This window comes from Mauremys reevesii, linkage group 11, assembly GCF_016161935.1.
Source record: "Mauremys reevesii isolate NIE-2019 linkage group 11, ASM1616193v1, whole genome shotgun sequence".
Classification (NCBI taxonomy): Eukaryota; Metazoa; Chordata; order Testudines; family Geoemydidae; genus Mauremys; species Mauremys reevesii.
The window spans coordinates 21,341,547-21,918,262 of record NC_052633.1 but is presented as its reverse complement, the minus strand read 5'-3'; the positions used below and the strand labels follow the sequence as shown (position 1 = coordinate 21,918,262).

Below are 576,716 nucleotides of genomic sequence, written 5' to 3'. Positions count from 1 at the left end.
TGCAGGTGAAGGTGCAAGAAAGCCTGCAGTAGGCATTCCACTTTCACTCCACAACCACCCTTTTCTCCAGAAAGCTCCATCCCCTTGACGGCTCTTCCTCTTCCCCTCCGCCTTATCGGGCAACCACTCCAACTAACCTTGTCTCATTTCAAGCCATGAAATGCAGTTATAAGAATAGTGAGATGTTAGGAAAAAACTTGGACTGGGAAAAAAAATCAGGACAAGTTTCTTAACAATGGGCCAGAGTAACACCCTTAAGCACCTTGGGTAGCACAGGTAGTCCCATTCACTGCAGTGCTGCTCATTGTGGAGACTTTCATAGGGACAATCAGTCCCAGAGGCAGGGGCGGCTCTAGAAAGTAGGCTGCCCCAAGCAGCGCGGAGCGCTGCGCCGCCCTTCCCCGGTCCCGCGGCGAGTCCACTCTTCCCGCGGCTCCGGTTGAGCTCCCGCCGGCATGCCTGCGGCAGGTCCACCGGAGCCCGGGACCAGCGGACCTGGGCAGACGGGACCCGCCGCAGTCATGCCTGCAGCAGGTCCGCTCGTTCCGGGCTCCGGTGGACCTGCCGCAGGCATGCCGGCGGGAGCTCAACCGGAGCCAAATGCCGCCCCCCCGGGAAACGGCCGCCCCAAGCGCCTGCTTGGCGCGCTGGGGTCTAGAGCCGCCCCTGCCCAGAGGTCCGACTGGCTGTGAAACAATCTCCCAAGGGAAAGCTCCGCCCCCTTCCTATCAGGCTCTCTCTCTCTGTGTCCCCGAGTGTGCACATCTGTTTAGCCTACCGAATATCCCATGTACAATCCATATAAATAGACCCAAACAAAACACACTTTTTAATAAGCTGTGTTTACAAAAAGCCCAGTCCTTAGTAATAATGAACTTCAATTACAGACAGGCTTCAATTCCATCGCTCTTGTGGTCAATAGTTTATTTTTAATGTTCAGTGGGTGTCTGTTGCAGTTCAGGAATAATTGGATTCCCTCTGTAGAGCTTATTTAATACCTGTCATATCCAATGGGTAGTACCTACAGACTAGCTTGGGGCAGCAGTTCTCAGACTGTGGCCCATAGGCCATCAGCAGTCCATGGAGCCCCTCCAGGTGGCTGGCAGAATGAAATGTTTTGGGAACCAATCTAGGGGATTGGGTTGTTGGAGTGGATGTGGGTCCCTGATGCCTCCTTTATGAAGCACTCTGCAGAATGAAGAGGATGAAGAATCCTTGGCCTAATGTATTTCCTATTTCAAAATGTGCCAGCTCAATTTCAAGCCATTATATTTAGAGCTATTTATTGCACCTTCCGTCACCATTTTCCCATTCGGGTGGCCGGAGATCGGTTTTTACCACTTGTCTAAAACAAAACCAATGAGCCTGATTCTGCTCACTCTTGCACTGGTTTTACAACAGTATAACTCCCTTCACTCCCAATTTACACTGGTGAGGATCTCCAAGCCTGATGGGTCCAATTCTCCATGCCCTGTACCTTGTGCAGTTATTTACAGCAGTGCCACGTAGGCAAACGTTACCAGATCAGAACAACAGTTCAGCGCACCCACTTGGCACCAGTATGCAGTGACTTCACAAGGTGCAGGGCAATAGAAATTCAAGCGAATCTCTTTAAAGGTGCAGCTCTCCCCAGGGACTATTACAGACTCAGCAAGGTGTGGTTCTTGAAACTTGGAGGGAACCAGGTGTCCGTTAAAGGCTTATGAGATGTAAGGCATTCTGCACTGTCCCACAAATTAAATTTCCGTAATAATGTTATATAGCCCATCCTTGCCAACTATTTAAGAGGAGTGATGTTTAGAGACTATAAGACTGATTCTCTTCCACCAGGAGTTATACAAACCATCATAAGCGAGAGCAGAATCAGAGTCTGCGTGATCTTAAAATTCTTCACTGAACTGTGTAGAAATTCTGTCAGCAGCAAAACAACAATTAGTTCCACCTTACTCATGGAAGGTTCAGGGAAATGGAGACCAGGAGTCAAGAACAACCAATCATGTTAATTGGGTCAGAGTTTAGGAATACACACACTTGTTAGATCCTTTTAATTATAAAGTTATGTTTAGGAATAAAAGACAGGCTTGCAGCTGAGAAAACACATCTCACTTAAAGACTATGACTAGTTAGTGAATATTTCCCTATCTCCACATTCTCACTGAGAAAAACATTTATAAAGTGAAATGTTTTTGTGAAATACTATTAAAGTGAATCACTTTTTAAATTTTTGACTCGTGGAGCATTCTCTTCCTGTGAGCGTATGCTTGGTGTGAAATGTCATTTATTAAAAAAAAAAATTTTTTTAAAAATCATAATTCACTCGCAAAAAGCTGCATGTTCATAGGCTCTCCATTCAAGCAAAAATCAGCAAGGACTCACCATGCTTGCAGATTTAACTCAGCCAAAAACTTTGCGGTGAACCTCTCCTCAGTGACAAGACCTTTCCAAGTCCTATTAAGGACTGACCCAACTAAAACCTCAGATCTGCACAACCTCAAGCTTTGAGACAATGCACGGTCAACCTGTGGAACTCTTTGCCGGAGGATGTTGTGAAGGCCAACGCTATAACGGGTTCAAAAAAGAACTAGATAAATGCAGGGAGGATAGGTCCATCAATGGCTATTAGCCAAGATGGGCAGGGGTGGTGTCCCTAGCCTCTGTTTGCCAGAAGCTGGGAATGGACAACAGGGGATGGATCACTTGATGAATACCTCTGGGGCACCTTGCATGGGCCACTGTCAGAAGACACAATACTGGGCTAGATGGACCTTTAGTCTGACCCAGTATGGCTGTTCTTTGTTCTTATGAGATGGTTGAAATCCATATCTGGACTTTTCACCTTGGCCCATTTCTATGCACTCTGTTCATTCATGCCCTGCTCCAAAGCCCACTGAAGTCAATTAAGAAGCTTTCCATTTATATCAATGGGTATTGTATCCAGTCCTTATTTTCTTCCACTCGTTTTGAGGAAACTTGGGCCAAATTTTTGAGAATGGGTGCCTCAAATTAAAACACATGAATCCACATTGAGGGATCTAAAATAACTGCTCTGATTTTTAGGCTAAACGCTGCTGAAAAAAATCAAGACAACTATTTAGCCACCTACATTTCAGGTCTGCTTTGGTTTCATTGGTATCAAGGTATGCTAGTGAAGACTCACCTTCACCATGTGACCTGAACCAATGATCTTTGGGGTTCCCTAGGCAGAGATTCACAATGTTCAGCTTGCTCAAATCAGATGAAAGGGCTTCCAATAGCCCCTTCACTATGAGCCGTATTTGTGGACTTTTAGCAATTATTCCACCTGTGCACCATATGACAGCAGCTCCGTCCAGTACATGCATATACTGCAGTGTCGAGAGACTGGGCTGGTTCCTTTGAGACCAAAATATGCTCCTGCATTTCAGAGCCTTAGTTCTTTTTGTTTCAGTATAACCTCTTGGTCTCTGCCGCCCAGATTCTGCTCTCCCTTATACCAGGGGTTCTCAACCTTTTTCTTTCTGAGCCCCCCAAACATGCTAAAAAAATTTCCACAGCCCACCTGTGTCACCACAACTGTTTTTCTGCATATCCAGTAGATTAAAAGCCAGGGCCGGCGTTAGGTGGTAACAAGCAGGGCAGGACCCCACATCACAGGGGACCCCGTGAAGCTAAGTTGCTCTGGCTTCAACTTTCAGCCCTTGGTGGGGCTCGGGCTTTGGCTTTTTGCCCTAGGCCCCAGCAAGTCTAACTCTGGCCCTGCTCTCTGGTTTATTTTGGCAGACCCCCCTGAAACCTGCTCGCAGCCCCCCAGTGGGCCCAGGACCCCTGGTTGAGAGCTACTGCCTTATACCACTGTAAAACTCCTATCAATGTAAAACTAGTGGCAGGGAGAATCTACCCCCAGCCCAGTGTGTGAAACTGTTTTGATCGGTCTTTCTGTCCTCACAGTTTTGTAATTTTCAAGTCTGGCCTCAAGGGGGAGATGCCAGTGTTAAGGATCTTGGTTGAGCAGCATGTACACATTTTCATAGTTTTAAAATTCTGCTAATCCCAGATTATATTACTAAGAAAACCCAGTCCATCTATACTGGTTTGCCTGAGGCCCATCCTCACAGGTAGTTGATAGTGAGCTCATGCCCAATTGAAATCTGATCTTCAATCCTGCAAACCCCAACATAAGAGTAGCTTTATAACCATGAGTAGTCCCATTGAACTCATCATGTCTGATCCAAAACTAATTCAAGTCAACGCGAGTCTTTCGGTTTGGCTGAATGGGTTTTGGATCATCCCCAACTAGGCTACTCAAATGTGTAATTTTTTTGCAAGATCAAGTCCTTGCTTTGCATCACGTTACATATTTTCACACGCAGCTTTGGAAGAAAATTTTTCACTGATCTTCACCTGTCCCCAGCATGGATGCAAAGTCTGAACCGTCTCAGCTGAATCAGTTCAATCAATCCTAACATCCACTTCTCTGTGCAGCTGGCCATCCCACACAGCATTGGACTTCCTGTTACAGGCAAAGTTGTGTCTAATACACTCTATGCTACATATTCCACAGGGTGATTGATCTACATTATTTACATCAGAGCAGGTATAAGAGTGATGGACTCGCTATCCATGTCAGTAAGTGATCACTCAGCTATTCAGCACAAGGCCAAAGTGAAGACACTGATATAGACAGGAGGGAAAATTTTGATCCAGGATCAGTTTAACTGCAATGTCAAAAACCAGGGAGTTTACAAGCAGACATCAGACAAACTCACCAAAGCAGGGTTCACAGCAAGAACTGAACAATGCTCGGAGAAGATTATAACAGTGAAATTATGGTACTGAAAGTGCAAAGGAGTTCAGTGTCACGACTGTGGCTTCAGAGCAGAAAGGAAGACATGCCAGTTTGATGATTAAGTGGACTTAATTTACAGATATAAACAATGAAGCAAACCCTCACCCATACTCAGGAGCTCCAGTCTTTGACCTACAGAGAGCACCGGGGCAGTTACTGCAGAGATACAGATGAGAATGCATGAGAGACTAAGGAGGTAGGACTCCAGCAAGATCTGTGAAGATGGGGAGTGGGGGCGTTACTTTTCAGTACCTTGGCCTATCTTGTGAGAGGGAATTCGGAAGCAGGCATGAAAATTCCAAAAGTTTAAATTCAGTTTGGTTTGAGTTTTACCTCCTCTTATTTGTCACCCACTCTAAGAAATCAGGGTTGATACTGTGTGTGTGCGCTAAAGCATAACCCAGCCCCTCAAAACAGTGGCCAAATTCCACCCTCAATGCATGTGCAAGACCCTCATCGAAAGGAATGGGAGACCCCCTCATGCATCTGAAAGCAAGACTTGGCCCTGTAGATTTTCACTTACCTGAAGTTCCCTTCACTACCACTATATGGTTGTATAATACACCTGTATTGCCTCTCTACATTGTCTCTCCTGGTATCTAACTCTTGTTGCAGAATTAAAAACACAGGATGATGACGGCTGTAAGTAACACAGCCCCACCCATGAAAAGTTTTTGCGGGAACTTAGTCCTGTTTATTGTGCATCCAAGCTCCCACTGACTTTTAATCCATGGGCATTTTAGGTGCACAAAGGAATAAGAGATTGGGCCTTTCATGGGCGTGATCCAGCTCCCACCAAAGTCAATAGAAAGCCATCCATTGACCCCAATTGGAGCTGCATGAGACAGTGTACGAGTACTGAAGGCTGCAAGGGCAGAGGACACCAGCAAAGCAATGGCTGATTCGGTTTGAACAAAGCTGTCACTACAATAAATACAGAACTCTGCAAAACCCTAAACTCGCCTAAAGGCACAGAGAATTCACTTGAGAAAGTATCTCAAGTTATACTAGGAAACAGAGAAAATAAAATAAATTCCCCTAATGTGCCACAAATATCAACCACCACACACTACCTACAAACCATATGTTTTTCCCATCTGTTCTGTTATCTTCAACTAAATTTATAGTATTTGGGCTATCAGAAGAATTGTCAAGCCTGAGATGGGAGCATTATAAAGCCTAGGTGTTATTACACTTTAAAAGAAATTATCCCCTCATCTCCTCACCATGTACAAGACAGACGTTTCTTTTTCTGTTTCTTTGATTTGGTACTAACATAGAATACCACTCCTATTTCTAGTACTGGACGGTGATAGGACATCCCCAAACACCACAGCAAAGCACTGCACTCTATCACATGGATTCTTCTCTCTATCCACTTCCTCTTTAATTTTTTTTCACCCTTCTCTATACACAGGTCAAAGAGAACTGAGCTGTAGAACCAGATCCCCAGATATCAATTGACAGAGCTCTACTGAAGTGAGCGAAGCTCTTTCAATTCCCACCAGCCAAGGACTGGGCCTACCTTTCCACAGTCTCCATAGGGGTATTACAGTAGCTCAGGTTGAATTTCTCCAGCCTGAATATCCAGTTCAACATCAGCCAGTACTGAATGGGCCTGATTTTCAAATGTAGAGAACGTGAACCTGTACAAAAAGTGAATGCAAAGACGTGCATTCACAAGTGGAGGCTAAGCTGAGGTGCCATCAAGAATCAGGCCCCATAAACAACCATCATCATGATAGTGAGGGTGATGGCTTTTGTATGAACACACCCCTCTTTCCCCACTAGGCAATATTTTAGGAGTGCTTACCTAGCGTTCCAGTGAGCACAAGGATTGCTCCTGGCATTTGCCAACATCGGGCATCCATGCAGGGGCAGGCTGCAACCTATTCTCCTGGCTGTAGACTTGAAGAGCTCTGATATTCTCCTTCCTCTCACATTTAAATACAGCCTGGACAGCTGCAGTTCTCTCTTTACTAGTACTCTTGGGGCTGGATTTTCAACAGAGCTCAGCATGTTTGGTACTGAGCTCAGCTACACAACAATTTACAGATGAACCTTTTTGGCAAAAACACACACACACACACACACACACACACAGAGTTTTGGTGATACCAAAATGTTGTGCCTATTTGTGACGGATTCATCAAATTGGTTGTGTAAAAAGAAAAAAAAATATGAAGAGGAAACTTTTTTTGTTTTGAAAATGTCAAAATGAAAAGTTTTGATTTCTCAATTTGAAACAAATTTTCCTTTCAAAATTTCCTTAATTTGATTTTTTAATTTTTTTTTAAAAGTTGTACAAAGCTCATAATCAAAATGAAACATTTGGTTTAACTCAAAACAAGGGGTTTTGTTTTTGTTTGTTTAACGTGTCAGAACTGCCAGTGAACTGAAAACTCAGTTCTTCACCCTGCTGTAGTAGTGAGTTCTTCTGCAAATCTAGCCCTTGATCCGTTGTGCGCCAAATTTTCAAAATGTGCCTGTGCAGAACTAATACCTGCATATGCATGACACAATAGGTCACCTGCGTACACAGTGCCTGAAACACATTCATGGACAAATGGAGGCCACTTTGAAAACCTGGTCCTGACTAAGTCAAGTCATATAACACCACTGCACAATGAACACTGCTCCCTCTGTGGACAGGACTTTCCCCAGTATCTCCTGCAATATTTTTCTGCCTATAGACAACTTCGCCCTAGAAGCTCTGTAGCTCTTGTGGCTTGGAAATCCTCCAGGTAAGTACGAAAATAACACTGCTTGGAAAACTCTGGTTTGGTTTGTCATTTACGAAGGTATTTGCAGGCTGAAGTGTAACACTTTTCGGCACAGAAGGCCTTTGAAGAGTGTGCAGGATTCCAATAGTTGTCTAATTAATGTCAAGTCACAGAGCAAATGGTGATGCTTTCCTGCTGCTTTGTCCACCTGCTCACTGCCAAGTGGTGCTGTCCAGCGCGCTGCCAACCTGCTGACTGCCAGGAGATGCTCTCCTGCCGGGTAGCTGGGGCTGCCTTCAGCCTGTTCTCTACTAGCTCAAAGAGTGGATTCTGGAAATGCACTACATTTCAATATTGAATAGAGGGCAAGTCCTGCTTCTTCTTCACCCTTAGATACATGTGCCTATAGGACATGTTGGCAGCATGCCATGTCCCTCCTGCTTTCCAGGGTGAAGGGCAGGTTAGGATGTGATGTTGCTTCCAGTCCATCAGAAATCACAAGTTTCGCCTGTATTAATCAACAGTCATTTGAAACCGGCTAGCGTCACAGAGAAAGTAGATTAGTTCAGCGAGGTGCTGCTCTGTTCTGAAAAGTGACGTTGGACAAATGGCACCGCGGGGTTTCAGGTTTAATGCGTCTCTGTGGCTCCATATCAAAGGTGCTCACTGTACAAAGAATTCTTTTCTTGTAGCTGCAAGGCCAGCCAACTCGTCCTAGGCTGCGAGGGTCAATCTGGGTTCTTTCCTTCTTGTGCATTGTTACCCATAATAGAGAGCTGTCCAGCCATATTGTGTTTTCAGTACACCTGGACAATGGTAGGAATGAGGGCAGGCTTGCCCTCTCAGCTCTTCAATGCAGGTGATGATGTGCAAGAAGGGAAACACTCATTTTGACTTTTTGATCCCCGGGTAAGTTTGCAGGGCTGTCAGATAGAAAGTGCATCATAACATTTGTAAAATGAGCCAGTCTAATATGGAATTGGAGAGATTGAATCCTGGAACCTCATGATGCCATTTTCAGAGTCACTGGCAGACAGAGCAGCCCTTTAAAGCTCCCTGTGATGGGAGGAATCAAAGCTTTTATCTGATGGTTAATCTAGGATTTTTAAAGGTTTTTTTTTTAAATGTACGACATAAAAGAACAATGTGAAGAATAAACGAAGACATAGATCTTACACATTGACAAAGAACAGGCCTGCAACAGCAGGGCTCACAAGTGAGTTGTTAGATCTACAACTACTTTCATTCACATACACACCCTTCATTCTAAATCATCCTATGGCCGAGATAACTCTCCTTGTGTAAATCAGTAGAGTGCTGGTACAGTGAGACAGGATAGTGACTGTTTGTGATCAGCCAGCACGAACAACATCTGTGTAGGTGTACAGTCCTACCTTTCCCACATAAAACGGGGCATTAATTTCAAAGTCTATGATCCCTTAAATCTTTAACAATAATTAATAGGAGAAAAACAACTAATATTTGTGTTTGATCTCTAACTATAACGTAAAAACAAAAACAACCGAAGAAAGTGGCAAAGTCAACAGCATTAGTATTCCTGAATTTGTTTGGGTTAACTCAGATGTTAATGCTTTACTCAGACCTTGTGCTCCCAAATGGATTTATTCCTAGATCATGAGATGACTCTGCACAGACATGGTCCTATGGAGCTAATTAGAGCAGCCTGATGGCTGCTCTAATTTATGTTAGCAGCCAACGGTCATTAGGGCCACCAGGAATTGCCACAATACAGGAAAGCCCTGTCCTTGCACCATTTCCCCAGATCACACTTTCTGTGCCAGCTGTCTCTCCAAGCAGGGGGTGTTCTTCCTGCTATAGGGCTGCTTAGCACTGCAGAAAGGTGCAAAGGCCCTTAAGATAAGGGAAAAGCTGGCCCTTTCCCTTAGAATGTGTAACCCAAACCCCTGGAAGTGAAATCCTGCCTCTGTTGATGTCAATGGTAAAACTTAAATAGGTCAGGATTTCAACTCAGATCTAGAGATGTTTTGCTTTTCCCCATGCAGAAAAAGCAAAAAGGTTCTTTCAGCCCTGATTTAACTTGTGAATCTGTAAAATGGCCTTATGTGGCTCCATGTTCATCATGTCTCTGTGATTCTGACGTGCTCAGTTTAGAAGTAAAACTATGTGCTTCTCCACTGCCAGTCCAGCTAAGGCAACCCATGTCTGATGATGCACAAGGTGGAAGGAACCCATATTCACCACCAGCTGTAACAATGGCCCACTACCATCCAGGGGCTTGCACGGGACTAACAGATCGATGCTGAGCAAACAATTCTGTTGAGGCATAGAGAAGAACAGAATCCAGCACACACTTGAGTGTTAGCTGTGTTGGGCTCTGGCAAGGCTATTCGGAGTAAAAAAAAGTAAAAATGGATTGTTTTCACTAAACTGAGCAGCTGTCCCTGCAAATACACACAAAGAATAGATCAGTTGGGCAAGAAGGTGCCATTTCTACATAGTAATTTTTCTATTTTAGGTATTTATATGGCGCCACATTACCACAGTGTCCAAGCACCTCGCAGTCTTTAATGTATTTATCCTCACAACACGTCAGGGAGGTAGGGAAGAGCCGATATTGACATTTTCCACATGAGGACCTCAGGCGCAGACAAAACAACTGGCCCAAGGTCACGCAGGAAGTCTAATGCAGAGAAGGGAGTTGAATCCAAGTCTCCCAAATCCTGATCTAGAGCTCTAACCACCGGGCAACCCTTCCTCTTTTCAGAGTAGAACTTCACTTTAAGGGGAAAGCAGACAATATAAGAGGTCTCTGAGAAAGCGCACTCACCCTGTAACAGGCGTATCTGCCTCAGAAGCATTGCTCTGATACACAGGTTTGCTTTAACCTTTAAGATGCAATCCCACAGGACTAGACGGGTACCCAGAAAACAGCCTTACAGTTATGCAGCCAAGTGCATCAGAGAACACTCAGAAATGTGGGGCAAATCCAGATCAGCATCTGAACTTTGGCGCTCATATTTTGCTTATTATAGGGAAAGATTCAAGCTGTAAACTCAAATCCAAACCTGGGCCTTTTCACAGACCTCTCTCTGGCCACAAATATCTTTTGGAAAACATTTTATTTAGGACACCTAATTCAAGAAACAAGGATATTTTTCTAATGGACTTTCTAGCTCGCCTATGCCAATACCCTAGCACAGGTTACTGAAGCCTGAAGGCTGCTCTAATGTGTGTCAGATACCTATGGCCCTAAGGTATTACAACAGCTGTGGCACAGGGACATCTGGGCCACATGCCTTTTTTTCCTCACCCATGTCCTCTGCCACAGGGAAATAGGGTGGTGTGGGAACTATCAAGGCCACGTTACACCTACCAAAGCAACCCCAAAACAGTAGAGAATCTGGGCCAAACTCTGGGGCTCTGGATTAGACCACCCCATGTCCTGTTCATTAGAACAGTCTGCCATTGGACCACGTAACAGGGGTGAATAGGGAGGGGTGTGCCCCAGGGCACAGAAAACAGCAGATCAGGAGATCAGCATCAGGCCTGAATCTCAAAGATCTCAATTCCATTTCAAATTCTAGAGCCCAGGACTTTCTTTGTTAGTCTCTTCTTGTTTAAAGGGGGAGCTACTTAAGGCTGGAATTAAGAATTATTGACATAAATAGAGGGAAAGAAAAACCCCAGCAGATTTTGCCTGACCACTTTAGATTCTTAGAAATCCCAATAATACAACAAAATGGATTTTAAAACCTATGCCCCTTATTTCTAATAGAATTCACAGTCTGTTAGGCCCTGACCCAAAACCCTCTGGAGCCTTCAGTGGGCTTTGGATCTGGTCATTAATGCCTAACAAGATGCCTAGTCATTTTCATCTGTAGAAATGGGTGTGAGCGTCAACATTTAGATGGAGATCTGCACTTCCAAAACCCTGGATCTGAACACTCCAGGACATTGCAGGTGAGTGGCAGTGGAGACGTGACCTGCAGGTTCCTGAGGTTCTGTGCTATACTTCACAAGTAAAAGGGTAAAAAAAAAAATTGTTTTGTTTGCAAGAGATGGTCTGTACACTCTACCGCTGGTTCTAAGCAAAACCCACGGTGCAATCACGCTCTATAGCTCAGAATATAAGAACGGCCATACTGGGTCAGACCAATGGTCCATCTAGCCCAGTGTCTTGTTTTCCAACAGTGGCCAATGCCAGGTGCTTCAGAGGGAATGAATAGAACAGGGCAATTATCGAGTGATCTATCCCCTGTTGCCCATTCCAAGCTTCTGGCAGTCAGAGGTTTAAGGACACCCAGAGAATGAGGCTTGCACCCCTGACCATCTTGGCCCACAGCTAGGGCCCTACCAAATTCCCAGCCAGCGGAAACGCGTCATGGACCGTGAAATCAGATCTCCCCTGTGAAATCTAGCTTTGTAGGGAGTGGGAAGGGCAGGGCTGGGGGCTCCCACCATTCACCAGGCTCCAGCCACTAGTCCCAGTGGGGCTGGGAAGGAACAGGACTTCCTCTTCCCCTGCACAGCCATTCTCAGGGGAGTGGGAAAATCAGACCCACCTCTGGGAACTCCTTTGGCTGCAGGAAGCTCCACAGCCCAGAAAGGTGGGTGGCAATTACACGACCCTCCCTTACAACACCTTTGTAAATCTCTCTCCCCCCCACATTCCCCTTTTGGGTCAGGACCCCTCACAGTTACTCCACCATACAATTTCAGATGTAAATATCTGAAAAAGTGAAATTGACCATTTTTAAAATCCTATGACCGCAAAATTGACCATGACTTTGGTAGGGCCCTACTAATAGCTACTGATGGGCCTATCCTCCAGGAACGAATCTAATTCTTTAGTAACTCCAGCTATAACTTTGGCCTTCACAACATCCTCGGGCAAAGAGTTCCATAGGTTGACTCTGTGGTGTGAAGTAGTACTTCCTTCCATTGGTTTTAAGCCTCCTGTATTATTTTCATTGGGTGACCCATGGTTCTTGTGTTATGTTAAGTGGTAAACACTTCCTTATTCACTTTCTCCACACCATCCATGATTTGATAGACCTCTGTCATATCCCTCCTCACTCACCTCTTTTCTAAAATGAACAGTCCCAGTCTTTTTAATCTCTCTTCAGCTGGAAGCTGGTCCAGACCCCTAATAATTTTTGTTGGCCTTCTATGTACTTTTCCCAATTCTAATATTTCTTTTTTGAGATGGAGTGACCAGAATTGCATGCAGTATTCAAGGTGTGGGCATACCACGGATATATAGAGCGGCATTATGATATTTACGGTCTTATCTTTCCTAATGGTTCCTAATATTCCGTTAGCTTTTTTGACTGCACGATAATTCCAAGGTCTCTTTCCTGAGTGGTAACAGCTCATTTAGACACTGTCCTTTTGTATGTATAGTTGGGATTATGTTTTCCAGTGTGCATTACTTTGTATTCATCAACAATGAATTTCATCTGCCATTTTCTTGCCCAATCACAGAGTTTTGTGAGATCCCTTTGTAGATGCGGACTCAGACTTAGCACTACTATATCACAGGAATAATCTAGGTTTAAATTTTAGACCTGACCCAAACACTGATGTGCAGGAGAACAGACACTCTTGCCAACAAGTGGATAGTTTTTAGAGCCTGGGTATTTAGGAGCTTCCCTTGGCAAACTAAACTATGGAGAAGCCAACAAACAAAAACAAAAAAGCAAGCAACATTTTACAACAGGTCCCTGAGAGATCTGCCAGCTCTTCAAAATTCTCTTTTGGCCTGCCTCATGATACTTTTAGACCTGACTTGCCTGGATTTATGTTTCTTTCGAAGTACAGTATGGACACAATGCATCTTAGGAGAATCCTGAACCAGAGTCTTTGTATCATCTGACAACTTTGCCACCTCGCTGTTTACCCCTTTTCCAGATCATTTATGAATATGTTGAGCAGTACTGGTCCCAGTACAGATCACTGGGGACCCTGCTATTTCACTCTGTCCACTATGAAAACTGACCAGTTATTCCTACCTTTTAATCAGGTTCTGATCCACGAGAGGACCTTCCTTCTTATCCCACAACTATCTACTTTGCTTAAGATTCTTTGTTGGGGGACCTAGTCAATGGTTTTCTGAAAATCCAAGTGCACTGTGACCACTGGATCATCCTTGTCTGCATGCTTGTTGACCCCCCTCAAAGAATTCCAATAGATTTGTAAAGGGAAATCACGTCTCACCAAAGTTGCTTCTTTACTCCAACATATATTTATCTGATAATTCTGTTCTTTATCATAGTTTCAACCAGTTTGCCCAGTACTGAAGTTTTGCTTGCTAGGATCACCTCTGGAGACTTTTTTTTTTTAAATCAACATCACATTAGCTATCCTCCATGCATCTGGTAAAGACGCTGATTTGAGCAATAGGCTACATACCACAGTTAGCAGTTCTCCAATTTCATATCTGAGTTCCTGCAGAACTCTCGGGTGATACCATCTGCTCCTGGGGACTTATCACTGTTTAATTTTACCAGTTTGTTCCAAAATCTCCTCTATTGACAGCTCAATCTGGGAGAGTTCCTCAGATTTGTTACCATGCTCAAGTGTGGGAATCTTCCTCACATCCTCTGAAGTGAAGTCCGCTGCAAAGCATTCATTTAGCCCAGGGGTTCTCAAACTGGGGGTCAGGACCCCTCAGGGGGTTGTGAGGTTATTATGTGGGGGGTCGTGAGCTATCAGCTTTCATCACAAACCCTGCTTTGCCTGGAGCATTTATAATGGTATTAAATATATAAAAAGTGTTTTTAATTCATAAGGTGTGGGGGGGTCGCACTCAGTCTTGCTACATGAAAGGGGTCACCAGTACGAAAGTTTGAGAATCACTGATTAAGCCTCTCCGCAAAGACTTTTCTTCCTTGAGTGCTCCTTTAGCACCTCAATCATCCAGTGTCCCCACTGATTGTTTGGTAGGCTTCCTGCTTCTCATGTACTTAAAAATGGTTTTGCTGTTAGTTTTTGTGTCTGTTGCTAGTTGTTCTTCCAATTCTTTTTTGGCCTGCCTAATTATACTATACCACAAAGAGAGGAGCCAAACTACTGGAATTTAATAGCTGGCTTTCTGGCTCATGGATATGCATTATTTTCTCATTTGGTGCTAATTTACTTTACAAAAATCTTATTGTGACTAGTATTGCCACAAAGAGGTTTCTGTTTGGGGAGGGGAAGGAGAAGGGGGTGCTTTTCTCTCTCTATAAAACAAAGGTATAGTAAGGAGGAGGGGAAAGAAAGCTTAGTAATTAACCTCCATAGGGCTATGGCTATAGAAGAGGAATGTCTCAAATTATTTGCAGACTGTTTGATGTATTATCTGATAACTGGTCATATACAAATGGGATTAGTGCATCACAAGTGAAGTCAGGAGCTAAAGACAATGCAAGCAGCCCCAATGGCCAAAGCCTGGTCCTCAGCAAACTTCCATTTGCGCATGGGATCCTCATGGGGTCCCTGAGGAATTAAATCCTTTCCCACTGCACCACAGAGAACCAGGAAATTGCCACTACACCAGAAGGAGTGTAATGGCAACAGTTGGCTGTTGGGCAATGACCAACTGATCTGCGTAGTTGGGGACTGCCTCCACAGGCCATGCTTGTGCCCTCAGCTGGCCAATCCCTCCCTGCAAATCCCTCAGTGCACCAAAGCGTACAGAAGTTCAGAGTCCCACTGCTGGTCTCTCAAAACCTGGTCCTCCTTGTGCTGCCAATATGTTTCAGGCCTTGTATACCTGCAGACTTTCTTCTAAATTGGAGTCTTATTAGTAAGAAGTCTGAATTACCTCATCATCAGGACTACAGATGGCTGAAGGGACTGATATTGGACTGCAAAAGCTTTTCCTTTTTGCCTATCAAGTCACATCTGCTCCAGGCAAGTTAGAACTAAAAATGGGTTTCCATCTAACTGATGGATGGCCTCCATGAACTTTGGCAGGGGTCTCCCAAAATCTGTCCTAGGCATTTGTAAAACATCCAGTTAGTGTTATTGATAACCCGTCCTTCCCTAATAAAGAGGTGTCCCCATCACAAACTGATGTCTCAGCAGATGATCTTGCAGGTCAGGAATGGGACGGGACACAGGAATCTTGTTGGGCTGCTCCTGTTCTGTAGCTAATGGGCCCAATCCTGCACTCATGAGATGGGAAAACTCCTTCTATGTATCAGATTTACACTCATGTCGCACAGCAGAAGTTGGCCCACAAAGAAAGGATAGCAGACACCACTGCTGTCTGGTACCTTTCTTGAGCACTACATTCATTTAAATATACATATCCACTTTCCTCACTCAGCTCAGGGAGCCACTTCAGGGTATGATGTTTATTCATTTTTTATATCTGTTTTTCAGCCTTAATGGCAGATGTACCATCAAAGGTCTTTTGATCAGTGACAATAGCTCAGAAGCACTAAAAGCCTGTAGAGGAAACATTTGAAAGGTGGCCAGCAGGAGCTATTCCACAGCATTTATCTTAAGTGTCTGTCACACCTACCTCCCCTTTACCTTCCAGTAGACCTGAGGCACACACTGGCACACATCACAGTTGGGAGCATCCACAGTTCAAGTCTTTTGTCCCTGCATCCTCTCCTGATACCTTCCACCAGAGCACAGTCTGGGAGCCAGTCCCACAGTAACTGTTTCAAGAGTGCAGATGAATGGGATACATGGGAAGGAAGCTGGTAGTGAAACACAATCAGTTTCTCTGTCCATAGCATTTAAGGTCATTGTAAGACAGGGTGCAAAAACTGTAGCACATGAACCAACTCCCCATCCTTGATGGAGGGGAGGGATAGCTCAGTGGTTTGAGCATTGACCTGCTAAATCCACAGTCATGAGTTCAATCCTTGAGAGAGCCATTGAGGGATCTGGGATTAAAAACAAACAAACACACACAACACTGTCTGGGGATTTGTCCTGCTTTGAGCAAGGGGTTGGACTAGATGATCTCCTGTGGTCCCTTCCAACCCTGATATTCTATGGAGCATGTGCATGTCCTATTCTCCCCATTAACAAATGAGTTAGGCTGCAAGGACTGACTTCATCTGAACATCTTCACCACAACACAGGATTTCTGAATGCTCAGGCAGTGTGTTGTCTGCTGAGATTCACTTGTGGGGACAGGAAATCTCTGCTTCTTGCCCAGATGGATTAAAGAGGAAACACTGATCAGCAGTTCATATTCATTTCAAAATGTTCTCAAAGCCTGAGACGCTGCTGCTTTAAGAATTCCACACAGATGGCAAAATAGATTCAACTGAAGTTGCAGATTACCAAAAGCCTGCTGCCTCGTCAAGGGCACAGCCAGAATTTTGTCCGGGGTGTGGTTTTTGATTGAAAACGTCACCCCTTTCAAACAGTGCTGAGAAAAGTCAGTGCACCGTATGGTGGGCACACAGACCTAACAGCAATTCTTCCCTTGAACGCTGCTGTCCCTTGGGCAGTCCCTGCAGTCAATCAATGGGACACCCCTTCTTGACATGCTCCTAGTTTCTCCAGTGTCCTGTATGGTTCCTCCACTCAACCTGCCAGAATTGCAGGTGCTGACGTCTACTTCACACTGCACAGATGTTTCTCCCACGTTACTTCATGGTTACTTTTCAAGGGACTTCTTAGAGCAGCTGTTCCTGCGTGCATCCTCCTTCCCCTACCACACGAGCGCCAGGCTGCATTGCGGCTCGATTTTGGATTGAAAGAGAAATAAATTCCCACACCATGGAGGTTTTGCTTTTCCGTCTTCTTGGCAAGAGTGCACAGGGCTGCTCTGTCATCGTCCTCCCTCCCCTCAAAAACAGTGCTGCAGACAATACTCCCTCTGGGCCCTTGTACTTCCTTAGTCACTGCGTTTCCCTCTGCGATTTAATTCCTGGCACTGTGCTTTTGAACTTTGGTTTGTTGAGCCTCTGGAGCATCTGCCTGCTGTGACTGCAGCCATTACCCACACAACAGCTTCGTCGTCTATTTCCTCCACTGCCTGACAGCTGTTAGCGTAGGCAGAGGTGCGGATACCATTATGCAAAAAGCCTTTAGTGCAGGTGACTGCTCTCTCTTCGCCCCCCTCTCTGTGGTCAGCCTGTACCTGTTAAGTAGGGTGACCAGAGAGCAAGTGTGAAAAATCGGGACACGGTGGGAGGGGTGTAATAGGAGCCTATATAAGAAAAAGCCCCAAATATCAGGACTGTCCCGATTTTATGGGGACATCTGGTCAGCCTACTGTTAAGCCTTTTCATCACACTATGGCAGTTCACTGCAGCACTGCCACTCATTTGCACCTTGATTCCCTTGGTTAGTTTTGACCACAGTTTTATTCCTGCGGCAATAGGGTTGGCTAGTCTAGAGCGGAGAGAAAAGAGCAGATCCCTATCTGGCAAATGATCCTGATGGGCTCAGCCCTTCTAATTGTTTCTTTTACTAAGGGAAATTTAGAGGCTTATTATTTTACCGTCCTTTTTCTAGTCATTCACCCTTTTTTTTAAATGAAGGGATTGTATCGCCTTTCGCTGTTCATTTTGCAAGATCATTTCTCTCTCCTTTTCTTAGCATTCCCCGCTCACTCTTGCTCGCTCCGCAAGATGGAACTTTTAAATGTTGAAGGGTGGGGGTTGTTATAACTAGTAACCCCTATGTGCAGGGGAGCAGAGGGAAGCAAATGGAGGATCAGCTCACTTCCCTCCTTTGACATGGTTCTCTTGTTTGGAGAGGAATCATGCCAATTGTCAGCCAGATTCTGAGCCTGTCACTCACACTGAACAGTGCCTTGCTCCAGGAGTGAAAACAATGGGATCGTGTGTGGAGTAAGGTGCTACTCAGCGGAGTAAAGGAATGAGAACCTAGCCACCATCTAACTGACCTCAAACCACATTAGTGAATTTCAGCCACCCCAACCAGTCCCAGTGCCACTCCAGACAACTTCTGTCGCCATTCACTGATGTTTTTCACCCTTTCAGAAAACATGTCCAGTCACATTTTGCGGCTTTCCCTTGATGTGTGAAGTTTCACACCCACACTTGAGATGGTTGGATTGTCCATCTGCTCACTGATATTTCTAACTCCCATTGGATCCAAAATCCAGTGCTAGTAGTGGGCCCACTCCAACCCCCATTCAGTCAAGGAGAAACTTTTCTTTAAGAATTTCATTCAGTTTCAGTGAAGGAAAGTTTCCCCAGTGCTGCTATCAACAATGGTGGGAGACTGCTTTGATGTATATCAGTCTGCAAAAGTTGGAGGAGTGAAAGCCCCAGATCACCCAAAGTTTGAAGACGCAGTTCCCCCCTGATGTTTGCATCTTGGCTCCTTGTCTGAGAGATGCAACCTTGCATTTCACTACATTTTTGTGGCTGCTCTGACCTGGGTTAGAGTGGACCAGTGATTCAGATGCTAGCTGGAGAGCTGGGTGCCATTCCCCTACTCCTCCACACACTTCCTGTATGACCTTTGGTAAGTCGCTTCGCCTTTCCGTGGGTCAGTTCCCTATGGGTAAAGATTCCCATATGATAGCAGATCTTCCCTATCTCAAGGGGTGCGGAGGATAAGTACACTAAAGCTTGTGAGGTCATGGGGGTCATGTAAGTACCACAGACAGCATTAACTTTTGTTGAAAGCTAACAATTGAGGCCACCATTCTTATTTATAGGAGCACAACACTCATATTGTGTAACTCTTATTTAACTGCCTATGCTATGCCAAATGGGAGTTCTTGTCAAGACAGATTTGATAGCAAAGTAAAATTGAATCTTGGGCCATTTAATGATCTGTTGGGTGGGGGGACAGATAATTATTTTACAATTATGTGAATAGTCATGTGTTAGATTTTTAAATCAAGGCACTGTGTTAAGAGGCAGCTTGACCTACTTGGCTATTCCACATCAAGTACAAAACGTTCTAGTTAATTAGTCACTTAATACCGCAAAAAGAATCACCGAAGCTTCTTGGAAGTGTAGCCATTTACATTCACGCAGAAAGCTGAGAGTCAATAGTAGTTAAGGGTGGTTTTACATCAAATGTGAAATGCGTTGCAGACCAAGCCAGAGATGCTGGGCCACACTGGAATGGTTCCTTGACACTGTTTATTTTTAATCCCGACATACATTTGCTTCCTCCCTCTGTGTTCTAGAATTCCATCAAACTAACCCTGCATCTAGGAATTAATACCACTCACATCAGAACAGTAGGTTATGATAAAACTCAGTGGCATCCCCCTAAACACTTCAACGTTCACTGTATGTCCGTTGGCTTTCAAAAATCCATTAGGATTGGACAATTTTTCTTCTCGTTTTTTGGAATAGGATATTGCTGGAGCCAGGGAACTCATAGGGTTATATTAATATGAGATAGAAGGTGAGTTAGCCAGGATGTAACGCAGGATTCCTTTGGATCAAAGGGCAATTAGTTGGCACCACAAAGAGCTTGGATGGACTTTAACATTTTTGGAGTATTTCAAAGATTGAAAATTAACTTTCATGTTAATTTTCCTTCAGGTTGCTTAAGTCTATTAAATGGGAGTATGCAGTAAGTCAAACAGTTCTCTATGGATGGCACACAGCATTAGCATCTTAATGTTAGATAAGGGACCGACAAACCCACAGCTGTAGCACGAAGGTTCTGATTTCTTTTATATATTGTGTTAAATTGTAGAATACACTTTTTTAAAAAAACAACACATCCCCATTAAGAAATCGGCTCACAGAATATTAAATTGCACAGATAGCCCAGTAATAAATGAGAAATTTGGCCAATATATAGAGCGAATATTGTTCATGAATGTATTGTTTTATCCAAAAAGGCACTATTGGCTTAAATAGGCATCTTACATGAAGTATCTCAAGAATATGCAAGGCAGACCAAAAGTAATTGACCAAATAACAAACCAAGTACTGGAGTGGTTTTAGTGCAGTAGCTGTGGAGAAGTTTTCCCAGACAATAGTGACCAAAATAAATGTATTTAGACATACAAAGGACTAACAGTGTCCTTTTAAAAATATTTCATCAGACTGCACCCTATGATTGAATTTTTATAGTTATTGTACTGTGTGTAAAGCGCATTACATAGTATATATTCTTAGACACACTTAGATGGCATGTGTACACACACAGTAATACATGTTAAATAATTATTTGGTGACTATATGGGGAGTTTAAATATGGGAAGCGTCCCATTCAATAGTAATCTCTCTCCCTATGGAAAGTTTCTATGGCTTGGTCTACCCAGTTTTTGTACTGCTATAACTATATTGGTTGGCAATGCTTTTAAACCAAAATAGTTATACCAGTACAAGCCCCAGTATTGATGCAAGTTGTACTGGTATAAAGGTGACTTATACTGGGAGAGCTTATTCTCCTTTCCATATGAGGATAAGCTACAGTGGTAAGCACCTTTATGCCAGTATAACAGTATAAAGTGAGGGTTATACCATTTTATCTAAGCCTGCTGGAATGGTTCCAAAGATAAAATCCTACCTGGAGCGTTATTACAGCTCACTCAGCTGTTTGGAACGAGTGGAGGCTCAGACTTGGGTGAATGTCATTGTGTCTGCATAGATCACATTCTGCCATAGGGAGTAAAAAAGGAGCCATCGATAGTGGGCAATTGTTTTCAATTCACGCCGTATTACTACTACTACTACTACTAAAACTAAAACTGGCGTTGGGGTGAATCAAAGTGCTAGTCCACTTTGGGGGGAAAAAAGGGTTATGGGACCTATTCACATGAGGAACAATTTAATGTTAACAAACATTTAATAATGCACTGTTCAATCGAGCAGAGAAAGGTATAACGCAATCCAACGGCTGGAAGCTGAAGTGGACAAATTCAGAGTGGAAATAATGTGAACATTTTTGATAGCGAGGGGAACAATTTACCGAGGGTTATGGTGGATTCTCCACCACTAACAATGTTTCAAATCAAGATTGGCTGTTTCTCGAAAAGCTCTGCTCTAGGAATTATTGTGGGGTAGTTCTATGGCCTGTGTTAGACAGGCAGTCACACTACATGACCACAATGGTCCCTTCTGGCCTGGGAATCTATGAATCTTACTCAACAGACCTGTTCCCTGATAATGAAATTCACCCTACTGCAGAGCCGCAGCAAAAGGTATATGCCACACTTACATCCCTCTTGAGCCCAGCTTGGTTTGTGTTGGCTATCTGGACAGGGATGAATTTCACCCTTTCTAGTTTGGTGAAAAAAGTCTTTGTACTCCTCTTAGCCCTGTGGAGACAGCACAGCTAAGAGCGTGAGCCGGATTCGGTTTCGTTTTGTAGATTAGCAACCAGTTTTGTTGACAAACTCCAATTACAGGGGTAATCTGTTACCATTGGCAAATCCATTTGAGACAATGGGTTTGAGCAGGTGCCAATAAGGGCGTCATCTGAATATGGGGAGGCTGCCCAGGTGTAACTGACAGCAGAATTAGGTCTGCAGAACCTTAGTACCAGTGATGACGTTGCAAGAAAAGAACCAGGTTGCTATGACACCCCCAACCTGAGTTTCCCAGATTGATCGTTGGAAAGAAAAAATATTTTTTACTTCTAAAGTTCTTGCATTTAATCTGGAAGTTATTATTATTTAGAGACAATAAACATGAAACCCCACCATGCCATTTTTGCAGAGTCCCTTTTCAGAGCCAAACCACACTTTAATGTATACTCCATTGGTATTAAATCTGACACCACTCATTAAAAGTAAAATAAACTCCAGCACTGATGGCAAATGTGTTGATTAAATCTCTTTGCATGCTCATAATTGTAAATAAAGCATTGACATATTCACGGACCCAATTCTTCTTCCATCACTGTAAATCAGGATTAATTCCATGGAAATCAATGACAAGAAGAGAATCAGGCCTGTAACTTTAAATTTGATGCATGGGGATTGCAGACAAGCATCAAAAGGGGCTAAGGAAGCAACCAGGGATACTGGAGAGGCCCTTGGTCAGTGATGGGTGAACATACTGGGCCAGATCCATGCAGCTATGTTGATTTACATCAGCTGAATGTTTGGCCCATTTATTTTTGTTTTGTAAATTCTCCCCTATAGTGACTGATGATTTTATGGAGAATTCAAGTATTTACTCAAATCTCATTGTTTAGACCATAGAAGAATTCCTCCCCCACCCCCCACCAAAGTAATTGTCTTGAGTGGAATTAGATCTGAACACATTTGCCCCAAATGAAGAGTCACAGAACTAGGATGATCTCTATGACAACAAGCAGAGAGAGCATCATGTGTCCAAGTTTGCAAAGATTCTGAACATCCACAATGTTTGGGGTTGTTTAGATCAGAGGTTTTGGTTCAGGCTCCTATTTATATCATCTGAGGGAAAAAATTGACTCTACTTGTGAAAAACAAGAAGCAAAAAAAAAAACAACCACACCTGATTTTTCTCAGTCCAAAGGTTTTCACATAGCCCTGTCAGGGAGGAAGCATTATAAATGTTTGGGTTATTGCCTAGAAGAGTATGTCAGTGCTAGAACTGGGGAAGAAGGGAGAGGGGTCACTGGATTATAGCCCTGCTTCTCACCACAGCTTGTTTATAAAAGGGGGGAAAGGCAGCAGATCATCACTTCTGGGGGGCCCACTGGTACCTTCAGGGTTTTTTTCCTTCCTTCAATTCTAGCACTAAAGGAAGGAACTGAAAGGAGAATTAAGAGGGCAATGGTGCATCAGGCAATAAAATATTCCCCAAACGCACAGAAAACCCAACCACAAATATTTCAACTTTTGACTTATCCAGCTTTTGCGAGTCCCCATGCAGCATTTTAAACACCTTCCTTCCGCTTACCACTGTTTTCGGCTGAGGTGAGCAAACCTCTGTGAAAGGGCTAGACACTGAAGTGAATAATGGGTTCTGAGCTGAATGGAAAGCCCTTTTCTGACCAGGGGCAGCTCTAGCTTTTTTGCCGCCCCAAGCACGGCAGTCAGGCAGCCTTCGGCAGCGCACCTGCGGGAGGTCCACCGGTCCCATAGCTTCAGCGTACCCGCCGCTGAACTGCTGCTGAATCCGCCGGACCGGCGGACCTCCTGCAGGCACACCACCGAAGGCTGCCTGACTGCTGCCCTCGCAGGGACCGGCAGGGCGCCCCCTGCGGCTTGCCGCCCCAGGCACCCACTTGGAGCGCTGGTGCCTGGAGCCGCCACTGTTTCTGACAGCACGTATGGACAGTCTATGCTGCTCTGGCTGTGTGCATGCTCCACAATGGCCTCTGGGTCTGCTCCTCAGATGTGCGGGACACCCACAACTTCCACGCATTACAATGGGAAAGGCAGGTGGGTTTTTGTTTAAGCATATTCATTATTATTGTTCTTTAACATTTATATTACAAGAGCACTGAGAAGCCACAACCCAGATCAGGCCACTACTGAGAGAGAATTCTTGCTCCAAGGAATACGGAAGATAAGATGCTCCGTCATTTTCAGCATAATGTAGAATGTATTTAATACCTGAATGGATTATTCCAAATGAAGTCACCTTGTTTTAGAGGAGACCTTTTAGCATTCAAGCCAGATTGAAATCAACAGGAGTTAGGCACAAAAGTACCTTTGAGGATCTGGACCAAGGTCAATAAAACTTTTTTGGAGAGCCAGATGTTCCCATCTGCTTAGAGACCCCTCAGATTTTTCTTTAGAACAAACTTTTAAACATTATCCAGGTCAGTATCAGGTAAATTCCATAGGAGCGTCTGTCTCAGAAGTAGAGATTATTACAAATTAACTCATCCCTGGCTGAAATATCATACAGCCTGGTTTCTATTGGGGTAAGTTACATTTTAGTGCTCTGATAAAACCACACCCTTTATTTATGTTACTGATTTTGCCAAGTTTCCCCCTAAGAATCTTTAGCTAATGCTGCAATATTCCTAGTCTCCCAGCTATAATGTAATTTAATCTGACTTCACTGGTTAATCAGTGGAGCATTTATTTTCCTACATTCATTTCTTTTCAAATATCCCCTGAAGAAGGATTAAAGGCTGGAGGTGTTTTGTTTATATTTCCCCTCCGCTACCACAGAATTGGTAAGCTCTTTAGGACAGGAATGGTCTCTTACTATGCGTTCGTACAGCGCCTGGCACAAGGAGACCAGATCTCAGCTGGGGCCCTTGTGCAAATAATTTGTATCATTTTAAGAGTTCTTAAATTTCATGATAGAAAGAGTTTTTTCCTTCGTTTAATGGTTCCAAACTATTTTTTAAAAAGCACTGAAAGGCTCTGTTAAAACCACGTCTGTGGGACAGCTGGGCTTCTCTCTTCCCATAGAACGGGAAATGTCCCCTCACACCTGCTATTGCTTCCCAGAACATGCTCGCAAGCTTTTTAAGAGAAGTAAATCATACATGTTTTATCTGAAAGTAGACTGTGGTTGGCAGTCCAGTATCCAAACCCAATAGGTAAGCTTAGGAGGAAGGGATAGCTCAGTGGTTTGAGCATTGGCCTGTTAAACCCAGGGTTATGAATTCAATCCTTGAGGGGGCAATTTAGGGATCTGGGGCAAAAATCTGTCTGAGGATTGGTCCTGCTTTGAGCAGGGGGTTGGACTAGATAACCTCCTGAGGTCCCTTCCAACCCTGATAGTCTATAATTTGAAATGAATGGGGGGGCTGATAGAGCACCAAAAGCAGGAAACAGTTTGTTATCCCTTAAAATGAAGTGTTTTCCCTCAGCCCATTCACTGCCATCACTGAGACGTATGGTGGGCCTGCGTGGAAAAAGGACAGGAATTTATAGCCCTTCTGGCAGCCACCCAAACACACGCTTCATCTGAGAATCACCAGTCAGGTTGCAGAATCCCTGAAGTGACTTTAGAAGCTGAAATAAGCAGCTTCATTTTTGCTTGGGGGTGGGGAGGAGGAAAAAAAACGTTTCTGAAACTTTAAACACAAGTTGATCGTGTAAAGCTTGCAAAGGGGCCAGGGCCGCCCAGAGGATTCAGGCGGCCTGGGGTCTTCGGTGGCAGGTCCCACGGAAGGACCCCCTGCCGCGGGTCTTCGGGGCACTTCGGCGGCAGGTCCCGGAGTGGAAGGACCCCACGCCGCTGAATTGCCACCGAAGACCCGGAGCGGAAGAAGCTCTGGGGGCCCAGGCCCCGCGAGAGTTTTCCGGGGCCCCCGGAGTGAGTGAAGGACCCCGTTCCAGGGGCCCTGAAAAACTCTGGGGGCCCCTGTGGGGCCCAGGGCCTGGGGCAAATTGCGCCACTTGCCCCTCCCTCTGGGTGACCCTGAAAGGGGCGGCATGGAATCTCTCCTTGAAACTAAGGTGGAAGTTGCCTGCAGGACAAGCAGGACTTGTCGAAGCTGGAACGCCAGCATCCCATTGGCAGGATAGTATCTAACATGCTTTCTGTACTCTTCAGCATCTTTTAAACCTGGGCCCACATCCTCAGCATCATTCTGGGTGCTTTGCTGTGCCAAGACAAAGCTGCCCTGAAGGGGCAGCTGAGGATGTATAAAGTTCTGTGTCACTCATTCTCTTTACCCCAGAGCTGCACAGAGAGTGTAGAGGAGTCAAGGCAATGTGGCTGATCCTGGGATAAGACAGTTCCTAGGCAACTGCTCCAGCTAGCAACAACAGAACAGCCCTGCAAGGAGCAAAGGTGCCTTTCCCCTACTTCAGTGCAGACGAGGATTTGGCCATTAAATTTTAACTCTTCACTTTCGCGGATCTTTACAAATTTATTGTAACTGACTTCAGTATTTGAAAAGCTGCTAGTAAGAGAGACAAATCTAGAAGCAGGACCCCAAGTTTAACTTGGCTTGTTGTTCATCGTTAAAACAGTACAACTGCGACACCCAGTACTATCATATTTTCACCGCTCCTTATTCCATTACACCTGTGTCATCCTAGCAGTCCAACTGCAGTACGGGAGACTTGGTTGGGATTTTTAAAGGAAAGAGGGAGTTAGGAACCCAACTAACTGAAATGCAATTGGAGTTGGGCACCTAATTATCTTGGGTACCAATTCAGGAAAGCCCTTAAGTGCATGGTAAACTTTAAGTTTAAGTCAATGGGACTTAAGCATGTGCTTAGGTGTTTTCTTGAATAGGGATGTATTCAGCATGTGTTTCCCTGATCAGGCCCTTAAACTCCCAGCTTCAGGACCAGAGCATCTAACTTACTACTCAGTAAAATAATCCAATATAAAAAATACAAATTCATTTAGATGGATGTAGATTCAAATAATTCTATTCAACTTTTCACTATGTCCTAAGAGCAACAAATGAATTAAAAAAAAAAAGAGACAGATGACAACTTTCCTAGCTTAATTTAAGACAGCTATGACAACATAGGATTTAACTGCAATTCAGTTAATGATTCCAATAAAACAATCCCACTAGTTGTTCACATGTTTGGTTTTCAGATTTTTCCAGCCTCCTTTAGAGGTCTATATGATTGGTCAAGTTAACACTTAATAAGAGCAGATTAATATATAACAATGAGTTGGTGCATTACAGACTCTTGCTTTCTTTAGCAAGTTCTTTTAATTTCTGCCTTTCCCTAACAGGGTCTAAAAAGGCCAAAATAAATAAATCACCTTTTAAACATGAACATCTTAAATGCAAGTTAATGGGAGCACTTCGTTGGTGTATACTTTTCCTTCGTTTATTGGAACTTAATTCAAAACTACACACATTAGGGCCAATGCACTCTACCAAATGGGAGATCAGAGTTTTCCCTCCCGAATGAGCCAATAGGGGTTGGAAACCCAGTGGTACATACAGTCTGGCCATAATGCTCTCCCAGCCAATAAACTTCTGAGCTAGCCTAGGGAAGACATTAGAAAGTTGGTCTCACCCTGGTGAAAGAGTCTAACACATATTGAAAATGGACAGTTGATTTTTGGAGCTTCTTTTTGCAAATCTTCGTTTTTTTGAAGAACGTGGATATATGAGCTCATTTACATAAGGCACTGTTTATATTGTGGAATCTCCATCTCTGGAGATATTTAAGAGTAGGTTAGATAAATGTCTATCAGGGATGGTCTAGGGGACTGGACTCGATGACCTCTTGAGGTCCCTTCCAGTCCTAGAATCTATGAATATGAACCTATATTATAGCCATAACCAGGTCCCATGGATTGGCTTATAAAAGGACTATAAGCTGGGGTATGGATGGGACCTAATCAGACTAAAGGCTTCAGCTGTCGATGGTTTTAACCTAACCACTTCCATGTAATCTGGTTATGTTCTCCATCTTTGAACCATCTACGTTCCTTATATGGCCCTGTAGCGGGGTGGACCCCCCGCTCCTGCCCTGAAGGGGTAAAAACAGCCCTGGGAGGGGGGTGTGGCTGGAGAAAGCAGCTTTTAGGCGGGTTGATTGGGGGAAGTGGCTGCAGCTGGGGCCACACCCCAGACAGACTCAGCTGGCCCATAAAGGCAGAGAAGCCAGGGACAGACAGACGTCCCTCTCTGTTTGTAGAGGGAGATGGGCTTGGCTGCAGGGACCTGAGCAGAGTACCTGAGGGAAGCAGGGCTGGGGACAGGATGAGGAGCTGGGGAGCTCTAGCCTGGAAAGCCCCAGGCTGCGGCCTAGCAGAAGGTCAAAAGGTACTAGGGATTGCAGAGGGCAGCCCCGGGGTAGGCCAAGGCAGCAGGTCCAAACCCAACCTTGCCAGTGATGAGCAGGCTGATACTGCAGTCTGCCCCAGGGCGCAGGGGCTAGACAATGACTGGCAGTAGCCATATACTGAGGCGAGGTGTGGATAGAGGGTGGGGGTTTCCCTGGGGAGGGGAGACCCTGAGAGAAAGGGGTTACTGCCAGGGGGCAGCACCCCATGTAAAAGGGCACCGGGTCCAGGGAGGGACACAGGGGCCAGAGGACAGGAGGATCAATGGCCTGCAGAGGGTGCTCCAGAGCTGGAATGAGCTAATTCCCAGAAGTCACCAGCAGGAGGCGCCGCAGGGGTGAGTCCGCTCATCTACAGGCCCCCATTACCAGACTATCTGAGCACCTCACAATCACTAGTATATCGATCCTCAACCCACCTATGAGGTGAGAGTACCTGGTTATCACCATTTTCCATGGGGACCTGAGGCACGGAGAAACTAGATAACTTGTTTAAGGTCTCATAGAAAATCTGAGTCAGACCAAGGAATTGCACTAATGTCTGCCATGTTCCAGGCAACCACTGGACCACCCAGCCTGTCTTCAGGCATGTTGTAGCCAAGTAGAATGACAACCTTGTTCTACTTGAGTTGAGCTATTGCCATAGGTCAGCAGAGATATTGGGCCAAATTTCTAGGGTCTCTAACTTTGGGTGCCCTGGACTTTGGGTACCCAGATTTATACACCTAGGGCCAGATTTTCAGAGCTGCTAAGAACCCAGCAACCACAATGGAAGTCCACTGAGAGCTGTTTTTCCACAATCAAATTGCTACATGCTACACTATTTTACCAGTTAAATCCATTTTCCAACCCGCTGTATGCAATTTATACCATTATTTTAATCACAGCTGAACTTGACCCACAGACTTCCAAGGGAATTGTGTCCCATAAGCCAAATTGTATCTCTTTTCAATATATGCAAGTCTTTTGGCTCCATGCTGTCTTTTGATTTTCGCTTCTCTGTCACTTCCTAGCTGTTTTTATTATACCCTGTCACAAGTTGCATTCACACTTTACTGTATTGAAAACTAGTATTTTTAAACCAACCAGCCGTAACCCAAGATGAGTCCATGAACACAAAGGAGAGGGATCCAGTGAAATGCTCCAATATCTAGATACAAAAAGATGCAATATATTTGTCCTATTTTGAATAAAGTATAGAAAATTCTACAAGATAGTCATAAAAAAGTCATATGCACATCTCTTAAGTGCCTCTAACCATGGATAAAACAAGAGTTGGCAAGAGCCAAAGGGTCTCACACTGACTTTAAAAAAAAAACCCACAACATTAAAAATGCCCTGGATACAGATCAACTTTCTTGTGCTCAATATTTATTATTGTTTCACCTGCCTTGAAGTGGGGACTGACAGCACTTTGATAAATGGACTGAAAGCTTGTCTAGTTTCACTAAGTACCTTCGCATCCTTTATTGAAATGCAGAGTTGTGAATCTGCAGCAAATCATAAGACATATCCCTACACCTCATAGGAGGCCTATTTTAATATATCATTGGGAGAAACCACTGTCCATGCTATAGTCAGGCTTTAGCCCTTTTTTATAGGGATGCTAACAGATTCAGCACAGAGTACAACCTTAACAAGCACTCCCAGCCTTTCACTATATTGGGAAGTTCCCAAAATAAGTTTTTCTCAAACCTGAACTTTCAAAGAACAGAGTTATTGTGAGCACTGTGGTGACAGACAGCCAGACACTGTAGGGTGGTGTCGATCCCAGATCGTGTCGATTTTAACTGGAATACATAGTCACAATGGGTGGCTCTTAGCATTGGCCAATATCTGCTCTCATTGAAGTTGAAGAGTGTTATACCATTGACTTAAATGGGACAATACTCCTTGGCCTTAAGAGGAGCAGAGTCAGGTCATTACTGAGCACCTCTGAAACTCTTCCTCATCTAGGAACCCATATAACTCCCTTGGATGCAATGGGTGCGATTTGCACAGGCAAAAAGGGCCATTAGGTGCCAATAATGGGATTTAGACACTTAAGTTTGATTTGTGCCTTAAAAAACAACAACAACCACCACAACCACATACACGTTTATCACATCCCCATCTATTTTGTGATAGGAGGCTCAGGTGGCCTAGTAGTTAGTGCACCAGATCTCCAACTCTGTGTCTCACTGTCAGGGAAGGGGTAGCTCTGTCATGTCCCTGCCTCCAGGCCAGGAGCGTTTGGGCCTCCTCCCCACTGCGTATGGGGTCTTTGCCCTTATGGGGGGTGGGGGAGGGGTGTCCCAGCCCAGGGCCCTGTGGAAAGTCACACTGGCAGGTTTCTCCCCAGAGAGCCTAAGTCTGCCACCCTGGACTATTTCCTACTTATGTGCCCCTTCAGTATGGGGCATGGCTCCTGTAGTCCAAAGAGTCAATAGCTTCACAAAGTCCCAGATGAGCAGGGCCCTGCAAGACCTGCTGGCTGCTTCTTGACGTGCTGGGTGGCTGGGGAAGGTGGTGCAGGGGGTCTTACCTGCTATGTGGTCCCCTTTCAGGTTTCACCATCAGTCTGGCTTCCTTGGAGAAGGAGGCTTCTCTCCTGCAGCCAGTCCACCACCCCTTGCCTGAGTTTCTGAGTTCCTTTTAACCTGCTCCGTCAGGTGGAGCATGCTCAGCAGGCCTGAAGGGGCAGGGCTCTCTGGTCCCAGCATTGCCTTTTAGTCCCTTCAAGCCCAGTGCGAGATTTGTATATCCCATCACAATTGTGTACATGCCACATATCTTTACAGGGAAAAAATATTATATAAATGTCTTAGAGAACATTAGTTGTATTCAACTATTTTTCCTATCAGTCCAGATTTAAAAATATCCCAAAATGTGTTTACAGTATTGCTATTATTTTTTAAAAGCATGAAACAAACCTAATCATAGGTTTAAAAATCTGTTTCACAAACAATCATAATTGTAACCAAAAAACAGCAAGCAAGAGAGAGAGGAAGAAGCTAGTGGTTCTTGGTAATAGCTTGCATTATCCCTGAAATAAAAATACAGGAGAACTGTGAAGAATGAAGAAGTTACAAATATGTCAGGGTTCCAATCAGAGTAGAAACTATTTGAACTTCAAGGAATTCTGGTGACATTGTGGTAATCTCAAGTGATGAGCTAGCCTCATCGCTTATAGTCACTTCCATAATGTTACAGAGTTGGGCCCACACAGCATAGCTTGGATCCAAACTCCTTCAAAGATTAGGGATGTTCAGAACAGGGGGGGATTGAGGTGGTGATTGCCTTTAGCTCTTCTCTCTGTAGTAAAGTTCAGGTCCAGATCCAAATTTCCCACAATATTTAGGCATATTCAACATAGGATTTTAGTTCAGGCTTGTCTCAAAATATACACACACATTTTTACCAGTTGTTCAAAGTATAATGTAATAAATTACAGCAATTCAGCTGCAATTGAGCATGCATTTATACACAATTCCTAATAAACTCAAATGAAAGAGATAATTTCCTGATGCCTCTTTTCTTTCTAAATCTGTAGCATATTCCAAAGACATTTTAAATGCAATGTATTATTGCAGTTTAAATATTGCTAGGAGGTTTCTCTTCATGAGGTCCAACAGTGTTCATAGAATTATTATAAAATATCAAGTGCATTTAAAGGTGTTCCAACACAAGCTACACAGATTACAATAGCACAGCAGACAGTGGGCCTGATTCTCCATTGCCTTGTATATTCATTTATACCCATGCAAAATGATAAAATGGTATTCTAGTTTGTTAGGATATTACCTGTAAACCCAGTCTGCGGAAGATACAACACAGTAGAGAATCAGGACCTATGCTTTTATGTTGTTGTGTGATTATGTGTTGTACCCTGTGTTGGTTCTGTTTGGTGGACTGCGAAAAGAAGTAGATCAACTAAGTATCACTAAAAGAAATGGCTAAAGGATCATGCTTCTCTCTCTGTGGGGGGGGAGAGAGAGGGGGAGGGAATCTTGTATCATCTTCAATATTCTTATCCAAGCACTCAATCTTATTCAATATTCACGTGCCACCAAAGTCAATGGGGGAAAAAGACTCCCCTTAATTTCACTGGGAACTGGATCAAGCAATTTAAATAATCTGAAGAAAAAGGAAATTCAGGAAATTTGACAAAGATTCAATGAGTCTTGATCTGGTGTTTCACCTGCCAGATCACATTTAGAAAGAGAACAATAAGCCAGATTCACTCCTGCTGGTGCAGCGAGGCACAAATTGCATATTTCTGCCAGCCTGGCCAACTGCCCCCTATGGAGGGCAGGTGGCAATACTGCTGCTGGTACCTTGTGCCACCACTGCTCACCACTGGGTAGCCTCCTTACCCTAGGAGTCCCCTGCTGCAAGGTTACATGCCAGCTTGTGCAATATGGCAGCAGCTGCCACCCTCCGAAAACCCCTTCCAGAAAACAGATTCAACACTTGGACAATTGAAAAAGAGCAGCAACATCTTTTTGACGGCCACGTCCTGCTATTAGAGCAGGAAGAGACATGCCCTGGAAGCGTGAGGCCTTCCCCCTAGCCCCGGGGCCAACTTCTGCTCTCAGGGACACCAGAATAAACCCACTGATGTCAGAGAGAAATTTCAGTTTACACTAGTGAAAACAAAGGCACAATTTGGCCTAAAACAGTAGATTAGAACTGTGTGCCTGTTGGTCACTCTCACACTTGGTTGTAATCATTAGAGCTGCTCCAAAATTTGGTTGTTTTGCTTCCCTTCCCACCAGGAACATTTTCAGAAGAAAATCCTCTTTTCATTCATAAATTCACTTCTCCCCTCCCCCCCTTTTGGGGGCAAAAAACCAAACACAAAACAAAAAACACTCATTCTTATGATCCTCTACTCTGACCTCCTGTAGAACACAGGCCACAGAACTTAACCTCCATGAATTATTTTAGGGAAGTCCATTAATGGCTATTAGCCAGGACAGGTAAGGAATGGAGTTCCTAGCCTCTGTTTGTCAGAGGGTGGTGATGGATGGAAGGAGAGAGGTCACTTGATCATTGCCTGTTAGGTTCACTTCCCCCGGGGGCACCTGGCATTGGCCATTGTTGGCAGACAGGATACTGGGCTGGATGGACCTTTGATCTGACCCAGGATGGCCAGTCTTATGTTCTTATTTTTCCAGCAGTGGGTGGAGAAGGGAATTCTTTCTTAAAGAAGAGGCAAAATGAGACTTTCCCCTCCAATTAGAAAGGAACAATTTTAAGAATTTTAAGAAATATAAAATTTAAAAAAAAATTGTTTGGTGAAGACAAAGTTGTTTTGACAATACCCCACTTGTCAGTAAAAACATTTTGTTGGGGAAAATGTCAACCATAGTAATTACATTACGTTGACTCAGTGGAATTACATGCGATTCATTCAGGTGAGAGGCAGAATCTGGTTCCATAAGCACACTGCTCTTTCTCTAGTATGGCAAATATTTTCCAGCGCACATTTAAGAAACCTATGACTGACTCAGACTGTGATCCCTCCCGAAGTGGCTAAGGGCCAGGTGCCATTCAGTTCTCCAAGTTCAGTGCACATCAAAAGAATCCTCTGCCTGAGAGGCTGCTCTGACGTCCCCATTTGGAGTTTAAAGATCCCTTCTCTCCTTTCAGAAGATGGCAGTACAAACCACCTACATTCCCTCCAGGAATGGGGCTTTGTGAGGGGTGGGGCGCAAGGCTTAGACTTTGCAAAGCCATTACGCATGTCAGTAACATTTTAAATAGCAGCGCTGCATATTTAATAAGAGCAGATTATATATATTTTTTTAAATGTCTGTCTATAATATTCAACACAGTGTGTATCACCTGGCTGTTAAACCACAAGGGCATTTCATAATCCATTGGTGTTCCATATTATACTATCCGTCTTAGAAAAATCTCCGTCAAATGACTAATTGGGAACTTGAGTTGAAGGGCTACCCACAGGGCCATAAAACTGGAAGGACAAAGGGCTTGCTTCATCTGTAAAGAGCGATGTATCACCCTATTGCCCACCGATATGCGGACAAGCGGCTGTCAGATGTTAATTACAGATCTTGTGCAACAGCACACTGGCCAATTTTCCAAACTGATATCTCCACTCCAAGCAGAGCCAACACTCAGCATATCAGAATACTGTCTATTAACCTCTTCACTGCTAGAGACACTGCCACACTTAAGCAGCAAGAAGTTCAGGGGTTGGGGGCTATGATATTTTAAACTACAAGTTACTTGATAAGCCAAAGTTAAGAAACCTCAATGAAGTGATCTGTTCCTCCTAGATGCAAGTGTACAAATCTTGTTCTTTCTATGCAACAGAAGGTGAGGGTAACCTGCCTCCATAGTACCCTTAGATAACCCACACATACCATCCCCATTCTCAGACCCCTGGAGAGCTAGCTACAGGTCATCACATGGGAAGTTTGAAACTGGGAGTTATCGTCTTTGGTGGCATAGCCTTGGGGAGGCACTTCAGCTCCCTCTGCCTCTCAGCCATAAAGCCACTAAAAAGTTAGTGCAGCTGGCGGTTGCCAGTGCATGGCAGATGCAGAAGGGGAGGAGAAGAAACGGGATCTTGGAGTGGCTGCAGCACCCAATGATTGGAGCAGTCACTGCATTCCCTTACTCACCCCTACAGGGCTATGGATGCGAAGATCCAGATATGAATGATTCCTCCCAACTCACCCACCCTTCTTCCCCTGGTCCCCTTCTGGCTCACACACGGTCATGGGGAAGACCCTGATCAACTATGGCTCCAAAGTGGGCATGGGTTGGACATCCACTGTGCCCCTGCAAAAAACTACTTCCCATCCCATAGCAGTTCCACTCCCTTGGTACCCTCTGGGTCCATACGGGATGGGAGAGGGTTGGGATTTACCCCTTAGATTTAATTATAGATTTTCCCTGCACTTGCTGTCAGTTTTGCTATACTTTCATGATGGATAATTTAATTTCTCCCCTACCCTTGATTTCTCTGGGACACCAAAGAGCAAGCTCTGGTTGGGCTATGTCCCTTTACATGAATCGCTGCCGTTCAACCACCTTTTCCCATCAAAACTGCCACTTAAAGCTTCCCATCCACCAGCACAGCTGCTATTTAAGGACAGCCAGGGGCTGTCTGGGGCCAAGTGCCCACTATGGCTCCTTCTGAAACATCTAGTATTGGTAACTGATGGAGACAGGATACTGGACTAGCCTAGCCACTGCTCTGATCCAATATGGTAGGTCCCATGTTCTATAAGCACGAACTTTTGCTTTGTATTTTATGTGCATTCTTACACATCTTCAGACTATTTTCCCCGGACTTTGAATTTGTCAGGCACCCAATGTGAAGCAGGTACAATTTTCCTATCCCTCCCGCCTCCGCACACACACTATTTTTTGCCATGTTATTGTGATTTAACACCTAAACTGGGGTGCATGAAGTTGTTTCTAGCAGCTGCTGATTCTCTAGCGCTGAAGCAAGGCAACAGGACAGTGAATAAATTCACAAGTTGTGCATTGGCTCTGCACCCAAACACACTGTGCACTCCACCTTTGGGTCAGCTGATCAATTACCAGCTTATCTGGATGGGTCTGTGCCCTGTTTTGAACTCTGATTCTTTTGAGCTCTAGGTTTTGTATTTTGGGATTTCACAAATGGTCTTTTTTCAGGAGTTCAGCTCAGCCAAAGTTCTTCGGATTTGGCATTACAGGTTGTGAAACAGACTTCATCCTGACATGTGAGACAAGTTACATGTCTACTGTACATTACTTTGACAGTGGAACTTTGGGAATAGCGTAGCTGAAGTTGAAGTATCTTATTCCGACTTACCTCGCGTCCTCACGAAGTGGGATCGACATCCGCGGCTCCCCCGTCGACTCCACTACGGCCGCTCGCTCCGGTGGATTTCCGGAGTCGACGGGGAGCGCGTTTGGGGATCGATATATTGCGTCTAGATGAGACGTGATATGTCGATCCCTGATAAATCGATCGCTACCCGCCGATACGGCGGTTAGTCTGGACGTACCCTTTTATACACCTATCAGTACCCAGCGATGCACTTGTATCTGAATCCAACACATCTCTATTGACAATGAAGGAAGCTGTGATTTGATAACAAAAGCTCTGACTCATGGTCCTTATGCACCCCAAAAACTCATCATTACTATATGGAAGCACTGCAAGGCCCAAGGGGGATCCCATGTGAAGCCACTGAATTTATGTGGAGACATAAGGTATGTGGTATTGGGATCCAACCAGTTGCTGAATACAGATACTCACAATCTGGTGCTAGAAAATGAATAGGAAAGGCACCAAGTTTACATGAGAAATTCTTCACATGACTAGATTACTATTAGATGAGTCTTCCCAGAATATTTTCCAGCATAAATATTTATCACAATAAAAGTACTGGTGTCTTTGTTCACTGAAACATCAATTTAAGCATGAAAGGCTAGCAATGCAGCCATATCCCAGAATATATTCCACGACCCAGACAAATATGAAGTGGTACAAACCAACAGTGGGAGGATCATTTATACTTAGTGACTAGCTTGTCAGTGTGAAAACCTCAAGTGGGTTGTAAGTGCAGGGTTGACTGTCTTTGGTTTTTTATATTTGCTGATTCAGCTCTGACAATCAAGGGATTTTTGTTGTTGTTCAATTTGACTAAGCAGACTAAATCAAATGATTTCATGTTTATTCTCAGTTTTGTTTGCCTTATCGCAGCTCAACTCCATTAAATGCTCAATTTTGGCTGGTAACTGGGCTTGGTAAGAAACCTTGGCATTTGCTTTAAATGCCAGCTCCTTTGAAGATGTTCCCATTGCCCTTTAACGGCCCCAAAGCCAGACATTTACATAGCAACAAGCAAACAACAAAAACCTATTCTGTCCCTTAAAAAAACAAAAACTCTACGTCATGAAAAGCCAGCACTGGCGTCCATCTGAGGGGTTTGTAATTCTGGCAACGCATCTTTCTGATTAATGCTAACAGATCATCTTCTTAAAATTGCCCATTAAATGACCAAAAAAACCTTACATCTAAAACCATGTTTTCCCTCAACCCTTGTTGTAATTTGAATGCATCTTTTTCATGGTCCTTAATCATTACTCAAAGGAGGCAATGCCACACACACAGCTGCTAAATGTTACTTGTGCAGTTTTAAACAGGTCCATCAGAAAAATGCTACCTTCAAAGTTTATAAGCAACTAATAATGACACTCACACTCTCTCTCACACACACCCTACATAAGTGCCTATGCACAAATGGTGGGATTTTCAAAAGTGGTAAAACTTCCATTGACTTCAGTGGGAACTGAATTTGGGATTTTCAAAAAAAAGAGTTCAAATTCAGTTCCCACCAAAGTCAATGGAAGTTTTACCATTTTTGAAAATCCCAACCAGAGGAGCATAGTTAACTAATCAGACCAAAACGGAGAAGCCTTTTGTGTTTCAGAATTAAAAGCAAACAGATCTCTCAGAAGTATTCCTCTCCATATTAATTGCCAGCATTTCTTAGCCTACTTAGATGGTATCTGCTTTCTAGTAACAACCAATAGCTTTCTACCCTAAGACTATCTCCCAGGCTGACAAACACCCCATCTCAGCCCTCAAGCATTCCTTGTGCTCCCTCACCTTCCGATACAGTATGAAAAAAATAATAAGGCCCTGTTTTGATAGGGACAAAATGGTTGTTCAAATAGTTCTGCTAATTTCATAAAGATGCATGATAATGTTTTACATATGGTCCTATGCTTTTTAATAAAAAAAATTGAACACACATTTTGAGACAAGTTTGGTTGATATGCTGCTGATAGCACAGGATAACCGAACGCCTTTTGGTTTTAATTATAAAGACAGCCTAGGGATCATTTACCCAGAGCTAATGGGTTTATGGGTTCTTTAAGGAGCCAGATAAGCCCACAGATGTGACAGTGAACAGCATGTAGGTCAGAGCTACTGCAGGGGCTTGAATTCTGGGGGACTGAGGTCATTTATGCCACAACCTGAGTGCTGACACCATTAGTCTGTGTTCTTTAGTGCAACTAAGATGTGTGTGTAGAATACGCTACACACTGTGAGGAATGTTCCATCTTATGAGGCCATAGCAGGCCAGCCCCTCAGCTGGTGTAAAAGGGTGTCTCTCTACTGAAGAGAATGAAGCACTGCTCATTTTCACTAGCTGTGGGTCCGGCCCAGTTCATTTAGGTTCACTAACCAAAAATGTCCCACTTAGCCAGGTGAGAAATTTGTGAATATTCCTGAAAACTAAGGGGATATGAAGAGGGGGAGGGAGGAAACGTGCTCATCACTAGTCCGCATGGCTAAACTGGCAACACTCACCTTTAAGCCAATAGGTGTAAGGTACCGTACCAGGATTTGGACTCAGACAGTGACAAAACCTGTACTGCCAGCAAAACTGGTTGGTTATGTGCTGAGCACCAAGACCACAGACAGGAGAGAGAGTCCTTACACCTCAGAGAGCTGACAGTCTAGTTCAAATACAATCTATTCTAATCTGCTTTTGCTTGTATCAAACTCATTGGTTTTAAAAGCACTTTTGGGTGCTTTAAGACCAACTCTGATCTCACGTAGGCTGATGTAGCACAAGTGGATGGCGTTATTACAGATTTATATTGGTATAGGGCTGATCAGAGTCAGGATCCTTGAGTACAAGAGTTAAGGTATATTAAAAAACATTCTATTCTACAATATATCTATCGATCTCTCTATTGATTTATTCAGACACAACTGTTAAGTAGATTATACTAAAGATTGGAAATCTTTTAATGATGGAATATAACCCTCCTACAAACCGTGCTCTGGAGAAAGAAAATTGTGTCAGGGGAATGCCAAGGAAAGGCAGAGAACCCTAGTGAAACTTGGAAGCACTATGGAGACAGAGGTGACAGTGTATTACGTTTCAGAGAGTTATAATTAAGGTTTGCCAGTCAGATTTCCCCCAAGTGGATCCAGAAGGTTAAAACGCAAGGCTTGATTCTGCTTGCACTGGTGAAAAAGTCAGGGCACATGAGGGGAGAATCAGGCCTACTGACCTCAAAGGCATTACTTGTGATTTACATGGGTGGGAAGCGCGAGGGAATCGGACCCACAGAGTTCCAGCTCCCTACATTAGAAGTTTTTCTTCTAGGCAAAAGACGCTATCAATTTTGCAGAGGTTTTCAGCCCATTATCACACGACAGGTAGACAGTTGTCATAAAGCATTAGCTCTAAACGAGGTTGACAGCATAACTGTGAGCTAGCCCCAGGCTTGGCAGTCTGTGCAGCACCTGCAGCTCGCGGCACTGCAGCCATAGGGCAAGATGGTGTTCCATCAAGAGACAGGCTGGCATCATCTGCTGTGAATCACTTTGAATTGTTGCCCTTAATTGACAGTATACTCAAGACCAGCCTGCCTTTAAAACACAACACACGGACCGCTGCCAGGAGCCTGCTCGGCCCCACATAGCAACAGTTTAAAACCCAGCATTTTTGTCAAGAGTGGTGTTCCACCTTTCGATCCCATCGTTCATTAGTGCTGATTCCCCCCAGCAATAGTGATCAGAAACAAAAACAAAAAAAAAAGTTTCTCCTTAGGTTTGTTCAAGACACCGTGTTTCCTGGGAGGCCTGCTCAACACAGTCACGAGACAGTAGAAAGAGAGAAGGGAGTTCTGTCTATACAGCGCTGAAAAGGCCATTGAAATCACCAGCCCTAGAGAACTAGGGGGCACCAGAAAAACATGTGAGCGTTGTCAGGTGGCTACCGGTTCCCACTTGATTCCCCAAGAAATGGCAGTGTGGTAATCAACTTACACAGCAACGGCTTCCAGGATCACACTGCTAATTTTAGTTCCCTCAGCACTGAGCCCCTGCTGCCGGAGAACAAAGATGAAAGACCACATGGAAAAGATACAGATAGGAAAGATTTTAAAAAGCAGTGATCATGGTCATCTCACTTGCCTGCTCAGCTCCCACTGAGAGACTCTAGAGTGAGTGAGCATAGTGAGTGATTTTAACAGGAAGGCCCGGACCATGTGGAGAAGATGCTGGGTGTTTCTGTGTTGAGAAGTGGATGAAGGCAGAAGGTTCTCTGAGTAGGAAGTGTAAATTGGTCTAGGCGAAGCTTAAGGATGGACAGGAATTTGAGAGAGTCCCAGGGGACATTATTCTGTTTGCTTATTTGGCTTATATCCTTTGTCTGTATGATGCCCATGTAGACTGTAAGCTCTTTGGGACTGTGGCCAGTCCAGCCATTCTCTGTAAAGCAAGCAGAACAATTTTGGGTGCTATGTTCATAATGATACTATTTTGCCTTTGCGGATTATCCAATACATTTTCTGTGCTCTGCTATATTATTCTGAGGAACTTGGAAGCTTTTGTGTGAGTTGCTTATAAATGAAATGGGTTCTTTAAATCTATTGCATCTTTTTGAAGGGCAGTCACAAGGAAACACTATAAAACCTAAAGAATATTACACTATATAGTGTAATCTATGTACAAATACAGTGTTATTAATAGCTTAGAAAAAAACCCCTACGATAATTGATAGAGAAGGTTGAGATGGTGGTAAAGGAGGGAGGTTGCCTGGACGACAGCTACGTACAAAGGGCCTGATGCTGAACACCTTACAAAAAGTGCTGAGTGGTCTCAAGCTCCAGAGGAAGTCAATGGAGCTGAACATCATGACTGTTACACTGAGCACCCATGACTTCCACTGACTGCCTGAAAATCTCATTTAAAACATCTGAGAGCACAATTCAGGTCTATATAAGCACCTTCTGAATGGCTCTCTGCTCAGCAGTGCAGGAAAGTGCTTCTCTGTTCTCCCATTTGGTAGAAGGAAAGCTACAGGTGGCTAACGCACTGGACTGGAACTCAGGAAACCTGGTTCTATTCCTGGCTCTGACACTAGTCTGCTGGGCAATTTCAAACAAGTCACTTCGCTCCTCTCTGCACCTCAATTTCCCCCATCTGTAAAATGGGGATCATGCTACTGGCCTCCTTTGTAAAGTGTTTTGCACACTACTGGTGAAGAGTGCAATCAGGGGCAGCTCTATAAATTACGGCGCCCAAAGCAGCACCGCCCTTCCCCGGTCCCGCAGCCGGGGCAGAAGTGTCTGCGGCGGGTGCGCTGGTTCGCGGCTCCGGTGGAGCATCCGCAGGCATGCCTGCGGGAGCTCCGTCCGAGCCGCGGAACCAGCGCGCCCGCCGCAGTCATGCCTGCAGGAGCTCAAGCGGAGCCGCGGGAAGAGGGGACCTTCCGCAGTCATGTTTGCGGCAGGTCCGCTCGTCCCAGGCTCTGGTGGACCTCCCGCAGGCATGACTGTGGAAGGTCCGCCGGAGCCAAATGCCACCCTGCCCCGACAATGCCGCCCCACGCGCCTGCTTGGCGCGCTGGGGTCTGGAGCCGGCCCTGAGTGCAATATAAGAGCGAGGTCCTACTATTATTAGTTGTCCCTAAAGCAGGCAGAAAGACTTGAGGGCCAGACGGTTTGTGAGTCAGATATCCCAGCACAGAAAAATTCCATGCTCCTATGAATGAGAGAGGCCTAGCCCTAGAGAATAGGGATAATATTGCCTTTAGGGCAGGCCCTGTTTCTTTGCTATAGGATTTACAGCCCCAAGCTTAATGGGGCCCTTAGCTGTGGGTACTATCATAATATAGATAATTGACTATGAGGGATGTACATCTTCTTAGCATATCCACAACATGCCTCAAGTGGCATGTGACCAGAATTAATCAGCAAATTGGGTCCGCTGGTTGCATCATTAGCTTCTCCAGCCCAAGCCAGGTACTGACAGGGAGCGTGGCATGAACACTGACCCATGCCCCTCAGGGATTTACTGGCTGATCTAGTCAGGCTTTTTTCTAGCTCTCATTTATTTTGTATACTTGTAAAAGTAAAATGCATTAAAATGGCAAACTCGATTGGGTTGCAAACCAAGGTATAATGTACCTTAGGGTCCCACATTTCTGTGTAATACTATCGACAGCACCACCTTCAAACAAGGAAAGACATCCAGAGACAACTGGGCCCAGGTCTGTATGGTTAATCCAACGTAAAGCTGAAGTAATTCCACTGACTGACTTTGGATTCATAATGGTGTCAATGAATGCAGAATCTCGTCCAATGAGTCTACATTAAACAAACCTACATCCCTTCTTCTGTCCTCCAAAAGCAGCCTCCTAGGGAGAGCTTGCAACATGAATGACCGTTCTTCTCTTGTCCCCATCCCGTACCATATACAAATCTTCATCCCAAAAACTAAGTGCCTGATTCTCATTCACAGCGACACCTTTACACTGTTTTGGTAGTGTCAAGAGGCCTTGAAGTGGATGTGAATTAAATTCACAGCCCCCTGACAATCAAAGTGATGAAAAAAGGCCACAGTGTAAATGAGTATCAGGCCCTAATAACTTAGATACATTTTTGTGAATTTATAGAGTACACAAGGGTTGGTTTTGTTTATTTTAAATAAAAGCTTTTAAGAAAGATTCGGCGAATTTTTAAAGTACAGAAGGGTTGGTGGGTTATTTTTCCTCGCTCCTGCTGGTTTGTTTGATCCCTTCTCTGCCACAGATGCAGTATCGTTTGTTTCCTAATGAGACGCTGTAAAAAGATCATGTGACTGCAGGAGCGGTTTTCCATGACCAGACAAACCCTCTTCTTTATTCTGTTAATCTCCTCAAGGCCTGGTTCAACCAGACAGTCCAAACTACTGTACCTGACCAAGCAATGCATGTCCTACCCATGGGTGAGCAATTAACCCCAATCTTGCGCTCTCACACCTCCCACACACAACTATCTCCAAACTCTTCAGAGCTTGCTCATCCCATATTTACATTTCAAGAGCTAGTTTGTAAAGGGACCACCAGCAACAAATGTCAGCTCTGGGTTTAGGGTTTGGTTCGAAGGCATTTAGATAGAAGAATAATTGCACAGGGATGTGGTTTGCTCTGAAGAAATAAAGACTGTGTTTAAATGTCTGAAATTCCTGGTGACGCTAATAATTGCAACCTCCGCCTCAATAAAATGCACCAATAATGTTATTGAAACGTTTCCAATCAAAAGGTATTATTTTTGGTTTAAAACAGATGCAGCAGTCAGTATTTAAAAGGAAGACGTCTGGGTGGGTTTACCTCTATTTCAAGGGAATACAAAACTCTGGAACTTTGGTCAAATCCCTCTCTCTCTATTTTTATAGCCTTTTTATTACAATGTGAAAGGCTTAATACAGATCTTGTGCTGACTTTTCTAAACAACCAGAAAAGTTCCACTCTCCAGTCATCTGCTGAAGATGTTTTAACTGAGACACATTGAATTAAGACGTGTTAGAGAACAGCCTGATACTGGGACTCTGCTGAGCTTCTCTCGAAAAGTACTGAGCACACAACTCCCACTAACCTTAGTGGGAATTGAGGAGTTTTAGCACCTCACAGGATCAGACCTTTAACCCAGCTGTAGGCATCGATCCTGCAAACACTAAGGGCAATGGTTTCACAAGTGCCCATGTGATTTAGGAGCCTCAATCTCATTTTCAAACGGGACAGTCATTTGGAACTTAAGTATCATTGAGGATTTAGGTCCTGATACTCAAAAGATATTTAGGCACCTCACTCCTATTGAGTGTGAAGCTCCTGAATACCTTTGAAAATCTGGATCTTAGGAGCTTAAGTCCCAGAATTTCCAAAGGTATTTAGACACCTAAAGAAATCTTCAAGAGTACCCAAGCAGGACCACTAATTCCAGGAGTTAGGCACCCAACCTGCTTAGGTGCTTTTGAAAATCCCACGAGGCACCTAACTTTATCTTTTTGTCCCTATACAACCTTTGAAAATATGGCCCCAAGACACTTTTGAAAATGGGACTTAGGAACTTTTAAAATTTTACTCTTTTTGCTTCACTTTGTTTATGTGAGTCATCCCATTGAAGTCTATGGCATTACTCTCATGAGTAAAGTTAAGCATGTCCATAAGCGTTGGCAGGTCATAATAATTAGTAGACCTATAGCATAGTTATTGTTTTACTTGAAGATACCATTCATTATAATTATCTCCTATACATGCACTCAGTAGATACAATGTCAACACATATGGAAGACATTTATTGCTATAAATACTCAGGCACTTTTTATTATTATCCAAAAAAAGAATATCAGGTTAATCTTTCTATTGTACAATCATCTGAGACAGATTTGAACCCAGGTTTTTCTGGCTCAATTTCAGCTTTTATATACATGATCATTTCTGCCAGCTGGCAACCCTAAATTCTTAGAGTATAGTAGTTCTTCTGTAATCTAACATATCTACACAGTAATGTTACACAACTAAGCTTTTTACATGCAATATATTACAAAAAGATTCTTTCCAATTGTTTAGAACTATGAAAAATTAGATAGTATAGGTAAAAATTGCTTCTCTTTTTTAAGTTAATCATTAACATTACTCCAGGAAATAACTGAGACTATTGTCTTATTTACAAAGGTTGTCCTGGGGCAAGCAAAAAAGCTAATTTCATTAGACATCATACATATTACAAGGGTAGCTATGCAATCACTGCATGCATATGTATACAATCATTTTAAAAAGCCCTCTGAAAAGGAAGTCTTAAAGAATACTACAAGATGCCCAACAGAATGAAGGTACAGAAAAATAAACACACTGGGTCGTATTGTACCACTGGGATTTAAGCAAAAGTTCTCAGTGATGTCAATGGGAGTTCTGCATAAAGCTCAGTAGGACAACCTGGTCTCCCGCCACTATACATGGAGATAATGCATGAAAACTTTCTTGTGCTGATTAAAAGTGAGCGACTAGCCATTTTACAATCCACATGTCCCGTGTATCAGAGGAGAAAAGACATGCTATGCAATTGGCAAGTCTCATCGGTTTGACTTGAGACTGCAATCCTGGGCCTTAGACCTTTGGATGACAAGGCTATTAACACATTTTGTACCTGACCCTGCACTGTGGAAGTCAATGGACCCTTTACTATTGCCTTCAACAGACAGAGGATCAAGACCTTTGACAATGACAATAAGTACAGGGCTGTTCTCAGTTACATCGTTGACTTCAGTGGAGTTCATCTGCATTGGCACCGGTGTCAATGAGTGCCACGCACCACCCATAGAGTACAGGCAGATTAGCGTTCAAGTAACTAGGAAGCTAATGATAGCTGAATAAAAAGGCAACTGCAGAAATGGACAGCAACCAGTAGTTAAAAATGAAATAAAATGACTTGTATGTACCTCTGGGAACTGGATGAAATTCCACAGGGCTATGAAGAGTAGCCTGAGTGTTGTGTTTATTTCTAAAGTGAATTTAATGCTTTTATGGAGAACTGCTGGATCCACAGCACTGGCACAGCATGGGTCAACTCCCCCATACCTCAGACACATTCACACTTAATGTAAGGGTTGAGGTTAAATGGAACTCCAGCCTCAACTCCTGCTCAGTAACGTATGAAATCCCCCCTTACACAGAAGGCCAGCACAAAGCCCGTGCACCACTTAAGAGGGTCTTGTGCAGCCTCTCCACACGGGGGAGGAATTTGACCAAATACAAGCTGAGAATGTATTTGCAGACCCACAAAGTTCCTGCAATCTGCCTGCCCCTTCTTCCCCCGCTGCCATAACCTCCCTCCCAAAGCAGCCCCACGAAGCGCTAAGATCCTGCTTACCACAGCTGTCTTCAGGATGGGTTTATTGCCTACTCCCCTCTTTCCACTCTATCCTGTAGTTTCTTCTCTCTGGGCCTCCAAGAGGTGTTGTAGAGCCATTTTCTCCCCTCCTACGGCCTGCCCAGTAAAGGCCACCATCTGCCTGACAAGCTATAACGTTTCTTATCTATGAGTCTAGCATAAGCCAATCCTTCTATTCAACCACACATTGCAAAGAGAGCAGGGAAAACACTTCTCCTCTCTCAAATAGAGGTCTCTCCTGGAGCTTTGCTAGCACCCACATGCTAGGGATTTTTCAGATAGAGGTCCCCAAGCATCACCTACATACAATTTGTCCCCTGATGCTGAAATGGCTCCTGTGTATTTAAGTAGATGGCCACACCCCAGGCCCACGCGCTGAGCATTGCCTTTGTTTGGGCATGCAATGAGTCTTGTGCCCCTTTTACCACTGAAAATATAGTTACATGATTATTCATTGTTGAACATTTTCAACGGTTGGCCCCGCAACACTTTTGCTCCTCTGAAAAAGAGTTAACTCAGCCACATGTTACATTATTTTCCTTTCCTCCTTCCCTTGCTAAGTACAAACCTTAGCACCTTACTCTGCTATGAGTGTACACCATTAGCTAGACAACATGTGTAACACTAGCAAGTTAGCACTGCCAAGGCACTAAATTTCCGGACTTTGCAGGGCTTTGACCTTACCATCTTAATGCTGCATTGCTAGATTATTTTGGGGGGGGCTGGGGGGAGGAGGGTGTATTTCATTGTGAATCTGTTTTTACAATGCAATACATTTTATTTGTCTATGGAACTTTAATACCCTCTGCAAAGTGTTTTATGATGCAATGTGTGAGTGTTGGTTAATCGTAAGCTAAAGGGGAAAGGAAAATGTAAGTGAGATATAAAGGGTGGAAGTGAGTGACTCAGTAGGTTGGAGGGAAGGGACAAGAGTTCCAGACAGATGGGACATGAATAACTTTTCCATCTCTTTTCTCTCTCAAGTCATGCAGGAACTGCTGTGTTTAAATAGTCAGTCATTCACTTTTTGATGGGGTTTTAAAGCCTGAATTGAATTCTCTGAACATGACCAACTATCATTACAGGGTCTGCATCACTGCACTGCAAGTGTTGGAACCCTTTAGCAAGCGAGAGCCTTGAATGCAGTATTGAGAGCTTGCTGTTCCACATCAGGAAAAGCCACCAAACCAAGTCAGTTCAGTTTCAGATCCATCTAGGACTGGATGATGCTTCAAGAATCACAGTGGCAATGGTTAGCAGTTGGGCAGAGGATTTGCTACCAGGCAACGCTTTATTTTGTCCAGGGGTGTAGAAAGCAATAGAAGTTAAATGGGGTTAGGCTTACAGGGAATGGCAACTGATCCGTCTGGTTGCGAAATAGACTCCAATGTGAGTACAGCTAAGGTTCTGCTGAACTAATATGCCAGTGGTGGTTTTGTCTAAGGAACTGACTGTGATCCACCTCAAAATCCCTCACTTTGGCTCCTCACATGGGTGGACCCTTCCATTCTTACAATATCCTACTAACTTCAGTAGGACTCTTCACAGATGCCAGGGTCCACCTGACCAAATCAGATTGCAGGATTCAGGCTTTAAAAAAAAAAATAGCACTGACCGACCAGCCGAACTCAAAGCACAGCATGGGGAACAGTCCTGCAGCCCTTACACACAAACAATAAATTCAGAATTTCCCTTCTTAGACACCAAAGGCTAATTGACCAGACGAGGGGCTGCTGAATTTGACAGAACGGGGGTGGATATAATCACTCAATAGAGCCAATAAGCAATTAACTGAATGGATTCGACTGTTTAGAGGTCTCTGTTTATTAACTATACCATTAGAGGTCAATTTCTTAATATCCATTATTCCTTCCTTGGATTATTGTTTAGAATGGCATCAGTATTTTACACAATGCAAGAGTCAGAAGAGAGCAGAAATTGCACATCTGGAGGTAGGGAACATGAGTGGACAAAGTCTGAAGCCAAAGAAAACCATAAGAAAACAAGAAGGATGGTCTTGTTCTTACAGCACTGGAGGCAGGGGTGGGGAAAAATCAGGAGAGTTGGGCTCTGTCGCAGACTTCCCATGTGCGGACCTTGGCAAAGTGGCTTAGGTGCCCAGATGTGTGCGAGGATCTGAGCCTAACTCCCAGCCATGGCAAAGGAAGTTAGGAACCTAAATACAGTTGAGGGTCTGTGCCTCTGAGCTTCAAATTCCCTTTCTCTAGAACAGTGGTTCTCAACCAGGGATCTGGGGGCCCCTAGGGGGATGCCAGCAGGTTTCAGGGGGTCCGCCAAGCCCCACCACCCTGCAGCTGAAGCCCAGGGCTCCAAACCCTGCCACCCGGGGCTGAAGCCAAAGCAACTTAGCTTCGCAGGGCCCTGCTTGCTACCCCCTAATGCTGGGCCTGGCTTTTATATACAGAAAAAATTGTTGTGGCATATGTGGGCTGTGGAGTTTTTACAGCATGTTGGGGGTGGGAAAGACCACAAAGAAAAATCTGGAGAAAGGGGTAAACAGTGAGTTGGCAAAGTTTGCAGATGATACTAAACTGCTCAAGATAGTTAAGACCAAAGCAGATTGTGAAGAACTTCAAAAAGATCTCACAAAACTAAGGGATTGGGCAACAAAATGGCAAATGAAATTTAATGTGGATAAATGTAAAGTAATGCACATTGGAAAAAATAACCCCAACTATACATACAACATGATGGGGGCTAATTTAGCAACAACGAGTCAGGAAAAAGATCTTGGAGTCATCGTGGATAGTTCTCTGAAGATGTCCACGCAGTGTGCAGAGGCGGTCAAAAAAGCAAACAGCATGTTAGGAATCATTAAAAAGGGGATAGAGAATAAGACTGAGAATATATTATTGCCCTTATATAAATCCATGGTACGCCCACATCTCGAATACTGTGTACAGATGTGGTCTCCTCACCTCAAAAAAGATATTCTAGCACTAGAAAAGGTTCAGAAAAGAGCAACTAAAATGATTAGGGGTTTAGAGAGGGTCCCATATGAGGAAAGATTAAAGAGGCTAGGACTCTTCAGCTTGGAAAAGAGAAGACTAAGCGGGGATATGATAGAGGTATACAAAATCATGAGTGATGTTGAGAAAGTGGATAAGGAAAAGTTATTTACTTCTTCCCATAATACAAGAACTAGGGGTCACCAAATGAAATTAATAGGCAGCAGGTTTAAAACAAATACAAGGAAGTTCTTCTTCACGCAGCGCACAGTCAACTTGTGGAACTCCTTACCTGAGGAGGTTGTGAAGGCTAGGACTATAACAATGTTTAAAAGGGACTGGATAAATTCATGGTGGCTAAGTCCATAAATGGCTATTAGCTAGGATGGGTAAAAATGGTGTCCCTAGCCTCTGTTCGTCAGAGGATGGAGATGGATGGCAGGAGAGAGATGACTTGATCATTGCCTGTTAGGTTCACTCCGTCTGGGGCACCTGGTATTGGCCACTGTCGGTAGACAGATACTGGGCTAGATGGACCTTTGGTCTGACCCGTTACGGCCATTCTTATGTTCTTATGTTCTTAACCCCTACTCTAGAAGTTAATCCTGTACCTCCTTTTCCTGATCCTTTTCCTTTTGTCTATTCAGTTCTATGGGACAGAGACTGTCTCTAACGATGTATTTGTCAAACACCTACCACAATGGGGTCCAAACGTCTCTAGATGGGGCATCCTGGTGCTACTGTAATGCAAATATTCTACAAGAAAAACTGGAATCTAGTTAAAAATCCGTGATCTTTGAGGCACCATTACTTTGAGTAATTCTTCCTGATCCCCTAAAAGGGCCACCAACAATATGCTCAACAGAATCATCTTGTAGGATGACCAGACAGCAAGTGTGAAAAATCGGGACAGGAGGTGGAGGGTAACAGGAGCTTCTATAAGAAAGAGACCCAAAAAATCAGGACTGTCCCTATAAAATCGGGACATCTGGTCACCCTACCATCTTGTCATACAGCATGGCCCCATTTTTCATGCCTCGCTATACAATGGATCATGCAGAATTTAACATTATTTCTGTCTCTTGCATTTTGTGGTGCAGGTTGCACACAAGGTGCAGTACGGTGGGAGTCACATTGTATATTATATCAATCATTATTTAAGAAGGCAGTATCATAGAATCACAGACTTTAAGGTCAGAGGGGACCATTATGATCATCTAGTCTGACCTCCTGCACAATGCAGGCCACAGAATCTCACCTACCCACTCCTGAATCAAACCTGTGTCTGAGCCACTGAAGTCCTCAAATCATGATTTAAAGACTTGAAGGTGCAGAGAACCTTCCAGCAAGTTACCCGTGCCCCACGCTACAGGAGAAGGCGAAAAAACCCCAGGGCTTCTGCCAATCTGCCCTGGAGGAAAATTCCTTCCCGACCCCAAATATGGCAATCAGTTAAACCCTGAGCATGTGGGCAAGACTCGCCAGCCAGACACCCAGGAAAGAATTCTCTGTAGTAACTCAGATCTCACCCCTCTAACATCTCATCACAAGCCATTGGGCATATTTACCCCTAGTAGTCAAAGACGAATTAATTGCCAAAATTAGGCTATCACATTATACCATCCCCTCCATAAACTTATCAAGTTTAGTCTTGAAGCCAGATGTATCTTTTGCTCCCACTACTCCCCTTGAAAGACTGTTCCAGAACTTCACTCCTCTGATAGTTAGAAACCTTCATCTAATTTCAAGTCTAAACTTCCTGATAGCCAGTTTATATCCATTTGTTCTTGTGTCCACACTGGTACTGAGCTTAAATAATTCCTCTCCCTCCCTGGTATTTATTCCTCTGATATATTTATAAAAAGCAATCATATCTCCCCTCAGCCTTCTTTTGGTTAGGCTAAACAAGCCAAGCTCTTTGAGTCTCCTTTCATGTGACAGGTTTTCCATTCCTCGGGTCATCCTAGTAGCCCTTCTCTGAACCTGTTCCAGTTTGAATTCATCCTTCTTAAACATGGGAGACCAGAACTGCACACAGTATTCCAGATGTGGTCTCACCAGTGCCTTGTAGAACAGTACTAACACCTCCTTATCTCTACTGGAAATACCTCACCTGATGCATCCCAAGACCACATTAGCTTTTTTAACAGCCATATCACATTGGCGGCTCATAGTCATCCTGTGATCAACCAGTACTCTGAGGTCCTTCTCCTCCTCTATTACTTCCAACTGATGCCTTCCCAGCTTATAACAATAGTTTGTTATTAATCCCTAAATGCATGACCTTGAACTTTTCACTAATAAATTTCATCCTCTTACTATTACTCCAGTTTACAAGGTCATCCAGATCTTCCTGTATGATATCCCAGTCCTTCTCTGTATTAGCAATACCTCCCAGCTTTGTGTCATCTGCAAATTTATTAGCACATTCCCACTTTTTGTGCCAAGGTCAGTAATAAAAAGATTAAATAAGATTGGTCCCAAAACCGATCCCTGAGGAACTCCTCTAGTAACCTCCCTCCAGCCTGACAATTCACCTTTCAGGATGACCCATTGTAGTCTCCCCTTTAACCAGTTCCTTATCCACCTTTCAATTTTCATATTGATCCCCATCTTTTCCAATTTAGCTAATAATTCCCCATGTGGAACCATATCAAATGCCTAACTGAAATCGAGGTAAATTAGATCCACTGCATTTCCTTTGTCTAAAAAATCTGTTACCTTCTCAAAGAAGGAGATCAGGTTGTTCTGGCACGATCTACCTTTTGTAAAACCATGTTGTATTTTGTCCCAATTACCATTGACCTCAATGTCCTTAACTACTTTCTCCTTCAAATTTTTTTCCAAGACCTTACATACTACAGATGTCAAACTAACAGGCCTATAGTTACTCAGATCACTTTTTTTCCCCTTTCCTAAAGATAGGAACTATGTTAGCAATTCTCCAGTCATACAGTACAACCCCTGAGTTTACAGATTCATTAAAAATTCTTGCTAATGGGCTTGCAATTTCATGTGCCAGTTCCTTTAATATTCTTGGCTGAAGATTATCTGGGACCCCTGATTTAGTCCTATTAAGCTGTTCAAGTTTGGCTTCTACCTCGGATGTGGCAATATCTACCTCCATATCCTCATTCCCATTTGTCATCCTACCATTATCCCTAAACTCCTCATTAGCCTCATTAAAGATGAGGCAAAGTATTTGTTTAGATATTGGGCCATGCCTAAATTATCCTTAACCTCCACTCCATCCTCTTTGTTTAGCAGTCCCACTTCTTCTTTCTTTGTTTTCTTATTTATATGGCTATAGAACCTTTTACTATTGGTTTTAATTCCCTTTGCAAGGTCCAACTCTACATGGCTTTTGGCCTTTCTCACTTTATCCCTACATGTTCTGACCTCAAAAAGGTCAGAACACTTGCTGATCACTCCCATCTTCCACTCCTTCTAGGCTTTCTGCTTTTTCTTAATCACCTCTCTGAGGTGCTTGCTCATCCAGCTTGGTCTACAACTCCTGCCTATGATTTTTTTCCCCTTTCTTGGGATGCAGGCTTCTGATAGTTTCTGCAACTTTGACTTGAAGTAATTCCAGGCCTCCTCCGCCTTTAGATCCCCAAGTTCTTCAGTCCAATCCACTTCCCTAACAGATTTCCTTAATTCTTTAAATTAGCCCTTTTGAAATAAAAAATCCTAATCAGAACTATTTTTGTTTATCCTTCCATTTAGTTTAAACTGAATTAGCTCATGGTCACTCGAACCAAGGTTGTCCCCTTCAACCATTTCTTCTATGAGGTCCTCACTACTGACCAAAATCAAATCTAAAATGGCATCCCCTCGTGTTGGTTCAGCAACTACTTGGTGAAGGAATTCATCAGCTATCGCACCTAGGAAAATCTGAGCCTATTATTATTATTAGCACTTGTCCTCCAGTCTATATCTGGGAAGTTAAAGTCTCCCATGATCACACAATTCCCATTAGTATTTACTTCATTAAAAACATTGAAAAGGTCTCTATCCATATCCAAATCAGATCCCAGCTGTTATAGCACACCCCAAGCACTAGCTCAGGGGAGGCTCCAGTAGCTTTCTTCCCCAATATGATTTTTGCCCAGACAGACTCTGTCTTATCCATTCCATCCCTTCTTATTTCTTTACAGTTAACCTCATCATTGACATACAATGCTACTCCACCTCCTTTGCCTTTATGTCTGTCTTTCCTAAACAGCACATAGCCTTCAACAGAATTACAGCAGGACTGCGAATTTGGTTCCTGCAGCCTAACTGCACAGGAGCATTAGGGGGTAATGTCAAAATGAGCAGAGGAAAGATTCAATCCGAGCTGATTTAAAACTATTTCTGAGGCAACGGGGCTGGAGATATTGCAAAGGGTAGTACACCCAATGAGAGCTGGTTTGCAGGGCTGGAGACCCCCTCCAAGCACTGCACCGGTGTGTCCCCATTCAGGGGACCATGCCTCCCATGTGCAGTCAGTGGTAGCAGGGCTGAGCTCCCTGTGCACGGAGCTGCAGGGACCCTGAGCCATCAGAAAATGGTCTGGGAACTTCAGAAGCAGTCAGGAGCATGCACATTTGGGACTATGCTGTTGATTCACACAGCTGGTGCGATGGTCCTAGCATGACAAGACACAAGCCATTGCTTAGATGGCTGTAAAATGCTATGTGCATCTATGGAGCTATGCGAGAAGACAAGCCCTTTCCCAACATTGTATAATCTGCATCAAACGAATTATATGCAAACAGATGACCAGGTGTAAAAGTGAGAGCCAACAGCACCAGAGGGGAGATCGGTTCTGGAAGGATGAGCAAAGAAAAAGGTTTTAGTAGAGAGGTTGCTCAGCATATAGGACAGAGCATTGTGGGCAGGCTAGAAAGAGGCATAAGAGTGAGAGGCTGAGCATCAGAAAAGCAGCGGTTGGTTAGAAGGTGAACGTGCCTTCCCAAAGGGCAAAGACAGCTCTGTGGCTAGGCACAGGACCACGACTCAGGAGATCTAGGGTGAGACCCCCGAGCCTCACCGAGGTCAATGGCAAAACTCTACTTATTTCACCCCAAGTCCTAGTCCTGGCTTTGCCACCTTAGACAAGTTTGGCCTTACACAAGTCATGCATTTTTTTTTTAAAGTACCTGAGGGATTTAGGAGCACAAGTCCAATTCTTTCACTTTCGATGGTGACTGAGCTCCTAAATCCTTCTGGAAAAATCAATTCCTTAATGTCTCGGTGACTCAGTCTCCCTGCTTGTAAATAGGGATATAGTAATCCCTCAGAAGTGAGGCTTGAAACTTGTGTTTGGGTCACATGCGGAAAGTGCTGTGTGGTTCCTTCCACTGAGGGCCTCAAAAATGTACAGGATTGTTACAGGGAGAGTATATATCCCTATGCACATTTAATACACAGCATACATTTGAGTGGGAATTGAAAGGCAGGTATCCAAATGGCATGGAAGCCTGACAAACAATGCTACAGGAGGTCCAGCATCTGATCCTGCTTATAAATATACACAAACATGAATGAAAGAAGAATTAAAAAAACAGCAAAAACCTCATTCTTAGATGGCACTTTTCATCCATAGTTCTCAGAGTGTTTTAGAATTAGGGCCCAACCAGATCCAAAGCCATGAAAAATGCATCACGGACCCTGAAATCTGGTCTCACCCTGTGAAATCTGGTCTTTTGTTCCCATATGCTATACAGATTTCACAGGGGAGACTAGTGTTTTTCAAATTGGGGGTCCTGAACCAAAAGGGACTTGCAGGGGGGGTCACTAGGTTTTTTGCGGGGGGCGGGAATCATGGTATTGCCACCCCTATTTCAGCACTGCCTTTAGAGCTGGGTGGCCGGAGAGTGGCAGTTGCTGACTGACAGCTCAGCTCTGCAGGCAGAAGCCCGGAAGTAAGGGTGGCAATACCATATCATGCCATCCTTACTCTGCGCTGCTGCTGGTGGCGGTTCTGCCTTCAGAGCTGGGATCCTGGCCAGCAGCCGCCACTCTCCAGCTGCCCAGCTCTGAAGGCAGCTGCCGCCTGCAGCAGAGCAGAAGTAAGGGTAGCAGTACCACAACCCCTCCCCCATTATAACCTTGCGACACCCCCTCCCCCAACACCTTTTTGAATAAGGACCCCTACAATCACAACACCGTGAAGTTTCAGATTTAAATAGCTGAAATCATGAAATTTACTATTTTAAAAATCCTCTGACTGTGAAATCAACCAAAACGGACCTTGAATTTGGTAGGGCCCTATTTATACTGCTACCCACCTCCTTTGTAAAGGATACGGGACAGGATGGGATGTTATTTGACACATGAAAACACTTTTCAGTGTTTGGAAGAGTTTTGAAAAAGGACATTTTTGCAATGTGCTGGGATTTAGAGGCACTAGGTTTCAGAGAGGGGGTGGGGCTTTGCATACATTCTGTTAAGTTTTAAGAATATGTAGCACTGGACAACCCAGAACTAGATTGTCCCAAGCCCTCCAAAGCCGGTAAATGTTATTGACATTTTTACAGATGCTATCTACACAGCAGCGGTCAAAGGAGGCTACCAGTGCTTTACTAGCTATTAGGAAAGGGATGGAAAAGAAGAGAATATCATAATGCTACCCTATTAATTCATGGTAGGCCCACACCTTGAATACTGTGTGCAGTTCTGGTCACCCTATCGCAAAAAAAGATAGTGGAATTGGAAAAGGTTCAGAGAAGGGCCACCAGAGATAGTCAAGAGTATGGAACAGCTTCTCTACAAGGAGAGACTAAAAAGATTAGGGTTGTTCAGCTTAGAAAAGAGATGACAAGGTGGGATATGATAGAGATCTATAAAATCATGAACAATGTGAAGAAAAAAGGGTTATTTTCCCTTTCCCACAATACAAAAGTCAGGGGTCACCCAATAAATTAATAGGCAACAGGTTTAATAGAAACAAGGGGATGTACTTCTTCACACAATGCACAAGTAACCAGTGGAACTCATCGCTGGGGGATGGCCAAAAATATAACTGGATTCAAAAAAGAATTAGATAAGTTCATGCAGGATAGGCCTGTTAGTGGCTATTAGCCAAGTCAATCAGGGACAGAGCCTCATGAGCAGAGCGACCCTAAGCCTCTGAGTACCAGAAGCAGGAGTGGAAGACCGGGGTGGATCACTCCATCATTGTCTGTTATGTACGCTCCCCCTGAAACTCTGGTACAGCTCACTGTCAGAGACAGGATACTGGGCAGGATGGACCCTGGTCTGACCCAGTGTAGCTGCAGAGGAGTGAAGGCCCCAACGTTCAAGTGAGGGTGTATCAAGTTAAACACACCCTTCCGCTGGATTAAAGCACCCAGGTTTAGGTCACCAATTTTGAGAACTTTTGCTCTAGTGAGGGGGTGTCAGGGAGCTGTCAGCAGCCATAGCTTGGGCACTGCCCCATACAGTTATCATTCGTGGGCTTCCTTAAATTCAAGAGGTCCCAGGCCATTGCTATTCCTAGCCCCAGAGCCCAGGCCTGGTGGGGGAAGATCAGCAGGGAGCTCCCAGCCCCAATGATCACTTTCTGTGGGTTTCTATTCCCAAGAGCTAGACGTGTACTGTTTTTAGTCACTGAAAGCAGAGATTTCCCTTTACTTTTCCTACAAACAGGGGGGTTTGGGCCACAGACATGGGCTGTGTAGGGCTGCCTATCGCTGTCCAGATGGACCAAGAACTTATTCCTTTAAGTCCTGGTGGTGTGATGCCATGCAAGAGCCGCCAATTCCCCTAGCATGCTCCCTCTTCCACCTCACAGCCTGTCTCTCTTCAGATACGTGGTTTGTCCAAATGAAAAGTCCATTTCCCTTGTCAAAAAGTTACTAAAGGTCCCTTGCTGTCCAGTATTGCTGTAAATTACGAGGTTAAGGAACAAGGCACTGTACAACTCTCCCCCACTCCCCGAACCACTTTGTTTCTTCACGGGTGAGATCATTATCTCAAACCAGGCAATCCACATTTTTCATCTGTTCCCACATCTAGACTGTCACGTTCTAGCAGGCAGCCTTCTAGGGAAAGTAGAGGTTTCCCTTTTGGAAACATGACCCTGAACAGAACTTGAAATGCCCCTTCCATTACAGCAATGTTATGATTCTGCTCAGTTCCCTCTCGTGTGTTTCAGTAGCAGGCGTTCTGTCAGTGTACCCAGCAAGTGGGACGCCGCAAAGGAGCTCTTTGAAGGGGGAACTGAAGAGCCTGTGGAAGGGGATGATATTTCCAAATAGTTTGTAGGAGTTATAGCTGAAAATTGTCCAAGGCATAGGCTGCATTGTTGACTATCTTACAGCAAAATGCAGGACTTTCGCCTGTAACTAAACATTTACTTCTTTCAATATGATGAACAGCAATGCAAGAATAGTCATCTCTTAATGCAAATTGATCCAGCACAGAGGAGTGTTTAGATCAATGTGTGATGTCCCGACTGGAATTAAGTCTATTTCCATAAAGACAACAAGCACAGAGATTATTTATATGACAAAATGTCGTTTTAAAAGACTGAGTCCATCAAATATGAATCCACCCTTCCCCAAATGCCAGCTTCCTGCTTCTAAAGGCATCCAGTATCCTGGCAAGGAGAAAAGGGCCTCAAGTTTTGGAAATAAAATATACAAAGCTCAGTTAGAGGACCAAATCCAGGTACTATTGAAGACAATGTGTTTTGTAATTGCTTCAGGATTCAGCCCTGGGATTTTAAAGAGGTGGCAGAGCAACCCACCTGAAAAACTCTCAGGGCCAAACTCCCCGCAGCTATAAATTGATTTTGCTTAATTGAAGTCACTGGAGTAGCACTAAGTTACACAAGCCTGAAAATGCGTTCCTTGATTTCTAATGCTGCCACGAGGGAGAGACTGAGGGGCCAATCTCAGAGGTGATGTGAAAGGTGGGGTAAATTGCATAGAATTAGAAACCCATAGACCAGTTTACAGAGTCATTGATGTGCTCTTGTAAGAGAATCTACGTTAGTGTAACACACTCTCTGCACACATTGGGATGGGATGCTGAGGAACTAAAGCTGGGAGACAGCAGGGTCCCAAAAATTAGGGTATTGGACTGAGATTTAGGAGACCTATATTCTAATCCCATCTTGCCACTGAGCATCTGCCAGCCTCTGCCTCTGCGAGCTTCTGTTTCTCCCTTCAACCTGTTACCTGTCTTGTCTACCAGTAACAGCACCAGGCATGACGGGACCCTCATTTCTGTTGGAGCCACGACCATACAAAAAAACTAAATCACTTTCTCCATGTTAGCCTCCCCTTTGAACGTGGCTCATGGGGGTTGGTTCTCTTTTCTTTGAGAGGAGTTATCATGCCTTAGAAATTTAATATCACATTCAGTGAGTTGCCATCTTAGTCCTTGCTATAGTGCTTCTATCCTTGGAGGGATTCAGCTGGTCACATGGCAGAGTTTAAATGTCACTCACCCCTGGAGATTCGCACTCAGCTCCTCAGGGCTCTCTCCAGACTGAGTCCGTGCCGAGTTTAGGGAGGATGGTGTAGAGCACTTTGATTTGGTTTGCCCTCAGCCACCTTGTTCAGCCTTCCTTGTTTGGTGACGTGTGAGGCATCGTGTTGTATGAAGACTATTGTTGATTTGTTTGATCTACAGCTCTGAATGTGGTGGCACTAGAGGCCACCCTCTGGCCTTCTAGCTAAGGTATTTGGTGCCAGCGGCAAAGCAGGCCCCAAGAATGCTGCTTATCTGCCCACCTTATACTGAGTTTGTTGGACTTGGAAAGCAGCCTGCTGTATGGGATAATTGTTTTATCATTTGTGTCCTGTCTATTGACAACCCATGTTTTTTCATCTCTATGCATTTAAGTTAATAACTCCAGCTACCTTTCAAGTTAGTCATGATTAAAAAGGGTGTTTCCTGTTACTCACTGTGAGCTTTCAATACCTCACTTCCAGGGTGCAGTTTGTTTTCTTCCTTCCATGCTGAAAAGGCTTTTTAAGGGCTATAGCATGAGATGGCCCTTGCACAGTTTGGCATTACAACCAAAGGAGCTGCTGCATGCAGATATATTCCCTAATGTTGTGGGGAGGGGCAGCTACTTGAAGTGCGGCTCCTGCTGCATTCAGAATGGAAGTTTCTCATACTGAATATGGAAAGTCAATAGAGAAAGGCAAACAATATACCAGGAGTCCAACCTACAGCATCAAGGTGAAGGATGTAAATCCACAAAAGCAAGGAAAGGCAGAACGAATGCTATGAGCACAGGTCCCCCCTTTGGCCTTAACTCGCGCTGCTGTACGCTGCAGCCTGTTTGGAGAACATGACTGCTGGGCTGGATTTACAGCCTTAAATCTGACTTTGCATGGGATTAATTGAGACCCCTAGGGCTCACGTTTTAATAATTCATCAGTTGTGCTGAGCTCAGGGCTCCATGGAGCTAGCCCCATAACACGTGCATAGCATGGGAGACTCCGCCCCAAAAGAGCTTCCTGTTAGACAGGACAGAAAAAGGATGGGAGAAAATGAAGGTGCTATTATCCCCATTTTACAGATTGGGAACTGAGGCACAGAGAGACTGACTTGCCTGAGGTCAGACAGGAAGTCTGCAGCAGGCAGGGAATTAAACCTATATTTCCCAGAGTCCTGTCCAGTGCTTTAATCCCATACCATTCGGCCACTGTGCTATAGGGGATTGTGTGGGCACTGCACATTTGAATGCTGCTGGGAAGATAATACAGAACTAGCTTCTACACTTCCTACTTGGAGGTGCAATGTGAGCACAGAGCTTAGACTGGGCCTACTACCGTACCTTTGGGGTTCCTCGTGTCATTGGCAGTGCTACGGCTTCCCCAGTGGGCTTTCAGAAAGCACAGAGCACCCAAAGTCTGGCTGCCTGCTGTCCAGCTGAACAAAGGAGAGTAGATTGCGCCTTCCACCCTCTCCTCAACGCTCACATCTGTGTAGAAGGGGAGCCAGAATGGAGCCCTTGGAACAAAAACCACCACCAATGTGGACTGCTGATCTTATGCATCCTTCAAATTAAAAGGCACTTGAAATGCCAAAGCCCGATCCCATTGAAAGATATGGCCAAACTCCCTTTGATTTCTGTGGGACCGGGATTTGGCCCAGAGCACATCAATAAAACCAGACTCTACATGCGAAGTTAGGTGAGTAATTCCCTGCCCACTTGACTGTTCTCATACACAGTCCAAGGAAATCTGGTTGCTGAGCTCTGTGCCTTTATCCTCACACACAACTATTTCAAATTTGATGACAATATATATCTCCAGATCAGTGGCACCGCTATGGGCACCCACATGGCCCCACAATATGCCAATATTTTTATGGCTGACCTGGAACAACGCTTCCTCAGCTCCCGTCCACTCACGCCCCTTCTCTACCTACGCTACATTGATGACATCTTCATCATCTGGACCCATGGGAAGGAGACTCTGGAAAAATTCCACCACGATTTCAACAGCTTCCACCCCACCATCAACCTCAGCCTGGACCAATCTACACGGGAGGTCCACTTCCTAGACACTACGGTGCTAATAATTGATGGTCACATTAACACCACCCTATACCGAAAACCTACCGACCGCTATGCCTACCTTCATGCCTCCAGCTTCCATCCCGGGCACACCACAAGATCCATTGTCTACAGCCAAGCACTGAGGTACAACCGCATCTGCTCTAACCCCACAGACAGAGACCAACACCTACAAAATCTCCACCAAGCATTCTCAAAACTACAGTACCCGCACGAGGAAATAAGGAAACAGATCAACAGAGCCAGACGTGTACCCAGAAGCCTCCTACTGCAAGACAAACCCAAGAAAGAAACCAACAGGACTCCACTGGCCATCACATACAGTCCCCAGCTAAAACCCCTCCAGCGCATCATCAGGGATCTACAACCCATCCTGGACAATGATCCCACACTTTCACAGGCCTTGGGTGGCAGGCCAGTCCTCGCCCACAGACAACCTGCCAACCTGAAGCATATTCTCACCAGTAACTGCACACCGCACCATAGTAACTCTAACTCAGGAACCAATCCATGCAACAAACCTCGATGCCAACTCTGCCCGCAAATCTACACCAGCGACACCATCACAGGACCTAACCAGATCAGCCACACCATCACCGGTTCATTCACCTGCATGTCCACCAATGTTATATATGCCATCATATGCCAGCAATGCCCCTCTGCTATGTACATCGGCCAAACTGGACAGTCTCTAAGGAAAAGGATAAATGGACACAAATCAGATATTAGGAATGGCAATATACAAAAACCTGTAGGAGAACACTTCAACCTCCCTGGCCACACAATAGCAGAGCTTAAGGTGGCCATCCTGCAGCAAAAAAACTTCAGGACCAGACTTCAAAGAGAAACTGCTGAGCTCCAGTTCATCTGCAAATTTGACACCATCAGCTCAGGATTAAACAAAGACTGTGAATGGCTTGCCAACTACAGAACCAGTTTCTCCTCTCTTGGTTTTCACTCAACTGCTAGAACAGGGCCTCATCCTCCCTGATTGAACTAACCTCGTTATCTCTAGCTTGCTTCTTGCTTGCATATATAAACCTGCCCCTGGAAATTTCCACTACTTGCATCCGAAGAAGTGGGTATTCACCCACGAAAACTCATGCTGCAAAACGTCTGTTAGTCTATAAGGTGCCACAGGATTCTTTGCTGCTTCTACAGAACCAGACTAACACGGCTACCCCTCTGATACAAGGAAATCTTTGTTATAGACAGTTCTGAAAGTGCCCTTTTTAACATATACTTCATAATGCTAGCACCTAGCAATGATTCTTACCCTGGGTGAAGGGTGTCCCCTTTGACAGAAATGGAACATAGTAGTGAATTAAATAATTGAAAGCAAGAGAGTCTTATCAAAAACCAGCCCCAGATACCTAAATATCAGACATTAAAAGCAGTACAGCCTAGGTTAGCTAACTGTTGTGGTCACACTGAATTTAGATACTTGAGGTTTCAGGTAATCAAGAGAATTTTAGCTGGAAATAAGAGCTATCCAGGAACATGTTCTGGCTAACCAGAAGTTTTGGATAACAGAAGTTGTACTATACATGGACAGCATTTCCTTAGCTTCCCAGAAGTTTTTATTTCTAAGATCTGGAGTAAGGGGACACTTTCTCCATTCTAACTAAGGTCTTAAAGGAATGTCTCAAGAACGCAAATCTAGCTATATCTTGGCAATGAGATATTGGACTTCTCAACTCTAGGTGTTAAATTAAAATGCAATCCAGGTGAGTAGAAGCTGAAAGTTCAGATCTGATGGCTGTTGGGTCGCCTATTGCAAATGAGTTTGATGGTCTTTCAATCCAATTCCCCAAGGGACAATGTCCACATCTCAAAAGCCACCACCAAGCCAATTGACTAACTGGTGGTAATAAATAAATGGCAGTAGTAGTAGTAGTAATATCTAGCTCTTCTATAGCTGCTTTCATCAGTATATCTCAAATACTTTACAAAGATGATGTATCATTATCCCCCTTTTACAAATAGGGAAACTGAGGCACAGAGTGGGGAAGTTACTTGTCCCAGGTCACCCAGCAGGTCAGTGGCCGAACTGGAAACAGATCTCCCAAGTCCCAGTCCAGTGCTCTATCCACTAGAGCTGGTCAAAAGTTTTCCGACAGAACAGTTTTTTTTCCAGAAAATGCTGATTCCACAAAATTGAAACATTTCACAGGAACTCCCCCCCCACACACACACACACACACAATTTTTGTGGGATGTCATCATTTTAACAAGGTCAAAATGTTTCATTTGGACTTTATAGTTTCAACTTACGCTGTATTACAGTATCAAAGTTAAAACAGAAAGGTCAAAACAAATTACCTTTGAAATGTTTCATTTTCCAACATTCTCAGATTTGAACTTTTTGTCCTGTGTCAGAACTAAACCAAATTTCAGAATTTCCCATGGGATGGAAATTCCAGATTTCAACCAGCTCTGCTATTGACAATCTTGCCAGCAGTTTCAGCAGATTCCAGTGATCACATAGACATGGCGACTGAATTACCCTCTCCCTCCTACTGGTGCTCCCTGGTGAGACACACTGGGAAAGCAGTGGAGAGGGAGCGGATATGACACTGCTCAGGAACTACGTATTCTACTGTCTGGTAGAGGATTTCACTCCCCAGAGCTGACAGTTGGGTACCTTTGGTGAGCCCTGAATTCACACACAACTTTTTTAGAAGTTGGTTTAAAAAGCTAAATATTTTCCTAGTAGCCCTTAGAGGGAAAATTAGTCCTTCCTCACTAGCACATGACTGCACAATCACTCCACACTGCCCTGCTGTGGTACCTCAGAAATGAGGGTTGAATGGAACCAACTCTGCTAGTGGAGGGCAATTTATTTGCCACAGCCAATCACTGCATAGCCTCTGGGGAGAGCCTGCTAACCATGAGGCCAGCCAGTGCCATGGGGTGGCAGTGCTGGACAGAACGGATTTAAAAAGCAGCCTATGCCCCTCAATAGCACAATTGGGCACACCATGCCAATGTTTTCTCACCAAATCTTCAGCTTATCAAATTCAGCCTTATTTTAAAATGACAACGGTGCCTTTGCTTTGCATAATGGAGAGGCGTAACATAAAAAGCAACAACACTAAGCAAACAACACAAGGCATAGCCTACTTTAACACATACCCTCCTGAGAGCTGCTTTTCCTGCTAGCCCTCAGGGCCACCTCTAGCCCCATGCTGGGGGAGTTACAGACCAGCCTGGCCACGTGTTTCCCTTTGAAAGCCCCAGTAAGCAGTTCTACTCACCACCACAGTATCCCTGGTGGCAGGGCAAAGGTGTTGCAGGGATTCTTCTCTCGAGTGCTTCCTTTTCTCAGCCATCGTGCTTCATCCACAGTCGTCTTCTTGGAGACATAGTGATCCAGCCAGCTCACGTTTAAATATCAGTCTCCATCCTGGGTAACAAAAGTCCAGTTTAAACCCCCAAACAAACTATCTAAAATCCACCCAAAGTTGGTTCTCACTTTCTTGGGCCTCACAAATTCTCCCCATCTTGCCTCCCCTCAGGAAACTCCAGCAGCTTCGCTCAGGGACCTCCCTATTTCTTAAAGGCCCCATCTCAGAGCCTCCTACAGGAGTCTACACTACTCCCTATGGTTCCTATCACAGTGTCTTCTTACTGCTGTCTCTTAAGCCTTTACATCATAAGGCCCAGGTGTTTGCCATAGTAACACATGACCCCATTAGTCCCACCCCCCTCAGACTGAGAGGCAGTTAATTACTGCACTGCTGGCTGAATAGGGCTGGGCTAGCCACTCTGGGCAGACCAGCCTGTTAGAGTCCCCCGTCCCCCCTCCCCCCCCCCCATAAAGCTGTGGTATGGTATGGTAAAGGCAGCACCTATTTTCATCTCCTTGGCTAAGTGGGACCCCATCGAGAATTAAAGACACCCGTCCTTGTGAGCCCTGGGGAACTCCTTGCCAAGATGTAAAGCCAAAAAAGGACCCAGTTCTGCTCCCACTGGTGTCCAGGGCAAAACCAGAGACAGTTTGTAACTTAAGTCTCCAATTGTAAAGAATGTGTGGGTGGAATTTTGCCTAGGTTATCTACTGCAGATTCATTTCAATATAACTCTCTGGTTTTCTGAGCATTCCCCTTATTGTAACACTACGACAATTGTTATTTTTACTTCTTTAAAAAAAAACAACTGGAAGTGGCACACTGTACTTTTATTTCCCGTTTGCAACTGTTGCTTATTTTGTGCAAAGACAGGTCAGATCAGTTTCATGTGCGAAGTGGGAGGGAGAGGCATTGATTATAGCACTATTTCAAGCTATTTCAGTAGTCCTGCGGCATAAAGAGAAGTATGATCTATGAAAAAGAGTGAGCGCTGGAAATCAAAGGGACTGAAATAGGAAACAGCTTTTACCAAAGCTCTTACAGGTCTTTTTGGCCCTTATTTAGCTTTATACTTAACAGTCCTGCCATACCAATCCTCCCAACATTATGCGTGTCCATTAAAATGTCAGTTTTCTAGACAAGCAGCACACATGTTAAAGCAAAAAGCAGCCGCAGACATGCTGACAGCAGTTTAACAGAGTTGAGACTAATGTATTCCTTTTAAGGATTTCACACAGGGAACAGTATGTTTTGCCGCTTGTTTCGTCCCTGATGGTTTGTTTGCTGTGTGTGGCAATAGACTATTTTACATTTGTATAAGCCCTTTCATCCTGAAGGAACCCACGGGGTTGTACAAACCCGGGTGCCGGCTCACAGGCAAACAGGCCCCAGGGCCTCACAGCGCAGAGAAGTGGAATTAGTTTGCAGGAGAGAAGGGTAAAAGATTCAAACTGTTGTCATTATAAAAATTGGCGTGGAACTTTTACTGACCACACACACAACAGACATGACCCCACTTTGTAAGGTCTCTTGTGAAAGATCGGTACTGGGTCTTGGATTCAATGGGCCAAATTCATTCATTCATAATTTCACTGGACCAGATTTTGCTCTCACACTGGCATGTGAGAAGTCGGTGGAATTAAAACCAGGATAAGAAAGATCAGAAGCAGACCTGTGGATTCCATAGTTAAATTACCCAAATGCATTGTGAATGTATCTACTGCAGAAGGCTGAATCAATTCTGCTGGAATTTGAACCATGGGTCTAGGAAGCTTAGGGGCCCAATTGTGATCTCTCATTAATTTTACACTAATGTGATTTCCACTGACCTCGTCAGAGCGACTCCTGATTTACACCACAGTCATGAGATCAGAATCAGGCCCTAGCTGTTTCACATCCGAAGGAGCGACCCCTGAGGCAGTCCAAGCAGATAGCATCCCATTGACTGCAGTGGGCTCCCTGACAATGCAGGGGGCTCCCTGACAATGCAGGGGGTCTGCCCACCCAGAGCTCATTACAGGACTGGGGCTCAAATTACCCTCCGGCCATGAAACTTCAGTTTATGTCACCCATCATTTACAAGCACACCACCTGCTGCTGGCTAGCCACTTACATTTAGATTATAAGCTCTGCTAATTTTTAATGGGTTTGTATGATGCTTAGTACAATGGGACCCCACTTAGGACCATAGGGCATTACCATAATAATATATACAATTAAGCTAATAATTAAATAGCCAGATATCACCAATATGTTTTGTTTGCAGAACATATTTGGTATCTGCCTTTATCAATAAAATTCCAATGCTGCTAAGCATTTTCAGACATTGCCCAAGAAATGAAAATGCTTTTCTATTACTTTTTATTGGCTATGAACAGTTAGTGCAAGAAACAGAGGGGAAATAGCCTCCTTGGATCTGCTTTCCCCAATAGCTTACCTGGCTCTGGGTCTCTATAAATACTCTGCTCCACGCTGAGGATCAGAGAAGATCATTTTATCTCTATAGGAATAGATACAGAGAAAATTTCCACCTCAACACTGTCTTTTCACATATATTCTGCCAATTCTGGCACCCAGCACATTTGATGCTGATGTATTCTGGTGCTACAACCTCAGTCCAGTCCTAGGATACAGAATGAGTTATCTGTCTTCCACAGTTCTCCCTCTATGTCTGCATCTACCATGAGTTCTCTAGATACCCCCACATACCTTTCTTACTCTTCCATATGAAACTATTAGTTATGGCTGGTCAAAAAATGGGAAATCTTTTCTAAAAATTTCAAAGGAAACGGAATATCTTTGTTTCATTCAAAGTCCCCCTCTTCCCCTCCTCCCCCCCCAAAAATAATTTTCTGGGGTTTTTCTAAATGAAATGATTTGAAACAAAAATGTCATTTCAGATATATTCTTTTTAAAAAGCCATACGAATAATAGGAAATAGCCAGGAACACCTTACCGTTCTCATTGGCCAGAATCTTAAAAAATACCTTCTCCACCCGCTTCCCCTAAAAATGTTTACAGAAATATCGCGTATCTCCATTATGACCCTGAAACATAACCCAGGGAGGAGAAGGCCTGGCTCATAAGTAAATAAAAAATGAATTTTCCTTAAAATAGCAACAAAAAATTTGACTTGTTCATGAAAGCCCCAGTTCAGGGCAGCATCTCTGTTCAGGACTGTACCTTCATGGGGTGAAAATACCAGGTACAGAAGGACTCTAATCTAGCAAAGAAAAGTGTAACAAGAACTAATGGCTTACGGTTAAAGCCAGACAAATTCAAATTTGAAACATAACACAAATTGTTAGCAGTGAGAGTGACTAACCTTTCAAACAAACTATCAAGGGAAGGGGTGGATTTTCCATCTCTTGATGTCTTCAGATCTAGCATGGATGCCTTTCTAAAAGACATGCTTCAGTTAAACACAAGTGATTTGGCTCAATGCAGGAGTTACAATGAAATTCTGTGGCTTCTGATATATACGTTGGACTGGATGATTTAATGGTCTGTTCTGGCCTTAAAATCTATATGCACTTAAGTATCTGTCTTGAATATGGATGAACTTAAGCATGTGTTTAAGTGTTTTCCAGAAACGAGGCCCCTGGGCCCCATCCTGCATAGGAGTAACGTGTGCATAAGGTCTACAGGACTGGAAAAAAGGCAGATATACCTTGGTTCAGGGATTGTCTTTTTGTTCTGTTTATATGGTGGCTAGTGCAATGGGATCCTGGTCTGTGATTAGGACCCATCTGTACTATGGTAATATGAATACTACTACTACTGGATACCTGGTATGAGAGAAGCTGTTCAACAGCATGTGCACAGGAAGCCTTTCATATGGCCAAAGCCAGACAGGAGACGGACAACCAGCAGAGCAACTGGCCCTTCATTTTACAGGTGCAGGGCCTGATTCTGACCTCACATGCCGTATAACCCCACTTCCTTCAACAAGCTGCTCCTCCCGATGATTCCTATGTAACTGAGATCAGAATCTGGCCACCAACGAGCACAGAATTCAAAAGCAATCAAGGAGAAAAGCTATTTAAATCATTATTTGGACCAATGCCTCTACCCCCTTACAATCCTTCACACATACCGTGTCTGGCAAGTTTCCTGAGATCTGCACCACAGCCAAGGAGCGAGAACGCATGCTTCATGTAAATTGAATGAGAATGAGCTGCAACACCTTTCACGCTGTTTGTGGATAAATAAGAGAAAGATCTCAGATAGGGAGCACAAAAAGTCAGCACTCCCACACTCCTAATGTACCATGTCAATTGCACCTCTCCCCATGGTGCATTGTTTATTACTAGCTTCCAGTGATGTTGCTAAAGGTTTCAAGGATTTAAGGTTTCTACATGTTCTGCCTCACACTGGCCTTGTTTCACTTCCTATTCTCTAATATTCAGCCCGCCAGCACTTCTCCGTTGGTTGACTTAGTTTGTGTTAAAACAGGTATGTTTTTTTAATGGGTATAAATAAATTAAAGCTGCATCTTTAATTAATCAGTGCACTTTATATTGTAAATGGAGATTTTTTTGTAATGACTTCTTTATGATTTTAAGATGACATTTTGCACATTTTCCAACTTATCTTGGGTGCTGTAGCTTTTACTCCTGCATGTCCAACAGGTCCAGCTTGTCAAGAGAACATTGATCAATCAGGGACGCTAATCATCTAATCGAAGGAGATTCATTGGTTTCTGGATACAAAGGAGGAGATGGGGCATATACTTATACTTGAATGATGATGAATTGTAGGGAACAGACAGTATGTTGTACACAATTTTAAAAAAATCTTAAATGTTTATTTTTTCAGTTACATAGGTTTTTAAATGGAAATACATATGTCTGGAAGACTAAAACATGCCTAACAGACAGCAGCAGCAGGTAAAGTGTGGAAAAATAGAAGCATTATTAATAGAAATATTTCTACCATAGCAGCTATTAAATGATTGTTTTTAAGGGTTTGGAAGAAGTATCCATATGTTTGTAAGATTTTTTTTTTTTTCAAATTAAAAAAAATACAGTGTACGTATAAAGAGGTCTAGAGGATAGACGGAAACATTAATGCTGCTATTTCTTTGATTGCCTGCTACAAGGTGCTAAGCACCCATTGGTTTAAATGGGGATAAAAGCACTCAGCACCTTGCAGGATCTTCAAAATGGCCCAAATCAGGAAATGGAGGGAAATTATGAAATATTTTCTGTATTTTGTTGACATTTTATTTCAATGGAAAATTTAAAACCAGCTCTAAGAACTTCATTACCTTAGACCACCAAGTTCCCACTTCGGCAAAGAACTCAAGCACGTGCTTAAATCCCACTGATCCTTTGCTGAATAAGGATACACTTCAGTACGCATTTAAGTGCTTTGCTGAATCAGGTCCAAAAGGCCACTGAAGTCAGCAGAAGCCCCAAGGCCTGGTCCAGCAGCTGCTATGCATGAGGCCTTCACTGGTAGTTCAGAGCAGTGATCAGTCCCTAATGCTGGGCTGAAGACTGCCTGACTGAGGCATCTTTTCAGGTACTAAGTAAGCTGTGGCTTTGACATGGAAGAGGCTTGGTTAGTGGTGGTGTTGTCTGTCAATAGGTACAGTATTGCTTCCATTGTAGAGAGAAAAAGGCCCCAGGGTTCATTCAAAGGTAAGTGGCATAAAGTGAAAAGTAGCAATTATGCGTGCCAGAAAAACAAAACATAACCAAATGGCGCTTGTGTGAGTAGCTTCCAAGTGCAGCAGCATTAATTTAACATACAGTTGTTTTTACTCGGTCTCTGGTGAAATTCCAAAATTCAACTGACAAGCAGGTGGTTGGGTACCGTAAGACACAGTTATCTATTGTCTTTTTTTTTTAAACAAGGAATTCTGCCGATGTTTCATGTGGAATGTAAATGAGTCGTTAAGGGAAGAACTGCTGCGTCCTAGCCATAGAATTAAGATGGGGGTGGGGAAAATGACAATACCTAAAGCAAGCGAGGACTGTTAAGTCTGGAGTTCAATATAAATTCTGTCTGCTAGGACGGAATCCAGGCACTCGCTACTTTGTTAGCTTAAGAATTTTGAGCAATTTTTTCCATTTATCTGCATTCCCTCAAAAAAATCATTTTCGCACATTTCCACAGATACATCAATCCTTGAGGCATTCCCCTAGACACTCAGTAGGATGCCCTGCCATAAATATAATAAAAGCCTTTTTTTATGTCCATTAACCATGGACATGTGTGTTCCAAAAGTTTCATGACACGCAGTCATTTGTGGCTTTTTAATTATAAACAGAAATATCCATCAGTGAAATACGGGAGCGGGCTAACAAATATCTTTATACATTTGAGTTCATTTTGCATACCGTGATCCAATTGGTTGAAAGGCAATGCATCTATGCCCCTCCCTTCCCATCCTGTCACAGATGATATGTGTATGTGTGTACACACACACAGTAAAAATCCAGTAACATAATGCATCAGATTCTCAGCTGCTCTAATTCACTAAAGCTCCACTGACTTCAAGGGCCTATATGGATTTAGCAAACATCTGTAATGACTGGTAATGCTGTTCTGATCAAATCTTATTTCCAAAATAAGAACACTTATTTTTCCCTTATTTCATAGGCCTGGTTCACTTAATCTCAGAGAGAAAGAAAATAAGGCCCAGTGAATTACTTGACAAATGAAGTCATATTTATTGAATGCGTTTTATTTCAACAACCAAAAAATTCTAACAGCCTAACAATGCACATAAGTTAAAAATTAATTATCACTTAGTGATAACAAAGATAAAGTTGATTTACATGGAAAAAAGAACATTTACAATATGTTAATCCTTATTCACATTGTTGATACCGCAATAAAACACAATTTGTTTTTTGATTTTTTTGATTTTTTATTTCACAAAAAAGGCGGAAAATTGTGCTTTGTTAAGAGGCACTACAAGAAAAGTTTCTTTTTCCAAATAGATATTATATGATGGATACTGAATAAATAGACATATATGCATTGTAATTCGCAAAGTTCTGGCAAGACCACAGGCTAAAATGCCCACAGATTCACTTAGAACCACTGCAAAATTGGCAGTGAAATTAAAAATAAAAGGCAAGACTCAGCATTGAAAAAATACCTAATAAAATTTTTGGTTGAAGTGTAAAAGATACCAAATGTTGATGCCATCAACCGATGAACAATCTTGCAAGGGCAAAAATCAGTTTCCTTTTACACCGATGGAGTTATTTCAGTAACAGCAAAAGAAGACAGTTTTGAAAGAGTAACTCTTCAAAGAACATAAAGCAGCAACCATTGAACTTCGGATTAAAGCTGCAGCATACTACAGAAATAAAGAAGGAGGAGCAAGAAGGGCTTAATTAAGCAAACCACCATAATTTTGCAAAGGTACATAAAATTAATGCAGAGCTACTGTTATGTTTCAAAACATTATTTGAAAAAGTCCCTTTAAAAACTCCAGAGGTTACTGAGCAGCTAGAATTAGCTTGTATTGCAACATGTCTTCTCCCTGTATATTGTACGTTCTGAGTAAATATCAACACAGAGGTTTGTTTTTTGTTTTTACTCCTACTTTTATACCTTTCAAATATATAAATAGTATTAACAGTTATATTACAATGCCTGGTGTGGTAAACAGAAAATAACTTTCAAAGCGATATTGCATGAGGTCTTTGTCAAGGTTACATAAAAGCACAACACGTACAGAAAAGAAACCCTGCAGATACGGTTCTGACTGCAGTTTAGAAGGAGTCTGCAGTAAGTCCAGCTGCAATAGTAGTGAAGGTGAGGTCTTCTCTTGGAAATCATTACATGGAAGTGAGAAGTAATGCTACCTGGTGTGGCTCCCAACAAGATGCCTCAAACAGTTGGAAACTATAGTAGATTGCAGCTTTAGTGCTCATACCATTGAAGAGTCAGTCAGCATAAGTTCTGCTTTATGTAATGTAATTGCTAGGTTAGGTGTCTGGGAAAATGTTTCAATTTATGACAAGAAGGTGACTACACAGATATCGCCGCTCATTCTTATTACCTAGAGCTGCTAGGCTGCAGGAAGATTGAAAAAATGTGTTCGCATCAGGGCTGCCATGCACTGAATGTGGGCTGCAGCTTGTGAGACCAGTGGCTGAGAGCGCTTAGTACCACTGAAATAATGTGCATGAAACAAAGGAAGCCCAAGTTTAATAGACATAAAAGGGGAAAGGAAAAGGGAAGCCAAGAGTGGGAGACCCCCTTTATCAATCCATTTAACTGGACAGTTTTCTACCCATGTGGGTTTTGACGTTCTAGTTTCCTAACTTGACTTTATGTTGAATCAAAAAATAATAATAAAAACTAAAAGCAACAAAAAATAAAAGGTATAAATGTCTAAATTTTAAGAACTGAAACAGAGAACAAGTAAATAAACTCCACAGTAAAACGTGGTTCATAGTATGAATTCCATACATCAAATCCCAAAATGCTATTTTTTTTAATCAAGACCTCATTAACGGACAAGTCTTCTATGCACTGAATTTCAGTTTTACTCATTTTGAATTCCATGAAAATTCATCTGTTCGCTACAGAAAGGGCAGTCTGAATAATGGAACGTGCTGTATCACTTTACGTATGCACTGTGGTTTAAAGTACTTTAACATAGTAGTTGGTTTTAAGGTGCCCTGATTTTTTTTCCCCCATTTTCTCTCTTTTCTTTTTTTGGCAGTGTTGATTTATGTCTTTAAATACATACCTCAAAAATTACCCATCAAGTTGCCAGATAGGAAGCCATATAATAACAATAATAAAAAAAATCAGGGATAAACATAGAAAATAAATAGGAATTCAAAAATAGTCACCACACCCTGAGAGCAGGCGGCAGTTATCAAAAAGCCAAAGCAACTCATTGTGAAGTGGTTTTAATACATAAACAAGTTTCATCTTTAAAGAACTCATTTCACAGTCTATACTTTCGGATTGTAAAGTTCTGTCCCATGCAATTTTTATATATATAAAATTTTATGTGTGTATATACACACACGCACACACACACACGCGCGCACACACACACACACAGCTGTAAATTTTCCTTCATTGATTTCATAGGTCTTTTTCTTCCTGTTTACTTGCTAGATGTCCCTTTCATAAGTGCAAGATTAAAACAGGCATAATCCTATGTGATTACAACTATTATCTCAGTCAAACGTAAAAGTGTAACACTCAAGTGTCTATGTCAAGGCGATGTTTTAATTGGACAATGCTGAATTCATTCAGTTTTCACACGGATCGTGTGCAACAGAAACAACAACAAACAACAACAAATGCAAAAAGAGAAAAAAACAAATTAATGAAAACAAACAGAAAATCCTTGGATCAATGTATTGCTTTCTGTATCATGGGCTCACATTATCTCTGATCAATTTCTGAAGGAGTTGCCTTGCTTTTGTCAGGATTCTCCTCTTCGGGTTCCACTTTGTACATTTCCTCAGAGCCTTCTTCACTGTCATTCTCCTCCGATTCAGTCAGCAGCTCCTCATCCTTGTACTCTGCCACATCAACCACTGTTCCCAAATGCTCTTTTAGCTTCCCGTGGTGCTTTACGTGGTAACGCTGGTTCTGGAAGAATTTGATGATCGTGTGTTTGGGCAGATCCAGCTGAGCAGACAGAGTGTGAATGGCCTCCTGGTCAGGATACAGGCCTACATCATGGATAAAACTTTGAAGGATGCCTAACGCTTCCAAGGATATCTTGGTGCGGGATCTTGGCTTTTTGGCACAACTGTCCTCAGCAGGTGGAGGTGGGGCCTCTTCTCTTGGAGGTGTGTTTTCCTTTGCAGGCTGGGACTGCTGTCTATGCAGGACCTATATAATTAAACATATACACATATTCAATGTACTTTCTGCACAATTCGAAAATGTGGCCAGCCCTCTAGTTAAAAAGGCCACTTGAGATATGCAGCAGTTGGACAGAATTTAGACAAGGTTTTATTTCACCCTTTAGTACACAGATGTACTTGTGAATTTTTATTCTCCAATCCCTTTCTTCTCCACACAGCAACTGCACCGTAAATGCAGATTCAGAAGGACAAAATATGAAAGGCCAAGTAAAATGGCCAGAGCTAGATATTAAGTTGGGGGGTATTGTAGACCAGTGGACATGGGAGTCCACTGGGATTCAGGATAGCTTGGTTCTATCCCCAGCAGATTAAATTCCACCTCTGCCACAGATGGTCTGTGTGACCTTGGGCAAGTCACTTCACCCCTTTGTATCCTGGGACAGGGACTGTCTCTCAGTATGTGTTTGTACAGTGCCTATCACAAGGGGATCTGATCTTGGTTTACATGCTATCGCATAACAAACTATATGATTTGGTTTAAAACCTATGAGAACTGCTTTTAGACAAAGACTTATATAATGACATTTTTCAGATAGACGTGGCAGTATTTTCCTTTTTTAAATGTAGTGAAACTTGTCTTAATCCAGTGATGCTCAGATTGAAGCTCGTAAGCCGCAAGTGATGCTTTAATGGATCTCCTGCGGCTCTTTGCAGCACATGATATTAAAACACTGATTTCATTATTAACCAGTCTAAGTTATTAACCAATCAGGATGCTTTTACTATGTTATTATTTTATCAACTACAGATGGTGGTTAATACTTGGTCAGTCATTTTGCTGTGAGAATTTTATATCTATATCTATATATCCATGTGGATATATATACAGAGAGAGAGAGAGAGAGAGAGAAAATGAAACAGTGAATTCACTCTACTGTGGCTCTTTGGGGTAATGATGATCGCTAATTTGGCTCCTGAACCACTGAGGTCTGAGTATCACTGTCTTAAACAATCACTCAAGGGACAGACAAACTTCAGCTGCTTAAAAGAGATGGCCTTGTAGTGAAGGAGGCATTGGCGCCGACTCCGTGGGTGCTCTGGGGCATGCTCTGCACCCAACGGCAGCCAAGCTCCCCTCCTCCCCCTCCCCTGAGTGTGCTGCGTCCCCGCTCTTCCACCTACCTCCCAGCATTTCCCGCTGCCAAACAGCCATTTGGCGGCACTCGGGACTTTCCAGGAGGGAGCGGGGAGGAGCGGGGACGTGGCATGCTCAGGGGAGGAGGCGGCGAAGAGGTGGGGCAGGGGAGGGGACTTGGGGGAAGGGGGTGGAATGGGGCAGGAAGGGCTGGAATGGGGGTGGGGCGAGGGTGGTGCAGAGGTGAGGTCAAGCACCCACCGGGAACAGTGGAAAGTTGGTGCCTATGGAAGGAGGGGTAGTGTTGTAACCAGAATGGCTAGGGCAGAAGTTCTCAAACTGTGGTCCGCAAGCTCCATTCAGGTGGTTCACGGATAGTTCTCTCTAAGGTGGACACCTGGTGGCCACACACAAGAGAATAGGGGTCACCCACCTAATTAGTGCAGCTGCACAGGTGTGGCTCCCCTAATTAGGTGCCTGGACCCTGGAGAAGACGCACATGTAAGGTGAGGTGGTGGCCTTGGGGAGAACAGGGGGTAGGTAGGTGAGAGGGGGCAGTGGGGTGAGAAGAGGGGTGGGAGGAATTTGAGACATGCAGGGCTGCGGCAGCCAGAGAAAGAGGTGACTTTCCCCAGCTCCAGGGCTGAGCTGCTGGGGAGAGACGGCCCTCCTTCCTAGCCCCAGCTTGGGGGCTGCTGCAATAGGGTAGAGAGGGCACATCCATCGCATTAGAAAGGTAAGACTACTGATATTAAAATATGAGTTGTGTGCTTTTATTTGTAGAACAAAAATTTTTTAATTATTATTAAGGTTTTTTTATATAGAGCTTTTATCCAAAGGTCTTAACAATACTTAGCTAATGGTACAAACAACATTTGGAAAGATCATTAAGTGGTCTGCTGAGACACTGAGCAATTTTCAAGTGGTTTGAGAAAAAGAAGTTTGAGAACCACTGGGTTAGGGGATACTTTGGGGAAAGTCTCTGAAGATAAGAATCTGCCTTATGAAAGGTGTCCTTTGAACAGGTTTCACTGCACTACGTCTGTATTCATTTTGTTAACTTAGTAGCCTTGAGTTCAAATAATTAATTTTCCTGCATTCTAAGGAAGCCTCTGGACAGACACAGTCTTTGACCCTCTAAAGAGTTTTCACCACTATTATATCATATACTTTTTGGAGGCAGGTTTAAAGAAAGCATCTGTAATTCCTATAGAATCCTAACAGCCATTTATAATCACTCAGAAAGGGCCTTACTCAGCCATTACCTCAGGTGAAACTTCCATTGAATTGTTAGAACTATATCGGAGTTACCAATGCTTTCTTTAAAGCAAAGTCCATAAAGCAGATATTACTGGCACACAAAAAAAAATCCCACAGGATTGAAGGCTGCCTTTGTCCAGAGGTTTCTTCAGAATGCAGGGAAATACCAATCAGAACTCAAAGCTACCGAGCTAACAAAATCAATACGGACCTGATATTTCACAAAAAAAAGGAGGAAATCTTGTTTCCCCACTTGAAAAGTATCCTTCAAGTCTTTGCTTTAAATATTCAAACATCTTGCATGTAAATTATTGTTAAAATCAACCCTACATTAAAATTGTTTAGAAGAACTAAAACATAGGCAACCTATGGCACGCGCGCTGAAGGCGGCACGCGAGATGATTTTCAGTGGCACACACACTGCTCTGGTTCTGGCCTCCAGTCCAGGGAGCTCTGCATTTTAATTAAATTTTAAATAAGCTTCTTAAACATTTTTAAAACCTTATTTACTTTACATAGAACAATAGTTTAATTATATATTATAGACTTATAGAAAGAGACCTTCTAAAAACATTAAAATGTATTACTGGCACACGAAACCTTAAATTAGAGTTTATAAATGAAGACTCGGCACACCACTTCTGAAAGGTTGCTGACCCCTGAACTAAAATGATAGATATTAGTTGAGAGCTCAGACTGAATTTTATATAAAGGTAGCTATTCTCCCCGAGAAAGCCAAGATATAACACATACACACACACACACACACTGAGCAGAACCTTGCTAATTCAAACTAATACTGGAAGAGACGGCTCCATTGTGGATTGCCAAATTGAGCATACAAGAAAACAAATATTAAGGTATCTGCATCAGAGTGACTTTTATTCATTGTCCATCCATGCCAGAAGAAAGACAGGAGGCCATGGATATGGTTTAATTAGGCTACAAATTTATTCCCGTATAATATCTGGGAGTACTCGGCAACAAATTGGACAACACAGGAAGGAGCGGGTTGGCTCCCTTCTGTTCAAGATGTAGGTGCCCTAAACCCTCTTCCTCAGCCCCCCTTAAAGGGACCAGGAGAAGGAAGTGGGGTCAGCTCCCCATTGACAAGACATAGGAGCCTCAAGCTCCCCTGCTCAGCTCCCATAAAGGATGATTTCCTTTAAATCCTTTTCCAATCCATTTTATCAGATAACTGTATCCCTTCCATACTGAGTATCTGCACTGGACATCCACCACATATACGCCTACATAGAAGAATCATAGAAGATTATGGTTGGAAGAGACCTCAGGAGGTCATCTAGTCCAACCCCCTGCTCAAAGCAGGACCAATACCAACTAAATCATCCCAGCCAGGGCTTTGTCAAGCCGGGCCTTAAAAACCTCGAAGGATGGAGATTCCACCATCTCCCTAGGTAACCCATTCCAGTGTTTCACCACCCTCCTAGTGAAAGAGTGTTTCCTAATATCCAACCTAGTCCTCCCCCACTGCAACTAGACCTCCCCCATTGCTCCTTGTTCTGTCATCTGCCTTCACGTAGTTGAAGGCTGCTATCAAATTCCCCTTCACTCTTCTCTTCTGCAGACTAAACAAGCCCAGTTCCCTCAGCCGCTCCTTGTAAGTCATGTGCCTTAGCCCCCTGATCATTTTCGTTGCCCTCCGCTAGACACTCTCCAAATCTGTCCACATCCTTTCTGTACTGGGGGCCCCCAAACTGGACGTAACAGTCCAGATGTGGCCTCACTAGTGCCGAATAGAGGGGAATAATCACTTCCCTCGATCTGCTGGCAATGCTCCTACTAATGCAGCCCAATATGCTGTGAGCCTTCTTGGCAATGAGAGCACACTGCTGACTCATATCCAGCTTCTCATCCACAGTAATCCCCAGGTCCTTTTCTGCAGAACTGCTGCTTAGCCAGTTGGTCCCCAGCCTGTAGCGGTGCATGGGATTCTTCCATCCTAAGTGCAGTTCTCTGCACTTGTCCTTGTTGAACCTCATCAGATTTCTTTTGGCCCAATCCTCCAATTTGTCTAGGTCACTCTGGACCCTATTCCTACCGTCCAGCGTATCTACTTCTGCCCCCGCCCCTCCCAAGCTTAGTGTCATCTGCAAACTTGCTGAGGGTGCAATCTATCCCATCATCCAGATCGTTAAAGACGTTGAACAAAACCGGCCCCATGACAGACCCCTGGGGCACTCTGCTTGATACCAGCTAGACATGGAGCCATTGATCACTACCAGTTGAGCCCGACAATCTAGCCAGCTTTCTATCCACCTTATAGAAGGCCATATCAAAAGCTTTGCTAAAGTCAAGATATATCACGTCCATTGCTTTCCCAAGATCCACAGAGCCAGTTATCTCACCATAGTAGGCAATCAGGTTGGTCAGGCATGACTTGCCCTTGGTGAATCCAAGTTGACTGTTCCTAATCACCTTCCTCTCCTCCAAGTGTTTCAAAATGGTTTCCTTGAGGACCTGCTCCATGATTTTTCCAGGGACTGTGGTGAGGCTGACTGGTCTGTAGTTCCCTGGGTTCTCCTTCTTCCCTTTTTTAAAGATGGGAACTATATTTTCCTTTTTCCAGTTGTCCGGGATCTCCCCAGATTGCCATGAGTTTTCAAAGATAATGGCCAATGGCGCTGCAATCACATCAGCCAATTCCTTCAGCACCCTCAGATGCATTAGATCTGGATCCATGGACTTGTGCATGTCCAGCTTTTCTAAATAATTCTTAGCCTGTTCTTTTACTACTGAGGGCTGCTCACCTCCTCCCCATACTGTGTTGCCCAGGACAGCAGTGTGGGAGCTGACCTGGTCTGTGAAGGCCAAGGCAAAAAAAGCATTGAGTACGTCAGCTTTTTCCACATCATCTGTCACTAGGTTGTCTCCCCCCTTCATTAAAGGTCCCACACTTTCCCTGAAAGTTGTAACATTATAATCCCCCTACTGCCTGCCAGCTCGATCCAGGTAAAGAGGGTCTTTACAGGGCTACATGGGGATAAATACACCCCACTCTTCTGGTCAGCAGGAAGGGCAACACAGTGTTCTTGTTCTAACCTGGCCTCAACTGCTTCCTGCCCATCCCTGTAAACTTTTCCCCTTCTTCTCATTTGCTGTAAGGGAGACCTTTAAGGGGCAATGCCCCTTTTCTTCCAGCTAGCCGGACAAAGACCGGTTTCCATGGGCATATTTATTTGGCCAAATGTCATTTTACTTATCCTAACTCTTCACACTGCACTAATAAATGTACTGTAACACATTTTGTAAAAGTAATGCTGTCTCAGTAATAAGACACCTCACAGAAATGTGCTGCTATTAAACTATTGCTGAAAAGTGAGTTGAGATTGACACTTTCACATTTAGGGAAAGATTATGTTACCTTTACTCATGTTACTCCACGACTTGTCCCACTGAAATCAACTGGGCTACTTGACAACTAAGGTACTACTCACTGTGACTCAAGGAGGCAGAATCTGGTGCTGAATTAGATTGGTTCTACTCTACCCACACAGTCATGTGTGTGTTTGTTTGAACAGACAGACAATCTGTACAGAGATTAAAAATCCATATGATACCAACTATCAGCCCAGAAGATGCAAAAATCACATCTGTAATGATACAGTAACTGCTGGTGGTGGTGAACTCTAATGCATTGAGCAATAAAATAGTGGTAAGACCTAAATAACGTCGACCAATTAAAATGAATGTTCCTGGCACTCTCGCTTCACCACTTTCAAATAACAGAAAGTTCGTGTGGTCCATTGTGGCATGCGAGCATCAGCAGAAAAGTGAGAACTACAGTACTTCAACATCCTAATTGCATTAGGCATAAAAACACTAGCCTTGCCCATGGCAGGGCTGCCCTCCGCAGTTAAAAGACAGATGTCAGCACTGGTGAAATGCAGGTTGGTACAATTCTGACAGGACCCATCTACAAGGAGGGGTGTTCATTGAATGAACACAGTCAATGTCAATGGATCAGAGTTCCATTTCTGTACATACAAACACAGGGGGTATCAGAGAAGTTGCACTAGTTAAAAAAAAAAAAAAAGACAAAACCAAAATGAAAAGCTGCGTTTTCTGTTATGCCTGTCTCCTGCAATAAAATAAGCATAATGTTCCAGCTAACTGAATAATTAGACTATTCTCTGGAGGTTTTATTTTGTCCATGGATTTGTTTCTAAGAGATTTTCAGTCATATTTTTAGATAATAATGATCTGGCCCAGTGTATGTCCTCTCACAGACCATTCCTGAACAATCTCCAATGGTTGTGTACCTTGGCATTCTAAAACACAGAGCCGTCAACAACAAGAAATTTAACTACATGAACAAACTGATGGTATGAACTTCAGAAAGCTGCATACTAGAAGCCTCAAGAAATACTGCTTATCACAACTTGGGCAGCAGCTATTATAGGTACAAAAGCATCCAGAAAGAGTATGAGTTACTCCGCTTGTTCGTGTTGGAATTGGAAGTGACTTTTTTTTTTCATTCAATAAACAGCATGAGAAGTGATCCATCTGAAAAATGTTACAAGACTTCCAATCAAATATAATGATGAAAAAAAACCAACAATACAGGATCAGCAGCAGTAAAAGGTTTAATTTGAAGGAAATGAAGGGATGCCTACAGCATCTTCAAAGCAATCAAATCAAAGAGAGGACTGTGCAAAAAAAAGATAAATACAGCGTAATTTTTTTTAACCCTTTCTGAGATGGAGCAACCTTCCTACCCTTCCCAGAAGGGAATATGCTGACCATGGCTGCTTAGTACAATATATTGGAAAAAGGTTGGGTTTTCTCTGAATTAATAACTTCTTTAAAAACACAATCTTAATTTTACTTTCAGTTACACCATTGTAAATCTACAATAACCTCATTGACTTCAGTGGCATTACTCTGAATTTAGACTGGTGTTAACAGCAACTCCTTTGGACAAGCGTCATAAAATGCACTAGTTGATTTCTGCTGTTCGATTATTTCATTTACTCTTCTGCACACTACATCATCACAAAGGAAACTATATAGTTTATTGTAGTTCCAGTTCTAGAATTTAGGGTCATCATTTTTCTGATTTCTATGCAAAATTCCTATGGACGTTAATGGGTGTTCTGCACACCACATTATGTACTCGTGGATTTTTGGTTAATGCTGTTCTGGCTCACTTACAGAATAGAAGCATCACTGCAGATTCTCTTTATCGCTAAAGGATGGGGTATGTGCATGTGTGTCTACTCTATACACATGTACAGGTAGCAAGTTATAATCGGTGACCGGTCAAAGAAGAATATGCATGAAGTGTCTGCTGGACTGTGGAGGAAGGGTACAGAGAAGAAAGACATATGCAGCAAACACATTTTTCCAAAATAAAACTGGTTATCTGCTTGATGGCAAGAGACACACACGTACTATACAGAGTCTGTTCCCACACACCTCTCTTCCCTGTCCCAGGAGCATGACCATGCCTCCCCATTACTTAGACATCTCCGTGGCCCCCTAATGACTGAAGGATTCCGTTCAAATTTGCCCCCTTTGTTTCTAAAACTCTCCACTGACTTGCTCTATGCTTGGCTCACAGGTCTCCTTTCCCCACTCTCCTCCTGCTCCTTTAGCACGGCTCTCTTCTGTCCCTACACACCAATGGTGGATGACATTGTTTAAGAGCCTCCTTCTCTGCATCTTCCGGCCTCTGGAGCAGACTTCCTGTCTCCTTGCCTCACTACTTCTCCACCTACTTTCAAATCTAATTTGAAGATATATATCTCACCCCTTACCCATACGATTTGCTTTTCTGTCTGTCCAATAGATTTAATTTTCGAGCTGTAAAAGCAGTATTACATTCTAAGCCATTTTAGAAGGGACGTTGTCCGAAAGATGCTGTATGAAATAGAGCTTTATTCCCATGTACTCTAAACACACACAAACATTCACTTTTCATATATGAGCCACCGCCGACAGAAAACGTACAAAAAGCTAATACGATGGAAGTTGACTTAAAAAGACAGAGTGACTAGTCTTAAATCGCACAGTATTGAAATATGTTTTGAAGGCCACAATGAAAACCAGCTGGGAGCCATGTGTAAAATATAATGGTACATGCCTGCAGGGAAGGAAGTAAGATATTGAATGATTAAGTTTAGGAAAGTATATAATGTAGTATATCATTACGGGAGTGAGCTGGATTACTTGTCATAAGCTAAGGTTTCGTGCTCTTTTTAAAATCTAAAGCAAAGAAATATTGGGGTGGGGGAAGGGGCCACTGCTCCGTTTTACAGGTAGCTGCTCCCCATCTCCAGTAAGATGATTTTGGATGAGAAAACAGGCTTCAGGCGAAGACTACCAGATGTAGGTCCCACAGAAACAAACCAAACTGGACAAACTCCATTTAACTACAGTTCTTCATCAGCACAGTATTCAATGTTGGCTAGATTCATTAACATTCGTTTCCACCCCACTCTCTCCCCATCTAGAACTAAAGATGAAGACATGGCCGGTCATTAAGGGAACATGTACTCTCCCACCCCCCAATAAGACAATCGAATAAATATATGTATGTGTTGCATTGTGCATTGAATGTCTGCCAGCTAGCTAAAGGTTAACAAAGCTTACTTTGTGAAAAACAGGTTTTGTTGCCTATATAACTGTCACAACTGATTAGAAACAGGAACCACATTTCTACATGATTTGTGTCATCAAAACCCCAAATTCTTTGTTTTACAATGTGGTTCAATTGTTTCCTTCTTAGCAAAGAGAATTAGTCTGTGAGATCATTACTTCTAACACATTCTCTCAGAAATTGCTGAAGTTATTATTACGTGTCCCCCCTCATCCTCATAGCCATCCCTGTCACTGGGTCATAAGATTACCTTCCCAAAGGAGAAGACAGTACATTTTCTAAGTACAAGCTCTCTCTCTGCAGGGATTGTATTGCCAGAAGTGACTCAAAGCGCTGGAGGCTCTGAGGATGGCTTACCCTGGGCAATATCAGTTCCCATAAAGCTACTGTAACATGAAGTCAGAGGCAGCAAAGATTCAGTAGATCTTCCTTTCTCTTTTCTGAGAGGAAAGAATGCCCCCCTCGGCAAGAGCCTACACTCCCTGGGCCACCAAATGAAATTAATAGGCAGCAGGTTTAAAACAAATAAAAGGAAGTTCTTCTTCAAGCAGCGCACAGTCAACTTGTGGAACTCCTTACCCGAGGAGGTTGTGAAGGCTAGGACTATACAGTGTTTAAAAGAGAACTGGATAAATTCATGGTGGTTAAGTCCATAAATGGCTATTAGCCAGGATGGGTAAAGAATGGTGTCCCTAGCTCTGTTCGTCAGAGGATGGAGATGGAGGGCAGGAGAGAGATCACTTGATCATTGCCTGTTAGGTTCACTCCCTCTGGGGCACCTGGCATTGGCCACTGTCGGTAGACAGTTACTGGGCTAGATGGACCTTTGGTCTGACCCGGTACGGCCGTTCTTATGTTCTTAGGAAACAACCCGCACTCGGAATTTATAATATTATCCTAGACAACCAAAAATTGCAGTTGCAACAAGAACTCTTACGATGCCGATTATGGGGAGTTTCAGTCTACTTGGGCCCATGAAACCCTAATGCTAGACAGATACAAGAGATTACCAGAGCTTTACAAAACAGTGGTACACACACACTTAGACCAGTTACATACTGCATCCATTACAGACATTTGGTCCCGATCCTACTCCCATTAAAGTCAATGAGATTTGTCACCAACTTCACTGAGAAAAGGACCAGGTCCTTCATGGGACTTTCAATTCACAATTTAACACATTAAGCATCCACTTCAGAACAGTTACTTTCCTTGGCTCTAATTCAAAGTTCACTGAAGTCAATGGAAAGACTCCCATTGAGTTCTGTGGGCTTTGGATTAGACTCATAATCACCATTTGCAAGACTTAACTTTGCAATCAAAGGGTTCCCATGCTGCTCTGTCAGTGGCTACATACCCTCACACCTCACAAGCAGGGTATCCCACTCCAAGATTTGGATTAACCCTTAGCATGCTATTATTTACTATAACCAGCCAGCCAAAAGTCATGCCTAGGAAGATGTACTACCTAGCTATATTATATTAATCCACTGGAGACATATACAGATGTACACACACACACACACACACACACACAGCTCTGTATTTACGTATCTTGCCCACAGACTGCAAAGAGTTAGCTTAATACATTGTGTTGTACAAGAACAGACCAGAACAAGACACTGCAGTAAACAAACCTACACACAAACAGGATTTCCAATCTGGGTCACACTGGCAAAAAGCATTAATTAGACAGAATTCCTGTGCTGAGACACTTTACAGGCTTTTAGGAATGTCTGCATGAGAAACTGTAATAGAAGTTACAATTTGCACCTGTGCTCATTTTTCCTTTTAAAGAAGTGGTGTGAGACTTTTTTTTTTGCGCCTTGCAAAATATACTCATTTAGATAAATATTGCAGCACAAGTTACAGCCCCAAATGAAGTATTTTCTTTGGGTTCATTCACATGTCTATGATTTTACATCTTGACACCACAAAGCTGTGTTAAAGACTGTGGTTTAGTTCCGTTGCTTTTCTTGGATTATACAGTATCCTAAGGTCAAAAGTCAGGAAAATCCAAACTGTTATTAAAAAAGAAAAAGTATCTATGAAGTGATGACAAATTGCAGACTACAGGTGTTAGATTACATTTTGACTTCAGGCAGGTTTAATATACTTTAGTTTCCTTTTACAATTGCTCCTAGCAGGTACTGTTATGGGTAAGGGATTTTAAAAAAAATGTGGTGTTCAATAAAAGAAGACCATGTCAAAAGAAATCAATATGAGCGTGCAAAATGGTAGGAAGTCTGACATGGATATATATGTTCACTTTCATCTAGTTTTAGTCTGAGCTTCCTTTAATATTGTAACCAAAATGCTAGTGGCATTTCTCGTGTATTGTTTTTTTTTTAAATGCAGTTTAATAATTGCTTCACAAGAGTAAACACCAGCACCAAAGATAATCATACAATTTGTGATATATAATGCAACTCCTTTTATCAGGGCCCAAATAAATCTTTATGGGTTAGTTGGTTAAAATGATCTTTAAACCAACAGCCCTAATTCTTCTTTGCAGCTGCAAAGAGACAGCAGCTAATTTGAAAAATAAATAAATAACATAGCCACACAAGCGAGATAGAAGGGCTTTCATCTGCAACATATTAATTCTCTGAGCTAGGTGGATAGGGGAAAAGGTTCCACAAGGAACCCAAACTCAAGTACAAGCCCAGTTTCTAAATGGGAATGAGGAACTAGTTGAGTGCAATTCATTTCACCAGCTTCCCAGCATACATTCCATACGCTTCCTCTTGCTTTATGGCAGTCATGTTGCTTAAGGGCAAGAAATAAACAGTGATCAAAAAAAAATGGCAAGAGACAGAACAAACACAGAGCTTCTGAAACAAGGGATCGATCCTGCATTCATTGTGCACCCAACAGTTTGCAGAGGACTAGAAATGAAGGACTGAGCTATCGTGGTATTCTTAATTTTTTTTTTATTAGAGCAGCAACAAACTTTAATTGCATTTCTAGATAAGGGAGACAAAGGAGTGAACTGTTACATTCTCCTTAAAAAAATATGAGTTGGAAAAAAGTCCAGTAGTGTACAGCATTTGCCATCACATCAGAAGTGATAAGTGTAAAGTGTTAGCAAAATTCAATTAATCTTGTTGACTTAAAAAAAAAAAAAAAAAAAGGTGTACTCTTCCCTCCTAGCACACATTGCTCCCATTAATGCTAATAGGGGCTTAGCATGCATCAAAGAGCAAATACACCACAAAACATTTTTAAAAGCTATCATCACTGGAGATAAAATATAAATTACAGCCTGATTACACTGTGCTGCTAAGAGGCTACATGTGTGATATGACTCACAGCGACAACTGGGGATGACCAGATAACATTTGGACAGGTCTATGGTTACTATAAAAAACATCTGGGCATGGGAATTTTTTTAAAACATAGAATTACAGTCTTCACAGTTGTTTGAAGAATGTTTACAAATCAGTCTTAAAAAAAAGAAAAAACTTTCTTCCATTACTTTACCAAAATCATGACCTTATTTTCCAGTAATGCGTGGCTTATTTCCCCTTCCTGATCTAGGTTAATAGACAGCACGTGGCTGCACAAGAGTTACTATTTTGCCAGTATAATGTTTAAAAAATTTACAACCCTGAACATGCAAAGTAATTCATGAGTGTCTGGATGGGGTGACTTTTCCTAACACTAACTAAACTCTTCACACAAAAACACAGAGAAAGCTTTCATCGTCGTGCAGTGCATGGGAACTACCTGATTTTACAGTAGAACGTAAATGAGCTCAAGCCAACGATCACTGGATTAGCTCTGAATTTCCCATCTCTTTCTGGTTTAAGCCAGATCCTTAGGTTTATTGTATCGTAGTTTTATGTGGAAGAGAATACACTCCTCTCCAGTATCTATCTGCACTATGAGAATTTTATAAACAACATTGTTTACCCAACAGGTGGAGCCATCACATACCTACTGTGTGGATACGTTCTATGTGGAAAACAGGCCAGATTCACTCCAGCTTCTGCTGGTGAAAACCAGGCTGCAGGGTCTCTGATGGCAGACAGGCCTTATTATAGATGTGGGTTGTAGCACAGGGTGGCTGCAATCTCTCATTTTAAAGAGGGTGAAGGAATCAGCCCAAAAAGTGGGCAGCACAGGCAGGGGATTTGGTATGGCCATTGCAGCTGGTGGATGCGCTTTGTTCTCTGCACGTGTCTCAGCCAGCAGGGCTCTAATGGCTCCCTGGTGCAGCAAAGGCAGTCCTCTCCCTATTGTAACTCGTGAGGGGATTTAAAGGTGAAAACTCTGCCTTACTCAGCCATCAGTAATGAGTCATCCTCAAAGTGCAGTGGCCACCACCAGCACATGGAGATACACATGGTCATTTGCCACCAGCTGGAGTGACAGGCCCAAGAGATGAGCACTCTAAATACCTAAGCCTCTTGAGTCTGAGAACTTGGCCTGGAAACCTCTGAGGTGACAGCTTTCTATCAAGATTTCTGGCATTTCCTGCTTCAGATTAGATTGCAAATACTGTGAGAACAGCCTGGCAGGGCCTACACGTAAAGTGGTGAGAAGAACTGAGAAGCAATTGGGGGAGGAGAGCATCACAGCTCTCTTCTCTCCGTCTCGGGTATCTCTGGGGTGCCCATCATCACAGCATCTAAACTGCCACCAATGTCAGGCTTGGATTCCTTCTGATCTCTGGTACAGCAGGACTTCCACAATAAAGGGCCCTTTGCTGAGAATGGCCCATCTCTGGCTCTTGGGGGCTGCATACTGGGCACTATTGACTGCCAACTAATGCAAGAGGAGGTGCCAAATGAAGAGGCTGCCTCAGAGGCATCCAGACACCATCTCATTGAGGGCCATAACAATTCTATACAAAGGCCTTGAACAGGCTCCACAAGCTAACAGGAAGTCACTAGAGAATGCAAAACATGAGTAGGGTGCTTCTGGGTATGTCTTCCTGCTCAAGAGGCAAGCTGCTGCATTCTGTATAAGCTGTAGCATCTGTGCCGACCCACCCTCAGACACAGAGAGAGGGAGCTGCAATAGTCGAGTCTGAAGGTGAGAAATGCTTGGATTGCTGGAGCCAGAACCTCCTTCGAGAGGAAGGATCGATGTTTCCTGCATTGCTGGAGGTGGGCGATGGCATTTTGGGGCACTACTGTACTTAGACTCCTTCCATCTGAATTTGGTTAGGGTGCGGTTCAAGTTTTTGGCAAAGACTTGGGTTGGTTCTTATTTTATCCAAAGCAATTCGCCCATCCCTAATTGAAAGCTGGCAAAACCATCATATTGAATAATAGAGCCACTTTTTCAGTCAAAGTCATCCAAAAATGCATCTAAACTTTTGACATATTTTTGGTACTTTCTGTATCTCATAAAGTTACCACTCCATGCATTTTCTTCTTTATTCCACACAACATAAAGGATTTGCCGTTAGCCTGCGGGAGATATGTCCTGCCAAATTCCAGCCTAGAGCAAAGTTTAAGGTCAAGTTATAAACCCCATAACTATGGTGGCACAAATGGCGCCACTATAATCATGCAGTTTTCCAGCTACTTAGATTAAGAAGAGGGTTTTGAATTATTTAAAGGGAGGATATGTTTGGATTAGACATTTTATTCTGGCGGGTAATTATTTGTCCCATCAAACTGTTTCAGTCCTCACACATGGCTATTTGGGGTTCCAAGAATATCCAACTGTTCTGTTAATTTTTACAATGGGGCACTCAGAAGTCAGAAGAACCTGCCTGTTATGGTTAGTGAAAATAGTAGATTTGTGCTGATAAAACACTATTCAGCATGTTTTTTGCTTTCTAGACGTAACCACCAGTGCACTTAATAACAGGACTTGAGCAAACTGTACTGTGTGAATCAAACACATAAAAGTATAAATATTCCTTTTTTTAGAACGCAAGTCTTAAACACCGCATTATAATCAACTGCCATGGTAAAAGGCAAAATAGCCAGCATTTTTACCACACACACAACTGGCATAATATGCTTTATTATACCCTTAGCTTAAAATTGGGTAAATAAAGTCAAATGATCAAAGTGCTGAGTTCTCCAGGGACTATGAGACAGAAGACAGTAGATTTTGGGGAATTATAACCAAGATCCTTTGTCTTTGCGTTTCACTCTTGAAAAGGTATGGAAGTCTTGAAAACACTGGACGATTATCTCATTTTGCTAGTCTTGTTTCAATTGCCATTTTTCACTAGACACTAATTATGACCAGTACCAGTTTTCCTATATTAGATGACGGATGTTGTAACTTGCAGGCTGTAAGGAAAGGTTTCCTACATTGTTTGCACTTGTGCAATACTGGCAATACAGATGTTTTCTGTTCAGAAAACTAGGCAAAAATGCAACTGAAAAATAAAATGTACTTCATTCTTTTTTATTAAAAAACGGAAACAATTCAGTGTAGACATGGATGGCTGATGCAAAGGCAGGGAAAGTATTCAAAGGCAGTGTAAGTACAACGATAACAGTCTTGTGGTTAAAGCACTGAACTGGGACTCATGAAATTTGGATTCACTTCCCAGAATTCCCAAACACTTCCCTGGGCAAGTCACTTGGTCTGTGGGCTTCTGTTCCCAATGGAGCTACTAATTCCTTCAAACAGGAATTAATTCAGGGAAGGCCTGTGTCATACAGCAGGTCAGACTAGATTATCACAATGCTCCCTTCTGGCCTCATAATCTAAGGAATTACTAGTGGTTTGAACAAGCGACTGGGAGTCGTGACTTCCGAGTTCTAGTCCAGCTCTGTCACTGACTCGTTTGGGGAAGACGACTGACCATTCTGTGCCCCAGTTTACTTACTACATGTGATCTTACCTACATTACAGGGATACAGTGAGGCTTAAAGGAGGCTTGCAGAGATCCCTGTAAGAGGAGATTTAGATTTGCACTATAAGTGCAAGATCCTTTATTTACATAATTTTGTACCACCAAGAAATGGAAGACTAGATCCTCTTGCTATAAACTTCCATTGTGCTACTCCTATAACTCCTGTTGGCATGTATAAGGCCTGTGTGCCTGCACAAATGGAAGAACTGACCCAAAAAAATAAGAAGCAATGTAGTTTATAAAAGAAACTTAATATATACGTCTTCCATGTGGGAGTCCTTCAGTTCATGCAGCACTGATAATCAGTTTGCTGAGAAGTACTGATGAAACTAGGAAGTTACTTAAAACATCTTCAGACCAGCAACTTCTCAGAGTTAAATACATATATGTTGCTATTACTTACCCAAGGGCAACGCATGTATCTTGGAACCTGTACACTGACTCTGTGGCATTTCACCATGGTTTTGTTCCATCTCCCACTAAAATCAGTTAGAGCATAAATCAAAACTACCATAATCAGTTGCAACACTCCAGGAAAGGGGTCATAATCTTCCATTATTTTCCCTTACCCCTCTTATAAGCCTGAAACCAGGAAATTTACAACCTTTTACAACCCACGCATTTATAGGCAGCACCCAAGAGAACCTTTCTATAGAGAGCTATGGGTCCTAATTCTGATCTCACTTACACCAGGGTAAATCAGGAGCAACTCCTCTTAAGTCAGTGGTGTTTCACTAGTGTAAAGCAGGGCTGCCCAGAGGATTCAGGGGGCCTGGGGCAAAACAATTTCGGGGGCTCCTTCCATAAGAAAAAGTTGCAATACTATAGAATACTATATTCTCGTGAGGGCCCCTGCAGGGCCCAGGGCAAATTGCCCCACTTGCTCCCCCGCCCCTCTGGGCGGCCCTGGTGTAAAGCCAGTGTGAGAACAGAATCCAGCCTCTAGAGTGGCATCAAGAGGTTTTCTCTAAGCAAATGGGCAAAGAAGCCAGCCAAAGGAATGAATCAAAACCAAGGGAAAATTATAGTTTAAAAACAATAGTACTCCTTTCAGCAAAGGAAAAGCTTGACGTGCACGAGAAGTGGCTAAAGACATAATCACTGCAAGATCTAGAGACAAAAAAAAGTCTCTTGACTGAATGAAATGTAAATTAACCTGGCCCTGCTACAAAAGCTTCCAGGGGAGACTAGAGTAGTCATTGTCACAAAGAGACCCAAACCAGTATGCCTCAAACCAGGACTGCAGCCGTTCACTTACAAGTGATCGCACTTGAGGAACGCACACGCTTTGGAAGTCAAAAGTTGGAGAAAAAAACATTGCAGAGTTTCCAACCGAGTTTTCCATGCAGCCTTCCTCCCCAAATGAGCAGATGGTTTACAGTTCGTCAGGGTCAGAAATGCCCTTGTGGCTTGCTTCCTGCCTGCCTGCCTTTGTAGCTCATCTAGATCTTATCAAGATACACAGTCGAAAAAAATTAGAGAAGCTAAGTACAGAAATTAGAGAAACTAAATACAAACCAAGACCTGCTTTGCACTTGTAAAGACCAGCACACACATCAGTGTTCAATGCTCACCTGTAAAACACATGGGGTATGATTCTGAGAGGTGCTGAGTGACCTTTTATTGAAATCATTGGGAGCTGTGTTGCTTAGCACCTCGGGAAGGCAGGCCAATTATTTTTAATATGCTCATGTACAGAGGTGCCAGAACAATGCCTAATTTATGTAATGTGCTTTGAAGAAATCTGACCCTGGTTAGACTCTGTTTTCTTTAACTCTCTTGACTCCAAACGGCTACTTTACCTTGCTTATCAAATAAACGAAAGGCCGAATTCTGTAGTCCTTACTCCTTATTAACTCATGAAACGCTTCCACTGAAATCAATGGGAGTTTTGCCTGAGTAAGGAATGCAGGATCTAGCCCTAAGCCCCTTAATGACCAGTCTTGTAATAATAGAACCTTTTTCACATCTGCAATACCCGGCTACAGAAGAGCGCACTCAAAAGGGTCCCAAGTGTGCAAAACATTGTTCAAAAAGCTTCAGGTGAAAGAAAATTATTAGTATAGTTCCAATGCCCCATAGTGGAGCAATGCAAAAAACCATTGTCCAAGCCAACATAAGAAAAAGGATCATGAGATCAAAATCTGAAAACCATATTGGTTCTTCTAGTTCTAAAGAAAAGACAGTACTTCCTACAGGAAATCTCTGAGGTCAACCAGCAATTAACTGAAAGGTTCTGATTGAATATGCTATTGACTGCTCTCACATCAGACAGCTTCCTGTTTATTATACCTTATGGGCTGTCTAGGTGCCAAGACATTAAACTGTCAATAATCTATTAATACTGAACTACTCCCTCCCTTCTCCTCCCATGCAAATGCTCTCAGGCTAAAGAACTGTCCTAAAAATATGCACATTTTAAAACTATAATGAAAATTAGTTCTTTAGGTTATTTCTTTATTTTGTTCCGGCTTAAATGTATAGCAATGATCATAAACAATATGAAATACAGTCTATAGCTACACAGAAAAATGTATTTAAAAAAAAAAATCACAGACATGATTGGGACCATATCCTGAAATCTGGCTTTCCTTTCCCAGCCATTTTAAACAGTCTAAGTTAAATTTAATTAACAATTTACAATGAGGAGACAGAAGTTATTTAAAGAGAGGCCTACAGGTCCTTAACATTCAGTGTCTGGGAAACAGTTGTATGCAAAAAAAGTTTTAATGAATTTAATAGAGAAAAGCACTTTAATTAAATGCTGTCAAAGAGGATTGTATTAATGACTGCACACAAAGGAATTTAAAGCAAGCCAAGTATATTTAGCAAATAGGAACTGGGCTTTTGAAGGCTGTAACTATTTATGTTTCTGCAGTTGCAATGCATCTAGAAGATCGCAGTGCCAAGTGAAACCAGTTATGTTATTATATATGATTTTATTTATTATGGATTATTAAAATTTCAAATGCCACAGGGAAAACATTTATTTCACTTCCAAAATGAAACACCAGAAATATTTCCTGTTTCTTCAGTATGAGGAAAATAGGCGAGGAAGTAAATAATAAATAGTAATAATAACTTAGCACTTAACTAGTGAAGGGCTGTCCATACACATCTTTTAAGGGATGCATTAAATCTTGGAATTTGAGCATGTCAGCTTCTTTCTTATACAATTGGATAGATTCACAGTTCTTCTAACTGTAGTATCTCAAAATGCAAAGGAAGTAGAGTAGCTAATTCATTCCCTTTTACAGCCATATTGCCATTATATTAACAAAGTGGATTTTTGTAATATGTTTAATATCTGAAAGCCAAAACTGTAGCAAATAGGTACCAGGTTTTCCTGAAAGCACGAAGGCAACCAGGCTGCCATATTTTTCTACATCTGAAACAAGGTCAGGAAGGTTGAAATTTTCAAACCCAACTAGGAGATTTAGCCACCCAACTCCCAATAAAATCAATGACAGCTGTGGCTAAATCACCTATTTAAGTTAGTTCAATTTCAGACTACTTCTGCAGAATGCCCCACAGTGTGGATGAAATTTGAGGCATAGATGAAGGAGTTCTGTCTCCTCCTGCTAGCCCCTTAAACGCTGGATGCAAGAGAAGAACATAATATGGGCAAGGTTTCATTAAGCAGATACACAAGAAAAAGCAGAGCCCCAATGCAGAAAACAGAGACAGACACAACCAGAAACCCCAGTGGGTATCAAAATGATTTTCTACCATGTTGGTACAAAGGTAATTATCAAAGATACAGTCCTGGGGTTATTTACAATAAACCATTAGAAACTTGGGGTTGTCTTTTGGTCTTAATTATATCTATGAAACCCAACCAAATGTGATGATTTTCTACATCTTTCTTGCCGAGAGAGAGAGAGAGAGAGAGAGAGATGGGCTGGTCTACACTAAGGGGGAAAATCGATATAAGATACGCAACTTCAGCTACGTGAATAACGTAGCTGAAATTGAAGTATCTTATATCGATCACTTACCCGTCCTCACGGCGCGGGATCGATGTCCGGGGCTCTCCATGTCGACTCCGCCACCGCCGTTCGCAGTGGTGGAGTTCTGGAATCGACAGGAGCGCGTTCGGGGATCGATATATCGCGTCTAGATGAGACGCGATATATTGATCCCTGAAAAATCGATCGCTACCCGCCGATACGGCGGGTAGTGAAGACGTAGGCAGAGTGTGTGTGTGTGTGTGTGTGTGTTTTCCCAGAAATGGCAAGTGATTTTGGATACTCACATTTTTGGGTGCCCAACCCGAGACACCTTGTAGAGGTTTGGGGTTTTTTTGGAAGGTGGGTGTTCAGCTTTTCCTGACAGTCACGAGGTGTCTCAAAACCCAAAAACTTAGGCACTCCAAATCGAGTCACTTTCAAAAATGTAGGCCACATAATATTTCTACACATACACACACAGAGGTCACATTATATGTATACACACACACACACACACACACACACACACAAGCTTATAATTCAAAACATGAGGAAGAGGGAGGGAAAGCATTTAAAAGAGGCAGAAGCTGGGCACCTACTTCCTTTCAGGATAAGAATGATCAGAAATGGAGACTTTCAGCTTTCTAAATAAATTAACTAATTATTTTTAAAGTCTTTTATTAAAGTCATGTGTTTGATCTGGGTTTATAATGTAGCCTTTGTTGTTCTGCAGCTAGGGATCTATCAGGCAGCTTCACTCTCCTGTTTGTGCTAAGATATTTTGGAATATTCTTTGAAATACTGCAAGTGTAGATGAATGTGAGAAAAAAATATGTGCTACTTACTTCTATAGGTAGTCTATGTAAGAATTGTGTACGTACAAAAAACAGTTCCCATTTTGATATGTACATATACAAAAACAAGCTATACAAACACATTGTATACATCAGCAGAAAGTCTCCCCCTGCAATGTGTGTATATTTGTGTATGAGCCACTATCAAGGAAGTAGGAGCCTTAATCAATGGAGAGGAAGAATGGCCCAGTGGTTAGAGCATCGGCCTGGGACTCTGGAAACCTAGGTTTAATTCTCTGCTGCATCACAGACTTCCTACGTGATCTTGATCATCTCACTGTGCCTCAGTTCCCCATCTACAAAATTGGGATGATAGCACTTCCCTACCTCCCCAGGCGGTGCTGTGAGGAGAAATACTATGAAATGCTCAGATACTGGATACCCAGCATTAGACAGATACTCGAACAAGAGTGAGGCTTCTGTGGCTGCATGAGGAAGAGGCTGGGCAAAGCTGCAGTTGCTACCACCAGACATCTGACCACACTTCAGAAATTCTGCTAACTGATGAAGTTCAATATGGACCTGCCTCAATCAGATGGGATCTGTTTCGTATCAGTAGAGGTGATGGGTGTCCTTTTTTTCTATTCCCCAATGTCTATAATTTCCCTGCCCACACTAATGTGCATATCTTTACATTGCAGAAGAGGCCAGCTGCACTGGGATTGACAAAGGGAGCCTTACTCTCAAGAGGGGTCCCCACTTGAAAGGTCAGGTTAATAAGGGCAGTGTCCTGGAAGTATCCACCACACAGATCTGCCTGGCTCTAAAGCCAGCTATTTTATAACTTCTGGGAGAGGGTAAGAGAGACCACTTAGGGATCACTAATAGGAAATGAAAAAGAGATTTTTTTAAAACTACTACTAGAATTTTAGGCGTTTAAGTGGGGCAGCAGGTCCAACAGCTCTTCACCCTCACCCTTGCGTCTTGTCCTGCTGAGTAAGTTCACACGTTAAGAGTGAACTTAATGGTCATGCTTGTGGCCATGTTCACACATCCTCCAACCACTGCATCATTCAGAATAAAGTGACCATCTGAGTTGATGGGAGCCCCAGGACTGGGAAAAAGAGGGTTAAAGGTAATTCAGATGGAAGCGTATTGGCCAAGTTGCGTGAGGGCGGGGCCTATGGCTGAGATGGTGCAGTGTAGAACAGACATGAACTGAGCAGAGCAGTTTTCAGGGAACATGCCCTTTGGACCAGTGCGGTCAATCTCTTGTCTCTCTGAGAATTAAATTAATCTACAAACAGGTTTTAATTGTGCTTATTTTGCTTGTATCCTGTATATTGTTTAGCAGCATAACCATGAAGACCAGGTGATATAAAATGCTGATACTGACCTCCCAGCTTTCTCCCCTGCTTACAAGTGCCACCTCAATTCACCTTCACTGGCCCCCGTTCTCCTACACTGATGTGCAACTGACTGAAAACTCCCACCCACCAGCGGCCATAGAGCTGGCTTTACAATTTAAGTAGATCAATTAGAAATCTAAAGGTACAAGGGAATTTGGCTAGGTGAGCATTGCTTCTAGGGAGACCACTTGCAAGAGACTGAACTTGCAACCTCAGAAATGACAAAACTATCCAGCCTCGTTGCTCTTCCCCTTCTAGGGTTAAATAAAATAAATTAATTTCAGAACTAAGGCAGTTTCCCTTTAATTGCAAGAGTGCTTTTACTATCATTATAAGGGTAGCTGCAGACTTCAACTTAATAAAAATCAGCAGCACTTTTCAGCCACATTAGATATCCACACTAAACAGAAACAGCTGAGAAGGCGCAGTAGGTAGGTTTGGCTAGAACAGTAAAAACTCAGTGGCTTTCCACTGCAATTGTAATAACTATCAATCATAGGAAATTCTATCGGATACCTCAGAGTCTAATATAAGGGGCTCATTGTCTGTTATGTGTTGCTTGTTGGCTTTGTCAAAACGCATGCAAGCCTCACTGGGGCAATGTTTCTGAGCTACTGTAGACTGTCAGAAAAATGTTCTAATGGTGCTCATCAAAAGGTGAAGTGGACAAACATTCATTAAGATGTAAAACCACAGTGCACAGCCACAATTCTTTTCCAAGTAGGGAGGTTGTGATTCTTGAAGAGTTGAGTAACAGAGCTGCATAAGAACTCCAGAGAGAATGCAGTAAAGAGAAACAACAGTACTGTTAGAGGGCTCCAAGCTTTCCAACCAGCCTTTTTACACACACACACACACACACACACACACACACACACACACACACACACACACACACACACAGACACACAGACACACAGACCCCGCTTTCCACATCAACAAGGCCAAAACGTCTAAAGCAGTCACCTCGTTTTCAGGGCAAACAGTTTTACATGCCAAGGTGCCCAAAAACATAAATTTGGGTGTTGCAGGAGCAGGGATTTTTGCTGCACTGCTGCCTCTTGCCACAAGGGGCCATTGTGCAGAACGGGCGGCAGACCTGCCCAGTCTCTGGAAAACTTGAGTCCAAACCTCACTGGCTTTTGCCAGAATTTTTTGAAACTTCTGTGCCGCTGAGACGGATCCCAGGGGAGTTACTGTACACAGAGGGTACAGTCTGAGGGATACATGGCCGGCTCCCTCTCCCCACAATATGGCGTTTAGCCAGAATGGAAAGAAGCCAAGATGATGGTGCAATCTCCCACTCTCGCACTGCAGCAGCAGCTCTTCTAAAGCAGCTAGGTATTGCCAATATGGGGAAAGCAGCAGTTATTCTGTTCCGTATTCACTTTGATGGAGGATTTGGTTTCATGCCAGGAGGAAGAAATGAACCAATTTCTCAAAGACACCACACACGCTGGGGCAGTGGGAACAAAGAGGGACTCAGTAGTGCATGGGGACACACACAGGGGGATGCTACAGGTCGGAGAAAACCCTAACCCTCCCCAACTGCCAGGGGAGAAACAAACATATTAAGATATATTAGCATTTGCAAATGCTAATGGGCTGACTTTTTCTGATTTTAACTGTATCATTTTAACACTGCAGTGATACAAACTTGTCTTTATTTACCATATAGTTTGATATTTTTCAAGTGTTTTTCAATTTTTTAGGTTGAAAAGCAATACAGAAAAAGCACACACACACACACACACACACGCACGCAACTCCAGGTAACATTCGGTGGTTAGATACTCTGTTTCCAAACCTGACAGATTAAGATTTGACACATTTTTCCCAATAGCTCAAGGTCAAACAGCACATAAATACACCAAGTACTCAACATAAATGTGCCAGCTCAAATAAAGGTCCTAAGCTTTCTGAGACTGGTTCAAATACAGCTACACTGCAGATGCAGTACAACCTGCTCAAGTACACCCAGGCTTGTAGAGCCTGTTTTATCTGTCTGGCCTCATTTACATTTTGAGCAAGGATTGACAGAGATTAGAGGGTGACGTTTCTGGTATGTTTTGGGGAGCTACGATGAAGGAAGAGGCTGAAGCGAACACAGGAACAAGAGGGTATGATCATGCAGAAGAGTGGAGTAGAACTGGAATGCAACACAAAATGTCTGGGGAAATTCATAAGCACAAGTCACACAAAAAGTTAGTTTGGGATGGGAAAGTGGCTTTTGTCTAAGTTGTCAAGTATGTGAAGACAGCTGCCCTTCCCAGATCCATCTGTGGACAAAATGAGTGTGCAGATCATGGTGCAGCGTACTCTGCATGCTCTTTTCCTTGAAGGAACAATATTGCCATGGTTTTCCTCCTACTTACTGTTGGCTAAGAGTTACTAATTAGTATTATTTTTAAGTGGAGGAATTTTACAGCGGTTACCCCTTTTTCTTCTAACCTGCATATCGTATGTATTGATTGACCTGTGTAGTCTAGCGTTAGTGCCATTTCAAATCCGTTATTTCATTAGGCTGCATTATTGTGGTGCTCATTCCCTTCTTTATTATTTCTATAAAGAGAATACGAGATTAGGGTTTCAGGGACTGCCACCTCCCTTGCCTTGACCCACTTTTACAGGTGACTCATGTCCTGATGTTTTATATTCCATTGTAATTTCCAAAGCATTTGTCCTGTGGCATCTCCCACAAAATGGTAAAATGATCTCCTTTATTTTTGTGATGCATTTTTCCTGGGTCTTTAAAAAGACACTGATATTTTCAGTGCTCCAAACAACAGACCAGTACAAAAACACCTTCCTGAAGGACAGCTTTCCACTATTTACTACCATTCCCCCAAGATGTATGATCTGAAATATTATAAATTGCCAGATTTGTCTGAATCAAAGCTCCTGGAGAAGAGAAGAGACAAAATAATTTGACAAAAGTAGCAGTGTATCAGGAAGCACGTGACATACATTCCTGTTTCTTCCTTAAAGTCAATGTTTGACTACACTTAAAGCAATATGTATCTATGAGCTTGAGCAGATCTGTCTGACAGCTTATACAAACAATGAAATGCAAGGTTGCCTTGCTCTTTGTATAGCAGGTGCTTTGCTGCAGCAGTGGCTCATTACTCTAGAGAACTAGCTTCTCCATTCTGACACCCTAGAGACAACCGCTTGATTCATCAGTCTCCCAACTGAATCAGGTTTCTCTACCCCAGCCCTGTATTAAAGCACCAGGCAAGGAAGTTGCTCTCTGGAATGGTCACCTTGGGGGAGGGCAGAAAGGAGAGAAATGTGAATTACTCTGTCCCAGTAGTGAACCCCCAAATTTCAGCATGGGCAAGCTTCTCTAGTGACTCGTTAGCTTGAATGTTATGGAAAGGAAGCTGTGTGTGCTTCTATAGGGCAGAGATTAGCCTAGGCCCCATAGTTTCAAAGGCTTATGGGGTCTAAGTGAAAGATGGAGCTGGAGGAATAATTCCCCTCAACCCAGAGGCACAGCAAGCAGAACACCTAGGCAGCCACTACATGGCCCTGATAATTGCAGTGACCAGTCACAAAAATGGTCACTATGCATGTAATTTATCCAGTAGATCTATGTAGTTAAGGTCTTCCTGGCCTTTTCCATGAACTCTATGCTGCCAGAGAATGCAGCCATACCGCAGGGCTCCACGGGGCCCAGGGTTTATCGGCTCTTTGGTATAAAAATGCTTCCTACTACATTAAGCTTGTTAGTGAAAATTTCTTTGGCAGTAAATTCCACCCTTGAACAGTTCACTCGAGGAATAGGAAAGCACTCCATTAAATGCCTTAATATATAGGTGTCAGGGAGAATCCAATGGAAGAGAGAAAAGGAGGAATAAAACAAAGTTACACACTCATAGCATGCAGAATAGAAATGTCAACTGTCTCCCTGATGGTCAGGGACTGCTGCAGCCTCCCCAAAGGAGCTAATGTAGCTAACTGCAGCAATAATCCTTTTAAACGATCAAGAACCAAATTCTCCTCTCAGTGACTCCACTGTAGAGCTGGAGTAACACAATCCAGTGGATTTAAATTGATACTGCAGAGCAGAAGTCAGCCACCAGTGATCACTGGCATTCAATCCCTGACATCCGACAAAGTGGGTATTCACCCACGAAAGCTCATGCTCCAATATGTCTGTTAGTCTATAAGGTGCCACAGGACTCTTTGCTACTTTTACAGATCCAGACTAACACGACTACCCCTCTGATACTTGAATCCCTGAACTGTAGAGGAGTTTCAAAATTATGAACTCAACATGTAAAGGAGACAGAACTCAGTGCAAAGGAACCTTCACAGTCTCCAATTTACTCCCAAGTAGCCAAGTAACTGAATTTAAAGGGTTGCTTTTTCAAAAAAACTTCTCTGTGTATTGACTTCTGCCCTGATTTCTGTCCCCTAGCAGGGTTGCACTGCATAGGGGCACAAACTCCATGAAGAGAAACTTCACCCTATTTAATCAGAGGAGGTATAGTTTGCCCTCACCCTGCTATCCCAAGAAAGCAGCAGAGGGATCAATCCAGAAGCCACAGATGCAGGGGAATCTGCTGGAAGCCAGAAGGCATGAAGGCCCTGTTACTGGGTGGAAGGGAAATGCTGGCCAATGACAGGAGGCATTTCTTCCTCAGGCTCCTTTTAGTTTGGCTCTCAGCTTGGGAAGTAAGGGACCAAGCCCAATCTCAAACTCCGATTGCCACGTGGCAATGCTATTGCTAGAACAATTGCACCGTATCTCAGTTCTTGAACATGAATGACTGACACACAACAAAACCTTTTTTTTTTTTTAAAAGGAAGATGGAAGAAAAATGAAACAAACTAGAGATGCACGAATGACTACCTACCGCCTTCCTTTGGGAGCCTTGTAAGCACTTAAGGTTTTTATCATTTTGCATGTCTTACATTTACAACGCTGTCACTTGTTCTGGCCTTTAACGACCATCGCCTTGGCATCAAGGCTGAGTGGTAACTACATACATTTATATAGCACCTTTCACCTCGAAGGCCTGCAAAGCAGACTAATTCTGTGGCAGTAGATATAGGATTGTTTCACCCACTGCTAAAATGCAGCCAGCTCAGAACTGAAATGTAGCAGGCATTCTGCACCAGAAACTGCTTCTAGGAGGAAGTGAGACTACTTTTCCAACTGATACCGGAGAGGGAATTTTAGATAGGCAGAAGTAATTACTCCAGCTGGAGTCTGGCCAGGATTCCTGGGCCTAGGACCCCTACCCTTATGTAAAGTGTCACAGAACTTCCAATGACTGCAAGTGTGAGGACCTCAGCTTTACATCTCTGATACTAGCCGTCATTGATTCTTCAAAGCTAATTGCCGATGAACGACCCACACAGCAAAGCCAAAATCAAACCTGGCTGTTGAAAATAACTTCAGTCACAGAGACTGAAAATATGATTTAAAATAAACCAAAAAAAATCACTCGGTCCAGAGTTTCTTTTGACACTAGGGGACAGGTGGAGGTCTGTGTCTTGTACTGGTACCATGCCATTCAAAAAACAACTGGGAATTTCGGATGGGCAAACAAAGTCCTTTAAAATGCAGCACCCCCAAAACACAAACCTAATGTATCAACCATATCCCAGAGTCTCCAGAGTTTTGCTCTATGCAGTTGCCAGCTGGTTCCATTTATTTTTCTTCATTTTTCATATTTTGACTAATAAATAATTAATCCATGGCTTTGTAACTTGCTGACAATACAAACGCATCGTATTGCAATGCAGTGTAACATGTCACTCAGATGAGACACCGTGCACTATGCAAAAAAGTGATGTGCAGAAGAGTTTTGAAAGTAGGCTAAATTATCAAGGTCACTGGTTAAAGCTAGAGACAATTCAGGGAAAATTATCTTGAACTGTCCCTTTCAGGTCCTTAAATCTGGTGTTAGTTCCAGGGCTGGGTTTCTCCAATTCTAACAGTTTCCTTTGTGTGTCTAACACAGTTAAGAGCTACAAGAAGCTGGTAGCCTTCTGGCACAACTGTTTGGTTGTTTTTTTTGGGGGGGGGGGGTTAAAGAGAGAATACTCTGCTAAATACAAATGCATCTAGCTTTACTGAGTATTGTTATTTATACAGTGCCAGAAGTGAACTTGGTCCTTTACAAATATGTAAGACGACAGTTTATTGCCCCAGACAGTTTACAATCTGAGAGGAATGGGGTGCCAATGAACCCTGGCCCTCTGATGCTGGTAAAAATGTTGGTAAAAACGTTTCCCTTTTGTTCTTATCTATATTTTGAAGAGAGGAAGATGGAAGCTGGGTATAGGTTTTAAGGAGAAAGTCAGAAGTTGAAAAGCTATATGTGGCTGGATAGGGCAAAAACTGACCAGGGAGAAGTGAAATTGTTTGGAAAGAAAAGAGAGCAGAATTCAAAGAAGAGGGAATGAACTGAAAGGGGGGACAGTCTCAGAACTGCCTGAAGAGGTGCTCAAAAGCACAGCAACAGGAATGGAAGTAGAGAACATGGACTGAGTGGAGAGGCGGGGGATTAGAGTGATGAACAAAGCAGTTTTAGAAAAGAGCAGAGAATCCAGTAACAGAACAGAGGGTAAAGCTGAAAGTAGAAACCATGAAGCTGAAAGGCAGGAGCAAAGTCAGGGAAAGGAACATCAGAAAAACGAGAGACTGGAAATCAGAAAAGGAATTACAAGGTGGACTTGAATGAATGATGAACTCTTAATAATCAGCAGTCAGAGAGGAAATTCAGAGATAAAAAATCAGTAAGCTCTTCGGTGATGACTAGACCTAGAAAGTGACCAAGATGGTGTGCAGGAAATCAAGCAAAAGAAGTAAATGAGATGACTCAAGAGGCAGCAGAATCAGAAAAACTGAAGTGGAAATTCAAGTTGCCCAGGATAAAAAGTAACAGACTGGGCTGAGAAGAAGAAAGAGCAAACCATCAACATCAGGTAAAATGGGGGAAGGGGCGGCTGCAACAATAGACTATTCCACTTACAGGGAGATGATGAAGTGAAGAGCGGGATGGCGTAGACTTTAATGGAGGCAAAGGAACAGCAAGTGAAGGGCTGCAACCCACCAGAGGTTGAAAGGTTTTGGTTGACAATACCACCTCCTCCCTTTCACATAAACTCATGACCTGGTGGTTATCTTGGACTCTGCCTGGTTCCCTCACATTCAGACTAGGCCAAAGCTTGTAACTTCTTCCTCCACAATTTCTAAGATGCGATCCTTCCTTTTGGTACAATCAGTAAGAATTCACAGACAAGCCGCACCTTGGCCACTGTAACCACCTCCTCTCTGGTTCACCTGAGGTAACCACCTCCTCTAATCCACACAAAAGGCATGTGCCAAGATCATCTTCCTAGTCTGCTGATCTACACAACATCACCTACTCTTTCAATCTTCCCATTGGACCTCCTTGCATCAAGTCCAAGCTTCTTCTCATCAGCTTCAGGGGTTTTGGCAAATCTGACCCTCCCTACTTAACTGCTTCTTGTCATCCCTTCTATCCTACTTTTCCAGGAATACTAGCTTTGAATGGCCATTGTCCACTACCCCGCGAAAACTGACTCCAAACCAATCTGTAAGGCCTCTCTTCTTTTGATGACTTCCTCAAGACCTACTTCTGCTTTGATCCCCAAAAGAATGAAGGCTAGATTGAGAGGTGATGTGGAGAAATGATCGTTATTCTTTAAAAAAATTAAAAAAAAAAGCTTTCAACATGATTTAGAGTCATCAAACTGTGTACATAGGTAGCCTCTATGATTCTTTCTACTGTTCCTCCCTCCACCAACAACCTACACTGCTAGCATTTTAGCCTCATTTGCAACATCATATCTTAAATCAGATTTAAGATCTCTGCGGTGGGAGGGAGTGTTATTTTTTCCTGTTTTTTTTTTTTTTTAATAAACCAGCACCTAGTACAATGGTCCCTGATACTCACTGATCCTGCTGGGCTTTGGACACAACTGCAGTACAAATAATACCACCTCCCTCCCCCAGTGTTGGCTCATACTATAGGACAGTGAAGCACTGGTTTGAATTTACCTGTGCTAATGGTGTGCATGAGAAGTGCAGGGTGGGAGAGTACTCTATAATTCTTTCCAGTTCTCATTTCCCATTAGTCCTGATCTGCTACATGTTGCTGTCTCAGTTCTGAGCCTCTCTTGATGGCCAGATGACTCTTGGTTTTGTGATGTGTATAAATATCTGCTACTCATTTTCATTTATGTTTTGAAGCAAGGACCTCAGCCCCCTTCTTTTTCTGTGCATGTGTGCGTCTATTTACCAGTAGAACATCTTCTCATTTCACTAAGAACAACTGAGACAAGGCTAATATAAAGTTGCAAAGAACCAAAATCTAGGGCATGAGTCAAGAATGGAGCCTACAAACATGCAGATATCACTGAGGAGGGTTCTGAAATGAAGTTCTGCTTTCAAGGAAATGTTCACCCTGCTCAGTTTTAGAACACATCAACTTTCAGCGAAAACACATATAGCAGATATTTCCAAAGCAGAGCTTCTCCAAATGTTTTACTTTTTAGACCACTTCACACGGGACACACCCACTCATGGACCACCTCTCCTCCCAATACTCCCTATTTTCTGTGGTATTATCTGTCTCTTTCTAATGATGGATGCTACAAGCAGTTTTGGATAGTGGAGCATAGTTTGAGAATCCCTGTCAGAAGCTGTGAGAACTTTGTGGGGTGAGTGCATCTACTCAAGTTCCTGGTTCACTTTCCAGCTATATATATATATATATATATATATATATATATATATATATATATATATATATATATATATATATACACACACACACACACACACACACACACACACACACACACACACACACTCTCTCTCTCTGAAATTTGTTTTCAATTTCTGGAGGAACATACTTTGGATTATAACTCAGAGCCATAATACTAAATCACAACAATTTGGATTTGGTTGGCCCCCCAAATACCACCAGCTCTTCTTCCTATTGAGTATTACCCTCACTTATTGCCAGCGTAAGTAGTTTGTTTTGAACTCTTCTTTGGTAACCTAACAAACACACACATACACACACTCAACCTGCAAGCCCCATAGAAGCTGGAACCAGTTGGTCTTTTCTACCTCGGACAGCTGTTGCAACACAAAGAACCATTGCAAGGGAGGTTAGTGCTCTGACCTGCACAGGTTCAGGAGTGAGCTGGACTACGTGCTGCATGCGCTCGCTGTGGTGATGCCTGGACTCTTCCTCGTAGATCACATCCCTCTCGTGCTGGGGAAGGTTCAGGAAGCGGCGGATGGTGCAGAGGTTTTCCCAGAGGGTGCGGTTTTCCGGGCTTGGGTTCTCTTTCCAGCGGAGCAGCTCACACAGCCATCCCTGCACCAAAAGGGTTAGAGTAGTTAACTTGCCAAGCACTGATGAAGCAGATGTGAAATGAACTTCAGCTATATTGCAGGCTTTGCTGATGCTCTGTCTCAAGTTTTGCTGCCTTGATCTGACATGGAAGCCCCTCTGATTTCCACAGATTTAACTGGGTTTAACTGTGGCAAACCAGTGCTGCAATAAATCAGTGGTGCTCAACCTTTTCCAGACCACAGCACCCCTCCCACTTAGCAATACACAGCAAGGGGAGTGGTGTCGTGGTCTGGAAAAGGTTGAGAACCACTGATTTATTGCAACACTTAGCAATACAGCAAGGGGAAGGTGGTTGTGGCCCCTGACATCTGCTAGTGACCAACTCAGAAGTTTTGTCCCCGCACGATAAATGAAAACTTTTGATAAAAAATACCAACAGGTAAAAACCCTTTGATTTAGCTCTTCTTATGTAACATCCACTCCTCCAATTCAGATCCCAAAATAAAACTTGACCAGGTGTAAATAATCAAATGTCTGTTTTATAAAGGAAGATTAAGCCTTATGGAAAAATCCTATCAAATTTAATAAGAATGAGAAATAGGGCTCTGTAGGAATTACTCTAAAAATCTATGCACAGTGATATCTGTGGAAGAGATTTCTAAACCAACCCATAGAGTGTAATACTGGATAATGATATCCCTGCTATATACTTCTATAGGTTAGCTTGAAATTCTATAGAAAAGTTAGAACTCTGTTAAATACTGTAGGACTTCTCCACAAGGGCCAAGAAGCAAAGGTTCCCAGAGAGTGAGAAGTGTGCACTCCAAGAAAGGCACTGGCTGTAAAACAAAGAATACTACAGGGCAGAACAACAAGGCCTATTAATGGCATTCACACACCTGGCCCCATGCGTGCACTGAGCATGGCTGTCTGTGACCTTCGGCCCTGCGCAGGTTAACTATAACTGCACCTGCAAGGGTCTGAAAGTTGGCTCAGTTCACACCTGCAGGCAGATGTCTCCTACTTAGCACTGAGGATATGATTTCTTTCTTGTGCCTGCGCAAGAGAAGATGCAATGCAAATGATGGAGTACATGAAAATAAAGCCGAGGATGCTGTCAACACGACTTACTTACTCTTGTCAAAATATTTTACCTAGTAGCTTTATAACCTAATCATTTCCAAGCTACAACTCGGCATTTAGACACCATTTTGACAGGCACCTTAAAATACCTAAAAGATAGACAGCTAAATTGATGTTAAACGCAGAGAACAGGAAGTAGCCCAGGTTGCATATTTCCAAGCTGTAACCAAAGAAAACTTAATAGGCAGGTTCATTAAAGGCCCATACAGTCCTTCCTTAAAAAGGAAAGATTTTTATATAACAACTTGTAAGCCAGTGATGACTCCTAATGTGCATTATAAAACCCCCATATAATATCATAAGTGTTGTTTGTCTAACTCTCCACTGTGTCTTCTGCCTTCACCCCCCCTCCCAAAAAAGGAAGATTTGATTATCTCCGCTGCATCAGCCAAGACAGCAACACCAGCTGTTCTCATTGTGCAGCCTCTTCCTCACGGCCTACATGTTAATAACCTGATCATTCCATTTTCTCCTTCAACTGCCGGCTGCAGCACAGCGAAGAGACAAAAACCCAGGCCCATCTGCAGCAGCTGTAGGCACTGAACTGTGAAGCCACTGGGGATTTATAAACTAATCTGTAACACAACACTGCCTTGTTTTTACAAGTGAGAGGCCACATTTGTGCAGACCTGATCTTTTCTTGCAATAAACTGGGAGGGGGGGGGGATGAAAACAAGATCTCTAATCATTTGCTTTAAAAAATATATATATATATATTACTTGGTATTTAGCTAAGCTCAGAGTCAGGTGATGACTGAATTTCTAATACAGTTCCCCTCCATCCAAAATAACACCCAAAACTTTATGTCTTAAAAAAGAAAAAAAAATCTTCCAGACCCAAAGTATTTTCTCAGGGGTTTCTTTGTACAAAGGAAACAACTTTTGAAATGGAAAATAAACCATCTGTGGAAAAAATAAGCTCCTATTTTTCCATCCTTTTTCCTGATCTGAATAAGTCTCCAACTGGACTCTTTCAAATGTTTCAAGCAGGTATGTTTAACATCTCCCGAGGGATGCTGTAGCATGAAGACCAATCATTAAACAGAAAATAAAAACAAAAATCTACATCTGTTAAAAGACAGAGTTCTGAGAGATACAGACCTTAAGGACGAGAACACCTGCTGTTCTGATGGAGGCAGGAGTTGCATTGTGGGAAGCCCCAATTTGAAATGAGACAGGTGACAGCTGAGTGGTACCATCGCTACGGATGAAACTTGGAATGTCTAGCACAACATTCATTGCTGCATTTTGATTTATAGGCACCGTTATAATCCGCGCTCATTACAATCACTTAGAACAATGCTACAGGCCTCATTATGGACTGCATGCTCTCTGCCATTAGTCTTTAAGAAGTATAGGGCTCAATTTGCCCAGCAACATGCGAGGTCCTGACCTTGGAGCTATTAGGGAGAGGATTAGACTGCAGTGTGACCATGTGTGCAGACATGAGCAAACCAAATTAATTTCTGGCCAAGGGAGGCACCAGGCAAAGACCCTGTCCTTAGGACACCTGAGAACTTCTCAATTCCCCAATGGAGATACGCTAATGGCATGTTTAAGGGAGCCCAGTTCTGAAGGTAAAGCACATTCATGGTATTTAGAGGAATATTAATCCAGTTTCCCACAAAGTATTTGCTTGGCTGATCAGATTAAGGGATCTAGCCTTCAACAGCACCCCCCCACCACAGCAGGCCCCAAGAAATCTGTGATACTTCACAGCCTCAGACATATTGCACCATGTGTACCCAGCTGCTACAATAATTAGCTTATGAATGTATCAGCTGGTTCTGTGATTTTTATAAATAATAACTAACCTACAGAGCAGAAAGATTTTCATGAGCCTAATATTAGCAAGAAATTGCAAGGTGCTCCTAACTCTGATTTGTCATTGTGCTAAATGCCCTGTTTACGCTCACGTTTTATACTACTGGATTTCCCTCTGATGCCATTTATAAATATTTATTTTGCATCAGCAATGGCAATTTATTTGTGTCAGCTTTCTTCACAACAGCCATTATTTCTTTCCCCCTCCCCTTCACCCTCTAATGCATTTGTAGACTTATCTACATCAAAACTATTCTTTCACTTGCTCTTCTTCAATCCCGCTATCTATTTATTCAAGCATTCATTCACTCGCCTATCTATTTGGGGTTATCTATCCATCAACAGGATCTGTTATTAGGTAGTTGCATGGCTAATATCAGAAAATACTAAGCCATTACCACACACACACACATACACACACACTCGCCCCTTTACCATTGCAAGTAAACCCTCTCTGGGTAAAGATGAGGAGTCTGCACTGGGGTTTTGGATTTTTTTCATTTGAACAATCTTAGCCTGCCATCCAAGGAAGTTTTGCAGTACCAGGCAAAAAGAAAAAAAAAAGTGTAAATGTCAAATAAAACAGTGACAGATGACAGTATTCTCTATTGAATAGCACCGTTTCTTCGTGCATGTTCAATGAGAACTCATGAATTATTAATAAACAAATCTCCTTTTTCTGTTAAAATCTCAAATTGGGTGTTTGGTGGGTTTCGTCGTCGTTGTTGGGTTTTTTTTGAGGGGGCGGGGGGTTGTGGTGGTTGTGTAGTTCTGTGTATGTTACATGGAGCTTTCCAGGAGAATTATTTTCATTTAAGAAATGCTGATGCAGGCATTCACAAGATACAGCAGTTCATACTGATTTTCATCTGTGGTTTGATTTACTGGGGGTGGGTGACAAAAAATTAGAAAAACCAAAAGGGAGATTCTACCCCATCCTCATTTACCTCACTCACCCAGAATGTCTGAGCTACTTTTTAGTGTGCTTACAAGTGAAGCCAGCTTAAACGAACCTGCTGAGAGACTGAACAATTACATACTCTTCCCAGAGATTTCTCATCCCCAAGCTCCTGATGCTGCTGCCCATGCACATGTTGAGTGGTACTCTACTATGCAAGCAGACCCACTGATTTCAGTGGTGTTACCAAGAGAGTTTGCTACTAGTCAAGGTGAATAAGGATGGCAGAATCTGGCCTTTAGTGTCTGCTTCTGAAGTTCTCACACAGGGCAATGACTTCTATTAAAAATAAGAGGAGGAAAAACACCACAATTAAAGGATGCGTTTGGCTCTAAATTCAGGCATACCCAGTACTTGTGGTTACCAAGGAATTCTGCTAACAACTTTCTTACGTTCACCCCAAAACCTGCACTTGCATTTAGAACTCTGCCCAATTTATCTTATTGAAAGGAACTGTAGAGAAGAGCTGGCCTCTATTTTTGCTGTTGTTCCAATCAGAAAGGATGAAGATTTTCTAGGCATTTTATTAGATAAAACAAATAATATCATACTAATGTCCTATTTTTACTCTCTCTCTCTCTCTCCCCTAATCAAATACATTTCCCATAGCAAAACAAAAAAACCCTGCAGGCAGCCAGCCTTTCCCACTGTGTTTTTGTGCTGTTAAAGGAACAGTCCACTTGCTACACTAAAGCATTTAGGCTTGGTGCACTCGGAATCCCCTCGAGGGATGGGTTAGTTGGTTCAACAAATGTAAGCCCTATTCGCTGTCACTTATCATTGATCCCTTTTTAGCGGCTTGACCCTTTTACTTTTGTAATACTTAACATAGCACGGGGGAGGGAGGAGGAGGTTAAGCAAAATGGAAACCAGAGGCAGATAAGACTAGGTTTAAAAAGCTTTAAGAGGGTGCACACAAAGACCCCCATGTTCTATGCAGGCAGAGCCCCACTTGTAGTCAATATAAGAGCTAAGAGAGCTTCGGTGAAAAGTCCAGACTTAGACATATTGGTCTTGAAGCCAGTGGCTACATTCATAGAAGTACGTCTGCTGATGTCCACAACAGAAACAGGCAGCCGGCTGCCCAGCGTAACTTATTAAGACAAAGCATAGATGCATGCACAGGATACTGACATGCTTTCAGCACTGATAAGGCCTTATTGCAGGCATGTAATTAAACTGATTCTGTGCTTGCGTTCCGTTAAAAAAAAAAATTTAGAATTTTCTACACTGACATTTTCAAGGGATTCCTGTGAATGCATGAGTAGGCAAATGAAGAGTTTTTAGTGAGAGTGATTCAAGATTCCTCTCAAAATAAATGTAAAAGGCCATTTCCTCACCCACATTATCAGTGCAGAAAATGTCAACATATGTGACAAAAAAAAAAGCAACATTTGATGTATGTCATGAAAGATTTTTTTTTTTAAGTTACGCTATTAGCCACAGAAAGATCACTTTCTACAGGGAATCGCATGAAGTCCCTGGTGCAAACTTTCAGAGGCGCAGAAAGCAGTCTTCTCTTCTTGGCTAGGACTCTTCCGCAGTGCGAAATGAGCTAGATAATATTCAGCTCTTGTTCCTTAGTCGCCAAACTCTCTTTCCATGAATCCAATAAGTGTCTATTAAAATAAATAAACCCCCTAATGATTCAAGATAACCTAATCAAGAAAGCTGAAATGGATAAAAGACTAACTAGAATGGAGAGTTCTGTCATGGGCTTCAGTGAATTCTTGATGAGGAGGTCAACTGAACCTTAAAAACTTTACACAGCGCATTTTGTTACAGTTCAAGGTTAATCGTTTTATACCTTGAATTTACTAACAAAAACTGATCAGTATTTTTCCCTCTTCCAACATTTCAGATTAAACACTAAACCTTTGGCTTTATGTAGTAACTTCAAATCCGGGCATATTCCTAGATTAACAGAAATGAAGTTTTGTGCAGTTCCTGGTACTATATTCCTGAATAAAAGAGACATTGAAAGATTCTGTGTATTTAGGTTCCCAGAGTTCAAAAGAGCACAACACCGAGGATATCTCCTGTAGGAGCAAGACTAGTCAGTGGTTAAGACAATGGACTGGAACTCACGTGATTTGGGTTCCCACCTTTACCAGAGATTTTTTGAGTGACTTTGGGCAAATCAGTTAATCTGTGCACCTCAGTTGTAAAATCGGGATAATATTTCCCTACCTCACAGAGTTGTTGTGAGGATAAATTCATTATGTCTGTGAGGTACTCAGTTACTATGTGTAATGGGGACCATATAAGTGTCTAAACAGATTGTAGAGAAGACACTGGTGTCTAAGGGCTTGTCTATACTAGGGCTAAATCGTCACTTCTGCGATTGACACAGCAGCGGAGATTTAGCAGGTCTAATGAAGACATCTCTCCTCGACACAGTGCGGTATAGACACCGCTGTAAATCAATCTAAGTTACAGTAACTGAGGTCAAGTATCGGAGGGGTAGCCGGGTTAGTCTGGATCTGTAAAAACGGCAAAGAGTTCTGTGGCACCTTATAAACTAACAAATGTATTGGAGCATGAGCTTTCATTGGTGCATTCGACGAAGTGGATATTCACCCATGAAAGCTTATGCTCCAATACGTTTGTTAGTCTATAAGGTGCCACAGAACTCTTTGCCGCAGTAACTGAGATAGTGTAACTTAGGTCCACTTACAGCTTTAGTGTAGACCAGCCCTAAAGGTACACAGAGAATTCAAGATCACTGGCTCAGGGGCTTATCTTTTTATGTTTGCCATGTGACCTTATGCTACTGTAAAAGAATAATACCAAACTATGAATCAAATGGGTGTGCATCAGACACAGATTCATAAGCACCATAAAGGTTCTCTGGAACTACAGTGATGGGGACTAACACACACACACACAGAGTAGTAATTTCCTTGCATTTCATCTCAACATCACTAGCATAGTTTTTTGTACTTAATTTGCCCGGGTTTTATTTATGTTTTTAAAACAGTGTAAGAATATAAACATATTGGGCCTGATTCTGCTCTTAGCTACACTGGTGTAAATCAGAGATGCTCAGCTGCGTTACTCCTGATTTACACAGGTGTGAGTGAAAGCAGGTACTGGTCTCCTACGTCAGAAAATCAGGCCATAAATGCCTGTATTTAAATTGCAAAGGATCAAACTTTAGATAAAAATATACACATAATGAACATAAATGGTTGTTAAGTAGAAAGTCCGAGATTAATGGTCTCAGAACTGAGTTACAGGGGTTAAATCCCTTACAGAAGACTGTCACCACATTATCTTTGCACCTTTCCCTGTTTGAAGCCCCTGGGCCTTTCATTTACCCTGATTTCCAAAGTCCTCACTCCTCTAGCTGCTAAACCTAATCTGCAAAGGCATTTAAGAACAGAGATGGATGGGTATTAAATTATAGGCCAATTCATTCCACCAGTGGATAATCCCAATTACAGTAGCCACTTTCACTGGGTACCAACTCTTCCTCCAGGAAGAGGGCAAAAGAAACGGGCCCCGCTGGCTCTTGGCTGTGTAAGAGGCAGCTCAACATTAAGGATTTTTTTTTAAATGTCAGAACATCCTTGTCTGATACTTGCTGTCAGTTAACACTGTGAAGATCTCAGAGTCATAGGTATTGCTGCTGAAAGAACAAGAGCAACTGCCTTACTAGCGAACGGGACTGATCCCAGTGGTCAGAGTTGGAGAAGAGGGAAAACAACAGGGGAAGCTTATGCAACACTGCAAAGCAAGCCTGACCTGGGGAGAACAGCAAAGGACTGAACCTTGGAGAAGAGTGCAATCAGACTCTCCTTTAATATTCTCTCTCTTTCTTTCTTCTCTCTTTCAAACATTATTCCCCCTGCAAATATAGGGATTTTCCAGAGCACTGTGAGTGGCATTACTCCCATGGAAAGCAATGGTAACACTCAAGTCATTCCACGAGAGCAGAGTTAGGCTTCACAGAGTGAAATCCATTGCTGGTTCTTAAACGAACGAAATGTAAGGTTATGGGCTGAGAGTCCCACAGTGCGTGAGGGGAGAGGGGAGGGAACATCCCACACAAATGAACCAATAATTTGCTTTCCTTTTTTTCCTAGTCCCTCGAATTCAGGCCAACTTGTGTTCAATGTCACCCCCACAGCAGGCGCTGACATCACATTAGCTACTGGAGCACACAGCTAGTCTATGGGTGTGGTCAGTAAAGGGTCTTCAGGAAAAGAGGAGGTGCAGCACACTTCTATTTCAGGGACAATCACTTATTCGTCCCCACCACTCAGTGCTCCGCATAAGCCAGTTCCACACTCCAGCAGCGTGTGATGGTAGCTAGGACCTCTCAGCATGGTGAATGCTGAAGCACTACAGGGAGTCAGCAATGCTGCCCTGGCAGGGGTGTGAAACAAAACAAACACCAGCTCAGAATCCCTTCTGAACTGGCTGCTGTGGGGGACGTTCAACACAACCTTACATTTAGTTCATTCCAGACAAGAGCATTCCTGGGTCCTCTTTTCAACCTTCTGCTTCACGCTTTCTAACTTTGTGTCTTTTTTTTTTTCTTTTTCAAGTGGGACAGGAATGGGCTTATTTTTATTTCAGGAGAACGGCTGGTGTTCGGTTCTGCCAGGGGAGGGCTCAGTTGCTGTTCACTTTAAGTATTTGAACTGGCACAGACTGACGCTGGTGAGCCACCCGAATTATTTTTGGGTGGTTCGGTGCCTCTATTTCAAGATTCCTCTCGGTAAAATGACAGGAAGTTTGCAGGCAATTTTGAGCCAAACCTCAGAGAGGCTGGCTTTCAGTCTGTGCTAAAAACTCCTTATTAAAACTGGCCTGTCCGGACTGTGTGTGTAACTTTGATATTTGCATGAATCAAAGAATAAGGGGCACGTTTGCAAAATCAATTGTGCAGTTTTTATATTTACTGCACATTTACCACATATGTCATTTATTACACAGTGGAAAACCGTTAAATGCACAGTAGTTGTGCCAAGTGGCATTATGCTTTTAACAGCTTTATTCGTTTAACAGCTCCAGTTCTCATTATATTTTGCCATGTGGTATATGAGATTTTTATGCATTTAACAGTTTAAAAGGGTTCCATGGTATTTTCCTTTTATGTATTTCATATTGTGCCTGTATGTGTGTTGGGGTTTGGGGGGGATTGTGAGCTGTAACCCAAGCACCTCCACATAAGAGGGAAATAACAATTAAGAGGGGAAAGAGAAAATGAAGAAAGGGGAAAGGAATCAGCCTATGCCAGGATATAAATACATATAAGAGTAAGGCTCTTGGAACGGTATTGATGGCTATTAATGCCTTGTTTAGATGCCTTTCAACATTTTCATCAGATTTATTTTACTTCGATTTCAATAGTATTGTTTCCTTGCCTGAAGGAAAGGAAAATATATATACACACACTAGCAGAGAGAGTGTTCATGAGTAACCCCGCTCCCCCACACCCACACCCACACAGATACCATCTCATAACAATACTGCCCCTTTCACCCAGACTTAAACATATCCTTCTTAATGGTCACCAACATACTCACTGTCTGCCCTATGCCAAACTCTGTCCCCCACTGTCTCCATAAAACTGTTCTGGCTGATTTTTTTTTTTTTTTTTTTTGTAAACAGCTGGATAAAATTTCCATTTCATTGATTCCTGCAAGACTTTTAGCCCCACTTTGAGTTCCCCAGTATGTATTTCTTGCATCGAAGGTGAGAGCAAGTCCATGTGAACTAAGCGTTAGCCCTACTCCCCCAACCCCTCCTTGTACAATGGCAAGGATGGACAGTGAATTATTTAAAAGGCAATACTGTACACAGTATATACTGCATATAAAACAAAAAAGATCTGCCTCAGCTGTGGTTTCCCACTGGTTTCCCAGAGTTAAGCAATTAAGAAAAATAAAGCATGTATCTCTCAAATGAGGCAGAATTTTGAAGAGTCCTTGTTCCACTACCAGAAATGTTAGGTTACATACCACAGTGGGGAGGGAGGTGTGGGCATCTGAGTGAGAGGGCCCCAATATGTACAAAACCAAAACCAACTACATGGGATTATGAGCTGGTCCCTTTTCCATCCTATTTTAAAAGGAAAAGAAAACCAGCCGGGAGGCAAGAGACGAAACATGACAGGTTCCCCAGAGATTATTATTATTGCAGGAACAGATGTATTTTTATTGGTGGGAGGGAGAAGGAGAAGGGTCTAATCCCAGCCCCAGAATTTTCTCTTTTAAAAAAACCACTCACCTGACTTTTATTGGCAGCCACTTTGGCAAACAGGGCCTGAGACACCTTGGCCCTTTTCATCTCCTGTTGGATCTCGTCATAAATGGCAGCTGTGATGTTGACGTTGGCGCCGTCCACCTTAATGGGGAGGTCTGTTGTCGGTGTTGAGGTTTTGGCCTACCAAGAGACCATGAAAATAATAATTAAAAAAGTGCTGCTTTCAGCCCAGCCATCTGTGCAGAAATTATCAAAGGATTTCAGTCAGCTGATGCCAAACTGCATTAGCTACAGAGGGACACTTCCTGTCCATTATTCTAATCAGGTTAATTGTGATTGGAAATAATTGCAATGCATTCCTATAGGACGTGCAGGGCCCTGTCAACCCCCTCTCTCTCTCTCAGCATGTTTATTGAACAGCTCCAAGATGGGATAGGTAGCTGGGGCTATAAGCTGCAGGCAGACAACTAAGTTTGTTCTGCTGGCCTGCAAATGCAGCATATATATGGGGCAATGCCTTTTTCTTTTTTGTTGTTCTAAAAATGGCATACCTTGGAGGAAGAGCCAATTCTCCCAGAAAAAATGAGTAAATGGGTAGAGGTCTCTAAATAATAAATTATTACTCAATTTAATGCACTCCCTCAAGTCTCCCTCATTCTTTATTAAAGCTATATGTATGTCATTTGAGTACGTATGGTTTCCCATCATTATCATCATTATGCTAGCCAGACAGTCACCTAATTTCACCTAGGAAATCAGTGGAAATGAAAAAAAAAATCATTTAATAAAGCCAGGCTTTGGCATGCCTTTGATGTGCCGCCCTCATTCTCCTTAACTCATATTGCGATTTTGTGTATTCTGCTGCACTCCTTTTAATTGAATGATTTCCCATCAGCTTCTGTGACAAATGAAGGACAATAACGGAGGATGCCAGCCCTTCCCCAGGCTGGGCTAACCCTAAAAGGTTTGTACCAATGCAATCCACCAGGCTGCTGCAAGATTTTTATTTGACCTCCTCAGCAGCACTAAGGCTTTACTGACGAGTAACAGGCCGAGAGCGACGACACGCCCTTCCACTGGTGCTTTTACAGTAGGACGCTCAGTAATCTGTGTCAGCAGCATCAGCGCCTCAGAATGCCAGATTCCATTCGTTTTCCAGAGGCTAAATAGCAGAGCTATTAGAGCTGATCTAAACTAGGCTTTAACTCCGAAGCAGCTCACCCTGAAATCCCTGCCCCAGAGAGGAAGAGCCCTTAACGAAAGGATGAACGTCACAAGTATAAATTGTCTGTTTGCAACTGAGGTGCAAAGGGCTTGAGAAATAAATGAGCCCAAGTGGCAAAGCTCACAGCACATTCCAGATCCAAACCGTCCCAAAAGCTCGGAGTGTGTGTTCCGTTCCCAGATTTTGGTTTGGCCCCTTGTAAACCTTTGCAGCTGGTCCCTGCAATTCCCCAGAGTTTGGGGTAGTTATGCCGGGGTTTTGATTCAGGCTCATTTCTAGTGTCAATTCTTAGCTGGACACAACTGCCCAAATGTCTGCATGTTAACAGAAAGGTTACCTAGGTCAATCAGAACGTTCTGAGCTCTCCCTTCTCTTCCTCCTAGCTCTTCCCACCCCAAATCCTTTCCTCACCGTGGAAATCTTCATTGATGGCTCCATCCAAAGCCTACTGAAGCCAAAGATCTAAAGACACCCACTAGTTCCAATGGACTTCTTTGGATGACACCTTAAATCTTGAGGATGTTAGGTGCCTAACTTTCGACCCCCAGGTTTGAAAACTGTCCTGATGCTAACGTGAAGTTGGCCATTACTGGAATCTCTCAGTGCAAAAGAAGATAAGTGGGCAGCAACAATGTAAGAGCTCTTAAGTCCTGTCAGTTACTGCTGCATCCCTTACCCTTTTGTAAAACAGCCTGGAGAGAGCTGGCCAAATGTACGCAACAACCTCTTAAACTCTCCGAATTTGTTTTCAAAGCACTCAGATCCCTTTGCTGAGTTAATCTGGTACTCTGCTCCTCACGCTGGTCCTGAACAATACCAGAACATACCAAGGAAACACCCCAGGTGGGGATTTCATCACCAGCACAGAATAACAGACGGGTGGTTATCTCCCCAGCCCCATTATATCAACCCCCCACTACCCTTATTCCATATTAATAGTAGCTGACGATACCCTCTCGTTTAACCCTCCACACTGAAAAATCATTCCCAGAACTACTGCCTCAGGAGACTGGTATCTATGGAAACGATGTTTCAAAATGCCATTAAATCAACTTCTCTAGCACTGTAGCATAATTCCTAGAAGGACAATACAATTCCTCCCATCTAGCTCCCTTTGCTATGTCCAAGGCCCCTCTTCTTGCTATTCAGAACATCTCGTCTGGGAAGCTGCACTTGCAGGAATCACTGTACAGGAGATCAAGAGGATACTGGCCTCACCCAGGCTAATACGATGTATATGGGAAACAAAGTAAAATGTGCTGCCTACGGGCTGGTCAGCAACCTTGTTTTCAGGGGTGCCCAGGTCTTCCCAGCAGTGCCTACAGCATGCCTTGCCATTGGCGAGTGCTGAAGTGGGATTTCACTGGTGGCCTGACACTGTGCGGTGAGGAGCTGCTCCCAGTGTGCTCAGCAAAAGACAAGCACTGAGGGCACAAAGCTCTATGTATCACTGTTGCTCATCAATAAAACAAATATGTAAAAAAAAAAAAAACCTGCTGCCTCATTCAAGTCAAAAAGTAAGTGAGCCTGGGGTGCTTCTGACTCACCTTAGGCCTGAAGAAGACCTGTGTGCAAGCTCAACAGCTCCTCTCTCCCCCACAGAAGTGAGTCCAACAAGAGATATTACCTCCCCCGCCTTGTCTCTTTAAACTTTTATAATCAGATTTTCTAACAATGCTGAGCTCTTAAATGGGAAGGTGTTACCCATTAATCCTCATTTTACAGATGGTGGAAAGGAGGAAACGAGGTGAAGTGGCATCACCAGCAGGTTGGGGGAAGAGACATGATCAGAACTCTGGTTTTCCAACTCCCGCGATCCACTGAACTGCACTGAACCCTACCCCCAGAGCCAGAGTGCCTCATATGAACTCTAGTTGTGGAATTAATTCTACCTGAACATTTGGGTGAATGAGCAAATCCTTTAATATAATAATTAATGCAGAAACATGTGTGGTTATGATGTTTTAAAGTATCAGATAGAACAGTTGTCTTGACAAATCCTTACTTTCATGAAATGGAAACTGGGAAGATAACAGTTAGTTAGGCCAATGACCTGAGTTTGCAACACAAAATTCATTTTTAAATTTGTGTGAGTAGAGTATGCTAGAAAATTACCTGCAATTAACAATTCATTTACGTAATGTGTAGGTATTAAAATGACAGGATATATTTGAATGACATCAATTGTTTGTACAGAAACAAAATCCTGTCTTTATAACTAATCAGTCTGTGCTACGCTACTGCCAATGACAAGATTGAGAGCTACAGATCTCAGATATGAAAAGGACCCAGTAATAAGACTATAAGCACAGATAACGTGTACACAGGAATACAACTCAGATGCTTTACAGACTTCAAAATACTACAGTTACTAAAGCAGGATGATGCTACATGCCCATTCACTAGTAAAGTTTTGAATCAAGTTAAATGTTAGAACTGAGCTGGCTTAGCTCTGCGGTGAGGAATTTCAAATTAAAGCTATGCAAATGTTGTGATGACAAAGGAAATTTGCTGTAATCACAATCTCCTTCTAAGCACACACCCCTTTTCAGAAGCCTGAATGTTTGTGAGGTTATTTTCAGTCAGGGAGTAGGGGAAAATACACTGCAGTCTGTGTGCCCACGTTCTCTTTTTCTAGTGGCAGATGAGCATCTGATATGGGGAGTTAGGAAAGTGGGTGGTAAAACAGCAGCGATAAAAGCGTACAGAAATCTGAAGCTACGTCAATCAGACAATAGTTGGTGGCAAATAGCAAGCAGTGATCTTCTGTTTCAACACTCCACCCACCTGACATCTCCATACTTGTAAGTGATTACCAATGTAAGCCTCTAAAATAAGGACTCTGACAAGGCAGACTATTGAGCAAACTTATTTCAATGAGATTCTCATTCACTGGGAGCCATGTATTCTATCAGCCACACACTCTTATTCACTGAAAATCACACATGAACCCAGGTCCAACTCTTCTCTCTGCCCTGCCCACTGAAATAGACACTAACAATGTAAGACGTAAGTTAGAAACATGGCTCTTTCTCTAATCCATCATGTAGTAGCTATATAGTGGACATGCACCATTAATCTGTATGCACAGCACATGTATCCTCTCTCGTGTACTAAAATACCTCTTTGTATTTATGCCATGGGTCATAGCTAAAGTTATGACAGTGCCTTGCTGACAGCCAATAAACACCTCTTAACAGCAACTCCAAAACCCTACAGAAAAAATTTCCAAGACACATCTAGGTACGAGGAACAACAGACAGGAAAATACTGAGAAGCCCCCTCTCCAAGATATGTGCAGGATCTCAAGCCAAAGAAAAACAGTTAAAGAGGGGTTGCACCTTACCTGGGGGGTTCTGGAAGAACTCGGACTGCTGGCTGCCGAAGACACCATGCTCACATTGGGGTTCATACTTCTCTCTCTCTCGTCCTGATATATACGATCCCGCTCTGTGTCAGGCAGGTTGAGGAAATTCTGCATTGCCCTCAAGTTTACCAGGAGGGATTGGGAAGCTGTCCTAGGGTCTTCTTCTTTACGCAGGATCTCTGACAGCAATCCCTGGTTCAAAAAATTAAAAAAAAAAAAGCCAAGTCATGTGTTGATTTTTTTTTTTTAATTTGTTTGGTGTAACCATGCGGGTTGCAATGCTGAGAACCTACATCAGTTTCTTAAGGGTTCCCCAGAAGGGACGCTTGTAGGAAGGTGTTTGTCTTCTGGGAGCTCTGGTTTATTTTGGGAATGTCCTATTCTAATGCTCTAATAACAATCTGAGCACAGAGATGCTGGATAGAAAGGTAGATGCCTGGGCAGAACAGCAAAACTGCAATTACCACCAGGTGCCTCCTGAAAATATTTTAGGAACGGTTAGATCTTTCCCTCTCCCTGCTTGAAGCTGGGAACACTTGGCAGTCCTGTTCATCTTTACAAATCTGCCAAGTTTGGTAAATTTAGTTCCGACATTTAAACAGCACAGGAGGTTTATTAAAAAAAAAAAAAAAAAGCATTTGGCTGGGTTTTGATGTTACAGTCCATTCACTTCAGTCTGGACAATTTTTTCTCAGAGGAGAGAATGCAGCAAATATGAAAGCTTTAGAAACTATCTCCAGGGACTGGTTACTTTAACCCTTTATTTGCTGCATCATTTAAATCATCATGGACCTCACAATGCCGACATTTTTTTTAACAACATTCCTCCAGTGTTTACAAACACTTTCATGCCAGCAGGTAGCCAGTATAGCAGAGGTCCCTCAATTTAGGAGGATTTAGGGACAAAAACATGTTATTTAATAAGGCCCTAAAATCAACAAGAGCACTTAAGCCCATGTATAACTGAAGGCACTACCTAGAAGTCAATTTCACTATGCACAGACCTAAGTGCATTGCAGGATCAGGGCCTAAGACAAGAGGCAATTTATTAGATCATACAAGATGTACCACTGTCCTCTACAGGGCCATATTATATCTGCCACCGGCTTATTGATGTGTGTTTCACTTCCACAAGGTAATACTATGGTAACTTCCTTCAGCATCTGTGTTTAGGTTTATTCACGTACAAGCAAGAAGCAGAGAAGGATTAGACTCACAGGGAGAAGAGGTATAATTCAGTACTGAGCATGCCAGTCAAGAGGCTCAGAGTTGGAGATTTCAAAGTATTAAAAAGGCTGCTCTGTCCCACAACATTCATACACCCTGCCCACCTAGCAGTCTATCAAACTGAAGCATTACTCCCAGAAATACTGCCGAGAGAAAAAGCTTTACTGCTGAGAATTCCATTACATAGCTAATGAAGCTTACCTAAAGCCATCACCGTTAAAGGGTCAATATTTACCAACCAAATACTGGGGGAAACTGGAGTACCTCAGAAAAACAACTGTGTGGAAACCGTTGTCAAAAATACACCTCACTGTTACTTTACAGTCACGGCCCAGTGAAATCACATTACAGTTACAGTCAATCTTACTTCAGTGCTCTTGTCATGCAGCCACATACTAGAAAACCTGAAGTATTTACTCTTGGCTTATTTTCTCCCCTCACATCAAATAGTCCCCAATACCCTTGTTGGACATTTCCAAGACAGCTGACCAGTGACCAAAAGCCAATATTTTCCAGTGTTTATTGGCCTTATTCACTACACTTATTGACAAAACCAACAGTCTAGAAAAAAACACCCCTATGTCTGCTTACATCTGCTCACACGCTGCCAGAACATACACAGAAGAGGTATGCTTGAACCATGATCTGTTATGGCAGAAACCGCAAAACTGTTGTCCACAGACCACTGGTGGTCCCCAAAGAGCTGACTGGTCAATGTCTCTCCTTAAAAGAAGCTAAAAATACATTTTCCTAATATTACGTTAGTATGTAAGCCACTGTGGTAGCTGCCACAGAAGTGCAACGGCGTTGCAAATGGGAGAGGATTGGGGCCGTGCGATGAGAAGTGGAAGATGGTCTGTGAGGCAACCGGTCTGTTGAGATGAGATCCACACTATGGAAAAATTCACAGGTCCTTTGGTGTTATGGTAATGGCTCTTGCTTCAGTTACCCGCTGAAATCATTGACAGTATCATGTATCGTGTAGTTGGTATAGCTGTAACAATTTATTAGAGACCGTACAGTTTGGGGACATTCAAAGTGCTTTTCAAGTTTTCCAGACTAACAAGCCCAGGGAGAGATTAACTGAAAGAGGGGTGGATGTCCTAGAGGTCTAAACTGTGAGGTTTGACCTCAGCCCTTTGCCCTTCCAAGGTAGATATAGCCAGTACCTGCAGTTTTCCATTAGAGTCAATGGAAAACTCTCCAAATGGGATAAAAAAATGAATAACCATTTTTACAAGTTCCCTAACTCTTGATTCTCTGGCTGTTTTGGGGATATACCAGAAACAAATTAAAAAAAAAAAGAAACCACACCCCAGAGCTTCCAAAATATTGTGTGATTTAAGGCTTTTTACTTATGCTCCCCTTTCTTCTCCTCCCCAGCACCAGGCTGATTTGAAAAAGAAACTTGTGAGCAATGGGCATGTACTCTGAGACAGGGGTTCTCAACCTTTTTCTTCCAGAGCCCCCACCCCTCCCAACATGCTATAAAAACTCCCCAGCACACGTGTACCACAACAACTGTTTTTCTGCATATAAAAGCCAGGACAGGCATGAGGGGGTAGCAAGCAGGGCAACTAGGGGCCCCATGAAGCTAATTGCTCAGGCTTCGGCTTCAGGCCCATATGGCAGGGTTTGGCTTTCTATCGTGGGCCCCAGAAAGTCTAATGCCAGCCCTGCTTCGCAGACCCCCTGAAACTCCCAAGGGGCCCCGAACCCCTGGTTGAAAACCACTACTCTAAGACAGCTTGCACTGCTTCCTCCTTCCCACTCCCTCCCCCACCCCCAGCATGTCTGAATTTAGGGTAGAATTGTAAAACAATGAAGATTGGACACATACACAAAAGTGCACCAGCAATTCCTTACAAGTGCAGTCACTGACTCCACACTAAATCAGGTATTTGCAAGTGCAAGTAGCTCTCCCGGTGCCTAAACTTTGGAACGCATATTTCCAGACGTGTGCCAGCAATCGAGGTAACTGCACATCATCTGACACAGCTCCAACTTTGAGGAGTTGAGCTCTCTTTATTTACACTGATTCCCAATCACATTTGTGCATGTGGGAAATTTGGCTGCACAAATGTTATACTGAGGCTCAGTCCGTCTCGAAAGATGAGGGTGGATGTTTGGTAGCCTTATGAGCTACGTGAATAGCAGGATAGATGAGAAAAGACTAACTCAGAGGGAAAAATCCCATTTCCTTCTAAGATTGAAGAGAATGCTGTGATGCAAAGCACCAGTAAACAATGCCAGATAGATCGCAAAGTGACAGAAAAGACAATACAATAAAATATCTTGAGAGCAATAACATTTACATTAATATAATTCTAAGCTACCAGAGTATACACAAAGTAACCAGCCAGCAACATTATAAAAAATAAAGTGATACTAAATAATCTGTTCAGCCTTTTTGTCACCTGCAAAAAATTAGGCTTTCAGTATGCAAAACATCTTCCTTCCAGAAAAACAAATGATCGTGATTTCACTTAATTGTAATTTAATGAGGCATAATTTATTTTTTAAAATGATATACACCAGGTGTGTGGTGAGGAAAGCAGCCCAGCCAGACAAACCCTGGTGTTTCTATTTTTGAGAAAAGCCTAAAGCTAGCCAAAGACTGTTTTCATTTCTGCAAATTATGTTTCTGCTAGAGGGGGCTACGGAGGGAAACCCACAGCATTCATACATTTGTTATAAAATTCCGATGGCTAAATTAGCTCATTCCAACATACATTTCCCATATAAAAAAATACACACACACTTGGCAATTTGCAGAGTAACTAGCTATGCAAACTTAAAGGGACACTCCAAGGCCTGTCTAGTCTATCTAAATTGAACTTACATGAATAAACGGATATTCTTCCAAACAGAATCCTTAAGACACTTTTAAAAAGTGGGTATTATGACAGGAATTGTGCTTCTTTTTCCACCATAACGCTTATTGGTTTAAAACCAGCTCAAGTGATGAGTGATTAAAACAGATGTAACAGTAAATTTAGGCCCTGCTCATAAACACCATTGTGCACATTCTCGGAGACCAGGTATCATATGTATGCACAGCCTGGCTTACATTTGGGGCTTATAGCAGGCACTGTATTTTATTTTTTAGTTACACACTGTGTCAATAACTGACTATAAAAAACAAACACAGAGGTAGAAAAAGCAGCATATTTCCAATCAAATATAAAGCTTTGCAGGTATTTAAGTCTAGAATAATTTTGTCATTATCTTTTTATGCTAGTCGAGAATTAGTTCACACAACTTTACTACTGGCGTCAAAAAACGAGGCAGTTAATATTTTGCACAAGTCCTACGGAGCCTTGTTTGTGATTTTATTTTATTTTGGTTTGGTTTTGCTACCAACAGAATCTCCACACTGAAAACCGGAACCTCAAAAGGAAGTTCTGTAATCAACTGTGGACAAGCAAATGGCAAACTGCTGTGCAGCTCCTAAGAGAGGATGTCCATAGGAGAGCCAACAGGAGCTATGGGTGCTCCACACCTAGGGGATTGGGCCCATGTGAACCAAGGTGGTACTGGAAAGGGTGGTGATTTAGGTCTGCCTGGCTCAGTCAATAGAGGCTGACTGTAACCTCTAATTGCCAGGCAACCTACGGACTTAATCCAATGCTGAAGTGAATAGGAATCTTTCTGCAGTCTTCCCAATGGACTCTGGATCAGGACCTATAGCTGATAAAGGACTCAATGGAAAGAATGATTCTATTGTCACTGGCGGGGGTGGGGGGCACTAGTTTTTTTTAAGCAAAGCATTTAAAAAGCAGTTTGTGTGGAAGGTGGAAATCAAATTGCTGTGTGGGCCAAATCAATGCATAAGGCCACAGGAGCAAACAGAATAGTCTAATGCTAAAAGGTTCAAACAAGGCTCAGGACAACCAAAGCCTCTCCCTCTTGCACCACAGTGGAGTTGAATAGTGTGAGCAAAACATGAACAAATCCCCAACCTGTTTTTTTGAGACAGGGTTTTCACGCTACTTTTTCTTTTTTCTGCCCCTCTGCCCTTCCTCGCTTTGGACAACAGCAACATGGAAAGTGCTGAAATAATGGAGGGTATGTCTACACAGCAAAGAAAAACCTGCCGCTGGCCAGTGCCAGCTGACTCGAGCTCGCGAGGCTGTTTCACTGCCGTGTAGACTTCCAGGCTCGGGCTGGAGCTTGGGCTCGACAACCCGGTGGGATGGGAGCGTCCCAGAGCTTGAGCTCCAGCCCAAGCCAGGAAGTCTATACAGCAATGAAACAACCCAGCAGCCAGAGCTCCGCAAGCCCAAGTCGGCTGGCAAGGGGCCAGGCAAGGGTGGCTAGTTGCTGTGTAGACATACCCTAAAAGACTTGCTGTCATGGCATTTCAAGCCCAGTCAGAACCATGTAACACACCTCTACCCCGATATGACGCTGTCCTCGGGAGCCAAAAAATCTTACCGCGTTATTGGTGAAACCGCGTTATAGCGAACTTGCTTTGATCCACCGGAGTGTGCAGCCCCGCCCCACCGGAGCACTGCTTTACTGCGTTATATCCACATTCACATTATATCAGGTTGCGTTATATCGGGGTAAAGGTGTACCTGGAAATCTCATGAGAAAGCCAGCTCCACTTCCCAGCAGGTCTGGATAAGATTCAGATAAGTATCAGAAGCTTTGGTGCTTATTCAAATTCAGCCTCTGAACCTCACGGATTAGCGACGGTGACGCTTCCACACTTGGGGGGAGAAGAATCTTCACGCAGGAGGGCAGGCACTGAGACACGCCACTCCCATTTTTATGAATGAGAACTCTGAACTCATCCCTAGTGGGTGATACTGAAACTTTACCCCCATAGTATCCAGCAGTGAAATCTAATTTTACCGTACTAAAATGACCGATTTTAGATATAAACTATTACTACCTGTAATCAAAAGATAGAAAAGGAATGTTGCAAGGTGCACTGTCCTTCTGTAACCTCTCACAAGTCATTTTTATCAGCCCTCAGGCTTATAAAGGAATTTCATATTCTGTATACTTCATGTCAAGACAAGTCTTTGCCATGACATTTCTCCAACGGCAACACTTATATTATTGGCAGCTGTGCCGAACAGACCATTAACAAGGGTGTTATATTAATGGTTTTTAAAAGACCATTCCTAGCCTACAAGCATCCAACAAATGACAAAAATATCTGTGCAATAGTGTGTACTGAAGATGTTCCTTATGGATTATCAGGATTCTGAGGACCTAAGGCGATTTTCATTATTTTCCTTTTTTGGCATCTCTGTACCCTGGCAATTTTTCCAGTTCAATTTTGCAGATCAAAGAAGTTTGGATAGCCAATGGAAGTTTTGAGCGCCTCTGAAAACCAAGCAGCACAAAGGTTCATCCATTCATAGCTGAGAATATGCAATGTTACATTTATACCCTGCTGCTTGAACAATTCTTCTAACTTCCAAGGGGACAAATTCTGATCTCACACCTTTGTAAATCCAAATAAACTGAACCCATTGCTGCAAAGAAATTACTCTGGATTTATACCAATGTAACTGAGAGCACAGTTGGATCCTGACCTACCAGAGCAGTGGAAAACATCCCATCAGCTCCTCTTTTTTTTTTAATCTTGATTCCCAGATTCACTACCTATACTCCTGATACAAGCCTGATTCTTAGAACTCATTTAACTAATGCTATAAATACATACATCTCGAGAGATAGCTGCTTAGGCATGAAGCAACGGCATTTAGTCTGATTTGAATAAAACACATTCAGGGTGCAACAATGTCAATTTGATTTTTATTATTAAAAATGAAATGTTTAAATTCTCAAGAAAATGGTGTTATTGCATTAGTTTAATAAAGCCTCTTTTTTATTATGGTATCTCTTTTTATTAGGGAAGACAGTGTGTGCATGTGGATCTGCATGTTGAAGCTGGGGAGAAAAGAGGCAGGAAAAAAAAAAAGAGAGAATACCTGCAAATGCCATGCCATTTATATGACATACAAGAAAAAATCCCAGAAAGGGAGCAAGACATACAGCACACGCTTTGTATATCTCTGCATTTGTTTCCAAGGATCAGAAATCCTGTGTATCAGCTGAGTAGCCAGGAGCAGCCTCCTGCAGAACACATTCTGAAAGCCTGACTCACATACTACTTAAGATCTTTTCATCCAGCCTATTGAATACAATTAAGTTAATTGAAACTGAAATTTTGGGTACTGCAAAACCCACTGTTGGAACAAATATCCCATGTACCAAAAATCTGCAATTTATTAATTTAAGCATTTCCCTTACAGACTGCCTTCTTTCCTGTGCATACAACAAAACGCCGCTTGTGCCACATTACACACAAGACTAAAACAAGCAGGCAGCATGAAAAGGTTTCAGGCAAGGAGAGAGAGTTTTCTTTGCAAACAAACAAAACCAGACCCTTCCTAATTGAAAGTCTATGTAGAATGGTGCAGACACCACAGTGAGGAGTATGGTATGAACGTCTAAACAGATAGCAGCTAGAGGATTAAACGCTGCTAGTCTTTCTCCCACTTAAGTCAAGGTGAAGACACTCACAAGAGGAAGCGGACAGGGATTTGGCTCACAGTCAGATATACACGGAAGTTATTTTGACAAAACGTATTTCAAACCAGAGAGCCTAATTCTGCTGCCATTTAAGTCAATGGGAATTTTGCCAATTCAGTCCAATGAGAACAGAATTGGACCCATACTGATGCTATTTTTTCCTTTCAAAGCTTGTCAATATAAATGGAGATTTGGTATAACTGGAACTTTCTTACCTTATGCACCCAACACTGTAGTATCTCAGCTCCTCAGAGAGGGGAATAATATATCTTCCTGACCCCTGTGAGGTAGCTTCATTTTCCAGATAGGCAAACAAGGCAGAGAGATTGGGACTTGCCCAAGGTCACACAAGGAGTCTGTTGCACAGCCAGGAACTGACCCCGGGCCTCTGAGTCTCAACCCAATGCCCTAATCACTTTCCACTCTGCACAATGCAATGCACTGAAACTACCTGGGACTTTTCCTTTTATTTCATTCCAAATGGAGTTTCATGACACTCAAGTTCAATTAAATGGAATTCCACTCCCTCTATACTCTAGACCCCTTTTGCCCAAAACTATCTTCAGGCAACAGCCAATCAGCTACTAGCAGAGCTAGGCAAGTCAAATCTTCAAACTAGAAAGCTGATTATTCCCATTCACAGCTAAAGAGTTTCAGAAAGAAACAGGGGGCGAGGTTGTTCTTTGGGAAGAGAGAGTCATAAGTGGCCTCTTCAGCACTGAAGATGCTTGCTTTTTTTTTTTTTTTTTTTTGCCAGCTCTCTTTGTATCTGACACCATGACTGTTTCATTCAAAAAGTCTCAGGTTCACTGATATTCCCAGTTTCTGCAGGTGTTCAGTAAAACAAGCACTGGCCACTCGCCCAAAAATTTTACTAGCTTTGGCTACTATGTCAAAACATTGGCAAAAAAGATGCCTTAAAAAAAAAAACACACCCTAAAACAGAATACATTTGTTTGGTCTATAGGCTTTTCAGTCCATCGGGGGTCCCTTGAGCAAAGAGAACAACAGTTCACTAGTCTGCTAATTGAGTCTGCTGGATCCTGTAATATGAAGCTGATCTCTTGTTTACAGCACCAGCAGCTTTCCCGGTTGGAACTCCAGGTTCTCCATCATGCCTTTGCTGCACAGAAAGGGAAATTAAAGAAGGGGGATGTATTGTGTTTATTCTGCTTATGCTGACCATACAGATCTCAGTTCTGGAGTCAAGCTGCCTGTTGGTCATCTGGGGCTCCCTCGCCAGTGAAATTCTAACCATTAGGGATCACTGCAGCAAAACTGAAATTGTCAGGAAACTTTCCAGAGAGTGAAAGGATAATTTATTCATCCGAAAGCGTCTGACGAAGTGGGTATTCACCCACGAAAGCTTATGCTCCAATACGTCCGTTAGTCTATAAGGTGCCACAGGACTCTGTTGTCTTTTTAAAGGATCTCCCTCTCACAATTGTTACCTCCTCTGCCGGTACATTTCTAAATGCATTATCAGCCTGATAAACCAGGTCCTGGCAAAACATTCTGACTGAGATTTGAATACCAAGTTTGCAGAAACTTCAGACTGAGTGAATATGCATGAATTAGCAATGAGGGCGAAGGAAGAAGATGCAAGGAACTCCCTGCCCTGAAGAGAGCCAGAATCTAAGCGTGCTCCTTACACACAAGGTATGAGGTCACAGCATCACCAGTGGGGCTACACATCTCAAAAGGAGAGTGGTTGGCCATGGCTCAGCCTCACCTTCCACAACAGCTGGCAACCTGAGGCCAGCCCTGAAGGGAGCTCACCCACCTGTTTTAAGGCATGTCTCCACCTGACAGCTATTCCAGATAAAGGTAGGATGCAAATTTGAAGTGGCATAGATCTTCTGGAATAACTCCTTGTATATACCCTTATTCCGGAATAAGAATACCTTTGACTGGGGTTTCTATAGTGCCCATCATCATCCTTTCTAAGTCTTTGCTCTCCCAGCGCATTCCAAGGGGCATTCTGCCCTTCTGTCTTCTGCAGAAAGCCTTTTAAAGCCTCTCGTTCACCTTTCACCCTTTAGAAGGCTATGGCTTCACACACACACACACACACACACACACACACCCCTCCAACTATGTGTATGAGTGGCATCTGCCCCACATTTAACAATTTCATTCATGGCAGCAGCTTAACCTGGTGCCCATTTGAACCCAGGTCTCCAAGAAGTAAAGAAATGGTGGATTTGCACCATTTATCAACCCTTCCTTGTTTATTTTCCAAAGGATTTCCATGGCTGTAAATAAACACCAAAAATCTGAAATACTGAAGTCTTTTAAAACAAGCAAGGAAAAAATGCAAGAGCTACCACGAATGCCTATTTTTATAGCAACTTTCTACTTACAGTTTGGTTTAACATAAACATGCTTATTCATATGCTTTCCCTATTTTAAAATACAGATATTTGGGTTGCCTGCATTGCTTGGGGTTGGCGATGGGACACGGCGAGCCTTTCGCCCTTTGGGCACTGATTTGAATGAATTAGTATGCACCACATACACAGCTTTTAAGATGTAAAGCACTATAGGCCAGACTGGAACATGTGACTCAAAGCAGTAGTCCCACTGAAGTCCCCAAGACCACTCCTGTGAACAACAGGTAGTGAAGACAGTGTCTGCACATTCCTAACTCCCAGGTCTCTGGGCCAGCTAGCTAAGCCGACAGCAGTGCTCTGAAAGGGAACTCAGGCCAGGGATTCCAGGGAGCTGAGTGGAAGGGTGATTATTCCTCACTGAGCTAACCTGTAGCCCTGTCTATACCAGGCCTGGCAGAATAGCACAGCAAGGAACAGTACGGCCCTTACCTGGTGGGAATAGCCACACTAAGCAGAATGCTATCTGTTTAGATACATAGAGGGGCCCCATTTCTGTAGTATCCAAGCAATTAACAAACTGTACTTCACACCCACCTGGTGAGGTAGAGCAGTCCTATTATCCCCATTTTACAGATGGAAAACCTGAGTCACAGAGAGACTAAGTGACCTACCCAGGATGTCTATAGTACAGCCAGGAACTGAACTCATGTCTCCTGAATCACAGTCCAGTGACTTAACAGCAAGAATACCTTTTCTCCACAGCCTAGATCCTCCCTCTACTTATCCTGTGTTGCCCCTTGGGCATGTGGATATTTTGCTGAGGGGATAGGAGGCAGGGGGCGGGGGGAAGGTAGCTAAGTGCAGAAGTATAGGGACCCGTTGTGGTTTCTCATCTCTGTGCATGCCTGAAACTTCCAGCCATGCTAATGAGAGTTATTGCATATAGACCCCAATGTCTGCAACCTAAAACAAAGTCATATTATGTACCCACAGTCCTTTGCTAAAATGAATCTCTCAGGGTACATTTATACTGCAAAGGGAGCCCTGCGGCAGCGAGACTTGTGCTACGAGGCTAAATATTGCAGTGCAGATGTTCCAACTTGGGCTGGAACCCAGGCTCTGAGACCTCCCACCCCACCAAGTTTCAGAGCCGGAGCTCAAGCCCAAGCAGGAACATCTGCACTGCTATTTTTAGCACTGTAGCACAAGCCTGAATCAGTTGACCCAGGCTCTAAGATTTGCTGCTGCAGGGTTTTTTTTGCAGCATAAACATACCCTCAACTTTAGTGTGGGTACTGAACAATAAGATCTCATCACGGTCCACACCTGTAGTTATGAACAGGGCCCTACCAAATTCACGGTCCAGTTTGGTCAATTTCACGGCCATATGATTTTAAAAATCATAAATTTCATTATTTCAGCTATTTAAATCTGAAATTTCATGGTGTTGTACTTGTAGGGGGTCCTGACCCAAAAAGGAGTTGTGGGGGCAGGGTCACAAGGTTATTCTAGGGGGGTTGTGGTACTGCTACCCTTACTTCTGCACTGCTGCTAGCAGCAGCGCTGTCTTCAGAGCTGGGCAGCTGGAGAGCAGCGGCAGCTGGCTGGGAGTCTAGTTCTAAACGCAGAGCCACCACCAGCAGCAGCGCAGAAGTAAGGATGGCCTGGTATGGTATTGCCACCCTTACTTCTCTGCTGCTGCCGCCTGCAGAGCTGGGCCCTCAGTCAGCAGCCGCCACTCTCCAGCTGCTCCAGCTGCCCAGCAGTGAGGGTGGCAATACAGTAACCACCTAAAATAACCTTGAGACCTCCCAGCAACTCCCTTTTGGGTCAGGACCCACAATTTGAGAAACACTGGTCTCCCCTCTGAAATCTGTGTAGTATAGGGTAAAAGTACACAAAAGACCAAATTTCACAGGTGGAGACGAGATGTCACGGTCCGTGACGCATTTTTCATGGCCGTGAATTTGGTAGGGCCCTAGTTATGAACTACAATACCAGCAGCATTCTCAGAGAAGACTACGACTGTGTACATTCTTGGGTGAGGGGGCGGGGGGGAATCTCTTCCCAATGTTCACCCAGAGCTCCCATCACAGCTAACTGGTTCTGAAGTAAAAAGGACTTTGAAAAACACTGTTTTGCGCACAACCAAATTAAGTATTTTGAAGCTTATGCAGGAACTCCCGACTTGCTGGAATTCTAGACTATAATTAAAACTAGTAATAATTATTATTTTCTCCCTGTGGGCCTCAGAACACCATCCTGGTTCTAGTGCGTACTCGATAATGAGCCTCAGAATGATATAATAAGGTGTGTTCAAACTACTACTCAGATTCAATAAAGATAAAACAAAAGAATACACAATTAGCCCAAGGAATTAACCAGAAATCAGAGCAAGTTACACTTTCCGAGGGTATCTGATGCATGTTGTTTCAGAATAAACTTGCTAAATACACTAATTTCAGATCTTTCAATCCAATTAAAAATTATTCCCCCTCATGAGCAACGTAGAATGAACAAATTGCCGCTGCTAAATACTCACTGCAGATTTCTTAGCCACAGTATGGATAACTATTGCTTATTCTGCACGTCGTCACATTCAAAACTTTCACCGACCTCAGTGGGTGTTCTGGACGCTCAGACAAATGCAGAATTTGCAATAAAGATCTGTGGTGCGGGTTGCAGAGGAGTGTTCTGCCTGGTACGCAGATTATAACATAGCCAGAGGCTTAAGCAAATAGTGCTGTCTCAAACAAGCTACGAACTTTAAAATTTTAGGAGAAGCCTCAGAAGTTACTTGAATCACGTGACTTTACCTCTGACTTCCTTTTCTGACCTTCTCCCTCCCACACACACATACGTGTCAGGCATTTGTTCCAATGGATTTAGCCTAGTTTGGATCAAAGCTTCCTCTACTTCATTTAACAGATTTGCTCAGATGGAAGGTCTCAGGGGAGAAATAACGTTAGTAAGAGGGGTTTTTCAGCATCTGACTATGTAGGTCATTGGACTTTAAAATAAATTGGAGAATGGTTTATCTATTAAACAAGCTTCACAGTACATATTTTATGAAGCTATCCTTAATTGTAGGTTAATGTACAGCACATAACCACCCTGTAGAAAGATTACACACTGGGCCATGATTTGGTGATTAATACAGTTATTAGCTAGTTGGTACAAGGATTTTAATGCACACAGAAAAATTGCTACAACAAACCTTTAGTTTTTAAGGTCATGGGTCCTTGTAAAATGTAACAAATCTGAACACTTCACTGTTTGACATGCCAGTGGACTGGGTCTGCTCTGCCTTAGCACACAAGCCTTGGGAGGTTCAGTGGGCGGCAGGGTGACAGGAGGTGAGGACCCAGCCTCTGTCTTATTTTCTTTTTGTGATTTTTTTGAGCCTTTGAGAATGTCCATGGATGTGTCTTGTGCACCACTAGTGAGTCTGCTCATATCTGAACCTCTCTCCTTCCTTTTCACCTGGTGGCTGAGTATTACTCGAGCCATTGGTCTCTGGCCAATGGGAAAATAAAAGGACAGAGCTAAGAAGTTTTGATTTGGAATTAAAAGCAAAGGACAGAGAGGCATCAAAATGTGGCAAGAGACTCCTGTTAAGATAACATGCCCTAGGGTATGTCTACACAGACTGAGGAAACCTGTGACCATGAGCCTGTGAGCCCAGGTCAACAGACTCAGGCTTGCAGGGTTCACGCTACAATGCTAAAAAGCAGCTGCACAGATAACGCTTTTAAGCTGTGGCTTGGGCTGGAGCTCGGGCTCCGAAGCCCAGTCCACCTTGCCCCGCCCGCCGGGTGCCAGAGCCAGGGGCGGCTCTGGCAATTTCGCCGCCCCAAGCACAGCGGCACGCTGCGGGGGGCGCTCTGCCGGTTGCCGGTCCCGCGGCTCCGGTGGATCTCCCGCAGACGTCCCTGCGAAGGGTCCGCTGGTCCCGCGGCTCCGGTGGACCTCCCGCAGACGTCCCTGCGGAGGGTCCGCTGGTCCCGCGGCTCCGGTGGACCTCCCGCAGGCACGCCTGCGGATGCTCCACCAAAGCCACGGGACCAGCGGACCCTCCGCAGGGACGCCTGCGGGAGGTCCACCGGAGCTGCCTGCCGCCCTCCCGGCGACTGGCAGAGCACCCCCCTCGGCATGCCGCCCCAAGCACGCGCTTGGCGTTCTGGGGCCTGGAGCCGCCCCTGGCCAGAGCTCAAGCTGCAACGTCTTCACAGCTATTTTTAGGGCCGTAGCGTGACCTCTGTGAACCTGAGTGTGTTGAGCTGGACTGGGAGGTTCACTGCTACAGGCTATGTAGGCATACCCTAGTGATCTGTTGCACTAATTCCAATGCTTTTTAATGTTAAGGTCCTGAACTCTAACGGACACTCAAGCTGAAATTATATTAGGTTTTTTTATGGATGTTAAAGACTTGCCTCTTTTGGGATGGTTGTTATGGATGTGTAACACATGATGTTAGCATCCGGGTGACTATAAGTCAAGCATGAAATTTAATTTTTCTGTATGCCAAATGTACCGTTTGTATAATATCCATCTGTGAGTTCATCTGAGGAAGAAAGACGTTTAAAACAAAAAGTCTCAAAATGCTAGTGTGACCTGAAAACAGACGTCAACGGGAGCTGAGCACACACGTCTAAGTGTGACAGGACAGGATATGTCTGCATCAAATTACGAACTCCATTTTATATTATGTGCTAACAACAAACTGAAACTTGCCTGAGGGCAGCATATCATACAACATTCCAGACAGAGCCCTGCCAGGGAAAGGTGGTTGATGCCTCCTTGGAAGAGTATTACAGGGAAGCCATCAAGACTGTAATCTGGAGCCATCAACTCTGATTGTCTCTCATCTGCTGTTATGATCCCATGGAACAGTTTTTTTCTACACAAGAGTCTGCAGGTGGGGCATGCATGAGACTGAATCCCCATGGAGCACAGGGCAACAAAACAAACTCCACTTAAGAGTCTCAGACACGGGGGGTTGGAAGAGAAGGGTGGGTTGAGGGCATCTGGGTGCTAACACATCTCCCAAAGAATGGTTCCAGACAAGAGGTCCAAGCCTGGGACCGTGCCCTATAGAGTCCCAGATCTAAAAACAATGACTAGACTTGGTTGGCTTGGAAGCACATGGGAACCAGCAATTGGTCCGCATGCAACAAAATGGTGACCATACCCAACAGCAGTAGGCCAGGTTGTAACTATGAGAACAAACTGACCCTACCATCAGGCTAGTTTTTCATACAGATGCAAAGTGACATATAAGAGGAGAACTGTCATAACATTATTCTATCCAGTACCCTCTGAGGTGCTCAACATTTAATATCTTTTATCATTAGCTGGATATTTAAAAGGCAAGTATTTTCTTTTCACTCATTACAATAATTTTGGAGATGTTTTCCATAACCCAAGCAAAAGGTGTGGCTTTAGCTGCCACTTTTTTTGTTTTGTTTCATACTGGAATGCAGAGATGCATGGTCAGATTTGAAGGGTGGCATCTGGTTTGAACGATAGACATGCATGGAGACATTGCACTCACAAGATATTAGTTGTTATGCTTTTTTTTTTAATAAGGAAAAAAGACAGTAAAAATATACTAAGTAGAATCTAAAATAACTTGGAAGTCAATGAGATTTGGGGTCCAAAGTTACTTAGACGCTTTAGAAAATGTTAACAGATGTGACTTCCCAACATCACACAACAGGTTGGCAATCAAGCTGGGTCTTCAATCCAAGTCTCCCAGTTCCCAGTCCAGTGTCTTAAATCCACTGGACCTATCCCAGGTCACCATAAGAAAGTGAAGAAATGTTCTGCAGGTGAATTGCTCCAGATTTCAAATGATTCCACAGGAAACTGTGGTAGGATCTCCACCACAGATGTTAATAGATGATATGGGCCCTTCTGATGCTGTTCTGGATATCTGACATTGCAGCGCTCCACAGATGACACATATGCATAGCTCAGGATTTTGACAATGTCAAAATCTGGTCACTCTTTTCATGATGTAGCAAAATGGCCAATTTAATCTAAAAATTCCCCAAGAGCCTTTACATTTTGGGAATCAGGTTTTGGTTTACTACAGAGTATTCATTCAGCTTCAACAATCTTGCTAAAACACAGCCTCACATTCAGTGACAGTCATAGAATCAGCAAAGGCAGTATTACTGCTGACCTCTTGTTCAAGTTCAAAACATGTCATTCTGTCAATACCATCTACCTTAATTATACTGAGCTTTATATACAACAGGTTATGATCCCAGAACGATGAAAAGCTTTTCCAAATTAAAAGCAGCATTTTGAAAGGGAAATACTCAGACATTCCTATGTAGTTTTCATTTGATATCCTCAAGGCTAATCCCAGAACTCAAAGTCATGTTGACTGAAAGTGCATGTTTTGCTGGGTGTAGCCATCTTATGAATTTACTGGCAGAAGGGAAGTAATAAAAACGTGCTCCATACTTTAATTAGTTCCCTCATAACATGGTATTTCCAAAATGGCTGTGCCAAAGAAAATCATTACTCCAGGAGAATAGACAAAGGCACTATGCAGTGTGTGGCACAGACCTCCAAGAGACAGAGGGGTGAATACACACAAATACACACGCTTGTCCACGTTTTGTCTTGTTTGCAAAGCTGAACAAGAGCTTCACACGGGCTATTTGGATAAAGTTTGTGCTGTATTTTTAAACATGAAATCCTTTCATCACTACACTCCTTCAGTTTTGTTACAAAATAATACAGGTTGAAGATCCATGTTTTGTATGGGAATGGCAATTGGCATGGAATAAATGTACATGGAGGCCCATCATGGACATGTATGTATTTGGGTATTCCAGGTGCTAGCATAAAGGTGAGAAGGTTTTCTGCACTCACGTGATACCATCTTGTCATTATTTGCGCATTAATGAAAGAGACCATTAATGTGATGCTATCAAAGATTGTCTACTGCAAATGGCAGACGGCTCTCCAAAGCCAGCTTTGAGAGTTCTGTCAGACTCCCCCCCTGCCCCCCAAACACCACAATATCAGTATCAGTGGCAGATGCTACAGCAAGGAAATGAGGTCTGACGCCAGCCCAAAGACTCCTCCAGCTCCCACAACAAGAAGGCTGATGGCAGAAGAGGGTAGGGGGCATAACGTCCCTCTTCCTGCCAGTCAGGCAGGGGCAGCTGTGGAAGGTTTCAAAAATGAAGAAGAGTTCATGGAAGAGACAAGGGAGGCAGATTTGAGGGATGAGAGATAAGAAGCTAGGGAAGCTCTAGGAGGGACAAAAACAATTAACTGGCAAGGCAGGAACCGAGAGAAAGATCAAAATACAGGGATACTATGCTAAACACTGGCTGGCTGTGGAGGAAACAGCGCTAAAGAATTGTGCCTCAGAGAAAGACCGTTCCCTTTCATTGTACATATGGCCCAAGGCCAGGGCCTCAAGCACTTTGTTCCCTGCCTAGAGCAATATTTTACTGATTCACCTCCTTTGCAACTAGTCAATATTTGTAATCTATACACACACTGATTACTATAAATACCATGCATATCATGAAATAGCCTATGCGCACATGCACACACACACACTCCAACCACGTGGGGCAGCTTATAGGGAGCCATGCTCCCGACACCAGCTACAAGCAGAGACAAGGCATAGGAGCTGCTATGCTGGCCTGACACCACCAGGGGATCCCCTGCACTGGCATGGATTCTTCCTATGGCTGACTAACCTAGCTTTGCACCCAGAATTAACAAGAGATACAGTCAAACGGGGTCATATCACCACTGGTGCCCACAGTCGTGCGCACACTATGCACAGTGCATACCACGGGCAGTGGCAAGGAGCAGCAACCTTGGCTACCCCACTGCCCACTCAGGTTATGCCTTGTGGCCCTCTGTCATGACAAGGGTGACAGGGCCAAAACTGAGTGAGTGGCATTGTGACCTGGTGTACGGGGCTTCCAGCATTGCTCAGGTTAGGCCCCACGACCCCTCTGTCATGATGGACGGGCCACAGGGCCAAAACTGAGTGAGTGGCACTGTGATCTGGTGTGTGGGGGTTACAATGCTGTTCAAGGTAGGCCCCACGGCCCCTCCGTTGTGATGGAGGTGCCACGAGGTCAAAACTGATCGAGTGCCATTGTAACCTGATGCATGAGGGCCGCAGCACCACTCAGGGAGAGGCTGTGGGGCGACCCCCATGCACCACGTGGCAACACTACTCAGTCAGTGGAGGGGCTCCTCCTCACCACTGCTGTGGGGCTGGCTCTGGCACCGGCTTCCCCTCCCACCCAGAAACCTCTGCACATATCCCCCTCCTAAGGGCAGGTAGTGATGGGGACAGGTCAGGCTGGAAAGCAGGGCCTGAACATGGCACAGACTAGGTCAGGCAGTGGGGCAAGCAGCTGCAGAGGGGATGGCTCCACCGGGATTGACGGTGAGAACCATGGGGAAAATTTCTGGGGGCACTCCTGCATATAGCAGCAGAGAAACAGGCCCACAGAATTATTTTATCATGAAGTGGTATCCTAGCAGTGAGGGTTGACACTCCCCATCTGCTAGTGAAATTCATATTACTTTACACAGAATATATGCTGCACCCTTCAATAATTTTAATAGCACCCAAGACTGACCATCTAACCTAGCTTGAAAATTTTGAAAGATTTATAACTGTGATGACAATAAGATAAGATTAGCAAAAGCGAAGCTGATATTTCCTTGGTATGTTTCTTGTCATGACCTGCAACAACCATGCAACCTTGTAAAGTTATGACCTTTTCCCTCCGCTCTTTTTATTTAATAGAATAAAAATTGATACCTGGGTACGGTTGAATGCCACTCTCGCAAAGACAGCTTGGGACACACTGGCTCTCTTCAGCTCATCCCTGACTTGCTGGTAAATATCTGGAGAGACTTCCACTGATGAATTCGTTGGCTCTGGTTTGACAGCTCTAGGGATGGGTGGATGATTCAAGAACTGTTGGTTGATAGCTTGTGGGTGTTGGTGAGCCAATAGCCGGCTTACAGCAATCTGTTGGTTTATCAGGTGGGCCATTGCTATCTGCTGCCTTACCAGTTGTGGACTGAGCTGAGGCGACAGGAGACCAGGGCTCATGATTGGCTGCAATGTTGGCACTTGATTTCGGATTGGAGTACTGTGGTGAATTTGGCCGTGAGGAGATTGTTCATTAGTTTTTCCCAAGGTTGCCAGTTGGTTGATATTTGGTAAGTGCATGGGACGCTGACCCAGAACACAATAGTCTGATAGGTTTTCTCTTTCCACTCTTTCCACTGTTAAAAGATAAAATGAGTTCACTGTGATTTTGATTTGCACTTACAGCAGGATTGTTAATATAACAGTTATTACAATTGACTGTATTTTTAGTACATATAATAAAAGTCAGTTAATGCTACAGCTAATGTATCAGACAGTGAAATTATTAACTCTCACCTCTACAAGCTTTACTTCCAGAAACATTAGGATTCCAGGAAAGACATGCAGGCAAATACATCACCAAAAAGAACAATCACAAAAATAATTTTTTTTCAATGTTTCAAAGTTTCACCCACTGCTTACATTAGCCTCCCTATAAAACTGCCAGCAGCTACCCTTTAAAAAATAATAATAATAATTTGCAATTATTAAGAAATGAAGGACAGTGTCCCACCACAAGGACTCTAGCTGCAAATGAAAGTCTTGTACTACACACAAATAATATGACCAGTGATTATATGCATTCATGTAGAGATACCAGGCCATAGTTTTACACTAGCTCAGGGGTAACTACGTTTTCAATAAACTTAGCTATAGCCAGTCTGGATGCATATATATATATATATATATATATATATATATATATATATATATATATATATATATATATATATGATGTGATTAAAAGTGTTCCGGGGCCTAATATCACATACCTAGAAATTATTGACTCATCGTAGGAATGTTTTCCGCAAACAATGAGCCAAGATTTATCTCATGGATGTCACAATAATATTATAACTTGTGTAATCAATAATGTTTGCACAAAGCTTTGAAGATTTTTTGTTTATCTTATATAAGGCTTTGAAGCTTTAGATAGTTAATATTCAGGTAGACAGTTTATTGGGGATCTTGCCTGTTCTTCTCTGAATCAAACATATAACATTATTGATTCTTGGGGAATCAACAATCCCTCCACCCCTAGAGCTAATCCCTCATGAACAGGGTTGTGGTCACACCAGTGAGATACTGTTGTAAAGTTCTGAGCATACACAGAGGATTTCATACTCTAGAGATCTCAGTCCAGCACCTCTTAGGAGTACTAAATACTAGAGCTGCATGAACAATGTCATTTATTTTTGTGGGAAATGTCTTGCATTTTTATTTAATCTTTCCATGAAAAACCAAAACCTGAAAGATTTTCAGGTTAAAAAAATCAGTTTCTGAATAACAAACAAACAATTCTTTTATCAAAAACTAAATAATTTTACTGGAATGTTTTGGGTTTCCAGTGTTTCAAAAAATTCCATTTCAACCAAAGCGAGAATTGTGTGTGAAATTTTTCATTGTGATTGAAAATCAACATTTCAATGAAAAAATTTCAACCCACTCCACTCAAAATATATATATATATTTTGAAAATAAAACCACAATCTTTTTTACAGTAATTGTAGCATATTGCACAGACACTTAGTTATTTGATTCTTTTCAATAATCTAGTCTATGGATCTAGTCTATGGAGTAATTTACCTCAGTTTCAAGAGGGCTGAATTCAGCTCTAAGAACACCCAAAACTTAAAGGTAACCAAGTATTTTTGAAAATTTAGTAACAAATAAAATTCACTTTCCTGGGCTGAACCTTACTTGCCAAGTTTCCACCCAGACCTGGTTTAAGTGCCAAGCTATAAACCCCGTTAAAAGTAAAGTTTAACATGAAAATGCTGCCTGCCTGTTAACCTTTGCAGTGCTAGCTGGTATTACAAGAATACAAATATATCATTTGACTCATTTCCTTGGGTGTATTTTTCCCCTTATTATCAGTTTCCTTTTTCCATCATTTTATGCTGTATAGTAATACACATGTCCCCCATAAACAAACCAGATTCTAGTCACTTTAGCTGCCTTAATAATAAAAACAAGTCACCATTAACAATCACGTTGCATGGAAAAAATGTGGATTACCCAATTCTCTCTACATTGTAGTCTTAGACTACTACCCATATTGTCTGCCCTGTTGCTCTGACAGGGTCATAGACCCAGAAGGGACCACCAGATCATCTAGTTTGACCTCCTTATCACAAGCCATCAACTCCACCCAGCACCTGTCCACTAAACCCAACTGAAATTAGAGCGAAGTATTACAATGCCCAGCAGGCTAGAGTACTATATGCCACAGGCTGAGAATAGAAGACACCAAGGAGCACCAGTCCTGAGGTCCCTGCAATGGCAGGGAAATGACTAAGGCCTGGTCTACATTAGGGCGGGGGATCGATCTAAGTTACGCAACTTCAGCTACGCGAATAACGTAGCTGAAGTTGACGTACTTAGAGCTACTTACCGTGGTGTCTTCACTGTGGTAAGTCAATGTCCGACACTCCCCCGTTTGACTCCGCCTGCGCTTCTCGCACAGGTGGAGTATTGGAGGCGACGGGAGAGCACTTGGCAGTCAATTTATCGTGTCTAGACTAGACGTGATAAATCGACCTGCGCCAAATCAATCGCTGACCGTCGATCCAGCCGGTAATGTAGACATGCCCTTAGTGAGATATACACAGATAATCCTGGCAAGTGACCTGCACCCACATGCTGCAGAGGAAGGTGAAAAAAGTCACTGCCAATCTGACCGGAGGAAAATTCTTTGCGATCCCCACGTAGGGTGATCCATTAGACACTGAATATGTGAGCAACAACCAACCAGTTAAGCACCTGAGAAAGAGAATGCTCGGTCCCACCTCAGAGACCTTCCTCCCCGCCCAGTGTCACATCTCAAGCCGTGGCCAGTAGGGGCACTGTAGGGCCAACCCAGGCAGTGAAGCCAATGTGAGAATGCTGAAATGGTGGCATGGTATTACCCTCAGACAAAGAGCATCCCCATAGCAATTTATGAGAAAAAGAAGGCAATATACAGAGAGCACAACATGTGAGTAATGAAGCTGGATACCCTCGCACTACCATATCAATATACAGCCTCATGTTTTTTATAGGTAAGTGGTACCCTCCATTTGCACTGTCTGATTTCCACATGTTCCCGACACAGTCTTACCCTACATGTGTTTGTCCTTTTCATATTGCCTTGTAACTGTGTCCTTTGTCCCCATATCATATTGGCTATTTAAATAAGCAGGTATGAATATCAGCTATAAAGCTCATTACCCTAAAGAGTCCTTATAAATAAAAATGCAATACTTTTTGGCCTACACCTTTCCAATTTTATTACACCAGTTGGCCAGATTCAAGGTTTCTGCAACCAGGAGGCTGTAAGGTGCATTTCCAGAGCTTGGAAAGCAGCTCACATAGCACTCCAGGAAAGTCTTCGTTAGGGGTGGTCAGAAAACAATGATTCAGTTGCACGAAAAATGCATTTGACTTTTGTTTTTGTTCTGGAACGGGATGAAACCAAGACTTTTTTTAAAAAATGTTATTATTGCCACCGCAGTGGACTCGTTGCTTCAAATCAAATCTGAACCTGGGTCATCCCAGATGAGTGCCCTAAGCACTGAGTTACTGGCTATTCTGGGGTGCGGAGGCCTCTCTCTCAATCCTGGACCTGAGGAAAGTTTCATCAAAACAGATAAGTTTCTGCAAAAAGTTTAAATTTCAACAAATCAGTATTTTCTGGTGAAAAAACAGTTGGTCAAAAAACTCCTGACCAACCAAGAAATGACCATAAGGTCATTTCTTATGACCTAAAAAGTCACCAAACACCAAAAACAATCACAGATCAACATGATCCCCTAACTGAGGGCAGCAAACTGTCCATTTTCTATGCTCCTTTCTCCTGTTATAAATGATTACTGTGTGTGTCTCAAAGTATTACAGCTTCACTAGGAAGATGCCTGGATGCAGAGGATGAGCAAACCAAAACACATCTCTCCGTATCATCTACCTGAATCCATCTTGGATACTCTAAGACAGGGGTTCTCAAACTGGGAGTCAGGACCCCTCAGGGGGTCACAAGGTTCTTATATGGGGGGGTCATGAGCTGTCAGCCTCCACCCCAAACTCTGCTTTGCCTCCAGCATTTATAATGGTGTTAAATTTATAACAAGTGTTTTCAATTTATAAGGTGGGGTCACACTCAAAGGCTTTCCATGTGAAAGGGGTCACCAGTACAAAAGTTTGAGAACCACTGGTCTAAGAGCTGATGCAGACAATAGCATGAAAAAGGACTTTCCATAAAAATGAAAAAAGATAAATTGATTTATATCAAATGCTTTTAGGTGGAAGAGCGAGAGGGTTCTGTCTTTTTTCCCCCCATTTTATTTTTGTTTGGTTGTCAACAAAAGCATTCTCACAAACAGCCTGTAGTGCATTTAGGGCTTATGAATGACACTGGAATTGACTGCCAGCTCTAGATACCAAATTTCTCAATTCATTCGCAGTATTGGTACAGTGCAGAGAGCAAGAGGGCAAGCTTAACATGCTTCCCCACCAACACACTACAACCTTGACACTGGGTAAGCCTCCTTTAAGGAGGAAATGGTAGGCCATCTTCCAAGGCCCATTCAGTCCTTGGCCTTTCCATTCCAGGGGATTACAAACTCTTTGTCTGAGAACTTCGACAAACAGCCACTGTAATGGAGGAGGAGGCGGTTGTGAAAAAGAATAGACAGAACTGCTTTATTTCAATTGTGATTTTAACTCACCATCACAGGATAGCAGGTGCCATGTTGCTGTTTTTCAGTGGAACCATTTCAGAGTTTTGGTGGTTTTCTTCTTCATTCTATTTTTTAATTTAAAACCTGATTCAATTTGATGATCATAAAAGTAAAAAAGATTCTGACCCTCGTGACAGCCAACTATAGATTGCACTAGGCCATTTTCCACACACTGCTCCACATTAAGCCCTGCAATACTTCTGAACCATAAAAGGTCAGTCATGTCATTATTACAGTCACAGTCATGCAGGTTTAGGCATCACCAAACACTGAATCAGGATCTGAACCCATGACTCTACTATTGGGAGGCCAACACATTAAGCCACAGAACCACCCTCTGTCTAGAGGAGCCAGTGCTGCCGTGGCACATCCAGAGGGTACCCAGCTGCTTTCTCTTCATAATTACAAGCCAACTCTTTGGAAATAACAGAACGATTCCAGAACACGGGAGGTGCCTTTAAAGTGGTAACGTCATATCTTTTCATCTATAATTACTGTAATTACTTATTTCTTTTAATCACCGCCCACTTAGCCACTTCAGTACAGGGGACTAGCTTGAGGAGCCTCATTTTCATTCAACATCTAATCTTCAGTGTCTACCAAAGCCCTTCATTTACCGTCTGCGTTCTGGCCCGGCCACTTGCTCTTGCAGGATTGGGATAGACAGGCTCGGAGAAAAGCAGATTACCAGAATGACCCAGCCTTCATAATATGTTTTAACTCTTACAATCTCTCTCTGCCTCCACTCTCATAACATGCAAATGACCCAACAACAATTATATAACAAATATGTAATAGTGGGGGGTGGGGCACAGGGAGAGGCAGTAAGGTTACTCTCTGTCCTAGGCTAATGGAAATACCAAACAGAGAACACGTTTGTCTGTTCTTGACTGTGTTTAGTTCTCTCTCTCATGCACCCCCACTTCATTATTTGTGTATCTGAATTAACACCAGGCTTCTGTGCAACTAGCACCCAAGGTGAATTGGGCACATGGTGAACTAAAGTTATTGACCAACCCACCACAGCCAAGCCTTCGTATGGTATTCATTTCTGAGCTCCACCTGCATCAGCACATTTACAAAAGACGCTGAGACTCTACCTCCTCTCTCTCTCACTAAGGGCTTGATCCAACTGGAATAATGGAAAGTCTCCCATAGATTTCACAGTGTATTGGATAAGGCTCTTTGTTTCTTTTAATTCTGTTTAAACATACGAGGCCAAATTTCCACCCTATAATTGTACAACCTAAGGAATCCCACTGGTTATCCCAGAGTGTTTTATTTTTTCATCTCTCTTTCGCACCATTCTACAAGTTAAATAGGACACACTGCCGTTCGAATCCAGTATTTATAACTATGTGCAGTCTAGTTCACAGGCAGGATATGCTAACTGTAAGTTCATATGATACAGAGAGGAGCTTTACATGCCAGTCAGCCTGAATAAAAATGAAGACGAAGAAAAATAAACGTTGTCAGAATAATTTTACAGAAACACAGAAACTGTTAATCTAGATGGACCATTGTTCTTGTCCCATATAGAAATGCCTATGACTGGGTAAACTGTCCTGGTAGTTACGCATCTTCCCCATAGTTAGGCAGTGATCGACCATGGATGATGCACCTCCCAAACCATACCTGACCAATTGTGCAATGTGTGCTGTGGGTGGAAATCACTTTCTGAGTCCCATTGCTAGCAATCATCAGGGGGAATGGCTCACCCATGTAATTTATTAAGAGACACCTCTAAAAACATCAGATAACTGGAGTGCTGAATAAATATAATTCAATGACAGAAATACATTTTGTATAATCTGCAATTCAAATGATCAGGATACACCAGTGCTGCACTTTTTGTCCCAGCAATAGATATGGGTATTCTCAAACTTAGTCTAGAGTTCCTTTTCCATTCTCATTTTCACCTGATGCTAACTTTCTCAAAAATTCTCCTTTGGGGATGAAATTTCCTTAACTGGCCTGAGACTGGAAGTTGGGCTTTGTTTTGTTGTTAAGTGCGTGAAAAATCCATTCAACCATTTTTAAATTATTTGTGACCAAAAGAGTTTTAAGCTTGAATTTTTTTAATTTTAAAGGGGGGGAACTGCACATAGTTATAAATACTGGATTTGAATGGTAGTGTGTCCTATTTAACCTGCAGAATGGCGCAAAAGGGATCTGAAAAAATAAGACACTCTGGGATAACCAGTGTCGGGGAGGGGAGGAAGAAAGTCTTTTTACTTTGCTCCCCAATAATTCAAAAATGGCTGAGCAAAACTCCAGTCTTGGCATGTGACTGCTCCACAGTGAGAAAGTATCTTTTAGCTAATTTGGAAAATAAAAAGTTTTTAAAACAAAAAAGGTAAAAAAAATTGACAACTCACTTCTGAGCATGCTTAGTGAGAATCTAACATTTTTAAGCAGACACCTAGCAGTGACAACACACTGGGAGCTGTAAGGACTTCCCATTCTCTCTAGAGCAGTCAAAAAATAGGAATAAAATTCTGCAAAGTTGAAATTCCCACACATGCCTTTTTCATCAAAATTCAAATTTCAGAATAGTTCAGCCAGTTCTAATTCTCTCCATCCTGCTTAGCAGCCACAAGGGCCACAGCTTATGGGCTTCTGGAATCCAATGCATTGGGCAGGTTGTGTCTCATTGAACCGCATACAACACAGACCTTAAAAATAAAAAATCTCATAACATCAGGGACAGGAGAAAAAGAAATGTGGGTTTGAAAAGGTGTAGACAATTTTCAGATATCTATAATGGTTGCTGTATCCTGCCTGTTCTGTCAATTCTATACTCTGATTTACAAAAAAATTAAGACTCCATCTTTTTCCATTGTAAAGATACAGCAGTCTCAATTAGGGCCGGCTCCAGACCCCAGTGCGCCAAGCGCGTGCTTGGGGCGGCATGCCGCGGGAGGGCGGCAGGCGGCTCCGGTGGACCTCCCGCAGACATGCCTGCGGAGGGTCCGTTGGTCCCACGGCTTCGGTGGAGCATCCGCAGGCGTGCCTGCGGGAGGTCCACCGGAGCCGCGGGACCAGCAGACCCTCCACAGGCACGTCTGCAGGAGGTCCACCGGAGCCGCGGGACCGGCGACTGCCAGAGCGCCCCCCCGCGGCGTGCCGCCCTGCTTGGGGCGGCGCAATTCCTAGAGCCACCCCTGGTCTCAATGTAAACCAATGCCCTACTGTCCCATCAAAGCAGCATAGCCGAAAATAGTCTATAGCTTAACAGCATTAAAGATGTGAGCTCATCCCTCAATGAGCTGTGACCTTTCAAAGCCTCCGTGGGCCATCGAAATGCTAACAATATCAAGACCGATAGTTTCTTTATTTTCTTTCATTTTCTTTTAAAAAAAAAAAGAATGAAAAAACCCTATTGAATTCAATTTCAGCATTGAAGGTACAAAAGTAAATAAAAGAAAAGGTTCAGATTTTCAAAGCAGGAGGAAGAGCCGTCAGCTGAACTGAAAGGCCTTGTTTTGGCTTAGCTCCAGATCAACAACTAAAGTACAACCAAAAAAACCCCAAGAAACTGCAAATTCTTAAATCAGTTATTTAAGTATCTAAATTGATAATGAGTGTAACTAGCCATCTGAAATGTCGAAGCCCAAAGAAAACATTAGTACATAGGGCAATTTAAAGGAAAAATCTTGGATGGAAAAGAACTGCCATCTTTCTAAGAAGCAACACCTGCTTCAGACGAACAATTCAAAATACTTCTTAAAGAAAGTAATAGGAATTTTCAGTGTGTTCCCTCGGCAGTTGCTGCCTTGAATGGGAAACTGAGTTCTGTCAGCCTGAGAGCAGAAAAGCTGGAAACTCATGCACATGCTGCTGCTTCTAAACTCTCTAATCCTGCAACTGCTACTAAGGCCTATGGTCAAAAAACAAATTCTCTGTCCCTCTGTCTGAGGCTGTAAACAAGTTTTCAAAAAATAACAGAGCCTACAACAATATCTGAAAACCACAGAGGATCCAAAAAAGATAAGACAACATAGATTATCCTCAGTTTAAGGAAGATATGTATCCTCTTTCCTGCAAGGGCTAGCTCCTGATAGTCTCTGATCTTAGGGATAAAGATGACTCTTATTACCTGGTTTCAGAGTAGCAGCCGTGTTAGTCTGTATCCACAAAAAGAACAGGAGTACTTGTGGCACCTTAAAGACTAACAAATTTATTTCAGCATGAGCTTTCGTAAGCTACAGCTCACTTCTTCGGATGCATAGAATGGAACACACAGACAGGAGATATTTATACATACAGAGAACATGAAAAGGTGGAAGTATGCATAACAGGAAAAGTCTAATCAATTGTTATGCATACTTCCACCTTTTCATGTTCTCTGTATGTATAAATATCTCCTGTCTGTGTGTTCCATTCTATGCATCTGAAGAAGTGAGCTGTAGCTCACGAAAGCTCATGCTGAAATAAATTTGTTAGTCTTTAAGGTGCCACAAGTACTCCTGTTCTTATTACCTGGACCAATAAAAGATGTTTATAGCTTGTTTTAAGGTCACATCATATTTGTTGCTCCCCTCTCTCCCCCCAGCCTGAGCCCAAATTCTCAAGCAAAGAGAAAATATTCACAGTACTAAAAAAAAAAAAAAAACTTCAGTAGTGAAGGAGTGATTGTCTTTCCTATAAAACTACCCTTGGGAAGGGAATATACCTTTTAAAAACAGAGAGCTGAAAGACCATTAGCAAAAATTACCAAAAATGACACTGGACAATGAACTATTTCTATGAATTTCATTCCTTGGAAATGCTTTTGATTGCTTTGAAATATTGTTGTCTCTTTACACACACACATACAGTTTTTTATGTATGTATTCTTTAATTTTTACAGAGAATCCAAGTAAGTCTGTGTTAAATGCTGTAGAATCATGCACAAAACAAAGCAAATAACGCAAATGCAATTATTTCTGCTTTAACTCATTGCAGATAATTGCTTTTGCCTTTCAATGCATTTGAACAAATTTTATGTTTTATTTACATATGGACTGGAAGAAAACATTTTTGCTGGATTTTGAAACACAAACAGAGAAGACTGAAAGAAGATCTCATCACTTTTGGACCAAAGACTGGGCTTCATTCATATTACATTCTGCTAAGAAATATTAAACTAATTATTCAGATCCTAAATTTCAAAGGGTCTGAACATCCATAGCTTCCATAAACTTCCATAGGAGATGTTTGTGTTCAGTCCACAGTCAACTTGTGGAACTCCTTACCTGAGGAGGTTGTGAAGGCTAGGACTATAACAATGTTTAAAAGGGGACTGGATAAATTCATGGTGGCTAAGTCCAAAATGCTATTAGGCCATGATGGGTAAGAGAATGGTCCCTCTAGCTCTGTGTTCGTCAGTCAGAGGATGGAGATGGATGAGAGAGAGATCATTTGATCATTGCCTGTTAGGTTCACTCCTCCCCTGGGCACCTGCATTGGCTGTCGACAGATGATACTGGGGCTGATGGGTGGTTTTGGACTGACCGTCTTAGTACCTCCGAAGACTAGGTCATCGCTGTCTGATTTACATGCAGTCCTCCTTAAAAACTGTAGGCCTGATTCTCATGTACATGAGGCCCTTTTCTTCTGCTCTGGGAATGCAAAGGGCCTTGTGGGGTCATTTTACATCCACTTCAAGGCCTCTTTCCACTTTTAGGGTAGTGCAAAGGGCCTCAGTGTAAATGAGGAAGTAGTCCTGTAATCTTAAAAAAGTGAAAATTTAACATCAAAAGTTAAATAAAAGATGCATGTAGCAGCATTAACTCACTCCATCTTGCATATCCTGTGTATAGTTTTGATCGGTAATTAAACTGCCAAATGTTATATCTAAATTATTACATATGTGCTGTGTGGCAAAGAGAAAGTTACTGAGAACCTTAACTTTCTAATTTCCCAACTTTTAAAGTTAGAACTGTATTAATATAAACCCTCTTCCCCCAATTACATACACCAGAGGTTCTCAACCTTTTTCTTTCTGAGCGCCCCGCCCCCACCTCAACATGCTATAAAAACTCCATGGCCCACCTGTGCCACAACTAGTGTTCTGCATATAAAAGCCAGGACTGGCATCAGGGGGTAGCAAGCAGTGTAACTGTCTCGGACCCCATGCCACAGGGGCCCCCAGGAAGCTAAGCTGCTCAGGCTTCAGCTTCAATCCCAGGTGGAAGTTCTCAGGGCCCCGGGCTTTGGCCCCTGCGGTGGGACATCAGCTTTCTACCCGGTGCCCCAGCGAGTCTAACACTGGCCCTGCTTGGTGGCCCCCCTGAAACCTGCTCACAGCCTCCCAGGGGGCCCCTAATTGAGAACCACTGACATACACAGTATATATCATACTTATACACCAAACAGGTTAGAAAGATTTTTCCTGATCTTTTCCATCCTACTGTTCCATTCACCCATGCCCAAACACACATACAGAGTGCTAGACCAACAGCCGGGAAAAGATGGAAAAATCTCCATTCTTACACTAGTAAATTCCAGTTATCAGTATGTATACTAACTCTTGTGCTACTGAGTAAACTGTTAATTTCTTCAAACTTTAAAGGGGCTGGTAGACGGGGGTAGGAGAGTCAAGCCAGAACCTTATTCTATCGTGGCCTTGACACAAGAGAAAATTAACATTCTGAGCTGAACTAACTGAAAACTGTTCAAAATTATAAGCATAAATAATTTAGCCGTATTTTCAGTAAGCTCAACAGAATGCACACTAAGAATGTTTACTTCAAATTTCATACAATTCCATTTGTATATAGTTTTGACATCTGTTGCTAATGATATCAAATTATTGATTGTTTTGTATATTTATTTAAACATTAACTATATACTCTGCAATCTGATGCTTTTCTTCTTTTTATTCCAGAGGACTTTTTTATTTCTGCATTGCTTTAGTCATATTTACTTTGATCTTCCAGAGTGTATAATTATTTTACTGTTTATTTATTTCTACGAGAAAGGAAAAAAGTTTGACCTAGGAGATCTATCTATATGTGGCAATTTGTAACAGAATCACATAGCTTATGTTTAGGAAATCATGGTTTTGATTAAGAAGCAACCATTTAGTTCCCACTGTTTTATTAAAACAGACATTAGCAGATAATAGGAAACATATTTAAATACCATTGACTGCATTTAGTTTGCGATGTCAATAGTAATTTAGAAGCCCCCTTCTATTTTGCATTTACTGCAGTGCATGTGATTTTTTTTTTGCTTGTTTGGTTTTTGTTTTGTTTTGTTTTAAATTCTATTAACCAAATCTGGCCTTGGATGTGCGTGTACTGGTCCCAATGCCTCACAGTGATATCCAAGGGCAAAACTTGATCCTAAATGCTAACTGTTCCTTATATCCAGTTTTTTAAAAAACAAAACTTTTTACTTTTTATTAAAAGGGATGTGTGGAGATTTATATTTACAAACTCACTAATTTCACATATGAAATGAGTTCTACTGTACAAACCACTAACTGTGAAGTAGAAATGAAATCATAACAAAGTAATGGAGATGTGAAATTAAAAGCACCAAACTAAGTGCAGAAATCTTCCCTTTCAGAGAGTGCTATAGATTATTGCAATGAAGTTACATAGCTATTTATTCTCCATATCCAACTGTACCTGTCATGGATCTTTGTTTTCCCTCCCACTCGTTTGGTTGATGAATCAACACCACTTGAACTGTTTTACAGCAGCTTGTGTTTACTTCACACATACCTTAACCTTCTCTTTTCTCCTCCTCCTAACACACACATATTCTTCCAAACAGCAACGACTAGTTGAATCTCTTTAAATAGTGCACATACACAGTTATCTGGCAAACTCTTCAGGTTTGGATCCTTGACCTCTTGATTGAAATCAAGGTCTCACTCTGCTTTTACTGCACTTAACGATCTAACTGTGCACTTACTAACTAAAAAAAAGAAAGAGCTTGAAGAATTGAATGCTAAGGAAGAAAGTGGAAGATGCGGTGTGCTAGAAACACTTGGGAGTCTGAAGTGGCAACATTGAGAACCACTACAGTTAAGGGTTTCCAGTGCCTTTGGAGCTGGCATTACACCCTAGCCTGATGAAATAGCAAGCCCATAGCTTTTCTCCTGCAACAGCGAGTAAAAGCGATCTACTAAATGACCTTGAAGCTGTTTGATTCCTTTGATTTGTTTCAGCCAAGAGCACTTAAAAAAAAATCTTTTTACTAAGTGTCATTTAGAGAAAAGAAAACACTTCTGAGTCACAGGATGGTGATTTAGAGTGAGAAGGAACTATTCAATTCATCCTGCACAATGGTAAATATTAACAACATAGTAAATGTCTAAATCAAAATTTGCAGATCACCCCCGTGTAATTTTACAAGATGAAAAGATGTATCTTAATTTTCTTACATACTTAATTCACACTTTTAATTAAGCTATTTTAATCTCCTTCACAGACATTTTTAACCTAAAACATAAATCGCTCTTGCTAGGGCAAATATAATGGCTGCACACAATTGAGCTCTGATTTTTATAGGTGTGTCTTCCGTACTCCATGCACACATGTAACCACACTACAGTTAATGGGAAATAGACACATAGATCCCTCAGTGTTTACCCTGATATCTTATGCAAGATACAAATATTCTCAATTCTAAAAGAAACTTCCTTATTACATTACTATGATGGGTTTATATTTTGCCTTAAATGAATTAATGAGCAGCCTTCCACATCCTATATGCTCTACTTTTTAAGAGAAAAAAACTGCAGACACTTTTTTAAACATTTGAGTTTCATGAATAAGTGTAAATTTGGTATATTCACTTCTCAAGAAATTATGGGCACCATAATGGAGTACCAACCCAAGATTTGTGAATCTGACACATGCCTTTATGGCTGGTGAAAAAAAGTCTTGAGCTTCTGGTGCAAGTCATACCTGAGATAGCCAACGCATTCCAATTCAGGGAAGGAATCTTCTCTTCCAGAGATCGACACTGAAGAAACCCTCCCTCTTTGATACATTGGTTCACGCCAACTACTGCTCGGTGTCAAACGTTCCGTTTCTAAGAAAGCTCACAGAGAATCTAGCCACAGGTCAATTACAAACATCTAATTTAAAATAATATCCTAGTCCCCAAAATCTGGATTCAGGCCAGGCCAGGATCAGAAACAGCTTTAGTGCCACCGATGATCTCCTGCAATAAATGGATGGTGAGCAGACATCCATTCTCACCTTCTTTGACCTGTCTGCAACATTTGACACTGTTGACTATGAGATACTGCTGTCTCGAGAGATGGCAGAGGTCCACTGAAATGTCCTAAAATAGTTAAAGTCCTTCCTGGAGGGACATGTCCAAACCATATTGATGGGAAACTATGCCTCCACCACTAGACCCCTCATTTGTTGAGTCCCACAAGGATCAATTCTTTCTCCATCCCTTTTCAACATCTACATGCAGCCAGTAGGTGAAATGAACACATGATACAGACTTAAGTGTGAGAAATATATAATGACATAGAGCTTTATCTTTCCTATACAAAATTTGAACATAAGAATGACCAATGCATTGGCTGTCAGACTAATGATCCATCAAGCCACATATCCTGTTTTCCAATAGTGACCAGTACCAAATGCTTCAGAGGGAATGAAGAGAACATGATCCATCGAGTGATCTATCCCCTGTCATCCACTCCCAGCTTCTTGCAGATGGAGGTTCAGGGACACACAAAGCATGGAGTTGAGTCATTGACCGTCTTGGCTAATAGACATTGGACCTATCCTCCATGCACTTATCTAATCCTTTTGTGAACCCAGTTATACTTTTGGCCTTTTCAACATTCCTGGCAACAAGTCCCACAGATTGACTGTGCATTGTGTGAAGAAGTTCTTATATATGTTTGTTTTAAACCTGCTGCCTATTAATTTCATTGGGTGATCCCTAGTTCTTGTGAAGGAGTAAATAACACTTCCTTATTCACTTTCTCCACACCATTCATGATTTTACACACCTCTAACATATCCCCGCTTAGTCATATCTTTTCTAAACTGAACACTGTTTTTGACCTCTCCTCGTACAGAAGTTGTTCCATACTCCAATCATTTGTGTTGTCCTCTGAACCTTTTCCAATTCCAATGGATCTTTTTTGAGGTGGGATGACCAGAACTGCATGCAGTATTCAACGTGTGGGCATACAATGAATTTATATAGTGGCATTGTGATATTTTCTGTCGTATTACCTATCCCTTCCCAAAGGGTTCCTAACATTGTTAGGTTTTTTTTGACTGCTGCTGCACACTGAGCAGATGTTTTTAGAGAACTATCCATGGACTCTAAGGTCTCTTTCCTGCATGGTAACAGCAAATTTAGATTCCACTATTTTGTATGTATAGTGAGGATGATTTTTTCCCCAATATGCAATACTTTGAATTCATCAGCACTGAATTTCATCTGCCATTTTGTCACCCACTCAATTTAGTGAGATTCCTTGGTAACTCTTCACAGTCAGTTTTGGATTTAAATATCTTGAATAATTCTGCATTGTCTGCAAACTTTGTCACCTCACTATTCGCCCCCTTTTCCAGATCATTTATGAATACGTTGAATGGCACAATTTCCAGTACAGACCCTTGGAGGATCCCATTATTTACCTCTCTCCGTTATGAAAACTGACCATTTATTCCTACCCTTTGCTTCCTATCTTTTAACCAGTTACTGATCCACGAGAGGCCCTCACCCACCATCTAGACTAAAATAATATGATATACTGGGCAGGAAGCCATCAGTCCTTAAGAAACTCCAACTAAAACAAAACACTGCAATGCATCTTCTTAGCAACCTCAAGCTACCATGAGCACGCACATCAAACCAGTCCTCTGCTCTCTCCACTGGCTTCCCAAAGAATATCAAGTCAAATTTAAGATCTAAGATCTTATCTTCATGGTGCTCAATGGCCTGAACCCAGCACATCTAAAAGAGACTCAAGTTCTGAGATGAAGACTCTAGCCAACAACTCCACTCTTCAGGCAAACTAGAACTTTCTACCATAACGGCAAATCTCGTCTGTGCAGAAGACAGCGTACTCAGGGTCGGTCCGAGACTGCGGAACAAAGAACCATCACAAACCTCACCACCTCCCCCTTCAAATACAAGGTGCACTTCTTCAGCCATACTTTGTCTAACACAAATACATAGCAGCATGCGTATTTAAAACAGAACTCTACCAAAACAAAACAGCATTGTACACACAATCCTCCCCTTGAGGAAAGGACAAGAGAAAGAACAAATTACACATGACAGATGTTAGTAACGTCACTTAACGCGCTGCTGGAAGACACTCAGGCATTATGGCAACGAGGGCATTATAAGAACCTACCTAGAATAACGTTCCTGTATAAGACATTAGTATTTCACCAACTAACACAATTCCATTCCATATAATAAAAATAATGGGCCATTTTCATTTTGGTACAAGTGGGAATAGTTGGGATGAAATTAGCCCAGTGCCTCCAAGCAACTTGGTCTCAAATGCACTGCTGCTACCTAAATTCCAAATGATGTGACATGGCAGGAATGCCAATATACTTAACCGTATTTAAAAGAAAGCGAGGATATATTTAACTTAGGAAGACAGGTTTTTAGTTTTCATAAATAAAATATGATGAAGGTGATTTACTTAGCAATTTAACTTTTCAATCCAGATCTTCTATAGCAGATTTTTCCCCCCAAGATGTTTTAGTTTTCTTACACACACAGTTGATCCTTTCAATGCAATAACAATCTAAAATGTGATGTAACTAGCATGTTTTCTTTAAAAATCTTTTCTTTCACACCATCCTTGTTCATAAGGCATTGGATTTAATTTCCAGTGTGCTACAACTGTGCCCTCTTTGCAGACAAAATCAGTAATATTATTAAGGCTTATCATCACCCTTACTTAAAACAAAATTTCAAACAGTCAAACACAGTTCATTGGCTTGGAAATTAACAATAACTGAAGTTAATTTACCTTTAATCTTCTTGTACTTTTTATACCATCTCCCAAACTCCTGGCACTTGGTTGCTGATACATTGGCATAGTATGTGCTATTTACAATGGATGAAATCATACTCTGGAAGTAAAGGAAGACAGAAAGTGTGTTGAAAAAAACAATGAAAACTCTTTTCCAGAGATCATCAATGACATGCAAGCTCACATGGATCACCCAAACCTGCCTTCAAAACCTAACCTGTGAAGGACTCAAAATTGACTGTATTTCCCACTCTACATCCCCAGACATGATTACTCTGGTTCACTAATAATGCAAAAAAGATGCTGTGTGAACCAAGACTCCTGTCTCCAGCTCCCACTGACTTGTCACTTTAATTTATGCTTGTGATGTCACAGAATCTTCATACTAAAAACATAACTGCAGGCAGTGACATGTTGGGGGACACACACATTAGAACTGTGATTTAGGAACCAGATTCTAAAGGTAAGATTAGCATGCATAATCCAAATAATGCTTTTCAGATGCTTCTGATCTGCTTTCAACTGCAACAAGACCACACAGCCAAGAACTGGAGAACATCCGTGCTACTCGCTGCAGAACAACAGTTAGGCAAATAAGTTAAATTAATATAATTTATAGAAACGTGCGATTAGCTCTTGTGTGAAAAATCACTCAACAGAAAAATTAACAGTGCTCTTCAGAGCGGATTAAACTAAATACAGTACAGCTGAAAGATTCAGAGTGCTTCACCACCATCCCCACTCTTTGCAGGTATCCTCTGGCAACTACCGCTACAAAACAACTGGAAGAAGACAGTAGGTAGAGTTGCTCTGCCGCACCTGACACACACACAAATATTTTACAGTTGGGGCACTTTTGGCCATATGGTGGAAAATAGTTTTTGTTACTGGTAGTTATCTCAATTTTAGAGAGTAAATAATTGTTGATAACTTTTAAACTCTTCCAGAGCTGAATCATTGCATTATGTGTATATCTACATTTATATAAATATACATAGATCTATACCAGAGATTGGCAACTACTGGCATGCGGCTCGGCAGGGTAAGAGCGGTCAGCACATCCCTCGGCACACACCGCTTCCCGCAGCCCCCATTGGCCTGGAACGGTGAACCACAGCCAGTGGGAGCCGCGATCAGCCGAACCTGCAGACGCAGCAGTTAAACAAACCGGCCCGGCCCACCAGGGTGTTTACCCTGGTGAGCCGCATGCCCAAGGTTGCTGATCCCTAATCTATAAACACACATTCACTCTAAAACCCAAGAAGTTTAACAAGATGTGTGAGCCAAAGCATCCTTTCTTGAAATCACATTTTTTATTCCTACAGTCATGCCAGGGTTCAGAGAAATGTTGGCACCTGTTATGACACTTCTGCACAGTAGAAGAGATTAAGGAGATCGCATGACCTCAAAGCAATTGCAAGCTATTTACCACGGGTTCCAACTCTGGCACATAGGCCCCTCTAGGCTCATGTGTGAAATGGGGTGTGATCCATAGCTGTTAACCTACTAGCTAGGCTCACTTCTGGTTTACTCCACTTTTATGCTGCTTTTATATAAAATAAAATAAAATAAAAAGCCACCCCATTCAAGATCAATTATGCATTTATTCAGCCCAGTCTGCTACTCTGTTGGAACCTCAAAACACGCCAATTTTCCTGACCCCTTGAGTTTTGGGGGTTTTAGGAGGCTGAGAAGAATTTACTGTAGAGAGTCTTAAGGACGACTGGACTGTACAGATTAGTTTCAGTCTTTGAGGCATGAATTCACTTTAAACACACAGGATCCTCTTCCCTTTCACTTTCACATTTCCACGTGAATGCCACTAAGCTGCAGTACGGGAGACTCAACGTAGCTGTGAAATAAGGGCTGGGATTTTTTTTTTTAAATGGATGTTCTAATCGCCAAAACTCAGCTCCAATTTTCTAATTAAAATTCATATTTTGAGACCTACACCTAGTACCATAACAGTCAGCAGCACCTCCTTCCCTATGAATCCTTGCTTGTTCTAAAGTGTGCCCTGAGGAAACAGGAGCATTTTGAAGGCATAACAGAGTGGAAACTTCAAGCTGGAAGAAGCAGCTCTAAACAGCTTATTTTTCCAGCAGGTTTTTGTTTAAGCTCTCACAGCTCTACAATAAATGGGCATTACTAAGATTATAGCTGTGGTGGTTCTGAGGAAGAAAAATGGGGCAGAAATTAGTCTTCCTACCCCCAGTGGGTGGACAATTTCATCACAACCACATGGAAAGAAAGCTGGCATCTGTCTGATAACGTATCCTAGAACTAGCAGAGGATTCATATAAACAAGATATAATGTCGTAAGTTAAAACAAAAGGCGAAAGCTATGGGACGAAAACAAAAACCACCAACCCACAACAAGGAAATGAAGTTTATACAAGTATGCAAAATACATGAACAATACTGGAATGATTAGCACAACACACTTGGAAGACAGAGGTCTCAATGCAAAGATGGATGTGAAGAAATAATTGGATTTCCTTTCCCACCACCCCCACCCCCAATGCCCTGCCTTGGTTAACTGGGATTTATTTGCTTGAACAGCAGCCTTATGCTAAGGGCGGCTAAGCTGCAGATACATAATACACCTAGCAGGAAAAACAGAACAATTGTAAATCAAAGCGAAAGATTACATTGCCCATCAGTGGCAATCAGAATCTCCATCTGGGCTGCAAGAAGAGCTCATGTACCAAGAACAAGAGCTGGAGCATAGTCACTGAGAAAAAAGAAAGCTCCCTGTGCTGCCCCTTTCCACTTCTGTACAGAGGGAAACTCGATGCACTGTGAACACATTAATAAACAGCAGCATTTACGCCGCAGTTTGACTCCTAGGAGACAGCTCTGTAATTTGCTGCTGTCAATAATATATTAACCACAAGGGGGTTGTAATGACATTTCACATTTGGTGCGGTGTTTTTTTAAAACTGATTTGGGAAAAGGAATTGTATTCAAGGCAAATTCAGATAATGGCAATAGACAGCTCCTATGCAACCTTCCACTGTATCTTTTACATTTTGGGAGCCACGACAACAGAGGTTACAACTTTTTGTGGCTCTAACGCAAGAAGTGCATTCATTGTGGTCCAGCCTCCATTGCCATTGGAGTCCATTGCCATTTAGCAAATCACTTACGCACATGCGTAAAGGTAAGCGTGTGCAAATGCTTTGCTGAATGAGAACCCACAAAAGCGTGTCTCTATACCTTTATTCTCTGCATAATCACCAGGATAGAGATTATTTCTCCTACAGTTCTGCCATCAGTGATCTTGTTAATGTATGTCAGGATGAGTTTATAGAGAGGTAAGCCAACTGCCACATTCCCATACGGAAACTGATGGAAAACATCCCTAAACAGTGAATGAATGCCACCACGTAACATGGCTCACCATTCAGTTATACTGGACAGTGGTACAGGTCAGGTGCACTGGGACACACAGGATTGAAAACCAGTCTTCCTCCACCTGAGAGTTGCAGGTATCTCATCTAATTTCACTTCTTGAAATGTAAATTTATACGCTAGTTTTGCTACCATCTGCCAAAGAGCCCCAACCTACATGCTGGAACCCTTATTAGCCAATCAGATTTCTCCTTTTGCAGTTCCCATTCTATATATAAAGGCAAAAACACAAAGTGTTGTTCTACTCTGTAAAAGTAACACCTTATTCAACACATCCACTCCTGTATTCAGAGTCACTTCAGTAAGTAATGTGTGTTACACTGCTTTTCTACTCCTGTTAGCTCTGCAACTATGGGAAGCTGAGAGAGATTCTATTGTGGACAGTACCAGCTGCAGGACTTAATTCTGACCTGTATCTTTTTGGGGTGGCATAGATCTAATGGAGGACCAAATTTGGCCTACTAACTATCACTAGTTATGACATATCATCATCAAAGATCCTTGATTTATGAATCCAGGGTTGAGTTTGTGGTGTTCATAGCTAAAAATAATATTTTTTTTAATTTATAAGTTAGCAAATTTGATATGGACACTCTAAAGACCTAATAACCACAAGATCATTTTTACTATCTACTTTAATCAGACTCCTGACTAGATATAAAATGCAAAAGCTGGTGTGGGTTACATCATTCTATTGTACAACAGAACACCTTCATGTTGGAATGTGTATACTCATGTTTGTTTTGCTTGGCTGTTTCTAACCTGTATGTTGAAGGTAGGCAGCAACAGGAGGACAACATTCAGATTGGTGTTAGCAAATGAACAGAGTTTTTAGCATTTAAGGATTGTTCATTTATTGTTTGGAGGGAAGGGGGAAGAGGTTAACTATAAAAGATACGTTTTCATATTTTTAAAAGACAATATAAAGCACTATATTAACAGCTCTACTTCTGTTCTAATGAAGTTTTTTGTCAGGTAATATGAATCACTGGATGTTGGCTGTTTTAGTGATACAGAGGGGTGCTCAGCTAACCTTGCCAACTTCATACAAGTCTTTATGTAAGAAATTTGATCAAGAGCTCAGTTTCATTAGGAGTCTGAACTATGGTTGTGTCTTCACTGCAAGTGACAAAGTTATACTGAATAAAGTTTCTCTCTCTATTTACACACACAAACACACTTTTGTTATATCTTCCTAGAAACTGGCACCACACTGATGAGAGTTATATACATTTCTTTGTCATCAGAGATTGATGAAAACTGTGTGTGTCCCTAATGTATGCTGCAGGCTTCTACCAGTGAAGATAAGCGGCTGTTGCAATTAGGGTGACAAGATGTCCTGATTTTATAGAGAGAGTCCCAATTTTGGGGTCTTTTTCTTATATAGGCTCCTATTACCCCCACCCCCATCCCGATTTTTCACACTTGCTGTCTGGTCACTCTAGTTGCAATACAGGGTATTGAGTGGTAGTACAAAATTTGGTGATGATATATATGGAGAAATCGGGGTCCCTTTGAAGTTTAGGTCACAAACCAGCTCATCTCCTTCCAACAACACATTACTCTTTAATTGTGGTGCACTATTTGTAAAGAGATAATTTTCCCAAGTGGATTGGAATTTCTCCTTTTTAATTAAAACAAAGATTAAACATTTCTGGAATTTTCTCTTGCAAACACCTTGCTAAACAGTTACTGGCTTTGGATTTTATAAAGCAGATTCCTCTAGGACAGGTAAAAGCACTGACCTGGGAGAGAGGGCATTCTTTGGCTAATGTGCTCTGATTCATCTCTTTAAGCAGTTCCTTTAAGGCATTGCGGACTGTGGCATGGTTCCACTGCTCTGCTGGCAAGTCTTCCAACTTTGAACAACTGTAAAAACAGAAAGCAGAAAAATCAGATGGAAACGTCACCAGCAAGCAAACCTGCTCTCTTCATGCAACCATAAATCTTTGTGAAGACATCCCCACTTTACAGTCCTGTTTCCAGACCTTTCTTTAAAGTGCATCCTTTTTTTATATCCCTATTCCCCCCAACAAGACATGTGCTGCAACTAAGAGAATTACAGCACACGCCAGAAATCCTAGCTAAGCCTCCGTAAGTGATGTAACATGTGTGCCTAGCCATTTCCTTTGGGGCCTGAAGCAGTGCAAAGTGCTCTGCTTAATGCAGGCCACACAAATGACTGGGAAAGGCAGCCTCTCAGGCACAAATAGATGCTCCTGCTGGAATAGAAAAAAAATTACAAAACACGGTTAAGTAGTGAGAGACGCCCTCATTCTGGAGGGCCAAGGCTTTGGTCTAAAACAGAATTCTGTTCTACATTGGTACATATCCTGCCCTCACCACCATAGTATCTGAGCACCTTCCAGCAGTGCATTACCCAATGTGACTAAGGTCTGTCACAGATGGGTCACTCTCATTCTCTCCACTTGTGGTGAACTGCATGTGTTTTCATATCGTTCTGTTTTGGGAAGGTTTCATTTCAGGTGCACTTGATTGTTATAAGGTTGTTTGATTTTTTTTAAGTATGCATGCTCTGTGTTTGTATTAGAGTAGGCAAGGTCAAAGAAGTGTGCCTTGCAATCAGTGAGGAAGACGGAGAGGTTTGTGACAATTCTTTGTTCCTGGGGGACTTTGTTTCAGTCTCAGACTGATCCATGAAACCGTTCTGTCTCCTACACAGATCAGCTTTACCTTTATGCTAGAAAGTGCTTTTGTGCCTAAGGAAGGGAGCTGCTGACCAGAGTCTTCATCTCAGAATTTGAGGCTCTTTCAGACATGCTGGGCCCAGGCCATTGACCACACTGGTGATAAGGACCAAGACCTTACATTTGATTTAATAATCTTTGGGAGGCCAGTGCAGAGAGCAGAGGGTGGGTATGATGCTCCCACAGTAGCCTGTGTTGCACTGGAGATGCACTACAGCATTCTGTACTAGCTGGAATTTCCCAAGGGCTGATGACTTCCTGCCCAGGTATATCACATTACTGTAGTCCAGGCAAGAGGTGACATAGGCGTGAGAAATTAAGGCCAGGTCTTTATCCACCAGGAGGGAAAAGAGGCAACTGGAGATGACAGAGCGTTATTCAGAAAAGTTGCTATGTGAGAGGTTGGTGTTGGCAAAGAATCCAAGAGTGCTCCTAAACTACAGACTGAATTGACCAATTGTGGGCACATGACTTCAGTCAAGGAGACTTAGTTGGAGACACTTTCCTCTGCCTATCAGCACACCTCTGCCTTGCTCAGGTTCAGTTTCAGCATGCTATTCTTCATCCATGAGCTGATCTCCTCCAAGCATTGGGGAATCCTGGTAGTCGTAGTGTGATTGTATGTGGTGAAGGACAGACTTCACTGTGTCTCAGCTGCATACTGTTGGTACCTGAATCCATGCTTGTAACATTATTCACAGTGCTATCTGACCATTTCACCTAGCTGCTGCATGTAGATGTTGAAAAGGACTGGAGAGAGAACTGATCTTTGTGGGACTCCACAGATGAAGGGTTTAGTGGTAGAGGTGCAGTTTCCCATCACTACTCATTGGCTGTGTTCCTCCAGAAAATATTTTAACACATTACCCAGGACTCCTGCCACCTCTCTCAGGAAAGACAGCAGTATCTTATGGTCAACAGTGTCAAATTTTGCAGAGAGGTCAAGGAGGAGGAGAACGGATGTTTGCCCCATTGAGAGCAGTGCCATCAGTGGCACTAAAGCTGTTTCCATACCATGTCCTGGCCTGAATCCAGATTATGCCTGGTCTAGTATATTAGCTTCAATTAGAAGAGTTTGTGGTCAGCCTGTGGCTAGCTTCTCTGTGAGTTTGCTTGGTAACAAAAGATTTTATACTGAGCAATAGTTGGTCAGAACTGAGCTATTAAGAGGGAAGATTTCTTCAGTGTCAGTCTCAGTGTATGTTTGAATCAGGAAGACAAAGTTCCTTCCCTGAATTAAGTGTTGGCTATTTCAGTGGTTAAGTGAACCAGTTGCTCATGGACTTTTTTTCCTCAGCCAAGAAGGGCATGTGTCAGATTCAGAGTTCTGGGGTGGATATTCATTTAGGGTGTTTAGTGCTTCTTAAGGGGAGAAAAATAATCACCATTGATGAAGTAAGCAAGGTGGAAAGTATGCAGTGCCATAAGTTTCAAAGTACTCAGCAGCCCTGGTGTAATGCATAGAGTCAACCCAACCATGCAGTGCCGATTTCATACATGCACACCAAGTGCAGCAAGACCTTCTGTTGTTTTGCAGGAGGTTTTTTCAATGGGATTTAATTGATGGTGCTCGGATACGACAGCCATGAGACTCCTAGTTATGATAAAGTTAGAATGAACCTTTTCGTATGGGCAAGTTATTTCACAATAATCCACTATTTCTTACTCCTTCCTCTAAAGCATCCTGATCACTGGACTATGGCAGATGGGCCAACTGTCTGATCTAGTGAGGTACATCCTAGGGTTAAACTGAGTTTCTTAAGAATTGGGTGGGCGCTTTGCTAAGGCCATCTGGAGAATTCTCCACCCTTTTCAGTGAACAGCCCAGTAGTCTCCATCTTCTTTAAATGGCCAGGAGGGAGAAAGAGAAAAAATAAAAAGTGTGCGCAGAATTGTCAGACAGCAGCTACCACTCCACCCATCAGATGTTCTAGAGTAGGAAACAGTTTAAATTACCAGATGGAGCAGTAGAGGCAGGCTCTCCCCACCCTGCTAGGATTGGCCACTGGAGACAAAAGAGAAGGCAACAAGCTCTCTGGGCCATTCTGTCTGAGCCACAGTTAGCAGAAAGTCTAGACCCTCATAACCCGAATCCTGGAAACAGATGAGGTGTTTATTTTTCATACACAACATGCTAAGCATTTAATCGGGCCTGGAGGACCCATTAAATTAAGAGTTGTGGAAAGTTTCCCTTTAAAGGCTTCATATCCCTCATGATTGATGGAGTCCCCCCACCCACCCGCCCCACTCCTGCCCCCACCACACCACCGTGGCTTTACTGCTTCAGAAAATAAAATGTAAAAACAGTTGGAAGGTTCACTGAGAAAGCTGCATCGTGAAGCACCCTTCCCTTCATTTTCCTTTTCATTTCATCAAAAGCCCAGAAATTAATGAAGACAGGATGTGCTAATCTCTGTAGTAATGCTGTGATCAACAGAGCAGCTCAGAGAATAGAGGAGGACAGATGTTCAGAAACACCCACCTTTGTAATTGGATTTTCAATGTCACAACATGATAGACATCTTGTAGCATGTCGGCTACTGTCGCATCTGGTGCATCGGTCACGTAACTGAGGGGGAGAGGGTTCCACCTCCCAAGTTTGATTATTCCTGGAAAGAAAAATATAACACACGTCTATCAGCTGTTTATGAAACCTTTTGGTTATTTGGTTGGTCAGGGTGTTCAGAACCCGCCCTGAGATTTATTGCAATTCTGAACACAAAGCTATTTCTTTCTGACAATTGAGCCTAACTAAGTGGAGGGGAAGGAATATATTTTGAATTGTAAACCGAGAGCTGTTTACATCTTCGTGTTTCTTGAATTATGACAGAGAAGCAAAGGATGCATCCCCCCACACAGCATCACCTTTCCTCATCCCACTAAAGCCTGCACTTTCTAAGTTAAGACAAGCTTTAAATACCCTGTGCTCCTGATTTCAAAGCCTGCACAACCCTTAAGTAAATAAAAGATCTGGTTTTGAATTGAACAAGAAAATTCCTGTGTGTGGGCTCAGCACACAGTTACATCCTGACTGTGGTGTGATTCCCAGTACAAATAGCATTTGAAATCGATGAAGTAGTTAGAGTTCACTCCCAGATATGCGTTTCACCAGGCAGATGGTTGCTTTCTTTGGCAAAAAGCAACAGCGCTGTACTTGACCACAGATTGAAAATAGCACAACTGTCTTCCAGGTCCTGTTTATACCTCTGCTCCTTCAGTAACAGCAGCAACACCCTTTCTAGATAGGCTTGTTGCAAGAGACTGTGAGTTCGCAAGTGATAGTGTAAACTCTTTAAAAGAAGGGAAGGTTTCTGCACTAAATGTTTATATAGTGCCTAGCACACCCTGGGCGCTACCAGAAACAATTACTAATTATTAGAAAGGATGGACTTCCAGGGAAGCACAGAAAACAGAGAGACTCTAGGAATATAATGAGGCACAGTGCTGCCTTGTATGGGTACACAGCATAGTGGGCAGATGTCTGCTGTTCTGCTTCACTCCATCTCCTCAGCTGTGTTACTAGCTTCCTCTTTGTTTAATCTGCTTATCATCTCTGAGCCCAGTCCTTCAAGGTACCAAACACCTTGTTCCTACTTAAATTGACAGTGCTCAGGACCTGGTCTTTGGCCCATTCATACACATTCAAGGCTCCAGAAGAGATCAACAGGGCAGTCTGCGGACATTGTCAAAAGCAACACAGAGATGACTGTTCACAGCGCTGTTACCTGGTGACACCACACTATTGCATATCTATCTGTAAGCTCTCATAATAATCGAGCACCGGTGTTTCTAAATGGAAAGCAACAGCTCATGACAACCCAGCCTATCAAGAAAACTCATCAGAAATCGGCTGAGGTGATATCATGATGCTAAAATTAACGCGGTTCCCCACATGCACCATTTTACCAACACCGACAATAGCCAAATCTAAACTTTGAGTTGCATCTAGACTTATCAAAGCTTCTGTAAAGGTGGTTATGAGACGGCAAATCAATGGCTTTGTGAAAATGGTAGCACAATGGTCTCCGTTACTGCATGAGATATTTAGCACAGTGCTAATACTATGATAATATTTTCTCTGTTTCTGCGTAACACTGGTAGGATAATTTTGGTACTCTCCCCACTTGTAGCATTTCAATACGTGCATATAGATTTCTTGGGAAATAGATCTTCCATTGGTTCACAGCGTATTCCATTACTATGTACAATCCCTGAGAGGGAAACTGGAGTAGACCATTACCTTTGCTAGTCTGAAGTCTCAATGTGATACTCTGGTATAGACTCAGTAACATTTCAAGAGTAGGTTATGAAGCTTTTGGTAAGGGTAGAATCTTATCCAAGACAAACAAAGTTAATAATTGTTGCTTGACATCCAATGCTTGAAAGTGGGGCATACACAGAACAAAAACATTTAAATGATGCACTGTTTCAGTATTAAGATTTAACAATCTGGTGCTGAATATGCTGCAGTATAAATAGTGCCTGGACTCGGATCCAGTGAAGTAACACACAGCACTCATTCACAGTATCATATGTCTCCAGAGCTGGCTCCTCGAGCCATATTCCACTTGCCAAGAAAAGCTGTTTTTCTGAAGGGGATAGTTTACTTAATGTTATCTCTGGTGACAATGAGACGTGCACACAGTGCAGCACACATTAGTCGTGAAATGAGCATCAAGGGTCCACAGATTGAAACACATGCTAGTGAAACAGTTTAGCTGCCAACGTCCCTTGCCCCTTCTAATACTATGTAATAATATAATACAAAGTCACCTGAAAAATCCAGAAATCTATATCAGCTTCGCAGAACACTAGGCTTCCTATTTTTAATCACTTCAAGTTTCCATATAACTGAAAAAATAAGCATCATATGTGCTCTATAAGTCACATCTACATTGGTCACATTTTACAAGAGGCTTTATTCTTCATTCAGTGATAGGAACCTCTGTGAGAGAACACCGTCGCCAAGTGTTTAGTGCTGACAGCGCTGGAGAGAGACAAAGAGGCAGCAGAGGTCACTGGAGTTAGCAAGCTGTCCCAACCTGGGAAAGTTCAAAGCAAAACCACAGGCCAAAGCATCATGGGAAATACTATATAAGTCGCTTTACAGGAAATGTCTGCTACTACTGGTAGTTAGGTAGATTTTCTATCCTTCTCTACAGTTGGAAAGGAAACTGTTTTGGCTGGAATTAGACAAACACAGGTGTTACCATAATGCTTGGGCACGTTAACACCTACTGTGAGTCCTTTACACCTTGTTACAGCACCGCTGATGCAAGCTATTTTTTTAGCCGGTGTGATGTGACGGGTGAAATTAAAAAAATAAATAAATTGAGTTAGTCCGTAGACTAGCCAGAAGCCATGATTTCCATGCTGCGCTTCAGCATGCTCCACAGGGGGGTTTGTTCATGGCACTGTAGCTGCATTTAAGGCACCTGTTGTGCTGCAGATAGGATGTTGATGCCGGCTTGTTTAAGCATGCCAGTTCTCTTTCCCCCAAATAACTTTCCATCAGGATTTGAGCAGTACATACAGCCATAGTTTGGCTAGCGGGTCCCTTCTCATTGTTACCACTCTCAAGGTGTTTTTAATGCGACATTCGTGATAGGTGAACGCCAGAATAGCGAGGCATCATCTTCCTAGATACACACATTAATGGCCTAATTTCCAATTTTTAAGGTTGTGGTCTTTAATTATGCAACTCCGCTTGTATTGTATAGTGTTTTTATCTTGTATTCAGCCCGAAGGGTATGTCTACCCTGCAATTAAACCCTTGCAGCTGGCCTGGGTCAGCTGACTCCGGCTCATGGGCTCAGGCTCCAAGGCTGTAAAACTGCAGTGTAGATGTTTGGGCCTAGGCTGGAGACCGAGCTCTGGGATCCCACAAAAGAGGAGGGTCCCAGAGCCCGGGCTCCAGCCTGAGCCTGAACGTCTACCCTGCAATTTTACAGTCCCGCAGCGTGAATCCTGTCAGTTGACAAGGACCAGCCAAGAGTGTGTTTAATTGCAGTGGAGACACCCTACCAGACTTGGAGAGAGTGTGAGAATCAGTGAGGCACTTTATAAATGATTACTGAACAAATACTCTATTTTAAACAGGAACAACATTCCTCCTTCCTTAATACTGTTTGAGGACGAGATGCAGCAGGACTCTCAAGAAATCTGTAGGCAGATCCTTTTACGACTTCACAACCTTTTTCCATTAACTAATTCAATCACTCATTCACAAACCAATGACCCCTGTGGGGCTCTTTTTGTGGAGATTGGCAAACACTGCACAAACGCTAATTGCCAGGAGTTTATTCACTAAGTTACTAGGTCAAGCTGAGGCGATTTTGAGGCCTTGTCTACACAGAGGAACCACCTGTGTGTCGGAACAGCCTTCAAAAACTGATCTTTAAATGGTTTGATGTGAAACAGCCTGTGGGGGGGCCAGGGGGGGCAAAAATATATCTTTTAAATGGCTTTGTTTGGAGTATCAGAGGAGTAGCCGTGTTAGTCTGGATCTGTAAAAGCAGCAAAGAGTTTTGTGGCACCTTAGAGACTAACAGACGTTTGGGAGCATGAGCTTTCGTGGGTGAATGCCCACTTCGTCGGATGCATGTAGTGGAAATGAAGGACTGACTCAATGCTATTAGGATTTGAACTTGTGAATGTGTCTAGACATTCCAAACTGCATCTTAAATCACTAAGCCACCTTACTAGCTATGGCTTTTCTAGGCCATTTACACAATTAGGGCCAGATCCTGCAACCCTCACTTACATGAATAGTCCTTACTCATGTAAGTACTATCATTGAAATTAATAGAGCTACTCATGCAAGCCAGGATTACTTAGATACGAGTTGCAGGATCAAACCTTTAAAACTGGACCACTTCCAAATTTCATTCACAACCAAACAGAATGTACAGGCACCATACAACAGAACATCCCTCATGCTATTGTTAATAGTTTCCTTCACATCTACCACATTTATTCCCAATTTCCACCTTTTCCAGACTGTGAATATACCTGAACAATATTTTTAAAGCATATTTGTAGTAAGTTTGCAAGGGACTAATGTAAATTTAAAGCACTTTACAGAGCTTAAGTCATATGGGTCAAATTAAGAAGGTCATATACATTCCCACACACACCGAAATTTTGCACGTACACAATGAAAAGTCAACAATATTTTTTTAAAAGTGGAGAGAGGAAAAGAATTCAGTATTCCTTGGTTAAAATAAAATAAAACATTTGCTCAGAAAGAAGAATCCTGGTTAATGAACACTGTAAAGGAGTGTATTTATCAATACAAACCATGCAGGTTAGCTGGTGCACAATACCAAACTCTTTTATTTTCTTCAGCATAAACAAATGCGTCCCACAGAGACACGTAAGGAGTGGAGGTGTTAACAAAGATGGTCACTCCCCTCATGGACTGAGACACTGGAGAATCACCAGTTCCTTGCTTATACACTGACTATATCTCACATAGACCTTTGCTTCCGAGGATGTGAGGTTCAGGGAATAACAACAGCATCACTTGCTGTAGTGCTATAAGTCTAATCAAACAAATAGTTTCTCTTTTAAACAAGGTACTTCTTAACCCTTTTTCTTACCAGCACAATGTAAACTCAAGGGAAACTAGACATTAGCATTAATATCCAAATACTTTTAAAATATATATATTTTTTATAACTCCCAGTTAAAGGCCATGAAACACTGTCAATAAAACCCGGGGTCCTAGAATGATTAAGCCATAGAGTTGTTTGCAGTATTGATGTAGCCATGTTGGTCCCAGGATATTAGAGAGACAAGGTTGGTGAGGTAATATCTTTTATTGGACCAATCTCTGTTGGTGAGAGACAAGCTTTTGAGCTAAACAGAGCTCTCCTTTCCCCAGCCTGAGGAAAAGCACTGCGTAGCTCGAAAGTTGGTCCAATAAAAGATATTACCTCACCCACCTTGTCCTCAACCTATTTACCACTGTGGGCCACATATGCGGCTTTCTATGTGTTATATAGGCCACATCCACACTATATGCTACCTGAGGCTGTCACATGGGCCACAGCCGTGTGCTGACAGGGCTGTAAGTGGCCCATGGGTTGCAGGTTAAGAACCACTGCTCTAAGCCATGGAGTCTCTGTTCACAGCATTACTTCTATTGCTGAAGAGACTGGTAAATTCTTGTGACACTGAGTGCATCTGTTTACCTGCTTCAGAGCGGTCTTGTCCCTATGCTATAGCAGGTAATTTACTGTTATTCAGATGTACTTTCTTAAAGAAATTAGAAACTGCCTGTCCTATATAACAAGTACATAGAATTATTTATCCATAAATTAGTTCACGGGAAATCACTATTCTGCAGCATATAATAACTCAGCCTGCCTTTCTAACCCATGGCCTGCTTGTAGTACATCATCAGCGCATAGCAGCATAAAGGCTACTTTAGTGACTATTGTTAAACCACTGCAGGGAATGACTTTTTAAGTAGAAAGCGACCAATGGGGCACATTTTTTTAAACTGATTCCATTGTATTAATTTTTTTACTATATTACAGAGCTGCTTCTTCAAACTTTTATACCAATTGGACAGATTTTGTACTGCTTTTGGAGTCTGTTATATGGGGCCTACATTTTTCTATTGAATTTGAATCAGTGACATATTGGGGTGAGACTAGATGGAAAAAATAATCAGCATAATTCTCCTTTGCACTTCCAAAACACCTTTCAGCTGAGGATCCCAAAGCACTTTATAAAACATTAATTAATTAAACCTCATAAGGCTTAATTGTCCCTATGAAGCAAGCAGCATTATCCCTTTGACATACTGGTGATTTAGTGATTGAAAGCACACAATAAACATAATCCTATGTTTATGCCAATACAAAAGAAACCCCCCTTACTTCAGACCATAATAAATAATTCAGTGAGAGAACAGGAATAAACTCTGCGATTATGTTGTGATGTACACATCCACAAATCAACAGGAACACCCACACCTCTTGAATGATTAACACTCCATCTCACTTGACTAGACGTGTACAACTTTAGGTTGCGAACAAAAAGGTGACCTTCATTTGAAAGGCATGTGTTTGACACTAACTTTACCTGCAGCTCTGGGGGCGAGAGTGTGCTTTTTAAAACTACGCACATAACAACATATATATGTGTAAGTAGAATTCTACAGTGAAAATAGCATGCATCAGTTTAGATGATCATACTGGTCCTTTCCGGCCTTAAGAATCTATACTAATGTGGCTATTTTACATAGATGCAATTATATAAAATGATATATAATTGTAGAAAAGACTGTCAATAGAAGATCACTAGTGTTATACAGTTCAATTACTGAACTTTAGACTGCTTTCAGGGATGAAAAATAGCTTTGCTATATGGTCCTCTGCTAGGACTTAATTTTTTGAGTGCTAGTTTTCCTCATTCCCCTCCTTCTCAGTACATTGTATTGAAGTATTTGACTTGAATAACATACACTGAACAGTCTGATGCCTTGTAATTATACAACAACATATAAAGCCCATATATAGAGAGGTTTTGTCTCATGTAATAGATGCTGCTTCACATTTGGGAAACGTTATGTTAGAACCCTGACTTTTATTAGATTAATTTAATATAGTCACTAAGTAACTAGACTAAATTAATAAAGACTCTATTGAAAGAAAAAGAACAGAATTATTCTGCAAATTCAATAAAACTTTCTAAAACTGGTTATTTTAGAAGCCTTTATTTAATTTTCAAAACTCCTCATTCTGTTTGAAAAACTGCCAATATATTGGTCAGGATATGGAAAAAAACATGTCTGATGTTCAGTTATTTATTTCATGAGATTGTTATTTAAACTGTTATACAAGGGAACATAAATGGTGATGGGGATTGGATTGCTGAAATATCTGTTCAGATTTTTTTTGTATGTCAATTTCTCCTGTACATAAGAGTACTTGCCTGGCATAATATTTTCCTTTTATCATTCCTGAGATAAATTTGCCCTTAGCTTGGACAAAGGTGAAGGACTGCAAGAATGAGAAAGAAATGCCTCTCTCTCTCTCTCTCATTTCTTTTGTGTGACATAGAGAAAACCTTTCCTCTAAAGCACTGTGTCAAAGGCATGAAACTAAGATCTTGTGAATAATCAAAGAGCATGAATGACAATCTATTGTCATCATATTATACTGGTATTAGCAGATGCCTTTGATAACTCACATTAGCTCAGTGCCTCAACTTCCTTCCCAAGGGAAGGAACTACACTCAATGACAGCCTAAAAAATAGGCTTGCCTCTCATACCTTGCCATGGAACAAGACTTGTTTCCACCAATACTTTTCAGTTCCTCAGTGTCAGGCCCAGATTGCCGCGCTAGTGTAATACCCATTAAGTACAATGTGCTGCATCTTCCTCAGTTTCACAGCTGTCTTTTGGGCACTCTCTGTTTTCTACATTTAGGGTCTTTCAGGCCTGGTTCCAGGATGGGCTGAGTTCCCTTAACTCTGACTAATGGGAGCAACAGATGTACAGCACCTCTTGGAGTCAGGCCCTCATGGGAGCAGTGACCATTAGCATCCAAATTCATCATATCTTTTGTTCAGGGAACTTTCTTTACAGACTGTCATGTGCAGAGAATCAGGCTGCCATTTAATAATAGTTCCTGATGGTCTTGCTTTGGAGCATTTCAATCAGTCAACACATTCCTGGGACGCTATGTTGGTTTCTTCCCCTTCGTATTGTACAAAAGCAGATTCTTTAATAGCAACTTGTCAGCTGCATGATGCCCAGAAGGTCCCATGTTATATAGCTCTACATCAGGGGTCAGCAACCTTTCAGAAGTGGTGTGCCAAGTCTTTCTTTATTCATTCTATTCTAAGGTTTCACGTGCCAGTAATATTTTAACGTTTTTAGAAGGTCTCTTTCTAGAAGTCTATAATATATAACTAAACTATTGTTGTATGTAAAGTAAATAAGGTTTTTAAAATGTTTAATATGCTTCATTTAAAATTAAATTAAAATGCAGAGTCCCCCAGACCGGTGGCCAGGACCTGGACAGTGTGAGTGCCCCTGAAAATCAGCTCACAAGACACCTTTGGCACGCGTGTCATAGGTTGCCTACCCCTGCTCTACATTCTGCCCTCAATGATAACCAGGCAAACCTACTGACCTGCAAGGAGCTGCCTGGGGGTAAATGAAGGCAGAATTGCCCTGGCGTTTTTATTTTAATCTTCAACTGTTTACTGTCAACAAGATGCAGAATTCAGCTACCTCTCCCTCTTACATTCAGGAGAACGTGGGATCCTGAATGTACAATCTTTGAGATCTTCACAGGTCCTAGCACTCAAAACCTCGGAAAAGTCCTTTTTTAGATTTTACAATTAATTTGTGGTTCCAGAAGGGGAGAGGCAGCAGAGAATTTTCCTCCTCCCTTTTTTTTTTGGGGGGGGAGGGGAAGAGGATTGTTTTTTCACTGGGGAAGAAGAAATTCTTGATTAAAAAAAATTCTAGATGTTTTCGAAGAGCTCCAAACAATTCCCTCATCTGTACTTCCCGATGCAATGTTACACCCAAAAATCTCATGTAGAAGAGATATCCACTGAGCAGTAAAATGCACTAACATTGCAGCTTAATATTATTAAACACATTTTAAATGTTATAAACAAGCATTATTAATAGGCATTGTGGAGGTGAATCGGTCTAAAACTGACTCCACTGACATTGTTTTGACTCCTTTAGGAGAGCAATACTCCTATGAATCCAAATAGCCTGCCTGTTCGCAACAATAGAACTATCTGGAGGGAAGAAAGCAAGGCCAAGATTGCAGAGATAAAATACTAGAATGTCTTTCTGTAGAGGCAGCCAGAAGTATAACTAAGAATTCAACCGCCATCAGTTCTTCAGAATAAGATGACATACGGGGTCAGGAAGAAGCAGTGTAAAAGAAAACCTACTTTTAGAGACTGGTGAAAATTTAGGCCGATGTAGCTTGATGGAGTCCCTTTAAAAGCAAAATGCAAAGAGGGGGGCAGGAGCAAAGGGGGAATTTGTGTGTGGCCACCCCTTTTTTTCTGCTTCTTCATGATGTAAAAATTTAGTCTAAAGGTTTTTAACAAAATTACTTTTTTCCCTTGCTTCCTCCCTACCCTGTACCCCCATCTTTAAAAAAAAAACACATTAGAAATTCAGCTCTTGTCTTCCCTATTTCTTCTGGGAAGTGGTATGAATGACTGAAGAATTGGTAGGCTGATGTCATAAGCACCAAGGAAGGAATATGAACAACTGAGTGTGGAAGGATGTTGTGGGGTTTTGGTTTTTTGTCTTTGCCTGACTGCTTAGAATTATGACGGTTTCCACTTATTTAACTCAAACGCCTGACACACAGCTGGCGAAAAGTTCTCTTGCTAATGATATAATACCGCAACCCCTTCAATTAAAGGTCTGAATCCACTATGAAACCTTTCATGAATTTGAGAAAACAATGTACCTAATATTTGCAGTTAAAATCAAAACAAAAACAAGCAGGATTTATTATTATTTTTTTTAAGTCTTCAGGTCTTCCTCAGACCTCGCAGAGTAGCAAAAACAAAGGGCATAATCCACTTTTCCTTTGCAGATTGATTAGTATTAGAGAAGTACACAGAATCAAACCCTTAAAATATGCAGTATTTCTTTTCAAAATATCGTTAAATTGATCCTGTTGCCAGAACTCCAGTTTGTCCCCAATTTGAAAGTATTTTGAGCTTTCAGAAATGTGACAATAAGTTCAATATTGACTTTATGGGCTAATTTTTCCTTCACTAAATCCCACTTTAAAAAGGGCTCATACTCAGATTCCTCCCCTCCCCAATTTTCTTCCAAGGAATTGCAAAATACTTCCAAATTTAGGATAACTGTAAATACATTTCTGCTGGTTATTGGGCTCAACTACATTGGGTTTCATATTAAGCAATAACAAAGAGAAAAAGGTTGCGGATCACTGCCAGAGATGATGACTTAATGCAACCAGTAATTGTACCTAGCATCAAAAAAAGCAGCTCCAGTTATATTGCGGGTGCACTCCCACGACACTGGCCCATTTTCTCCCAGCACTACCTTATCTTCTTGGCAATATTCATACTGCCAACTTCGTGTTAAAAAATCATGAGTCAGGCCACTAAAAATGATGAATTGACTTTAAAAAAAAATCATGGTTATGTTTGGGGGGTTTTTACATGATAAATTTGAGGTCATCTTTATTTACCGTTAGGTCTTTGAGCCTTTAGATTACACTCGGGTCATGTTTTTTAAGCTTTTCTCCACAACTATGAGGGCTGGAAATTTACTGTTGTGTTTCTTTAAATGAAAACTCAGAGTCTCATGTAATCACAGGATTCCAGGAGCTGGGGCTTTATGAAAAACAATAAATATTGCAAGACTCCCAGTAAGATTAAAAGCATTGGCAGCACTGCATGTCCCTTGTGCAATGGTGGAGGGCACTATTTCTTCATGGGGATTCAAGGCACCTACCTGAAACCCTTGGAGCTGCCAGCCAGAACAATGGTACTCTCAGGCCCCCTTAGCTTTTGACAAAATGGGCACTTTAGGTACCATGTGTCAGAGGAACCTCAACAGTGGTTTTGTGGAGAAGCTTTCCAGGTAAGACAACACTGACAGTATCAATATTATCTTACAAGGTATATTTGTACAACAGCTTCCCTCCCTCCCTTCCTCTCCCCTTCTGCCCAAACTCAGGGGAAGGGGGGGTATCCTCTTGGCATTGACCCTTCTTTCCCACACCACTTCCCACCCCGAATGCACAGAGCCACAAACCCCATGAATACACTTCAGGGAAAAGAGGCAGAGGAGGTCAAATTGCCATTTCCAATCATCTCCCCACATCCCTTCCAATTTTAGCCTATGCTTGCCCAGTTTCTGGCTCCTCTGTATGTGGAAGGAAAGCAGATGGCGTGGCCCAGTGTTGGTGGGTCACGCCATGCTAAGATGTCCAGAAGATACCTTACTCAGAAATGTGGCACCATCACAGTAAGACCCGCAGGATCTAATAAAGATCTCATTTTACTGTGAGGTCCAATGTCTGTTGTTGCAAATGATTCCCATGGCATCCTACACTGGTAATAACTGACTGAGGCTTACAGGTGTTACCAAATTAATAAATACTACTACGAAAGGTGCTACCACAGTATATATAATAAATAGTAAGTCTTTTTGATGGTACCTGTTTCCACAGACCTATTGGGTGGAACGGGGGACAATGGCTGTCTAGGCTGCATGTTTCCCAGAAAGTACATACAAACAAGCATAAAGTAGGTTCAGTCACCTAAACAGACCCCTTTTCCTTGACCACACAAGAACCAGAGCAAACCTTTGCACCAATGAGGCACCACACATGACAAACCAAAATACAAAGAGGAAGGCTCGGTTACTTTGCTAGTGTTCACAGCCTGATCGATTTTAAAGGTCAATCAGATTTATGCTCACGTTGAGACTTCCGATAGCTATTCTCTGCACTTGGCACCACTGCACTGAGGTGGAGGGCCACATGGTGCACCGGGGGTATCTGTATGTTAATTTGAGGCTTTACTATAGTGCCCCAAAGTCTCTTGAATGTTAGGTGACTAAATGTTAATGGCTCCTTCACAGCAGTAGAGTCACAAAAGGCAGCTGCAAACCGCAGACAAGAGATTTTTGAGAAGCTCTCACATTGGAAAGATGCCCCACAATACCGCTTGAGACACACACAATAATTATTCAAAGACTAGGTAGAATCGTTCTTGTATTGTTTCTAAGAAATGTTTCTTCAAGAAAACCAAAAGAAGGGAAAGGCAACAATCTGCATACATAAAGGCTACCCAATAACAATTCCAAAGTCAAGAAGACCTTGAATTATCTCCCACTTGAGAGATGGTTGCAACAGTTTAAACTGCCAGAGCACCTTTAATGCAAACCCTCCTCCCAGAGATCTTCCAACTTTGCTTCGTCTCACTCTCATTTGAGGCAGCTTTTACTCTATCCTGCTTTTGTTTCCTTTTTGATTGGCAGCATGCATCAATGGTAAGTACCAAGCACACACATCTTAATATCTGGTTACATTTGTGGCTGGGTCTCATAGAAATTCCACCACTACTTTCCACTTAACAGCTGGTTTTATAGGAGATGAAAATCCAATGAGATTATCACTGATATAAAACAAAACAACTCTTGTTTTCCACATTGCAAATGCTCTGGAGAAGGGTCATCATTTGCTATGTTTGTACAAGGCCTCGCCCAATGAAGCCCCAGCCCGGGTGGTCTTTTGATACAATGACAATAAATACAGAAGACCTCCACCCAAAGAGATGGCAAAAGTGCTAACTAAAATGAGTTAGTTACGGGTGAGTCAATAAGAATCAATGGCAAATGCTGCTGTTTTCTAGGTACCACTGGGTTTAGGTGGGCATTTCACGATGAAACTTCACAAGCTGTTCAATGGCAGTTTGTTAAAAAGGCATGTCTACGATGCAACTAAAAACCCACGGCTGGCCCATGTCAACTGGCGCAGGCTCACGATGCTCAGGCTAAGGGGCTGTTTCATTGTGGTGTAGATGTTCAGGCTCGGGCTGGAGCCCAGGCTCTAGAACCCTGCCAGATGGGAGGGTCCCAGAGCTTGAGCTCCAACTCAAGCCCAAATGTCTACACTGCAATTAAACAGCCCCTTAGCCCAAGTCAGCTGGCACAGGCACATCGCAGGTGTCTAAATGCAGCATAGACATACCCAAAGAAACTGAAGCCCTGTTTAAACTTTACAGTATGGGCAGCGGGCTACTTTCTTCCTCTGTTATTCTTAGTGGGCCAACAATGCTGGCTTCTCTTTCATCTCCTTTACTTGTTCTGTAGTTAAATTCATTTCATTGCTTGTATAAAAACAACAGATTGACAGTCTGGGAGGCTGAATCCCTTTATTTGTCAGCTAAACTGGTGCAGAATGGGCAATGGCAGGGGAAACTTCTCCACGCATCCCTGCTCGTATGTCTCCAATACCTCCTGGGAATACCTCCTCTAGGGCTAAGAGGGTAGCTTGGCCTCTCTGTTGAGAATGCCCATCAAGGCTGCCAGTTAGTGCCAAATGAAGCAGGCCCAGGCCCAACGTTTATTAAAATAGAGGATTACAGTAATATATGGCAGACAAAGCCACACAAAGGAACTGGTGAGAGGCGGCTACAAAATGTGATTCCCCTGGACCCTCTTCCGGTACAAAGCAAAAAATCTTCTTTTCATATCTAGCTTCTTAGAAATAAATGAACACATTTTTCTGCTCCCAAGATGGAGTGCAGAGAAGATACATCAGAGTTTGGATAAACTTGCACAATCCCGGATGAGAACTCACTCTCCTCTTACTGTGGAAGAGTCATTCTGCCACTGGTCAGATCCTATTCACCCACCAATCATGTGCCACATAATTTTCAGCTTCCTTTTCCCTTCCCACCCACCCACACCAAACTTCTTTTGTCTCATAATTCTGGCCAGCCACCTCCAAAAAGCACAACAACAATAATCCCCAAACCTCAAACCTCAAACACCTCCTCCTCCCACCCCAAAGGCAAAGAATTATACTCTATTAGAGTGAGTCACAACTTTTCTTCCCATCCTGCTACTGGGCACATTGTCCTGAAAGTAACAATTTAAATCCAGGACAAACAGACGGCCAGACCTCAATGTGTCTAACCTATTCGGATCAGCGAGGGAGCTTTCACTTCACCACAGCTGCCTCTTAAAATAATAGCCGTGATTTATCTGTGACACAGGTGACCAAATCTGCCAAACAGAGGGGTGAAAAGGCAAATTGCCAAGAGCCTGAGAGCGTCACTTAATTTGTGCAAAATAGAGCAGTCTGTATAATAGGGCTATACAGCCCACTGAGACTACCAATCCCAGTATGCAGCAAAGCTGCCCTCTGGGATGAAAGTAGAATATTGCATGCTGGTATATGAAGTCTCCACAGGGCAAATCTGCACATTAAAGTTACATGCCATGTTGGAGAAATCTACAGGCCATATTTAACCTACAGGCTGCACTTGGCCTACCCAAAATTACCAAGTAATTAACATTTCATTTTTCCATCAACACAGTCCATTTTGATTTGCATATCTTTTAAATACAATTTCCTGGGGTCAGATTTTATATATATAATTAACTGTTCGAAGGAATAAATATTTTACATAACATTTGTACTGTCTTTAGTGGCTGCAAATATACACACACATATATAAAGAGGTCAGGAAGGGCTGTTTCACTTACACGTTCTCCAGTATTTGCACAATGACATACTAAGGTAGCAAACACTGTACAGAAGTTGATATATTAAAATAAAAGCTGAATTTAAATTAGGAGGAAAAACAGTACACTTATTTTAAGGTTTTGTAAAACCCTTTTTCCTCCCCCACCAAACCTACATTTTTATCTTACCAACTGGACAGTTTCCCCATTAATATACATCTACATTTTGCAGGATAATGGTATCACTATTCTCTTTCTATTTTTATATATAAATAAACCCTTCAATGCCTTTATGCACACAGACAGTGAAACTCTACGTGAGTACATCATTAGGATGAGTGACGTCAAATGTAAATCAAAAACCTAAATGCTGAACGTTACATTCCATTTTTTTTCAGTTCTTTCTCCTATAATATTGTACGGTTTCCTTAGTGACACCAATAAGGAATTTTATTCAGACATTTATTTTAATCCTAACAGTCTCCTATTGATGCCGGTTCAGATTAGATGTATTCTCCTGCATGAAGAAGATGAACTCATTACTTCTGCTATGGGAAATGATCTTTTATCCCATTCGGAGCCTTCCTCAAGCCATCACCACTGTCCACAAGAATGATACTCTTTCTGGATAGCTTTGGTAGCGCAGGCCAGTTCCCTCAAGTGACTAGAAATGCTGAGTCTAAATGGGATGACTAAGATTCCAAATATAATCATCAGCCACACTGCTAATGAGACAAGCAGAGCCCAACACCAGGTTCATTGTAATAAGCAATAATCTAAATTAAACTGTCTGACATTCAAATCTAATCTCGGGAATCTATTTGCCCGTTCAGTACTGGATTCAAACTTTTTAAAAAAATCCTGCCTCTTCCCCTCCAAGGAACCAAAGTAATTATTTTGAATAGAGTGGCATATGTTAGACAAAAATACCGAGGGAGGCGGGGGCTTCATTCCACTCAAAGCCCCTGTGCACTTTTTGCTTGTACGATCATACATCTGAGCTTGGATCCTATTACAACCAAAGTTTTATTTGAAATCATGGCTATTAGTTGATGAGAAATCCTTTACTGGACAAGCCTGAAACAGTAGCAGCACGGGGGACCTTGCAGCAGTAAGAAGTACAGCTGAAGTGATATTACAAAGAAAAAGTTCACAAGTGCTAGAGAGATGGCTCAAGAGGAGTTAAAGATCACTTGGCTTTGGTTCTATTTTGGGGACACAGCAGTCCCAGCATAGCAAAAGAAATGCAAGCTACTGTCTTCTTCCTGATGCTTGTCCACATGAAATACTTACTTTCCGCTGCTATGATAATGACCCGTCTGCTGTGATGCGACTAGGGTTCCCATCACAGACTGCCTTAGAAATGATTATTATATCGTTAATTGTGAGAAGAAAAGAATTTAAGTGGCAACTCAAACTGACATAACCAATAGCTCCAAGGTAATTGTTACTTGCTTTAATTAAAACAGTGCACATTATTTAGAGAAAGGTTTAAAAATACCACCGGGGAGACCAGTTCAGGATATAATTCCACATGGGGGAATCTGTATAATTTTGGTTGTAACCACAGAGGAAAAATGTATAATTTAAGACAGAAATTATTCACTTACCATGCACAGCTAGTATAAAAAAAAGTGTATTCATTTAATACGAATGAATGCTGTGGGTGTACTTACAGCGTTTTATATGTCTGCTTATCCAAAAAGAAAGAATGCAACGTTTATGGAAAAACGTTTCTCTACTCAATGAACCTTTTCTTATTTTTAAATCATTTTGATTCTTTGTGATTTCTAGGCTAAAGATAAGTCACGTTGTTGGTAAGAGAACAGATAACCACATTTTAAAGCATTCAATCCTCCTCCTTTCCAAAGCTCAGTACTAGGGGACAGATAGAATATGTGGGCACTCAAAACTCCTAAGTTTAACCACGAACATGAGCTGTGTTTAACAGAGATGATACAGTGAAAAAATTCTCAACTAAATAATGTTAAATGAAACAAAAAAAATCACTATAGCAAATAATATGAATGCTGATACTGTCAAATAAGAACTATGAAACAGCAGAAATCTTGGCTCTGCCTTTAATGAGATTCTACAAAAAGTGTTCTTCCATGCGTGACTCAATGAGCGGAAACTAGTGAATAACTATAAATGCCTTAGTCTGAATGGTAACTGGCAAATATCGTACCACAGAAAGCATCTTCAACCAGGGTTGGCCCAGTTCTAGTTGACTATGCTGACCTGACTAGTTCTAGTAGACTATGCTGACTAGTCTGAAAAATGTTTTTTATTTTTGAGAACTTCTCATCAGCTCTACTCTACTGATTTTTCAGAGTCAGCGCATGAGTACCTGCAAAGCCCTCACATTTGCGCCTGCTAAACTGAATGATGGCACATGCACATGGCTAATGTGGGAAGTAACCCAACTCATGCACAAATGACCATTTGAACATGCTAATATCAGTTTTACAAACCAGCTGGATGAACGGAAATACTTCTGATTTGCAGGCATGACCCTCTGAGCCCAGTTTAGAAAAGCTGGTCCCTAAAAGCCCACAAATTCATCTTTGGAGCTGATGCCAACACACTCAAAATGCCTCCGGAGATGCCGAGGAGACGCACCAGAAAGGCAGTTCCACTGACCTCCAATGGACTGCAGCATTCACTCTCCTTCCCTTCCCCTCTCTTCCCCTGTGACAGCTCAGCTTGCTGCCCAACATGGAAGGAGCAGCAGCCATGGCCTTGTCCTTACGCTGCTCTATTCACTCTTAGGAGTCTACTGCCTATGGCTGCAGAGAGCGCAAGGACTGGGTCTGTAACTGACCCCAGCACAGAAGGGTGGAGGACCCTTGTGCACCCGTAATAGACCAGCAACACTAACCACCGGTGACTTGCCGAAGACACACAGCAAGTCAGAGGCAGAGCTGGGAATGGGACCCGGGTCTCCTGACTACCTGTCTTGTGCTCTAGCCATTAGACCAGCTATTGCTGTGCTCTTGTTGTGCATTTTTCATTTACAGATGGACAGGAGGAGGAGAATGTTCCATTCCCAACATCAGCAGCATCCAAAGCATGGCTCACCATCAGTCACTGACCAAAAGTAGATGCACATCTAAGGGACTCCAAGGATCTGTCCCATCCAGACTAGGGACTCTACATAGTAGGTCAAATGAGTCAAATGCTATCCTGGGCCATTACTTTTCACTTTAACACCACATCTATCCATACATCATGGCTTTGAGCTCTCTCTTTCCATTTCTAAGCATCCCCTTCATGTGTAGGAGAAAGGAACTTTAGTCTTCACGCCCATATATCATATCTTACCATTGCTTTTTTGTAAAGTGATATTATTTTATATAAAACACACACACAGAGACATATATATTTAAGCACTTATAGCTCCCCAATTTTGAACATTAAAAGAAAATTGTTCTGAGCAGCTCTTCTTATTGGATTATAAATACGCTGTTTAGCCTTTTGCTGGAGACCAGATGGAAGGCTGGATAGCAGTAAGACTATAGCTTCAAGTATAAGTGGTTAAAGTAGGTGTGAAATTGCGGAGTCCCAATAAGACAAGCAATATAAAGGAACTTTGGGTTCACTTTTCTTCTTTAAAGTAACTTAAATCACTAAGGAAGTCCTCTACATACCTAACACTTTGCACCACCAACAGCCAATAAGCAAAACCCGCACCTGATAGCTGACCATACCATTTTTATTTGGGAAAAGCACAATTTTGCTTGAAATAAAGGAACAGTTACTTAGAGAAAATGCATCAAAATCTATAGTCCCAATCAGGCAATTACCAAAAACCTACTCTGCCTGATTCAAATAGGAGTTTAGTTATTTATTTCAATTTATGAGCAAATTCTCTGAGCACTCTAACAATTAAAACTCAGAGGAAGCTCAAGCACCTTGCGGGGTTGAGCTCCTATTGACCTAAACTTTATTACTTAAAAGTAAATAAAAGTAGAAAGACAGATGTTGATCATTCACAAAAGCTAAAGCACTTTCAAAGAACCACACTCAACACTGTAATAGTCTAAGTCTTAACACTGTAATAGACTCCCTTAGGAATAGCTATTTCCATGGCAAGACAGTGCAATAATGCAATTATCACTAAATTAACTTATGCTCTCGAACTCTGTCTCCCTCTAATTTCTAAACATCTCGCTTTAACCTCAAAATGGGATTTTCTGCCCCATCTTGCCATAGCAACACCTGCAACAAATCTTAGTGTCTGAACAAAAGGGGGACTCTCTGCTTGAGCATGAATGCATTGTTTGACGTCACCTGTCCCAGTGCAATGGTAGCTTTCTATCCCGTGAGGTATAACAGTAAGAAGCTTAACTTCCTGGTTGCCAAACTAATCTCGATAATGTAACGATACTTCTGCTAAAACTGGATTTAATTAGAAGTCTGCAAAGAATCTCTGTGAAAGTTTGTTTCATCTTCCTTCCTTCATGGTACATATTTTGTGCCATAGTGCTACGAGTATCTTGTTTAAGTATTGTACATAAGACTGTTAATGTTGCCTTTAATTTTTTGGGGTCAGTACAGTAGTTAAGACTATTTTAAGTGATATGAAGCACTAAAGAGCGAGACCTTTATCTGCCTCTGTCGCAGGCAGACTCCCTTTCCTTCCTCCCAAACCCCAAGCAAAAGCTTAACCAAGAATCCTTGACCTTTGGCCTGAAACGGACACTTAGACCTACTAAATGTAATCCAGTCTCCTTGCTCATTCAGTTTCATGATCCGTTTGAAGCAATCATTACTGACTCAGCTACATTTTGTGGTCACATTATAAAATGAATCATTATTCAACAGTCCAAGATTGCTAAACTCATTTTCTCTGTGGTTTAGAGCAGTCATTGGTCACTCAGTCTCCCAAGATCTGTATTCTCTCCCATTTAGTCACACCAGGCAAAACTGACTCCAGATTTACACTGGTGTAAACACAGTAGAACTTGGCCTTAGTATTTGTTCTTACAAGTTCCCCAGAACTAAACAGTATTTCTCAGTCACTCATTTTTGAAGAGATTGTACAGTTCCAACACAAGGAACTCTGGGAATTTGAATATATATGACGCCCGTAGTACAGACTACGATTACAGCTTCAAAAGGGCAGCTTTGCACTACATGTTCCCATACGCCACATTTTCTATTTTAAGAGAGTCCATGGAATATTTTATGCTGCAACTTGGTATGAATGAATGAATGAATGCTCCATTATTCAACCTGGTGGTACAGGGTGGTCGCTCTGAAGTTTTACAATTCGGTGTATTGCTGTAATGACATCATATGACATCATAAACCCCGCATGACTTCTAAAGCCTATGATTAATTTTCCTACTATAATCATCCTGTTAATAAATGAAAAATAACTGAATGAAAGAAGTTGATCATTTATGGGCCATTTAAAAACCTACACTCAAGCAATGAACACCTTGAGGTTAAAATAAAATAAATAAAAGCCCAAAACTAAATTTTGGCCCCAAACTACATACTGTCCCTAAAGATGTTTTTGTGATGTGCAGTTTGCCATTCAGGGCATATCTTCCCATCCGCTCCTCTGATCTGCTTCAAGAGCTCTTCAGAACAGCGTTCAGTAAAAGCACTGGGTTTTTTCAAGGTTTTGAGCATGCTCTCCCACCTAAGCTCTTTCCAGCACCAGCTTCTGTGGATCCCTTAAGGGTCACTGACTGAATTGCAAGATATTGTGTGCAACTTCGGGGAAATATCTGCTGTATTACAAGTTCAAATTGCTGATAGGAGTGCACAGGATAATAAGTTGTTAGTGCTGAAGTCCTCCTTCTCTAGGCAGGATCACAAAACATGCCAATTGTCCTATAATATCAGAGAATTGTTCAGTGGTTTACTGAGTATGCCCATTGGCCAGGCACATGCCAGGGTCTACATAAGCCTTATAACTTAAAAACATGCTGAGGTTTCTACTACTGGGTCTTCAAATCTAGATTTTGCTGGAGATGAAATCCAGACCAGTAAGGGATTGTGTCACTTCTTACCCTGTAACCCGAGTGCCTCACAATTCTTTGCTATTGTAGCTCCCAGCCTGGGAGGCTCAGGGTATGTATTCAACCCATGGCCGGCCCATGCCAGCTGACTTGGGCTAAGGGGCTGTTTAGCTGCGGTGTAGCCATTCAGGCTCGGGCTGAAGCCCAAGCTCTGTGACTTTTCCACTCACCCTCCAGCCCGAGCCCGAAAGACTACACCACAATCAAAACAGCCCCTTAATTGGTTAGAGTCAGCAACAGGCATGCAGGTCGCGCCCTGGGTCTGTGTGCTATGCAGCCAGCCTTGGCTCAGCAACTCCAACCCCAACAGCCTGTCTACAATCTCCCAGCCCCACTCTGGCTTCCACTAGCCTTGGTTACAACCAGCAAGGTGACCTCAACACACTCCCAGTCCCAAATCTGTGTGTTCTGTAATGCCCAGCCCTCCCCCTGGACAGGTCAGGGAAATAATAAGGTTTGTTCCTTTAAAGAGACAAAAGCACATCACAGCTTATCAACTTAACTGGGGTAAATACACCATTCCCTACAAACACAGCACTGAGTTGGGTTATAGTTAAATAAAACACATTTATTAACAACAGGACATAGGTTAGGTGATGCCAAGTAAAAGGAATAAAGTTAGAATGGGTTACAAGCAACGAAGCAGCAAAGACACGCATTTAAACGTCTAAAACTACTTCTAGCAAGGTACAGGCTTTGTTCAAGACTGGTTTCTCTCACCAGTCGGTCATTCTTCTTCCCAGCCATGGCGGACTTTCCCTTAGTCAGAATCTTCTACAGAAGTACAAGATGCTGGTTTCCCTGGTCTCCCTACGTGAAAGATCTTTGCCTAAGGCTTTTGTCTACACTACCAAGTTTTGTGAACTACACTTATATTGACACCCAAAAGTCAACTTAATAAAAATTGGAAAAGCCTGTACACACTAGCCCCCTCTGGCGACAGATCACGTCCACATTGTGGGCACCATCATCGACAGTGTGAGCAATGCACTGTGGGTATGTATCCCACAGTGCAGGGCGACACCTTCTGTCGCTAGGTGTTGTGGGAAGGCGGACCCGATCATGGTGCATCTTGGAACCGTGCCAAAGGTCCCGTCATGCATTGCTTTGTGTCCTAGCCCTCCACTTGCTTCCGGCTTTCTTTTGCGTCATTTTTTCAATGGCCATTTTTTGCTGTGCACCCCAGCATCTGTAGTGAGAAGGAACAGATCCCGCACTTCACGCCTATGCTCTGTTAAGTGTCATGAGGACATTGCGCATGGCAGTGCACTTAATCATGAAATTACTGACAGAGGAAGACTCGCAGGCACCCGACATTGTGCATGATATGGATAGCAGCAATTTTACATTGCTTTTGGCATTCACAGAGCAACTGCCTAGGGTAGACCATCGCTTTCGGGCTAGGGAAAGCAGCACTGAATGGTGGAATCACATCGTCATGCAGATCTGGGATGAAGAGCAGTGGCTACAGAACTTTTGGATGCATAAAGCCACCTTCCTGGAACTGTGTGCTGAGCTGGCCCCAGACCTGTGGTGCAAGGACACCAGAATGGGAGCTGCCCTCTCAGTAGAGAAGCGCGTGGCAAATGTTGTCTGGAAGCTGGCAACTCCAGACTGCTACCGGTCGCAAATCAATTTGGAGTGGGGAAGTCTACCATTGGTGCTGCATTAATTCAAGTGTGCCGGGCAATAAATCGCATCCTACTATGAAGGACTGTGACTCTGGGAAATGTGCATGAAATAGTGGACCGCTTTGCAGAGATGGGTTTCCCTAACTGTGGAGGGATGACAGATGGCACACATATTCCAATTTTTGCACCAGACCACCTTGCAACAGAATACATCAATAGGAAGGGGTACTTCTCCATGGTGTTGCAGGCACTTGTGGATCTCCATGGGCATTTCACAGACATCAGCACAGAGTGGTCTGGAAAGGTGCATGATGCACACATCTTCAGGAACACTGGCCTGTACAGAAAGCTGCAAGCGAGGACTTTCTTTCCAGACCACAAGATTACAGTGGAGGATGCGGAAATGCCCATAGTGATCCTGGGAGACCCAACTTACCCCTTACAGCCCTGGCTCATGAAACCTTACACGGGACACCTGGACACAGTAAGGTGCAGTTCAACAACAGGCTGAGTAGGTGCCGGATGACAGTTGAATGTGCCTTTAGCAGATTAAAGGCATGCTGGCATTGCCTTTATGGCAGGTTAAACCTTAATGAGGAGAATATTCCCATGGTCACAGCCGCATGCTGCACTTTATGTAATCTCTGTGAATCTAAGGGTGAAATGTTTGCTCAGGGGTGGAGCGCTGAGGCAGAGTGCTTGGCTGCTGAGTTTGAGTAGCCAGATACCAGGGCTATCAGAGGAGCCCAGACGGCAGCAATTGAAATCAGGGAGGCTTTGAGGAAGCACTTTGACAATGAGCAGCGGCAGCGTATAGCCTTAGAATAACTTCCATGGTGCATTCCATGTTTTTTTCCTAGGAGGCTATGTTAACATTTGGGGCTGCATATCCCAATAAGAAAATGATTAAAATGCCTGTACATGTACTCGTCGTGATTGCAATGCAAGTGTGAAGAAAACAAAATAAAGATGATTTACCATTATAAAACTGTGCTTTTATTGATCAAGAAAAAGCAGTGACACTCACAAAACCACAGATGCTTGCTGGAAAAGGAAGGATTGGGAAAGGGCAGACCCTCACAACTGTGTGTAGGTCCAGCTGTCATTGTGAAAGCTGTAGGAGTGGGTGGAGTGATGGGGAAACTGAGGAGTCCCAGACAATGGAAAGGAATGTGCGGGCAGAGTGGCAGGAGCGGGCTGGTAAAGAATTGTGCATGTGCTGCAGAGGAGGTCGAGCCTGGACCTGCTCACTCCGCAGCATTATTAAAGACTTGAGCATCTCTGTTTGCTCCTCCATTACTTTAATCATCCGCTCAGTTGCGTCTCTAGCGGACGCTTGATTCTCTTTTCTGTCCTGCCTTTTGACTTCCCAGAAGTCCTTTCGCCGTTCCTTTTTCTCTGTACTGGAGCACTGCAGTATCTCCTGGAATGTCTTCTTTGATGCGTCTTGGCCTCTTTCATATCTGGCAGAGACGGCTGGGCAGGGGTGCGAGGGGTATTCCTGAAGACCACATCTGGTGAAGCACAGGGGACAATGCACAGAAACGGGATTGTTAAATTCAAGCACAGCATTGAAACATTTAACTTATATGCACCTTTTGCAACATATCAATCACTCTCTCACTGACCCTTGCCAGGAACACATCTCTGCAAGCACCCAAAACATGGTGAGTTTTAGGAGGAGGGGGGCGCTGCACCTGGACAGAAAAACATAGTGTCTTTGCAGGGGTTGCAGTGCAGCTTTACTGGGAAATAATTCTAAAATTATCCCACACTTTTCCACAGGCAGGGATCATTCTAGCAGACATCTCACTGCTGAGGGTAAGCAGGAAAACCAGGGTACTGCATGCTTGTGGCTTCTGCCGTGCTCTATATGCAGCTCACTTGTGTGACGCTTCGGTCCCTACACAAGTGATTGCTGAATGGCACAGGAAAGTTTCCTACAATGGGGGAAGGAACAAAGCTGCACTGCCACGCAACCTGCGGCAGAGGATTACCGAGTACCTCCAGGAAAGTTTCCTGAAGATATCTCTGGAGGTTTCCCATGAGATCTCGACATGCATCAACAACCTGTTCCACCATACCGATTAGCTACACGGGGCAATGTCCAGCACACAGAAACCCAGATAGCCTTCCACATTTCTATGCCCTGAACCCACCTCCTCACCAGGGCCGCCCAGAGGGGGGGGCAAGAGGGGCAATTTGCCCCAGGCCCCGAGCCCCACAGGGCCCCCCACCAGAGTTTTTCGGGGGCCCCGGAGCGGGGTCCTTCACTCCCTCCGGGGGCCCCGGAAAACTCTTGCGGGGCCGGGCGCAGGAGCTTCTTCGCTCCCGGTCTTCGCCGGCGGGGGGTCCTTCCGCTCCGGGGCGGAAGGACCCCCCGCCGGCGAATTACCGCAGAAGACTGAGCGGGACCCGCCGCTGAAGTTCAGCCCGGTCTTCGGCGGTAATTCGGCGGCAGGGGGCCCTTCCCTTCCGGGACCCGCCGCCGAAGTGCCCTGAAGACCCGCGGCGGGGGCCCCCCTCCGCCGAATTACCGCCGAAGACCGGGCTGAACTTCGGCGGCGGGTCCCACTTCGGCGGTAATTCGGCGGCGCGGGGGGTCCGCCGCGGGTCTTCGGGGCACTTCGGCAGTGGGTCCCGGAACGGAAGGGCCCCCCGCCGCCGAAGACCCCGGGCCTCCGGAATCCTCTGGGCGGCCCTGCTCCGCACTACACAAGCCACAACCACTTACCAGGCGTCTCATCTCCTGCTTCTTGCTCACCGGAGAACAACTGCTGAGACTGGCTAGGCACCTCAGGAGTGGAGAAAAGTTCCTGGCTGCCTGCCCCACCAGTCGACCCCGCTGGGAGATCCACATCCTCATCTAGCTCCACCTCTTCATCAATAACTTCATCCTCTGGGTTAGGTCCTCTTTCCGCCGCTTCTGTTCCTCTGAAGTATCCACGGGGCTCTTGGCAATGGAGGTGGGGTCACCACCAAGGAGACCGTCCAGCTCCTTATAGAAACGGCAGGTCTGATGTGCAGCCCCGGAGCGACGGTTTGCTTCCCTCACCTCAGCTCCTTTATCTTCACTCTGCACTACAGCATGTCCTGATCATAGTCCTTTTTGCACAAGCCTCGGAAAATGTGCCCATGGATATCCTAATTCCTATGGGTCAAACGCAGCTGGGACTGCGCAGACTCCTCTCCCCATATACTGATCAGATCCAACAGCTCCGCTGTGGCCCAGGCAGGAGAGCATTTGGTGCGATAGCCAGCCATGGTCACCTGGGAAGACGCAATGAGACCTCCCCATGCCGAGCCAGCAAGCAGGAAATGGAATTTAAAATTCCCGGGGCTTGCAAGGGGGAGGTGCAGATTGTTGTTTACCTGGCTGCAGTGCAGTGGAGTTCTAACTGATGACCAGAGTAGCCAGGATGGGCATTGTGGGACACTTCCTGGAGGCCAAATAAAGTGATTAAAGCATGTGTGGTGTCTACACTGGTTCTTTGTAAATAATAAAGGGAAAGGAAAAGAAAAAAAAAGTCTCTCATAGACAAAATAATTTCACCTCAACAAAACTGGGCATTTTTCCCCAACAAAAGTCACATTGCAGTGTGCATGCACTCACTGTTTTGTCGCCAAAGCCAGTTTTTGGCAACAAAACTTGGTAGTGCAGACAAAGCCTGTGCCACTTTCTCACCTATATTCAGTTTCCAGAGACTTCAACCCCTCCTTGGCTGAAGGACCCATCTTTCTCAGTTTGCAAGAGCTCTGTTCCCTTGTGTCTGTCTAGTGATCGATGCCACAAATGGCGTCTGTCTTCACTTATATCTTCCCAAGTTCAATTACTTGCTTTCAAGAGGCAGGATGACCTCATGCTGTTTTTCCCTTTCTGTGGGCTTCCTATCCCCCTTTATATAAATGGGGCTGCCATTGTTTTGATTCCACCGTACTTAATTTACATAGCAGACAGGTAAATCACTGCCTTCTTCCTGTCTGGGAAGGAACCTGTTTCTCCCTGTTTGGCCACAGCCCTCAAAGCATACTATCATTTAGTATCCACATTTCACAATGATATCAATCACCAATGTGTCATTAGCTTTCAGAAAAGACCTCACTCTACGTACTTCCATAATATAGTAATATTGTATACAATCAGTTGATTCAATTGCTTATCACTTGAGGTTCAGCCCCCCGGTCGTTATAGATCAGTAAACCAGTGCAATTTACTAGAATTTACTATTCTTTGAAAAGTAAAACCCAGACCAAGCTTCTCTCTGCTGCTGGGACACAGACACCATCCTGTCTCTTCCTCCAACTTGTTGGCTTGATAGCTTTGTTTACCTGATATGTAAAACTCGACCATCATTTTCTTTGCCTGAAGACTGGGCTGCTCAAAAAATCAAACACACATTCCTTTGTATAAGGCAGATTGTGCTTATGCATTGCTGGCCAAACACATTTTAAGACTATAATTCTAATGCATATAAGTTTTTGTACACATCCTGTGCATACATCATGCAAGGATATTAATGAGTAGTGAGCTATTAGTTTTCCCATGATATGTTACTATAATCTGTATCTAAAATGTGGCATGTAACAGTGAGTTAGGTGTAGTGAATATGTCAGGCCTGACAAGAGCTGCTGACACAGTAGTGAATCACATATGGGCCACCATGTCCACACCCTACTCCTCCAAATTCTCCAAGTTCTGATGCCCAGAGGTCAAAACAGAACAAAGTGGCAGCAGTGAGTTCCCCATGATATTTGGGGTCAATGCAATGAGTTTGCACACACACACAAGTATTAAAAATTATCTATTTCTCTGTCGCGCACACACAAGGTACAATATGTTTCAGATACCCATACTCCTCTTTTCTTTTCTTTTTTTTTTTAAATTAAAAGCTGAGATCTTTCATCTAGTCACATGTCCTGGGCTTTAAGAAAAACACCAGAAATTGGCAACACGAGTTCTTGCAACACTAATTATTCTTTTATGTAACATTCTTTTCATGTAAAATACGTTACTTACAAACATGGGGATAACGCGGTCTCATACTCCAGGCTGTAAACTCATCACTGCATGCCTCTAGAAGGATTTGGGGCAGGGTAGGGATTGTAATCGGCCTTGTGCTGAAAGCAGGCACTGGCTGCTGCTGGAGGCACAAGACCTAGCTAAGACGAACCCAATGGTCTGAACTCTAATTAGAGCATATTAATTGTTCCTATATGTATATCTAGTATTACACACAGCAACTGCTAATATAAATAATTCCATAGTTTCATATAAGGGCAGATGCTTTACAGAAATAGAAGTGATTCAGTCATAAGCCAATTACTTTTATATTTAAAATACATGGAATACGGATCGCCTATCTGCTATAGGCAAGCATGCTATAGCTACAGTACTAACAAAGCAAATTTAACTACATATCTTGCCACACATCAGATAAGGTGGTTTTGGTAGAACTGAATACAGTACATATATTAAAAGTTTTCATCTGCATGTTGTTTCTGGACATGCGGACAGATAGAAATTTAGACAAATGCTAAGTGCTCTAAAGGAAAACAAAGCACATACAGTGTATTATTTAGTACAGTGATTATGTAATCCTCAGAGGAAAAAAGAAAATTCCTTTAAAAAAAAAAAGTTATTTATTGCTATCAGTTGGAGCCATTTATTTAAAATAGAGTTGCACAATTTCCAGACAACTGGATCTGTGAAGTAAGTTTTATGGATTTATGTCAGTTCTTTCAACATTATCCTGGAGCAAAGGCTAAACTAATTTTATCCTAGTGTTATTCTCGATTGATTAAATATCAAGACAGTGTGGAACTTCATTCCCTTCCCTTCTGTTCACCGCCCCCTCTCCAACTTATGCACCAAAGCAGAATTACAACACATGTTCAGAGGGATGCTTAGGAAGCCATGGAGATCACCCTCTGCAGCCATAAAACTCGCAGAGTGGCCTGCTGCACAGATCCTAGGCTTTAGCAGGCGATACCTTGCATCTGTGCCAGCTCCTAGACCCCTGTCCAAATTTTGGCTTCAGATGGAAGGACTTTGACTCCCTTCCCCTGGAGCAGCAAAAATTGACATACATCTGAGCGGCGCGATCTGGACTTTCATTACATTGCCAAAAATCAAACTATCACCTTTAACAGGAGTATAAAATCACTGGCACAGAGAGTTTAAACAAACTGCGCTGGCAGTATATATATATATATATATATATATATATATATATATATATATATATATATTTTTTTTTTTTTTTTAATATTGCAACATCTTTTTTACTCTGCTTCTCAATACAGAACGCCATCCCCAGAACCCAAGTATTCTCCTGCTTACGTAGTGAGGCATCTATAAAACTAGATTTTACAACAAAGTTAAAAGGACACAGACAAGATAAAAATACCACACCGGGTATTAAAATAAAAACATTGCCTACCCCCATTTATCAGAACACCTTAGTTTATTAGGCATGAAAGTATTTTAAAATCTAATTCACGTTTCACCATTCATGCTGCGTTATTCTTCTTCTATCACTCAATGTGGACTCTGAACGCACTGTAATTAAAAAAACCAACTAAACGTTTTCTCCTATTAGGCTTTATAAACAGCCTCTACTCCTGCTGAGCCCTCTTTTTAAATAAATAAATAAATCTGGAGGTTTAACCGATCTGACACTTTTTTTTTTTTTTTTTTTTTTTTTTAATATCTGGAGGCAACAATCTGCCTACTAGAAGCAGCTTCACACTGGCAAACCTCTTAATAAAAAAAAAATACACTTTGTAAGAACAGCACACATGATTATACCAAGTGCCAAATTCATCCCTGGGATAACTTTGTTAGCTTCACTGAAGTTGAATTCACAAAAGGAAGAATTTGGCCCTTCCTGTAATAATATACTTACGGCAAAATCTGGGAGAATTTAATACAGATTGATCCAACAGGCTTAACTAGAAACTGAATAGTGATCTACAGGAATTACTGTAAACATCTATACAGGTTAACAGAAAACAATAATGTTACTGGACCATATTTTAAACATTCATTTCTGTAGCAGGGATAACATTGCCTATAGAACTGTTTAGAGGAAAAAAAAGAAAAAAACTTATATAAAGATAATAATTTCCTGTTCAATTTTAAGACTTTGCCATCAGCACTTACAGAATGTAGCACTTTTTATCCGTAGAATTCTGTCCAAAGAGGGTAAATACTATTGTCTGTATTTTAGGTGGAGAACAGAAGTAGAAAGCGTTTCAGTGACTTGTCTACCTTAACAAGGCAAATCACTGGCATGGGCAGGGAACAGAGCCCAGGTTTCTGGCCTGGCAACAGTGTCCTTTATACTGGACCTAGCCACCACCCAAGTAAAGCCACGTTTACACTACATCCCCCGAGCGACATAAGTTACACCAACAGAAGCGCCAGTGTGGGCAGCCTCATGTCAGCAGAACAGCGTCTCCCGCCAACATAGCCACCACTGCTCATGGAGGTGGTATTATTATGTTGCTGGGAGAGCTCTCTCCTGTCGGCATAGAGTGGCTACACGAGCGATCATACAGCGGTGTAGCTGCACTGGTACAGCTGTGCGGCTGGACGCTCGCTACTGTAGACATGGCCTCCATAAGAACATAAGAACGGCCGTACCGGATCAGACCAAAGGTCCATCTAGCCCAGTATCTGTCTACCGACAGTGGCCAATGCCAGGTGCCCCAGAGGGAGTGAACCTAACAGGCAATGATCAAGTGATCTCTCTCCTGCCATCCATTTCCATCCTCTGACGAACAGAGGCTAGGGACACCATTCCTTACCCATCCTGGCTAATAGCCATTTATGGACTTAGCCACCATGAATTTATCCAGTCCCCTTTTAAACATTGTTATAGTCCTAGCCTTCACAACCTCCTCAGGTAAGGAGTTCCACAAGTTGACTGTGCACTGCGTGAAGAAGAACTTCCTTTTATTTGTTTTAAACCTGCTGCCTATTAATTTCATTTGGTGACCCCTAGTTCTTGTATTATGGGAAGAAGTAAATAACTTTTCCTTATCCACTTTCTCGACATCACTCATGATTTTATATACCTCTATCATATCCCCCCTTAGTCTTCTCTTTTCCAAGCTGAAGAGTCCTAGTCTCTTTAATCTTTCCTCGTATGGGACCCTCTCCAAACCCCTAATCATTTTAGTTGCCCTTTTCTGAACCTTTTCTAGTGCTAGAATATCTTTTTTGAGGTGAGGAGACCACATCTGTACACAGTATTCGAGGTGTGGGCGTACCATGGATTTATATAAGGGCAATAATATATTCTCAGTCTTATTTTCTATCCCCTTTTTAATGATTCCTAACATCCTGTTTGCTTTTTTGACCACCTCTGCACACTGCGTGGACATCTTCAGAGAACTATCCACGATGACTCCAAGATCTTTTTCCTGACTCGTTGTAGCTAAATTAGCCCCCCCATCATGTTGTATGTATAGTTGGGGTTATTTTTTCCAATGTGCATTACTTTACATTTATCCACATTCAATTTCATTTGCCATCTAATGAGAAGCACGGCTTCTGCCGATTCAAATACATTCTCAAATTTAAGCTGTGACATTACTCAGACTTGGGCCTGACCCCACAGTCTTCACTGCCAGGGGAGTGGGGGCAGGGCAGGAAAAATTGTACTGAAGTCAACCAGCCTTTCCCAGAACAGAAAGTGCAGAATCAAGCTCCTAATTTGCTCCAAAAGGCAGCTTTCACAACTTTTAAGACTGGGTGTAAGACATATTTGCGTTTTAATGGCTTAGCCAGTTCAAGGGGTTTTGCTTTATGGGTTTGTTTTGTGCCTTTTTTTCTTTTTCCATAATGAGTTGTAAATCACCTTAAGATGCACTGCATGAATGGCTGCACTATAGAAGAGCAGTTTGTATCGTATTGTAAAATTTTCAGACATTCACCACACACAAATGGCGTTTGTAATGAAAATACTGCCATATCTCTTAATTTGTACTAGAACAAATCAGTTTTATTTGTTCATTCTGTGACTTAGTGTCATAGGTCTTTTAGAAAAGACAATTTATAATTCCTTATGCAATTAGATATGAAATTAAGTCATCTCACTTCTTCAGAAGAATTTATAATAGAGCATCAAACTCTTCCAGGTTAAACCAGTTCCACTGATAATATTTTGATAGTGTCAAAAAAAGACGACATAAAACTCTTTAGTGTAACAAATTAACACATGCCTTTTGGATAAATTACTGTACATGCTGTTACTTTTAATTAGGTTCTCAATTTCACATACACATTAATGAGGGGGTGTTAGCGATCAAAAAATGCAAAAAAAATGGTGTTGATATGGTCTTTAGTAAGATGTCAGAAAGAAAAAACTGGCATATGTAATTTTTGTTTTAAAAGTTGCCTGATAATACTAAAACTGCTGCAAATATTATTTAAAAAAAAACCCACCTCAGTTCTGCACTTTTTTTTTTTTTAAATGAATAGTCTTTAAGATAGAAAAGGAAGAGACTGTTCTCCATGCTCATCGCTCAGAAAAAGATTTGGGGGCTAAAAGAAATACCACCCATATTCACGTTTAATTTATTAGAACAACAATCCTTTGTTTTGCATAGCTATATAATGTTTGTTACGTAAAGAGCTGGTTAGCTTTAAAAAAAAAAAAAAAAGAATATGTTTGCAATGCACGTATTGTTTGCATACGCACACATCCTGCATATATAATAGAGATATCTGTTTATATAGCATCAATCTATATTAATAGTGGTAACTGAAACACTTACTATATGGTAATGTTTCACAAAATGATAGTTTTCTCGTGAAGCTATAATCCTGCCTGAGCATTTCTCTCCATCTTAAAATGATTTTTATATCTACAGTTCATTATTTGATACATTCTCTTCCTCAGTCGTCTGTTCTCAGTCAGTTTTAGCACAAGATAAACATTTTTTCCTCAGTGTTCTCCCCACAGACTCTTCCACAGAATCTTCACACAGTGCTGAAAAGAACAGACTCTGAGAAGCAGACAAACTGCCATCAGTTAACGATCCCTGTGCCAAGGGACATTTTAGCATGGAATTGTCATTGTGAAAGTAGGAACTATCTACTAGCTATCCCACATAATGGGTTTTATTAGAAAAAGGAAGAGGGCCAAAATGTGGCTAAGCAGCAAATATATTATAAAAACAAAGTATGAAAGCAATTTAGCAAAGAATCCTGAATGGCACACACATTCTCTCTTAAGCTTACTCTAATTAAACTCTTATTTGGAAATTTTAGGAATATCCAAGTGAGAATGGGAAACAACTGAAAACTACTGTACATACAGAACTGGCTGGGGGTGAGGTGTTGACACTGTTCTCTACAATTAGTATGGCTTTATAATTCAGTTAGCACTTACTTCATTCAAAAAGTGATCATTTGTGTTGGAATAAGCATGCAAGGGATATTGTCCATTAGTATCAAGAAAAGGAAGCCATTGTCTCAAACACTTTCCTGCTCCCATGTAACTGTGAAGCAAAAGCTATTAAGGACAAATTCTACCGTAAGATATAGCATCACAGAGGGTAGGGCTGGAAGGGAACTTAAGAGGTTATCTAGTCCATCCCACCCCACGGCAGAATTAAGTACACTTTCAGTGAAAAGTGCAAACACACAGAGTTTGGTCTTGTGGCCCCAGGATTACTCATTGGTCTTGTCTATGTTGGGAAAATGGAGTGTTTTAGCAAAGGGACTGAGCTAGAACATGTTAACACATTGTTAAACGCCACTTGGCAACTAGGGTAGACAAAGGATCTATCTAAACTTGGGTTAGCCTTCACTGCAGAAAAGGAGTGTGTTTTCTTGAGCTCACTATGTCAAGTTAGTTAAATTCCTAGAGGAGACAAGGTGCTGTAATTTTTACCTCAATGCACCTGGTTGGAGTAAACGCCAGTTTGAGTTTATAGGGTTGACCCTAACTAGCTCCATCAAAGTAAAAAAAACTATTTATGCCTTGCCTCAGCTACCTTGATGTGAAACTTGAATGGATTTTAATTAAACAACCACCACACACCTTTTTCTGAAACAAAGACATAACCTTGGCTATGATATGTTTGGAATAAGCCATGTTTTAACATGTTAGCTGGTCAGGGTGAGCCTTACTGAGAGCCTAGGGACCTCCCCTGTCTACGCTAGAATTTTAAAAGAGGTTTGCTTTTTAAGAATGCACCTCTTATCGTAGTCTACACAGACCATGGTTAAAAAATGTGATCAGCCCTGGAGAGGGGAGGAGTTTGGTGTTTCAAACACCATTGTCTTGGCCAACACTACCTGCTAAGTGATGTTTTAAAATTTGTTATTAACACATTAGCTATCATATCTACTAAACACACCTCATTTTCCTATCCTGGACTGGGGAGGCAACCTAATCTAGCCTATTATGTTCCCTTTTTTAGGAAATACTGCTGCTTTTAAACCAATATTTAGGCCCTCATTAGAGAAATGAAATGATGGCTAAACATAAATGTTCAATAAAAACTACCATGCACCATTTCCCAACATTCCTCAAAGATACCAGAGGTTCCTGTGGGCGGGGAGAAGTGGACCAAAAATAATCTGAATTTATTAAAAGCTGGTCTGAGCTTTTAATCAAGCACACACAGTCCTTTTGGAGTGAACTTTTGCTTATTTTCCCTCAAATACTGCTGTGAGGGTTACCAGGCCATAGCCCCTTTTCTGTCAAAACAACTTCAGTATCTTGTTCATGGGTTTACAGAACAGACCAAAAGAATATGTGACAATATTTCTCTGAAGAGGGTGAAGCTGTGGGACACAAGTTTTATCTATTTGCATATAGCCTGCAGCACAAAGAGTGGAAAGCTTTAAGGAATACAACCTTGTAAAACAGCAGAGCAGATTTGCTATTATGTTCTGCTGTTATTTCTCAGAAACAGGAGGGAAAAAAAAAAAACAGAAATATCTTTAATGTTTTCTCTCAGTGACGTATTCAGAATTTTACCAATTACTGGTATGGAACAAACAAATGATACACACTCCACTGAAACACAATTCAGGATTCATTAGAGTCCTCAAACCAGTCATCAAAATATGGTGTATTTCAAAGCACTTGGTTTAAAATTCTCATCATGGACATGCAAAAGCTCACAGGCGTATAGGAAACGAAGCAGGGGTATTCTACTGTGTCCAAAGTGTGCTCTGGCCCTCAGCTCGCTCTTCTTTTCATCCCTGCCTCCTCTTCTGCTTGTGAACGCCATGGTATTTTGCTCAGTCACAAACCGCATAGGAGATGGAAAGCAGCCATCAGAAGTGCTGAGCTATTCAGGGCTCCGTTTGGTTACTCTCCTTTAAGCTGTTCAAACACTAATAAATTACCCATTTACTTATACTACCCAGATGTTTGCCATCTAGAAAAACAGATTATTTGTGGAAGTTTTTGTTCCATCACAAAAATCCTGCGAATAATAAATGGGGAGCAGAGAGCCAATGCCAAAAGCAACTTGCACATAGATCAGCATTTTGACGAAGAAAAAAACAAAAACAAAAAACAAAAAAAAAACCCACTTGACCACTGTTTTAAAGTTAAGAATTTCTGTAATGAGCAAAGTAAAGAATGTAGTGGCCAATATGTTCATAAGGTAGTGACATGGGACGTATTTGAACAACAGCAAAATGACTCTACCAAAAAAAGGTAACATTCACAGATGAGATTTAAAGGCAACCTGCAACATTTTTTTAAATTGGATTTGGACCCTTCCTGCTTCTTTAGGACATGTAAAGAAAGCTTGAAATGTATTTTTTTCCCAAAAAAATAAGGTTCTTCGTGGTTATCAGAAGTCTTAAGTATGGTCTTCCATGATTTTGATGGAAGACTCTCAGTGATATTTGCTGGGAGCATCCATGCCTTATGGGAAAGGCTTTGGATGTTGAATCTTTAACAGAGATGTCACTTCATCCAAGTGCTCACTAGGTGTTAGAATTAAATACATGTAAACAAAAAAGCAAAACACATTTTGAACAGGCTGAGTAAAATTCCTTGCCCTTTGCACTTGCTTGATTTTCACTCTCAACTGTTGGGATACAGTTCTGTGCTCCACTTGCCATGAAGCATTCCAAGGTAGACAAGAGATGAACTTTTAAGGTCTTTGTAGCAGAGACCATGATTTTGTTCTGTGATTGTACAGTACCTAGCACAATGGGGTCCTGCCCCATGACTGGAACTCGTAGGTACTATGGTAATACAAAGTATTAATTATTATTAATAATAATAAAAATAAATTTTAAAAAATCAAACACAGGAAAAACCCAAACCTGAGAAAAATCTTTCAGGCCTTCTTTATAGAACATAAGGAAGCAAAAATGGGAACACACCCAAAACTACAAAACCCAGAGAATTTAGGGAGGAGGGAAGGCATTCAGAAGGAAACTTTTCTTCTGGACCCCTTCAGATCATTGCCAGAATTCAGATCTCTTTACAATTCGTTTCAAGGCTATCATTACTATTACTCTAGAGCTCATTGCAAAATGCCCAGTATAAGCGCATCAGGCAGACACGCCACACTGCTGAGTGCTTTAGTCCAGTCCCCCACCACCCTGCCCCCAATATTAGAAAGCATTGAGAAGGGAGTGAGAGAGGAGAGTTAGGGATGAGAACACAGACTCCCCAGGAGAAGTGAGGAAGGCAAAAGGGGGTTACCACTTCTAACTTAACCAGATATAGTTTTTAATCAAAGATCAGGATAAGATTCTGCTGCCGGGAGGGGCCAGAAAGGAGGGGTATTTTGTTTGTTTATTTTTAAATAAAAGAGAGGTGTTACATTATCAGGGCATCCATATTTGGCAACCACCAAGTTAAGGTTATGGGGACATTACCAATCTGCCTAGAACCTAAGGGCACAAATACAGGAGAACTGCACTGATCACTGGGAGACCCCGTCGCATATTAATGAACTTCACAAGATTAGGGAGCAACTTAGATTGCAAACTTTTTGGAATTGGGGCCATGTTTTTGTCCTGGGTTTGTACAGCACCTAGCATCATGGGATCGTGGTCCATGACCAGGGCTCTTGGGCACTACCGCATACAAAGAAGAAGAAGAGAACAATGTGAGGGCAAGGAAACCATCAGAAAAAGCATTTTGTTCATTTGATAACTGTCACCGAGTTTCATTTATAGCATCTGAATTTTACCAGTAAATCAAGTGTTTATTTTGTAAACACAAAAAAAAGTCTTGGCAGTACAAAACCAGACTAGACCACCCTGTTATTTATTATTATCTGTGCTTTGATCACACAAACTTGAGACCCAGCCCTGCACACACAGCTCTGAGCAGTACTAGCCAATGGTCTTTGCTGAGGAGTAGGAAGAGACAATTTACAGGTGTAGTGATCACACAGCTCTTCAAAGTAGACCCATTTCTCCTCTCGCATCAGCTGTACATGAGTGCAGTTGTTCCTCTTACTTATACTAGCTGTAGTCAGAAAGAAACCCCTTCTCTTCCTATCTGTCAGTAAAAGCAACAAAGAATCCTGTGGCACCTTATAGACTAACAGACGTTTTGCAGCATGAGCTTTCGTGGGTGAATACCCACTTCTTCTTCTTGCATCCGAAGAAGTGGGTATTCACCCACGAAAGCTCATGCTGCAAAACGTCTGTTAGTCTATAAGGTGCCACAGGATTCTTTGTTGCTTTTACAGATCCAGACTAACACAGCTACCCCTCTGATATCTGTCAGTAGTGTACATAGTACACTATTGCTACTGTACAAGCAGTAACATGCATAGATTACCGGGGTCCTACTATAGTTTCATGATCTTGTTTTATCTTTCTTGATAAGTGGAATATTAAAATGATTCTTGTGTACGCTCAATGGCAACAAACACCAGCAGCTGATCTGTTTGCCTTCACCCTGCAGTTACACAGTCTATGCTGATGTTACTCCGCAATCCAACAGATCTCACGGTTGGGAAATGTTTCCTGATATTTTGCCCAAATTATCTTTCACTCAGTTTCCTCTGATTACCCCTAGCCCTACCCTCTTGGAGGTCCTAGGCAATTCCACTCCCTTCTTGGTATTTACACCCTTCAAATATTTGTAGACTGTTATAGTCCCACAAACAGCAACAAGGTTGTAATGATCATCACACAATGCAACTAAAGCAGGAGCCAAGTACTCAGGCTGACATAGGTTCACACATTTGGTGGACTGGGTTTTAGAGGCTGGTTGTTTTCTAAATGGTAAAATACCCAAAGTGACTGCACGCTCTCTCTCTCGCTAGTATTTAAGTGTATCCATGTTCAGAGACTTCATTTGCCCCCCTTTTTCCAAGTGAAAAGCTGATTTGTGGTTAAGACACCAGGAGTTCTGGGTTTCATTCCTGGCTTTGGCACATTTGCTATGGATCCTGGGCAAGTTTTTTTAATATATGTGCCTCAGTTTCCCAGTTGTCCAGTTGGGATAATGACATTTTCCTACCTCTCAGTCATACTGCAAGGACAAAAATCCTCCATGTTTGTGAAGTGCTCAGACTCTAGAGTGCCAGAGGCAAGCCTGAAGTCACCCACTTCTTTCTCTCCCTTAGATCTCCTGTCACTTTGTTTCCTTCCACTCCACCTGGCAGCCTCCTACCCTCTTTCCTTCCCTTCGGTCTCCCCATTTCACTTTTCTCCCTATCACTACCCCCCTCTTTCCTCCCCATCCCCATGCAGCTGCCTCCTGTCCTCCTGGCTTCTTGCTACTTGGTTTTGCTTCTGGTAATAGGATTCCAGAACAGTTGAGCATTTTCTGAATGGGTAACGTCATGCAGCACAACTCCTCCTAAAGCCACGGCAGCCCCTCCTGAAATTTATTTATCTAATTTATGGCTAAAACTGCCACTCTGCCCTGGAAACTTTCATTCACAACACAGGTATGAGATGAGCATCAACAGTGGAAGATATTGCACATTGCCCGGCGAACCCATCTTGACCCTGACCTAGCCGAACCATTTTCAGGAAATGGAAGTGCAGTTCCATCTTCATGGTCCAGTCATTCTTTGGCTTCTCTGCAGAGCCTATGATCAGAGCTAACTAGCAGAGCTGGTCAAAATACAGAAGAAAAACCTCACTTAATTTTTTTCCTCTGGTTTCTCTGAGAATTGCGAAATTTGCCAAAGTTTCCAACTAGCTCTACTAAATTAGTATCCATTGTGGTAAGAAGTCTACTTTCACAGCTAATCCAACAGCTGTACGTTTGCATGCAAAATGGAGCAGATTGTAGCTACTTTTATTTTTAGTATGGAGGGGCAGCCCGTGGAGACCTCTGGTCCCAGCATTCAGTCCTGTATCTTCATGGAGCACTGGCTGCTGAGACACACAGAGACTATGGGCATGGGCTACCTCTTCTTATTACAAAGATCAGGTGCAGGTCACAATGTAGAACTCTAGCGGGCACTCAAAACTGAAGGCTCCAGTTTGGCCACACATGCTCCAGATGAATTATTCTCTTTCTGGGACCCCACCCCAATAAATAAAATTATTAGAAGCAGAGTGTTTTAGATTTGGGATATTAATGTTATTAAATTCTGCATAGGAAAACATCCTTGTTAAGAAGAGCTCTGTGCTATCACATTCTATTCATAAAGAAATAGGTAGCAGGTTTTCTAATTTCAGGAGTAGACTCAAATGATGAAAGAAAATACATAAATGTTTACTAAACTTTTATGGATTTCACACAACCAACTTCCCCACCTTAGTGCCAGGCTGGTAATAATCCCTATCTGGTTACAGAACCTTGTTTGCAGATTTTGTTGAAGAACTGAAGTTTCATGAGGCCAATGTTAGCTGGAAAAGGTTCCACGGAAAAATGCTTGTAAGCAACAGCTTACAGGATAAAAATGCTCTCCCCAGTTAACTCAGGACAGGCAGGGATGATGAAACAAAAAGCTTTCTTCAATAAGGTATGGTCCACCTTCAGAAATCCTTTATCAGTACATCCTACTATATATTTGTCTCAAGACTGTTTATTCTTCTTCAGTAAACTACAGGGCAAACAGCAATGGAAACTGATGCAAGTAGTCTCACACCTGTTGCACAAAAAACAAGTGATATTTTTCCCCAATTGGACCTCCAATGACAGACACATACCAAGGGCCAGTGATCCTACTGGGGGCGGTTCTAAAAGCAAGCAGAAGTTTTCATAAGATCAAATGAAACTTGCCAGTCACACGCTGGAACCAGACAGCAACAAGAAAAATTAACAATGTACATTTTTCCACCTAATAAATTACAATATCTGGAATTCTTATCCCACAGCTGGATTACTGATCAGTGCACAGACTGGTTAATGCTTCATTATTGTAAAGGCAGTTAATGTTTACTTCGCCACTAGAATGTGTCAGGATAGCTCTTCACATCAGTATCCTAGTCGGTTTTCTACAGCGCAAGTTGTTCAAAGTTTTATTGCATTTAGAAAAGCATCAGAGAATGCTGAGCTTCTCACATTGGTCTTAAAAATTAGCTGTTTTCCTGTTCATCGAACACTGGTAAAGAGAACTAAAATAATGATTGTTTATCAATGCATCATTTAAAAAGAAATCAATGCCAATAGTCACAATTGTTGACTAAGTTACTGGCAGCAGGTCATTATTGGAGAAGGAGGGGCTGGTCTCTCCTGATGCAGAGCAGCTGAGATAGTCTCAAAGAGGGAAAAACAAACAGATGTACTATCATTTTTTATAAGCGAATACTAAAACAAATCTTCCCATCACCACCTAGGAGCCCCCCTTGTTTCAACCCTAATACTGATTACAAACCAAACCAATATCCTGCCATTTTCATCATGAATCTAAACTGTCTTGGTGATCAACTAGTTTATGTCCACACCTCTGTCACGTCTCACAGCTTGCACACAAATCTGTTCTATAGCAGACTTCATACCAAAAAAATCAACCTCAAATGCTGGAACACCGAGTGTTCCTTCACTATTTGTATGGCGTGTTGGTACAATTTCAGACTGGCTTTTCAGAGTGAGGTAATAAGAGCAATACATAAATAAGAGATCTAGGAGCTGATCAAGCTTTATGGTAATTTCTTCCACTTTTAAGTACAATTTCATGTGTGAGGTTTAACAGTACAAAGGAACTGGTGGGCACTAACACTTTGCATGAGTAAAAGCAGCAAAGAGTCCTGTGGCACCTTATAGACTAACAGACATATTGTCAGGCTGCACATGCCTCCGATGAAGTGGGTATTCACCCATGAAAGCTCATGCTACAATACATCTGTTAGGGTAGGTCCATACTTACCCGCCGGGTCGACACGGCGAGTCCGACTTCTCGGAGTTCGAACTATCGCGTCTAATCTAGACGCGATAGTTCGAACTCCAAACGCGCTCCCGTCGACTCCGGAACTCCATCACCGCGAACGGCGGTGGCGGAGTCGACGGGGGAGCCACACAGCTCGATCCCGTGGCGTCTGGACAGGTAGGAAATTCGAACTAAGGTAGTTCGCGTAGCTGAAGTCGCGTACCTTAGTTCGACCCCCCCCGCCCCCATAGTGTAGACCAGGCCTTAGTCTATAAGGTGCCACAGGACTCTTCGCTGCTTTTACAGATCCAGATTAACACGGCTACCCCTCTGATACGTGACACTTTGTATGAGAAAAGTGCTAACCAAAGAGAGGCCATTTCTTAACTAATGAAATCAATTTGATATGTGAGGTTTGAATGCCAGCCCTTTAAAACACAAATACACAAGCCAACAACAGATTATTACCTGCTCATTTTCCAAGACCACAGTGCAAAAAAAAATGCAACAGCCACTGCACAGGGGGAAGCGTCTAATGGCCTATCTGAGTCCCTCTCCAGCCATCAGCAGAAAGGTACTGCAAGAGAGAGGTTTCTCCAAGCAAGGTGCTCCGCCGGTGTGGGTCACTGCATGCACTGGCACGCCTCCTTGGAGCGGCTTCCCAGTGAAGCCCCTTTCCTCGATAGATGCCAAAAATCAAATCTTGGCTACTTAACGCAGCGTGTTCCACATGTTAGCTCCCAACATGTTGAGCAACCGTGTTAACGGAGATGGATAGTGCTGTCAAGCAGGAAGCTGGCTCACCAGGATGGAACCAGTGGGATACAGTGACCTTTACATTCAGAGAAAAGTGTCCCTGAATGGCATGAAATGTTTTGAAAGAAACCTGAACTTCTTTGCTTGCTTTTATTGTTGTGTTTTGTAACAAAACTCAGTGTCACTGTGCTGGAGTTTTGCTTGGACTCAAATCCTGGACCTCTCTCAGCAAGCAGACTAGCTGACAGAGGAAATGAATCATTATCAGACTGCTTTGAAAGAAGTTTTCTTTAGGAGCTCTACATTATTATATCCTAGTTTCCAGGACACTTAGTTTCAAACACCGCTGCTGCTCACACTGAATGCAGCCGAAACCTCCTGGCTGCCTTTTATTTCAAATTTTTTAATAAGGAAATACTGACTAAAGCAGCTAAAAAGCCAAATTTCCAAGTAAAACCATTCGTAGATTAGTCTAATTGTGCATCGGTTTTTAAAAAATCATGTCAAGATTGAGCTGAAAGTTACGGATTTCGCTTCCAAAAAAATAAGCATTACCATCTAGTCAATACAAGCCATTCACTTGGAATGCAGAGCAAATCATTTCAACAGGATCTTGGTTTTCAATTTTTTTCCTCAAGAGGTTTTTTGGTTTTTTTTAACCTCTTCTCCACTGCTGAACAATCATCTACACAACTATAGGGTGACCTTCAGCTTCCCAAGAGGCTTTGTAGCACTATGGTAGGGATGCCAAAATAGATATTGGTCTAATATTAAATAGTCAGAGTAAGCTATCAGTCATAAAGGGAATCCTATATATATTTATTGTAGTGACAAAGTATGGTGCGGCACAACCATTTTTAAACACATAACCTGGTGTTCATGCGTCATGGCCCTGAAGCGAAGGGGACAGGATAGCTTGCACATATTGTACAATGTCATGCAGTTATACACACAGGTATACTACATGGCTCCTCTGAATAATGTTCTTCGAGGCAGCAAGCTTGGAGCCTTACAGTAAAGAACAAAGCGAGACATAATATTTTCTCTAACTGATCAATACCAGTCTTTCATACATCAGTAGGATTTATCAAATGCTCTCTAGACCAGGTAGAGAGTCTGGCGCTGATACAAGCCCAGTGGTAAGAAATACTACTGATTTAACTGCTTGTTAGGTTTGCCACTAATTCTCTTGCACAGTGACCTCAGGAGCTATGAAAAAGCTGTTTTCTTATGCCAATGAGCATGAAAAAGAATGCAGTGGAATACCTTGTGCCTGAGCTGCAGAACTGTGGGAATACCCCAGAGCCAGGAGCGCCGTCTCCACCAGCTGGCTAAAGAGGACATCTTTGCGAACCAGAACGAACTCTGCATGCTCCTCTCGATTATCATATTCAAGGGAGGTGTCCAACTGCTCCACCACACAAAAGACAGGAATCATCAAACCTAAGTGAGAAAAGTTTTTAAAAGAATCATCAGTAATAGAGGAACAGGAACAAATAAGTAATTCATTTCTGATTGACAATGTCAGATTAATACACCTCCTGGAAGGCTCATGTTAGCAGAGATCTGCCTTTTTCCCCAGTTTTCATTAGACTGCAGAATAGTCTTTAAAGAGAAATAGTGGGTGCCTCCTCACTTGACTCATTTAAAACCACAGTAGAAAACAGACCAGAGAATACAATGCAAGAACCAAACCCTAATTGGCATGGGGATAAACAGGATGCCCTAATAAGCCTTTCCAGTTCTAGCTTGCTAGGATTCCATATATTTCCCTATACACAGCCATACATGAACTCTGCATTTAAATGTTATTCCCTCTCCTCCCCACACAATGAACACTGCAGGAGCATTAAAAGACCAAGGCTGTCTCCATGCATGGTTATGTGCTCCAGAGGGATGGGGTGTGCTCATTAATTCATGTGTAGACTAAAGCCACTCAGCCTTTTGTCATATTAAGAGCTACAGAAACACACAGTAACAGGCTCACATTGTTCATGGGAAAACCCACCCTGTTATCTGGTGCTGGTCCTGCAGAATCACTGAGGCAGATGGTTCATTAGCTCACCGTGGTATAAGACATGAGGGGGGCATGGTCTAGTGAGGATCTAGGTATGGACTAAGCAGTCCTGGGAGAGGACCTTTAGAAGCAGCCCAGACTTGGGAGAAGGTTTAGGCAGGATTGTTTAATTTTGTTTTATTGCAAGTTCCTTTCATGACTCCTGGAAGGTTTGCATCTGCTACAAATTGTGTGGCCTGTGTTTGAAGCAGACTACGGAAGCTACCTCTCACATAACATTACCTGTAACAATGTTACCATCCTTCCTTTCCAAACTGCTGATTAGCTCTGCTACCAGAAGTTTATTAATTGGCTACATATACTTGTGAGTCACTGAACATGCTGGAAATCATTGTGAGACTGGAGATGTCTCTCAGCCTAAAATGGTTTAACTAGTTCCTACCTATACAGTCTAATGAAAGGAGTTCCTTTAGGTCTATTATTGTTGGGGGGAAGCTCATTCTAAAGAACAGCAGTATGGCCCTCTCGCTAATGGCAAAGAAAAGAAAACCAACTGACTATTTTTAGGTTATGTTAAGGAGAACAATCATTGTGCTACTGTATTGCACGTTCAAGCAAAATACCGGGAACCCTGCATTTCAAGAAGTCAACTCTCCTTTCTTAAGAACCCAATTAAAACCTCTTCGAGGTATCCACTCCAGTTCGGTTCAAGCTTTAGTTAAAGATCACTCCTATACATTGACTGAGGTTTGCTGGGTCTTTAGGCATTTGCCTGGGGAAAAGCTACATTCCATTTTAGAGTCACAGCCCTACATCAGACAGCGAAGTCAATGACAACTATAGGAGGCAAAACTAATGGACTCAAATCCTTATCATCTGTTGGTGCAAGAGACGAAACTCGTTTAAAAATAAAATGTTAAGTATACAACTCTCAATCGTTACATTAGACACTGATCAGGTTCCCTTTGACGAGTACAAGGGTGTTGTTTGCAATAGTAACAAGCACCGGGAATGAACCTCTCAATATCAGATTGCTGTGTTTCATTCTGTTTTAATTAAAACATGTTTAACTGAAATAGTTTGCAGTTCTGCTAATGCAACATCCATATAGTCATATTGCTCCTTGTCTTATTTCTTAACTCTTGGATTCTGGTAGATGGCCAAGGGTTTTGCAAGTTGAAGTAGTACTGTTTAGTCTTAATGTACTCAAGAACATGTACCATAAAGCCATCTGTGGGCTTCTTTGCCGGAAAGATGTTGTGGAGTTGATCCAGCTCCCACTGAAGCCAGTGACAAAATTCCTATTAACTTCTATGACCCCAGGATTGAATCCTAGTTGCCTGTAAATCACACAACTAGTTCAAACAAAATTCAGTCTCTCTGTAAGTGAAAAATCTTCTGTTTCTATTCAGATATGGTTTGTCATAGTACTTTCGATGCCCAATTTATCATTAGTAATGCCAACAATCTGTGGTGTAACTATTAATATGTTGTGAGACAAGTTTATAACGATTGTAGTAACGAGTGGCCAAATTCAGATGCAATGCTAATGGCTGCATAAATTACACTTTGGTAAATTAGCACAAGTGGGTGAATGCAAGCTTATGAGAGAGAGGGGTGCTGTTGCATCTTTTATCCTCTGACTGGGTGCTTTTCTTGCTACAACCCTGTCTATCCGCCCCCTTGACATATAGGTTCTATCGATTCCCCATGCAATTTAATCTATCATTTACGTCATCTCTGCAGAAGAAGCTCTCAATTGCTGGAAGTAGAATTGCTCACAGTTTAATTTTGGGATCGTAGGATGAACCCACAGTATTATTGAAGATCCTCTGTAATGCTCCCAAATACCGGCTTTTAAAATGGTCCTTTCCCACACTGCTTGCTGGCAGCTCTGCTACAGAGATGGGGTTTCCAAGGACAGCATCTCTGAGCTTTGTGGCCCAGCAGAAATGACAATAAGCTGCTAACAGTACATTAAAAAGAATGTGGGGCAAAGGGAAAATTACCATATCCTCAACTGCTAATGGGTTTTGGTGCCTGTGGCTACAACCCCTAGAACTTTAACACCAATCCTACGTTACTAAAGACTGATGGTAAATCCAACTCTCCCCAGAAAATCTCATTCCAAGGAAGTACCACCTGCTTTGCCCTTTATTTAGCATTGGGCAGAATAAAGCTATCGTTTTTCCACAGATTTATTACCTCAGAGTTCCCTGTTTCCTGACAGTCAGAGAATAAATTAACATTCTTTACTGTACATTAAAAATGAGAGAAGAAAACATTTTCGGCTGGAAGCCAATTCCACTCTCACAGACTGATCTACACAACTTCTCACACCTAGGTACGTATATTACGCCTTTCTCATACTCAACCCTAATACAATAGATTTAAAGGACAGCTGTGTAAATTAGTCAATGCTCTGCAACAGCCCCAGTCAGAGAATTTATAGCAATACTTACAAAGCTGGGAGCGTGAGTTTAGACATGAAGCTTTGGAGGTACTGATGGAGTAAGGCAAAATGAGCCTTTAACATTGCTTGGTTCTCTTCCCACTCCTGATCATCCAGAAATTACCACACACAACAGAAAACCTCTGGTCCTAAAATTGTGTGTATTTGGTTTTCCAGATTTACAAAGGTGCTTTAGCGGTTTTCCAGATTTACAAAGGTGCTTTATAGCTCACGGTACAGAACCATAAAACTATATGATTTTCACATACAGATTTTACAAGAGGTGGACTGGAGGCAAGAGGGAATATTTTTTCTTTCTGAAAAGGATAAATGCAATGCCAGAATGTACAAAGCCATTCATATTCAGCTGCTTCATTTTTTTTGTTAATTTATTTAAATACAGCAACTTAGTTGCTTTTCTACATAAATTCAGAGGGTGCTTTGACCCTGAACACACAGCATTAGTTGAAACAAATAAGGAAAAAACAAGATCCTAGAAAACAGCAAAAAGCTTTCATGACAGCGTTGGTACATAAACGCCACTCTCCACACTCTGAGGAAGAGGCCAGATCACAGTCCAGTATATAACAATTGTGCACAAACTGCTTTGACTATGACTGTTTATGACTGTTTATGCCTGTGTACATTTTCCAAACCTGGGTGGTTTAAACTTCACGATTCCCTTTCCAGTCACAGGGAGTTGTAAAGCTAAGGCTTTGCACATGGTTTTCCTTACTTCTTAGGCAAACTAGTCAATTTCTTTTCTGAGCCTGGCCTAAGGTGCAGAGAGAGACTAGAAAGAAAGCACCACTGAAATCATGTACCTGACATTTGTATTTTACTGTACATTTTCTCCTGCTCCTCAGGGTCATTCTGTGTGAACAGAAATAAAATACATCCATAAAAATTAGAGAGAGTGGGCATTAAAAACCGAAGGTATTTGTCAGAGTTGTCTTCGTTCAAGAAGTAGCTTTTGGCTATATCAGTGTACAAACTCATCAGTTTAACTAAAAGTTGAGTCATTTAAAAAAAAAAGTATTGAACTAAATCAATACAGAGTTCTAAACCAATTTAAGAATGTCTACACGGGTTTCCACCAGTTTAATTACAAATATTTTTAGGTTTCAGAGTATTTTTAGTTAAACCGGTGCAACTTGTATGTGTATGGACCAGCCCCTTTGTGTTCCTTTCAAATGACTATTTCAAGGCACAGTATGGTGCTGAGTCTTTCACTGGTTTTTTCGATAAGTTTCAAGTGTTATCTAGTCCATTGTGTGCTCAAAGTGAGTAATATGGTAAATTGCACTCTGTGGTCACTGGACTCACACATGTTGTCCATTTGCATGCTAACACCATATTGGGGGGAGAAAGGATATGGAGAGCTGGTGATAATGTTAAACAAAAATGCTATTTTATATTATATATATATATATATATAGATACACACACACACACACACACACACAATTCTATCCCCACTGAATGGGAAGCTCCATTTATCCTAATAAATATAAAATAGATCAGCCAATAAGAGGAGAATGCAATAAAATGTGTCTTTTCAAATTAAAATTTGTTTTCATCAGGCAAAATGTTGAACTCTGTCTAGGTGTTATTTAATTTAATCTAATTTGAACAATTTCCAAACATCAGCTTGATTAATTTCAACAGCATGATGTTATGGAAAAATTTACTGTACTGGGGTTCTCTAGAAGAGAATTAATAAAGGAGCCAAGTTCTCAGCTCTGAGTAACACAAGGTTTTAAGACTTCCCAGATTTCTAGTGGGAATACTTCATAGCACAAGCATGTTTTCTTTTGGGAGTTAAACCCACCAAAATTATTAAAAATTGAGATCAAATGGTGGTGTAAAACCCAAAGGAAATCATACGATAGTGGAGAGATTTTTATCAAATGAAAAAAAGTAGAAAATAAAGTTTTTACAGCACACGCACACAAGGTAATCTCCCTCACAGACAGAAAAAGCTAACATCTATGATTTGATGTTCAGAAACCAGAGCATTTATTGACACTTAATAGACTACAGAAAACCCTCCATTATTGCATAAGAAAGCAGGTTTTGCCTAGTAGAGATTCTAAACAAAGGCCACACAATAAGCAAGCCTCTCTCAAACACAGGGTGCCAAATTCCAATGACTTCAACGGAGCTGAGCCTGATTACACCAGGACTGAATCTGGCCCAGAGTATGACTACATACCTTTCCTAAATCCAGTGTACAAAAAAAGATAGTATCAGATCTGCAGAGGAAGCCAAAATTAACTACACCACCACCTCCCAAATACCCTGGTGAGAGACTGCAACTCCATTTTTCAATACAACACATGTCTTATGGAGGGACCAATCCTGCAAGCCTTCCAGATGCAGAACTGTCATTGACTTCAATGGGACCTCTGCACAAGATGGTTTTCATGACTGGGCCCCCATTTCAATACAATTCCATCTGCAACACAGAGTTTATCTGGACAATTCCCTCTGCCGAAGGTCATACAGTATATTTAACAAAAAAATTGTTCTCCCCTCTGATACTACCATCATTCTAGATGAGCAAAACTGAAAGACTTCTTAAATCTGATTTGGTTTCCACCAATCATGTACTTTTCATGCTAGAGGGGCATTTTGTGTAACATGGACCATGAAGAGGAATTTTGAGTCAGTCACTTTCACAATCTCAGGCACTAGGAGAAAGCTGAATTTAAACAAAATTTTATTATATATTATCCAATTCCCCCATACTTTCTTTTAAACAAATGCTGATTCTGACAGTATCCCTTCAAGAACTTCATATCAGAATTCACATAGCAAAAAGAGCTTTTCTTCTGTTCTCTTCCTCATTAAAATCCACTGCCTAGTCCCACTAATTAAAGTGGTAGGAACCTCTAGAATTTAACCGTTCCCAGTTCTTTAGAGCTACCTGAATTTCAGCATTGAGGAGCTCCATCCCACATTCCCATGGAAACAAAGTGATAGCCATATTTGCCTAGTCCCCTGTGTAACTGTATAATTTCCACTCTTGAAAATCATATTGTGCAACACCAAACAACAAGATAAGCTCAGCAGCAACGCTGCCATAGCTCCAAAATGGTATCATCTGAAGACCCTGCAACAATTCTGAGAAATAAACATCTCACACAAATACTAATAAACAGGAAAGACTTCTATTTGAGCTTCACTAGCTGAACCAGTTCATAATTACGCGGCTATTCTAAAGTGTGCCAAACAGCTTTTTGAGAAGAGAGAGGCCATTGAGTATTAGAAAAGACAGTTCACTATTCTTATCTTCACCCCACTTTTATTGAAAGCAGTGCTCAGCTCTAGCTGGGAGGTGATGGGAGATCTTACACATAAAATCCTACAGATTCCAATTAAAGATTTAATATTTAGGACACATGATAGACTGAATAGATGCAAAGATACTGTTTCTAAAGTGCAGCATACCTATCACTGTGTGTGTTTAAGAGCAATCTCTCTCTAGAAACAGGCTCAGGTCATAGCAATACAGCACAGTGGAGTGGTTGAAGAAACAGCTCAAAAACTTCAGCAGGTATTAGTCATGTTCCCTCAGAATCACTTTCAAGCGATCCATAAATCTTAAATATAATTACATTTGACAGAATATAAGCTGTTGGCAGTTAGCCTGTTTACAATAAAAACTTGGTTTAGGTAAATGGACTGTACTTCAGTCTTTTAAATAACAAACACAAACCTACAACAGTCCTGTTATGAGGTAGAAAATTCTTTCACTGTAAATCTTTTTACTGAGGACCGGGGGAATTACTTTGCAGCTTGTTTTCCACTAACCACTTGGAACCATGTGAAAACCGCTACATGTATCCAGGAACAAGGCTAACTGGAATTCTATACATTAGAATTAGAGATTATATTAAGATCATCACAACAGTATGGTGCTGCCTGAATATAAAAATTAGCTCAGCAGGGCAAAAACTTCATCTTTCCACAATCACAACGCTTGCCTATACGGCACTCCAGCTTTTTTCAAGTTACTTGTGAGCTAATGGACATTTGTACTAGGACTGGCAGAACTTCACTGGTTAACTCCTGTTCTTTAGGGGTTTATATACCAGTTGCAAAAATTTGCTCCGGATTGAAATTTGGCCAAGAAGAAGATCTCAGTCTCCAGATTTATTTTTTCAAATACTATAGCATGGCTCCCTTTTTGGGAGGGCTGAGGGGACAGAGTACAGACATTACCTTTCTCCACCTTTTCCCCCCTCCAATTCTCAGTATTCAATACAACCATAGTCAGGAAATATTCTTCTACATATTGTGTTGTAGCCAATGGTGATGGGAAACCACAGAATACTGTTTACATCATTCTGCAGCTTCCAGTCCTTCTGAGGCATCAGTCTCCCTACCAGCGCCACTCTCCCTGCTCTCTAGAATTTTCACAAATAAATCACCAGCATAACCGCAAATTTCCCCCAGTTCCGACAGTTTAACCAGCCCAAGGATTCTTTTTCTAAGTGAAACACAGCTACACTGTTTAACAGGAAATGCTCTAGGCCACTCGGCCATGACACAAACCTATTACCGAACTCAGAACATGATTTGATAATACTCCAGTTTTACATAAGACTATATAAATAAAATGCACTTAACTGGCACGTTTAGACTAAAAAGAAACATAAAAATAGATATAATGCTGAATCTCCACGCTCCTCTCACCCTACTGCCTCCCCAATAGGAAGTTGTAGCTCATGGGACACACAATCACCCTATATCCCAAATATGAGAATCTCAGCTGCCTCTGATAACCAAGCACAAAAGGTTGCCATGCATCTGACGAAGTGGGTATTCACCCACGAAAGCTCATGCTCCAAAACGTCTGCTAGTCTATAAGGTGCCACAGGATTCTTTGCTGCTTTTACAGATCCAGACTAACACGGCTACCCCTCTGATCCTTGACACAAAAGGATGGGAATTCAGAGTGTGTCATCTCCTCCGGTTTAAGCAGGCACCTCCCCACCCTATGTTTTAGCATAGGAGTTTTGTGTCTGCATTTTCTTCACTACCTAAGACATGCCCATAGGCTAGTATGTCTCCACTTCTCCACCGTTAAGGCAAAGATGATAATGCATACCACAAAGTTGTGTTGTGAGGTTCTGAGAGTCTTGGATGACAGGCAGCATACAAATGCAAATGATCATTGCCATTATTCTAACCTAAAACTCTACTCCCCCGCCCCTCTTCTCTCCCACAAAAAAAGCCAACAGAAAACACTGATGTCCATGAAAGTTGTATGCATGTGTCAAGAGCAATATATGGCCTTAAAATAGATATTAAAAAGCAAACATAAATCCATTATAGTACCTTCCTAAATAAAACAGCTAAGTTGTTTTCAATTTCCTTTTTAAAAATACCCCGCAGCACTACTTTACAATATGAATTAATGGAAAATGTACTAAGATTTCAGTTAAAAATAGTGAAGGAAGCCCTTTTGGCATTAAATTGGTATTTTTTAAAAAAAAGCACCTTAAGCTGTTACGTGATATTTGCTTTTGGCTCCTAGAACTTAAAAAACAAGGCTGGAGTTTTGGGGTTTGTATGTTTTCTTTTAATTAAGCAACTAAAGTTTTTTTAGGGGCTAAGATTCTTTAATTCTGGGTGGAACTTGGCATAATTTTAGAGACCATGTTATAAAGTCCTTAAAATTAGAATAGACCTGTGACTTTGGCAGCGCTAGCAGCTGCCACCATATTGTATACATTTTAGAGTAAAAACCCTTCTAGCAGAAACATTTTAATGAAGGTTCTGTTACATAGTCTCCAAGCAGCGGAATGCATCTCTTGGAATGTAACAGCACAGCTTTCTTACTTGCTTTAGATTTCATTTCTGAAGAAGTAACACACTCCGACTGGTTTTGGCATCTTCACCCTAGACTCACTATTAAAGCTCTCTCCCTCCTTAATCCCCAGCCCTCTGTGCACCATCCCAACAGCAAAGTAAGGGAACAGGAGAAAAGGAAGAATCAGTCCTCCCCTTACCAGAGAAGTAGCTGACAGAGGGACTGAGGGAACTGCTAACGGTTAGGCTGCTGCATTCGAGTCCAGTTCCAGACTCCAGCAACATAGAAAAGAGGGGACTGATCTGTAATCCTCACCTTCGCGTCCTCTTCCCTATTGCCATTTAGACTATGTCTACAGTAGAAAAACTGCTCATTTCTGAGACTGGGTGTCAACCATGGATGCAGCCAAACTGGTGCCAGGCACAGTTTAGCAGGAAACATGGAGAAGAGCAAGCCACACAGTCAATCCATTGTTAACAACTCGGGTCCAAGCACGGTTACTGAAACAGTCCTGAACACAGGATGACTTTGTCTACACTTTCAGCAGCAGTTCAGCTGCTCCCATTGCTGAAATCCATTGTCAGCAAGAGAGAGTTTTTCAAGCACAGACAGAACCATCGAGACCTTTCTACAGACAACACCGAGCAAACGTGAAGGAAGGAAGGAAGGAATCCACACCCTAGCGAGGAGGGACGCTGCTGCGTTCTTTCTGTCCCTTTTAGGAAGCAGCTGATCTGCTCCATTCACATTCTCTGTCAGCACACTGCCTGCAAAAAGCCTTCCGGGGGAGTGGGCATGGGGCACAAGCACATCAGAAATTATGAGTCAGCATTTTGAACTGAGGGTCCAGCCACAGTCTGGTTTGTCTCGCATGGAGGGTACCGGTGCTTTGATCTGTGTTAACTGGAGGAAGGAAAGCGAGGGCTGCAGAGGAAACCTCATACCTTTGCTGCAGAAGGAGCAGTACCATCGCTCTGTTTAAAATTTAGCCCCCCTTTTAGTAATGCTCTCCTAAGAGCTGGTACCGTACATTTACCATGCGCTTTTTAGCGGTAGCCACGCCTTTACCAAACAGGTCACAAGGGAAAGGAATTCCATTTAACAGCCACCAGAGCTTCACAGCTACATAGTTATTTTGTTCAACCAGCGCACTACATTTGGCCACAACGTCCAGAGGGCAAAAGGATCTGCTGGGGCAGCCCTACTATGTGGATTTGGAGGCGTCAACTACCCATGCTTTGGGGACTCCCACGAAAGCTCATGCTCCAAAACGTCTGTTAGTCTATAAGGTGCCACAGGACTCTTTGCTGCTGTTATTGGAAGGACTGGCACCTCATCTAGTGCAGAAGGCAACTGCTTGCTTACTTAGAGGCCGTTCCTTCTCCCTTTCGCCTAAGATCTCCTAAGTTTACATGGGTGGCATGTGATAATGACCATCTCTAATCATATTGAGTAAGAAAAGGGAGAATTAAACAAGTGACAGGAAAAAATATTTTATGATTAAATCAACCATGGTTACAGAGATAACGCCTAACCTTAGCTTTAGCATCATAGTAGTATCCAGTTACTATGCGTTCATCCATCTGCCCTCGTGAAGAGCCCAAGTCAAAGATCTTCTACCATAATAAATATAAACATCAGCTAACAAACAAGATGAAATAAAACTAAAAAACATTGCTGTTCCTCTGCATTTTCTCCAAGTCTAAAAATTGGTAGCGTGTATGACAGGTCCACCTCATTTTTCTTAATGATGTTTTTATTATTCTTTCACTCAATTAAAGCAGAAATGGATATTGCATCTTCTGACTGTATAATTGTTATTGTAATCTGTTTTCGATCACTGCTTGGGAAATGGGTCCAAAACAACATAAACTATCCACAGCCTCAGAATACAAGTCATTTTCTTTTACTACGATACTTAGAGACATCTATCATGTTGCTCTGCTCGCATGTTTGTATTATGGCAACAAAGTTATTTGTAAGTTCGGAAAAGACATTACAAAAAAATCACCTTTTACTCCAAAGTAATGTATAATACATAATTTATAACTTCATTCCTTAGTAGCCATTCACAATATCAAGCCTGAAAACTATGCACATTTAAATTTTAATATATAAAGAGAGGACATTTATATAAACTAAAAATATAGCACAAAATAGGAATTTATATTATTTTGGCTATATGGTCTAGTTATGGTTTGGAAAATAACTTGCTTCATTTCCAATATATGCCTATCAGTGATATTTATGAGAAAAGAACTCTCCATGAGTTTATATTAGTAGGATATATGGTATTTTACGTAAGTTTGCCCACTTATTTGAAGCTTCAGTCCAAATGAGCAGTAAGTGAAATGAACAAATTGTGGGTGATATTCAGGGACAGATGAAGTAGTACATTTGCTTTCACATAAGATGCTAATATAATAAGTAAAGCATCTTGAAAAAGAGTAACCTGGTGGCTAATGCAAGATGAAAAGCAAGGTTTTGGTATGAAGAATTTCCACAAACAGTCCTTGCCCAATCTAGTTCTTTTGAAAACGCTTGCACATCTTAAAAGTAAAAAATAAGAAAGAAAAACACACATAGGCAAAGGAGGACACTGGAGTGGGAGCAGTTTATATTTCACTTTGAAAATGCAATGTGCACATGGCCAAAGTGCAGGATGCATCAATTTAATAGGAAAAGTAGTTGGATGGTAGGGTTGGGTTGGTTTAAGGCTTCCACTTAACCTTCTTACCTTTGCTGGCATTACTGCAGACAAATTTATTTCATTATTCTGACTACTTAATATGACATGTCCTGTAACCTACCCGCTGAAAAAAGAAGTGTTGGTTTGACCTCAGGGACAGCAGCATGACTAACAAGGCACAAACTGGAACCCATGTAAACAAGACATGTACTTAACTCCTATCCACAACTACCTGTCCCTCTTTTTCATTCTCTCTCTATCCCTCACAGAATTTCATACAGCTGATACACGTTATAGTGCTACTTTTTTTCTTAACAAAACTGAGCATAGCAGCTACTAACAATTTAGCATTTGACACAAGGTTTAAAATCTCTAGTGCAGACACGCATTCTCCCCTCCGGCATGCAAATGAAAATAGAACTCTATGGCTCACACTGCACCACTTTTACATTTACAATCATTTGACACTGCTGTAACTCATCCTTGCAGCTTTGTGTCAGGCAGAAAAATTCACGAGTGCATAAGCCCTGATCTGTTAGCAACACTGATTTTCACATTTACTCTAAATGTAGACTTTAAAAAAAAACCCAGAAGAATCTTACAAACTTATTGTAAGTTCTTATCGCATTAGTGGTCTCTAAAATACTTTGCTCGCTAACAGTTACAACTTTTCATAACTTTTTGGGGGAGAAAGATGGGAATAATGTTATTTTCGGCCCGGTTTAAAATAAGCATATTTATCAACTATTTCAATCTTTAAGGGAAGGTATCTGAACCTTTTCAGATGGTATTATAGTGACAAGCCATTATTAAAACTATCATTCTCTAATCTGAGAGAAGTACAACTCTAAATACCTAATTCAATATTTTCCCTCAGTACAAAGACTAGACCAATTACCCACAACAAAGTGTTTGCTTCAAATAATTAGCTTGTATGAGAAGTTACTGTAGCCATAGCCACTTTTAAAGTAGATTTTGTAAGAACTCAATTTCAAATCTGCAACAATGCCAACACGGTTGTCATTTAATGCAAAGAAGGGTTGTTGTTTTTTTTAAATATAATGTATAAATGCAGTAAAAACTTTGTGAATGAACTGAAGAACCTAACACAGGCAGGCTAATGATAGCATTTTTAATTGTGATAAAAGTGTAGTTTCTGCACTTTGTACCACTAACAAATTTAAATTAGTTTTTAGGTAACATAGCAAAATGTATATGTTTTAACTGACTAGCATTCAGCAACACACACCAAGTTAAAATACGCCGGGGGAGGGGGGGGCTAGGAAAAATTAAATTTTTATTGGTTGATAAACATCAATTTCACAATACATACACAAACCAATTAAAAATATTTCCTTCTATAATAGGAAAAATTTACAGATAGGCAAAGTAAGAAAAATGTTGCTTGAGAACTTATTAGAGTGTGATTTAAGGATATTTACTTTGTATATTTTGACATATGTAGTTGACAGTTTGTGTTTTAATAATATTAAAGATTTAACTTTTTGAATATTAGCATTAATTGTCATTAAATAGTAACTGTCTGCCCTTCCATAATTTCATCCAACTGTGAAATTTTAAATTAATAAAAATTGTGAGGTGGGGATATGCAGAAAACCCATGATTTTGAGCAACTATGAAAACTGAAAGAGACAAAAAATGCTTTAAAAATTATCTGTCACAATCATTTAAAAAAATTGAATTCTGCCAAGCCTAAATAAAGGAGGGAACATATTTAGCATGGCTAGAGGCTATCAAATATTTTTCTCTGAAGCCATCAAATCCTCAACTGGCTTTAGTTCGTAACTCAGTTTCACTTATAGAACAATGTGAAAATGCATCAGTTGCAGTATAGCTGATAAATGATGAACCAAGCTTTGGTTCCTACTCTCTCTCTCAAAAACTATGCATCTTTAACACATTCTGCTACGTTCAAAACGTCTGTTTTGTGTTGCCAAAGGAGAACACTCATCTGATAGCTACACACAAAGAGCCTAAATCAGACACTGATTGAGCTAAGTGCTGAGCAACTTCTGTGTTGTGCAAAGCACCCGCAATTCACAACAATCCAAGAGGAGTTGATAATACTTAATGCCTTGCAGGATTGGGCCTTTAATCTTGAAATACATTAAGTGTTACCAACAGGCAGGAAAAAATCCTGTAAAATGTGAGTTAGACAAAATAAATTATCCAATTTAAGCTCATTATGCATAGAAAGATAGTAAATGAAGAGCAAACTTGACCAATTATAACTTTTGCAATAGAGATAAAGCTTTCCTAGTTTTAACTACTTTCAGTTATTTCAAAAGGACTTTCTACTTTAAAAAGACCACAGTGAGTTCAAAACAACAATTTGTCAATTCGAACACTTTACACTACACATCACCAAAAGATTCTTAAATGGCCTGATAACTGTTCGTTCATAAAGTCAAGATTTCTCTTATTTAGGACACACAACAATTTTGTGGACGTGAACTACATACTGCAGCAAATGGTCTCAATTTTATAACAGCATAGATGTCAATTTACATTGCCATTCACTGTGTCATTTTCAGTGACAAAATATGTTACATGTGCCAGCTTCCTCTTTACATAAGGTCCAAAATATCACTGTGCCCCTTCTTGCTCATGCAGAAGGCATTAAAAATTAGTGGGTTTGTACTTTTGTAACGTCATAAAAAAGTATTCAAACTATAATCTCAGTTGAAAATGAAGGGTTGTGTATTAAGGTATTGGATAATATGTGGGAGTCTGGAATACAGATTAGAAATATGAAGTGTGACATTTACTGATCACAGAAAGCTTATGACTACTTTATTACAAACAATTACCTGAAAAACTAGTTTTCGCCTACTATTAAACCTTGCTAAAATATTTCAGATAGCAAAATAATTTCATTAGGAATAGGAAAACCATCATTTAGCTTCACCTTTAGGAGTTTAATCCATAACAGTAAAGTTTAATATTGTTTTCCTTCTTCAGATGATGTCTAAGCTCTTTGTTTAAATTTGGTTGTGAAAATGTAGCTATTTAATTTTCTGCAGCAAAAGTTCCCCGCTGTTCTATACTGCAGCTATTTTGGCATGGACCTACCACCCTTCCATTGCATCAAACCAATTCTATTCTACGGGTCGCTGTCTGTTAGAATCACACTGACAGCACTTCTCTCAAAGAAATGTCCTGTAAATAATTGACAGTAAATCTGTTCTGTCCTATAAGTACAGCAAAAGCACTGTTTACAGAGAGAAAGACGAATTAACATTTAATTCCTCAAAGATGTTGGTCCCTTTTCTTTTCTTTGGTTCATAATGAAGATAATGCCATCTAGCAATTTACTGTGAGGAGGGGGGAAAAAAAAGATGCCTATAGCTACTGCTGAACAGTTGGGGGGGGGGAATCTTATTACAGCTAATCTTCAAGTCTCAAATACATAATGGTCAGTGGCTTTCTCTACATGGAACTTAGAGTTCCAAAATTACACGAAACATCAAATTTTGCCTAGGTCACCGAATGGGTGGATACCGTATGTTCTGTCTAATGCATATGTTCAATTGCATATATATTTTAACCAACTGTATCTTTAGTTTAATAACAGACCACGTATTGAAAACGCAGAGAAGGGCTATTTTTCTACCTCAGCAAAAATACAGATGATACACTAGATGACCCCAGAAGAGTGACTGTTACATTTATCCTCTTAAAGAGATCAGCTATGATCAGGAAAGAAAAATAATCTTTTTCAACACAAAAAGTAGCTCATTTCTAACAATTAATCAGTCTACATCTGCATTACAAGGAGATACCAGTGTCCCCTTTTCCTTATTTAAATTAGATAAGGGTTTTTTTCCTAGTGATATACTATTAATGCATAAAACTAAGAATCTGCTTTCTATTTTAATTGATACTGAATTAAAGCAAAAGAAAATGTAGGGTTTTCCAACTATATTGTATACATGGTATAAGATAGACTACAGTGCATTGCCAACTCCCAAGCTAATAAGGCTTTGCGGCTTTCATAACTTCAATACCTAGGCATGCTCGGCCCTTTCAAATAGCAAAAATACCTTTTTCAGACAGTATATTCTTCACCTAGATTTTAACAACATCTAAAACCTATTCCTTTATTTTACCTGATCTATTTATAAGGAACGTTCTCTATGCAGACAATTAAAACATGTTAACAGTTATTGTAGGTAAAATTCAGCTCTAAATGATAGCCTAACAATTTAGAATATAATATCAAATGTGCTCAATCTGCATGCATGAGTCTGTATAATAATGGATTCCCCCCACCCCCGTAACAAAGTATATTCTTGAAACAGATATAGGATAGCAAAAATTAACTGGTATTCTTTTGTAAAACTAGCTGTAAGACACTGATTTTGATAGACAGTACTTTTACCACACTTGATTGGCATTTCTCTCTGTTGAGAGAGATATTAAAACAGATTTCTGAAATGTACCTATGAAGATCAAAATATGTTTAAGCTTTAATGTTAAAAAGCTGAGAACAATCAGCAGTATAAAATTATCAGGAACACCCATAGAAGAATGCACTGCATCAAGAAGATTTTTGATATTTGTAGCTTCCTATAAGCATTTAAACCATATGGTAGATTTAAGTACTGCTCATGTAATTTAGTTACAACTGCTTGAAAGTTCTCTTTCAGACAGATATTATAAAATTAAATTGCATGTTTTAACAGTTAAATGAAGAAAAAAATATTAAACTGGTCTCAAACTCATTTAAGAAGCAAATATTACACAATTGCTTCCTGCCTAAAAGTTGATTGTGATATTTGGGTTCTACATTTAATTCTTCTATACTGAAGCATTAAACAGCACATTTACAATATTAATATTTTAAGTTACACTCGGACTCTGAACTCATTGTCTGTCTTCTTAGAAATAAAATACACAGATACAAATACAGCTCCATTTACAGACAGGTTTGCAAGCTTAATCAACAATTTTGCAAATCTGAATTTCCTAGCTATTAATCATTCTTTTTTCAAAATCCTTATGGAGTGAATTACTAACTGAGAGGGGACGCCAATTCTAGTAAGTGAATGTTACCCAACAGGAATATAAAGCTGTCAACACCATAGTTCTCCTGCACACTCTAAATTCTCTCCCAGACTTCATATGTTTTTTAAAGATATATTAGCCTTTTTTCCCAAGGACCCTCTATAAAACCTGCCAGTCACGAACATCTGAGCACTTGTGTTTTATTACATACATGCTTTAAAACAGACTGGTTAGATAACTGGTGAAATATTTTGGAAAGTGTTGGACTAGCCAGAGCAAAACAAAACTGGACTCTAACACCTTCAGCTGAAGCGAACACCATTGTAAACAGTACAGAAACTTTAAAATCCCCTATTAAAAACAGCCTTGTTTATCTTTTTGTGACCTACACGAGTTTACTACAGCTGCCATAATGGCCCTTTGAATTATGTACATTCAGCTACAAAAGAAGTCAGAAGGCAAAATTTCTCTCTAGCAGAGCTGATATACTGTTTGCTGCACTTTATGTAAAATACTCTCACTGAAAAATTCAGTGAGAAAAGTGGAACATCCGTGCACTTAATATTTCTCTCTTTCTCTGGGAAGTCACTGTAAAAAAATGTAATAAACACTAAAAGTTATAAAACTTGTTACCACAGGTCTTCAGTCCCGCCATAGCTTTAGATCATTTAAATTAAATTTCTCCATTTTTAATGAAAATGTACAGGAATACTTATTCTTGTGATTTAACTAAGTGGGCATAATAGGAAAAAAAAAATCAGCATTTACCTACATAGAACAAATGAAGGGAAAATAAGAGTAATCAAAATGTGATTTGTTAGCACCTTATTGCTCTGGGGTTCAAATCTTAAAACACTTTCTCCAGAACTGAAAAAAGATTGTAATAACATTGTCTCTAAATAGAAAAACATTGAAAATATTTTGCTTTTTGAAAAGTACAAGTTTTTTCTAAAACGTTTTAAACTTACAAATAAAAATCAAACTAAGAGCACATCAACTAAAGTCTTGGAAGTCATTTCACTATGCAACATTTCAATATAGTTTGCTTTTACTGAAGAGTCTTCATCTATGACTAGCACTGGAAAAGGGGTTTATTAACTTATTTTTATAGACACCAAGTTTTGTACATGAAAAGATACTATTTTCTAAAACTCTAATATATTTAAAAAAATACTCTTCAAATGCCAACATTTGAGTGTCACAATTAAAGTGACAAAATTATTACCATTTCAGTGTATATTTGGAGCGATATGAACTTCTGAAACCGACAGACTCAGTTACTTGCATTCAAAATACATTACTTGGAAACAAAGTCAAAGTAATGTGTTCATAAACACCAAATCTTAAAAAGAAAATGGGAAACTCTCTCTGGAAAATAGATACGCTGGTTTATCCTGAAAGCTTTTCTAAAAAATAAAAATCAATCTTATACAGTGCCATTATCTTATAAAAAAAATCCCCCTTAACTACTTTAGCATTGAATATTATAGATCCTAGATCAGTACTCAGACAAAAATAATTTTATTCTTGCTTTCAATATGAAGAACTTATGAATAAGCAGTATTATGGTACTCAAACTATGAGACACTCAGGCAAGCGGTCTAAAAAACACAAGGGGAAAAAAAAAATCACCAGGATTCCCCTACATTTTAAACACTCCAGTCTACATCAAGCTTATAACAAACCAGACAGCAGTGAATGAAAATGTAACCTCTTAAAAGTTTGTCTTCAGAAAGGAAAGTCTTCATGTTAAACTGAATGAAACGCTCTGCACTTCAACAGGCCAGAGTCAATCTGAACCACCAATATAATCACAGAATCCTGTAAACTTCCTTTGGCAAAGCACAGTTGCAATTAGAAAGCAACATATATATTCCAAAATGTTTGAAGTCATCCTTTTTTTAAGTGTATTTTAATAGATCTCCAAAACTTTAGTTCCAAGTTCTAATCCTTTCTTTAAAATGAAGCCACAGTCCTTCAGTCTTCTAAAAGGCACCTACGGCTATCATACTTACTTTCTAGCATTTTCAGACAAAACTAGTTAGTTGGATCCCACTGTTAGCCAATGAATTATTTTCCTATTAATTTCTAATTGGTATAATACAACAAGCCTTTAACTCTAAAATTATTTCTCCCTTTGCATACTTTAAAAGAACAAAAATAAGAAGAGGTTCAATAAATGGAGATGATTCATCAAAAGCACAAGAAACTGCTGAACTTTTATACCCTTCATTAAGTAAATATACAGATCACTATGATTCAAAAAATACAAGCTGCAGCCTGTCAACAAACTTCAGCAATTAGAAAGCCTACTGAGAAAAGATGTTTAAATCAACCATATAAATGACAAAACTGTTAAATTAAGTACACAGTCATGTGATGACAATATTAAAGTATCTTTTCCAAATGTCCTTAATACTGACCCTTTCTATTATGAACAGATTAGATTTTTGTATCCATCATGGACTAGATTTAAAAAACAAAAAAAAAACCCACAAACATACGTTAAAGCATTAAATAATTACATTTCTTACTAAATATAAAGATGCCCACAGCCTGCTTTGAAATATTTTTCTCTCTTACTACCTGATCTGCTACAAAAGTTTAAAAAGATAGTTTTCTAAATGTAATGTTACATTATATCAATCTTGTCAACATCAAAATTAAGAGGAAAAAGCGGGACATTTAAGAGGTCATCGGAGAGTTTAGCTTGAGTAAGTAGTTGCTTGAAAAAAAGCAGCCACTTGTGTCACTGAAACATGCCATAAACACAAAATTGAATAGCAACTAGGGAGCAGGGCAACTATGAAATTGAAAGCTCTACAGAGAGTAACTGTGCCAAAGCTACAAAATTAATCTGTAATAATTATGTTAAACAAACAGATCCTAACCATGTGTTTATATCTTGCTATGTCCTCTGCATAACGGGTTAATTTTATAACCGTTCATATAAGTTCCATAAAGCATATACACTCTACAAGTAATATGTGTTGTAATTCAATAGAGCAGGGTTTTTTTTCCCCATTTAAGAGAATTCATTCATAAAACCATTAGGGTATTATTATTATTATTTATAAATGTCCTAATATATTTTAAGTCACTAGTAAGATCATGTTAACTATAGTTAAGTGTTCTCCAATGCTCTCTTTCGCTAATAATTATCTACTGATGCATGAGTAAAACTGTATTTTCCCCTCTAAAAATAAGGTTGTCATGCAATACACATTGTAATGTGATCTTTCACGGTCAGTTTATAATTACGTGTATTCAACAAACGAATTCCTATTCAGAAAGCTTGGAGTACTTGGTCCCAATCCTGTTCCCATTTTTCCTCAGTAGGGGTAGGCTCAGGCCTTTTGTGAGTTGGCGTAGATATAGTGATGGATTAACTGTGGTGCTACAAAGGCCTTTTAATAACTATTCGGTGAAAAGAGTCGATATGAAATGAAGCCCTTACATGCACCCTTTTAGCACTGGGATAGAGTTTAACAGCTAAAAGCTTTCCAGTAAAAGCTAGAAACTGCTAGCTGTGACATAAACCTGCCAACACCTCGCACAGAGTGGCAACGTGCCCAACAAAATGCCACCTTCTGGATAAACCACTTTTCTATTGAACAGTAAACGAGGCTGGTGGTTACCGATGAGGGGCAAGTAGGGTATGGACAATTTGCAATCCACTTCCTGTAATCCTACACCCAGACAGAGAGCTTAATCAGCGTGAACCCTGACACGATGCCATTGTAATTCAGCTGCCAGCCTGTTATGTATACATTAATACTACTGGATGGTTACCTCCCACTGATTTGGTCACAGAGCCATTGGGCCTCCCTCGGGTTCCCATAGGACTGCCATTCTGCTCCAGCCTGGCCACCTTCACTGGGGGAGGACCTTTGACATCAGGGCTGCCACTCCCTCTGTCTGGACTATCCCTTAGACAGGGACTCTCACTTCTCCGCTCCATGCTACTTTGACTTGGAGACAAAGTTCCCACAGGCAGATCACAGTAAAATGAACAAGGACCTAGAGAGAAAAACATACACAGTTCAGAGGTTTGTAAAGAGAGCATAACCAGGGAGTTCAAGAGATAGTAATCATCATTGTCGGCTCACTTTATCCAAATTAAGCAATCAAAACCCGGCTTTCAGAATGAAATACATTCTCTATAGTATGCAAGCGCTAAACTGCTTGAAACCCAGGTATTTGCACCAGAGTTGTTAATGCATTACCTACATTGATCGAAGAACAGGTAACTAACAAGTACTGACACACAACAGCTCACCAGCGTTGATCGCTCCTTTGAAATGTGGCACAAACCATGTTATTACCGGAGCCATTTACACCTTACATTTCCGTCTCGTGGGTCAGTTTAGAAAGTTGGGTACTTTGAAAAAGGCAGGTGTTTTAAGTAACTCCTGCACAGAATTACCCCGATTCACGTGGACACAACATAATGTGAAGACCCGATTGTGGATTAATACAGCGATATACGGAGACATCATCTCTCTTCGGAAGATCACTCTAAAAACTAATAGTGCACAAACACCGCAAGGGTAACAACCGGATCTAAAAATGCTCTGGGCTCCGTGCAAATGCGACCTGGTACATATGTTAGCAAACGGGCATTAAAGTCGGCACGTTTTTTCAAAATAACATGCGACAGGTATCTCGATTACACGTCTCCGATCAAAGCGCCGTTAACACATGCCGGGTCAAGCCGCGTCTTAGTTCATTGATACTCTGAGCCACATCAAACTCAAGTTCAAATTCACTCTAAAACCTCCCCCTACCCACCTCCGCTCTGCAGACCTCCCGTTCTAGCGCTAGTGTTTGCAAGGCAGGTCAGTGTTGCTAGTTAAAGGAGATCGGGTTTGCAGGTTTGACTACACAGCGCAGTACAAACCAAGCCAGAAAACCCCCAAGAACTGCGTGCCCCGATCCTGCTAGCCGGGTTCCTGGGAACGGGCCCCCGGACACACCGGAACCAGGGACAGGGCATTGCTGCAGCCAGGGCTGGTTCTCTCACAATTAACACCGCCGCCGTCATTATTTCCTGGACATCGTACATAATAAAACCAGCCGGCTCCTCGCGACAAAGGCTGCTGCGAGCGGCTCACCCACGCGGGGCTCGTGGGCGCGCTCCTGCCGTACTTACTGCTTATAGTCTGTCTGTAAGTTGGCTGAGTTGGGCTCTGTCCATGGATCAAAAGTAGAGAATCCAGGGTGGAAAGTTTTCTTGTTTCCTCCTTTTACGTTCGTGTTTTCTTCCTTTCTACTTCCTTCCCCCCTCCCCACCCAGCTGCCCCCCTTTTCCTTCTCCTCCAGTCCGAGCTTTAAGGTCCCGGGTCAGGGGGTCTTCTTGGGCAGAGCCCCTTCCACACAGGGCAGCCGGGGGAGTGGACGGGGCCGGGGGGGGACGAGGTGAGGCGACTGGCTCCGACGGGGGAGAGAGAGAGGCCCCACTTCTCACACCTTCGGCGGAGAAAATCAATCGCGGGGCAGAGAGGGGGTGGCGAGGGGGCGGGAGGCCGCGCCTGAAGGGCCCGCTATCCCGGGCAGCGGGAGGAGAAGCGGCAGCAGGAGGAGCCGGGAAGCGGGCGCTTGTGATCGCGGTGAAGAGGCGGCAGCCCCCGATGTGTCACTTTCAATCGCTCCCTCCTCTGCCAGCAGCAGCAGCAGGAGGAGCAGGAGGGACTCGCCACAGCGAGAGGAGAGAAATGATTATTAGTTGCGTTGAGTCATCAAGGCAAAGTGAGTCCTTTTTGGGGTTGTCCTTGGTTTCAGTGTCTGTATGTGTGCGTGTCTGTGCGTGTGCGGTTTCCCGTCCCCAGATCTTTGCATCCAAAATAGCAACCACCTCCCGCCCCTGCTTTCCTCCCCTCCCCCAATAAATAAAAGTCTCTGGATAAGCTCAGGTCAGGTACAGCGCGGAGAGAAGCAGCCCACCTGCCCCCGCACCCACCCACCCTCCAAGCCAAGGCTGCCGCTGCTCCAGCCAGCCCCGCTGCCTGCAGAGGGGTGGGGAAGCAGGGAGGGAGGGAGACCCGCCTGGCAGGAAATTAAACACCAACAAATAAATAATGACGGTCCCCCCGGAGCGCGCACACAGGCAGGAGAGCCGGGCGCTGCGCCGGGGGGTGGGGAGGCAGGGTTGGGGCAGGGGGAGGCGGCCAGCCCGGGGGAGGCGGAGCCGGAGCCGGGCGCTCTGCCCGTCTGTCCGCGGCTCCGGGCTGCGAGCCAGGGGCTGGGGGCGAGCGGGGCCCGGCCATTGACAGCGGGAGCAGCCGGCCCGCGGCGCGGCGCAGCCTGCGCTGGAAGTTGCGCCCTGCGCCCGCTCCAGCCCCAGCCCCGGGGCAGCGGGACACGTGCAGCCCGGGGGCAGACAGAGGAGCGCCCCCCCCCCCCGCCTGCAAGGTGCAGCCGCAGCCCCGACCGTCCACCAGCTCCGGGGCCGGGGCCAGCGCGCCGGGCCCCTCCAGCCCAGCCCGGCGGCAGCCCCCCGGGGCCCGGGCCTGCAGGGGTGGGGGAGCCGGCCCGGCCCGGCCCGCTCAGACCGCCCGGCCTCGCCGCTGCCTGGGCCGGGGATGGGGGGGGGGCTCTGCCCGCAGACACCGATCCCCGCCGCCAGCTCCCCTGCCCCGCCCGGGAACAGCTCGGGGCCGCCCCGCAGCAGCCGAGGCGGCGGCGGCAGCACCAGCTCCGCTTTAAGGTGGACCGAAGAAATTCCAGCCCCCTCCAGCGGGGCGTCCCCGCCGCTCGCGGGCCGGGAGCCCCATGCCCAGCTCACGCTCCGACAGGCACCAACCGACTCGCCCGCCCGCTCAACGGTTCCTATTGCGGCCGGCCGAGCCCCCTTAAGGGGGCCTGCTTTTACGGTGGCGCCGGAGGGTCAAAAAGGGGGGTAGAAACGCGTTAAAGGGGGCCACACTGGAGACCTGAGGCTTGTGGGGAGGGGGCTTTCCGTGGATGCCTGCGGCTGGCAGTGGGAGAGGAAAGGAGCCCAGCTAGCTGCGGGGGCAGCGAGAACAGAACACACCCGCTGCCCTGGCTCTGGCCTGGCACAGACCCTTTGGGGAGAGGGGTTCACTGACTGCCTGCGGGACAGGGAAGAAGAACCAAGAATAGCAACAGGTCTTGGCTCCTGGCAACCCCCCGTCCCCTGTGGCCAGCCCTGATGAGCAGAGGGTTGCAGGAAAGAATAAGCAGCAGCGCCTGTTCCCCAATAATAGCCCCTGGAGCAAAAGGAGAGCGCGAGACCTAGCGCTAGTAACTCCTTTCCTTCCTCCACCCCGCACGCCCTACACGTGCACAGCACAATCTCGGCGGGCTGTGTAGAAAAAGCAGAAGCAGCAAGAACAGCAGCAACTTCCAACCCCGCCACCAATGTTGCAATCCCTTGTGGGGGCGGGAGGGTCACATTATTTGGCGGTAAGAATAAGAACGAGCAGCACTAATAGCTTCACACCCATCCTATTATCTTAACTTGGTAGAAAGAAGCAATAACAGCAGCTCCTAGCCCCATCGCCACCATATTTGCAGTCCCCGCCGGTAGTCTACGTATTAACACCATTTGGAAGTAGAGCAGCAGCAGTGCAGTTTCTTTGGGGATTTGGGCTGCATGGTAGCTGAGCGGCTGCTGCTATTGCTTCTCCTCCTTTCCTCCAGACGATGTTAATAGGTTGCAGAGTGGTCGTGTTTCTCTAAGGGCTTTGGGACGTACAAGGAAGTGGGGCTGGGAGCCTGTGAGACGCGGCGGAGCTCTGGCCAGGGTAAGACAGAAACTCGCTTCACTCCAGATCAATCCCACTCTCAACCCTGGTGCAGCAGCAGGATTCTGCCACCCCGGAAAAGGCAGCAGCTGCTCGGCTCCCAGAAGGACGGGTTCCTTCCCCATGTAGGGGAGGGGGTGGAACAGCGATCTCCCGCCGCGTGGCTACGAGGCGTCTCGACAGGGTGTAATCTCTGCCCCCGGGGCAGGAAGAAATGGAATGGAAGGGGTGGGGGCAGGGGTCGTAACTCCGCTTGAACTTTGCGGGACCCAGAACTAGAGGCTCCTGCCAGCAAAAGGTAGGGACGGTAGCGTGGGGCGAGAAGGAGCAACGACCCGCTCGGGCAATTTGTATGAGTTGTTTGAGAAGGATTGAAAGCCAAAAATGCAGACTTTGGAGGAGTTTAATGCAAAGTAGCAAAGTATGTCAGCCAGATTTTGTATTTGAAAGATTACAGGTTTGAAAGAAAAAGAAAAGAATCCTGGAAGTTTGAAGAGCAAACTTTTTTCAATAACCTAGTGTAACTTGACAAAATAAAATGCGTAAAATGCTGTTGTGGGTTATATATGGAAGTTCGTATTTTTTACCAGCTATTGAATAATAAATAATGTTGATTTATTCTTACCTTTGATGTTGAACTACGAATTCCTTCGGATCAATGGCCAGAAAGTTAGAAGAATTGGTGATTTAAGACTTCAGTACTTCTGGAAAAAAATACCAATGATTTAGCCAGGATCTTCCCTGTCTGATTCGTCACTATTATTATATCTGATGATGTGGATGGACAGAGTCAATCCAAGCTCATTAATGAGCTATTTTATAAACACCACTGTCTGAAGATCTTCATTTACATGTTGTCAATGATCCTTTCGTTAACATCAGAGACGTGTGTCAGCAGCATGATTACAGGATTCTAGTAAAGCTCCTATAAAAGAGTACAACTGGCTTGTTAATCGATTAATATTTTATTATTTGTAAATATTTTATAACGTTTTTAGGGAAACTATTGACTCTAAATTATTAAACTACTCAGTGGGGGAGCTGAATAATACATCCAATTAAATATACACGTTGCAATTGCTTTATTTTCAATTAATCCATTGCACCTCTTTTCTTCTCTGGGTTTGGGGTTTTGGTTTGGGGGACGGAGGGGCGGTTGGTGGTTTTTATTATTATTTATTTTTTGCATTTGTGCGTTAAATGGAGAGCAAGAGTTGCAAACTTGTTTTCTATATTGCATTACTGAATGGTAATCATTGTGATATGAAAACTGAGAGGATTATTAAAGACACGCAAAACTGAACCGACTACTTAAATTCTGATTAGTAATTTCTGTTTCTTAAACTTTATTTTATTCAAACAGATTTATAGGAGATTTTGAGATACATTATGTTTATTTTTCTTTTACAGAATATTTCCCAATAAAGGCCTTTTCTGTTTCAAATATGCTTTTTCCAGTACAAATTTTTCATGTCTTTATTTCAACTGGGGGGGGGGAAGCGATTACTTTCCAGCGCATTTTAATATAAAAAAGCTGGTTTCTATTTTTATTAATAACTTCTGCTTTTTCGTCATTTGGAACAAATTGAAATGCCAGGGTTTTCTGTTTGGACCTATTCTGATTAATGCAAAATGGATGCGCTTATTAGCGTGTGACAATCTTCCTTATTTTAGTTTTTTAAATCCTCGGGTGGTGTATTGCCAAATAATTTTCTGAATACAAATCTCGGTGGAAAGGTTTGTTTTTAATTAACTGTCACGTTTCCAGCCAACACGGGATTTCAAGTTCCAGCGTTGTCCAACCTTCAAAAAGCGCAAAGAGCCAAAGGCGGCGGTGGTTTTGCAGTTTTTCCGGCACCAAGATTGCGCTTCCTTTCGCTGCTGTTCATCTGCTGAGCTCCGCTGCGCGGAGTTTGCGACATTTGAAATGTTGTCTCCGTCTGGGACCAGAGCGGGACATAGTCCTGCTCTTCACAAATCCGCGGCCCCGCAATCGAATGACAAATTACTCCTAGACAATAGGAGTGGGAGCTGCCTACGTCTCTCGGTATCTAGCGCTTTTCCTCACCTTCCCTGGTTTTCTTTTTCTTCGTAGAGGCCCCTGCTGCCCTGACCCTGCCTTGTGCCCCCATCTCCCCCCTGGCTTCCCGTGGGTGCTGTGAGCTCGGAGTCCTCTAACGCCTGCTACCGGACTTGGACGCGCCGGGCTCCCTGCAGCCCGCGGCCAGGCTGCAAGCAACAGGGGGTAGCCCTGCCTGGACAAGCAGCGGGTATTTCGTTTTCTATTTACTCCGCCGCTTGAGTGCCGGAAGCCAGGGCCTGTCTCTGCGGCTCAGCGGCGCTCCCGGGGCCAAGGGGCTGTGCAGAAGGGTGGCCAACAGCGCTTGAAATGCACCGGCTGTTGCTGGGGTGGAAAGGGGAGCGGTTAGTTTATTTCCCGGTGGCTAAATCAGCGGAGGGCAAAAGGCCCGGAGAGGCCCAAACCTCCACCCGCAAAAGGAAACCACTAGCGGAGCGGAGCGCAAGGAAAGGCCACGAAGCCAGCGAGGCTAATCGTGCCCATGAACTGTTCATGCTCAGCGCACCTAGGGAGGTCGCTCCGCGTCGCCTTCGGGGCTGAGAGCCTGGGGCGAGGGGGAGAGTCCGGGGCGGCTACATTGGACTCCGCTAGGGGTAATGGCAGGCTGCAAGCCCCGGCCGAAACCTTGCCAGGGGCTGGAGAACAAAGCGGGGAAGCAAGAAACCCCGGAGCGCGAGAGAACGAATGTGCTTAAAACTCATTCGCTGGTGCCAACAGTTAAGGCAAAAATGCGAACCTCGCAAGTTAAGGGAAACAAAGCTCGCCTCGCCTCTGGGGCTGTAGGGCGCTTCCCTCTCGCTCCTTTATCTCAATCTGGAGGCAATTTGGGGACTGGAAAAGTCTGGTGCGGGAATTGGGCAGTGAGGGCCCGGAACACGAGGTAGGGAAGCTGGCAAAAGAGAGGGGGGTCGGGGAAGGGGGTAACGGACTGGGCCTGCGGACGGGGGAAGTGCGGATGGAGGAGCGTGAGCAGGGAAGGACGGGAACAGAAGAGCAGGGGGACGTGGGGTAGGAAATGAGAGTGAGAGAAGTGGGGTGATCCCGGTGAGTCGCCTGGGGAAAAGGAGGTCGGGGCCGAGATGTGGCGGGGCAGGCGCTCAGGTTCTGGGGTGGGATCTGAGGGATGCCTGGGGTTTGGACTCTCGCTGGGCCCACCTGGCCTGACGGGGATTGAATGCAGGAAAGCAATGCGGGTGTGACTGACCGGCCTGCAGCCAGGCCCCCTCTGGACCAGAAACAAAACCAGGAAGCTCGGGGCTCCTGGCGCCTCACCTTTCCCTTCTTGCCCCAGAGGACCAGCGGTGCCAGCATGTGCAGCTGACCCCCAGAGAAGGGGAGGGGTGGCCTATGGCCGGGGGAGGGGGGTGGAGAGGCTGCCTCGGCAGCACAGTGACACAGCTGCCTCTGCCCCAGGCTCCGCCCGCTGCTCCGGCTCTGCAGCAGCCCGCGCCGCGGCCCAGGAGCGTCCCCGGCCCCAGGGAGGCTCCTGCTTCCGTCGCCGGCCCAGCTAAACGCCCGGGACCACCTAGGCCCCGCGCTCAGCGCCGCCGCTCCCGGCCCCCACGCGGAGCAGCCCCGAGGCTGCTTCAAACAGCGCCACCGCGCGGGCCGCGGGGGGAACTCAGGGCCGGGAGCCGGGCGCCTCGCGCTGCCAGGGGACTGACGCCCCGGAGGGCGGCCAGCCTCAGCCCCCCTCCCCCCCCCGGGGAGTCAGTGCTGTGGAGACGCCCGGGGGGGCTGCCCCGAGCTCGAGTGACCCCGGCGCGATCGGACCTGAGATCCAGTGACCCCCCCCCCGGTGCTGCTTGTTTCCCCGCTCCGCGTCTGTCCCAAGGGCAGAGTCCATCCAGCGCGCCCCCCCGGGGCACCTCGCGGGTAAGAGCGCAGCCAGGGCTGGGGCTGGTGACCCCACCGCCCGTTGGAATGGCTGGAGAGTGCAGTCAGGTGGCCACCCGCCCTCCCCTTCTTGGAGCGCCGGGGAGAAGGGAAACGTTGCCAGAGGTGTCAGGGAGTGGGGGGCGGGGGAAGGTAGGAAGGAGCCTGGGGCATGACTGTATTTTTCTCCCCTACCATTCCTGCCTGATTCTCAGGAGCAAGCCCTCAACCCCCTTGAACCTTGCCCATTTCCAGAGCTGGTCCCTGGCACTCGGCAATCCCCAGTACTACAAAGCGATCGCTCACACGGCCGGCGGGGTTAACCAGTGGAGACGGAACAACACGCACCGCAAGCTAGCACGGCCGGAAGAGGGGTGAAGTAATACAGCCCCAAGGTTTCCCTCCCCTTCGAGTAACTCTTACTCTTCCCAGTTGTGGGATCAGCGCCGAGCTAGAAACTGCTTCGCGCACAGACCACAGCACTGATGGCGGGAGCAGATTGAAAGAGCAACTCTGCCTTCAGCCTCCTTTCACTCCTAGCTGCTCAAGAAGGGACAATCTCACTTGCAGGATTTTCTAGCCAACTATATTCACTGAGCCTTTACATTCAATGTACCAGCACAAACCATTAATCCCGCAGTCAGGCGAAACAGAGACAGGCATTGACAGCCGCTTCTGGGAGCACTGAATATGCTTATTTAGCACTAAAGATCAAAACTACAGGGCCTCTTAGACCTGGCTAAAATGCTGGGTAGAAAGGTGATCCTCCGCCTTTGGCCTTGTCCAGCTATATAAACTGGTTGCTGAGATGCTGGCCGGCTGTTCTGCATTACAGAATGCAAATACCAACATTCAAGGCTACTTTCCTATGGACGGAATTTGTACCGCGAGGATTTTAAAAAGACCTAAAGACCCTTAAAGGCGTTAGGTCTTTAAACAGATCATTTTCATGAAGGCCTTTTCTCAGCAAATGCTGCCCCCAATCCTCCACATTCCGCCTCCTGAGGACTTTATTATAAAAAAAAATGTGCTGCTAACCTTAATTGCATGGAGCGGGAACTGTGGATTTGTACTTTACAACTGGAACAAATGTATTATACAGCTGGATCTACTGATGCAAATACAATTTTACCCAAAACAAATGCATACGAAAAAACTGGCCAGGGATTTTATAAGTAGAAATAACATAGTTCGTAGCAACGCTCGCTAAAACGCTACTTGAAAAAAACAACAACGTGATTTTGTAGATAGGCAACATGCGACTTTCCAGGCCCGAGTCTGCTCCGGTTCAATCAATAACAGAACTACTTTGGCATGTCAGTTATTTAAAAAAAAAAGTAATCTGTCACAATGTTCACGTGCTGGTGGATTCTCAGTAATTTAACAGCAAAAACACAAACGTGTTTGAACAGCCAAGTTTCGTTTCGCTTTAAAATATAAATATTATTTAGTAATAAGTGTATTGTATAAGAGTCGACTGGGAAAAGTAACGATTTACATTTTCTGAGATAGCTATACTTTACATTGTACAAAGATTAAATGTGTTTAAACTGTTTCGTTTTTCATTACTATTAAGAATTATTTTCTATTACTCTATTATATATATTTAAATGTTATTTACACTTTTAAATAGCGTGCCTATTTCCGAAATATTAATATTTGCTTTATGATATTTTCATGCTAGTCAATTTTTTTATCAATGATATCTTTAGGAAGCTCGTCTTCATTAGTGTGTCAGATCTGGCTTCTTTTATAAATGTGTGTGGGTTTAAAATGATAAAAATGGATAATAAAGCAGCGATGTTTCTCATTTAAGGTGACAGATAGTATATATCATTTCATGACAAGTTGCACTGTTTTTATTTTGTTTAAGGAAAAATCATTTCATGCGATCAAATAAAAGTTATGTAACCAGTACTCGTGACAAATGCAATCGAAACACCACATCTTTTAAACTCCCTGCTACTAAACCACGGGAATTCAAATGAAATTCATCTAGCTATAATAGGAGATGCGAAGAGCTGCCGTTTCGAATGTAAACTACATCGACACAACGAAATGAATATCATTTCTCTATCACATGACCATGATCTATAGCTAACAGATACCGTAAGGAATCGCAAAACAAAAATACGTACATGAACGCAGAAGTGAGCCTCAGACCCGCATTTTGTTACCCCAAACGCGTTTACAAGGGTGATGATTTCACAGTGGAGAATTCTGTTCTTTACTAGTTCTCTCACGTGACTGTTATATTTATTCGGCGAGGAGGTTAGACACTAAAGTCTCAGCGAGACATGTTAAATGTTCAGTGCTGAGCACTTGAACCCCAGAGGCATTGCTCATTTTAATGGCTGCTCTCTGTATTTTATCTTTCTGTAATGATCTGCGTAAAACAAGTGAGCGGTTGTTGTTTTTTTCTCTCTCTGTGTTCCTACAGTAAAGGGAAGATCATTTTCAACCCACGTGGAAAGCAGCACTTTCTCAAAGTTTCTCAAAGCTGCTTCAGTAGCCAAAGACCAAATTTACATGGAAAACATACAGCGATTGAGAAGACAAGCCCGTCATCAAAACAGCGTCCCCATAACCTTCAAAAATAGCATTAATCTCTCTCTCCCACTTCTATCCCCTCCTCCGCACCCAAGCGCGTCCCAGCTCAAAAGCGGCTTCTTGCAGCGGGCGAATTTAATTATCAATTCAAACTATGGAGTAAAAAAAGAAACATTCGCCTTCCTGCAGGATGCGGTTTCCGCTTTTCGTCTAGACGCAAGTTTTCCCTTCCCCTACAAACAAACAAACAAACAAAAACACTCCGATCCTTCCATAAACCCCTCAACAAATAAAACAACCAGAAAAGCATCCTCCGGATCCTTCAGTTTTATAACAATCGGCAGCAATTAGACCTGAACTCCCCTTAGTTCCTAGCGATTCCTTCATAAACACGGACAATATTGCTAGAAAACCGAGGGATCTGAACAATAAGGAGAAATTAGAAACTTAAAATGCAGCTTCAAACGTAGATTTCGACCCCCAAAGATCTCAATTAAATCCAAAGGGAGTTCACCCTGGGGCAGGCTTGCAGAATTCAACGCAGAGGGAGTTTGGGGTGCCCAGAGACAGAAGGATCCAGCCGTGTATTTGTATATTTCCATGCAAATGGCTAACCTTGCAAACCTGAATATACCCAGAAGGCTTGTTAGGGAATTTCAAGTTAAGGTAAATATTAGAGGGTTTCATTGAACTGTAAGACTGAAAAACAATCTCCCTTGTTGGTGGATAGCTTAATAGTTCCAGGGAACAGGACTCGATTGCACTTCTGTACAACCCAGGCAAGTTTTAGACAACTAAAATTAAAATACCACAACCACACAATAACACAAATCATGGTTCCACTCCATTGCCGTGTTGCATGTTTTCCCTTACAGGTACAATACCAGAGAAGTTATAGAAGAAGGGTTCGTTAATGCTCAATACAAACGTTCAGATACTAAAGATACTGACTGCGGAGAACATGCTGATTGTCTGTATTTAACAAGAATGGGCTAACTGCGGCCCTCCTCTGTCCTGCAAAATACACCGCGCTCCAACGTACTGTACTTTCATTTGGATTTAGACAGGTTTGGGTTCTGGTTATTTTTCTCCTCGTCTCCTAGGTCTCAGGGCTGCCCATGGCCAGAGAAGGGAGCCCCACCAGAGTCCTGGTTTGTGGTGCGAGATGTGATTTGTCTGTTTACAGCAGGTTCAATTAAAGCAGTTATATCTCCTGCAAGGGTTTGGGCCCAATCAAGGCACTTCCATTTAGAAAGTCAAACAGAATCAGCGCTTACACACGGCTGGTCCCGGAGACCGACGCTCCCTATTGATAACAAGCCTAATGAGACTTGAAGCGTGGTGGAACCCTTGATTGCTCTGCCATTGAGCTGACCAGGTAAATTGCCGCTTTTAGAGAAGTAGGTGTCTAGCGAAATGAACTTTGCTTTGTGTCACACAAAGAGAGAGGCCTCGAGAGGAAATCTGTTTGGGTGAGAGGATGTGGTAACGCGGAGAACGCCTGCTTCTCCTTTTCAATAAGCCGTGCTTCAGAGAATCGGGCTTTTCATGCTCCTGTCTCCTGGATCAACACTCCACAGTGCAAGAAACATTCAGTTCTTCACACCCAGGGATCGCATTAGATGAGAAATATTCAGCTCTCTCGACAGTTTTTCTTTTTCCTTATCCCACCCGGCCCTGCAGTCTGCTTCCCATCTCCGCCCCCCCCCCCTTTTAAATTATTTTAAACAGAACTGTGTTTCCAATTTGTCATTATAAGAAACCCTAGACAAGTGCAGCGTGAAACGTTCAGGGTTTCCATTCAGCAACGTGACGCCAGGAGCAAGGAGGCACATGCAGGCGAGAAGCTCATCAAATAAACATTCTCATTTGCCCTGAATGTCCAAACATTTCCTCGAGCCCCATGGTCGAGTCTCGGGTGTCGCGGTGTATCACGAGAACCCGGACTTGGAAACAGCGCAAAGTTTCCAGGTGAACCTGAAGAAGCGAGGCGTCCAAGCCGCCCTCCAGAGACGGGGTCAGATCTTGCTGGCATTATTGCAAGCCGTGGTGGGAGTAAAGCAGGCAAGATCTGATCCCGAGGTATTGAAATCTGAAGCTGAGGTGATTTCAAACGAGGGCTGGGCACCCTCCTGCAAATCTCCGCGGCTGGACCATGAACTCATGTTCTGCCCGGGCTAGGCATGGCGAAATTGCCGTGTTTTCCCCACTCAGCGGACCTGCCTCCGATTAGGGTTTACAGGGAGCAGGAGCGGGGAGTTCGTTGAGGCAGTTCCAGCTTCCCCTGAGCAGAGGTCACTTGGATCCCTCGATAGTTTGGGGCACTACTAGTGTTATTCAATTGAACGGTAAAGTCTGGGAGCCTAAGGGTCAGTTTCCTTCTCGTCCACTAACCTGAAACCTCGCATTGGCTCCTGGTTTGTGTGGTTGCATTGGGGTTTTTATAGATAATGGCTTATGTGTGTGTCCGTATACACACGCCTTTAGTGTCATGTACTGTGTGCACACACACGGAGAGAGACCCCGTAGGATGGTGGGACAGAATCCCCTATCGTACTAGACAGACTGTGATCCGGATTAGGCTCCCTTCGGACCCGCCGCCCGTTTTTCACTTTCCTTTGGAGGAGGAGGATCATTCTCAAAACAGCCAGCGAGCTTTCGCCCAATTTCAGATTCTAAAACGTGCCGTGTAGCGCTATTAGTCACTTGCCGAACACTTCAAGACCCAGGTCAACCGCGGGCTTGGTCTGTTTCACCTCGGGGAATCGATGCCCTCACCCGCTAGCTCCTCTCACTGACGTACGCAGGCAGGAACTGTAGCGCTCTCTACAACTCGCTGCTATTCCACATAGGTTTCTGCAGCGCAACTTGCGGCTCAGCCTTTCCATCTCATCCCTGTCTGAGCTGGGCTTCTGCTGGAGCAAAAGGGAAGAATCCATCCTACGCCCGAGCTGCTGTTTGCTGCTCCGCTGCAGCGCTGAGGGCGTCCCGTGCCCAGAGGAGGGGAGGGTCCCATGGAGCTCCAGAGGCGAAACTCTGCAGGATCTCTGCGCTTTGTCAGAAACCGGAGCATTTGACATTCACAATTATCTGTAAATACTCCGATAGTTTTGTGTATTAAACACTTTTTTAGCCTTAAGTTTGGAATCTGATCAGTTTTATCCAAGGGCGGGGGCTTATTGGAGGAGCTCTGAAAATTAAGTGCTGAGCGCTCAGTTATTAATAACGCCCCATCTCCCCACCCCAGGATTAGAATTCAGAGAGACGCCCTGTAATGAGCATCTCGACCTTCTCCCCTAACGTCCCTAAACAGCCAATACCCAACTGCTTGGTTTTTTAAAAAAAGTAGTGAAGTTAATGAACGATTTAATCCTATTAACAGAGAAAGATAGAGGAAAGCGGATGCGGATCGATAGAACTGATTAAAAGAACATTATATCACAGCGACAAATCAATTCACCCCTGGGTAGATTAGGTGACAGCTTTCCAGTCGTCACAGCTGCTAGAATATATCCAGCCACATTTACAAAATTAATGAGATCTTAATTGGTCGTTCGGAGCTAAACTCCGCATTCAGTCACTCTCTGTTTCCTCCAGCCTTTCAGGCTCCTCAGCTTTCCCTGCCCATCACATCATAACAATTAGCAGCATGGAATTACCTGTCTGCTCCTTTGTGCCTCCTTCAAAGCAAAGAAGGTAACAGTCACCTCACCTATTAGCTCGTATAAGTGATAAAGAGGTGGTAACTTGGAGCTACCACATTTTGAGATTGTGTGTCACATGCTTTAGCATAAATAAGGATGTTATGGCCCTATTGACTGACTGGATCAATTCATCTGTGTAACAATCTGTGGCTTCTACAGGTCTTTGCACGTATTATTCTCTCCCTGGGCACGCACTGAGTCTTGCCATTGCCAGATGTAAACAACAACAGCCCCCGTATTTTCATAGCGCCTCAGTCACTTCACAACGAAGATAGACTTCTTTTTATTTATCAGCTGGTTTGTCCAGAGATGTCAGCCTATTTCTAATCAGATTCACCCTTTCTCTTCAGAGGAATCGGAGCGTATTTCAACGTCCCAGCTCTCCAAAAAAAGGCAACACCCAGGATGTTACACTTTTTAAATTGCTTGCTAGTGACTCCACTTCAATCAGCTGGCTGGGATCGTTAGTAAGTGTAGTGGGCAGGTTCAAAAAATACACGCAGACAATATTATGTAGGTGATACAACTTTCTTTGTAAAAGTTTGGCAGTGCCTCGTTACACTCTTCGGAGGTAGTCCGGTGTATTGGTTGGAGACTAGAACAACGCCAAAAGATTTTTACATAAATGTTTAATTCCGTTTCAACGCATCATGCGTTTGATAACTCCTTATGCCTTATATTGATATAAATGTAATACACAAAACTAAACATATTACACGTAACGCGACACAATGGAGACGGTGACACCGAGTGACCAAAAAGGCGCGGTTCTAAACTGAAGGTACAGTTCCATTGCCCCTGGAAAGGTTTAGAGGAGTCAGTGTGTCATTCATTTCCTGGCTGGGGTGCTCCGATCCTGCTCTCCTTATCCAGACCAAACTCCAACCGGAATTCAGGACCTTGTCTGCCCTTGGTCAGTTTGTATCAGCGTTCAGGACCTGAGCTATGCTACTATGCTGGAACATAGGAAACGCTGCAGTCAGAGCCAGGTTGCGCGCGGAAGGGACACTGGTGCTAACTTATTCACACGTTCTGCGTTGATACTGAAATCAACACAGACCCACGAAGGACAGCACACGTGCTCCTCTAACAAATCCATACTTCAGATATCACTGCCTCTACTCAGCCAAAGAAAGATTTTGAAGCCCAAATCATGGGACCCGATCCTGCTCATAAAGTCCGCGCGATGTTTGCCACTGATTTCTATGGGGGTAGGATAGGGGGCAGCTACACAGACATGTCCTGGGACCAATTCTCCTTTCACAGCAGTTTTACCCTGGTGAGACTCTGTTGCCCTCACACCAGCGTGACAGCAGAATCAGGACTTTAAAAATTCCAGTTTTCCATTCGAAATGTGCAGCCAAGAGCGCCAGGCATGGGTCTGAAAAAAGCACACCCACGTCATGGATTGCCGAACGCCCCTGGCTTGGCTTCCGGTGCTTCAGCGCAACTCACACCTGGGCCGGACAGCAAAGTTGTAAGGGACACATTTTGGGGCGCCAGTATCTGCACAGGTCATTATAGTCATTGTAAGGGCTCGGAACCTGCCCGCCAAGACAGATGCTGCATCGTAGTGATCGCAAACAGAGCAGGGCAGCCTGAACAACAGGGAGAGGCAACAACACTGCGTGTGCCCGTGCTGTGTACTACAGTGAATCAGACCCTGGCTGGCTGCGCCCCACGCCCAGAGGCCGTTCGTTTCTATCAGCCCCATCCTGCAGTCTTTGTTCAGGCAAGAGACTCTGCTTGACTGAGTCTGCAGCGGGACGGGTCGGGTCTTAGCTATGGATTTTCAGCCATTGACTGTGGGTGAGTTACCCCAGCTCTCTTTTAGCAGAGTTTCCCAATGCTCAGATTTTAATACTCGGACTTCGTTAAAGGGGCCGGAATCCCCGCGGGCCAGAGGAGCCAGGCTCCAGTTCATGTCACCCGGCCTCGCCTTTGTTATCACTGCTTTTGACCCCAGATGCCTTTCAAAGGACAGGACTTCGCAGGCGTTCAGGAGTGACAAGCCGGCCGCCCCACCCAGTAAGTCAAAACGCCCTCTCCCTGCGGAGGAGTAAGCGCCCAGGGCCATGTCCCCCCGAGTGGTTTCAAGGCCAGTTGCAGAGAATCGTAAAACGAGTCCGTCAGAACGGCCCGGACAACTAGCGAGTGGCCCAGTTTGACACGTATTCGCCGGGATTAAAGATACCCCGTCGGTGCAGGAGGCAATTGTGGCCTGGGGAGTGTCTGGCCGCTGGCACTGGGCTGGTCGCAGGGCATCAGCGAGACCTGTTCGCCTCGCTGGAGGAAAACAGGTTTGTGCTGAAGTCTGATGCTTTGCTGGGATTTCCACAGCGGCGCCCAGGGCCCAGCGGGGCAGGACTAGGAATGAGGAGGGCCGAGAGCTCTCTGCCAGCCCGCAGCTCCCACCTCAGGGACCACTCCTGGCAGCCTCAGCTAGGGCCCAGTGCCAGCCCCCTGCGCTAACCGGCGGCCACCTCCCCAGCACGGCTGCCATCCCCACCTCCACTGCCAGGCTCGGAGAGGGGGATCTACGCCCTGCTGCCTATGCCTAGCCGGGCCGTGGGGACCTGCCCCGCTTGCACCCCGCGGAGAGAGGGCGGCGGTGCCATCACACAGGGTGCTGATTCCACAGGAGCTCCTGCCTCGCTGGATCAAAGGGGATTTTGCTAGTGACTTCAAGGGGAGCCGGAATCTCTCCCCTCACCACAGTTACCCCACTCCCCCCTGCGGGGGCCCACGCTGTTCAATGCCGTCACGTCCTTTGTTCACTCACTCAGAGCCTATAGCAAATCCAGCCCGCAGCGGGTCACCTCTGGCGAAATGCAGCTGCGCGTCTGGAGTGTGCGCTGCGCCCGCCCCCACCCGGAGCAGGTGATGAGGCCACGAGGGCTACCGAAGTGCTAGCCTGGGCGGGGCAGCTCGCCCGTGGGGCTGCTACGCTCCGCACCGTGCAGGACTCCCCACGCCGGGGTCCGCTCTCTTGGCTGCCCCCGCTGTGCTCCAGCAAAGGGGGGGCTGGACTCTAGTCTCGTGGGGAGCTACGTGCGATGTGTTTCCACGTGCCTGGAGCCGCCCACCCCACTCCTCGCTGCTCTGACCCCGGGCGTTGGCCTCCCACACGCCTCGTCCCGCTTTTCAGCCGTGGGCCTCTCCGAAGCCCCTGCAGTTTGCCAGCTTTCCCTGGGCCCAGTTCTCTGCAACTAGCCCGGGCAACCTGACCCGATCCTGTAACACCAACACGGGCCCAGCGGCGCCGGCTTCTTTCCGAGCCCAGCCCGAGTTCTCCGCCTGCGGCACAGTCGCACCGCTCCCAGCCGGAGGCGGCTCCTCTCCGCCCCGCCAGCGGGGTAGCGCGGTGACTGGGGGGCGTGTGTGGGTGTCCGCTTTGCTGGCGGGCAGACGGGCGGTTTGCATGTGCTCGGAAAGGCCTGGCAGCGCCTCCCCCCGGAGGAGGGAACCTGGCAGCTCCCCGGGTCCCTCGCCGTTGGCAGGCCCCTAAAGTCAAGCCGGAGCCCCCCGGCAGTGGAAGCTTCTCCCCCTGCCCCTAGCAGGAATTAGCTACCAGCAGACTGCGGGGCAGGGAGCAGGCGGCTAGTGGGTGGTGACCAAGTGCCCAGCGAGCCCGGCAGGCTCGGCCCCCGGCAGCCGAGAGCTGGGCACGCACCGGCGAGCCCACGTGCCGGGGGGAGTCAGAGATCTCTGAGCGCGGAGCTGCCCGGGCCTGCACCAGCTGCCTTGCGCATTAGCGCCTACAAATAAATATTTGCAAACCAGTCGCAAGTGTACCCCTAAAAATAGATCGCCGACTTCCTCTCCTCCCCTCCCCGCAAGGCTCCCTGTGCCTGCACGACGGGGAGCCAGCCATCGTGTGGATCCCCCCCCCCCCCAGCGCTAGCACGGTGCCTGTCCGCTCTGCAGTGCACCCAGGCAGCTCTGGGGCTGCGGGGCTCCGCGCTTGATCTTCTGGCCCCTTGCCTGGTGCCCTTCCCAGTTCCCAAGTCTCCACTTCCTCCCAGCACCTCTGTTTGCCCTGGACTCAAACACAGCAGCTCACTGCAAAGCAATGTAGAACCCCAGCTTGGAAAGCGGAGTGGGAGGGGGAGGGGGAGGGGGACAGAGGAAGGCAACCAAATGTGTCATTTTGTCAATTTCCCCTCTTGATTATATGGGCCTGCTTTTATGAGCCTGTCCTGCAGCCTGTGCACACACATATTTAAACCGCTTTTGAAATACTCTGACAGTAAAATATCAACGAACTTCCAGCCCCCGTTCACTCCCCTAAAGCAAACACAATGGAGCGTCTCTCCTATTTGAAATAATAGTGTCAGATACATAACACCCGGCAAAGGCCAGCAAACCTGTGGCCCCAGGTGAAGAATACCGGACTGTGCCAAGCTGATTGCCTCATGGCACCCTAAAGATGAAGAGTAAAAAGCCTTGTTCTGTTCTCCCCTCCCTTCCCCAGCCTATAAACAGCCCTTGGTTTTATTATGGCCTTGGATCTTTTCAGTTTGGAAAAAGAAAGAAAGGAGAGGAAGTCTGAGGTCTATTTTTATTCATATATTTTCGATTAAGACAATTAAGTAACCCGCATAATGTAGCAGCTACTCCCTTTTAACAGTTTCCTTATTTCTGTAAAGACAGTTTACTAACTGTGGCTCAAACAGGCTTCCTGCTCCCTTAAAGAAATTAGAAACAACAGCTAATAAAGAAGCTAAATATGAGGTAGGCTGCATGGGAAACTATGTAATTGCCAGCCTCAGATTTCTCTTTCATTTGTTTATGAGTCAGGGATAATACACAACTCATTTCCCCCAAATCTTAAGGTTTGGGGCCTGATACCACAGTCCTGACTTAAGCAAAAATGGGTATTAGCTTGGAAAGGCTAGCAGGAAGAAGCCCTTAGCCGGCGGCAGTCTAACTACTGTCAGCCCTGGTCCAGAGCCCTTCCTGGAGCGCCTGCAGGAGCGAGGGCCTTCTCATTAAGGTTATTGGACTGGGACTCAGGAGCTCTAGGTCCAACTCCCCACTCTGTGGGGGGCTTCCCGTACCATTTTGATTAAGTCTCTTAGGGCATGTTCATACTGCAATGGAAGGTGTGATGGCAGCACGGGTTGGCATACCTGCCCTGAATTCAATGTAGCTAGCAATGCTGAAAACAGACTCGGTAGCATGGACATCAGCACTGGCTGTGCAAGTAGATTGTGACCCTGGGTATGTATTTGCATTGCTAGTCCACGCTGAAGTCTCTGCTGCCACATTTTCACTGGTATTTTTAGCCATGCTAGCTGGATTGGAGCTAGCTTGGGTGTGCCAGGCATCATACTGAATCCCACTTTTCACTGATGCGTAGACATGACCTTACTCTCTCTGTGCCTCAAATCTCCATCTGTGAAATGGGTAGAGAGTAAACATTAAGTGACACACTGCTTTGAAATAGTCGGTGAATCACAACTGTACAGCACTTAGGTTATCTATGTAGAGCTAATACTGGTAAGCCAGTTAGCAGCACTTTCCCCCTTTGAGATAATTTAATATCCATGCCACTGAATGGGGCTAGTGGCCAGGGTGCTGCTGGAGGTGCTCTCCCCCCCCCTTTCTCTTTTTCAACACTAAGATGTAAAACTGAGGCCCTGATAACATGTGATCATAACAGGTACCACTGGATTGTCCATAAGTATAATAGTGTTTAATCCAAGTGTCCTAGCTGAATTCCATCCTGGCTAGTTACCATTTCTACATTCTGCATAACTAAATTCCCCATACAGTTTCAGTGGGAAAAGGGTATTATTCCCTCACTGCAGTATGGTGCTACTGGGCATGTTAAACAGTTGCCAAATTTCACCTCAGCTGCTGCCTGCATTTCAGTGGTAGATGAATTGGCCACTATGTATAATTTGTTTTTCAGTCTCAGGTCACAATTCTGGAGCCAGGCTGCACACAGAGTTCCCAGGGAATTCTGTGCGTGGAGCAGGTAAGGCAGGGGTCAGCAGCCTTTCAGAAGTGCTGTGCCAAGGCTTCATTTATTCACTCTGATTTAAGGTTTCACGTGCCAGTAATACATTTTAATGTTTTTAGAAGGTCTCTTTCTATAAGTCTATAATATATAACTAAACTATTGTTGTATGTAAAGTAAATAAGGTTTTAAAAATGTTTTAAAAGCTTCATTTAAAATTAAATTAAAATGCAAATCCCCCTAGACAGGTGGCCAGGACCCGGGCAGTGTGAGTGCCACTGAAAATCAGCTCGCATGCCGCCTTTGGCACGTGTGCCATAGGTTGCCTACCCCTGAGATAAGGGTTCATATGCCACCCATTTGTAAAGCAGTTTCGGAGTTAGGGGTGAAAGGTCAATGTAAGACAATTATTAAGAGACTGTGTACAGTTTAGTCTTGTATATAGGTTAAAAAGATGAGTGATTGTCAACATGGCCTGCTGGTCTCTAGCTAGTCACGTGATGTTACTGTAAGAAATGGTGCCAGTATTTTCCAAAGGTTCTTGGTAGCTAATTCATTTGATACAGCTTCTATTGAGTACTTTCTTTGCTCCTGGAAAAGTGGAGTGGTTTTCATTATTGATTTTATAAAGATTTTTTTAAATGACAAATAGTTTGTCCTTTAAAGAGAGCATCTTTTCAAACCCCAAAATGAGAAGTGTGTGTGGGGAGGAACAGACTCAAAGAAAAGTGACTTTGGATAAGTTTCGAATTTCAAACACAATCTTTGTTTACATCTGGCTGACAAAATGCCTCTCACATATTCTCTGAAAGGTGATTACATTAGTCAGTGGGCCATTTTAGCAGTTTCACATTTCATAGCACCATAATAGCACCAAATGTATTCAGGGATATGTGTCTATCCACTTCCCTCACCGTGGTATTAATTTCCAGGGCTTTTACTCTGCTACCATTAGCATTCATGAATCTCCTTCACCCCCCTCCCCCAAAAATAAAAGAAAAGTTCCCTACACTATCAAGTGCTTTTCTGGGACTTAAGCTGGGCTGCAGAATCACTTTTTACCTGTAGAAGTTTTTTTGAGCCCTTACTCAGTAAAGTACTTAAGCACGTGTAAGTGGTTGCATTAACTTCAAAGAAGTCAATAGGAATACTGATGTGCTTAAAGTTATACACATGCTTAAGTACCTTACTGAAGTGGGACATTATTGCTAAGGTTAATGCAGATCTGAGCTGAAGTAGCACGGACATTTTCTTTAGGCTCCAAAGCTGTGCTTGAAAGGCTTTTTTTAAAAAAAAAAAACCAACCATACTTCTCTAAACATTTCACTACCTGTAAAAGTTGCTGGCTCGACAGCCATGGAATTTGCAGCCCTTTTTATCCACCAAAACCACATTCAACATGGGCATCAGAAATGCAAGCTTCCTCCCCTTGCTTTTGGTATTGTCCCTCAACCCTGAATCACAGGCACCACATGAGAAGGCAGTTCAGTTTCTACACTCAGTGACCTTTCTGCAAAAAAAACTCACGTTGTCCGGATATGCTCAACTGTCTTTAAAGGATCAGACCCACGGTGGTGCCTTACCTCAGTGAAAGAGCTCTCTCTGGTGGCAAGCAGACCCAAATTAGGAACATGCAGTTTATTAAAATGCATCATATTCCCTTTGGTGATGGATAGCTTGCTTGACTCTGGTTCCTCAAAACAGGGAGGTCCCAATGGAATCAGCAGGATAGTTTCAGTTGTCAATGGTGCTCATGGCTTTTAGGTAGTGGTAGTACAGATGACAGGAGCAGAACTCAGTATAGCATAAAGAATAGTATGAAAAACTTTAGGGTGTTATGTAGTCAAGGACTGCCTTGGATCTCAGCCATTGGTCTACCTCAGAGGTAGAAATTCTCTAATAAAGTAATGTTAAGAGCTCACTCGAAGACCTCCCTTGTCTTTGCTATAATATCTGTATTGTGCCTGAGGGGCTGTAAGGAATTTTGATACTCAGTGGATCAAATTCTGTGCCAACTTCCAGCTTGTCAATCAGGGGCGCCCCAAGCATGGCAGCAGTCGTGCGGCTTCGGCGGCGTTTCTGTGGGTGATCTGCCAGTCCCGCAGGCGTGTCGCTGAACGCTGCCTGACTGAATTTAGTTCTGTATTGATTCAGTTCTCCATCTCTGCACAGCATCATCGCCTACTGAAGTATAACAAACATGTCAAGACAGGGTCTACATTTTGGTTGCTTTTACAATATTTTAGGGGAAAGCTTATCTTATAATATTTCCGTAACATTTGATTACCAGTTTCAAATTGATATTCTATACCCAAGAAGATTCCCCTTCCCTCCTGCTGTTAAATGGTGAAATCCTAGCCCCAAAATGCCTATTGTCTTTCTTCAGTAGTGTCAGGATTTCACTCTAGCTATTTAGGGCCAGATCCTAAGGTACTGTAAGCTATTCAAGTCAATGGAGCTGCGGCAGTTTGTATGTGCTGATGATCTGGCATTTTGTTATAGAAAATACAGGGCTTGCCCCATCTCCCTAACACAGTGCAAATCAGAAGCAAATTCCATTGATTGCAATGGAGTTAAAACATTTTAGAACGGGTGCAAGTGAAATCAGGACCATAATGAAAAGGAAGGATTGTCAAGGAGGAAAAAAAGAGGAACAAAAAGACTTTGGCATCACCACTGCTATTGAACAGGGAGCTCAGAGCTGGAAATACATCTGACCTGACATCTACTTTTGAATCCTGATCATGTTAGCCATACTGAGAGGGGGGCAAAGGAGTCTTGCCTCTTTGCCTCAGCTTTTACTCTCTGTCTTGTTTTAACTGATCACAGTAAGTCGGTGCATGTACACAGCAGCAGGAAGGAATGAAGAGGGAGGAGGAGAGAGAGTTAGGATGACGGATGACGTAGTGTGTTAAAGTGTACCAGGGGAAAAAGAAAAATGTGTTGATGACAGGTGACATTTGTGCCGTGAGTGGAAGGCAGAGTTTGCTGATTGCACTTCCAAATGCGAAAATCAAATGAGAGTACAATGAAAAACACACCTTTGTGTGCCTATCCAAGGACTGATCCCAAATGCAGAATGGACTTTGCACTAAGCCATCATCAGATTCTATAAAGTGTCGGTAACCTGTACTAATGAACTCCTCTTCGTGTTTACTGGGGCAGCATTGGGAAACTTTTTTGTGCTAATATTTAAAACAAATATTTAAAAGGAGAGGAAAATGATTTGCAAAGAACTGAACATAAAAAGTAAAGGCAAAGTATTAGTTACAAGACATGCCTTTTCTTCAACTGTTGTGAAAGCAAGTAAAACTCACACTGTACATTTACATGTTTACCATGAGCCAGATCCTCAGCTGCTGTACTCCAGCTGAGGAGCTGGCTCTATATTTTCAAGAGGGAACCCAGTCTCAGAGGTAAAGAGTTGTGCCAGCGACACAGACCCTGCTTAGACTGGGTCCAACAATGGGTGTGGACTCAATAGGGTTGCAGCTGTGTAACAGAAAACAGAATTTGGCCTATGGGGTATAGTGTTGACGTTTGCTGTTAAACAGTTTCCACATGAGCAGTCATTTATTATAATTAATTAATATCCTGTGGAGCGGGAGACTGTATAGCTCATGCCTTAAAGAGACAGAGTGCTCTAACGGTTAGAGCATAGGCCTGCCAAGTGAGAGACCTGGGTCACAGGCAAGCTTCTTGAGTGAGATTTTCAACAGAGCCTAAATGACTTAGGAACACAAGTGTGAATGACTTTCAGTGGGATTTTTTTTTCTAAGTTATTTAGGGACTTTTGAAAACCTTAACTTAACTTCTGTCTCAGTTTCTGCATCTGTCAGAAGAATCCGACCTGACCTCAGAGATGTAAGGGATACACTTGTCTATAGCTGTGAAGTGCTTTAACATTAAAGTTGCTAAGAAATTTATTCTGAAGGGCAGATCCTGTCTCTTCCTCTCTGAGTGAGGAGGGCTCCCGAGGCAGTAGAACCAATAGAGTTCCAATGTGAAGGGGGTCAGAATACAGGCAGATTGCACAAGGGATCCCCCTCGCCCTTACCCATGCAACACCCTTCAGTACATTTCCCCATTTTGCAGATGGGGAAAGTGAGTAAAAAAGCTGAAGTGATTTTCCCAAGGCTACACAGCCAGTCATTGGCAGATTCCCCAGCTATTCCCAATTCCCAGTTCTGTGCATTCTTCCAGACCATGCTGCCCCCCAATCTGGGAAAACATTTAAAAAATGCAAGGCAGAATTCAAGCTCTCAGATATTAATTTGGTTTTGGATTCATCCACAAACTTTCCATATTTAGAATAGTTTTGAATTGTTTAATGGAACACAAATATTTGGATTAGACATATTGCAGGCCTTTTCAGAGTGACACTGAGAAATTTGCTAGGAAAAAAATAGCAATTTGATCTCTCGAATTCAGGGCAGTTGAAAAATTATTTAGCTCATCACCGGTTTGCATTAATAATCAATCATGTCTGCAGATGAAGCGCCAAAAAACAGGGCCCAATCCTGCTTCTGTTGAAGTCTGTGGAAAAACTCCCATTGATTTCAGTAGCTTCAGAATCAGGTTGTTGTCTTGTGCTGTGCATTTAATCCTTTGAATTTCAGACATCAGTAAGTACCTTTTAATGACCAGCTTACTAAAGGTTTATCCATCATACATGTGGTCTTATTGTTTTTTAAGGGCATAATGCACTAGCAATTGATATGTTATAGAGTTTCCAACAGTGAATTAAACTGTGAATTAAACCCCTCCTTTCCTACTCTGATTTCAGAATTGTATTGGCTGTATCCATTCAAATATTACTCCAGAGTGGAAATTTATTAATCTTCTGGGATTTGGTTTTATTAAAAAATAAATCAATAATGAGATACTGTAAAGTTCAACTCAAATCTTTTCTCCCTGTCTGGCTACTTCGAGGGTTCCTCCCTCAGGACTGCTCAGCTCACACCCTGAATTCACTTTCTTTCTCACTTTGTCCTTCCCCACATTCCCCCCGGAAAGCTACTTCCACTTCCCTTACACCCAGAGAGTTAATATGCTCCAGCCTAAGTGCATCAACAGAACCTTTCTCTGTGGACTGAATTTATATCTACCTATGGGGTTGGAAGAATAGGTTTCAGGTAGACACTGTCAGCCAGTTAAATCTCTCTCACCTTGGTTGCATTTCTTCCCACCTCCTGATCATAAGCTGCAGAAATCACAAATAAGGAGATAACGTTGTTGAAATGAAAATTAATTACCATCGTCACTGTATACCGGTCAGACTCAAATAAAAAATCAGAAAAATGTGTGGGCCTAACCAGTGAAGAAACTCAGCCTTGCTCCTCAGAGTATATGGTAACCTGCATACAGTTCAGTTGTGAATACATTCCAGAACCTGTCCTAGGGGACAGGTTAAGAGCCAAGACTGATATCCAGTGATTTAGGATAGCTCCACGCAACTTTTGGTTGAGGAAGAAATAAGACCTACAAAGTGTTGATCCTCTGATGGACTTGGAGAATTCTGCAATGCCAGGGCAACCCAAGCAGGGAATAAATGAGACTTCATCTCCAACAACCCATGTTAGAGATGACTGCATGAGATATCTGTCCTGATGGAATCATCCATTATCATTTATCTGCAACAGGACAAACATCATTTGCTGCGTTCCCTCTTATGCAGTTTCATCCTGACTGCGTAGAGGCTCTATTGTTTATGGCGTGTTGTTCTTTTGCAAATCCTGCTGCCTTAGGGTGTAGAGACTTTCAGTTTAAACAGGTGGCTATAGTTAATTATTCAAAATGATTGTCAGGAATTTGGATTTTTTTTGTTTTGTTTTACTGACAGTGTACAAGTAATAAGCATTGTACAAAAATAAGACGATTGCATGCTGTTTGGGGTATTTCTGATTAAAAAAACATGGCTTCGGCTTATTGTGGAGTTTCTGCAGGCTGGCATTCTTCGTGAGAACTTCATTTGTTGAAACTGTTTTGGATTCTTGTTGGTTGTGTATTTAAAGAACGATGTCAGCTTAAATGGTTTCATATGAAAAGTGGAAGCCTCCTTACCTCGAGGAAAGTGAAACCATAAGTGTCTTTAATTTCTAATTTCATACAAATTCATGAACCATTCACCACACTCGTACCTCACACCTCCCCCTCAATCTCTAGGACCCCTGGCCTCAGCGATACCACAGCCGAGACTTGGCTGCTAGTGGAGAAAGTTCAGATGTTCTCACCCAACAGACTTGTGTCAGTCACCGTAACTCAATGGTGGGCAAAAGATGAGGAACCTGCCAGTTAATGCAGCCACAGGAATGAGCAGGAACAGGATTGGAACAAAGATATCAGGGAACTATTTCAGTAGCTATGATATATTGGCTTATTTAACTCACAAGCAAGAATAGTGAATGTGAGATTTAGTTAGAGAACAATGATCATGAATTTCCTGACAAATCCAGAATGTGAGCTAGGTTCTGAATGCAAATTGCCAGCAGAAAATTCCTGATATGAAGCTGGGGGAAGTAGGTCCTGCACCAGCTGTCTGGCCTCTCCCCACTCCTCCAGCCCCCTCTTTTCTTTTGGAACAGGGAGTGTTTAGGGGCAAGGGGGAGCAGCACCAGGAGCTGTAGCTGGCTCCACCTGCTCAGCCATAGGGAATAATCTGTCCCAGTGTCTGTAGAAAAGTGTAAGGAGTAAAATGAAGAATGAGCATTACTGTATTCTGCGGGTAACCCTTGTATTCTGCAAGTCACTCCAGTGTCAATGTGTGGCCTTCATACAGGTGAGATCCAGTGTGCACACCCTGAAACTGGAGTTACATAGACTTGTTCAGAAGGAAGGACTGCTATATCGCCCAGCCCCACCCAGAATGGGTTATAAATCAACCCCAAATGTAGCCTTAGGTACTGAGGGCACATAAGCTTCAAAATATTCAGAATAGTGACACACACAACTTGTACGACTACAGGGGGAGTGACTCAAGACACCTAGCTAGCCTCACTCTGCCTTTCACTAACACACCCTCATGGTCTTACTGAAAATGTGGGGTGAAATCCTAGCCCCACTGAAGTCAATGGGAGACAGCAAACTGCAGCCATTACAGTATATGTTCTTCTACTCCAGAGGCGAAAGCTCACAGGAACAAGACCTGCATGGCAGATGTATTATTATTTATTCATAAATACATATTCACACAGACACTTTAATCTCAAATGGTCTCAGAGCATTGCAACTCTAATAACTCTATTTACAAGGATCTTTCCAAATGCCCCCAAAATTCAGCCCTTTCCTGAGTGAAATATGTCAGCTATTTAACATTAAGCAACCACACTACACAATGGCTTGAACGGAAAGAGAAGAATGCTACACTCAACTGAAACTGGAGAGTATCCTGTTATTTCACTTCTTGCAATATCCCTGATACTTGGGTACAGAACAAGGATGGAGTAACAATGAGAGGTCACTATGACCCTACCAAATATAATCAGGCTAAACACGGAAAGTCCCTGAAATGCCTGTCAGTTATTAAGACTGACAGCTTAGTTATTGCTAATAAGTAGATAAACACGTTACACAACCTAGTGTGTGATGTGAAATCTTACATTTGGTCATAGATATTGTTAATTATTATTATGTAATCAACCGAGAAGATGGGTGTTGATAGATAGTAGGGTGTCATCTTGGGTATAAAAGAGTTTATGGAGACTTAAGTCTTTGCCTTTGTTTGCGTTCAGCCTTGTCTGTATATACTTAGCCAGATCGTTGGCCGGTCATACCTCAACTGATCACTGGGGTATAGCACTCTGTATCTATGCTGAAATAAACCTGATCCCTGGCTCTGAACTCAGAGTTAGCCGCAGTTTTGTCTGTTATAGTGACCAGTGGTTGTCTACTTTGCTAGGTTCATCAGGTAACCTGTGGACCTGCTTGGTGGTCCCAAAAACATCCTTACACAAAGATGTGTACTAATTTGTCTCTCACAATATTCCTTTACATTAGTGAAGCCACAGAATATTGAAAAGACACCCCCAGAAAGAAAGAAAAAGAAAGAAAGAACATACCAGTATGGCTGCTGGTGAAACGTTTCTGACAGGATCATGGTTATGGTAGGGTAGGTCCATTTTAGCCGTAAAAATCTTGACAGTGTCCTTTAAAAAAAGTGACCCAAATGCATACCAAGCTACAAATGGTAGAATATGTTCATTGTTATAATACAAACCAAATCCTGCAATTATAAATACCAAGTCTGTACAAGTAACATCTTATTCTCTTTCCCAACAAGTTGTTTATTGGCTTTTTAAAAAAAGAAACACCCAACATTCTGAAAGACCCAAATAAAAATGTAAGAATACACCATGAGAAGCTGTCCCATCTAATAATGCAGTGTTACATGACTTAAGAACCATGGGGTAATCATAAAAGCCAAATATGTCAAGGTTACATAGAAATAGTTAATTCACTGTTAAAATTACTTGGAAAACATAACCCAACCTTCATATCCCTTTACGTATGACTTAGTGGACAGTCAGATTGTAGGCTTTGTCCCTCAAGGCCTTCAGGACAGTTGACCACTTTTTAATGGTATTATCAGTATCTAAATGAGCACATCTGCCTTTTAAAGAAATATTATGGCCACAGATGGACAATTTGCTTGCTTGCACTTGTATTTCTGAGAAAGAAAATCCAGCTTTTACAGAAGTTCTAAGAGAAGAAAATCCCTCTGCTGGAAAGAACAATTTTGGGAAATGACTGTTCTTAACGATTCTACTCATTTTAGAGAGTAGCTGAATTCCCTTTTTTATAGCCATACGGGTACCCCACAGTTCTTACATGCAAATTCCATTGACATCCATGTCCTCTAGAGTACAGATATAATCAGAATTAGAAAGTCATAGAAGCAGATGCCTTTTCCAGCCTTCTGTTAACAATTTTTTGTTATCATCATTGGTTCTCCCATCCGTACACACACACACACACACACACACACACACACACACACACACACACACACACACACACACACACACACACACACACACACACACACACACACACACACACACACACACACACACACACACACGCCACTCCCTCTAGTGGGAATTATGTGCCCTTATTTCTGAGTGGGATAGAGAAGATGCCCTTCTTCAGAGAAAGAGTTGTTGCCTCAGTGCTCTGAGAACCAAGGACTTGTGGCTTCTAGGGCCAGATCCTCTGTTGCTCTAAAGCTTCTTTACCCCACGGCGGCAGTGCAAAGCAGATCAACAGCTGGCTAAGCTGGCGACTGCAGGAAGACTCCTTCATAGGTAAAGAGATGGATGGATCATGACAGATCGAAGCCCGTAGTTTGAGAAGCATCTTTGGATTCTTCAGAGTTACAATATATCACATATACTGGAGGGGTGGGGGCGGACAGCATAATGGGAATAATCAGCTTTAAAATGTTAATTAGGAGAAACATCCTGAGGAAGGTAATGCTACCTTTTGTTTTGCAAGAGCTATTTTTAAACACTGTATTAAGTCAACAAGAATTAAGATCCTGGTATTCACAGTTGTGGTTATAATCATTGGGATGAGTAAAATTAATACAAATCTAGCCTAAGGTTTAGATTTAATAGACACAATAAAAAAACCCAATAGCCATATTCCTGTATTTCACTTGATATGATATTGTGTCTTCTAGTACATTACTTCTGAATCAGAGTTAATTACCAGGCATTATCCTGTTCACTCCAGGAACTGCATAACGCACAAACAAACGGATTTATCTTTTCATCTCAACTAGAGTGGGGCCTCTGCCCACTAGTGATGATATACTGAATAGCAGTGTCCCTGACTGAATTATAAATCTGGGTTTTAGAGCTCACACAACCTTTTGCTCCTGTTGAAATTTGCCATGCAACAAAAATCAGTGGGGCCATTTCTAAGTGGGAAGGATTTGTGTAGAGACAGAGACCCACAAAGCCTGGGGCCTTAAAAACCTCTCAAATACTTTCTATCTGTGAAGGGGGTGTGTGTTTTGAAATTCTCCTAGGTATTATAGCGTTGTCGATGAACACCTTTGTATACATTGGAGAGAGAAAACAATGACCATTCTATCCCTTTATTCAACAGCAGGTCACGGTTAGAGTCTTTCATCTCGAAGGGATCTATTCAAATCCAGCCTAGTTTTCCAGTGGCCCAAAAGCTGTTACAATGTGATGTCCTATGTGTGAGATGAGTTTGGCAATCTCAGTCCAGTTCCAATGGAAGTGTTTGCACCCGAAACAATGACACTAACATTCACCACCTCCAGTCCCAGCAAAGAGGCCCAGGGTTTAATGGGCCTGGGCCGTGAGGGATGGGCATATCCCTGAAGGCAGTTACTGCATGCTAGCATATAAAGGCACACTGGCGGGGCAGTGAAAGGGTGCTTGCACAGCTGTACCTGTTCAGTGGGCAGAGAGGAGTTCATCTTCCAGGGCATTTAAACCAGCCCATTTCACAGGCACGGCATTAAATATAGATACAATAGCCATTCACTGCACACACTCATCTTTTTCCAGGACGAGTTTGTAAGGGTTGTTAGCACCGGGATTTAGGGGCTGTTGAACTATCCCTGGAAGCAGAATTAGGTCATGCTGCTACACAGAGGAGTGAGTGCTGGATCTCTGGGGGCTGCATAGGTCATGAATCTACTCTCCTGTGTAGTGTGTAGCATGGGCTAGGGGGTCTGTCACTATGTAAATCCTTTGGTCCCCTGGGGTGGGGACATGAGACATGTTTAGCCACTGGACAGAAGCAGTATTTATGGCACAACTCTATAATTGCGCTCCATCCTCGGAAGAAAAATTCCATCCCTCTAAGCCCACCATGGAGATACTAGGTGAAACCTTGGCCCCAAAAATGCCATTGACTTCAGTGGGACTAGGATTTCAACCACTCAGTCAGCTGCTTGGACTGGATGTGGTCTCTGAGTCTGGGCCTAATTCCAACATACCCCATAGAATATCAGGGATGCTGGAACAATTTTTATAGTGAGGGTGCTGATGATGGAAACCATGTATTTGGTGTTTGTTGTCACTACTTCAAGTCTGGGGGTGCAGCAGTGCCCCCAGCACCTGTAGTTCCAGAACCACTGTATAATATTGGGGCTTTAATAGCCCATCAATTAAACAACATTTATTTTTAACCCCAACTCCCATAATTCCAGAGAGCTTGTTTTCCTACTAAATGAACATTAAAAAACAAAAATGGATGGGCTCTCACAAACAACATTCAGAATTAAGGCTAACTCTTTATGCTCTGTTGTGCACGCAGCTTTTCATTTCAGGTCCTCAAGTAAGGGTCTTGTGCTCTGCAGGAGATGCAAGATTGAGGCAAAATGCAATGAATTAAGGACCCAGTTTTACCTTAGGGTGTGCATGATGTGTGCAAGAGATTTCACAATGAGGCAAAGGTGTCGAGGGGGCTGGGAGGAGAAGTGCTTTCATGCAAAAAGAAGTGTATCTGGCCAGGATTCTTGCATGTCCCCTTTGCTCTTATTAAAGTGACGTGTTTTATTAACAGCTCAAAGCCTTCAGTTACAGTATCTCATATCCTCCCTATGTAATTCTACAATAAAATCATAATCCAGCATTTACAACACCTGTTACCAAAGAAATGAAAGGGGTGTCATATTCAGGAGCAGGTCTCCACTGCAGGATCATAGTGAAGTATGAGACGGGCTGGAAAGAAACATGCCCTTTCTTTAAACACCAGTGGCAATCAGCAAACATACAAAGAAAAAATTGTGACAAGTAAGTGAAAGGTAAACAGCTGTAAGTTCTAGTTCTACTAACCAGAGGAGGAGAACATTTGCCACCCAAGGCCAATCTACACTGGGGAAAGTGCCCTGCAATTGATCACCAGTTTGAAAACTGGTTCAACAAAACTGGTTTTTAAAGTTAGTAAGATTTAAAACAAACAAACAAAAAAACCCAATAAGCTTTATAATGTGCTGCAGCAGTGAGTTCCCTGAGTTCATTCCAGTTGCATTAAGGCTATTTTCTACATTTCAAATGTGTTTTCAACTCCACTGATTGTTCCCTTGTTCTTATATTATGCAACGGGATAAAGAAATCACATAAATAATCTGCATTTTTTTTTTTTTTTTGGATTCAGTGTTATGAAACTTGGTGTAGGTCAGGGGAAAAAACAACCCCACTGAACAATTGTTTTGATTGAAAATACTTCCATGATGGCTGTGATGCAACTCGACATTTTACATGACAATGGAAATGATGTACTCTAAAACAAAAGATTCTTTAGAGGCTGCTGTTGACTTTGCCCTGAACGGCTGAGTGTAGCAGAGCAAACAATTGCCCTGAGGGGATTTTCCCACTGCTCATAAAAAATGTCACAGCATAATCTTGTCCCATCTGTACTGTGCTTTCTCAGGGCAACTTGGAGAAGGCTATATTGTAAGTAAAGCTGTTTGAAACATTGCACTGAACAGTAGCAAGTTTTTAAGTTTAGAATGTTAAGAAGTGGATACAATTAAAAATATTGTCCAGTTACCTGCAGCAGAGTAGCAGGGCTGATACTGTGACATACCCAGGTTTTCATGTTTACATACAATAAACTGGGAAGACTATATGCTCCTTCTCCAATAGCTTAGGGAAATGTTGCATTTCCCAGAAAGCCGTGTGGCTATTTAGTGGGAGGTGGTGTTCCCAAAACTGTTTGTTGTTGTTGTTGTTGTAATATGGGATCACTGTGTGGAAGAGGTTGAGTCTATAACACACTAGCTAGGTGCATCAGAGGAGAAACTTACATGGAGTACTGCCATTAGCTTCAGCACCGGGGGTAGAGGCCTGTGCTTTTGTCGCTGAAGACTGCATGTTCTAGCTCCACTGACAACTCTTGCTGGTGTCATTAGATTAGCAAAATATTTCATCTGAATAGGCCACAAACTGAAATGACCGATTTTGCAGCAGTGTGTGGTGAGGAGGGTCTCTCTAGTAGCAGTTCTCAAACTGTGGGTTGGGACCCCAAAGCGGGTCATGACCCTGTTTTAATGGGGTTGCCAGAGCTGGCGTTAGACTTGCTGGGGCCTGGGGCTGATGCCGAAGCCAGAGGGCCTCAGCCCTGGGTGGGGGGGCTCAGGTTATAGGTCCTCCGCCCAAGGCTAAAGCCCTGGGGCTTCAGGTTTGGCCCCCCGACCCAGGACGGTGGGGCTCAGGCTTTGACCTCCTCCACTTGGGGCAGCGGGGCTTGGGTGTGCTCAGGCTTCAGTCCCCCGCTCCTGGGGTTGTGCAGTAATTTGCATTGTCAGGAAGGGGTTGTGGTGAAATGAAGTTTGAGAACTGCTAAGTCTTTCCCAGAGCATCCTGATGAGGCTACTTGTATTGGGATCTGCACCCAGCTGCAAACTTTAATAAATGTTTTCCAAGTGATAATTATTCAGTTAAGCTTGGAGGCTGCTAGATCCCTAGACAAGGAGTTGTAGGTGCACTCAGGTGATTTTTTAAAATGTATTTATCTTCTAACCAACATTAACCATCTAACTATCACAACCACTCCTGTTAGATAAGCTGGAATAGTAATAATCCCCTTACAGACAAGTGAATTAAAGGAGAAAGCTACTTTTGAGTTGTTCTGCTTTTCAGAGGTGCTGAGCACCCACAGCTCCCATTGACTGGTCCAAAGTGTCTCTTGTTGAGCATGGAAAAATTGACCACTCCAGAATCAGAGATCACTTTTGAAAAAAAATCGGGCCTTGGAGCAGTTATAACAGGGAGCCAGGGAGTAGTCGTGGACCAGAGCTAATGTGGATGGCCAGGGCCTCTGTATGGATCCTTGATCTTCCAAGTTTGTGGACAGACCTTGTGCGTTTTTCCACTGGGCGGGGAAGCACACTCACCCAGTAGGATGACATGGAGAACCTATGGAGAGTTCTTCCCCAAAGGCCACTGGCCCCACCCCCCATGGCTAGGATAGGTGTGAAGGCTCTGGTCTTTAGGATTTTTAAAAAGATTTTTTTCATAAAAATCAAACCTTTCAGCTGCTACTCCGTTTTAATGTTTCTTCTCTGATTTCCCTCCCATTTGTCAACATCATTCTGCTGTTGATGGTACTCACTATCTCATTGTTAATTTGTTGCCTTTTGATTGTCACCATTTTGTCTGATTTATTTATTTCAGTTTTTAAAAGGCCCCTGACTATCCTTCAGGTGCTTGTACGTTTTTCTAAATACATACAAGTTAATTGGATCAAATCTCCACAAGAAGAAAATCTCCCCGCCCATTACATATAAGATCTCTTTTTAATCCACACATTCAGCCTGCCTCAGAGAGAGACTGGGAAACCAGAGGCATTTTATAACAAGTCTTTTAGGTCAAGGCATCTGATCGCTGTAAGACTGACTAAAGCAGGGAGCAGGCTTCAGAGTCAAGGACCCCTTACTGAAGACACCCTGAATACCAGCTCCTGCCCATTTAAACCAGGAGGGTGTGGGTTCAAGAACCTCATTAGATCACAACTGCTGTGAGATCCCATGAGAAGACAGAGGGAGTTTCTGGGAGTAAGATAAACTGGATTGGCTTGTCTGTACCATTCACTGTTTTATACACCTCTATATCCTACCTCCTTTAACCCTTCTTCTTTCCATACAAAGCAATCCTGTCCTACCCACCATCACACCTCTAATCACGTCTGCTGCCCTTCTTCGAACCCTGCCCACTTGGAGAGGAGGTGACTGAAACTGAATGAAGGTGAGGTTGTAAGATAGACACCCTGCTCTGTGTTCAGATGAGAGATCGCGCTCAAACCTCTCTCTGTAATGGGGGCAAGTCTGAACACCTGGAACTTTGGGATGGTCAAGATTCTGATCCAGATTTTGAATTCACAAGTTACAACATTGCAAACCAGCATTTTGTTTTTGTTCATTAGACACACACGAAGTCAAGATCTAGGTGAATCCAAATGCCACCACATACACATTATTCCTAAGCCCCATCTTATATAGGCGAACATCTATATTCCTCTGTCAGCATCTACAGAACAGGATAACACTCTGTGTAATAATAGAAAATAGACAAACTGGAAATAATGGACACTGGCAAACAAACTATCATTTTAGGTACATTATGTTCAGGGTACTAAATTGGTAGGAGCCCTTTATTTTTAATTTCTGCTCATCTGTTCATTAATAAATGAGCTCACAAATCAGAGGAGATTGAAGAGTGAGGGAGGGTAATTATACACTTTAGGAGAAGATATTTTTCATGATGGTATTAGAATAGCACCAAGATAACAACCTATTCAAAAGGCAGAGAGAGAGAGAGAGAGAGAATTAATATCCGTGTATTTCAATATAACCGTGCTGCTGCCCTCAGATAGTAGACTTCATTTTAAAAAGAAAAATCTTTCTGCTTCTCATTTTGTTATTTAACTAAGAGAAAAACTATACACTTTGCCTTTAATAATAGCAGTTGCTTAACAGTTAATGCCTTTAGATTATGTAACTGATTTTGTCAGTTCCGCATTTAAAAATATTTGTGATGCTATTCAATAATCGAAACAACTTTGAACTGTTCTTGTAGGGGATTTTTTATTTGTTTATTTGAAATTTGTAAGTATAAGAATTTGTCTGTGTTTGCTGTCAGGTTGTCCTGCGTGTTTTAGTGGGATCTAAAACCAAAAAGTTCAGTTGATCATATTTTCCAAGCACTGACGGCAGTATTATATGTATCTAGTACAGGGCTTCTCAGCTGAAAGGCTGCAAAGAGATGTAAGCAGGTTAAAACCAAGCTGCCTTCCCCATATTGCTAAACGGGAGGAGGTTCCGAGTAAATGGGAAGGATGTTCCAGTCTGGGACAGAATCAGTAACCGCTGATTTAACAGAACATCACCATTCTTGGTCCTGTCCAGTGAAGTCCCTCTAGTGAGCTAGATGTGCTCACCTGCCCACCCAGGTTCAGTTGTGGGTTCTCCTTTCACATGCAGAGCAAAGTTCCATTCCTCAGCAGCAATCATACAATTCCATGCACCTACAGAGGATTAGCATCTAGTTATTGGGTTATCTCAGTCTTTTCTTCTGTGGGTTGGATCATAGCTCACCACCACCAGAAAAGCTCTGTGGCTACAGCACCACAAAGCACTTTCAACAATGTGTCTCATTCTGAGCCTAGAAAAATCCACCCCAGCTGTATAGAATGCCCAGTCCAGGTGCTAATTTAAGTTGATATCATGAAGCACTGTCCTAGTGCAGAGCCTCTTGGTTCAGACACATCATAGGACTCCATCTTATATCTCAAAACTAAGTAGCTAAGACTTTGTCATTAGCAATAGTCTTAAAAGGTACCAGAGACCAGACAGGAAATTGTACATGTCCAGCTTGCAAAAGATATTCACAGAGTCTGACGTCTGGTATTTATCTTCGGTTTCTGTAGGTCTAAAAGGCTAGTGCCATGATTTGGACGATAATGTCCATGATGATTTTGTCAGCCACGAGAGCATTTTATGAATTTTCTTAAATTAGATGTCAAAAATTGGAACATTTCCAGATCTGAGAGGGATGTTGACCAGGGTGTGTGTGTGTGTATATACATTCAGTCAAGCTGTGTAATCCCATTTTTAGAGGGAGGTCAAAAGGATTGTGGTTTTGGTCTTTCCCTTTCTTGCTAGTCGACTGCAAAGAATAGTTCATCTTTTCCTATCGCTACATCTTCAGAACTCCATAACCCAACCTGATACTGGTGGCAAACTAATTTAATTAGATGGTACATATGGATTTCTGGCTCAAGATAAAGGAAAACACTAAAAGCATTTATTGTGTTGAAATTTTCAATGCCAATTTTCTGCTAAAAAGGAGGGATTCGAGAGGTCAGGGCTCTTGCAAGCACAGAGTTAGTGGCAGATTAGTTACAGTAGTTCAGCCTGAAAATTCCAGCAGAAATAAATACAATGGAATGCCATGAATTATCGGAGACCACAACTTTAATCAGCTTTTGGGAAAAGAAAAACATGTATTTGGTTATTGACAGTTGATAAACTGAATTATGACATTTGGAAAAACTAGAACAAAAGAAGAGTTCTAGGGGTTTTAAAAGTAAACTAACTTTTTTTTCCCCTTTATTTTCTTTTCTGGTCATAGGGAATTTTTTTTCTTATTTATTATAGCAATATGTTTTTCAAAATTATTACCCCTGTTGCTGGCACTTGGGTTTTCCAGATACTCACTGCACTGTAAGTGTGGACAAGAAAACTGGGAAAAGCGTGTCTCTAAACAATGTATTAAAAAGGGGCAGAGATCCTGAAAAGATTGTGATTAACTCTCTTCACTTGTACAATAAACCAGTGGCAGACACAGCAGGGCTTTTAAATATACTTTAGCAGTCTGACAGAAACCAGTAAGAGCCAGCACGTTCAGAGTAAAGGGTAAATGTTGTTATAAACCTGCTTATTGTGTCTATTTCTAGGGGCCAGTGTATTTTACAGTTCTGCAGCCCTCATGGAAATAGCTGCAAACTCCACCCCGTCCCTCTTGGTGCAAAATTCCATTCCAGAATTTAAGATTTTCTTCAAAAGTTGTTTATTGCCCAAAAGGTTCCCCTCCCAACTCCCACCCCCCAAAAACAACAACCTTGGGACCATGAATGGTGTGTCAGCTGATACAGTAGTGCCTTTGAGCCTGCAAACAGCTTTAAACAATTGTTCCATTCATGTTCATGGATTGTTCACCCTGAAGCCTAAAGATGACCGGTTAATGCTACATTTAATTGTTGCAGATTTTATCAGATACATCCAGCTAAAGTGCTTATCCCACACACTTAAACTGTCTCCGACTTCTCCCAAGTCCAAAAACCTCAACTGTCCCCACCCAGCAGACCATACCTCAATGCCAATGAGGCATAACTGCACTGTAGTACTACACTCTCTGTAGCATATTGAGAAATGAAAATGTGAGATCTCATATCCAAATTACACACACCAGGGCTGCCATGCTGATGGTATTATTCATCTTCATGTCTAATCCGTTACCAATTCTCCATTGTGCGAAGTAAGTCACACTATTACAGAATTCCCTGCCTGCCGCAACAAAGAACTGCAGAGTGCAGCCTGCTGAGAAGTCCACAATACTTTGCCTATTTCTATAGGGTCTCTGTGATCTTATGCTCCAATCCCCTAAAACAACAGATGATGAGTGCAGAGGTACATCATTACATCCGAGTTCCCAAACTGTGATTTTTTTCCAAGTTGGAAACTTAGTGAGAAGAGAACATTGCCTGGGTGTTTAGCCACATGATTCACCTCCAAACTGCTGTGCATTGTTGGGTTACCTATGACAGAGTCAACCTATCAGAAAGGGGTGATCAACTGCACAAGCAAATTCGGCATTTAGGTGAGCATTGCAAATAGGCATGTGTGACGTTATTGATATAAATTGGGACCATATAGAACATGGGTTGCAACCAAGGTCCTGCAGTGGCACCAAATCTTAGATAAAGGGGATCATCTAAGGTGTCTAAGACCAGATTATGGGTTGATGGTTATAATTATGCTGTCTGTATGTCTGTATCATTTTTAGTTGAAGTTATGAATGTTGGCTCTGTACTGTCTGTATTTCAAGTTTGTGCTGTGCTTCTGGGGGAAGCCTCCCAGACAAGCTGGTGTTAGCTCTGCCTAGCCTGTTTGATGGCCCATTAAGGACCATCAGCTACACAACTGACCCATGGAGAGAAGGCAGACACGCCTTGTGACTCAGCAAGGTATGCAGAGACTTGTCCATGTGACTGCAGACTCCATTTTGCTGTGATTTTCCACAGTGAGAACAAAGAGATTCTTACACCTGGAAAAGCCTATATAAGGCTGATGCTTCATCTCCATCTTGTCTTCAATCCTGCTTCTGACCTCTGGAGGGACTTTGCTACAAACTGAAGCTCTGCACAAAGGACTGAACGACCCATCCCAGCGGGGGATGTTCCAGAGACTTGATTTGAACCTGCAGTTTACTCCAGCACTGCTGCAAGCCTGAACTAAGAACTTTGCCATTACTGTATGTAATTGATTCCATTTAACCAATTCTACCTCTCATTTCTACCTTTTTCCCTTTGTAAATAAACCTTTAGATTTTAGATTCTAAAGGATTGGCAACAGCGTGATTTGTGGGTAAGATCTGATGTGTATATTGACCTGGGTCTGGGGCTTGGTCCTTTGGGATCGAGAGAACCTTTTTCTTTTATTGGGGTGTTGGTTTTCATAACCATTCATCCCCAGGACGAGTGCACTGGTGGTGATGCTGGGAGACTGGAGTGTCTAAGGAAATTGCTTGTGTGACTTGTGGTTAGCCAGTGGGGTGAGACCAAAGTCCTTTTTGTCTGGCTGGTTTGGTTTGCCTTAGAGGTGGAAAAACCCCAGCCTAGGGCTGTGACTGCCCTGTTTAAGCAATTGGTCCTGATTTGGCACTCTCAGTTGGGTCCCGCCAGAATCGCTCCGTCACAGCATGCAAAGGTGCAACATGGGTAACTGGTGCCTAAATGCCCATGCAAATGAGCTCCAAAATAGAGCTGTATGACGGCACCATAGACTCCACATGCAAACAAGTACTCAGGGACAAGCAGAAGAGGCAGCTCGGACTCTGCAACATCCACAACCAATATTAACTATTTTGAAGAGGTTTCAATTAATTTCTCTCTCTCATACACACACACAGGTCCCTCTTCATGGGTTACCACTGGCCCCATGTAGAAAAGCTCCCCCAGACTCTGCGTGAGAAAGAGCAGGTTCCCAGGATCAACAGACACCCACTGAGAAGTAGTGGGAGCTCATATGCATGAGCTAAAGCACCTGTTTTCCACACAGCCTGAAACCAGCACTGGAAACCTACATATAGCAGCATCATTCTAGTTATGAGAGCCAGAAAGTGAAACCAGTGAGGAACACTATGAAAACTGACGGATCTAGCCTCTCTCCCCAGTTAAATGCAAAAATTAAGCAAAGAGCACAAATGTTGAAAAGAAAATTCAGATTTCACGTGGTCAGTCTGAACAATCTCAGGGGCTGTGTGTCACATAGGGAGGATTTTTTTATTTTAAATATGATTTTTTTCCTCAACACTAGCTTGCAAAATATTACAAGCCATGAGCCAGTTTTTATTCTCATAAGTGAAACTACCATGGTTTCTCATCAACAAATTTCCTTCAAAATCAGGTACTAGAATAATAGAGGACAAACACTTTTTGATGTGCTCTAGTAGTGTCAGATGTTAAAGAAATCAGTGCTCCAGAGACTCTTAAACATGTCATTGTCATAATATAAAAACTGACTTACTAACTTAAATTATTTGGAGAGTTAAGTGCTTGTGTTATTGCAAATTAAACTAATTAGTATCATTTCCTGACAGCTGCAGTGAGCGATTGGATTTTTCTTCAGCCGCTCAGATGGGATGAAGAGAGTGGAGACAGCTTTGTGATTTAATGGAATGGAATCAGTTTATCATAGTAAGGGCACATCATTCCGTTCTTAGCTCAGCACTGCTGCCTCCTTTGCTCCCTCTCAATTCATCAGCCATTATTGCACTCTTAACGTATTACATAGGAAGCCGTGCATAGACAGATGTGAGTTGTCGGTAACTTTACAAATATCCAGAGAAGAAGCCATGCTGGAATATGTGATACGTCCCCCTTTTGGAAATGTTGTGGATTATGCTGTCCAACCTTTTAACCAACATTGTAGCTGGCAGTAGAAGATACAGGAACTTATTTCCATACCGCAAATGGTTTAATTGGTGTAAGGCAGCTTTGCAAACTAGCACTGATTGAAATCTCCAGCTTCCATGACTAGATGCACGAAGTGGAAAGTTTCAGTATATAATCCTCAGGCATTTAGGAAACGAGACACATTTATTGAGTGTGGAAAATGTGTCCCTAGAATGGTGGTAAAACCAAGTTGCTGACTTGTGCTGAGAATTTCCATTAGGTTATACGAAGAGCAACAATAGCGGGCAGTCCCTACATACAGTTTATAAAATGTCATATTGAAAACTTACAGTAATCAGATCACTAGGGAAAAGTCTAGGATTTCTTTAGATGAGCCAGAATGAAATAAAAACTCTTGTCCACCTTCCACTTCACAGAAGCCCACACAAATGGATGAAATTACTTGGAATTCAATTATTCTGGAATTCTAATTTTCTAGAGACCATTGGGTGGTGCTTGAACTGTCTTATTAGATGTTCAGTTTGGTCAATTTTTTCTCTACTTGTATTACTGAACTGGCTCCAAAGGTTTGCTGTATCTTGGAGCCATTGGGATAGATGGTAGTTTTGTGGTCAACAGAATGGATTAATGGTTTTGATTGTAATTAATTGCTGATCGCCAACATCTCTACATGGAAATTGAATTACCTCTAATTGTATTAAAAATAATTTTATGCTGCCCTCCTCTGTAGTCACTATGCTTGGAGTAGCCTTGATTGAAAGAAATGTATATTTCTATAGAGCCAAACATATCAGTGCACAGCCTGAGAGTTTGCAAAAAGCTTGGGGAGGAGGAATCCTCTCACAGTTGCCCTGCAGTGGCTCCTGCCTATAAGCCATCCAAGGCATTTAACTGGCCTCTATTACCATAGTATCCAGGCACCTCACTATCTTTAATGGGTCTATCCTCAAAACACCTCGGTAAGATAGGGAATTGCTACGCTTTGTTATTATCTGTAGAATGGAGGGCTGAGGCAGACAGACAGACTCGACTCAGTCTACACTACAAAGGTTTGCCAGCACAGCTACCTGGGCTAGCAGTGTGGAAAAAAACCCAAAACCCTCACCTCCCAGCCGCCATTGTCAGAATGCTTCTGTCGGTATAGCAGTGTTGTGCGGCAAGGTGGTTTGGCTAGGCCAGCAGGAGAACTCCTGTTGTGTACACTGCATCTCTAGTAGAGGGCTCTGCTGGCATACCCTTACCAGCCAAGGTTCTGAAGTGCAGACAAGCCCACAGTGACTTGTCCAAGGTAACACAGGAAGTCAGGAGTGGAGCAGGAAATGAAACCTGGGCCTTCCACGTCCCAGCTAGTGCCCTAATTACTAGACTGTCATTAATCTTGGAGCCCTATAATGAAGGATACAGTAGACTTGTCTCTCCATCCTCAGGGGAAAAATAGCCAGTGGATCTGCAGAATCATTGATCCACTATCCCAGTCCCTCCATGCTGGTCAGCCCTCATGGGGTACTGCAGAGTGTCTTATGGGGGTTTTCATGCGGTAACAACGGGACGGGGTTAAAATAAGGCAGGACAAAACTGCGTTCCATCTTCCCCTGCACTGAACATGAAGGCTCATACAGGCGTCTGGGATATAGACTGTGGCCCTATGCAAGCTAATTATTTGATAGAGACAATGAAGCCTGTCTCCAAAAATTAAAAAAATTAAAAGAAAAAATAAATTCAACAAGTAGAGGTTAGTCTTCAGCTAAAGGTTAAATGAACAATCAAAAATGTATATTCCTGTACAGAGAAAGCCTGCCCTATACTTTGCCTGATACAATAATCAGCTCCAGGAATCAGCCTCTCGGGAAACCAGAAGTTAAACTTAGAGACAGGTGAACCTCTTGGCGTTTGAGGTTTTGTGGAGCATTCAAACTATTTTGGGGCTTGCCAGATTAACTAGAATAGGATTCTTTTCCTGTAATTTGGGGCATTTTGGGTGCAAAAAATGGATTGCTCTTCAAACTGTGCCTTTTAATAGCAAAATAAAAGTCTGTGCTAGACTAGAACCACCTTCAAAGCTAAATTGACCTTGTGGGTACCCTTTATCCTCTACCTACAGTTAATATCCAGTAGAAAATCTCGCCATCTCTGCTTCTTTTTCGCACACTATTTGCCCCACTCTGTCCCTTCTCTACTCCATTTTACTCTCTCCTTTCACACTGGCATTTTTCCCCACTCTGGTCTTCCTATAGTCTTTGCTTTTATTCGACTATTTTCCACTCTCTGCCCACCCTACCCGTCCCCCACCAGTGTCTTCAATGAAATCAAGACTCGAGTACAAGTCGAATGTTCAAACCAATGCTGTCTGAGTGTGTTTGAATTTAAGCCAAACGAGTTTGCCCATCCCTTGATATGACTGTCCTAGCAATAGTACAGCAGTACTAATGGAAGTTGTTTCCAGCGGGTGTTTTGTATGATAAAGTTGTATAATTTTATACAAAAACCCTTCCAATGCATATGTGAAATAGAGCAGTGTCTAATGATCCCACTCCGTTTTCAGTAGAACATGCACGATTCTTCTTGAGTTTTGTTTGTAGAGAACTTATACTGTGGCTTCAGCTTTCGTCACAGGATCTAGTACAAGAGGGGGACTTCACTCATCCCTTACTTTAGCAGCAGCTGTGAGTGAGATACTATTTTACTCTTGAAATTCAGAGCACTATCCATGGGTATAAAGGGCTTGGTATATCACGTCGCAGTGATATACCACAATTCTTCAGAGTGGACCCAGGAAATCAAAAGGTCTGCCTACAATAAGGAGAGCATATGCTAAGATATTTTTGTCCAGATTGCCTACTGATGCTTCCACTGCCAGCGGTAGCAGTGCCAGGGTAGTCTGGGCTCCAGGCAGGTGCTAGCATTTTAAGGTCCTTGTCTTCTAACCTTAATCAAGGCAAGCCTACATGACAGAGTGCTTAAAACATTGGCAGCCACCAGTGCTTTGCCTTCACTAGCACGCCCACTGATACCAAGGTGAAATGGGGGTGGCAGTAGCCACAGATAATTTTAGCAAGAATTTCCTAATGAGTACAGGCAAAGCCCAGTGAGTTAAGTATTTTACTCTGTATCTCCTGACGGATCCCTGGGCCTAGCTGTGCACACTTGATCTTTCCCACTGCTATGCTAGTGAAATTCCAGCAGTGGTTATAACAGAGCCATCCTGGGCACCTGTTAGCATGCTTAGTGGATTTCACTCATGTTTCTGTAGAGAGCAGACTGGAAGTTAACACTGAAGTCAACTGAGTTACACCAGGGATTAGTTTGGCCCAGAAGGTTTGCACCAGAAAATCAGAAGTTTAATTGCAAATTTCAATCTGCCCTTTCTGGGAAGGAGAAAAGAGCACCCAACATATTGTACTGTAGGTTAAAGTCACCTTTGGCCACAGATCAGCTCTAGCCTGGATTTCTTTTTACCCCTTCTTCCCCTGCTATAAAACTAATTCTGACTACACCTCTACAACTGGAGATGTCGGTGCTTGAAAAGAAGGAGGAATTGGATCAACAGCTGTCTTGATCTGTCATGAGCTTTCAATTAGAGAAGATAAACATGGGTGCCGAGATTTTTCAGAAATGACTGGTGATTTTTGGTGTCCAACCTGGCACATCTTAAAGGCGTCTGGTTTTCAGAAAGTGTTAGGCACCCAACATCCAAAAATCAGGACCTTTTAAGAAGCCTCAAGTTGGGCATCCAAAATCACTAGTTGCTTTGAAAAAATTAATCTTACAAAACTACTTGGCTTTCTCTGGGAGAGGAGAGAGTCTCAAGATGTTTCAAGAAATCACCTCTGGACAAACAAAATGTTTCTTTCCCCAATGGGAAAAATATATAGAATTTAGTTCCTTACCAGCAAAGCGTGACCATTTTTGCATTGTAAGTTAATTGCTTAAACCAAGGAAGCCAACTCGGACTTCTCGGGTTACAACAGCGACCACAATAATGAACTGATGCTCCCAGTCCTGATCTCTTCCAGAGGTTATAGCCAATTCTGTCTGGAAGAATAGCCACAGCAGGGACTTGCATTTGGGTTCTGCTCCTTATAAGTTATTACTTTTCAGCGCTTGCCATGATTAGATGGCAGAAATCCCTCAGACAGATATCTCCCTTGTGACAGACATTGTTTAGTATTCAATTAACGCATTCTTAGGCTGAGGAGACAAAAGATGCTCTTGGCAACAGGCTTTTGCATCATGTAGTTAAACAGATAAAATAGCTGCTTTTCTGTCACACAAAAATACTTAGAGAGTCAGGAAGAAAAGTTTACACATTCCTGCCTGACTAAAGGCTTCTCTGCATTGGTGGTTTAGACACTGCAGTAGCTGCAGCCATGTAACCGGGCTGGTGCTGGACCAGGGCAAATGCTTACTGTAGATGCACTGCACAGGTTGGGAAAGCAACTTGCAATGGCATGGTGTGACTTCTGCAGGCATCTGCACTGATGCAGATACACCAATGCAAACATCCCAGGGCAGAGAAACCCTAAGAAACATCAAACTACAAATGGACAGCTACAGGGAAAACCATCATCTACCCATCATCAGCTTTACAATGGGCATTATGCTTCACATTTTCAAGGGGTAAGTGGTCTTCTGCCACACAGCTACCATTAACCTGAAGGGAAGTTCTGCGCTAAAGCCCAGTAACTCTGACAGGTTTGGAATTACCTTCCTGGTCTTCCCCTTTGAGTCCGTATTGCCACAACTTAAGCAAACCTTAATGGATGAGCCTTTGGAGCTACATGTCATCACTATTAGCTTAAAGCCAAGCCATCCTAAAGCAGACTAAAAATGCATGTGAAAATTAGAAGAAAGTCACAATAGTGAGGCTGTGACCTGTCAGTTGCCCCAGTCAGCAATTTAGAAACAATAAGACCGCACTTGACTCAGGGGCGGCTCTAGGCACCAGCAAAACAAGCTGGTGCCTAGGGCGGCAAAATGTAGGGGGCGTCCCCTGCCGCCGGGGAGGGCGGGAGGCTGGGCCGGCGGACCTGCCGCCATCATGGCTGCGGCAGGTCGACCGGAGCCCGGGACGAGTGGACCTGCCGCAGGCATGACTGCGGAGGGGGCGCTCGTCCCGCGGCTCGGCTGGACCTCCCGCAGTCATGCCTGCGGCAGGTCCACTCGTCCCGGGCTCCGGTCGACCTGCCGCAGCGGGAGCTCAACCGGAGCCGCGGGAAGAAGGGACCCGCCGCAGGACCGGGGAAGGGCGGCGCAGCGCACCGCGCTGCTTGGGGCAGCGTGATTTCTAGAGCCGCCCCTGACTTGACTGAAGAATTACAGTCGAATTTCTGATGCTCAGCAAGCATCCCATTATCACAGCTTCTCTTATAGTCAGAGAATTGCTGAATGTCCTCAAAATCCCTCCTAGGATGTGTACATTTCTCTCATGGGCCAGATAAGTCTGTCTCTCTGAAGGAACTTCATTTCACCTCCTTGATGATGTTCTAGTACATGCACTTCTCACCCCCGCCCCATCTCTTTTTCTTCCCTTATTTACGCTGTCAAAAATGGGACCCATAATTCCTAACTAGCACTGTTTTGCTGGGGGTAGCAATCGTGGAAGCTGTACTGTAGGTAGGACATATATTTTTGCCATGTGGTGTCCAAATTTGCAGATTTTTTTCCCATTTTGTCTGAATGGGGTTACCCATCTCTAATTGTCAAGTTTTTAAAATGAGAGCATTTCATATCTAGCTCACATACGTCTAATTAACACAACTGGACAAGGGTCTCTAAAGTTATACACCTCCTACTACATTTTACATCCATGTGCTTTGATTTGTGCTTGAATCTGAAACAAAGCACTGAGAGTGGAGATCTTGTTTTGTCCTTGTTGCTTTCAATAACCTATCCAAGGAAATAGACTGGCTGGGTGTGCAAGAGTGAATGATATTATCCCCTTGCAGGTGGCCCAGAGAGAATAAGAAACCTGGCACAGCTCCCTGCTATAGAAATGCTCCTTTAATTCAAGCAGTAGTAGAAGGATGGTTATAGGGAATGGAGGGAATCACAGTTTCAACCCCCGTTCCCAAGATCAGTAAGGACTGTGTTTGGAAAACAAGTTAGGCATACAACCTGACAGACAGACATCTTATCCATTTGTGTTAACTAGACATATGTTAGCTAGATATGAAACGCTCTCATTTCAAAAACTTGACAATTAGAGATGAGTAACCCCGTTCAGACAAAATAGGACACAAATCTGCAAATTTGGACACCACATGGTAAAATATATGTCCCTACCTACAGTACAGCTTCCACTATTGCTACTACCAGCAAAGCATACCACAGCAGATGGCTTTCACTATTATTAAACAGAATCGTTTGTACTATAGCATCACAAAAATTGTTTCCATGTCATTAATCTATAATGTGAGTCCATTGCTTTAACTAGCTTCCAATAAACCCAAAGAGAACAGTTAACCTAACAGTAAGTTGTTCAGTAAATTGATTTTTGGAAATAGTGTCCAGAGGTAAAGAGGAATATTCTATATTTTGGGCTTTTTGTAAGCTTGCTGTCATATACAGAATGGTTGTGCATACACACCACACTGATGAATGATAATTCCCCTAAGCATGCATTGACATTCACTGGGATCATGTCTGGTCAAGAGTCCATAGATTTAGAACTCCTGGATTTCATATAAACTAAATGGATTATAGCCATTCTGAACGAGCGGGGAAAAGAGGCAAAAATCTTAATTTTAAGGGTCTCTCATCTCAAACACTGAGGCACCAATGATCTCAAGAACAGATTTTTTATTGCACTCATTCTTCCCCCATATAAAAAGTGATTAACACATAAGCCAATTCCTAAATGCCTTCCTTCCTCCACACTCACTCCCATTTTCTTTTCACACAGGAGGGAGAGAGCCCTGTGTGTGTTTGGGGTAGAGGGGATGGAAAGAGAAAGGTGACATCAGCTGATGGTGAGGTGACCAGACAGCAAGTGTGAAAAAAATCGGGCCATGGGGTGGGGGTTAATAGGCACCTATATAAGACAATGTCCCAAATATAAGGACTGTCCCTATAAAATCGGGACATCTGGTCACCCTAGCTGATGGACAGGTTTTTCCATTTCCCTTTGGAGGCAAACATGGGTATTGGAGAGTCACTGGCTCTCTGGATCAATATTAAAGTAATGCCCCAGCAGGCTGCTCTTGGGAGTGCTGTCTTTCAGCGGAAATTAAAAAACCGAGAACAAGGGCCACGTGTTATTTCTGTGTTTCACAATGCCTTGACTCTAGCACAATGAGGCCCCAAACTTGATCCAGGCTTCTGGGTGCTACTGTAATATAAAGAAAGGTTATGAAACATTCCATGATACATCGCCTCTTGCCACAGAATAAGTTGTTAACTAGAGCTGGTGGAAATGTTCCTGACTGAACAGTTTTCCACAGGAAAATGCTGATGCAATGACATCAAGACGTCTTGTGGGAATGGCTCCATTTCGTCCAAATTTTCAATGAAATATTATTGGAACATTTTGTTTCAATAGACTCAACAGGCTTTATTTTGTCTTTATCATTTCAACTTTTTTACTATGTAAATATGGAATACAGACAGATTACATATAAATACAATACATTATATAGATCGCCCAAACAAATATTTTCATAAGTTTTGTTTTGTGGAGAATTTCAAAATTTAGATTCTTCATCCCAATTTGTGAGAAAGGGTTGGAATTTCCCAAGGAATGAAAATTCTGAGTTTTAACCAACTCCAGTATTCCTGCGGATGGCCTGGCCAAGTTCTAGCTGGCTAGTTACATGCTGCCTTCCTTAATTCCTCCTGCAGCTCATGCGCTCTTTCTGCCCTAAACAGCTGTGTGGTGTATCTAATCTGTACAGCATTTTGGGATGAAAGACACTGTCTATATCTGCTTATTCTAGACTGTAACCCCCCTTGTAGATTGTAAGTTCTTTGAGACAGGGTCTGTCATTTACTATGGATTTAGATTGTGCCTAGCACAATGCAGTTCTAACCTGGTTGAGACATTTTGGTGCGACCATATCATGAATGTTGTATAATAATTGCATATAATACTATTTAATAGCTTGGACTGAAAGCATGATCTGATCTGCGGCTTGTCTACACACACACAGTTACTCTGGTTCTTTTGGTTTAAACCAGGCTTTGTTTCAGTTTAGTAATAGGTTTAAGCTAAACTGAAATGAAGCCACTCAAACCAAAAATAGAGTGTCCACACCGGGGGTCAACTAAACCAATGCCAATGTGTGCAAACAAACCCTTGAAATGCAATGCAATGGAAACTGCACCCTAACCAATCTATTTTTACTTGCTGTAGACCCTTGATGCCTGCCTTATGATTATGTGCTGCATACACATTTTCAGAGTGATTTTCTTTTCTATGTAAATTCCAATAGTTATCCTAGAGATTTCTCTGCGACATTATCAAATATGTTCTTCAGAACAGGAAAATAAGTCAGCCATAAAATCAACCTATATCCCGCAAAAAACAAAATCAGTGTGTGTTAAAAATGTTAGTTTCATGGAAATGTTATTAGTGATTAGTTTCAAGGCTGTGTCACTATTTATTTGTATTGTGGTAGCACCTAGAGATGTCGGTCCAAATGTGCTAGGTGCTGTACAAACATGGAACAAAGATATCCCTTGGCCTCAAGAGCTTAGCATTGAAAGACTCTGCTTTCAGTGCCACCGTCTGCATCTTTACCAGGACCCCTCTCAGTCAGGTGATTATGGTGATTTTTGCTCTTCCTGTTTTTATAACAGCAAAGGCCTTGGAAAGTGGGATGGAGATAGGAGAAGGGGAGCAGGTTTGGTTGTCTTGTGGCACCTCTCACCCTACGCACACCACTATCTTTGGTCAGGCAGCAGTTGTGAGAGCACCCAAGCCAGCAGTGGTTACCTCCACAGTGCTTCAGGAGTTTGGGAATAGGAGCAGCGGTTCCTGGGGTGCTCTGGTGGAGGAAAACTGAATTTTATTTGTGAGTGTTAACTAAAAGATACCTTATCTGCCCTATCTACCTCACTAATGCTTGTATAAAAGTCATGCTGTTAATGAAATAGCTGATTTAAACAAAGGCAGAGTAGTTTTAGAACAATAAAAAACCCTATTCATATCTAATTATGCAAACTGTGAACAAGAAGATGCTTGTCTTGCATTAGTTGAGACTGACTCCTGTTGTAATTTGCTCTTTTTTTGCTGCAGAAAGCATTTCTTTTTGTAGCTTATTGCTTCAGTACAGCTCTAAGCCATAGGCAAATACACTCCAGGTCAGCGAGGAGTGTTTCTGCTGCGGTGGTATGCTGGAGTTAGGTAGTGCAGCAGAATAATGTATTCTAATGCAGATTACTGTGATTTGCTGCTGTGTGATTCACAGATATGATTGCATCCAATTTCAGAAATAAGTGGAACCGTCTGCTCCTTTGTATTCATTCAAAAAGCCGTTCAGTGGCACTCAAACGATTGCCATCTTTGCCACCTAAAACATGAAAGGAAGCCAGTCCATGTCTCAGCAGTAACTTTCTTCATTGTGCCCTTAAATTCAGTAGCACACATGCTCTGGAGAGAAGTTGAACAGCAGCCCCTTTATCCTCCCACAGGGGTTGGGGGTTTTGTTTTGTTTTTGATAGACATACCTATGCTTTCCCATTCAGATTGGTCAGTTCTGGATTCTCATTCTCTCCCTCCTGCCAGTTCTGTAACAATACACCTCCTGGTAAATTGTAACTACTTATGAGTCAACTTGAAAAAGCTCTGAGTTTGTAGTCTAACTTGATATTTTTGGTATGTTAATGATACCTGTGGAATATAATTAGCCTATTATTTATTACTTCTATTATGTGATACCTAGGTGGTCCAGCAGAGGTCAATATCTCACCCTTCTGGACTCTACATAAATACAGGAAGTCAGAGTCCTTGTCTTAGGGCTTGTCTTCACTACTGGGGTAAGTCAACCTGTTACGCTACTCCAGTTATGTGAATAACGTAGCTGGAGTTGACGCAGTTTAGGTCTATTTACCGCGGTGTCTTCACTGCACTGCGTCGATGGGAGATTCTCTCCGGTTAACTTCCCTAACTTGTCTCAGAGAGCTGGAGTACCGAGGTCGACTGGAGAGCACTCTGCCATCTATTTAGCGGGTCTTCACTAGACCTGCTAAATCAATCCCTGTTGCATCGATTGCAGCAGTGTCAATCTCCCCATAGTGAAGACCAGCCCTTAGAGAGTTTACAATCTGAAGGAGTAAGACAGACAAAGGAATTATCGTTATCCCTGTTTACAGAGGGGGAACGAAGAGGTTAAATGATTTACCCAAGATCCCACAGGAATTCTGCAGTAGATCCAAGAACCAAACACTGTCTCATTGGAAAGGCACTGAACTGGGACTCAGGAGACCTATCTTTCCCCTCTGGTAAACTGTGTGAAAAATGGATTTCTTGGGTTGCTGGTGATTCAAAAATATATTTTGTAAATTTTGGGTTGAAACAAAAATGAAAATTTCTAAGTTTTCAGCAAATCAAAAAAGTAAAAAAAAAAATCTGGGGTCGAACAAACTATTTTGTTTACATTTTAACAATTTAAAGCAAAATTTAAATAAAATTAAGGAAAATGTTTAAACAGTCATTTCAAAGCAAAGCATAGAAACATTTCATTTTTTTCTGATTCTTTGGGAGGGGGAGGTGTTTATAACTGAAACAATTTGGCAAAAATCAACACAAATCTGCAATACATTTTGGTGTTACCAAATCTGCATTTTGTGCTGGAAAAAGTTTCAGACAATTTTTTTTTGCTAGCTCTATCTGTTTGCAACTGTCCTAGCACTTAAGTGAGCACTTTTTCTTCTAGTTATTATTCAGACCAGTGGAAATGGTTATATAAATGTGTGGATTTTCTGGCATGACTATGGCTGAAGCTGCATTTTTGAATGTTGAAATGGGTAGTCACAGCCTGCTCCCTTGGGCTGAAAACCAGAGTAGGCCCGGGTCACTCAGAATGCTCCACTGTAGACATTCCATCAGACTGTTCTGAGGAGCGGCAGGATTGGCCTCTCTCTGGAATGGCGTGGGGTTCAGCCCCAAGGTTGCATGGATCTTGGCTGATCCATTGAAGGTCAAGTCGATGGGGTCCTCATGTCGCAGTCCCCTGCAGCTCCCCTCCCACCCCATCAACACAGCCCTAGCTGCAGGGCCGGCTTTAAGCCGATTCCCCCGATTCCCCGGAATCGGGCCCCGTGCCTGCGCCTAAGAGGGCCCCGTGACTTAGGCGTCTTTTAAAATTTTTTTTATTACTATTATTTTTACTCACCCGGTGGCAGGGGCGAGGGGGTCCCGCTCCAGGTCTTCGGCGGCATTTCGGCGGCGGAGGGGGGGTCCACTCCGGGGCTTCGGCAGCATTTCGGCAGCGGGGGGTCCTTCAGTGCTGCGGAAGACCTGGAGTGGACCCCCCGCCGCCGAACTGCCGCTAAAGCCCCGGACCGCCGCCGGGTATTCAAATCAGGCCCCGCCCTTCATAAAGCCGGCCCTGCCTAGCAGTGCCTCAAGCTCTCTTAGCAGTGGCACCAACAGCCACCCCCCAACAGCTTTTAAACATTGGCCCTCTATTGAGTCAGGATGGCTGCTGCAGTCAGTTGCAATGCCACTGCCATGACCTGACCAGCTTTCCATACAGACAGAGGAGTAGCTGGGCCAAATGTCAGCGTGTGGCATTGTGACCTGGAGCACAGTTGTTCAGACACAATTGTTCAGACACCAGCTGCCCCTCTGCCCAGATAGAGACGCGGCTGGGCCAAACAGCATTGTGACGTGGCGCACAGGGAGTCTATTCTCTATGGGGGAGCACAGGGGAGTCCGCGGAGAACTCGACTTCTGGAGTCACCAGCTCATGCCTGGTGTGGGTAACCTAGGGTTAGGGTTCTGTGATAAACTCAGGACAGACAGTTGCCAGAGGGGGGGGAGGAGTCAGTCCCAGAGGGTTAAAAGGCCCTCCTCCTTATCAACTGAAGCAACCACAGGTCAAGCAGGTTCAGCTGAGAAAGCGTTACCCAGGTAGCAAATTAGAATCAGCTGAAGAGAGAAGGAGCCTGGCTACCAGGAGTATTGAAGCAAAGCCTTCCCAGGCAGGACAGACTTCCCTGAGTCCCTAGGGGGACTGCATTATAGCCAGTCCATCCACTGTCATCTTCCCATCTGCACCCTGGTAGCTTCTTGCTGAGCACATGGCCTAGGTGATGGCGGGGTGGTCCCCAAACCCCCTACCCAGTCTCTCAGGGGAGAGACTTCCCCAGGTTGGCAGTCCTCAATAGTTAGCAACCCCCAGCCTTCCAAGAATTTGCCCAGGACTTATTTCTCCCCTGGAAAACCAAGTTTGGGCAACTTGGAACTTCACTAGAGATTTTTGACAGATCAGGCCAATGATCCCAGTATACCAGAACATTCGCAAGTAGTAGTAGTGGGTGAATTGTACCGTGTTGTCCGTATCCAAGAGCAAGTCGTGGAACAGCTCCTAGTACCACAGAAACATCAGAGGGATGGAGGGAGAGCTCACTCACAGCCATTTGTTCGGGGACTAGGGGGGATAAAACCCCTGGACCGATTCTTCTTTTTTTTTTTTTTTTGGCCTATATGCAGGACCTAGTAGGGCCATTAGAAGATCAGCCCGGGGCCGAATACCCAAAGAGATCCTGACAGATCAGGGAACCCTTTGTGTCACATGGAGAGAGCACAAGGGCAGGTGGGAGATCGGGTGATGGTACTCGTACCCACAGCAGAGAGCTCTGCTCGGATCATGTGAACCTGTTGAAACCTTGCAAAGACAGAGAAGCGTGGTGGTCACTATAGGGTCACCTCCCGAGAGCAACCTGCCTGGCCCCAGGAATATCCCCCGAATTGACCTCTGACCAACGAGCGGAGGTGATCCACATGATTAGATCAAGTCAGAAGTCAGGAAAATGTTGAAGCTAGGGGTCATTGAGAGTCTCATAGCCAAATGGTCAAGCCCAGTGGTCCTAGTACCCTCCCGGATGGGCAGTATGGGGTTTGCATGACGCTAATTGACCGACTGGGGAAAGCCGATTTTTTTGTCCACCCTTGACTGACTAGGGTTTGTTGCAAATTGACAAACTGTTACGCCCACATGGCAGGTTGCAGCTGCCTATCTCTTGATGACGTCATATATACATAGTCCGGATGAGACGACTTGGGGGGGAAGGTGGAAGTCCTCCTGACACAGGGAAGGGAGGGCTGAAATACCTTGGATATATAGTGGGGAGGTGTGTGGTAAAGCCCAACAAAAACAAGAAGGAGGCAATACAGAATTGGCGACCCTGTCGAAAAAACAGGTCAGAGAGATTCTGGGGGGGGTGGGGGGTACTACAGGCGGTTCATCCCCACTTCGCCCACGGCATGGGCCTTTCAAGGGTACACTGTTTTGCCGGACAAAGCCCCCAACCCTGTAGTGTTGAGCAGGGGATGTGTGATAAACTCAGGACAGAGACCAGAGGGGGGAGGAGAGGAGTCCCAGAGGTTTAAGGGCCCTCCCTCCTCCTCAACAACAAGCAACCACAGGTCAGGCAGGTTCAGCAGCTGAGAAAGCTGCTAGCAAGGCAAGAATCAGCTGAGGGGAGCTACCTGAGGGTAATAGGGTGGAGCTGGTTACACTTGGAGCTGCTGAGCTGCTTTAAAACTTTTTCCTGCCTGGCTACCAGGAGTATTGAGCAGCAGCCTTCCCAGGGGCAGAGCAGCAGGACTCTCCTCAAGACAGAAAAAAAAATACTTTAATTAAGACTGGAAGACAGGACAGACACACCTGAGTCCTAAGGGGGACTGCATTACCCTAGCCAGTCTCACCAGAGCTAAAAACAGCAGAGGCTGGGGAGACTGAGACGGGACTTTGCCACAGTTCATAAAGGTAGGCTCCCCACCCCATGGCTAGGGATCCTATGGGTAGGGCTCCCTTTCCTAGAGTTAAGGTTCCTATGGGTGGAGCTCCACAACCTCAGGTTAGGGTTTCTATGGGTAGGATACTTGGAGCTAGGGTTAGAGATCCTTTTGGTAGGACTCCCTGCCCTAGGGTTAGGGTTCTCTGGCAGAGGAAGAACTTTGGGGGAGGGAACGAGCGGGGACTGGAAGGGGATCCCTCTCCCCCACACCCTCAGAAATATCTGAATTGACGCCGCTGCTAACAGATTATTGGAAAGGGGAAGGGGTGCACGGGCCTGCTCACATCTCATATGTAAGTGCCTCACCCCCAGCAGACTCTCCATTGGGGTGGGAGGAGAGTCCCCCGGAGTACAGAACAACAGCACAGCCATTCTAATGGACCTATTTAAACACAGCTGCATTTGAAACAATTAAAGCAGGCAGTTGAACAATCGCCACTAGTTTCTTTCTCCCAGAGCACCCTTCCCTGGGGATAACAAGTAGCTGGAATCACTGTGGCAGCTCTGCAGTGTGATGAATAGGCAGTGCTAGCAATTGTCATTGTTCATGTGCTACAACAGCTCATCCCTTACATTTGTGACCCTAAGCAGCCCCAGTGGCAGCTAGCGAGGGGTTCACTGTTCTGTAACAGTAATTCCTGACACGCCTGACAAACTCGCTACAGCTAGCGTACTGCTCTCATGCTATTTATCCATAAACGAGGTCATGTAAGATCTTAAATGAAAGCCAGGATCACATTGATCATAGAATCATAGAAATGTAGGGCTGGAAGGGCTGTTAAGAAGTGATCATGTCTAGCTCCCTGCGCTGAGGCAGGACCAAGTAAACCTAGACCATCCTTAACAGGTGTTTGTCCAACCTGTTCTTAAAAACCTCTAGTGAAGGGGATTCCACAACTTCCCTTGAAAGCCTATTCCAGAGCTTAACTACCCTTCTAGTGAGAAAGTTTTCCCTAATTTCCATTTCTGCAGATTAAGCCCATTACTTCTTGTCCTACCTTCAGTGGATATGGAGAACAATTGATCACCAGCCTCTTTATAAACAGCCCTTAATGTGTTTGAAGACTGTTATCAGGCTCCCACTCAGTCTCCTTTTGTCAAGACTGAACAGCCCAGTTTTTCTAACCTTTCCTCACAGGTCAGATTTTCTAAACCTTTTATCACTTTTGTTGTTCTCCTCTGGATTCTCTCCAGTTTGACCATATCTTTCCTAAAGTGTGGTGCCCAGAATGGGACACATTACTACAGCTAAGGCCTTACCAGTGCCAAATAGAGCAGAAAAGTTACCCGCCCATGTCTTACGTACAACACTCCTGTTAGTAACCCCAGAACGGTATTAGCCTTTTTTGAAGCTGCAACATATTGTTGGCTCATACTCAATTTGTGATCCCCTAAAATCCCCAGATCCTTTTCAGCAGTACTACCACCTAGCCCATTATTCCCCATTTGTAGCTGGGCATTTGATTTTTTCCTTCCTAAGTGAAGTACTTTGCAGTTGTCTTCATCAAATTTCATCTTGTTAAGGTCATTTGAAATTCTAATCCTGTCCTCTTAAGTGATTGCAACCTCTCCCAGTTTGGTGTGATCTGCACATTTTATATGCATATGCCCCACTCCATTATCCAAGTCATTTAATGAAAATATTGACTAATACTGGACCCAGGATGGACCTCTGTGGGACCCCACTAGAAACACCCTCCCAGTTTTACAGTGAACCATTGATAATTACTTTTTGAGTATAGTCATTAAATCAGTTGTGCACCTACTTTATAGTAATTTAATCTACACCACATTTCCCTAGTTTGCTTAGGGAGAATGTCATGTGGGATTGTGTCAAAAGACTTACTCAACTCAAGATATCTCACATCTACTGCTTCCCCCTAATCCACTAGGCCAGTAACCCTGTCAAAGAAGGAAATTAGGCTGGTTGGCATGATTTGTTCTTGACAAATCCATGCTGGATATTCCTTATAACTAAGGTTAAGATTTTTGTCATGGTTAGTTATAGTAAAAATCATGGACAGGTTATGGGCAATAAACTAAAATTCACAGAAGCCCGCAACACGTCCCTGACTTTTACTAAAAAAAATGGGGGGGAGAGATGACTGCTCCAGCCCCCGCTGGAGCCACTGCCACGGGGAGCTGAAGCCAAAAGAAGTCAGGGAGGTTCGTTAAAGTCACAGCATCCATGACTAAATCGTATCCTTACTTACAACCATATTATGCTCCAGGGGCTTACAAATTGATTATTTAATAATTTGTTCCAGCATCTTTCCAGGTATCACAGTTAGGCTAATGGGTCTATAACTCCCTGGCTCCTCTTGGTCCCCCTTTTTAAAGAAGGTACTATCCTTGCCCTTCTCCAGTCTTCTGGGACCTACTCCATCCTCCGAGAGTTCTCAAAGATCATTGCTAGTAGTTCCAAGATTGTTTCAGCTAGAGCCTTAAGTACCCTAGGATGAATTTCACCAGGCCTGCCCGCTTGAATACATCTAATATCTAAATATTCTTTAACCTATTCTTTCCCTATTTTGGCCTGCATTCCTTCACCCTTGTCACTAATATTAATTGTGTTGAGTATCTGGTCGCCATTAGCCTTTTTAGTAATGTCTGATGCAAAATAGGCTCTCCTCAGCTTTCTTCATGTCATCAGTTATTAGCATTCCTCCACTAAGTAGAGGATCAACACTTTCCTTTGTCTTTCTCTTGCTCCTAATGTATTTAAAGGAACTTCTTATTGCCTTTTATATCCCTTGCTAGGTGTAACTCATTTTATGCCTTAGCCTTTCTGATTTTGTTCCTACATGCTTGTGTTATCCCTTTGTACTCCTCCTTAGCAATCTGTCCAAGTTTCCACTTTTTGTATGATTCCTTTTTGATTTTCTGGTCATTAAAGAGCTCCTGGTGGATCATTAATATTGCTGTGAAATATATGTGGTGAAAATATGTTCCTAAGTCTGAATCCAGGCAATGTTGACAAACAGGTTTCTGCCAGACAAAGGATGTCTATTTACCTGTCTGCCTCAGTTCATATATAAATTAAGCATTGTTAGTCAACACACTGTGAGCCCCGTTTGTTTATGAAGTCAGCACTCCAGGGAGTAAATCCCAGAGGGTCCTCCTGACTCTGGAGACCAACAATGAGATTTGGGGGATATCACAAGAAGGCAAAAGGACACCTCTTTATCCTGCCCCTGAGGAATTAATTGAGCAGTACAATTACATTCATGAAAACAAGATCCCAAAACAGTACAAGACGATTTTGAGTGAGATTAGACTGTGTTTAGTGAGGTAGTTAGCCTGTTAGAGTTAAGTTTAATCTCTAGAAAGTGTGTATTGGTTTTGTTTTATATGTAACCTGTTTCCATCATTAACCTTACTGACTATCACTTAAATCTTAATCTTTGAGAATAAACTATTGTTTTCACTATAAAGCTATCTCAGTGCTATGATGATTCAACTGAGGATCAGTTCAAACAAGCTGGTGTGTACCCTGTCCCCTTGGTGATAGCAAACCTGGTATTTCTGTGAGAAGCCAGTGACGGGGCAGGATATCACAGTGAACACCTCAAAGAGGCTCAGGGACTGGGTTGCACCTATTGTTAACCTGCAAAGCATAGTGAGGGTTAGCATTGCCCTGGTGGTGTCAGGGAGCTGACACGCAGTTAAGCACAAGCAACTCTCTCTCTATCTGGAGGCAGGGAGGTGGAGGGTAACAAGGTTACTCTCAGTCCTAGGTACCCCAGGAAAGCATCACATCATTTTACAATAAACATCCCACCTCAATAACAAACAAACAAACTAGACAGACCAAAGCCATTTCATAATATCTACTGCATGGCATGGGGAAATTTCACCCATGAAGAAAAGCAGATCCACTCTCAATTGTCACTAGACCTACTGCCTAATGGCATGGACAGCACTCTAGTCCCACTTGGGAAATCAGTCCTGCCAAGTATGGGATATGGTCATGGAAAAATTAGCAGAAGGACAATAGCAGAAGGACAACCAGTATAGTATAATTTGATTTCTTAATTTCCAGTTACCCAGGGGGCCAAACATACCCTGGTTTGGATGTTCTGCCCAATTTTCCCTGACATCTTGATCCCTCTGTAATAATTTGAGCCTTTGTGCCATGGCTAGGATTACAAACAATTCCATGATAGTGTTTGTGGCTTGTGGCCCTGAGTCAGTAAAGCACTTAAGCATAGCTATAGAATTAAGCCCTCACTTAAGTGCTTGCTCAGGGCAGGACTCAAGTTTGTGTTTAAAATTTAGCACATACTTATGGGCTTTCCTGGATTGGGCCTATATCTGCAACTACACATCCTACTTTGATTTTTCTGCTTGTGATTCTAAGGTCTATTCCACACTGTAGTGGGGCGGCTGCCTCACTCCTGAGGAGCGGGGATTAAAAGCACCCCTGGAGAGGGCTGCAGCAGTGAAGAAAGCCTCGGCTGACTGGGGAACCAGCCACAGATGCAGCCACACCCCAAACAGGGCCCAGCTGGCCCTTATAAGAGGGCAGTGGGCCAGGAGCATACAGAGTATCTCTCTCTCTCTCTAGATGTGGAAAGGGATGGGCCTGGCTGCTAGGAGCTAAGCAGGGTACCAAGACTGGAGCAGGACTGGGGGAAGGCCAGAGGAGCTGGGGAGCTCCAGCCTAGAAACCCCCCAGGCTGCAGGCCTTGGTAAAGACCAAAGAAAGGTACTGTGGGGCAGGGCTGGGGGGAGTCCAGAGGAGCTGGGGAGCTCTGGCCTAGAAACCCCCCAGGCTGCAGGCCTTGTTAAAGGCCAGAAAGGGTACTGGGGTTGCAGAGGGGCAGCCCAAGGGTAGTCCGAGGCAGCAGGTTCAAATCCCCCTTGCCGGTGATGAGTGGCACTTACACTGCAGTCTGACCCAGGGAACGGGGGCTAGATCGAGACTGGCAGTAGCCATAGTCTGAGGCGAGGTGGGGATAGAGGGTGGGGGTTCCCCAGGGAGGAAAGACCCAGATCTGGGGGGGATACTTCCATGGGGCAGAACCTGACCTGAAAGGGGCACTGGGATCCAGGAGGGACTCAGGCCCAGCAGCAAGCAGGACACCAGCCTGCAGAGGGTGCTCTGGAGGCTGGAAATGCTAATTCCCTGGACGACCAGCAGGAGGCGCCGCAGGGGTAAGTCACGTCCCACACACCTAAAACTTAGGTCAAACTACCTACATCACTCAGGGCTGGTGGGAAAATTGTGCCCTGTGTGATGTAGTTAGGTCAACTAAACCCCCAGTGTAGATGCAGTTAGGTCAACAGAAAAAATTCTTCTATCAGCCTAGCTTAAAAACTCCTGCATTGATGGAGGGATCATCTACACTACAGTGGCACAGCTGACATGCCAGAGCTGTGCTGCTGTAGCCATTCTAGTGCAGACCTACTCTAAAATAAAATCTAAAATAAATCAAGGTAGAACAGGTCAAGCCAAACGGACTGAATTCGGCCCCCAGTTGCTGTGCTGTAACTCATGGGTTCCTATGCGTAACTGGTCCGATAGCTGTAAAAACAGTCACTGTAGAAAATGTATTGGTCCCAGGGTATTAGAGAGACATGGCAGGTGAGGCAATATCTTTTATTGGACCAACTTCTGTTAGTGAGAGAGACAAGCTCGGTGTCAACTCGAAAGCTTGTCTTGCTCACCAACAGAAGTTGGTCCAGTAAAAGCTATTACTGCACTCCCTTGTCAGTGTAGGAAATGGTTAGTCACATTTAACTTGCCTTTTAACCACATGTGCAGTGTTGGAGATAGAATTCAACATTATTAACCCCTAAAAGTGCCACTTCAGGACTGGCAATCTAAATGAACAGCGCCACTAGATAAGGATGATTATTATCACCAGAATTTGTTCAGCACCAACAGAGGGCTAGGTAGTTTGAAGCAGTGGTTCTCAACTAAGGGTACCTGTACCCCTAGGGATACTCAGAGGTCCTCTGGGGGTACATCAACTCATCTAGATATTTGCCTAGTTTTACAATAGGCTACATAAAAAGCACTAGCAAAGTCACTACAAACTAAAAGTTCATAGATAATGACTTGTTTATATTGCCTATATACTATACACTGAAATGTAAGTATAATATTTATATTCCAGTTGATTTATTTTATGATTATATGGTAAAAATGAGAAAGCAAGCAATTTGTCAGTCACGGTGTGCTGTGACACTTTTGTATTTTTATGTCTGATTGTGTAAGTTTTTAACTTGGGGTTACGCAAGACAAATCAGACTCCTGAAAGGGGTACAGTAGTCTGGAAAGGTTGAGAGCCGCTGGTTTAGAGGAAGGTATGAAGATAAGGTCCCTGCCCCCAAAGAGTTTACAGTTTAGATAATCTAGTAGAAGGAAATGGTAAACACGTGAGCAGGCCCAAAATTCCATCTAGTAGAGTGTGAAAGTAACTCTCTTGCTCTCTCTCACACCCACATGAAATAGTGTGATGACTACAATTTAAAGATGTACATACTGATTTGTGTCCACTGAATACTGTCCCTCTATCCCAGTAACCTGGTTGTTAGAACTCTCATTACTTTTTGTCCATTACCAGAAGTCAACAATCCCTAGCTTTTCTAATTAACAGAAAACTAGTTGCCTCTCTACCTCAAGGAGCTATATAATGATAGGCAACAAATTACCTCAGTACTAATAAAAAAAACACCAAAAACCCCACCACGCTCCATTACACAAGCTGCAGATATTTTGGTCTCACCTGTCAAACAAGTTGAGTTTTGACACAGACTGCTTAAGTTTCCACTGACCTGGCAACCCACGTCCCTTTCTCACAAGCTTCTTAACATCCTAAAAACTTCACAGCGGAGCACTTCGAGAGGATTTGATGGAGGAGGCGGGGGGGGGGGGATTAATTGAGCGCACATCTCTTTTTATGGGAATAAAGGAACTAAAACCATTTTAAGATGAAGGCCTTTGCATGTTTTTCTTCTGAAAGAATCTTTGCATCAACTGCAATGAATTCAACAGTGTGTCTAAGCAGCTATTCTCTGCCACCAGTGAGGGCTTTGCAATGTGGCAGTGAATTACATAAAACTTGCAGCAAGCTGTCAGGACCATTTAATGTGATGCTAAGCATGTTTCCTGCAATGGAAAGAGACATTTTCGAGGCGTTACAGCCCTTTCAATATCACTGAATTGGTTTTGCCGCAGTGGGCTGCATTTTCAGAAGGAGGCTGCACAACCTGCAACCAGGGAAATTGATGCAAGTTTTTTGGTGTTTTCCATAGCCCTTGTATTCATCTAATGGCTCTAACACAACCCATTAGCTCAGAGGCACATTAGATGCTAGGAGCGCATTGCCATTCTTCCCAGACTGCAACTGGGAAACTGTGAGGACCGCTAAGGGCAATTTAAAACTTTCCAGAAACCCACAGAAGTTTGTCTTTTTCCTGCAGTCTCTTGGCTGCCTGGGAAGGCGTCTGAAACTCCTCCTTGTGTCAGTTCTAAAACAGTGCTATCCCTGTGCCCTGTGAGGAATGTGCTGAAACCCTGAGAATACCACAACTCACATGCAGGCCATGTGGGCTGGCGGCAGCGGGCTCCGCTCAATTAAGATATTTTAATTTGTCATTCTCAAAGCAGATGTGTCTGAGCTGGAAAACTTGGGAGGTGACCACACTGATCTCCCTCAGGGCCCATGGCACAAGGAACTTGGCGAGTGACTGTATTTCTGCCAAAGCACAGGACAGATGTTTTCTCACTTCTTCACAGTCACCATATCAGTCACCGGTCAGGTAGCCTCGTGAAAGTTGGTTCTGTTTGCTTTTGTAATATGATTAACTGAAGAGGATTCTCTAAGGAATAGGATGATGCTCTTCTGTGGCTTTGGATTCTACCTACAATAACAATGAGATGGTACTTATAAAAATAGTGCTAATAAAACTTTGCTCGTCTATTGCATTCTTCATTCCAAAGCACTTTAACAAAGTTCTATATATTTGTGCCCAGATATCATGGTGATGAGAGTATTAAAAATGGCATTACATCCTAGTTTCTAGATTATGCACATATCACATGATTGAAAAGCAGTCACTTCTTGTTCAGGGAGCAGTAGCAAACCAGGCCCCTGATGTCAAAGGACATGTGTCCGTGGGCACTTGGGTAAATACATGCTCTTACAAGAAGCAACAGGGACAGAGCCTCCATGCAAAGAGACAGGACAAAACCTGGGTACGTTTTTTCAGTTCTCTGGCAATTCTGAAAAAAAAAAATTAAGAATAGTTTCAGGTGAAACTGAAAACAATGTCTTTTGTAAATTTTTTGGCATGTCAAAAAGTTGGAAAAAGTTCCATTTGGAATCAAACAATGCTTTGTTCAAAACAAAAAAAACTTTGTTTCAATAAGCATTGTTTTAACATGGTGAAAAAAAATAACTGGAAGGAAATTTCAAAACGAGAAGCTTTTTCAACCCAAAAAAACCTCAACGCTTTTTAATTTGTTTCCGGAGTTTTTTGGTTTTGCTTTTAATGAACAATTCTGCCAAACTGACATGAATTCACAAAATGTTGCAGTGTCACCAAATCCGTGTTTTTAGCCAAAAAAGTTTTGGCCAAAAATTGTGCCCAGCTGTAGACTAGAAAAAAACCTCCGGTCTCAAGGTCTCATCTTAAAGGTCCACACACAGTAAATGGGCTTGGATTGAAGTTCTCTTGCTCAGAAGGATGAAAGGCTGAAATGCTGCTGCTGAGATTCAACCCTCTTGTTTTAGTGAATCTAGGTATTCATACTTGACACTAACTGTAAGACACATCCCCATAAATATAAAATATTTCATTTTTAGGTCTAAAATAAGTTCATTATGATTTTTTTTTATTCATTGATTGGATTCACTACAATGTTTATAGGCTTACAAATTACATTTGGGTGCATACGCCTTTAAGAGTTCAGCAGCAGCCGAAATAGCCAGAGGTTAAGACCAAAATAGTCACAGATGGCTTCCAATTTCGGGTGCCCAAATGATGACATTTGATTTCAGAGGCATGGGAACCCACAGTAAAGCTGAAGTTAGGGAGGATCCATGCATCTACCCACATGGCTCTTGTATGGGGTGGCAGGAGGGGAGAGAATCAGGACCTTAAATCTATCGTTCTGAAAATGGAGGTATTCAAGTGCTACGTTAGTTATGCACCAAGTAGTAAGAGAAATGTTATTGAGTTTTTACAAAAATACTGCAAATTCCCAGAGTGAAGAAATCTGTACAGTTGGAGTATTAGAGCCACCTAAAAAACAGCCAGAAAAAAAAAAAGATTGTGACAAAAGCATGTTTTTGTCCTCAAATGCATCTTTAAATCAGAAGAGGATCAGGGTACATCAGGGTTACTTTGGCCAGTCAGGAACCTAAGAATGACAGAAAACTGGGAGTAGGCCCTGATCCTGTACATACTCAATGCACATACTTCACTTTAAATACTTAGTCAATGGGCCTACTCATGTGCTTAGCTTTAAGCATGTTGGGGCCATTCTTACTAAAATAAATTGTTATGGAGCTATAACAACATACACCAGTTGAGCATCTGAGCCAGAGAGTCTTTAATACACCATACTTTATGAAGGGTTAACTAATTCTCAACTTAGCAGAATACAGGAATATAATCTTAACATTTACAAATACATTTTTAAACGAAAACACTGGAAAAATCAGCTCCTCCTTCACTGAGCTGCCAAGACCCAAGTTCAGGATTCTGGGTTTCTCCAGCTAGACAGGGTCCCTAACAATAAATCCACTCCCTGAGCTGTGTTAAGCATGGATCACATCATGAACGGTAGCAGGAGATACCCAGAGGTATTTGCAGCTAAAAGTCTTTTAGTTCATCTCATCCCCCAATGCAGGTGGCCCCTCTCAGCATCATTCTTCCCTCTCTTTCTTGCCCCTCCCCACCACGAGGGGTGTCTCAGAGGGGGTCGGTAGGGCCGTGCCTGGGCTAGTCTATGCTGGGTGGTTCTATGGCAACAGGCAGAACTGACAGCACAGCCTTCCATGATGGTGAAATGAATCCCTGTGCAGAGAGCCAGTGCAGGGCCCACGACCCCACTTCAGCACCAGCCCATCTCCGCAGCATCCTTCTGGGGCTAAGTGACAAAGCTGTGGGTGTAGTGAAGGGAGTTTCCAAGTTTTAACAGTCTTGCATCACGGTAGCCCTTCTGTGTCCTTTTTAGTGCTGCCACGTCACCTCTAGGAGGCAGAGGATGACAGTTATAACTATGCACACAGGACTGTAAATCCTTTTAGCGCTTTAAATGTATTCAGTATAGATTCATGGACCCAAGCACATACAGACTTTTGAACCCCCCCAAAGGACACATTCTTTCATATCTAGCGTTTGGGGTTGGACCTATCTCTACTGATCATGCAGCCCCAGAAAATAAAGGTGCACACGTGGTGTTCTAGAGTCTGACAATGTCTCTGTAAGCTTTCTAGGTAGCAATCTTTGTAGAGTTTATGTATTCCAGTCAGTAATCTCAAGTCCCAGCTCCTGCTCAAATGTGCTGCTGATGTTTGGCCAAGCCTTAAAAGCCTCATCATTTTCTAAACAAGGCACAAACAACCCTTCATCATCGTTTCTATGGATGTAACATTGGGTTTTCTTTCCTGTAGATCTTGACCATTAAAGGAAATGGGAGAGGAACTGTGTGGGGGGCATCCAAGAGGGCAAACTGTAATTAGGCTTAATAGGATAAAAAAAATGTACAGAGTAGAATTTAAGCTGGATATCAGAAAATATTCATACTCATGAATATTATTAGACTGTGGAATATCCCCCAGGGGCCATGGAGTAAGCCCCATGACTGAGTCACTTAAAACCAGCCTGAACAGACTCCTTGAGAAAACACTGTAGAGAACAATCCAGTGTCATGTCCTGGGAGAGAGACAAGAGGATCTCATTTTAGGATCTCGTGAAGCATAAATTGGGTTGGATTGTTGGAAGCTGTTCTCGTCCTTGAAAAAGCAGGATTTGGGCAACGGGGGGGAGGGTGTCCAGAATTTTGCTTGACACTTTACATAGTTTTGAGTATGAGCTTGTGTACCAGGCCCCTAACCTTTCCCAGAGAGGGATTGCTGCTGTGATATCAGTTAGGTACGTGTTGGTTAACTGACGCTGATACTTGAGGAGTAACTGGTATACAAGTGGGACATTTCATAACGCAACTGTGTGCTTGTTGCTCCCCTCCCCCGTACCTGTTGACTGTTCACTTGTCTCTCTTTCAGCTGTGAGCTCTCCAGAGCAAGGATGGGGCCTTTCGTGCTTGGAAAGCCTACCTCGGGCGCGGCCAGACCTTTATTTAAGAGGCCTGAGGTTCCAGAGTCACCATTAACTATGTCAAAACCGAGCCTTCCTAGACCAAGAAATATCTCTAGACCTAAATTTTTGGAAGTCACTAGTGATTTGTGGGGTGCTTCAATTTTTGGGTCTCCAGCTCGAGATGCCATAAAGGAGCCTTATTTTCAGAGCTTTCCAAAAAAATAAAAAAAACAACCAGCCCCTTTTAAGGTATTTTGAGTTAGGTCTTTAAAACACGAGGCACACAAAATCACTAGTCACTTGATTCCTCTTGTGGGAATAAAAATGAGCCCCACCAAGTTCTGGCATCTGGATTCCAGCACAGGATAAGACAGGGAAGCAAATTATTTCAAATATTCAATTTTAAAATGATATGTCAACGTGAACATTTCTAACGGAGTAGTCAGTAATAGAAGGCAACCAGCCACAACAGAAGGATAGAGAGAGAGAGCCATTTATATGACTACAACCAGTTATCCCTCTAAGCACATATTTGGCTGGCCGTCTGGAAAATGCCGGGGTTAAATGCCAATACTTGTGCAACCACTTGAAACTACACTATAAGCTCAGCACAAATCCTTTAACATGACACCAATGTTGAGTCAGAATCCTACATTGTTAAAGATACTAATGCTTAAAAACAGATGTCAGCAATTTTTCTACGAAACAGAAATTGAGTTACTGGGGTTTTATAGAAGCAGATGAGTTATGTGAAAGTGTTCATTGGAGTCATTTTTAAATTCGGAGTTTAAAGATGCACTTTTGTGAAGAGGCAGAGGTGAAAGTAAGCCGGTACGGTCCGGTACCGGCAAGAGCCAGTACACTGTGCCGGACTGGACCAGCTTCCCCAGGCTGGCGATTTAAAGGGCCCGGGGCTCCCTGCAGCAGCCAGAGCCCCAGGCCCTTTAAATCACCGCCCAAGCCCGGCTGCCAGTGCCCCAGGGTAGCGGCAGCAGGGCTCTGTCGGTGATTTAAAGGGCCCGGAGCTCCGCTGTGGTAGTGGCAGCCGGAGCCCGGGGCCCTTTAAATCACCCCTGAATCCCGGGGCTCTCAGCTGCCTCTGCAGGTGGTAGCTCTGGAGGTGATTTAAAGGCCCCAGGGCTCCCAGCCGCAGCCCCTGGGCCTTTAAATCTTGATTTAAAGGGCCTGGTATGTAAAGGTCCTGCCTCTTCTGACTTAGGCCACACCTTTTCTGACTGAGGCCACACACCCTGCCCAGGACTCCAGCATACCGGTAAATCCTTTAAGTTACTTTCACTCCTGTGAAGAGGTGGCCTTTCAAACTCTCAAAACTATTTACTTTTGTGTTATTTCCCTTATCACACAACTATTGAGAATATTTGTGCTGAAACAAAGATTTGCTTCTTCAGTGCACAAGTTAGAAGTAGAGCAAGTCAGAAAATGGTAAATATTTTTCATGATTTTGACTGATATTTTACTTTTTTTTTAAAATGAAAACCTGAATGAAAAATGTTTGGTTTTAGGTTAAAAGTACACTTTTTGGATGAGAACAAAAATTAATGACCAAACTTTTTCCACCAAAAAACAAATTTAACTGAATCTGAAATTTTAGGTTAAAAAAAAAAGTCATTTTTTGTTGGAAAACCCTGCCCTACCCCCACAACTGCTGACAGGGAATTATCAACCAGCTCTACTCAGAAGCTTCTTAGCCTTTTGACAATGATCAATTCACCCTCTTGGAAGTCTGTGGAAAGACTGTGGTGTGCATGATAAGTATAAAAGGATAAATCACCCCCCACCTCTCAGCAGTCACCGTGGCCTCGGGATCAGTTATCCCCCAGTGCCACGTTGTTCCAATGATGTAATGATTCTATTTTTTATTCTTCCTCAGCTTACTGTGGGGAGAGTTACATGGGTGCAGCCCTAGACTCAACCAGAAGACTTCAGCTTTCCTTTATTTGTGTGTGTAGTTTAATTTAGTTCTTAATAAGAACAGTTTTCCCAATTCAATTCCAGAGACAACATCCTTCATTGAGAAGGAGACTATCTTTTCCACCTGTATCTTCTCTAGTCATTTAACATCTCTTTTATCCTATTATTGAATTTGTGACATCAAGAGTTTCCCTTGCAAGCAACCATGATGTCAAACACAGGCCTAGGACGGTCACTGCCTGACTTTCACTTTTCTCAGATCAAAATAGACATTGAGAGGGAGTCAATACTTATTCAAAATGAAAACACACTCACTGCAACAGGGATTTAGGAAAAAAAATGGCTGGCCATGTGTATTATTTTTATATAAATGTTCCCACCACCTCAGGAACGCGTGCCAAACTTAACCGCTTTAAACCAAATTAAAACATCCTCACTGGATGGCATGATTCTTTGGTGGTTTTAATATCCAGCCACAGAAAAATTAAGTTATGTGCCTTTCAGTCAGAAAGTCTTGTTTCAGGTTCAGCACAACTGGGAAGTGATTAATCCGCCCCTAAAATATTCCAGATGAGAGTTGCCAACACCACTACCACTTAAAAAAAAAAAAAAAGTAAAACGACCAGCCCAAGCGGTTATCCGACAGTGAGCTCGCTCACTGTACAATTGGGTTGGAACTATTCATGCGTATATGTAAAGCAGCCACATTTTTTAGCATTAATAAGGTAAAGGAGGAAAGAGGTTCAAACATGCCAGTGAATGGTAGCCTGGATCCTGGAGATAAGGTAGAGGCAGAATCTTGGTACTTTATTGGACTCCTTGAAAGGCTTTTTGCATAGGAAATACCTACATAGCTCAGGTGCTATAGATAGTTCTATGACGTTGCTCTCCATATGATTTTATGAAAATATGGTAATAAGTGTGAATATAATGTAACTGGAACATGCTTCATGCAAAAGGTCTCTTGTAAGGTATTACAAAGCTTATAATCTACTGAATGTGGTCATCCTCTTTGTATAAATGTACCACTCTTGTAGCTGAAACTAGAAATATGAAATATAACTCTGAGGACCTATTGTAATTATGCAAAGTGTGGGCCATTAATGGTGGTTTGGAATCTCGATGGCTCCCATCAACTAGGACAATTGGTTGTAAATGGCTCTGTTTACTTGCAAGCTTCCTATGAGTCAGGCCAGGAAGAATGGAGGCTTGGGGGGGTCTCACAGGACATGTGACCATGTCACCTGGTCCTGGAATCCATCTTAAACCTGGGGCTTTTCCATTTAGAAGGAGGGGTGGGGACCCAGAGAGACAAAAGATTCCCACCTTGTGCCAAAGCTATATAAGGGGGTGGAACAGAACAAAGGGGCTGCAGTCATAAGAAATCCCCTATCTGCCATCTGAGCTGGAACAAGGATGGTACCAGGGGAAAGGATTGGGCCCAGACTAGAAAGGAGTCGAAAGAAGCTTATTGGAACATCTCTGAGTGTGAAATTTATCTGTAATCAGTTTCTTAGTGTATTAAGCTTAGACTTGCATGCTTTTGTTTTATTTTGCTTGGTAACTTACTTTGTTCTGTCTGTTATTACTTGGAACCACTTAAAATCGTACTTTTTATATTTAATAAAATCACTTTTGCTTATTATTGAACCCAGAGTTAGTGATTAATACCTGGGGGAGCAAACAGCTGTGCATCTCTCTCTATCAGTGTTATAGAGGGCAGACAATTTATGAGTTTACCCTGTATAAGCTTTATACAGAGTAAAACTGATTTATTTGGGGTTGGATCCCATTGGGAGCTGGGTCTCTGGGTGCTGGAGACAGGAGCACTTCTTAAGCTGTTTTCTGTTAAGTTTGCAGCTTTGGGGGGATGTGGTTCAGACCCGGGTCTGTGTTGTAGCAGGCTAGCGGGTCTGGCTCAACAAGGTAGGATACTGGAGTCCCAAGCTGGCCGGGAAAACGGGCTCAGAGGTAATCTCAGCACGTCAGGTGACAGTCCCAAGGGGGTTTCTGTGACCCAACCCGTCACAAGTACCTGGGAGGCAGACAGGCCATGAATACACAGAACCATGGTCAGGAGCACTGTGTAAAGGAGAATTGTTGGGGAAGTCTCCTCCCATAGTGCAGTCCAATGGTGGGACCACTAGTGTAGAAAGGACGCAGGCATTTCTACCAGAATTTCCTCTTTTGTTTCAATTAGCGATACAGGAGGCAGGCAGTGTTGTAGGAAAGATCTTGTTGATCATCCACAAAGGCCAGAGTTAAATGCTGAGAGTACACAGTGTTACATGTGTTTGTATCTAGCAGTCCAGCCACAAGCTTGCATTCTTGAACACCAGGTGTCAAACCAAACTAGGTCCCATCTGAAACCTCACCCCCTTTCTCCAGTCCCACTCATCATTTTATACTTGCTACCCCGAACAGAGATACAATGGTGGTAGTCTTTGCCATGTCCTCTGGTTGTTTTCCTCAACCTGTCATCATCACCCCAGTGCTCTCTTCCCTGAGCTAGCTCCCATCCATGGTCCAGCCACTGCCAGACTTTGAGAAACAGACTCAGCCAACATGGTCAGACAAAATGGAGATAGAATGCTGGGTGCCAGCAGTATGTTTTAAAACATTCCAACCCAGGCCTTCCCGCGGCCTTCCCAACGGCCCCATATACACATTTTGCAGGAGGGAGTGAGAAGAATGAGAAAACAGACCAAATTTAATGGAAAGAAAAGGCTCAATAACTTAGTTTTAGTGTGGATGTGTAGAGTAGATTCTAACCTTTAAAAAAAAAAAAAACCAAAAGGAACCTCCTGAATTAAAAAGAAAACACTAGTTTGTGTTCAATGCTTTGATATTCTTTTGGCAACACCCTCCCTTCTGCTGCATTTAATGATATCGCCACAAAGAAACGCAGTTACTGTCTTATGTGGGGAGGCATATTTGTGGCTGACAAAGTGCTGCAAATATTGCAAAGAAAGCTTTGATAATTTTAAACCTCAACACGTTCGCCCCAGTTTTTACAGCCAAGTCATTTGGTAGACAGTCGTGTTTTCTGCTTCTTATTTTCCATTTCATATCCTCTGATTTTTATTGATTCAGTTCTGGGCTGAGTATCATTTCATGTGATGAATAGGTACCAGAGACACAACTAAGGTTTGAATACTGCATTAAGTGTAATTACTTCAGTGTTTTCTGTGCAAGGGATCTAGGATCAAACACTAATTAGATTCTACTTCTTTGACACTAGAACCTCAGTGCTCTTCTAACCTGTATCCTAGTTACATCTATTTCACTAGAGAGAATTGCTTTGATCACAGGCCCAGCCTTCCAACAGCACGTCAGAATCCTCTCGCTAATATGCACTTTAAGAAAACTTATTTTCAGAAGCTGGTAAGGTCTGACGACTTACCAACCCTTTGTCTCAACCCTGGGCATTCCTCACTGTGACTCCAGGCGCCCCTGCAGGCACACCCTACACACTACTGCAATAACATTTGTACAAAATATGCCTTGTGAGTTACCATATGAAAGCTACCACCACACTGGTTATTAATGTCATTGTAAAATGAATGTGTCAACCTTTTATGTGAAGCTGTGAATTCCCGCTTTGTGATATTACTGGAAGATGTTTAAGACAAGACAGCTTAGCCTAGGTACAAGAAATAAACTGGTGAGTCCTAGACAAAGGAATGTAGGTTTACCTCAATTTCCATATTAGCAGTAAACTAAGCTATCAAGCTAAACCAGCAAGGGTTATCCTGTTCCTGAACCCCAGAGAAAGAAAATTAACATGAGTCCTGCACCTCAGAGAGGCACAGGAGACTGAATCCCCAACAAACCTTCCTGACTTGTAAGACAAAGACATCCCTTGGAGAATATAAAGAACAAAGAGATTCATCTTTATTCTTCACCTAGGAGACAAATAAACCAAGCGATTTGATCTCTGTGATAGGCCCTGGCCAGGCCAGCGAGTAAAAACCTGGAAAGGAGACTGTGGGTAAAAAATAAGGCATCTTGAACAAAGACTGAAGACCAGCCCTTGATCTACCAAGATACACAAATATCGCTACAGCGTTAGTGAAGATGCTACTACACCTAGAGGAGAGCTTCTTCTGTCGGAGTAGTTAATCCAGCTCCACAAGATGGGGTAGCTATTGACATAGCGCTGTCAACAGTGGCAGGTAGGTCAGTTTAATTACATCGCTCAGGGGGTGTGGATTTTTCACAACCCTGATTAATATAGTTATCAGGGGTGGCTCTAGCTTTTTTGCCGCCCCAAGCACAGCAGGCAGGCCGCCTTCGGCGGCGCGCTTGCAGGAGGTCCCCGGGCCCGCAGATTCGGCAGCTTGCCTGTGGGAGGTCCACCGGTCCCAGTCCCTCGGCTTCAGCATACCCGCTGCCCAATTGCCGCCGAATCTGTGCAACCGGTGGACCTCCCACAGGCATGCTGCCGAAGGCAGCCTGACTGCCGCCCTCGCTTGGAGCGCTGGTGCCTGGAGCCATCACTGGTAGTTAATATAAGTCTGTAGTGGAGACATGGCCTAAATTTCAGACTTCTTGATGCATTTTCATTTTTCTTTGCCTGTAACTATCTCTACCTTTATCTCTTGGTATCACTTAAATCGAGGCTCTTTTGTTAATAAGCTTGTTTTACTATAAACCTAGTCAGTGCTGTGTTTGAAAGGAAGGGTGTATTTACCCCAGTTAAATCAATAAGCTGTGATGCACTGACTCTTTAACAGAGCAGCAAACTTAATATCTTCTGTGAATGCACCATGGCAGGGACTGTGCATTGCAGAGAAACATCTCAAAGAAGCTCAGGGCTGAAGTTCACTGACTGTTACCCGCTAGGTGAGGTTTGGGTTGGGAGAGCCTTGAGGAGTTCGCTGCTGAGAAAGACAGGGCTGGTGTGGCAGAAAACTGACACGCAGAGTAATCACCAGCAAAACTCACTCTTGCTGACGTAGAGGGCTAACAGAGTGGCTCAAAGCTCTGTGTATCCCCAGTAGCACGTTACACTAACCCTAGACACTCAGCTATAGGAACAAACCATCGAAAATACCTTCACTTAAACCCTCACACATGCCCTGCCATCCTCCCAAAAGGGAGTGCATTGTAGAGAGGAGACTCAGACAGAGCTCTCTCTGCTGCAGTCGACTCCTTTTGGACAGATTTTTCCTTTTTCAATTATTTGTTAAGACTAAAGGTGGCAGAAGGAAGATCTCTCTATTAAACCCAAGCTCAAGTCTTGACATGGGGGAGAGTGCCACTACGCACTGCTGCTCTGATCCAAAGTCCATTGCAGTCACTGGGAATCTTTCCATTTATTCCAATACGCATCAGATCCGGTCATATAACAGGTTAGTGACACCCACAGACCAGAATTTGTACCAACCTCCATGATTTATTCTGCTCAGGGGAGACTGATCCCCCTAAAGATGTAGGCCCAAATGACTCCACGGAGCTAAACCAGGGCATGACTCCAAACTCCCAGATCTTAACTCCCTGAAAGTTAGGGAGGAAGGCTGAAAAGCTAGACGTGAATGTCGTGGTTCATGCCTCATTTCTAACGTCATTGGGTTTTAGCAAAATATCCCCTTGATTTCAAGATCACCAACTCTGGTCTTCCCTGTGATAGGAGTTAAATAGGCATTAGAAAACAAACCATGAGCTGTAAACAGCCTGTTAAAAATCCTTTCCCCTGTCAAGTGGTCAACTTTCACTCTTAGCTTCTGTGATGCCATTTCAGCAGTTCCACAATCATAGAATCTCCCAGGGTACGTAAGACCTGCATTGCTAGTGTTAAAAAATAAAAAACAAACACACACCAGAAACTCCTCCCTCCAGTATGTTTCTTAAAAAACAACCACCACCACCCATGCCCCTTTCCAGCCCTTGTGTACTCATCATAAAGCATCAAGAAAAGGGACAAGCCCCAGTTTTTCCCCTGCTGTGTAGGTTACCTTTATGTCATCCTCTGACTGCCAATCAGATGAGAGGCATCCCCCCTCCGTCCTGGTACTATGAGAGAGTACTGGGTGTGCACCTCCAGCTCTGGGGTCTGAATGTCAGTCAGCAGTACTCAGGGGCCCGTTCTCAGGGCCCTGCCACACAAGCACTAGAGAGCCACCCCCAGGCAGGGCCCTGTTGCCTTCAGCATCTGCGTAAGCATCTGTGTATGCTGAGCACAGCCAGGCCGCGGAGGGGTGTCTGGCTGCCAGGCCGCGGAGGCTCCAAGGCAACGATTTGTCCCTTAGAACAGCGAGGTGATTGGGGCAGCTTCTCAGAGGCGTCTATGAAGTGGTAGGATGTGGCAAGTTGTTGAGCTAGTACAGTCACAGTCTCTGAGGCATCTGGTCACACTAATGATTTGTAAGGAGACCTCAGGGTCCATGTCCAGTATTCCTCTACATCTTGGTTATTGTATAGGATCCTTGGTGTTTCACAGACTACTCCTGTTCCCATAAATTATGGATGGGCACAGCTTGCCAATCACCAGAAGTGACCTGTCCTTAATTTGTAAGCACACAGCCATACATCAGGGTCCCAAACATTTATTCTCCCATTGTCCCAAGCCCAGGCACACTTTCTTGCTATGATTATAAAGGATTGTGGGATGGTGGTGGGGTCACATGGAGAAACAGCGCTTTGGGTGGGTTGGTCCTGAGATGCTAAGTGCTGGGTTGAGAGTTCGGAGAGGGGATTTCTGGGTTGTGTAAGTGGGCCAAGAAGGTTGCTGTGTGGGGGGTTGGAGGAGGCAGGAGGTCAGAAGGAAAGAAATATTTGCTTCTTCCTCTGGCTGCTATCTCGCCTCCTAGCTGTCTCTCATTTCAAACCCTCAGTGGGGAATCTTGGTCAGGGGACCATAGCTACCACTGATAATGACCCTCCCCTCTCTCCCAAGATTGAGTGCTGCTGGCAGAAGCCAAGCTATCTGCAATGGGAGGGGGAGGAAAGTGAGCTAGGCAGATAATGGCTGGCCTAAGGAGAGAGGAGACTGGAGTCGTCTCTCCTGTTATGTGTAGAGCCCTGTTAAAATTATCTGTTTACTTTCTTTGTTTGTTTGGCTCAACCCCGAACCGCATTTCTTGTCTCAGTTAAGTGGAAACTGATGGCACAGAAATCCAGTTTGGAAGAGTTCCTCTAAACCCCTTCAGCGACGTACCCTTTCCACTTGCACACAGTGTAAAAAGCATATGGCCCTTTCTCCAGGAAGGGGTAAAGCCAGTTCAACATCAAGCACTGTTGTTCTTCGAGTCATTTTTTCTGGGGTATTAGGAACTAAAGTTCCATCTCTTATTTCTCTGGCATCAGGAGCTGCTACTAAGCACTGTACTTCTCAACATCCGTACTGAGTATATTGACCAACATTGTATTTCTTGTGTGTTTCTTTGGCTGGGCTTCAAGGGGGCTATGCTGGTGAATGGGAGGAGAAAGAGGGATAAGTGCGTGCGCCCATTTAATATCACAGGATTGCTGTGTTTCACTTCTATATACACACACAGAGTTAATTTGGGCAGAAGAGTACTGGGGATGGAACCCCAATACCTAACCTGCAATGTCTCCGCCTGCAGATTCCGGGAGGTCGCACTGCACTGGTCAACATTCAGAAAGTCTGTCATGGCAGCAGGGAGATGAACTTGAGTTCTGTCATCATTTATTAAACCTTGTGCAGAAACTAATTGTTGTGTATTTGGTTGTCATGGCAATAGAATCTCGTGTTGCTATGGCAACTGAGTTAGATTATTAGGGGTTAGCCCAGCAGTTTTGGCTGGCTGTTGGTTAGTTCTGTGTGTAGCTATAAATGGCTGCTCCAAGGTTTACAGCTCTCTGTGTCTCCAATGATTCTTCCTAAAACTGTTGCCCCCAAGGATATAACACTAATGGGCCCATGAGAAAAGCATGACCCCAAAGCAGCCATTCAACCAGACACCTTGTTGGCAAGAAGAGCCTCATATGCTATAGTTTCACTAGCAAAGTAGACAGCATTCCCTTACCTCCCTCAAGATCTTCTGGGGACTACACTGAGAGGCTGGGGTTGCCACGGGATATATTTTAATATCAAATCACTGCAGCATGATCCACAGGATGATTAGCGCAGTTCAGCCTCAGTTGGGATATTATGACTTATTTTATTCCTATTAGTTTCCAACTGATCTTGGAACACAAGCATTACATCTGATTCTAATGAAACTTTAGACTTTGTTTTTTTCAGTCAGCTAATGAAATAGTTGAACCTTCCCAGGACTCGCTGTAATTATAACAAAGGCCATGCATTATCACGAACAATGTTAACTTCTTTATGAGATGTTACTTTAAATCCTTCAGGACTTGCACACTGCTACGTTTGGAAATGCACATTTAGGAGTGAAAAGCAATCCAACAACGCCCTGTTGAAATGTGACCTTACCTGGCAGAGATGCTTTCACACAGTAACTCTTGGTTCGGTCTCTTGGTTATGTTAACAGGAAAAGCCACTTTAAAAATCTCTTTTGCTCATGAAAGCCTCAAGCGTACATAGAGATCATTCACATTTCGAATGTCAGTTTAAAGACTTGTGAATAAATGGAAGCACAAAGCTTCAAGTGCAGAGATCGACACAAACCTGCACAAGTTTCTCAGTCTGAGCACACGCCAGAAAGTTTAGGTTCGCACCGGCTTTTCCAAGCGGTTTGGCAAGTGGCAGCACGTTCAGGACTGAAAGTCGTTTCCATTTGCTGGGCTGTTTGCCGGCCTGCATGAAACAAGTTGGTGGTCTCAGTCCAATTCCGATGCTTACCACAGAAAAGCCACCATCATAATTGGAATTAATTGTCATCCTTGTTGGCAGCCTCAGCTGAGAAACCAAAAAATAAATAGATGGTGGTAGCTGAGCTACACTTCACCCCTAGATGCTGCTACAGGTCAGGGCTGAGGTATATTGAGTGTGGGGCGGGGGGAAAGCAGGTGTTCATGGGGGAGGGGGAGAAAATGGGTGAGAAACATGTGCTGTTGCTACAATCCCTCCTACAGACAAGTCTAGTTCTCTAGCATCTTGACAGACCAGTTAGTGAATCAGTGACCGTAAAGCAATCAGAAGATTCAGTGCACCATCATAGCCTCTTTGGCGAGACAGTCTCATGCACTGAACAGAGACTCAGGAGATCTGGGTTTTATTCCCAACTCTGCCGCTGGCCTGCTGGGTGACCTTGTATGAATCATGTCTCTCCATGCCTCAGTTTTCCCACCTGAAAAAGGGGATCTATGTCTTCTTTGCAAACACTTTGAGATCCACAAATGGAAAGTGATCTATAAAAACTACAAATAAATAATAATAAGTATTTGTTTAAGAAAAAGACATGTCTAACAATGAGATTTAGCAATAGGTGCAGCTGAACCAGCAATCAACACAGTTGGTCTTTGTCTATGCTTCCGCTGTAGCACGTTCAACTGTGCCACTAGCTAGCACACATTGCCAATAGAGGTCTTTTACTGAGCAAACCCTAAACTAGGTAGCCACCGAATTTTCCTTGAACTATTTTTAAAAAAAAAGTGACATTCCACTGAGAAGCAGGTAGAGGTCAGGAATAACTACGTACTCTCTGACATGCCAAAAGAACATACAAACATGCTACTTGAACTTCAGACAGACTGCGGCTGCCTTAGGAGTGTGAGTTTCTTTTGAACACGTTCCCCTTTAACCATCGTTTTGAGAAAACTGTAGGAATTTTTCTTTAAAATTCCCTGGCTGACCTGACTCAAAGGGTAACAGAGCATAGTGCGAGCTCATAGGATAGTCATTTTTCTTTGTAAAGGAAAGCTAGTGAAATTCTGTACGCTCTCCCCAACTTTTATACACCTGACAGAAATCCATTTCTTTAAATCATGGTCCTCTTAGGGATTTATGTCCTTTCCACCAATTAAATTGAACACTCTCCACTGAAGCACTCTCCATGGCACTTTTCCCTCAGACAATACAAGCTTTGGCACAGATAACGACCTCTCACGAGTTGACCAGGAGGGGGTGCTGAGAAAGTGGAGCAATTTCTCATTGATTGCGCTCTTGGAAATCCTGTTTACAAAAGCCTGGAAATGACAAGTGTTGTGAGAAAAAGAGATAGTGTGGTGGCATTAGACTGTGAGAACGAATAACTATCAATGGACATACCTGTGTCTCTTTTCATCCGTTTTCACATCTCGGCCTCATACGTACTTTCTAGTGGGGATTTCTTTTACCAACCCTCTCTAGGCACATGTCATTGTGCTTGGTACATCTACAGGTTGGCTCAAAGCCAGCAAATAACTTCTAAAATGCTGCTCAATAGTCTCCCTCCCCCAGGTAAGAGAGGGAAGATTCACCTTCCAGCATTGAAGGTCATCAAATTTAGTCTTTGCTCCACTGGCAAGGAAAGAGAGCACATTTCAGAGCTAAGCACCATTCACCAAGAATGCCTCGATAGCAGTATTTGCTGTACATTAACAGACAAACAGGAGTTTTTCTCTCTCTCTTCCTTCTCAGAAAGAACAGGACCATTTTTTGCTCAAACTTTCCATATAAACTCACCTTTGGGCAGAGGCCAGGTATGGAAAATTTCAGCCCGAAAGGTGGAAGTTTCATGAAGTTATACAGAACTGAAGAGAGGGTTTTATAACACAAAGGCTGGGGCAATCTTAACTACAGCTGTCACAACAGTTCCAACCCTTACAACGTAGCAATGAACATGTCATTTGCTTTTAAGAAACCTCCAGATGACAGCACTAAAAACACTTTTAAATTGACATCATAGCGCTGCTGAACTACACTGCGAGTTAAAACGGCTCCAACTTAAACTAACACAGCTTGCCTAAAACCTGAACATTCATTATAACAGTTTCCCTCTCCAAACCAATGTGGTGTATATAGGATATGTAATGTGCTGCAGTGGAATAACAACTTTATGGAAATACTAATGGTGAAATATAAATAACTTATTCATGGCTTGGCCATTCATGAGACAAACTTGTTTCCCTCATCAGGATTAGAGATTCCACCCTCTCTTCCCCCTTCCTACCCGCTTTTTGATTATAAATCATGCTAAATAAAAGCTACTGATAAAACACGGATTTAAAAAAGAGGAAATACATTTATTCCATGAGATTGGTAACACAGTCAAAGGTCACCGTAAGTGCATGTACTCACCTCTAGGGCACCCCCTCAACTTGGACATCCCCTCATCTCCAGTGGCCCCGCTGGGCTCTCTCTCAGACTTGCACCTTCTCTCAACTCTGTAGCTTCACCCTCTGGCCGGGTCACATAAAAGTCTAAACCCAGGGGAGCAGGAACAAGTCTGAATAAAAGTCCAAACAAGCCTGCACATCAATAGGTCTCCCACCCCTCTCATCTTCAATGTAGTTCCTTTCTTGGAACTACTTCAGGGCCTGCCCTGCAGGAGCCTAACCTGGTCCTGGTGTTCCTCCTCTGTTGTTGTCCATTAAACCCAATCCCAGGGCTTTTCTCCACCAGAGGAACCACTCTCCTCTACAGCTGAGCTCCCTCAATCTATTTATAAGGCCTTGCGCCACTCCCTCTGGCCAGGAGGCAATTAGTTACTCTCCCCCCTCTCACACCAGGTGCAGAGCATGACAAATTGGGTTCTTTCCCTTGCCTTGCAGATGATGGGGCTTAAGCCCCATCACAGTCACACAACCTGCTGCAGTGCTAGTCAAATAACCTGTGGTTATAGTTATTTACATTGTAAGTTCTTTAGGACAAGGACCATCTCTTATTCTGTGTTTGTACAGCTTAGCACAGTGGGGCCCTGTAGCAGGGTGGACCCTGCTCCGGGGTTTTAAGGCGTTAAAAGTGGCCTGACAGAGCTGGGCTGATTGGGAAAGTGGCTGCAGCTGGAGGCCACGCCCCAAACTGAAGCCCTGGGGCTTATAAGAAGCAGGGAAGCCAGAGCCCAGACGGAGTCTCTCTCTGGCTCTAGAGAGAGATGGGCCTGGCTGCTTAGGGCTTAAGACAAGGTACCTGAGGGAAGCAGTGCTGGGGAATAGGCTGAGGAGCCGGGGAGCTCCAGCCTAGAAAGCCCCAGGCTGCGGCCTAGCAGTGGGCCAACAGGTATTGAGGGGTTGCAGAGGGCAACCTAGGGGTAGGACGAAGCAGCAGGTCCAAACCCCCTTTGCCTGTGATGAGTGGGCTGATACTGCAGTCTGCCCCAGGGTGTGGGGCTAGACCATGACTGACAGTAGCCACTACTGAGGCAAGGCGGGGATAGTAGCGTGGGGTTCCCCTGGGAGGGGGAGACCCAATTATAGATAGCGGGCACCGGGTCCAGGGAGGGACGCCGGGGCCAGAGAACAGGTGGGTCACCAGCCTGCTGAGGGCGCTCCAGGGCTGGACCGAGGGACATTCCGGGACCGACCAGCAGGAGGCGCGGCAGGGGTGAGTACCGACCCTGTTACAGTGGCACCTGACCAGGGACCGTTTGAACCGCCCCTGATACAAAGGGCCTGGGCAAGAACTGGGGGACAGTTGCCCAGAGGACGGTGGACTATTGCCTGGACTTTGAGACTTGAGAGACTGGAGAAAATGAAGAACCGAGACTATTATTGGAGAGCCTGTGTGGCCCGGCTCACCGAGCAGCAAGCAGGGCTGCTTCAGCTGCTGCGGGGGAGGGCACAAGGACTAGGCACCTGGGGCAGGAGGCTGGTGCCAAGGCCAAGGAACTGTTGGACCTGTGGAGAACCAGGACACTTGAAAAGGGAGTGCCCCCATGGAACTCGCAGGGCCCAGGCAAGCCCTGAAGGAAGGGCTATGCCAAAAATGGACCATGGACAGACTCGAGTGCCCCCTGTGAAGCCAACAGGGGGGCTCAAAATGTGTTGGGCCTGTGGGGAACCTGGGCACAAGAAAAGGGAATGCCCTCAGGGGACTCACAGGGCCCAAACTAGCCCTGAGGTGGTCAGGGGTGGGCACTGGATGTGCTGCTTCTGCCACAAGGGGCACAAGAAGCCTAGTCCCCAGAGAAGTTGGGGGAAACCGGAGGACCAGGCCAGGTCCAAGATTGCCCCAAAGGAGGGGGTTGTGACGGCCAAGACCCCAAAGAGGGGCCTGGCAGGGGCAGAGAGGCCCCAGACAAACTGGGGATCCCATGGAGGAGCTGAAAAGGCTACCATGGGAACCCAAACCCTGGAGGAAGGAAGCAGGCTGCTCCAAACGCTGGAGAGCCTGCGAGAAGAAAGAGATTCTCTGCGGGCCCAGTTAAGGAGAAAGCTGGGCCGGTAGAGCACCCCACCTGCCCCCCGGTGGAGGGGTTCTTGAGGTAGGGGGTGTGTAGCAGGGTGGACCCTGCTCCGGGGTTTTAAGGCGTTAAAAGTGGCCTGACAGAGCTGGGCTGATTGGGAAAGTGGCTGCAGCTGGAGGCCACGCCCCAAACTGAAGCCCTGGGGCTTATAAGAAGCAGGGAAGCCAGAGCCCAGACGGAGTCTCTCTCTGGCTCTAGAGAGAGATGGGCCTGGCTGCTTAGGGCTTAAGACAAGGTACCTGAGGGAAGCAGTGCTGGGGAATAGGCTGAGGAGCCGGGGAGCTCCAGCCTAGAAAGCCCCAGGCTGCGGCCTAGCAGTGGGCCAACAGGTATTGAGGGGTTGCAGAGGGCAACCTAGGGGTAGGACGAAGCAGCAGGTCCAAACCCCCTTTGCCTGTGATGAGTGGGCTGATACTGCAGTCTGCCCCAGGGTGTGGGGCTAGACCATGACTGACAGTAGCCACTACTGAGGCAAGGCGGGGATAGTAGCGTGGGGTTCCCCTGGGAGGGGGAGACCCAATTATAGATAGCGGGCACCGGGTCCAGGGAGGGACGCCGGGGCCAGAGAACAGGTGGGTCACCAGCCTGCTGAGGGCGCTCCAGGGCCGGACCGAGGGACATTCCGGGACCGACCAGCAGGAGGCGCGGCAGGGGTGAGTACCGACCCTGTTACAGGCCCCCGTCTCCATGGCCCTTTAGGCACTACCATAATAAATATGATACATAATAATTATTAGAAAGAATAAGCACCAAGAAAAGAACCTTTTACCAAGAGAACAATATGAGATGGTGAGCACAGGACAGCAATAACCGTCCTGCATGTTATTGGAGGGTATGGATCAGCAGACTGGCTTAGGGACACTACTCTAGGCTGTCATGTGAAAGACTCCTCTGTTCTGGCTTCTCGCTCTATAGTCTGGCCAGGGCTGGTCCAACAGAAACCCTTCCTCTCCACCACAGAGCAGTGCTGCTGATGGGGAGAGTCCCATGAGGGCAGGGGACTGGACTCGATGACCTCTCGAGGTCCCTTCCAGTCCTAGAATCTATGAATCTATGAAACGCTTCTGTGGCTAGTAAGGAAGCAAGTGGGGATCCAACAGAAAGGGAAGAAAAATTGCTTTAAGCAAATTATCACTGCCCCTAGTGGAGCCTCAGAGCTGGGGGCATGAAAACAAGCCTTTTAATTTTTAGTGTGGTGTAAATAGCATCTTAGGATGGATGTGTAAGTCAGGAAATAGACCCAAGATCTTGAACCACATTCTGTTTCCCAACTTCAAGCGAGCTAACCATTTCCTTACTCTTCACAGCAAGCCAAGATACAGCATTCTGATGGTTAGAGCAGAGGGACTGGGAATCTGTAGATCTGTGCTCTATTCCCAGCTGACACTAACTCACTTGAACTCTATGCTTTTGAAAAGTGTTTTGTGATCCTTCAGCTACAACAATCCTCAGTCACATGTGTCAGCCACACACACTAATTCACAGCAGACCAGGAAGTTCTTTTCAAACTAACACCACACTCCAAAAACTACTGAATGTGCCAATTAAATATATAATATGCATTATTATCAGATTATACAAAATTACACAGAGAAAATTACACTTCATTAGTTAACTCAGCAGAAATGATTCAAAGCTTTTCAGAAAAGATAATATCCAACCACAGCTGTGATTTGTAGAGTCCTCAAAATCATTGCAGCCAGTTCAAGCAAATGTCAAAATAAAAAACAAAAAGTTTTCCCTACCATACAAGCTAAAGTTTTTTCACATCCAATACTATAATTAAAGAGGCTGATTTTAGAGTTAATATTAAATTATGCAACCCAGAGAGAGATGATATTCAATGCATTGAACTATATATTATTCTTTTGTGAATTGTGAAGTGTTTGCTTATGAAACACTATGAGAGATGGAAAGCTACTATTTACCATGGGTGTCCTATTCTCATTGTTGGAAGTATGGCCTCCAGCTGGAGCTTTTTATAACTGGGAAAGTAATTTGAACTTTGCCCTTTGGTCCCAGGTCTGCTGGGAAATGTAGTTGAGTACCAAGTGGCCTCTTTGCTAGACACATCTTTGTGAGTGATCAGTTTAAAGAATGTGGTTTTAATAAGGGACTGTTTGTGTGGTTGGCCCATTCTGACACTAGCACCCCAACCTTTCAGGTCAGCTTCCCAGTGGAGGAGAAATTCGTGATTCAGAATCTGAGTTTATTCAAAGTGTAATTTGTTTTATTTACACCTGTACACCAGTCCTACAAAAAAAGTGATCAATCAGCATGCAGGCAAGAAGCTCATCTCAGCAACAATGTCCAGTTCCTAGGAGCAACTCTGCCTCAAGAACTCTCTCTCTGAGATCAAAGCAAACAGAAAACTCTCCTGCTGCCTGCATAGCTCCCTCTACACAGAGCCCACTTCTCCCACGTGTTGGGGTAGCTTCTGAGACCGTATCCACTCAGTTCCCAAGAGTTCAGCTTGACTTCCAATTTGTCACAGAGGTTTCTTTATTGGCATGTATTCAAACTACACTTGAGTTGATCAGACTCAAGAGAAGAGTGGATACAGGGCATACCACACATCCAGAGTTACACAGCAAAACCTCTTCCTTTATATACATTTACAAATTACACTGCATTTACTATACGTTGCCTCACATATTTTGAGACTGACTTGGTCACTTTGCAAGAACCAATTTCTGTACAACATGCTCTGTCCACACACTGGCCACGTATGACTTACTCTTTAACTCATTTTACGTTCCAAGTTTATCTTATCCACTGTTAATTTTATCCATTGTAAATGATTCCTTGAGGTATTCCCCCTTATTTTAGCTAGTACAGACATTCTGTTTCCATCTTGCTGATCTCCCTAATCCTGTCTCCCAAGAAATGAGGCCTCACCCATGTCCAATTACTCAAGCCAGGCCTACACCACAATTTCCCATAATCCAGATTAACAGCAATATGGCATGTTTTCCGAGCACTGAACACTTGTTTGAACACTCAGAAAAAAAACTTGGAAGACTATCTGTAACATCCCACCACTAGTGAAATCTGCCATAACAGTATCAAATGGAGCTACCGAGATACTTGGTCTGTTTGTGGCATCATCTGTACATTCATTTGGGTTATTTTGCATGGAGAAGGTGGTTTTAAGTGCTTACAGTTGTGAATTATGGATAGTTTCTCTGATGAGAAGAGTTCAGATGAATAGTCCGAGGAGTCTCTAATTAGATATAGGTACTGCTAGAAGATATAGAGACTTACAAACAAAGCCAATGCTAGCAGGAAGCTTTAGGCCATCTATTAGTGTTTGCCTGTGCTGCAAATGTACAGATAACTTCCTTAAACTGAGCAATAGTTTATTTTTGTATCTTGCCCCTCTTTTTTCTTTGTTTCATTTTTTAAATAAAGACATTTGTACCTAATCTTTTCCTGGTCCTTCAAGGCCATTCCCATCTCTCACTGTGCATGTAGTTTGCAAATTGGTTTAGAAAACGTTGGCTTTATATAAATTAAAGAGTTGATAAGAATTACTGGGAAGGATTTGGAAGACCAGTTCCAATGGGCACCTCCCCCTGTCACCAGGGAGCACTATGGAGTAAATTTCCTTTGCTTTAAGGAAATTGTAACCTTAGGCTACAGTTTTAAAAGTGCACCCTGAAATGGGATAGGTTTGGAATTCTCCAGCGCCATCTGGTTAAAAGTTTGTATAACAAACTTAAGTGATTCAGACCTGATCCTGAAGTGACATCTGTGTGAGTGGACCCCTGCCCAGTGCAATTGGTGCTTTAGAGAGTCTTTTCTATGGACTGCAAGAACTGTACAAAAGGACTAGAGAATGTGAGAGGACTTACAACCAGTCAGACTCACCAGCTAAACATCCCTTCCTGCGGTGGGAGAAATATAAAGCATCTATCGTGGGAGTTTGAAAAGATGGTTCTGAACCTGAGAGATCCTGTAGAAAGATGGAGGGTGAAAGAGCTATCAAGGGAATTAAGGAAACTCTTAACCAGAGGGGAACTGACACAAGAAGGGATCGTCTGAGTTGGCATCAGAGAATTAACAACTGATCCTTTTCTAAAACTCTCCAGCTGGAATTAGAACTCCGAGTCAAGAGGAAGGCTTGCTTATGCCATCATCCAAGTTAGAGAGTTCATTCTACCTGCACAAGCCCTGAGGTATATACTGCAGCATGAATGGACTGCTGAGAACACCATCTTCAACCCTCCGTCTGCAAATGATTATTCTGGATTATTACTTGTGCCTAACTCAGCATGAGCTAGGCACATCAGAATTATAAAGATAAGGATCCCACCTCAAGGAGATCACACTTGAAAAGCCCAATCCTGCAAATCCACACTGCTGTGACTAGACCCATTGACTTCGCCATGCTAAGCACAATGGCTCGTGGTAAGTGTTCGTAGGACAAAAAAGCGAATGAGGTTTAGTATATGTCTTGTCAGTTCCAGATTATATATGTGCAGAATCTGGCCCTGAGGATAAAGAGGAGTCAGACAGCAAATGGCCTTCTATCAGGTCATACAAAGGAGTGTCTGTCTCTGTAAGTACTAAGTTGCTGCTGTGTTTAATATTAAAAAATAAATTGGTGACATATTCTGGAAAAACTCCCTGGACCAGCTCCTCAGCTGGTGTAAATCAGTGAAGCTCCATTCATGTCATTGGAGCAAAGCCAATTTACATCAGCTGAAGAGCTGGCCCCATAAGTCAGGAGGAGTTCTGCCTGAATAAGGAGTGCAGAATGAAGTTCCTTACATCATACCTATATTAACATCCCACCAATTCCGAGATCCCCATCAATATGTAATTCTGCCACAATAGACAAGTCCTGATTCTAATGGGAAACTAACCAAAACTAAATCCAGAATAGGAGCAGGAATCAAATGTTAACATAATATACAGTGAGTGGTTTGTTTCTCACAATGAGAGAAAACAACCATTGTTGAAACTCCCACATTTTGCAGCTCACAAACAAATTAAGGGGCTCGGCGTATTGTCTACACCAGGGGTCGGCAACCTTTCAGAAGTGGTGTGCCGAGACTTCATTCATTCACTCTAATTTAAGGTTTCACGTGCCAGTAATACGTTTTAATGTTTTTAGAAGGTCTATTTCTATGTCTATAATATATAACTAAACTATTGTTGTATGTAAGGTAAATAAGGTTTTTAAAATGTTTAAGAAGCTTAATTTAAAGTTAAATAAAATGCAGAGCCCCCCGGACCAGGCACTGTGAGTGCCACTGAAAATCAGCTCACGTGCCGCCTTCCGCACCTGTGCCATAGGTCTACACTGAGAAATCCATTCAGGCGTTATCCCAGTAGAGCTGAATGAACCAAAGAGTTCAATATCTTCTTGTTTATAAAGTTTCAGTTTTAAGACCATTGGGTTACACAGATGGAATAAACAAGGTTTTCTACTTTGCCCATTGTGGTTATGAATTAAAGAACACTTGGATTCTGCTATGGTTCCTGGTGCTCCTCTTGCAGGCTCGGCCAGACAAACAGACCCAAAGCAGTTCAGCCACAGTGCTATCCAACTATATCAACCATTTAGTCTAATTGGGTTGACATCTGGCCTTTCGGTAAGATGCTGTGTTCATGTTCTACAATAAATTCCCCCACAAATGCAAAAAATAAAAATAATTAAAAAAAAATCCTACCTTGAGTTATTGAAACTGTGAGGAGAGAAAACAGTGATTGTGGAAAAATAACAGCTGAAGACGGAATGTGTTACATGGCCCATCCTGGAGAATACAGGATGGCACAACAGCCCCCATTAAAGGCCAGGTTGTGCCCCCTTGCATGTGTGTAACACACACTGGTCAGTGGCTTACACATGTCCATTGTCCTGCCCCATCCTCAGAGAATGTGAGTCTGTTACAGCCCCAAGCAACAGAGTTAGCTCACGCTGTATAGACACATGCTTCTGGTCCAGGAAGTCCTTCACTCAATCCCTCGCGTTCACCAAGATAGCAGTGGTCAGAAGAGGGAAAGAACTTTTTCCTCTTTGCCTGCCTGTGCAGGGGCCAAGCACAAATGTAGCCTCCTCAGTTAGAGCATTTGGGATCAACTACTCCAAAAGCTGAAGAGAGAGGTTGAGTAATGCTGGCATTGAGAGATGGCCCTGTCCATTGCCACAAGGAGGTCATCCATTAGGGCCATCTCCGCGCATGATGTCAGAAGATGCTGCATATTGTTGGAGCCACTTGTCATACTGTCAAGGATTGTGTCTACGAATGGGAGACTGGAGATGGGGCAATAGCTAGAGAAGTTTTCGGCATCAAATATTGGCTTTTTGGAGCACACAATCAAGGCTGGCAGATTTGCTTCCTTGAAGCAGGCAAGGATTTTCCCCCGTTAGCAGTGGGAACAATTGTTCTTCGCTGTCTTTCATCTGCCAGGAGGGAAAACAGCTCAGATGGTGGCTCAAATACTTCTCAGGAGTTCTTGAGCTTATCCGGGATGGCGGGATGGTTAATGCTAACTGCTGCAGTTGGGAGTTTTTTGCCCAGGTGAGTTCCTTTTGTAGGAGATTGATCTTCTCTGTAAAGATATTTTTCCTCAGACATTTATATAATCTTCTGTCAAGATCTAGGGTTTCATTTAAAACAAATATTTCAAGGCCTTTCCACTGTAAACACACAATATCCCTCAGATCCATCATTTACCCTGGTGACCCAGCCTTTCTCCACCTAAATAATGGACTTTCTAGGGCATTTCTCAGCCCCTGAGGGCTCTGAAGGGCAACTGCATGGCATAAGAACATAAGATCGGCCATACCGGGTCAGACCAAAGGTCCATCTAGCCCAGTATCTGTCTACCGACAGTGGCCAATGCCAGGTGCCCCAGTGGGAGTGAACGTAACAAGCAATGATCAAGTAATCTCTCTCCTGCCATCCATCTCCATCCTCTGACAAACAGAGGCTAGGGACACCATTCCTTACCCATCCTGGCTAATAGCCATTTATGGACTTAACCACCATGAATTTATCCAGTTCTCTTTTAAACGCTGTTATAGTCCTAGCCTTCACAACCTCCTCAGGTAAGGAGTTCCACAAGTTGACTGTGCGCTGCGTGAAGACGAACTTCCTTTTATTTGTTTTAAACCTGCTGCCTATTTAACCTGCAGCCACAGGCCCATAAGAAGTCTCCTATTTCTGCAGGGTGGGAAGTGAGATAGGCAGGCAAATTCTTACACAGGATTTGACATCTGTGTGTATATGGGCATGGGAGTGGGGCAAGTTATGCGGACTCGTCTAGCCAGGTACTGCAGAAGCAGGATGCAGTGAGTGGGTCAGTTTTCCCACCACTTGAAGCAATCATTGTTAATCATTCACCGTTGTTCATATGAACGTCAGAGCTTTTAGACCTAATAGACTGTGACCCTAAGAACCTCTCAGTGGCAACTGCAAAGGGTTCATGTTCTACAGCAGTATCCCTGACAGGGCTGACAAACTCACTGCACCCAACACATTGCTGTCATGGAACTGACTCATAGAGAATGTCAGACGAGATATTCAGTGAAAGCCAGGATCACACTGATCCTCATAATCATTGTGTGAGGTGCGTATGGATGATATTTAAGCAGTTGCGTATCTGTACTAAACATGTCTACATCAAGGCACGGCGGAGAAACAGGTTCTGAGTCAGGCAAAGGATGTTGATTCACCTGTCTCAGTGTCAGCTATGTAAATGAAGCACTGTAAGTCAGCACAATAGAAGCCAAATCTGCATACAGAGCAAACGGGGGGAATGGGAAAACATCGGCGCCTAAACTGCAGTGGGTTATACTGACTCTGGGGACAAAACAATGAACTTTGGGAATAGAGGAAGAAAAAAAAATGACACATCTTTGTCCATCACTGAAGGAGTAGAAGGGACAGCATTTTTTCCAGCCATGAAAGGTGGATTCCAGACACATTGATTGGTGATGTTGAGAGATTGCTTTAGGTAAGGAACTACTTTAGAGAAGGATTTTAGCCTGCTAAAGTTAAGTATCGATTCTAAGAAGCCTTTTATTCCTTGTGTTTTCTATGTAACCATTTCTGTTTCCGTCACAATCCTCACTGAGTGTCTTGATCTTCGATAATAAACTTCAGATGGTTTTCACTATAACTATGTCTCAGTGCTGTGATGTTATAAAGGACCTGATCCTGAGTTGTACCTGTCAAGCTGTGTGTACATGTTCCATTGGGGACAGCAATTTGAGTGTTCATTGACGGGCTGGATACCAAGGGGAATGCTTTCAGAGAGGCTTGGGGACTGGGGTGCAGCTACTGTTATCTGCAAGGCAGTATGAAGGCTGGCAGAGCCCTGGGGAGATTGTTTGGGTGGTGAACAGACTGGTGGTGGCAGGGAGCTGACATCCAGTTAAGCACAAGCAAATCTTCCTCTTGCTGAGGCAAAGGGTAACAAGATGACACTCAGTTCTGGACACACCAAGAAAGTGTCACAGGCTTCAGCCCAGAGATTTGCAGAGGGATTTTCCCTCAGCTCCAGCCCCAAAGAGCACAAGAAGGCATACCCATTTCTTCGCTTCCATGCACCCACTCATATGCACTTCCTGTTTCTAGGTATAGTCCCTCGTGGAAGAAGAGGAGTTTTTTCACATTCCTCCATTCCGACCTCGTTTCTGTACCTGTTCTTGCTGATCAGCTGCAGGCAGCCTGACAGTCATGTCAGACTATTCCATTACAATCCCACAGTTTTTGTAGTGGCATGTGGCTTTTAGGGCAGTATTTTAACCCCATCTCTTCCAAACCCTGAGTGAGATTCCTTCATCTCATCACAAATATGTAGCCTCCTTTTCCTGTGTGACTGCTTGACATGCTGAAGACTTGATTGATGACATAGTGGTAGAATAAGAAAGCCTTTGGCCCCATTCAGGAAAGCACTTAAGCATGTTAAACATGTGCTTAGATCCTTGACTTCAATGGGACTTACATAGCTACTTAAAGTTAAGCATGAGCATAAGTGCTTTAGGGATGCTTTCCTTAATCAAGGTCTTAGCTATTTATATCCTGCCATGACACCAAGAGAATTCTGATGACCTGGGGCAAGCAGAGGAGAACTCTGCAGCAGAAGAATTTTTCATCCTGGAACAGACCGATGGCCCATCTACTTGAGCATTCCATCTCCGACAGCAACCAATGCAACTTTCTAGAAAAGTAACAAAATCCCTCAGAGCTCCTACTTTTACAGCAGTACAGCACAGAACATGGGAGCAACTTTCTTCTTGGCCCCAGCTAAGGAATAGATTACGTCCTGATGCGGGAGAATTAATCATCCTCCTAACTTTGACCCTAGCCAGAATAGCTGCTCATCTTGCTCTAGATTCTCAATGGAACTACACTGATTTACATCAGCTGAGGGCCTGGCCTGCTCTGTTTATTCATATAACTTGTTGCAGGAGCAGATTAGATTGTATCTGCCTGCTGAGGGTTTTTGTATAGAAGCAGTGGGATGTTCTCTTACCTGTTTGTTAGAATATATCTCCTATTTTATAACAATAGTTTGCTTACATTTAATCTAGGAATGTATTTAAGTTTCAGAATTGTCAGCTAGTAGCCTTTGCTTTCAGATTTGATCTCAGATCTGGGAAGACACCAGGGGTTTGTAACATCACCCCACAGCTGCTATTCAACTTCGGATGACGTGCTCAGTGCACAGAATCACAGCTTCACTTGTATTCACTTTAAACTATCTCCCTTTACAGTAGATATAAATTCCACCAAAGAATGTCCCTGCCACTGCCGAGATGATGTAACTTGGCAGCACATCACAAACCATAACTGATTAAAGTGTGACCCAAACACACAGACTAGTTGACAAACATCCCTTTATCAAAGCTTCACAACTACAGCACGAGACCAACACAAGTCATAAAACACAGACGGTTGAAATGGATTAGGCCTATTACATCATGCAGTCCATCTTCTTCCAATGCAAGATGTGTTCCATTCTATTGCATAGTGTCTTCTGCCCTCTCTGCTTGTATATGCTTATTTGAATGTATACAAATAAAATAGCTATTCTCCCCCCCCACACACACAAACCCTGTGCCCTGGGTGCCTATCCTATAAATCAGAAAAGGGAAATTCAAAAGGACTGTTCATTAATACAAACATCCCAACTTAGCCCACCTTGCTCCTCAGTAACCGGAGATAAGAGATGGACTTTGTAGTGTGCTCAGAAATTTAACAAATCTGGCTGCAGTGGATCCAATCGGGGGGAGTGAATTTCAAAACTGAAAGGCCCCCCAGAGAACTCTCTACCAGGGGCTCCAGGGCTTTGGCTGATTTCACCTCTGGCACATAGAAGGAAGAGATCTTTTAAGAATCCAAAGCACAGCATTCCAACTATTTCACTTGGAGACTAATACATAGTGTAATACAGCTCATGGTCAGAAAGGAAGAAAGTAGACTGACTTGCTTCATTTTATCCTTTTACTCTGTCTCCTAGTGATTCTTTTATTACACTAATTTCTCTTGTCTCTTTAGTACTTGCCCCCTTAAAAGATTTGTCTCCCCAACACACTTAATTGTCACTTCGGATGCTTATTACATAATTGTTAAGTCTCAATATGTTTCCACTAGTCGGTTGGTATTTAATTATATAGAAACCGCTGAAATAAATCTAGCTCTGTAAATTAAACAAACAGCTACTCTAAATAAATAACACTTGAATATTCAGTGTAGATATATATATAAAAGCTGGAATATTCACAACTAGACAAGAGATGCTATCTGTTTCAGAGCTGTTAAGTCTTATTGTGTATTGTTCTAGCAATCACTTATTTTATTAGAAATACAATAACTGTCTTATTAAATCATGAAGTTTCGAGTGTTGGTTCAGGACAGGAACTGGGTGATTAACTGCTGATTGTAGCAAGTATTGTGTCTTTAAGCAGAGTGGGTGTTCTAACTGCCAGCGCCATGGACTAAGGGAACTGGTGTTATAGAATGATCATTTGGGGTTAATGTATGATATTTTGAACATCTGAAACCTGTTATTTTTTCTAGCTGAGGTTTATCCTGCAGCTTCATAAACTTTCCATTTTAAATTACAGAGCTTCCTTTTTAACTATAATAAACTTTTATCTTAAAAATGGTGTGTGCCTTTTAATCATCTCAAAGTATTTGCTTTAATTAAGTTTTAAAAACTTTACAGAAGACAGCACTGTTCTTAATTTTGGCCGTGAGAGTTTGCTCTGTGTTCAGCGAGCAGCAGTTCCTAACACCCCTGCTGAACGTCAGCCAAACGGAGCATTTCAGGCAACGCAAAATGGAATGAATTCAAAAAAGAAGATTTGTTTTCATGAAAACATTGATCCAATTTCACAGAGCTATCTGTAATCCATTGGTTTTAGTAGAAGAAAAGAACTCATATCCTTCTATTTCCCTACAGACGTGCAACATATGGAACTCCTGGGAGTGTTAATATTCTGGTTTGGAGGATAAGCCCTTTTCCATGCAGCACTCTGGGCCTGCTTTTCGAAGATGCTGAGCATCCACAACTCCAGCAGAAGTGATGGGGAGCTGCAGGTGCTTAGACCTTCTGAAAAAATCAAGCTCTTAATGGAATTTAAGAGCCTAAATGTTTGGGGTGCATCAGAGTGTACTGGTGGATATGGGACTAAGTGTCTTGAACCCCACAAAGTGCTATCCCCAGTCCCAATTCTGATGCTGGTTCGTGACAGGAGAAGTAGTCTGGGTTGAGCCTGTTCTTTTATGTAACCTCCTTCCTCCATGTACCTGTGGCTCATGACAACACAACTGTCCTTCAGCAAGAAGAGTCCCCATTCAGAACTTTATGCTGCCCTGAGGAAGTGGTGTTGTGATTGATGGTGGTGAAGAGAGCAAGGGTAACTTTCCCAAGCAGTCAGGTGATAAGTGTTGTTTACTTTTTCTCATAACACAAGAACTAGGGGTCACCAAATGAAATTAATAGGAAACAAGTTTAAAACAAACAAAGGAAGTATTTTTTCACACAATGCACAGTCAATCTGTGCAGCTCTTTGCCAGAGGATGTTGTGAAGGCCAAGACTATAACAGGATTCAAAAAAGAACTAGATAACTTCATGGAGGGTAGGTCCATCAATGGCTCTTAGCCAGGATGGGCAGGGATGGTGTCCCTAGCCTCTGTTTGCCAGAAGCTGGGAATGGATGACGCGATGGATCACTTGATGATTACCTGTTCTGTTCATTCCCTCTGGGGCACCTGGCATTGCCCATTGTTGGAAGACAGGATACTGGGCTAGATAGACCTTTAGTCTGACCCAGTCTGGCCATTCTTATGTTCTAAGAGAGATGATCCTTGTATGATCAGGAACTGGTTACAAGATAAGAAACAAGGGGTAGGAATAAATGGTCAGTGAGTGAACAGTGGGGTAGTAAAGTTTGTAGAGGATACTAAATTATTCACAGTACTTAGGTCCAAAGCTGGCTGCACAGAGTTACAAAGGGATCTCACAAAACTGGGTTACTGGGTGACAAGGGGCAGATGAAATTTAATGTTGATATGTGTAAAGTAATGCATGTTGGAAAAAATAATCCCAAAATGATAGGCTCTAAATTAGCTGTTAGCACTCAAGAAAGAGATCTTGGAGGCATTGTGGATAGTTCTTAAAAACATCTTCTCAATGTGCAGCAGCAGTCAAAAAAGCTAACAGAATATTAGGAACCATTAGGAAAGGAATAGATAATAGAACATAAAATATCATAATGCCGCTATATAAATCCATGCTATTCCCACACCTTCAATACTGCATGTTGTTCTGAATGCCCATTAAACAAGATATTAAAATTGGAAAAGGTACAGAGAAGGGCGACAAAAATGATTAGGGGTATGAAACAGCTTCCATATGAGAAGAGATTAAAAAGACTGGGACTGCTCAGCTTAGAAAAGAGATAACTAAGGGGAGGAGGATATGATAGAGGTCTATAAAATCATGAATGGTGTGGAGAAAGTGAAATAGGGACCGGTTATTTACCCTTTCACATACCACAAGAACTGAGCTCACCCAATGAAATTAATAGGCAGCAGGTTTAAACATAAGGAAGTACTTCTTCACACAATGCACAGTCAACCTGTGGAACTCATTGACAGAGGATGTTGTGAAGGCCAAAAGTGTTACTGGATTCAAAAAAGAATTGGGGAAGGGGTCCAATGGGGCAGGGAGGGGGCAGAGTTGGGGCAGGGACTGTGGGGAAGGGGTTGGAATGGGGGCGGGGCAAGGGCAGGGAAAGGGTGGAGTCAGGGCGGGGCCGGTGGGGGCGTGAGTTCCCACCAGTGCAGGGAAAGTTGGCGCCTATAGCGAGGGTCTCAGAGCCCAGGCTCCAGCATGACCCCGAATGTCTACCCTGCTATTTTTAGCCCGGCGAACCTGAGTCAGCTGACCTGGGCTCTCAGACATGATGCTACAGGGTTTTTTATTGCAGTGTAGACATACATTCCAATTCTCATTTACACTAAGGCCCCTTTATGCCACTCTGGCAGTGTGAAGGAGGCTTAAAGTAACTTCAGTGACTTCATTTACAAAGTCGGCACCATGATAATACAATACATAATGATACCTAATTCCAGCTGACATGCAAACTACATGTTAAAATGACTTTGTTTCTAGCCAACAGCCTTTCCTAACTATTCTAATTTATATCAACCATGCAAAATGACAGTAATCTTCCCCATTTGTTCCCTTCTCCCCCAGCATTCACTTTACAAGCGTATTGCAGTCATGTGGCCTTTCATTTTACTTAACAGATTTTGCTTGCAAAGCTTAGTGCCAGTGCTCAAAGTTTGAGTGGCAAGGAGTTGCAGACCTGGCAATTTTTTTTAAAAACCCAGCTGGGTAACCAAGGGGTGCATTTTAAGCACCATCTTACCAAAGTTGCTGCTCCTAGACACTCCCCTTCCCCAGCACACACACATTTCTTTCAGAGTACTTAAGCAATGTTTAGGGAAGCCCTAAGTTAAACACACTGCACAAGGAAAACAAAGGGGAAAATTAACACCACACAGAAGAGCTACTGAGAAGAGTTCTTTGTTTTCGCTCTAGCCATACAATTCCAGATTTTCTGTGAAGGTCCTCAGTTCTAAAACTAATGTCTTCTCCTCCTGATTGGTTAAATGGAGCCTTTAAAGGCCTTTCTCCTTTACTAGCCTTTCCCTGAAATTGAAATTAGAGCTGGCTGTATACTGGAGGGGAGGGTGAGAGCATCATTTGCAAATATTTGGATGACTGAAACTGAACTTGCTTCAATGGTCTTTGCACCCCCTTTCATTTGCCTTTCACAAACATTTATAAGAGCAAAATTTTGTCCACAAGAACGTTTGTGGAAAGGGAAAACATGAATATTCATGCAGATATCTTGAAAGCTCTAAGAGTTTGGTGGGCATCTAATAGGAGTGTGGAAACTGTCCCTTATGACTGAAGTGACCAGTCGCACTGCACAAAGAACAAATATTCACGGCAGTAGTTACAGCGCATAATTCATGAGCAACTCATATGATGAAATTCAGCTGCATCCGCAATTCATCAAAGAATTTGGAACAAACAACTTAGTAAAAACTGAAGCCTGCTCATGGATAATTCGTGAGCAAACTCATTGAATAAATTGTGTGTTGGGATAGTTTGTGAAACTCTACTAATAAACAAACAACACCACCACACTCCTCTAGTTGAAGTGGGGAGATGAGGAGATTCAGGTGAAGGAATTCTATTTGCAGCATTCTTGGGTCAGGTCTTTGGCTACTGTAGATTGTCATAGCTCCATTGACTTTGGCAAGCCAAACAAATCATCTTGGCTTCCATGGCACTGTGCTGATTCAGACCAACTCATCATCTGGCCTTATGTAGTTCTTGATTCATTAATTTTTGTTGTGCTTTTATGAATAATGAATAAGCATCTTTGGCGGCAGATAGGCAGCATGTGTTACATTGAAATAAATACAAATAAATTAAAGCAATTAAGTACTTGTTCTTTTAGTACTGAGTTCATATAATTATCGCTCATCAGGAAATTCTAAGAGAAGCAATTTGAAACAAATGTTGCTTATACTAATGTTTAATATTTAGACTGCTGGGTCAACAGAAAGTTACAAAAGTCATTTACAATGGCCTAATTGAAGCCTCTGAAAAACATATTTATACTCAATGGTGCGCCTCTTTTTCATCTAATGGTCTCACTGATATATAGATTTCCTATTTGATCAGTGCATCTGGCCCCAGAGGCTTCATGATTTGCAAATCACAACCTACTAATAAGCACCCTGCAGCTTGTTTGTTAAACAGATCAGTGCTGGCAGGCACCCAAAAACTCTAGCCTTAGAAACTTAGAGCTCTTTAACTTACCCAGCCTATTGTGTGGCAAGAAAGACAATAAACTATGAATCTCATAAATGCTGAGCAATTAAATGTAACTTAGTAATACAGCTGTGGTAACAGACTGCTTAATTCAATCTAACAGATATCTCATTTCTCCTTTGTCATCTTTTGCTAAAAAACCAATCAAACAACCGTAAGCAGTTTGTGTACATACTAATGGTGGAAATTTCCTTGTAAACAAAATGGTGGCTGCCTACTAAGAGAAATCCATCACCTAAGTGGCAGCAGGCTTTTGCTTTTATGGTCAGCAACCAAAGCATCCATGTAGGCTTGGGTTTTTTATTTGGCACATTGAGATGATTTTTTTCCTTGACAGAAGCTCACTGTTGTGATTGGAACCCTGCATTGTGATGCTATAAACACAGAGTTGCTGGCTTCAGGGAATTCATCTTCAGAGGAGGCAGTTTTCCATTGAAAATAGAGAGCCGTAAAATCACTTTGGCTAGCCGGACACCGTAACTTTATATTAGAGAAATGATGCTGTCGCTAGGTTTGTAGTATGTTCCTAGGCCCACTGGACCAGACAGCCTTGGTAGCACATGGGCTACAATGGAAGTGAAGCAGTCCTGTCCCTACAAGATCCCTATAGAAGATGGTCCCTATTACTACTGTGGAAGCCAGGGTGGACAATCTATGGGAGCAAGAGGCTCATGAGACCATGTAGAGGTTTGAGAAGAGGGAGACTTTTTTTCATTGTGGATGGTCAGTTTGGTGTTTCCATTTGAAAGTTACTTTAGAGAAAGAGAAGATTGATGCTGAAAGATGAGGAAATGAGACACATACAGAGAATAGTAAAGCCCAGAGAGACTTGCATCCTTCCACCACACAAGTCCAGCCCATTAACATCCACAAAAAACATGAATACCCAACTCTTAAACTGCCTGGCTGCTGCGTACCTAAGGAACAAAAAGTATGTTCTAAAGTCTAAAAAAGGAAGCCCATTTTAAGGACCAAGCACTGGCTATTATTATGGACAAGTAAGTAAACATGTTACTCCTGCAGGAGCCAGCTCTGCATTGGATGGAGGTCCCATGGAGAAGGGATGCAAAAAAGGCTTTGCAGACATGGGTGGCAAGTTTGTAGAAATTTTGGTGGTGCCCAGAACCCGCCCCCCAACTCCACCCCCCAAACTCCGCCCCCACCTGCCTAAGGCTCTGGGAGGGGGCTCGGCGGGGGGGGGTCTAGGGTGCAGATCCTGGGCTGGGGATTAGGGTGCAGGAGAGGTGCAGGGTTCAGGCTTTGGGATGGAGTTTGGGTGCTGGGTGCAGGCTCTGGGCTGGGGCAGGGGGTGGGTGTGCAGGAGGGGGTGAAGGGTGCAGGCTTTGGGATGGAGTTTGGGGTTGGGAAGGGGTGTATGGGAAGGGGTGCACCTTCTGGGGAGGGAGTTTGGGGATAGGAGGGAGTACAGGGGTGAGGGCTGTGGGGCTGAGGATGAGGGATTCATGATGCAGGAGAGGGCTCAGGGCTGGGGCAGAGGATTAGGGTGCAGGGGGCTGAGGGCTCTGGCTGGTGCTGAGGTGTTCATGATGCAGGAGGGGGCTCAGGGCAGAGGGTTGGGGTGTGGGGTGAGGGCTGTGGGGCTGAGGATGAGGGGTTCATGAAGTGCGGGGGCTAAGGGCTGGGGCAGAGGATTAGGGTGCAGGGGGATGAGGGGTTCATGATGCGGGGGCGCTCAGGGCTGGGGCTGAGGATTAGGGTGTGGGGGGATGAGGGCTCTGGCTGGGGCTGAGGATTAGGGTGCAGGGGGATGAGGGGTTCATGTTGCGTGGGGGACTCAGGGCTGGGGCAGAGGATTAAGGTGCAGGGGGATGAGGGCTCTGGCTGGGGCAGAGGATCAGGGTGTGGGGGGGTGAGGACTCTGGCTGGGGCTGAGGGGTTTGGGGCGTTGGGGAGGCTGAGGGCAAGGGCGGAAGGGCAGGGTAAGGACAGCCTGCCTTGCCATTAGTGAATGGCAGGCGCTAGGACCCTGCGGCAGCAGACAGCAGTTCTGCCAGGAGCCGATCTCCGGCAGCACAGAGCAGGCAGGGGAGAGGCGCCGCGCTGCTTTTTGTCAGGCAGGGACGTGGCGCGGTGGGGGGTGGGGGACACGCAGAGGGGGGTGTGGCAGGCGGGGGCTGGGACCTGCTCCAGGCAGGGACGCAGCGGGGCGGTTATATACACCTACGGTGCCCGATCCAGGCAGGGCCGGGGGAGAGACCCAGCTCCAAATATTGCTGGAGCAGGGCCCCCAGCCCTGAATATTCCTGGAGCCTGGGCACCGTAGGTGTATATAACCTGCCGCCTATGTTTGCAGATGCTCCACAGATGTCAAGCTGCTTTGGGGGAGGACTCCTGGAAGAGATGAGCTTTGTCTCCCACCCATCCTGCTGTGCTCACATCTCCATGCAGGGCCCATTAGAGTTAACCCCTCCTGGGTTTCCTTCCCTCCCTCTCTACCACCCAGAAAGCCACTACAAGCTACCTTCCTGGCATTAGATTAGCCCTGCCTGTTCCTCCTCAGTTGGGCTCTAGCCTCAGTCTGCCTTTCAAGCCTTAGTGTTCCCCTTCCCGCCCCCCCCCCCCATGCAGCCTATCAGGTTAATTGACCTAATTTAATCTGCTCTGCATTGTGTGGGGGTGGACACTCCAAAGTAGGGCTTTCAGAGAACTGTTGTGGAAAAGAGAAAGGGCAGAGACAGGAAGTGGAACTGGCCTTGCACTCCACATCTACCTAAGACATTGGGGTGGAAAGGAGAAGCTAAGGAATGTAGGGGTTGTCTCTTCTCCAGCCTATCATGTGGGAGGCCTCCCACAACTCCATTTCAAAAGGAGGGTGGGTGGGAGGGAGGGCGATAGGAAAAAAATCTAGCTCAAAACTAACATGCGTCTCTGTGCCTCTGGGACCCATGATGGATGCTCTAACAACGATCGTGGAGGAATGGTAGGGATGTGCTAAGTGCCAGCTCTATTTTGAGAGTGATTTATCATTGTTAACAAAGTCGCTTTCCAGACTGGGTTAGCATTCTGCTGGTTGTTTGGTCAGGATTTGCATGATGGACTCTTTGCAGAGAAGCAACTGTGTTGTTTTCAGCCAGTATGAAGATAGAGCCTTCCACTGCTATACAGCTCTGTATTGGAAAGGAGAAGGGGAAAATTAAATGGTTATCCATATTCACATGAACTACCCAGGCTACATTTTACACTAGATCATCAAAATAATTGCAGTGTCTGTTTCAAGATTTAGGCTATGAAACAGTGCACTATTGTACCTAATCTTAACACAGACAATTACAAGAGACATTTATTTTTCATGCCAGATCCCAGAATGCTTATATAGAAACCTATAAACACATATACATGGTATTTCTATTCATGCCTCTTGGTTTGTATTGTATTGGTCTTTATGGGAAGAGTAGACACATTATTTCATTAATCCTATGTTTTGGGGGGAACTAGGTACTGTTGTATCTTAGGTCACTAGCATTCCTTCCTCTGGAGATCTAAGCTGAAATTCTCATTAGGTCACAAGTTAACATTTCAGTCTGAATCTCTGGATGTTTGTATGCATCAAAAAAACAGACAACCCACTAACACCACTGGCAATTTCTGTTCAAGAATTTCCAGGACTGAAACAAGGACGGTGAAGCATTGGTAGAACCCTCCAGGGTACTTACTTTGTATTCACACACTGCTCCACCACTTTATTTCAAATCCTGACCTCGAGAAGGACCAGGTAGCTGAAGTTCCATGTTCATTTAGTCCTCACCTTCCTAGCTAATGATGTAAACAGAATTGCCCGTTAGTGCCATTTGGGTGGCAGTTTTGTGATACAGATATTGTCTACTGAGAACTGCACAGAAACCATCTAACAGCAATCAACTGGTAACAAAGTCTAGTTACTACTAACCTGGGTTGGATTCAAACCCAGTAACGCAGAAGTGAAAGTCACAATAACCAATACTAATTCCGTGAGCCATCAAGTCCTGGCTCTTTCTGATATTGCTGATCACAGCTTTCTTTAGACTACCAGTATCTTTGCTGTAATCTTGTCATTTTTATATAAAACAAATAATTTGTAGTGTTTTCATACTTCATATGAAATATTCAATCAATAATTCTCATTGTTTGAATTTTACAGTGCCAGACATGAAAGAGAAACAAGTAATCCATTACTTTGTTTGAAAGCCAGAAGCACATAATGTTTATTAATAAAGAGCATGGTTTACATAGATTTTACTATTATTGACCATAAAATTGTGTATATTACAAACAAGGGTGAAATTACCAACTAATTAACCTGTTTAATGGAATATATAAATCTAGGTTCTTTACAAACCTTAAGGGTCTTATTCATTAAATAGGTACATATGCAGTTTTTATGCTGAAACGGGGAATTTTGATACATAACTCAAGGTTAAATTGCACTCCTTCAGATTCACAAAACCCAACAGCTTCATGTTCCAGTTCTTTAACCTTTAGGAAAGGAATCAATTAAAAAATGAAGGAGCATCTACACCAGCCAGAGAACTTTAATATTTATTTCTGGGTGTATTTAACCAAACCCTTCAGAAATGCAGCAGAAGAGCAGTGGTATTTGCAGTATTCCTAGCTCCTTCTTCCTCTTGGTTTAGAACACAGTTAACTCTTAAGAGAGGAACGGCTATATTTTCTGTCCTCGGCCTCTTATAGCACCGTCCAGATGTGGCAGACACACTAGGACTGATTATTTGAATGACTTGGGCCTGATTCAATAGTCCTCCTCTCTTCAGCAAAACACTTAAACATGTTCCCAAGTCCCACTGAAGCCAATGAGACTGGTGCACACGCTTAAATACTTTGCTGAATAGAGGCCTCCATCACAGAAGGCAGAATTTGTTCCACTAGTGCAACTGCATTGGCTTAGTTCAAGTGTCTGGGTGTAGCTGAGGGTAAAGTTTGGCCCATTGCATGGCATGACATTAGTAGGACTATCAAGCGATTGAAAAAATTAATCACGATTAATTGCGCTGTTAAACAATAACAGATACCGTTTATTTAAATATTTTAGATGTTTTCTACATTTTCAAATATGTTGATTTCAAGTACAACACAGCCGCTCACTTTATATTTATTTTTGGTTACAAATATTTGCACTGTAAGAAACAAAAGAAATGGTATTTTTCAATTCACCTCATACAAGTGCTGCAGTGCAGTCTCTATCACGAAAGTTGAACTTACAAATGTAGAATTATGTACAAAAAATAACAGCATTCAGAAATAAAACAATGTGAAATTTTAGAGCCTACAAGTCCACTCAGTCCTGCTCAGGAGTGAAAATAAAGCCAAAGACCAGTACGGGGGCCGACTCCGGCCCCCAGAAGGGACGGGGCCTCGGATGGAAGGGGAAGGGCTGGGGATCAGCGTCCCCAAGCCAGCCCTTCCACGCTGCCTGGCCCACGCCGCCCGGGGCTCCGGCGGTGATTTAAAGGGCCCAGGGCTCTGGCCGCTGCCGCAGTAGTGGCAACCAGTGCCACAGGCCCTTTTAAATTGCCAGCCCCGGGGCTGCTGCTCCTTTTGCCCACCCCCTCAGCCACCAAAGGGCAATGACATTAAAGCGCTTTAAGCGGGGACCTTTGCCGTGGCAGCACTTTAACATCGATGCCCCTTTTGCACCCCAACCACCCACCCCGTCAGCGGCCCTGCCAGTAGGGACCCAGCAGGGCCGCCGACAGGGGGCGCAAAAAGGACAGCAACATTACAGCACTGCCACAGCAGCGCTTTAAAGTCTGCTGGGTATGGGTGGTACTGGCAGCCACCTTTTACCGGTACGCCATACTGGCCCGTACCAGCTTATTTTCACCCCTGGCCCTACTTATTCAACCAATCGCTCAGACAAACAAGTTTGGTTACAATTTTAAGGAGATAATGCGGCTTCTTGTTTACAATGTCACCTGAAAGTGAGAACAGGCGTTCGCAAGGCACTGTTGTAGCTGGTGTCGCAAGATATTTATATGCCAGATGTGCTAAAGATTCATGTGTCCCTTCATGGTTCAACCGCCATTCCAGAGGACATGCATCCATGCTGATGATGGGTTCTATTTGATAACAATCCAAAGCAGTGTGGACCGACACATGTTCGTTTTCATCATCTGAGGCAGGTGCCACTAGCAGAAGGTTGATTTTCTTTTTTGGTGGTTTGGGTTCTGTAGTTTCCACATCGGAGTGTTGTTTTTTTAAGATTTCTGAAAGCATGCTCCACACCTCGTCCCTCTCAGATTTTGGAAGGCACGTCAGATTATTAAACATTGGATCCAGTGCTGTAGCTATTTTTAGAAATCTCACATTAGTACCTTATTTGCGTTTTGTCAAATCTGCTGTGAAAGTGTTCTTAAAACGAACAACATGTTCTGGGTCATCATCCAAGACTGCTATAACATGAAATATATGCAGAATGCAGGTAAAACAGAGTAGGAGACAATTCTCCCCCCAAGGAGTTCAGTCACAAATTTAATTAACACATTTTTTAACAAGCATCGTCAGCATGGAAGCATGTCCTCTGGAATGGTGGCCAAAGCATGAACGGGCATACAAAGGTTTAGCATATCTGGCATGTAAATATCTTGCACCCCTGGCTACAAAAGTGCCATGCGAATGCCTGTTCTCACTTTCAAGTGACATTGTAAACAAGAAGTAGGCAGCATTATCTCCTGCAAGCTGTAACCAAACTTCTTTGTCTTAGCAATTGGCTGAACAAGAAGTAGGACTGAGTGGACTTGTAGGCTCTAAAGTTTTACATTGTTTTGTTTTTGAGTGCAGTTATGTAAAAAAAAAACAACCCAGCATTTGTAAGTTACACTTTCACAATAAAGAGATTGCACTACAGTACTTGTATGAGGTAAATTGAAAAATACTATTTATTTTATCATTTTTACAGTGCAAATATTTGTAATAAAAATAATATAAAGTGAGTACTGTACACTTTGTATTCTGTGTTATAATAGAAATCAATATATTTGAAAATGTCAAAAAATATCCACAAATATTTAATACATTTCCAGTTGGTATTCTATTGTTTAACCGTGCAATTAATCATGATTAATTTTTTAAATTGTGATTAATTTTTTGAGTTAATTGCATGAGTTAACTGCGATTAATCAACAGCCCTAATTATCAGTGACATGGAGGTACAAGATGGATGACTAAAACAATTAGCATTGGACCTGATCTCACAATAAGCATTTTTCCTGGGTGAGCACTAAGTTCAAGTAAAGGATCAGGCCCATTATTTTTTAGAACTTTGCATGATTTGGTAAAACATTTCTTTTTCCTTCGATCTGACTCAGGTCCTGATCCAAAGCCAACTGAAGTCAACAGTAGCCTTCCCATTGGCCGAGGAAGGCCTGGTTAATCCGAGTTTGTGTGAGCTACCTGTGGCTAGTAAGAAAATTCCCACTGGCTTCAGTGGGCTTTGGATCAGGCCCTTAGTGAGTAAAATGGGAACTAGAGGGTTAGGGCCCTTTTCAATTTTGTTTTAACTTTTGTTTGTTAAAAGTAATGTTATCTAAACTAAGCATATGAGAGTGTATATCACTTAAATAGCTAAGATGCTATAACCACCACTATAGTGAATGCGTCACTATAAGTAAGATAACAAGCCAAAATATTATACCACCATACAAGCAAGATAACATGACATGACACTGTAATGCTCCTGTAATTGCAGATTGTGGATTTGCTTTGTTTTAATGTCAGAATTTAGATTCAATTCTGGTTTTAACAAAATCGAGCTATAGGATTTGTGTTCAGGAAATTTGTGTTTAGAAAACCTTTTGGGGTCTATCTCATCTAAATTCCAATGCTTAGAGTTTAGATTCGACATTTGTTAGCCTTTGAGGTGGATACGTTCCTTTTATTTAAAGTTTAATGCTGCCCTCCTCTGAATATAATGGAATATTACAACCACTTTTCCTGATTATTCTGAATTCTCAGAAATCAGGCAAAAACTAGAGTCGGAGTTCAAGAAGAAAAATATTTTTAATCTCATGTTTAAATTGTCAACTATAAAAATGTCTCATTAATAAAAGCAGATTAAACATCAACAGGGAAAGTGGTTAAGACATTTTGCTTCCATTTTCAAGGTCTTTCACAGCCTATCCTTCCCCAACCTACACTATGGACTCATAGGTTATTTCAGTGTTTACTCTCACCTCCACGCTCCCAGCCTTCATTCCCCCACTTGTTAAATTTTCATACAACCAAAAATCTTTGTGTTTTTTCCCCATGCTGACACTCCCATGTAGGAGGAGCTCCCTGTAAACATCTGCAAATCCACCTCATTGTTGTCCTTCAAATCTCTTCTTAAATCTTTGCTGGGATACTTATAAACAATCTTGACAACAATTAGGCAGCTGGTGCACTGAGACCACTGCCTACCCAATATTGCCTCATTGTTTCCTGGTACTCTCCTGTCTGTCTCCACCTGCTGGGTTTTTTTAATCTCCTGTGTAGATTGTAAACTCTTTGGGGTAGAGACCATCTTCTTGTTCCACATTTGTACAGCACCTAGTACCTTACTATGAATGATGAGCAGTTACACAAACTGACCTATTTACTTCAGCTGGACTACTTGTGTGAGAAACTGCCCCCTAGTTGGAGTAATGGTCATAAATATGTTTGGATAACTAACTGATATAAAACCACAAGGGAATATGGGAGATGACAGAGAGCATGAGGAGAGAACTGTGGGATCCCTTCCTGGAAGGAGTAAACAAGCCATGTAGATGAAAAAGAGCATTTCAGTTTAGTTTAGCAATAGGCCTACATCACAAAATTGAATCCAGTTTCTGTTTGGGATTTCAATTGTCCCCTAAAGTTTGGCATAGTCAGAACTGGGGTTCAGGTTCAGTTCATTATAGAAAGGTTCAAATTGTGAAATTCAAGTTTAGGTTGTATCAAGATTTCAAGCCCGTCACCCTCCAAAATTTCAGAGTTGTTCAGCTCTATGGGTCCAATTTCACTCCCTCTTTAGTTAGTTTTCTACCCCATGCAGCTCATATAATTTTTGGAGTGGGGGGGTGAATAAAAGTGCATTTATATTTCTTCACTAAGATGTTACCTTGAAGGTTTTATTTTTTTAATGAAGACTAGGATAGTACCAGTTCTCACAGATCTGCACAAACTTTTCTTTTAGTTCACAGCTGTTTTCACACCCTCCAAGGATTGCTTTGAGTTTCATATTCAAACAAACTGATAATCAGCCAAAAAAACTCCACCAAGTTTGTTAGGTCATGGGTCACATTATCTGGGAGCTATTCATAGACAGCACAAGCATTTTCCTTTTAGTCAGCCCAGGTTAAATCAACCCACAAGCACCCAACGCTCAGAACTCTCCTCTCCGCACATGTACGGAGCACATACAGGATCAGACCTTTAGAGTAATTTTAGACCAGTAGAAATATAGGGAAGTGCATTTCACATGAATTTTGCAGAAATCAAATGCCCCTTGCAACTAGAAGCAGGGAGCTCAGCAAAGCCCGTTATTCCAAAGGAGGTTACTGGTAATCAAAAGACAGTACTAGGCAATGGTACATGCTGCTTAAATAAACTCTTCATATGACTGTCTGAAAACAGGCTAGTGTGTCATTTCTTAGAGCTCCTGGAAGGAAGCTGAAGTTGTGTATCACCTGCAATGGTGATTTCTGAAGTCACTTGGAATAAAGTGACCACATCAAGAGCTGGCCAAGTTTTACCATATCCCAAAGGGCACCGGATAGTGTGGTTACATGTTCAAAGTTTTGCCTGGCTAGTTAGGTATGCAACGATCCCGAATGTGGTTTCTGTCCATGCAAATGAACACACCAACAAAATCGGCAGGGGTGGTTTTAGAGGCAGGGCTGGCACAGATTGCTTGGCATCGTATGACACTGCTTCCCCGAGGAGGCGAGGGCAAGAAGTGTCGGATTCAATTATATTGTGTAAAAGGAGAAACGCATGGAGCCCTGGGGAGGACAACAACCCTGCACTAAACCGTAAAATGAGAGCGCGGCAGGGGAGAGGTATGAGAGTTAGTGGTCCAAGAGTAATTCTAGGAGCCAGGGACTCCGAGATTAGACTGGAACTCCTGAGTGCCAATCCTAGCTGGAATTCATTTGCAAACTGGACACCATCAAATTAGGCCTAAATAAAGACTGGGAGTGGATGGGTCACTACAAAAACCTCGTTATCTCTAGCTTGCTTCTTGCTTGCATATATAAACCTGCCCCTGGAAATTTCCACCACTTGCATCTGAAGAAGTGGGTATTCACCCACGAAAGCTCATGCTGCAGAATGTCTGTTAGTCTATAAGGTGCCACAGGATTCTTTGTTGCTTTTACAAAAACTAATTTCCCCCTGCTGATACTCACACTTTCTTGTCAACTGTTTGAAATGAGCCACCTTGATTACATTGGCCTCATTAGTATTCAGCCCTTCTTGTCAACTGTTGAGAATAGGCCACTTCCACCTTAATTGAATTGACTCGTTAGCACTGACCTCCCACTTGGTAAGGCAATGCCCATCTTTTAATGTTCTGTGTATTTATACCTGCCTCTGTATTTTCCACTCCATGCATCTGATGAAGTGGGTTTTAGCCCACAAAAGCTTATGCCTAAATACATTTGTTAGTCTCTATAAGGTGCCACAAGGACTCCTCCTTGTTTTTGCTGATACAGACTAACACGGCTACCGCTCTGTATCCTAGCACTAACACCAACTCCTTCTCTGGAGGGACCGACTCCTGGATAAGTCACTCAGGGAGACCTATACATGTGTCTACACACAGAGCCATTCAGGAACAGCTACTGAGCTTTACGTTCACACACGACCTTGATCAAATCTAATTAACAAATGACAATTTTTGGTGACCAATTTTGATGCTGAAAATTTGGGGTTAGGATAGGAGGACAACAAAATGCGCTTGAAATTTTTTGACAAAGGCTAGTATGTATAATAGAAAATAATGTTCACCTGTAGGGGGCCAGAATGGTTAACTTGGCCAAGACTTTTTACAGATTATCAAAATGCTTGCATGCAGGGATTTTATGATCCTGCATCTCCCAAACGAACCAATATTCTGATGATGATCTGGACATCCCTTTAAGGCTGAGAAGGCTGTAATATACCCACTGTGCTGGATTTCCTCCCGTCTTTGCTTAGTACAGGAATGTGAGCAGGATCTCTGTGGAAATAATTATTCATACTCTAACAGCTGCTGTGGATATATTTAGAACATAAATAGAAGTTATTAAAGCCCCTGTGCTATGTTGGCTCTGGTGGGGTGGTTAAATAATTCACCATCAGATTAAAGAGCTGATTTGGCAGCCTCTAGCACGAAGGGAAATTGCTGAGCTATTGCCACTGTGATTTTTCTCTTCCAGTAGGATTAATTATAAAAGTCCCAAACAAACTGCCTTTGGAGACAATGGAAGTTTCATTTGATCCCAAAATCAGCCTGGGGATCTGGGCTGAGATATTCAAAGCCACTTATGGGATATGGGCATCTAAATTCCACTAAAATTAACTGGACCCGGGCAACCAAACCCTGTAGGTGGCTTTGAAAACCCCAGCCTTGAATTTTAACATTGATTTTTTCAGCTCTCCTACACAGGGACGTCCCTAGCCATTTGGGTGCCCTATGCAGCCCCCCCGTAGGAGGGCTGTGTGGGGCCCCAAGCCTCTCCCCCCCCAGGGTCTGGGAGGCAGGAGCTGTGGGGAGCCACTTTTGGGGACCCCACAGGCCTAGAGGATTAGCAGGGGGCTGGGAGCAGCCCGCTCCGCTTCCCTCACCCCAGCCATGTCGCTCGGGGGAGCGGGCTTGGGGGAAGTGATCCCCCGCTCACCAGCCGTGGTGGGAAGCACAGCAGCCCAGCCCCAGGCCTCAGCCTGCTCTACTCCTCCAGCTCCCAGCCGCGGCGCTCTGCTTCCCGCCGCCGGTGAGACCCGGGAGCGGGCCTTTCCCCAACCCAAGTGACATGGCTGGGGCTGAGGCAAGGGAAGCAGAGCGGGCTGGGGCCGTGTCTCTCCGCTTCCTGCCGCCGGTGAGTGCGGGGTCACTGGGGGAAAAGGTGGAATGGGGGCGGGCCAGGGGCAGAGCAGAGGAGAAGGGTAAGAGGCAGGGCAGAGGGAGTTGTCCGGGGCCCCACACCCCCCAAGGGGGCCAGGGCTGGTGCTGCTGCATATGCAGCATGCAGCTGCCTAGGGCACCGTGAAATTTAGGGCCTCAAATTTCATGGTGCCCTAGGCAGCTGTGTTTGCTGCATATGCCTAAGGACGGCCCTGCTCCTACATCTTTAGCAGGAGATAGAAAAGAAATAAGCAGAGGCTCTAACTTGAACTCGTCTTTTTTGTAAAGAGAAGCTAGGCCACAATGACACGTGCAAACTTACAGATCCATATAAACTATCTAACAGGTCCACCTATGTAACTTCCAGCCAGGAGCAGTCGAGCAGAGAACTACTGATCCGATGAGGAGCCTTAATATGAGTGCCATAGGCCAGATATCAGGTGGCTTTTATTATATCACTCTGTGTGGTCCCACATTTAGCTCCATAGCCATGTCGGCAGAGAAACCACAATCACCCTCATTTAGCTCTGATATTAGCCAACAGAACAAACTTATCTTTCAAATGCCTGCTCCATCTCTTTTTGCTAAGTGGTTCCCTTTTATGGTATTTCAAGTAGGATCTTAAATAACATTTCAGGACTGAGATGTTAACCTTTTGCACATGGACAATCCTGGTGCTCGCCTCAAAGAGACAGTGTTCCTTCCTTTTTCTTACTCTGAGTATGTAATAGCAAGCCTCAAAAGCAACTGGACATTGTTTGGTTTAATGCCTGTTAGCACTGCGGTGGTCATCAAGCATTACATCAATTAGTACTATAGTAATTTACATCCTGGAGGAAGCAGATAGGGTCTCATCTTAAAAGTGATTTTTAATTAGAAAAAAAACAACAAAAAATTAGACATGATGGTTTATTTTTAAAATAACAAGGCACAGCAGCAAGTGGTCTGGCCTGCTCAGGAACTGTCTCTCTGTGGTGGTGCAAACAGAGGACATACACTTAGAAAAACAATAGAACAATGTCACTTATGTCTCATGTAACTTCTACTAACAATAGCACTTAGTACTCACAGAGTTACCAATTCTCAAAAGTCTTGCAATACTTGGTGTTTTTCCTTAATGTGCCAGCCCCTGGAGCTACGTGACTATGTGAGATTCTCTGGTTTCATTTAACAAAAAGATTCTAGCCTTCCTGGTTGCTGAGGAAAGATTGAAAATGTGAATTTAAGGTTCAAAAATAAAAAGGCAAATAAAACGAACCCCACATTTATTTTTTTAAAACTCTCCTAACCTGGGGATTTTGGCTCATGATTTTTGAACTTGTAGGGATGGCAATACTGCACCACCATAGCCAACCACTACTCACTAATTCCCACAGTACCCCTGTGAGGAGGATTAGCTCTATTTATGGTAAGGAAAATGGAGGCAGAGAAATTAAGGGCTTAATAACTGGAGAGTTAATTTTAGCTGAAAATTTCATCCAAAACGTTCATTTCTCATTCATCATTTGCAGTTTTTGAAAATGAATGGCTCTTTAAAAAAAAATTCCACTTCAAATGTATAAGCACAAAAATTCCCACGGTGACTAAACTAATCCACAACATTCAGTTAAAAATATTTCTTATTTTGAAAATGGTAAGTGAAAAAATGGTTTAAAATAGTAAAATAAAAATATTTAAACATTTAAGAGATTGATTCAAAATATTCCATGTAGTGATTTTTTGTTTGCTTATTTTTCAGCCAGGACTGATAAATAGGGTGGATAAAAGGAAGCCCGCAATGGAGCTACTCATGAGCAGCCCTCTTGGAGTGCTCTCTCTAGGTTGGAATGACACATGTTGTAACTTGCTAGCTGTATCACTGAGAGTCAGAACGTTCCTCAGCTCTGTAACATCAAATGATAGCTAAGCCCTTCGCAATCACCACAGCCTGCCTCACAACACTCCCATGAGGGACAGAAATGGTAGATGAAACAGACAGAGATTAGTTATTTGGCCAAGAGCACAACAGTGAGTTAGTTGCCGAGCCAGGAATGGAACCTAGTGGTGAAATCCTGGCCCCGCTGAAGTCAAAGGCAGTTTTGCCATCGACTCCAGAGGAGCCAGGATTTCATTCCAGGTCACCCAATCTACAATCCTGTGTATTAAACTCATGACTATCCATCCTCCCTGTGCCACATGGCCCTACATCTGAAAATTAACAGTGCAAACAAGTTACAATTTTTTTTTGTTCCTCTCATTTTTAGCTAGCTTTACAAAGTAGTTAAATACGTAAGCCTCCAGGAGCCCACAGCCTCGATCAGTATCTGCCACGTCTTTTCTGCCTCCCATTAAGACAGCTGACTGGCACCGGAAATCAATGGGAATGTTGCCACTTCCTTTCATGGAAGCAGGATCAGGTCCTAAAACATTTTGCTGGTCTCCTTCATCGCCTGCCAGTGGTTTAAAGAAGCACAGCTAGTGGCAGGAGTGGCTGTTGAAAACAAGGCCAGCGCAGCCACCTACACTCAGCTTTTTAAAAAGTGACTCTTGTTAAAAAGGTTTCCTTAAGAGTTAATGGTACTCCTTGTTCTTTTTGCTGGTTTAAACTATGAAATTCACTATTTTAATACTGTGGTTTTTCCTGAAATGTAACCTTAGACTAATTTTAAATGCTTATGAATGGATTTCCTGTTTAGAAAGTAATATTTTATAGCTGCAATAAATCTCTCCAGGGTGTGTATTATGTTCCATAATGGCACATCTTGCCAGTAAGCAGCACTCCAGTCACCAAGATGCAATATTAGATTGTAACACTCAGCCCATCATCAGGCCCTGAGTCTCCAACTCCTTGGTTTTACACCTTCAAGGGCTGATAAACAGGTTTAGTTCATGTTACCACCAGTCCTCACAAGATGGTAGACTAGTACCAGAACTCTTCATGCATTACCTTATACAGCCAGCTGGCCTGGATTTTACTAGAAATGGCCGCAAGCTGCGTATGCTGAGCACAATGTCCGGGGTGCTTTGATCTGGTTTTGAAATAAGGGGCATTTATGAAATATGGAGCTGCATTCTGCCTCTACAACCGTGGCAAGAGGGTGTTTGAATCAGGGGTCTAAAAGTGGGGGAGGGATAGCTCAGTGGTTTGAGCATTAGCCTGCTAAACCCAGGGTTGTGAGCTCCATCTTTAAGGGAGCTATTTAGGGAACTGGGGTAAAAACCTGTCTGGACATTGGTCCTGTTTTGAACAGGGTGTTGGACTAGATGACCTCCTGAGGTCCCTTCCAACCCTGATATTCTACAATTCTAGGGCTCATCTCTAGATTTGATATCTCACAGCAAACATACCTAATCAAATAGCCAGTCCAAAGCATGTTAGTTACTCCTCGTGTTATACAATGAATGACAACTTGAGAGGAGAAAACCTGGACATCATTTGAGTTTTTCAAAATCAAAACTCAGAGTGGTTTGGTCCCTTGTCCTGTTGTATCAGCCCTCCAACAGTCAGGGTTTGGGACAAATGGTTCTGGCTTGGACAGATTTCACTAAGGATTCTGCTTATTTTCCAACTCCTTGTTTCCCTTTGAAATAAACAATTGCAGACTAGATTACATAATACATTATTTAGTGTCCTAATTTATAGTTAAATAATATTTCCTCTATTCAAGCCAGCAGTCATGCTCCAATGCTACATGTTACTGTCATGTTACAATGACAAAAAATTGCAGGGAGTGTTGCTTTCATTCAGCACTGGACAAAAAACTTTACCAGAATAAGGAAAACTATATAATCCTTATCACTTTTCTCTCTTATTATAGTTTCTGCCTAGACTCTTCTCCAGCCCACTTTTCTGTCTCTCTTCTTTCTACAAATTTAAAGAAACAGTACACATAGTATCCCAGTCAGGGGCGGCTCTAGGCACCAGCAAAACAAGCTGGTGCCTAGGGCGGCCAAATCTAGGGGGCGGCAGGCTGGGCCGGTGGACCTGCCGCAGTCATGCCTGCGGCAGGTCCGCTCGTCCCGGGGCTCCGGTGGACCTGCCGCGGGAGCTCAACCGGAGCCGCGGGAAGAGGGGACCAGCCGCGGGACCGAGGAAGGGCGGCGCAGCACACCGGGCTGCCTGGGGCAGCCTGATTTCTAGAGCCGCCCCTGATCCCAGTAAGTCAAAAGATTTAGAGGTTTGCTTATAAGGTATTGAAAATGCCTGTGAATGTAGGAGTTTGAGCTGATTCATCAAACAGTGAAATTCATGTGCCTGCAGGGATGTTTGTAAAACACCAACAGAAACCATTACTCACATACAGTTTTTAAAAATTGAATTCTAAATAACTGTCAATATTGCAATATTGCAATTTGTCCAGGCCTCATACACAAAAAAATTACAATCCAAGTCTGAAGTCACTGCTTAGCTATACTTTAAAAAAAACAGCCGGAAGCTCCCGGTAAGAACCCCCTACATTGGGAACACAAGCAGATGGTGATCATTTCCAAAAAGCAAGGTATTCTTGGCAATTGACAACATTTCTCTGTCTCATAGACAGAAGTACATGGATTCTGCCATCCCACCACGTACAGTGTATCAGACGGACCCACATAACAATCTAAGGATCCTTTATACAGGCTACCCCAAAATAGGAACTTCCAGCACATGCATTCCTCAGGGGAAGGGGGCAGAGCAGAAGCAGGAAGAGGTTGCATGGTTCTGTGGCCTGCAATGTGCAGGAGGTCAGACTAGATGATCCTGATGGTCCCTTCTGGCCTTAAAGTCTATGACTCCCTCAAACCTACAGATGCCCCAAGATCTACTAAGGCTCTGCACTAATTCAGCTCCCTCTGCAGCACAATTCTTCTTCTTCCCCTAGCCCCACCCTCTTCAGAGGAACCAATCCTGAGAGCTTTGAAGCATGCATAGAGGTGACAATTCACTCAGAGAAAGGATGGAAGAGGAGCTATGCTAGCAACCATTCCCCATTGATGACCACGGGCCTATATCCTCCTCCTTTTCATCCCCTCATTGCTAGGAGAGGTCAGTGTTCTGGGGAAACATTTACAATCACTTTGGGATTTGTTTGTTTGGTTTTTAAGATGAAAGAAAGTACAAATAAAAAAAATTAATACTTCCCACCACTCAAATCCTTGGGGAGAAGTTCCTGTATGTGACCAACAGATCTAGTTTTTTCTGTGTTTCCAGTTCTGGCACTCTCAGCTGGATCCAGCTCTCCTCTATTTACAGTAAGCAATTTAGAGGGATAAACTGGATCTTAGGATGAAGTTGTCTTATAATGGTAGCTAAAAGAACCAAGGAAGCTGGGTCCCATTTCCCAGGGCATTCTGTAATCAAATCACCTCTTAACTTTCTCTTTGTTAAAGACAAATAGATCTCCTTGTATCTACCACTGTAAGACATGTTTTAATCATTCTTTTGGCTTTTCTCTGAACCCTCTCCAGTTTACCAAAATCCGTCTTAAATTGTGAGCACCAGAACTGGACTGACTGTTCCAGCAGCGGTTGCACCAGTGCCAAACAGAGGTAAAATAACCTCTCTGCTCCTACTTGAGAGTCCCCTGTTTATGTATCCAAAGATCTCACTAGCCCTTTTGGCCACAGCATTGCACTGAGAGCTCATTTTCAGCTGATTATCCACCAAGACCTTCAAATCTTTTTTGGAGTCGCTGTTTCCCAGGACAGAGTTCCCAATCCCGTAAGTGTAGCCTGCACTCTTTGTTCCTAGATGTACACATTTACATTTAGCCATATTAGAATGCACATTGTGTGCTTGTGCCCAGTGTACCAAACAGTCCAGATCACTCTCTAGGAGTGATCTGTCCTCTTCCTTATTTACCACTGCCCCAATTTTTGTGTCATCTGCAAACTTTATCAGTGATGATTCTATGTTTTTTTCCAGGTCATTGATAAAAATGTTAACTAGTATACGGCAAAGAATTGACCCCTGCAGGACCCCACTAGTAACATACCTGTTTGATGATGATTCCCCATTTACAATTACATTCTGAGACCCAGGAGCCTTGTTTTAATTCATTTAATGTGTGCATTTTAATTTTATATTGTGCCAGTTTTTTAATCAAAATGTCATGTGATACCAAGTCAAATGACTTACAGAAGTCTAAGTATATTTCATCAACACTATTACATTTACCAGCCAAACTTAGTTAGTTAAACAGGATTTATTTTTCATGTTGATTGGCATTAACCTGGTGAAAGAAAAGGTTAAGGACTATTTAGAGAAGCTAGACATGCACAAGTCCATGGGGCCAGCTCTAATGCATCCAACGATGCTGAGGGAGTTGGCTGATGTGATTGCAGCGCCATTGGCCATTATCTTTGAAAACTTGTGTTGACTGGGGGAGGTCCTGGACGACTGGAAAAAGGCAAATATAGTGCCCATCTTTAAAAAAGTGAAGAAGGAGAACCCGGGGAACAACCAGTCAGACTCACCTCAGTCCCTGGAAAAATCATGAAGCAGGTCCTCAAGGAAACCATTTTGAAGCACTTGTAGAAGAGGAAGGTGATCAGGAATAGTCAATAGGGATTCACCAAGGGCAAGTCATGCCTGACCAACCTGATTGCCTTCTATGATGAGATAACTGGCCTCTGGATATCGGGAAAGTGATGATGTGATATGCCTTGATTTTAGCAAAGCTTTTGATACGGTCTCCCACAGTGTTCTTGCCAGCAAGTTAAAAAAGTATAGATTGGATGAATGGATGATAAAGGTGGATAGAAAGCTGGCTAGATTGTCAGGCTCAACGGGTAGTGATCAATGGCTCCATGTCTAGTTGGCAGCTAGTATCAAGCGGAGTGCCCCAGAGGTTTGTCATGGGGCTGGTTTTGTACCTCATCTTCGTTAATGATATAGCTGATGGGATGGATTGCACCCTCAGCAAGTTTGCGGATGACACTAAGCTGGAAGGAGAGGTAGATACACTGGAGGGTAGGGATAGGGTCCAGAGTGACCTAGTCAAATTGGAGGATTGGGCTAAAAGAAATCAGATGAAGTTCAACAAGGACAAGTGCAGAGTCCTGCCCTTAGGACGGAAGAATCCAATGCACTGCCATAGGCTGGGGACCAATTGGCTAAGCAGCAGTTCTGCAGAAAAGGACCTGAGGATTACAATGAATGAGAAGCTGGATATTAGGCAACAGTGTCCCCTTGTTGCCAAGAAGGTTAACAGCATATTGGGCTGCATTAGTAGGAGCATTGCCAGCAGATCGAGGGAAGTGATTATTCCCCTCTATTCGGCACTGGTGAGGCCACATCTGGAGTATTGCATCCAGTTTTGGGCCCCCCCACTACAGAAAGGATATGGACAAATTGGAGAGAGTCCAGCGGAGGGCAACAAAAATTATTAGGGGGCTGGGGGACATGATTTATGAGGAGAGGCTGAGGGAACTGGACTTATTTAATCTGCAGAAGAGAAGAGTGAGGGGGGATTTGATAGCAGCTTTCAGCTACATGGGGAGGGGGGCGATTCCAAAGAGGATGGAGCTCGGCTGTTCTCAGTGGTGGCAGATGACAGAACAAGGAGCAATGGTCTCAAGTTGCAGTGGGGAAGATCTAGATTGAATATTAGGAAAAACTATTTCACTAGGAGGGTGGCAAAGCACTGGAATGGGTTACCTAGGGAGGTGGTGGAATCTCCATCCTTGGAGGTTTTTAAGGCCCGGCTTGACAAAGCCCTGGCTGGGGTGATTTAGTTGGGATTGGTCCTGTATTGAGCAGGGGGTTGGACTAGATGACCCCCTGAGGTCCCTTCCAACCCTGATATTCTATGATTCTGTGATTAATTAAATTACCTTCCTTTAATTCTTTGTTAATCAAGTCCTGTATCAGCTGCTCCATTATCTTGCCCAGGATTGACATGAGGCTGATTGGCCTATAATTACCCAGGTCATCATGTTTATCCTTTTTAAATATTGGCCCAACATTTGCTTTCTTACAGTCTTCTGGAACTTTGCCCATTTCCCAAGACTTATTCCAAATCAACATTAATGGTCTAGCAAGCTCCTCAATCAGCTCTTTTAAAACTCTTTGATGCAAGTTAGGGATCTGCTGATTAAAAAAAGTCTAACTTTAATACCTTTTTTTTAACATCCTCCTGACATATTAGGATCATGGGTAGAGCACAGAATTGGTGCCCAGATTCAGCAAGTTACTTAAGCACGTTCCTAACTGTAAGTAGAGGAGTAATCCCATTGACTTCAGTGGGACTATTCACATACTAGAAGAAGGCATGGTCTTAAGAACCTTGCTGAACCAAGGCCCAGGTGTCAGGAGATCTGAGTTATTGACCCAGCTCTGCCACAGAGTTCCAACTTGGGCAAATCATTTATGCTTTCTGTGCCTCAGTTTCTCACGTGCCATCAGAATACTGGTCTACCAGGAGATCTTCAGGTGAGAAGCATAATCAAAATGAAATTTTATATATAATTAGAAAATTATATATGTTCAAATTCAGTATGTGGTAAAAAAAAAACTGGCATTCAATCCCAGTGGCCAGGACTCCACAGAAATAATAAAATCAATTGCATTATGTAATACATGCTGAAAAAAGCTATAAAGAATTTGGAAACTGTTGGCCTACACTAAACCAAATTAAAATTTGGATGGACTTGAGAGCCTGAATAATGAATTAACAAGTGCCAGAAGCAGAGGGTGGGCTAGCCCGTTGGGGGCCCTAAGCAGGAATATTCCCCCTACTCAACCACCACATAATAAAAAAGTGAATGCCCTTCCAACCCCCAAGCAATGGTTTAGTCTGCCTCTGCCTAGTGCCAGTTCTGACCCAAAGCAAAGAGAAAAAAAAAAGAGACAACATGAATGTGAAATAGGAATTGGTTTTAACACCATCATACGTCAGTCACATGGAGCACAAACTAGAGATGGGCTTGAGCAGCAAAGTTCAGACTCAGATCTAAACTTCCTCAAAGTCTGGGAACATTTAGATTCCGGGTTGCGTTTTGGCCCATTACACAAATAGGGGAAAACCATGATATTTGGATCCAACTCAGAACATGAATTTCCTCTCGGTTTGAGGTAGTCAGAATGGGAATTTTAGGTCTAGTTTTCCTTCGCTAGAACACATACAAATGCAGTGGCCAATCCGCTAGGAACTTACTGTGGAATTGGGACCTTAGTTTGGTCATGCAACTAGTCTCCAGCAATATTCCAGAAGAAAAAATAAGAGATAATTTACTTTGATTATCAAGAAGTGAAAACTTTCTTAATGTGTCTTAAGGAAAACTTTAACTCACTCTCACCAGTGAGCACATCAAGCTGCCTGATTCAGGACTTACAAGTTTTAAATGCAGACAGTTACACAGGCTTCCCAATGAAGTGCATATAATGATGTTCACGTATGTAGCAGGGAAGAATAATTCCCTCCCCTGTTGGAATCTTTGGCTGGAATCCTACGGCTTCTGTTATGCCAGAGATCAGACTGGATAGTTGTGTCCTTTCTGACCTTGAAATCTGTGACTCTAAAGCTACTGGTGATGAGCAAAGGATGGGTTCCTAAATACAGAAGGGGAACCAGAGTACACCTCCACCCCAATATAATGCGACCTGATACAACATGAATTCGGATATAACGCGATAAAGCAGCGCTTGGGGGCGGGGGGTGGGGGCAGGGCTGCGCTCTCCGGCGGATCAAAGCAAGTTCGATATAACACAGTTTCACCTATAATGCGGTAAGATTTTTAGGTTCCCGAGGACAGCGTTATATCGGGGTAGAGGTGTATTTATACTACACACAGACACACACACAAAGGGCCAGATTCTGCGGTGGTATACATCAGCCTAGTTCCTTTGACTTCAGTGGAACTACACTGATTAACATCAACTAAGAATCTGTCCCAAAGTTTCTCTGCCACTTTCCCAGGCAGAGTTTACAGCTAAGTTTCCAGTCAAGTCCTAAAGCAGTTGAAAGACACAGGAGTACAGAAGAAAACAAGAGAGACCTTCAGTTTAAGCCAGCAGTGTTAGTATCACAGTGAGTTAGAATGCAATATTAAGTTGTGTTAGCATTCCTTCATAATTGTATTTTAATTTATGTAGCAGGTACCCAAAGCCTATAGAGATCTTTACATATGTAAGTAAATTAAATTAATAAATATCAATTGTTAAACAGCACTTGCTTTCTCCCTGCTGGGATACACATTCTTGATAAAAACATCTGCAATGATCTCAGAGTTTAGACCATGTATTTTCCTCACCATGAAAGATTCAGCTGTTTTTGCTAAGATGTCTGATTTCAGTTTAGAGATAGTTAGCCCTAGGCTATCCATCAGCTCCTCTAGATTCAGTGAGCCATACCTTCCCAGAGACTGAGCAGTTGGAGAGGCCTTTACAGAGTCCCCAGAGATAAATAAAACTGTTTGGTTTCCTAAAGAAGAGTAGAAGATTCCCAGTATTCTGAAAAGAGGCAAGTGAACCCAGCACTGCAGCGACCAAAATATTTTATTGTCTGAAAATGCTGCTGGGGAAGGACTCTCGCTGTGTTCCTGGAACAAGCAGCCTGCAAGAGAGGAAACGGTAAGCAAAAACACATCCAAAGAGGGGAACCACATTTTTAAGTGTTGTAGGTTTGCATGGCTGTTATAAGCTACAGCGTAATGCTTTACAGTAAGCAGAATAGACATTGACGTGCCAAGTTAGTAAAACACAGTTCATGACTGCTTCTGCAATTCCAGGAAAGCTAATGATCTCTCAACTGTCCTCTCTTAGTCGCTGACCTATTTAAAAGCACACACACACACTAACACAAGTACAACTACTTGAAAACCAGAGTCCTTATTGATCAGTTTCATAGCACCTCTTCCTCATAGTGCTGAATGCATGCCAGCCCTGACACTTGAAGGAGCATTGGCAGCTTGCTCCTTCTTGGCACTGACTGTGTGGCAGCTGGATGGCTTGTACTCAGTGTATTTTGCAGCTGGTAGCAGTAGCAGTTGGCAAAAGACTCTTGGCCAGATGGACATTAAATTTTCTCTAATGTTTATAATATGTCAAGAGTGACTAATCCTATATTAAAGTGGCTAAGAAGAACATTTATTTAGGAGCTTACAGATACTTGTTTCTGACAGTTCTGAGGCCAGTTAAACTCAAGTACTAGTGTGCGTGTTCGTGCACTCTCTCTCTACATTCAATCCATATGCAAATGACTGGTTTTGAATCAATCAGTCGTTATTTTTCAGTATCTCCATTATTGGACCTGTTTACATGCACAAGGAAATACGTGTCAGGTGTCACCAGGGCCGGCTCCAGGCACCAGCTAAGGAAGCAGGTGCTTGGGACGGCCAATACCAAGGGGCGGCACTCTGGCCACCACTGGGGCGGCACGTCCGGGTCTTCAGCAGCAGGTCTCTCAGTCCCTGTTGGAGCAAAGGACCTGCCCCCGAATTGCTGCCAAAGAGTGGAGTGGCGCGATTGCGCTGCCACAGCTTTTTTTTTTTTTTTGCGCACCACTTAGGGCGGCAGAAAACCTGGAGCCGGCCCTGGGTGTCACCCTACTACAGCCACTTACACACAGAATAATTTTGTCCCATAGCTGGTGTAAATAAGCATAGGTTACTGAAGTCAATTTACACCAGCTGAGCATCTGACCCACAGACTTTATATATGTCCCAGAACCATTTCACCTCTCAGTCCCTGCAGTTGCAGTAGGATACGCTGGGACTTTTGAATGTTACATTCTTACAGGGGAGAAACTTAATACCATTCTGCTCTGAGAAGTACTCTACAAAGGACACCTTTGAACTCCACAGATCTAGTGGCCTTTTGTGCTCCCTGAGTGATATATACTTTACTCACACAAAACAGTTTTAGTGCTCTTTATTCATTCCTGTTAGCACTTGCAGGCCTAACAGAAGGGGTTGCAACTTCTTTACCTGAATTGTTTAATAAGCTCCAATCACTTATACCAGTGCAAGCCCATTCAAGGCAGAGGGTTGCACTGTGCCTAAGGGCATAAATTTAAGTGATACAGTCATAACAACCTGGTTTGCAGATTCTTTATAACTTACAATGATGTGCAAGAATTAAAAGTGCCCAATCTGACTTTCCAACCCCATCCTGAGTTTGCCAGGCTGGCAGTGCATGGGGAGGGAGGAATAAATGAGCTTTTCCCTTATAAAACAAGCACACTTCAGATAGAAATCATGGCAAGAAAAGAAACATGGAACCCCATGGAGATCACAGTCCGTTTTCAGAGCGTCTGTTTTCAACAAAGTCTTCCTTTCTGCTGGAAATTTTCCATGCGTGCAGTCTTGACACAGAATGTCTTTTAAGTTTGAGCTTGATCAGATAAGCCAAGAGAATCTTCACTTTTTGAGGCCTGTAGCTTTTGTTTGTCCACTCAGTGCATGGTAGTGTATATCCCATACCGGAAATAAGCTTCTGGGCCCAATACGTGCAACAAAAATAATTTACTGTCAATACTTTTCTTGAAGAAATTAATCTGACAATAGTCATAACTAATATATGGATGGGATTTAAAATTTATATTGACTTAATTGGGAGCAGAATTAAGGTCGAACTCTGGTAGTTGGCTTCTCCATAGATTGGCAAATTTAGTTTTAAGTAATTAGAGTGCCCATCACATATAAGTACAGTAGGATACACTTAATCCAGGCACCTCAATGAGTGGACTTTAGTCACAATGAAATGGATCTCTTGATTAACAGACTCAGACCTTAAGGGCAGAAGGGACCATCATGATCATCTCATCTGGCCTCCTGCACATTGCAGGCCACAGGACCTCACCCACTGTGATGCTTTGTACCGCAGGGGAACACCCTGCACCCCCATGTTCATCCTTATACAGTAACTCCTCACTTAACGTTGTAGTTATGTTCCTGAAAAGTGCAACTTTAAGTGAAACTATGTTAAGCGAATCCAATTTCCCCATAAGAATGAATGTAAATGGGGGGTTAGGTTCCAGGGAATTTTTTTTTTGCCATACAGTACAGTACCATAGTTGGGAGGTGCCCCTGCCTAACCCCACACAGGCACAGCCCACTGGCACTGGAGACAATGAGGCAGGCAGGGAGGCTGAAGGTGCTGTAGGCTCGGAGAAGCACGTTGTGCAGCAGCAGCTTCCCCTACTCTGCAAGCACCGGGGGTGGGGGGCTCAACCCTCAGTCCGCCCACACCCCTCTTCCCCCAAGCCCCCACCCTTAACCCACTTCTTCCCCCCCTCCTCCTTCCCCTTTAATCCACACGCCGTGTCCTCACTCCTCCCCCCTCTCTCCCCTGCCTCCTGCCCATGGCAATCAGCTGGTTTGAAGCATTCAGGAGGAGTAGGAGGGAGGGGGAAGGTGCACCGCATCCTTGCTCCTCTCCCCCTCCCTCCTGCCCATGGCAATGCGCTGGCAATCAGCTGGCGACATTCAGGGGGAGGAGCGAGGACTCAGCACACAGGCTCCCCGCTCCCTCCCTTGACTCCTGCCTGTGGCAATCAGCTGGTTTGCGGCATTCAGGAGGCAGGGGAGGGAGGGGGATCCTGCACGCTGAGTCCTCGCTCCTCCCGCCTCCCTCCTGAATGTCACAAGCCAGCTGATTGCCACCGGTAGGAAGCAGGGGAAGGAGGGGGAAGGCGCTGATCCACGGGGTCTGCCAGTGGGCAGGAGGCGCTGTGGGGGGGCATAGGGGACCTGATAGGGGGTTGCCAGCTGTGGACAAAGCAGGCAGCCAAATGATGTTATAGCGAAGCATTGCACAACTTTAAATGGAGCGTGTGCTGTAATTGAGCAGGGACGTAAGATCAGAACAATGTTAAGTGAGAGGATGTTAAGTGAGGAGTTACTGTAATATGATTGCATGGTATCCAATGCAAAATTTGTCATTTTGGGTGTCTTTGGAAGGCTCATGATGCACTGTTGTCATAGTAATGTTATAGGTTGTAATTTCATGTATACAGTTGAGATTGAAAGTGTGTCCTCATGGCTTAAAACAAGCCCAGGCAAAACTCTCCAGGAGCAGAGGGGCAGTTCACACCTCATCAGGGCATGTATGGGACAAACCCAGCCCAGCCTCACAGGAACAAAGGAAACTGGCTGCAGCAAAGGATCCGTTGGACTCTCCGTGTCCCACCCCCCCCCTTCTGGTGTTTTTGGGACTGCGATGAGGTAATGCTCCTGACTGGAAGGAGGGACAAAGCCAAGAAGGAGAAAAGGAAAAGATAAACAAGGAAGACATGTTCTTCCTCTCTCTCTCCTCTCTTCCCTACAGACACACTAGACCAAGCTGGCGACTGATGGCGGGAATCTGTGGAGAGCCTGCAGCCCAGCAGCCAGTGGAAGGCAGCAAGTTTGTAAGTGTAAGGCACTGACAGTGTTAAGATCAGCTTAGAATCCGAATTGCTTTTCATTTGACAAATCTTTGTTTTTGTGCTTTTAATTTTAATCACTTAAAACTTCAATTTATTAAATGTAGTTAATAAGTTTATTTTTTTGTTGATCTACCTGATGCAGTTTTTGGTTGTCAGAGACTCCTTGGGATAACAGCCTGGTAATCAATTAATTTCTTTAATTGATGAACTCAGATAAGCTTGCAGTGAAAGCAGTGTTCAGGGGCATGGATTGGCATGGGTTGATGGGTTTGGGGTTAGAGGACAGATATATGAGACTGTCATTCGCTGCTTGAGTTGCAGGTAGCTGAGCTCAGCAGTTGAGCTGCATGAACAGCCTGGGAGTGCGGGTTCTCACAGCAGAGCAGGGTGAGGCTGGCTCCCAGAGTCGAGGATTGGACTGACCTAGCAGATCACCAGTCCAGATAACACCAGGGGAACGTCACACCCACCCACTCCTGTAACAGACCCCTAACCTCTGGTTGAGTTACTGGAATCCTCAAATCATGACTTAAAGTTACAGAGAATTCACCATTTATATTAGTTTAAACCTCTAAGTGACCCATGCTGCAGAGGAAGGCAAAACCCCTTCAGGGTCTCTGCCAATCTGACCAGGGGAAATTCCTTCCTGACCCCAAATATGATGAGCAGTTAGACCCTGAGCATATGGGAAAGATCCAGCAGCCAGACACCTGGGAAAGAATTCTCTGTAGTAACTCAGAGCCCTCCCCATCTAGTGTTCCATCACCAATCATTGGAGATATTTGCTGCTAGCAGTTGCAGATCAGCTACATGCCATTGCCGGCAGTCTGATTTGTCTGGTATACCCCAAAGTTACACCTCACCTAAAAACTACTTGCTCACCAAAAAAAGATGTCACAGCACACTATTACTGAAAAATTGCTTACTTTCTCGTTTTTACCATTATAAAAAAATTAATTGGAATACACATATTGTACTTACATTTCAGTGTATAGTACATAGAACAGTATAAACAAGTCTTTGTCTGTATGAAATTTTAGTTTGTACTGATTTTGCTAGTGCTTTGTAAAACTAGGCAAATATCTAGATGAATTGATACACCCCTGGAAGACCTCTGAGTACCCGAGGGATTTGCACACCTCTGGTTGAGAACCCCTGGGCTTAAACAAGCCAAACTTTTTGAACCTTCTCTTAAAGTATATTTTCCATTCCTCAGATCATCCTTGTAGCCCTTCTCTGCACCTGTTCCAGTTTGAATTCATCTTTCTTAATCTTGGGGGACCAAAATTGCCCACAGTATTCAGATGAGGTCTTACCAGTGCCTTGTATAAAAGTACTAACACTTCCCTGTCTCTACTGGAAATACCTCAACTGCTGCACAGCCTAGGACTGCATTAGCTTTTTTCTCAGCTGCATCACATTGGCGGCTCATAGCTATCCTGTGATCAACCAATACACCCATGTTTTTCTCCTCCTCTGTTGCTTCCAACTGATGAGTTTTCAGCTTATAGTAAAAATTCTTCTGGCTAATCTCTAAATGCATGACCTTGCATCTTGCACTATAAAATTTCATCCCATTTCTATTACTTCAGTTTACAAGGTCATCCAGATCATGTTGTATGATATTCCGGTCCTCCTCCATATTGACAATACCACCCCAACTTTGTGTCAACCGCAAATTTTATTAGCATGCTCCCACTTTTCGTCCAAGGTCGATAATAAAAATGTTAAGTAAGACTGGTCCCAAGACTGATCCCTGAGGAACTCCACTAGTAACATCCCTCCAGCCTGACAGTTCTCCTTTCAGTATGACCTGCTGTAGTCTCCTCTTTAACCAGTTTGTATCCACCCTTCATTTCTCATATTAACCCCCATCTTTTCCATTCCAATTGTCACAGGAGCATCAGGGAGCCGCTCAATTTACTGCAGAGAATCATGCTGTTGTGATGAGGCAGTGCTTGCACTGTGATATGGACTGAACCTATTGCCTGCCCAGTGCCAGGAGCAGCTGCAGGTGGGATGCCCAGCATAGTAGCTTAGCATTCATAGCTGGTGTGGGAGAAGGAAGCTAGCAACCAGGAATAGGGAGTGGCGAAGCATGCCACAAACTTTCACTCACTTTCTGCATATAATCACAGCTAAGATGAGACAAAAGCAGTGAGAAGCAGATAGTTTCAGAGACTATCAAAACCAGCATGAAACACACAAATACTACTAAGCACTATTAAACCACCTCCAGCTGCCCCAGTTAAGCAAGACTAGTTCCACATTAAGCAGCAATTATCATCAATAAATATCACTAGACTTACGATGATTCTCTTGTAGAACGTCCTGATTAAATAGTTTCTTCAAGAGTTTACTAACTGAGCAGAGGAAACCTTTCAAGACCCAGTTTATAGACAAAATTGCACCAATTTAATTCAATGGGTGATTTATATTGATTTAGTTAAACCAGTCCAACTTCATGTGTGGGCACTCATGTATTGATTTAAAACCAGGTTATCAGTCTGCCTTGCATTGGTAAGTTTACAGGGCAAATTAAGCAGATAAAAACCAATTTTCAACTGATATTATGTCCATATTAAGGTTTGCACCAGTTAAGCTAAATCCACACCTGTAACTGAACTCCTTGAAATTGTTTGGATAAGCCCTGAGTAAGCACGAGTAATCTATTAACACACAATATGGAAAGTGCACTCATTAACTAGTGCATCAAGGACCCACACAGTATAGCCTCTAACCTGCAAACGCATGCATTTATTTTAATTATGTGAGTAGTCCACACTTAAAATGCTACAGTGCCACAGTGCGGACACTACCTATGGCAACTGAAGGGGTAATCACCACCCTGAGAGGTAGTAGTAGCTAGATTGACAGAAGAATTGCTGTCTACATTGGGAGTTAGGTCAGTATATCTAGGTCTTTCAGGGGTGTGGATTTTTCACCCGAGACATAGCTAAATCAATGCAGATTTCTAGTGTAGACCAGCCCTAAATTGATGTGGCTAAAGTTAAGCATGTGCAGAAGTGTTTGCAGGATTAGATCCTATATTTGGCTAACTATTATAGACTTTTTATGTTCTTAAAGGGGGAAAAAATGAATCAAAGACAGAAAGCTTCTCTTCCAGCAGATACTCTATTAATTCTGATATTTAATGTTATTGTACTACGTGTTTAGACTGCAAAAAAGTCCTTTCTGCTGCTTAATAGTATGTTCCATCTAATTGCTCCGATATTGAATAAAAATCTCAGAAGAATTTTAGCTTCCAGCAATGATTTCTGTTTTTCCTTTGGAGTCTAAACTGATAATGATTTACTGAAATGTGTGGTGAGCAACATAAGAAAAAGGCCTTAAAAGTGTTTAATATTTGTGGTTATTGCGTGTGGGAGAAGAAGAAAGCGATATTGTGGCTTGGTGCTAAGTTTCCAGATGGAAGGATTATGCTATAAATAGGAGATGAATATCAAAAAGCCCAACCTAAATTAGTTATGGTAGGTCAAGGGAAGTAAAGGGAAGGGTTTAAGAGTTCCTTAAACTAAATTGGTTTTGAAGAAAAACTTAGATCTCCCAATACAGGAACTCTCATGACTGAATTCTTAACTCTCTCTTAACTCTCAATACTTAAGGGCCTGATCCAAAGCCCATTAAAGTCAGTCGAAGTCTTACTACCTTGATCCCTTTGGATGAAAGTCTTAAAGAACCAACTCAAGCAGAATCTCTCTCATGGCCAAGTCTTGCTCTTTCAATATTACATGAGTACAGTACAGATTAACATGACCAATTCCCAAAGAGTCCAAATCTATAATTCGTCCTACGTACCTTCGTTGAGAAACTCCAAACAGCCTACATTATTTTCTCCATTTCCCGGACTAAGGGGTTTTGGCCAATGCCCAACTTAGTTCCCTTTAAAGTCAATGGGAAACTTTTCTCTGACTTTAATGGGAGTTGGATCAGGACCCCAGTGATTAAATATATTTTATTTTAATCTCCAAGACAGTGAATACTAATGTTCTTTATGTAGTGGTGAAAAGTGGGAGTTGGCTGTTTGTTCATGAGAAATGACTGTCTGAAAGCCCTGCAGAATTTGGACACCAAATAAAAGCATGTATTCTTTCTTAAATAGTTTTGGATGCTTCCTAGCAGCTCCTGCTTCAGTGTAATCCACCAGGGTAAAAGTATTAAATTTGAGATCCGTTTCCTGGAGCCGCAATCTATGCACAGAAACCATTTTGTAAACATTAGACAACCCAAATATTTGGCCTGAACACTGAGCAGTTACAAGATCATGGGACCAGATCTTCAGTGCAAAATATTACTTGACTTGAACCACAATGGTTTACACAAGTTGAGGATCCGGTCCATGGTCTCTCAATTGTATTGCTTAACCCAAAGCAATACAATTGGCTAGCTACTGTTGTATTGTCTTTTCTCTTGAGCATTAATCAAATCATGGTGATCAGATTTTCCATAAATTGATGCATTTATTTTAAGTGCATTAATCACCCGTTTCTTAGCACATGTTTTAGATTTTGCACAACAATCAAACAAAAACATTTACAATCTGGCTGTGTGCCAACAGCTGGCTCCTCCCAGCCATCAGCTTCAGAATCCCACTCAACACCCACCCCCTTCCAGAAAAAGCCTGGGAAAACAGATTGGCCGTGTTAACACAGAAACACATACAAATATGTATCATATACGCAGCTGCAAGGGCACAGAGCTAAGAAGCTATCTAGGTTCTTTTGAAGTCCATCACCAGGGTATCTGAGCACCTCCCTCTTTCCTCCAGGCAACGAGGCTGAAGAGCATCCTGACCTCTTCCAGGAGTGAGTTGAACAATCCCAGATCAGTTGCTCTGTTCTATACCTTGGCCTGAAGACTGACTTGGAGGGGTCCAGGATTTTGGCAGGATCTAGGGGGTGACCCTTGGTCAGCTTTTCAGTGAGCCTGCTTAGGAATGGGAGTTCAGAGAGTAGCTGGAGAGGTCACATGCACAGACACAGCTGCTGAGCTGGTTCCCAGCAATGGTGAGGTGGCCCCAATTTTGCTTTCTGGGCAGACGGGGAGGAGCGGAGTTCCTCTCCCTAACAGGCATGTCTCATTGGCGCAGGGAGATTATGCGGGGATAGCTTTTCTACAATTGCAGCCGCGGAGCTGGCATTTGGGAAGGATGGTCACTTCTGGTGCAATCCATGAAGCACAGTAGGTATCTAAACTGCAGCCATTGCTTCACAGCCAGCATGGGGACGGCTGATCTGCCAGAACTTACAGCCAATAAGCAAACCAAAGGAAATACCATGTGATCAGTTACAAACAAAACTATGCAATTCCAAGTACACGGCAAGAAATCCACTTCAGTGAGAGAGGCTCTAACTTCAACACTGCACGTTTGTAGAGGCAGCTGTAGCTCAAAACTAAGACATTTTAAGTACTTCTAATTTCACACCAAATATTTCATACAACTCCAACATTTGACCAGGCCTAAAACCCATTTTTGTTAAAAATGCCACACACCAGTTTAATGGAAGGGAGACATGACTGGATCCACAAGGGTCTAGACAGCTTTAGAATGAAAGTGGGAGCCTATGCAGGGGTAGGGCCCACCTCCCTCTGAGCATGCCACTGCTCATTGGCCAGCTGAGAGATGGGAGCTGATTGGTCCTTGCTCCCCATCATCATTAATTTAAACATTTGTCCAGGGGTTTTTTTGAGCTCTCCATCCATCCGTCCCCTGCACCTCCCCAAAGTTATCCACTACAGGAACTGTGTAGGATGCTGGGGGTTAGGAAGCAATTTCTCCCATTCAGGCCAGATTGGCAGAGGTCTAATAGGTTTTCTTGTCTTCCTCACAGCATCCTTGAGGCAGCTGGGCTCAATAGGAACAGAATTTAGAAATTTATATCAATGCTTAGTTCATTGCAACTGGCAGTTGGTATCCAGTGTGGATAAAAGGCCACAAGGGCCAGCACCCAGAAATAAAAGATTTTGCTGCTGGATCTAAGGCATATGGGAAAAGGGGAGACCTGAAGTCTTTGCAGACCGAGGTCCTTTTCTATCGTCTTTGGGAGAGGATTCAGCAGAGTGAGTGGAATCCTGGAGTAGGTAGTGGAGAGTCTATCCTGAGTTATGGGCTATATGATAGGAGTGCTGTAAATGCTGCACTGGACCCACTTAAATGCCTGGTATGGGGAAGTGGGGGGTGGTCGTGCCCCTCTCCAGTGTAAAATTAATAAAGTTGCCATCTGCTGCTTAAATGCATCCATGCATCGATGTGTGTCCAGATCAAACAAAATGGGATTGCTAATCTCGTCTAAAAGGTTTCCCTTTTCCAAAGGAAAGCTATGGCAGGATGGTGCTAGATGGGCAAATGTATACGAATACTGGGCATCTGATAGCACTGCTGACACTGGGCAACTCTTTCAAGCCTCAGGTCCCTCGTCCATAAAATGCTAATGTAACATAGTACAGTACAATGGATTGGGAAACTAAGGGCAGATCTACACTGGAAGCGCTACCTCAGTGAAGACACTCAGTGTTGATGGGAGAGCATCTCCCACTGCCATAGCACCAGTGCAGACAGCACTTGGGTTGCTGTAACTTACGTCGCTCAGGCGGGGTGTCTTTTTCACACCCCTAAGCGACGTAAATTAGATCAATTTAAGTGGCAGTGTAGACCTGCCCTATTGCTTTCCTACCCACTGCAGTTTTGGGAGCCTGTTTATAAAGTCAACAAATCCTGAGAGGAAAGTCACTATTGGAATTCATGTATTAACAATGTTTCTAAAGAACGCTTATCTCTTTGTATTGTCACTACAGCACTAGACTGAGACACAAAAGATTTGGGCTAAATTCCTGGCTCCTGTGCCACAAACTTTTTGGATGATCTTAGGCAGGTCTCAATCTCTTCCACACCTGTCTAATTAGGGTAATGATACTTCCCTTCTCTGTCCCTTTGTCTTGTCTGTTTAGCCTGCAATATCTTCAGGGGGAGGCCCCTACCTTTTATTATGAATACATAAAGTACCTCGTTGGGCTCCGATTTGACTTGCAGCCTCTGGCCACTCCTACTACAATACAAATAAATAATTTCCATGAAGGAAGCGTTGCTTGGGTTCAGCATTCTGGGTATTGGCTCAGGTTAACTGTTGTAGGGTCTGATAGCAAAACAAGTGGGAGAAAAAGTGTCTGTCAGATTTTTTTTTTTTTTTTAAAGAATGTTCTTCTAAGCTGCATTCTATGTCAAACTGAGCCATGCAGTGGGTCACTGTTCACAACACACAGGTCAATCCACAGCTGATACCCAGCTGTCATAGCTCCAGTCAAATCATTGAGTTCAATGGAGCTCTGACAATTTACATCAGCTGAGGATCTGTCTCATTGTGTAACACAGGTAAGTGGCCTAGGCAGAGAGAGACACAGGGGAACCAAATTATGGGCAAGTTAAAGAGTTAAGACATCAAACACACATTAAAATTCAGGGTTTGAGCCTGCTCTGCAACAAGCCAGCTAAAGGCAAATGAAGTTTAATATTGAAATACGTGAGGTATAGGGTTGACTGAGACAGTTAACAGAATTAAAAGCCAAGTGGGAAAATGTAACATTATAGAACCCTACAATTTAATTGCGGTGGTAACTTATCAAGTAGTTTTGCAGGGCTGTTCTCACAGCTCCCACATGTACTATCAAAACAAATATGCTGAACACTAAAATTTAAAGAGAATTGGTCATTTAATGTGTTGAACTAACACATTTAATAATGTTACCATACATAACAGGAAATTTATCATCAAGACCACCCATTTATTTTTAATGTAACATGATAGTGTCATACCAACTTATAAAAATGTAAAGAAGAAGCATGCTGTTAAGAAATCAATGTAATATGAATCGACAAGTGTAGTTTCAAATATACTGTTGTATTTTGGTTGCCTTACAACTGTGGTGACATTTACTAGAATCAAATGATAGTTCTTAAAGGGTATTATATAGAAAGAGGGAGAAAGATATAACATAGGATACCAAACTACATGTACCACTGGTCTGATCTGGTAGTTTGGCCAGTACCAAATGATTAAAAAAAAAAAAAGTGGCTAGCCCGTGATTTTTTATTATTGGGATTCTAACTTGTGCCTAGTGAAATATTCTTCCTAATGTCTGCTAGTTAGCGGTTGGCTTATGCCCTGAAGCTTGTGGGTTTCTTTCATATGTTTATCCTACTGTTTCTGTGGCTGTTCTCATTATTCACTGAAAAGTCTGGCCCACATTTGAATCCCACTAAGCTCTTGGACTCAATATCTTGTAGCAGGGAGTTCCACCAGTTAATTACATATTTCCTTTTATGAATTTTACATGTGCTGCCTGTCAGTTTAATTGGCTGCCTCCTCTTGTATGACAAGAACGGGGAATAGGAGCTCCTAATGGACCTCTCTTATACCATTCGTTATTTTGTGCACATCTATCATCTACCTTCTTAGAGACAGAGATTAAGTCCAGAAGGGATCACCAGTTCATACTTACTCGTCTCCTCTCTAAATGAAAAGTTCCAGTCTTCTCCTTCTGTGGAAAACTGTCCATGCCTTCCAATCATGTTGTCAGGTGATCCTGAAGACTCTCTCTTTCTGTTATCTTTTTTGACATGGGTTGACAAGTACTGAACACAATATTCCAAGTGAGGGCAAATCTTGATTTATATAATGGCATAACAACATTTTCCCTACTAATCTCCATCCTTCTTACATGGACTACAGCTTCCCATTGAGCAGGGGTTTTCACTGGGCTCATGGATGAGTTTTAGGTGCAAACTAAACCAGGTCTTTCATGTGAGAAGACAGGTGTAACCCTTTCTTTCACAGACTACAAAGGATGCAGAGTTACTGAATTGCCACCCTCCAATAAATGGAGCAAAGAGCTACCATTGACTTCCAAAAAACAAAACGATCTTTAACTAGTCACAGTGAAAACCAAAGTGGTATTTTCTGAGCAGGCCTATTCCTTTAGCAGATCCTCATTTAAACATTTTCCACTTAAGCAGTCAGCTATATCACATGCTAAGTTCATTTAGTATGTTAGTTCCCTTCTCTTGGAAAATACAGATATGATTTTATTGTTAGTGGTCTCTCTTATCAAGCACATTTACCATTAATTGAAGGCCTAGTGAGTTAGCAGTGTAACAGCCCCAGTCATGTTTTTTCCCAAGACTAGCAGGGCCCTTTAGTCGCTGTGGAGGTAAATATCCACTTTTTTTAAAGCAGAACTCCCTACTGAAAACAATGAGTTGTGCTTATAAATTTTTTTTTTAAATCAATGTCTCAGTATAGCCCAATACTATAAGAGATACTGTAATGGAAATACAGTCAGCAAGCATTGTTATTTTTGGTTTTCTTCTATCATGCTGGACATCCATCTGGGGGTGGAACACAGGCTGGAGCTATGACAATTTACCCCATTCAGGATCTGCCCTTATTTCCCTCAAATACAGATTGTTTCTGTTGTAAAATGGAAATGTGAAGGAAAAATGGATTTTGCCTGCCAAAATTAGTCAAATGGTGAAGGTGGTACAGTCCAAGTTACACCTTCTGAAGGCATCAATTTACACTAAGCACAAGCATTAAAATGTTTCAGCTTTCAACTGTGAATTGACAAATGTTTTTCGTACTCATTAAATAACCTTATTGGAATGACTTGTCTGTCACTCTACTCTGCATGGCTTAGTACTGTTTTATTGTTGTGCGATACATTCCAGGAGCTAGGTGATGACATAAATGAATGGCTCAAAAAAAATGTGCTGTGAAAGTCTCACAGGAGGACAGGATTACTGCACACTTTGGGGGAATTCCCCCAAGTGACCATCCCACGCATGGTGGGTTAGTAAACATAAAGCCTGTCTTTTTCTGATGATGGACTGTGGCTTGAAGGAAGGTTTAGTTGATTACATGGGTGTAAATACTGACTTCAGTTAACACTTTTGTTTAAATGCTTCATTAGTGTACAGTTTAATCAACAAGAATAAAATAATCCAGGTGGCTCATTTCTCAGTTTTCCGAGTCACTGAGGCAACGGCAGCCTGTGTTGTTTTAAAACAAAACAAGGACCCTGTAAGCCGTGTCAGCCTAGATCCCACAGTCCTCAATTTCACATATACTGAAGAACCTCAGGGTTACAAACACCAGTGTTACAAACTGACCAGTCAACCGCACACTTAATTTGGAACCGGAAGTACGAAATCAGGCAGCAGAGACAAAAAACAAAAGGCAAATACAGTTCTTTGTTAAATATAAACTACAACAAAAATAAAGGGAACGTTTTAAAAAAGATTTGACAAGGTAAATCTGTTTCTGTGCTTGTTTCATTTAAATTAAGATGGTTAACAGCCACATTTTTCTTCTGCATAGGGAAGATTCAAGCTGTATTAAGTCAATTTTCACTCGTAAACTTTTGAAAGAAACGATCATAATGTTTTGTTCAGAGTTAAGAACAACCTCCATTTCTGAGGTGTTTGTAACTCTGAGGTTCTACTGTAACCTCCTGTTTCTGCCCCAGTGGCTGCTTCCCATGTGTATATTTAAGTCCTACTCTCCCTCGACTATAAATAGGTGCATTGTATTTACATGAAAGTTAAGTGCAAAAGCAGCATGTGTTTTCAGGCTGCCTCAGCCTTGACTACATTAAAAAAAAATCCAGATTTTATTTAAGTGAGTACGACTCAATTATGATTTATAAAATAATAAAAAAATATTGATGCTCAGTATCCTGAACAATTATCTCATGCCAGCCTCCAGGTTTTAATGCATGAATGGAGATTTTGAATCACATACTTAGACTGATTAACTGGCACAGATCCCACCGCCAAGACTAGATCAATGGTGAATCCATTTTTTCTTACTGATCAATAGCAGTTCATTCTTATTATACATGTTTTCTGTTAAGCTGTTCATTTTATACTATACTAGCATCTTTTGACTAAAAACCCAGTAAATATTTAATACCTTTCAGCTTTGCAAAACCTATACAATTTATATGCCCACCTTATTTAAACTGTCACAGGATCACGTTTTAAATCCTCAGTGACTGCAAAAAAAGTAAGAAAGAGATGAATACAATAGCACTAATGCAAACCTAATGCTGCCCCGGTATAGTTCCATATGGAATTGAATCTGAAATATTCCAGGAATAAAGTAAGAAACTACATTTTAATTTCATTAAAAATTAAGCATCACAACAGCAGTAACAGCAAAATAGCATTAACCAGAGGCAGCATTCTTGACTATAAGATGAAGTCTAATGAAGAACACTGTATTGAATGTTTATAAATAGGCTTTCCCCCCCGGCCCCCCCATGTCATTTGCAGCATGTCATTGTATCATGGATATCGGAGATTAAAACCTTAAAGATTAATACATTTCAGTTAGTGAAATAAAAAGATAAGTGTCATACTGAACATTAAATTCCATGAGAAACATGTACTGTAAGTAATCATTAACATAAGAGCTGCCTTAGTAATGGCACCTGAAGCAGACGGGTTATGACTTGTATTTACCCACCCCCAAAAAAAGCTCACAGAAAAGACTATTTCAAAACCAAGGAAATCTGTTCTGAATTTTATTTTACTGTTTAATATAACAGTTGAAAAATTATTTAAAGATGGGACCATATGGTCTGAAAACCCAGAATCAAGGGAAGGAGTGAAATATTGTAACCATTAACCTAATGTTCAACTTAAATTTTGGAAAAAAAAAAAAAAGTCAAAAGAGTCCCTAGAGAAGTAGTTCTAGGCTCAGTTAATAAAAAGTTGATGACAGGAATGCTCTTTTATTCATTAACTTTGAGGACACTGATTCACTTGTGTTTTCTAAATCTCTGAGGGCTGCATTTTTCAGTGTAATTTAGAAGAAGTTATGGGAGATTTTCAGTTATTGCCATTAAAAAAGGAACTTTGCAAACTCACCACAGAGTGGTGGATGAGATGGCAGAGCTGTCGTCTGTTTTAAGTATAGGGAAACTGTTCAGATGCCACTGTGTTAAAAAGCTGCCTTTAAAAAAAAAATCTGATCTCTTTATTTCACTGATATTGAAGTTGCTAAATATAAACCCGATTTGTGCACCTATAATATACATAACCTGTACAAAGGCACAGAAGTCAATACAAATTTTGCCTTTTACTTCAGTGGAAGCAGGCTCAGGCCCAACCTGACAAAGTTGCAGAGAACCAAGGAAGTTATTTTAGGCTAGGATCCACACAGGGATCTAAGGAAGTTAAGCCATTCAGTGAGAGTTGGGTACCTAACTCCCTGTGGCCCAGGGGCACCATTTGGAGGGGAGGGGGGGCAGGCAAGGGCGCTAACACTCCTCCCTCCCCCAAGTTCCATAGAGGAGGTCTACTCACCCAAGCCCAGACGGAGCTCTTAACCGCAACAGCTTAAGGGTATGGCTACACTTGCGAGTTGCAGCGCTGGTGGAGGCTTTCCAGCGCTGCAATTAGTAAATGGCCACACCTGCAGGGCACTTCCAGCGCTGCAACTCCCTGGCTGCAGCGCTGGCCGTACACCTCACTCAGCATGGGGAATAAGGATTGCAGCGCTGGTCATCAAGTGTGGCCACACACCAGCGCTGTTATTGGCCTCCAGGGTATAAGGGTGTATCCCAGAATGCTTTTAACTAAATTACTCCCTTTGTTTTGTTATGCAGCCTCTCTTTGTTTTGTTGTGAACCTACCGGAGCTGCTTATCAGCTCCTGTTTGCTGTGATCAATCTGTGAACAATCAAATGAGATCCTCCTCCCTGCGTGATTCACAGGGGTTGAGTGTTTGCTTTGCTTGAGAGAAACAGGGGGAGGGGGCAGAGGGGGGAAAGAGAGTATGTTGGATGCAGGCTGTTTGCAGTTAACAGTAAGGGGGTGGGAAATTTTTCTGATTTTGCACAGTGTCAGTTCCAAAAATCCACTCTCTCTTCCCCCCGCCCGGTCCCTGTCACACTGCCCCACACCCCCCTCTTTTGAAAAGCACGTTGCTGCCACTTGAATGCTGGGATAGCTGCCCATAATTCATCACTCCCAACAGCGCTGCAAATGTGGCCACACACCAGCACTGGCCCTGCACAGCTGGACGACCAGCGCTGCAACTACCAGCGCTGCAGATTTGTAAGTGTAGCCATACCCTTAAGTGTGATATGTGATGAGTTCGGAAGCTGGGAGCAGCACAGCCTTTGGGTCTAGGAGTTTGTTTATAAACAGAGGCAGGTGATTAGGATAACCAAAGGCTTGTCATTAAAGTAAATTGATGATCCTGAAAGCACTGCTAGGCACTTCAGTTAAAAGACAGGAAACAAAGGGTAGGAATAAAAGGTGAGAATGGAGAGTGGTAAGTAGTGGTGTCCATGGGGTGGGGGTCTGTACTGGGACCAGTCCTATTCAACATATTCATAAGTGATCTGGAAAAAGGGGTATGCAGTGAGGTGGCAAAAATTGCAGATGATACTAAATTACTCAAGATAGTTAAGTCCAAAGAGACTGTGAGGAGTTATAAAGGGATCTCACAAAACTTGGGTGACCAGGCAATAAAATGTCATAAGAAATGTTGCATCGGTGCCTCTCAGGCGGGCACTGGACAGAGCCCAACAATCAATGTGATTGGTAGCAAAGTCGTTTATTATGTACAATGCATCATATTATATAGGCTTCTCCATATTAGCAAACGTCAGACACACCAACATTACATTGCTGCTGATTGGTTCTTTGTCCGATACACACGCTTTTCACACGCATGGCCCTTTGCTTACTGATTTCCCATTTCCCATGCAACTCATCTGATTTATGGACTTGTTTATCACCTTGAAACCATCCCAGCTAGGCCACCTGGCGTCTGCCTCCCTCTGGCAGTTCTCAACTTTCTCATAACAACTTTATCTAACTCCTCTGTTCTTGTTGTCCTGCTGCTGTAACTTTCCACCAAGGCAGCATAGGGAAGATGTAACCCCACAAAGAAATTCAATGTTGATAAATGCAAAGTAATGAACTTGGCAAAATATAATCCCAACTGTATATAGAAAATGATGGGGTCTAAATTAGCTGAACCCATCAATAAAGAGATCTTGGAGTCGTTTGTGGATAGTTCTCTGAAAACATCTGCTCAATGTGCAGTGGCAATTAAAAAAGCTAACAGAATATTGAGAATCATTAGGAAAGGGATACATAAGAGAAATCTCATATTGCCTCTATATAAATCCATGGTATGCCAACATATTGAATAGTGCATGCAGATTCAGTCACCCCATCTCAAAAATGATATATTGGATTTGGAAAAGGTACAGAGAAGGGCAACAGAAATTATTAAGGGTACAGAACACCTTCGGTATGAGGAGACATTAAATAGACTTTTCAGCTTGGAAAAGAGATGACTAAGAGGGGATATGATAGAGGTCTATAAAATCCATGAATGGTGTGGAAAAATTGAATAGGAAGTGTTATTTATTCCTTCACATAACATAAGTACTAGGGGTCACCAAATGAAAATTAATAGATAGCAGACTTAAAAACAAAAACAAAAATTTCCTCAGTCAACGTGTGGAACTCTTTGTGAGGGGATGTTGTGAAGGCGAAAACTATAACAGGGTTCCAATAAGAACTAGATAAGTTAATGGAGGATAGGTCCTGCAATGGCTATTAGCCAGAGATCCAACATCACGTTCTGCATGTCCTTCGCCTCTGTTTGCCAGAAGCTGGGAGCGGGCAACAGGGCAACTTGGTGATTCCCTGTTCTGTTCATTCCCCCTGGGGCACCTGGCATTGGCCACTATTGGAAGACAGGATACTGGGCTAGATGGTCCTTTGGTCTGACCCAGTATGGCCGTTCTGACGTCCTTATATAGAACCCAGATGTATCTGCTCCCCACTGTAACCCACGAGACCCTGCTCTCCTCCCAGAGCTGGGATAGAACCCAGGAGTCCTGACGGGGTCTCTCTCTCTCTTCCCACAGAGTTAGTAATAAAGTAAGAATATACATTAAAATTTTAAACCTAGCCAGTGTTCCTTAAGTGACTTGCCACAAGATGTCAGAACATGTTATTAGAGCTGAGTGGATCTAATATTTATTTTTCTTTATAAAGGAATTAAATACAGGGCTCCTGTCAGCTAACTGCATGGAGGCCAATCATTACAGCTTTGAGGGTCTCTTTAGAATAATAGAATATCAGGGTTGGAAGGGACCTCAGGAGGTCATCTAGTCCAACCCCCTGCTCGAAGCAGGACCAATCCCCAGACAGATTTTTGCCCCAGATCCCTAAATGGCCCCCTCAAGAATTGAGCTCACAATCCTGGGTTTAGCAGGCCAATGCTGAAACCACTGAGCTAGTCACAGGACCGTGCTGCTCTTCTGCACGTGCTGCTCTTCTGCACATTCTGCAGACCTCCTCATTTAGCGACTGGGTGGCAAGACAAGAGCAAATTCAGGATAATGCGAATGTATGAAGGGACAAGGACTCCCACATTAGCAGCCAGCTGCTGCCCTCTAATGTACATGATTCCACAGTGAACCATCTCAGCAGCAATGAAAGCAAGAGCACAGAATAACTCCACTTAGGACCTCCCCTGAAATGCACATTGATTTTGCAGGGTGTGGGGGAAAAATGAGAAAATTAAGGTGATTAGAGACCCATCTAGCTCCCTCCCAACCCATAACCCAGACTGTGACAGTGATGGGTGACTTAGAACAGGGGTTCTCAACAAATTTTTTGGTGGCCTCAGAGCACAGCCACCAATTCTTGCTGGTGGCCACTCTGACAATTTTTCCTAAAATACTTAATTAACTTTAGGAAAAACAAATAAATATGCACATATGCATGTCCCAATCACTGTAATTTATGTAGGATTTTTTGTTTTGCAGATTCAATACAAATAATGTACAGTTGTCGCTATTCTTTACTCCACCTAAATAGAATAGAAACACAAATAAGGTTTTTTGCACATTCTTGTCCTTTTTCTTATGTCTTTTGCTTGCTTTCCTTTAAAAAGACTTGCTAGTTACTAAGTTTGCTGTGAAAAGTGATATTAATAAACATACAAGTATCACTTTTCCACAGCAGACTAACTCAGCCTCAGCAAACCTGGGGACAAATTAAGCCCTGAACGGGAAGATAGATATGGAGGCAGCAAGGGCTAGGGGTTATGGGGGTGGTAGTGACTGTGGAGCCAGAGCTCGCCTCCGTACAGCCAGGGAATGGAGCCTGAAGCCCCATGGCTGGAGCCTGCCACCTGCCCGGCCCTGGGAAGGTGGGGAACTCATTGGCTGTGTGCTCCTCCAGATTTTCTCTCTCTGGTGGGCACAGCCCTGGGGGAGGGGGCCACAGCTACTCCCCTCACAAATCACTGCCCAGGAGGCTGTGGCCGCAAGAAAAGTCCCTGGTGGCTGCATGCGGCCACAGTGGCTGCATTTGAGAAATGCTAACTTAGGGTAGGTCCATACTTACCACGCGAGTCGACGCGGTGAGTTCGACTTCTCGGAGTTCGAAGACGCGATAGTTCGAACTCCCCACGCGCTCCGGTCGACTCCGGAACTCCACCACCGCGAACGGCGGTGGCGGAGTCGACCTTGGAGCTGCGGAGTTCGACCCTGCCGCGTCTGGACGGGTAAGTCAGTCGAACTAAGGTAGTTCGACTTCAGCTACGCTATTCGCGTAGCTGAAGTCGCGTACCTTAGTTCGACCCCCCCTCCCCCATAGTGTAGACCAGACCTTAGAGGTACAGTGCAGGTTTTATGCTGAAACAGAGGTAGCAGCAGGTAACAGTTATATCAATTCTCAGCACTTGTAAGCACTGAAAAAGAAAACACGAGCCGTGATCATAACGAAGGGAGAAACCCATTATTTTAATTTGCTCAAGTAAGTTTGATAACCCAGGACCTGATTCTCCTCTGATTTACCCCAGTGTAAAGGAGGAATAACCTCAGTGAAGTCTATGAAACTACAAGAGGGTATAACTAGTGTGACTGAATGAAGAATCAGGTCCCTGATGTATAAACGTGCTAAATCTGAAGTCAAGAAGTCAGTAGGGACTTGATGAGACTCTCTATGGCTGGATGCTCTCTCCTGACTGTGGAATATTGTCTGAATCTAACTCCATTGCCCTAATAGGCTTCATATGTAAATAAATTGAGGAAACTCTTCATCATATTTTAACTGGGAGTGGAAGGAGTTCATTAAAAAACCCACTATGGCAATGGTAATAGTACATTTTCTTTACCATTTCCAGTTTATTTTGGGAGAAAAAGGGGTAAACAATTAGAGAAGAAAGAGAAATAGAAAAGCCATCAGCCCAGCAGGCTGGCTCCCCTCCCACTGTTATCCTTCTGACACCAAAACCATGGAGTGTATCACTCACAGTCTAGCAAAGCAAAGCACCCCATTACAATTATGCTTCTAAAAGATGTGGCTAGTGGAGGACGCCAAAACTGGCTTTCAGTGTTAAACAATAAAGTATATTTATTTTATCCACTGTGACATTTCCCAGATGGAATCATCCACACAGCCCCCTCCAGGACTAGGATGATGGGGAGTAGATTTTTGACGGATGCATTTGCAAGGCTCCGTGTTTCACTGAGATACAGCACTCGGAGAACAATAGGAGGCCTCATTCTGCTCTCATTTACACCAGTGTGAATCGGGTGTAACTGTTGAAGTCTGTGGAGTTGCACTAAAGTAAGATCGGAACCAGGCCCACAGTGTGCATAAATTCTTTCCACTTTTATGCATTAGGTCAGGGGTTCTCAAACTGAGGGTCAGAATCCCTCAGGGGGTCGTGAGGTTATTACATGGGGAGTGTCGCAAGCTGTCAGCCTCAACCCCAAGCCCCGCTTTGCCTCCAGCATATATAAATGTATATAACACCATTATAAAAGTGTTTTTAATTTATAAGGAGGGGTCACACCCAGAGGCTTGCTATGTGAAAGGGGTCACCAGTACAAAAGTTTGAGAACCACTGCATTAGGTATTAAACTCAACCCTCGGCTGAGGGAGTGAGGTCTATGCACTGTTTAAGTTCCAAGGGGGCTTACATAGGCCCTAGGTGGTGACAGGGCTCCCAGAGGATTCAGGGGGCCTGGGGTCTTCGGCGGCGGCGGGTCCTTCCGCTTTGGCGGTGGGGGGTCCTTCCACTCCGGGACCCGCCGCTGAAGTGCCCCAAAGACCCACGGCAGGGGCCCCCCCACTGCCGAATTACCACTGAAGACCCAGCACTTTGGCGGTGGGTCCCGCTTCGGCGGTAATTCGGCGGTGGGGGATCCGCCGCTGAAGACCCAGAGCGGAAGAAGCTCCGGGGGCCCAGCCCTGCAAGAGTTTTCCGGGGCCCCGGAGCGAGTAAGGACCCCGCTCCAGGGGCCCCGAAAAACTCTCGTGGGAGCCCTGTGGGGCCCGGGGCAAATTGCCCCCCCTCCCCCGGGCAGTCCTGGGTGGTGAATAGATTTGGTGCTGATCCTTGGCACTGGACTGAACGCACAAGCAGCTCTGGTAGCCACACCCCACATATCCTGGGCACGGCAGCCCTGGGGCTACTAGAGCCCTCAGGCTACAGCTGAAGGAGAGCTGCATAGCCAGTGTAGAGGGATTCTGTTGTTCCTGCCCACCTCACTCTGAACCCCTGCAAACATCCACCACGGTTCATAGATTGTGCACGGGATCCAGGGCCAAACCCAGTGTCAGTTAGACAAATGACAGTGAAAGGGCCATAGAGCTGCACATCTTATCATAACAGGGTCACTAAGTACAAAGACAAATAACATTGCCTCTATCCAGAAATGAAATAGGCTGTTTATATTTGTCCTCTTTATATTTGATTTTACTGTTTGCAGTATCTCCTCTTTAGAAAAGGGTTTCTGTGATTCACGCCAGCCCTGCCTCTCCCCACAGGGTGTAGATTAAAGGAACCAAGATAGAGAATATGAATGTAATTGTCATTCCTTTTGCTGTGTCAAACCACACACTCGCACTGCTGCTAGGACGTGGTTCAACCGGGTGACTAGTGAAGTTATGATAACAAAAAGCAAATAAGGGCACACATTTAAATCAGACACCGTCTTGTTCCGATCTCCTTCATCTTTCTATACTCCCTGGTGATCTGGTCCTGCTCCTGTCATTGTCAACACCAAATACTGCATTGATTTCACTGAGACCAGGGCTGTGCCTTGTGCTTATTAGGCCTTTTTCTCCTTCATCCTACAGCAATGCCCGCATCAGCCATCAACACCGTAGGCCTGGTTGCAAAACTCAGAGAATCCAAATCCTGAGTCACAAGATTCTATTGAAGGGCCTGATGCAGAAATAAACCTCTGCTGAGGAAACTAAGACCTGGTCTACGCTGGGGAGGGTGTAGATTTATCACCTCTAGACTAGATGAGATAATCGACCCCCGTTGGATCGACATGTAGACATACCCCAAGATACAGGGGTATGGACAATGCAGGACTGAGCCCTACTGCAACAGGGTGCTCTACTTACTGCTGGATGGTGCCACCTCCTGGCAGTTCTGGGGATCAGCTCAATCAGGCCAACACCCCTTCCACTGGTTACACCCCATCAGTTTCTCCTCCGCAGCCCCCTCTCGCTCTCAGGAACTGCAGCTGTCTTCTCCGTGACTCATCCCCTCCAGCCAGGTCACTAGTGTGGTTTCTGCGGCAGGGGCTGCGTGCATTGAGGTTTGTACTCTCCAGCAGTCTCAGGCAGTCTTCTGTTTCACTGCCTCACAGTGCCAGGCTGGCAGAGGAACCCAGGCCCACCCTCTACTCCAGGTTCCAGCTCAGGGAGTCTCTACACAGCAGCCAAGGTCCATTCCCTGCACCTTGCTGCCTTTCCCTGAGCCACTTCCATACCTCCTGACCTTTCCCACTCCTCTGAGTTTGCCAGTCTCTTCACTCCCTCCTCCCAGAGAGAAACTTCAGGCAACTGTCTCTGTAACCCCTCAAACACTCCTCCCATCTCCCAGAGAGTGACTGCAGCCTTCTCCCCACTACCCCTTGTGTTTCCATTTTCCTGTCTTTTCTAGAAGCCCCGCCTGTCTCTCACAGGTGAGCGTCTCTCTAATTAGCTGCCTCCAGCCTAAAGCTTCTCCCTCTGCAGTCTAATTAACTGATTGGGCACACCTGGTCCAAGTCAGCTCTGGCAGGGCCAGTGTGGGGAGCACACCCCATCACACCTACATTCAAAAATTCAGTTCATGTTAGAAATATGGACAGATAAGTCTGGAAATTTAAAGTTCAGGTTAAAACCATGTGTGGCTAACATCTCACACCACTTCAAAGAGGGGGAAAGAACTTACTGATGGAGACAGGATACTGAGCCTGTGGGAGTCAGTCTGGGAAAGAGAAATTCGTATGCGATGTCTAAAGCCTGGTCTACACTAGGCGTTTAAATCGGTTTTACGAGTGTAAAACCGATTTAACGCCACAACCGTCCACACTAGGAGGCACCTTATATCGATTTTAATGGCTCTTTAAATCGGTTTCTGTACTCCTGCCCGAGTATTAACATATCGGAATAGGGTTAGTGTGGCCGCAATCGACGGTATTGGCCTCCGAGCTATCCCACAGTGCACCACTGACCGCTCTGGACAGCATTCTCAACTCGGATGCACTGGCCAGGTAGACAGGAAAAGCCCCGCGAACTTTTGAAATTCATTTCCTGCTTCGACAGCGTGGAGAGCTCATCATCACAGGTGACCACGCACAGCTCATCAGCACAGGTGACCACGCACAGCTCATCAGCACAGTTAACAATGCAGTCTCCTGAGAATCGAAAAGAGCCCCAGCATGGACCGCTCGGGAGGTAATGGATCTGATCGCTATATGGGGAGAGGATTCAGTGCTAACAGAACTGCGTTCCAAAAGACGAAATGAAAAAGTATTTGAAAGAATTTCTAAGGCTATGACTGCTAAAGGCCACAGCAGGGACTCCGTGCAGTGCAGAGTGAAAGTTAAGGAGCTCAGACAAGCCTACCAGAAAACCAAAGAAGCAACTGGAAGGTCCAAACATGCCGCTTCTATGCTGAGCTGCATGCAATTTTAGGGGCTGCGCCACAAGTACCCCACCCCTGACTGTGGATTCCGAGGTGGGGTTGTAATCTCTGCCATGTCTGAGGATTATGCAGACGGGAAGATGAAGAGGAAGAAGAAGAGGAAGACCTCGCAGAGCACACAGCACTCCGTGACCCCCAGCAGCCAGGAGCTTTGATCACCCTGACGGAATTACCCTGCTCCCAGCCCTCACAAGCAACTATTGCAGAGAATGACGCCCTGGAAGGGAGCTCTGGTGAGTGTACCTTTGCAAATAGCAAACAGTGTTTTTTAAGCAAGCCTTTTTTAATGATTGATTTGCCCTGAGGACTTGGGATGCATTCGCAGACAGTATAGTTACTTAGAAAAGTTTGTTAACATGTCCGGGATTGAGAGGAAATCCTCCAGGGACATCTCGATGAAGCGCTCCTGTAGGTACTCCAGAAGCCTTTGCAGAAGGTTTCTGGGCAAGGCATCCTTGTTCTGCCCACCGTGGTAGGACACTTTACCATGCCATGCATGTAGCAAGTAATCAGGTATCATTGCGTGGCAAAGCATCGCAGCGTATGGTCCCGGGACTGCTGGCATTCAAGAAGCATCCGCTCTTTATCTTGTTCTGTTATCCTCAGCAAAGTGATATCGTTCAGGATAACCTGGTTAAAAATCAGGAATTTAAGTAAGGGGGGTGGCCATTTTTCTACTGGGTTCGTGGAATGCAGCAGCTTAAAAACACTTTCCTGCACGGGGAGGAGGGGTGAAATGCCGATGATCTTTTCTGTTTGGTCACCGGCGATCTTCCCAAGCTACCGGACAAGCAGTGGGTGGGGAGGAAGGTTGTTGATTAGCAGGAGCTAGCGTGGTATTAGCCATGCGTTGGGGAGGTAAATCACTGAGACAGTGGCTTACCATGGCCGCATGCAAGCTGAATCCTGATGCCTGGACCTGTGTCTGTGAGATCTGTAACCCCAGAGATGCAAGCAGTCACTATTAAGATGAAAAATGCGACCTTGTAGGGAAATCACATGTGCTATGTAAGGTGAATAGTGCTTTTCACTGTGAAAGAGTATAACCATTGTTCTGTAAAATGTATCTTTCTAAATATTTATCTCCCTCATGCAGCTGCCTCCTCCATCCCAAAGGCTAGCACAGATAAGGCGGAGGAAATGAAGACGCGAGATGAGATGTTCTCAGATATTATGGAAGTTACACGCAATGAAAGAGCTCATCTGAATGAGTGGAAGGACGTGGTTTCAAATTACAGGAAAGAGGCCAGTGAACGTGAGGACAGGAGGGACAACCGAGATGAGAGGTGGCGGCAGGAAGACCGGCAGGAAAATCAGCGGTGGCGGCAGGAAGATCAGCGGTGGCGGGATGCAACTCTGGGGCTGCTGCGTGATCAAACTGACATGCTCCGGCGTCTTGTGGAGCTTCAGGAACGGCAGCAGGATCACAGAGTGCCGCTGCAGCCCTGTATAACCACCCTCCCCTCACCATGTTCCTTAGCCTCCTCACCCAGACGTGTAAGAGGGAGGCTCCCCACTCCACCCCGTGGACAGCCCAACCAGAAGGATGACTCTGAATTTTTTTAATGGCCTTCTCCATCCCTCCTTTCCTCCTCCCAAAGCACACCCTTACTTCTCTCCTCTTTTATAATGAAAAAATAAAGAATTAATGCTTTTTAAATGAGAGTGACTTTATTTGCATAAGTAAGCTGTACTCGAAGGGGGAGGGGGAGTTGCTTACAGGGACTGAGTCAATCAAGGGGGTTGGGTGTTCATCAACAAACACAGCAGTCACACTGTACCCTGGCCATTGATGAAGCTCGTTTTCAAAGCTTCTCTGATCCTGGTGTGCTCTTCTAATCTCCCTGGTGTCTGGCTGCGCGTAATCAGCGGCCAGGTGATTTGCCTCAGCCTCCCACCCCGCCATAAAGGTCTCCCCTTACTCTCACAGAGATTGTGGAGAATACAGCAAGCAGCAATAACATAGGGGACATTGGTTTGGCTGAGGTCTGCAAATGCACATTCCACCACCATTCTGCACTTGCTCAGCCTGTAATTGAACAGATCCTGACCACTGTCCAGGCTGCCTGTGTATGGCTTCATGAGCCATGGCATCAAGGGGTAGGCTGGGTCCCCCAGGATAACGACAGGCATTTCAACATCCCCAACTGTTATTTTCTGGTCTGGGAAGTAAGTCCCTTGCTGCAGCCGTTAAACAGAGTAGTGCTTCTGAATACGCGAGCATCATGAACCCTCCTGGCCATCCCACGTGGATGTTTGTGAAACGGATCCACCAGTGCTTGCAGCACCATTGAAAAGTAGTGCCCTGGTGCTGCGGTGCCAAGATAGGGATATGGGTTCCATCTATCGCCCCACAGTTAGGGAATCCCATTGCAGCAAAGCCATCCACTATGGCCTGCACGTTTCCCAGAGTCACAACCTTCGTAGCAGCAGCTTAGTGATTGCTTTGGCTACTTGCATCACAGCAGCCCCCACAGTAGATTTTCCAACTCCAAATTGATTCCCGACTGACCGGTAGCTGTCTGGTGTTGCAAGCTTCCACAGGGCTATCGCCACTCGCTTCTCTACTGTGAGGGCTGCTCATCTTGGTATTCTGGCGTTTCAGGGCAGGGCAAGCAAGTCACAAAGTTCCATGAAAGTGCCCAGCCACTGGGAATCGTCCCACACCTGCAACACAATGCGGTCCCACCAGTCAGTGCTTGTTTCCGGGCCCAAAATCGGCGTTCAATGGATAGAATCTGCCCCATTACCATCAGGATCTCCAAAGCGGTTTGAGATAATTCTGTGTCCACGTCCTCATCACTGTCATCGATCCGCCTCTTACTGGTCCTGGTTCAGCATATACTGCACGAGTGCGCGAGGTGTTTAAAACATCCACGATTGCGGTATGGAGCTGAGCAGGGTCCATGCTTGCTGTGCGTTGTCTGCCGCTGTCAGGGAGGGAGGAGGTGAGGCTGTACCCAGAACCAAATGATTTTTGCCCCATCAGGCACTGGGATCTCAACCCGAAATGCCAAGGGGCGGGGAGGCTGCGGGAACTATGGGATAGCTACGGAGTAGCTACCACAGTGCATCAGAAATCACACCACCGATTTAATGTGTTTAGTGTGGCCACGCACACTCGATTTTATAAAATCTGTTTTACAAAACCGGTTTATGCAAATTCGGAATAGTCCCGTAGTGTAGACGTACCTTTATTCTCACACAACCATCCTGGCAGTGAGGACAGACTCCAGAAGCAGCTGCTGTGCCCAGCTCTCAGAGGCCAAAGAGAGGGTCACCATGTAGTGAGGAACCCCCCCCCCCACATGTGCAAAAACCTCAGCCTCAATCATGCATCTTCTGTTTTCTCTTAGAGCTGCAAATCCCCTCTCCCGCCTCTGGTTAAATAAGATGTAGGCTACATTTAATCTGACTCGGTTTTCCCAGCACACAAAAAATTAAGTGCAAGGCATTTCATTTTGAGAGACAACTATAAATTTAGGCTTGTGTAAATATGCATTTAAGCTTGTGTAAATATGAATTAAGGCATTTTAAGAAAGCATGCTGTTTATCTGGTTAAAGCCATATTTAGCCCTTTTTCAGCCAGGACACTGCAGTGGCTCCTCCAGTATATCACAAATACATGTTTTGGTGCTTGTACTCATTTAGAAAATTATTATATATGCATTTGACCCAGCAGATAGGGTACATCATATAAATCAAGCTGCTTTTTTTAACCCAATACATTATAACAATCCTTCAGAGTTCACAGACTGTAGCCTGGTAAAACTGCGGTGGCTTTCAAGCATCCATAGAACGAACAGTATTTACATGGTGCCTTTCATCCCACAGCAGCCTAAAGTGCTTTACTGACGTGTTAAGTGCTCTTAACTCCAACTGATGTCAATGGGATTTGAGGGCACTCAGCACTTCTCAGGACTATATTCTTCATGTATAATGTAGCCTCTGGAGTGGAGGACAGCAGCCGACCAACACACAGCATACTGCACAACAGTGAAATTTTGGCCAAGTTGCTAGAGAAACTCTGACTCTCATAAAGTGCCAGGAAATCTCTGATGGCCATGCAGAGGAGACAGGACTTTACTTTTAAATAAAGATCCACTATAATTTATCCTGTTAACTGCTGTAGAACCATACAATATATGGTGAAAGCAAAATCCTCCTCTCCAGTCCACACTGCAGATTTCTGATGAGTTCTCTCTACTTATTCCACTGATGTCAGAGCAAGTTCTGCACATGTAATGACATGCAACAAATAGCCATAGTGTGAAAGAGCAAAGAGAAATTTACCTTAAGTCTGCTCAAAATATGAATGTGTGTGTGTGTTTGGTAAAAGCTTGAGCTTGAAACAGTATGCAGCATCGCACAATTTTGAAAATCCACTACTGTCCATGAGCTGCACATGAACAAAGTATTTGTGACTATATCACTCAGTCGTTTTCTAGTTTGCTTGTTTTTCAAAATACCTAGGAGATCTTGAGCACTGGCCTGCATTATGAAGACGTGACCTGGTAAATTTGAGTTTTAAAGAAAAAAAAAGCATTTTAAAGTTTTAGGGGTAGGGGAGAGAGAGAAAGTTAGTTCTAGGACAATGAGACTACTCACATATATAAGGACAGACTACTTGCATAAATAAAGGTTGCAGGATTGGCTCTGGTTTCAAATCCTTAAAGTAGGGAAAGCTGCTAGTTTCTAGTGGAATTACTTAAACTTATGATACTGTACAAATCTTTGAAAAAAAGCTGGTAGACCTGCTATAAATTATTCCAATGTAAATCCAGAGTAATCCCATTGAACCCAGTGGGGTTATTCTACATTTACACTGGAACAAAAAGCAGGATCTGACCCATCTCACTAATTGCTACATTATTTCGGATTCAGATGGATAGAAGCAGAACTGGGAAAAGTACTGAAATTTTTCCATACACACACCCCACTTTGAATTTTTAAACAAATTCACTTGTGTCCACTTCCTGCAGTTATTCTAGCAATCAGGTTTATTGACAGGAATGTTTATGAAAACTAAATTCTAAGTGAGTATTGGGGAATCTTTGCACAGTGAGAATTTTAGAACCAAATATTTGCCTTGAAACCTAATTTTTTTAAGAGTAAAGATTATCCAGTTAGGAAACAGAAATATGCTATGTAACCTACATGTCCAATCAGAAATAAACAGCTCAAATTTTGAATGATCAGATACATGCAATGAACTGCTTGTGTACGACCTATAGACTGCGAATGAAACCCCAAAAGTTACTTGGTGAATAATTAATAAGCTAGAAAAAGTTGTAGACTGCTCACAATGTGGGAACAGAAGGAAAAGCAAAAATTGCTTCCTCCAAATTATCTTTGCCATCTGTGTATCTTGCATACTGTTCTTTTTATTTTCATGCAGCAGAATCTGAGAACAGAGTGATGTAAATCACTGATGTTTCAGTTCACTACCCAAACAAAAAAAAAATTTAATTTCAGATCAACACAACATGAAAGTTTTTCAGTTTTCTCAGAGAAACAAAATGTTTTTGTTTGGGATCAAACTTAGGGTTTCATTTGACCTGATACAACATAAACATTTCTTGTTGGGGTATTTAACTGCTTTTTTCTTACTCACAAAACCATCACAGGAGGAGGTGCTGTTGTTCTCCCACCCCACATTCTCCCATCTCCAATTTGAACTGGAACCAGGTGCCATCCCTCCTTGGTGAGTGCCCTGATCATCAGGCTATAGAATCATTCTGACTCTCTCATTCTGGCCCAATTAATGAATATCGATTTATATAAAGTAGAACAGCTTCGGCAGGAGATATTGAGAGACGGGCCCGACCCCACAATACCCCATTGCCCAGTGGTTAGGGCACTTTTTCTGCAGTGTGGAAGACACACATTCAAATTCCTGCTCCAAATCAGGCAGAGTGGAGACTTGAACATTCCAGATCCCAGGTGAGTGTTCTAATCACTGAAGTATACGGTGAAAGTGACATCACCACCAGTTTTGTGGATGGCACCCAAGTCCCTTTGCGAATCCAGCTCGACAAAATAATTTCGGCTGAAACTATTCAGTGAATTCATGTTGAATTTGTGAACAGTTTTGATAGACCCCAAACTGCACATTTTGACGAATAAACTATTTGAAAATTGTCACCCGGCTCTATTTGAAAAGTCCTAAACCCCCCACATGCCAAAATTCTTTAAGAGAGAGTCATTTTCAATGAAAATGAAGAATGCTGCTGCATATATGCATGTCCGTATGGATCTGGCACTTTTCAACAGAGATCTGAATTTATTTCAAGTGCCCTCTATTTTGGACATTCACAGAATTGGTACATTCAAACATGCAAATCAGTTTGAAAGTTTGATCCAAATAGTGCACTTCTGCTCTTATATTTCTTAAGCAAAAATGTAGGGCTCTTTCACAATCAAATTATGATGCACCTTGTTATCAAGAGTTTTGAATGAGAATGCCCTGAAATTGCAGTGTGCAGAAACAAACACCTCACCCAATACATTCTGTTTTATATCTGCTAAAGGAACCTCACTATCTAGTATAGTACATATTTTTTGCCTGAATGAGGAGATCTAACACAAGATGCATTGGTATCTACAGCACCAGCTCTGGAGATCAGGGTGCTTTAAATTATTGAGATCACATTAATGATAACCGTCATGACGGCCTTCAAAGTTTCTCTCATTAGCTGTTCTGTATATAATGTTATTTTTCACCCACTTCAACCAAAGCTGTCAACAAATGGATATCAGTCTATGTTCCTTTAGGTTATCTTGTCACATCCTCCATCTGAAAACCATTACACAACACTTGAAGCTGAAAACCACTGAACATGCAAAGCTGAACAGCACTTTTGAAGGTATGCCTTCCCGACAAATATTTCTCTCTCTTCTGAGGTTTAGGGGATGATTTCATTTGCTTTGAGAAAAGTAAACAAGCACCAAGTGAATTAAGAGTTCACTTCCACAGGTTTCAGAAGACAATTAGTTATATGATATTCTGTGACCAAGATTTTCAAAAGTGACTTTTGGATGCCTCAATTTATGGCTGTGACATCATGAAGGGGTCTGAATTTCAAAGGGTAACTACTGAGAAATCTCTGAAAAACCAAGCCCCTTTAAAGTCTCTCTCATTAAGCATCCAAAATTGGAGGTACCTATAATCATTAGTCAATTTTTAGAATCTTAACCTACACATTTGTCAGGAGAAATCTAACGTTTGTGTTTTGTTCACCAGGCTCCCACCGGAATATATCTGAGTAATAACCAAGTTTAAACAGAATATGGATTTCAGGATTTGGTCCTATACCTTTGTAATGTACAGTGAGGGTCAAATCCTTAGCTAGTGTAAATTATCACTCCGCCCCTGAGCAGAGGAAGATCCAGTCCTAACTTTTCTAGTCTCTTCTGTAATGACAGATTCATATTTCAATCATATCATACAGTAAATATTTATATTAAGGTTGTAGCCACAGAATTGTTATTTGGGCTTCCCAAAAAAGATTTTTCTCCACTTATGAATTTAACAGGAAAGATATCCTTTCTGCTGATTTTTTTAAACCAACCTATAGAATTTGATAGAGACTGTTACATTCCTGCTAGTAACTTTTACAGGATAGTTCATAACCCTGTAGAAAAGATATCATTGTCTTGTAAATACTATAGTTTTTTAAAAAGTAATTTCTTTAGAATCATACTAAATTTTAGAGAATCGTATTGACTTCTTTTCTATAAAACTTTATACGACTTTTCCCGTCAGGGTTTTAGTTGTAATTTAGCAACCACAAAGAGGCTATAAACCTCTTGCCTTTATGAATACTAAGCAACCTTGCTTATGAAATAAGTTACAAAAGAGAAAAGAGATTGATTATTATGAAGAAATCAAGCACCTCAGTATCATTAAGGAGTCTTTAAAAGACACTGTATTGCAGTAGGACTAGGTAACAGGTTGGTTTATTTTTTTTTTTTTTTTTTTTTTTTTAAGATGAAACAAAATTTTAATAAAACATAATTTTACTCTGGAAGTAGGGAGCGAGATGATCGAGTATGAGAGGGCTCAAATGGTTGAAATCAATGCTTAATCAATCCTCAGATGCTTAAAGTAAAGCAAATGCTGAAGTGCTTTGCTGGATTGGGGACAGGGTGGTCAGTACCATGCAGGAGTCGAGCGCTCAGTCAGCACCGGGGGAAGAGGGAGGGAAATCAGTTGCCTCACCAGAAACAAAGAACAGTCTTCACACCTGAGTTTTTCTCTTCAACTGCTGTGGGTTTTTTTTAGAGTGCATTGGTTACAAAGAGACAGACTAGACAAAACGGTTTTACACCAACAAACAGAAAACCTCCACCTAGGGGTACAACCTAGTTCTGTAACAGACACTTTGTTGCATGCTCTCTGCATGCTCAAAAACCTTCTGAGTCTTAAGTAGCTAGTTCTGTAGAGTCTCTTGTATTTTCTCCCAGATTCTAACTGGGCCTTCTATCCCCAGCCTTGCCATGTGACTACCCTGACTACCAGTTTAAAGCTTAGTTAATGCCACGCTGGGTGCCCAGGACGCTTCCACAGCCAAGCTGAGTTTTTCCCAGCACAATAGAGGCTGAAAGTAAAAAAAACTAATAAAATGATTAATAGAGTAAAAAAAGCAAGATCAAAATGATCTGTTGCATTAATATTAAAAAAGTGAGTCTCAGAGACCCAGACACTCAAACGGGAAAGTAAACAGAAATTCTCAATAATAGAGCACTTTATCAACATCATAGACAATTGCACATAATAGTTGAAATTCTGGTGCCATTGAAATCAGAAGCAAACTTCCATTGACTACAATGGGGCAAGGACCTCACCCTTGGGAATAAGCATGTGCAACTCCACTGAGTTCAATGGAGGGCTGAACTTGCATCTCCATATCACTTGCTATGTGCTGTAGCCCAGCCAAAGGAAGGTTTACTGCAATCCCACACGTTGGTGTTGAAAGTTAAACACAGACTTATTTTAAAAAAGAAACTTTTCTTCCCTACTGTTACCTGCAGCATCTAAGTGAAAGTTATTTGCTCTAGACTCTTATAACCCCACAAGAAACTCTGCACAAGTGGAACCCTGCCCCCACATGAAGTCAGTGGGACTCTGTGGAAGTATGGGGCCTGCTTACACAGAGCTCCTTGCAGGATCAGGGCCCTAATGTTCAGAATGAGACTTGAAGTTGTCATATAAGCTTACCCATCTACAGTGTTATGTAAACAGCACATAAAGACTAGGCCCAGAACGTCTCACAAAAGCAGGGATTTAGCACATACACTGCCAATGTACTATGAAAACCTTGTACCCTCCTCCCTCCCCACCCCCAAATTAAATAGTAAAATGAGGATATTTATACAAAACAAAACAACATATAAAGTCTGGTTTTGCTCAGCCAGAGGGAATGATAAATTTCTTACAGACCTCCATTATACTGGTCCTTTGTTGACCACTGACTCCACTTCCGAGGCAGTGGAAACCAATTACTGTTGGTCAAGGCTGTCCATTCATGGCAAAACAATACACTTTTTTTCCCCCACATTTTCATTTTTTTAACTCAATTTATGTTGAAGTCCTTTTCCCTTTTGCATTCTAAGCATGTCATCATAAAAAAAAAAATTCAGTTACCATCTGTGTTTTTTTTCTTACTTCAACCCAAAATAAACTGATGTGTGTGAGTACAGAATACATTGTTGGGTGTGTTTTGATATAGTGTTATGGTCTGTTAAAATATCTACATGTTAAATCCAAAATGTAGTTTGTAAAGATAGAGCAGCAATCCAAGATGGAGTCTGAACTGCCATCTTGTGACCGCCATCTTCTTGTTTACTGTTATCATGAACCAGTCATGACTGGATCCAACTGGTTTTTCCCGCCACTGGCAACTCCAAGGACAATTTTACCTCAGACTCTTTCCTGCCTTTGCTGGGACTGTACCATATTTTCCCGCCAGTAAATGCATAAAGGGACTGAACTCACCGACAAGTGGCACAGTCCATCCCAGTGGCTGTGCGTGCGCGGTTCAGGTCTTCACAGCACCAGTGCATCGCTGAAGGGCACCACCGTTCCTGAAGTGAAGAGAAAGGGAAGAAGACATTTCATCTTACCTGCTCCTGTTCCTGGGTACAACATCACCAGAGGGTTTTGGTCCGCTTCTTCCCCCCTGAGACATCGAGGGACACTCCAGTGCTCCTCCTTGGCGGGTTCCAATTACCCAAAGAATGCAGGTCCTGGACTTCACCGCCGCCACAGACGCGCTGAGAGTCAGGCAATTAGGGTTCTCTTAATTGGGGATTTTATACTGTTTATTGCCAGGGTGAATTTGTATTTTGGGCCGGAGCTTCATGCTCCTTTTTTAAAGCTGCTGTTTCACTGTTCTATATTGTTATTTAGCTACTGCTCTTTCACATTTACCCCTTCCCTTATTGTACTCATTCCCTTAATACACTTACCTGTTGTTTTTAACTTCACTTAGAGTCACTCTTTATTTCTTACACTACACATAGGGAAGAGGGAGGGAGATCTATCAGTCCACCGGTGACAGACACGGCAGAGGAAGGGCCTGTTCCTCTGAGTAAAAGGGACTTGTCTTATCTCTTATTATCTACACCACTACACATTTAGAGTTACCTTGGCTCCCCTTTGAGGTAACAACATGGTATATACAAAAAGAAAGCTCGCTAGAAAAAAATAAACCTACAACATTTCAGCTCTGTTTGCTATCTAAGCAATGATGATTAGTGGAGCAAGAGTGAATGCTGACCTGAAAATATTAGGCAGGATAGTGAAGGGAGAGTGGGCATCAGGAAATTTGAGTTCTATCCCAAACTTTGCTACTGACTTGCTGTGTAGCTTGGGGCAAGTCATTTAATTTCACTGTGCCTCAAGTTTCCCTATTTGTAAAATGGGGATAGTTATTTTGTAATTTGTTTTGAGATACTCAGGTTACAGGCACTACAGAACAGAAAGGTACTTAGCCAAATTTTGACCTACTCTAGCAATATATGCAGAATGACCTGAGTCGCCAAGAGGAGCGGGATCAACACCTACACAGTTTAAATTCACTTTTTTCTTAGGTCTTGTGCCATTCAGCATTGCTTCAATCACTGGCTTCCACTGCCAAGATCATGCTGGAGCATCATCATGAAAGTGAAATGACAAGTCGCTCAAGTACCAGAAAGATGTTTGGGTTTTTTTCCATTTAAATAGATGTCAGCTGGCATTGCTGGACAGTGTCAACCTACAGTAAGGTTCCCCCGCAAACACTGAGCTGAGATTCCTGTGGAAGCTCTCACCACCTGTGTTCTGTTCTGGAACCATGCCATGACCATTGCACTACTGATCACTGCAGTTTAGGTGCCTTACACTAGTTGAGCAGTTAGCCCTGAAAGAACAAATTGTCTCATCTGGTTTGTGATCTGCACTGTGGCCTAAGCCAAAGGAGTGGTCATACGGGAGAGAAACATCCAGATATTTCCGCACATGTTCTTTGCTCAATAAGGAAAGTTTAAAGCAAAACAAGTTGGGCATGAAAAGGGTCATTTATGCGACTTGCAGCCACATCCACTTACTTTCACTTTTGGTGTTGTCTTGTTATAGGCAAGTAATGGGTCAGCATCACAGGGTCCGCACACGTTACTGGTCTCGTGTGCTTAGGCTGGTCAAAGAAGGGGTCCCAACGCCTCTCTCAGTTGTTTCACCTGTGTCTTTTTATTTACAGTCCTCAGTATAGCCCCAATTCCCCCAACATCGATTCCCCACTCTGATCCTTCCCTGGGTCTCTCGGCCCCAGAGGCTTCCTGTAGAGACAGAGCTGCGGTCCCTCTGTCTTCTCCCCTGGCTAATCTCCCACTGAGCCTTTCCCTGGGCTTATATCTCCTCTTAGTCACCAGCCCAGCTGGTTCCACTTGACTCAGCTGATTCCCCTGAGCCTGCAGCTGAGCTCCTTGCTGAGTGTCTGGGCCCCCGCACCTGGCTGCCCTGCTGGGAAGCAGGGGAGGAGCCAATCCTTTAGCAGGACATCCAAGGGGTTTATACCCCTGGCCCTGCCACAGTCAGCTACAATCTCTTAATTGTAGAAAACTTAAATTACAGAAAGTGATGTACTTGAAGCCAGAGTTCTCAAGAGCTGGTAGAAATAAAGCAGCACCTCGTGAAAAGGGCCCAATTCCTACCTCAAAAACCTTACAGTCAATGGTCGCAAACTGGCCTCTGGCCCCACATGGAGTCCCAGTGAAATCTCTGAGACGCTGCCCGCATGAGGGAGCAGACTGGTATTGTGAGTGAAGTCTGCAAAGGAGACAAGTTCAGATACAGACTAGGACTAAACAATGCATGGCCCTGAAAGCAAGAACAAGAAGCTAGCACTCGATACACAGTGCAAAGGGAAGCCAATGGAGAGGGAGGATGTGGTCAGAAATAAAAAAAAGATGATTTTGGCAGCAGCATTTTATAGAATGTGGAGGAGAGAAAGGTGAATATTGTGAAGATGGAAACCTTTGAGGAAAATGATTTTGCTAGCCTGGCTTCTGTCTGGGTCACCAACCTCAAACCCAGAAATGAGAGTGAATTCTCTCTCACAATAGATATCTTTTCATCAATTTTATTTAAAACTACACCATAGACAAATAGGTGCAAGTCTAAACTCTAGCTTCAGTCAGACAGTGACTGCTCTCCCTGTGGGTCACCAAAAACAACCTCTGCAACACATTGTCACCCATACCTCCTATCCCATGTCCTGTACCAGAACATAGATAGGTCTCTGATTTCACTGCCATTGATGGCTGGAGGCTGCTGAGATGTAGCTCCAGAGGCCATAGAGAAGTCCCGATTCAATAGCTTTTCCCGTTTCTAAGTGTGTACTTGCTGTTAATCTACAGGTTGATATTGTTCTCTGCAGTTTCAATATTATTTTAAAAATCACACTTTTACTTTCCTTCCCTCAAGCTTAATAATTAACAAAAAGAAATAAAGTTCCCAACACTTAGTTTCATCCCCCCGTTTGGGACCTGTCACTAGTCTCCCCTTTTACTCTGCAGGGAATCTCCTCCCAGCCATCCATTGCCCAGGAGTGGCCAACTGACTTTTTTAAAACTTCCTTCCCTGAAGAAAACATCAATTCAAAGCATAATTGTCTAGAGAGAACTACACTCCAACCATCATAAGCTCCCAGATTCAGCTAGTCAGCTTTCCAGATCAGGTAAAACTTCATCAGTCCCTCTTTTTGTTGAGCTGTGACAGACCTACCTTTTGCTGCCAGTCCTCCTGCCACACCTATACACGGGTGGTGCATCTCAGGCTCCCTGGCCTGTACGCATTAGTCAAGAGTCACCCATTTGTCAGTCAGAGGTCTGGATGTACTGCTATCCCTTCCTCTCACTGCTGAGATGAGCCAGGGAGCTAGGAGAGCATGTGGGGCTGTCATTGAGGCATCTTCAAATATGGTGCTAGAACTGCCCAGCATGAAGTCAAAGTAATGGGTCCTCCTGCTGGCCTCCATCCAATCCAGTGCTACTCATCTCTCAGCCTTCAAATGCTGCTGAAGCCCAGGTATATAAAGAGGCATTACAGTTACTCCTCTTTGATTCATAGCCCTGGTCTACGCTACAAGGCTAGGTCGTACTTAGCCACGGTAGGTCGATTTTATAAGCAATGCGGCTACACAACCAACCCCGTTTCATCAACCTAAAGGGCTCTTAAAATTGACTGCTGTAGTCCTCCCTGGCGAGGGGAGTAGCGCTAAAATCAACCTTCTTGGTTCAAATTTAGGGTAGTGCAGACGCAGTGTAGTGCAATTCGATGGTATTGGCCTCCTGGAGCTATCCCTGAGTGCTCCAATGTGACCGCTCTGGACAGCACTTTCAGCTCTGATGCACTAGCCAGGTACACAGGAAAAGCTCCGGGAACTTTTGAATTTCATTTTCTGTTTGGTAAGCGTGGTGAGCTTAGCAGCACAGGTGACCATGCAGTCCCAGAATTGCAATTGAGCTCCAGCATGGAGCAAACGGGAGACACTGGTGTGACGGTACCTCCGATAAGGCTCTATGGAAATATGCTTAGAATGTGTTTTATGCTACATATGCCATGTAACATATATCCGTAAAGGTTATGATGTACTGAATGTATTAATCCTATTTGCATGCATGTATCATTTTTGTATTTGAAGTTATGAATGTTGGCTGTGTACTAGCTTGATTTCTAAATACCTTAGTAGAGCATTTGGTCAGTTCCTGGAGAAAGGAATGTTGAAATTAAGTACCTAATCAAGAAACACTTAAAGGACAATGGATCTTGGAATGCTCCAATCCACATAAGAAGTCTACTTGAGGATGTTCAAGGTAGCATGTAAACAATGGATGCTACCTGTAAAAACTGTGAGTCATGAATGGATATGTGACTTGCCCAGGTGACTCCAAAACTCCATCTTGGAGCTGGACTTTGCATAGGAGTGAGTCTCCACCCACAAGAGAAAGTCTATTTAAACTCCTGGGTGACTCCTCCATTTTGTCTTCAGCTGGCTAGAGAGCATCGCCACCTCACAGGATACTTGGAAGAAACTGGAACAAAGGACAGTGTGCAAGGGGTGTGAGTGATTGCTGGACCCAGGCTAAAAGGAGATTAGTCTGTAAAAGGGAGAATTCTGGAACTAGTGAGGATCTTATCTGTATTCAGTTTGATTAGACACAGATTTGTGCATTTTATTTTATTTTGCTTGGTGACTTACTTTGTTCTGTCGGTTACTACTTAGAACCACTTTAATCCTACTTTCTGTATTTAATAAAATCACTTTTTACTTACTAATTAACTCAGAGTATGTATTAATACCTGGGGGAGCAAACAACTGTGCATCTCTCTCTATCAGTGTTATAGAGGGAGAACAATTTATGAGTTTACCCTATATAAGTTTTATACATGGTAAAATGGATTTATTTGGATTTAGACCCCATTGGGAGTTGGGCATCCAGGTGTTAAAGACAAGCACACTTCTGTTAGCTGCTTTCAGGTAAACCTGCAGTTTTGGGGCAAGTAATTCAAACCCTGGGTCTCTGTTGGAGCAGACGGGAGTGTCTGGCTCAGCAAGACAGGGTGCTGGAGTCTTGAGGTGGCAGGGAAAACAGGAGCAGAGGTAGTCTTGGCACATCAGTTGGCAGCTCCCAAGGGGGTTTCTGTGATCCAACCCGTCACAACTGGATCTGATTGCTGTATAGGGAGAAGAATCTGTGCAGGCAGAACTCCGATCAAAAAGAAGAAATGCTAATACATATGCCAAAATCGCACAGGGCATGGTGGAGAGAGGCTACACCAGGGACACACAGCAGTGCCGTGTGAAAGTTAAGGAGCTCAGGCAAGCCTACCACAAGACAAAGGAGGCAAACGGTCGCTCCGGGTCAGAGCCCCATACATGCCGCTTCTATGATTAGCTGCATGCCATTCTAGGGGGAGGGACCCTACCAGTACCCCACCACTGTCTGTGGACACCTGCAAAGGGGGAGTCTCACGCAACATGGAGGAGGATTTTGTGGATGAGGAAGAGGAGGAGGAGGAGGAGAATGCGCAGCAGGCAAGCGGAGAATCCGTTTTCCCCAACAGCCAGGACCTTTTCATCACCCTGGAGCCAATACCCTCCCAAGGCGGGTTCCCAGACACTGAAGGTGGAGAAGGCACCTCTGGTGAGTGCACCTTTGTAACTACACTACAGGGGTTAAAAGCAATTGTGTTTAACGTTTGATTTGCCCTGAAGACTTGGGATGCATTCATGGCCAGTACAGCTACTGGAAAAGTCTGTTAACATGTCTGGGGATGGAGCGGGTATCCTCCAGGGACATCTCCATGAAGCTCTCCTGGAGGTACTCTGAAAGCCTTTGCAGAAGGTTTCTGGGGAGGGCTGCCTTATTTCGTCCTCCACAGTAGGACACTTTACCATGCCAAACCAGTAGCAAGTAGTCTGGAATCATTGCAGCACAAAGCGTAGCAGTGAATGGTCCTGGGTTTTGGTTGTATTCATGCAAATTCAGTCTTTATCTTTCTGTCAGCCTCAGGAGAGTGATATCATTCATGGTCACCTGGTTGAAATAGGGGAATTTTTGTAAGGGAACAGTAAAAGGAACCCATTCATGCTGGGCTGTTTGCGCTTGGCTAAAAGGGATCATCCCAGAGAATAGCCACACGGTGGGGGGAGTGGTGTGCTGCATATCCAACCCAAAACCGCACTCCCTCCTTTTAAATGGCAAACCCAACCGGCATTGCTTGCTATGGGAAAGGAGGGCGCTGCAGTATGAAACCATTCTGTGGTTGAAGGGGGGAGGGGGATTTGCTTACAGGGAAGTAAATTCAACAAAGGGGGCGGTTTTGCATCAAGGAGAAACACACACAACTGTCACACCGTAGCCTGGCCAGTCATGAAACTGGTTTTCAAAGCCTCTCTGTGCTCTTCTAATCGCCCTGGTGCCTGGCTGTTCAAAAATGGCCACCAGGCGACTTGCCTCAACCTCCCACCCCGCCATAAACATCTCCCCCTTACTCTCACAGATATTATGGAGCACACAGCAAGCAGCAATAATAATGTGAATATTGATTGCGCTGAGGTCTAACCTAGTCAGCAAACAGCACCAGCGTGCTTTTAAACATCCAAAGACACATTCTACCACCATTCTGCACTTGCTCAGCCTATAGTTGAACTGCTCCTCACTACTGTCCAGGCTGCCTGTGTATGGCTTCCTGAGCCATGGGAGCAAGGGGTAGGCTGGGTCCCCAAGGATAACTATTGGCATTTCAACATCCCTAATGGTAATTTTCTGGTCTGGGAAGTAAGTCCCTTCTTGCAGCTGTTCAAACAGCCCAGAGTTCCTAAAGATGCGAGCGTCATGCATCTTTCCCGGACACCCCACATTGATGTTGGTGTAACGACATGTACCCAAAACCACCCGTAACAATGTTTTTGCCCCATCAGGCATTGGGAGCTTAACCCAGAATTCCAATGGGCAGCGGGGACTGTGGGATAGCTACCCAGAGTACACCACTCTGTGAGTCAATGCTAGCCACGATATTGAGGATGCACTCCACTGAGCTACTGCGCTTAGTGGGGACACACATGATCGACTGTATATAATCATTTTCTAAAGATCAAGTATCAGAGGGGTAGCCGTGTTAGTCTGGATCTGTAAAAGCAGCTAAGAGTCCTGTGGCACCTAATAGACTAACAGACGTATTGGAGCATGAGCTTTCGTGGGTGAATATCCACTTCGTTGGTGGACTCTTTGCTGCTTTATCTAAAGATCGACTTCTATAAATTCGACCTAATTTCCTAGTGTAGACATATCTATAGTCCCTCCGCTGGAATTGGCAGAAAGCATTCAAATTTCAAACATTTTAAATGAGTGAAAAAACAACACATATTTTGTGAAAGATTTCCCCATTTTTTGACCAGCTCTAATAACTGCTATCTTCCCAGACAAAAAAAAGAAAGAACCCCTTCCACTGTCCCCTTACATTCAAGGCCCCACTTCCCCACACTCCAGATAAGCAATTTTTCCCCTGTCAGTGCGATGAAGCCTTGAACACTGACATGTGAGGTCCAACAGCTGGCACCCAGAGATGGTCAAACTATTGCTAGATGAGGGCCTGCAAACATCTGGATCTCAAGGAAATGGGACAGTTGATCACTAGACAACCCATTAAAACCAACAGACCCCTAGAATCAGGTATGACAAACCATCTTTGGTTTTCTATGGTAGTATATAACATCATCCACTGATCAGATCACGGGGGCAATCAATACACACTTGTAAGCATGAAATGGTTCCAACTTTGCAAATGTGCATTTGTGTCTCCCCACATAAACAAAATAATGTGGGTTTCTTTAATTGGTAAGGACCATAATTTCAACATACCATGATTCATAACTGCTGAGGTAAAATGGACATCACATGAACACGCTTCCCCTCATCCTACAGAATTCTCTAATGCCTTTCTTTAATGCATATGTGGCACAGTGCTTACATTCCTCTGGAGTAAATCCAACTAAGGCTGTCCTGGCAGTATTTATCCCATAGTCGCTGGCCAATTTTTTAATTTGAGCCTCTATAGATTGAGGAGATACATACGAAAAAGTCTTCCCAAGAACACAGTACGAAATGTAGCCAGAGTCTTCATGTGCAGTCATTGTATTGTCTTGATCTTCAAAGCTCTCCACATTACAAGCTATTTCAATTTTCTCATTGTGGGGAAAAGCCATAGTCTGTACACCCTTTAAACCACGGGTATTGCTGCCTCGGATAGCACGTGCTATATCTTTTCCTATAGCCACGTCTTGAGTGTCTATAGTCACATTGCAATTCATCACATAGGGGCTGGCTCCAACACCTATAACCAGCAGAAAAACAGATTAGTCAATTAGAACAATCCTCCTTATGAATTCCTGTGACTTTACCTCTGCATCTGTTTTCACATTTATAATGATCTGAGGCCAGATTCTGGCCTTGAATGTGCCCCAGTGATTCCAACTGACTTCAGTGAGAGCTCTGCAGGCACATTTGAGGCCAGATCGTGCCCCCTAAGCAATTATTTTAAACTCATTTTATCTTTGTAATTCTATGCTCCTTGATTTTAATTCTGTGCTTAAGCTTTTCCTTTTATTCTCCAGCCCAATAACATTTCTTTTGTTCTGCTCCCTTACCCCAATGCCTGCAAAAGTAGAAATCCCTTTGCAAGTACAGAGAAACAGGCTTATTAAAACTAAACTAGGCACATTTTATGCTTCCCCACCACTCCCACATTCTGAAGGAATATTTCAGCTCCTAATGATGGGTCCCTGGGTCTAACTCTTGGGAATTCTGCATGAATGAATTAGATTAGAGTTGATTTTATCAATATTAAATTTCCCTCCTTCCAAAATGCAATGGATCCAACATTTATCCCAAACTCTTGCAGAAAGCAAATTAATTCAGAAAAGAAATGGAATATATATTTCCTTTTTTTGCCTGGTTAGAAATAGGTTGATGTTTTTTAGCTGCTGCTCTTACAGATAAAATGTAAACTGTGGATCAATGCTTGATGAAATCTCTCAACTTTGAAAAGGCAATATACACCTTCCCCTAGTCAGCGACCTCTACAAGCTATTTTGGCACCCACATTGTTTCAGGGTCCCAGTGTTATTCCTCACAGTTGTTCTGGATGCCATGCTTAACTACTGACTGGAGAAACAGGCAACCTATTTTAAGGCTACTGCACAATCAAACATCTGCTAAGGGATATGGAAACTAACCCATATATACATCTTTCCTTGCCCTAAACAATAGGAGAACATCTCCTTCCTGATAGTCCCTGCTGGCCCATGGTACAAGAATCTTTGGGTCGTCTCCAAAGTCGTATCACACCTGAGGATGAGTGCAAAGCACCATCCAGTAGAAAAGAGGACTATCAGCTGAACCTAACATTTTAATTTTCCCATCATCCCACCATACACACACTTACACTTCAGTGTATATTACAGCACAGGACTAGAATGCAAGATCCTACTTGTGCCTAATCTCAGATCAGATCAAGATTCATTGTGTGTGACCTTGGATAAGGGCAATTTGTGTGTCACACAGTGTGTGATTTTAGATACTGTGTAGGACCTGGGGACCCCTTATGACCATGCCTCCCATTTAAGCCCCTTGTGCCTCAACCAACCTTGCTAAAATTGAGCATAAAACAAAACAAAACAAAAAAGTAAGACTTCACTACAAACAGGATCATTCATATGCATTTTGCTGGTTAACTATATTACAAAATAATGAAGCACTAATTCAACAAATTAAAAATAGCATACTAGTTTAAAGCAAAAATTGTAAATACCCGAAAAATGGCTTTTAAAATGATGAGTAAGTTTGCATTCATCCACTGACACTGCTGTTTCACTCCCTTCTTTTCAACTTTTGCAGTGGGATAGAATTTTATTTTGTTCCACTTCATATTTACTGCAATTTTCAAATATCATGCAACAAACATCCTTGGCATTTACTTTACATGTCCTAATGACCAGGCACTATATGCCTGAATGGCACTTGCGTAGATCCTGACTATGTTTAGTTGATATTTATAATGCATGTTCTGGTGCTTGGATTACCCAGTATTTTCCCCCAACCATTCCCTGAGCAACCATGGCATTTAGCACACAGTAGGCCTAATTCTGCTCTCAGGGTATGTCTACACTACAGCAACACCACTACGGCATTGCAGCTGTGCCACTATAGCGTGGATGCTTCCTATATTGACAGAAGGGGGTTCCCATCAATGTAGGTAACCCACCTCTTAATGGTGGTAGCTAGGTCACCGGAAGAATTCTTCTCTTGACCTAGCTTTGTCCAGGGTGGAGATTACATCGACCTAACTACATCATACAGGATGCAAAATTTTTCACCACCCTAAGTGATGTAGCTAGATCGATACAATTTTTAGGTGTAAATCAGCCTCAGTTGCACTAAAGTGTATCTGGCCTAACTCCTCTAAAGGTATTGGAATTCACTTTGATGGCATTTGAGATATTTCTTGTTTACCTCAATCTCTAGGAACGAGTTTTTGTTTGCAAGAAGCAAATGTCTCATAAATATTTTATTAATATTTATTTACGCAAAGGTTCAGTCCACTATCTGTGTATCTGTCATCCAAAAACGAAATAGAAACATTGTCATGTGACTAAGGTGAGCTGTCACAGCGTGAAGAAACACATTAATGCTTGCTTTCAACAATTCATGAGCAATCCAAGGACTGCATTCTCCCCCCCCCCCCCCGCAAACATAAATAATAATAAAGTTTGAACGATTTATTTGTATTACAGTCATGCTTAGAGATCCCAATGAGATGGGGGCCTCATTGTGATAGGAGCAGTACACACATATAGGATTAGTCCCTGTCCCAAAGTGCTGTCAATCTAAACAGACTAATGGTGGGAGAAGAAAGAGGCACACAGAAAAATGAATTGTCCTGCCAAAGGTTACACAGCAGGTCAGTGGTCAAGGCTATCAGAAGCCAGCTCTCCCAATGCCCAATCCAGTGCCCTATCCTAGATTCAAATGCAGCCCAAAACAATCAACCTGGTTATGACCAATCTGCAAACAACAACAAACAAGGCCAAATTCAGATAAATTATTCATTGCAAATATCATTCCCTACTCTACTTATGTATCAGGGAAATGTACAAAGCCTAAAGTCTCTGACAATTTTGCTGGTTTTTAAAAATTCTGAATCATGTACTGTGCAACTGGTGATCCGGTGGTGCCACAAAGAACTCTACAGTTAACTGATAGTGATGTAAACTCTTTATGCCAGATTGTTTAAGAACAGAGAAAACAAATGCACTTAATTAAGATCTGATGTGTATTTTTTTCCCCATACACAAATGCAATATTTGTGTTTGGGCACTGGCAGAGATGACTGTGATATATGGTATTAATGTCTGGTTTAAAGATGCTTGTGGCAGGCTCATGTCTGGAGCAACAAAAATTAAAATGTATTCAGACAAAACAATGGTGAAAAGTCCATTAGAAAAATAAAAAGCAGTGATCATAGAAGAAAAACATGTATTCTTCTCTCAGAAAATTATTCACATATCATAACTTTTCTTAAACAGGATACAAACACTGTCATTCTCAATAAAGTCAAAGGCACTGAGAGTACTCTTTTCCCCCAGAAGTATACAAAGAGCTTTATTTTATCTGGAGGAGAGTAGATAACTCAGTAATGGTTTTGCTTATTTTCCCAGGATGTTTTCAAATTAAATAAATTGGTAGTAAGTGGGCAGGGTCACCCAGCTGGTTTCATGCACAAGCCTTAAGCATCAGGGAACTTTGGTTCAAGAAATCTAGATTAGACCAGCAAAGAGTCCTGTGGCACCTTATAGACTAACAGACATATTGGAGCATGAGCTTTCATGGGTGAATACCCACTTCGCGTAACGGACTGAATCCCCAACAGACCACCATACAACTGGGATGTTTTGGAGAAGCCCACAGTGAAATAGTAACATTGCGTGCTCCAGAATGAAGTATTTGGCAGCATTGTAAAGGACATTTTGGAGGATTTGCTCACATTATATATGGCCATAGCCAGATCTACCAAAATTTTACTCATCTGCAGTGCACACACACGCAGGCAATAACTGCGCCAGTGGTTTTTGAAGGGCATCCACTAGACAAAAGACAGCTGAACTAGAACATTCAAGAGTGTCAGTGACTGGATTCCAATATGAGTTATTTCTTGCTAGAATCACAAGTGAATAATCTGTAGGCTGGGGAAAGAGGAGATGGAGGAAGGGTGCATGGCACGTTTGCAAAGACATGCAGACCACACTCCCTGATCCCTGTGCTGGCTGCTATCATGGATGGCCTGTGGAGCAGCGGCTCAGCAGGGTTTTGGGGGAGCCAGGATTTGGGTGGATGGAAAATATCCACCCTGTCATCTTCCTGCTGCGTGTGGGTTTTTGGCAGTCATTTAGGCGTAGCATCCTGCCAGAATTGGGACGTTAGTATGGAGATTAATCTTACTGCTTCACTGTCAGCCTGAACAAAAATAAAACCCCACAAAACGGCACTGAGCTCTTTCCTCTCTTCCTCTGGCTAAAAAGCAAACTAGTCAGTTTGTTCCATGATCAACTCTGCAGTGCTTCTAAAGAACAAAAATGAGCTGGAAACACACTAGGTACTGGCATGCAAATGAGCGGAACCAAAGACAGATTTGAAGCACAGCAGAGCAAAACTTTGGTGTGATGCCCCAAAGCAGATTAAATGGACGTAGTTCTGGTTTTCAAGCACAGCTTCAGGTGAACCCGGTCTGCTGTACGCTCCTGCACCTCCCTCACTTGATGTTCCTTGACTTGGACCCAACTGTTTGCCTATACCATAGGGATAATGTATATTGCATAGATGTATGATTACAAAAGCCCTCTAACATGTTGCACATTGATTAGTCTGTGTAGAACAGGGGTGAGCAAACTACAGCCTGCGGGCCAGATCCGGCCCCTTGGGGCTTTGGATCTGGCCCACGGGATTGCCATCCTCATGGCACCGCAGGCCCTGTGCCGCTCCCGGAAGTGGCCAGCACCATGTCCCTGTGGCCCATGGGGTTGGGGGGGGAAGGCAGAGGGCTCCGCATGCTGCCCTTGCCTGTGGGTACCTCCCCCAAAGCTCCCATTGGCCAGGAACGAGGAACCCCGCACTCCCTCCTGCACCCTAACCCCCTGCCCCAGCCCTACATTCATGGCCCTGCATGCAATTTCCCCACCCAGATGTGGCCCTCGGGCCAAAAAGTTTGCCCACCCCGGTGTAGAAGCTGTTGGTGTGTGCTAAATGTTCCCTACTATGCTTTAACGTTGTTAGTTCTGTTTCATACAGCATTTCAAACTATGTTAAACTGTAGTAAGGCACATTTAGCAGGAACCAGCAGGGTCTAATTGGACTAATTAATGTACAGTATGTCTGTGATTTAGAACCCACATCCTCATGCACTGCGTTAGCCCAGCATGCAGGCAGAGCACAAATGAAACAGAGATTTTGGAATTTGTTCAGCTGACAAATTCAAAAGTAAAACTTGGAGGCAAAAGTAAAGCCAAACCTGCTAATTCTGCAGCTCTGGGAACAACCCTGGTGCCCCTTCTGTTCTGATTAGAGCTGGGGAGAAATTGTCAGCGGGGGGTGGGGAGGAGGAGTGGCAGACTTTGCGAATTTGGGGTGGTTTCACTGAATTGTTTATGACTTAAAATAAAACCTTTTGAAATTTCCTTCAAATCTGCATTAAAAAATATATAAAAATTCTCAAAAAAATGTTTGGTTTGACCCAACATGAATTTTCCCCAAAACTTTTCAATTTGACAATTTAAAAAAAAAGTTTTAGTTTGACTGGAAACTAGTTTTTTTATTTTATTTTTCAGAGTTGCCAGCAAACCAAAAAATGTATTCTTCACCCTGCTCGAGTCCTGACCTGCATGCATATGCTCAGAGCTCTCCTACCATACATTCTGTAAGCAAGAATTGTGAAAGGCTTTCCTCAGGTAGACTTTCTAGGTCATCACACAAGCGTGAGTTTGATAAATCTGTATCATGCTGATGAACTCTGAAAGGATAAGCACACATGTCCACAGCTCACATCTGCCCTAGGTAATCACAGAAGCTATATATTGTGGCAATTCTAGGGGTGGCATTTCGGAAGCAATATAGGATAGGTGGCTCTCTCATGTGCACAGCAATGCCTATGGTGCCCTTCCATCTCAGTTCATTGCAGTGCTGGGTTCTGAGCTCGTGAAACAGGACAGAAAGTCTGATCATGCTTATACATTTCTATGTTGTTTTCACTGATTTCAGCAGGAGAAGGCTCAAGCTCTATGCACTCTGCCTTACAAGAGTTTGGGAGTGCTCTCCCAACTTGTCACTTGAATTCTTTATCGAGATTCAACTAAAAGCAGCAACAATTAAAGGCTTCTTTTGCAACAATTCTCCACAACTGGGAATTTACTGTCAGAGTTCAGGATGAATAGAGAGACAAGTGTATCCATTTAATCAACATGGATCGTGTAACTCATAGGGGTGAGGCCACCGCCTGGAGGTTGGTCAGATGCAGCACCTCCCTGATGCCCAATATAATCAGTGTTTAGATTACCTGTCATGGAGGAGGAGCAACTCTGTGATCTATTTTAAAAAGCACATATGCCATTTACTGTCACCATACCTGGCTTCAGTGTTTAAATGACTGCATAAATGTTAAAAGGGTTTGGTTGTTATTTTTTAATATGGTGCTTATTTATAGACCTGAAAGTCATTATTAATAGATCTTCAACTGAGCTTTGGCAAGTCACTTCACTGACCTGTACATCAGTTTCCCCATCTATAAAATGGGAATAATGATGCCGACCTCCTCTGTAAAGCACTTTGAGAGCTATTCATTAAAAGCTCTATATAAGAGCTAGAGATTATTGTTATAATAAATAATAATAATAAAACATTCACAAAAGGAGGGGCATTGCCAGTTATTTCTAAAGTCTTCTCCTACCATCTACTTTTATTTGTAAAGACCATTTTGGAAACTTGAAACTGAAACCTGCTTCTTTACTAACTTTTATCCTACATTGCGGGGATGTGGACTAATGTGTTATTGTACTTTTCACTGTAGGAGCTGGACAGATGGCACTGACTTTATGTTAATCATTTAAATTGTGGAGAAAAAAATATAGTGGGGTTTAATGGGGGAATAAATATAACACACAAGTGACATTCACAGCAGTGATTCAAGTTCAGAAAAGAGCAGTGTCAACACTCCCCATCCAGCTCCCCACTATTATTACTACCTATACAAGTCTCAGCTTGGTCCCCAATCCTACAAACACTTATGCATATATTCAACTTTACACACGTGAACAGTCTCAATGGGACTACTCACCTTCATGCTTCAGGGTTTCAGCCAGACATCTACAGGGATCAGGAAGGGATTACCTCCCCCCCATGAAGTCGGGATATGTTTGGGTTTTTTTAAACTCCTTCCTCTGAAGGCCACACAGCTGGAAATGGGATATTGGATAGGGTGAGCCTGGGTTCTGAGGTGTTGTCACCAAGCATTCTCTCTCTCAGGTGCTTGGCGGGCTGGTTCTTGCTCACATGTTCAGGGTCTAACTGATCACCCTATGTGGGGTTGGAAAGGAATTTCCCTCCAGGTCAGACTGGCAGTCATCTTGGGTTTTTTTTGCCTTCCTCTGAAGCCACTGGGTGTGGGTCACTTGCCAAAATTAGCTGGGTCTCTCTCACTTAATCATTTCTCTGCCGCTGCAGGGGCCTTGGACACTGGTGCACTTTGCTGCCTCCTATTCTCTGCCTGTAGCACCCGTGGGCAACAAAACTTTGGTCTCATTTGAGTTGTTAGGTTTAGTTGTGTGGGTGCTGGGTGGTGTTTGCAGACTGTAATATGCAGGAGGTCAGACTAGATGAGCTGGTGTCCCTTCTGGCCTTAAACTCCATGACTTTATAAAAAGAAGCAAGAGCACAAGTGCTTACAAGATCAGAATCTTAGGGCCTGACTCAGCAAGGTACATAAGCATGTGCAGAACTTTTAAGTGTGTGAGCAGCCCTATTGACTTCAGTGGGACTACTCACCTGCTTAAACTTAGGAACATGCTTAAGTACCTTGCTGAATCATGGCATCCATGGGGAAATCCAGCAATTGCCCGGAATTTACCAAGCACTGGTGCTTTACAAATAAGTAAATAATCATAATAATACAAATATAAGTATTTTGTAGGCACAGACCTAATGTAGGATTTTCAATGGGACTTGAGCATCTAACTCTTTAGGTTCCTTTCTAAACCCCAACACATCATCACCATCCTGTATACAGACACAACATTCAGTTTCCTAGGTGCCCTTTTTATGGAGGATTTCACATCCCAGAAGGAAGAATATTCTTGTTCTTATCCTCCTCACTTTTTAGCTGAAGACACATAACCCAGTAAATTAAATCTGATAAACACAAGAGCTTGTATACAGACACATTTTAGTATGAAAAATACAGCCTTTATATTTGATTTTTAAATCATTTCTGCCTTGTAATACTGACTGTTTGTATTGGATCTAGGTAACAATATAGTTGACTACCCCGATCTGTCTCCTTAAAGGCAGAATGATCAATGGGCAAACTTCCATATAAACTTAAAAAATAATTGATGATTTAGCCAAAGTTATCTGCATATTTCTAAATGACCATCAGGAAAAGTAGCAGGGAAGAGGAATTCAAATGCTTAGGGAAGTCTCTCTCTCAGATTTCTTCTCAGGGAGCTGCTGGCTGAGAAAGCAGTGAAAAGTACCAGTCTTCATCATCTCTCAGTTCCAAGTGGATTTACTAGTAAAAACGGAAAGTGACGCCTGTCTCATAAACATACAAGAGATGGAGAGTTCTGCTCCATTTTGAGAAGGCCACAAAACTGTTCAACAGCTTTAAAATAAGCTTCTTCTCATGCTCACAACAATCTCTTTCTGTCACATTCTCCTCACAATCAGAGTTTTTTAAAACCGATTCCCTCAATGGGGTTCTCATAGCATCATGAAGATTTATTGCCCTATATGTTTAAATCAGCTACTAATATTTTCTCAATACATTCTATTACACGGCAAATCCTGAGGGTCTTACTCAGGTACAGAGGTCAATGGAAGTTTCTCCTGAGTATGGACTGAGTAAAGGGCTTCAGGATCTAGGTCTGATCCAAAGCCCATTGAAGTAAGTGAGAGTCATTCCATTGACTGCAATGGGCTTCAGACCTGGCCCACAGGGAGCATTTTTAACCAGATCAGAGTCTATATTTTAGCCAGGTATGAAGCAATGCAGTTCCTACTTGTTAGCCCGTATCTTTGGGAAGGCATCGCTCCTATATCAGCTTTAACTTCCATTGACATGAAATCTCTCCCTTTAAACCAACCCAGCTGTTTTCTTCTCTGAACCAGACTTCGTTTCTCAGGTTGGTCAGCCTCCCCAAAAGGAAACATACTGTGTCCTGGGGCACGAAGGGTCAAAATCTCAGCTAGGCCTGTAGACATTTTTTTCAAAAGCACAACACCAATGATTAACTTTAGAGCAAAACTGTGAGATTTGATTTAATTGAATGAGACCAATGCAGTAAAAACAAACAACATGACAATGGAAGGATCAGAATCCACACCCTATCCATACTGAATGCCACTATGATGACCCATCATTCCAGTGCCACTCTGATCCAGTACTATATTTCCATATTCTACAAGGCCATATGCAGCAATGGTAGCATAAAGATTAGACTCTATAACCTCACAGCAACTTCCTACACCAGGATTAAAGCTCCCCAATTCACAGTGCCCTGAAGGGGCCATGCACACTGTTTAATTTTTGTTCAAGTGGTCCTAAGGCATCTACTCAGGATTATTTGCTTTCACTTCAAACTATTGCTTTTATGGTGGTTCTGTTTTAACTTTGGATATTTAGATTATGCATTCAGTGACTGTGTCAAGGATAGCCTAAACCAAAATGAAAGGCTTGTTTGTACAGTAGTTTAAATAATGCTTATACTGTTATCACAAAAGCTTTCCTATAGATGTAGAACAGACAACGCAGTGGTTACAAATGGACTTTTCACTGGGATTTTAGAGTAATAAAAAAGTGCATAAAGTCTGCAGTTTGGAATCCATTTACATTGACTGTGTATGCTCGACTTGCACTAATGTGTATCTTGTGTCTGCAAAGTCACTTAACATTCCCCTGAGCTTTGTTTCTTTCAGGTTAGTTAGGGCACGTCTACACTGACCTCTGGAGCGATCGATCCAGCGGGTGTAAATTTATCGTGTCTAGTGAAGATGTGATAAATCGACCGCCGAGCGCTCTCCCATTGACTCCGGTACTCCACTGGAGCAAAAAGTGCAGGCGGAATCAACGGGGGAGTGTCAGCAGTCAACCTACCGCAGTGAAGACACCGCAGTAAGTAGATCTAAGTATGTCGACTTCAGCTACATGATTATTCACGTAGCTGAAGTTGCATACGTTAGATCGATTTCCACCCCCACCCCACCCCTCAGCGTAGACCAGGCCTTATTTAAGGCAGCTAGTGTGAAGGGATTTTAACCTTCCAACACTGAAACCTTGTACATGCTTCACTTTTACTACAGGTCAGAAACCCATCTCTATCTGAAGTGTCCACTCTAGCCGTGACACACAAAGGAAGAGTTCGAGTCTCAATTGAAGCACCTTGATTCCCAGGCCTTCAGGGACTGAGACTGCTGCAGAAGAAGGAGCACTGTTAAGTCACCCGCATAACATCACATGACAAATTGCGTGATGAATGCAAATAACATCGTCCAGTGTATTTCAGAAAGGAGCTCAGATATTGTGATGAGGGAAGGTACAAGAACCTGAATGGAATAGAATATTTTCACCCTAAAGAGTCCCAAAATGCTTTGCAAGCGAGCTACTCTGTCTAATGCAAAGTATGTCATGGAAAGCATTGCTGACCACAAGAGGTCATGGCTTTGACACCCAGCATGGAGTTGCATGGCTGTGAGAGCCAAATTTATCTAACCCCATTTTGGTTCAGGTTCCAATTCAGGAAAGCACTTAAGCACATGCTTAATGCACATGCTAGAATGTAAAGTGGTATAAACTGGTCATGTTAAAGCCTAGGGGAAGTTGAAACACGTACCTTTAAGCCCTATTCTAGACAAGGCCAGAGACAGAATTTAAGGAACAATATCATCCTTGCTCTTTGTCAACCCCATCAGCAGAATTGGGACTCTAAAACTTCCACTTACTTTGAGCCACTTTTCCACATTCCTCCACGCCTACATCCAAAAGAGGATAGATAGGAACTAAGTCCACTGCTCCAAGGCAAGGATGGATTCCTTCCTGGATAGCCATATCAATTGACCGGAAAGCCTCAGTGCAGGCAGCAATGACATAGTTGCCTAACAAATGCAAAATAGACAATTAGGGATCAGTCAAACCTGAATAAAACACTGAAGATTAGTCAGAAGGACATTTCTGTTCTGAATCACATGAAGGGATTCTATTTGAAAACACAACTAATTTAAAACCAAATAAAAGAGACAGGAAAGTTAAAATTACACTCAGCTTCTTGCTCCAGGACTAAAGTGGTGCACATAATCTCTTTCTAATTCACTTTACACATTAATAGCACCATTTTCCCCCGCTGATCTTAGAAGAGATGTGTTGACAAAATGTCAAGGTCCTGTAACTCTTAGAAATGTGCTTACCTCAATAAAGCTGTGCATTAAACACAGAAATGGACTAAAAAACATTTGGAATGAAATAAAAATCTCATCACAAGGCAATTAATTTTGTATCCTGCTGTTTTTGGTTTCAGACCAAGCTCAGTAACAGTTTATTTTACTGAAGTACTGAATGCTAAAATGTGTAATATTTGCTGCTCTTTACATTCTCATTCTGTGTTCTACTCAAAATACTGTTTTCACTTACATGTCAAATATCTGGATAGCGCCTTTTTAAGGGGGAAAAGGGAGCCTTATTTTATTTCTCCAGCATAGTTAAAAACAAAATTAAAAATCATGTTAAGGGGACTGTGTGACAAGACTGTACTTACTTATCACATCATTTATTAAAAAAACATAGCACTTAATAGAGGAAATTAATAGGTAAGAGGAAAAATCTAATATTGGTCAGAATGTGTATATTATGTGGGCAAAGAAAGAAATGTATTCTCCTCAAAATAATCTTATCTATACAAAATAAAAACCCAGGAGCATTTTCTTGTTAAGGAAACCATTAAATGGGAACTATCAATTGATGTATTTTTACAACAAATTTTTGGAAAAAGAATTTACAATTGCTCTTTTATTTTAGAATACTATTGTATATGTGGTTTCATAAAAAAGTATATAATATAATTTATAGTAAACTTATTTATGTGAACTAGCATTAGAAATTGATCAACATGGGACATTAATGAGAACATATATTATTCTCTGTTTCTTTTTCAGAAGGGCACTGTGCTGTGTCTATATTCTGAGATTACTAATGGAAGAACGGTATTCATCTGGGGTCAGAGTTAAGCTTGTTGTGATGTCTGAGTAATTAAAATGAAAGTAACAAGCACAAAAACACATCCTTTTTTGAAACAAAAGGAAATTCTGCCTGGTGATGGTGTAAAGATTAGTGTAAAATATCACTGTGAACTTTACCAAATTGCTAAATAAATAAGTCCGATCATGCTAACAAGGAAACCACAGAGAATTCTGTTTTAAAAGAAATGGCATTATATAGTTTTAAGAAAGCATCAGTCTCAAGTAACTTTAGAAATATATACCACTTTTGGTTATTCAGTTATCCAAACAAGATCCATGTTAACCTCACATCAAAAGCTCTGAATAACTTCCTTTAACCAATTCCGGAACTGAGCTTGCAGGTAACTCTTACCAAATGTAATCTGAGTGTAACCGTTCTTTTCATGAAGTGATCCACTGGTTTTCCCACTGGAACAACAGAAACCTTATTTATTTAGCAGAACATTTTTAGAGGCATGAAGGAGAACTGAAGGAGAGCTACTATCCATTTGTGTGTGTGAAAATCTCCTCAACAATTTGCTAAAGTTCACATGGTTATTTTCCAAGGAGCTTTATACCATCACTAGGCAGTTTCCCCATTTTAAAAATGGTGTGTTTGAGGCTTGCTACTTACAGAATGTTCAAATTGAACAATTCCAACTCCCAATTTATCCAGAAAGCCTCCAGGTAGTTACAAAGGGCAGGAAACCAGAGATGAGCCCTGCCTTTCCCCAGTCAGTCAAAGCAGAAGTTATCTGAAAGTTAACAGAAAGCAAAAGGATTTTTGAAGTGTAAAAATATTTAAACAACATAACAGATCCTCTTACCTAACATGTCAATGGGAGCTGCTATGGTTATAACTGATCTGTTGTAATCATAATCAGAAAATATATTAAGTACTGTGGCTTGAGAATGTTTCTGTCCTGTGGGAGGAAAAACAAGACATTTCGGACTTTTCATACACATCAAATGGCAGATGTTTAAGACCCCGATTCACCAATCACTTAAGCATGTGCCAAACTTTATGGGGCTTAGGAACATGGTTAAAGTTAAGTTTTTAGGGCCCATCTCCTCAAAGGTATTTAGACATCCCATTGTCTTTGTATCTAGGCCTAAGTGCTTTGCTAAACAGGGACAGACTTAAACATGTCTTTACATACGTACTTTGATGAATAGGGGCCTAAATTATTGTGTCTCTTTATTTAGAGTATTCTTGATATGTGTATTGAAACCTTCAGGAGTTCCAATCTGCTACCAAAGAGATTGTTCCTCATGCACATAGTCCATTGACTTCAACAGGACTGCTTGTATGAATAAGGGTGCAGGAGTGAACTTCCCAGGCCTGATTCTGCAAGTCCCTCAAGGCCTCCTCCTGAAGGCTTCCCCCCTGACATCATGTGCTGGGGGGACACCAATGGGAACTGTGGGATCAGCGTCGCACAGAAAGCACTCTGCACGGTCAGGACCATACTCCATAGCTCTGCTCCATTTGAATCCAATCCTACTTTAACCCCCCACCTTACAAACGGCACTAACACAGAGCCCTGAGCCTGCACAGCCTGAGTCCCACTGAGGCCACCAACACTCTGCACTAGATAACTATTTGCAGGGTTAGGACCTTATTTTGTGTAGCATCTCATACCAACTATGTCCCAACACACTTTTGAGAACGAAAGGCTACAGGAGAGAGGACCCTGGTATAAATTACTGAAAACCATGGTGCAAAGACATGGTAGGAGGCCAAATTCTGACCTCATCTTTGTGGTTGCAGCTCTCATCAAAGCTAATGGGAGCCGCATGTGTGCATGTGAAGGCAGAATTTGGCCCTCTGGTGAATAAATTATAACATTCAGACAAAAAGCCAGAATCAGAGGAATAGAGAAACAAATGCAAATATTTTAGGAGTCATATCCACATTACCACTGCCAGACAAACCATAGAATACCCAAGTGGTTATGGGCTAAGCATCAGCCTAGAATTTTAGCCTAAAGGGCCTGATCCAAGGCCCAGTGAAATCAATGGGTGTCCTTTAGAACAGCTTTAATTGAATTTCCTGAGTTATGTTGATTTACATCAATCACCTTGAAGCTATTTCACACACAAGTTTTTCTTTTTTAATTGAAAAAAATTACAAAAAACACAAAAATCTCTTTTCTTAACAATTAAACACTAAATTCCTTATCACCTCACATCTATTTTTTCTGTGGTGAAAAAAAACCAGAAATGAGATCCTGCTATTTTAGTAGTTTTTCAACATAGCTCCCGATGGGAAAAAAACCATGAATTTATTTTTCAAACTGAAAAGCTTTTAGTCTCATTTTCATCCTATTCAACTGAGTAAATTGCTGAAAGAATAAAACATTCTTTCCTGAATGTGCATATAGAAAAAAAAAAAAGATAGCTGGCAAACGGAGCTGTCAGCATGAATTTCAGCAGAAGTAAATTGTTTGATATTTGTAATGGAGTATAATAGCTATAATTCCATTTGAACTGTTGCCACTAATAAGCTAATAAAACTATGACTCAAGACCTAGCCATCCATCAGTGTTTGGCTGCCGCATATTTCTTTGTACACGCATTTAATCACAGAGCCAAGTAACTTTAAGTGTTGCTGTTTCTGAAAATGATGAGCCAGAACTGGCATTTTCTCTGTGTTAACAGCAAAAAAACTACAGCTGCATATCAACTCCTAAGGAGTTTTCTCCAGCATTTAACAGGTGTTTTCACAGACACTCCAATCTTCTTCCAAAATGCAAGCCAGTATTTAAATGCACAGAGATCAGAAAACAGTTTGAAAGAGAATACAAAAAGAAATGGTTAAAAATCAATGCAATCGAGTGGCATGCTTAATATGCATATATGTAGACAGTAAATTCTTTGGGACAGGGAGCATATCTTTTTAAAAGTCTTTGAAAAGTGCCATGCTGTGTTCTGGCTGCTATATAAACATGTAATCATTAAGAATTAATACATAGGTTACTTGGCTGTGGGGCTAATGCTGTCTATAACCAGACATCAAAATACCAGTTAGGTAACAACCAAACTGCTTTACTATACATGGTTTGATTAAAACAAATATATATAACAACATATGCATTTTCTCAGACCAAGAAAATTAAACAGCATTTCTCATATTCTGGATTGGTTTGTTCATGTTCCCAACAAAAGCATCTGATTAGCAAAGATGCTATGAGGCAATGAAACATAGCTGACTCCAGCTGACTCTTTGACTGTACTAAAGTTTACCCTCTCAATGGCACACATTCCTCCCACGAACTATGGGAACATTTCTTCTTAAAGGTGAAATTCACCTCTCTGCAGACAGACAGCACAACATCTATGCACACCACAAACTCTAATTTGAGGCACCTTACAGACTAACAAATTTATTTGAGCATAAGCTTTCGTGGGCTACAGCCCACTTCATCAGATGCATGCAGTGGAAAATACAGTAGGAAGATATATATATACACACACACACAGAGAACATGAAACAATGGGTGTTACCATACACACTCTAACCAGAGTGATCAGTTAAGGTGAGCTATTACCAGCAGGAGAGAAAAAGACTTTTTGTAGTGGGAATCAAAATGGTTCATTTGCAGCAGTTGACAAGAAGGTGTGAGGAACAGTATGGGCTGTAGCCCACGAAAGCTTATGCTCAAATAAATGTGTTAGTCTCTAAGGTGCCACAAGTACTCCTGTTCTTTTTGCGGATACAGACTAACATGGCTGCTTCTTTGAAACCTGTCTAATTTGAGGGCTTACATGGGATTTAAGTGGTGCATAGGCCTTAGGCTGACTCTCTGCAAAGGGACATATTTATCTAACATGCATATCTACATTCAATACAATCAACCAGGTAGGGTGCCCAGATGTCCCGTTTTTATAGGGACAGTCCTGTTTTGGGGGATTTTTTCTTATATAGGTGCCTATTACCCCCCACCCCTTGCCCCTTTTTCACAGTTGCTATCTGGTCACCCTACAATCAGGTATTTCCGACCAAAATCATGGTGTCAAACTCTCCCTAAGGTACATACGCAGACTTCTGCAAGGTCCAGACGCCTGTGGGCTCTTCTCCTCCCCTCCCCAGGGAGTGTTACACAGTACTACACCCTGCTCTCTCTCTATCAGCCAAGCCAGTGCCGCTGTACTGCAGCCACTAGGGAGAGAGGGAGCTTGCAATAACTGGCTGAGAGTGAGGCCTGCACTAGCAGGCACCTTATATCGATTTTAATGGCTCATTAACATATCGGATTAGGCAGTGCACCAGTGACCGCTCTGGACGCAATCTGAACTTCGGATGCAGTGGTCAGGTAAACAGGAAAAGCCCACTTTTGAATATTTCCTGTTTGCCCAGCGTATCCGTTCTATCAGCGCTCCGTTAGAATCCTTTTAAAAATCTCCAGACAGGGACTCAGCGCACTGCCCAAAGAATCAAATGGATGCACATGGACTGGAGGACTGAAGCTATCCCACAGTTCCTGCAGCCTCCTAAAATTATTTGCATTCTTGGCTGAGCTCCAAATGCTTCTAGGGTCAAACACAGTGCCAAGGTAAAACAATCCTCTGACTCTTTTACATGTCACCCTATCTTTACTGAATGCTGCAGATAGGTGCAGCACTCAACACCAACATCCTTGCTCCCCGTCATGGGCGCTGATGGTACAAAAGATGGAAATCCATCCTCATCATCAGCATAAGCTGATCGTACAAAATGATGGAAATCTATCCTCATGATCAGCTTCAGCTGATGGGACAAAAGGACTTCAGCCTATTGGCCCTAATTTTTCTGGTGGATGGATGGTGCAATATGGCTGGTAACCATCCTCATCATAGCAACAGGGGCTGAGCTCCATCAGCCCCACCCTTCATGTGTAAAAGAAAAGATTCAGTGCCCCCTGGACAGTGGGATGCTGGGCTTCTCTCCTACACACTGCTTAATGTCCTGTCTGGACTATCATAGCAGCTGGAGGCTGCCTTCCACTCATTTCTCACTAACAAGTCAGTGTGTCTTATTCCTGCATTCTTTATTAATTCATCACACAAGTGGGGACAATGAATCAACAGGTGGGGTTGTTACAGGAGCACCTGTGAATAGCATACAGATAATTTCTGGCTCTGACACAGAGCAGGTGGTTCTCTAGCACACTTGCCTATATTAGGCAGCACAGATTCTATTTTTAGATCCTGGCTGATTGACCAAAGGACTGGTAGCCATGATCATCCTCAGTTCCAATTTATGGAAGGGTTTGGATGGTGCAATATGGCTAGTAACCATCTCTGCTGTCATGCAAAAGCAAAAGCATGCTTCTGTGTAGCGCTGCTGAATCGCCTCTGTGAAACAAGCTCCATGATTGCCATGCTATGGCATCTGCCAGGGCAATCCAGGGAAAAACGTTGCTTTCCCAGGCGAAGGAGTGACTGGCGACATTTACCCAGAACCACACAATGATTTTTGCCCCATCAGGCACTGGGATCTCAAGAATAGCTACCCACAGTGCCATGGACGCACACCACCGATTTAATGTGTTTAGTGTGGCCGCGCGCACTCGATTTTATGAAATCTGTTTTACAAAACCGGTTTATGCAAATTCGGAATAGTCCCGTAGTGTAGACGTACTCTGAGAGTGTTCTGCCAGGCTCATCAGAACAGTTAGAGGATGAGGAGAGAGACCTGAAGGAAAGAGGGAGGGAGGAGCAAAAGATAAAATAAACTGCAAAAAAAAAAAAAAGTAAGATACAAAACAAGACAGAACGGTGGGAAAAAAGTAAGTAAGGGACAGTAGAGGGCAGTGAATGCATGGGAAAGAAAGAACGGACAGAGACAAAGGTGAGACTGTGTGTCCCTTCTCCCCAAGAGGTTTTCCCAAGCACCAGTCTTAGGGAGGAAGAATGGTGCTGAGGTAAAGCCCAGGAGATCTATTTGTGACGCTGCCATTGACTCAATGCATGACTGGGAGTAAATCACTTAACCTGTCTCTGAGTCTTAGTCTCCCCTGCCCCCTAAAACAAGGATAATACTAACCACCTATCCCACAGGAAGTATGTGGTTCACTCAAGTGTGTAAGCACTTTGAGACCCTGCCTTGGGAGGGGCTATAAAAACACAGTGTATTACTAATCCATCATGAGGCCATCAGCAAAAACTATCTGTGTTAATGGATGTTGTATGACAACAGGCCACATAAGTACAGATCATGGGTTCTCAAGTTCAGAGAGAAAGGGTGTGTGTGTGTGCGCGTGCGTGCGTGTCACAAACCAATTTCATGTGTTCCCTTTTTCTCTTGTAACTCTGGGTCATAGTACAGAAACGGTTAAGAAACACCAGTATAGATTTTTTGTTTGGTACCCCCTGCAGAAATATAATGTGCTGGAAAAATACTAGGAAAAAAGAGCCAAGCAGCAAAAAAGAAAAACGGCCATAAACTGAAAACATCACCCAAAAAAGTTAAACTATTGTAATAATTTATCTCAAGGATAACAGAGCATGCAATTTAATAAACATCATATTGAAATGCTCCTATTCCAACTTATTCTGTTTGCTGCTCTTACCATTATCATCATAAAGCGCAGCTTTAGCTATTTTCTCAACAATGTCTTTTTTTCTGGCTTCTGAAATGTTTAGTAAACAGGCAGCCAGACGAAAGCCCACTTTGGTGGAAGACATTTTCACTCTCTGAAACAGAAACATAAGAAAATATTTTCTTCTCTCATCCTCATGCTTTCACTCTTGCTCATGTTTTCATTTCTGGACTTCTTTTTTAACCCATATACTTAAAAAAAAGACAATTATTTGGTAACTAAGCAACCAATCCTGCATAAATTTTCACCTCAGCATCTTCTTTTCACAAGGAGGAATGAAATCTTGAGGTTTATTTGAGAAGCCATTACATGTTGCAAAAGCCATGCACACATCATCAGTTTAGCAGCAAACTCAGTACAATTACTCAAGCTACTAAAAACTGGACTATCACATAAAACTGAAATTATTTGCCTTTCAGTGCAGGTGGAAATGAGGAGTGTGCCAGGTTGTCTCAAGGACCTTTTATGAGCTTATTCACACTTCACTGGCATCAGATTTAAACATTTTGTTAAAGCTAATGTTAAAAAATTATATAGTACACAGGTAAAGAAAGAAGTGTCTGCACATCTGGGTATAGTGCTTAGATTATCCACAAACACAAAGTTTGTTTTTAAAGTCATAAGATACATACAGTCCATAATCAGCAATAACCCAAATTTAGGTGAATAAATTGAATTACACACTATTGAAATACTATCCAGGCTAGGTACAAAACGTTGGAGAAGGGACAGTGGGTTAAAGAAGTTAACCATCCATGACTTCACCTTGAACCAATACATTTCAAACGTTTCATTACCTACCACAGAAAGATTAGTATTTAAATATCGGTTAGAATGAACAGACGTCTAAAGCTTTTATTCTACTGAGTAGGTGCTCTTCTCTTTTAGTTGTGAAGTACTGTATGTAGTTAGACAGCTGCCACCTTCCATAACAGAGGAGGCTGCATTTCAGTGTCAGGTATAGTGATTTTATATATAGCTGGATAGATATAAATATCTCTCTCTCTCTCCCCCTATATATATATATCCAATCCAAGTTCTGCCCTCAGATGTGGCCAACTTGTAAGCCATACTGTAAATTTCATGGCATGCGTTGAGCTCTTCCAATGGAAGACTTTACACCTGCACAAGTGTCAGTCATTATTATTGTGGCCTTTCCTAAGCACTCTGGTGATGGACACACATTTGAAAACAGAATTTGTGTCCCATACTATAGCAATAATACTTTTAGTTAGTATTGGCGACTGTCACTGAAAGATCTGCAGTGTTTTGTGAACCCTATTAGAAGTTAATGACTAACCTGGAGAAGCACCAGGTTTGGGCAGATAGGAATCAGATTTTCATGTTATAGAAAACAATCAAAAGTCTATTAATCTACACAAATTAAAGCCTTACTCCTGCAAACTAATCCAATCTGATGGACCCAGGCACCTTCATGAATTCAATAGGGTTCCACGCAGGTGCCAGGGTCTGCCCGCATGGATCAGCTTCCAGGATCTGAGCCTGAGCTTTTATACAAATATGAATACTAGCATACTAATAAAGCACCCTAAACCTTTGTAACCAGATAAAACAGCTGGCACTACTTTTATAAAGCAGACAACTTCTGCTGTTCACTTGTTTTCATTGTGTTTGTATATTTTAAGCTCTTTTATCTGGCATTTAGAGCAACCTCTAAGGGTATGTCTACACTGCGGGTGGAAGCGAGCCTCCCCGTCCAGGTAGGCAGACTGGAGCTAGTGGGGCTGGAACAAGACAGCTAAAAATAGCAGTCTGTAGACTGCTGGTGGGGCTGCGCAAGCCCACCCAACCCTCTAGGCTAGAGAGCCAAGTCACAACTCCCATACTGCTATTTTTAACACGCTAGCTGGTGCCCCACTTGCAGGAGTTTGCCTGCCTGGGCTGGGAGACTCACTTCCAGCTGCAGCGTAGACAGACCTTTTCAGTGCAAAATATAGGGCTTAATTCCCCATGATCCCACCTCTCATTCTAAGTCTGGATCTCCCCTGGATCTGAATTGCTCAAAAAGGTGCTGGAAAAATCTACCTCCACCGCAGGAACTGAAATAACCAGTAGCATGCTCATATTTTTCCCCACTGGAAATAAAACTGAGAGAATCAGTTATAGAACATTTGTTCACACACAATACATACAATTTACATACAATAATAATGTTAGGCCTACACAGACTACCAGTTAATATTTTGCATATCTACAGTGCCTTCTATCCAAGGATCTCAAAACTTATTATAAACAGGCTTAAGCATTTCCAGGACCAGAGCCTTAAACCTCACAAAGCCCTGTGAGGCAGGGGAGTATTGTCCTCATTTTACAGATGGGGAACTGAAGCACAGCAAGGTTACACAATTTTGCCCAACTGTAAGTGAATAACACAGCAGAACATAGATCCAGCTTTGCAGCTGATGTCCATGTTGCCAGTTTTTGCTAATTTTATCATGAGTCTTGCAATATGTGGTGTTTTTCTAAAGCTCCAGCTCCTGGAACCAAGTGATTACAGTAACTCCTCACTCAAAGTCATCCCGGTTAACGTTGTTTCATTGCTGATCAATTAGAGAACATGCTCATTTAAAGTAGTGCAATGCTCCCTTATAACATTGTTTGGTAGCCGCCTGTTTTGTCCACTGCTTGCAGAAAGAGCAGCCCGTTACGGCTAGCTGGTGGGGGCTTGGAACCAGGGTGGACCAGCAGCCTGCCTTTCAGCTCCCCACTCCCCTAAGTTCCCTGTGTGGCAGCTGCCCAATTGCCCTATCAATTGCCAGACAGTTCAGCTGTTCCTCCCTCCACTGCCATGTGCTGCTCCTGCCCTCTGCCTTAGAGCTGCTCCTGGGAGCCTCCTGCTTGCTGAGGGGGAGAACAGTGCTAATGTCAGGGTGTCCCCCACCCCACTGCTGCTTTACCCCATCCACAGAGCAGGGGGGACACGACAGGCCTCAGGATAGAGGGAGCTTGCTAGCAGCAGCTGCGATCTCAACTTGTTGATCTACTTAAAAGGGCAGTGTACTTAGAGTGGGGTCACCATACTTAAAGGGGCAATGTGCATCATAGGGTGTACATCTCTGTCTCTCTCTGCCATGCTGTCTCCCCTCTCTCCATTCCTGCCATCTTGTAGAGTGTGAAGGTACATTAACAAGTTAACTCTTGAGGGCTCAGCTAAGTGCTAGTTCATCATTTAGCAGTAAGGCATTCCTGGGAAATATCCCACCCTCTGACTCCACCACCTCAACCAAGCTTCACAGTCATCATTGCTGTGTACAGTATTAAATTGTTTGTTTAAAACTTATATTGTGTATAAATTATATATAATATAATCTTTTGTCTGGCAAAAAAATTTCCCTGGAACCTAACCCCCCATTTACATTAATTCTTATGGGGAAACTGGATTCACTTAGCATTGTTTCATTTAAAGTAGCATTTTTCAGGAAGATAACTACAACATTAAGGGAGGAGATACTGTATGTGAGAATCTCTGCCTCGGTGAAATAATTTCTAGCTGCGGTGCAGTTGCAGAGAAAGGCTTGAAAGACACTGTGAACCAAGTGCACCCTAAAGACTCAGAAACCAGGCAGCAACTAAAAAGGAAGGAGAAAAAGATTTTAAGCCACTGTCATAATTTTAGGAGCCTGAAGTGATTTTTGAGTGGTTGGGGTTAGCAGTATGGTGCACGCCATACAACTAACACACATGAACAGAGACAGGCTCTGGGCCATGCAGTTCAGATCTGGATCCAAAACCAAGTTTCCCCGAGCCCTGGTAGCATTTTGGATCCTCCCTCCTCTTACAAGGACAAGGCTGCTGCGGCTGATTTCGGAGCCTGGGTTTGGCTGGGCGGAGCCTTGCCGTGGGGGTTGTTGTCCAACTGCAAAGGCCCAGTTCAGCGCTGCGCCATGCCAGGGGCAGCCCCGGTGTTGGAAGTTGGGAAGGGACCCGCACTCCCCGCGCAGGGATGGGAGCTGCGGCGCACCCCGCTGCTGCCCAGGGGGATACAGCTGGCCGATCCGGGGAGGGCGAGCGTAGCAAGGGGAAGCTGGCTGGGGCCGGGCTGTTTTACAGCAGCGCCGCCTCTTGCCGTCCGGGGCTCTGGCTCCCACCTCCAGGGGTAGCCGGGTCCCGTTCCTGATCGACGCCAGCCTGCCAAGGGGGGACAATGTCTGAGCACAATCCGCAGCCTCTTGCCTCCCTCCTCCGGCGGCCCCCGCTTTGCTGACCTGGCCGGGATCCAGGCAGCACGTGGTTTTCCAGGGCGGGCATTTGCAGCTTCACCCCGCCTCCTGCACCTCCTTGCTCCATCGACCGGCTGGGAATTTGATGCTGAGCTAGAGACCCGTGGGGAAGACCGTGCGACCCGTCCATATACATGCAGCAAAATAGTTGATAGCAATAATATTGACCCACCCTAGGGTGGCTTTTTTCCCAGATCACTGGGGGACAGGAGTGCAAACTGGGTTCCCTTCCAACAAATACTGTGCTGCTCCCATAGCAACATGATGTGCAGCTGGCCCTGCTACTTTCCACTTACAAAAATGGAGAGAGAGTAGCTTATGTTTTCTTTCTGCATTTTGCATGATGTATACATATCTGCCAGCCAGAAACAGGAATATATGGATGGGCTTTTGAACTTAAATAAGGTACACTGAGGTAGGAGAGCTTTCTGGCAAGGCAAGAGTGGGAATATGCCAACACCAACCTATGGCACGGGTGCCGAAGGCGGCACTCGAGCTGATTTTCAGTGGCACTCACACTGCCCAGGTCCTGGCCACCAGTCCAGGGGACTCTGCATTTTAATTTAATTTTAAATGAAACTTCTTAAACATTTTAAAAACCTTATTTACTTTACATACAACAATAGTTTAGTTATATATTATAGACTTATAGAAAGAGACCTTCTAAAAATGTTAAAATGTATGACTGGCACATGAAACCTTAAATTAGAGTGAATAAATGAAGACTTGGCACACCACTTCTGAAAGGTTGCTGACCCCTGGACTAGATCATGCTAGCTCAGAGGAAAAGTGTGCATATGCCACTTAGAGCTGTACGCTCTTTGGAGCAGGGACTGTCTTTTTGTAATGTTGTGTGTACAGTGCCTAGCACAGTGGGGCCTCAGCATCTGATAAGCCTTAAGGGCTTCCAGCTCTACTGCAATACAAGTAATAGTTCATTGCTGTGTCTACACTAAGGCTTTAAAAAAAATAATCCCACCATTGCTGTAGCTCCAGTGCAAGTCCACCAGTGTTAGCAGCGGCGGGACGGAAGCACTAGTGTAAATCAGCTTGCGAACTTTTTATCACCATATCAAGTTAAAATGTCAAGGGCCACTCACACCTTGTCTACACCACTGCTCCCACCTATTGTAACCCACAACGGGCGAGGGGGAGTTAAAGGTCCCCATCTGTGTTGATCCACAGAAGAAGAGTTGCTACAGAGCTTTAGCTAAAGCTGTCGCAATTCATGCTTTTAGCTCTATAGGTTCCTCAGTTGTATCCCCAATGGAGGGCAAAGAGGGTAGCTGTTATGCTGGTACCTGTACGCCTGCATTGGAGCTTGCAGCAACAGTGTGAGATTTTAAGGAAAAGCTTAGTGTCAGAGGTGAAAGTAAGTCAGTATGGTCCGGTCGGGCGTACCGGCAAGAGCCAGTACACCGTGCCGGACCGCACCGGCTTCTGCGGCCAGGATTTAAAGGGCTCAGAGTTCCCTACAGCTGCGGGGAGCCCAGAGCCCTTTAAATCCCGGCCCCAGCCCAGCCGCCAGAGCCACAGCCGGGATTTAAAGGACTCTGAGCTCCCCGCAGAGGCAGGAGCTCTGGGCCCTTTAAATCCGGCCCCAGCCTGGCAAAGTTTGGAGTTCCCCATGGCAGCCGGAGCCCCAGGCCCTTTAATTTGCCCCTGAGCCCCGGGGGGCTCCCAGCCACCTCTTCAGCTGGGAGCCCCTGGTTGATTTAAAGGCCCTGGGGCTCCCAGCCACAGCCAGTGCCCCAGGGCCTTTAAATCTTGAGATGCCCCGCCTCTTCCGAATGAGGCCACGCCCCCCTGGACTTTGGCAGTACTGGTAAGTCCTGTAAGTTACTTTCACCCCTGCTTAGTGTAGACAAGGTCAAAGAGAAAGTGAGAAAGCTCTGGGTGGGGAAGTATGTGTACACTTGAGCACATTAAGAATCAAGCAATAAGAAACAATGGATCTGATCTTTGCATCTGCCCAAGCTGTGCTTGGTGTGGGATGCACAGGGCAAAGGTGGCAGTGTGTCACCTTTATACTCTCTTGGTCCCTGAGGCTACTAAAGACTAGTATAACTTGCCTAGGGAGTGCTTTAACTTGCATCAGCAGCTGATGTCCCCTGAAGAGTTATTTTATCAGCCAGGGAATGCTGGAGCACAAAAGTGCTATAGCCTTTCCTCCTCCCTTCCTGCCTAGGATAGCCCTATGGTATGGGCTGTGTGGGGAGGCATAGAGCCAGCTACTGAGAACCAGCCCTATTACAAATCTCCTAGTGGTGCTAAGAACATAAGAAAGGCCGTACCGGGTCAGACCAAAGGTCCATCTAGCCCAGTATCTGTCTACCGACAGTGGCCAATGCCAGGTGCCCCTGAGGGAGTGAACCTAACAGGCAATGATCAAGTGATCTCTCTCCTGCCATCCATCTCCATCCTCTGACGAACAGAGGCTAGGGACACCATTCTTACCCATCCTGGCTAATAGCCATTTATGGACTTAGCCACCATGAATTTATCCAGTCCCCTTTTACATTGTTATAGTCCTAGCCTTCACAACCTCCTCAGGTAAGGAGTTCCACAAGTTGACTGTGCGCTGCGTGAAGAAGAACTTCCTTTTATTTGTTTTAAACCTGCTGCCTATTAATTTCATTTGGTGACCCCTAGTTCTTGTATTATGGGAATAAGTAAATAACTTTCCCTTATCCACTTTCTCAACATCACTCATGATTTTATATACCTCTATCATGTCCCCCCTTAGTCTTCTCTTTTCCAGACTGAAGAGTCCTAGCCTCTTTAATCTTTCCTCATATGGGACCCTCTCTAAACCCCTAATCATTTTAAATTAAGCTGTTAAATTTAGAAGAAAAGAGCTTGCTTGTCTGTTCCACCAATCTTAGCCTTCTAAGATCCTACTTTATAAAGCTATAATAATCAGATGGATGGTATGGTAAACATGATTCAAACAACACTGCATAGCACCATCTTGTGGTGATCAGACAGTTCATCTTTTTCTTCTAAGTTTAATGTTTCCATTTTAGTTTGTCATGTCAAAGAATTTTCACATTAAGAAATTGTGATGTTTCTGAGGAAAGTTTAAAAATGAAGAGATTTCCGGTGTAAGTGCACTGTAAGTCTCAAAACAGAAAAGGCACAGTGTTGTGTTAAAAGTATGTTTTATAAACCTGTTTCTTATAGCAATTTAGACCAAAACTGAAATATATATATAAAAACATACTTTCCATCATTTATACTGTTTGCTCACTCCTAATTTCATTCAACACATCCATTATCAGTTTTGTGTTTCTTTCTTTCTAAATCAGATTTCTGGCCCAGAGGGAGTGAAAGTTCTTAAAAGGCATTATATGGCTCCTGTACCTATAATTAAAAGAACTATATCTGTAGGATAAGTGAGAAGCATTTTCTAAAAAGGGGACAGGAAACATGCAAATAGATAGTACTATCTAAAGCAGTGGTTCTCAAACTTTTTTTTCCGTGGACCAACTTGAAAATTGCTGAGGGTCTAGGCGGACCACTTAATGATCTTTCCAAATGTTGTTTGTACAGTTAGCTAACTATTGTACAGTGCTTTAGATAAAAGTGCTATATTAAAAAAAGTAGTAATAATTAATTGTTTTTGTTCTACAAATAAAAGCATTTTAATACATTTCTAATGCGATGGATGTGCCCTCTCTCCCCCACCGTGGCAGCTCCTGAGCTGAGGCTGGGAAGGAGGGCTGTCTCTCCCCGGCAGCCGCAGCCCTGGAGCTGGAGAAAGTTGCCATTTTCTCTGGCTGCCGCAGTCCTGCACATCCCAAATTCCTCCCAGCCCCTCTTCTCACCCCACTGCCATTCCCACCTACCCCCTATTCCCCCACAAGGCCACCACCTCACCTTATATATGCAGCTTCTCCAGGGTCCAGGCACTTAATTAGTGGAGCCATGCCTGCGCGGCTCCACTAATTAGGTGAGTGGCCCTTCAATCTCTTGTGTTTGGCCACCCAGGCATGCACCTTAGAGGGATCTATCCGCGGACCACAGTTTGAGAACCTCTGATCTGAAGCGAGGAACTTGCAGCAATAGCTGATGGGCCCCCAAAGAGTTATTTTATCAGCCAGGGATGCTGGAGCACAGAGGTGCTATAGGCTTGCCTCCTCCTTTGACTCCCTCCGGCAGTCAAAGCTGGAGGTAGGAGAGTTTCCAAAAAGGAAGAAAATGGAGTTGTTGAGAAAAATTCCAAGAACACTGGAAAAGAGAACACAAGCTCAATTGTTAGTGTTATAACAACGGAGGAGGCAAGCCTATAGCACCTCTGTGCTCCAGCATTCCCTGGCTTGAAACCCTGAATGTTGCCTTACCTAATTTATCTGCATTTGAGGAAGTGGCATTCCTTGATGGTGCTTAACCTGCTCTTTTTACAGTAATGGTTATTGTTTCATTATGGTACATTTTCTTTTCTGCAATGCAACTACTTTGTATTTAGTTTAAGTGTTTTTAAAGTATTCCTCCAAGTGTAATAACACAGTTACCATATGTTATCTTTAATTTTTTTGTCATATTTCCAGGGATTGCATGCAAGTACAGCAGAAGTGGAATCACTTACCCCTAAAAATCAGTTCACATTTTTCAATGGGGAATAATTATCACCCAGATCCAAATAATGGGCCAAATCATGCCATCGGTTATTAAGCGGAGCTCCCCATTGAAATGAATAGAGATTCACAGTATGGTCCAATGGGATTAGACTGTCTAGTTTTTCTAGAACAGCAATATTTTTAACAGACTATGCCTGGGCCCTGCAGACTTTCAGAAGAGACTAGAGTCCTAAGTAAGGCTTATCTGTCTTTCTCTCCTCATGCACTTCTATCTATTTCCACAATAGGTAGAACTATCTTCATTCTGGAGACTCCTACCATCATAATTTTAATATATAAAAGGATCCTTACTGTTTTAGTGTTTGATATTAAAAATGTTTAATATATAACATGAAAACAGCAAAATTAGCAAAAGCTAATGTGTAATGGCCAGGATCAACCAAGATACTACTTCACACTTGGATTCCCTGATCCCATCAAGATGGAGAGGACAATATGTGCCTTAAAAATGTTCTAATGACAGCTGTTTTTAAACAATTTTTCAACACTGTTGGCGCTTCACAGTCATATAAGGAAGTTAGTTGTTTTTTTTTAATCTATGGTGCACGTGGAATCTTATTCCACACAGTAGCTGAAGTTGAATTAGGAATGCATAGCCCTGCTTTATTCTGTAGTCTAGTCACATGTGGGACTCATATCCTATGGAGCCTTGCTACATTTAATACACATAAGTGTGCATTAAATGAAACAAAGTCTTGCCTCTCTTTTGGAAAAGCACTATAGAATGTAATAGGGATGAAACCAATAATGTTCTGTATACATTTAATAGGGTTCGCTATATATGACTATGGAACATATAGGAAAATATACTTGCTATTCTGTTCTATAGGTTATTTTTTTAGCCACTATGGAATTCTACAACAGGGGTTTATCTGTTAAATTCTACCAGATGGTAGAGGGAAAAAAACACAAACACAAACACACATGCCACTGGAAAGGTTATCATTTCATCAAATTATATAGTATATTTCCTTAAGTGCTCACTGAGCACCCATCTTGTGTAGGACACTGTTCTGCTATAGAAAGTAGTTTTATATTATGGAATGTCTTATTTTTGTTTAAAAAACACAATAGATTTCATACAAAAAGTGGATGAAAAGAAAATTAAGATCCTGATCCTGTTTTCAGTGGGCATCCTTGCTGATGTAGGTATCAGCCCATGTAGCTCCAGTTGCAGGATCAGGATCTACACATTCAAACTGAAGAATTCCAAAATCAAGAAATTACGAAGTTAAAGTTACTTGTGCAACCTTAACTCTGTCACCTTGTATGTATGCATTTACAGGAGTCCTTAACTACATAATCACATATTCTTGTTCCTCCAGGTCTCAGATCACATTTAGTGTGCTGTGAATGACCCAGGGGTGCACTCACTGAATAGTGAAAATAAATATAGTTCAGTTGCCTCATTCACTGTGAACCATGCAACCTGCACATTGACTGAGGCAGGGATCCTGAAGAAATAATAGAATGGGATCACATAATTAAAGATTGTATTGAAATGCATAAGCAAAAGAGGCCAATGTAAAGGTTAGTAAGCAACCTTAAATTTGGCATCCCCTGACTTCTGACGACTTCATTTTGCAACCTTAATGTAGAATAATATGGTTTTACATAAGGAGTTTAAATATATCTTGTTATAATGGTCAAGGTCCTTTTCTCCTTAAATCTGCCATTAGCACATGGTATTTTGCCAAATTTTCTGTGAAAGGTTACCACAGAATCAAAAATAATTGGCTTATTAGTAGCTCTTGTATGTTATGGTCATTGTGCTTGAGTTGACTTTTCTTGTTCATATTTAGCCTAAACAATTATTTTGTTAGGTTGCTATCCACAAGTATGGATTTTATAATTATAATTAAGGCTACATTTTAGTCACAGATATTTTTAGTAAAAGTCATGGACAGGTCACACGCAGTAAAGAAAAATTCACAGCCTGTGACCTGTCCATGACTTGTAGTATAAGCTGCTGACTAAATCTTGGGCGGGGGAGGCGGTGGCCCAGGGGTGCTGCGGGTGCTCAGGGGGACATCCTTGGGGCCGCTGCCACAGGTGCTGAGTGGGCAGCCTGGGAACCCCGCTGGTGCTTGGTGGGGGGTTGGTGGGGCTGGCAGACTCCCTAACTGGCCCGCACCTCCCCAGAAGTGGTGACATCCCCCTCTGCTCCTAGGCAGAGGTGTGGCCAGGCAACTCTGCGTGCTGCCTCCACCCTGAGTGCCAGCTCCCATTGTACAGGAACCACGGCCAATGGGAGCTGCGGAGCAGTGTGTTCAGGTGGAGACAGTACACAAAGCCCCCTGGCTGCGCTTCCACTAGGAGCCGAGGGATGTCACCGCTTCCAGGGAGCCACCCCAAGGTAAGCACCACCCAGAGTCCTCACTCCCTCCTGCGCCCTAGCCCTGAGCCCTCTCCCACACCCAAACTCCTGCTGCTACTGGAGGAGAGGGCACGGTGGCCCAAGACTGCCCCAGCAGCAATTGGTGCGGCTGACCCAGGGGCTGCCTGAGCTGCTCAGCCAGGCCCCAGGCCAGCTGCACCAGCCGCTGCAGAAGTCCTGGAGGTCCTGGAAAGTCACGGAATCTGCGACTTCTGTGACAAACTCACAGCCTTAATTACAACTGAACACGCGTGGAGTGGCCACATGTATTATAATACTTCACTTAGTTCCCGCAGCCAGACATCCAAACTCTGTTCTTCCATAACTCTGCCTACCTCTGTCATCATAGTTTACGCTTCCTTTGATCCTGATTTTGCTGGAAAAACTTAATTCACTCATTAGGAACCAATCCTGCAAACCTTTGGTCATGTGAGTAGCCCCACAGATTTCAATGGGGCTGGTCATGTAAGAATTACCCAGGAGTGTGGCATTTGCAGGATCAACCTAATCACTTCTTCTCGGCATGTCAATCCCCTCTATTATAATATTTTAAAAATCTTAATTCACAAAACTTAAGGAGCAGAAAAAAAATCCAATCCAAAACACACACATCTGGACTACTCTCTCATTCAAAGAATTAGTGCCATTTCACCCCCTGAGAGTTCTATTTGTCTCAGAGCCTAGTTCAAAACTGATTTGGAAACCTCTCACTCCACCTATAGATCAGCCATGATAAAGATGATTCCAGAACAAGGATGCACAGCAATTTCTTCTGTTGTAAGCCTTGAAGTGGAAAGTCCTGCATTATTTTTGTCTAGGAAATGTCTTAACCTTTTAAACCTTTATCAGAACAGATCTTGCTCCAGCTTTCTATGTGTAATGGCCACAGAGTAAGGACAATACTGTAATCCTACTGTGTCTTTATTTCTTTGAATGAGTGTTGGTAGATAAGCATTTCATAATGTTGCGGTTCAATGAAAAGCCAGGGCCTTAAGATTATTATCCATCTCCCCTGTATTTGGAAGAATCCTAAAAGCTATTTCTCTCTTTCCTTTAACTTTCCTCTTCTAGTCAGACATACTGTTTCATGGAAAACCTTAGGCACTGCAGCGCCTGGATGTAGTCCTTGCAAATAGAGGGAAAAGAGTTGATGTAACAATTCCTAATGACACCTTAGAAATTCACCAGTCTTCCAGTGGATACAGTATGGAAAATATATACCTTGTAAACAAATCAAATAGTTTAACCTTTGATAACGAACCTCTTAGTAATCAATATACACAAATTTTAGAGACCACATAGACTTATTCTTCATAAAGAAAAGTGTGAATGGCAGTTAGTATTGTTTCACTCTTGGCAGACAGCAGAGTAAATCAATAAGCAATCAATGCCTTCTCTAATGGTTACTTTGACCTAAGGTGATTCTAAAGTTATGTAAGTGATCCATAACTGGAAAAACTATGCAATGCAAAAATTCAGTACCAGAAGATTATACAGAATAATAAATAACCAAAATAATAATTTATGAAAATATAACTTCAAATATAAACTGAAATAGCATTGTAGGATATCTTTATTTAGCTCTGATAAAGCTTGATTAAAGGATGACAGACACACCAATAAACATTCAATCAGAAGAAACTACCTATTTCTAGGCTCCTTTGAGTTAACAGAAGGCAGCCTTCATACACCTAGCCTGTATCCAGGAGCGGCGCCAGAGTTTCTGGCGCCCTAGGCAGAATTCGGGGGTGGCATTTTGTGCGCACCCCATGGGGCGCGCGGGAGCTTCGGTTCCGCTTCCATTGCGCCGCCGAAGAAGGACCCTCCGCCGAAATGCCGCAGGCGACAGCGGCAGTCATTGAGCTGCTCAATTGCCTGCTGCTGTTTTCCACAGCACGTTGGCAGAAGGTCTTTCTTCGGCGGTGCGACGGTCCCCCGAATGCCGCCCCCCAAATCCTGGCGCCCTAGGCGACCGCCTAGGGTCGCCTAATGGAAGCGCCAGCCCTGCCTGTATCTACTTACTTATATGTATCTCATCACCATAGCATTTTATCCACACAATATTTCTGTGATACAGGGAAATTATTATTCCATTTTACAGATGAGAAACTGAGGCACAGGGTAAACGAAGTTACTACAATCCTACAGGAATGCTATGGCAGACACAAAAATGAACCTAGACTACAAAGTCCTAGCCCTATGCACTAGATAACCCATCCTCCCACCACTTACTCCTGAAGAGATAATGAAATATGTACTGTAGTTTACAGGTCTGGATTTTTTATTATCTGTGTACAGTACTTTATATTTCACTTAAACAGCAACAGAAAAACTAAATGCTAAATCCACTCTAGTTAGAAAAGAATAATGTAGTTAATATAAGTACACAGTTGTAGGAGCTACAATAGAGATAGAAATGAAATAACATTAAAGTCAGATGTTATGATCCCTCTGTTCTCACCACTATTGCAATTCTCATCCTTCTAGACCAGACGTGGGCAAGCTACAGCCTACGGGCCACATCTGGCCCGCGGGACCGTCCTGCCCAGCCCCTGAGCTCCCGGCCGGGGAGCCTAGTCCCTTCCCCCGCAACCATGCCGCCGCATGGGCTGTGCTCTGGGCTGCCACTCCCACTGGGCAGCATGGGGAGGGCAGCTGGCTCTGGCCAGGTGTCGCAGCTGCAAGCTCCTGCTGCTGGTAAGGGGGTGGGGAGTGGGGGTTTGGGTAAGGGCGTGGAGGGTTCTGGGGGCCAGTCAGGGAGGAGTGGGCAGTTGGATGGGGCGGAGGTTCTGGGGGTGCGGTCAGGGGATGGGAAACAGGGAGGGTTGGTAATGGGAGTCCCGGGGGGCCTGTCAGGGGGCAGGGATGTGGATAGGGGTCAGGAGGGCCGTCAGGGGACAGGGAACAGGGGGAGGTTGGATAAGGTAGTGGGATTCTGAGGGGCAGTTAGGGGCAGGGGGCCCCAGGAGGGGATGAGGAGCAGAGGGCGGTCAGGGGACAAGGAGCAGAGGATGGTTGGATAGGGGGTGGGAGTCCCAGGGCGGCTGTCAGGGTCGGGGGTGTGGATAGGGGTTGAGGCAGTCAAGGGACAGAGAGCAGGGGATTTGGATAGGGGGCGGGGTTCCCAGGAGGGGGCGGTAAGGAGACAAAGAGCAGGGGGGTTGGATGGGTTGAGGGTTCTAAGGGGGGCAGTCAGGGGGTGGGAAGTGGTAGGGGGCGGATGGGCGTGGAGGCCAGGCTGTTTGGGGAGGCACAGCCTTCCCTACCCGGCCCTCCATACAGTTGCGCAACCCCGATGCGGCCCTCGGGACAAAAAGTTTGCCCACCCCGTTCTAGACTATCTGTCTAGTTCAACCATTTTCTGTAAAGCCACCAAGCAAACAAAATATCCATAAGCCAACTGCCTTAAAATCCGGGGTCCAGAATTCATAATTACAGAACACAATTACTCTACAGTGTTCAAATTGTTACCAAGTTGCTATGCTGCAGATTTCTATTATATAACATATGCATAATATTGATAATCAGCTTGGATTTTCTGTACCTAGATGAATTTGTTGTGTCTTGCTGCAAGAAGATACCTAGTAAGCAGTGTGACATTAAGTACTCAAAGTACTTTTTATACAGTCATGATCTCGTCCAAGGAAACTGCCTGCTGTTGTTTGTTTCTACTGGATTCAGGGGAAAATGACTTTGGGTATATTTTTGTGAATAAACAAGATTACATCAAGAATATACCTGACTCCTACCACCAATTTCTCATCCAAAGGGAAACAACCATGAAAGGCCTCAAATTTGGCTAAATGTTTGGGCTAAAGGAATAATAATACTTTGCACTTCTATATTGCCTTCCATTCAAGAACCTCAGAGTGCTTTAAGACCGTAAGGGTTTGTCTACATAGAAAAGATTTTTTTTTCGGTATAGGTATTTCCACTATAATTAAACTGGTATAACTATTGCAAAAAAAATGCATCCGTGCTGCTTTGTTTATGCTGGCTTAATCTACTTCCCTCTGAAATCATTGCACCCACGCAGGATGGAATATGTTTTTCAAAATAACTGCTCTGTATTCTAGGTAGATATCGAATGTTCTACTATTAGGCTCAATGCTTTCTGGGATTTTTCCTCACACCTTATTGTGGAATACCTACCTTAACCTAACAGAAATCTGGGACTTGTACTCAAACTCGGAAACTCCCATGATTCCTTTCCTGGTACCCCATAATTCATCTGGTTTTAGCAGAGCAGTGCCATTTTCAAACTGATATCAGGCAGCATGGAGGGAGCACTGCTGCGCACCACAATCTTGATCATCATTAATAAGAGACAGGGTCCTTCAAACGTATTGGCAATCACAGAGGCTGGTGGCTTTGGATGAATTGGATGGCTTGGCAGTCGGCCATGAGCATTACTGCCGTGACACCATGTGAATACTGCTAGAGGAGGAGGAAACTTTCCAGCTAGCTCTGCATGATAATTTCCTGGAGCAGCTTCAGTTGATGGAGTGCCACTTCTGGGCTTGGCCAGCTAGCACCAATTAGTGGTACAGAATAGTGCTGTTGAACTCTGATGACGCTAGCAGTGCAAGCAAAGATTCAGGATGCAGAAAGCTACTTTCCTCAAGATCTGTGAACAGCTTACCCTAGGGCTGAAGTAGTGAAACACCTACATGAGAGTTCCCCTCAGCATGGAGCAGCACATGGAAGCTCGCCATCCACGGTAGCAACTGCTCAGTAATTAGATTCCAGTTTGGTGTTGGTAAGTCAACTGTCAAGGCTGTTCTCGTTGAGGTGCACTCTTATTGAGAGGCTGCTGCTTCCCCAGATTGTAAAGCTGGACAATGCACAGGTTGTTGTTTTGGATTTGCATTGTTGGGGTTCCTGAATTGCATAGGGACCTTTACTGGGACCCACATACCTATTATTTGTCCCCATCCACTGCAGGCTTCAGAGTTCATCATCGACAAATACCCCTTGCTGTTGATGATACAAAGCCTGGTGACCTCCATGGTAAGTTCACCACTATTAACGTGGGCTGATCTGGAAAGGTCCATGATGCCAGGATCTTTAGAAACGCACCCCTGTTTTATGCAATGGAAAAAATGGAACTTTGGTCCCTAAAACTACTCTGGACACTAATAGTGTTTTGATTGCTCCTGTTGTTCTGAGAGACCCAGCTTAGCCACTGCTTCCCTAGTTTATACCTACCCTAGTTTATGAAACCTTTCACTGGCCACTTAGAAAGGAGCTGTTTAACTATACTCTGACAAAACTATAACTATAGCAGGACCGCTTGGAAATAGTGACCATAATACAATAGCATTCAACATCCCTGTGGTGGGAAGAACATCTCAACTGCCCAACACTGTGGCCTTTAATTTCAAAAGGGGGAACTATACAAAAATGAGGGGGTTAGTTAGACAAAAGTTAAAAGGTACAGTGACTAAAGTGAAATCCCTGCAAGTTGCGTGGGCCCTTTTTAAAGACATCATAATAGAGGCCCAACTTCAATGTATACCCCAAATTAAGAAAAACAGTAAAAGAACTAAAAAAGAGCCACCATGGCTTAACAACCATGTAAAAGAAGCAGTGAGAGATAAAAAGACTTCCTTTAAAAAGTGGAAGTCAAATCCCAGTGAGGCAAATAGAAAGGAGCACAAACACTGCCAACTTAAGTGCAAGAGTGTAATAAGAAAAGCCAAAGAGGAGTTTGAAGAACGGCTAGCCAAAAACTCCAAAGGTAATAACAAAATGTTTTTTAAGTACATCAGAAGCAGGAAGCCTGCTAAACAACCAGTGGGGCCCCTTGACGATGAAAATACAAAAGGAGCGCTTAAAGATGATAAAGCCATTGCGGAGAAACTAAATGGATTCTTTGCTTCAGTCTTCACGGCTGAGGATGTTAGGGAGATTCCCAAACCTGAGCTGGCTTTTGTAGGTGACAAATCTGAGGAACTGTCACAGATTGAAGTGTCACTAGAGGAGGTTTTGGAATTAATTGATAAACTCAACATTAACAAGTCACAGGGACCAGATGGCATTCACCCAAGAGTTCTGAAAGAACTCAAATGTGAAGTTGATGAACTATTAACCAAGGTGTGTAACCTGTCCTTTAAATCGGCTTCGTTACCCAATGACTGGAAGTTAGCTAATGTAACGCCAATATTTAAAAAGGGCTCTAGGGGTGATCCTGGCAATTACAGACCGGTAAGTCTAACGTCGGTACCGGGCAAATTAGTTGAAACAATAGTAAAGAATAAAATTGTCAGACACATAGAAAAACATAAACTCTTGAGCAATAGTCAACATGGTTTCTGTAAAGGGAAATCGTGTCTTACTAATCTATTAGAGTTCTTTGAAGGGGTCAACAAACATGTGGACAAGGGGGATCCGGTGGACATAGTGTACTTAGATTTCCAGAAAGCCTTTGACAAGGTCCCTCACCAAAGGCTCTTACGTAAATTAAGCTGTCATGGGATAAAAGGAAAGGTCCTTTCATGGATTGAGAACTGGTTAAAGGACAGGGAACAAAGGGTAGGAATTAATGGTAAATTCTCAGAATGGAGAGGGGTAACTAGTGGTGTTCCCCAAGGGTCAGTCCTAGGACCAATCCTATTCAATTTATTCATAAATGATCTGGAGAAAGGGGTAAACAGTGAGGTGGCAAAGTTTGCAGATGATACTAAACTACTCAAGATAGTTAAGACCAAAGCAGATTGTGAAGAACTTCAAAAAGATCTCACAAAACTAAGTGATTGGGCAACAAAATGGCAAATGAAATTTAATGTGGATAAATGTAAAGTAATGCACATTGGAAAAAATAACCCCAACTATACATACAACATGATGGGGGCTAATTTAGCTACTACGAGTCAGGAAAAAGATCTTGGAGTTATCGTGGATAGTTCTCTGAAGATGTCCACGCAGTGTGCAGAGGCGGTCAAAAAAGCAAACAGGATGTTAGGAATCATTAAAAAGGGGATAGAGAATAAGACTGAGAATATATTATTGCCCTTATATAAATCCATGGTACGCCCACATCTCGAATACTGTGTACAGATGTGGTCTCCTCACCTCAAAAAAGATATTCTAGCACTAGAAAAGGTTCAGAAAAGAGCAACTAAAATGATTAGGGGTTTAGAGAGGGTCCCATATGAGGAAAGATTAAAGAGGCTAGGACTCTTCAGTTTGGAAAAGAGGAGACTAAGGGGGGACATGATAGAGGTATATAAAATCATGAGTGATGTTGAGAAAGTGGATAAGGAAAAGTTATTTACTTATTCCCATAATACAAGAACTAGGGGTCACCAAATGAAATTAATAGGCAGCAGGTTTAAAACAAATAAAAGGAGGCTCTTCTTCACACAGCGCGCAGTCAACTTGTGGAATTCCTTGCCTGAGGAGGTTGTGAAGGCTAGGACTATAACAATGTTTAAAAGGGGACTGGATAAATTCATGGTGGCTAGGTCCATAAATGGCTATTAGCCAGGATGGGTAAGAATGGTGTCCCTAGCCTCTGTTTGTCAGAGGATGGAGATGGATGGCAGGAGAGAGATCACTTGATCATTGCCTGTTAGGTTCACTCCCTCAGGGGCACCTGGCATTGGCCACTGTCGGTAGACAGATACTGGGCTAGATGGACCTTTGGTCTGACCCGGTATGGCCTTTCTTATGTTCTTATGTAAAATGACAGTGGAGCTTCCTTGAAAGCCTGAAGGGAAGGTAGAGGTGTCTCATGACAAGCCTGGAAGTTTGAGTAATATCTACCTTTTTCATAGGTGTCATGGGTGCCTGCTTTGTTTTGCACAACATCTGAGAGCGAGGGAGAGACCCTCCCTGGTGGGTGAGAAGCAGAGGTTAAGAGACTTTCTAAATTATATGAGCAGCCAAAGAGGGTGCCTTTGCAAAATGCCCCAGCTGTTCAGGTTTAGATAGGCTGAAGAGATCTCGGCTGTCTGACGGAGGACCTGCAGCAGACAGGTTGCTTTCTGCATATAGAGGGGTTTCATGGTGGCCTGCCTGGAAAAATTACAGTCCAGCTGCTCAGAGTAAGCGCATGTACTGTAAGCATTCTCAGCAATTTCATTTTTGTCTCTTCTGTTCCTGTAATTCTGCCAGAGCTCTTTGGCTTTTGGCACAGCACTGGGGCATGCCCCAGAGTACCCCTTCTGCATTTTCTGCATGTGCCATTCATAAATATTTGCATTGCAGCGATTCCTGTTAAGATGAGACAGGACATGCCCTCTCCTCTCCATGGCTTCTGGAAAGGAAGTCCAGGACTTCAGAATGGGACCACATAGATGCAGGGTCATGATTGGTATACTGGATTCAGTATATGAATTTGCCAGGAGCCAGAATTGCAAAGGGGTGTGTTGAGGTGTGTGCTAGGGTTTAAACAGGAAAGTGGTCAAGATGACCCTAGAGCTGTGGAGTGCACATGGATAAAAGACGGTTACTCACCGTAGTAACTGTTGTTCTTCGAGATGTGTTGCTCCTATCCATTCCAGTTAGGTGTGCGCGCCGCGCGTGCACGGCTCTCCGGAACATTTTTACCCTAGCAACTCCGGTGGGCCGGCTGGCGCCCCCTGGAGTGGCGCCGCTATGGCGCCTGTTATATACCCCAGCCGGCCCGTCCGCTCCTCAGTTCCTTCTTGCCGGCTACTCCGACAGTGGGGAAGGAGGGCGGGTCTGGAATGGATAGGAGCAACACATCTCAAAGAACAACAGTTACTACGGTTGAGTAACCGTCTTTTCTTCTTCGAGTGATTGCTCCTATGCATTCCAGTTAGGTGATTCCCAAGCCTTACCTAGGCGGTGGGGTCGGAGTGAGACGTGGCAGAGTGTAAGACTGCGGAGCCGAAGGCTGCATCGTCTCTAGATTGCTGCACCAACGCGTAATGGGAGGCGAAGGTGTGGACAGAAGACCAGGTGGCCGCTCTACAGACGTCCTGGATGGGAACATGGGCCAGGAAGGCGGCCGACGAGGCGTGCGCTCTCGTTGAATGAGCAGTGAGGCGGCATGGTGGCACGCGAGCAAGCTCGTAGCATGTCCGAATACATGCCGTCACCCAGGAAGAAATCCGCTGGGAGGAGACCGGCTCACCCTTCATGCGGTCGGCGACTGCCACAAACAGCTGGGTCGAACGCCGGAAAGGCTTCGTCCGCTCGAGGTAAAAGGCAAGGGCCCTGCGGACGTCCAGGGTGTGAAGCTGTTGTTCCTGAGGGGAGGCGTGCGGCTTCGGGAAAAAGACCGGGAGGAAGATCTCCTGGTTGAGGTGGAAGGCCGACACCACCTTGGGGAGGAAGGCTGGGTGTGGTCGAAGCTGCACCTTGTCTCCGTGGAAGACGGTGTATGATGGTCCAACCATTACAGCACGGAGCTCAGAGACTAGTCTTGCTGATGTAATCGCGACGAGGAAGGCTGTCTTCCAGGAGAGGTAGAGCAGAGAGCACGTGGCTAGAGGCTCGAAGGGGGGACCCATCAGCTTGGCCAGCACGAGGTTCAAATCCCAGTTCGGGGCAGGACGCCGCACCGGTGGGTACAAGTGATCCAGGCCTTTAAGGAAGCGGGAAACCACCTGGTTGGAGAAGATGGACCGACCTCCCGTAGGTGGACGAAAGGCGGACACTGCTGCCAGGTGTACCTTCAAGGAGGCGACCGCCAGACCTTGCTCCTTAAGGTACCAGAGGTAGTCCAGGATGGTAGGGACAGGGACTACGAAGGGATTGAGGCCTCGTTGGTCACACCAGAGCGCGAACCGCTTCCATTTCGCCAGATAGGTGGAGCGAGTGGAAGGCTTCCTACTCTCGAGCAGGACTCGCTGTACGGCCGCTGAACAGTCCCTCTCCGCGTGGGTCAACCACGCAGGTACCAAGCTGTAAGATGGAGGGACTGCAGGTTCGGATGGTGGAGTCTGCCGAAGTCCTGCGTGATGAGGTCCGGCTATAATGGAAGAGGGATGGGATACCGAACGGAGAGCTCGAGCAGCAGGGTGTACCAATGTTGCCTCGGCCAGGCCGGAGCCACGAGTATGACGCTGGCTCTGTCTCTCCGCAGCTTCTGTAGCACCCGGTGTACGAGCGGGAACGGGGGGAAGGCGTAGAAGAGGTGATCCTTCCAGGGGTAAAGGAAGGCGTCCGACAGGGAGCCCGGCGAGTGACCCCGGAACGAGCAAAACAGGTGGCACTTCCTGTTCGCCTTGGAGGCGAATAGGTCTATCCGGGGAAACCCCCACCTCCGGAAGATTGTGTGGACGACATCGGGACGGAGAGACCACTCGTGGGAGAGGAACGACCTGCTGAGATGGTCGGCCAGCGTGTTCTGCACTCCCGGAAGAAAGGACGCTTCCAGGTGAATCGAGTGGGTTACGCAGAAGTCCCACAGGAGCAGCGCTTCCTTGCAGAGGAGGGAGGAGCGGGCTCCGCCCTGCTTGTTCACGTAGAACATTGCCGTGGTGTTGTCCGTGAACACTGTCACACAGAGGCCTTGCAGGCGGGCGCGGAAGGTGTGACATGCCAAACGGATCGCTCGCAGATCGCGGATATTGATGTGGAGAGCGAGCTCTTGGGGCGATCAAAGACCTTGGGTGTGAAGGTCGCCCAGGTGAGCTCCCCAACCGAGCGCTGAAGCATCCGTGGTCAGAGTGGCGAATGGACGAGGAGGGTGGAACGGGACTCCCGCACACACGACCTCCGGGTCGAGCCACCAGCAGAGGGACTCGAGGGTCGGCTTGGTGATCGTGACCACCATGTCGATGGGATCTCGATGCGGCCGGTAAACCGACGCGAGCCAAGACTGGAACGGGCGGAGGTGGAGCCGCGCGTACGCGGTGACATACATACACGATGCCATGTGGCCCAGGAGGCGGAGGCAGGATCGCACCGTCGTGGTCGGGAAGGTGACGAGGTCCTGGATGATGGAGACCATCGTCTGGTGCCGAGATCGCGGTAGGCAGGCGCGGGCCAACGAGGAGTCGAGGACTGCTCCAATGAACTCCACCCGCTGTGACGGAATCAAGGTGGACTTCTCGGCATTGATGAGAAGACCGAGGCGCTGAAAGAGGGACAGGATTTCTGCCATCTGGCCCATTACCAGGCGCCGAGACGTTCCGCGAACCAGCCAATCGTCGAGATACGGGTAGACGTGTATCTGACGACGGCGGAGGGCTGCGGCAACCACTGCCATGCACTTGGTAAACACTCTCGGTGCGGTGGATAGGCCAAATGGCAACACTGCGAACTGGTAGTGTGCGTTGTTTACCACGAAACGCAGGTAGCGTCGATGGGGAGGGTAGATCGCGACATGGAAGTAGGCGTCCTTCATGTTGAGGGCGGCAAACCAGTCTCCCGGATCCAGAGAGGGAATGATGGTCCCCAGGGTGACCATGCGAAACTTGGGCTTGAGCAGATATTTGTTCAGCTCGCGAAGGTCCAGGATAGGACGTAGCCCTCCTTTCCCTTTGGGGATGAGAAAATATCGGGAATAGAATCCCCTGCCCCGCCTGTCTTGAGGCACTGCCTCTATGGCACCCACGCTCAACAGAGTCTGGACCTCTTGTAAGAGGAGTTGCTTGTGAGAGGGGTCCCTGAAGAGGGACAGGGAGGGTGGGTGGGAAGGGGGGGGGGCGAAACAAACTGAAGGTGGTATCCCGACTGGACTGTTTGAAGCACCCAGTTGTCCGTTGTTATTCGGGCCCACGCCGAAAAGAAATGGGAAAGGCGGTTGTAAAACAAAAGGGTAGGATCCGGTAGGGAGAGTGATCGGCCATCCTCGGGCGTCCACCCCTGAGGCCAAGGTCCGAGCTCCCGAGTCCGCAGAGTCAAGAGCGGCCTGGATGGAGGACCTGGACGATTTCTTTCCCTCCTCCAACAACGCGGAGAATTCCTGGTGGCAGGCTGTTGGTAGGAGCTCTGTAAATTTCGCCAGGGACGCCACGATGTCGTACACGTATCTGGCGAGGAGGACCATCTGGTTGGCGATGCGAAGTTGCAAGCCGCCCACCGAGTAGACCTTGCGGCCTAACAGGTCCATTCGGCGCGCGTCCTTCGACTTTGGCGCAGGGGCAGGTTGACCATGCCTCTCCCTGTCGTTGACCGACTGAACGACCAACGAGTCCGGGGTCGGGTGAGTATATAGATACTCGTAGCCCGTGGGGGGGGACAGAGTACTTGCGCTCATCCCCCCGGGCCGTAGGAGGGATGGACGCAGGCGTCTGCCAGAGTGTGGTGGCATTCTTCTGTATCGTCCGCACGAACGCTAATGCCACGCGCACTGGAGCCTCTGCTCCGACATTCGTTATGGGGTCCTCGTCCTCCTGGACCTTCGCCACGGGGAGAGCCATAGCCGTCGCCACGCGGCGAAGCAGGTCCTGGTGCACCTTTAGGTCTATCGGCGGAGGCTCCTTGGCCGACGCTCCGGCCACCGCCTCGTCAGGTGAGGACGAGGAGGTTAAGCCCTGGACGACAGCCTCCGTCGATGGATCTGCTGACTGCTCGTCGGCTGGGTCGGGCTGCGTGTGCCTCTGGGGATCAGGCGGTATGGAAACCGCGCCCGGTGACGAAGGGGCCGGTCGGCTGACGGTCGCCTCTGGTACCCTGCGCTCGGTACCAGGGGCTCTTGGAGGGAATGGCACCCCCTGAGTCTCGTACTGGGCCCAGGGAACCCAGAAGCCCCACTGTTGTGCCCCCTGAGGTTGGCCTTGTGGGGTAGGTGGCAGGTGCCCGTTACTGTCTGCCCCGGAGGCAACCGACGCAGGGTGGGATGGCCATGGAGGCGCTGAGGCGCTGACGAATTGCGCCGCCGACTGAGGCAGTCTGTCCCCGGACGGTGCCGAGGATCGGTGCCGGTCTGCACGGTACCAGGATGGTGACCAAGACCAACGTCCGCTGCGGTGCCGGGAGCTCGACCAGTGCCGGGAGCTCGACCGGGATCCGGACCTGCGGCGCCGGGAGCAGCTGCATGAGTCGCGGTGCCGGGAACGGTGCCGGGAAGCAGACCTCCGTCGGTGCCGACGCGCAGGTGATCGGGACCTGGAGCGACGCCGGGAGTGCGACCGGTACTGCGATGTCGAACGGTACCGGGACTGCGACCGGCGTCAGGACGGCGACCGGTACCGCGATGGCGAGCGGTGCCGAGATCGCGAGCGACGGGACGGTGACCTGCGGCGGGACCGGGAGCGTCATCCGTGCCGTCTGTCCGGAGAGGGGGGCCGTATTATCATTGCCGGCTTTCCCGCCGAAACAACAGCTCGCGCGCCGTGGAGAAAGTCTCTGGCGTCGATGGCAGCCGGAGCTCAACCACGGCCGGTGCCGGGGAGCATGGCGGTGCCGGACTCGACGGCCCTTGCGGCGCCGGAGTCAACGGCCCGGTGCACGTCCTGTGCACAGCCACAGCGGGGACCGCAGGTGGCGCAATAGTCTTGGCTGCTGGGCCCTCAGCGTGGGGCTTGGCACCCGCTTTCGCCGGCTTGCGCTTCCTTGATGGCGACAGGGAGCGGTGCCGGGCCTTCGGTGCCGGTGGCTGCAGTCGCGGAGTCTCGGTGCCGGAACAGTCCAGGGCTGGCGGTGCGCTCCAGACCGATGAAGCCTTCGGCGCCGGCGCGGACGGTGCCGGGGGCTGGAGCGAAGCCTCCATGAGGAGCTGCTTTAAGCGTATGTCCCGCTCCTTACGCGTCCGGGGTTTGAAAGAGGAACAGATAGAGCACTTATCTGCCCTGTGACTCTCGCCGAGGCACCGGAGGCAGGAGTCGTGCGGATCCCCCACTGGCATAGGCCGCTGGCAAGATGCACAGGGCTTAAAGCCCGGTGCCTTGGGCATGAGCCCGCACCGGGGGAGGAAAGGGAGGGGAAAACCCCCCTTAACCTTATCCTAAAAACTATCTAACTAATAGAAACTATCTACACTAATCACTAAACGAACTATATACACGAGAAAGTAGCGAGAGCTAGGGTAGTGGAGGACAAAGAGCACTCCACAGTTCCAACTGGCCGTCACGGGCGGTAAGAAGGAACTGAGGAGCGGACGGGCCGGCTGGGGTATATAACAGGCGCCATAGCGGCGCCACTCCAGGGGGCGCCAGCCGGCCCGCCGGAGTTGCTAGGGTAAAAATGTTCCGGAGAGCCGTGCACGCGCGGCACGCACACCTAACTGGAATGCATAGGAGCAATCACTCGAAGAAAAACCAAACATGCTCACCCAGATGTGAGGCAATGAAGTGTGGAATAATAGCGGGAGCGAGGACTACCTGAAACAGCACAGCTAATTCAAAATGAGGATGCATCCACCTGAACCTTATAGCAGTATAACTAATTCTGAAAGTTCTGTTGCTTCCAAAGCAGGTTTAATGAAAACAGGATAAAGACACCAGCTAAACTGAGAAAAGAACTTTTATGTAAGGCAGTTTGTGCCAAAGAAACTAAATTACAGTAAAAAAAACAAACAAAAACCCCTCTCCTGTATACAGAAGCCCCAAAATGCATATGGATGGTGCAAATGTACATGGCTTGTGCACTCGGGAAGAGAGGCAGAATCTACCACCAGTCCGGGCCCCAGAACAGCCACTCCATGGCCACTACTTCAACCTATGGGCTGAAGCAGCCCACCGTAAGTGAGAGCATCTAGCCAGTGGATCTACTTGCCCAACTCTCTAAAAGATCCTCTGTGCTATCCTGTCACCACCACCACCCCACTCAAACACAGAGAAGCCTCACTAATACGTTATGTTCTATGCCTTCCATGCCCCGGAAGGGAAAATTTATCTGTAACAGAGTCCTCAGAAAGCCAGGTTGCCTAGTGATTAGCACACCCAGTTTCCAGTGCCACACCTCCCAGGAGAAAAGGCCTTCAGTCCAGTTCCTAACCTTTGCATGTGGCTTAGCTTCACATCAGGGTTTTCAACATCTTTACCCTCTCCTTACGAGAGGCGTGTGTAAATGAGGCTTGTGCCCCTCCTGCAACAAGAACGGTTAGCAGGGGAGCCCATGCCCTCCCACTCCACCAGGCTCTGACCCAGAGTCCTATGAGAAACAGTGTCAGGCACTCTGGCATGCCCCCAGAGCTGCCTCCTTGGATCACTTCCTACTGTCTCCCCCTACATCTTGCAAGCCCAACATGAGATAGAAAAAGACAAGTGAACCTTCAGCCCCAATAGGCCTCAGCAGGCAGTCTTTGTCCTCACAGGGAGGCTTCTTCAGCAGCCCTCAGGATAAATAGGTCAATCTTCCTCCCTCATCTCAGCTGAGTTGCTCCCTTCTAACCTTCATCTCCATTTGGTGCATGCTCTGCAGGTTTGGATGGCTGGAGCTACCTGAGATGAGTACGTCCTTTAACCCTTTTGGGCCAGTGTGGGGTTTGGCCATCCCATTACATTGTCCTCTATTAATTTAATAAATTTCAAAATGTCTTAGGCTAGGTGGAGGCTCCTAATGGCCACACATTGTCAGCACCAGCCCCCTCTCCTATCACCCGGCCAGAAAGGAAGCAAACCTCCAACAATCAAATTAGCCCAATACCATGATTTCTCCAACAGTGGGGACGCAGAAGCAGACATTCCCCAATTCTGCCTCCTTGTGGTTGGACAAATCTCGGTATTCGGATAATTTCAGGATTTTCATGCAGTCTGTGAAATCGTGATTCACACAGGGGTTGATTAACCATAACATAGCAACTCAACAAGGTATTATTTGAACATAGTACTATCACTCTCTGTGACATGGATTTTTCAACATGTGGCCATGACATCACATTGAGACATGCAACAATTTTTACATAGTGCTGTGACATCATGGGTTGACATAATGCTCATTTCACTTGGCACTGCAACACTGCATCACAATGAAGCACTGTGACATAATACTATGTTAACATGGTGCTGCTGTGACATCTCCTATCCTAACCCAGCATTGTGTTGTGATGACATGCTGCTTGAATGCAGTCCTGTGCAGGGGCGGCGAGTTGTACGGGCCCGTGCTCCACCAATATGAAAGCACAGGTGCCCAGCTCCACTAAAGTTAGGGGCCAGGTCTCTCTCCAGACCCCGCCTGCCACCCTGGGCAATTAAAAAGGGCCCGGGGTCCCCACCACCACCACCAGCGCAATGGTGCTAAGGAGGCTTCCTGCCTGCCCGCTCCTGGAAGTGGCCAGCGCGCCCCTGCGGCCCCTGGGGGGGAGGGGGGGACTAATCACACACTGCACCCACTCTGAGCGCCGACCCTGCCAACTGCCTGTAAGCAGCGGTGTGCAGAAACCCCTCCAGCCCCCTACCTAGGAGCTTCTGCCAGAGGGGTGTGCAGGTCACTTTCGGGAGCCGCCCAAGGAAAGCACTGCAATCCTCACCCTCTCCCACACTCAACCCCCTGCCCCAGCTCAGACCCCATACCCAAACTCCCTCCCAGAGCCCCACCCCTGCCCCCCAACCCCCTGCTCCAGACCAGAGCTCACACCCAAACTCCCTCCCAGAGCCCCACCCCTGCCCCAGACCAGAGCACCCACCGAAACTCCCTCTCAGAGCCCCACCCCTGCCCCCAACCCCAGCTCAGACATCAAACCCAAACTCACTCCCAGAGCCCCACCCCTGCCCCAGACCAGAGCACCCACCCAAACTCCCTCCCCGAGCCCCACTCCTGCCCCCCAATCCCCTGCTCCAGACCAGAGCTCATACCCAAACTCCCTCCCAGAGCCCCACCCCTGCCCCAGACCAGAGCTCCACCTAGGGTGACCATGTCCCGATTTTATAGGGACAGTCCCAATTTTTGGAGCTTTTTCTTACACAGGCACCTATTACCCCCCACGCCCATCCTGATTTTTCACACTTGCTGTCTGGCCACCCTAGCCCCACCCATCCTGCACTCAAACTCCCTCCCCCCTGTACACCAATCCCCTGCCCCAGACCAGAGCTCGCACCCAAACTCCCTCCCAGAGCCTTGGGCAGGTGCGGGGCGGTTGGACCCGTTCGGGGCAGCGGGCCCAGGCAGGCCGCGCACCCTCTGGGCCTGGCTGCCTCCCATCCCCCCTCCTGCGCTGGCCGCAGGGTCAGCAACGGGCAGTTATCGCTTTTACTTGTACTGCCGCCTCCCTTACGAGGGAGCCGTTAGGCCGTTGGCAAAGGTCTGTGACACGAACAGAACCTGTGCGCATGCGTATCGCCATCCCCTCTCAGCCCTTTCACGGTGGTCTTTCCCCTGTTCCATTTCCAAGAAGACGCGGGAAGCGAAACCGCCAATATGGGGAGAGCTCCCCCAGACCACGCCCCTAAATCTCTCTCTGCGGATAGGACCTATCCCCTCCGCTCCGGCGGCACCGCCCCTCGGCTCGCGCATGCGCTGTAGACCGGCGGCAGGTGTGGCCTGGTGCTGCGGCCGCGGCGCGAGGCCCAGCGCGGGGCTGGGGGTTCCTATGAGCAGGCGCTCGCGCTGCTCGCCCGCCGCCAGCTCGGTGCTGAGGGGCCTGGTCGGCTCGGCTTTCCTCTGCCTGGCCCGGGCCATGAGCCTGTGCCGAGCCCCGCCGAGCTGCGGGGCGGGGCCCTCGGGCGGCGGCTCCTCCCCCGCCCGCCTGAGCCCCCCTTGGCTGCGGCTGCCGCAGGTGCCGGGCGCCGACCCCGGCAGAGCCAACGACCTGTTGCTGCTGCTGCCGCCGCCGGAGCAGCCGCAGCCGCCTCGGCATCATGTCGTCTATTTCCCGGGGGACGTGCAGGTACCGGCCGGCGGGGCGGGGAGAGGGGCCGGGAGCCGCAGCGAGCTGGCGCGGGGGCCGAGCAGCACGACTCGCTGCCCCGCGCTGTTCCCTCCCCCAGCGCAGACTCATGGGGCCGGGGCCGCCTCCTGCCCCGCTCAGAGGGACGCGGGGCAGCCCTGGTGCGGGCTCCCTGTGCTGCTAAGCCAGGCTAAACCCACTCTTGCGAGGCGAGGCGAGTTATGGTGTGTTGGGGCGTTTTCAGACTGGCGTAGCGTGCTGCGCTCCTAGCACCTGTCAGTGTGTCCATGACAAACAGGTCATACAATGCTGTGAAGTGGTGCACTTGGGAATGTTGCTCCTTTGGGCAGGGATGGTGTCCCTAGCCGCTGTTTGCCAGAAGCTGGGGATGGGTCACTTGGTGATTACCTGTTCCGTTCATTCCCTCTGGGCACCTGGCATTGGCCACTGTCGGAAGACAGGCTAGTGGGCTAGATGGACCTTTGGTCTGACCCAGTATGGCCGTTCTTTTGGCAAGCATTATAAAAATGCTGCTATAGATAGATAAATACAGTCCTCCCACTAGTGTGGCCTATTAGTGTGATTATCTTATAGGGTATGTATTGCAACTCAATGTTAAATGTATTGTGTGCTTGGATCTACTGGGAGCTACTTACATTTCCATACAGTGAGAGTTTTTACAGTTAAGTAGAGTAAAGTTGATGCCTGATTTGTTTCATCTCTCTGTACTGTGCGCACTGCAGTTCTGGTTAGAGTGAACAGCTCCCTATTGTACAATTGAATTGTTTTGTTAGTGTGAAAATAGAATTAACTAAGATGTGTGCATGTGTTTGAAAATTATTTAAAAAATCTAATAAAACAAGATTGGTGTGAAATGGAGTGGTCAAAAATTAAGGTTGCTCTAGAATGTTAGCAATTTACCCATACATTATCATCAGTAATGTAACAAATCTAACAAGAAACAGGACATGGTAAATCTCAAACTGTGGAGCAGCATTAGCTCCTGTAGTCTTCTGGCTCTTGAGTGCTTGGTTTAAGGTTCAGTTAACAGAGGGGAAGCGGGCATGGATCAGCATTCATGTTGTGCTCCCTGTCAGTGCCTGGGCAAGCTAAAGATCCAACGAGCAGACCAAATTCAGTGATGCACTCTGGTCACGTGCAACTTGAGGCACGTTGCACATATGCTAAGAAGATAACTCTCTCTTTTTCTGACAGTAACTCCCCATGCATTAATGCATTATAAAATGTTAAGTCTGGCTATTTAGATTTGGAAGCTAATAAGCTACACAGGTGAAGTTTATAAACTGCTTGAACCAGGGCTCATAGGCTTGTTCTTTCACAGAAACTCTTACCTAAAACCAGTAATTAATGTTTCTTGGCCTGAAAGTTCTTGACACTGGTATCAATAATTGAGATGTTCAGTTACAATAACTTATTGTGGCAGTTGGGAGCATTTGAGTGGTTTACAGTCACTAACAAATTCATACTCGCAACGTATTTCTGAGGTAATGAAGTATTATTTATTGCACAGATGATTCAAAGAGATTGAGGCCCTGATCCTGTAAAGGCTTACCCACATGTTTAGCTTTGTCTCTGAGTAGTCCTATTGACTTCAATATTTCTATGGTGAAAAAAGTAGAAGAGTAACTTTTTGTTAGGGGAAAAAACCCTTTTCCTCCTCCATAACCAGAATGAAGCAAAAAAACCCTGCACAAACAAAATTTTATCTTGCTTTTTTACTTTTTAAGGTTTGTGACTGTGCAAAGAATCATAGACTTTGTCCTCTGTAAACTAGGTCTGGTTTGTCAAGAGTCGTGTGTCATTTCTCTTGCATTATCCTTCATGAAAAGCTAATCAGTTCTAGTCCATTAATAGAAATAGGGCTGTGGAAGACCACCCATATTTCTGAGAGTTGTTTTTGTTTGCACTGCTAGCCAGGTGGATATAAGTAGAATGCATTACCTATCTTAAAAAGAAATGAGATCAATGATGTCTTTGATTAGTTTCCTGTGTATTTTTATCCTTAAAATGTTGTTAAAATAGTTTTACATTTTAAATTTTAAGGTCAAACAATAATGGTGATTTAGTATTTTTGTGAGGCTGAATATAATTTAATGTAATCTGTAGTCTACAGAATCTTTGCCTTTTGAAGTGGGAATTCACCAGAACACAATAAAAATCAACACTTGGAGACTGAATGCGGGTAACATTTTGCTATAATATGTGTGCAGTGAGCAACATCTTTTCTTTAAGACTTGTTTAAGTTTACATATCTTACTTATCAGAAAGAAAACACATGCTTCCCATTTTGGAGATTAACCATCCTGTGATCTTGGGTATTGAATGTCTCAGAGACATACTTTCCCAAAGACAATCATGTATCCCTCTCTAGCAGCCAGCCATAGCCCTTTCCATAAGTACTTGTGGTAGTGTGTGTGAAACAAACCAAAAGTTAAACCTTTGCTCACCAGAAGCACTGCACTCTTACAACATAGTAATGTATTGTCTGTCTCATTTCTTTCAGAACTATCATGACGTTATGGCCTGCCATCCAGAAAACTTTCAATGGGAGTGCTGGAGTTTAGAAAACATTGCTACTATACTCGCTCGCCGATTCCCTAATAGTTATGTTTGGGTTGTAAAATGTTCCCGTATGCATCTGCACAAATTCAGCTGCTATGATAATTTTGTGGCAAGCAATTTGTTTGGAGCACCAGAACACAGCAGTGACTTTGGAGCTTTCACACACCTTCATGTGTTGCTAGTTAATGCATTCAGTATCACCCAGAACATTTTGCTGTCCCAAAAGAGTATGTATAGTTTCAACAAGGATGAAACAATAGCTGTTTGTAAGTCAAAATCTGTTCCTACTACAAATGGTTGTCCAGCATCAGAGAGAGAGAGAAATTGGGAACATTCTGATAATTCTGCTATGAGTTTTGGTACACCATCTGCTATAGGTGAAGCATCATTTACTTTGATTGGCTTCAGTAAAGGGTGTGTGGTTTTGAACCAGCTGCTTTATGAGTTAAAAGAAGCTAAAAAGGACAAGAACACAGATGCCTTTATAAAAAATATAAGAGCATTTTACTGGCTGGATGGTGGTCACTCTGGAGGAAGCAATACTTGGGTTACTGACCCTGAAGTGTTGAAAGAATTTGCAGAGACAGGGATTGCAGTTCATGCTCATGTTACACCTTACCAAGTGTTTGATACAATGAGGTCATGGATTGGGAAGGAGCACAAGAAATTTTTGCAGATTCTTGAAGAATTTGGTGTGCAAGTAAATAAACTGCTTCATTTTGCAGATGAAGTCCCTTCCTTAGATAACCACTTCAGAGTTCATGAAGTATTTTGAGACTTTGAATAAACGTGTGTGTACTGTTCTTTGCATAAGCACTTTTGACATTATAAGTCTTGTACGGTTACAATTTGTTGCGCGCTGACAGTCTCTAAAGAAGAGCACTAAATTCATTCTAATGTGTTAATCTGTATATATATAAATTCATGTGGTTTAAGAAGAGGCTTGGCAAAAGAGCCTAGATGCTTTTGCTGATATTCCTATAGCAAGAGAGATTGTATGACTCTCTCGGGGGAAAAAGTAACAGCTGTCCATATATAGATGTATTTTTTAACGTAACAGATGGACGTTTTTGTGTAAAATGTTTGTATTTAATCTGAAACTGATTTCTGTGGCCAAAATTTTCAACCCTGCTGCCTGAAGTTAGGCTCCTAAGTCATATATTGCTGTCAGTAGGAGCTGTAGATGCTCAGTACCTCTGAATGTCAGGCCACTTTTATTGGGGAAACCTAATTTTGACCTCTGCCAGTAGAAGACAAGAATCTTTTAGCTTTTTGGCATAAAGGAAAAAATGATAGTTGGAACAGTCTTGGTTATATACTTCAGTGCAAATTGTACTATCTGGGTAGTTTAAATCTGCTAGTTCTGTAACTTTTTCCGTAAATGAAGCAAAAGTAAAAATGACATTTACTTTTGGAATAATGGTGCCAGTCTCTTCTTCCTAATAGCCACGGAAAGGGCAAGGTGCTTATGAAAGTTCCATTAACTAATTGCTAACCATCTGCCATTGTGTAGCCTTTCATTTGGGGACTAGAGAATATTAAACATGTAGGTGTAATTTTTTTAAATGACCAAGAAAGCTCGTTAGTGTTTAGTTTACTGTTTCAACATTCCCTTGAGGCTTGACTAACTTTTACAACTTGTATGCTTTGACTATAACAGTTACCTGTGAGGTGTGTCAGTCTGTTTGTATCTGAAACTTGGGCCCTTTTTGGAATCTGTAACAAATTGCTGTTCATCTAAATCAAGCCATGAAATATATTGCAAGTTATATGGTAAATTCTAGAACATGTTCTTAATTTCACAAAGAGTTTTGAAAGATCAGTTTGTAGAACCATGAACGTTTGTTAGTATATTGCACACACACACAAAAGAGCTCTACAGCTTTATTTTCAGAAGCATAATTTTCTATGCAACTTTTTTCTGACCAAAGTGCAAAACTAGATAAGTACAAAGGATGCTGTCAGCTAGTTTAGGCACAAAAGTTGAATGTATTTCAAAACTACTACAAGATGGGTGAGGGATAGAATCTGTTGCCTTACAAGTCTTTTTCATATTTATCCAGGTTATAAATGAATCTTGGCTTGGAAAATCATAACCCTAAAGATAGCCACAGCTGTTGATGAACCAATGGTTGTTTGAAAAAATATTTTTGTCTGGAAGTACGTAAAACAATTGTTACAGCAACCTTTGGTTGTGAAGATGGAGCTACCAAAAGTTAGTGTGGGTCTACTTTGAAAAGAGAATGTACAAATTGCATCATACTCAACTTGTTCCTTACTTAGGGTTATATCTGCTTGCTTAGTGACAGTTTTGACTTTTTCCTCCTTTTAGCCCTACAATGCTGAAAGCGGGGGCTGGATTCTTTTTTTCCTCATGCATAATCACACAATTGTTTAATTCCCCTCAGCTACCCCTTTGTAAGAACACTGGAGGTTAAATGGATGTCACAAACATAATTTGGCATGTACACATCTTACTGATGGTGGTGTGCAAGAATGAAAAATCCAAGCTAGACTCTAGAGAAATCTTTACTTGTCAACTTAGCGCAATTGATATGGAAGCAAGTGAAAAACATTGCACACTAAATACCATGTTTTACAGAGTCACTTTTCAGAGTAAAGCTAACTGTTGAGATTAAATCTACTTAAACAAGCTTAAATGTTTGCTTATGAGTGAACAAAAAAATTAGCCTATTCAGTAATTATACATTAAAGTGCTTTAAACAATGGAGAAAATTATAGTATACAGTATGTAAAATGAATTCATAATCATTAAACTTTCCACAAGGATGTGATATCCAGCTTCTGCTGCTGTTCAAGTTTCATTGGAAGCTTTAGCCAGCACTACTTATTGACTATCTTTTCAATATATTTTTAATAACCCTTCTTTATATACACATTCCAAAATAGAGGATTACCCCTGGTAGCACTCTTAACTACACAAGTGGGAATCAGGGTTTTTCTATTTGAAATATATGCTTTAAAGACAACAAAGCACATTTTGTAGCCTGTTTAATAAAAATCTACTAATTGAGAGGTCTTAAGCAAATCATCCATGCTTAGACTGAAAAATACATCTTATGTTCCTTACTGGTGTGTGTGTGTGTAATGAAAAATCTTTTCCAAAGTCATGCAGTTATTAATCTTGGTACACAAAGAAAAGAGAATTGTTTATTCTGTAATAGGCACATTTCAAAACAATATTCAGTGCTAGCCAAAGTGGAAACCTTCACTTTTTTAAAAGGATATTACAAACCTGTGAAAAGAGCTATTTATACTGGTTGGCAGTGCCCTCTAGGTGTCTGGATGGTTGTCCTAAGGAAATCTGAATCATCAGTACAACAGAAGTGGTTTACAATAGCCAGTACATTTGATCATATTATAGTTTCCATGTTACTTTGAAGATAAATGTTCTTATAAAATGCGTTTCCATCTTTAAGAGTGGGTCTTGTTCTAAGATTTGCTATTTGTCCCTGTTTTTTAATTTGAAATATTTTGGCTGTTTTTTCACTCTCTAGACAGTTGCAGTGTTCTTTTGGACTGTGCCTCTGTCATTCACTTCAGTGCATGCTAAAAATATGTGCAAACAATGTGGAAAATTAAATATTTTTATGGGGGAAACCACCTCAGTGTGAATGTAAAACTAACTATATTAAACAAGGAATCTGCAGTTAACTGGTGTGAGGTATACTTTGTGGATTTGTGTTCATGTACTCCTTGTATTGAATGTTGTCAAAGTGGCTTACTTAAGAAAAGCATAAGGTGGTCTGCTGTTTGGCCTGAGGGACAGTAAAATATTTTGCCTAACTGTATATAGTAAAATGCCCTTTAGAACAAGATTCAGCTCTGTGAAACTGTCAAGGTTCCTCATTACCTATTTAGTGTAGAAGTGTATATACTTTCAAATCTCGGAAACTTCGCTGTAGCAATTTTTTTTTTTTTTTTTTTTTTTTTATATATATACAACATATATATGTGAGTGTAAAAAAAAAATAAAATTCAAACATTAACATTAAATTTATGTATTTGTTTTTATTTATTTATTATTATTTAAAAAAAAAAAAAAAAGAAAAATAAATGAAAACAAAAAAGAACAAACAAGCAAGTGCAAATGTAACAGTGTAACAGTGTAGGTAATAAATAAAATTGAAATATGATTGGAATTTGCAGGAAGCAGGCAGCAGCATCTAGTTTGTCCTGTTCTACTGTTTTGTTTTAAAGAGAGAAGAGAAGAAAAGTTGAGATAATCAGATAACCTGTACAGTAGTACAGGCATTTTGATAATTTTTTTGATAATTTAGATAGTATGTTGTAATGATGTAATGTAAGCCTCTTGCAGTGTCCCCCCTTGGGCTCCCCTCCTCTTGGGGTCTTCCCTACTTCTCCCCTCTCCTGCCCTGCTCCTCACACTCTTCTCCACCCTTTCCTTCCCTAGTTTCCCCTTTCCACACAGTCTTCACACACAGCTCATTTAGCTCAGCTTTTAGCTCAATTCCCTTGTGTCCCCTTTTTGTGGCAGAGGGTGGATAAAGTTTCAAATCTACTTTCTCTCTCTTTTCTTTACTTTTTTTCATTTTCTTATCATTTTTCTTCTTTCTCTTCTCTTCTGTCTAGTCTTTCTTTTTTTTTTCTTTTTCCAAATCTTCAATGGTGTCACTGTGTGTGGCTGTGTGTGTGGAGTGGGAGGAGGGAATGAGGGAGTGTGAGGATGGGCCTAGTCCCAACTAGTCTGGGTCCCAACTCCCCCACATGTTGGGTTGGGTGCACCTGCACTGCAGATAGTCTGCACACTGCAGCAGGTGCCAACTTCCCCTCTGCTTGGTGTGTGCTGTGACCTCTGCTGGGCCCCTCTCCCCCACCTCCACCTCTGCCCCACTCACACCCCCCCCCCACCTCCCACCCCACCCCCCCCTTTCCCCTCCCCCCCCTGCCCCCCCCCCCCTCTGCCCTGCCCCTCCCTGCCTCCCTGTCCTCCCCTCCCCCCCCCCTCTCCCCTCCTCCCCTCCCCCTCCCCCACCAAACAGCTGTTGGGGGGCAGGGGGGGGGGGCAGGGGGGAGGGAGAGGGGGGGGGGGGAGGGGAGGGGAGGGAGGGGGGGGGGAGGAGAGGCGGAGGTGCAGAGGGCAGACTTTTTCCTGTGTGGTGCAGAGCCCTGGGTGCCCTTCCCCCCCAGTGCTGCAGCTATGGCACCTGCACAGCAGGCTCACCTGCTGGCTGCACTGCTCTTACTGTGCTGACAGCTCATGCCTATTGTAGCTCAGTACTGAAATGACATCTACTACAGTCCTACCTCTGTGCCTCTATAGCTAACTCTAGAGGACCCAGAGGACTCAGGACAGCCTTGATCTTTTATCTTTTCAAAGTACCCCAGGTTTTTGTGATCTGTGATTAGCTTAGTTTGCTTACTGCTGGATTTAGCTCATTTTGTACTTTACGTATAAAAACAAAGCTCAAGCAGAGAGATCCCACGGTACAAATACAATTTCCATTATTCTTAATGTTGAAAAGGAAGCATCTGTTTGTGAGAGATGTCCTCCTCTAATACTCTCCCCATTCCTTCATGGTCTCTTGGGGGAGGTACAGTGAGTTTCTTTAACTGAAATAGAGGATTAAAGAGACTGGAGCTTAGATGTGAGAGCTGTAAGCAGAGATCAAGAGGAGGTGCTCACTGTGCCAGCATTCCAGGATGGGGTTTTCCACACCAGCTTCTTACAAGGAAACAAATATTGGGTGGGTGGGTGAGTTGGGATTTTTTCAAAATAGTTGTGCCTTTCATTTGCCTGGAATGAGGTTTTGCTTTTCTATTCATCTCCAGCTGATAGTAAAATGTTTCCCATCATATCTGAATTGGAAAGAGACACAGTTAAAAGTAAAATATATTTGAGCTCCTCTGAGAACAACCTGTGCATCTCATATTGGACAAGAGATTCACTTTGGTTATTCCCTCAAATCTTGTCCTTAATATTTCAGAAATTATGTAACTGAAGCTACTGCATCCTTTACGGTTTTCCTGTTCAAGAAACATGCCATAGATACAGTATAAATACTTCACGGGATGAACTCGGAAAACCTTGATTCATGATGGTAAAAGGGGAGTTAGCCCTACATCAGATTCCCAACGTTGTTAGCTAGAGACCAAATACGTAGTTCAGAACTGAGTGTTCATCTTTTTTTATTTTAATTCAAATGTGATGTAAAAGTTACTGTTTCCAAAAATTACCACTAGTGAAAGTTATTTTTCCTCAAGCTTGGGGGTGTGTGTGTATTAATTCCCTCCAAATTGTGTTCCAAAAAGCAGCATGCTTCATTAGCAAAGATTTAGGGATTCAGGTAGACTTTACAACCTAAGTACACTTAATGCCAGAAATGTAGGACAGTGACATTCATTTAAACAACGACTGGTGACATTTTATTTTGATTGAACTGAAGTCTGACTATTAAAGTTTAATTAGGGTTTAATTTTTTACTGGGGAGGGGAGGAAGCTGGAGTAGAGGAAGAGTTACAAGTGGAAGTATAATTGACATTACTAATATATTACTTCAAGCAGTAATTTAGTGCCAATTGAAGGGCAGTTAGTCACCACACTGTTTGATTAACATTTCTAATGAGAGCTTTCTAGTAGTTTTAATTTAATCATTCAACACAGTAGGGGCTCACAAATGTGAAAGTATATTAGGAAGTTAATAAGATCAGTTGAAATAACTTTATGGAAATGTTAACCCTTTCCATGAAGGTAACATAGACCAGATTAACAAAGGAGTTTAGCATCCAACAGCTCCCATGGGCCCTGACTCTGGAAAGCAACCCTATCCAGGAAAACACTTACGCATGTGCCTTCCTGAATTGGGGCCATTGAGAACAGTGGATGTGGCTGTGAGATGAGCACTTTAACCACTTCAGTTAAGTGCCTAAATGAGAGCACAGCTGCTCTAAAACTGTAGGTGCTGAGCACTATGAAAAGACAGCCCCATGCTGTTTTCTCATTTGTGATACTACGTTTATATTCCATAATGATATAAATGATGTAGTAACAAGCATTTCATTACTACAATTCCCATCACCATCCCTCCACTAGTAATGATACTTGAATTTAAACCCATCTAAATTACTAATATCCTTTAATCTAGACCAGGGATCGGCAACCTTTCAGAAGTGATGTGCCGAATCTTCATTTATTCACTCTAGTTTAAGGTTTCGCGTGCCAGTAATGCATTTTAACATTTTTAGAAGGTCTCTTTCTATAAGTCTATAATATACAATTAAACTATTGTTGTATGTAAAGTAAATAAGGCTTTTAAAATGTTTAAGAAGCTTCATTTAAAATTAAATTAAAATGCAGAGCCCCCCGGACCAGTGGCCAGAACCTGGGCAGCGTGAGTGCCACTGAAAATCAGCTCGTGTGCTGCCTTCAGGGTTGCCTACCCTGATCTAGAACAAACCCTTTTGATTGACTATATTCAAGACAAAAGTCTTGTAGAGGATAGTTGACTTCATGGTGGAGTACACCTTTTCTCCCAATAAAAACTCAGCTCACTGTTTGTTTCTACCCACCCACACACCAAGTGTTCTCTAGGAAACATGCTCTTAGTCCAGCAATGGCTTATCCGGCAGCAGCACAGCAATTTGGTTCTCAGGTGCATTTCTTATGTACAAACGGGCTCTGGACTGGTTTAATGGAAAGCTCGCCTAGCTGTTCAAATAACCCTTTCCATGCAAACAGGCAGGTCTGTGGTCTTGTTCTCTCAGGCTCTCTCTCAGCCTTCCAAAGTAGCCTTGACTTCGGTAACTCTTTCAAAAGATATCTTACAGAACAGTAACACTCCTTTCCACTTCTACAGTACATTTCAGACAAAGAACTCAAAGCACTTTGTAAACATTAAGCCTAACAGCCCTCTTTAAGGTATTATCTCTAGTAAGAAACACCTTCACGACACAGTTGCCAACTTTCATATGGTAAATAAGCACCCCGACTTCCACAATAAGCCAAACATCAAGCTAATCCCATTTTAAAACAAGCCAATCCCTAAGAACCCCAACACTCTATGGGACTAGATCCCCGCGGCGTTCAGCCTGGAACTGTGGTGGGCCTGCTGTGAACCCTTGACTCTCTCCCACCTTGCCAGGAGCTGATTTAAAAAAAACAAAAAAACAGCTACAAGCCCAACAAGCAACTCAAGCCAATTAAGCCAAAACCGAGCCCAATTTCTGTTTTTTTTCCTCATGAGTTTGGCATGTCTGCTTCACAATTGTCTAAAAACAGTCATGAGTCAGCACCTTTGTTTATTACCTGCCAAAGGGCTGGTCTACAGTTTTTGTACAGATTTAACTATATAGATTTAGAAACTGCAGCCTCTAATGTGGATGCAGTTATATCATATTCTACTTTCAAGGTCTCCATTTCAAATATAAGCAAACATTTCTCTCTTCAGCGTGTAAAAAAAGGGTTTTGTTTTTTTCTAACAGATTTTGAGGAGCACTCTTCTGTTTGCTGTTGTCTTGTTCCTTTCAGCACTGGAGTGCCAGACTTTTCCAAATCGCTGTCACCAAAGGAAGTGTTATTGCAAAGTTTACCAAAGTTTGGCCAAGGGACTAATGCAGCAGGCATCCCAAAATTGGGGAAAGACAAATCATTTGCAGAGCCCTAAAAATTTTCAAATGGAAGTGCAGACCCCTTTGGAAATCTTAGACGTAGTCTGCGAACGCCCAGGACCACAAGTTGAAAACTACTGCTCTAGTGGGGTTTTCAAAGGAGTAGCTACCACATGAAATTATTAAGTCCATTCCAGCAAAACTTCCCTTCCCCAGCCATTATTGCTGAAAATATGTTGAGTTTCTGTAATGAAAGCTTTAAGCTTGACCTCTGAAACATAAAAATCCTTTCACAGCAAAAATTGTCAGTTAAACGATACAAATATGCATTAGTGCAGGTTATACTCTCTAATTTTTGCTTGAGCCATAGTACCATACAGACCAGCAGGGTGGTTTGCATGTTCTTTTGTCTTAGTGTTTCCAATCCGCTCTAAAATGTTAAATAGTAATGTGTTAACACCACAAACACCAGAAAAAGAAATAGTCTGCTCTCAGTCCCTGCTGCTCCGTCTCTCTGTGAGGGAGTAACACGTGTCAAACCTTTCAGACAGAGACCAGAATCTATCCCCCACACCATTAGCTGTCTCAAAAATAAGAAGGAAGCTTACATGTATTTGCACTCCAATCCATTTTTGGAAATTGTAGGATTTCATGTATTCTTCCCATTATGATTAGCAGAATTTGCACTTATTGATGTTGGCCTCTGGGTCGAGCCCTTGTATATAAGCTACATTATAGGAAATACACTGCCGCTGGGTGCTGTGCATCTGTAACATATTTAGCCTATGCAGTGCATTTACGAGATGTCCAGAGACCTAAACTGGAAAAACACATTCACACTCAGGGAGTTGGGAAGTGACGTCTGTGTACAGAGAGTAAATGACAAACCTGCCAAGTAATTATTTTTGAAAGTGGTGAAATAATGGACATTGGTGCTGTTAACAGAGTTTAGTATAAGGGCCACTGTGGGTAAAATCCAGCTTCCCTTACTTATGCTACTAGCCCCCCAAGAGGACTACTTGTATAAGTGAAGCAAGTAGAGTTTCATCCTAAGCACTTAGAAGGGCTCACCCTATTCGTCTACTTCTGATCTCAAATGTTTTCATGACTTGTTTGGGTAACACCAAGGGTCAAACTCCAGTCCTGTCAACAGCCATCGAAAACAATGTATGCCAGAAAGATAGGCAGGGGAGATGAATATATAAATGTCTGTTGGACATTCCATTACACGAGGTTTTTATTTCATTTTTTAAAGTGACATATTGTTCAGCCAGCTCAGTGCTTTATGATGGAAAGTTTAGATAGCCCATGCTAATAGTCTGACATTTATATTTTGACATGCATGTTTTTCATTTGATTTTTCTTTTCCATGGCAACTGTGCTAAGAAAAATACATAATGGATATCACCTAAAATCAAGAGTTGCCCTTAGTAATCCTACCAAGGGTAAATATTGTTTTAAATTCTTTCCAGATGTTGGTTTGCAATAAAATCAGTTACATTTAAGATGTCAGTCACCAATGTTGTTGCAGTGTAACAAAACATAAGGGGGTGACCAACTTTTGACTAGTGTTTTGGAGGGTTGCCTACATTTAACTATCTCAACTTCACCTTCTCTTATGACAGTATCATCCATCTTTATTGCTATGTTATATATGCTATTTGAAGTATTTCTTTTTAGTATTATTTGTGTAGTCAGCTTAGAAAAAATAACATTTTGGCAAATACCCAAGCACAGAACTTGCTGGCTTATTGTGGCAAAATTCCATTTTGCTTTTGGACCCAGAAGGTCAAAATCCCACACAACACTAACATGTCCACTTCCAAGCATATTATTTTAGTAACTGTGATTTTAGGTTGACATATATTCACTAAGCATCTTAGCTTGAAGTTATTCCTTGAACACGTTGGACCTAATCCACCACTGTGCTACTTCAGTTTTACACCGATATATGATATGATGAAACAAGCTGAATTTACTTCTGCATAGTAGCTTCAGGATTTTCACAACTAATCAGGTCATCATCAATCAAAAGAAAAAAAACAGATGATAACGAATGCTCTCAGATGATAGGCTTAAGAAAAGGAATGATCATTGCTTCATTTTAAAAAAAGTTATAAAAAGGAGGATTTAAGATACCAGTTCAAAATGGGACCATGCAAGTAGTGGTAAACTGTAAGCTTTTCCATTGACCTGCCTGGAATTGTGGGTAATCTCAGACCACTTTCTACTAGACAAATATCCACAACACAATTGGCACCCTTATTGGCAATGTCTGTAGAGAGGCCTTAAACTACAGAGGCCATAGAGAGGGAATGATTCATCCCTAGAGAGCTCCACCAGAACACTGGCGGGGGAGGGGGAATGGCAGTTAGTGTTGCCAGAAGCAAGAGGACATCATCAGTTTCTATTTTTAAATATAAAAATGTAATGGTGCCACTTTAAGACAGGTTGTGTGGACAGCATATTTAAATGAATTTTTGTGTAAGACAAATAGCTGCATTTACTATAGCATTTGGTTCACATATTGAAATATCCTGTGCCCTCACCCAAACTTCATGCTATACTAAACAAGAGAATTATTTCAAACACCACACTGGGCCATCTCAGCCCTTGATTGCAATGAAGTTACATATAGGATTAATTTGGGGTTAGAATTTTTACTTATAATAAAAGCCACAGAAGAAAAATATTTCAAAACTGCATCCTGAATAATTGTGGCTCTGCAATTGTGGCCTAGAAGCCATTAAGGCATGCCTTTAGATGCTACAGTAACTAGTACTACAGAAAACCTTAACACCTCCACCAGCGGGGACAGCAGCAGGAGAAAGGGCATTTAAAATCCACAGGGCCCTTCTTGTTAGAAGGGAAAAAGAACGGAAAGGCAAAAGGAGAGTGTGTGTGTATAAAGACAAGAGACCCTTATGTTTTCTGTCTCCCTAGGTTCAGCCTCCCTGTCCAGTGTCTGTCATCTGGTAGGATCCCTTCCCGACCCATCTCACCCTAAATAATGAGGAGTCAATTAATAAAGGTAAAATCAAATAAAGTGTATTGAAGGGTTCATAACAAAGAGTGGGACAGATAAAACGGGGAATAAACAGCAAAATGGCACGATACAGTGATTACCCCCTCAGTCTCAACCCAATAAACAAATTAAAAAAAAACCTTCTTCATAGATCAAAGCGACGGCAGGTGCTTGGGACCTCAATCCTCTGGCTAATGGCAAGCCTTTGGAGAGGAGCTCCAAGGAGTCCCTTGATGTTCCTTCGGGATCACAGGAAAGCAGAACAGATGGGACACTCGGGAGATGTTGTTTCTTATCTTTCTCTCTTCTTTTTACAGGTGAGGAAGCTGTTGGAGAAAATCCCTAACCCTTCTACCACTTGGATGGATAGATGCCTGCAGGTAAGACTCGTGACTGTCCCTGACAGTCACTCAGATGGACAGCCCTGAGGCCCTGTCCGGGGCAGCCTTTTATACACTTGCCCAGGAAACCCCTTAGGAAAAGAAAAACAAACAAACATTCCGACTGGAAGTTGTTTAGAACTCCAGAAGAAATAAAAGAGTGGGAAAAGTAATCCATAGCTCATGTGGGCATAAAACTCCATTTTGGAACCAACATGGATTCTTGTAGTTACAAAACATCTGAAAGTGAACCCAGCCTAACATTCTCTTCTATTGCCCAGCCCCAAAGTCTTTCCTCCTCTGTCCCCCATAAGATTATTGTCCTACCTACAAGCTTTGACACTCACAGATCAGTAACATGTTGACTGCTACTTGATGCAACCTTCCGTCCTTATGAATTATTTGTATTACTGCAGCCCCTAGAGGGCCCAGCCATGGCTTTGTGGCTCAGGTGACCGAAGGAGGACACCAACCACTACGTCAAGCTTGATCTTCTTCCTTTGGGTATATTTGGCCAGCAGAAGTTAGAATGATCTACTGAGCTGGGCACGGAGGAAGAAGGAACAGTGCAGCCCCCTGCAGCTCTGTGGGCTGGCATTCTGGAAAGCTGCTGATGTCTCGCTGAGAGCAGGTGAAGCCAGAATTACCAGAGTGGAAAACAGGTGGATGCAGAATGAGGTAGTGATTCTGTGGTGGAGTTTGGCCCCCAGCCTGACACTGCTTTCTCTTTCTCCCCAGTTCCCAAAGAGGCCTCCAGGATGCTCTGCACACCCTTTCCAGAGATCCTTTGCTCCAATCTGAGAGAGTCCTTGAGCCCTTTCCAAGTCCAGTGCCTGGATGCACAGATCCTACCTTAATTCCTCCCTCCTCCACATCTATCTCTGCAGTTCTTTTAACCACAGAAGTGGAAATTTAGAGGAATCAAGTGTTTCAGTGTTCTCAGATTGCAATTCTGCCCTCAGTATGCATAACTTATGCACATCAAGATTGCCCGGCTGGTTACATTCATGCCTATTCATTAGGATGGCATTGTGCCCATACACATGGTGGGAAGTTATTTTCTCTAAGTTACAGCTGCCAACAAAAATGGATTTAGATGAATAATCTGCACAGTGTTGCAAGGCCAAGCTTCTGCAGGAAGCCCCTGTTCTATCCCTTAGTGGCACATACCTCTTTAGTCCTGCTAACAGCTTTTGACAAGTCACAATTCTCAACACTGTTGGAAGTATCAGACCGACCTAAATGGCAGATAAATGACAAAACCTCACCTACATTTATCTTACGCTGTAAGTAGTAACAGAGAGATTTAAATGGACAATGGCAGCATGTCATATTTGTCAGATGTCCCCTTATCATTCATCTTACAAAACAAGAGCAACATTATAGCTCCATCCATCAGGAAGCAACAGGCTTGTCTCTCAGGAATGGAGTCCACTTGACAGATGCTACTTCTATTCATATAGTCACACAATACATCTCAACTAGTGGAGAGTTCTTGAAGTGCTTCCAACTGATTCCATAGTTATGACAATATTACCAGGGCCTTCCTCTCAAAGCCCATAGCTGTAGAATAAAAAACTCACCCTGATTTATCAAGTACTGTACAACTGGCTGCTGTCAGCAGTAATGCAGTTTGGTGCAATAGCAACAGCTGTGGAGATAGGGCTCCTTATATAATAAAACTATGCAAGTTGGCAGGTCCTTTTCTTTAAGCTACAGCATGAATCTAAAAAAAAACAAACTGGCATAAACTTTGCCTGTAGTTTTTGCTTTCCTGTTGGTGTCTGTGATGTGATGTCCTTCTCTGTGATGTCACCACAAGAGGAAGTTGGTTGGATACTTCGTGTCTGCTCCCAGGCTGTTGCTTATAGGACTGAGTTATAGAAGCATTAAGAGGAAGATCTTTCAGAACAAGGGCAGTAACCATGCCAAGAGCAATCAGCTCACTTGGACCTTCTCAGAGGTGATGGTATCTTTACTGAGCTTTTACCGTCTGAGCTGGGATTAAGGGAGATGCATTTAGTAGTCCCTGCATGCCTTCTCTGAACCCAGCCCAGAGATCCAAGTGAGCTAATATTGAAATACTTCACTGTAAAAGACTGCTCAAGGTTAAGTTCTAAGCCTTATCTTGTGAGAGAGCATATTTTTAAATGAAGACAGCCAGAGATGTGTATTTGACTCTGTTCAAGCATCAGAATATCTGCATGAGTTTCTCCAGCCATTATTTCTGCCCCATTTACTGAGTGTTGGTGTAGGAAACAGTTCTCCTCTTGGAGTATCCAGAAATCACGAGGCCCCAGTCTGGAAGTATTTTATACATTGATCATCAGACCAGTGGTTCCTCAACATGTAAAAGGAATTGCTGATTATAGCCACCCAAGCACTCCCTTCTCTCTCTCTCCACACCCCACATAAAGGAAATTGAACTAACCTTCACCCTGAGTTTTTAGGGAGCCTGAATTGTATAGGTTTGACAGATAGCACTTGTGAACTTTCAATACTCAGGTCTAATACAGCTCTCTGTTGAGCTGGAGCATGGCTGGGAGCCCCAGATTTCACATCCATTTTAGGTTCTAACAAATCCCATTTCTTGGACTTGTGTTGATTCAATCTGTCTGCAAATAATTCCAAATCAGGGAAATTAAAAGAAAAAAAATCTAGAGGTGCCACTTTAGCTTATACCTACTCAAACTAAAAATTAATGCATGTAAGCAAAATACATACTCACACAACCCAAACAAGGCATTCTCTCTCCTTTCCCTTCTTTTCTCTGCTGAGAAGAACCACAGGAACACACCTGCTGTCCCTGACTGGGTCCTGCTAAGAGCACAGCTCCTTCTCATCACCCCATAATTAGAGGAAAGGGAGGTAGCTAGTCAAGAACCCTAGCTGGTTGCTTGCCTTTTCCTATAGCTGTGCAAGTCCCACAGATCAACAGTCTCCACTACTCTAGAGAATAACCCATTTGGGCTGGAACATTCTTTTCAATAGCCACTCTGAAGAAGACACCAGGATCTAAAACAGAATTTAAATTGCCAATGCTCTAGGTCTTATTCAGGAATATTTATTTTCTGAAATAGTTATTTGAAAGTAAACTACCCCCGGAAACAAAATGATTGTTCTAAATAACACAAACTTGGGTGGGTGTGTATGTATGTATATGTGTGTGTATATATATATATAATTTTAAATTGACCCCTTACTGTTGTACAGATGAGACCCACAGCTGCATCAAGCAGACTACACTGTATGTGGATTAGTAGAAATGGGATCTATTAAAACAACATCTATGGGCTATGAAATAAGTATTCATCCACAAACAATGAGCACTACTGTTTTTATCGAAGTCTTCTCAAAGTGTCTTCAGGTACAGTATCCATATCTGTACTTCTCCCTACTTTCAGAGGAGTTTGGTTGACTTGTTGACTGTTTATTCATAGTTAGTGCTATAGGCTTTTTCTTGGATGCGTAAAACCATTCTCCGGGCATAAAAATCCCTATATTCCTCAGGCAGTTCCTCCAGTGTTTTCAAAGCCCTGTCCAAAATCTGCACAGCTCTGGAAGCAGCTGTAGGATCTTTGTTTCCGTAAGTGTCTGTTTTATCATAGCACTCAGAAGGAAGATGCTTCCAAAAGACATTCACTCCCACTCCAAATTCTTCAGAAATTACATTATGGAACCATAAAGCTGTAGGAAGAAAAAAGTCTAAAAAGATAAACTGCCATTTAAAACTTGATTTCATTTACAACAAAGATGTTTGAACCTTCTCAAACTGAATGTAACTGACATAAGAAATAATCACTGACAGTCACTTATGTATAGGTACTTCTGATTCACTACAGCATATCAAACACTGAGTTCCTGATCCTGAAGATACTTATAAGCATGCTTAACTTTATGCATGAGTATTCCCACTGAAGTCAATGTAAAGGTAAGCAAGTGGGTAAGTGTTTGCTGGATCAGGGTCAACAGGCTTAATTCTTTGTCCCTTATTCTTGTCATTTATCCCATTACCTTGAATGAGAATACTTGCATAAGTAAAGAGTGCAGGATTAAGCCCTAAATCTTTAAGAGCTCCACTCCTGCAAACACTTACGTACATGAGTAACTTCACTCATTGCATACACATTTGCAAAATTAGAACCTTAACTTGCATGGATTCTCAACATGCCAGTTTAGATTACCAATATCAGTCAGTATCAGCCTTGCAAATTTCTTCTCATCTACAGCTACTTTTTTGATGGTCCAGCAAATAGTAAGGATTTTTCATTTGAGACACTTTTGCCTGGACTGCCTGTATTTGTAATTGTGTGTGTCATATGTATCGTGTCAGCTTTAACTTGAAAGCTACAGCATTGCATTAGTTCTCCCATTTCAATTTTGGAATATTGTTTTTGTTACTTGTTTTATATTTAGTGAAATGAACATATCAGTTTTTTGGGTCTGCATCGTTCACCTCCTTGACTCAATCTTCAGCTTTTGTTCTCGAAGAATGCCTGTTTCTGCTACAGTTTTTTTGGGATGCAGTTATATTTGAAACCTATCATTTTAAAACAAAGTTTGATTTTAAGCTATTTATAACAATGTAAATCGGTAATTCCATTTAAGACAGTGCAGGAACACTGATGTGAGATCAGAATCAAACCAAACAATCCTATTTTCTGAAATTCAGGACTGTAGTGAGGGGGCGTGGCCTCCCTCCGAGACTGACAGGGAGGGACTATACTACTACCCCTGGTGGGCGGAGCTGAACCAGCCACACCATGCCATGCCACACCCCTCATCTCCCACCCCACTGAATGCAGGGGTCAGGATAGGAAGTTTAAAAGGCGGGACCTACAGTTCACTTGTGCAAGAGCTGGGGAAGGGAGCAGATGTTTCTCGCCTGCTGCCAAGTGCTGCAGTGCCAAGGACAGCTGACTGACCAATACCTGGAGGAGTAACAGGACTGCCTCTAGCCGTGTACCCTTGGGAAATGGAGAAATCCCAGGAGCCAGAGAGATACTCAGAAGGGGTAAAAGGAAGTAGCCCAGGGACACCAGACATTAGTACAGTTTTGTTGCCAGAGTCTAGATCAGTGTTTCGGTGGGATCCCTGCTCACTCAGTGGTGGAACTCTCCAGTTCCTACTCACAGAGCCCTTGGCTTGCTTGTTACTCTGCCCTGCCCAGAGGGTCAGAGCCCATAGCCTGCTTGTTGCTCTGCCCCACACAGAGCCCTTTGACTGCTAATTCCCTTGTTGAGCATTGCACTTATAGGCACAACATAGTGAGCTCTCTCAGAGACTGACAGGGAGGGATGGCTAAGGACCACTACACAGACCCTTTTCATTCACATAAAATGGTGCCACTTAAAGTCTTCTTTTTTCTGTGACATTTATCTTGAGTGTTTTTAATTATCAGTCTCATTTTACAATATCTGCCAAACTAATGCAGAGGCAAATATATTTTTAAATGCTGCAAAATACATTGATATAGACAAAGATCCAATAACATAAAATAAATATCAGTTTTTAAGATCAATGCTTCAGCATATTTGATTCAAAATTGAAAAAACTTGCCAACAAAAGTCAGATAGGAAGATCTACACTGCCTAGATCAAAGAGAAAACGTGTACAAATGTTTGTAGAATCTGGAACATTACATCTAACTGTACAAAGTCAGTTCTCTCTGCAAGGTAATCTCCTATCTTCCTTTAGTTCTGTTCAAAATTTAGATATAATATTTTCTTGAAGTAATTCCTACGTCACTAAGTGATATTGCATAGTAAGAATCAAAGTGATGAATACTAAACAAAACCAACAGATTTTGCATAAAATCTACATCACAATCCACACAAATATCAAAAGAAAGGAGGAATAGGAAACAGCTTCCACTAAATGAAATATCTTCCACTAATCTACGGAATATAAAGCCTGGGTTTTTTAAAAAAATTGCATAGCAATGAGCACACCAGTGGCCAGCTGAAAGCTGAATGACAAGTTTGTTCCTGGTGTATATACATTGTCTTCTTATATAACTATCCCCATTTTCCTTAATAAGAACGTAAGAATGGCTGTACTGGGTCAGATAAATGATCCTTCTGTCTTCCGACACCAGCCAATGCCCAATGCTTCAGAGGGAATGAACAGAACAGGGCAATTATCAGTGATCCATCCCCCATCATCCACTCCCAGTTTCTGGCAGTCGGAGGTTTAGGGATATCCACAGCATGGGATTGTGTCCCTGGCCATCTTGGCTAATAGCCACTGATGCACCTATCCTATATGAATTTATCTAAGCCAGAGAATGATAAAATAAGGTCCAATTTTTTCATAAAGTAGTTGAAATTCATGGTTCCACAAATAATAATAATTCTTCCCTGTTCCCATATCCATGACCTAGGTACTGCTTAGAACTGCACTACAATTACAATTAAAACGCACACAGAGATTGTAGGCCCAAGCCCCAATCCTGTAGACAGTTACACATATGCTTAACTTTAAGCCGGTGAGGAGTTCCAGTAACTTCAATGGGACTACTTAGGTGAGCAAATGTTAGCATGTGCATCAGTGTTTCCAGGATTAGGGTTTAAAATGATCACTTGTAATTAACAGATTACTCTTTGTTCATTGCCTAGAGACTCATTGCCTAGAGACGAATTGCCCTTTACATTGCTTCCCTCTTAAATACTTCACTAACTCTCAGGTTCTGATCCTGCAAAGTGCTGATGAGGTCAACAGGAATAATTCAGCTGCCTGCTCCTGATCCCCGGTGCTGTCTCTCCTTGCACAGCAAGCAGTTTTGTATTTGCTACTGTTGCAGAAAGTTAGAAGCAGCTTAGAACAGAAAATATTCTGACTTTATTTTCAAAACTGACAATTTGTAATAAAAAAAATGTAAGGACTTAACTGTTCCATCCCTAATGGACATTGTCATTTGCCTCTTACTTCTGCAGTGAGAAAACGTTAGAGCTACAGAAGAATGAAGTGCCCATTCCCTGAATCTAAAGAAGCCATGTCAGGGAAGGGACAAATTGATTTTAACAGAGAAAGGCTATTAAAATATATGCACATTGAATCAAATAAGAATATAATTTTGGTCATATGCAAAGTGTCACACATCTAGAATTGCATAGAGAGTTACAAATAAGTAATTCACATGTGGAAATGAGGATTCACAAAATAAAATTATTAAAAATAATGTGGGCCAGAGCGATTTGTCACTTACCTGGAATGAACAACACATCGCCTGCTTCAAGAGAACATTCATAGCGCCTGGCTTTCATAAAAAGGGGATATTTCTCCAGGTCTGGGTTATCCACATTTAGGACCTCTGATTTAGTGCCTAAAGAAGTTTCAACAAAATAATAAACATTCATGAATTCTTTTAACACTGGCCAATGTAAGTTAATACAACACTCTGAGATATAACAATTATTGGGCCCAATTCAACCCTGGTGGAACTTTATTGACTTGAACTGAGTTCCACCTGGGTTGAATGTGGCACTCTGTGCCACATTTCAAGTACAACTACAATCCTACTGATACCAGAGAGTTTTCACTGACCATAATAGCCACCAAAGCCAAGTTTCACTGAGACAGTAGAAGAACTCTATTAGAACCTAGTTACAGCCCTCTATTCCTATGCAGTTAAGAACCAGAATGCTTTATTCATCCACAGAACAATTTGAGCATGGGCAGCAGGAGTGCAAGTTCCCCTAATTTACCCCAATGTTCCTCAACACTAACTTGGAGTGATACTATTAGAAATGAGAGACTAGATTAGTCGATGTCGCCTCTCTGCTGAGATTTCTAACAGAGTTGCCAATTACGGCAAAGGTTTTTATATATAATGGGACACTTGCCTACTGGAAACTGAACTGAGAACACCAAACTCAACTAAATGTGTATGACAAGAACATACCTGATAAATACAAATATGGTGCATCTCGAGGATTGTACAGTATAACTCTTTTTTTTCCTGTTATCTGGATTAAGAAGTTATCCATTATCTGAAAAGATAACAGTATACTATAAGCATAAATAGCAGATAGATGTTATAGAAGAGAAGAATGGGCAAATATATATTCCATATAATCATTCTGTTATATAAAATATGCCCTGAAAATAAAGACAATATTAAAAGCTTTGTGTGTGTGTTTAAAAAAAAAAAGAAAAAGAAATTGCTACTGCATATCAAATTACCCTGAAAATCTGAATCATATGACATATATTTTCACTCTTAATCTTAAATTTTTGGCACATGTTAATTATAAATGGAAAAAAATGCCTCTCCATGTTTCTTTTTAATAACTTTTACTTGTTTTTTTTTCCTTTCTTTAGACTAGAACTTACAAGATTTATTGTTAAAAATTCAAAGCAATTATCTGCCTTGACTATCTAGCAAAGCAAAATATAAAGCAGAATATATTTAGAAGTGCTTTTACCATCTTTCAAACAACCTTCTTACCTCATTTTGCTGACCAGCCACTAACAAACAGCAATGGGTTTTGCACTAGCTCAACTACACAACATAATATTCCTGTATCTAACCCTGTCTGATATCACATTGTGGGCTCTTACTAGACAAATATATGTGGTATCAACTACAGCAGAAGAGCATGAAAACCCACCACATAGATTAGCAAGGAAAGGGTCTCGCAGAGTAGCAAAATAAGCTAATTCTGCAAGGCACTGCATAGCTTCACCTCCACTGAAGCCAGCAATGCTGAGAGGTTGTTTTTTTGATTCTTGGCTGCTATTTGAAACAATGAGTAAAACCCAAAAATCCAGTCTTGCAATTTTTAGTCATATGAGGCAAGGGTTTCAGGACTGGGAAATAAACTGAGAACCAAAATGTGCTCAGAATAGCAGCTATACTTAAAATATACAATACCTAAAGTCAGTTGTTATTTACCTAGTACCCAAAAGCATGCAAGGCACCTCTCTAACCGCCAGCAGGCCCCTGCCCCCTGTAGGGCTTGTATCCTAGTGCCCCAGTCCTGTAATGAGATCCACACCACATTTTGCCAACAAAGGCACAAAGATTGTTTGCCTACATCATAGTGTGTCCAGAGTTGCAGTCCTGCTGAGCTGATGCGGAAGACACTGGAGAAGAACTGTTCCTTTTCAAAATATTCTGGGATTTGAATATCTTCTGCTAATGAAGGAAACTGCTTTCTGATATCTGCAATATCCTGAATCAAAAGGGATATAGTTCAATGTTCCAGATAAAATCATATATTTGAAGTGAAAGCAGGGGATTAGCTCATGACTGTGTTACATCATACAGGCTAGGTCCTTAGCTGTGGCCAAGGAGCACCTGGCACTGCTGGGGGTTTAGACACAAGGGGGCCTTTTGCACACAATCTTCAGCCATCTGGGTGATAGTCCTGTCTTCGGTATAAGTTAGGACAGCCCTGAGGGCTGCTCTGATTTAAGCTATCTGACAACAGTTCTGAGGGGATGCTACAGCAGCCAGGGATCATCAGGACACCCCAGTTATGCTACTGTTCTCCTGATCAATCTCTTTATACCAACAGTTGAGGGATGGGAGGTGAGGCATAGGAATCATAATGGCAGCTGTATGGCACCCAGAAAGCCTCTTATGGAGGCTTGGTCCTTCGGTGATCAGCTAAGCTTGGATTTAAGTGCCTAACTTTAAGGACTCATGTTTAAAATTTTTGGCCTAAATTAATTTACAAGACAAAAAGATTGTGTGTTTGCGTAAAGGCAAAAGATCAGAATACGTCCCTTAAAGATTTTAAACTGCTGCTCTGAAACACGTGCCTTGCAGTCCCATGTTACTCACCTTTCGTGGGTCTTCACCCAGTGATCGCAAGTAGTATTTCTCATCCTTAACACAAACACAAAAGAGAATGATCATTAGCATGCAAGAACAAAGAATTAGAACATACAGAGCTTTGACCATCTCATTAGTTTAATGAAGAGCCTCATTAAAATTTGGTACAACTAAATCTCATTTACAAATTCAGCTATTCTGCTATCCTGCCCTTTCTTCTATTGCTCCCTGCTGGCTACCTGAAGAAATGGAAGAAAGTGAAAATATGTTAATTAAACGAAACAGGCAAATTCAAGGGGGCAGGGAAAGATCTAAGGGTATAAAACACATGTTGCTCCATATGGAGACTTAGATCACAAATTGTCAGCCACTTCAACAGTGCTTTGAGTCTATCCAGTAATAGAGCATATGTAGAAATTAAACCCTTCAGAACACTGACACAGGAAATCACAACAATGTATTTCAGAACATACTGCATGTTACAAATAAATGACGGAAGGAATATTTGAAAAATCATTTGGAGCAGCCTAGCTCCTACTCCTATGTAAACATTGTATAACTAGATTTATTTGGGGGAGGGTGAATTCCTATTAACACACAAACCATTCAATATTTTTGGACATAGTTATGTTATCTACTCATTAATTACTTAATCAATGAGTATGTTGTAACATCTCTGTATTTTATCTTTGTACCTCTGATAGTTGCTATAGCTTAACTAAATACTTGAGTATTTACTTTTAAAATATCTAACATATACAGTTGCTATTTTAAACATAATGTGTTTTCCTAGTCCCTTATCTTGAAACCTTTACTCATATAAAGTAGTCCTTGGCCACACAAGCAAGCCCACTGTAGTCAGTTATACAGTACACATGAGGAATGACCTCTTGAGCACCAATCCAGCAAAGCATGCTTAACTTTAAGGTTAAGTGCTATGCTAAAACAAAAAAAAAATTTTTTAAACCAAATCTCAATATAGTGACCAAATAACTAATGAAAGAAGATGTGACACTTTAAGGAAATTACCTCAGATATAAAATACTCGTTATGTTTGACTTCAGCTGCTCTCCGTACAAACACATCAAAAGGCAATGTTCTGAAATATAAATATAAAAATTCATAATACTAATTAGTGTAACAATGAATTATTTAACTACTGGACACGCAATACTCAGTACCAGATCAAATTCATGTCTCTGGCCTATAACAATGTAGCAGGACAAATAATTTAATTTGTTTAAAAAAAAATCATCATATAGACTAACAATTGTTTGCAACAGGATGTCAAATAACTGCCAAGATAAAAATCATATTTAAAAATCTTTCATTATTATCCAGATTGTTCCTACACTAGATCCAAATATTTTTGGCTGTAAGTCAGCTTGTAAAAAGATAATTATTTATCAGATTAGATTTTCAAGAGTGCTCACTATCCAAAAATTTTTTGCTCAAACTCTTGTGCTCAATGGGAGCAGCTAAGCTGGGTGCCAAGTTCTTTTGAAAATATGACATTTAATTTATATGCCTAAACTAAGCTCTATTGCAAATAGGATCCCAGTTATAGGTGATAAGCATTTTTGAAAATCTGGGTCATAGTTTGTGCTGACTTTTTTGAATAAATGTGTCTGTGTTTTATATATGCTGCCTCAGGTGAAACCTACGTTTACAATAGTCCCAACCTCCTGTATTTTAAATTAATTCTCCTAAAATTGCTTCTTTCAATGATTCTATAGGGAAAAGAACTTTAGCTTTTCAGCTGGGAGGACAGCTTCAAGTTAGTTCCTATTAAAAAGAGATCACTAGGGCCCAAATCCTCAAAAGGTATTTAAGAGCATAACTTCCACTGAAATAATGGGAGTTAGGTGCCTAAGTACCTTTGGAGGTCTGGGCCTACGTTCCAAGCCCAGACCCACTGAAGTCAGTGGGAGCAGAATCAAGTCCTAGATGACTGTCAGTTTCACAGAGCGAGGAGGTCCTCCTACAATGTCAATTCTTTAACAACTTTAGCAGATACTGCAATAATGGTTTCTACAGATACATATTTGGTAAGTTTGCTCCTGGTACAGAGTCAATACAAGCATAAAACAGTAAAGGTCTCTTAGATCTGGTCTTCAATAGACCTTTGCCTGAACAGATATTGTAGCATTTGGCCCTGCTTGATCCTGGAACAAAACAACTGCATGTAGCACTGTGACGGGTTCGGTCACAGAGATCCCCTTGGGACTGCCACCGGATGTGCTGAATTACTTCTGAGCCCATTTTCCCTGCCAGCTTGGGACTCCAGAACCCTGCCTTGTTGAGCCAGACACGCCAGCCTGCTGCAACACAGACCCAGGGTCTGGGCCACGCCCCCAAAGCTGAAGACTTTAACCAAAAACAGCTCAGCAGGTTATTTCTCCAGCACCCAGACACCCAGCTCCCAATGGGATCCAAACTCCAAATAAATCCATTTTACTCTATATAAAGCTTATACAGGGTAAACTCATAAATTGTCTGCCCTCTATAACACCAATAGAGATGCACAGCTGTTTGCTCCCCTAGGTATTAATCCAGGGGTAAGCAACCTATGGCATGGGTGCCGAAGGCGGCACACGAGCTGATTTTCAGTGGCACTCACGCTGCCCGGGTCCTGGCCACTGGTCCGGGGGGCTCTGCATTTTAATTTAATTTTAAATGAAGTTTCTTAAACATTTTAAAAACCTTATTTACTTTACATACAACAACAGTTTAGTTATATATTATAGACTTATAGAAAGAGATCTTCTAAAAACGTTAAAATGTATTACTGGCACGTGAAACCTTAAATTAGAGTGAATAAATGAAGACTCAGCACAGCACTTCTGAAAGGTTGCCGACCCCTGTATTAATCACTTACTCTGGGATCATTAATAAACAAAAGTGATTTTATTAAGTATAAAAAGTAGGATTTAGGAGGTTTCAAGTAATAATAGACAGAACAAAGTAAGTCACCAAGCAAAATAAAGCAAAAACACACAAGTCTAAGCCTAATACATTAAGAAACTGATTACAGGTAATAGCTCTTCTTCAGAGATGTTCCAATAAGTTTCTTTCACAGACTAGATGCCTTCCTAGTCTGGGCCTAATCCTTTCCCCGGTACAGTCCTTGTTAGTTCCAGCAGATATCTCAGGTGGTAAGCAGGGGCTCTCCAATGACTGGCAGCCCCTTTTGTCCTGCTCCACCCCTTTTATAGGTTTGGCACAAGGCGGGAATCTTTTGTCTCTCTAGGTCCCCAGCCTTCCTTTTAAATGGAAAAGTACCAGATTTAAGATAGCTTTCATTATCAGGTTACATGGTCACACGTCATTGTAAGACCCCTAGTCTCCATTCCCCTAGTCTCCACATGTACACAGGAAGGCTTTCAAGTAACTAAGACCATTTACAACTGATTGTTTCTGGAGCACCCTTAATGGCCTCCACTAAGGCTTTGGCTACACTTGCATTTCAAAGCGCTGCCGCGGCAGCGCTTTGAAGCGCTAAGTGTAGTCAAAGCGCCAGCGCTGGGAGAAAACACTCCCAGCGCTGTCCGTACGCCACCTCCCTGTGGGGAATAACGGACAGCGCTGGGAGCGTGGCTCCCAGCGCTGGGGCTTTGACTACACTGGCGCTTTGTAGCGCCGCAATTTGCAGCGCTGCAGAGGGTGTGTTTTCACACCCTGCTGCAGCCCTGCAAATTTGTAAGTGTAGCCAAGCCCTTAATATGTTTACACCAGTGATACAAATTTATATCTTATTCTCCTAATCCCAGATATAGAAATAATACAAGCAAGCAAATAGGATGAACACACTTAATAGATTACAAGCTTTCTAATGACACCATAGTGTAAAGCATATTCCAGATATGTCATATTCATAAGCATATTTCCATAAAGCCTATAGACTGCAACGTCACAAGTACCAAATGGATTATTTTATGGTGGTTACTAATGTTTATAGCATCTATCAGCACCAGCTCATTTGAGTTCCACCCCACTACAATTTAAATTTTGATTTTTTAAACAGCAAGAGGGTCGGGGTAAAAAAATAACATAAATAAACCTATATATAAAAAAACCTAACTAGAACCTAATACAAACAGATTATTTATCATAAGATTCAAAGTAGACAATGAAAAATATGATGCACACTTCTCAGGAGTCAGCCTAACTATTGTTAAATATCCTGAATTTCTCATTCATCAGGAAAGATTTTTTTCCCCCAAGCTGTAAAGATCACTCAAATCACCTAGCTGGTACTGGCTAATATCCATGCTGTATAAAACAATTTATTTCAAGCTTCACAGAACGTAAGAACAATTAAATGCACAGTGTTAGGAAGAAAGTTTCCCCATAGGCAAAGTTATCCATTACAGGGGATTTACATCTTCTCGGAAATATCTGGTAGTAGCCATTGTCAAATAAAGGACTAGATGGACCATTTCCCTGACGATATACAATTTCTATGTTCATGTTCATGAAAAGCTTGATCCAGCAGCTTCTGGAGTCAATTGAGAGAATCCCACCGACACTAATGGAAGTGGATCAGACCCCCAGCGCCTGAACAACTACACCTCCCACTGAAAGCAATATGAGTTGCTTGCACTCAGCATGTGTCTGGATCAGGTCCTTAGCTGGCCATAATGATGTCTTTGTATGAGAGCGTTTTTATTCTTGTTGTAATTTTATTTATTTTCCCCACAGATATGAATACATAGCCTGATTCATAGAGGTTCTGAGTTCCAAGTCCTCTAGAAGTGGTGAAAGTCACAAATTCTTTGCAGCTCTAAAGATCAGATATTTAGAGAGCATCTCCATAATGCCATATACAAAAATGCAAATTTAGCCCCTAATCTACAAAATCTAACACACCTGAGCAAATTTATGCATGTGAAATATCACCACTGAATTAAATAGAACTACTTACATGCATAATGTTAGGAAAGTACATTAGGGCCTGCAGGATCAGACCCTTAGAAGGAAAATGCAAGGATACTAAATTGCACCTCCCGTTTATATGCCTGTGTTTCATTTTTTCCCTAGACAGTGAGATAAACACTAAACAATATATATGAGGCAAAGATGTAAGACAATTTTATTTGCAGTCCAAAAAATAGTTTCAAAATGTTCAACGGTTCAACTGGCTGTGAATAAAGAGTGTACTGAATGTGACACCAGGGTTCACTCATTACAGACTGTAGAACATTTGATTCCATCACATACGTTTGCTTTCTTAAACTTTATTAAAGTAATAAATGATTGAACACATCTTGTTCACACTTGGGGAAAGCAAACAACAACTGAAATGAAGACTTTACGATTGTAGAACAACAACAAAATGGCTGAGATGCATTAGACTGAAGAATGTTTTAGCAAACTACGTGACATGGACAAATCTAATGAGGAGTTTCTCAGGACATTAGACACTCTGTGTGATCTGTCTCCAGACTAAAGGGCTGGTGAAATGTGTGATATTCCGTAGTTTGAGGACACTGGAAACTGCCCTAAACTTTGAAGTTGTTTGTTTTTTAATTGCTAACATCCCTCCAGCCTAAGTCTGTTGAACTAACATATCTGTAACATAACAGCATTCAAAGTAGTTCGGTACTGAGCAGTGCTAGCTTCTAACAATATAATCATCAATACTGAAACGGTATCAGAGAATCAGAATGACATGCCTAGTTTCAAAGTTCTTGTTGCAACAGAGTTTCTCTCAAACCCCTCTCTTGGATTCCTCCATTAACTCCTTCATCTTCACTACTTCAAAAACAGACTACTTATCTTCACTTTTAGGCCCTTCACAGTCTATCCCTGTGCTACTTATTAACTCTTATACAGTATTGAGACATTGACTCCTACATTCATTCTGCAAACGACCAGTCTTCATCACCCACTTTTAAATTTTTCCGAACAAACATCTTTGCAGTTCTTTGCGGGCTGCCCCTTATGCATGGGAGGCGCTCCCTACAAGTATCTGCAGAACCACCTCATTGTCTTCCCCCAAATACTCTTAAAACTCCTCTCTGCTGTTAGGAGTGGGGTGTATTGACAGGAGAATGTGGGGAAATTTGATTTACCACAGCCTGTACTGTACCTCATCTGTGAATACAGGGTCAAGTTTTTAAGGCCTGATCATTCTGACATCTTTCATGAACAATAAAGGCATGTTAAAAAATTGCTATCTAGGACAGCCCCCCCCCCTCAAAAAAAAGAGAGAGAGAGAATAATGACACACCCATGAATTCCAAAGCCACAGCTGAAGGACAAAACTGTGATGAAATATTTCTTCTAGTACTGAAATATCTTTACCTTTTTAAATAAAAAAAAAATACCTTTCAGACAGTGGCACCTGAATTCAAAAGCATTTCTTTAGAAACAAAAGCTCTATAACATATCTAGTTAATACAGTAAATAGCAATAGAAACAGTAATTATTCATTAATAAGTTTACAAAAAGCAAGAGAGCACCAACTTGCTGAATGGTAATACCAACAGATCCAGACAAAATAGAAGAGTATACTTTGTATAAAACTTCAAAGCAATGTAGAGTTCCTAAAAGTTACCAGTATGTCCCTTTAAAACAGAGGAAGCCTTGGAATAAAGTACCTATATACAAAGTTCTTACTGAGGAAGTCCATCTGTGGCACTGTGGAAACATGAATCTTTACTTCTTTAGTTCCTGCTGTTTGGCTGAGGTAATCCACTGTCCATTTGGTTGTGCAAGTGCCCAGGTCTATTCCTTTCAGCACTGCTGGCTTTCTCTGAGAAGTAAACAAAAGCAGGTTTACGGCATGGCATGTTGTCACTGAATTGGTGATAGAATCCAACAAAAACATTCAGTACTAATTTGTCAAGTTAAGTACAAGAACAAATCAATTGAATATGTACACCTGTTGCACATTAGCCAGAAGGCTCCACGAGTTTGTGCACGGAGTGTGAAAACAAAATCTGGGAAATCACGGGCCTGATTGTGTTATTATACTCCTTTGCTTGAGGCAGGAATGGAATGAGAGAAAAGGTTCTTTAACCAACATTGGCATTCACCATATTCTGGGGCCATGGAAGGATTTGGCAAGGCCCTGATATAACTTCAGCTATTCTTCAAAAGGCTTAGTAGAGCACTTAGGCCATGCCCCTAGTCCACCCCCTTGACCCAATATTACACCAGTTCCAACACTGACCAGGGATGCCTTCTATGCAAAGGGATATTTCCACTCATGCTAAGTCCTCTTTGTGCTGGCAGAGCGTAAACAACGATCCAATCTCCATTAAAAATCAATGGAAAGATTTGTTTACTTCAGTTCGTTTTGGATCAGGACCATAGAGAGCAAGGGGTCAGTGACAATTACAAGAACACTTCACACTCACACAACATTTTATACTTTCAAAGCAGTGCCCAAACTTTAACTAATCTTTAACTAATCCTGGGAGATAGGTGTTATCATCCTTTTACTGTCAGGGAAACTGAACGAGGGAGAGGTTAGGGGTCTGAGACACATAGGATGTCAGGGACAGAGTAAAATTAGGAACCAGCAATTTCTTGCTCCCAGCCCAATGCTCACTCCACCAAGCCTCTCTGCAAAGACACAAAAGACCAGACTGGTGGAATTAAAGTAAAGTCCTAAGGAACCAAACCACCTGATTACTACAGAACTGTCCCAAACTGTTTTCTCTCATTTGCTGAATCTGTTTATAAATAGTGGGTTTGGAGAAGTTCGTTTACTTTATATATGCAGTCTTTACAAACTCAGTTCTGTAATAACTTTTTAGATCAAGCAGAGTGGAGCTGGCTCATAGCCCTCATGAGTTTCTGGTTTTAATGTAACATGCCTGATGAAGGAACACATGAGGTTAATTATCCCCTTTTATTTTTAAGCCAAACTCCAAGGGAGTAACAGACAGGCTTGCATCAGTAGCTATAACAACAAACAAAAACATACAAAGAAGAAACAAACACAAACTATACCCCAATTTTAACTAATTAGAATCCCACTTGTTTCAGTAGGAGTTTTGACACACAGACAGTGAGGACTGAGCTCATCATTACATCATTTTCCAGTTGGCAGAAAAGGGAGCAGTGCACTTTCAGGATGAGAAGCCGTGCAACCATTTAATCAAACTGGGATTGTTGTGAGGATAGGTTAAAAGAAGACATTACTCCATACCATACTCCAGCTTGGGTCCTGATCCTTCACAGAGCTGTATGTGCACAAAGCCCTGTGCTCCAACCAAGCATTCAAAGAAGACAACAGAGCTTTGTGCAGGGTCTGTTTGCATGGAGCTCAATGTAGGATCAGTGCTTTAGCCTCTTTCAGCCTAGTGAGGGAGACTCCTCAGTCTTCCTGTGCCAAGCCAGGTGATGAACTGTTGTTCCAGTTCCTCAAGATCTATGCCAGCAACTTCATATAATGGAATCTGTCCCTCACCAGTATTTTTCACTTAGCCCACTACCAGGAAAACATTTCATATGAACACCACATACATCATTGTTAAATAATACCAACAAAAATACTTAGCATGTCCCTTTTTTTCTAATTATCCTGCAGCTCCTCCTTCTTTCCCCATCTATTCTCACCACAACATCTCTGTTTAGAAACACAAGCCATTTTTTTTGTCAAATGGATATCATTAGGTAAGTGAATTTGTAAAATATCAGAACCCTTTTTAGAAACTGACATACCACACAAGCAACACACTCCACAGTCTCTGATACATCTTCATTATTTTGTTTAATTATAATAGGTATTACATAAAAGTGGCATTCTAGTTTACATTATTTTTGAAAAATCATTTAAAAAGGCAACTTGTACACTCTTCCTTTCAGTTGTTAAAAAATCGGTTATTTTTAGATTTTTGTTATATTTCTTGTTTTCTTTCTCTCTCTGGGATCCGACTGTGTTAAAACAGGAAACCCAGAATCAAAGGGTGTCAAAGTTTGGGCTTCGATATTGTTCAAGTTCCAATAATTTTGGATCAAAAAATCATTTATTGTGTCAAAAGAGCCAGACAGCTGCTGTAAAGGGGACACGACGAGGAGGATGGGTAAAGGATTCCAACCTCTGGCTATACTTGGATTTCCACAGCCCAACTAAACCTCTCACGCTCATTTTGGACTCAGTTGAAGGGAGCTGGGTGTCTGTTCTGGTCTCTCTCGCTCTTGGGAGGGTACCGGGGGCAGCACAGGATCGGTTTTACAGTGCGTTTCAAGTGGATAAACTGCAGGAGATGCCGAGAACAGCAGCGGGACTGCGAAGCCAGCAGGGGCCGGTGTCTAAGACGCAAGGCACCGGACTGTGTGAATACGGGACAGGAGAGGCGAGCTGCTGGGAGAAGGTGCAAGCACCGCCCCCGGATCTGAGGGGACCTAACACCCCGCACTCTGCAGCGCCCACACTCAACAGGGGTTCGGCACCCGGGGCGCGGAGGGTCCCGCCCCGAGCACACCCGTCCATCCCTCCCTCCCTCCGGGCCTCACCAGCGGGTAAATGTCCTGCTGAAAGCGCTCCCTGCTGACCCCGCTGTGCCGGGCCACGGGGCCCGCCGGCTGCGCCATGGCCGCCGCCCACCCCGGCCGGCTGCGCCTCACTCGCACGCTCCCCTCGGGAAACAAGGGCTCGCCCGCCCCGCTGCTGCGGCCGCCGGGGCTCCACGGGGAGCTCCGTGTGCCCCCGCGCTGGGACCCGATCCTGCGAGGGGCGCCCGGGGTCTGCCTGCCTCCCTCCCTCGCGCCAGGGAACGGTCCTTCGGGCGGGCCGCTGCACGCGGGGCTGCCCGGCTGGAGCTGGGCGCGTTTCCCAGGCAGGCCGCTTTCCACGCGCACCGGGCGGGGCGGGGCGGCTCGCTAAGATGGCGCTGCCCAGCGGGCTCCGGCGCTGCCCTGGGCCGGTCCGCGCCTTCTCCGCCCACCTTCTGGCGGCGCCTGCCAGACCCGGCTGGACCGGGCTGGAGCCGCGGGGCCCGGCTGCCCTGACCCGCGCCCGGGTCCCCGCGCGCTTCTGCGCCAGTGACGAGCAGAGCCGGCGGCGGGGTCCGCCGGGGGCGGGCGGCGGCCGGAGCGTGGTGGTGGTGGGGATCCCCAACCCCTTCATCTGGGTCCGCACCAGGCTCTACTGCTTCCTCATCCGGGCCTACTTCGACCAGGAGTTCAGCGTCGAGGAGTTCACCCAGGGGGCCAAGCAGGTGACTGCGGGGCCGCCGCGCCTCCAACCTGTGTGGGGGGCGTTATCTCCCCTCCCCCCAACTGTGTGTGTGGGGGCCGTTACCCCTTTCCCCGCCGCCTGGGACCCCCTAAGTGTGTGTGGGGGGGCGTTACCCCCCTTCTCCGCCGCCTGGGACCCCCCAAGTGTGTGGGGGGGCATTACCCCCCCTTCTCCGCCGCCTGGGACCCCCCAAGTGTGTGTGGGGGGCATTACCCCCCCTTCTCCGCCGCCTGGGACCCCCAAAGTGTGTGTGGGGGGCATTACCCCCCCTTCTCCGCCGCCTGGGACCCCCCAAGTGTGTGTGTGTGGGGGCATTACCCCCCCTTCTCTGCCGCCTAGGACCCCCCCAAGTGTGTGTGTGGGGGCATTATCCCCCCTCCGCTGCCGCCTGGGACCCCCCATGTGTGTGTGTGTGGGGGGCATTACCCCCCTTCGCCACCTGGGACCCCCCAAGTGTGTGTGTGGGGGCATTATCCCCTTCTCTGCCGCCTGGGACCCCCAAGTGTGTGTGTGGGGCATTACCAAGTGTGTGTGTGGGCTGTTAGCCCCCCTTCTCTGCCGCCTGGGACCCCCCCAAGTGTGTGTGTGTGGCCGTTATCCCCCCTTCTCTGCCGCCTGGGACCCCCCCAAGTGTGTGTGTGTGTGGCCATTATCATCCCCCCCTTCCCAGCCGCCTGGGACCTCCAACTGTATGTGTGGGGGCCGTTACCTCCCTTCCCTGTTGCCTGGGACCTCCCTTCCCCCTGCCTGGAACCCCCAACTGTGTGTGGGGGGGGCCATTATTCCTCCTTCCTTGCTACCTGTATAGCTGAGAGGGAGGCTGTTAATCCCCTTCCTTGTTGCCCAAGACACACACCTTGCCCTGTAGGGCAGGAGGCCTTTTTATCCCCCCTTACCCTTGCCTGGGACTCCCCGTGTGACCCAGCTATGTTGGGGGGGAGGCCTGTTCACCACCTTGCCCTTTGGCCTGGATGTGATCATGCAAGAAGCCCTGCCCCATCTCCCCCCAGTGGATGCAGTGAAACTCCTTCCTGTCACCCTATTATGGGGCCCACCCTTGGCATATGTGGCCACCCTGGAACTTATCCGTCACTGCTCCCCTCTTCTTCTTCTCTTCCTGGTGATCTCTCTCTTTCCCCACTAAATACTGCTGCCCATTGGCTCTGGGGACAGGTATTTTGTTCAACTGGGATGAACTGTGTGTTTTGTTCATATTGTCCCAGTAGTGAGACCCCTGTGGGGGGATATTATTGCTGACAGTGGCACCATAGGAGTTGTCATTTATTCCCTTAAACCAGGAGTCAAAGTTTTACAGGCTTTCCTATGTATTGTAAGGCATTAAAACAGTTGCAAACATCTGTGAGAGTGATGCAGTATTAGGCATAAATGCAGTGCACTATGGTAGGCTCCAGTGTAATTTGGGAACAGAAAAGACTAGATGCCTCTGCAGTCTGAAATTTTATTAGTCACAGAGCAAGGAGGCCATTCAATATGATTCTTATGACAGCAGCACTCTGAACATTTGCATTCAAGTTCTGGGTAGATTTGCCAGCCCTCCAGGATTGTCTCCAGGAATTAAAGATTAATCTTTATAATTAAAGATTACATCATAAAATGAAACCTCCAGAAATATGTCCAACCAAAGTTGGAAACCCTAGTTCTGGGTGCCACGTTACTGGAATGGTACTGATAAAATAGATAGTGCTCAGAGCAGAGCAACAGAAACTAGTTTAGCTAAAATGACTGAGAGAATGGGAATTATATGCCATTATTGGATCTTTTCCTGGTACTTGGTACCACTGATCACTGGGGCTGGATTTAAGGCATAGTCACATCCATAGTGCTCCAGATTCTGGAATTACATGATGATAGAATCTCTCAGTTTTCACGCTTAATTTTTTAAAATCTTTTTTTCTATTTTTTATGGTTATGAAGAAAACTTTAAAAACATGGCCTAAAATTAACTGCTGTTTGCTGATAGCCTGCAACAATAGCTCTGTGAATGTCACCTGCCCACTTTCTCATTATTCTAACTCTGAAACTTGCTTCTCTGAGGCACCCCCAGTGATGGCACCTCAGCAGAAGACTCAGATGGGGGTAGCCTTTGCTTCTGCCTCTTCCTTATGGCTCTATTTGGATGGTGTCAGGAGGTGCTCCCCACCCATCCCCCCCCCCATTTAGGTAGGTGGTGGCTGACTCCTCCTGGTATGGCATAGATCAGTGGTTTTCAAACTTTTTTTCTGGCAACCCAGTTGAAGAAAATTGATGCCCATGACCCAATGCAGCTGGAGATGAGGGGGTTGGGGTGGGTGGGGCAGGGCATTGGGGCATGAGGTTACCTCAGGCGGCTCCCAGTCAGCAGCGCAGTGGGGGTGCTAAAGCAGGCTTCCTGCCTCTCCTGGCAGTGCAGACTTTGTTGCACCCCGGAAGCAGCCAGCAGCAGGTCCAGCTCCTAGGCGGAGGTACGCAAGCGGCTCTGTGCAGCTCTTGCCCGCAGGCATACCCCCCCCTGCTCCAATTGGCTGGTTCCCAACCAATGGGAGTGCGGAGCCAGTGCTCGGGGCAGGGGCAGTGCATGGAGCCCAGTGGCCCCCCTGCTTAGGAGCCAGACCTGCTGCTGGCCACTTCTGGGGCGCAGTGTGGAGCCAGGACAGGTAGGAACTAGCCTGCCCTAGCCGGGCAGCACCAATGATGGGATTTTTAACAGTCTGGGCAGCGGTGCCAACGAGAGCCACCAGTGCCTTACATTCTGCGACTAGTACTGGGTCGCGATCCGCAGTTTGAAAACCATTGGCATAGGTTGTCTGGGGGGAGGCCTCATTCCTCCAAACAGGAGAGGTAGTGGCCCCCACAGATAGCTCGTGTGTGTGTTGGGTGAGAGACTGTGACAACCCCTCAAGCAGAGGCAGAACCATGTGGAGTTTGCCTAGGACATCAGATTGTCTTAATCCAGCTCTGTTGATCACACACTTCTCTCCGACTTTAAAGATATAGCAACAGTAAACAGGAAAGCACTGAGATGGCTCCAATCCTTCCTTTCAGGCTTCACCCTGAATAGTGCTGGACGAATATTCTTCTGCCATCAGAGCACTCGGTTGTGCAGTTCCACAGAACTCTGTTCTTTCCTCATCCTATTTAACATCTGCATGAAGCCACTGTGTGATGACACTCTGGACTCAAGTTCCACAAGCACACAGATGACCCCATATCTCATTTATTTCCAGTGCCAACTGAACCATCTCTCAGCTCTCTTGTTGTCTAGCTGAGATCAGCATGTGGATGAAAAACAGCTGGCTGAAGTTGAACCCAAGCAAGATGGATATGTCATCTTAAAGATCTAACTACCACTGTAGCTTCACTCTGTTTCGATGGAGCCTGCTCTCAAGTACTCAAGCTGGTTCATAGCCTCTGTGTTCTGCTGAACTCCTTACTACTGCTGGATACTTGAATAGCAATGGCTGCTAAAAGTGCTTTTTTCTGCATGTACCTTATACTGCTGCAGAAATAATTTGCCACAGTGATTCATGCCCTTGTGACCTGAAGACTTGACTACTGCATTTCCCTGTATTAGTAGTTCACTGACTGGCCTCAGTTGGTCCAGAATGCAGCACCATGTTCCTACAGCAAAACAAATTAACAACAGCACATCACCCTGGTCCACTGTTCACTGGACTGGCTTTCCCATAGAATACAGTCATATTCAAGTCTCAGCTTTAAGGCCTGTGGAATTGACCCAAGATATATATCTCCATTGACAGTTATGTTTTGTAGGAAAAGTATATGTTAGTTGTTGTGTATGAGATGGGGAGATGGTTTTCTTGGCAGATGGCCCAGGGCTTTGCCACTTTTCTGGAGGAAGTGAGAATACTCAGACTTCGCTGTTTTCAGAGCAAAGAATAAAACTGGTTACTTCAGCTTAGCTTTCCCACAGTCACCACAGAAAGATAGTGTAGGGAAGGCCATTTCCAGCTGCTTCTAGGGAAGGACAGTAGAAACTAGTCTAACTTTATGGGAGGGCAATTATACTATGCTTTTGCTGATGTGTAAAGGGTCGATACTTATGAGTGGTGTGAATACTGAGAAGGCATTCACACCCTTTGTGTATGTGTAAGCTGTCCCATTCTAGAATGGAGAGGGATTATACAGGGTGGTACAAGAGGATAAAGACTAAGAATGGGGAAAGCGTAAGCTAAACATCAGAAAAAAAAATCTATTTTGATCTGGAGTAGTTTTGTAAGCAAAGTGGCCATGGTCCCATTAGATGGATTGCCTAAAACTAGATGGAACAAGACACTAGAAAATATACTGGAGGCAACAATCCTGCCCAAGCAATGTGATGGAACTAGATGATCTAATGAGTGTTTTTCTATATCTAATGTCTGATTCTCTGATTACTGGAAAATGAGTTGACCTGGAGTTAGTGAAATGTTTGCTCATCTATTTTTATGTTTTATAGGCCTTTGCTCTTGTTTCAAAGCTGTTGTCTCAATGTAAACTTGATCTGTTGGAGGAATTTGTATCAAAAGAGGTAAAGAGTATTTTATTTCTTTTCTAAAATCTCCAACACAGAATGAAAAATATTTCTCTGTCTCACCCTTTAATCTGCCAATGGGTTGCCAGTCATCTAAAGTGAAGTTTAGCTTGTTAATAAACACAAATAGTACCAATTTGGTCTAACTGGGGAAGAACTCTTTAGTAAAGATCAGGAGAATGTTAGTCTTTAGACTAAAGGAGGACAGACAAGCTTATCTCTAAGGGCATGATCAGTGACTGTATAAGGAAAATTGTCCAATTGCTCTTACCATTAGGACAATGGAGCAGCTGCCAGAAGAGTCCAGTGAGTCATCAAAAAGGATTAAAAAATATAATCCATTGCAGAAGAGGGTGGATAACAGGGGCAGACTTGCAAACTTCTATTCACATGGGGCAAGTGAGTGGAAGTTCCTACTGTGACCACCAGTACCATTCACTGGTGCTAAAACTTTAGGTGAGCAACATAGACCTGCCCAATGGAGAATTCATTTCTTGTGCACCCCCCTGTCTAACTGGTTCCCATCCCATGTAGGTCACACTGCCACTTAGCTACCTAGTCCTAAACTGGAGACCCTGATCTTGCATCAGGGCCTCAAGAATATAGCCAGACTGGCCAGTTTTAATTGTCAGCGTGAATTTTGAACCACTGGGACTGTTTTCGTCGTCACCTCTGGAGAGGGGTGTCTCAGATCCAGAAGAGTCTCATGGGGGAGCTGCTTCAGCTGTATGTTTGTGTTACTGTGTGCCAGTAGCTTGGGCTGCCTGGTGCCTCTCATGCCTATGGAGAGAGAACCCTAATGCGACTGTGGTGTAGTGCCAATGCACCATCTTGCCTCCTCCCTCTGAGTAGTGGTAGCAGCGAAATGTGAGCTTGTTCCTAGTGAGCTCTTTCAAGAGAGCATCGCCCCTTCCTCCTCCCACCACAAACTCCATGGGTTCAGCAGGTTTTCATAGAAGCTCTACCAGTACTGAAAGGAAGCCACTCACAATCAGAGGAAGGGGAAGAAATGGGGAGCCATCCAACAAAGGAGGAGAAGGGTCACAAATGGCTCCTAATAATTGTTTCCCTAAGGTGGCACAGACAGACTGCAAAACAGTGATTGCAGTTAGGGCCAGCTAGTCGACTTCTTGTTGTTGACACCTATGTTGATGAACATCATGACAATCTTTTGCCGGTTGGATGGTGCTCAGTGAATGTGGTATTGAAAATTGTGAATGGGGCCTGGGCTCTGTGTATCCAGGCCTTGTTTTAAGACAAATTAAATTTTGCCATTATCGCAGTGTGAACAAATTTGGAGGATGGTGTGTAGAGAAAAAAGGCAAAGTTCCACTGTCCTGTCTGACCTGTGCACTGAATGAGGCAGGACTCTAGGGCAATTAATATAATTATAGAGACAACTGTAATGTATAAAAGCATAAGGGCACTCACATACCATGGTAATGTGTAGTACAAAACTTAAATATAGATAGAAAGAAGCAGAGAGAAGGTTAAATAGAAGGGGAGAGCAGAGTTTAGATTTTGAGGAAAACCTTAACTGATGCTTTCTGACTTGAGGGTTTCACTTTGCAATGTTAATGTTCTTCAAATGTAGCTTTTTGTGTAGAATTTGGATATTCTGTCTTAATTTGTTTGAGTGTTAACCCACATTGCACAGGATACATTTAAGTTAGTTACTGTGAGCATTTTAATTCTTTTCATGTCCTGACTCTTGTGCATTTAAATGTTGCTTTGATGTAACTTTTTACATTTAACCATTCTTCAGTCAGAAGGGAATACTATGGGATATTTTTTTTGGATGAACAATATTTCTATTTTAATAAATTGTCTTACAGCGATGTGGATTAGAAATACTTCAGTAGATGTATTGGGGTAATACTGGACTGTTACGGAGTTTACAAGATCAATGGTTTCAATTATCTAGTGAATTGTAGGCATAACAAAAGCTACAATTTCTCTAAATTCAGGTACTTCAAGTGTTGAAGGAGAAGCTTTCTTCCTTGTCTGAAAACCACAGGAATGCCCTGGCTGCTGACATGGAGGAAATAATGTATACAACAGCAGGAGATGTTGGCATTTACTATGATGACAGTGGTATGTATAGAATTCTAGAACATTCACGTAGCATAGACAGAGAACCTTTTGTCATGGTTTTGTTTTTTACAGCTTTTCTAGTTACAAAGGTGTTCATGAGTCCTATTTCTCATTCCTAGAAGTAACGTTTAAAGCTCTCTTTATGTACTTATTTGATCTCACTATAAACTGTCATTAGTATGAATCATTGTACCAACTTGATGCCTGTTCAAATTTTTCTTATTCTCCTTCACTTGGATTTTATACGCTTTCCATTCATTTCTCCCTATTCACTTCTCCAAAAAAAAAAGTCCCCTCACACGTACTGTATGCACAGTGCTAGGCCTTAAAGTGTTGTATGTGCTATAAAAACATAATGACTCCCAATGTGTGCACTCCTGCCCTTTCTCTTATAGAGTCTGCTTCTTCTGGTCTCTCTCTTTTCTTTTCTTCCCCCTCTTCTCCCCACCCTGTGCTCCTGCCAAAAAATCTTGCCTTGTGGCAGACATTCTTCTGCTGGAGAATAGCTGGATATGACTGACTTTGGAGCTTGTTAGTGCTGCTGCTTCTGTCAGCCTGAGCCAGGCTTCAGAAAGATGATGAACGAATTGTCTTTTCCCATTTGGGCCGAGCACCACTTCTGCAGTGCTCCAAACTCCTGCTGGCCTGAGAAATGAGGGATCAAATTTAAGACCAATTTTTAAAGTTTAACTGCAAAACCTCTCAATTTTTCTGTCTTCCTGCTGCATCTGACTTTGTAATTCATTCCTCTTCATTGTCTGTCTCCCGTCCTGTCTGTTCCCTCCCTGCCTATTGCCTCCTAAAAGTTTGCTTCTGTGGTGTTGATGGGGATACAGCAGCTGCAACATGAAATGGAAATGGTCTGAGTCAGTCTGATTGCTTTCCTTTTGTACCACTAAGTGCTGTATGCTGGAGTAGCAGCATATCATTTCCCCCCATGATGGCTGAGAATATTTAGCATCGAGAAGTGGAGTGGGAATAATCTCATATCACACTGTGTGACAGTTTCTCCATGCGGATCCAGGACAGCTTGATATATATTATATTTTTTAAACTAGCAACCATCTGCTTTATTTTGTTAAATGCCAACAGTGTGTGCTTGGCTCATTATAAAATACAGCTGAGTTGGTTCTTTTCCTGAACCTAACCTTGTTCTCATCCATCCAGACCTCTTTATTTCAGGCTATCTAATACATTGAGCTTCTCTTATTCTATCGTTTTAATAATCCTACTTCTCCACATCTCATTCCCTGTCACTCTAAGTACCTCTTCAGTCACAACGGTCATTCTATAATCTGGAATATGACAGCCTTCCATACAATGTGATCATATATAGTGTCAGGAATAACTCCTGATGACTTATGCACCACTCTATAGAAAGTATGACTTTTTGTTTTTACTCCTGCCAAACCTTATGAAGATGGCTTTAGGGTGAATTACTTTAAGTTTTAAGTATCACTTTCTTTTCTTTATTCTTTTGTGCTTCGTGTAGCCATTTGCTTCTGTAGAGTCTTAGTAAAACGCTCAGTGGTTTGCAAGTAAATATACTAGATTGCTGAGGTATATGCGTAATTCTAGAATGTTGGCTAATGGCTTAGTTTTCTTTGTAACAGGAAGGAAGTTTGTTAGTATCCTGATGCGCTTCTGGTATCTAACTAGCGCTGACCTTCCTGATGAAGCTCCAGATGGAACCAAAGTTTTCCAGGTTGTATTTGGAGATGAAACTGTGAAAGAAACTAAACGTCTTCTAACAGCAAACTATGAGTAAGTGTCCCTATCATTTTTTCCTTCTAGTTGTATTTATCTTGGCCTTCAGCATAAGAGTTTCCTCATTCAACCCAACTTTTATTCTGGGGAGCAACTCTTGGGGTGTGGTGTTTGTTGTTTTTTGTTTTTTAACAAAATCACCTTAAGGTTGTCACATTACAGCTTTCTTAATTTCAGACTAATGTTACTACACTCGGAATCTACTAGCATGTCACAAACTTTGACCCCTCCTTATCCCCTCCCCCCTTTTGGAAAGAGGCCCATGTCAGTTGTCAGTCCCAGTTTTGTGCACCAAATCAAACAGAGCTGCCAAGCCAATCAGCCTGCTTTGTGCTGCTGCTGTAACACCACCCTCCTGCAAAAGAGTCAGTATTGTAGTTGGCTTGAGAAGATGAAAGATTTAACTGAACATTTTCTGAAGCAATTTAGAACAACGCAAACATCATCTGGTGTTTGACTGGTTCACATGGATCTGATCTAAAACCTCTGAGCGCTCACTGGTCAAGTGGATGTATTTTCATAGAAATGTGCATATATAATACTGGTTATAAAATGTGCTAATGTCTGAGAGATGAAAAATATTTGCACTCTTGTCAAAACAATAGAAAATAGTCTTCAAAATTGTAAAAGTGGAGGGGAAATGGCATATTTTTGCCTAAGTTATGATAGGGTGGCTCTCTTCTAAACTCTTTCTCAGAGAGAAGAAACTACACAGGGTCCAGGTCCAGATAAAATACAAATCAAAACCACTTGAAGAGCACCCCTGTTCTCTTTCCTCCTATGTTCATCTCTTGGCCATATTTATCACATATCTTAGAGTCTTGTCTGATTTCTTTGAGGGTCCTGACTCCTTGTGGGGAGGGGGAAAGCTTGTGAGTTGTCTCAGTTCCTAGTGGCCAGGTATCCTAATAAATCATCTGAATTGGCACTCTTTCTGGCTTCTCAGCAGAGGCCAAGGACCAAATGGGCAGAGAGACTTCAAACCCTTTTGTAAAGCACCCATCACCAGAGCAGCTAGGTGTCTAGGGATGGTTCTGCCTAGGCCAGGATTGGAACACACTTGCAGGACAATATGGATTACACTGCTGTTCTGTTTGTGATTTAGGCGTATAAATGCTGTGTTAACACACTAAAAATTAAAGGCTTCACTTAAAATACCTATCAAAAAAACCTTACAAACTAAAAGGTACCGAAAGGTTCCAGCACTAAAGGGGAAAAGGTTTTAAAATGTAGGGTGACTAACGTTCTTTCAAACAACTGGCTTACCAACTACAAAACCAGTTTCTCCTCTCTTGGTTTTCACACCTCAGCTGCTAGAAGAGGGCCTCATCCTCCCTGATTGAACTAACCTCGTTATCTCTAGCCTGCTTCTTGCTTGCTTATATATACCTGCCCCTGGAAATTTCCACTACATACATCCGACGAAGTGGGTATTCACCCACGAAAGCTCATGCTCCCAAACGTCTGTTAGTCTATAAGGTGCCACAAGACTCTTTGCTGCTCAAACAACTGTAGAACTCAAATGTGTAGAAGGATTCAGTCATACACTTAGGGTTTTTTAGTATATCTGGTCTAATCTCTAAAAAGATCTACTAACTTCATATTATTCTGTAATTTTTTTTTTTTAAATGCTTAAACCAAATATCTTTGGGTAAAAAGTACCTAGTTCACCATATTGATTTGCTGATGCCTCATGGAAAAATGAAACCCTTAATTTAGAAACTAATTTTCCTATAGATCATTTTCTGGGATTTTGAGGGTCATTAGCATGAAAATGGGTGCTTAAGACTTCCTCTGCTCTTGTTGTTTTATCCATCACTTGTGGCCTGAGCCAAAGCCCACTGAAGTCAGGAAAGCCTCCCTTTGACTTCAGTAGGCCTTGGATCAGTCTCTTCTTAGAGAAATAGCTTTAATGTCACAATACTCCATATGGGGACTGAGCAGCGGCATCTAATGATCTCTTATAAAACACCTGGCTTTCATAAGATCGAAGGACGAGGGAAGAGTTAGAGAAAACGATAACAGAATAACGAAGGAAAATATTTTGCCAAGTTTTCTCAGTAGCATTAGGTGCCCTTTAAAGGATTACGTGATCTTTAACAATTTATTTGTCCTGCCTTTCCTAGGTTCCGAAGGGAATTTACACAAGGAGTGAAGGCAGACTGGACTATTACACGGATTGAGCATCCAAAGCTATTAGAATAAATTTCTTGTACAATGACTTTTATGGACCTTCATAAATCCTCTGGCATACCAAAGGTGTCAAGCTTTTTTGGTCTCTCCACAACAATCTCTTTTCAGGATTAATTTTATATTTTTTAATTCCCAAAATACTTTTGAATTGATCATATACAGTATATTGCTCTGAAAGAATAACAATAAAGCCTTTTCCATGAGTCTCTGAAACTACATAATACAAATTTAATTTGTAATAGTTATCAGAGACGTCTGCATAGTAATTGGGTTACAGGCCAGAGTTACAGATGTATTGATCTGTTAGATTCTCAGAAGAAATCTTGGTACTAATAGGATATGACGTGTAAAAACAAAAGACACTCTCATGACTGGCAACCCTTCTGAATAATACCACTTAATTTATTATGAGTATTTTCCCAAAGCTATAATGTACAGTAGTTAAAACAGAATGTTTGAAGAAGGGGTACAGGTATATACACTTCCTAGCTAGTTTGAGGACCGCAATATATTTGATTAATTCCAGTCTTGAATTTAATGAATTGGACATTTTAGAAAATTAAAACTAGATTCTAAAAAGTGTACACTCTTGACTCCAGTCTAAGCTGTCATAGACATATAACATTCTACTATGAAAGTGATACAGAAAAAATTATTTTAGTATTCTGATTAAGAAACAGAAGTGATAAAATTCCTTTAGACTAAAGAACCTGGACAGTTCCAAATTTGGGTATTTGGAAGAAAACTTAATCCAAAACATGAAACTATAGGAGAAGCTGGGGTTCTGTGTCAAATCAAGCCCTGGCAAACTGGAAGGCTTGCCATCAAAGTAAACAAAAATAATTAAAAGCATTGCGGCACTGTGAACCAGAAACTCTGAGTTTCGCTCCCAACTCTGCAACAGATTTGCATTGTAGCTTGGCTATAATCTGCCTTTAATATCTCTGGGCCAAATTCATCCCTTCTTTAAGTAGCTGTAACTTTCATTGCATTCAGTAGGAATTCCTGGCAGGAGCATCTGACTTCCTCTGTAAAAGGAGGGGCACTATTAACCTACCTCACAAGAGGTGTTGTGAGGATTAACTAAGGGTATGTCTACACTACGGGATTATTCCGATTTTACAGAAACCGGTTTTTTAAAACAGATTGTATAAAGTCGAGTGCACGCGGCCACACTAAGCACATTAATTCGGCGATGTGCATCCATGTACTGAGGCTAGCGTCGATTTCCGGAGCGTTGCACTGTGGGTAGTTATCCTGTAGCTATCCCATAGTTCCCGCAGTCTCCTCCGCCCATTGGAATTCTGGGTTGAGATCCCAATGCATGAATGGTGCAAAAACAGTGTCGCGGGTGATTCTGGGTAAATGTCAAGTATCAGAGGGGTAGCCGTGTTAGTCTGGATCTGTAAAAGCAGCAAAGAGTCTTGTGGCACCTTATAGACTAACAGACGTTTTGGAGCATGAGCTTTCATGGGTGAAGACCCACTTTGTCGGATGCATGACATCCGACGAAGTGGGTATTCACCCACGAAAGCTCATGCTCCAAAACGTCTGTTAGTCTATAAGGTGCCACAAGACTCTGCTGCTTTTGGGTAAATGTCGTCACTCAGTCCTTCCTCCGTGAAAGCAACGGCAGACAATCATTTCGTGCCCTTTTTCCCCTGGATTGCCCTGGCAGACATCATAGCATGGCAACCATGGAGCCTGTTTTGCCTTTTGTCACTGTCACCGTATGTGTACTGGATGCTGCTGACAGACGCGTGTCTGTGTACTGGATGCAGTGCTACACAGCAGCATTCATTTGCCTTTGCAAGGTAGCAGAGATGGTTACCATCCCTATTGCACCGTCTGCCATTGTAAATTGGCGATGAGATGGTGGCTATCAGTCATTTTGCACCGTTTGCAATTGGAAATTGGCGATGACGGTTATCAATCCTTTTGTACCGTCCGCTTCTGTCATGGGTGCTCCTGGCTGGCCTCGCTGAGGTCGGCCTGGGGCACATGGACAAAAATGGGAATGACTCCCCGGGTCATTCCCTTCTTTGTTTTGTCTAAAAATAGTCAGTCCTGCCTAGAATATGGGGCAAGTGTACTAGAGAACCAGAGAGGACAGCCACTCCATGTCAGAGCCCCAGAGACCCCGCAGAAATGATGAGCTGCGTGCCATTCTAGGGGGTGCCCCTGCAACAACCCCACCCGTTGCTTCCCTCCTCCCCCAACCCTCCTGGGCTACCGTGGCAGTGTCCCCCCATTTGTGTGATGAAGTAATAAAGAATGCAGGAATAAGAAACAGACTTTTTAGCGAGATAAAATGAAGGGGAGGCAGCCTCCAGCTGCTATGATAGTCCAGGGAGTACAGAATATTTTCTTTAGACATCAAAGGGGGGTGGAGGGGCTGATGGAGCTCAGCCTCCAGCTGCTATGATGAGGATGGTTACCAAGCATTTTGTACCATCTGCTGGGAATGACCAGGAGTCGTTCCCATTTTTACCCAGGCGCCCCCGGCCGACCTCACCGAGCCCAGCCAGGAGCACTCACGGGACGATGACAGTTTACCACCATTTTGCACTGTCTGCCATCAGGAAAGGAAGGGGAGGGGATCCTGCTGTTCAGCGCCGCAGCACCGCGTCTACCAGCAGCATGCAGTAGACATAAGGTGACATTGAAAAAAGGCGAGAAACTATTTTTCCCCCTTTTCTTTCACGGGGCGGGAGGGGGTGTAAATTGACGAGATATACCCTGAACCACCATGGACAATGTTTTTGACCTGTGAGGCATTGGGAGCTCAGCCAAGAATGCAAATGCTTTTCGGAGACTGCGGGGACTGTGGGAGAGCTGGAGTCCTCAGTCCCCCCTCCCTCCCTCCATGAGTGTCCATTTGATTCTTTGGCTTTCCGTTACGCTTCTCACACAGCACTGTGCTGAGTCCCTGCTGTGGCCTCTGTCTATCATAGCCTGGAGATTTTTTCAAATGCTTTGGCATTTCGTCTTCTGTAACGGAGCTCTGATAGAACAGATTTGTCTCCCCATACAGCGATCAGATCCAGTAACTCCCGTACGGTCCATGCTGGAGCTCTTTTTGGATTTGGGACTGCATCGCCACCTGTGCTGATCAGAGCTCCACGCTGGGCAAACAGGAAATGAAATTCAAAAGTTCGCAGGGCTTTTCCTGTCAACCTGGCCAGTGCATTTGAGTTCAGATTGCTTTCCAGAGCGGTCACAATGGTGCACTGTGGGATACCGCCCGGAGGCCAATACCGTTGAATTGCGGCCACACTAACCCTAATCCGACATGGCAATACCGATTTCAGCGCTACTCCCCTCGTCGGGGAGGAGTACAGAAATCGGTTTAAAGAGCCCTTTATATCGATATAAAGGGCTTTGTTGTGTGGACGGGTGCAGGGTTAATTCTGTTTAACGCTGCTAAATTCGGTTTAAACGCGTAGTGTAGACCAGGCCTAAGGATACAGTATTTTGAAGGTGTTAAGTGCCAAGTATTATTACTGTATGCAGTGTTGTTGTAGCCATGTCTGTCCCAGGATAGTAGAAAGACAAGGTGGCTGAGGTAATATCTTTTATTGGACCAACTTCTGTTGGTGAGAGAGACAAGCTATCAAGCTTAGACAGAGCTCTTCACCTCTATAGCTCTGTAAGGTTGAAAGCTTGTCTCTCTCACCAACAGAAGTTGGTCCAATATAAGATATTACCTCACCCACCTTGTGTCTCAAGTATTCTTACTGTGTGAGTCAGTGTGTAGCCTAAACTTACTAAAGAATGGTGTGATGAGGGTGCCTACACAGGGTCTGAGTAAAGAGAAAGGGCCAATTAACCCTGTGACAGGCTGCACCAGGGAAGGAATCAGGTCTGGTAAGTTTTTAACTGAGGATGAAACCTAGCTGGGCAAAAGGCAGGCTAAACTGCTATAAAACAGGAAGTGGTGAGTAAGAAGGGGCCTGTGGTCACACTGTGGGCTTAGGGCTTGGCTACACTTGAGAGTTACAGCTCTGGTGGTGGCTTTACAGCACTGTAACTTACTCCCTGTCCGCACTTGCAAGGCACATACAGCGCTGTATCTCCCTGGCTACAGCGCTGCTCTTGCAGCGCTGGGGTGCCAGTGTAAACAGTGATTAATCTTACTATGCTGTAACTGACCTCCAGAACCTTCCCATAATGCTTTTTAAGTAAGGATAACACTCTTTGTTTTGTTGTGAACTCGAAAAACAAACACAGCTACTGTTTGCTGTGAATGAGGCAGGCAGGGGGATGAATGTCCACAGCTAGTGTTTGCTTGAGGAGAGAAGCAGCCCCGAGAGGGGGGTCCTTTTTGGAGCAGCTGCTTATCTGATCTGAAGGCTATTAGCATTTAGTGAATGAGAGAGGGGTGGGGGAAGGGGTCGAAACTTTTAAAATGATTGAAGGTTGGTGCTGTGTATCGTCAAGTCCTTAGAACTTGCAAGGCAGGGAGCTGACACTGTCAAAAATCCACTCTCTCTCTGTCTCCCTCACGCTCCCTGTCACACTCCACCCCACCCCCCTCTTTTGAAAAGCACGTTGCAGCCACTTGAACACTGGGATAGTTGCCCATAATGCACCACTTCCAACACCGCTGCAAATGCTGTAAATGTGGCCACACTGCAGTGCTGGTAGCTGTCAGTGTGGCCACACTGCAGCACTTTCCCTACACAGCTGTACGAAGACAGCTTTAACTCCCACCGCTGTATAGCTGCAAGTGTAGCCAAACCCTTAGAGAGGGAAAGGAGGAAACTGGGGGGAGAATAGAAGTCCTGGGATCCTGACTCTGAGGGAAGGGTGCACTAAGGGTGGCAAAGGAGCCTGATAGAGGTGAAATAGGAAGCAGCCCAGGGAAACGGCAACAAGATTTGGGACAGTGCAGACTGTCATTGCTGAGCATATGGTCCATGGGCTGGAACCCGGAGGAGTAGGCAGGCCTGGATTCCCCTACCAGTTACTGGGGAAGTGACACAGATGAGAAAGTGGAACAGAAGATTGCCTGGGATGCTCATCCAATAGGACTTTGATACTCTGGAAGGGGAGAATTATAGTGACCTGGCTGGGGTCACCAAGTCATAACTTGACTCTGGAGAGAGAGACAACAGGGAGAGAAAATGAAGGAGGGGGCATCAGACTGGTGGTGAGCTAATCCCAGATGGGCCACAAGAAAGCACCACAATGGTGAGTAGTGAACCCTGTGACAATTTGATTTACAGCTCCTAACAGATGTCGTCCTGGCAACACCAAAATGAAGGAGCTGTCTGTGTAGTTACAGAACAAATGCAGAATGGTCAGCATCAGTGTAAATTCCCTGTGGCTTCTACCAACTTCCTCAATTTTGAGATGGAGAAACCTTTTCCTCACCTTCATCCTCCCTCTCTGACTTCCATGGCTGGTGTCTTTTTGTCTGTATTTGAGATGGTAACTCTGTTAGGGCAGGGACCTAGTTTTTATATTCACCTGTAAAGCATCATGCACATCTGTGGCTCTACAGAAAGAACTGATGCTCTGGCCTCTGAACCATGTGCAGTTCGATCTCTATTTCCACGCATTCCTGAAAACAAGGCTACAGATTTTGGTAGCCACTTTTCACAAAGTGGCCTTTTGTTCACGAATAGCAAACCTGCGGTCACAAATTCATTTTGGGTACAGTACCAAAGAGCAGACAGATGGTAACATCACCAGAGGTAGATTTGAATTGGTGACCTCAAGGTGAAAGACTCTATTACCACTCTGCTGGGTAATATATTTCTTGGGTACATAGGTTATCTATAGCCATGACATTTGTAGTTGTTCCTCTTAGGATTTTTGGAGGTTTTATTTTTTTTTCTTCATCTGAATCTACAGTCATACTACTTACCCACAAGCCCTTGTCGGTAAACAGCTGTTGGCACAGTTTCACTCTGTGAGTCAGTAAATCGTTAAAAATTCTCATTAAAGTTAGAGACACAGAAGTTGTTTATTTGCACATATCCCATTCACCAGTAGATGTCCTCAGTCACAAAGCTACTGTACCATCGTAGTGCAAGTGTTGGATAGGACTAGCGAGGAGCCAATTTATTACGACTGTAGGCTTCAGATCAACCCTATTTAAACAGTCTCTGAACTCTCTAGATTTGGCTCTTTAGTGAACCTTTACATACTCACCAGCTTGGTCCTGGGATTCTCTGATGCCCTATAACCTTTTCACATAGATACGAAGGTGATCAAAAATTCCTAATATTTAAGATCAAGTAGATTCATCCAAAAGTCTTAATTTCTAACAGTAATAGTGGCAGGCCCTGGTTTATGTTGCCATTTGAAATACTGTGGTATTTTTTACATGGCCCTGATCATTTGGAGGCTCTGTCCAAGTTTCCCCACTCTGTCTTCAAGGCTGGTTCCAGGTTCATCCTGTCTTCACTTCAGGTTATATAGAGGTCACAATTTTCCAGTCTCCTATGTGTTGCTCTCCAGTAATCAGCACTCAGGGTATGTCTACGCTGAAGCAGGGAGTGAGCTTCCCAGCCCAGGTAGACAGACTTGCACTAGTGAGATAGCATGCTAAAAACAGCAGTTTGGACATTGCAATCTGGGCTCTCAGGTGGACTTGAGAGCCCAAGCCACAAAATCAGCAGCGATGCAGCTTTCTGCCTTGAGGAGTTGAGAGATTTAACACACTGGGGAGACAAGTGGTGTTTTTTTTTTAATGGAGGTTTTCAGCTAGATTTCATTTTGACCTGTCAGCCTTGTCCGCATCCCTTTAAATGACAAATTGTACCTTTTATTTTTTTTTTTTTTTTTTTTTTTTTAAAGATTCTGACATACATCATAGTGGGGCTTGAGCTGCAAAGATCAGATTCAGAGCCAAACTTTCCCAAAGCTCTCAGAGGTTTTGGTTTTGGTCTGTCCCTGCTATATCTTCTTAAAGGCAGGATTAGTTATTGCATCAAACAGGTATGACATTAGCTACACAGGCTCACTTGTCAGACTATCACAGAGAGAGGTTGTGTTTTGCCAGGTTCTGGTGGCCAGAGGGCCTATGTACTATATATATACACTTTGTAATAGAACATTGAGAATAAAGCTTTCCTAATGGTAACCAACTCCTTTCTCACCGGAAAAGGAGACAAGAAAAGATTAGGGGCTCTATTCTGGCCTTTGCTGCAGCCCCTTTTTAAAAATCTTGGTCTTAATTACCAGTTTCTTAAGAACTGCTCAGAATAGGTTTTTTAACGTGGTTTTTTTTTTACACATTATTTTTGCACCAAAATAGGAACAATGTCATTCCACCTTCTGAGCTCAGAATGCACCTGTTCAAAACCCTGCTGCATGTGAACAGGGCCAGTTCTACTAAGGTGGGAGCATAGGTGGTTCCTTAAAGCAGTAAATAGCCCATGCCTCTCTGTGGATGACCGTTGGGCAGTGAGAAGCAGACCTCTCAGCACGAAACTATTCAAAGTAAGATTTCCTGCTCTAATATTGACTTTAGCCTTAAGTATCACTGGTTTGTTTTTCTACACCATAGTTTATCTTTCCTGCAGATCAATATGAGGGATGTAGACATGGCCCTGTCTGACTTTTTGCCAGTCAAAAGATGGAAAAACATGTCTCTTTGTGCAGCCAGGATAAGGGAAAGCAGAAAGTGCTTTCTGCTGTGTATACCTCTCCCTGGGTGAGAGCTAGAGTTCTGTTAGCTAAGGAGAAGAACAAATGACCTAAACCTCCTCCCCCCGCCCAAAATGCATTCATCCTCTGACAAAGAAAACCAACTGGTGTGAGGATAGAGCTCCCAATAGTGGAGGATGACACACTATTGATGTGATCACGACAAGAGACCCACCTTCATAATGAGGAAAGGAAAGTCTCTTCTCCCTGCACCATCTCCTCCTTCAGCTATTTGTTTTAATTTGAAAGAACTGGTCTATACGCTGGGGCCCCAACACTGTACAGGGTGGACTGCAGAATTTCCCTTGGGCCATTAAGCACTCAGTGCAGCTATCTGGAACTACATGGTGTAGGAGGTGGGGAGAGTCATTTACATGCCCTTTTCACTCAGTGAGCTCTCCCATTCTTGGGCAAAGAGCTGTGATTTCTTTGGTTTCTGCCTCCTGCAGCAAGCTGCCTGTTCTGCTGAGTGGGCTGGCCTGCCATGAAGCTGGTATTCACAACCTTCGAGAGTTTGTGTACCCTAGCTGGCCACAGGTCTATCTTGCTATATCAAGACTATGGAGTGTCATCTGCATAGCAGGAGGCTTCCTTAGCATACAATTCTGTGCTTTTCTCTCCTGATTTTCTTTCAGTGATCCAGCATTGCCAACCCCAACTGTGCAAAACTAATATGTTAAGCTCTCAAAATCATGAAACTGGCTTAATAATCATCACACTTATTTTAAAAAATGAGGTGCTTTCTCTTTGCCTTCTGGTTTCTGATCCTTCAGGGAGTGCTTAGATCACATTTTCAAGATTTTCCTCCCACAACAATGAAGGCCAGAAACTAACTTCTTAAATGGAAGCAGAAATTCTCATCTATTCACATGCCCCCAGGAATAGGGGCTTTAAGAACAACACCAAATATCGTGAGACTAGTGATAAGATCACTAGAGGTGGTAACACTGCTGATCCAAATTTGGGAGATGGGGAGAGAGATACATGTGTGAGCTAATAGACCAGGCCTGCTTATGAAAACAGAAAGGACTCTGATCTTTCCATCAATGATCATGGTGGTAGTCTTTTGTTTGAAATTCTTTTTCTCTCCCATGCACAGTATGTACGTTAGTCTAATAAATTAAAATGGTAACATACTGCTTATGGCTCTGACTATACTATGATTCTAATCAAGTTAGCAACTTGCTAACAAGAGAACCAAGTTTAAATTCATTTCTACCTAACACAGTTCCCCACTCTAGGGCTTTTCTATGTGTCTGTGTTCAAGGAGTTAGTAAACCCTACTAAAAATGGCTTCCCGTTTTTTTTGTTTGTTTAGCTCAGTCTTATTTATGGAAAAAAATCCATAATTTTCCACCCAGAAGAACTAAAATCTTCTCCTTCATTGAGGGGGGAAAACCCCAATTAACTTGTGCTGCAAGCAGAGCAGGTCACTCTCATCATTCCTCTTTAATACACATTTTTAACTTTAATGAATCACTAGCAAAATGGCCACCCAATTACTAAACTATGTTTCCCAAAAAGCCACAGTCATAAGGTCAAAGTTCATATTACCCTATTGGGTATTAAAAGCCCCAACTTCTGACCTTCCCTTCATTAATGGGATTTTAGAATCCTTTGCTCCCATCTGGCAAGACATATAGCTGTGCAACAAAACATACAACTTACATATATTTAAATTATTAACTTTACAACCACCCTTTCTGGATTGCAGAATATACCATTAATTTTTATAATCATCCTTTTGGTTTTTTCTAGGCAGAAGTAAGTAAATAAATCACTCCTCTTAAGCTCAGAAAGACCTGTTAAAGACAGAGCCATTACTTTAAAAAAACAACACCACAGAACAAAACTTCTCATCCAATATATTTCCTGCCCTAGGCTAAAATTTGTATGTTTCGATATTACTCTATCATTCACCTTCCCCTCCTCATCTCTCTCCCTCTCACACACCTACACACTCACTCTCTCTGCCATTCTGCTATGCAACTTCCTGGAGATTTCATTTAACTGAAACAACTGGGCATCATACTGAACAAGGGCTTGCCTGGGAAGGTAAAGTCTATAGGGATCAAAATGTTGGAGGACCTGGAGAGGCAGGCATCTTTAAGGTCCTAAACTTGTAAACAGATCCATATGGGCTGTCTCTGTCTGGCCCCTGTGCAGAGCTCTGTGAATTGTGGCTTTAGCTACAGTTGAGAGCTTGCTTGACATCACTTGGAACTCACTTGGAAAGCCATCTGAATTTAACTTGGCCTCTATCCTTTTTTTTTTTAAAAAATCTTGTTCATGCAAGGCATCCAAATGTTTAATGGACTAATTCTAGTGTAATCAATTTAAGACTCTCTCAGGAAAGAATTGTGGAGAAAGATGCCACTGTTGTGGGAAAACAGTGGATGGCACTGTTGGTTTGTAGCTATCAATCAATAAGGGATGCAAGGCTTAAGATGCAGTATTTTAAAACAATAATTAAACAGTTAAAAATGCAGCTGGGCCCAGGGCTGTCAAACCTGTTATGGAGGAGTCATAACAAAGACAGACATTTAATTCCTATTTTGGAGATGCTGCAAATGAACATCTTTGAGAGCAAAGGTGATGAGAGCAAATGACTATCTCAAATCCAGTGTTTCGGAGTGGCCTTTTTGATTTGGGAACTTGGCTGCAAAAGAAATAAAGCTTAGTTGATAATTAGGCTAATGACAGTCATAACAGCAAAGGAAGCTGTGCTGAGAACTGCATGCACAATGCTGAGATGTTTGCATGCCTGTCCCAAATGGCATCTTATGATCATGGTTTACGAAGAAGGAAGGGATGTTTTTGAGGACATCTTTGAAGCCTTATATTGATTATGCATGCAAGGCATGCTTCTCCTTAGCAGTGTTTGTATCTCCGTTACAGTGAGAGTGTGTGTGTGCATGCGCACGCAGTTGGACTGAACTAATCTTGAAGGGTATGAAACAGTGATTCCTCGGTGGTAGCACTAAACCACTCCCTGTTTTCTCTTAAGGGGGGATGGGTTAGGTTCCTTTAAACAAGTTGTATCTTGAGATTGGATTTGTCAAGGGGAAGGCTATCTTCTCATACTGCAAAGTACTTTGTATCCCATGTCTGTAAATTCTAATTGAAATAGAACACAGAAGAGAAAAGGGAGGATTTAGTGGTGGAAAAAAGCAGATCCATCAAACATGTAAGAGTCCAAAATATGGCCAGGATGCATAAAGCTAGAAAACTAGACACTAAGATGTGTTTCTTTCTAAATAACATGATCAGGTAATTCTGCAAGGTCATAAGGTCTGTATCAGTGACATGTAATAAATCTCAGATCAATCCCTCTTAATGGCCCTTTGCCTAAACTAACATTTTGAGGATTCCATAGAGCCCTATGATAAAAATCTTATAATAATCTTACACTTAATACAAATTGTTGACTTTCATTGCTATGGATGCAGTACAAAAAGCACTTACAAGATTGAATAGCATGATTTTCTATAGCAGCAGATGGAAGCAATGATCCTGAAATCAAGAACTTCCCTATGTTAAATTGTTGAATTTTTTTTTTAATTTGCATTATGAGCTAACCAAAACTGACTTTCTTAATATGCCTTGTCTCTAAATCATGCAGAAGCTGCTAACATCACTGTTTTGGGCGCAACATGAAAAGCATTAGATGGGTAACGTGCATCATTTGTATCAGACAAAGCATCAGTAATGCAAGAAAAATACAATGGCATTTTTTTAAAGGAAAAGTTCCAGCTGCTAAACTTTGGACCAAAGTCATCCTGATATAACTAGGCTGAAGTTAACAAAATTACACCAGGGATAAATAATAATAAACTGAGTTGAAATGTGGAGTGGATCCTAAGGCTAATGTGTATTCTTGGGATCTTTAATAACAATGGTCAGAACCTTGGATTTCTCCTGTGAGAGATGGCACGTTCATCAGCACAGTGTCTTCTCTAACACCATACTTTGGGACTAGAGCTGTCTGAAAAATGGGGATTTTCAAATGTGCCTAACCAGATTAGGTAAGCACCACTGATTTTGACTGGAGTTTGGTGCCTAACCTGCTTAGGTGCTTTTGATAATCCCTCTAGATGACTAAAAACTTTCTGAAAATCTGATCTTTAAGTTCAAGCAGCAGGGCTCATGCTCTTACATCCTCAGGTCCTGGGTTCAGTCCCTGCAGACAGTGCAATCAGGGGCATCATTATACACTCGTCATGAAATCACCAGAGCTCTGAAACTTTTCCACCCTAAATGATCTAGAAAGCTGATGTATCACATCCACTGATTGAGGTGCTTGGTTCAAAACTTCATATATCATGCTCAGCTGATATGCTGAGCTAAGGTGTTAGTTCAGCTCCATATATACCATATCAGTTTTTAACATGCCTCAAATGTAACCTTTGAGGAGATACGTTGCCTGTTGGGCAGCTACAGAATGTATTTAAGCCTGGTATGATTTGTTAGGTAATCTATTTGTCTAAATAAGCTTAATTATGTTACTCTCTAAGTGATTTTGACAACATATATCTTCCACAAGATATGTTTGCTTTCACAAGATAGATAGAGAGTGTGTGTATCTGCATTAATGTGCTAGAAAATGTACATGGTTGAATTCTGTCACACTTCCAGTGTGCTGTATTCAGTTTTCAGTGCACTGCCAGAACCTTACAGTGTAATACATGATTTGGATTACTAAACATTCAAAATTAATGTATTCACATCACTGATTGATTAATTTACAGTTTAGGACTGAACATAACTGCATGCTGCACTTACAATATTTGATCGGCTGCAAACACAAAAACTAAATACATTCTTGTAGAGAATTGCTGGTTCATCCCCTAAAGTAATACTATTTCATTACTTTTGGAGAAAGTGAAGCACCAAAATAGCAACCTTGGTCATCCGAGACAGTTCCAGAAAGCTAGAATAGGGGGAAATAACTTAAACCAAGCAAGTTCTTTAATACATGATGCTGGAAAGCAGCCCTGTGAAAACTGGATCAAGTTAATAAATTAAAATGATGCATTTCTTAGCAAAGTAATATCACAGCAAAGAAGAGTGATGACAGCCTAGACATATCTGTTTTCTCTCAGATTCTGCAGGTTCCTTGTGCCCTGGAAATTTCAGTAAATTGGAACATCTCCATCCAGGGAATTCTGCCTTTCTGGTCTCTCCATTGTATACCATTTGTATACACAGCAGAATGAAATAATGGGAATGTGAGGCCTGATTGTTTAGTACACTCTAGAAGTGAACTAGAAAGTAGAACTTGCACAGCATACTTTGGATAAAAAGTCGTGTCTCTCTTACTCACAGAGCATCAAGACTATTTGTAAGCACTATAGACCTAGTCAAGGAAAAGTGGACATAAAGGGTGAAGCAGCCTCAGCTGCTTTCCAGTCACTTATCACCTGTGGGAGCAAGACAGAACTCCTGTAGTGGCCACATCTCTGTACAGAATGCGACTGTTTTTCTCTAGTTCTTAGTTTAGCTAAACCCAGAGGCAAAAAAGCTTAGGGGTGCCTCTGGTAACAGCCCCCCAGAAGAGGCAACAATTCCAGAGGAGGCAGAGACTCAATGTCCCCTTTGCCATGGACCCGCCATCAGCAGGTTTGACAGAGCAGGTGAGAGCTGCCCAGAACCATAGGATCTGCCCTCCCCCCTCCATTTGGGAATAATCTGTTTTTTGTTTTCAGCAGGCCTGGAACCAGATAACCTTGGACCAATTTGAGTCCTGGAAATAGTGGACAGGGGATACTGTCCCTCCCTACCCATCTTCCCCATGCCTCTCAGGGACCCCTTGTCACAAGGCCCTACTAAAGGAGGTAGACTCCCTTCAGCAACTGAGTGCTGTGCAGGAAGTACCCATGGAGTTCCAGAGCAAGGGGCTCTATCCACATTATTTCACAGTCCTGAAGAAGTGGGGTTTGTGGTATCCCAGTGATGAGTAGATAAACTCTTCATTGTGAACAGGAACTATGTACAGAAATGAGGTAACAAAACTTTCTACTGCTCTGTGTAGCTGCTGCCTATAAATGCCCTGGCCTGGGTGTCTGTTTCTACCCCAGCAGGGAGTATGTCCCAGAAAACCAAAAACTGTATCTAGGGTGCACAGGAAATGTGACATTTCTACACTTCCTGGAGGACTTGCTACAGTGTTGGTATCTCATTCTGGCCCTCCCACTCAATGCCAGCTATTCTGAATTACATACTAGTCCTAAAGTGTTCAGAATTCTCCATCAGTTCCATAAGAGTCTACCTGGCAGCTGTTTCCGCTTATCACAGTCTTCTCACAGTGGTTAAAGGTACTTTTCTGCTACTCAACAAAAGCACAGTCTCAGTATTTGTGGATTCTGAAAATGTAAATCCTTACATTCATTGAGTAACTTAAGGTTTTTGACCCAGTGCCTTGTCCTTGTATTCAGTCATTTGGCCAAATGCCTAGGAGTTTGTCACTTGGCAGAATGAATTGTTTGACAGCATTGCTATATCTCTATGTGTACTATACCAGAAACTTGCAACAGCATGCATCACATTTTAATAGCGACAATGTCTCATGGACACTTGCCCTTGTATTGATGGGAAGGCAGACCACGTCCCCTAACACTATGATCACAACTCATCCCAGAGGCAACTTCAGCCAGTACATGGAGAAGTACTATCATTTCATATGTTTTTTTGATTGTCCTAATGCAATTAGCATTTTGTCCTATATTTGGAGAAAAGTTTCTCTCTTTTAGCTCTGATTTCATCCACTCTGTTCTCTTCTTGTTTGTCTCCACATGCTTCCTAGACACCTGGGATCTGATTCTCCTTACCTATACTTGAGTAAATCAGGAATAACTCCACTGGGATCAATGGAGTTCCACTGGTATAAAACTAATGGGAGCGAGAGGAGAATCAGGATTCCAAGTCTCTTGTTCCCCTGCCTAAACATGCCATGCACCTGCTTGTCTTCTCTCCTGCACGTACTGCCCACTTGTTCCACTCACTCCTTGTCTTCTGGTCTCATAAAGTGTTGTGCTATCCATAGCACCCAATCTGGGAGTGCCAGCATTACACAGTTGTTACAAAAGGAATAGAAGAGCAGCCTCAATATTCTGAGCCATTTTTTGCAGGGATGAATTTGGGTTACACAGGACCCATAAATGCTTCTTGGTCCTGCTAGTGAAGGCAGGGGGCTGGACTTGATGACCTTTCAAGGTCCCTTCCAGTTCTAGGAGATGGGTATATCTCCAATTATTACTTTTATTATTTATTATTATAAACCTAAATCCTGAAAATATCCTGGTTTGACCTGTCTAGCTAATATTTGCTATTCATTATTAGTCCCTTTTCTAAAATTTGGGACAATGAGGGTAAAATTAACCAGGATCAAATTGCCCAGTCAAACGTCTCTTTATTATCATCTACGCTGCTTTGTTTTTTTCCAGACTTTGTATTTCCTAGCAATATCTTGGCAATGCCCCTCACAACTGAGCACCCTTCTTGAGAAGTGTGCTTTATCCAAATGGATTTACTATTGTTACAAGCATGACAGCCTCTTAAGTTAAATTAGCATCTCTCCAATGATTATTCTTTCTCTTTGTCAATACAGAACTGAGCCCATGCCCTTCTTTAAGACCATGTTTCTAATCTTGCTGTCTGCGATTTAATGGCTACAAAAATATATTCACCATCCAGTATGAAAGCTTTCCTTTTAGTCTTCTGTTTATTTTAAAACAGCTCGACATTAACAAGATTAGACAGCAGTCAGTCCAAGAATCACACTTTCCTTTTTGGTGACCACTTTGATAACACTATGTGTCTGATGTATTGCAGCATGGTTACACTGACAGTTACAGGCCAGTTCCCCAGGCTGAACTGTGCTTGGTGCAGAAGGAGGAAAAGCAGCTTGGTGCCTGATAGGAGGAGAGAAAGCGGCTCTAACCCACTTTATCTGCTCCCATGATCATCTGAGACTGCACAGCCCAGATATCAGACCCAAGCATGGACTGAAGAGCTGTCAGCATACATCACTGCTGAGGTCCACTGAATACATATGGAGTTAATTGGGATTAGCCCTGATTGTATTATCTGTCCCACTATCCCTAACTGAATTTGGCCCCATCACACATAGAATCATAGGACTGGAAGGGACCTCAAAAGGTCATACAAAAGCTCAAGAAGCCTTGAAATGTTAGAGTCATCACCTGTTAAACAGATCCATGCTCCTCCTGGCTGCTAAAAGCTAGCAAAGAACTATGCCCATGACTAATGGAAGTCTCTGCTTCTTTTTGAGCACACCTACCAAACTCCTTGAACAACGTAATAGTTCACCCAATCCTCAAGAAGCCAATGCTGTACCTTCAATATCTTTGTAACTGCCATCCCATCTCTAGTATCCCATTCCTGGGAAAAATAACTGAGAAAGCAGTACCCATCAACCTCCAACAACGCGTGACATCAGCCAACATCCTGGGTACCTCACAATCAGGGTTCATCCCAGGACACAGCATAGAAACCATTCAAATGTCACTAAAAGTCAACCTCCTCAAGGCCATGATTCAGGTGACACCTCCAAGCTCATAGTGCTGGACCTCTCTTCAACCTTTGATACAGTGGACCACAAGACGCTGCAAACCCACCTTCTGATTTTTGGATGGCTTGGGGCCAAGCTGGTTTTACTGCACTGGCTACCAGGAGTCCATAGAGCTCATTCTGGCAGTCAGGGCTTATTGGGGTGCAGGGACTCACTGGCTACGTCTCCTTTGAATGAGACACACCACTTACACTGGGGACTGGGTGGCATAGAACCGCTCCAGCAGCTTTGTATATGGGATTCTCCTCTGCAGAAGGAATGCCTCACTGGGCAGATCCACCAGCATTGGGGTAATGCTGCTGAAACTGTCAACAAGGGTGTCAGTTAACACAATCATGGTGATGGTTTTAATTATGTAGAAACCGGACAGAGACCAACAAACCCATTTCACAAGCTGCCAGATAATCTCTAAATAGAGGTAAGATTATGGTTCCTGCTGATATGGCTCAGATGAGAACTAGAAACCTAGCTATATAATTAGCCACCAACCTTTCTTCCCACCCCCATCCCCCGCTACTCAGACTTTACTTTTTAAATTACCAACCTGACTTATTTTAACATAAGAACAACCATACTGGGTGAGACCAAAGGTTCATCAAGCCCAGTATCCTGTCTCCTGACAGCAGCCAATGCCAGGTGCCCCAGAGGGAATGAACAAAACAGGTAATTATCAAGTGATCAGTCCCCTGTTGTCCATTCCCAGCTTCTGGCAAACAGAAGCTAGGGACACCATCCCTGCCCATCCTGGCTAATAGCCATTGACGGACCTATCCTCAATGAACTTATCTAGTTCTTTTCTGAACCCTGTTATAGTCTTGGTCTTCACAACATCAAATATGTAAAAGGTTGTTATAAAGAGAAAAGTGATAAATTGTTCTCCTTATCCACTCAGGATAGGACAAGAAGCAGTGGGTTTAAATTACAGCAAAGGAGATTTAGGTTAGATATTAGGAAAAACTTCCTAACCGTCAGGGTACCTAAGCACTGGAACAAATTGCCTAGGGAGGCTATGGTATCTCTATCGTTGGAGGTTTTTAAGAACAGGTTAGACAAACAGCTATCAGGGTTTTGCGTGCCAATAATACATTTAAACGTTTTTAGAAGGTCTGTTTCTATAAGTCTATAATATATAACTAAACTATTGTTGTATGTAAAGTAAATAAGGTTTTTAAAATGTTTAAGAAGCTTCATTTAAAATTAAATTAAAATGCAGACGCCCCCGGACCGGTGGCCAAGACCTGGGCAGTGTGAGTGCCACTGAAAAGCAGCTTGCATGCCGCCTTAGGCATGTGTGCCATAGGTTGCCTATTGCCTACCCCTGTTCTACATAATACTTAGTCCTGCCTCAGTGCAGGGGACTGGACTAGATGACCTATCCAGGTCCCTTCCCTACATTTCTTTGATTAGACAAGGCCACGTGACCTGACTTTGTAAGGCACTGAGCACTGCCTGCCTTGAAGTGACCTCAGTTGGGGAGGACCAGCAAGATCAGGTCTTGGAATAAAATCCACTCCACTGTAGAGTAGACCTATCAATAATTAAGAAGGGAGTAAATCTTCAGGGCTTAAGCAGTGTATATGGCCATGTGCAGGCAGGCCTCTGTACTGGGATGAATTTTATCCATCCTGAACTTTCTGTTAGGGCCTGGTTTGTGTGACTCAAATAGGGCCTAAACTGATCAGCAAACTCATTTCCATTTGCAGCTGAACCATTGTAACACATTTCCAAAGACAAATGGCTATGCCTATATACACCAACCTAAATGTATCATATAAGTTAGCTCCTGCATAACTTTGTTTACTCTGCTGTTAAGATAGGAACCTTTTTTTCCTCTCAAATCCTTGGAAATGTACTGTAATGGGTTTTCTCCAAATTTGTCATCTAAATAGTTTTTTCTGATGCTTTCCTTTGTGTACAATCTTGTTTGGTTGCTTTTCTTCAGCATGCATTTTAAAACATAACCTTCCAATCATCACAGAGCCGTATGTATTTATCACTGTGACATTTGAAAGTATGTAAACGACTTGCAGATGTTCTACTGTACTGTAATCAAAGTTGGCTTTGTCACTTTCACACACCCATGACAAAACCATTTTGGCTCAGAAAGAAACAGGGTACACTAAGCTTGCTAGTTTCTCTTTTTATATAAAATGTTTCTAGGCCCCAAGTAATTAAAAACTGGAGCCTGTTTGTATGATAGCAATCAGTCCAAAGAATGAGGCACATGTAACATCATAGCATTTTTATGATAGTTGTGTGTGTGAAAGTTAAAGATGCACAACCAGTAAAGTGTCCTGAAATATTTGTGGTACATTACAATTATGAATTCCTGTGTATATATTTCACGTAGCATATCATTACGGACATTAAACTTTACTAAATATTTTCTTGCTCATATGACTCTATTAGTATCTTTCAACATGAACAAATGTTGAAGTCACTTTGTGAACTGGCAACAGTATATCTTGTTTGCTGATGTAAAATTATGAGAACAATGCGATCGTGTTAATTATGTAAATCTCCAGACCAAAAAAAATCTTAAATTGCAGGTACGATAAAAGTTACTAATCTATACTTCCAATTTTTTTGCAAAACTTCATATTATGATGATGGTTATACATGAAGTACTTAAATAAGGCTAGATGCTGCTGTTACACCTGTGCATAGCAGAAGCAATTTTGTTGGCATCAGCTGTGACAAATTCATACCACTAGAACTGAGAATAAAACTTGGCCACTACAATTCAGTTACCCAAGAGTTTTCTGACAAGAATTATTAACTTTCTGTGGTCAAGAAATTAACATTTAAAAAAAATCCCCATTGAGCATAACACCATAAATGATGACTTTGAGAAGCTTATAGTAGCACATAAGCACCTCCAAGGTCCCTGACATTTTGCTTGTACAGCACAAAGAATCAGGGAAGAGGACCCAGAGAAGTTCATAGACACTGAAGAGCCCTCTTATGCATGTGAGGAAGTGCATCAGCTGACATGTCCTTGATAGGTAATGGGGCACAGTAGAGATGCATATGATACTCCTGGGGGAATTCTGTGTCACCGAGCATGTGCAGAATTCAAGTCCCCCACAGATTTATTTGCTTCCCCAGAGAAAAATGACTTCTGATGGGGAAGCAAAGGGAAGCCACAAGAGAAGTCAGACACTCCTCCCCAGCAGCTCAGGCAGGTCGGTTCAGGCATCCAGAGCAGCCAGTAGAGACATAAATCACCACAGGGAGGGGCTGGGCAGTCATGTGTGCATGAGAGTGAGCTACTCAGTCCCTCTTGCTCACTATGATGGCACACTTGGCATGGAGGGGCAGGGCTTTGGGGTGTTTCTGAGGTGGTTGGTGTGGGGCAGGCTCTGTCCCCTCAGGAAGAGCAGAATGTAGAAGCCTGCCTGCTTAGTGAATTGTTCCCACTGTCTTTGTGAATTCCCCCAGGAGTATAAAACAGGTGTAAAAAGGCTCCTTTACATTGTCAGAGTGGTGTAAAGGACAGTATGGCCTTATAAATGCTTATGGTGCTTTAGCGATTGGAACTCATCTAAATTTTCAGACTGAAAAAATGTTCTATCAAAATGTGCTCCATGAACTGTTTGTTACCTTTCTGGAGATGGTCAATTGCCAATATAAATTGTGAGTTTGATTCCCCAGCTCTCACTTGCTCTTAAGTTGCCTATGCTGTAACACTGAGCATATGGCTGCATATATTTGTTGAATAATAACTATAACTAAAGGGTCAAACCTAGCTACATTACTATTAGATAAAGGGGGTTTGGGGATGTCCTCCAATGCTCCCCACTCCCATTCTCCATCAATTATATTGTAGTTTAAATAAATTACCATAATAATTGAAACCAGTGTGATTATATTGCTTTATTTTGACACAAAATTTGCAGAATTTTAAAATATTGTGCACAGAATTTTTAAATTTTTGGTGCAGAATTTTTAATATTTTGGCGCAGAATTCCTCCAGGAGTAATATGAGATGTATTCCACGGAACACAGTAGAGATGCATTTCATGCACAGATGCATATTCCATCTCCTGCTTAGCATGTTCATCTCATAGTGATAATAAAACTACTGTGGACTAGCTGGGATTTTCAAGAAGCATCTCAACTGTCTGCAAACAGATTAAAAGCAGGAATATGGACCACCTACGCATGAATATCCATTTGTGCCTGCTTCAGTGAAGATATCCATGGGTCCTAAATCAGACCATATACTTGAATCTGTTTCTTTTTCATGAGGAGTTTGTATCCCTGCTGAGCCTTAATCTCGTTCCATATTCCAGCTTTTCACAACTGAAAGATCCATAAGGAAGACTGGACTTTTTTTTTGGTAAGGGAAATCTTCTTGCCAACTAGAATCCCAGCTTGAAAGTCTGTTCTCCTCCTACTGTACTCCTTGGTTTTTTTGGTACAGAAGTTATTGCCAAGTATATAGGGAGGAAAACATTTTCCCATTTAATATTAGGAAGTTGGACTTAACTGTGCATAAACAGCTTGTGTATTTATTTTCAGAAATCCCTTAAAATTAAGGCTCCTCACTCTCTTAGGAAAAATGATCTGGTTCCCTGTACTTTGGAATTCACTTCCTTGCATCTTTTCTGGCTTTTGCACTGGATGTAAGAATAGCTGACTTTCAAGTAGCTGCATCAATACACACATCAGCACTTCCTGCCTAATTTACTGAAATAAATACTCTACTAATATGTAGGTGGATGTTTGTGTGGGTGATCTGCCTTCCTCTTACCTACAATCAAAGCTCTGTGGTAAAGATAGCACACTCTTATAATGTCAGGTGCTACAATAATTTATTTACAAGTTCTCAGTCTTTAGTTTTCTTTCATCTGACTTCAGAGAAAAAGTATTTCAGACCTGTCTTGGAAACCAGTCCCTTCTTTCCCTTTCCGAAAGATGAGTGTGTAATAAAGGTCTGAAAACTGCGATGTGGTGCTGAAGGCACAGGATTGGGACTCAGGAGATGTGGGTCCAATTCCTGGCTGTTCCACAGACCTGTGTGTGACCTTGGGTAAACAGTCACTAAGAGAATTTAGGTACTGAGAGTATCTGTGAAATAGGGATTAATAATACTCCCTCCCTCCCATGCCTTGTGTCTCTTTGTATATTTAGGTCCCAATTCAGCAATCCAAACACTTAAGGACAAGCTTTGCTTTAATGGGATTTCAGCACCAGCCTGGAGCTAAACACGTGTTTAAAGTCTTTGCTGAGTACAGATGGACTTAGCCTCATGCTTCAATCCTTTGTCAAACTGGGAGGCCTTACTTAGTAAGAATCCATACCTCAAATAGTTTACAATGTGTTTGTTCAGCACCTTGTGCAAATGGGCTCAGATCTCATTAGGGGCTCTAGACACTACTATAACACAAATAGATGATGATAATGTGGACCATGCAGGATCAGGATAGTGTGTATATAGATAATTATCTATACAGCAGCTTGGAAATAATTTTAATTAGCTAGACTATATAAGTGAAAAGGGGGTGCCATTTTGACAGCAAAACAAATTAATTGTCAAACTGAAGTATTAAGAGATAAAACTGCAGGCTAGATGTTCCTTGTAAGTTATGATCCAGGGAAAAGGTCAACACTTCTACCAGATTTTGTTCTACATTAGGATAATTATCTTTATAGTGTTTTTTTGAAGTCTTCTAATTACAAGATAATGGCAGTTTTTCAGAGAATATCAGCTACAGAGACTAAAACATCAAAATTACTGATGTAACTTCAAAACCCATACTGAATATAAATCATTTTAAAGGAACCCTTATTGTGTACTGATGGTTAGACACTTAAATACAAATGCTATAGTAGTGATATTTTTGTTGATTAAAAATATATCATCTGTTCTCCTAATTGTTTCTAAACCATAATCACATCATGGTTAAATGAACATTATTTGCAGTCAGCCAGCCAGGAGTGTGCATTTCTCACAAGCCGCAGGTTAAAGGGAATAATGGCTGCATATTTCTGTGGCTACTTAAACAGGTTCCATTTGCCCTTGTTACTGAGGGAAAATTAGAAACCAAGGCTCATGCATCCAACCTCCAGTAAACATAATCCAGTGTGTGTCAGGAGGGACTTTCAATTCCATTTTCAAATATAAGGCCAAGAAGTTGTGCGCGCGCGCGCACACACACACACACAAAATCCTAGAATAATATGTCACTTTACATTTATATTGATTTCCCCAAATTTAAGAAGTATTCACGTTCTCCCTCAGTGGCTAGCACTTGAGGAACAGCAAATCTCTGGATTTTTAGAGTTTAATACACATGGCACCAAAGAGAAACAAATATTTAGCTTTTTAGATATTTAGCTTGATCCAACACCCATTGAATCTTTTCATTGACTTCAGTAGGCTTTGGATCAAGCCTTTTCTGTGTTGCTGTCTGTGTGTATGTTTGTTCCCTTTATAGGAATGCATTATCAGTCCAATATAACATAGAATGTAAGGATGAGTAATCTAATGATTCATTAATAGTCATTGTATTCTTAAAAAAAGTAGGATGAAGGGGACAGTTTCCTTCTGTATGAACTTACAGGGTATAGGGAGATAAACAGCGCATACATTGACTAATTTCTATTACTGTATGAAAATACGGCTGCCTCAGGGGCTTCCATGTAGGCTTCATAATAGTACATTCGCTGAAATAACTTATACTCAAGCCCACTTCAAAACCAGTACAGTCTGAGATATTAAATTCTGAGTTATGGAGGGATCCCTTAAATTCAGGCACTGAGACTCAGTGAGGAGCTGTTTTAATCACCTCTGCATAGTGAGAGTATTTATGCAGTCTTCTCTAAACTTCCAAAATGCTGACCCACTGGGGCTTAGGTTCAATGTAAAACCTGGCATGGATTATTCGGGGCAGGGGGTCCACCTCTTCTCTGGCTCCTCCAAAACCACAGGCAGGAAAATAAAGGCATATCACCAGTGCAGTGCAGGCTACAACTAGAATACACTTAAAGTAGCATTTTCAAAAGCAGAAGCATAAAGTTAGGCTTCTAAGTCCATATTTAGTCATTTGCCTGATTTTCAAAAGTGCTGAGACCCCAACATTGACCTCAGTTTAATCCATCCATAGGTAATTGTCTTCCCCACAATTGTATGCTGGAATGCACAGCACCAAAAAATAACAGGGCAGGCACAAAAGGCAGTGTTCTTAATTAAAATATAAGTGGATTTTAAAAAACATGTTCACTGGAGTTTGTCGTGTTCCCTGGGGCAGAGGCTTCTGTAAATCCTCAAACCTAAGATCGCTTAAGTAAAAATAACAATTCTACACAAAAGAGTAGTAGTGCATCAGTGAGAAATTATTTACTCATTTCTATATTGAAACAAAGGGAGAAGGTTATGAATTGTTCGCTAAAATGTCATCCCTTTAATAACTTCCCCCATTAGAAAAAAAAGGAAATGCACATGGATTTTATTACTGACTCAGCCATTGAACTGCTGTGAGGCCCTGGAGGAATCATTTCATCTCTCTATGCCTTGGTTCCCCCTCTATTCCTGTGTCTATCTTGGCTGTTTAAATGGTAAGTTCTTCAGGGTAGGCACTGTCTCTTACTATAAGTACAAGACATGGACTTTAGGCTAATGTTATCTTGAATTTATATAGCTCCTTTTATCCCAAAGATCTATATATGCTAGAATTGCTTTTACTACCAGTTTGGATGATGGATTAAAAAGTACACTTATAAAATATGCAGATGATACCATGCTGGGAAGGGTTGCAAGCACTTTGGAGGAAAAGATTAGAGTTCAAAACAACCTTGACAAATTGGAGAACTGGTCTGAAATCAACAAGATGAAATTCTATCAAGTGCAAAGTAGTACATGTAGGAAGGAAAAATCAAATGCGCAAATACAAAATGGGGAATAACTGGTCTAGGTAGCAGTACTGCAGGAAGGATGTGGGGGTTAGAGTAGATCACAAATGTAATGAGTTGCAAAAAAGGCTAACATTCTGGGATGTGTTAACAGGAGGGTCATACGTAAGACACAAGAGGTCATTGTCCTGCTCATCACGGGAGAGTCCTCAGCAGGAGTGCGGTGTCCAGTTGAGCACCACACTTTCAGAAAGATGTGAACAAACTGGAGAGAGTCCTGAAGGGAGCAACAAAAATAAGAGGTTTAGAAAACATGCCTGTGAGCAAAGGTTGAAAGAACTAGGCATGCTGAGTCTAGAGAAGAGAAGTCTGAGAGGGGACATAAGGCTTCAAATATGAAAGAGGTTGTTTATAAAGAATATGATGCTCAGTTGTTCTACATGTCCACTCAGGTAGGACAAGAAATATTTGACTGAGTTTGCAGCAAGGAAGATTTAAGTTAGATATTAGCAAAATGTTCTAAGTATAAGGATAGCTCAAACCAAAACTGCTCCATAGTTTAGCAGAGGCAATGAAGAATACCATCCCCAGCTGAAATTGCAGGAGATATTTATGTAGCCTGAATGTAATCAAACAAGTTGAATTTGACTAGGCCCCCAGGGGGCCTTCTAGGATCAGGACTTGTTTCATATTTTACCCAAAGGACAGAACCTCCTAATACCACGGTAATGTATTAGTGACTCAGAGGGAAGAATGCCACCACCTTCCAATTCATCAGCATGAAATCCTAGATTTTGACTGAAGATTTCCCATCTAAGTTCTAGTCAGGCCTGATCCTGTTTAGCTTGTGAAATTCTGACAGTGCTGTTGCTCAGTGGCTTTCAACCTTTCTTCATTTGTAGACCCCTTAACATTTTCAAATGGAGGTACAGACCCATTTGGAAATCTTAGACATAGTCTGCGGATGCCCAGGCTTCTATGGACCACAGGCTGAAACCACAGCTGTAGCTCAAGGGGGTATAACCCTACCGGGTCTTCGGCTGCACTTCGGCGGCGGGTCCATCAGTGCTGCCGAAGACCTGGAGCAAGTGAATGACCAGCCAACGAAGTGCCGCTGCCAACCTGGCAGGGAACCGGTTATTAAGCGCCTCCTGGTGAGTACAAGCCCAAGACCCTCCACCCTAACTGCCCCCCGGGACCCCACTCCCTACCCAACTCGCCCCGCTCCCTGTCTCCCTGACTGTCCCGACCCCATCCACCACCACCACAACAGTCCCCTGGAACTCCCACGCCTACCCAACCCACCCCCCATTCCACATCCCCTGACTGTCCCCCCCTGAACCTCCGACCCCTCCAACCACTCCCTGCCCCTTATCCAACCCCTCCTCCCAGCCCCGGCACCATGCTTCTCAGGGCAGTGTGTATGGATGTCGCGCGGCCTGCTGGACCTCGCAGCCCCACTCCCTTACCGTGCTGCTCAAAGCAGCAGGAGCTGCAGAGCTGCCCAGGAGGGGTCCAGAGCACTGGCGCTGGGCTCTGCAAGAGGGGGGAAGGCAGGGGAGGGGCTGGGGGAGCCTCCCCAGCCGGGAGCTCAGGTGGGCCGGACAGGACGGTCCCATGGGCCGGATGTGGCCCGTGGGCCGGAGTTTGTCCACTCCTTTAACAACCAGTTCTAAACCGGCTTCTAAATTTAACAGCTGGTTCACGTGAACAGGTGCGAACCGGCTCCAGCTCACCACTGGAGGGAGGATGCAAAAGAGATCACCCCATAATTTTATTTTAATGAGTGCATGTAGCTACATAGAAAAAGAGAGCTGATACCCGATATAGTTCCCTCTTCAGGCTGCAAAAATACTCTTTACTTAGTAGCTGACATCTAAGTTCTGCTTTCAGATGAGATGAATAAATGGCAAAAATCTCTTTTTCAGTTTACTTTCCACATAACAGCACAGAGAGGTGAAAGGAAATTAGCATCTTGGTAAACAGCAAGGGTAATTAAATATTTTTGAAAGTCCCAGTGGTGCCAGAAGTTGTCAAGTGCATGAACAGCTTCATACCTGTCTTCAGTCCTTTTTCCAGCTGCATCAAAGCATGGTCTGTGTTCTTTCCCCACAAAGCATCTGATTCATGAGACAACCTTCCAGGAATTTAATTAGTAAAGGAATGTGCACTGTACAGGCATTTCAGATTTCATCAGGGCGTTTGAAAAAGGAAAACTAACAGATGTTTGATTCAAACTTGTCCAGTGGAAACAGATCACAGCATGCATAATTTTTCAGTCCGGAAAGCTCTGGGATAAAACTCAGTGGATAAATGTCATTTTTAAACCAACCTGCAATACTGTGTATCCACTTTAAATAGTAGTAGGTAAATATATATCCTATATTTTGCAAAAAGAACTTCACACTCTGACCCCAAAAACCTACTGGGGCACCATCTGTGTACAGGGAATGCCTCACAGTTCTCTTTGCAGGACTGAGGCCACAACCGGCATCTTCGGCCTTACAAGGGAAAGAGGAGAAGTATAGATACAAGAGGTAATCATAATACTTTTGTACTTCAGTGTCTTTCAAAGATTTCACTCCTGTTACTACAAGGACATTGTTCAGCTAAGGCAGTGATATTCAGACCTCAGTGGTTCAGGAGCCAAATTAGCGATCAACTTTACTCAAAGAGCCACAGTAGCGTGAATTCATTATTTTAATTACTATATATTCATATTTAAACAGCATGACAGGGAAATATTTAGTTATATTTGTTATTCTCAAAATGACTGACTTTGATAAATGAAGGGGGGGGGAGTAGCTCCCTTTTATGGACACCCAGCCAGCCAGTAGCTATAAAATCCCTCTTAGTAGTTGTTCTCTAATTGCTCTACCTGTAAAGGGTTAAAAAGTCTTGCTGCTATGCATAGGTAAAAGGAAGTGAGTGGGCACCTGGCCAAAAGAGCCAATGGGAAGGCTAGAACTTTTTAAAATTAAAGAGACTCCCCTTTTGTCTGTTTGTTGTTGTTCTCCTGGGGAGAGGCGGACAGGGCAGCAGCTTGCTGTAAGACGCTTGGGCCAGGTATAAAAAATCATCAGTATCATACTGAGAAACTACTTATTTAAAACCCCAGATATGTAAGTAGATCAGAAAATGTCTAGGAAGACGCGATTAGGTTTATCGTTAGGGCTTGTGGATTCCTCTGTGCTAACCCCAGGTGCTTTTGTTTTGCTTGTGACCTTTAAGCTGGACCTCAAGAAAGCTATTTTTGGTGCTTAATTCTTGTAGTTGCTCTTTTAAAATCTAGCAATAGCCTGAGTTCCCAGATGTATTTTCTTTGTTTTTTATTATTAATAAAATTTACCTTTTTTAAGAACAGAATTGGATTTTTGTGTCTTAAGAGGTTTGTGCATATGTTGTTTAATTAGCTGGTGGCAACAGCTGATTTCCTTTTTTTCTTTCTCAGCTCTTCCCCAGAAGGGGGGTGAAAGGGCTTGAGGGTACCCCACAGGAAGGAATTCCCAAGTGTGCCTTCCTGGGCTCTCAAAGGGGTTCTGCACTTGGGTGGTGGCAGCATCTACCAATACAAGGTCAGAGAGAAGCTGTAACCTTGGGAGTTAAATACAAGCCTGGAGTGGCCAGTATTAATTTTTAGAATCCTTGTGGGCCCCACCTTCTGCACTCGAAGTGTCAGAGTGGGGAATCAGCCTTGACACTGACCAAGAATTATTATTTTATCATCTATAATTGGTTAATAACATAGTAAAAGCATCCTGATTGGTTAATAATTAAATCAATGTTTTAATATCATGTGCCACAAAGAGCCACAGGAGACACATTAAACAGCCACTTGTGGCTCGCAAGCCTCAGTTTCAGTATCAGTGAGCTAAGGTATTCTTCAGGCTTGGAAGCTAGAATTTGGGGTTCAAAAGCCCCTCCCCAGCTTTTCCTCTGCACTGAAGTCTCAAAGGATTTTTGAGTTGAAAAATATGTACCTAGAGTGACGAGAAGCACCCTCTCACCTCCAAGTTCTTGACACCATAACAAAAGAAAACCTCAGCTACAGAATGGATCTACAGGGCTCTGGCATGCCTCTCCCTATGCCAAGGCCCACATGGGGGATGCAATGTGAGGTAAAATGAAGGACACAAAAGCAATAATTCATTCAGGAGACTCAAAATGTTGTGGGATCAATTCTGTTCCCATGAATAACGTATTCCATAATTCAGTCAGAGTTTCATGAGTGATAGCTGCTGCAAACAATATTAATCAGACATAGTGAGGGGACACCAGTTGTGTGTGGAACATAGGGAATTTAGGACTAAAACGAGCAACATTTCTTGAAGTGAGGGATATTTGAGAGGCATGGGCTCTAGTTATATTCTGTACATTAACATCTGATTCATGTGACAGAGCTCTAACTGGATGAAATAGAAACCTATTTTCTGTAAAAGCCACATACAGTAGACTGCCTCCAAGTGTAAGCAGTTACAGTTTGGAACCAATTGATAACTGGAACTAAATCACAGAAATCAGAAATGGAAAAGACCTCTTAGGTAATCTAATCCATTTCCACCTGCCAGTGCAGAATTGTTCCCTTCAGTATATTTGCTAATGCTTTGTCCAATGTAGTTTTGGATACAGCATCATAATTCAGATTCTTGTGTGATCACAGAATCATATGGTAAATATTAAGGATGGAAAAATATATTAAGTCACAGAATCAGTCTTTCTGCCATGTGTGTGCATGAATGAATGGTCTCTGTTCTACATGTTTTGTCCACCCTGATTTTGAATAATTCAGTAAGGGAGCTCCAGCTTCAGGGGGAAAGGCCATTTCATAATCAAAACAGACTTTAGAGTTATGTATTGAACATTTTTCTTCGATGTCAATTTTCCCATTTCAGATAGCAACACTATTGGGTGAAATTACCAAACCAGCCGTTCACCAGTCCCTCAGGCAATCCCCTTTTTTTTTGCCTCTCACTTGCAGAATGTTAATATTTTTCTGAAACACACAGCACTTGGTTTATCCTATAATTGGATGTCTCTATATGATCCTACGGTCATACATTTATGGAACATAGTTCTTGGTGTGCTGGCAATGATATCAACTGTCATGCTGGTAGCAATTTGTTCCATTAGTGACCCACATCTCAGGGCAACCAAAAGTTAAGATATTTCATTACTGCATAAAGTACAGAAAACTCTTTGTCCCTGGGTTTAGTGAGTAAATAATCTTTCTTAATGATGAAGTCCAAAACTGAAAGGAAAGATAGGCTGTGGGGTCTTCTGCACAGGAATAGGTTTTAATTAACTGTCACTTGGCACTTTCTGGTTTACCAATGGAAGGGAGGTGACCGCTTGTCCCGTATTGGTTGCCTTTTGTCCTGCTCACAGGTCAATTTAGGACATACTTCATGCCGCATTTCCACAACAATCATGCAAAGGATCACATGATGTGATACAAAGGTATGATTTTTGTACCACAAATAAAACATTGTGGGAATGGTGTCCTTTCAAAATAACTCGGTCCTGTTCCCCACCCCACCCCAGCATTCCTTGAAATGTAAGAAAATACTCTGTACTCCAGAATGCTGCATTTAGTGACATCCCAAATGGGAGCTGCAAGCAAATGTTATTATGTAACAATTCAGTGTCTGGTTTAGGACAGTCTCCTTGTTCATCCCTACTGGTTGGATTGGGTTACATCAGGTTCATGATGCTCTGCAGGAGGAAGTTGGCTGCTCACATCAGAAGTAGGACTAGGATCTGTAACCCAGCATCATGGCACTTGCATCCTCACCTAGAGAGTCACTTCATTGTGACTCTGAAAGACAGAGTTCCTACCTGGTGGAGAGGTGGTATAATCTCACTGTTGGTAGATATCAGTCTGACGTTCTTCTTTAGGGTCCACCAAACTCTTCAGCAGGGTTAGGTTGTACTACAAATGGTTTCTTGCTTAGACATTGCAGCGCTTATTTGGTATTACATGTGATCCTCTGCAAAAGGAGAGATTTTTTTTTGGTTAGGCCCTGGTCACTTACCCCATCTGCAGTTTGTTATATTGAGATGTAGGCAGGAGCAGGAGACATAGAGAGGTATGTGTTCTTACAAGAGTCAGGAGTTTTATAAATAATAACGTTGAAGTGACTGGAGTAGTGAGAGTATATTGACTCTGTGGCTTCAGTCAACAGATATACACCCTCCTGAACATACAGGGTTCTTTTCCTATACGAATATGACCTGTGAAACATAAGGCTCATTCCATTTCTTGAACAAATTCATCAAAAGAAACCTCCTATCTACAGTAGTAAGAATGTAAAGTCTCCACCTGAACTCTGAAGCTGAGTTTGCGGCACTGGAAAGGTGAAGCTAAACTCAGAGTTGCTGTAGGCAAAAAGTAAGTTAATGGGCAAAAACACTGTAGTAATAAATGTTTGCTTCTGTTAAACCATTTTAAGTAGGCAGATTTTTCATCCCAGTCAAACTGGTTTTTCCTAAAAATATTCCCAAAATGAAACGTAATGTGCTGTTAAAATTTAACACTTGTGTACCCCCATGCTATGGTGACTCAGCACTTTACTCAAAGTGCATTCTCTTAGCCTCACAACACTCCTATGAGATGGGCAAAAGCCATAATCCCTGTTTTGCTGATTAAGAAACTGAAGCAGAGAGGCTGAGTTGTCCAAAGTCACACTGGAAGCTGCTGCAGAACCAGGAATAGAACCCAGATCTTCTGACTCACTGCTGTATTTTAATTAATGACATAACTACACTTCCTTCTGTTCACCACTCATCCCCCTCTACCTGCCCCAATGTACCTAGATTAGAAGAGCCTCTGATTAGAGATCATATATATTTGCATAAAGCACCAGGCCCACACATGACACTATGTTGTTATTTGCTTATCAGCCTGGTCTTCATTTTCTGCATTGCATGGCCTTAGTGACTAACTTCCTGGGGAAAGTGGTACTGTAGTTCTGGCTCTTGGCCATTGCACAAGTACAGACAAGGAGACTCTGAATTAGCATCAGCACTACACATAAGAGAAGGTTACTCACCTTGCAGTTAACTGAGGTTCTTCAAGATGTGTGTCCCTGTGGGTGTTCCACTGCAGGTGACAGTGCGTCCTGGTACCGTAGATCGGAGATCTTTGATAGCAGTGCCTGTTCGGGATGCACATGCTCAGCTGTTGTCTTGTGGCATCGTTAGGGTTTGTCTGTGTGCATGCATCCCGCCTCCCCAGCCCCAGTTCCTTCTCTACCCTAGAGTCATCTGATTCATACTCCAAAAGTAGAGAGGAGGAGGGTGGGTAGTGGAGGTCCACCAGAGCTGCGGGACCAGCGGACCCTCCGCAGGCACGTCTGCAGGAGGTCCACTGGAGCCGCGGGACCGGCGACCGCCAGAGCGCTCCCCGCGGCGTGCCGCCCTGCTTGGGGCGGCGCAAATCCTAGAGCCGCTCCTGCACAGGGACACATATTTCAAAGAACCTCAGTTACTGCAAGGTGAGTAACCTCTTCTTCTTCAAGTGCTATCCCTGTGGGTGCTCCACTCCAGGTGAATGTGAAGCAGTACCCACTATGGTTGGTGGGATTTTGGAGTTGCGTCGTTGATTACGGTAGACAGTACTGTGTGGCCTACTATGGTGTCTGCCATAGTGTCCTGTGTGATAGCGTAATGTTTGGCGAACGTGTGGTCTGATGCCCATGTGGCCGCCTTGCATATGTTGGTAATAGGTACGTTTTGCAGGAATGCAACGGATGTTGACATTGCTTTAGTAGAGTGTGTTCTGATGCCCTCGGGGAGTTGAGCATTCTGGATCTGGTAGCAAGACCTAATGCATTTAGAGATCCACTTGGAGAGTCGTTGCTTGGAAATAGCAGCACCCTTTGATTGTTCGGTAATGGACACGAATAGTCTAGGGGATTTACGGAATGTTTGGAACCATGAAAGAACCATGCCATCAGATGGAGCTTCTGCAGTCGTGGAGAATCCGACCGTTGCCCTTGGAGAGCAGATCCGATATGTTGGGAAGAGTTCTTGGAGGGTGGATGGACATGCGCAGCAGGTAAGGATACCATGTTGGTCTGGGCCAGGCCAGGGCAATAAGTATGACCCTGGCCTTGTCCTCTTTGATCTTGCGCAACACTCTGTGTATCAGTGGGACCAGCAGAAAAGTGTATACGAGTGTCTTGTTCCATGAAATGAGGAATGCGTCGCCGAGGGACGTTGTCCCAAGTCCCGCTCTGGAGCAGAATAGATGGCATTTGCAGTTTTGTGTTGCGGCAAACAGATCTAAAGACAGGGTACCCCAGTGGGAGAAGAGCTGTCACAGTACCATGGGGTGTAATTCCCATTCGTGTTCTTGTGAGAAGTGTATGCTGAGTGTGTCGGCGGTAGTGTTCTGACACCCAGGAAGATAGGAAGAGTGATCTCTATGCGATGTTGTATCCGCCAATTCCATAGTTGGATGGCTTCTGTACATAAGGAGTGCAATCACACCCCCACGCCCCCCGTCTGTTGATGTAGAACATGCATGCTATATTGTCTGTCAAGACCTGGATAGATTTGTTCCTTACGATTGGGAGAAAGTAGAGGCAGACATATCTGACTGCTCTGAGCTCTAGAAGATTTATGTATAGACGTGTCTCTGACAGGGACCATCTGCCTTGTGTTGTGTGATCTCCCAGGTGCACTCCCCAGCCCATCAGGGAAGTGTCTGTCATGAGCACAGGGGAATTTTGATGGAAGGGGACGCCGGTGCATATGTCTCCCGTTTTTGTCTACCATTGTAGGGAGACTAATACCTTTGCTGGAGGACTTAGCATCGTGTGGAGGCTGTGCCTGCTAGGTTTGTATATAGAGCTAACCCACTACTGCTAGAGTCTTGGAGAACACTCTCAGTGCTGTGTAGAGTCCGAATGGTAGCACTCTATATTGGAAGTGGTTGTGCCCTACTGTGAATCGCAGAAAGCGTCTGTGTGCCGGGTGAATATATATTTGAAAATAGGCATCCTGTAGGTTGAGGGCTGAGAACCAGTCCCCTTGTTCCAGTGCAGGTATTATTGTGCCCAATGTGACCATCTTCAATTTTTGTACGCATACAAATTTGTTCAGTCTTCATAGGTTTAGTACAGGTCACCATCCTCCGCTTTTCTTCTGGGTCAGGAAATAGTGAGAGTAAAACCCTTTTCCCCGAGGTTGTGCCGGTACAGGTTCCACTGCACCTAGCTGTAGAAGATGAGTCACCTCTATCTGAAGTAGCTGCTCGTGAGAGGAGTCCCTGAAGAGGGATGGGGAAGGGTGGGTGGACATGAAATGAAAGGGATGGAGTAGCCCAATTGTACTATTTCAAGGACCCAGCAGTCCTGTGTGACCAGTTGCCAGACATGGTGGAAAAACTGGAGACAGTGCCCAAATGGGCAAGTAAGAGGTGGTGCCAAGGGATGGTCCTCATCTGGAGTACTGTGTCCAGTTTTGGGCCCCACACTACAGGAAGGATGTGAATAAATTGGAAAGAGTCTAGCGGAGGGCAACAAAAATGATTAGGGGGCTGGAGCACATGACTTATGAGAAAAGGTTGAGGGAACTGGGATTGTTTAGGCTGCAGAAGAGAAGAATGAGGGGGCATTTGATAGCTGCTTTCAACTACCTGAAAGGGGGTTCCAAAGAGGATAGATCTAGACTGTTCTCAGTAGTACCAGATGACAGAACAAGGAGTAATGGTCTCAAGTTGCAGTGGTTTAGGTTGGATATTAGGAAAAACTTTTTCACTAGGAGGGTGGTGAAGCACTGGAATGGGTTACCAAGGGAGGTGGTGGAATCTCCTTCCTTAGAGGTGTTTAAGGTCAGGCTTGACAAAGCCCTGGCTGGGATGATTTAGTTGGTGATTGGTCCTGCTTTGAGCAGGGGGTTGGACGAGATGACCTCTTGAGGTCCCTTCCAACCCTGATATTCTATGATTCTATGACTGCGTGTTACCCCAGAAGTTGTGGGGAGCATGGGGGAGTGACGATAAGTGATCTGGCCAGAGGGCTGAGTTGTAAGAAAGGGGGCAGACCACCACAAGGCCAGAGCGGATGTTGGCAGAGGGCACTGATGAGGAGAGCTGTTCTGCCCAGCCCCAGCCATGAGGGGGCCACGCCAGCAGAGAGTCAACTCCTCTATAGACGGCAGGTGTGAATTCTTACTCTGAGGACTTATGCAACCATTTCCATAAGCATCCAGGAGAATTATCCTTTAATATCCTCCTGCACAGCTCAATGGGCGACATAACAGGGCTATCTAAGCATTGCCTCTCGTGGCTCATTGGTGCATGACTCACCCAGCTGTGGGTCTTCAATGGCCACCTGGCACCTCTCTCTGGTCCAGTGTAGTAGTACCTCAATGCTTTGGCTTGGCACACTTGAATCCAACCTCTTCCAGGTTATTAAAGTCCAAGAAAACAAAGGCAAATTTCTGCAAGGAGTTTGTGTGACTGGCCTCCCTGAGTCCAGTTGTCCCTTCCACCAGCTCCTCCAGGTAGCATGCTGCCTCAAGCTTTAGGCTGGAACCAGGCTTCCCTCCCTGAGAGAGATGTAGGACTCCACTCTGGTCAGCCCTGAACTGGGCTAGGTCTCCTCTTTTTATTGATCCTCTCCAGGCCTGATATTGGCTGCAGGTGTAGTGGGGTGAGTCAACTGGGCCCATAGGCTTTTCTTAATTATAATTACACCCTCATTATGTCAAAAGAACATTATTAAGGTTGCAAAATCAAACACTCAAATGTTAGAAATCATCAGAATTAACGTTGCCTGGGCAAATGTTATTTGGGCTTTTTGTGTGTGTGTATTATGATACAATCTTTAATTACATGGTTACATACTACTTTTTCCATAACACCTCTGCCTCATTCACTGCACAGACTTAATGAGCAGCTATTTGATATTTTGTTTTCTCCTTTCTGCAATGTGTGGCCCCAGGCTTATTTACTGCATCCTAATCAAATCCTGGCTCTGAAGACAAAATTATTAATTTCCTCATGGGCCTTTCTATGGCACTCATCACTATAGTATGTGAATGCTCCACAAACATTTAATGAATTTATTTCCACACCCCTGGGAGATGACAGGGAGTTAGCTACTCTTCGGGAGCTGAGGTACAAAGAGATGAAGGTCAGAAGTATCCACTGATTTTGGAGCCCAATTTGAGACACTTTGTCCCTGTTTTTTCAGAGTCCTTAGCATTATATAGAACTCTGAATGTTCAAAGCACAGCTCCGTAGACTTCAGTTGCAGCTGTGAGTGCTCAGCAGTTCTGCAAATCAGACCCCAGGGTCTGGGTCTCAGGCACCCAGAAAATGAAGAATACACAACTGGTGATCACATGTCTGTCCCCCTACCCCCCAGGTTCAGCTTGTGTCCCTTCTGCATTCAAATCTGGTATCTTCCTCCTCACTGCCTGGTGCCAGCATTGAGAGCACAGGAGAGACAACTCCCTGGCCTCAGTTCTGGAACCTGGATCTGGACCTGGATCCAGCATGGCATGAGGCAAGTGTAAGGGAACAGTAAATTCAGGGAAAATCCTGCTAATTCCCTACATCCCCAGGCTGGGGCATGCCAAGTATGGTCGGAATCTTTGGAGATCTTACCTGCTAAACTCTAGCAAGTCTCTATTGAGCATATGCAAACTATGATTTTTCAAATGTTTATTTTTTAGCTAAATGTGAGTGGATTTTCCTATGGACAACAAATGGCACATCTCTGATTCAAAGTCCCCCACACATTTATCCCACTAAATTTCATGCCCCTGCTCCAAAGCATGGGGGCTCTGGAGCTTCTCAAACAAAAGATCTCAATAATTTAATTAACAAGGACAAAATATATTTTTCTCTAACCTTGTTCTTGAAAATGGCTGAACTGTCTTGGCTGAAATTTTTCAAAAAAAGGCAACCAGAGTGGAAAATTTCAGCCCACACAGTTAGTTATAAGCAACTGAAACCAGGGCCTTATAATGGGAAGCATCAAGCAACCTGCCAGCAGTCCCACCTATAACAAAGGTTTTAAGTAACAAATAGGGTTGATATGTCAGAGAATCTACCACTGCCAAACATTCTTGCTTTACAATAGAGTGATTAATCTCTCTGGCTTTAACTTCCTGCTGCTGAAAGATGATGGTCATCTATCTCCTTTGCAGTACAATGAATCAAACTAATGATTAAGATGAATCCAGAGCCACTTTAGAAGCATCACTGAAAAGTGGATAATTTGGATGCAGTTGTTTCTAAAATTGCATGGTTACATTCTGATTTGATTTTCTCTTAGGCTAGATTACTCTGCTCATTCCATGGGTACTTCCCAGTTATGAGCTCAAACAGTGAAATTCTCATATCTGCAGAATCTATTATAAATATCCAGTAAAAACCCATACCAGCCTAAGAATCTACCAATTACTCTAGGTGCCAGTTTAGCTGGTTCTTATTGGCTCCAGTTTTCTCTGGTTGGATTTGTAGACTTTCCTTATGATATGGTGATAATCTAATACCAAATCCATCATACCACCTGCTCTAGGGTTTGGATATAGTATCACGTTTTATTAAGGTGTCTCATACCTCTGAAAAACAGACCATTTATAAACTGGCTGAGAAAGGGAGTCTTGTGTAACAAATCACTGCTAATATTTCCTGCCTTGCTGTGCATTATTAAACTTAGTAACCTGGTCATTGCCATCTGATGTAGGACTTAGGTGCAGCTGGGAAAGCTCTACTGAATATCAGACAAACTCCCTTATGGTGCAAAAAGAGCCAAACCTTAAAAGAGCTAGACCTTGAGAGGAAGCACAGTTTGGTGGCTAGGGCACTGGACTGTTTCAGGGTCTGCCACTGACATGCTGCATGAATGTGGGCAAGTTACTGCATCTCCGAGCCTCAGTTTCCCTTCACATCTTTTGTCTATCTCCTTTATTTAGATTGTAAGCTCTTTGTGGCAGGGTCTGTCCCTTACTATGTACAGCACCTAGCACAATCCCCCCTCCCCCGATTCTGCCTGGTGTCTCTAAATGCTGAGTGCCTAGGTAACTGTTTGCCCTTAAAAACTACAACACTTCTTTTAATGATACATCTACATGATTAGTAGGAAAGGAAAGTTTATATCATCATTTAAGAGAACAGCTAGAAATCGAGTTGCCTTTTTACCAGTCTGTCATTCTTACACACACAGCTGCACGTCTTGCAAAACCTTTCTACCACCACTGTCTCCCTCCTGGCTGGTAAACATATTGTTCAGAATAGTTGTTGTTGGATACCAACTCATTGTAAGGTCACTTTATGAACATGGAGAGGGGTTTCTGCTGCAAGTCAATTGCACCTCAGTATTACGGTAAAGGAGAATGAGCCTTGTAACTCATAGGCCAAATACAGGCTGGTGGAAGTAGTTTCAATTCCATTCAAGTCAAGGTAGTTGTATTAGTTTGTTACCAGCTCTGAATAGGTCCCATGGATACTAAATATTTAATGGATTTTACCCATTATATACTCAATAGCAAGAAATTTCTAAATACAATAAGCTAATGATTATTACTAAATGAATGGATATTTTTAAAAAAGGACAATTTAATATATATTGCCTCAAATATCATGTTTGTTTTTTTAATTTTTTTAATGCAAGTGTTTTTTCTCACAGCAAGATCTGTACCCTTTGTGATAACCTGGTTATATCACACAGTACTGTGCACTGAAATATGACAGTGGCATCTAATGCATGACTAGATTAGAGTACAAGCCCGTACAAAGTGTGAAAATGTAAATCTGGTGCCTGCCAAGCCAGTACATATGTGAAACAAATGTTAATACAACAGTGCTGAAAGGTGTTAGCAACAGTAACAGCCAGCCAGCCATTTGGATTTTCTGTCTGTAGCTTTTAGGTTTGTCATCTCTTTAAGTAAATGGTGTCTCTTATTTCTATCTGGAAAGTCTCTCTCTATTTATTTGTGCTAATAACATGTTAAGTCCCTTCCAGGTAGATATGAAGAGAAGTTGCCTGCTCCAAGGATCTTACAATCTAAATAAAGCAGAACAGAAACAAAGGAGGGAAACAGTGTGAAAGTATCTGACCACTGAAATTTAAATACGTCTTCTTAGATCCATGACTCTTCCATTGATTGTTTTAAGGCACTCAGCTTTTCTGTACACTCAGGTCACCAGAGGAAGATGGGCCAGAATTGATGGGCCTCCAAAGAAATAGGTTTCCAGAGGGGCTGGAGGAAAAAGAGTGAAGATTTGTTGGGCCAGGTCAAGGTTGAGGTTCTAAGCACATGGAATAGTGTAGAAGAAGCCCCAGAGACTAGACCAGGAGAGGGAGGTGAGGGGGAAGCCAGTGGAATGATTTGAAGGTGAGCTGTTTACCCTCAGAGAGAGACCCAAGTGACTTGCTCTAGAATATTCTGTAACTTAGCTGAAACTTGCCTCCAAAATGGTGGGCTTCATACTAGGCAGGTTTCAGAGTAGCAGCCATGTTAGTCTGTATCCGCAAAAAGAACAGGAGTACTTGTGGCACCTTAGAGACTAACACATTTATTTGAGCATAAGCTTTCGTGGGCTACTGTATTTTCCACTGCATGCATCCGATGAAGTGGGCTGTAGCCCACGAAAGCTTATGCTCAAATAAATTTGTTAGTCTCTAAGGTGACACAAGTACTCCTGTTCTTTTTATAGTAGGCAGGCTAGCTCAGAAATCTATAGGTGAAGCATACTGAGAAAAGACAGGCATTACAAAAAGTATGGTGACATCAGTGGGCAAGGAAATCATTTGATGCCACTAGGACAAGGCAGAGAACTTGGGAAATTCAGCCTTATGTATCCCAGCCCACCACCGTGAATAGATATATTACAGATCTGAATCAGGTTATTTTGTAAGGTTAGGAAAGTCTCTGTGCCCTTGCCCCATATCCTCTGCAGTGACATTCACTGGTCAGTGAAGCTCATTTTAGGAGTAAAGAAATGGAGATACAGTAGGAAAAAAGACAGCCCAATGTAACAGACTCCTTCTGAACTTGGATATAAAACACAACCCACAGAAATTTCTACATGAGAAGCCAGAGAAGCTGTCTGGCTGTGCTCTTGATCCCAACTCTCACAGCACATGCTCAGAAAGGAACTCTGAAGAAAACTTGACATCAAGTTTTGCCTGAATAAGGACTGCAAGATCTGATCCTTTTGGAGATATCTATATCTATATCTATATCTATATATATATATAAAGAAATGAGCCAGGAACTGAAATAAACATAAGGATTCCCAAAGTGTAAGTAGAGTTCAATATGAGTGTGCATCCCCCCACAGCATTATGGGCTGCAGTGCAGTGAAGATTTACTTTGTTGGCCAACACCCTGGTCTCATTCATTCATTGCCAATGTATATTCCCTTAAGAGTGGACATATGCTTCAGCACTATGAAGAGAATGCTCATGCTAGTACAATATGTGCCTAACAATGTTAGAAAAATCAGCAGGTTCATGTGGGAGAGAGTGAGAATTTGGAGATACAGAGGGAAAATCCTCTTCTGCTGTACCTGTGCAAACATTGCTGTGGGTTTATAACCTTGAAAGTGAGAGCAGAGTTTGGGCTATACAGTATATAGGGATGGAATGCACATTGACAGGTCACATCACTTGTAACATGCACAAATTCCATCCCACGGTCTTTTAAGTGACTTTCATTTTCCCTTCCAGTACTCACTAGTTGACAGGAGTAGATTGCATGTGACTGAAGTGCTTGAGGAGATATCACATGTCTGCCTACAAATAATTGACCAGCTTCCTGAAAACGTGTGATTTTTATCACAGAGCAGAGATTAAAATCTAGACTATCAATTGAACAAGTAATTGGATGATTAACATTCAACAGCACCAAATGTTTGCAGAATGATGAGTGTGTATGACCTGTGGAATGCCAATGTTTTCAGTGACTGAACTCTGTAGATAAGACTGCTACCTACAATACTGGATAATCTCAGCAGAATGACTATTGCTACTACTGCTCTTTGTTCCCTCTGTATTAGCAGCATTAGCAGGATTTTAAATCCCATTCAATCACATCCAGGCAAGACAACCTGGGTATTTTCTCCAATAGAGTAGCTGTGTGTTCTACTCCTAATGCCTCAATAAAACAAGGCTGATTGGTTTTTGTGGTCTTCTAAATGCTGGACTAAAACACACAAATTATAGTATGTAGATATTGCAGTGAAGAATTTTAAGGAACTTGAAAAGCATATTTCTATCTAAAAATATTGTACCTACTGTAGTCAAAAGTAATTGTGAACTTAAAGAAGTTAGTGGAAATATATATTTTCCTTTGATTTCTCTGTGCCTTTTGATAGCACTTTGTGTATAGTTATATTAATAGTACGATGGGAACAGGTCAGTTATACAATACAGCCTGCATCACTTGGTAAGGTGGGCTCATTTGAACAACATGCATTTTAATACATCCAAATGCAAGGTCCTACATCTAGGAAGAAAATATGACCTGCATTCTTATAAGAAAGATGACTATATCCTGGAATGCAATGACACTGAAAAGAGCTTAAGGGCCATGGTCGATAACCAAATGAGCATGCTTTCTGAGTTTAATGTGGTAGCTATGAGGGGTAATGTGATTCTTTGATGGATAAGCAGAGGAATATGAAGTAGGAATAGGAAGGTGATATCACCTCTGTATACATCATAGTGAGACCATTACTGGAATACTATGTCCAGTTCTGGTGTCCACACTTGAAAAAGGATGTGAAAAATTGAAAGGTGTTCAGAAAAGAGCTATATGAATGATTAGAGAACTAGAAGATGTTTTTAAAAGCATGATTGAAAAAGTTCAATCCATTTAGTTTATCCTAGAGGAAGTTAACAGGAGACTTGATCACCATCTACAAATATTTACAGATTTCTACTAAATTAAGATCCATCTACTATCAGTAAAGGGCATTATGTGATCCAGTGGCTGGAAGCTAAAGCTAGACAAATTCAGACTGGAAATACAATGCAAAAATTTGTGAATGTAATTAATCTCTGGAACAATTACCCAAAGATGAAGCAGATTCGATATCACTTGAAGTCTTTAAATCAAGACTGAATATCTTACTAAAAATATGCAATAGCTCAAAGAGAAGTTACGGGCTTGGTGCAGGAATGGCTGGTTGAGGGTCTAGGGGCCTGTGTTAAATGCAGGATATCACAGTAGATGACCATGATGGTCCTTTCACAGTGGTCTTAAAGCCTAAAAATTTATAGTCATTTTCATTGCTTTCCCTGTCTAGTTAAGTCCTGATCCTAGAAGCTGCTGTCCACAGATTATTATCTGCCTGCATGGCTTTTACCATGGTTGGACTGTGGCTCCAAGTCCCTCCCCTGACCCCAGCTGCAGCTGGGTCAAGCAGCTGTGGTGAGCTGGCGCGGAGTCATGGACCCTTCACCTTCACCTGCCCTGGGCCAGGCAGGGAGCCTGGGGGCGGGCACATGGCCCGGAGGCTGCTCTCAGCCCCCCGCTCCGTGGGCAGGTGGGGGGTCTGCACGTCTCCCACAACTGCCCAGGCTCCCCAGCCGGACTCCACACTGGCCTGGCTGTGGAGTGGGGCCTTGGGGGGAAGAGGAGGGGAAGGGGGCAGGATCCACCCTGGTGAAAAGTGGACAGGCCAGGCCCATCCACTTGCAAAAAGTGGGAGGGCTATGGCCCCCTGGCCCCACACTGGTTCTGGTGCCACCGCATCCATTAATGACCAAAAAACAGCCCAGAGGCCTCCTCTGGCAGCAGTGATTTTTGTCCTCAGCTATGGAGACTGATTGTTGGGAAGGCTCATCAGCACGGTCCTGCTGACAGTGTGCTTCAGTGCATTAGTTCTGGGCTCTCAGTGGACAAAGAGGGAGAGTCAAGAAGTAAATATGGCAGCTGGAAGTTATTTATTTATTTAGATTTGAACAATGAAAAACCCATACAAAAACCTTCCAAGTGACCTATTAGTTCACCATATAAAAACATAACAAGAGCCAGTCAGCAGCATTCAACAACTTGTTACCTGTCTGAGTGTAATTTGGTCAACCGGCAGCATTAAATGCTCCTGTGCAGGTACTAAGTTGGCATGTGGTCAGATGTGAAACACTAGCAGGGGGAAGCCCTAGTCTTGCAGTTTTCCTTTCCTTTTAGAAAAAAAATGGCTGTTCTCTGAACGTTAAGGATCTGGGGCTGATGTAGCTCCAAAAAGAAGAAAGGCATCTGAGAAAAAACTGCTGTCGTGCCTGGCAACTGGGACCTTTATAAGTCAGGTTTACATGTGACTGGGAAAGGAACCTTGCCTGAAAACTATCTCGCTACTGCTTCACTTTCCCCCTTGCACCATGCAGTGTCTAATTCAGGTACCAGTCAGAGGCTAGTTTCAACCCCTTACACCTCATTGAGCATATTATTAAGTGCTCTTAAATTTGCAAGCAGCGATTTTATGCTAAACTGGATATGTATCCACCACAGCTGGTGATATTGGATGTCAAAGTGGAAAAAACTTTTAGAAGTGAATTAACACTAAAAATCTTTCTGCTTTAATAATCAAGGACAACACTACTTCACACCATAAGCTAGAGACTATTGCTAGTTCGTATAAGAGCAGGAGTCACAGACTAATTAGAAGGGAAAATGAAATTGAAATAATGAAAGCAATGTGAGATTTTTCTGGAACTACAACTGGAATAAAATCAGATCTATTACAGGTGCAGAAAACAGATCTAAAACCAAGTAAATAAAGAAGAGCCAGAGGAACTGCTGCTGAGGTATAAGTCCTAGGAGGCTAACCATTGTCCTTCCTATTTCACATGCAGATATTCTTCTCCAAATTCAGGCTGGAAAGCATCTGCTACATGTGTCAACTTATCCTTTTGTTTCCTGACTTCCCTAAACAATCGGGGAAACCCAAAGAAAGCTGGAGATGATTAACCCTGAATCTATGCATTGTTGAATGCAGGTCAGAGTCTGCTGTTCCAGGGCTTGTCTATACATACAGCACTGCAGCTGCACTGATGCGGCTGCGCAGTGCTACTGCAGCACATCTAATGTCAACCCATCGGCATAATAAAACCACCTCCGCAAGAGGCAGCAGTTTTGTCAGTCAGAGAAGTTCTGCCGCTGACAAAGCGCCGTCCACACTGGCACTTATGTTGGTGTAACTTATGTTGCTCAAGGGGGTGGGTTATTCACACATTTGAGCAATGTAAGTTATGCATACATAAGCTGTAGTGTAGACATAGCCTAAAAGAAGTTTACATCTAAAATGACTCCATAGAATGATTACCTTTCTGTAACTTCGGAAGAGGGTTTATCAAAGAGTTCTCCTGTCTGCTGGTGTTTCACTGTGTGTTCTAACACTTAGGCCCAATTCTCCATAGTGTTGTATCTATACCAGCACAAAGGGGCCATAAAGCTGATGTTTTTGGCCCATGGAGAAGTCGCCAAGCATAGGGGAAATCCTTGGGTAGTGTATAGCTGGTGTGATGGCTCTAAGCTACTCCACCCCAAACACACCCTGGTAGCTCCTGGTGAAGATGGTAATTAGGGAGTCTGGCCTGGGGAACGAAAGCTAGGTTGATGCACTACTGCTGGCTGTTCTTGGCTATGAGAATGCACATTATAGCCAAAGACGGCCAGATGTAAATTTAAGCAGCCCTGAGGCTGCTTTTACTTATGGTGCAAGTTAAGTGGGTCTCCAGATTGTTCAAGAATAGAAGCACAAAGTTAGTTTAAAGCAGCCTTTGTATCTGCCCCCACACTGCGTGTAGGTCAGCAGCAACAGAAATATTAATTTTCAGGCAACATTTGCTTTCTAAATGTTCCCCTTTAAAATTTCCAGTTTGCCAGTTTCAATTTACTCACTTGGTAACAATTTTAACATGTACTGCAACAGCTTCCTCCTTCTTCCTGCCATTAAAAAAAAAACCACAGAACCTTATACCTTCCAGATGTTGTTGTTTACCTTTCTACTTACTTTTATTCTGCTTTGGATTAGATGCTGCTTTTACATACTTCTTCAAAAAGGAATCAATTTGAAAATCTAGCCCATTACTTCAGCAGTCCATATGATCCTCCTGCGGAAATATGAATATCTGGGCCAAATTTTGCCTTCGTGTAACATCCATGAAAATCTGCAGTAATACCACAGATTTGAGTTTAATAATTTCATTGGTGCTAATGAATTTCTAATAATCACATTTAATCCTTAATCATTACACAAAATAGCCAATGATGTCAGTATTAATTTCATCCTGGATGGAGGGTACAATCTGATCCTAGGAATATTTTAACTGAGCAATTAACATGCTCTGCGCATTATATTGCAATTAAATGTAAATTGGCTAATGTTGCTTCCTGTAAAATCATGGTTTACCAGAATCGAAATAAATGTCTCAGCCTAGAACTCTGGAAGGAACATACATGCTGTTAAAAACTAATAGATCTGTACAAAGCACTTTGAAAAAAGATGTATTTTCTGTCCCTTTACTGGGTCTATATTCTGATTTCTGTTACTATTGGCATACATCCATTCAGTTCAATGCCCAAATTGCGTGCACAGATAACCAAGAACAGAACTTGGTCCAATACATTTAAATAGTTTAATACAGATACAGAATAACGGCTGCCTTCTGAACCAAACATAGGCAGTGCATTTGACTAAAGCACCGTTGATTGTTTACATGGAAACAAAGGAATGCATATTTAATCCGTTTATTAAAAGGGGAATGCAGGGAAAAGCAAAACATTGTGTCAGCTGCTGGTAAGAAAGGAGGCTGAGATAGTTTTTGCTAGAAATTGTGTTGAAGTGTTGAAAGTGCCGCTTAGCAATATTACTGCCATCCGGTCAAAGGGAAAGCATAGGAAAATCAAATTCACTCCAGAAGGCTTGTGCGCTGCATAATATTAAGAGAAGTGGATGGTGATGGTTCTTCACTGTTAGCATTTCAGAAAGAGGCAGGGGAGGCAGGAATTGGAAAATTGCCATTTCTAGGATATTCAGTCCTAGCCATTCTTCTAGATTAACCAGGTCTTAGAATTGCTTGTAGAAGAGAGAGGCTCAGGAGAGCTGGGCTCATTTTCTGTCTCTGAAAAGACTTCCCGTGTGATTGTAGGTAAGTCTTTTAATCTCTGTACTTCAGTTCCCTTTTTGTAAATATAAAAATAATATTTTGCCTGTCTTCTCTCTTTAGACTATAGGCTCCTTGGGGAAGTGCCTGTTTCTTGAGCTGTCTGTACAGCAGGGCCCTGTTCTTGGTTGGGGTCTTTAGAGGCTACTGTAATATAAGTAAATAGTAACTAAAAAATTCCCCTTCCCCCTCATAGAGGAGAGAAGTTCTGAAAACACCTGCAATGGTTACAGTCCAAGTGGTGCCACAGACACCCAGTTGCAGTCCCTCTGGTGTACACCTTTCTGGTGACAGATTTCGTTACCTTCCTCTCCCAGCAGAACCCTGGGGTTCTACCACTTAGACCGGCTTTCTGGTCACAGCCCCCATTTACCTTTGCCTGAATAACAACAAACACTGTCAGAAAGAAAGATTTGGTCATAGGGAAGTAGGGAGGTCTCTTGCTTCAACCTTTCAGGAGAGGTTTGAAAGGCTTTTTCCATCATCCACTGGATGATTTTTAGTTGATGTTGAATCATTCCTCCAAGCTGTGTCTAAAACCTGAGTGTCCTGGGTATTCTGCTCAGTGCGCAGTAAGGATATGGTTAATTTAGATGAATTCCAGGAAGCACAAAAGATGTTCTACAAAACTTCTTTGACAAAAAGTTGGAGATGTCTGTGTCACAAGGCGTATTACTAGGGTAACTTACTTCCCTGATACCTGAGAGTTGAAATAATACTTACTGGGGTCTCCTGTTCATAGTTTCAGAAGTGCATGTGGTTGTTCGTCAAGTCTATCATGCAGTATGATCAACAAATAATATTTTTAGCTATATAGTTACATGCTTTTAAACTTTTAACAGCCTTTTCCCCAAAAGCCTGGAAGAATAGTGCATCTTGAGATGCTGCTTACATAGACAATAAGATGAAAAGGTTACTGTTAGCACTGAAATGTGGTTGATTAAAGTACAGTGTAGGCTAGTTTTCTGCTTGCAATAAGACCCATGCAATTTTTTTTCCAGATGGAATTACACAAGTCTTAGGCCATGATCCAATTCCTATTGAAATCAGTGGGAATCTTCAACGATGCTTTCAACGAGTGTTGGATCAGGCCCTCAATGAGCAATTTTTGGCCTACTATAATCCCTGCTGCTTTAGCCTCTCTCTTCTGCCACAGATCAGATACAAAAATACTTTGGCTTCTAGCTGTAATTTAACATATGGTAAAATGAGTTCAGCACTTAGTTATGGTTCCCCCCCCACACACACACCAATCTTCCCTACTAGTGACAATTCCAAAAGCAGATTTAGAAAATGGAGGAGGAAATAGGAAAATCTAAGCAAGCGGTAGAGAAGTGAAAATAGAGAGCTCCTGACATAAGAGGGGATTCTCCAGAGAGAAAAATCTCTTAGCATTACCAGTGTAAACTTGTAGAATAAAGTAAGACACATGGATTTCATGTCTAAAAGATGAAGGGCCAGATCCTCAGCTAATGTAAGTCAGAATAATTCAATTTGATCAACGGAGCTATGCCAGTTTACACCAGCTAAGGATCTGGGCCAAAATGTTTTGTAAAATTTGTAGAAAGCCTAAGATCCTGCCTGACAAGGTTGGTCCTCTTATGAGGCATGGATTAATTTTGCCCTTAGAATTGATTACCTATATGTATATGTCCATTCTGCTGCTCCCGTGAAATGCATGAAAGTAAAATCGTGTCACTTTGTCCACAAGAGGGTGGACAGATATTAGCTTCCCCCAAAAATTGATACAAAAGAAGGAGATGCAAAAGTTTGTTACCTTGTTTAACAGCTGCAAGTGGTGTTAAACATGGCTTGACTTTTAGAGGTTTTGAAATATTCCATCAAATTGCAACCAAAAATGGCCTTACTTTGGGATCAAGCAGTATTAACCTCACAGAGTGAAAGACTTCATAGAGGAATTTATATAGTCTTCCAAGGACATGGCTCAGAAATTCCTTCAGATCTCTATGCTGGCTGATAGTCTCTTGCTGTACACTGACTCTTGCTCAGCTAGTTTGTACAGGACAGGAGAACACTGTATGCTCTCTGCTGCCATAGTAGACTAATAAGAGGCCAACGATGGTACCACAGGGAATGAAACAGCTTTAGGAGTTGGGAGGATCAGGATGGAGAAGACAAATCAAAACTGGTTGGCTTGAATTTAGTGCAGCAGTGAATACAGGCGTGCAGGCTAAGTTTAGACAATTCCTCTTGCTCCTCATTGCATCAGCTGTAATCATAATCTTGAGTTATGTATACTGGATCTCAAGCGACTATAGACGTTTATTTAAAGAACACTTTACTGTTTTGCTAGTTAAGTCCCAAATGATGATGCTTTTTGCTTTTTCTTCTGTGTTTGAGGCAACAGCAAGATATTTTGGAGGTATTTATGCTGAGTTGCTAGTCAGGCCAAAACACTATAAGTAAGGATACAATTATGACCTCCTAAATGACCTCCATGACATTTTCTGCCCCCAGGATGGAGCTTGCAGCCAGCCCCCCACCCTGCAGCTCCCAGCCCCTGCACTGGTGGGGGCACCCTGCAGCTGTCCAGCTGGGGGTGGCAGGGATTCCCTTCAGCTGCCTAGCTGTAGTGGGCAGCAGGGGGATCCCCCCACCCCGCAGCTGCCCAGTCCCACAGGAAGGAGGACCCCAGAGCTCCACTGACCACTGTGGTAGGGGACCCAGGAACTCCAGCAGCAATGGGTGCTGAACCCACCTCCACATTTTGTCAGGGATATTTTTAGTGAAAGTCAGGGACAGATCACATGCTTCCATTAATTTTGGTTTATTGCCCGTGACCTGTCCTTGACTTTTACCAAAAATTATCTGTGACAAATCTTAGGCTTAACTATAGACAATGATCAAAAGTTATTATTTAGCAGTCATTCATTTGTAATATATAGCAGAACTTGAGTCAAGGGCAGATGCCGCCTGGGTTAGGGGCATTCTTCAGGAGTACTAGGCAGCCAGATTTGCAGGTATGTATTTCATGATGGGCACAATTGCCACTATGATTCAATTCTCTCTCTTTTCCAGGATAAGATCTTTTATTGCTTGATATTTTGCAAAAAGCTAGAAAGTGAAAGCAATCATGGCCTTTCTATCTGACACTTATCTTTACAAATAGCATATTTGAAGAGGTAAACGTGTGTGTGTTTAGAGGCAAAGCTGCAGAAAAATCAGAACTATATGCTGGAAGCTGCCACTAAACAGACAGACCATATTTGCCAACTGACAGCAGCAACTATTGACATGGTTTCATTGCTTCAACTACACAGCAGGGCCTAGCGATAAAAAGGTATCAGACTATTGGGACTATGTACAAGTTGAAAATCTGCTAGACTGCTTTACACAGGTATTGAGTGAGGTGCCCTACATCAGTGATTTGTCTAACATTATACTGAAATGCCATTCAATGCACATACATGTTTAACAAAGCTGTTAACTACCAGGCACTTTCCTTTCTGGTTATATTACATGCTGTGGACTTTCTATCCTACACTGTTGTATGGTTTGCTGTGCACTGCTAAACAGCTGCTGTGTTCCATCAACACATTCCAAGGGTGGATGAAGTTTATTTAAATATATGTGTGTATCTGCACACATATATATATATATATATATATATATATGTAAATCCCTAAGAGTGTAGGTTATTAGGGATTTTACATCTAGGTCTCACTTATTCAAAATATTTCTCTCTGTAGTGAAGTGAGACATTTAAAATCCAGTGGCATGATTTTCATTGGCATTAAGTATCCTCGGCTCCCATTGATTTTGATAGAAACTGTGATAGCTCAGCATCTCTGAAAACCAAGTTCATGTATGCGGCTCTGTTTCTGAAATGTTGACCATGCTTTGAGAAGGTTGCATTGGCCTCCTGTAACTATAATATCAATACAGTTCTTCATTTAATGTCATCTTCTGTTAGCCTCTACTTCCACTTCTGTTAGCCTTTACTTCCACTCAGGGTAACGGTCCCTCCCAAGGTTACTTGTCATAGCAATAAAGTAGTTCTTAGGGCTGCTCCTCATTTCCCTCGCAAAACTGAAGCCAGCTTTCACATTAACCAAGAGAATTCTGTGTTCTTATCCCCTAACCCTTCTCTCCAGATGGAATGCTCATATTATTCCTTCCATGTGGTTTGGACCTTGCATTGATGGAACAAAAGAAGGTGATCTAAGTTCATATCTTCAAAGGTTAAAATGGCTTTTTAAAGTACCATGATCCACTCTGGTAAGATAGATCTGGTTTGCCAAGGTGGAAGGGATTCATTGTGCAGTTGCTGTGAAGGCTCACTCAGCTGGGATGATTTCCTTTTCTTGGGAAGAAAGAAAAGCAACATCTGTCATGGAAATATGCAAAGCAGCTTTATGGAAATCCATTCATTATTTTACCAACCAATGCAGACTTGGTACAACAACTTCTTCAGATGTAGTCTTTGGCCACAGGATGTTTGGTGCTGTAGTTCAATAATTCTTTCTGGCCTACCCTTAATTTTCTTTTCTTACAAAGCCACTGCTGCTTAGGGCCCATCTGGAGCTGAATGTAATAAAATTAGCATCAAGATACAAGTTAGCAGGAGAAAAGTACTATTCAGATGACAAATCATTAAAGAAAGCCTGTATTTCCTGACAATTTCTCTGCTATGAATCTCTGTTTACATGTTTCACTCAAAGGGCAAATAGTTACCCATAGCTCTATATTATTTAATTTTTCTGGCTTGGCTCACTCTTTTTAGTTTGCTAGTAATTTTGCAAAGTGCTCCAAGTAACTCTCTGCAAGACTGAGAACAACAGATCCTAGAGATTTCTGAGACAAAAGCATGTTACTTTTAGCTGTAAATAAGAATGTAGTAAATGGTGTGTTTGTGTGAATCCTGTTTGGATTTCCAAATACATTTTAGGATGAGCACTGTGTGAGGGATACTCCCAATCTGATCCACCCTCTCAAGTTCACAGTGATGCCTTTTGTTGTTTTCTATGATGTGTGATCCTTATTCATATGCAATTTAACCACCATCTTCAATCCAGTTATTTGCATGAGTCCAAGGAAACTCTTACCTTGCACCTCGCCATATTTCACTGGTTGAATTCTGATGGGATTGCTGTCCCAGGGATCTGTGAACTCAACATTTAACTCTTAAACAAGCTTACTGGGTGGTACCCCTTTCCTCAGTAATGCAAACAACATGTCTCCAAGGTCAAACACTATGAATGCTTATCGAACAGTACCGGGGTGATGAGAGAGCTCAGCACCTTGTGAGATTGGGCCCAAAGCCATGTACTGAGCAAGTTGATTGTGTTTGGTAATGGAGAAACTGCCTCAAGGAAAAATATTTAACTAACAGCCACCAATTCAATGTAAACGTATGGAGTTTTACAGTGAACAATTCATGCACAGGACTAAAGCTAGAACAACCATTGCATTTTATGACAAATACAAAGGGCATGCAACCAAATTCATCCCTGATATAACTCCACCGGCTTCAATGGATTTACATCTGAGATGAATTTGGCCTGTAACATTTAAAAGAAATGTGGGGAAAGGAAGCAAGAGCTTTTTTGATTCATAAAGTCATTTATTCTAAAATCAATACCTATATTGCATTTAGTCCCTTGACAACGAGAGTTGGGGATTTCTTGAAATTCAATCTCATCAGATACAGCATTTGCTGTAGTTGGAATAATGTTAAATACGTTGCAGCTTAGTACTATGAAATCCTTGTTGCTAGTGCAAAAAATAATTGTTTTTACTGATTATTCCTGCACCAAAGGGTTCACCGGTACACAGCCTCATCACTCCTATCTTGGGGCTAGATCTTGCACTAGCAAATGGGGTATCGACTTCTATGGTCAGGGTGGATTTTGGTCCACAGAGGTTAATGGGAGTTGGGTGGCTCTATAGCATGCAACTCTTAAAATACAGAAGTTGTTGTTTATGAGGGTTAAAATATTTGGGCCCATTCTTGCTCCAATTAAAATAATTACAAGTTTTGTCAGTCACTTCAGCAGAAGCAGGCTAAATCCTATTGTCTCTGGTAGTTAACAAGATTAACTAGTTATTTAAAATTATCATCTGGTAATACCTGGTATAAGGGGTGCTAGGTGCTGCTAATTATTGCAGATTAAAATGGGGGGAGACAAAATTTATGCCTTGCAAGTTGTTTTTTAAAATTATTGATATAATGGTAAACTGCTTGGGTTTAATGAAGTAAACAAATGTTGGCATTGACGGCAGCTAGAATTAGATGTATTTCATTATAAGGAAGACCATTCAATTATAATAATTGCAAAATACTTTCCTAATAGAATTGGAAACCAGTTCTACATCCAAAGTTCCAGTGATGCCAATGGGGAATCTTCGATGTGCATGGAATTAGGCCCACGATGAGTAGCAATTTTTTAAGAGGACTTGGGACAAATATAGTGGCAAAAGAATACTTTTCTGACATGGACTGTGCACTATATTTGAATTTCTGCAGTATAACTTGGTAAAACTTTGTAAAATCTGCAGTGGAAGAAAAGATAGTTCTGAGAATACATGTCATCAAAAGGAACTGCTGGGAGCTGTGAAACTGATGTGCAAGCATGACAGGTGTGTAGAAGAGAATCCCTAATGACAAAATAGTTTTACTTTCCTAAAACTTAGTGACATTTGCCAGTCTGTTTCTTGGTACTGTATATGAAATGGCTTCCCAGCTGAAGATACTTGTAGTCTGGTATTGATGGTAGTTCCCTTTTGAATTTATGGATCTATTCTTCTCTTGATACAATCCCCTAACTCTTGTTAATGTTAATGGAATGTGCATCAAGGAAGGCAGCCGAGATCTCTCACTGCGCTTTTGATGGTGAACGCAAGTTTTGGTTGAATGGTAGAAAAAAATGTGTGTTAATCACATGGTGTACCACACCACAGACGATCTAGGGCTCTATCCTTAGCCACCTTGTATACATGACACACGGGAGTGAAAGGGCCCTCTTATTGCCCCGCACAGGAAATAAGTCCCATTTTCTAAAATGGATTTAGACACTTAAGTCCCACTGACTTTCCAGGAGAGTTACGCTCTTAAATGCCCGATGTCGTTTTTGAAATGGGGATTAGGCCCCAAAGTCACTGAGGCAAGATTTTAAAATCTATTTAGGCACCTAGATATGCAGATAGGCACCTAGTGGGATTTTCAAAAGGACCTAGGTGCCTTATTCCCATTGACTGCATTTTCAGGCAGCTAAACACCTTTAACAATCTGACCTTTAGGTGCTTTTGAAAATGTTTCCCTTAGGCTCATAGACTAGAGAGTCAGTTTGTATTTTAATACTGGGTTTCAATGATTTATATAACCCATTCCTGTTGTTTGGGGTGAGCTTTCTGCCCAACTTCAACATGGTTGCCATCTGACTTAACTCCTGGAAAATGCTGATTTTTTTTTTCAAATGCTATTTTGCTTTTACAGTATCTACGGCTATCAGTTTCAAAGTATGGCAGCCTCAGGGGACGGATGCATTCTGTGCCATGGCAGTTAGAGGAATACAATGGAAAACATGGTTTACACATGAGGTTCCCATTGCATTGGTTGAATTTTCACAACACAGAAATCTGACCTTTAAAGTTGACAGCACTGCATTTAGTGTGCTTGTAATTTATTTGGAGACCTCATTGATTTTATTTTGATCTTTACTGTCTATCATGCTCCTGTTGCTAGGGAAATCGGCCAAAGGCAATCCAAAACACAGTTGACAAGAAGTAGATCTACAGAGTTAAATGCCTCACTCTCTAAGAATTCACTTCTTATAGAAACAATTCATCTGAATGGAGATATAGGAAATACCCCTTGGCTGAGAGATACAGGAACTCTATTCATGATTTTTAAGATTAATATCAGCAAACTTGCACATGTAGAAACTGGTGTTCAGACCTTTCCTTTTCAAAGGTCAAGTAAAAACTTGAAAAGCAGTATGGATTTTTATTGTATGGAGTGTTGGCACTGAAGAAACTTGTGGATCAAGAAAGTTATTCTGCTAGAGAGCAAAATAAGTTGGATTTGAATGATTTGTGAAAGTTACAGACAGAGCAAGTGTGTGTTCAATGGCTGGAAGAAGTAATGAGAAGAGCTGGCTGTTTTACAGTTGCCCATCTACTGACCTGATCTACAGTGATGCCCTTCAGGATAGACACCACTCAAGACAAAATGGGCATACATTGCATTGCTTCAGTCCAATAGCTGCAGGTCCAAATCTTGTGACACTTTGGGATATGAAGATTTAGATGGGAAGTGAGATGCTTTAGGTGCAACCAATAGGGAGAAATGTCCCCCAACTTCTATTAACCTGAAGAAAGCCTCGCTCAACTGTGCAGTCTCTTTCCCGCTCCTCACTCCCAACTTTCTATAGGCAGTTGCATCACTATGAGAAGCTAGGAATATAGAAGGTCAGATTGACAGAGACCCTGGGGTTTTTCACGTTCCTCTGCAGCATGCCAGTTTGAACTAGAGTAAATGGTGGATTCTCTATAACTTGAAGTCTTTAAATCATGATTTGAGGACATCAGTAACTCAGCTAGAGGTTATGAGCCCATTACAGGAGTGGGTGGGTGAGGTTCTGTGGTCTGCAATGTGCAGGTCAGATTAGACAATCATGATGGTCCCTTCTGCCCTTAAAGTCTGAGTCGGCATCTGAGTGTCTAAGTAAACGTCTGGAGGTTAACGGAGGAAAATGGGACCTTGAACTTGTCCTCAAACAATTTGATGCCAAGAGACAGGGAACCAGACAATGGGAGCTGTGGGGACGGTGCTGGGGGTGGTGGCAGTACACGGAGCTGCCTGCCCCTCTCCCCTCACCAGGGGCCGCAGAGACGGGCCAGCAGCCAGCCACTTCTGGGAGCGGCATGGGGCCATGTCATGCAGGCAGCCTACCTGAGCCCTGCTGCACCGGGGCCCCCCTTAGCCCGGGGCTGCAGCCCCTAAAGCCCCTGTGTTAATCCGGCCCTGCCAAGAGACAGGAAGGACATCCAGCAATGGTTGGAGAGAGACAGAGTAGTACAGAAGAAAGGGCATGAAAAACAGCATTCTAGAAATAATATTTTCCATGACAAGGATAATGACTTATCATAAACCAACAACTCCTATGATGGTGAATATTGTAACAAGAGACTGAAAACAAATTGTTTGCATTTATTACAGGAATATGTCAAGTGAGTATGAGCTTTTATACTGGAGTTCAGTGGATTCTAGGAGTACCATATGTTAGTAACATTGGGTTTAAGTGGCTGGCAACACCAAGCTTGGTACTACATACTCAATGGAGTTCTGTCAGACAGCTGAGGACCTAGAGTAGTTTAATAGAACTATGATAATACAAACAACAGGGAGCTATTATTCAGCATCATGAAGACCACAGTCACAAGGGTTGTTTGTACAGAAGGAACTACTAGTTTATAGGGAAATGTTACAATGCTGTGCTGGAAAGAAGGGAGCCCATGGGTATATAAGCCTTCTGTGAAAAAAGGATGGGATGTGTGGATCACATTGTGAGAGTCTCTCTCACAAGGCGTTCAGGGCCAGTCCTGGATTGGGAGCCAGAAGGCTCGAGGGCAGAGACATGGCCATCACGGAACTTGGAAAAGGATTAGGAAAGATACAAAACTGATGGATACCAAAAGGAGCAGCTTTCCTAGCCAGTAATTAAATAAGGATATTTGGCCTCAGGAGAGAAGTATGTATGTATGTATGAATAAATAAATCTATAGCTGGAAACAGGATGGCTGCTAATTTTGAATCTGGCAGCAATGTGTGACAACTGCTTGGAGATGCCAGACTTCAATTTTTTTTATCCTGAGTTTTTAATAGGTTTGTCATATTTGTATTTCACTTGTACATCTGTCTTTTAACTTTCTCGTGTGATTTGTATATTGTTTTTAAAAGACATCTGGAGACACTTATTTTTAAGCAGGAAAATTCCTATATGCATTTGTAGCTGCAGCACATTTCTCCTAGTTCTGTAGTGAAACACAATTAAATAATTTGGGGGGGGCAAGCTTCTTAAACCCTCCCCCTCATGTTCCTGGGGCCAGTAACACACACACACACACACACACACAGGATACTGGGGAGCTTTCTGGTAGGATTCAAGACTTCTTGTCACCAGATGCAGAGTAAGGACTGGGGAGCAAAATCCTGGCCCCACCGAAGAAGTCCATGGCAAAGCCATTAGTCTTCTCATTCTGTATTAGCAAGCAGTAGCAATTCTAGCAGAGGAGGAGAAGTTGATCAAAGTATGTCATCTAGCCATACTGATGCGTCTAGTACTCTGGATCTAGCCACTACTCTTCGGCAGGGATATTGTTGCTGGATGGGACTTGGTTGATCCTTTGATTCATGGTATACCTCTGAATCTTTCAGGTTCACAGTTAAGAGGTCAGCTAGCTAGTATTAGTTTTATCCTCAGTTCTGTTAGCATCAGCGCTGCACGCCATGAGGAAGAAGGGAAAGAAGATGTGTTACCTTGCTTACAAGAACATCCTTTCATGAACCATTGTTTGTACTGTACCTTGTGAATGAGAGGTTTCACTGCTGCCTTTGAAAGGTGCAGGGATCAGTGTTAATTATGTTTTCCTGCCAAATCATTTTACTTGGATGAATATGCATACAGTAAATAGATGTTGGGTAATGTTTTCAAGAGCTCCTCAGTGACCTTCAGTTAAACTTAGGCTCTTAAGTGTCAAAGTCACTTTAGAAAATGGAGACTTAGGTTCCTCAGTCACTTAACAACTTTTGAAAATGTTATCAGTCACCTCTTTTGCTTCCTTAGCAGAAAACAGTAATTTAGATGGAAGCTGATTGGAGAGGTTTGGAGTACATTTATAGAGCTACTAGAATTTTCCTGTTTACTCTGTAATTCTATTTTCCCCCCCAATTTTAGAAAATATCTGGAAAGAAAACCACATCCTTCCACCCCCAAAATTTTTTTCCTTACTTGAGCAGAGATGGTCTAGTGGAGAAGGAACTGGTGTGGGAGTCAGGAGATTTTGGTTCTATTCTCAACTCTGCCAGTGACCTAGGGCAAATCATTTCACTTCTCTGAGCCTCTGTTTTCTTTCCCATCCTTTGTCTGTCTTAGCAGCAAAGAATCCTGTGGCACCTTATAGACTAACAGACGTTTTGGAGCACGAGCTTTCGTCGGATGTCTGTCTTGTCCATTTAGAGTGTAAGTCTGTGGGGCAGGAACTGTCTCACTGTGTGTATGTACAGTGCCTAGCACATTAGGGCCTAACTCTCATTTGGGGCCTGTAGAAATGTTACTGTTAATAATAATGAATCTGTAAGGTCTGTCTTTCCTGTCTTGCACACTCCTCCTTGGCATGGGAAGCTTTGCTTTCTTTCAGGAATTGTCTGAACAAGTAAAAAAGTTGAATTTTATTGAGCTGAAGAATTCTAGTGAATTTCTGCATACTACTTGATTGTCTTTGGGTTTGACATTCTACTAACAAGTTTTCAGCATCTCAGTTAGTGATCAGTAAGATTAATTAGCATGTAAAGAATGTGTTACTAGGTAACATCTTTGGCACCGATATCTAGTACATGAAAACCAGACAAGCCAAAGAAATGCTGGGTAATCTCATTGGAACCTTCATTAAAAGGGCTAAATGATTCTTAAGTGTGCAGATGAGCTAATACAGATTGACCCAGAAATGCAGATATTAGCTCCTGGTAAATCTCCAACTTCCACCCATCTCTCTTATATACTTGCACCTGGAAGGTGAAATCCTGGCCCCACTGAAGTCAATGGCAAAACTTCCAATTACTTGAGTGGGGTTAGGATTTGACCCAATATTTTAAATCTAGGTACAAGAGACCTGGTGTCATGGTGCACTCTACTCACTGCTGGATGGCACCATCTTCTGGCAATTCTGTGGATTAGCTGTGCCCAGTTCAGCACCCACTTTTTTCTCCTCCCACTCAGAGTCGCAGTACAGTCACTTCGTGCCTCAGCCCTCCAGCCAGATCACACTGTGATTTCCCCTTCCGGAGGAGTCTTTCAATGTCTCTGCACACAAGCATCATCAGGCAGTCCTCACACCCGCTGCCCTGACTATGTCACCCTCTTCTCTGGGTTTCAGTTCAGGGCCCTGTAGTGAAAAGTTAAAGTCTGCATCCACACCAACCTTACTATTTTCACCCCTAGACTCCTTTCTACTGTGCTGCTTTTCCCTTTCCTTCTCTGTTACCCAGGACAATGGGCTGTAGGCTTTCTCCCTGATAGTGTTGCCAGCCTCCTGTCTTTATACAAGCCCCACCTATTCCCTCGCAGGTGAGCTTTCTCCTAATTAGTAACCTCTATATAGCCTAAATCTCCCATTTGCATCTTAATTGGCTGATTGGGTGCACCTGGCCTAATTCAGTTCTTGCATGACTAGTGTGGGGATAGGGTGACCAGATAGCAAGTGTAAAAAAATGGGGGCAGGGGTGGGGGATAATAGGTGCCTATATAAGAATAAGCCCCCAAAATTGTGACTGTCCCTATAAAATTGGGACATCTGGTCACCCTATGTGGGGACTGCATACCATCACACATGGATTTAGAGTTATGAAGCATGTCTTAACCATCGTTCATTGTGCTTAGACATTGGATCTAATCTGTCTAATTAGAACATCTGACATAGGAGGGTAATTTTTGATTTCATGGAATGTAGATCCAGAAAAGCCTATCTTCATGTTAATGTAGGATTTAGAGATTCATCAGGTGTCATGTCAATGTTCCCTATCCTGCCTTGTTAAGAGTCCCATTTTATGTCACCTTGAATATTTAAGCTCAAAGCTGTAAATTCCATGCACTTCTCCAAATTCATCCACTGGCAGGTCAGCTCTACTGGCTTCAGTGACTTCAAATGAATTACACTAGAGATGTATTTTTCCCTTTGTTTCAGCGTCAATTTTGAACTACCTGCCTGTGGTCTGTTAAACCATGCTCTAACTTCATTTTAGGTGTATGTGCATGTATGTGTGATAATTCATGGATGTCTGCACATTGAACCACATACCACTGGAAATGAAAATTCAGTTACCTTTTGTTTGAATCTTGACATAATGAACTGCAGTCACAACTACATAAAGCTATTCCATAAGTAACTTGTATTTGTTCCAATAATTAATTTTTTAAAAGGTAAGAAATTTAATTGCTGCCGTTTATTTAATTAAAACTAAAGAATGTATTCACATATGTCCACAAATATACTTCTAACTCTCATCCATTTAGTACTGTACCATGTGCAAGAGTATTTTTTTAGTTACTGAAACCAGGCTAGTACAAGTATTCATTTAGCTTAGTGCCAGATTTAGCTTAGAAAGTTGGATCCAGAAAAAGACTACAGATTTTTTTTGCTATTCTTGTTAAACATCCTGGGTATAAAAAAAAGGATAACTTGTTCAAGGCTTCTACCCTGTTATAGGCCTGATTATAATTACATCTACACTGAAACTGAAACCATGTTGTAAACAGGTCAAGAAACAGTCATGTTGATACCAGATACCCTGAAGCAGTGCAACTGGCGTGGAGATGGAGCTACATTTCTGAACAGCACAGGAAAAGCTTTGCAAAACTTGTCTACTAGGTGAGTTTTAAAGAAAATGTGTTTAGTAAACTTTGTTAGTCTACTCACTGGCTCTTCTTGTTAAACAGTCTTTACTGACTCCTGATACTGGCCAGAGAACTGAAAAAATACTTAGATAGTTGAACAGCTTTTGTATTTTCCTGCTGGAAAAGCCATAGCTCCCAAACTGACTGTTACCAGCAAATGATTTCTGAAGTACAGTTATATAGGAAGGTTTATTAGCAAGAGTTCAAACAATTAACTGAAATTCTCTGTACCAGAGGCCTGAAACATAGCATAATTTTCACTGTTTGGGTCTAGCTCTCCTGCCAAACTAGGCAGCACTGTGTAATAACTTTGCAGGTGCTGTGCCCGGGCATTGGAAAAGAGGTCTTTTTATGTAAACGTTTGTTATATGGTTTGGGTTGTGGCTTTTAATGTACCTTGTAGTGGTTGAGGAGGACTGCAGAAAAGATCAGTTGTTAAAGATGATGCAGCTAAAAAGGAAAAATATCAAAGAAAAATTGCAAGGAATGTGAAGTACCAGAAGAAAACAACAGAATTGTACTTTCAGAAAAGAAAACCAGTAGACCACTAAATTAGTAGTCTAGAGCGTAGCTGACCATGCAGAACATGCTGATTACTTTATATTGTTCTTATTTTTCTGCTGGACTCTTTTTGAGTTGTGATATCAGAAGGCTATGCTTTAGTCTTTGGAGAATATGAAATAAGGATTAGGGGAGGTAGATAATGCACAGTACTAAGTGTACTATATATATTTCTATTTTTAATTTTTTTAAAGGCTCACAAACTATATATATTTTCCTATCTCAGTGGGCATGGCATTATGCTCCCAATTACTCAGACATCAAACTGAGTATATACCCTTTAAAAGCTACTTCCCCTGCCAGTAATTTTAATTTAAATTTCCTGTTAAGTATTTGACTTAGCATATCAGCATTTGCACAGCTTGCTTACTGTGTGCTCCAAAGCTATCATGCGCTTTATGAGGGATTCTTTCCTTGAAAAGCATTGTATTGACAGGGACTGTTTTACTGGCAAACTAGCTCACTAATGAAATACAGAAAGATAAATTAACACATTTTAAAACTTGTCTGATCACGAGCATAGATTTTGAGATGTCAGAGAGAGAAAGGAAAACCAGTAAATATTAGCTTGGAGTAACTGATAAGGGATTAGTAACAGTACCGTGCTCTGATTGGTAAGATGATTTAATAATTAAAGAAGAATATTATATTGCTGAACTGAATGCCAGGTAAAGAAAACGGATGGATGATGTGAACAGTGTTTCCTTTGTAGTGTTTCAATGGGTGAACTAAGGTAAGATCATGTTTTAGTCTAAAGAAGTTTTATGTGCAAGAAATGTAATTGGCATAGGACATTTACAATACTACTTAAGGGCCTGATCCTGCAGGCAATCCTTGGGCACAAAACACATCAAAGTACAATAGGAGTTTTGCTAGAGTAAGGCTTGCAAGATTAGGTCCCTAAGAGAATTGTCTTCATAGCTATAGTCACTGGTCTAAGCAGTAGGGCTGTAGAGCATTCATGTAATGTATATTCTGCCCTGGTACTTTCATTGTATTTATTACACCTTCCTCTTGCATGATCATTTAAGTTGTCCATCATACAGAATACAATGTAAGTAGGAATAGATTGAATGCAGGTTCCGAACTGTTGGTCATCAATTCGTTCATTGGAGAAATTGATGAAAAATTAGGCCCATCAAACTCTAAACTCTCTCTTTCCATCCCAAAGACTTTTCTTTTCCGGATGATGTAAGTAAGGAGAAGTAAAATCCTGCAAGGGAACAGGGATTTCAAGAAGAGGAAAAAACTCAGTCATCCTATTGTGGATAATATCAGCCGCTCGGAGCAATGAGAAAAATATTTTGCCCATTTAGGGAAATGGAAAATTCTGGCATTTAGCAGCAAATCATTTGCCTGTAAGAAAATAGAATTTCTACCTTGAAATTAATGTAATTATACTAATGGAAGTGTGACTGACGTACTATACCAAATAGTTATCATGAGATTGCATTACCCTACAGATTCCTATCACTCAAATACTAAGTATGCAATATAATGTTGCAAAAGCAATCGTTTAATTTCTGATTACAGCGTCTTAACTAGCTTAACTGACTTGCAACCTCTGAATTCAGTTGCCTTGTGCAACCAAAAAGTGCAGTTATGTTGTGTGACAAACAGAAAGTCATTAGAAAACCAAACAGAACTATGGATTTGATCCAGGGTCCTTTGACCTCAATCAGCAATCTTTGACTCAGGACCTTAAAGAAGTAACTGTTTAATTTAGGGCTGGGTGTCATGTTAAATAACCAGATGGTAAAACAGAAAGCTTTCCTGATGTTTGATGTTTGTTTCTTTTTAAAAAGGAACCGCAGGTCGCACAGTGACTTCTTTACTAGTGAAACTATGTAATCATTTGAAGCAAAAGGGTTTTCAACAGGAAAAGTGCCAGCCATTTGTTTCGAGGGTAAGATGTTTATTAACTGGTGTCAGATCTAAAGATGAAATCCTCAAATGCTGTTAGCTAGATGGTGTGCGGGGGATGGGGAAGCACATGAAGAGTGTAACTTTCCCTTCCCAAATCATGAGCTATAGTTGGAAAGGGCTGCTGAGACAAATCCATATGGATTTCAGTAAATGTAAACCAGCCATCTCCTGACAAATTTTTCATCTGCATTTCAAAATCTAACCTTAGTCCTGGATAAAAGCTTTATTTAGCAGTAGTCTGACCTAGTTTATACTGCAGATATGTATATATAGAAAATAATGTAGCATTTACCAGCTATAACAGATTACTGTGAACTCAGTGATAGTTATGGATATAGCTTAAAACAGAAGTGCAAGTGATGCTTGATACAATATTGAGTATTTATGTGTTTGATCTTCAGACCAGTTGCTTCTGGAGGATAGTCAGTCAATTGTTCAGCGTGTGAAAATCAGCTATGTTTCATTGAAGTCAATGGATCTACACTGACTTATACCAGCTGAGGTTCTGGCCCCAAATGTTCCAGTTTTTTTTCTCTAATACTAGTAGTAAAAATTGCAATACATTTATCAGAGAGAAAGGCAACTCATGCCAAAACTTCATCCAGCCCCTTCTGCAAAACTAACCCTGAAACATTCTATGCATCCGAAGAAGTAAGCTGTAGCTCACGAAAGCTCATGCTAAAATAAATTTGTTAGTCTTTAAGGTGCCACAAGTACTCCTGTTCTATTTGTGAGACAGGGAGGGGATGACTGCATAATTGCAGGTCAAAATTCTCCACAGGGCTTCCTTAGAGTTAGGCCCTGAAATGTGTATTTAGGCACCTACATAAAAGTGAACTTATTTCCAAAGATTCTGAGTACCTGAAGCTCCCACTGACTTGAGTGGGATTCTGGATACTCAGCATTTCTAGATCTAAGGCCATTTTATTGAGGTGCCTAAATATGGATTTAGGAGCCTAGCTTCAGGAACACACATTTGCAGATTTTGCCTAGAGTATTTAGTCTGCATCAGAGAAGCAGCAGCAATGGTTAACCATCAAGGAAATGAGAGACCAGAGCTTCAGGTTCTGTAATTCGGTGTAGCTCCATTGATTTCAGAGCAGCTACAATGATTATACCAGCTGAGGATCTGTCTCAAGATATTTTTGCTAGGACTTGAGGCTGAAAGGAAGGAGTTGACACAAATAAAGAAAATATGCAGGGCTTAGTCCTGGCAAACAGGATGAATTGTTTAAAATATATATGGTCATTAAGGATCATGTCCCCTTGCCGTCAGACCATGCTCTCTTGCAGCATGTGTGTGTAGGTGGATGCAGGAAGGGTCCCTTTCCCAGCACAGTATGTGCTGTAGGAATCCTGTGCTAATGAGGCATGTCTGTGTTACAGGCAGGGGAAAAGGTGCCTCCTTTTGCATCTGTTTTCCCACCACTCTCTAGTGCAGTGGTCCCCAAACTTTTTACCTCGCGCCACCCCTTACCCCATCTGCACCCCGAGCCAGGGCTGGGAGTGGGGCCATGGCTCTGGGAGGGGGGAATGTGGACAGGGGCAAGGGGGCCGAGGCTGAGGCCACAGCTGGGGGCGGGCACATAGCCATGGGTGTGGAGCTGGCAGTTCAGGACCCTGGGTGCAGGGCCAGGAGCAGAACCATGGGCACGGGGCTGGCAGTTGGGACCCCAGGTGCGGGGCCAGGAGCGGAGCCTCAGACACGGGGCCAGGACCTAGGGCTGGGAGCAGAACCCTGGGCGCGGGGCCGGCAGCCAGGACCCTGGGAGTGGGGCCGGGAGCAGAGCCCTGGGCACGGGGCAAGCAGCCAGGGCCAGCAGCCAGGGTCGAGTGTCACTCCCTCCCCACGCCACCAGCAAGGCCCCAGCCATGCCACCCGAAACATTCCTAGGTGCACCTCACAGATTGGGAACCTCTGTCCTAGTGTAACCAAGCAACACAGAACAGGATTTGGCTCATGGTGTATTATAGATCTACCGTTATAAATTATAGTTGGATGGTAGATTTGTTTTAAGTGTCTATTTGGGCATGTAAGTGACATGAAATGTTGTTGACGTCAAGGAAAATCAGTAAAAAGTAAATAGTCTTTGCTAAGTAAAGAGGCTCCAAGTTTTCCCTTGACCAGTAGTGTGCCGCCATTACCCTGGAAGTGAAGAGCTGCTATTAGTGGTGAGGCAATAATAAACTCATCACTTTGTCAAAGCCACAAATCATTTAGTGATTGAGTATTACTGTAAAAACATGAATCACCATAAAGTCTCTTCGTATTCATATGGAAATAATACGCAATTCCACAGGAAATACTAAGTGTTCTCTTAGTAGTCCATCGATCCGATGATGACAAATCTGTGCAGATCATCTATTGTTGGTCTCATGGTGTGCCCTCTGATGACTATACAAGCCAATTCTAGAGGTGCACATTTTGCTGCAGATGGTGCTTGCGAAGTTCACGGTCAGTGGGTTGTGTGCTGCTGGTGCTCTGTGATGTCATTCACGTGCCTCTTGTAGATGCTGGTAGCGGTCTTCCTCAAAGGTGATTCAGGTATTCCTGACAGTTGCACGCCACTGTGTTCTGTCGCTGGCGGCATCCTCAAGGTCCCTAGGTTTGATACTGCTGTACTGCAGATTGGCTTTGATGGTGTCCTTGTAACGTTGCCGTGGATGACCTATATGCCGGATGCCTTGGGAGAGCTCACCATACAGAAGCTGGCAGGGGATTCTGTTGGCATCCATGCGGCTGACATGACCGGTCCAACGTAGCTGTGACTTCATGATCATCATTTCGATGCTTGTCATCTGCGCTTTCTTGAGGACCTCAAGATTGGGCACTTTGTCTTGCCAGCGGATCTTCATGATGTTGCGGAATGTGGAATGCTTCAAGCTGCTTGATGTGACGCCTATATAATATCCATGTTTCGCACCCATACAAAAGAGATGAAAGAACAACAGCTCTGTACACAAGCAGTTTTGTTGACATCCGGATGTTGTGGTGGTTTAAAACTTTGACATGCAGACAGCCAAGTGCCTGGCTTGCTTTGGATATTCGTGCATTGATCTCATTATCCAGTGATCCATCACTGGATATGACACTACCCAGGTATTTGAAGTTCTCCACTACTTTAAGCTGAGTGCCGTCAATGGAGATACTCGGAACAGAAGCATTTGATCCAGGTGCAGGTTGATGGAGAACTTCTGTCTTTCCGAGGCTGATAGTTAGTCCGAAAAGTTGCAAGGCCTCAGCAAACTTGTTGACAATGTGCTGAAGATCATTTTCAGTGTGAGCCATGAGGGCACAGTCGTCGGCAAAGAGTGCCTCAAGAAGGAGTTTCTGCACTGTCTTAGTCTTTGCATTCAGGCGACGGAGGTCAAAAAGTGAACCATCGTGCCGGTATTTCAAATATATACCTTGATCCAGATCTTTCATTGCATGGTTGAGGACACATGCAAAGAACAGGTTAAACAAGGTTCTAAACTACTATAAATTGCAGTTTGAGAAACTCATTTGGGTATCTGAAATCAGAGGAAGAAAATAATTCAAGAAACATTGAGCAATGAGTAGTCAGCTATGTACCCAAAGAAAAAGGGTTCTCCTTATCCCTCAAAGTGAGTTTTTGCTGCATAAGCAGTGCTGAATCCCTTAGAGACAGATTCTGCCACCCTTACTCATGATGGAAGCAACCTTTTATTCTGGAAGCAACCCCACTGATTTAACTGAGGCTACTCAATGAGCATGGCACTACACAGTGGAAGTAAGGGTGACAGAACTGGGCCATGACAGACCATATGTCCTATGACTTCTTCCAAGGCTGATGACCATCTTGCAATTTTTAAATGGAAAAATTGAAAACCGTTTCTAAAGACCCATTACTCCAATCCACAACTACCCATTAACCATTAATTTTTATTCAACTAACTTTTTAAAAATCTCCTGAGCTAGTCATGTTGACAGAATGATAAATGGCACATGCTGTTTTTCATGCTATATTGAAGCAGCAACATGAATGAAACATTCAGAAACTGCAATTCAATAGAAGGCTTGTTTGAAGGGGAGGAGGCTGATTTACCTGCCATGCCTTCTTGTAACAATTGCATTAGGAATTTACACAGTTTACTGCCCTGTAAGATCTGCAAAAAGTCACTTCCAGCTGAGGTACATTTAGCCCACCTCGCTGTGCCTTGGCCAGAGAGAGGCAACATTTTGGTTCAGCTAGCTGAGTGGTTACCTCGGGAATCGACAGGTCCCAGTTTGTGCTGCATTAGCATGCAGGACATACACACAGTAAATTCAGCCACTGGATGAGGGCTTCTGCCAGATGGTCACAAATGCATTAGGGTGGGATCCACAAGGGTACATAAGCACCTAAGTCCCATTTTTAGCCTCCTGCTCAGCTGCTGCCTAACCCTGGAGGCTCCTTAAATTGCTCAATGCCTAAGTTTTTGCAGGGGCCTCTGTTTCTGCCTCTGAGCCTGGGCAGTGCTGCTTCACTTTAGGTGTCCAAGCACCTATCTCCTGTTCAAGCCTCAGAGCAATTCACAAACTGGGGAAGAGAGGCATTTGACCGCCTCAGTCACATGCATGACCTGATCCACTAGGTATGCTCAGAGACCACCGACTGGATCGGGCCCTTCAAGAGAGTTCACCCCAAACACCTGGCGGAGGAGCCCTCCTTTATAACTTTTAGCCTAGTTGTTAGGGTATTCACCCAGAATAATGACATAGAGAATACACTTATAAAGTTTGTGGATCATACCAAGTGGGAGGGGTTGCAAGTGCTTTGGAGTATAGGATTCAAATTCAAAATGATCTGGATAAACTGAAGAAATGGTCTGAAGTACACAGAATGAATTGCATCAAGGGAGGTTTAAATTGGACATTTGGAAAAACTTAGATAATTCTTAGTCCTGCCTCAGTGCAGGGGCCTGGACTGGGGCCATGTCTACACTACAAAGTTAGCTGACTTTATGCAAGTTGGCATCGAGCCTCCGATTTAAGCAAGTCGATCTTGTGTGTCCACACTACACTCGTCGTGTCAGCGGAGCGCATCCTCACTAGCACAATCATTGTATCGACACATGGAGCACTGCACTGTGGTTAGCTATCCCACAGTGCACATAGCCGAGTGGAATTTTCGGGTTGTGCCTGCAATGCCTTATGGGACCAAAACATTGGGTGGTTATGGGAACATGGCATTAGCCTCCCATGATGCACTTACCTCCCTCCCTGAAATCAACAGCAAACCAACTAAGCCTTTTTCATGCCTTTTTTTCATAAGCCTGGGTTACCTGTGCGGATGCCATAGCACGATAAGCATGGACCCACTCAGCTGTACACTGTTGTTGTGAGCATTACAAACACCTCATGCCTTATCCTGCAGTATTTACACAGACGATACAGGAGCCGCTGCATGGAAAAATGTGATGCCACACAAGCACCCCGATGGAAGACATAGAGTGGAGCAATTCGCAGTTGCTGGCATCAGTCGCATATCACCTTGAAACAGCTGAGCACCATTTCTAGGCCCAGGAAACAAGCACTGACTGGTGGGACTGCATCATTATGCAGCTATGGGATGACGAGCAGTGGCTGCAATAACCATCAAAGGTGTGGGAATGGGCCCCTTCTGGTCCTTGTACCCTCCCCTGGTGTTGAGTGCAAGGGATACCGAACTTCCCGCCCCCCTGCCCAAGGACGTTTGGAAGGTGGTGATGGCAGCAGGTTCAGCATAGGCTGCAGAGAGACTCTAGCATCCAGCTGCCTTTCTTGAACCTCAACCAGATGCCTCAACATGTCTGATTGCTCCTTCATAATCCACAGCATCCCTTCCTGTGTGGTATGCTCTTGTTCCCGGCATGCTCTCCCGTCCTCCCTGTCCATGTCCATGTGCTCAGACAGTGTAATCCTCCATGCTCTGAGCTCCGTCTTGTCACTTTCAGAGGCGTGCATTGACTCATTGAACATGTCCTCCCGAATCTTCTTTTTCCACCTTCTAATCTGGGAAAGTCTCTGTCTCAGTGTTGGGGATGTGTCGATGGGCAAGGTTTCAGCTGCAAAGAATGCAAAGCACAAGGGTAGTACTGACAGTGCATATATTGTTTCTGGTGCAAGATTTTTTTTTTAAATTAAAAAAAAAAACCCACACGCCTCAATACACTTTTCTGCAAGCTCCAACCATGGTGAGTAAGGCCACGAGGCATGGGCGAGAGGTCCTGTGCTGCTGCTTTTGTGAAGACATCCTTGGGATCACAGGTTGCAACTTGAGAAAAGCCATCTTACCCCCAGCAACCTGGATGGTGCTTGAGGACAGGCACCAGTGTAAAGCCCCGCAATAGTTTGTTTTTTACAAAAGCTGCACCGGTTTGTGGGGGAAGGGAGACAAACAGGAAGCCACCCACACCCCCTTTTTTTTCAATGCTGCTTGCAATACACACTATCCCTTCCAATCATAACCATGGCATGTTTGGGAAAGCATGGTTGTGTGACCCAGATTTCACCAGATGGTGGGTGGATTACTTGTTGAATTGTTTGCGGTTTAAGGGCTAACATTGAAAACTTCCTCCATTTCCCCTAGGTGACCCTAAGTGATATCACTCTCCTGAGGGTAACAGAGGTGGCAAAGGAGCAGGCGCTGCAAGCATCTGGGTACAGACCTGGTCCTTATGCTGCAATGATGCCAGCAGAGTTAATACTAGAGTGGCATGGGAAAATGGCCTATCGTAGTGGACAAAATAAGGCAGCTCTTCCCAGAAACCTTCTGCAAAGGATTGCAGAGTACCTCCATGAAAGCTTCCTAGCTATCTCCATCAAGGATTCCCAGGCCATCACCATGCACATAAACAGTCTTTTTCTGAGAGCACCTTCTGCGTAGCTGGAGTGGCCACCAATACCACTACACCTACTTTCCCGGCATCACGCTCCACCACCAACTGGTCCTGTGAAGGGATGGGCTCCATGGTTAAAAAAGTTCTTGGCTGTCAGGGAGAATGGATCCTCCACTTGCCTGCCTCACATTCTCCTCCTCTTCTTCCTTGTCAATGTCCTCCTCATTGCTGCTCAAGGTTGCCCAGGGCTCCTGAGAGGTATCCATAGAGTGATTTCGGGTAGTAGTGGGGTTGCCGCCGAGAATTGCATGCAGCTCCTCATAGAAGTGGTGTGTCTATGGGGCAGAACCAGAACTGTTCGCTTCCCTTGTCTTCTGATACACTTGCCAAAGCTCCTTTATTTTCATGTGGCACTGCTGTGTGTCCCTGGTGTAGCCCTTCTCGCCCATGCGATCTTAGCATAGATGTCAGCGTTTCTTCTGCTGGATCAGAGCTGTGCCTGCACAGACTCTTCTCCCCACACAGCAATAAGATCCACCACCTCCTGTGTACTCCAAGCTGGAGCGCGTTTGTGGCCTTGAGCCTCCATGATCAGCTGTGCTGGCCAGCTCTCCACGCTGATGAAACAGGAAATGAAAATTCAAAAGTTCCTGGGGCTTTAACAGGGGCGTGGTTGTTTCCTGTGTACCTGGCTGATGCCCAGTGCAGCTGAAAGTGCTCTCCAGAGCGGTCACAGCAGAGCACTGTGGGACACTTCCTGGAGGCCAATACATTTGAATTACACAATGCAGTGTCTACACTATCCCCATGTTGACCCGTGGATGCTGAATCAAGCGCTATGCCTCTTGTGGAGGTGGAGTACAGAAGTTGACTTTACAGGCCACTTAGATCGGCGGAAAGGACTTGGTAGTGTAGACACATACATTATTAGATTGACTTAACACGGCTTATGTTGACCTAAGTTTGTAGTGTAGATCAGACCTAGATGACTTCTCGCGGTCCCTTCCAGTCCTATGTTTCTATGATTTCTATTATGTGAGTTGTTTGGATGTGAGGAGAGATTTGCATAATCATTCAGATACTGCCATGTACCCAATCTATTATAAGTTACAATTAAGAAAGTCTGTAATTTGAATTTTTTTAAAAAAATGTTCATTTGGTTCCAGGCCATAAGATATCACTACAGGCTTATCTGCATATCCTATTATAATTCATAGTTATCTGCTAGGACTGCCTCAAACTAATCAGTACTCTACAATCTAATCAGCTCACACACTGTCACAAGTGGCATAATGCAAGTAATTTTTCTTTAATTCAACTTCTAAACAGGAAGGTGAAAGATCAGCTTGAACAAAAACAGGCTTATCCTGAACTCATGAATTGCTAATCTTGATTAATGGGGAATCACTGTGTAAAAACATGGCTAATTCACTTGCTCGCGTCCCGTTCATCAAATGTCGTGGAAAAAATGAGCACACTTACACTTCACAAATAAGAAGTGTCTAGACTGTCTCTCCCCTGAATTTTAAATCTTGAATGAAGTTGTGTACACTAAAGTCTGGAAGTCCTGAAAGCTCTACAGGACAGTGAAAAGGCTTCCAGAAAATAAGAGGCATAAAGAGCCAAAAATAACAGAGAGAAATCAGACCAACAGGAATTAAATATTAACTATTCAAGACAAGTACAAACAAATGTTCAAAGCCTAAGAGAGAGACTTGCAATACACATGAGAAGCAATGGATTGCCATCCTGTTTGGGTTACCAACATTTAAGGTGGGTAGGGAGCCCTTTGCTACACTCGTTGATCAAATCTTGTATATTTGAGAACAGAATAGTTAATCTGGAGGAAAGGTGTGTGCTTTCACTGGTGTAGACTTTATTTCTGACTCAATTCTTTCCCAGACACAACTGAGGACTGGCATGTCAGGAATACTGAAAAGCCTGTGTGCTGGAGAGTCTATCAGGCTGTTTATCATAATGCTAGACTGTCAGAACGGAGGACTAGGGACTCTTTTTTTTACTCTTTATTTTTTACAGCACCTAGTACAAAGGGTCTCTGATCCCTGATTAGGCCTCTGGCTGCTACTTCAATGTGCATGCAGGGTATGCCAGGTTGGGCCTTTGATTTACTAACAGAAAAAAATGGAGAAATCTAAAGCAAGGTGAAATATCTACATGAGGATTGTGAGGGAGGGAGCCCTTTTGAGAGTCCTACAATACAATGGTGGTACAGGACAGCACCCACTATGGCAATATTTACTCCAACTTTTTCTCATTTTTTCCGCTAATAGGGTGACCTGTCTGTCCCCTTTAGGAGCAGTGGGGCCCAGGGTCAGCCATCCCAGTTCCAAGGCACGGCCCCCCTAAGGATAGGTGATCCAGGGAAGGATCAGCAGACACTTCCAGCTTGTCTCAGCCAGATGACTAAAGATGCTCATCAGGTAAAGAACAGTGCTGCAGTTAACATCATTTATGAGGACTAGGAAAGGATGTGAGGGCAGGCGGGGTGGGAAGAACTCTCCTGAGAGGGCCAGGGGACAGGGTGGGATGGCAGAGCTGCCTGGCTAAGAGGGAATTGGGACTCAAAGCTCTTCAGCAAAGGAGAACTGGGACACAAACGTCTCTTTGCAGGAAAAGGTTGTGCATGGGTGGGTCAAAGCAGCTGTATGTTAAGAGGCCTGAATAAATTAGGCCCCCAGGAGGGGGAATGTTATTTTTAAACACTCGTGGCTGTGAGTTATTTTATTGGGGAATCTCAGCCAGGAGGGAAAGTGAGGCAGGGGGATTGCAGTGCCATGCCACAAGGAGGAGTGTTCCAGGACTGCACCATACAACTTCCCCTTTTTATAACAGTGACGAGTGGGGTGTGGCTCAATGACCTCTATTCCCACCTCAATTTAAAGCACCAAGTACAGTGTTGCATGTACAGTACAGATAGTGCTGAGGAACTGGAAGTCCCCTGTCCTTGGAGGGATCACTTAGCAAATTATGCTCGGGTTTTCCATCCCAGACTAGTAGGAAGAAAGAATCCAACAGCTGGCCCAAGGCCTGGTATTTTACACAATGTTGACTTTGAGAGTAACAGTGAGCAGAACAAATCCCCCAATTGTGTTTTTAAATCAAGTTTTGAAAACCTTTGAAAGTGGATTCAGCACTCATTAAAGGTACAAGGTTGACAGTGCTGGAAAATGAAGCCCTCTAATTAGCCCCAGGATTGACATACCCTGGACAGGGGCTGTGCAAATTTCGCCACTCTGCCTGGCTAATCTGTCTTCATCCTGCTTGGGAAGAACCCCATCTCAAAAGGTGAGATGAGCAGGTCATTCAATTCTCAGCCTCTGTGCAGGATGCCAACAAAGGGGCCAATTGTGTTGTGGAAGCACACCCCCTGGAACTGGACCAAGATCACCAATGCACCTTTAATAAATAATCCCCTTTGGCAAATCCCCTTCCTTTGTGTAGTTATATTACTTCATTTTTTTCTGAAAAGAACAATTTACAGAAGAGAAAATCTTTTCTGAGACACCGCAGATGACTAGAAACCTCAGATGATTTCGATGGGCTGTTGGGTTATTTGTAACCAAAATCTCTGACATTGGGCAGCCTGCTACGTGTTACTTATTCTCCCATCTACTCGCGAAGCTCCTCCAAACTGCTCTTTCCTTACCGCTCCGTCTGTCTGCCTCCTACGATCTAGTTCATATCTTCACTCACGTTGCCCCCTGTGCTTGGAAATGTCTCCTCCTTAAGCGCAAAGGACCAACTCCTCAAAGGTATTTAGGCACCTAAATCCCATTTAAATTAATCTAGGCCCAAGTTCCTGGATTCTTTCCTTCAAATCCCTCTTCAACACTCACTTCTTCTAAAATGCTTCCTTATCATTAATCTGCATGTTCAATACAGTATTAAAATTCTAAAGAAATAACACAGCCACATTTTCTGTGAAAAAGTGTAGTTTAGTGGTTAGAACATGGGACCAGGATTCCTGGGTTCTATTCCTGGCTGTACCACTGGCTTGCTATGTGAACTTGGGCAATTCACCTTACCATGCCTCAGTTTCTCCATCAGTAAAACAGAGATAATGCCTATCTAATGGGCATGTTGCAAGACCTGATATTCATAGTGAGATCTACAGAGGAAAGATTCTATAGAAGTGCAAAGTAGTTTTGCTAAGCAAGCTATTCTTCAGGGGGGTTTTATCGAAAAATCTTTTGATTAAGTATGTGTAACTCTGAAGAATGATTGCACAAACTTTACTCAAATGGGAAGCGCTCTTCTTATCTACCAATTTACTGTTACTGTGCAGCTGAGAGAGAAACACTTGAAAGTAAACGAAACTTTGAAAATTCTCAACCACAGTGTCACCACAAACAGGCTCTATAACACATATTGGATGTGAGAAGTTACATTGCAAATAAACCTTGTTTTCCTGGAAATAATATCAACACCACTCCAGTGTGACCATATATCTAGCGCAATCTAGCACAGGCACAGGCACAGGGACAGACACTCCTACATTGTGTCTATCAGGCTACTTAAATGAAAGCCAGCCAATTACTGTTCATGTAGAACCCACACTGCTCTAAAAATTAATGTCCAAGGAGTGTAAGAACTAGAGCTTCATCTGTTTACTCTTATCCACCCCCACTGGAAATAATGAAAACTGAAGGAAGGCAAATCAGGTACTGCTCTTTACCTTACTCTAAATTCAAAACAAGGAAACATCCAATGCAATTGAAATGCAACAAATTTAAATTAATAAAAGGAAATATGCTTTCACAAATATAATTTGTGGAATTCATTGCCACAAGGTATTAAGGCCAAGAGCAGAGTAGGATTTTAAAATGACTTGATATTTAGATGACTAATGAGGACATCAATGGATACATTACATAGTATTTTAAAAATCAGAACATGAATCCCACTTTCTTCAGGATATGTGCCATCCACAAACTAGAAGGGTTAGGAAGAAACTTTACTTTTTATCAGCCAGCCAGCCAGCAAAAGCAACTGCTCAGATAAACAGCCTAGGAATGGGAGAGTCTGAATCATTCTTTAAAAGTTGGCAACGCATAGTTCTACTGTGAAATGCACTCTCCAAAGTGCTGTGGAATTGAACACATTCCACCATTTTCTGTATTCAGCTGACAGCTGGAAACCTGCACAGGATGCCAAATGTATGTGACCTACATTAGTAGCTCAAAGGCATTTGCTGGAATGAAATCTAAGATATTGAATCTTTTAGCCTGGATTTCTTTGAGAGTATTATGTACAGGATAATGGTGAAACAGATGCACTACTTTTCAGCTTCCTAGCATTTAAAAGGTTGTTAATCTGTTTCTCACTTCCCTCCCTCACCCTCAAAAAAAAGCACAGCTCTTTTTTATGCCAAAATATTAACCTAACAGTATAAATATATATTTCTACAATGCTAGCATTAAATAAAATAATCCCAATCACGTCCGTGTCATGGTGTAAATAAATCCCAGTTGGTTCATACTAAATTACTTTACTTCTTGTACTGAAGTGATGTATACTTGCAGTCAATGAATCAATTTTTATTAGTCTTTCCATGTTTGTGGATTCTCTTAATTTCTTTTTATATGGATGATTCATTTCTGCAGCATATGTAGAACTGAATTGATCATTGTGGGACACATCTGTTCTGTTTAGTAGTATCAAATGGTTTTATTTTAAGGCTGGGGTGTCCCCCTAAAACTCTGAGGTAGCTACTACACTGCACTAAGGGATACTCAGAATGAGTTAAATGAAGACCAGACCTAGGGCCAGTCCTAGAGCAGTGTTTGCTATGCTGATTAGTCCTAGTGAATTCAAACACTACTGGCTCTTCTGTTTACTGTCATGATTAGCCACATCGCAATCAATCACTATTGAGTATAGGTTAACTATCCTGAGATTCCTTAGGTGGTATGGGATTTGAGAGTTTTGTCTTGTGAGATGCCGAACACACTGGCACTAATCCTGCAAGGCACTTAAGCATGTCCGTAACTCGGTGGGAGGGGGTTGGGGGGTAGGGAGGCCTCAATGGGATTTATTCAAATGCTTAAAGTTAAGCACATGTTTGCTGGATTAGTGCCAGAGAACACACGGCACGTTGCAGAGTCAAATCCTAAATTCCCAATTCAGGAAAGCATCGATATTCAAGAAAACACTTAAGCACATGCTTAAATTCCATTGAAATAATGAGACTTAAGCACATGCTTAATTTTAAGCATGAGTTTAAGTGCTGACCTGAATTAGGGACTGAAGCCAGCACTGTTTGCAGGACTGGGCCTCTATTTTGTAATAAGTGAGGAGAAACAATGAAACTCATGATGACCACAACCCTAGGATCTCTTGATGCCCACTGGCAGAGGGTACAGGGGTACACAGAGTTACAAGGATCCAAGGCCGCCCGTGGGGGGGGGGAAGTGGGGCAATTTGCCTCAGGCCCCGAGCCCCACAGGGGCCCTGCGAGCTGCTCCGGGTTTTCAGTAGCACTTCCGTGGCGGGCCCTTCACTTGCTCCAGGTCTTTGGCGGGGGGTCCTTCACTGTGGCGGAAGACTCGGAGCAAGTGAAGACCCGCTGCTGAAGTGCTGCTGAAGCCTCGGAGCGCCGCCCGGTGAGTACAAGCGCCACTGCAAGCGGCAGGGGGGAAAAAAAAGACACGATTGGCGGCAGCTCTACTGCCGCCACTTCATTCTTCGGCAACAATTCAGCGGCGGGTCCTTCCCTCTGAGAGAGACCCACCGCTGAATTGCTGCCAAAGACCCACCCCTGTTCCAGGCCCCCTGAATCCTCTGGGCAGCCCTGAAAGGATCCCAGCGGTTCCCCAAAAGCAGTCATGTAAGATCTCTGCTGAAAGCATGCGTCACACTGGTCATCATAATCATTGTGAATAGTATGTGCAGATAAATGTGTAAGGAGTTACGTCTTAAGGCCTTGTAGTTAAAGGCAGGGTCACTCAGAAGTAACGTTCCTCTAGACAGACTTCTCCAGACAGGAGGAGGTATGAGGCACTTATCTCCCTGGTTGACCATTGTTTATTGTGTATCTCACAACGTAAGTCTATTTGCATATTGAATCCAGTGCTAATGAATAAATTACAAGTGCTGTAGGAAAAAACAGAAACTGCAGAAGTTATCCTGTAGTGAGTAAAAACAATAAACTTTTTTGGGAAAAGGACTTAGGGTAAGTTGTCCTGTAAAAGACAGGGGATGTCTTGTGAATTAAGATTAGTCTCTAGAACAGTGGTTCTCAACCCATGGGATGCATGCGGCCCAATTAGCACACAGCTGAAGCCCAGCTATGTGCTAAAGGCTGCTGGGCCTATGAGGGTGGGGGCTGCCCTACCACCTGGCACAGTGGTGTCCAGAGCCCAGGCTGCTCTGCCCAGCATAGTGGGGTCCAGAATCGGGGCTGCCAGGCTGCCCTGCCACCAGGCCGGCACGGCAGGGTCTGGGCTGCCCTACTTTGCAGTGTGGCAGGGTCCAGGTTTGGGGCTTCCCTGCCGCATGGAGGGGTCTGGGGTCAGGGCTGCCCTGCCACATGACGGGGTCTGGGCTGCCATGTCACACGACGGGATCCAGGCTGCCCTGCCCTGTGGCGGTGCCCAGGGTCAGGGCTGCCGAGTGGCCCTGTGCCTGGGGTCCATTCCTGGTCCCGCTCTGGGGAGGGGTCTGTGGGCAGGGGCCAGGGCACTGGGCATAGGGATCTGTGGGGGAGCTTGGGGGTCACTGTGGTTCTCAACCTGCGACCTAGGTAACACATTGTGGGCCGAGTGATAAATAGGTTGAGAACCACTGCTCTAGAAAGCCTGTTATGATTTTGTTTTATATGTAACCATTTCTTTCTGATATTCTTACTGTCATTTGAACCTCTGTTTTTTGATAATGAACTTACTCTTGTTTTCACTATAAATCTATCTAAGGGCGGTGTGTTATGCAGAGAGGTGATCCTGCATTAAAACTAGTAAGCTGGTGTGTCCTCTTCCTTTGGAAGCAGTAAATCTGAAAGTTCTAGGGGATACACAGAAGACTTGGGGGTTGGTGCATGCCTATACCAACCTGTACAGACAGAGCGAGGCCTGCGGAGGCCTGGAAGGCAGCGCTTGTTTTGTCAAAAGCTGATGGCTTCAGGGAGTTGATCCACAGCCAGCACAGACAAGACTTCCTCACTTTAAAGGCAAGTGGCTGTCAGGTGATTCACAACCCTGGGTATCCCTGGGAAGCATCACAGTTTCCTATATCACTTATGGGGAAAGGAAGCTCAACTGAAGACTTCAAAATATGAGGTTTGCAATCTAGGCTAGGTCACTACAAGAAATTTTCTAGCATTCACAGCCCTTTCTCTTCACTGGAATTGCAACCAGTTCCAGTGGCAGAAGATATGCAGATGATTCATCCTTTGTATGTACTTGGGGATTTGTCTCAAGCTTTTCTCTCGTGTCTCAGGACCCTCAGACTTTGGAACTGGATGTGGATCTGAACTTTGCAGCTGGCCCCATAACGGAATGAGCAGATGAGCTAGCCAACTCCCCAAGTTCTCACTCAGATTTTCCTCAGTCCTCACCCTGGCCCCAATCCAGCGAAGAAAATAAGCCCATGCCTAACTCTAAGCATTTATTTTACTTGAGCTACTCATCTGCTTAAGGTTAGGCATGTGCTTAAGTACTTTGCTGATCAGAGATTTTGGGTGCTAAGCCCCATCCCTCTTACCAAGATAGGAAACTATGTCTGGGCCACAGGGATGCATATATCCCTGCTTGCGATCCCCAAATGGGAATCCCTCTCTTGGAGTCAGGAAACTTAGGTGCTTACACTGTTTCCTGCAGGAATAAGTTAGGCGCCTGTCTCCACCCACACAAAAATGGTTAGAGGAGGAGGTGCCCACCTTATTACTTTTAGCCCAGTGGTTACAGCATTTACCTGAGATGTGGGAGACCCAGTTTCAACTCCACTCTCTCTGCCAGAGGGAGAGAAAGGCATCTAGATGCTTAGAGGGAGGCAGCAATGCATATCCTCAAGGGCAGAAATGTAGATGCTGAGGGAACTTTTACCCTGAAAAATTAGGTGCCGAGTGAGTTTAGGCGCCTACAGGGTTCAGCAGGAGTTTGTGAATCACAGTGGAGCCAAAACTGGGACTTATGCACCTAAATTAAAGACTTGGGTGCCTAATTCTGGGGTTTAGGCACCTAAGTACTTTTGTGGATCCTACCCTAAATACTTAACAGTTAAAAGTAGTTAAGGAGGGGGGGGAGTCAAAATTAGTTTTATCATGGAAGCTATTGAGTCACAATAGTAACTCTCTGAAATACAGCTCTGTGGGAAAATACTTAGTAACTCTTGTTTCCCAAAACTCTATACTCAAAGTTGTTTTTCAGACATCGTCATCATCATGAAGAGACATGCACAGCTAAAACTGTTGTTTATTTCTACAGAGCTACAGAAGGTGAATTTGGCCCATTATATATACCTTATATTTTACACAGAGATAACATTTGCTGCTAGAAGAAAAATTTTATATTATAATTAGAGCTGATAAAAAATGAGAACACATTTCACATATGTTTGCAAAACATTTTCCCTTTTATTGTTAACATTTTGAGAAAATTTTTCATTGAATTTCAAAATTCAGAAAATTTTGACCAGTCCCATAGCTGGTTAAAAAACAAGATGACTCCTTCATAGCATATTTGTACAAAAATCATCCTGTTTTTCCAATCATATCTCAAAATTTTGATAAAAAATTTCATTGAAAAATCAAAAATTTGGAGAAGTTTGACCAGCTCTAATAATATATACATATTTGGATTTACAAAATGTGCCCCCCCTCCACTTACATAATTGTGTGAATGATCAAAAAATGAATGTTCAAAAGGAATCAGCTTCCATTGACTTGATGATGTTTGGGAATTTAGCCAGGAGATTGTTTTCCTTGAGAAGCAGCTACCAGTAAATGAAACAAGTCAGCTGATTCCAAAATTACTCAAACCAAAACTATTAATCTGATTCCATATATGTGCAAGTCACATTACAGAAAATAAATAGACAGATTCCCTACCCCAAACTGCTTAAAGTCTAAGTCAGGGGTCCCAAATGCGGTGCCCGCGGGGTCATCTAAATGCGCCCGAGCCCTGGCCGGCGGTCGAGCAACGTCATCGAGAGGCGTCGCCACCGAAATTCGGCAGCATTTCAGCGGATGCTCGACCGCCGCCACGGTCCTTCGTCTGGTGCCCGCCAGACGAAAAGGTTGGGGACCACTGATCTAAGTGATACAAGTAGAACAGGAAACAGCATCTGCAAGGAGAGGTATGCTGGCAACGCTGTCACTTAGAAGGCTAATCTTTGCACTTTGATATTCCAGTGCAACATCTCCCTTTTCCATTGCCTTAGTTTTATGACACTGATTAATTTGTGTTCTTTCTTTTCATTCACATGTAAAACAGAGTATAGGATTTTGTGAAAGTTTAGTATAAAACTTGAATTATGAAGTAATTGGAATTAGGGGATTGTAATAGAAATGCTGATAGAAAATGAAGTGGAGTGATGTTGATGAACACAACTAACAGCTCTCTTTTCTTATTAAGTAGTGAGGTTATTCTTAATGACAAAGTAATAGCAGAATTATTCTGATTAGTATTCTGTGTAGATTGCCATATTTCTGTAGTCAATAAAATCTGATTCTTGCAATTGTTACAGGTGGAATAGTAGCAACACTTGTATTAAGGTCGCATTATAATTTCGTTTTTCCTAACTTTTGAGAACTTGACTTTGCAATGTGTTCGCAAAGCAGTTTTAACACAATTGGGTTTTTTTAATGGAAGTTAATATTATTGTCAATTCTTACAATTTTATTGGGATCCTTGCAATATTTGGCATTTTCCTTAAAGTTCCAGCACCTAAACTAGATGAGAAACTCAGTTTTGATCTATTAAAAAAGAAAGAAAAAAAAAAGAAAAAACTTTCTATCCCTCATGGTTGCAGAGAAAAGCTTGAAAATGTGACCCAAATGTACTTTAAAGATTCACAAACGAGAAGGCAAATTAAAAAGAAACAAGATTGGCTTAAAAATCATGAGTATTTTTGTGGTTTTGGTGGGCCTTTGGCATTGGCAGTACTGACTACATAGGTCAGAAATGAAGGAGGCATTAAAATATTTTGCTCTACTGTGCCAGTGCTTCAGACATGAGAGCTGAGTGACACACGATTTCTCGTTTGCAGTTTTCAGACAGCAAATGGGAAATGTCTTTCGTTTCTGGCAGTTCTTGGTAAAGTAGAGGAAAAGACTGCCAGGGCTGAGACTTTGTAACTGGAAAGAACATTAAACTGATGTGGGTTGCTTTCATTCAAACCTGGGCGTAAGGATAAGCTGCTGAAAGCAACTCTTCATTTGATTTAAATAACTTTGATTTTTAAAGATGTCTTGTTTGTTTCCAGTAAATTCTCTCATTAAAGGAACTCTTTTTCTCAATGAATACATTTCTAAATGGGGCCCAAAACATTCCTACTATATTGAGGTTGCACTTTATAGTTAGAAAAATGGGGAAATCATATTAGGAACATACTTTAAACACATATTAAGTTATTTGGTTCCTGGGCTTCTAAGGAACAGCCAAACACAGTATGTTAGTTTCCCTTCCTAGAACCTGGACTACCCTGCAGTTATAACTCTTTTTATTTGAATACTAGATGCACACAGAGATTAGTATTAGCTTGAAGAGTTGACTTCCTCTCCCCATTATTTATTCTTTTTCAACAGCCAGAATGATTCAGCAGGAAGCTCTGGTCCTCACACTTCTGTATATCCCTCAACCCGTGTCCCAAGAAACTATGCAAAAGGCAGTGATTCAACATGGTCACAACTTCTGAACAGTCAGGAAGCTTTGGACTCTAGAAGTGAAATCCTGCCCTCTTGAAGTCAATGGGCATTTCACCATTGGCTTCAGTGGGGCCAAGATTTCACCCTAGGAGTTAGATTATTTCCTTTTTTACAAGAGTGGACACAGACACAATAAGTTATCCTCGTCTGTTTAATGTACAGTAGTCCAAATCCTGCAGTTATTACTCAGGAGGTGTGGTTGCAGCATGTGTAGACATGCCTCATTAAGCTTAGATCTAGCTAGAGCAAAGCTATCTCAAGTAACAGTAGCAGTGAAGTCAAGACACCACAGGCTGCGGCTGCTCAAGTATGTATCCATGGTCCTGGAAAGGCTGAGGGACTAGAATTTAGCTAGGCCAAAACTAACTTGGGTATGTCTACATGTGCTGCAATCACACCTCCCAACTGCAATATAGACATTCCCTAAAGTTCATGAGGACTTTGCCTAAATAGAATGAGTAAGATCTCCAGGATTTGGCCCAATATCCATACAGAATATGGCTTTGAACAGAGATGGTTAGTAAACATAGCATAGTTTAGGCTTGTGCACACTCAAACTGTAGCCACCTCACAGCAAAACCAACCCAACACTGCAAAAATTAGTCCTGCCTAGTTCCAGTCCCAGCTGTAATTTTTTCCTCATTATTCCAAAAGGTTCTGACTTAAGGACTCGATCCTTCAAGGTGCTGAGCACTCTGGTCTGGAACCATCAAGGCAATTACGCATGTAAAACTGTTCACACGCTTAAAATTAAAAACATACTGAAATGTTTTGCTGGATCAGGGTCAGAATGTTCAGCACTTTGCAGGGCTGATCCCTGTAACATTAAGCACTTGATCCAAGGCATCTCCACCAAGCCAGGGACAAAGTTATTTTGGCCACTGATATCAACGGGGCTAGGATTTCACCTTCTATGTCTTCCTCATGAAAAACTATTTTAGGTAATGTCAAAAAAGAAACCCTGCTGATCTCACAAGCCCTGAACTCAAACATATATACTGTACTCATATACACTAGCATGGGTAAAAATTAAAAAGATTCAGAATTCTATATGTGAATATTGGCCTTATTACCATGAATACATTGCCCCACTGCTCTGAACTATTTGCCAGCGTATTTAATGGCAGTACCATATGTCTGATGTGATGTGAAAACACATCTCAATAATGTCTTAAACAAAAATGAAGCATAATTTTAGGCATAATTGATACCCTAGGGCAGTGTTTCCCAAACTTGGAACACCGCTTGTGTAGGGAAAGCCCCTAGCGGGCCTGGCCGGTTTGTTTACCTGCCGCATCTGCAGTTCCGGCCAATCGCGGCTCCCACTGGCCGTGGTTCGCCGCTCCAGGCCAATGGGAGCTGCTGGAAGTGGTGGCCGGACCTGCGGATGCGGCAGGTACACAAACCGGCCTGGCCCACCAGGGACTTTCCCTACACAAGTGGCATCCCAAGTTTGGGAAACACTGCCCTAGAGATATGTGCTTTTCACAGTGGTAATGTCTGCAGCAGTGATCATTCTAATTATTGTTAAATCCAAACAGTAAAGAACTGACAGGCAATATAGCTACCAGTGAAAATTTAATGAACCAGGTGTTTCTATAAGGAGGTTTTTTACAAATAATCTGTCAGATACACAGGTTGGCAGGCAATAAATTGCCCATCTTTAACACAAAAGATAACGTTAATTAGAATGATATTTAATTAGGTAAGAGCATAGGATGTCAGAGAGTATTAAACGTAATAGATACTTCAAATCATTATTAAAAATGGGCCAAATTCTGAGGTCCTTACTCTGTTTTTATTCAGTCCTCTGTGTCAGTGGGAGCTTGTCTGAATAAACACTGAGAAACAAGCGAGAGAGCTCCTCAAGATTTGACTCAATAATACTTAGCACTATTCAGAGCTCTTTATGTTCAGTGGGTCAAATCCTGAAAACAATGGGATGATGGAAGATAAGTAGTTTGGTCCATCAATTTCCTCACCCTGATAACACTCACTTTAAGGTTTAAATAACTATACCGGGACAAATCAGTTGAGAACCAGGCCCACAGCACTGTTGGATAGAGATCTGACAGATCTAGAGATTTACAATTTGTGCAGAACACTGTAGAGAGTGGATTCAGTGGGGGGGGGGGGATTATCAAATCCCTGCCCCAATAGAAAAGTAACTTGTGATGTATTATTCCAATCGGAAAAACACATAAACATATCCACTAGTTCAGCTGAAGAGGATAAAAACATGATTTATGATAAGTTAGGTAGATTTTTCATACCCAAACCATTTGCAAGCCTTTTTTTCTTTCAAGATGCAACCACAATGACACGTGAAGGGTTCTTACAATGCATCATCATCACTGCAAATGAGAATGAAGAAATATTAAAGAACTAATTAAAAGCATAATCTACCAAAGCTGATTAGAATGCTAGTGAGGTATAACTGCATTCAGGATCAATTAATGGCAGCCAAAGTTACAGTAGTGAGAGAGAGTCTGAAGTGCTACTATATTTAGATGATAACAAAGGTACAGAAGAGCCAAAAATCCTGCAGAATGAAGATCAAGAGTTAAAAGCATGTAGGAAAGATGAAGAAGACAACAATGAGACAAACAACATTACAGGATTTCAAGAACATTGAAGACTTCAATAGGATGACTTGCCTGAATGAGGAGATTAAGGCTTGATGCTAGGAAGGATAAAGTTCTTTTTAGGTGGCTGTAAGTTAGAACCTACTTCCACTGACATAAGAGCATAAGACACAAAAACACCAGGCTGCTTCCCTACTGAGAATCCAAGCTGTTGTCCCCCAGTTGGTTTAACACCAGTGTAGCTCCATGGGGGAAAGCAATGATCTAATCACTAGTGTAGACCCAGGATAAGTGTTTTTACCTACCACCATGTCAACTTTTGCGGGCAGGGAGTTTCTATTTAATATGTGTTTGTACAGTGTCCAACACACTGATTCCTGGCTGCAGCCCCTCAGCATTACCAGCATGCAAATAATAATAATAAAGAACCCAGTGCTTCTGTTAGGTCTATGCTAGACCAACAATGGGAGAATTGTGAATATCTCTCAGTGAGGACAAGGCTCCTTTGAATTCAGTGGGAGCTGGACTGAGCTTCCATGAGATTAGATGAGCAGATATCTAAACTACCCTGCATATGTTTTGAGTGTTTAAATCACAAGCAGTAGACCTAAATGTTACTTGAATGTGTCTTATTCAGAAATAAATGTCTGTTAATGGCCTGTTAATTTCACTTCCTAAACTTTTTATATTATTCCTGTGCTATTGTTGTTTGCACTTACCATGCTGCTAGTCTCTTGTCCCAGGGCTTTTCACACACTGGCAGCAGCTTCACATATTCATTTCATAGCACAGTACCCACAGCAAGCTTTGTTGTCACAACTGCTCAGTCACTTGGCTAACTGCAGTTATTGGTTTGATAGATTCCAATCGGGGTTTTGATCTCGGCATAATTCTGGAATAGCACTGCTGAGTGTGACAAATGATATCTTACTAAACCCACACCCTGGGAAATTGTCAGCATTCATCTTACTTGTCCAGAGTGCATCTTCTATTCCGTTAAATCACAACATTTTGATAATGTGATTTTAGCTAATTGGTGGTTTTCTTGGAATAAACCCTAGCATTAAGTTTTGCTTGACCTTGAATTACCAACCTAGAATTTGATTTTTATTTTGAATATAGAGTGTATTCCCTAATAGGGCTAGATAAGAAATCTTAACAGCACTTAAAATATCTGATTTGGGGCTTCTTTCCTTAAGATACAGTTGATTATTTTACATAGTTTGCTTAAAATTCACAACTGGTTGCCAGCCATTTCATTACAATTCAGTATTCTAGGACTGAAATTCTGATATTAGACTTTCTCAAGCTTGTAATCCATAATTCACAGCTGTTGCGTGCAGAAACGCAAATACACAGCAGCATGCCTGCAGAATGTGTACTTTATGCAGTTTACAGATGGGGGTGTATACAAAGCATACAGCATCCATGCTGTGGCCTTTTAATTCTGATAGGCAAGATGAACACAGAGGAACTCTGATTCAGATTCAAGTACAACTGAACCCACAAAGAGTTCTGGAAATGTCACACTTCCCATTTAACATTTAAACTTCAAGACAGGGTCTTGAGAATACTAATAAAGTCCTCCAGCCTCTTTCTCTGGACTTTGCCCCTCATTTCAAGAGCTCCATTAGAAGCAAATTCTTAAAAACAAACAAACAAACAAAAAGAGTAGATGTGGCTTTAGATGCCAAGTTTAGATCCAGAGCCAAGCTTCCCCAGACTTCACCTCTAGAGATTTTTTTTGTTTAAAAAAAGAAAAGAAGTTTATTTGCATTATTGCATGATAGTGAAAATAAACTGTAAATGGGTGTAGGGGCAGAAGAGGGAAGACCACTTTCCACCAATATTTAGCAATTATACATAGCATTTACTTGTCCACAACAGATTTTCCTTCCATTATCAGAGGGGTAGCCGTGTTAGTCTGGATCTGTAAAAAAAAAAAAAGAATGTTATAGATAGATTTAGCAGACACAGCATGCAGCATGCAGTGTTCGTGGGTGATTCTTCAGATGAGAGAAGAAGTGAAAGAACAGATCATCATGCTGCAGAACGCACTGCAGTCTAGCTGTCTGCCTATATGTTGCCATTCTTGCTTTTCCTTCCATTGTTTGAAGATTTTGTTGACATGCAAAAGTCAGAAAGAAGGTTCATTATGGCCCCTCCATTCCACATTTTGACAATAAAGAAATTGAAGTGACAATACATTTTTTTAGTCAATTCAAGTTGGCATATGTGAGTAGCAGTAAGTACTACATAAGTACACTACGTTACAGCACAGGTTTGGTAACGATCAGCTGCTACCCACTGCCATGCTGTCAGCAGCGTAGCACTACAGCCAACTTGAATTAAACTCAAAATAGATGTTTAAAAAAACAAAACACCCCTTAAGGATTAGTGTGGAGACAGGCAAAACTGTGCAGGACATAATAGTACCTAAGTGTTCATAAATAGCAGGCCTGTGTAATTTGCTGGTGGATGTTAGTCACAGGGAACAACATTTCCTAAATGACCTGAGCAATATTTGTTTACTGGCATGACAAGTAAATGATCCCTAACCTAAAACTATCTGTAAGTTCAGTGGTGCCACAATGTATGTTAGTGAGTTTACTATGTTTAATAATAAAATACTTAGCCATTCTCCTCCCCAGCATGCTACAAACATTAAGTGAATCATGTTTTGTCTACTGCAAATCGATAGTAAAAATTGATAATTTATTTTATTATTGTAGTAGGTTGCATGCTAAAGAAGTTCTTTTAGTTTTTTTTATTTCTAGATTTAATTATTAATGTTGAACTGGACAAGGTTTTTTGCACTACAGTTGGCTGCTTTTCAGAGCGTATTGTTTATTGTTACCGAGACATGTCATCTTGAAATCTATGCTGTATGTTTTGGTGTTCAAAACAGCTGGTTTGAGAGAATGGGGTTTCCAAACTTCTCTGGGGCCACTGATGGGAATCACGTGCACACAGTTTGCCCTGCTCAAGGAGCACATGAACCGCAAAAGGTACTACTCCATTATTACACAGGCCCTTGTGACCCACAGAGCCTGATCTATGGACACCAAAGTGGGCTGCACTGGAAAAGTTCATGATGCCAGGGTTTTCCTGCAATTCACTCCTGGTGCTCTGTAGCCTGTCTGTGCCTTTCCACTTGCCATGAACCCTTTCCCCTTTGGTATTGTACTGGCTTGTTGGCTTGTACTAGATGTCCACCACAAGTTCATCATGGAAGCATTTCCTGTTTGACTGCTCCATGACAGTTCGGAATCCCAGGTTCCTGCTGGTGTGTGGCTGGGCTGCAGAGGGGGAAGGGCATGAAAGCAGACATCAAGTAGTACATTGTTGTCCCAGTACTTTATAAAAGGTTCAGTGCATCCTCAGAGAAAAGTGCCCGTGGAATCTCAAGGCCAAAATATGATATTTTGCATAATTCAGCTTCATTATATTCTCAGAGGAACACTTCAGTTCCCAGGAGCTTCGTCAACACAGCTGAGTTAAGCAGAGTGAAAAGAGTGCACACACAATGGTAGGTGAAATTTACATATGCTATATGTTTAAAAATTGTAGACCTTTTTAGCCTGAAGGGTCATGGTTTACTACTGAAGGTTTCTCAGTCTTTTCAGACATTCCGCATTCTGGAGGACATAACAATCCTGGAGATTCCTGAATGACAAAGGGACATGCTATTCCAAGCTAACTGTGGCAAGACAGTCACATATGCCACAGAGGTTTTCAAGCTTATGGTGACTGAGCAACACATCTATGATGCAGTGGGCTGGTGTCCTACAGAGGAAGTTACAAAAAATATGCCAGGAAGACTCCACAGGGAGGTAGATTTTGGCCAATGCTTGGTCAGCTCCTCCTACCACACCAGGAGTGAGTGTGAGCATATCATGCTGAGTTCTCTGTTGCTGCCTCATGGAGCCAAAGTCCTCACAGCCTAGTCAAGGGTCTGAAACTACCTAGAGCTGAGAATCTACCCTCCAAGCTAGTGAGACGAGAGGAGACAAGGATTTCCCACTTCCTATCTTCCAGCAAATTCTCCTGCCTTATGCAGTTTCCTCCATGACCCGCCCTTGCCTTGCGTCTGCTCATGACCCATCAGCTAGCAGCTAGCTTTCTCCCTCAGTGGCTTCATGCTATCCCTGTCGGGGGCTTCCTCCAGTCCCACTACTTCCCTGCTACATATTGCTTTCTTTTCCTCCTGCGTCCCATCTCCTCTCAGTCTCCTGGCCTCCCTGATTCCTCACAGTGTCCCCCCATGCAGCCAGTCTACCTGAGCACCCCTCTACCCTCAGCTACTTATTCCCCCCAAACCTACCGAGCGCTCCTCTACCTCCAGATGGTCGTGTCTGCTTAAGCATGATGGGAAACCTTATGGCCATTGTTTCACATGTACAGCTTCTGTAAGTGGGGGCGTTAAGGGGGCTAATTTCATAGGATGTGAGCCTCCAAACATGTTGGTCTGCAAAGGGTGCCTGCTGTGACTGATCCTGATGCCACCATCACTCACTCAAATCACATAATTCTTCTTTAAATTTACCTCTCTCAGCTCTTTACTCTCCAAATACATCATACTGAATCTAAAGTGACAGGATGACCAGACAATGTAATTCTGATGCCTTAGCAGCCTTCTCTTGCACATGCTGTGGGGTTCATACTTTCCAATATACTAGGTATATACACAGCTGTACATCACATGCTGCGCTACTACACTTTACCATGATGACTACAACTTCTTTTCACTTTCCCATGCCCACCCCTCATTAGACACCATCTCTGTGGGCAGCAGCAGCATATATATCCCTGCACTTCTATGTTGGCAGTGGCAACATAGGAGACTTGCTGGATTTTGTATAACTTTTCTCCAGCAACTGCTTGCCCTAAGTTTTACTTGATCCTCTATTTGCATGTTGTGCTATAAAGGGCAAAATCAGGCCCTTAAAGTGCAATTATCCTCAGAAAATGGCATTCTTATGTTCCACATTTATTCCTCCCCAGGAGGAAGAGGTGAAGGTTTAAACCAATTTATTTAAACCAATGCAAATTTGGGTGTAGGTAAGGCCTAACTCTCAACATCACTCCCTTACTAGTTGCCGTGAGGATGGGTCTCTTGAGATCCACAATCCATCCCTAGCTGTGCCACAGACTTCCCATGTGACCTGCAGCAAGTCGCTAATTCAGTACAGTAATGTTTCTCTACCTCACAAGGGTGTTGTAAGAATAAATATATGTATGTTTGGGAGGCGCTCAGCTACTATAGTGTAGGGGACCATGGGTATCCCTAAATAGACAAAATGAAGTTTTGTTCAGTACCTACCCGGACTGGGCTCTGAGTAATCTGAACCACACCACTTCCTTATTTTCTGAAATAGTCATTTATTGACCAAACTTTAGTTTAGCAGCATCTCTTTGTCCTTGCTTTTGGTCATTTTCTGTTTTTTCTAGTTATTCATATTATCTAATCTTTGCCATTTCTTTACTCCTTGCCCATCTTGTAATGACAATGAAACGCTGGTCACTGTATCCACTGTTTTCCACTTGATAACAGCTTTTTCTGCCTGTCAACCAACCTCTTTTCAAGCACTCTCTCAGAAGCATAACACATCCACTATATCAACAGCATAACCTCAGCTGCCAGATTCCTGATTCCAGTACCCAGATTGCCAGCAAATGTGTCACCTCTGTCTTGAAATATTTATAATGCTTTTCAGACAAGTTTCATGTTAATTTCTAGATTTTCAAAGCAACCTCCAAAACCATTCTTAGGTTTGCTGTTCTCATCTGTTCCCCATACTCATTTGGCCAGGGTTATTTTACACTCATGATCTCTTGTAAAGAAGATAGGTTAGGATCTGGATGCGAACATAGCTCTTGAGTGCAGTCCCTGATTCAGACCTCCCCTTGCTACATAAGTTTAACTCCCACTAAAGTTAATGAAAGTTAAACTTACATATGCACAAATTCAAAATGAAAATAGACCACTTAGAGATCAGAATCAATATTCAAGGGAGAATGGATGGCTCAGGTGATTAGGCATCAATATGGTGTCTTTCACCTCAAGATGCCTAGTTTGACTCCATTGCAGGTTACTGTAAAGTAAATTGCCATCTCTCAACTGATTACCAGCCAATGTAAACACAGAAACCACTTTTGTAAATGCCAGCTTTGTTAGCAGTTTCAGAAAAAATGACAATGGGAAGACTGAAGCACCACTTTGTTGCTAAAGCATTCCTCCCAGAACAGATATAAGGCACATGGACAAAACTGTGTGGAAGTATTTTTGCTCCCTTTCTGGTATCTGCTCAATGAATACATAAGGAACTTTTTAGATAGTTTCCATAAGAGATCAGCCCAAACCACAAAGTTTGGATCCAAATCTGTATTTGAACTTCCCTTGATCTGATGTTTTGGTTTCAGTCCATCTTCCAATGGAGCTATTTGGGCACTAACACTAAATTCACTTTAGGGGAAAAGAGGAACAAGACTTGAAAAAATACCCAAGAATGTAGTGATGAATAAATTAGAGATTTTAACAGAGGTGCAGAAAACTTTCATAACCAATTCTGAAACTCAGGTCAAGTTCGCTCAAAAGCTTGCAAATACCAAAGCCTACCTGAGTTGTGGGATGATGTTGGTCAGAAATAGTTTTGGTGGATTTGCATAGTTTAAAGGTGAAATGATGTTAAAAGCCAAGAAGTGTTTGGATGAATTTTGTTCAGATCTTCATTTGACCACAACACTCAGAGTAAGATGCAAGAGGTGCACAAATCCAAGCAAAACAAAATAGGGAAAAGTGCATGCAAGTCCCTCTATGGCCAAACGACTGAGTCTTACAGAGCCTTACCTACTAACACCAGAAAAGAGTGGTTTATTATGAAGATGGAGGGTTCTGTTGCGCTTATTTCCCTGATCTTGTACCATGAAAGTCATTACGGGCTGAGTCCCCTTTAGAGCACAGAGATGTGCCCTCGCAGTGAGCAGATGTGTTTTGACTATAGTGCAGAGAAAGGAAAAATGCTTCTGAGGTGCTGGGGAAAGCTTGCCTGCAAGTAGTGACTAAGTAGATTGTGTCCCTATGTAGTGTCTAGTTCAAATTGTGGATAAAAACCTACTACTGCAATCAGCTAATGGAAATACTCCTTCAGCTCACATGGTAGAGCTCTGCTCTTTTGGTGCTCAAACTCACAGATTAAATCCCTGCTAATGAAGGATGGTGGAGGTTATATCTCCATTTTGGAAGAGCAGCTTTAAGTTACTGTATCACCAGTTGCCTGGGATTGCCAGCCACAATCATAACCTCACCCACTCCCAGACCTGTTTTCGGCCAGGTAGCATTGCTGGCAGTGTTAACACTTCCCACACCTTGTTCTGAAAGAGTGCCAGCAGCTGGCTTTTGGCTGCTCCCTACACAAGAGACACCCCCTGTATCCTTTCCATCCTCACTTTGTATAGCTGTGCAAGAGCAATGATCTTTTATGTGCATGGAGCATTTTACTGACCATTACATTTGCATTTTTTCTGCACTTCTAGCTACTAATGGATTCAGAGGCTGTCTCTCAAAAGACACAACACAGAAGAGGCAGCCCAGAGGGAGGTGCTTTTCCTGCTTTACCTGGCTGCCTATGTTCTCTACTGTAGCTCAGAATCCACATGACTTGGAGAACTACAGTTGCTTTAGAGTCTGTCTATTTAAGGTACCAATATATCCCCCATTACTGTAGTATCTGAGCATCTCACAATATGCATAACACCCAGTGAGGTAGGGCAATGCTATTATCCCCATTTTACAGAAGGGCACCAAGGCACACAGAGACTAACTTGTCCAAAGTCACTCAGGAAGCCTGCAGTGAAGCAAGGACTTAACGCAGGCCTCCGGAGTCCTAGGCTAGTACCCTAACGACTGGACTATCTTTTCCACTCATGGACTCCTGATTCTGTCTTTCAACAGAGAGTATGTAAATATTGCTGCTTATCACATAGCTTTATAAATGACAGATTCCGTGGAGGAAACAGAACTATCCCTACATGACTCCCCATAAAGTTTATGTTTTCATATGTACAGAACATGAGAACTGGACCCAAAGTAACCGTTTCCTTTTACAGAAGACACGGTCTCTATGTGCAGCCTGGCAAAGAACCAGTCAATATTAATTTCTAAATTTACTACAAAATAAAAAGGATAATAGGGTGCTTCTAAAAAACACAAACGACTGTCAACAAATTTGTGTAGTCTGTGATATATAGTTTAGTGATGAGTTCCTAGGTGTTGGTAATTTTTTTTTAAATAAAAGTGAAAACCAAAGACCTCAATTGGCAGATGTTTGGGCCAGTCTTTGTATGAATGGTTCCTGGTTTCCTGAAGAATGGTTTGAAACAGCCATTGCTGGTGCTCCATACAGAATGTTTATTGTTCTTTCTACTTTCCCATTCTGTCAGTTGCTGTACATGGCAATTTTCTCACATCAACTTTTGTGTCCACCTATAGGCTTCCCAAAGCATCTGTTCCATTTGTACCTTTTTAACTCTTCAGCATCTTTAATGTTTGCATCAGTTGTATTTAATAACTAAACAGCTCACCACTAAAACTGCCCAAAGACTCCAGTCCTCACCAAGACCAGCAGATGAAAATAAAATGTGTAGTATCTAGACTAAACAGTTCTGAGCTATTACAAGCCATAAAAAAGTTAGCAAAATTTTCCAGAAGTGCAAATACCTCATTCTCTGAACTCTCACAAGAAGGTGTAAAACTTTTTTTCTTGGAAAGTGCATCAAAAGTGGCCAAATGGATTTGTATGTAACTTTCACCAAAAAATGACTTTACAATTAAGATTATGCATAAAAAATTATCTTCAAAGATCTTTTTCTGTTAGAAAGTTAGAGACAAATCGAAATAGAGGTTTAGAATTATATCCCATCTCAGCCTTTATTTCACTCCTGTAAGGCTACCACAAACCTAAAACAGGACTGACTGTATTTTTATTTTTAAATTGCACTTCATATGTGATCCTTTAAATTAATGGGAAAATAGAGTGACCTTTGGCTGAATGGATAGTTTATGCATGAACTAAACAGCAGGTTCCCGTTTCACTTTCCCACATTCTCTTTCTCTTCACTCTCCCACATCCAAATATAATTTGTAAAGCCTTTGGAGCCTTTCATCTCACATGTTACCCACTGGGTCCCACAAAACCAGTACCAAACTCAAGATTCACATGTATTCTCCTCTGCCAGCAGGTGAGCATAATCCTTGTTTTATAAGCATAATGAACAATTCTCTTGTATTTCAAAATTATTTCCAGAATTCCCAGACAAAAATCGCCATAAAGGTATAGTTCAGGATGTAAATAAATGTCAGTTAAACTAAAACGTCATCAGTCGAACACTAATGAAAACCATGGAAATTTGAAGTTATTGATCAAAGAAAGAAACCAATGTGAATGAAGATCAGAAAATTCATAGTTAAGGTTCCAAAAGCAAAGTAATTCTAATCCATTATCCCTGCCCATGATGCAACATAAAATAACCAAGTACCTAATTCATGCCATAATTTTTCAAATATGCGGACTCTTCCAATCAGTAGATATTGTACAAGGCAGATGAGACTGATTGGGGCTTTGATTCATTGTGGAATAGACACTATAATAGGTACTATAAACCCAACTGTTTATGAAGATGTGGGAGGTTTTCTGGCTCTAAGTGGGAAAATCAAGTGTTTGTTAACTTATATCTACAACATTCTGATGTTTTAATTTAATAGATATTTACTCATTATAACTTTAACCCTGTCTTTACAAAAATTTGGTCTAAGAATTCCTGACTCAATTTTTTAGAAAGTATTTTAAAATATTTAGCATGGAAAACTTGTAAATGTGTTGTTTTTTTCTTTCTCTGAGAGTTTAAAGAATGTAAATCAAGTGTTTGTTAACTTATATCTACAACATTCTGATGTTTTAATTTAATAGATATTTACTCATTATAACTTTAACCCTGTCTTTACAAAAATTTGGACTAAGAATTCCTGACTCAATTTTTTAGAAAGTATTTTAAAATATTTAGCCATGGAAAACTTGCTGTAAATGTTTGCGTTTCTTTCTGAGAGTTTGCAAAGAATATTCGCAAGAAGATTCATGTAGTAACTGTGACTTGTGTAACTGTGACTTGTGTCATTTTGCTCATTGCAACACTGTTGAATAGGTCAGAGTATTTTTCAATCTTCATTCCATATTTTCAAATTATTTTTTTAAATGTCCATGATGTAAACTGTATCAAATAATGATAGGCCAAATCATTAGGCCAATCACTGTGACTGGAAGGAGGAATACTAATATAAAGAAATACTAATAGAAGAAAATGATGTATATGCTTAAGAGGGAGGAGAAAGGTTGCAAGTGGTAGCAGCTAGAGCTGGTTGAAAAGTGGTAAATATGTTTGGGGAAATATTTTTTAATTTTTATTTGCTCAAAAAGTTTCAGATTTTTTGCCATGAAAATCTGGTGGATTTTTTGTTGAAACCCAAAATGAAAATGTTTCAATTTCCTGAATTGGCTTTCCCCCACCTCTCCCTTTCTTTTCTCCTTCATCCCTTTACTGCAAAATGGTAGGGGCAGAAGACAAAACAAAACTCTGAAAACATTTTGGTTTTCATTTGTTGTTAAAAAAAACCAGGAGATTTATGTTGTAAAAACTAAATTTTTTCACAAAAATGTTTGTTTTAGAAAAAAGATCATCATTATTCATCAGGAAAACATTTTAAAAATTGTTGATTACCTTTAGTAGCAGCTCAGAAGGGAAACAGGTTGTGGCATGGACCCTGAAGAGGAGAACAACAGATACATCATGATCTCAGTGGAGCATTTGCCCATCTGTGCACAGTGCTGGAGCCTCATATCCCTGGGCAGTTCAGATCATAACATCCTCATTTATTCTGAGCTATAGTGTCTGAGGTGCCGTAGCTCCTCTGCACATTACTACCTACCTATCTGGGAGCAGAATCTATGGATGCCGGCAGACGGTGTCTATCTGCGTGTTTGTTCAGCCCCTAACAGGATGGGACCCAATCGTACTGGCACTTGTAGGCACTGCTGCAATGCAAACATTTTACCTACAGGAGATTCTTTGGCTTGGAGGGAAAGTACTATATAGCATGTAGAATTCTCTATACTTATTTACCAGACTCGCTTAACCTATTTACTGTGCTTTTCTCCCCTCTGTGCCATGCAACGGAAGGGTTTCATTTGGCCTAATATGTCTCAAAACAAAATGTTTTTGGAAACTGAGTAGTTACGTCACACTTGAGACATGAAACGTTTTTGCGGTTCATATTATAAAAAGAGCTTTAACCTTAAAGAACTTTGGGCCA

At 43.1% G+C, this 576,716-nt stretch overlaps 5 protein-coding genes and 2 long non-coding RNA genes across 46 annotated transcripts in view; 2 read left to right on the top strand and 5 right to left on the bottom strand.

Moving 5' to 3' along the window:
- The window catches only part of LOC120374902, a 172,970-nt gene extending 109,053 nt beyond the window's left edge, over nt 1-63,917 (bottom strand). For all 6 annotated transcript variants that reach the window (XR_005586327.1, XR_005586328.1, XR_005586325.1 and 3 more), the window contains exon 1: nt 63,550-63,917. This is a non-coding gene — a long non-coding RNA (uncharacterized LOC120374902). The remainder of the gene's footprint in view (nt 1-63,549) is intronic.
- Nucleotides 63,918-70,336: 6,419 nt separating this feature from the next.
- SATB2 (SATB homeobox 2) lies at nt 70,337-229,503 on the bottom strand. 3 transcript variants are annotated; one of them, XM_039495890.1, is made up of 11 exons: nt 228,723-229,503; nt 227,363-227,590; nt 206,830-207,006; nt 164,105-164,231; nt 160,660-160,783; nt 155,498-155,600; nt 138,470-138,942; nt 119,513-119,725; nt 114,966-115,121; nt 104,624-104,821; nt 70,337-73,473 (listed from the first exon to the last, which is right to left on the bottom strand). In XM_039495890.1, exons 2-11 carry the CDS (start codon nt 227,529-227,531, stop codon nt 73,018-73,020), a joined length of 2,196 nt encoding a protein of 731 aa, XP_039351824.1. In that variant the 5' UTR covers nt 227,532-227,590; nt 228,723-229,503; the 3' UTR covers nt 70,337-73,017. The 3 variants fall into 3 exon arrangements, with proteins under 3 accessions (XP_039351824.1, XP_039351825.1, XP_039351826.1); XM_039495891.1 differs by lacking the exon at nt 228,723-229,503 and adding an exon at nt 228,362-228,578; XM_039495892.1 differs by lacking the exon at nt 119,513-119,725.
- A 59,723-nt stretch (nt 229,504-289,226) lies between these two features.
- LOC120374926 lies at nt 289,227-303,037 on the bottom strand. The gene is made up of 2 exons (XR_005586343.1): nt 302,908-303,037; nt 289,227-290,023 (listed from the first exon to the last, which is right to left on the bottom strand). It is a non-coding gene; the product is annotated as an uncharacterized LOC120374926 (long non-coding RNA).
- Nucleotides 303,038-326,628: 23,591 nt separating this feature from the next.
- On the bottom strand, nt 326,629-437,190 carry FTCDNL1 (formiminotransferase cyclodeaminase N-terminal like). 22 transcript variants are annotated; one of them, XR_005586308.1, is made up of 10 exons: nt 437,000-437,190; nt 408,588-408,711; nt 402,861-402,956; nt 400,765-400,917; nt 389,581-389,839; nt 381,458-381,546; nt 361,432-361,474; nt 358,925-359,032; nt 327,676-327,775; nt 326,629-327,129 (listed from the first exon to the last, which is right to left on the bottom strand). XR_005586308.1 is itself a non-coding variant. In XM_039495269.1 (7 exons), exons 1-6 carry the CDS (start codon nt 437,060-437,062, stop codon nt 381,501-381,503), a joined length of 741 nt encoding a protein of 246 aa, XP_039351203.1. In that variant the 5' UTR covers nt 437,063-437,190; the 3' UTR covers nt 326,629-327,129; nt 381,458-381,500. The 22 variants fall into 22 exon arrangements, 16 of the variants coding, with proteins under 16 accessions (XP_039351203.1, XP_039351204.1, XP_039351205.1 ...); XR_005586306.1 differs by lacking the exons at nt 326,629-327,129; nt 327,676-327,775 and adding exons at nt 354,916-355,671; nt 357,432-357,561 and having other exon boundaries at nt 358,925-359,057; XR_005586305.1 differs by lacking the exons at nt 326,629-327,129; nt 327,676-327,775 and adding exons at nt 354,916-355,671; nt 357,432-357,561.
- On the top strand, nt 435,955-443,822 carry C11H2orf69 (chromosome 11 C2orf69 homolog). Of its 3 annotated transcripts, none has more exons than XM_039495263.1 (2): nt 435,955-436,098; nt 440,089-443,822. In XM_039495263.1, the coding sequence occupies exons 1-2, from the start codon at nt 435,970-435,972 to the stop codon at nt 440,920-440,922; spliced, it is 963 nt and encodes a 320-aa protein (XP_039351197.1). In that variant the 5' UTR covers nt 435,955-435,969; the 3' UTR covers nt 440,923-443,822. The 3 variants fall into 3 exon arrangements, with proteins under 3 accessions (XP_039351197.1, XP_039351196.1, XP_039351198.1); XM_039495262.1 differs by lacking the exon at nt 435,955-436,098 and adding an exon at nt 437,218-437,564; XM_039495264.1 differs by lacking the exon at nt 435,955-436,098 and adding an exon at nt 439,716-439,767.
- Nucleotides 443,823-451,762: 7,940 nt separating this feature from the next.
- Nucleotides 451,763-576,406, bottom strand: TYW5 (tRNA-yW synthesizing protein 5). Of its 9 annotated transcripts, none has more exons than XM_039493683.1 (10): nt 471,394-471,666; nt 468,525-468,679; nt 462,952-463,021; nt 461,932-461,976; nt 461,180-461,317; nt 460,045-460,132; nt 459,349-459,465; nt 453,725-455,828; nt 453,312-453,379; nt 451,763-452,087 (listed from the first exon to the last, which is right to left on the bottom strand). In XM_039493683.1, the coding sequence occupies exons 1-8, from the start codon at nt 471,469-471,471 to the stop codon at nt 455,572-455,574; spliced, it is 948 nt and encodes a 315-aa protein (XP_039349617.1). In that variant the 5' UTR covers nt 471,472-471,666; the 3' UTR covers nt 451,763-452,087; nt 453,312-453,379; nt 453,725-455,571. The 9 variants fall into 9 exon arrangements, with proteins under 9 accessions (XP_039349617.1, XP_039349616.1, XP_039349618.1 ...); XM_039493686.1 differs by lacking the exons at nt 451,763-452,087; nt 453,312-453,379; nt 471,394-471,666 and adding exons at nt 512,644-512,795; nt 576,125-576,167; nt 576,333-576,406 and having other exon boundaries at nt 455,190-455,828; XM_039493682.1 differs by having other exon boundaries at nt 451,763-453,379.
- MAIP1 (matrix AAA peptidase interacting protein 1) lies at nt 471,109-482,905 on the top strand. 2 transcript variants are annotated; one of them, XM_039493693.1, is made up of 5 exons: nt 471,109-471,251; nt 476,574-476,645; nt 478,616-478,742; nt 480,356-480,506; nt 482,636-482,905. In XM_039493693.1, the coding sequence occupies exons 1-5, from the start codon at nt 471,144-471,146 to the stop codon at nt 482,712-482,714; spliced, it is 537 nt and encodes a 178-aa protein (XP_039349627.1). In that variant the 5' UTR covers nt 471,109-471,143; the 3' UTR covers nt 482,715-482,905. The 2 variants fall into 2 exon arrangements, with proteins under 2 accessions (XP_039349627.1, XP_039349625.1); XM_039493691.1 differs by lacking the exon at nt 471,109-471,251 and adding an exon at nt 471,728-472,097.
- Nucleotides 576,407-576,716: the final 310 nt, after the last annotated feature.

What these genes read in the sequence shown, in the direction of transcription:
- MAIP1 (XM_039493691.1), top strand. Translation starts at nt 471,765, where the DNA reads ATGGCGCTGCCCAGCGGGCTCCGGCGCTGCCCTGGGCCGGTCCGCGCC. An exon ending in TCACCCAGGGGGCCAAGCAG is followed by an intron (nt 472,098 to 476,573) that starts GTGACTGCGGGG and finishes TATGTTTTATAG; the next exon opens with GCCTTTGCTCTTGTTTCAAA. An exon ending in CTTCTAACAGCAAACTATGA is followed by an intron (nt 480,507 to 482,635) that starts GTAAGTGTCCCT and finishes TGCCTTTCCTAG; the next exon opens with GTTCCGAAGGGAATTTACAC.
- SATB2 (XM_039495890.1), bottom strand. Translation starts at nt 227,531, where the DNA reads ATGGAGCGGAGAAGTGAGAGTCCCTGTCTAAGGGATAGTCCAGACAGA. An exon ending in TTGAAAATCCAATTACAAAG is followed by an intron (nt 160,784 to 164,104) that starts GTGGGTGTTTCT and finishes CTGTTTTTACAG; the next exon opens with TTGTTCAAAGTTGGAAGACT. An exon ending in GTTCTTCCAGAACCCCCCAG is followed by an intron (nt 115,122 to 119,512) that starts GTAAGGTGCAAC and finishes GTCTCTTGGTAG; the next exon opens with GCCAAAACCTCAACACCGAC.
- TYW5 (XM_039493682.1), bottom strand. Translation starts at nt 471,471, where the DNA reads ATGGCGCAGCCGGCGGGCCCCGTGGCCCGGCACAGCGGGGTCAGCAGG. An exon ending in AGCAGGACATTTACCCGCTG is followed by an intron (nt 468,680 to 471,393) that starts GTGAGGCCCGGA and finishes TTTACTTCTCAG; the next exon opens with AGAAAGCCAGCAGTGCTGAA. An exon ending in ACGAGTATTTTATATCTGAG is followed by an intron (nt 461,977 to 462,951) that starts GTAATTTCCTTA and finishes GTTTGTGTTAAG; the next exon opens with GATGAGAAATACTACTTGCG.
- C11H2orf69 (XM_039495262.1), top strand. Translation starts at nt 437,268, where the DNA reads ATGAGCAGGCGCTCGCGCTGCTCGCCCGCCGCCAGCTCGGTGCTGAGG. An exon ending in ATTTCCCGGGGGACGTGCAG is followed by an intron (nt 437,565 to 440,088) that starts GTACCGGCCGGC and finishes CATTTCTTTCAG; the next exon opens with AACTATCATGACGTTATGGC.
- FTCDNL1 (XM_039495267.1), bottom strand. Translation starts at nt 437,021, where the DNA reads ATGGCGATACGCATGCGCACAGGTTCTGTTCGTGTCACAGACCTTTGC. An exon ending in TAAGGGAGGCGGCAGTACAA is followed by an intron (nt 408,712 to 436,931) that starts GTAAAAGCGATA and finishes TTTCTGTTTCAG; the next exon opens with AGAGTGAAAATGTCTTCCAC. An exon ending in ATGTGGAAAAGTGGCTCAAA is followed by an intron (nt 389,840 to 400,764) that starts GTAAGTGGAAGT and finishes TGCTGGTTATAG; the next exon opens with GTGTTGGAGCCAGCCCCTAT.